A 540635-nucleotide genomic window follows, 5' to 3' on the forward strand; every position below is an offset into this window, starting at 1 on the left:
TTACCTCTTTTGTGTTAATCATCAATTTTCATCATTCATTACTTGCCAACAACCACAGAGAATACAGAAAAACTGTGATTCTTGTTCCTCAACATTGAGCCAATCCAAACCCAAGCTAACCAACCGTTTTGGCTTGTCTATTTGAACATCAAATGTGTACTACTTGATCATTAGTTTGTTGCAAAGCAAAGTCAAAAAAAAGTCTATGATTATCATCATTTTCATCCACAATCATCATCATCTTCATCATCAACATTTAGTAAGACATAAGTCTTACTGCCAAAAAGTGAAAGCTTAAACCAAAAAGTACATTAACCTTTATTCAAGACTTTAAGCTTGCAAAGTTTAATTGAGATTAATTTCTTACTTCAATCAGTTAATTTATTACTGGGAGTTAATGTAATCAAAAAAGCAATGACAATTATGTAAACAGTTGAACAAAAGGTAAATGTTTAATTCCTCAATGGAAATGACTTCAACTACAATTTACAAATGCAAGTTTACTTTACAAAATGTTACAAAAATTGGGTTAAAATTGAAATCTTTATTCAGCCAGAATTGCCATTTAATTTTGATGAAACAAATTTACAATGAAAAGATCATTTGAATGCCAAAAAATGTACATTTTAAAGTGCTTTTCCTCTCTAATTTGTATTGATAATCTCGTTGATTCAGTCCAATTAACGATCCATAAAAAAAGGTGAAAATGATTTCTTTGCTTTACTTGTTGTTGTTTATTTGCCCATTTAATTCAAGTTAATCAGAGTAAGATGATGTTGATGATAGAGAGGATAAAGACGATTCTGTGGATTATGAGTAAACAGTTTCACATGACAAGAGTTTCCTAAGAAATCGTAATCAACCGGTAACTTAGCTGTTAGACAAAACAAGATGATGAAAATGTATACCAACGAAATATAATTTTAGCATTCTGCCGAGATGAAGATGTGAAGAGATGAAAAGAAAGATGAAAGAAAAGTTGAAAGACAAATCTTGCATTGAGTCAGTGTAAAAGCAGTTGGCTGAGCATGAATTCAAGCAACTAAAGTCTAATGTACATTCAATGCTTAAACTTCATCTCTCATCATATTCCTCATCATAATCAACTGTAAAGCTGAACAGTTAATAGTAAACTTTTCTCGAAACTAAATCAATCTTTATTACTTTAGTTAAATAATCTTTCAACAAACAATCAAAGTTTTCCGTTCAATTTTCATTCTGCATTCTGTGCTTTCCTGGTCCAAGTTTAACTGAAAGTTTAACGCAATTTGTGGACTCTCTTGCTGACATTCACTTTCAACTTTTGTTAATTGTTTACTTTTGCAAGTACCAAAGGTACTTATAATCAGTCAAACTGGTTACTAAAATCAAACTGGCCATGTCGGCTGATAGTCGACGTAGCTCTTCCTCATCAACCTCAGCCTCTCAACCTTCAACTCCAAGTACAGGTCCATCCACTCCAACTGGTAAATCGCCGCCATCCTTTGAAGGTTCTTCCTTTAGTCGCTACAATAGTTCAACTAAACGTAAATTGAATCCGGTTCGTCGATGTCAGTCAATGAAAAATCCAAATGCAGGTAACATCAATGGAACCTCCAGTATAACCAGTTTAACCAACGGTATCAGTCCATGTAATAGTAACAACAGTTCTTTCAGTTCAATCGGTTCAACTCCAAGTTTCCGTTCCAGGCGTGTCTCATCAACTCCGTCTTCCCTTGAAAATGGACGTAACCACACGGAAACTGACTTTGTTAAATACTATCAATACAAGATCAATCGACCTGATACAAGTTTACCTTTCACTATTATGATCTCAAATGATTCCCAAGAAACAAAAACCCAATTCAATTCAAATGGCAATAAACACTCAACCAATGCCAAAACCAATGACACAAACGATGTCAACAATAGTACCAACAATGAACGTAAGTTTTACCTTCTAATGCACTTTAAACTCAAATCAACTGTTAAACAGAAAAGGTTAAATCATTTGTTTTTCGTGAAAACATTTTGTTTCATTTGCTCCAAATCCTTTTGTTGAATCAAAAGGGCTCATTGTTGATGTTACAATTGTCTGCTAATTGTGAGTTAATGATGTTTGACTAATTGGTGAGGTAAATTGCATCGTAAAGTGATTCATTCAGTTGGAAAAGTTTAACACTTAAATGTACTAAGAATAGTTACGGGAAAAGAGAAAGGATTTTTTCTTGGTTGTGCTGGTAATGATCAAGATGGGTAACATGATTATGTCATGATCATGATGATATTATTTACTGTTTAACTGTTACTCAACAGCATTATTCAAACCCTTTACCAATCCTCTTGTCAAACCTAGTGTCATGCGTTTCATCTAGACTATTGGCTCAGGAAGTTGTCAATCCTTTTCTTGCCTTCTTGAAATCATATCAAATTTTACTAACATTTACATGACGAATTGTCAACTTGACAAAACAAAGGACAAGTTTTCAATCATTTTACAACCCTTCAGATTTACAAATTGAATCCAATGAAAATGTCGAACTCATATTCAGTCAAAATTTTATTTTCCTTCCTCATTTTATTTTCTATTCACATTAAATTCAATTCATCAATTTTCTGAGTACAGGTGAACCAGTCTGAGCAGACAAAATGCTATAAGCTATTAGTTGGTAATCCAATTTTGAGCTTCGATCAAAAACTTGTCACTCATTGACATCAATGAGCCATAAGCATACTCAAGTCAACCTGCAAGGTCTCACTGGCTAGGTTACGCTTCACCCCTGATTAGGCCTTAAACGTTGAGACAAAATCATTAACTTCATTACACTTAAACAGTATAAATCGACGATTGAATTGTTTTTCATGAGAGTTTCTTGAATGTTTCAATCTTACCTTTTGCTGGCATTTTTTAACAATTTTTGTCTTCATTCGATTGATTCTATTGTTCAAAGAGAAACCAAAAAGTTTCGATTGTTTTCTAATGCAAACACGAACGTAATTCATTTTGCAAAAGATACTTTAATTGTAATTGATTGCTGGAGAAACCAATAACCGAGAAAATTTATTGCCAATTTAGGTCTATTTAGACAATATTTATGTGCACGTGAAAATGGATTATTGTTTTCATGCTTGAAGTGCATTGTATGTCTTACAAGACAAGAAATGACCTGTTACAAAAGTATTAACAGTCACATTGCGATTGAAACGTTTCAGGATGTGACGACAATGTAATAACATTTACATTGGAACATAAATAAATTACATTTTTATGCTTCAACGTAACTTTTTGCCTGAAAAGGCAATGAATGAAATCTATCAGCATTTCTTTCCATTCAATCAGATACTTTTAATCATTCAATCTGGCATTGTTTTGAATCTCTGTTCAGCATTGTACACAAGTTGTTTTCACGATTCAACTTGTTTCGCCTGTTGTTGTTCAATGTTTACAAATGATTAAACAGTGAAAATGGTTGAGGAAAAGAGAAAAAATTAATCTATTTTTAGGGAGTAAAATCGATTCCTTTTTTCTGTTATTTCATGGATTGATGTGTATAAATAGATTGGGAATTGAGGATTCAAAGTCAACCTTGAGAAGAAACTTAAATCGCAATAAAAATAATCATATAACAATCGCTATTATTATTCAGCTAAATAAGTGGAAGCAAGTTTTAAGCTGAAAATAATACATTTTAATGGTAGAAACGATAAACAAGCTAAAAATACATTGTACAATACAAATAGTGCATTGATTTGAATAAAATGATCAATGTTTACTTTCAACTTTGCTTAATGGTCTAAACAATTAGTTTTCAATCAATAAACTGACATGAAAATGTTTCAATAAAGCTCAAAATACAAAGTACAAAAGAGCCATTTAATGGTCAATCAATAGTAAACAGCTAATAAGGATCGGACAATTATATCAAACACGCAATTACCATCAATAATATTAAGTAGTCACATAAGTCTTTGGCCTTTCATGTCAACTAATCGTTGAAATTTCGCTTTAACAGCAATTTAATGTTAAATCAATTCGATATTTTCATCTTTTCTTGTAAACAAGCTTTCCGTTTCTTAATTTTACTCATTTCAGACAAAACCTACTGCAAAGAATCTTCTAATTGTTGAAACATAAAGCTTCTTTCACCTCCAAAAACGATCTTTTACTTTCATTTTGAGAAACATGCATTTGCTGAAGCTCATTTTGAACTAATATTAAACCATTTTGAGGAATAGAAATCAGCAGTTTTATGGACAATTAATGAGGAAGGTAGTCAATGTAATCAATCATTTTTATGCCTGGTTTAAAGCTCAATCCGAAGAGCTCACTTAATACTGCAAACATTTTAATAACATTTGAATATTAAAAAGTAAAATTTAATTGAAATTTGCAAAAAGGTACAGATTGAAGGTAATGTTTTCTTCGATTAAAGCTCTGGTAAAATGAAATTATAATCTATTCTTAACCTTATTCTGTGTTCGATTGTCGGTAAAGCCTCATAATCTTATGGATTTACCAATATTTAATGTCTGAACAGACTGAAAGCTTTCGTTAAATCCATCAAATGGGAAATGGTGAAGACTAAAGTTGATTTGATTTCTGCTAAAAGTGCACATAATTTTGTATAACAATCGAAATTAATTTGTTTTTTCTTTTGCTCTAATGGCTCAAACAGATAGTAAATGTCGAGTTTTGGTTCTTGGTTCAACCAGTTGTGGAAAAACAAGTTTAATACGCTCATTTGAGGATTACATTGAACAAACAGACGATTCAATTGACCGTGATTATGCTTACTACCGAACCAAATATCAAGATGAAAACCGATCAAACAATCCAACAAAACGATCAAATGAAATTAAGCCCGCTCTTTATTTACATTTCATCGAAGCAAACTCATTGCACTCTTGTTATCCTCAGTCACCGTTAAACTTTTATCAACCCGATGCTTACATAGTCGTCTATGGAGTAAACTCTAGGTAAGTCTAACATTAACAAGACAATCATCGAAAAGTGCAATTCACTTTAAACTAATTTTCTCTCACTTCTTTCAGAGAATCGTTTGAAGGAGCGAAAAAGATCATCGATGAAATTTTCAAATGGGACGACGTTGATACTAAACCAATTATTTTGGTTGCCAATAAAACTGACCTGGTTCGAAGTAGGATCGTATCCAAACAAGGTAATTTAAAAGTGATGAACAAAGCTAATAAACTCTTTTTGATTTATTGACTATCGACTGGAAGAAGTTTAAAAGTTGCTGACTTAACCAGACTAGAATGGAGTAATTTATGATCTTCAGACTGATCAAGATAATTAGATGTTTAATGCAATAACTTTTCAAACTTCAAGATTCACATGATTCTTGGAACGATCAACTGTCAAATTTTCATTTTTGCGAATCTAAGAGATGAATGAAAAAATGCTTTCGCTTTGCGCTTATTTTGCATAATGTTTCTTCCAAATCAACTTGGAATGACAATCGATATGCACTGATAATAATTTCCAGGGTATATTACAGGGTCATTGTAGCTTTCACACACGCTTAAAAGTGAAGACTTGATGAGCTTTCCAGGGCATTGTTCAACTCCCTCTTCATTACTTTGTCAATAGAAGTTTCAGTTCTGTACAGAATCCAGATTGGAAAACATTTTTTTCACTTCTTTCCAAATGTTTACAAAAGTTAATTAGCAAAGTGAGAGCAAAAAAAAGCTTCAGTAACAAGATGAAAGTTGAAATTGTAAACAAAAAAAGACTGAAAATTTCAATCAATCAACCTCAATAACCTAAATTAAAAAGCGCATTTACTGTTCATTGAAAAGGGTCAGTCTTTTCGTTGTTGCCTGTCCATGGTTAATCTAATATCAACCATTAACTTATCATTATCATGTTGACTTACAGAAGGAAGACAACTTGCCATGATGAACAACTGCAAGTACATTGAAACTAGCTGTACAATATCTCACAATGTTGACTTTTTACTGACTGGGATTGGAGCTCAAATAAATTTGAAGATAAACTCTAAAAGATGTAAGTTTGCAAAGCATTTATAATGGAAAATGTTTAACTCTTTTTTTTCGTTTATTTACTCTGATTCAGGTCAACCCAATGGCAGGAAGCCCAACATTATTAAACGTTTTTTGAACAAAGCTGTTCTCAAAAAGTCAAAATCATGCGACAATTTACACGTCCTTTGAACGCCGTTCAACTTGATTAGCGAAGAAAGGAATTGACTTTTGGACAAAATTACAATTGTTTTATTACCATCAATGGTTTACCATTTGATTCCCAGCATTATTGACTATCATATCGTTGTTGTATTATAATATTGAATACTGATGCATAAGCATTTACCTGACAATGAAACTCATTATTTTTAACAAAACCTTTGCCGTTCAACTTTTTATTTCAAATCAAATTCAAATATGAAAAATAATTGCAACAAGAAATGTTTTTACAAAGTCTTTAGTTGAAATTGATTAATGCATAAAATTAAATCACAAAAGTGGAGAAATTTATTTTTCCAATTTCCATTCTCAAGCAAAGAATCTTCAGATTTCAAAGCTCACTGAAAATCCATAGATGGCGCAAGCTAGTCAATACTGAACAAGATTCAGGATTCAGTTGAAAGTCATGAAGAAAATTTAAATTTTATCAAATTTCGATTGAAAAAGTTTATTACAAAATCAGAGTAAACTTTAACAATAATTGGCAATCATTTTGAGTTGAGCAATTGAAGGATTGAATTGGATTAGAAATGAAGTTTACTTGAAATCGAGTCCATTTTTCGATTCTTTGTGAGTTTTCCACGCAAATAAGGTAAGACAGGTTGTAACCAGTGCTTCACTGATGACCGGCAGGTAAGCTTTGATTAAAACATTAGCAACAAGTGACAATAGCGTAAAGCAAAGGGAAACATAAACGAGTTTTAAGTTTTCCCAAAAAACGGCGGTGAAGGTTAAACCTTTAACACTCAACATGGAGATGGACCAAATTAACTGAGAATAACTGATTCCTCGGTTGGGTTGTTCAGGTAAGGTGGTGTTGGGAAGACCAGGAATCAAATCATTGGTATTACCTTGCAATTCGTTTGGCGATAAAACGGTAAAAAGTTCGGCGACAAGATAAATGATGAAAAAGGATAAAATGATGAAGAGGAAATATTTGTAGACTCGATAACTCAAGCTCTTTTCACAGAACTCTTCAGGGGGTTGAACACGAGCTGAAAAGGGGTTAACCTGGAGTTTACTTGCAGTCGACAAGGTGTTCGATTTCATTACAAACTAGAATCGAAATATTGACGAACAAAATAATAATGTTGAAAATGAAAAACGAAACAAATGCTACTGATTGAGCACAACAGATTTGAGTTGGTTGATCAACATTTTTAGTTCACCAAATGTCAAAGGTATTTCCAATTTGACTTGCAAATGAATCAAAGTAAAATATCAATAACAATTGTTAACATTTTTTTTCTCTCCTTCGATTTTCTAATGTTGTTCAACATGGAAAACAAGAGTAATCAGAAAAAAAACTGAAACATGGACATGAAATTGATGTGCATGATGTACATTGAGAGAAACAAAATGGTCGATAGTTTTTTCTGATGGTCAGTGGGAGTGAAAGGAATCCCTGGATGGATTCATACAAAAATGTAAATGAAGGCTATTAGAGAGTCCCAAAAAATATCGACATGAATTGAAATAATGATAGGTAAAGTTTTTTACTTTAACCTTTTGCTCTGTCTGTAGTCACTTTAAACACTTTCAAAGTAAAATCATTGATTTATCATTTCAGTTTGGACAAAATTGAAACTTCTGTTTACAGACTTGCGACCAAGTGAAAAATTTTGATTAATCAATAATTTTCTAGTTCAACTAAATTTCCAGCTGAGTCGTATCATGAATGTGCTGGACGAGCAGTTTCAACAGTCGATAAAATTCACTCCCAGAATTTTCACTCCCAGTACTGCAACTCCCAGCAAAGCCAAACATTTTCTCTGTTAATAACTTTACTCCCAAAAATGGAAATTTTAATGATTCATAAGTTTTCCAAGTCAATTTTGTTAATTGTTTCAGTCTAAATTGATTGACTGGACAGATGGAACAATTAATTTGATTAGATAACTTGAACTTACCATTTGTTTCTGAGATATTTTTTCATTCCTAAGTAATGAAGTGTTGTTGCAAATGTTGCGATTGTTAATTGCTGTTAATCTGATTTTGGCATGGTTAGTCTTACGAACTGTTTGTGCAAATAAAATGTACAATTATTCAAGTGAGAAGTAGTAATGATTGTAATAATTTAGAATCATTAAAAACTCGTTAAATGTTGAATCTAAGAAGAGATGAAAATAAACTCATTAGACTTGTAAATAATAATGTAAATAAAAAGGCATATTTCTGTTGGACTAACAAGTTTTCAGTCTTTAATTCAAGTTAATGCAGTAATCATTTTAAGAAGTATCATGGTAATGATAATGGCTGCATGAGAAGGATGTGAATGAAAAATGTGATGACATTGAAACTCAACATTGTACTCTGAACACGCATTAGTTGCATCAAGTAAAGTGTATCAAGAGTTTAACCTCAAGGAGGAAACTAAGTTGCCCAAGTTAAGCTAAACTCATCAATACAATAAGAGTCAACCCATCAGATGGTTAATAAGGTCAAAGCATATTGATTGTTCATCAGGAAAAACAAATCAACAATCTCAATGTTTATCTACTTATTATATTAAAAACAATTGGCAAAAATAATCAAAGTCAAAAGATATATTTACCTGTCAGTCAAAGTATACTTATTCACATTGTTATATTAATATAATGATAATAGTCGTCATTTACTTGCATATCATTCCCTTCACACCAATGAGTTAGTAAACAGATGATAAACTAATTCAAATTGATTATCTTTATCTTTCACTGTTTACCCTGGTTGATCATTAGGCAACAATGTATAAAATTATCACTTAACCAAGCGACTCTCCAACACCAAACTGACTACTAACGAGGCTTCTTTTCCGTTGCAATACGGATGGAGCAAAAATCCCTTTAAAGTATATTTTTCGCTTCCTTTCGCTAAATATTGTTGAAAGCGCTTCCAAATTTTTTAGTTACCTTGACACATTTAATAACTGAGCAACACTTCAACTCAATTTTATTAATAAGTGGGTGGAATGTTTAGGTAAGTGGAAGCTTATCGATTCCCTAAATTCCTTTACAAGATAACTTTCGATATCAAATGATGTCAAGCCCATCTGTAATAAGTAAAGATATTACGTGCTACATCAATTTGTAAAACACTGTCATATATAGCAAACACAAGCATATGCACCCCTTCATCAAGTTCAGAAGTAGATCGTGATATAATCGTTCGTTATCCTTAATCAGATCAACACCTAAAAGAGTAGGTCAGTAGATGTAACACGATTATCACCAGACGTTTAGTTTTTTGAGGTGAAAAGTCGTTTCACTAAACATGGTTTTGGAATTTTTTTTATAATTGTTTTTGAGCTATCGATGGTTGAAAATTCAAGGCGAAAATAATGAATAAGCCATTGAATTTATAAATCAATTATCTTTAATCGAAAGTGTGCTATCTTGTGTATCTTTATTACTACTCTCATGATGGCCATTTCACTCAGGCTAATTTATAACTATATCTTTGAGTCAAAGAGGTTAACAGAAAAATTGCAAATACAGAAAAAAGAAAATGAACAGAAATGAAAATGGAAAAAATCAGCAATAGATTCTAATGGCGATAATCTGATTATCTGTTGGGAGGAAAGTGATCAATGTTTATCAGAAATAAATATTCATGTTTATCTAGCAAATTTCATTTCTCATGCCTCCCACCCTATCATTGAACTTCCTTTTCATGATCATCATTATCAATCGGATTCAATAAAAATCAACCCCTGTGAATGTATCTTGATAACAGTTCAAGAGTAGAAATGAAATTAGCCAAAGTTGTTTACAAACACACAGTTATATTGAGAATTGTTGACTCAAATTAACCCTCCCAGGCTGTTTACGAATAAATAAAGTTGATCAAATCTAATTGTTAACTTTATCCAATGATTGAACAGTTGACGATTCAGCTTCCCATCATGGTAATATGACACGATAACATGGTAAAGGCGGTTGTTCCTCATCCTACTGGTAATGCTCATCATTATACAAAGATTTCTGTTCAATACAAAAAAAACAATGTATCATCTGGTTAATCAGTCTTTTTGTGTGTCTCTTCATCATCCAAATAATATGAAATAATTAAAAAGAAGAAGAAAAAGAAACAGAAAATACTTTGATTCATTGGGAAAGAGAGTGAAAAGTTTTAATGATGATTAGCCAGAGTTGTGTATCATCACGTTGTAAATGTTCAATCAAGTTCAATCATTACGAATCAGGGTAATGATGACTTTTTCACTTTTATTTTTTGGGTTAAATTTTGAGTGTTTTCATCAATGAAACAAACTCCTGGTTTCACATTCACACTCAAAATTTTGTTCACATTTAAGAGCCAACATTCAAATGGCTCAAGATGATGAAAAAATGATGATGAGAAGAGAAGAGAGAAAAAAAGTTTTCAATTGATTTGTTGAGCTAAAAGTTTTTTGCATCCTTTGTGGATGAAGATGGGATGAGCAGAAGTGCTCCCTTCAAGTCAACTGAGATCTCTCTTGATACTCACACTAAATAGGTTGAACCATTACGGATTAGTTAGGTTTCACCCTCGTAATGTGCTCTGTCTCAATGAAAACTTTGTCTTGTTCACCTTCACCCTCCAAGTCAACCTTCAGCTCTTCAAGAGACTCTTTCCTCGACTGATGTTTACATTGGAAAATGTTGAAGACGTAAGAAACTGTAAAGCCAATGTAAACTCATCACAAATGATATTCATAACATAAAGTGATGTATCCAATAATGGATGTTAATCATCATTCCAACCATCAAACCAAATTACCTCTTTACAATTTAATTTGTTTCCTTTTGGATTGTTTTCAATTAAAAATGTTTAATCAACAACCAACAAATTGTTAATCATTAAGCCAGTCAATGTGCTTTTTTTACCTTCAAATTCAATACTTGAAATGTAAATGTTATTGTTTTGTTAAATGACAAGTTGAACCAAGTTTTGTTACACTTATTACAAGTTTACATTTTGATTACAAATTGATTGTTGTTCATTTTGTTGGTCTAATTTGATTAAAGCAAAAAAAACAATGTTAATCAAATGCATTCCTTGCTACCTTTTACTGTTGTCTCAATCAGTGAAACAAGTTTTAACCAAAGGTGTTGCTGTTATTGGTGCTGGTGGAGGTGACAGAGCAGGTAAGTTTCATTCACTTTCAAAGTCATTCCCATGTAAATCACAGGTTCAATGTTGATTCAAATGATTTCTCAATTCATTAATTGAATCACAGTTTGATTAATGGTTACTTTACATGTCAATTTGCTGGGTGAAAACCAATGTTGACATATAATTAATGGTTCAAATTGATTTGTAATTGGATTTTACTTTATTGATGAAACACGTTACAGATGATATCTTAAGCCTACTCTTCATTCATTTTTAAATATTGAAAATTCATTTTCTTTTTTTCTTTTTTCCAACTGATTTTGGTCTAAAATTTTTCTGTTTCATCGATTAATTGAAAGGCTAAATTAAATTAAAGTTGGGTGAAAAGGAAAGTTGCTTTGCTTAATTAAATTTGTGATAAATTGTTTACTTATTGTTCACTTTGGCATAAATCGAAAGCTAATAAGCTGATAAATAAGTAGCTTTAGTTCAGTTTCAATCTTGATGGATCGTCATTTATCATTGACTTAAGCATTTCAATATGTGAAACTTGAAATCACCATATTAACGAAAAAAGCAAAACATCAATTTTCAGCTTAAATGTTGCATATTTTGACTCATTAAATATTTCATTTCATTAGGCTTAGGTTCGCTCAAGTATTAGATTTTATATTCAGTTCTTGAAATTTTGATAAAAGCTTCGAATCAAAATCCTAAATTTTCAGAAAGTTTGTTCGGTTGGAATTCAAGTTTCAGCTTCGACATATTAAACATGAAAATTCGAAAAATTCCTCTTCGCTCAAAACTCTTTTTTCTGATGTTTTTTCAAGTCGATAGAATCAACAGATTCAGTTCCTAATTTTCAGCAAGTTCGTCCGATTAGAATCGAAATTTCAGATCGAATCCGAAATCCGGAAATTCTCTTCGCTTGAAACTCTTTTTTCTTGATGCTTTTTTCAAGTTGATTTCAAAAGATTACTTTAGTTTTGAAAAAATGACGATTTTATCGAAACTCGAAGTTTCTTTTTTCGAAAATTTTCATGGAAATTTCAATATTCGTTATTTTATCTCCAGTCAAAACTCTTTTTCTTTGAAGTCGATAGCAACTAAACGATTATTTAGTGTTGAAAGCCTATCAGATCTGAATGAGTTGAGATTATTCAGAGATAAGGGAATAGGAAGTAACACTTTTTGTTCATTTCTGTGTACGTTTCATGTAACTTATCTTGTTCATTAAATCTTATTCTGAGAAAAAAAATCTTTTTTCTTTTCTATCTTTTCCCCCTATTATCATGATTATGATAATGGTGATCATCATGGAAAACAACATTCCCATCAACAATATCATTATCAAAGTTTGCATTGAATGTGGCGGAAATTATACGGAAGAAGAGATGAGACTTGCCTTGGTGATTGTTGGAATGATACTTTCCCTGTTTCTTCTCATCTTAGCCTGTCAATGTTATTCACGAGTCATGTGGGAGTGCACAGATGATGGTGATATTACCGGTAATTATAAAGAAATGCCAGCTCCACCATATTCAAAGAAGCGCACTTTTGTTACATGAAAATGGTCAACCACTTAGTTGGTGGTTAAAGTGAAAGATAGTGTTAAGCACTTCAACACAAGACAAGGTTTAATTGTCCAAAATAGAGTTAAATTTTTACTGTTAAAAACAAGACTCGATTAAAGCTAGAGCCAAGGCTTACAGTCAACTTGACTGGGTTCACTAGATGGACATGAACCAGTGCAACCAGATGGACGAGTTTTAAAAATTTTTTGTATTTCACATCAACTTCATCTTGTTCATTGTAAGGATAACATCAACTCCATGTTGAACAACAAAGCTGAATCTAATTAGGCGAGCAAAATGTCAAATGTAAGTGTAACTCTATCATCATCATAACATCATCATCATTATATCATTGTTAAAATTATTGTCATCGGGTGTAGACTTCATTTTTTTGTAAAAAAAATACAACCTTGTGTATAAAAGTTGAAAATATTATGCTATTATAAAAATATATGATAACAACTTATTTACAGGGATCAAATTGTACCATCAATTTACCAAAATACAATTGTAAATGGTCATTAAAAATATTAATATTTCCTATTCAATTGTTAATTTTCCTTTTATGCTCTTTTATTTTAATAACAACCATTGAAACTTGAAAATCATTAACTAAACCTCAAATGGAAAGCTTTTTCAATAGTTATTATTAATAGTTTGGCAAAATTCACTTTCCATTTATTACCAGGGCTTTTCATTTTCTATGCTGTTTGCATACTTTTTATCTATGAAGATAAACCGAAGAAAAGTCCATTGATTTTCAATGGGAAAAATTATCAACAAAATGGGTTAAAAAATGGTTGCATACTTTTTATCGGCGAAAATTAAGGTTGATAAAATTGAAAAGAGAAAGACAAAAGAAAGACAAAAAGATTATGCATCGGCATAAAATCTATGCTTTTGATTAAAAATATGACTGCATAGAAAATGAAAAGCCCTGTTTATTACATCAATTTTAACCTTTCGCATTTTTGGCACTTTATTGGTTTACTTTTTCGAGTCAAGAGGCTTAAATTTACCTGATTTGTGGTTGAGGTTAGCAATTAGAGTTGATCTTTGTTTGCTTTAAAAGGTTGTCATCTTTATGGATAAAGCGAGTTTACTTTGCGATATTAATGTTGATATATCTTTGGTTGGTATTGGGTTTTTGAATCGCTATATTTGTGATTGATAACTACAATCATTGATTTTGATTGGATTCAAATCTGGTTCATTTTACATTGTCATTTGAGGAACAAATTTTGGGCTTGATTTTGACAAATTTTTAAGTGAAAAAAAGATGGGAAAAAGGTTTTCTAGAAAATTTCATCTGAATAGACAGTTTACCAGTTTAAACTCAATCAAGATAATTTAATTTTAAATGACTGACTGTCAAACTTGATAAAACAATGGGCTATTGTTGTTGGTATTGAAATGACAAAAAACAATTGTCCATCCATTTAATAATAAAATTATTTTCTAATAAATGGTGATTGAAATGGTGTTTTAATATTCATTGGAATCCCAATTGTTTTATTGTATTCCAGGTTATCCTAGTTGATACAACAGTCAATAGGTTGTCATCGCTGTTTGACCAAAGTTATCATAAAATAACAGCTTGACCAGTATTGGAAAGATCAAATATAAATCCCTGAAAATACATTTAACCAAACCATTGGGTAAAGCAAAATGATCTCCATCTAAATATCATTAATGTGTACAGTAGACTCAATTAAAATCCTAATTGACTTTTGTTCAGGTGAAAAGAGCAATTTTGAAATATTAAGCGATGAACATATTAGAGTAATTAAAGATGTGATTTTTAGTTGAGTTTGCCATTTGATTAGTCAAGATAAATACCTTCCAACCATCTAAAAATGTATTCTTGCTCGGAGCTTGAGTTTTAATTTAATTGAATAGCTAAGCAGCTATTGTATGAATTTTCCAATTTTGAGTTGAATGTTGGTGGGATTGAAATTGTTGCTGTAAAAAATGAAACACAATACTCGACATGATAATTTAATAATGTTCATGTAGTCTTTGTTAGCGGATTTTCTCTCCTCATTTTTGCTTTACTTTACTCCATTCATCAGGATCTTTATCAACACGATTCTTTGAATTAGCTGTTTGCTGTGTGACTGAGTTTAGGTTCCAACAAGTTTCTCTTTTGATTCCAATTTTTTTCCTAAACGATAAAAAGAGAGAAAAAAATGCGTGAATGAATTGAAATTTGTATTATTTACATTTCATTTTTCCCAATCAACAAACATTGATATTCAAATAAAAGGGGAAAAATGTTACAACATGCAACTGTACTTACAGAGTAAGAGTTTACACTATCATTACCACTATCATCTTGACAATCCTTAATTCATGAGGAATCAGGATAAATGTTGAATAAATAATGTTCAAATTGTTGGAGTAAAATTATACTCCCATTTGCTCGTAACAATTTTTTCCAATAAAAATTGAATTTCTCTCCTGTTCCATCGCCACCATTATCATCATCTTGTTACCGACACATGTTTACCTGTTGATTGGGATAATTTAATTTTGAACTTCATGTACGATATGAGTTACCTGGGCATGATGATTCTTTTAAATTAAATTGCAACCATTTGAAAAGTAGTAAAAAAGACCTGCAAATAGTAGTACATTATTAATACAACAGTAAAGTAGAGGGAAAAAATGTTGAAATCACTTTTTATTTGTTCACTTGTTTGTTTTAATAAAAGTTCATACTTGATAAATCAATAACTTGAAAGTGTTTCAAGTAACAAGATCCAATGATAAGAAAAAAAAATAAAAACAAGTGGAAAAACTGAAAAAATTGATTCAAGATGATAATGGAGTAAATTCTGGTTCAATTATCTTTCATGATGAAAGAGGTAAAATTTAAGTTGAATAAAGATCACTTTTAACACAATATTTGTTGACTAATAACAATATTGAATAAATAAATAAATAGAATGAGCAAACAAACTCCTTCTCCTAATAAGAAACGAACAAGTATATACATACGAATGAACAAATGTAAAAGGTAAGCACAAATTTCATACCATTCAGCACACAATTGGGTTTCCTGTTTGTCCAAGGCTCTATATCTTCTCAGATGACAGCAATCATTATTTAACACATCATGATATCAACCTGTATTTAGAAATTCCATTGTATTCACTATATTTCCGCATTAATCCATTTTTCCTCTTTTGTTTTACTTGGACCAGACAAATTTATGGCATTCATGTACAAGAAAGTTTGGTGGATAAACCATGGTAAGGCATTTCTAATAATTATGCTTGTCTTTTCACTTGTAGATCCCAGCAATTGTCTTAAATTGGCTTCTGCAAAGAAAAAGCATAAAACTATTAGTTCATCTACCAGCTCAAATAGAGTGGATAATTATCAGAATTAAATCACAATCGGTAAAACTGTACTTACCATTTTTCTCAATTGATCACAACTGAAACACACCAACATTTAAGGTACCAATTTTCGTATCAAGATGACCACTTAACAAATGACATGGATTAACGATTAAAGTCAAATTACTGATCACAAAAGTAGCGGTTAACAGCAACTCTAAGGTTAAACAAGTCTAAAGGTTATATGAAAATCAATCAGTAAATTACAATAACCAAAGACATGATTAACAAACCAAAAGGCAAACGATTCAAACAATACAATGTGATTACGTTGTCAAGGATAAGGGCGGGAGACAAAAGTAAACCGTTAAATCTTAAGGCGCGAGATTTAATTGATCACAATAAATTATCAATTAACCCTTTAATGTTGAAATTGATTACCAATATACAATAATCAAACTAACCATGGAATATGGAAAAGCTCAAAGCTCATGGGCTCATCAAAATAGACACAATAAAACACTTTAATCCAATCAATAATTGGAAAAAAGAACAAGTTGAAGAGTAAAAAATATTTACTTTTCATAACATAACCATTGTATTGAATATGTTTGCATGATTAAACAGTATACATGAACATATTAAACACCGTAAAGGTGTTGAACATATTAATCTGATTGTAAGATTATATTTGAATGGGAAATATAAAAAAAAGAAGAAGAGGAAAAATGAACAAATAGAAAGTAAATCGGATAACAATCAAGATATATCTTTTGTTATTTGCTTAACTCTTTACTACTCATCATTCATAGTCTTTTTATTTAATCTATTTTTCACCATCTTCTTCCTCCTCTCATCATTACAATCTTCATTCATGTCAAATGTTTATTGATCTCAGTTTTATTGTTCAATCTCTAACCAAGTAATTACTCAGTAATGATGATCCTCTTTAGCTATTCAATGAATCCAATGAAACTACAAAACACACACACACAAGGAACAAAACAAAAAGTAAAAACATTAAGCTATTATACAGCAAAGCAAAAAAAGCAATCAGTAATTTTGATACAAGTAATAATCAACTGAAATCAAGAGTACAAGAATGGAGCAAAAGATGCGTTTAATGAATCAAAACACAATCAAACAGAATCAAATTTATCAATTTAGAGTGAAAAAAAGTAGAAACCAAAAAACGAAAGATTTGTGAGTCAAGAAAAGATGAAAACAATGAAAATTATATGCATTTGCTCTTGAATGTTTCAATTGGATTGAGTTGAGGTTAAGTGGGGAATGATGATGAAAATTATGATGAAGATGAAGATGAAAAAAGAAGGGAAAAAAATGTAAAATGTGAAAGAAAAGCTGTAAAGATGAGAATTTCATTGTTTCATGAAAAATGTTTCCGTTGGTCGTCATCATTTTGTCATCTTTATCTTCATCTTTTTTTCTTCTCATCTTCTTACAATTGTAACCAATTTACCGTGAACAGATGAGCTTGAAGATGAATGTTAAAGACGAGGATAAAGATGAGGGAAGATGAAGAGGAAACAGTAAAAGGATGAACATGTAAAATCGTCAAATGAAAATGTTGAACATTTCCTTGCATTAGATTTACTCGAAAGACGTTGGTAACGCCATAAACTAAACTACCAAAGGTTAGTGGAAATGAAAAGATGATGAAGAAGAAGAAGAAGAAGAGGAAAATGAGAAAAGATGAAAAGATGATGATGATGATGTTAAAGAGTTGTCTTTGGACTTTTCTGTATTCTTTCGACTACTTTGTTGTTAAAAGTTGCTCCAAATGATTTCACTTAATACTCTTCTTCATGAAGCTTTGTTTGCTTTTTGTGAGAAATTTTGCCTTCTATCATCGCCATCATTCTCATATCATATTTTATCGTCAGTTATCCTTAACAGATCAAGATCATGGCTATAGCTTATCAACAATCTTGATCTTGTTTACAGTTTATTAGCGACAATCAGTAAACTCTTAATGATGGTTAAGAAGAAGAAGAAGAAAAAAACTGAGGAACAATAAAAGTAAAGTTAACCCTGTAAATCGGTTCATTGATTCATTTCTTGTTTCTCATCTTTACTAACCTCAATATTACGCATCTTTTTGTCCTGTCAGCTTCATCATTTATTGTTATCATCACTGTTCATCAAATGAAATCCCTTTCCATCTTTCAATGGATTGGAAGGGAAAGAACCCAGAAAAAGATTCAAAATCATTACAATCATTAATACACCTTGGGTCATCATTAGATCAACTAATGAAACTGAAAGTTCCGTTTAGCTTTATCCCATCAACTTGACCTTAAGTCCCTCAACTCCCAGTGACATTCCCAATAACATTTCAATAAATTCTGGTTTTGTCTCTTTTAACATTCTTATTGCCAATTCTGGTTTTGATTAACATTTGAAGAAAGAAGAAGAAGAAGAAAACGAAATTAAATTGTTTCTTCCAACAATTTAACTTCTCGATCAGGTTCAAGCTTTTGATTGTTCATTTTAATGTAAAATTTTCAATCATTTTGTACCTTTTAGTCTATCTTTATTTCAATTGAATGAAACTCTTTTTTCCTTCGGTAACATTTTTTCACCATTCATTCAATATTTTATTGTTACCCTCAATTTTGGCTTTTGTTTCCTTATTGTCTGACTTTTGATCAGACAAAATGATTTCAGGGAAAAGCCATGAATGATGAAAGAAAAAAATTACCTTTGATTGTGCAGTCAATTCAAGGGTTTGCTTGATTAAGGTTAACCCCATCATTATCTGTGTTCATCTGTTCACATTTTCAAACCATCAAGTGACACACCAAACTGAATGGATTCAAGGAGTAAAGATGTATTTCATCTGACAGTTTATCATTTTTGATTAAACGCTTTCAATTGAAAGTTGATTCAAATATAATTCTCAGCCTTTTGTGTCTATCAATATGATGAGTAAATTAATTTCAAGTCATGTTTGTCAATGTAAACCAAAGACAATTCAGTTTAACATTTTAACCATTTCACCAAATATTGATTTCTTAACTTGATCATCAATCTTTTGTTATTTACGGAAACTGATTCAACATATAATAGCCCATAATGAAATCCAATGTTTAACCAAATAATGATGATTGTAGGTGATACCGCTACCGAAATACTGAGGCTCAACGATTTTATGTCATTGTCAAAATTAAGAAAAGTGCTGATGAATCGAAAGAAGTGTTTGAGTCATTGATTTGTAGTACCAATATTTACACACGCATAAGTTTCTAACTCTTACGGTCTTAGAATGCGATCGGTTCAACTGCAAATTGAACTTTATCTGTTTTGCAGAAACACAAAATGTTATTTATCATAATAAGACCATTTTCTGGTTGTTCATCAAAAGTTACATAAAAATGAGTTTCATGAAAAAATCAGCTTCCATAGTTGAACAAAAGGCGATCGAAGTTTCAAATTTGACCTCGATTTTTACAAAAACTGTTCATCGGATGAAGTATCAAATAGTAAGTTGAATGATTACAAAACACAAATCTTATTTAATGAATGAGCAATTTCATTCGGTATTCAGTCAGATCCTTTTATATCCCATAATGAAATCTAAAGTTTGGTGAAAGAATGATGACTTTAGTTGGAACCATTATCGAAATATCGAGGCTCAAAGTTTTAAGGCCAATGGCCAAAATCAAGAGAATTATTGAAGAATTGAAAAAAGTATTTAATCTATGATATGGAGCAACAATTTTTATTGACAAATAATAAGTTTCAGCTCGCTAGCATTAGGAATCACAACAAGCGATCGGTTTAATTAAAAATCGCACTAAACTGTTTTACGGAAAAAGAAAAGTTTTATATCTCAAAATAAGTTCGTTTTCTAGTAGATCATCAAAAGTTACTGCAGTAAAATGAGTTTCGTGAAAAAATCTGCTTTCATAGCTGAAGAAAAGGCGATCGAAGTTTCGACTTTGACCTCGATTTTCTCAAAAACTATACATCAGATGAAATGTTTAATAGCACCATTGGACTTAGTTTTAATGTCCCTACAAAGTCCACTTAGTTTCAACTCTTGATCAAAATGTGCGAGCCTGTACCAGCACTCTTTGCATTTCAGTTTTAAGTTTAACCAGAAAATTGGTTTATTTACCAAGATGTGCATTTAGATGAGTTTTGTTGGTTAAATATGTTGTTGCTCGCTCATTTAAAGCCCAAAAATCATGTCCCAAGTACACTAATGGAAAGTTTTTAGATTTCATTGACATATTGAGTAGAAAAGGATTGAATTGGTGAATGGTTGATGATTGTAAACACTACCGTTCTCGAAATATCGAGGTTCAAAGTTTTTAGGTAAAAGGCCAAAATCATGAGATCTGTTCTCAAACTGTTACAACTAATCAATCCATAATGTGAGTCAACAATTTTTATGCACGAATAATAAGTTGCAGCTCATTATTTTTTATGGTCACAGACAGTGATCGGTTTAGCTGAAAATCGAACTGATCTGTTTCACAGGAAAATAAAAGTGCTATTATTCAAAATAAGTGCATTTACTCGTTAGCCATCAAAATTTTAATCAGAAAAAGTAATTTTTATGTAAAAATCTGGCCACACAACTGCACAAAAGGCGATCGAAGTTTCAACTTTGACCTCGATTTTCTTGAAAACTGTCTATCAGATGAAATATATAATAGTACCTATGGACTCAGTTTTCATTTCCCTACAAACGCACCAAGTTTCAACTCTTTACGCAAATGTTAGAGCCTTTGGCATTACTCTTTGCATTTGACTTGAACGTTTAACCAGAAAATTGCTTTATTTACTAAACTATGAGTTAAGATGAGTTTGTTTTGTTTAATAATCTGTTTCTCATGCATTTAAAACCCAAGAATCATGACCCAAAGACGTTTATGGAAAGTTATTGAGCTAAATTGAGTTATTAATTAGTAGAGAATCAAATTGGTGAAAGAATTATGCAGTATGGTGTTACCATACTCGAAATATTGAAGCTAAAAGTTTTTAGGTAAATGGCCAAAATCAAGAGAACTGTTCATAAACTGAAAAAATTTCTTATTTCAAGATGTGTACCAACAATTTTTATGTGCAAATAATAAGTTTCAGCATGCCAGCTCTTACGGTCAAAGAAAGCGATCGGTTTAACTAAAAATCGAACGAATCTGTTTTATAGAAAAAGAAAAGTTCTGTTTCTTGAAATAAGTACATTTTATGATTGAACATCATACCTTAAAACAGTGGAATGAAATCTCATAAAAAAATTTGCTTCCGTAATCGTACAAAAAGAGATCAACTTTGAACTCGGTTTTCTCGAAAACTATTGATCAGAGCAACTTTTGAATCGCACAAATGGACGCGATTTTTATGTCCCTACAAACCAAAAGAGTCTAAATTTGAAAGCAAATAATTTTTACCCGTTTCTGCCCATTTGTGTCTTTCTAGTTCAATTTAACATTTAACCATTTCACGAAATGTCTTAACTTGATCATCAATCTTTTGTGATTTACGGAAGCTTGAGATTTACTTTTTAATTTGAAAATTGAACAAGAAATTAACTTTGCTAATTAATTAACCATTTGAGGCAGGAAGAAATGAGGATGAAAAAATGATTAAAAAACATGAAAATTGTTGAGAAAAGTTGATTCAATTTTTTATCCTTTTGTTAAAAATGAAAACCAAAGAAACGACTTTTTTCTCAATTTTATTTCCTTTCCTTTAAACAAACATCAGCCATTGAGGTTAAATTCAGTGTGAAACTCAACTCCTCTCACTGGATTCATGGGAATATATTCATGTAAATTCAATTTCTGTGTGGGATGAATTTAGCTCTCAACTATCGTTGTATTTATCAAGTATTCATTAACAATTTCCGAGGCAAAAACCTATTCAACTTCCCATTATTAGGTTTTTTCATTCAAATTGTAAACCGATATGGATGACCAACATATTGGATCTTTGGACACAATTGAACAGAAGAAATGAAACTCTTGGAAATTGTTTTTACTCAATTTGCATAAAAATATTTTGCTTTTATAAAAGCAGTTCAAGTTAACCACAGGGAGTGACAATTTTACCACTTTTGATGGACACTGAAACGCTTTTTGTGGCAGCAAAGTTTAATAAATGCGTCAGTTTGCTCTTGTTTTGAACAAATCATTTGTATGCATGAAAAAAGTGTCAAAATTTTGCTCTTCTCATTGTTTTTTTTAATAAAAATGCATTTCACAGAATATCTTTAAATGAATGTTTTAACATACAGATCATTGTTACCTGTGTTATTGAGAGGGAAAACTGCGTTTTTTTTTTGCTTCTCTTGCTTTTCTATTCTATATTTTAGTTCAATTTATTCAACCTTATATTGAGAAGATGTTCAAGAATGGATAAAATTGACCAAATTGATCAGTAAAGTGTGAACATTATTATATGAAATAACCATCAATTTTATGCTTCTCTGATTACTTGACAAGTTACTTTACATTTTTACAGATAAAAATCTGATTCTACTTCATGGGAAAGTTAATTGAACAGTTTTGTTGCTCGAGAAATGTAGTGAAAAAGATTGACCATAAAAGGTGAATATTTTCACCGACAACAAAAGTGTAAAACAAATGAAATTGCTTCAATATGAAATTATCAGTTTCAGCAAATTTTTCTTGGATGTTAGCATTCAGATATTCATTCATCTATTTTGTGCAATTTTAGTATTCCAAGTTTCTGAATGATTTAATGGAAGTTTACCTTCAAGGCAAAAATAGCTAAAAATTGACTGGAATTATTTTGCAGTAAAATAAATTTTTTTGCTCAGTCCTGGTCATAATAGTTCAAATTAGCATTGAATTTGATGAAATTTCAATAACTCATCTGCAGTAAAGTGGTAGAAAGTGCAAACAAAGTTTTCTTTATGGCTTCGGTCATTTATTCCATTTTGTCTTTTGCGATTGAAATGTATTAAAGTCGACTAATCACTAGTTCTTTCACCAAATGTACACACGAAGATATTGAAATCAAATTTGGGGTTTTCCAACAGCAGCAACTATTCATGATTTATGACCGTATACAGGCATAAAACGGCTTGTATAATAATATTGATATCTCACTAATACCGATTGACTATCAATACAAAAACCAGAATATTGACTCTTGGAGGAAAATGAAAATTGTGCTCAAATTGGTAGTTCGTTGTCACCTTCTTCCTCCATGTACCCTGAAACTGACCCAAGTTAGCCTCCTACTTACTCTTAGTCAGTCTTTTCTTTCGGGTGTTGAACCTGTACATGATGGAAGGGCTAGCTAAAGATTGGCAGAGTTTGATGCATCTGGATAACCCAGTTTATTTGCAAGAGACACTAGTTCTATGCTTAAAATGATCAACCAATATCAGGACGAGCGGCAGTGCAAGATACCACTGGTTATTGTATCAATGTATGTGTTGTTACGGCCATTTCATATATTAATAACATTTATATGTTAATCTAAATAGTAATATTTAGATTGAACTTCATCGTTTCGTGTATGACCAAATATAATATAATTTAGTTACTCGTTTTTTGCTCGGGAAAATTAGTATAATGTAAGTAAACATGAGTGTTGGTGAAGTACAAATAAGTAGTTACAAATGAGTTATTAACGTGTTTATTGTTGAAAACTGACAAACTATCATAAGGGATTTTATCACTTTACAAATGAGCTCAACTTTGTTACATTTTGTACTTCAAATGTGTCAACCTTAATGACCTGTCAATAACCCTATCCATCAAAATATTCAATTATTAGTCAATTCCAAAGCATTTATCTTTTCATTCATCAAAGTATTGCTCTTAACCATCCCATCAAATCAAGCCTTAAACAACTTAATATTTAAAAATTGAAAAGGATTTAAAAACAAGATTCATTTTATCGTTCAAATTGCAATTCTTAACAATCTAATCCAATGCTCAATCAATGTTTAGGAATTCAAAAAGTGTCAATTCTGCTCAATTTGTCCTTAGCGGCACAAGTTGATGCTTTTTAAGCTATCAAAATGTTATAAGGATTGCAAATGCTGAGAGGCTAAAAGTGATTGTTTGGATTATTTAACGTGAATCCAAGTCGAAACTGGATTGATGTCGACTTGGATTGATTCATTGATGCATATCCAAAAAGTGTGATAATTGTTTGTGTAATCATTTTTATCCATTACAACAAAAGACTCAGCAAGAACCTTTTTTTGTCTCTTCCATTTCATCCAAAAATCAGTAACCATTTTTATTGCTTTCTCATCAATTTATCGTTAACCAAAATGTTGAAAGAAAATGAAAGTGAAAAAAAGTTTGAGCGAACAAAAAAATTGAAAAGAATCGAGAAGAAAAAAGTTTGCAAAAAAAGTAACATTGAACACATAAGTTGTGTTATTATGTCAATTTGAACGTTGAAAAATGAAGGGACGAAACAGCAAAAAATTGTAATCGATTGACTTTTCCCTTCAATTCATGATATGTTTACCGCAACAACAAAAAGCAAAACAACATTGACAGGTTGAAATTGAAATGATGATTGAAGGGTTCAAGATCACTTAAGGTCAACCAAATCATTTCCAGTTGCACTCGACTTCGTAAGAAAAAAGAACAAGAATTTGCATCGAAAATTTTGTTCCAATTTTCGTTTCTCGTTTCAATCTAAAGTCTAACCTTTTCTTTCTACTTTCTTATGTTTCCACTTGTGAATCAGATAAATCAATGAGAACTTCACAAATCACTGAAACCTTTTCTTTTCGCGAATCCATTTTGTCCAATATTCGTGCGCTCTTAAACCCTACATCTTTTCATTTGCTTTTTTTTCCTCGTCTTAATTCAACATAATCAGCTTAACAAGACACTCTATTTAATGGTATGCAGTCTTACCTTGCGATCACAGCTTTTGCAGGTTCCATCAAATTGTTTCTCAATTTGTGCTACTTTTTACTTCATCCTCCTCCTTAATTGCAATCAAACTAAATGCCTGCAAGAAAAAGATGAGTATGAATTTGTTTCACCATTATTTGTACTCAACTCCCAGTTCATTCCCAGGAAGAACAAGAATCGACAAAAGAAAAGTCCAAACCCTAAACTCCCAGTTAAGTATGTATTATCAAAATAGCAATATTGAACAAGATAAAAGTACCATTATGAGGAAACATTGCATTAATGGAACAAGAAACAATTTTTAATTTTCTTTCAACCCAAAAAGGAATCAATTAAAATTTCCATTTTTAGCAATAAAATCTTTCAACTTTCAACTTTATTTTTCAAGAAGTTTGTCAATGTAAATGCTTTCCTCAAATCCAACAATATCAACACATTAACACTAAATAGAGCAAGATAACTGGGAAGGAAGCAAAGAATGGGCCAAAAAGATGATCAACTTTTATCCTTTTATCATGAAAATTGAGGCAAAAAAAGATATTCCCTTCAAAGGCAATGATAAAAATGATCAACAAAAGATGAATCAGTTAGCATTCTTTGTCGGAATTAGATGCTTCTTCCAGGTATCAACACATGGTTATCTGATTAATTCAAAATTGCACAATTTCCTTTCATTAACCTTATCATTCAAAGTAATCTGTTCAACATTGGAAGAACCCATTTTCACCAGAATTTCCCTTTAATCATTTTCATGAGAAACTTTAGTCTATTTTGATAGTTACATTCAATGCTCATCATGTTTACTGGGAGTCTAAATTTAAAGTTAACTTTTGATGGAAAAAATTTTGATAACTTTTCTTCTTCTTCTTCTTCTTTTAATAAGTTTCTTCTAATAACATGTTGTTTAACTTGTTAGCAACCATTTGATTGGTTCTTTTATTCCCAATCATTATCTGACTGTTCAACCTTTCAAAGTAGAGCCAAGTTTTTTCACTTTTACCATGAATATCATGTGTTTACCTTGAGCGAAAAGCAAAACAAAGGGTAAATATTATTTCCAGGTAAAAAGCTTGTAATAAGTTATCTGGAAGGAAGAAACAAGAAGATTTTCGGTTTTCTCTTCTTTGTCATCTTTTCTTTTGTTTGTTTCTGATTAACTTTGAAAGGTAACTTCAGTAAGCAATTCTCTTTCATTAGACACACACTTTGGTGAAAATTTAATGAAAAATTGTTCTCATGAGGAATCATCATGAACAAAATATTTCAATTTTTCTCCCTTTTCTAAGTACAAACAATTAATATTCGCAACTCAACTTAATTTCACCTCTAACCAGCCATCTTTGGTTACTTTTCATCTTTTCTTGGTTAACTTTCATTCTTGAACTTTTCCATGCAAAGAACATCAAGAAATGCCTCAGAAAATTTCGAATTGAATTTTCTTTATTAAAGATATAAATCTGTTTAATTATCATTCTAATCCTAAAACTCTGAATGTCTAAGCAGATTGATGAAGATAAATAATATAATTTATTTTGTCCCATTAAATTGCCTATTCAATGGACGAGTTAAAATATTTTAATTCGGATATTTTCGAGTTCCATTTTCAGAGTTTAAACAAATTGTCTTTTCGATGAAAGATTTTCATATTACAAATATTAGGTCAAGATGTAAAGCTTTACTCGATGGTTTGAATCTTGAGTTTTCAGTCAAAGCGTAGGTGCAACCTCAGTGCTTCTCAATCACTCCTGACAATTTGTTTGTGTTCACCTCATTTGAGAATCCATTGCTTCTCCAGCATTTACAATACAAAGCCAAGAATTTGCTATCAATACGATTCCATCAATTGATATTGGAGGAGAAATGATAAAATGAATCAGACAAGAGACGGAATAATGAGAAAAATAATAATCTGACATTTTTTTCACCTCATTCTTTTCCATTCAATCTTTCCACTTCCAACATTATCATGTTCATTCTATAAGTTTACTCACCTTTATTGGAATCAGTTCTGTAACAAAAAGGTTAAAAAGAGGAAAAAAAAGATTGAAAATTACTTCTAACTATAACAATCTTGGGAATGACAACTTTACCTTTCAGTCAATATAATAAATTGATAATAAAAGATAAAGAAAAGTTTCCATTTGAAATAGAAGAAGAAGAAATACATTTTCTCATCAAATTCAGTGCTAAGTAGAAGGAAAAAAATATCCAGCAAATTAAATAATAAAATGAACGTTAATGATGAATGTGCTTAAGGGAAGTGAGACTGGGAGTGAAAATTATCAGTTTAATGTTGAGCTTGCTTTACAAGGTATAATTCAATATATAAATGTTTCATGAATGTGATAAATGAAAAGTGGATACAAAATGTATTTCACAATAATAATGTTAATTATTTAATCTTGTTTGAACCATGAAAGATGAAGGCTTCAAGTGTTCAACATTCAACTCTGTTTGTCCTTTTTTAGTCCAAATACTCAGACTAATGTCATTGAGCTTCAGTGGAGTGTAAACATGAAAAAAAGGTTAACAAGAGATATTGATCTTTACCTTGTCCAGAATAACCAATATCGTTATTACCAAACAACCTGTTAGAACTGTTGTTGTCAATTTTACAGATTTATGGTCAAGCGTAATTGAAGTGAAACCAAGCAAAGGTACTTTACAGATTGTCAATTATCTTGATCCAAGGCAATTCGAGTAACATTTTAAATTGAAACATTTGGAGTTGGATCATTGGAATTGGATGGAAATTTTAATCTTAATTATGTTTCAATTGAACACGTTCATTGAATTAGATTTTCATTTGTTTCTGTTTTCTTTTGATTTCTTGAATTTTTCCTGCTTCAGTTGGTTCATTGTTTAACTTTGTTATTGCAAGTGAATATCAAGAATATTATTTTTGTGAATTTCGTCAGGAAACAGGTGAAACAATTGAATATGAAGACAAAGGTTGACAAAGAAATGATTTTATTCTCGTTTGTTTATTTTGAAATAAGTAAACGTTGGTTGAATTGAAAATGAAATCAAGATGAAAATGATGATGATTAAGATGACAGGAATGAATAATTTGATTTTCACTTGTTTATCAAACTCAATTTTTGTTCGGTGACTTTCCAAGTATTCAGCTTTTATTGGGCTCATTTCCGTTTCAGATGAATCATGTTTAATAATTTTCATATTTCAATGAAATGTTTCATTCATGATGACAGTTTTATCACACACTTAATAGGCTTGGTGAAGAAAATTGTAATCAAATCTGAAAACTTGCATTTTAAGGTTCAAAATTGTATTTACATTTTTGTTTTACTTTTTGTAAAACCAAATTAATGCAAAAGTATATTATTGATATTAACATTTGACTGTCGTTTATTCAGTTGATTGACAATTAAGTCGAGTGACTTGAAACATTATTTAGTGACGAAGTGGACTGATGATACTTTGTACTGATTGCAAGAAAGTGTTGGAACTGTTTCTCATCATCATTACTTTCAACATTTCATTACTTTTGCCAAGAGTTTCCAACTGTTAATGATAATCATAGTAATGAGTATTTTCAAGGAAATGATGTTAAACCATTGTATCTGCGTATTCATGTGTTTATTTTAATTTGTTAATTTCCAGCCTTTTGTTGTGTTCGCTGATTCTCATCAGTTCACAGATATTGAAATCAAGTGTTCAGAATCAAGTTGAGCCAATCTTTCATCAAATGTTTCAACCTCAAGTGCTGTATTATAAAAGCTTAAACATAACTTTCTTAACTTCATTCAGTCCCAGCAAGAGTAAACAAATAGTTAAAACTTGATAAATATATGAAAAAGGTTAATGAAAAGTTGAGCATTTTATTGAACAGAAATTATTTTCTCAGTAAATAAAGACTTTGAAGGACTACTCATGGAGTGAGGGGTGCTTTTCGATAACGCCAAAGTAAATATAAGCGTGAATTCCAAACATTATCATCAATGAGTTATTCTTTCACAATATTTCAATCTGAGTTCCATGTTCAATACTCTAGTACAATAAGATAGTATTTCGCTTGAAAGGTTGGAGGCTTCAAGTTTGGGCAAGTTTGTCTCAATGACTTTTCTTAAAATTTCCTTATTCGATGCATTGTATATTTACATTGACATTATGCCCATTGAAAGGAATACACAGATTTCGAAGTAGAAAGTACAATTGCGTTCTCAACTTTCTATGGTAAACAACTATTCTCATCATATCACAATTGTACACTTTTCATTCAACTCTAACCACTTACCTATTAAGATGGTTCAAGTTCAAAATAGCTAATCGATACCAAGAATATGTAAAACTGTTTAAAAATATCGTCAAATTATCGTGAAATGTTTACGGTTTTGAAAGGCTGTCAGTATAATATAATCTTCAATAATGAATTCATCGAAATTGTATTTCCATGAAAAATACTCGCCCGACAAGAACCTGAATGCATGAATTTTATGATCTCATAAGCTTTGAAATCAAAATTTTTGTACAAAGTCAAACAACAAATTGAAATCTCCTATTAGCTAAGCGACTCCAAGTACTCGCAATAGCTTACTTCTGGACGATACTTTCATTTAAATGGAGACCAAGTGATTTCAATAAATTAAATACAATTGGATTGAATAGAGATTAGTTTTGTTCGGCTTTTCATTCAAACATATTCACACATTCCTACTGTGCTTTTACAGATCATCATAAATACCAATTGTAGTCGAACCAAAGTTGCTCTAGTTATCAATGAATTTGCGTTCAATTCATTGACTTTGTCATTCATTAATTCTGCTCAAGAAGTTTCAATCAAGGTCGAGGAAGATACCTCCTATGTGAAATGGTGTCGTAACGATGCTCCTCAATTAGATGCAGCAACTACTTGTTTGATATTTCAGCAAACCGAGATAGATCATTATAATGGTGACCATAAAGAGGGTATGCCTGGTGCTGGTCACTCAATCGGAGCCATCATGTCGGATGACGAAGTGGTCGAAGAAGATAAATTTACTGCTGTTGCAGATCCTGTTCATGAGATGCCGAAAGACCCTGCTACCAATCATTGGAGTAGTCCTAATGCTCGCTCATTTGATCCTAAGCCATATTCAATAATTTTTCAAAATATTAATATTGATTATTACTGTGATGATAATATAGATGATCCTTCTGGTGCTGAAAATTTTCTTGCGCCCGTAATTCGTATTCACGGTGTCACCATGGAAGGTCATTCCGTAATGGCCCATATTCATGATTTCTATCCATATTTTTACATAATGGCTCCACCAGATTCAAAGAAGAGCAACTACCGAACTTTCAGAAAAAAATGAAAGCCTAAGCCTCAGCTGATGCCAGAAATGAGCTGATAAATGAACCTGCCCTTCAAATTGAGCTGGTTCAAATGGCAAATATTTATGGTTTTAATAACAACGAAAAAGTGCCTTTCATCAAAATAACAGTAGCTCTTCCTACATTGGTCAGTATTAAATGTGCCAGCAGAAAAGGTACATCCTCTGAGCCCGAAAAAGATCCAGTTATTCAAATAGCTAATATGGTTATTCGGCAAGGAGAAAAAGGCTAATAATATACAAAATTTCGATCTTTACTATTTAATCAATAGAGTAGTGGCTTTAAAAGTTGAAAGATTTCCTTTTCTTGGTCGCCATAGAACTGACATTTCAAGAGTAAAGAAAAAATTTTACAATCAAAGCAGCTTGGTAAAAGAGAGTTCATAGATATCAACATGGAAGGTAGAGTCCAATTTGATTTATTTCTGGTTCTCTTAAGAGAATATAAACTTTGATCTTATACGTTGATTGCTGTTTCATATCGTTTCATATCATCAGCACAAAACAACGATAAAAAAAATGTTCAGTTAATAATGCAATGGCGATAGTGCAATAGTGATAAGCAATGGCTAATAAACAATTGATAACGCAATGGCGATAGTGCAATATTTATAAATTATAATTATCTGAATAATAAATTAATAAATGCTTAATATAAAATTCTAATAATCACCTTTTTCGAGTAAACTGTCGACATGAATCCCCAACAAAAACATTAAAACCGTCAACAAGTCAAAGAAAAAGGCTGAGAAAGCAGAATAGTTAAAAAAATCTGGCGAAACTGATCTGCGATGGAAAAAATTGAAATTGAGAGATGCGGTTAGAAAAGAGCGAAGAGCAGTTAAAATGTTCAGCAAAGCCCTTTCCGCACACAAAAAGAAGGGAGAGACCTTCAAATCTGACCCACGTGCTTAAAATGTCCTCTATCGATTAACAAGGTCAAATCTCTGACGTCAAACAGGCAAATTTACATAGGCTGTCTGTCACCCTCCTTTAAAATCATCGCAAATACTTGAAAAGAGCGTCAACATTTACATGAATTTTCTATAAAAATTTTGCCCGACTTAACACAATTTGTTGATCTTTACAAATTAAAGCTTCATCTCTCAATCAGTGCTACATGATACTGAATAGCTTTACATTGAATGCATATTTATCAATGGACAATTCATCATTATTTTTTCTTATATAATACCATCAATCGATCATCAACCATCTTTCAATATATGCATACACACATACATTTGAAGAAAAAGCAAAAAGGGAAAAAAATATTGAACCAGAAATTGAATCGAAGATACAATTGAACATTTTTTTCACTCTTCATCTTCCAACTATTCCATCATCATCATCTTTCCTCTGTTATCATGATAGCTTTGAATAACTAGTGTGTGAATGTAATCTTATCCCATTCTTCTTCTTCTTCCACTTTCCTTCATTTCTATTAACTTTACATTTTTTAACCCAAAACCAAGTCTGAACAAGACAAAACGAATGCCAAAATGAAAATCACAGTGAAAAGTGTTACATGATACTTTTTTCTGACTGCTCATGAAAGTTAGTCAAGGTAAACTTGCAGTGACAACAATTTCTTGTTTTTGTCTTGAATACCTTTGATAATCTTGAACCTGTGAAAGGTGAAATGCGATGAGAAAACAAGTTTAAAATTTTCTCTCACAATAAATTCCAACAATAAAGGAAAAGGTGACAAAAATAAGAAGATGAAAGAAGAAGGAAAAATGTTGAAAGATTGATTGACAATGAGTTCTGACAGGGAAATTGTATCTCATCTTTCCAACACTTTCATCTTCATCACTTTATATTTTTCGCCTTCAAATGTTTTAACATCAATCAACAGCGTGTCAACAATTTACCGAAAATTGAATGGAAAGTTGTAACAAGAAGTGAAAAAAAACAAAAAATAGAAACAAAAATTTTCCAATGTTATCATGGAAGATGGAAAGGAGTAGAAAATTTTCTCACCATGTCATCCATTTCTCATCATTTTTCGCCTTCATCGACCTCATCATCAACAGCAACACCTTTGATCATCATGATTATGCATTTATGAACAATGAAATTTATTGAATTGCATAAAATGTGTTAATATTGAGCGAAGGGAAGAAAAATGAAAAAAAACAATTTTGCCTTGTAAATGCTTTACTTGGATCAGTTTATATCAACTGTCTGTTTCAACATTATTCAATCCATCTGACTTTTATTCATATTATTCACACAATTTTTATCCATTAAAATATTTGCTCAATGAGGTTGAATTTTTCATGAAAGGTAAAGCCTTTTGATTCCTAAGTTTCACTTGCAGCTTTTGTAGACTTGAAAGACGTCTGTTGGATACGACTTTCAATGGACTCTTCAACCATTTTAATGGTCATTTTGAATCATTTATTGGACCTTAATTAGCTTGGGTCATTAATATTGATCTATGGATGGTGAAAGTGGTTTGATTAGCATTAAAATATGAAATATGTTTCTCCTTTTAAGCTGAGTTGTAAGCTGAGTTGGATTTGGTGAAAAAGATGCTTTAATGGTTAAAATGTTTCTAATTGGATAACAGTAATTGATTTGAATCTGTCCGGTCAAATTGACTGTAATTAGCTAAATTGCTGTTTTGTGTTTACAGATTTAACCTAATTAAAGGCTATTCAGATTGTGATTCTTGCAATGAAACATTAAACCACAAAATTAAGATTAACTGGTTAACATTGCTAATCAAGCTGGTAAATAATGAAGGCTTGTGTTTAACCTTTAAAAGTACCTTTGGATGGCTTTGAAATTGGGTTAATTGATGCTTCAAATATGATAATTTAAGATGGATTGAGCTTTTAAGTGTTGATTAAAATTGCAAATTATCAACGCTAATTAAACATACTTTAATGTTGGAATTGAGAAAATTTCCAATTCTTTAAATCTTGCAATGTTTTTGTTTCTCTGTCAATTCAAATCAATTTTTCAATTTTTGACATTTTCCTTCATGACTCTAATTTCAACTGACAATACAATTTAATTTCCAGTCACGTTAAGAGTTAAATCAAATATAAATTGTATGATTTATCTGTATAGTAATATGAATTGTCAATGTTTTTTTGTTGAATGGATTGAGACTGTTATAAAAGATTATAAAATGTTCAACTTGAAATTTGATGCACTGAAAAGTATTATAATAGGTGAGGCCTGGAGGGTTAAAATTACGGATTTATCTGATGAATTGAGCATTTTGTACTTTGTTATTGTAAAACTTACTGTTAATGTATTTCCGTTTAATCTTAAATGATGAACAGTTTTTCTCCTCAAAATCAAGTGATCAATACTTGAATCGGATGTGCATTAAACCTGTAAATTTCCGATCTCCATCCTTTAACTGTTTATCCTTTGATTTTACTTGAAAAGCTAAACTTGCTATTAATACAATGTATTGATTGTTTACTTTTTTCCCCTTCATTTTATTCATTTCAGCTGAATATTGATAATGTTTAAGCTTATTATTTTTTCTGTCAACAATTTGTTAAACAAATTGAATAACCCGCTAGTTTTAGGCAAGATTAATGAGTCAAATTTTCCCTCACTTTTTTTGCAATCCCATGTGATCTTTGTAACATGTTTATAACTACATCTTTTGTTCATTAATTGACTTGTTTCTATTAATTGTTAAACTTGGATTATTTAATTTAAATTAATATTCTTCATCATCATTTGTTTACCTTGTTTCAGTTAATTGTGATAAATTAAGTTCAAATTGTCTAATGGCTCGACAAGGTTCAAGTATCAGCATTAATAATGTTACTCAAGTGATTTTTATGGACGTTTACTTGGAAAGGAAAGAAAACTCTTGGATCGTTAAAACAGATTAAAATGGGTGGTCAAAACAAAATCGTAAATGATCGTACACAAGCTGAGATATTGGGAAAAAATCGTCTCTTGGTCTAATTTTGCGGATTCATATTGTCAATATTGGAGATGACAAAAAGACGATTAAAGGACTGCATGAAAAGGAAAAGAGGAAAATGATGGAATGAAATGAAACTGATCCATTGAATACGATTTAATGGTAAACGTTTAGTTTTATCGAACATATTCTTGGATAGAAATGGAAAAATGATTTTCTCTGCAAATGGCTTATATTTCTCTTATTTATGTATAATATCATCGCCAGAGTATATTTATTTCATTTACCTCCCTCTATTTACTTACCTTGTGGGACTCGTTTTTTTAAAGGTGAGTACAATAGTAATTTAAGAATGATCATATAACGAGAAATGTATTTACCCAAATCTACCCATGATTTTAAAAGATTTATATAAACTGATTCCCCTGGAGAGAGTGTGGAAAATATATTAAAAATATTTTGAAAGTGAAAAATCAAGAAGTATTAAGCATTGTAATGTGTGGTTGTGTATATATTATTTTTATGGAAGAAATATTATCTGTCACAGAATTCACAGTAATTTATTTTTTTCTTTTTTTCTTCCTACAGCTTATTTACATTCAGTAACAAAACAAAATTTGTTGTAACTGATAGTGAAAAATGCAGTAACGGACAAGAAAGAAAAGTTTTGATTGTTTGATCGCAAAAGAACTGCAAAAAGGTAATATCATCAACTGAGCTCTATCTTCAATGTAATCATCATCTAAAATGCAATTTTCACAGGCCTGGAACTTTTTTGCTTCTCATTTTTCTGGATCTAAAATTTTTTGACTATGCTATTGAGGTGACACCAAGTAAACCCTGGGATATGGTATACAACAGTTCATTATTGGCAATATGAGGCAAAAGATGAAGCTATCAGAGTAAAGTGTGAAAAAAACTCTTCCATTTTGGCTTTCTTATTTTCACCATCTGAGAAGTGACCTTGGATCGATTCCAGGATAAAACTAAATTAGAGCAAAGCATCTTGAAACACAAAACATGATGGAAACAGTGATCAAAGAAGCATAAAAAAGAGGACAATTTTCATTCCAGTGTGTGTATCCATTATTACCAATGGCTTGAGTCCAGAGAAATGTATTTTTTTCACTTCTTCTTTCATTTGATAAACGTTCATTTGTTTTGACAAAATGGTTTAAAAATAATTGTCCCAAGAAAGTCAAAGAGCAAAAAAGTCCCAAAGAAACTCAAAATGGACACAAAATTTAATGGAAAAGCTTAAGAGGCAAAAAATGTCCTAGGACAATGTAATTGAATCGACAGGAAGAATGAAGGAAACAAAATGATAAAAAACGTTTTTTTTTTGTTTTTCATTGCATTGTTCACCCACAAAAAGATCTGTTTTTTTTTCTTCTTGAACGCCTGAATGATGATGGGAAGATGAACCGAAAGATGATAGTTATGGTAACGGTGGATAATACAGGATAGAAGTCGATTATTGGCTCAAATAAAACAAAATCAAGACAAGCAATAAACTTTTATCCTATAGAAAATCTATTGCTTAAAATTGCCAAAAACGAACTTGTTCATTGGAGTCGAAGTCAAATTCATCCTAAAAATGTTAAATTCCTCACATGAATAGGTAAATATACAAAGTGAAGTTTCGCCTTATTGTTTTCAAAAATAGACCGTAATTAATAGATGAAACCATTATAGTTGCCATTAATTATTAATCCTTACATTTTCATCGACAACTTAACCATTTAATTCTTCTATTGATGTTTCATTGAAAGTAGTGCTCATAGATCGATACAGATAAAATGATCGTTATGTCTGAGATCTGAATTTTAGTCTTATTTCAGATTTCGTTGAATTGATATTCTGGATTAAAGTGAATTGTTATGTTAGCTTGGTGAAGTTTGAAAAGCTATCATCGATTTTTAGTTATTATTAGTTAATAGCTAAAAGTGTATTGACTTTTGCTTAATTAACTTAATTTTGAAGATTTTAAGTTGAATTTCATTGATCATTTCTATCAATTTTGATCGTCTTTTGTCAAAAACTATTAACCAAATGAACCAAAACTAGCATCTTTTCAAATAAGCCGCGTAATTTTCATACATTATCTCTATTCCAGAGTCCTCTATTGGTTAGACGAGTAATAAAAGTCAAAAAAATAAAAAAAAATGTAATTTGTCTCAATTTTTGTTTCGTTTAACATTTGTTTTCACCAGTTTAGTGTGACAATTTGCAATAAACTGGTTATAAATAATTAGCTCATGGACTCCAGACACAAAATTCGGAAACATGTGAATGATCTAAATGATCCGGTGTACAACACTCCCAATCCAGGTTGCTCACCACCAGTAACTCGTTCAGCCAAATTATCATCTTCATCATCATCATCTCCAGTGCCAGTAACTGGTACAGCAATATCATCAACCACTATTAAACATGTTAGCATCTACACAGAGAAAAAGAAAAAGGTTCGAAGAAGCTTAACCAGAAGTTTAACTAGAAGTCCGACACCTATAAAGTATGACTATGATATCTACAAGAAAAGAAGTCCTACTTTCGGAAGACGATGTCCAGTTCTTAATCGCCGTCCTAGAGGATCAAAGAGTGATATAGACAATCGATCTAAGTCAACAAATCGTCAAGAACAAGTCACTACAAGCCAAACAAGTTCTACGGGTAATAGCAATAGGAACGGCAAACCAAGAAAGGTAAACTTTGATAATGAAACCATGAAGCCTGTATCATCACGAATCTCAAGTGGAAGCTCGAAAGGTCGCTCAATAGTCTGGGATAATCCATCTTACTTTCAACATGATGATCGAGAATCTCAGCTTGATGGGAAAAAAGTATCAAGAAAAAGAAAGCCTCGCCAATCCCCTTTTAGATGGCAACATGACCTATTTGAGGATGATGGATCTCCTTTGGAAAAGGCTGAACTGATGAATCAAAGGAAAGAAGCAAAGCTTAGTGTTTCAGATGATTAACTTAGAAAATACTATTTAGGAGTTAATTTAATGAAGCCATAGTGTTGTGAATAAAATTTATCAAGTGCAAAAAGCAAATTTAAATTATAGTTAAATTTTTATTCCTTCATCAATTCACATCTACATCTGATGCTGGACATTTTTCACATCTATGACTTACAAAAATAATTTATATGTTAAATACTGTTCCAACTTGTTTATGCCAATATTAATCGAGGAATCGATATATTAACGAGGAGTATAATCGTTGAACTTATACTGGCTGTTATAATGTACTGATCAATCAAGTCCTCCTTAAATTACAAATAATTTTTAAGTGAATGGTGCAAACCCAATTCAGAAATTATTTTGCATATTTGTTTCCCATTTTACTTTCCATCGTCTTCATCGTCATCATCATCATCATCATGTTAACTTAGAAATTAAAACTCGCTAAGCAATGTAGATTCCAATTACATTCACATCGCTTTTCTAATATCGCATCATTTTCCTACTTATTGCTAGTATGTTTACAATTAAAGTTTAATATCTGCTCCAAAAAATATGATCTTATATTGATGCAAACATAATTTATTCCCACAATTCTTTCAGTCTCTTGATATATTTTGACTTTTTTTGTGTTTCAAAACAGAAATTTAGGTGCCTGTGACTAATGTTCATGAGCCATATTTTATTTAATTTAAATAATTATCAATTGTTTAGGGAATAGCCTGTTTTATTAAAATTTCAAAATCTTAATTATATTATTCAAAGTGTGCGCTAAGCTAGTTAAACTTTCGGGTAAAAAATTTACTATTCATACTAATTGAAAAATTTTGAAATGATTTATGAAATTGAAACGCACAATTGATATGTAATTTGTTTCTTATTATAAAATTATATTACTTAAGTATCAATGAATACTTTACAATCAAGAAAATAGTACATGAGGCTAAAGATTTTAGGATAACTGGATTATGGGTTACATATCATTTTATTGCATTGTATTATTAATACTTTAATTTCAAATTTCCCACCTTTTTACAATAACGAGTTTATGTAACCTAAGAGACAAATTTATAAAATGCAAAAGGTGGGAATTTATTGCTTTCTGTTCTTCATTTATTTGACTGATTTACTGTGACAATTGGAAGTTTAACTGATTATCCAAGGACTCCATGGACGTCAGGGACAAAATTCGCAAGTCATTGAACGACGCAAATGAGCCTGTGTATCGTACTCCTAATCCAGGTTTTTCACCATCGCTACCTTGTACAACTCAATTGTCAACATCTTCCGTGACATCGCCATCTCCATCATCAGTGCCACCAATTCCAAGTTTCAATCCAGAATTATTTAAAGACATTAGTGGAGATTACTTGAAAAGTATTCTTGCTTCTGCCAATTCAACCCCTCAAATAATCTCTAGTCATTCTTCGGGTATATCGTCACCCTCATCAAACGATGTACCCTATCTGACTCGTCAACTTGCTGAATTATTCCAACGAGAAGAAGATATTTATCGCCGTAGAAAAGATTTAGAAACACAACTGGCTGAACTTCGAGCACAAGAAAACGATTTATTCAATCAGCGTTCTTTTTTGGTTAAACGTCTTGAATGGGTCGTTAAATCTAAACCAACCTCTCCACCTGCAAATACATCGCCAGTCTCTCTTTCCCCATCTTCTAGGTTATCAACCACAATAATTGAAAGTGTCGAGTCTGAACCGAGCGCTTATCGCCCACCAGCAATAACTGAATCAAATACTCATTTGACCAAGAAAAGGCCTGGACCAGCATCTAAGACATGTCCACCTAACCCACCAATTTCCTCGCCGATCACTTCATCAACACCACTCTCACAAACAAAAACTAACTTATTTAAAAAACCAAGGATAGATAATGATTCTAATAAAAAACCAGTTACAAGTGGAGTTAAACAATCAAGACCACAGCCAATGAGAGCTAGAAAACGCACAGCGCCAGTAGAAGAACCGTCTGCATCTAAAGAGCAAAGATCCGGAGCCCAGCTTAAAGCATCTCAACCAACTCAGCAACCTCAGCCGTATGCAAATCAGTCCATCCCAACAAAATCAGCTCAAGAAAAACAAAAATCCTCCACTTTATCGAGTAAATCTGATCAACAAAAGTCAAATTCACCAAAAGATATTCCCAAAGCAAACACGCCAAGTGAACCTATTGTTAAAATCAAGAAAGAACCTACATCAAAGAAAAGTGAACCTAATAAGGTTGCTAAAGATGATCATAATGAAAATCAATCAGATTCAACAACAGGAGAGTCTAATGACGATGCTTGCTCAGATAGCGATATCTTTGTTGCTTTAGGCAGAATAAAAACTGAGTCAAGTAGCGTCAACGTTGCAAGTGTAAAAATAGAGAAGGTGAACATTAAGACGGAACCGAAAGATAAATGATAATTTGTTTTATTTCATGATTATCGAATTTTCAAGCGAATTGCAAAAGTCCGCATTACATTTCTCTTTAATATGAGACTAAATTTAAAATGTATTTATACTGCAAAACTATTAGTTATTGACAATACTCGTCCTCACGCCGAGTCTAATATACTTTCAATCAATTAAACTTGGTTATGAAAGACTTCGTAGCCATCAATAATGCTGAAAATAATGCTGATTTTACTTTTAGTCTAGAATAAGTTAGTTTATTTCCAGTTTCTCAGCTAATAAGTTTCATTGTCAATCATAAGTTCAGTTGCAATAAATTACATATTCATAGTAAAGATATCTCATTCCATTTAAAAAGCAGGACAATTTTCATCCAACACTATATTTGAACTACTTATAATTTTTGCATCAATAACCTCTTCAAGTAATCTAAATTTTGCTCAAAAAGCTGTTTTTAGTTGCTTGTCAAACATTGAGCTGTGATCCTATTCATGACAAGTTTCTGTTATTAAATTGAATGATTGAAGTGCTACATGGTACAATAATTGTACAGATCATTGTGTAAAAAGTCAAATCTTGTATTCTGTATTCTTTAATCGCATTCTGTATTTACATTAGCTACAACCGTTAAAAATATTAACCGCTATCAGTTTGCTTTATAAATGATCCAGTATCAATAATAAATTTCGATAGTGGCTTCTCATTCCAAAATCAGTAGTTAAACCAGATTGAATCGTTATCAAATGGAACAATAAATTGATGCTTGAATCTAAAAGTACTATTCAACCACAGAAGACGAAGAAAATGAACTGTGGTGAAGATCAGCAGATGATGAAATTTTGGCTCTAATTGGTTCATTCACAATTCATCCCGGAACATTAATACAAGGTTTAAATTTTAAATGAAAATATCAAATCAAATATATTAACTATTAACTATTCAGTCAATCCACATTTATATGGTTCGAATTTTAATACAAAGCCAATATAAAATGAATCACTTCTAAAATCAAGCAATAAAAGGTTTATCAAAGTTGGTTATTCAATTTTGCTCTTTATTCATGGATAGCGTGCCTAGAAATTATGACTAATTCTTAAATTATCAAATTGTCGAAGATTTCATCTCTTTCCGTTTTATGAAACCTCATTTTAGAGCTATTTAACTATTTTATTCAAGAGCTTTGACAAGCGATTTTCAAGTCTTCATTAGTTATAGTTAAATGTAGCTCATATCGCACAGGTCTTGAATTTTATAACTAATTATTATATTAAAATTCTCAATACCCAGCTCAGACATATTCTGATGAGGAATAAACCTAATGGATCAAACCTTTTTCCCAATAGATTTTTCATCCGAAAGGCTAAGTATTGATGAAAAGACAATTTAATGTAAAATCAAAACACGAATGGATTCTCGATGTGAATTAACTACAATTACTTCCAGCAAAGATTCATGATGATCAATGGGTTAGATTTCAATTCAAGGTCTCTGTCAAATACAAGGCTAGATTACGCAAATCGTAAGAAAGGCGTTTATAAAGTAATTTAAAATAATCAAGCAGTTTAAGCAGAAAAGTTATTTTATTGAAGGTTAGATTGAAACACTGTTGAGTGGCATCAGTAAATTAGACTCTGTTACCAGGTTTATCTAATTCACATCATAAGATACAATCTTCTTCAATAATATAAAATGAAGATGGAGATGATGATTGAAATTGTGATAATTGAAAGTTTAGAAGAAAAGAAATTAAAGAAAATTATTAGTTGAAAGATACAATTAATTTGTTAGTAATCAGAATATTTGTTTCTGTTGAATTTTTCCATTTTTGTTTGTTTTACCATAGTTCACCATCTTTTTCTTTACTAGGCACTTCAATAACTCTAGGTTTGTCAATTATTCGAGCAGTTCTATTTCCTTTCTCTACAATGCCAATAATCCAAGCTGAATATCCTTCTTGTTTTTCAATATCTTTACAAAAAGCAGCCGCTTGTTCTCGTGGTAAACAAATTAACAACCCACCAGAGGTTTCAGGAGAGTATCCTTGTAATAATTGGAACATACTGCTACAAGCTCTACCAACTGCAGCCATTTTAGCAATGATTGGTAGATTGTGAATAACAAAGGAAACTTCATTTTTTTGATTTTTTGCTAAATTTTGAGCATGACCAAGAATGCCGAATCCTGTTACATCGGTAGCACCATGAGCATTATATTTATGCATAAGACGTGCACCTAAAAACATAAAAATTATAAATTAACAACATGAGGTATAATGAAATATAATCATCATCAATACTTACCAACTCTATTCAATCTACTCATGCTGTCCATTGCTCGAAGATATGCTTTTCTTACGTCTTCGTCCGAAACAACGAGCTTAATTCTATCCCATCGTTCAGGATAAGATTCCAACCATTGATATGAATGAACAGCAGCTTGTGTCCCTAATGGCTTAGTTAACACAAGGACATCGCCAGCAACGGCACTGTCGGGACTGTATTGCATAAAATTAGCTAACTTCAAACAAAACTGAAAATGTGATCTTATAACTTACATTATTAGCTCATTTGGTTTGCAAACAGTTGAAGCAACTCCACCAACAGTTACCCAAGGATTTTGAACTGTTTGACCTCCAGTCACTCGAGTATCAGCCTCATATGCACAATCCTAAGCACAAAAACAATATCAATACGTCTGATAAATGAGGACAAAAAGTTTCATAAATATGATCAATAAATACCCTAAATCCTTTAATCATAATAGGAATAACCGTATCTCGTTCCTTTTCGCTCATTTTAGTACTTATTCCTAAAATCATGAGCATATTGTCACATTCGTAGATACCTTCAGCGTACAAATCACTGAGGACGTTGGCACAAGCAATTTTGCCCATTACATAAGGATCATCTATCAGTGGATAGAAGAAATCAACTGTTTGAACCATCAGAAGACTTCCATGTCTGATTGGTGTTACACTACTGTCCATACCAATACCTGAAGTTCAAGAAATAGTGAATATTGGACGAAAAGATTAAAACAAACACAATGAGATACATGTTATTAGCCATGCTTTCAATATGCATGACAATAGACATAAAATTGTTAAAAGTTCATTATCAATGAGTTATCCTCATTCTTTTCTTACCAATTTTTGGAAGTTTTGTTTGTTTTAGAGTAGAAGTGGGTGATAAAGAAGAAGATGAAGATGAAGTATGATGAGTTGAATTGTCATTGAGTCCCTCAAGAAGTTTATCCAGAGTTTCCTGAGGAACCTTGCAACCTCAGCCTCTCAATTCGGCAAATTTGGTCAACCGGAATGAAGGATCTAAACCATATTCTTCCGGGTCAAAAGGTTTATGAACAGCATCAAGAGAAGGTCCAGAGACTTCTAGTTCAACGGCTTGCAAGGCCAAATCAAGAGTGTTATTATCCATTGTAAAACCAACTTGCAGTAGTTTCAGTAATTATGGCGTTAAAATTACACAAAAGCAGATTACAATACTGAGAGTTAATAAAGTAAACTTCACAATGGTAAATTAAGAAGCAAGGATGGTGTTTAAATACGATTTCCAACACGAGCTCTTTCATGTCTTTGAGGGAAAAGCAGTTCCCCTCGATGCGTATTAAACTAAAAGGCTAAAAATGATTACATAAAGATTAATCTTGCACACATCTTTCTCTGCTTTAAGAAGCAATACTTTAAAAATAAATTGCTCTGAGGCGACTTGTTTTTGAAACTTAGTATTAAGACAGCGAATAAGGACACATGCTAATACTTAAAATCGTTTTAGTATAAAACAAGCTCGCAATTTTATGGGAATCCCCAAGACTAGTGCATCAACAACTTTAATTGGTACTATTGCTGTCTACAATCTTGTTGTTTGATTTCATGTTGCAGATTAAGAAAAATCATAGATGCTAGACGATTACAGCATACTAATCCGTCTACCTTTTTTATTGTTAGGTGCTCAACTGCTTGCATCAAAGTTGCATGATCAATTTTAAAAAGTTGAATTGTTGAAGCAAAGTTTCAGTGGCATTCAATTTTTAATAATAGATATGATATCTAACATTTGGAAAGAATTACATTGTAATGAAAGTAAATAAAGGAAGGCGATTGGAAAATATATATTTATTGAAGTTTAGATTGAAACACTGTTGAGTGGCATCAGTAAATTAGACTCTGTTACCAGGTTTATCTAATTCACATCATAAGATACAATCTTCTTCAATAATATAAAATGAAGATGGAGATGATGATTGAAATTGTGATAATTGAAAGTTACGAAAAAAAGGAATTGAAAAAAGTATATAAGTTGAAAGATACAATCAATCAGTTAGTAATTAGAATATTTGTTTCTTTTTTGTTGAATCAAACAGTTGAATTTTTTAAATTTTTGTTTGTTTTACCATAGTTCACCATCCTTTTCTTTACTAGGCACTTCAATAACTCTAGGTTTGTCAATTATTCGAGCAGTTCTATTTCCTTTCTCTACAATGCCAATAATCCATGCTGAATATCCTTCTTGCTTTTCAATATCTTTACAAAAAGCAGCCGCTTGTTCTCGTGGTAAACAAATTAACAACCCACCAGAGGTTTCAGGAGAGTATCCTTGTAATAATTGAAACATACTGCTACAAGCTCTACCAACTGCAGCCATTTTAGCAATGATGGGTAGATTGTGAATAACAAAGGAAACTTCATTTTTTTGATTTTTTGCTAAATTTTGAGCATGACCAAGAATGCCGAATCCTGTTACATCGGTAGCGCCATGAGCATTATATTTATGCATAAGACGTGCACCTAAAAACATAAAAATTATAAATTAACAACATGAGGTATAATGAAATATAATCATCATCAATACTTACCAACTCTATTCAATCTACTCATGCTGTCCATTGCTCGAAGATATGCTTTTCTTACGTCTTCGTCCGAGACAACAAGTTTAATTCTGTTCCATCGTTCAGGATATTCTAGCCATTGATATGAATGAACAGCAACTTGAGTTCCTAAAGGTTTAGTTAACACGAGGACATCTCCCACAATGGCACTGTCAGGACTGAATACAAAAAACGATTAAGTATTGAACGTAAAAATTGATTGGCTTAACATCTCACATAAGATATTCATTTGGTTGACAAACACTCGAGGCAACACCACCAATGGTCAACCAAGGATTTTGTACAGTTTGTCCACCCGTTACACTTGTGCCAGCTTCATATGCACAATCCTAAAAGAGTAATGTAGCAAAATTAAAAATAATGTTTTGATGAACAGTTCAAAAAGCAAAATCATCTATTTACCCTAAAACCCTTGATCATAATAGGAACAACTGTATCCCGTTCTTTTTCGCTCATTTTCTGACTTACAGCCAAGATCATTAGCATGTTATCACATTCAGTAACACCCATAGCATATAAGTCACTGAGAACGTTTGCACAGGCAATTTTTCCCATCACATAAGGATCATCAACCAGAGGGTAAAAAAAATCAACTGTTTGAACTAACAAAAGACTTCCATGTCTGATTGGTGTTATACTGCTATCCATACCAATACCTAAAGTTAAAGAAAAGTTAGATTTGGAAATTTCATAAAAGATTGGCAGATTAAATGTCATGAACAGAAAAGTTTCAAAGCGGCAATGTAAGTATTTTCAATAAACAGTTATGTTAAAATCGCTTTCCAATGTCTTTTTTACCTATCTTTGGCAATCCCATATGTTGGTGCATAAAATATGATGGAGATGAAGGCGATGAAGTTGCAGATGAAGATGAAGTTTGATGAGTATGATTTTCGTCCAGTCCCTCAAGAAGCCGAGCCAAGGTTTCCTGAGGAACTTTACACCCTCATCCTCTCAATTCGGCAAATTTAGTAAGCCGAAATGATGGATCTAAATTATGTTCCTCAGGATCAAAAGGCTTATGAATGGCAATATGAGGGGACCCAGAGACTTCTAACTCTACAGCCTGCAAGGCAGCACTGTGAGCACCATGATCCATTGTGCAACTGAAGTAGATAAACTAAATGAACAAATTGAAACAATTGATCAACTTGATGCAACACAAAGCATTTATTAACCACAAGATGTACTTTAGAGTTGGACGATAACAATAAAAATATCGATAGTTATCGATAAATTAGATAAAACAATATATCGATAACTCAAAAAAGTTAAAAGAAATAATATGCCCTTAACATTGCCATCTGTTGATAGAATTCTAATTTAACACTAAACACATTTTTTAAATAATTAATATGATAGCTAATGCAATAATGTACATTAATAATTAGTATATTAGCTCGATGATGAAGGTGGCTGGTGTCGGAATAATTAAGACATTAAGAGACAACAAATTACTATTGCAAAAATGTGATAAAATTAGGTATAATTCGGTTTTCGAGTCATAAGCTCCACTTCTTCCTACCATGAGAAACAATTAAGACTTCTGATCAGGAAAACTAACTAACTATACATTACATGTAATATTTCAGAGTATATTAATGTATAATATTGAAGATAAAACTTACCCCGACAATCATCGACTTTATTTCTTTCATAGTTCACATCTTCATTGTCAATTTTAGTTTTTACTTTTGAATTTTTGAAACTCTTCTTCCATTAAAAGCCAATCATGGATCCATTCCAATTTGAGCAATTTAGACGGCATTTAGTATGAGGTGTTACCATAGGTAATTTAGAGGCAGCATCGGGACCCTTGCCTTTCCTTCGTTCACGGCTTCTGGCTGGGTAGGTAAAGGTCGGTTTCGCTGTTTTAAGTCTTATTCACATCTTTACCTTCTCCTGAATCCCCTCCTTGACCAGATACAGCACCTCGATTGTTCAAGAGAGATTTAAATTTTGCTTCTGATGATCTTGTAACACTATTATCCTGAAGTAATATATATATGTTTTACCTCACACGATCGGACGATTTTTCAACCAAAACCTTTCCAAGAAAGCCAGTTACTCCGGTCACAAAGACTGATTTGTTTCGATAAAATGAAGTGATGTTAAGATGAAACTAATAGTCACAAATGAAGTAAAAGAAATACATTAATGGTGAGAAACACAGGAGACTCAGAAGTGATGAGATTTGAGCACTCTATTTTTAACTAAAATACCTGTAAGATTCAATGCGACTGTATTAATGTATGTATAATGCCTTTCTTTTTTCTTCAGGTATATCATCAGCGAAGGATGATTACTTTGCTTATTGATCTACCTGTTTACAAAATAAGGTTAACACATAAAAAATTTAAGGTGAAAACGAGAATAATTCAATTTATAAACAATGTTCTTCACTTTTCGGCTTCTCTCTGTGCCCGGAGCAGCTTCAAAATGGTAAACGGTGAAATTGATCCTTGTTCCCTAAGGGCTCGTTTACAATCAAGTTTAGCACTTGATAGTTTCCGGCGTCCAAAGTAAGGTATACCAAGTTCTTCGAGGTCGGCGTCGTTAAAATTTAAGAAAGTATTAAAATCGATATCAGCACGTTGAAAATAATCAATATACTTTGCAAGGCCCAAACGGGTTAAGACCTCCGCTAAATCGAGACTATTACTCGCTGGACTACCGTAGCCTGAGCTTATACTGCCCGATTTACTTCGTGAGGAGGAGGAGATGGGATCAAATAGGTTTCTTGTTATGTCCCATTCTTGAAATTTTGAATTCTTCCATCAACCCATAGCTGAATCAACCGATCACCCATCGACCATCAATCGCACATCAGCCTATCACCCCATCAGTCTTCCATCGATCAGTACTTAATTATTAATTGATCCATAATTGTAATACTTAATTCAAATCTTCTTCTTATATTCACAATTTTCCGTTGAGATAATAATTATTATACTTAGCTTAACGACTTTCACATTCTTTGCTTATCTTTGCTATGGACACAACATTTCTACTACTGTTAGAACTGTTACTGAATAGTGAAGAACTGGAGGCCATTGAAGAACCAAGAGAGAGGCTTCCAGTGCAAGTTGAAAAGTCAAAACTTTGTTGTTTACGTAAAGTTTTTAATCCGTTTGAAGTTGGGTATTTCGTCGATTCCCAGAATGACGATTGAATAGACATATCATTGGTTAAAGAGCTATTAGTGAGAAGACTGTTGTTCGGATTGTTATAATAAACTCTTCGACTGGTGTCAATTTTTCTGTTGCACGGCAACTATCAAGTCGACTTTTAAGGAGCTCGTGAGGCATTGATTTAGAAAAACCAAATCCTGCCCAAGATGGGGTCAGAGTTCGAGGTTCACTTGCTTTTGGTTTGGCTTCACGAACTGCTTTAGCAGCTAAATATTTAATCCAATTTTCTAGGCTCTGGCCATGGAAAAGCTGTTGATTTATCAGAGACGGAAAAGTTACCAAAAATGGCAGAAAGACTCCTGTTAGGTGGAGGGGAAAGATCAAGGGGTGATGGAGCTGAAGTTTCACTTCCACTATTAGGTGAATTTATACTGGAAATCGTAAGACAAGATTGGTTCATGGTAGGTGTTGTTGAGGTGGACATCAAGTTATGAACGGATTGTATACAGCCATTTCCATTTCTATTATCCGAACTATTTTTCAACATATCAATGTTAAAAGATGGAGTATTTGGTTGAGCAGAGATTTGCTGTTGCTGTTGTTGATTGGCTGCTGCTGCAGCAGCAAAATTGGTCAATTGAGTAGCTAGCATGGCTTGAAAAAATCCATTAGGTCCTAACTGTGAAGGAACATTAGTTGAAGCGCCAGTAGCAGCAGCGCCAGCGGCAAAACTTGGAATATTGTCAACACTTGAGTAATCATTAGATGGCCAGTTAAGAAGCCCGTTAACTTGTCCACCAAGTCCACCGTTATTAGGTAACAACCAGAGGGATTAAGAGCCGATCTAAATCCACCCTTCATTGTCATCACACTTGTTGGATTAAGGGTGCAATGAGGTAAAAATGAAGAAAAAAGTTTGGCCATCATCATAATGGTATGTTTATCACAACAATTATTAGGAACTTCACTCTCATCTAATTCCAATATTTGCCTTCTAACTTCAAAAAGCATACGTGAATCACGTTCTGCTCCCCGAACAGTCATGCATCTACCAGAATTTTGTTTAGGTTTCTGGTTAATTAGTATGGTAACTTCGTGATCCTTCATCAATTGGGTTATCAAAGCTGTATCCGTCTGTGGGCCTTCTTTCAAGTCAAAAATAAGAACTAGTGGAAGATAGCCCAAAAGTTCTTGTCATGCAAGGACAACAGATTCAAATCAGGGTCCTTTAATCATAAGAGTTGATTTTCTAACTGTTAAGGAACCATGAAGAGTTGTCATCGTTGTATTTTCAACAGCTACTGGATCAGGGAAATTAATAACAACACCCGTAGATTGCATGATAGACCGAATGTTGACATTCCCACGACCCCAACAAAAGAGTGATGTTGAGAAGCGATGTCAATCACCAAGGTGAAAAGTATTGTAGGAGAGTTGTTGGTCATAGGATGGCCACAAAGATATTCAATCAAAACCGCAATACCTTGTTTCATGGCTAACCATTAAGCACGGATACCTCGAACTGAAATGGATGCATAACTGGCACAAGAAGAACCAAAATTTCCAAAAACATTGCTTTTTCCAATGATTCGAATGTTGATAGAGATACCGTAAGTTTGTTGAATTGTTTGAATGGCTGGTGAAGTGTGGTCAAACATTTCCATTTTATTGTAACCAGCGATGGAAGCTCAAAATGTACGCTCAGCGGTAAGAGTTCCCGGATTCGACATCTAGCTTGCTCTGCACCCAGTGCAGTACCAGCAATGCTAACCTAATTACTTTTGTCAATGGTGTTGGTCCAATTAGAGTCAGGAAAATGAATATGGCAACCAGTTTCATTCATTACTTTTTGAATGGATCGACCACCTTTACCAATAATGTGAGAGTGATCGGTATAAGCAACATCCATTTTAAGGGTAACACAATTTTTGCGACTATCCAAGTGATCAAGAATTTTATCCTTGGCAGACAATATCTTCTTGTGAACCAGTAATATGGATTTGTGGATCCTTCTTACATGTAGATTTAGTTCCTGGCTTCAATTTCATTGGCCATGTGATAATGGTATTTGTTTCAGCCATGATTTCATTGAAGAACTCTTCTGCAGTTCCAAGTTCTTTGTTTTCGCCTGTAAAGCAAAAAAATACATAAAATAAAGGATTATTAAAATTAAATAAAAACAAGAACATGATTGTATTTACGAAAAATACAATAAATATAACTTAACTGTAAAAATGATAGCACAAAGAAACATTGAGGAAAATGATGATTCTGGTTTAAAGGGATCAACAGTAGACCAAATATTACCTAAGCGTTCATGGACCATAGTAAATGATTGTGGACACAGGACCATATTTAACACAAATCACATAATCAAAATAAAAACAAATATAAAATGCAAAATGCACATGTGGTTAGCAAGCAGCCAACAATTAAAAAATAAGACGAATAAAGAAGGGGTTAGAAAGTCAAGTCGGAAAAGGCTCAATGGATTTGTAATTTCATTTTTTATTTGTGAAATTTTGAAACAGAAACATGTACATTTTATTGCGAAACCAGAGCATTTTTTAGATGCATAAAATAAAATAAATTCAAATCTCCATAGAAAAGCATACAAATTTTTTTAGAAAAAATGCGATAAAATGCCGAAATCGAAAAGGTGGAAGCTAATTCTGTTAAATCGCTTTTCAACATGGCCTAATGTACCGATATCTACCGTCGAAATCCAGATATCGAATTAACAATTCTTGGGGTTCCCTTGTTAGTAGGAGCACTTTCAAATGTACACTTGAAAAACTGAAGGGAAGATGAATTGTCCAATTTTCACTAAACATGCAATGTGAAACCTTTAAGGGGATTAAAACAGTAATGTTGTTTTTCAATCACTATTGTCGTTTGTTATTGAATAATAATTAAACTGAATTAATTAGCAGTTTATTGCTGTTCCACTATTATTTGAAACCAACAGATTTAGCATTGAAAATTAAAAGATACTTCATGTTAAATAGAATAGAATAAACTCGAGCTGAAGATCAAAGCAAGTTAAGTAAACCAGCGTAAACTTGGTGAAACTATCAAAAGGCTGACACAAAGGTTAACATTTTCTCATCAGTGATAATCTTTTCAAAGTGTTATACATTTTACTTTCGCCTGGTGTTTAATGATCCAAAATCTTACCGTTTATAATCTGTTCAAACTTTTTCTTATCTACAGGGTCCGCCACAATACATGTCAGCCTGTATTTTTTGAATAACTTTTTTATTTTTTCGTCAATCAAGCTCATTCTCACAGAAAATAATCTTGAATAAAGGGGAAACAAAGATATGGACCGGTCAAATTTTTCGGGTATCGCAGGTCAAAATGGCGCCTGCGCAAAATGAAGGTACAATTTTCGGGCGTCGTACGGGTTTTTGTTCTATCTTTTTCGACTGTACAGATATTTTTAAGTTTTTTGCACTGTTTTACAAACTTTGTTAGTCACTTGCCAATGTTCTGAAATAATTTTGTCATTGCGTTCTGATAAAAGCAATTTATAGCCGATTGAATAGGACACTTCATCATGCACGAATTCGAGCAAATTGAAAAATAAAGCATTGATGTGATGGAGCAGTATTATTCTGCTACTCAATCGGTGCCAGGGGCAAGAAAAGCCCTATGGAGTTATTCTGGACTGAAAAATGTGCATAGTATCTCAGAAATCCGTCTATGAAAGCCTCATTGAATAACATTGGGTCTGAAAATGACTTTTTTTTGCGCAGGCGCCATTTTGACCTGCGATACCCGAAAAATTTGACCGGTCCATATCTTTGTTTCCCCTTTATTCAAGATTATTTTCTGTGAGAATGAGCTTGATTGACGAAAAAATAAAAAAGTTATTCAAAAAATACAGGCTGACATGTTTTGTGGCGGACCCTGTACTTTAACTCGTTCTTCAAATGAACCAACGCTTGATTCAGATTTAACGTTACTAACTTCATTGATGGTGTTACTATTTGAATCAATTGATGCTGAATCCATGGAAAATTTTTTAAGGTGAGTCAACACAGACAAGACACGTTTAAGATTCTTTATTTGCTCCACGACAAGCTTACGGAAACCAATGTATCGGGTTTGGCAAGTGCTGATGGAATTGTGTTGAGAACTGATTTGAGAGTCGGTTGTGTTTTAAAAAACTAAAAATTTCTTTTAATTGACTTTGCTTCCTTAATGGGTCCCAATTAGTTCTCAATTTGTATGAAGATGATCAAAAATAAAGGGATAAACGGAGATTCTTTGGTCATCAATGGTGGTGATTTAAAGATGGTGTGACAAGCAGTTACAAATAGCAAAAAAAACAATACAATCCAAAGGAAAATGAAAAAAAACAACAAAAAGATGGTTTAAAGTAGGAAGAAATGGACCAAACAACAATCAAAGATAAATATTTAAGGTGTAAATTGAGGAGAAAGGGTAAGAATCCTTTTAGTTTGGCCACAATCTTTACGCAAAAATTTCATGTTTTGACTTTATATATTGTGTAGATTAGTATATTAGCTCGATGATGAAGGTTGGCTGGTGTCAGGGATAATTAAGAAAATAAGAGACAAGAATTACTATTGCACAAATGTGATAAAATTAGGTATAATAATAATTTTAAAGTCATAAGCCCCACTTCTTCCTACCATGAGAAACAATTAAGACTTCTGATCAGAAAAACTAACTAACTATGCATTACATGTAATATTTCAAAGTAAATTAATGTATAATATTAATGTATTATATATAATATTTTATTCGATCATTCAAAAAAAGTAACCGTGTTGTTTCGAGAAAAATTACAAGTTTTGTATCCAGAGTTGAAATAGATGGTGAAGACTTGTTGCTGGAAAAAGCTAAAGATTTTGTGGCTCAAGTAAACGCTTTCACCGCACAAAATTGTATTCCAGATAACTGCATAATAAATACTGATCAGACCAAAATAGAGTATGAAGTTACCCCTGGAAGAACTTTATCACATCGGAGGAAAAGTTGACCGTTGCCCGAGTTCAGATTGTAACCTCAACTACTACTAATATACAGCTCAGCTCTGTTTAAATAAATCTGGAAAATTGAGTAAAAAAATTATATTATTTATGTCTGCAGGAAAAGGATGGTGAATTTGTCCGATAGTTGCTGAAACTGTGCGAGAAGCAATGACAGGATACCCGTCAGTAATTGTTGACTGTTCAAGCAGTGGAAAACTGACGAGATCTAACCTGGAAAATTTTGCTCAAAATGTTCTTGCAGTTGAACTAGGTGATCGAAACCTTTTGATTCAAGACTCATTTTCTGGCCAGAAAGATACAAGTATTTTTACCAGCGTTTGCCCAAATAGCACCTTGGATATCAAGTACATACCACCGAAAACAACAAAATATATTCAAGCGTTGGATGTTTATTTCTTTCGGCAGTATAAGATTCTAATTCGCCGAATTACTGATTATGTAGAACAATAGCTAATGATCCAGAAACAAAATTGAGAGACAGAAATGTAATTATTCAAATAAAGGCTCGAGTCCATAACCAGCTTTCAGCACAAATATATCAGCCAATGTTAAAATATGCGTGGCAGAAATCAGGCTATTCAATAGAACCACCAGTCAAAAAGTTTTCCAATGTTCTTGAAGTAAACTTCAGCCATGAAAATGGACCTGAAGTTGAAAATTTTTCAGAAATTACGTTTATTGTGTGTTCTTACTGTAATCAATCACTCTGTTTCGATCATTTCTTTGTAAACTCAATCCATTACCATTGATCACTTAAAACTTAAAATTCGAATAAAAATTGGCGCAAAAATTTGCAAGTTCTAATACTTCACCAGACATGTTTTTTCCCTCATTTCTATCGATTTATCATAAAAAATTCCGATCGTACCACTTAGGCACCTTCCCTTGTTAGTGATCTTTCATTATAAAAAAAATTTTGAACCCGATAATCTTTTCGAGTATCTGCAATTTCGGTTCGAAGTCAAGACAACAGAGATTTTTTAGCACAAAATTTTAGAACCACCGATTTTTAAGACAGTCAGTTTGGACATCGTCATGAAATTTTCAATATAAAATGTTGATTTGATAAAAAATAGTTTCCAAAAAAATATTAAAAAAAATAATCGAGACTATTTGAGACTAAGTTATTTGAGTTATATTTTAACATTGTTTTCTATGGAAGAACATTTTGCGATCACCAAGTTACTCGAACAAAATGGGCTAAACACATCAAATTAGTGGTCGAGATAGCTTTTAGTGCAAATAATAAATCTTACAATCTTATAAATCTTGTTAGAAGTTTGAATGAATTAGATAATTTTTAGATAGCTTTGCTTGCGTCTATTGAAATGCAATTCAATTCAATTCAATTTTCATTGGTAAAAAATAGCCAGAATGGGTTAATTCAGGTTGAAATGAATGTGTGATTTTCAGTGAGCGAAAGAGATTCTAGCTCGCCCGAAATTCTATGAATGATTATTTACATTAAAAACTATCTTGACCGTAAATTTGATGGGTTAAGGTCATTTCGTGCTGGTTCCATTACGATCGAAAATCGTTTTCCCATAGAGAACAATGTTAAAAGAAAAGTTCAATAACATCGGTACTAATTATTAATTATCAATAATTTTCAGCAAGCATTTTGTTTATCAAATCGCTATTTTATATTGAAAATTTCTTGGCGAAATTCAAATTTATTGTCCTGAAAAATCAGTGGTTCTAAACTTTCGAGCTAAAAAATCTCTGTTGTCTTGACTTCGACCCGAAATTGCAGATACTCGAAAAGATTATCAGGTTCAAGATTTTTTTATAATTAAAGATCACTAAGATCTGTAAACTCAAAAAACAGCCAATTTTACTCAATAGTTTGGCACCTACATCGAAAAGTATACCGGTTCTAAACTTTTGAGCTACAGTGTATATCAGTTACTTGACCTTTTCCGATCAAATTCTGGTGCAAGATTCCACATTACGTTCATTCCTGGTACACTTGTTACAAGTATTGCCATTCAAAGGCGTTAAGGTTTCAGTGCCCTTGGAATCATGGTTGACATTCAACAATCAACAACCCCTTTTTTCAAAAATCCAGACCATGGTGAATGTTTAAAATACTGTTTACTTGCAAAATTAGCTTGTTTAATTGTTCAGGTAAGTGTTTTTTTGTCGATTCTTACTGTAAATAATGTTTTTTGTTGTCATTTTCATTTATCTACAGGTTGCTTCCATCAATATTTTGCCTATTCATAACGCTGATGCTTTTGTGCCGCAAAATTTTTTGCAAAATCAAACGACAATCAATGCTATCGTAAACGCAACGCTGGTGGGTTTTGGCAGGTGGGATTCGCTGCATTTCTTCCACATCGCAAAGAGGGGGTACTCTCACGAATCGCAAATCGCGTTTTTCCCTCTTTATCCAGCAGTGGTTCGTGCTCTTAAATATGCTCTATTCCCCTGGGCAGAATCTTCACATGATGGTTTGTTCATTATAGCTGGAGTATTTGCAAACCTGGTCCTATTCTCAGCATCATCAATATTACTTTATGAATTAACTCACATTATGTTCTGCATAAAGGGATGATGCTGGAAGCAGAACCATCTGAAGATTTAACAACCGCTCAAATTCAACTTCAAGTACATCTTGTCAAAAAAATTGCTGCTAAGGACTTGGATGACTCTGAAGCCAGTGCTGATCAAACTCAACAAAGAAAAGCATTAGTTTCGATCGGGTTTCTTCTATCAAAACCGATTTCCAAACGTACTGAGCCTACTCCTAGCTGTTCAAGTAAATCATTTGTAGTCCCACATGACAAAGAAAATCTTTTGAACCCTTCAAAATGGACTGGTATCAAATTAAAGTCGAAACCTACAGTTGTGCCTCAATGTGAATTTGTCATCTATGAGGAAGAAGATGAAAATTCTGAGGTACCAGCAGATACTAATGTAGCAGCAGATGTGTTAAAAATGCGAAAAAAACAAGTCGATGCTCCATCTCTGCTTACCCTTGAAAGCTTGGAGCCAAATCAAAAGTTTTATTGTGACTTAAATTCAATCTAAATTGGTGCGTCCGAATATTCATTCGAGGAAATCAGATATCATAAGTGGCTGAACAACATCAAAGGAATAGAAAAGGTTTAAGAAAATACTTGAAATCTGATCAGAATCAACATATTCAATGGCATAACGAGATTTGAAGTTTTCACGCAACGTTGATTGTTTATCCAGCTAATTAGTAAAGAATTAAATGTTACTTAATAAAATCGCTTCCTGGTAAGAGTAGAATGGTTGAAACTGACCAGTATTTACTGCTTCTCATCATTATGCTCATTATAATGAACATTATCATAATGAACACTAACCTGGACTTTATTGTTACACTAAGTTGAACATTCAAAACACAAATGTATTTATTTATTAACTTTTCTTAATTTTTGCTATGAATTGAATGTATATTTCAAACATATCAATTTGTTAATCACAGCATTTGAACCACAAATAACAATTTCAATTATCACTAACAATTTGAGGATTACTCGATTCCGCTTTTTTCACAAATACTTCAACTTTTTATTTCAGCGTCAATTATCAATCTTACCTTTCTGATTGACTGAATTGAAGACTTATTGCTAATTGGAATCGAGAGGAAGAAGTGAAATACATCAACATCTTTAAACAAATAGCTTCATCTCTAATTATCTGAACAAATTGAAATTCAAACATAAAGAGCCGTTTAAATGCTAATCTTCTTGAAAATTAATTGTTAATTTCATTCATTTTACCTCACAAATGGTTTCGCATAATTTATGTACATTTAAGACCTATCAAGCTGTATATTGTTATTAAAAAATTGAATGTAACATTATTGCAAGATTAAAGTCTTAATGATTAGCATCTGAATTGATTAACAAGAAACAGAAACGCTCTTAACTCGATTGTCCAACATTAATCACAAAGTTGTTTTACTGATGTTACTTTTTGATTCAGTCTTTGGGTTAATTCGGTTGGCTATTGAGCTGAACAGATAATCATCCGGAAGAATGGATTGATTAAGGCTAGCTGTTTGATTGTTTTGTCTGTTGTCAACCCAAGTTAACATGATAAACGTGATTGAAAAATTGGTGTTTATAATTGATTGAGATAAATCTTGGTTGAACTGGATGTTGCCATGAATACTGAGTTGAGGAAAAAATACACACAAATTGTTTAGCAGGTCAATAAGGAGAGCTTTTGAATGTTGATTGTAACAATGTTGATAATGAGATTTGAGTAGCTTCTGTCAATGATGAGTCCAATAAATTATCAACTACTATTTAACTCATTCTCATTCAATCAACAATCATTATCTCAACCATTAGTTGCTATTATTGTCATTATGAATTTCTTATTGGCTTCTGAATTTTACTTTTCCATTCAAAATGCCATTATACACATTTTAATACTGTTTTATATTTCTGTTGACTTTATTTCAATGCTGACTACTAGTGTACTCCGATTCAACAAATAAAAATTAGGAAAATATGTGATCATAATAAAAATTGATTTAATGTTTTTGTTTTCAACTTATTACATAAAAAATTAAATACGCACTAATTTTCAGTTGAATTGTAAACACTCAGGTTTATTTTTTAAAGCTCATCAGACGGACTATTCATCATTATCCTCATCATCACTTTCGACAACCTTCGCAGCTCGTTTTCGTTCACTAGATGATTTTTTCTTATCCAGGTCACTATCATCGTCACTATCTGTATAGATGTTATAACCAGCACCTCCTTTCTTTTAACGTTTTTGAATTGCTGATAAAGATACACCATCATTATTATCATCATCATCATCATCGTATGCATCAGGCTCTAAATAAGATGCTGTTGGACCACGGAAAGGAGCCTTTTCCCGCACTCTTCTCATTTTGTTTTCTCGTCTAATAGATGCCTTTAACTTGTCTTCTTCCTTCTTGATCATTTCTGACCTGTGGGCTTCAGGATCTTTACCAAAGTTAGGTAAAACACGAATCTTTTGAGTTTTATGACTTGTTTCGGTCAATGAAAGGGTCATCTTTCGATCTGTAAAACTATCAGTTGAATGAGGTCGGAAAGTAAGTTTTGTTTTGAAAACGGCTTGCCCTTGTAGACTAGTCCCTCGACGAATGAAAAGATGATTATTATCAACAGCCATTAAGCTTTGTTTATGAATATCAAAAATTTCAGATCCAAGGTGTAGAGACATGCTACCATCTGACCATTTAACTATTCTGGCATTACTTTTTTTAGAGACACTCCATTCTCATCAACTACGGTTTTCCATCTTATTGTTGATTCAACTTTCAATTTTAATCGATATCTTCCTTCTTCATCGAGAATTTCGTCTTCATCAATTTCATCTTCATACCAAGATGGATCATATGGATGAGTATCGACACCTAAAAAATTGGGTAATTTAAAAAAATGAATATCATTTCCGAGTTCAGTTGGAATCTTTGGAATTTCTACTTCAATACGTGTGATGGGTATCTCTTCTGGCGGCTCTTCTTCCCTTTCGTCTCCACCAGTAGCTTCTCTGCCTTCATCTTCATCATCTGCATCATCAAGATTAAGATCTGCAAGCACATCATCTGCATAAACTGCGTGAGTGACTTCCCTGTCGTCGTCAGAGTCACTTTCGTCATCTTTTTCGGCAGCTTTCTCTTCTTCCATCTCTTCATCTTTTTCTTCTTTGTCATCATCCTCATCCAGATCAGCCATGACTTCATCAGCTTCTTTTTCCTCATCGGCTTCTCTTTACTCATCTGAATCACTTTCTCCTTCTACTTCAACTTTTGATTCTTCCATTTCTTCGTCATAATCGCTATCTTCCTTGTCTTCATCAATTTCTTCACGATTCTCCTCTGTCATTCGAATTGGCCAATTCTGTTTCACTTTAACTAAAAGATCTTGAAGAATCATTTGATTGACTTTCAGAATCGAGATCATCTTCATCCCTTTTGCTTGGAGCCATGATAATCACAGAATTATAAGAAAAACTTGAGAAATAATTTTGAAAACAGTAACATATGATTCAACGGTGGTTAAAAGATACCTTAGGGATCAGAATCTTTAAAGGATGCATTTGGATTAGTTTTCTTACAAGGGAAGTAACCTCGTTGGTACGGGCAGATCAAAATGAAAGTGGGTTTAATGGAAAGCCCGTACCAGAAAACCCCTAAAAACATTAATCTCCCATGGAGGAAATTGATCTGAAAAAAGTTACAGGGCCGTAAATTCGAAAAAATAGCAAAAAACCACATAAATGTTTGTATTGAAGCTTCATTTTAAAGAAAGTTTTTTTTCATATTTGAATTTTATTCAGAAATTTTTATCGAGTGTTTTCGTGGTTTTTTGCGATTTTTTCGAAACAAAAAAGTTTAGAAATAAACTGATTTCAGATTTGCATCCCCCATGATCAATTACACCTAAATAGTTTATTTTGATAAAAATATCCATCTCTACTTCGATTTTATTAATCATTTTGACCTCCGTGATTAAAAAATTTGAGACCCTGTAACTTTTTTCAGATCGATTTCCTCCATGGGAGATTAATGTTTTTAGAGGTTTTCTGGTACGGGCTTTCCATTAAACCCACTTTCATTTTGATCTGCCCGTACCAACGAGGTTACTTCCCTTGTTAGTTCATTATGATTAACGTCCAGTTTCCTTTCTATTACACTCCAAAACACCGATAGAGTCAAAGCCTGGCTCCGGTGGTCCCCTTTCACCTCTCCATATTGTTACCCTCACAATAACTAACTATTATTGTATCGTTAACATTGTAATAGATTTAACATTATACTTTGGTTGATAAGCTTTTAGTCAACCCACATTGTCGATCTATCCCATATTTAAATAAAAGGCTTCAGCTTTAACTCTCGTTCCTCGACAGTTCTTTCAATTGGAAACATCAAACTCATAACGATAATCCGCACATTCAACAAGCAATTCTTCTTCTGGATTGAGAAATATTACATTTTCCTTATCTGGCTTTGATTTCTTTTTTTCCTTATATCGTCTTTTAGGGTAAAGTACATATTGTAGTGTATTGTAAAGTAGTGTATTGTAAGGTGGGAAATTGGTGAGGATAAAATGGTGAGATAGTGACATTACTGTCAGACTTATGACGTTGGTAAAAGTGAGAAATCAAAGCCCTGAGATGAAACAGAGAATTAAATTAAATAGAAAGAGAACTTTTAACTTTTGAACTTCACATTATTTTAATTCTTCAATATTCGAAACACAATACAAAGTTTTATTAACCAAAATTTAAAGTTACTTAGTAGAGACGAGCCGAGACCTCCATTGGGTCAGGACTGACTTCTCTTTTTCTCTTTTCTCTTTTTATACCGTTGCCTAGGTCTGACCTACGTAGACCTGGCTTACGTGACCTCTTAGTTTCTTCTTATTTCTTCTCACATAAATTTAACTTCAATGCATAACGATTTGACAGATTTTATTATTTACTTCTTTAACTTTTTAGTATTTCTTGATCCTAAGATCAGTTACCAGGCCTAGTCATACCGTCAGTTTCTTAGAATCATTAAATAAAAAAGGATTTTAGATTTACACTGGAAATCGGTACTTTCAAATAATCCTCGAAATTCCAGATCCTTACATCCTCTCCAACTTGTTAAAGCCGAAGCCTCTTTCGGCTGAATTATTTTCTTTATCCATTCATGTTCATTTCTATAGCTTCTTTGTGTGAAATTTAGTTTCTTCGTTTACTTCGTAGATTCATCAGTTTTCAATTTGATTCTTCTCGTTTTTTTGACATTATTCTTTACTATTTTGCTTAGGCACAACTGGCCTGACAATTACTTTATTCGCTTATTTACTTATTTCAGATTCAATTCATATGCTTATTTGCGTACTTTCACTTGCTCTTTTTCACAGTTCACTAGTGAAATTTAGATTTTTAAATCCTGTTTGTTATTGAGTACAATGTGATTAAATAGACCTTATGCAATCTACAAGATTTCAGGCATGATTACAATACGATTTTTTTGTTTTTTTGCATTTTTGAGGTTAAATATAGAGTATAAAAGATTTCATATGGTGTTCTAAGATTTAATTAGTTAATTACTCATTTCAATTTAACTTAACTCAATTTATACTGTCAGACCAATACAAATCTTAAATTAATTAAATTAAAATTCATTCCTTTTGCGCATGTTCAGTTCACTCTTGTCAGTCCTGCGAAAAGCGAGGCCTGAGCTCATCGCTTTACATTTTTTTGAGGACAATAATAATTTTTATACATTATTTGTTCGCAATTAACTTGATTATTATCAAACGGTTGATTAGTATTATCAAGGTTAGGAAAATCTAACGGTACAATTCCTTCATTATTATCATAATAAACATGGTTAACATAATTGAATTCAGATTTATTAATCATGAATCTTTCAGACTTAACCATTTCCTTTTTGCTGGCTTGGTCATTAATGGTCATGTTATTCCAGTCCAGTTGGATCCTATCAATGTAGTTTATATCCTCTGGTAAACATTGTGCTTGATAATTGGAAACCTGGTCTGACGGGAGTTGGTGCTTAGGGTGAGATTGGATGGGTTGTGGGTTGAACGAAGTATGGTTTGGTTGGGTACTGGAAGATTGATTTAATTCAGGGTTGATTCTTGAATTAGGATGAGTTCTTGGGTAAACTTGGTTTAATCTGTTTGGAGTTTTGTTGTCAGACCTAGGGTAAATCTGATTGAGACAGTTGTCAGACCTATGAGAAGGCTGAATAGTATAGTTGTCAGACCTATGAAAAGTTTGATTGTGGTAGTTGTCAGACCTATGATAAGGTGGACCGTAAGTATTATCAGACCTATGGTACCTTTGACCATAAGTATTGTCAGACCTATGATAGGATTGACCATTATAATTCGGCTGAGGGTAATTTCGCGGTGGATTATAATTTTGTCGATTTGGTTGATTCATTCGTTCATCATATTGCTTTTTACGGCAATTAATCTGGACATGTCCAGTTTTATTACAATAATAACAGACGGGGCGGTTATCAAGTGTTCTAGTGTTTTGTAACATTGCGGTCTGATAAACTCGAGGTTCACGATATCTAGTTCTATTCCTATGTCCATCTTATAATTCGTTTACCATTTCTTTTAATTTCGAAAGTTCATCGTCACTAGAACTAAAGTGATTCCCTTTTTCTAAATTTTTGGCAGTTTTCCGAAATTCGGCAACAGTTGTAGGTTTAGCAGCATAGAGAGCTGATTTCAAACTTGGTTTTACTCCTCTAAAAAGATACCGAATAATTTCGGATTCTTCCATATTGGCATTCAGTCTCAAACAGAGATCTTTTACATCGATAATAAATTTTGTAACTGCCTCACTATTTTTCTGTTTTCGATCATTTAATTGTTCAATGATAAAATCTTCATATTTTGATGGTAAAAAGGTATCTTTTAGCTGTTCTACAAAATCAGGCCAGATTATTTTATTTCCTTGAACTGTTCAACCTCTTGCTTGTACCAAGCTTTGGCTGAATCCTCTAAATAATTAACTACTCGTTTAACTTTTTCTTCCCCAGTCCATTCATAAGAACTTGAAAATGTATTAAAATCATCAAGAAATTTGATAACCTGGGCTGAAATTTGTCCATTAAAAGGAGTTAATTTCGGAGGTCTGAGAACTGGAAAAGCAGATCTCATGGCTTTCAATTCCTAGGGAGTCAAAACACAAAGTCTTTCAAGGGGACTTTCGGAAATTTGATCAGGAATATCGGATGAAGTTGCCGAATCTGGCGTTTACTTATGCTAAGCAATTACAATTAATCAAAGGATAAAATTAAATGAAACATGCGTGGAAGGGTCAAAAAGAGGTTGTCAGACCTAGCTTACCTTTTTGGTTAGCAAAATTTTACAATTGAAATGATTGTTATAATGATGAGTGATGATAATGATTGTTGATGAATATAATATTGTCCAAAAGTAATTGTCAAAATTTACTGGTTAATACAGATGAGAAAAAGGTGATGATCAAGAGTTGGTAAAAATGATGTGTAATAAGTTGAGTAATATGATGATTGGAGGTGGAATCAGATTAAAATGGTTGCAAAGAATTGGTTGAGCATCAATTATATAGATGTGATGATAAATAAAAAGAATACATAATTGTTCCTGTTGGTCGATGATAGTTTTAGTTCAAAATGATGGATTAGTCCGAAATAGGAAAATTAGCTGATAAACGACACAAATGGATCAAAGTCAAAGCTTGAAATCAAAAGAGTTCACTGCGTTCAGAAAAGCACAGATTGGTTCCAAATAGGCACGAGTTCTGATGAGTTGAGGCCTTAAAGACCTCTCGGTGGAACCTCCATAATTGTAAGGTGGGAAATTGGTGAGGATAGGAAAGAGAAAAGGGAAAACATATTGACTTTACTGTCAGACCCATGACAGTAATAAAGGGCAAAATAGGAATTTCACTTTTTATTCAATTAACTCCATTCTTTTTCTTATAGTTGATTCACTTCAGTTTTCTTACAAAAAAATACTATTTTAGAAATGATGAGTCCAAAATTATACTAAGTTGCGACTGACTTCTTTTCTCTCTTCTTTTCTTTTTATATCTCTCTGACTTGACCTCTTTTTGGCCTGACCTGGTCTACGTGACCTTTTATTTCACCATTTTCTTCTCACGTGAATTGTATTTTGTTTTTGCACTGGTCTGACATTTACGACCTTCTTTCTTATTTTTACCCAATTTGCATTTTGTTGTATTCCAAGTAAACTTTCAATCCCGATTTCTGGGAAACATTTTATGATCAAGGTTTAGTTTAATATTCAAATTTTGAAATATTGATTCTTGGAAACTATAAAAATCTCAATTCTTACAGTATTTTACAGATCAACATGTAGTATTCAAAGTAAACTTTACTGGCTTAAAAATTTGTTCAAATGAAGGAACAGATTGCCAACCCAAATTAACGCATCTTTCGTTGATAATCTATAAGCTTTCTTTGCATCTCCTTTGATTATTTTTTCAATTGCGGACTTTTCTCTCCAGTCAAATATTTGGTGAAATATTCCATAAGTTGGCCTTACCATTCGGCATTTGCATGATTTCCGTCGGAGAGGTTAATAAAGTTAATTAAACCGAGAACATCATCTTCATCAGAATCTTCCTCATCACTACCATCACCTTCCTCTTGATTGATCTGTCTAATTATGGCTCCGATCTCTTTCTGATTTAACAAACTTATGCAAATTGATGTCCTTAAGAAACAATTGTGTCAACATTCTTTTGATACCATTTAGATTTTGTTCCAAAATAGGACAAGCTTCAAAATCGACATAAATTTCCTAAAAGACAAATCGATAAATGAAAACACATTAGATTCAGTGAAGAAAGTATCACACATAATAACGAACTTTCTTTTTTATCCTCAATTTCCTCCTCTCAAATGATTGAATCTTCTTCGCTGTCACTAGTCGAGCCAGTAGTCACAAGTATTTTCTGGTTCTAAATCATGTTTTCTTTTGTCTGGTTTTGATTTAGAATGACTAAAAGTCATATCATGTCGTATATGGTGCTGTATGTTAATAAATGTGGCATGCCTAGAAGTCATATCATGCCGTATATAACGCCGCTTTGTTTGAATGCAGATTATACGTTTTTGCCAAGCTCTGCTCAGAAAACTGCACAATATGCCATTACATATGCCGTTTGCATGAAAGAGTTTTTTTGCTATACTTTACGTTCCAATTCAATTTTTCTCATGTCAATGCATGTTCCGGAATATTCTGAATCTGCATAGTGCTGCAGACTATCAAATGTTGTTTTTTCATGATATTAGTATTTCAAATTATTATTATGTCATTATTACACCGTCAATGGGTAATTTAGACAATGGAAACAGTAGAAATTGTTTATTTAACTTAAAAAAATATAAAAATATAAAATTCACTGACACAATAATGGAAGAGTTGTTTTGAGCATCTATCTCGATTAACAAACTTTTAAAATCATGTTCTTTAGATTCGTAGTTGACTGACATTTCAGTCAACTTCACGTTTTTATTTAAAACCAACCTTGCAAAAATTGTTGTGTGGTCAGAGCCATGGTGGTGAAGTTGTTCTCCTATATGTAGGAGGATGTTGTTGGTATAAAGATGTAATAATACCTGCGTTGTCCTGAAGGCGCAGTATATGCGTGATTTATTTGGACATGTTTAAATTGATAGTAACCCCTTAAATTAATAAGCTTGCGATCATCTTGAGATTCATCTCGTTCCAATTCAGAATTGAAATCGCTCACCATAACTATTCCAGCACATGGTTCATGGTGTCGACTGTCAGGATCTAGATCACCAGTTAACATGCGTTCAATCACACAATGCAGGTAAGTCCAAAAGTTAGTTTTTTGCTTTTTTCAGGAAGCCTATGGACATTGATGAATCCAACGTTTATTTGATGGCTGATGGCTTGAATTTGGTAAGAAAGTCCTGTATCGAAATTATATTTTTGCCCTTCCACTTTTTTAAATACAATAATGGACCGGCCACTTGCATATCTTGCTAGCTGGACACTCCTCAAGACTCTTTCTTGAAAGTAAGTCGCTGGCAAGCTTAAAACACTACTTGGCGCTTCTTGACAACACATCACAATTGCATTATTATCTTTACAATGCTTACATCGCTGGCAGCACTAATCTCACCAGAATATTCGGTTATTGCCTTTTGGGTGATAATAGTGCATCCGAGAGTTCACTAGCTACTTCTTCAGATTCTGAGAAACGAGCTTTTTGAATTTGAGGGTGGTAGGGTTTTAGTCTCGAGACGTGGACTAAACTCATCCGATCTGTTTCTCATCTTTTAATATCTTGTAGTTGTTTAGACCAATGCGATTGATAACTGAATTAAGACCCAAAAAAGCATGCAATAGTTTCTCTGACCTTCCTTTCTCTGCTTTCCATGCATACAATAACATGTCTCTGTGAATTGGACTTGATAATTGATTGTAAATGAAAGCATGCATGCACATTATAAAAACTCGAGCATTCAAGCTTCCAATAGCTTGATCTTCTGCAGCTGCTCTAACAGCATCTTGAAATCTTCAAAAAAACAATTTATATTGCCTGAAAAGTAAACATCTAATGGTTGACAATATTTGTTCGCTTTCGGTGGAATTGTTTCGATTCTAAGGTAGTTACGCTTCTCTACTTTCTTTTGAAAGATGCTAAAATCTTTCTGAGCTGACCAAGAATCTTGAATAAGCAGCGTTCTGTTTTGAACATAAGGATTTACGCATTCTGCAATCCAATATTCGTGTGTATTTTTTGTCATTTTTCCACTAGAAGTGCATGTAACCACAATATTTGCAGGTTTACTACTGGCAACTTTTGATTGAACTTGAGGACCGAATCTACCATTTGGCTCCTGAAAGCAGATGAAAAGTTTTGGTGCTAGTTTACCTAAATTTGCTATAAGTACTTGTATTGTATACGAGTGTGATAAGGAGTTGATATTTTGGACAATCGCCAATGTATCTTTTTCACCCTTATCACTCAATGTCCTAGCAGAAAGCAACTCTAGATTAAACCTGATTGATCTGTGTTCCAAACATTGTCATCATTACAAGCACTTCTTGCAGAATTAATTTTTGCAAGGAAATTGTTAGCAGATTGGCGAATTTCTTCTTCTTTTCTGGCAGTTTTTTTTGTTACAAATTTTGTGATTTTTCTTGAAGTGATTCGATATTCATCCTTAAAAGATTTCATAAACTTTGAGCTAGCTGTAAAATCATATGTGAATCCCAAAGTTCTTGCAGATTCTATCGCCCAAGTTTTCAATTGATCAATATCACCGTCTGCATTACCATATAAATAGTAATCTTTATGGAGTTCAAGTGAACCTTGAAATTTACTTTGAATAAGATATCAAAGAAGAGCGGAGAATTTTTTGTCTTCTTCAGTTACATCTGACGACGTAAACTTATGCTGGTCGCAAAAAATTTGTAGAAATTTAACAACATTAGCAGGATTAATCATTTCTGAAAGTCAAGGTTATAAATGGAATTAGAATCTCAATGTGACAATGAAAAAAACAAATTTACTTACCGATTTTAGATGAAGAGGGGCAAAAGATGAATAAAAGATGATTTGCTGGATGATTGAAAAGATGGTCGAAGGAAGAATTCAAAAACAACACAAAACTAACACAAGATTAACACGAGATCAAAATAAGATCAAATTATGATGAGAATAAGATGAATAAAGATAAATAAAGATGAATAAAAGATGAATTACTAATACAATTAATGAAAATTTGAAACAGATATGATGAAATGAAAATAAAACTAATTGAAATGAAAAAGAAGATGAAAAAACACAGTTCAATGTTGAAACTCATATAACTTATATTGGCAGTTACTTTGCCCAAACCAGTTTCAAGAGAAAACAAACTTTGAACTTAACAAAGGCCTTTGTTACCTTCGGACAAAGGCGTTTGTTACCTATTCCAAAAACAAAAAGCTAAGAAATGCATTTCACTTCTTTCTTTTTTCCATTAAATGCTCAAAAATTCATCAAAAATATGAAAAAGTAAAAAATGACCTTAAATGACCTTTAAATAACCTTAAAATTAATTTAAATAACTTTGAAAAAGTTTCAAAAATGCTACTAGTGAGATTCAAACCCAAAACACCTTATCTCCAAGCTAACCCTTTCACCACTGCGCCACCGCAGCTCACAATTTTTAATCAATTTTCATTTTAATTGAATCAAAAATTGCAAAATTTTAAACCCAAATATCTTAGGAACCCCGCAACTCGCAGACGAAAGCCATTAACCTGTTTATCCCACCCTTAGCCATATCGAATGAGCTATCAAACATCAAAAACCAGGAGTGCTACTTGGGTAACTTCCCTTGTAAGTCTAAATTTTCCAGCGCTTCGTGGCGCTTCATGCTTAAAAGGTTTCCAACAAATCTGCATATTAAGACGCATCATCATATCCTAGTGTAGCTGTTTCTAAGAAAATTTCGGTCGGCATGCGAGGTTCTCGCCTATAAAATAGAAGAAACGGAAAAAACTTCGTCGATGACTTGACTGAAGTAATGTAAGCAAAACAAACAGATTGGAGACAGAAATCCCAATCATAGTTTTTGGTATTTACGTACATCGAAATCATGGTTCCAATGTTCCATGTTTATTTCGAAACTAATCTTTTTCTTTTATTTTCAGGAAAACAAGTCGAAGAATTTACAAATTTGGCACAAGGTAAGTTTTGACTGTTCCTCCATATTTCACTAATATTCATACTTTTTTCATTTGGAGCAACCGGACATAAATTCATTCATTACCAGACATTCATTATTTGGCAACCAAGAAAAATAAGTTTGTTCTGTTTTTTTATGTCTTTTAACTTCAGCTTTATTACTCCTTCTTTAATACCTTTACTTTCACTTTACCTGTACACCTGTACCTTTTACCTTTAGTTTTTCCAACCCTTTTCTAACGCCTTTCTCCTACTTTCAACTGTATACCTTTACTGTGTATATCTTTACCTATTTACACCTGCACCTGGCTACCTTTACCTGTGTATACCTATGTACACCTTTACCTTTCTTCCTCTAACTGTATATACCTTTACTGTATATACCTTTACTTTTGATACCTTTACCTTTCCTTCCTTTACTTTTACGTGCACTTTATCTTTATCTTTCTTTGTTTACCTATATGTCCTCGCGCATGCCCCAACCTATATTTTAACACCGCCTTTTTACCTATACTATTGCCCCTCCCTCTACCTTTTTCCCTTTCTTTTATTTTTCTTTTATATTTCTTTTACCTTTTCTTTTTTCTTTCTTTTTACCTTTCTTTTTGTCTTTTAGTCACTATAATTTCTCATATACAAGTAACTGTTGCTGTTAATGTTGTACTGAACATGGACAGGTACATGTATATGTACATTAAACTATGCTTCTAAATGGGCGTTTACCTGTATACCAAACTGTACCTGTATTTTTAACTGTACGTTTACGTGTATATTAAACTCTACGCGTACTTTTAAATGACTCTGTACCTGTATCTGTTACTGTACATGTACCTGTACTTTTGCATTTAGCATTTGCATTTCTAGAACAATTAGACATATTGATATACAAAAAATTAATAAGCAAAAATTTAAAGTAAATTCAAAGACCTTATGTATATTTGCAAATGGAAACAAATGCCCCGAGTTCGATAACTTACTAATTGGTTGATCAACTGTAGATTCAAAATACATAAAATGAAAAATCCCCTTAAAAGTAATTCGGAATTCCTTAGACCAATACAAGATTTCATTTATTTCATTCATTCATTTATTAATTTGTTTTTGTTTTTCTACTCTTTGTTCTTGCAGGAAAATGGTCGCTACACGCAGATGCAACAATTTCCGACTTAAATTTGTCAAACGTGCACCATTGAGAAATAAGATCTTTAATCTCTATTGGGTGCTGCGTGTAACAAGATTGTCTTTGGTGCTACACTTGACTCGATGGTGCGTACACTAGACGCTTCTTTGATGTCGCCGATTTTACAAACTAAGGGCCAATCGAAACGGGACTATATCAAGAATATTTTGGAGGAGTTAGGAAAAAATGAATTTTATTCGGATAACTCTGAACAGTTGACAAACAATCTATTAGATATGTGGATAATGATGAAATCTAATGAGTAATAATTATTGCTTCATGTTCTTTTATACTTTTTCATGTCATAATTTCAAAATGACTTATGTACACGGTGATTGGGTTTATCTTTTTAATTATTGAATATTTTTGCCTCATAATCATGTGTTAAGTTGTCTCTAACCGTCGGACATTTTAATTACAGGTTAATTGATAAATTTGGAGAAAAGGAACTCTTCTAGATATGCAAAAGTTGCTTCTGGTCGCCCAACAGAGGTTTTTACACCTGAAAACATCGAAAGAGTGCGTAAATATTTTGTACAGAACCCGAGAACATCAATACGACATGGTGCCAACATCTTAGGTTTCTCTTATGGCTCTCTACAAAAAATACTCCGTAAGGCAATCAAACTCCAATCCCAAAAGGTTACTGGAGTCCAGCGTTTGTCGGATTATTCGAAAGAACAGCGGTTAAAATTTACAGCGTCCCTTCTTGGAGTTCAAACTGGATGAACATTTCCTGTCCAACAGACTGTTTTCAGTGACGAGGCTCACTTCTGGCTTGATGAATACGTCAACCGTCAAAACTACAGGATTTTGGGATATGAAAATCCAAATTATTTGGTTGATGTGAGTCTGGATCCGCAGAAAGTTACTTGTTGGGCTGCACTCTCCGTCTTTCGTAGTAAATACTGAGCAAAGAATTAGAACTGTTGTGGATTATTTCTTGGCGCGAGACAAGTTTATCTCATGACTAAACCAACACATTTTTCTGTATTTGTATCTTCTTTTAATGTTATCTCCACTAACTTTTTATTTAAATATCTTAATTAAAAGTTTTTTTAATAATTTGCAAAAGTTGCCATTATACTCATCGCTTGCACACATCCTCAAATCATTTTCTTTTTCATTTTATTAATGTATCTCTTTTCTTTCTTTTTCAGATGTCAAAGTATAACATGAAGAAAAGGATGATGAAAACCAATCAGAAAAAAGGAAAGCGGAGCCGAATCCCTCTGGTGGAAACTCGAAACCCTTTCGTTTTTAAATTAAAAACGAAAATGCTGCTGGAATTATGGATTAGAAGTCTAAACTGGGGTGACTTTCAACAGCCGCAAATCGAGGTTAACATGGAAGAACTGGAGGCATGGTGCAACGAAAAGAAACCCGAGGCTATAAAATTTGAGGATGCCAGTTTGAAAAATGGACCTGTGTAATAAACCTATACAGTCGATAGAGGGAGATTGATGGGATGATGTTTTTCATAAATGGGATGAAACGGAAATCGATGAGATTGCAGATATTATTTCTAACGTTTTGTAATTTTATTCTGCGATTTATTCATTTATTTCCACTAATTTCAAATCTTATTTTAATAAATTTTGTTTATTATATTTTCATTTTGTTTCTGTCCACATCTAAAAAAGGTAAGTAAGAACCAGTAGTGCAACCTTGCAAGAAAGAGATGCAAAAATAACCACATTTTATCGATAAGTTTCATTGAAAAACATCTACATTATAGATATAATCATAACGTTTACAGTTTCTTTCCAAATAGGTTTGCAGGCATCATCAGAAACAAAACCAACAATAATTTTCCGTGGTAACTGTCCATTGTATACATTGTCAATGCTACTTGCAGCGAAGTCTTTTGGTAGATGAAATGATTTGATTTCATTGCTTTGAAATAATACTTTGCCGGACTCATTTCCATTGTGGCGTGATTGCCATTTGCACTGGAGCATACAATTTAACTCTTCTTATGTAAAGAGAAAGCTGCGTAAACTCTACACTCAGCGGATTTACTTCTGTTTCGCTGTTCAACTCAAAAGTCTGCGGTGCACATTTGAATCGCAATGAAATGGGCACATCATCAATCAAAAATTTTTCTTGCTGAAACATTGGAGCGTGATTAGGTATTATAATGTCAAACTCTTTTTTATCTTTGATTCTATCAGATCTTGCTGATTCTGTATCATTTAGCATTTGACAATCATCAAGGGGTGATTTATACTTGCAAAATATGTCATTAATGTATGACTGATAAACGATTTCCAGGTGTGACGTTTACACTCCCAAAATAAACATCAAGTTGCTCGAATATTGAGTCAGCAAAATTGTTTTTGGGTGTAACACTTTTTCCTGTGGGTACGTCAATCTTCATTTTTGCATAAAGATACGATGCAGAGAGGTCAGTATAGTGTTCAGAAGCTAGCACTATGAATTCAAATACATTAGCTTTCGCAATCGATCCTACCGGTCTGTATTCTGTGTAATAGATACTTTCAATATCAGTCTGTGTTGGGGGAAATTGAAATAAATCAAGCTCATCAATAGTAGCTGGAGACGAAGATGCATGTATAAAATCCATTATTTGAAAATATCTCGTTGTTTTCTTATTACTCTCCTCTTTTTGATTCCTTTTTTTGCTCACTCTTTTCAGAGTGTGCTTCTTCACTTTACGTAAAGATTTTTGAGGTTTAGACTTTTGTCTCCTTTTATATAATCTTTTTCGTCCACTTCCTTCCTGTGCCACAACCTTCTCCTTAATTTTAGCTAGTCCTTTATTTGCGTAATCTTTAACACTATCTTTAAAAGCTTGTTGAATTTGTTGGTCGTGTACTACACTCTTACCGATACTGACTCCTTTATTCAAAGCTTCTTTGCCCAAATACCTTGTAACAGGCACAGCTAAGCGAGAGAAGAAGCTACCGAAGCCATACCCTTTTTGATACCTTGGACCTCTGACTATTCTGATGTCTCCGAATCCAGAACCGACTTGATGCGCAAAATAGTCATTTAAATCACTATCTTTAGGCCAGTAAGAATTTCTCTGAATCATTTTATTCATTTCACCATTTAAATACATTGTTTTCTTTATATTAATTCTTTTTACGAAAATCTAAGCTTACAAAAACTCTTCTAATGTTTGCAAATTTGATCTGCTCTCCAGTTTCATCCAAGCAAAAATCGCAATATTTTCAATATGGTTTTTCTGCACTGGATAATATATTCGATGCTCAAATGTACAATAACCGATCTCTTGATAAATACCAGTCGTCAGTGGTACTGCTCTCAGTACAAGCGCTTTAGTTCCTCCAACCGCATGATCTCGTATGATATCAATATATACGTACATCAGATTGACAGAAAATTGGGGAGCAACTACAGTAGATGCAATTTCTTTGTATTTCTCAGTTTTTTCCATTTGCAGCATTGAAAGCGCTTATTTCCTCAATAAGTATGTTTTTGTAATAATGCCTCAAATTCTTAATTCCAGAAGCATTTGTCAGCGTGCCTATTCCTTCTAAATCAATTTCATAATCTTTTTTGTATTTTGCTCTTATCTCATCAACAGGGCCATTTAAACAAACATTAAGCGGGGTAGCTTTATCTACTTTTGTAGTGTTAGACCAGGATAGAAGATTGTTTTCCCATTTTCGCAAACAAATTTAGGATAGGAATTTGAAACAAGTGTGACGAAAGTTACTCACACAATAAAGTTAATGCACAAAGGTTTACTGTCTAAGATGACTTTAATTAATTCAATAAGAGGATTCATACATTCTAGGGCTAGGGATTTTGTGGTAGCGTAACTGATTTGATTCTGTACTGAGTCGGAACTTGTTCTCTGAACATTAATGGGTTCTTTTATATCAATGATCATGGGAGCAGTGCACGAGATAACTTCATATTAGGGTTTTGGGAATGATTAAATAAAGTTCATATTTGGGTAATCAATACCGAAAGGAAGCATTCCTTATTTAGGTGAATCAGCCATGAGAAAGGAAGTTTTTCTCATTACATCACCCCTCGCTAATTATAAAATTGGTCTCCAATTTGGCGAGCATATTCCTATGGACAAGGTGCAGGAATCAATAATACGGACCAATCCACCAAAGAGAGGGAGAATAGCGGAGAAGGAGTCTCGACTTATAACACTGGGAACACATCGGTGAAAAATTTGCGAATGAATCACTAAGTGGCAACAAGAACTCTGGATAACTAGGCAAGACGATCGTTCGCCAATATCGGAGCGTTAGTAACAAATTCAATTCAAAGGGATCGACACTTCATTTTGCCTCTCTTCATTCACAGTTTATAATTCGATGTCAATCCTTCTTACTTGTTAGCTTAATTTTAAATTTGTTTGCTTCTCTTTCATTTCCCTTTTGCTCAATATAAATTCTGGACAATTAATCAACGAGTATGATTGTTCTCTCACTCTCTTTTGTATTGATTGTGAACATCTAAAAAATCTAATTACTTATTAACCGTGTTCAGGTGTTATTCGATTTACGTCTTTAATATATCAACTTAAATAAAATGATTGACCCACAATTGATACACAGGCTTGATTATAATACAAGTTATTGAGAAAATGATCTCAGATTCAAGTTATCAGCCTCTATTCCTCATCCCTGAAGAGACCTTACATGCTCATCCAGTCCCTGAAGCGCCATAGCTCATTCAAAGCTGTGTAGAGTGCGAAGAGTGTGAAGTTTTTATAGCTTAATTTTGGAGCCATACAGTAGCCGTCAAAAAACTGAAAGTCTTACGTTCAAATTGAGATTTCGATCAGACGATGAATGGGAACCGAAATTTTTTTTTGCATTTTACAGACCAGACCATAGGGAATCAATAGACATATTAATCAAGATGCACAATTTTTATAATTGGCAATTTATTCAATTTAAATTTCAATCATCATTTTTGAGAAAATTACATAGAAATATCATTAGATTTTATTACTTTCCTCATAAATTCAATGCCAAACAGAATTAATCCGTGTTTTGGCGCTGATGGAGTTTATAAAAAATATTGATTATAATGAATTATTGTTCAGTAAACATCATAAAACTGATTGATTGAGTTTCAAATTATTCGATTAATCGCTGACTGAGTTACGATCAATTGATTGACTGTCAGTTTTTTTTGAACTCTACTGTATTATGCTAGCTATATTATTCAATCTAGATTAGAGTTATCAAATTACATCAAGGCCTTCAAATGAACTCTGAAGGCCAAATGTCAAAATCCCAAAAAATGACCTTTGATGCTCATGATTTAAATTTCAACTCTTCGAAATGCTCTTGTTCATGCTTCAAATATCAAGTTGCTAAGCGTATTTGTTAATGAGATATCAAAGTTGCAGAAAATTGCATTTGCACGAAATTTTGATTTTTTCGTGATTTGGGCCCAATTTCGATTAATATTAGTGTTGTAATGGCGAATATTTTGAGAGATATCAATATAGATCAAAAAATGGCAAACGACCTTTAAATGACCTCTAAAGGTCATAGATCAAAATCCCGAAAAATGACCTCCGATGGCCGCAATGGTCCAATCAATTCATCTTCACAAGTTTTTAACATTCCATACAAAATTTGAAGATATTCGGACAAGTCATTGAGGCGCTAGCCGTGACGAAAGAAATCAAAAAGTGGTTTTTCAAAATGGCTAAGCTGAGTTAAAATCTTCACTTCGTTTCACTACGCTCCGATAACTAGATAATAACATTGGTCTCATTAACTAAAGAAAATAAATTTAAACATAGCGCCTCCAAACAAATGCTTTTGTTTTTATACAGTCCCCGGTTTTCAACCATGTGGTAAAGTAAACTCAAATAATACAACAACATCAACAGCTTTTATACCTTTATTTACACATATTTTGTTTTGGTTTATTATTTTATCGTATTCTGCACCGATGGTGTCACCAGGCAATTCATTTATTATTCTTGTTCTTATTTGTTCCGTTTCTCCCTCTGGTAAGACTTATTTGCAATGATTTTTATATTCTTTACGCTCTCGGTATGCCCACCGCTCTTTCTTAAGGCTCCTCTACGCCATTTTTTTTTTTGGTAGCGCCATCTCTACTCGGCGGCGAAAACTACTAAGTTTTTTGCACAATCTTCAAAGCTTAGCTGTTTTGATTGAAATCGTAAGGGATTCAACTAATTACAACGTGCTATTCTCTTTTTTTCAGTAAACGCACAAACTCCGATCTCTGGGGTTTTGCCGGCAGAGCTTGTTGATGATGACGCTGTCATTTCCGAGTACTCGTTGTCCTCAACTACTGGAGGCGTTCCTACGCCTAGCGATGGGTTTAGGACGCCCTAGTAGTAGATTTCAGAATTCAAACTGCAGCTGACAGTGAAAACAATGATGCAAATCGTGGTGGAGGCGACGGCACGAGTGTAGATGGTGATGCTGGTGGTAATGCCGGTGGAAATGATGGTGGTAATGCCCGTGTGAATGGTGGAGGTACCGATGGTGGTAACGCTGGTGGTAGTTGTGGAGGTAATGCTGGAGATAACGATGGTGGTAATTGTGGAGGTAGCGGGTTGATGAAAACCAGTCAATCGGCAATTCTTACTACAAAAAGACGAAGAAAATAACGCCGAACAAAGAAAAGGACCCAACAACAGCCACCAGAACCAACCGTAAATGTGCCCATTAAACAAACGGTCCGCGTCGAAGCATCTATGGTTTATTTCCCGGTTTCGACTCCTCTATGCGCTCGTACGCCAACTGGTATACTTAAGGGTGGAGAATGGGAACGTTCACTGATCCTAGAAGACCGATTTGTTGATCCGGTGGACTTGGACTCGATGAAAGAAGTCAGTATTGAAAAACTTACGGAATGGGCCGGGAAGGATGCTAGTGACGAGAAAGGTGATAGGAAATTGTTAGTCAATCTTGAAAAGGCCTCGAAAGCTTATGCACGCGACAATTGTTATTTGTGGCAATGTGCATATTGTCGTAATACTTATACTGACGTAAAGAGACTTTATGAGCATGTGGTCGGAAGGAAGCGATCTTCACGAGATCGATATACATACTGCAGTTATGAAGTACGGTGTGAAAAGGACGGAGTGGAGAAGGACAAGATTGGAAAAACCCAGCGACCGAAGAAATTCCCTTGGGGAAGTATAACTTGTGAAGACACAAGTGAATATAAGCCCGTTGTAGATGAGGTTACTGGTAATGTCTCTACGACATTCGATGTCCCAGATTCATTTCAACTGATTTGGGATAAATGGATAAATGAGCGGCCAAAGGAATCTTCCGGTACACCGGTTTAAGTTTGTGCTCCAACTGCTTAACTTTCATATTAAAGGAATGAACTCAAATTTTTCAATATATTTCTGATCATATGACAGAATCGCGACACTAAGCGACAATAGGTAGGGATTAGATTAGTATACCATCTTATAGAGGACATGTCAATCTATAACCTGTTAGTGCAAGAAAGTGCTAACTTAAGTGGGGGGAGCGTAGACATTTATTTTCATTCTCAATTCATTTATTCTGTTTCCCTTTTTTTTTGTTTTTAGTAAGGTATTATGGAATGATGAGTGGTTATTAGTAGTGATTAGGGATATGACGCAAAAAAGGGAATCATGTATGTTTAGGTTATATCATTAATGATTTCCGATTTCCGATAGATGTTTTTCTCTGTATTTTTCCAAAATGATTTATTCATGTGGAGAAGTTTTTTGCGGCTATCAATCATTCACTAATCACAGTTGTTTCTTTTAACTTTAGGTTTCTGCAATTTTCAACTTTATCACCTTTTTCATCGTAACTCTTTCTTGATCATTGCAAAAAATGGATTCACTATTTGGTAAGTTTTATTTCTCGAAAAATGTTAACGGTATTAATGAGATTTTCTGAATTCCTATTTTCTTCTCTTCTTTTTTTTCTTTTTAGATTTGGCTGTCCGGTCGCTATTATCTGCTCTTGACTGGTTGACTGTTTGGGATGGAAAGTTTTCCCTGGGGATGTTTTTAAAATATTGGAAATTGCTTTCTGGCACTCAGCTCCCTGGAGAGGATAGGGGTTATCAGGAGATAGTAACGCAGCCTTATCGAGTACGAGGAATAATTATCTACGACCAATTTGTCATTCGGATAACTGATTGGGAGTTACCGCTGGGTAAACCTATCTCATTGAGATTTCTTCGCAGTATTGAAGGGCTTAAGCAAAATTCTTAATCCATCTTCTCACCTAAGTTAACCGTTTATTCTGTCTTCTTTTATTTTAGCTTTTTTTTCTTGCATTGAATTTTCCTTAATTATTTTTTAAGTTTTCATGTAATCATGAATTTTGTTTCTCTATTTTAACCAACTTACTAATCATAGTGTATCCTTATTGCTTATCACTTATGATGATCATTATTAATTATTAATCCCTTTTACATCCAATCTATTTACTTGATTTTTCATATAATAAACGGTTTTATTTTATTCATTTTCTTATTGATTTATTTTTTTTTGTTTTAAATTAACATGATATCGTTAGTTTGGTGTAAGCGGTTTGTTCACTAAGGTTGTTAGTCGATAAAAAGATAGTAAGATTTGCAAAGTAACTCAGTAGGTGAAGGTTATAGTTGAAGATGTTGGAGGGGTGTTAGTTTCTAAGGATTGATTATTCATGCTATCTGTAGGATTTAATTTAGTAAGGGGAGTGTTTCTTTTTGGTCTTGCCTCTCTTGTTTTCTCTTTCCTTGTTTGTGAATGAGCGATTCGTTTGAACAAACTTTAGCCAATCCCAATTGTGCAGAAAAGGAAGCATATTAATAGGGGAATGCTTATGAATGGACTTAGGGTGGTAAGGGAAATCCAAGCTTTCTCGATTTCAGACTTTTCAAGCAAGTCCAACATTTCTGAATGGCTTTGTCCCGCCGTTAGGAAATGGTTAATGATGTCCAGATCTGTGTTTTGAAGGCTGTATTGGTATTTTTGGTGGATATTAAAATACTCATGGATCTCACCATCAATCTCTAGTGGGACTATGGTGGAAAAAGGGATACCCAATTGGGGCATGGAAATATTTCGGTGCCAATTTTAATCTTATGTTCATAAAAATACATATCATCATCATCAACGATGATCAAAACGACGTCTCCTTTTATTACTTACTCAGAGAGTGATTTTTATATGAAACATTACATTTTAATGGACTCACCCTCAATCATCAGTCTCACCTACAGTTAAGAAGATGGAAGATGAATTTGGTGAAATGATGATAACAATTATTGAGACAAAATCTATGAATATTAAACAAAATAATGATGACTAAATTCAGTGATTCTTCGACCCACTTGTTCCAATTTTCTTTAAGTTCTAAATCCAAAGAGTTAAAGCAAGTTTCGACCACTGCTATGTCCTTAGTCGATAGGATGTGATTAGCAATTATGATTATGTGTCCCATGTAGGCCGGTTTAACAGGTGATTGGTTTTCTTTGAAGTGTGTGTGTAAGTATCGAGTATTTTTTGGATTAAGTTGTATTCAACCAGTAGTTGGTGAACTAGAGATGTGACATTTTCGATTTCTTTTGCAGGATTAGTTTCTCCGTCTTGACCATTCCTTTCTCTTCTATTTCGGTGGGACTTGTTACAGGTGAGGTAGACTTTGGATTGTCTAGAATGCAATTAATACTTTGCTCAACTTGAGTGTGTAGAAAATTGTTGTATGGATAAGCGAAGAAAAGATCCATCAAAACAGGCAATGTTTTTAGAGTAGTTAATTTGCGGTTACTTGTCGGATTATTGCTACTTAATAAAGCTCGGATGAGATGAACCATCTCAACTCTGGTGGCGCCGAACGGTTTCTCAATTAAACAAATTGTAGTTCGGACTGGGCTCTTTTCTGGCGGGTTGGTGATCAGGGAATGAAAATCTTCGAGGCGAGGCACGATTGCAGCATGAACCTGACGGACACTTTTCGTTAATCGTTCAATATCGGTGTCATCAAATCTGGTAACGCTGTTTCGTTGACAGAAAACATGGGATATGAAACTATTTTTTCCATTGTGCCAATATCACCGATTTCAATTTTACTTTCTGCGCCAGTTTCTTCATCAACAGGAGGTTGTTTTGGCGGCAGATTGGCACGATAGCGGCGATATTCCAGAAGAGCTTGGATAACTTGAATACCATTAACCAGGCATGACTCAGTTCTCGTTTCAAACATATTGGTTAACAAGTTGGTTATTGTGTCAGTCGATTCTATATCATCCAATAGAGGGTTTGGTCAAGCATTTTCTTGATTGCAAGTTTGATGCTCTCGACTGAATCGAATTACTAGTATATCGCAAAGTAGCTGGGCTGCATTCGATTGAGCAGCTGGATCAACATCTGCCTTAAACAGCGCTATCAGTTTTTCCACCAAACTTTGTTTGTAATAGAACTGTATTATTAAAATCAATATTGAAATCAAGGTGTGAGATTTAAGATGCGAAATCTGCGGGAAAATAAACTTACATTAAGGTAAGCTGATGATATTTCGGGTGAATCAGAGCATGAAATAGATTTAAAGAGAAGATCCATAACTGCTGAAGTGCCAACGTGGGCAACTAAAGATGAAACAAAATCACCTCACCTCGAGTGAATGTCATCAGAAACTTTAGACACATTTTGCGGTAAACTAAATATCACTTTGCAAATAAGACTAGCCAAAAGTGGGTTCAACGGTTCTGCAGATTGGAGCTTTTCATACAAATTTGACACTAAATCAAGATGATTAGCAAATGTTTCACAAATTTGACTTTTTTCGGAGGATAACACCTCATAGGCCATGTTAGCATATTTACATCTATTTCTTTCATCAGCATCATCAAGTGGATCAGAACTAACCAGTGTGACCAGTTTCATTAAAATATCGGGTTGACAGAGACTGAAAGAATAAACGAGAATAATTATTAGATAACAGAGAAAAGAGAAAAATGTGAACATTAATGAGCTTGTGCATGATATTTACATTTTATATGTTTCCTGTTGAATGGAATTTTATAGCCATAATTATAATCATCATTTAAATCAGATTCTAAACCTTTTTCGATTAAATTATCAACTAATTTTGAAAGAAATTCATGTTAAATCAAGCAAAATTTACAATTACATCCAACACTCATTTCTCATGTTGAGCGAGTTATCATTTACGCAAACCTGCCGAGTGTAGATCAATTTATTTACATTATCGATTAAAATCGTTATCAAATTGAAATTATGATTATAATTCATTTGATTTTGAGATGCAAACTAATTGAATAACATAAATAATGAAATACGATAATGAAAAACAAACAGCACAATTTTATTAATTTATGTCTAGCAATCGTTCAACATATACAATCATTCCACTTGGGCTGAACCAGTTTTCTAGATAGGAGACAATGGTTTCCAATAAGCAAGAAATGTTACTTTTAACACCTCTGTGCTAATAGGACCAACTCCAAATAGCAAGCAATGGTTTCTAAAAAGGAGAAAATGCTTTCTAAATAGAAGCAAATGTTAGTCTTTTTTGAGTCTTTTCAGTGAAAATGAATCGTAAAGTTAATTAGGCGATCAAAAAATTAATTACTGAATTTTATTTTGAGGATATTAGATGCACGAAAATCGCCGAAATTTATAGTTTGAATATTAATAAAGTTCTTGGTATCTTGATAAGATTCAAAAAACGGTGAAATTATTGAAAATTAGCGAAAAACATTTGTAAGAATAGTAAGAATGAAAAGTCAATTCATTTTCAAACATTAATATACACAAATTTGAATGGTAACAATTTAAATTTTGTATCATCTCTAGTCTTACAAATTGTCAAAGAAATGAAAGTTACTGAATGTTTACCATTTGTCTCAAGTGTTATTATTAATACATTTATCAAAACATAACTTGCTGATCATTATTATTTTTATTAACTTTTACTGTTTAAACAGCAAACTATATACTGATAGATGATAAACTGGTGAATAGATGGAAGCAATAAAGAAGATGAAAAGATGATAATGAGAGGAAAAGCTGAATTTATTCACAATTTGCTCAGAATTTGCAAAAATGTAGCAATAAAATGTTGAATTATAAGAGAAGGGATTGGAAAGCCTAAGGTTGTTTAGGAGAAACAGAAATTTATATTCCCTGAATAACAAAGACAACTGAATGTTAGATATACATTTTGATATGAATATCTCAATTCAAGTTTACTTTAAAAATGTATCAAATGACGAACTGGGAATTTGTTTTTATCCCTTTTCAGTTTCACTTGAAAACGAGAGACAAGCAGTTTGCGTTGAGGCTGGTATGATTCCTTGACGTCGTAATGCATCCATAGTAATCCATAAAGATTTTATGGACGCTATTTTGGAAGTACAGGCTAAAAAGAAGACAAACCTTAACTATTATGCCTAATTATTATATATATTCAATTAGCAAGTCATTGTAAATGATTTAGAATGGTTTCATTAAAACTCCTTGTTTATAATGATTGTCTAGTATTTTCATTGTCACCTGAACCTTTTTTATGCTATTTTGTTTTCAGGAGATTATATAAAATTAGTAACAAATTTGGAAAATAAAAAAATGAAATCAAATCAAATTATAAACCAAAACAGATGAAATTTAATTTTGTTTTGATTACAATTCAACAGGTAGATATATAATAATAAGAATAAGTATATATGTGCATAAAAATTTATGTTCGGAACGTATAATCATAAATCTGTGTGAATGATCAAATATGATGTCTCTTCCAATTGACAGCAATAATTCAATTAGAGTCTGGGTCGTGAAGGTTAATAAAAAAACAAGCTAGCGTTTTGAAATAAATGCACTGTCGGGAAATTCGGTAATTATCCAAAAAAGGTCAGAAAATATAGATAGATAGCTTTTTAGTATCTACCGAGAAAATTGTTAATGGAAGAATATTAGAATTTTTGTGGATATTAAAAATTGAAACGGGAATGATTGAACATAAACTCATGAAGCTTCAGCGCCATTATTCTTCAGGATTTTCAATTTTGATTCCATCGGGAAATGAAGTATAGAGTTCCCTATTCTTTTGTCAAAGCTCGGCAAGTTTTTCGTGACTCAATGAAATCAAACCCATGTTGATTAGAAGTTCACAAACGGCTGTAATCAAAGAGTAAAGAGTAACTTCTTTACTCTTTGGCTGTAATAGAGAAGAGAAACAATTTAATTTTAAAGTTATGATGAATGTTGTTTAAATCAAACTTACTTGGGCGTGATAATCGATAATGAAGCTTTGTCAAATCAAAAACGCATTGTTTCTTGATTTCGCACTTCAAGCAATTCTTTTTACTCAATCTTGTGGTATATTTATACCCTTTCTTGGCAGTTCGTGGGCTATCTGATTTAGCAAACCAATAACTGTGGACTGTGTCTTAAAGAATTTTTCCAATGTTGACCATCAATTTTGAAGTAAGGAAAACAAGCCCTGTGGAGAAAAATTAATCAGAATTTTTAAACTGAAAAATGGTGAAACACAAATAAACGCTTACATTAAAAATCTATAAACTTCAGAGACTTCTTGTTGACGAGTAGGAACACTACAGATAGCTAAGGCACATAGCATGTTATGTGAAAAAGGTGGTTTCAGGTATCCATTGTGGGTCGAAGAATATAAAGCATGAATATCAATGATACAATCCTCAATTATTTGCTTTTTGCCACTTTTGTCTGGTTTCTGGAAGTATTTCAAATGTTTCTTGCAACAAGAGCCTTCCTGACTACAGTAGTTGAGGATTGAGAGGCAGGTGAGTTTTGAGATTAATTAAATCCACCGATTGAACCATGGGATGATCCATAGGAACTAGAAAACGCTAATGGCCGAGAAAAATTATCAAAACTTTGATTCTTTGAGTTGTCCAATGATTTTAATTGAAAAATATTATCTTGAGATCTTTGAGAATTTTGATTTTGAGATCATTGAGAGAGCGAAAAAACTCAGAACGCCTAAAATAACCATCTTTTAGGAGCTGATTCAAACAAGTAATCAGAAGTCCATGCGGAAATATTTTCTTTAGCATTCTCACTGGTATCATCACCTTCGTCTTCAACAGAAAAGGTGTTAGATTAACATAATTGAATTCTTAAAGAGGGGTCTATTTCCTGGAAAAAAGGGAAATTCATCAGGCTGACCAATTAATCAACTCGAACAAGATCGATTGGTGTGTATATTATAAAGGTCAATAATATATTACTTATTCCCTTATTCATTTCAAAATAACAGTAATTTTAAAGTTGAATGAAATATTTTATTTGCACACCGTGGCTTGTTAGGCAGCTTTTAAGGCGCCACCGATAAAATAAAATTATTTTATTAAAATAAATGAAATAAAAAAGTCAAGAATGGTTGCCATTGCCATCTAGTGTTCATATAAGCATTTAATCGTAACCGCCAATAATTATTTCCATCTGATATTTAAACATGTGAATATTATTTCAAAAAACTGGAATAATTCCAATTGACTCCGATTACTCAAATGAAAAAGAATTTTCAAGCTTAGATTCATAATGAATGATCTCTGAAAATGACATGTTGATTGAAAAATAGTAATTGTTCCTTGAAATTACAACCGACATAAATGATATGAATTTTTTAATGAAATCTTTTTAATCACTCATCAAAAATTAATTTAACTCCAAATTTTATCATGAAAATCAATCGTTACATGTACAAAAGGTTTGGAATAACAATATAATATTTGATCAAAGAAACATGAGACATATTATGTCAAAGTAAACAAAATTTTAGTGAATAATGATTCTAGTTTTCTGAGTCTGGCTCAGGATCTCAGGATTTCAAAACTGCAAATTTTTTAAGAATATTAAGTCAAGGTGAGCTTTTAGAAGTCAATCTAACATGAATTATCAGATAAAATAGTTTCTGAATATTCTATAAGTTAAGACACAATCGTTACACCTGAAAAAAGAAAATTAATGTAGCTTACATCCGATTCCAGTGGAATTCATTGAACAGAATTTTTTACAAAATTTATGTAGATTCTGTCATGAGATCAGATGGAGAAAATTGAAAAAAGAATACAAAAATTTAGAGTTCCTCAAATTCTTAAATATTTCAGTTTGAAACAAGTCAAGTTTTGTAATAAAACTCTATTCTAAACTTGGCCGCTTTGTACATATTGCGGAGGATATTATCACAGGTTTTGTTAGTAATCATTTTTTTTATATAAGGATAAATGAACTTGATCATCAGCCTTCTCGCTTTTTTGGGAAGTCCTCTTTGACAAAGGCTATATACCATGTAAATCGAGCAACGAGCGATAACTGTTGGATCTCCGGATAAACACGCCAGTCCAATTTGCTTCAATGAAGTTTCTCCGGCTTTAATAGCCTATAAACGTCAAACAATCAAAGTGAAAAAATAAATTAAGTTGTTGAAATTTGGTGAGTTGAAGCGAACATAATTTGATTTCATAATTGTCAGTAATCTCAGAATTAAAGGCCAGTCCAATTTGCGAAGACGTTACTTACAAAATTTTTATAATTTTCCCCAAGAGATGAATACGCTCCACCAAGAGTAGATAGTATAGATAGAGTTTCTTCAATCTTTAATTTGATGGAAACCAAGGCTAGAATCAAATAATTCCTGTAAGAAATGGATAGAATGATGTAAATAATGTCAGATAAATAATAGGAATAACAACTGATACTAACCCATGCCAGTCAATTGGAGCATAATCACAATCATTGACTCTGAATTTAACGATTAGGTCTAAATCAGTTCCATTACGGATCAGCGTAATAATCCTTTTACGATAAGTCTTTGGTATCAATTCCTTTTTGACAAGTGATCTGGTAAAATTTTTACTCCTTCGGACTTCATTGAAGACATACATCAACTGATAGAGTGTAAGGTTGTAATTTTGAAGACACCAATGGTCAATATGGAATTGGCAGCTTTCTTCAAGTCCATTAGATATAGTCGAGCTTTTAGTAAATGCCAGAGATGAAAATGAAGATAGTTTCGAAACTAACTCTGATGATTTAATTGACAAGTCTGAAGAGCATTCGGTCAATGATTGTTTGGTTGATGAAAATGACAAGGGTAATTGCGAAGTTGACGGTAACCAGCCTGGTTTGGTAAAACTAAACTTTTTGTCCCTTTCATTGCTTGAATACAAAGGGAACGCGTAAATAGCTTTTTCTGTGTGATATACATAACCAGTCAGCGTAATCATCGATTAATTAACAAAGAAACACAAAATCAAAATCAGATGGTGTCAACAAAAACAAAATATTCACTTGAATTCAGTACTTTTACTGTAACGCAGGGCAACTATAAACTATCCGCTAGATGTCACCAGTAATCTAGAAGACAGCATATTTCAGAAACTATTTCCTATTTCCGTCTAAACTCTGAGCGTTTTTACAATTTATCTTAATGGTAAGTATTTTTAATTTTTAATTGTTATTTAAGTTTTATTTAATAGTGATTATGATTAGTTTACTTTAAACTATTAACATCTATTGTGTTACTTGTTATTTAATTTGAATCACTAATCAGTCTCTGTTATTCGCTGTAATTTTGTGGTTGCTGAGCTGACCGGTTTTTCAACGTGTTATTTTCATCAACATCTTTGGTCAATTAATTTATTTATTTATTGATTTTCTTTTTTTCAGATGGATAAAACTAAGAGTAAACTTCCCAAGCAGGCCGCTTCTCCTGCTGCCAAGAAAGAGAAAAAGTCTAAGGCCGGTAAAAAAGAAAAGAAAGTTGTTCCCAAAAAAGTTGTTAAGCTTTTGACCCACAGATCAACTCGACCATTATGGGCTAAAATTAAGCGTGCGGCTAAAAAGAAGGGTGTTGCTCCTGATACCTTAGTCAAGCAAAAGCCCAAGTTTGTGGTAAAACCAATCGGAGGAGAAAAGAATGGTGGCAAACGTTTGGTTAGGGTGAAAAAAGAGCAAAGGTTCTATCCAACTGAGGTCAAGCCTAGGAAACGTAGAACAGGCAAAGTCTGCTTTTCTATGCACAAGAAGAACTTCAAAAAAGGTAATTTTTCAATTTCTAGTCTGCATCACTATCTTACGCATTACGTTATATTTATTCACATTTTGTTTATATCTTCAGGTATTTCACCAGGACGTGTAGTTATCCTCTTAGCTGGTCGTCATAAGGGTAAAAGAGCAGTTGTTTTGAAAACTTTACCTAGTGGTATGCTCATGATCACTGGACCCCATAAAATCAACGGATGTCCTCTTAGACGAATGCATCAAATGTACACTATTGTGACTAGCGTAAAACTGGACGTTTCTGGAGTAAAAGTTCCAGAGCATATTAATGATAAATACTTCAAGAGTCGTAAGTTTGCTCGTCTAAAGGCTAAATCAAAGAAAGGAGCAGGTAACATCTTTGAAACAAAGTCTGCAGATTACAAGCCTAACCTTCAACATCGTAAAGATCAAGTTGAAGTAGACAAGCAAATAATTGACGTTATTCGAAAACATCCCGATAAGAAGCTCATGTTCGGTTACCTTGGTTCTTATTTCTGTCTTCGTAATAATATGTATCCTCATAAAATGAAGTTTTGATGGTTGACTAAATTTTTGGAAATAAATTAACTCCAATGAAAAAGCTTACCTTTGTATTGGTCATTAATTTTCCAACTGCATTAAATTATCTAATTAAAACCAGTCGCTGTTGAAGCCAAAAGATCAACTGTCTCAGGTGTTTTATCACTGAACAATTTATATCTATTTAAAAAAATTTCAGAACTTCCTGTGATTTCGTGCATCCAGATTTGTATGTTTCACTTTGTAATTAAGCTTTTGGAGTTACTTAGCTGATAGTTTGATTATATTCTGAATACAATTATTTATAAATGCAATTGGGAGGATATACAATAATTTGTTAGCTCTTCTGACAGTCAATTTAATTTTGTTAATTGAATTAAGCATTTTTCGTTCAATGAATAGCTCTTGCTGTAGAAATAAGTTATCTCAAAGGAGTAACACTATCTGCTGCTTTACTGTACTGTTTATGTGTCTTAATTTCCAGTAACTTTACCCTACTAACATTATTTACAGCATTTTAATTTTGCGATATTGAAATATTATTTCTTTAGATAAATTGCCAATGGATTACATAATGAGATCGGATATTTAATAATTTTGGAACTTTTAATTCAAAGTAATAACTGAATACAAGTTATTTGTAATGAGAATCAAAGAGAAGACGAAAGAATAAGTGACAAAATTTGCATTGAAAGGGTCACTTTTTGCTCTATTGGTTAAAATTTGATGGTTTTCATACTATTTTTCGAAAAATTCATACTTATAATAGCTTTGAATTGTGGTAAGATGATAGTTCATCGATTCATGAGACTCGGTGTTTGGAGGCGCGTTGATGATTGCTACACATTCTTGCTCAGTATAACATTGACCATCCAACGCTTCAAAATAACCTTCTTTACAAAAACATCGGGCAACACATTCTCGGGTACAAAATTCAGGATTTGGCAGGTAACAAGTGGGTGGACAGGCGGTTCCACATTCATTGAACTCTTGCCTTTCACTCGAACATTGCTCCAATTTACTCTCTGAATGAAAAAACAAGAAAATTAAGTCTAAAAACGGGAAAATATTCAACAGAACAAATAAACCAAATAACAATTCTACTTTACCTGACCATCTTTTATGTCCATTCACTTGTGAACATTTTAACACCAGAATGAGAATTAAAAAAGGCAAAAACAGTTTCACGATCATTTTGATTTCTTGATTGATCAATTTTTTGCTCTGAATGACTTATATTTTGTTATTTAACATATTGATTTTATTTATTTCGCTTTGAATAAATGCAGAGTTGAAAATGTAAACTAATTAACTAGAAAAGCTATCAAATTATATCCCATTTGGTATCAACGAAGTTTTCAAAGACGAAAAATTCAATATGGAAATCAAGATTAACTTTTTTCTTTCTTCAAACGTTTCTTCTTATTCTTCTTTCTTCTTTCTTATTCTGATAAATTCAAGTGAGGCATTATTTATAGGGTGAATTAATTGTATTACAGGTTTCACAGCCAGATATTACATTATTTTAGAAATGTTTTACAAAATGAAAATAAAGGGAAAGTAACATGTAAAGAAATTAATATGATATGAAAAGGTCGCTTCGATTTAACAAACAACAGAGGAGAAAAAAGGATGAGTAAGTTTGTAATTATATAATTAAATTTAACGGAACCAGCTTTGGGATATTTAAAGATCGGAGTTTGTGGTTGTTTTTTCGTTATGAGTTACGCAGTAAGAGAGATCTTCAATCACAAATAAATTATTGGGAATGGGTCCATATAACAGAGCATCATCCATACATGGTAATCAATAGCTCTATATGTGGTGAATTTTTTGGTTGATGTAATCTCTGAACTGGTTGAAGTGTTTTGCGAATGAGATTCAATTCTAAGGTAATTAATTACAACCACCCATACAATCGATGTGTAGTTTACGGAACCAAATTCACGATCGGAGAAAGTGAACGAATAAATGGCTTTTAATATTTTTTGGTTAGTTTTATTTGATTCAAAATTATCAAACAACTGGCTTTTCATTAGTGTAAAGATAGCGAGATGAATGATTGCCATTATTATTATCTGAGAGAAGACCTGATGCAGCCGTTGGACGACTTTTACTTCCTGAGCTTCCATTAGAGTAATTGTTGCCTTTTAAATTAAGTCCTCCAGTGAGTCCAGAATCTAATTTTATTGAATTCATCTTGTTGTCGTTTCCATAACTTTGAGATCCAAATGGTTCCTCCAAAAGTTCAGTTTCCCAGTCTTCACCGTCTTCAGATGGATCAAAGTTATAAACTGGCATTAAGTGGTGTCTTAATTTATCTAACCTGTTCTTTCGAACTAAAATGACTATTAAGAATATTATTGCCGCACATACGATGATAGAAAACAAGCCAATAAAGATCACTGATAAACCACTGGTGGAGCTTTCGAGATCAGGTTGCTCCATAGCTAAGCTAGAGGTTAAGTTTGCGTAATTAGTAAGATTTTTCCCAGCTTGAATTGAGGGAACAGTTGTGACCAATGGACTGTTATCAGCTTTCGGAGCAAGCTGAGTCGTAAAATTAGCCAAGGTTTTGTTGACAACACGGTTAACCACTGAAGGGAGAGTAGTATTAAGCCTATCAGACAATGGGGTCAAATTAAGTGGCTCTGTGACAGAAATATTTGCTGAATGAGAGGCCAGAGAAGTATTGATAGCTTGAGAGGTCGGTAAAACAGTAGAATTCAACATTAGGTGATAGTTTGAATTATTCTTCACCAATAAGCTTGATGTAACATTACTCAAGTTAACTGAAGAATTGACTGGGTTGTTAACAATTGAACTATTACCAGAATGTATCGTACTCCAGTTACCATTTGTAGTATCATTCATAGACAAACTCCCTCCTGATGGAGAGATTAATGAAGAAATTGATGAATTAATGGTGAATGGATTAGATAAAGTGACAATTGTAAAACATGGGATGTATATGAGAAACAATAAAATATGTAACACAACCCAAACCAAAATTTGTCAGGCTTCAGCAGAAATTTAGTTTAAACACCAATCTGGTTTGTTTCGAGATGATTTTAAATACTGCAATACTGTAATAAATAAATAGTCACAAGAAAATAGAAAAAACAATTCAATCGTAATTAAAATGAATAAAAAACAAAACAACTTGCACTATAAAAAAATACTGACAAAACAACAACAAATTTAGCACAATTAATAACTTTTATACACTAAAGATGGAGCTTTGACAAAAAAATCATCTAACAAGTAAGTTTGACTCTGTAAAGTAAATTTAATGGCCCTTTGTTATTGTCAATATTTTTCCCTCTTACATTAATGATTTGATTAATTTTGTTAAATAATGTCAAGAATAGGTGATCCAGTGATTTAAACAGGTATGTGTTAATTGAGTAAGAGTTTGTGGACAAAAATTTTTACAAGTGAAAGTGCTTTCTAGATTAGAAGTGAACTTTTGATGGATTATTGAATTGACCTAACTGGTCCTCGCTGAATTCATTAAACATAGCCAAACCTTACACTAATTTTACAGTTTTGTGAAAATTAATTTTGAACAGAATTCATTCTGCTCGTGAAATTGATTTTTGTTGCCCTACCCACTGGTTTTCACAATTGTCATTCTCACATGTCAGTGTTCTTATAAAGTGTGCATTGTGTGTTCATTTGTTTTTTACTGCATGTGTGTATTCTTGTGTATTTTGTTTCATAATTTTTCAATAATCATCTCCAAAGATTTTTCTATAATTTCATACTTTTCTTCTCGTTTTCTTACAGACATATGGAAGATAAACAAGTGAGCCAGCTGTTTGTGTTGCCGGTAAAAACTAACCATTATATCACTTAATTTGGTTAGAATGTTTAAAGCTATTATCAAGTCAAAAAATTTAATTCCGTCAAGTTCTCAGCATCAAGTCAAGTCAAAAATTTTACCTCCCATATCATTAAATTCAAAAGTTTCATCTCTTAATTTTTCATTTTCTAGTCTTCATTTTATCATGAATCTATTAGCTTTCAAATACTTATTAACTTTGTGTAAGTAAATTTTTGCATAAATTTTGTCTTTTACTTAATTACTCATAAATTTTGTTTTTCTTCAATTGCAGACTTCTTTCTCAATGCCTTCATCAATTTTTGTTCTGGTCGCCGAAGAAACATTAAAAAAGACGAGGGCGCAGATGTTATGATCAGTTGTAACGTCGATATAAGTCAAGAGGATGATATTGATTTATCTGTAGTTTGGAAAAAAGACGATGTGACTCTCAAGCTTCACGATAATCCTCATTATTACTACCATTCCAACAACGCTAGCTTAGTAATAAAACAAATCACAGTCAATGACATTGGCTCCTATCAGTGTTTTGCGGATACTGATTCTGGACCAATAGGTGAACCAACTCATTTGCAAGTCAAAGAAAAACTCAAGTTCGTTGATCCTCAAATTGATAAGAAACTCGAGTTAAGTTCGGTCTCGAAACTTTCTTGTAAAACAAGAGGACATTTGACACCAACAGTATATTGGGAAAAAAATGGTTTGAAGCGACTTCCTGACCATATTACACAAAAGAATGGAACCTTAATATTCAATGGTGTTCTTTCGACAGATGCAGGAAAATACACATGTTTTGCCAGTGATTCAGTCACCTCTATCCAAACAACTGTTAATGTTGAAGTTGGTCGAGCTCCCAAATTCACTCATACACCACCAAAGCAATTAGAAGTAACCTCTGGATCAACGGTTCTACTTGAATGTAGAGCCGAGGGTGATCCATTGCCTATCATTCACTGGGACAAAAATAAAATGCGAGATTTCACCGATGACCGGGTTAAAACATTTCCTAATGGTTCATTGGTAATTTTTGATGCTACACCCATTGATCAAGCCAGATATGGTTGCATTGCAGGCAACTTGAAAGGTTTCGAACGAGCTGAGGTTGATCTTGTTGTCAAAATATCAGAGCTTTCTGAACATGAATCGGAAGCAAGAATGACTAAAACCATGATGATCACTGTCGGTGGAGTTACACTTTATATGGTTTTAGTTATAGTTTTGGTAATTTGGTACCGTGTTAGAAATGAAAGGAGAAAAGCTGCAGCTTTAATTTATAGTCAAAATGGAAGCAAACCAGACATTTCGGGGCTAGAAATGAAAGAAAGGTCGATTAAACTCAAAGCTGATCCTGATACTCAAAGCACGGAAGATGTTAGAGAAAGCTTGAAGAACAGCATAGAATAAACAAATAATTCCCATTCTTTCGAGTCATTGACAAATTCATCAACAATAATTCTGTTAAAATTGCCAAATATAGAAAGCTTTTACTCACGTTAGATCGTTTCATTTGGAGAGTTGCTGCTTCGACCTGATGATACTTCAGAATCTGGAGTCTCATTGCTAATAATCCAACTGCCGTGATCTTATTCAATTTTTATACCTCTTCCTTGGTGCTAACTGCTTAACAAAACTGTTTAAATTAACTTTCTAAACGATGAAAACCAAAGGCCATGCGATATCGGTGAACGATTAGTTTAATTAGTTAACAATGATCAACTTAAATACAGTTTATTATTCAAGACACGCCATCTTACAGACTTTTCGATTTATTTTATTTAGATATCCTGTAAATTCCATCTACCAATTTTCACAAGCTCAATTTTCAAATTGTAATTTTTGATGAACAATTTTTTTAATCAAACTGTATATTAATTTCCACCTTTTTCTAATCAAATTCTGACCATCGAATAATCAATATTCAAAGCAAAACAATAAATTGTTATAACTAAATATGATTTTTATTCACAAGCAAACTTACAATTGTTAGTTGAATAATAATAATCTTTCATCATCAAGGGAAATAAGTTTTAATTCAAAACGAACGATATCAGACAATTGATAAACAATGCTTGAAAACTAAAACTTGAGTTAATTACCATGTTAGGAATCTATTCAATTCAATTTTCGTATATAGAAAATATTTTTGATTAAATTCAAGCAATACACTTTATTGAATATTTTATGAATCACTTAAGATTATTTCAATCATTTTCAATTTTTATTTATAATTCAAAATCTTTGAGTAAATCAAGTATTTTAGGTGTAAAATAAGTAATAATAATTTCAGCTCCAGCTCGTTTGAAGCTTATCAAAATTTCCCACAAGGCACGATTCAAATCAAAACAACCAGAGATTCCTGCTTGATAAAGCATCGAATATTCCCCGGAAACATGATAAACTGCTCTTGGTATATCTGGAAATCTATTCTTTGCTTCTGAGATAATATCCAAATATGGTAATCCTGGTTTAACCATAATTATATCCGCACCTTCCGCAATATCTCTAGCAATGGCTCTCATAGCTAAACCGGATGATCCTGGAGTTAATTGATATGATTTACGATCGCCATGCTTTGGTGCACTACCAGCGGCATCTCGAAATGGTCCATAAAAATTGGAAGCAAATTTAGCTGAATAAGACATGATACTGACATCATTGAACGACGATTTATTAAGTTCAGAACGGATCACAGCTACTCGTCCATCATTCATGTCACTTGGAGCAACCATATGACAACCCGATTTAGCATAAGCTACAGAAAGGTTAGCCAATGCAGTCAAAGTAGCATCATTATCTTTTTCTCCATCACTGTCATTGGCTACATAACAGTGTCCATCACTACTGAAACCACAAAGACAAACATCTACAATTACATAAAGATTAGGAAATTGTTTCCTAATCAATGGTATCAAACGAAGCACAGGATTAAAAGCAGGATCGGTTGAATCATTTATTGATTTGCTTGATACAACTGGAAACAATAAAATTGAACGAAGTCCTTTATCATTGACCAATCCTGAAAGATATTCAATCGCTCGATTAACACCATATCTGTAAACCTCAGGCATAGAAGAAATCTCTTGAATTTCGTCGTCATTATTAATGATGAACAGGGGAAGAACAAAATTAGATGGAGTAAAACTGGCTGATCCTTGACACATCCATTGTCGAATAATAGGTTTTACCAAAGAAGTTCTCAAGTTGATAGAGTCCATGTCAATGTTTAAAATTGGTGTTACGATTAAGTATAAATAATTAAATATAAAACATGTAAGAATTAGCTTAAAAAATATAACACAAAGTCGGTAAAAAGTTGCTGGAAGACAAAAAGTTATCACTTATCGCTGATCCTTGATCACTGTAATTGCAGATAAACCTTAAAACATGTTATAAAAAAGTAGTAAACCAGTTATTACTATTTGAACAATAATATCAATTTACCCATCCTTTCCTCGTAATCATAAATACTCATTCCAATTCATCCTTGATCATCAATTGTAAATTATTATTGCCACCTTTGCTTACCTTTCCCAACCTAGAGCCATCTAATGACCCAACATCAAAACAAATAAAACGATCGCAATTTTGATTCTCTTAACTTGGCACAACCGATCAGTCAGTTTATCAATAAACCTGAGAATCAATAATTTAATTAATTATGTCAAAATGAACTTAAATCTAAGTTGAACCTTTTAAATCAACATTAAAATCTTTCAATATTCAACTTTTAAATTCCTTTGTTGTATTCAATATTCTCATTGTAGTCATTAATATCGCCATCTAATTTTTCATCACCTTCAACAACCAGTTAAAGGTATAAGTAACTTTGAAGATGAATTATGCTAATTGCTGTATCAGTTAAATATGGTAATTGTTGTTATTTCAGGTTAACCCCCATGACTCTTGGATTGAGAATGACAATCATAACAGCTAATTTTTAACTCGTTCATTTGGCCCACCCAAACAATCATCCAACCAATCAAACAAGCTTTTCTAAAACTGGCCTGTCATGAACCGTTCTATTTAACATCAAATTTCTCGCTTTTTTCATATTGTTGTAACTGGTTTAATATTAAGAGTGATAATATGTGAATGTCCTAATATGTATGCCAATCATTTGCTTTTTTCTCAAGCAAAGTGATAATGATGAATGTTCCTGATCGATAAGACGTAAATATTTTTGGACTTTCAATTGGTTTACGAGAAAATGTCTAGAGAGATTTTTATCGTTGTTTATTAATTCGTAACAATCAAGAAAATTTGAGTTTCTCTCTTCAATTCATTCATTGTATCTCAATGTATTTTCAATGATTCAATCTTATCAGAGTCATCTGGTGACAAAACTTTACAGGTAAGCTGTAGCTGTTTTGGGAAAAATTGATTGAAGGTTTGTGATCTTTAATTTATTTTCTTTCTCTTCCTTTCTTTCTATCCTTATATTTATCTTCCACTCTATGTCTGTCTTTCTCCTTCTCCCTTCCTCCCTTCCTTTCTCTCTTCTTTCGATTTAACAGTGTTTCTCTACTATCATCTGCATCTTCATCCTCATCTTTATTATCATCACCTTTTTTTACCATTGCAATTTTCATAGTGTAATCAACATAGCCAATATTTATCAACAGTGGATACTTCAATTTCAGCCTTTCATCTGCACTATTGTCAACGAGTTATTATTATTTGAGTTTATCGGTTCTCGTAGAGGAATAAAATGCCAAGAAAGTTACTGTGTTTTTAAAAATGCCTTGGTGAATAAGAAAAAACCTTAAGAAAGGATTCACAACCAAATTACCATGAGTGAGTTGGAAAAGTTGACTGCTGAGAGGGATGCTCTCAAACTGGAGATTGAAAGACTACAAGAGGAGCTTACCCTTTCAGCTAAGGAGAAACATCAATCTGCTGAGTTGGGCCTGCATTTATTAGATGAAAAAGATAAACTACAAGTGAGATACGACGAACTCGAATCTTTGCATGAAGCAACTCGGACTGAATTAGAAGCGCTTAGGAATGCCTTTGCTTCGTTTCAAACAAGTCAAAAGGTATCTGCGGATCGAGGAATTGAACAAGAGGAAAGTTTACTCCAGGAGTCAGCTTCTAAAGAGGCCAAGTTTGCATCAGCTTTACAAGAACTTGAAAGAGAATTGAAATTGGTTCGCTCTGAGTTAGCCCGAGTAGAAGCTGAAAAAGAAAGATTACTTTCTGAGCACAACGATTTGTCTAAACAGTTGGAAATCTCTGAATGGGAAAGGAAAAATATGCGTCTGGAGATTAAAGAACTGAAAACGAGAGAATCAAGACTGTCAAGTGACATGAATGAATTAGAAGATGAAAATATTAGTTTACAAAAGACTGTCTCAAATCTTAAATCAAATCAAATCGACTACGAAACGGCGAAACACGAGGTTCGACGGTTACAAGAAGAAATCGAACTAAGACGTCTTCAAGTGGAAGAATTCGAGACTTTGAAAAATATTGCTGAGAAACAGATGAAAGAAGCTTTGGAAGCTCTTGAATCTGAGAGGGAACAAAAATACGAATTAAAAAAGAAATTAGATGAAAGATTAACTAGTGATCCTATGTTGAACATGACCAATTTTGGATTAAGATTCCCAGGATTGGCTGTATTTGAAAGTCAGGTATCAGCTGATGCATCTGTTGGTGAAGTTCTCGATGATGAAGGATCATCACCATTGCTACATCAATTGGAATCTGATATGTTAAATGCCCGGAACGCCTGTGAAGGATCCGAACCTGATTCATATGGACATGATGGATCAACATCACAACCTTCATCTCTTTTTGGTGAAGTCCATTTAACTGAGATTAAAAAACTTGAGAAAGGTCTTGAGTTGGCTGAAAATGAAAAAAATCAACTTGCTCTGAAGCTTAGTGAGACCCATAATTTATTGGAGCAAACTAAAACTGAATTATTAGCCCAACAATCAAGATTATCCAAGTTAACTAATCATATCAGCAATATAATCAATAGTGAAGGCAATAATGAAATGATTGAAGCATTTGAAAATGAATTCCCTGAATATAAACAATTTATTGGTCAGCTGTGTGAAAAAATAAGCAAGTCAAAAGAAAGTCCTGAAGGAGAAGACGAACTCAACGAAATTAAAAGACAATTGAAGGAATGTGAACTTCTACGTGATAGCCTTTCTACTGATCTTGATCTGTTGAATAATTTTGCCGAGGAAACCTCTTCTGGCTCAGCTGCAACAGTTGAAGATCTTAACCGAATATCTGAAAAATTGGCTACTTTATATTACCACATTTGTTCAGTAAACGGTGAAGAACCATCCCGCATAATTTTAGATCACGCTAATAAATCAGAAGCTCCATTGAGTCTTCGAACTGAAGGTCTTAAGGATATTCTGAATGATGAACGTAGCCGAAAACTATTAAGCAATTGGAAATCAGGAATTCTAGCTTCAACTGAGTGTCGTAAAACTATGGAGACCATTGACGACCAAATGAGACACTTAAATAATGCCGTTGAATTAATAATAGATATGAAAACTCCAGCTCGCACCAAGATTGCCAATGAAGCTAATGCATTACCCGCTTCTCAACAACATTCCTTGATAACAAATTCTTCTGGAATTGCTTCATCACCTTCACCTTATCCTGGTGGTGACGCTCAAGAAGAACTGGTCAAATTGAAAGCTCTCTTAGCCACCAAAAGGGAACAAATAGCTACCCTTCGAACCGTTTTAAAAGCCAATAAGCAAACTGCCGAGGTTGCCTTAGCGAACCTCAAATCTAAATATGAGACTGAAAAGGCGGTTGTTACGAAAACAATGACGAAATTAAGAAAGGAATTGAAAGCGTTGAAAGAAGATGCTGCTACCTTCGCTTCTCTTCGGTCAATGTTCTCAGCCCGGTGTGAAGAGTATGTTGCTCAAATTGATGAACTTCAACGACAGTTAAAATCATCGGAAGATGAAAAGAAAACTTTGAATTCTCTCCTTCGAATGGCAATAGGACAAAAGTTAACTTTAACTCAAAAGCTAGAAGAAATAGAAATGGACAGAGAACGTAACTGCCTTTCATCACCTTCAAACAGTGGAGGTAAAAATAATAATATTAAGGATAGTCTATACAAATCTAACATTTCTCGAGGTCCTAATCGAACAAGAGCTTTATTTGCAAGGACCTCAGGCCCACGACCGCCTTCATCGCCCAGTAATCATGCATCCAACAATAGACCGCTAAGCGGGCGAGGAGACTGAACACCGCAATTTTTGTTCCCGAAAAATTAAACTTGTATAAATAAGGAAGAAAAATCAATTCCTTCAAGAGAGCATCAATCACCAGTTGCATGGAATCAATCAACCAGATAAAAGGAAAAAGTTAAAATCATTTCGTACCAGATGCACGATACTCAAAAACAGTTAACAAGGGAAGATAATGACTAAGATTGGGCTTATTAACATGATATCATCTTTATCAACACCATCAACTGCAAATCAAAGCACTTTTTATGATCATCTCTAACTACGATGACGCGTTGAAACAATAGGACTAATTTTATCAAATATAACTTATGGATGTGAAGGGAGAAGGATGTGTTTGGATGAAAAAATTTACTTCATGGTTCAGTCTTACTTTTCCATTCTAATTTTTCCCAAAATTATCATTATTATTGAACTACTTGAGTTGTCATCTTTTCATGTTCATACTTGTATCATCACTCTCTTTTGTCAAATCCATGTCGAACAGATTATTATTAGATTAACTCTATCATCTTCTTATATATTAATACTGTTTTGGTATTTTTCTGTCAAAATTTCTCCGCACTCAAACGGTCTATAAATTTCCTGTTGATCTGTCCAACTGAAAGATTATGGCCTTTTGTCGCCGGAAAAATATACAAATTTTTAGAACCCAACCCTGAAACTCAGGAAAAGCAGATAAAAAAGAGACTAAAATAGACAGTAAAAAAGAAGGAAAAATATAAAAGAAAGGGAAAATGACACTTAACATTTTTGTACATTTGAATACGCAATATGTAGATATATGAAGTCAAAACATCAAATTTTTGCGTAAAAATTGTGGATAAACTAAAAGGATTTCACGGAAACTTTTACGCAACCTGAAAGCCATGGTTGAACTACATGTATATGTCAGAAAAACTGTCAAAGCTTGATCAGAATTCAGCTTACTAAGCAAGGAATTTGCATAAAAACTTTGAATTTTGAGTTGCGAATTTGGACTTTGTAGGTTTGTGGGGGCATAAAAACTGAGTCCATTAAAACGTGATATTCTAGTAATAAGTTAATACTACACTTGACTATTTTAATTTAAGCCTACCTTGTTTGGACATTTATTAAGCTAATGTTTTTTTATCAAATAAAAATCCACTTAATCTATTAAATTTCAATCTATTTTCATTGTGCTTTTCTAGCCACTAGATTTATTAATTGCAAGAGCTTGGAATTTTTCCATCCATTAATAAATTGTGAATCGGAAACTTAAGCTTTACAATTAATCCAGAAGATGGAGTGTATGATTAAGAGTCAGCTGTTGATTTAGTGTCAACAGTAAATGTTATGATATTTTAAGAGTCCTGTTAAATTTACTAAATATTGCAATTTATTTAATTATACACTATTGTGACTATTGTCTAAACTTCATTCCTTCTAGCCTTCAAATTTTTAACAATTTGTGATGATAGAATCAACTGAAGATAATCCGACCCAGCCGATCTCTAATGAAACCGGTGATGTTAGTCAAACAACCCTTCAATCAATAAATCTTAATAATAACGAAGAAAGAGCAGATGGTGAACATGATAATGTCGATGACACTGGAAATGAAGAGAAACCGGATGACAAGATTGGTGCCTTAGATGACAAATGTGCAGAGAGTTCGAATAATCTCGTAATCGATAAAAATACTGTTTATGATAGTGATGCAATGGAAGCCCATCTAGGCAAAGATGGCACGATAGGAGATGAAGCTGAGGTGACGCATATTGATGAAGCATTAATCAACTCTTGCCATGAGGATAAAAAACAGTTGGACAGTGTTGAAGAAACGTTAAAAGATGATGTTACTATTGACAAGTCAACTTATGAAAAAATGCTTGCGGACCAGAAAAGATTGCAAGATGAACTCAAACGTCTGAAAGAGCATTTAATTATGGTCGAAGATGATTATACTTCTGAAATATTGGAACTAGAAACTCGAGAAGCTAATGTGAAAAACGAATTGAATCAAGCTCTGGAATCAATATCGCAGTTGAAAGCTTCTCAAACTGGTTTTTCACATGATCCAAATTTTTCTGAACAGTTGGAAAAATTGAAAGAGGAAAGAGATCGAGCTTTAGACGATGTATCCAAACTGGATGATAAAGTGCATAGTTTAACAGCTTCTGTGACCAATCTGCAGTTGGTTATTGAACAGATTCAAAAAGAAAACGAGAAGAAAATTAAATCTTTAGCGAAGCAACATGAAGCTGCTATAGAATCAGAGCGTGCAATACAAAACGAGCTACGACAAGAAATTGAAATTTATGAAAAAAGGATAATTGAAGCTTCTCAAGCTCTTCAAGCTGCAACTAGATTGACCGAAAACATCGACAATAAGGAGAAGATTATACAAAATTTGAAACAAGAGCTCAGTGATAAAGATCATCACATATCTAAACTGGAGATGGATATAGCCAATTTGAAAACTAGTTTTGAAGGAAAGGTTGACAAGCAAGTTATAAAAAATCTGATACTTGGATATTTCGGTACACCAAATGATAAAAAGCATGAAGTTGAACGTTTACTAGCTCGTGTATTAGATTTCAACGAGGAAGAAATGTCTCGTGCTGGCTTATCTTTTGGTCGTCAACCAAATAAATTTACTGTTGGTCCAATAAATCCAGCAAACTCTTCAGATAAAGTGAAATCAACTGCGACCGGATCGGTATTGTTAGCTCCTTCACAAAAACTACCTGTTAGCAACTCTGCAATAGCCTCTCCAGGATCGTCTGGACTTCATCAATCTTCGTCCCAGGAAACCAATCCTGATTCATTATCAAAGATGTTTGTTGAATTTTTGGAAGCTGAGTCTCGACCGAAAGGAGGTGTAGCAAATTCATCAGTCTCGCCTCTTACCCGTGAACTTGCTCGAGATTTCACCAAAGTTGCTCTTAACTCTAGCACTAAAAACAATCTTTTAGAGTCTACACTAAATGTGAAAAACAAAATGAGTCCTATTGCAATAACATCATCATCCTCATCATCCTCATCAACCACTACCGCTACAAACACATCATCTTTACCTTTTTCATCAAAGTCATCATTTTCGTCACTTGTAACAACTCGTGGCCTTCAGCAAACTCCTAATGGTATTTTATCAACGAATAGTAAATTATTGAATCCAATTCTTGCTCCTGCTTCTTCTTTTGCGTCTAACAAGCTTGGTAACAATTTTTCTGGTTCTTCTCATAGTCCTATTCGGCCAATCACAATAAATTCAACTAACTTATTAGATCATGATCAATCAACTAATACAGACTTTTCAACATCAACATCTTCTTCCTCTTCTTCAATATTAAAATCAATACCAAGCCTTAACACTCTCATAAAACCAACTAATTTTGAGTCCAATCAAATCGTGTCTCTATCATCGCCATCTTCATCAACTTTGGATTGAGACAAAATTGCTTTTATACCGATTTCAATCAATCAAAACCCAGTAATGTGTATCACTGACGTTATTTGATAGCATGATAAAAATATGTGTTAACACTTTATCAAGATGCAGCTTTCATTTTTCGCAAGATACAAGATGTAAATCGCGAGGAAATTCATTAATCAATTTTTATTCAAGTTTGGACTCTTGAAGGTTCTTGTTATTATTATTATCTTTGCTATTATTACTACCATTATCAGTAACAAGGCTTTACGGTGTAGGTTATGATTTGTATCAAGTCAATACCGTCCAGAGAAAGAGATAAAAACAAGAATAATCATTGATAATTTAAGAAAAACCTGAACTGTTTCCATTTTTTTAAAAAATTAATCACTCTATTATTTTGCAATTGATGCGACTTGTGCAAAAACCAAATTTTTGGGTCCTTTAATAATCTTCATGTTTTACCAATAAGATTGAAAGATTACATTAAAAGTAACCAAACAAAGATACAAGAATGGTGAAAAAAGGAAATGATGAAAATGACAGCTGGAAATGACAGAATAGCGTTATCTAAATTTAAGAATTCTCAAGATTTTTTTTTACAGAAAACAGTTTCCGATACGTATATGAAAATCAAGCTTCTAGTCAATCGATCTTGCCCAAAGCTTTGAGTCTTTCAAGAAGAGGTGGGTGAGAGAGATTGGTAGCTGAGTATAACCAATCGTATACTGGGAATTCAAGATTATCATTTCCCAGTTTAATAAGTGCACTTCTAAGATCTGAAGCACGGTTCATTTTCTTGGCAAAGTTATCGGCTCCGAATTCGTGATGTCGTGTAAGACAGGTCATTAAGAATCCAACAATCTAAAATAATAAATCATTAGAAAAGGGTATTAAATCTAAGTTTTCAAAATTTGTTAACAGTTAGATAACTCACCTCATTGTAAGGTGCAAAAATATATTGAGTAATGACTAAAAGACCGATTAGAATTGGTTGATCATTGAAGCCAAAGGCTTGATAGATTACTGGATCTTTGTAAAGGAATCCGAAAATCATGAAGGTGAAAAGCATTTGAACTTCAGCAATGATTAAGTTAATGACTACGTGGTTAAGTTTCCAATGTCCAAGCTCATGTCCAAGAACAGCGAGAATCTCATCATCATTACATCCTTTCTTTTTCTTCTCTTTAGTATCCTTATCGGTTTCTTCGGTAAGAGCTTCATTTTCAGCAGCAGTTACATCACTAGTCTCACCAGCAATAACAGCCGCATCTTGCTGATTTGATTTCTCACCATCAGAGGCATTATCTTTATCCAACGATGATTCATCTCCTGAATCACTCATTTTAGGCGGATTTTCCATCAGCGTATCAAAAAGAACAATTCTTTTGTTTTTATAAAATCCGTATAAGTAGGCATTGCTGTGTGAAGAACGTTTAGATCCTTCAACAATATAAACTTGCGTTAAAGGAAATTTAAGTCCCTGTGCCATGGTAGTAATTTTTTCTCGGAGGGAACCTTCCGGCAACGGTACGTATTTGTCAAATAGTGGAGCAATGAAATCAGGATAGATGGTCATCATTAGGAAAACAATAAGAGAACAGAAGCCCCACAGGTAGAGGAAGAAATAGTCATCACCTTTCTGGATAATCCATATAATAGCAGGTAAAATGATACAAGTAATAGCTTGAGAGACGAAAAACTTTTTGACTTGATCTTTGGCAAAGAATGATCGGGTTTGACGATTGAAACCATGTTTTTCCTGGATAACGAAATTCGAATAGTAACTCCATGGAAGGTCAATAACTTTTGAGATTAAGGCGCCAACATTGACAAAAACTAATGTACGAGTGATCTCGTAAGATTTGTCAAGCCCAAACGGCTCCATAAGAGTAGCAGAAACGTCCCACAAGAGTGGCATGAGATCACACAATAGAATGACCTGAGTGAAATAGGAAATAATTTGTCATGATGATTAGATAAAGAGGAGATACAAAGATCATGTTTTAACATTATAGCAATAGATAATAACATTATAACAGATTAACAATTTATGATGAATTTCAAAGTAACAGATAAAGAATAGAATAAAATTCAAAGGAAATGGGCTGAATCATAAAGATCAAATCTTTCAAAATATTTTGAAAAAGAATAAAATTAAACGATGATTTGATTAATCAATCACCAAGTCTTGAATTTCTTTAATCTTTAAATCGCCAATGAATAAAGAATTGGTGATCAATTCTTTCATTTGCTGAATTTCATGCAGCAAAAACGAGTCAGCTTACCGATGAAAATGTTTGACTCCAAGCGTGATAAAATAATGTAAATTTAGTTCTGTCAATACTGTAAGCTCTAGCATTGAGAAATGTTTCACGGTCCATAATTCCCGAAAGCTCCACAGGTAATTTGGTTGTATTTAAAACGATGCGAAACTTAAAAGAAAGCATAAAGAGATTAGCTTATTTTTGATGCTTTATTGAATAAAGATGACCGTTAGAAATGCAAAACACGAAGAGGACTTACCTGACGCCATCCGATGTAAGTATCCCAGATGAAAACTATCCATGAGAAAATAAAAATAGCCCAAAACAGTGTTGGGGGATTCCAGTAATTGTCACGAAAATTTGTGAAAGTCTCCTTTCCAATGTCAAACATTTTGAACTAGTTTATATTGTAAGTGGTATTTTTAAGTAAATTAAGACAATGGTGAAAATGAAAATGGGAAAATCAAATTGAAATCCTTACATATTAATTACACACAAATGATGATAGACAAATGGAAAACCAAACCCAATGTGTACCGGTGGGATTTAGATACAGTTAAGTCTTGATCACGATATCTATCAGATAAAGTATCTGTTAAAAAAACAACTGATTTTGGTTTTTTAAATGTGACATTATTTTATTTAGGCCTATCTCTTAATTGAAATCTACGCTTTTGGCTTCATTGCTTTAATTTATCGTTTTCGCAAAGTAATCCTCAGTACCTGAAGGTAAGTTTGTCATGAATCCGTTCGTTTCATAAGATTTCTAAATTGCATCTTTTATTTCTTTATTTTTGTTCATGTTTGTTTTCTATAACTCTTTAGCTCAATAGCTTCGACTAACTCGGAATGGCTTTGTCAAAGGGTACCTCTCATTATAATAGACAAGTTTGGGAAGATTCTTCTTTTCCTATTCTCTGTGAAACTTGCTATGGAGATAACCCTTATTTAAGAATGATGAAGGACCAGTTTGGGTCCGAATGTAAAATTTGTAATCGTCCATTTACTACATTCAGGTGGTGTCCTGGTGCTAAAATGCGATACAAAAAGACTGAGGTCTGTCAGACCTGTGCTAGAGCAAAAAATGTCTGCCAAACATGTTTGCTAGATTTGAATTTTGGTTTACCTGTTCAAGTGAGAGATAATGTTTTGAACATTGCTCAAGAAATTCCACAGAATGAGGTAAACAGGGAGTATTTCAATCAAAATTTGGATAAAGCTGTTAAAGAATCAGGTAATTATTTTGTCATTTTAATTTATTCAATCACCTGTTTGATATATTTATTTGTGAATTTGTTTCTCTTTATATAGACCCTAGTGAGCCATGGGGCCCTCATAAAGCTCAACCACCCAGTGATGTTTTGGCAAAACTTGCTCGTAACTCTCCGTATTACAAAAGGAATCGACCACATATCTGCTCGTTCTGGGTCAAAGGAGAATGTAAAAGAGGTGCTGAATGTCCATATAGACACGAGAAACCTTCCGATCCTGAAGATCCTTTGTCAGATCAAAACATCAAAGATCGTTATTATGGTAAAAATGATCCAGTTGCCGAAAAACTTTTGAAAAGAGTTTCTGAGATGCCCAAACCTCACCCTCCTGAAGACAAATCTATTACAACAGTTTACATTGGCAATGTTGGCGAAATCATAAACGAGAAAAATTTACGAGATCACTTTTATCAATTCGGCGAGATACGTAATGTTTCTATTGTGAGAAAACAAAACTGTGCATTTGTTACTTATGTTACTAGGGAAGCAACTGAACAGGCTATCGAAAAATCTTTTGGGAAATTAATTATCAATGGACAAAAGCTTGTGATTCGATGGGGCAAGGCCCAGGCAAAGAGAGGGACCGTTGGTGATGGTGAATCGGAAAAATCAAAAGTAAAACTGGCTCCTGTTCCGGGCTTACCTGTTGGTTCCCCTGATTATGCTCTCTCTGCTCCATCTACTTCAACAGCTATACCTCAATTACCTGGTCCTATGATTCATTATCCATCTCAGGATCCAGATCAAATGGGCTCTCATGCATTGAAATAGCTTAATGATCTAGCTAACTTGTAAATGTATTCAATTAATAGCAATGAAAAACTCATCTTTCATCCTAATTCGATTCAATTTCTTACCTGTATTTTTGGCATCATGAAATTTATTGTTTCATCAATCAACGTTGCCTATTATATCGCATAACCTAATGTGTAAATAAAAAGTTACATTATCATGTTCTCATGAGCTCCCCTAGTCATGGAACTTGTATGATGTTATACAACTACTGTATATAACTTGAAAAATTCACTTCCATGAGCAACGAAATTGTTCAAATTATTTGTAGAATCTGATTCACTTTAAATTTACACATTTTCAATATTTTTGTGATTACTCGATCTCGCAGAGTAATTGATAATTTTTCTTTTGCTTTTCTCTTTCTTATCAAGCTCTATTCTTTTAAATTTTTCAAAACAAACGAAAAATCAAGATGAGAATGTGAGAAAGATAAAAGAAAAAAAATATTCATTCTGAGAGATGAACTCCAAAAGTATCGAAAATGTGTGAACTTTCAGTAGTTCAATTTATCTGTCGTACATGTGCACACGCTGTTACACCAGATCAACTTTTACAAGCATTCAAACAGGGCAATCTTTAAATTGCAATTTTGATTCTAAATGATATGAAAAACTCATTCTATTTGTTTAAATTGTATCCTTTTGAGCCGAGATATCTTCTGAGTAAGGCGTCAAGTTTTTTCATTGTAAAGAAATGGGAATCTTGTTGAAGTAATGGAAGAAAACCAAGAAAACAATCTCACGAAATTGTTGAATAATAAGCTGTTTAACACTGATAATAAACAGAAAACCGGATTCTGGTTAGAAAAAAATCAAAATTCATTTTTTTCCAAACTCTTCAACAATCATATCATTATTCTCATTCTCATCATTACATACATTACATCCAGGCTGAATAATTTGAACAACAATCATCTTTATAACTTGTCCAGCAAGACATCACCATCATAACCATCTTCAATCAGTTGAAAGTAAAAAACTTGCCCTCGGCGGTCATTCTTTGATGGTGAAAGTAGCTTCAATAATTAAGGATGCTAATGACCATAGATTTTGTTTATTTTTCTTTTATAATTTTGAAATATTGATATCACCTTAGGAATGTTTCAATTATGCTGAACCAAGTTTAACTAAGCGCCATAAATTGATATTTATTTCAATAGATTTGCTTTACAAAAGGTAAGTTTATATTTGTTTATTCATTTCTATTCTCCTCCTCCTTGTCTCTCTCTCTCCTTCAAAATGTGTTCAACGCTTCATGTTTAAAATGCTAATAATGAAATAATATTGATCCTTGTTTCTTCTTCAGATTTTTATCCATTTTAGAGGAAATTAAATGTTTTTAACAATTATTTCTTTAAATAATTAACTTTAAGTTTCCTGTATTTAGTGTCTCTGAAAGTTATACCAGTGATCCTACATGAAACCTTTGGAGTCATCTTTCTGTTTGCATCGGTTTTCATCCAATGGTGAAAGTTTTGGCTCAATTTTTTGTTTTCTCTTAAAGGTATGTAGAAGTCCAAGTTTTTCCCAAGACTTTTCTCTATCAGTTTATAAGATCAATATCAACATTTTTAAACCCTTTTCTTGTCATTAATGTACGTTTAAATTTCACACTATCAGATAGTCTAGTTATGAACAGAAATCTTGAAAATAAGCTACTGAAGTTGACCAAACTTCACTTTCTTTAGTAAACATAAGATGTATCTTATGCTAGTCCTGCCAGTTACTCAGGTGGATGTAGCCGTAATAAAACACGCTTTTCATTTGTTTCTATACAATAATTGGATAGCTTTTGAATAATTGAATAAATTTGCCATTAAGATTTAATTTGCATTTCCATATCAAGTTTGAGAATAATTTTGTATCTATTTGATCTCCAAAAATCTTTTTATTTTAATCGTGCAAGTAGTTTTATAAGTCTTGTTGTGTCTGTTTTCAAGTCGTTGAATGACCCAACATTGATTTTTTCTTGATTAGTATACCTTTTTGATTTGTATTATTTTTCACTTGAAATATCAACCACTTAAGCTAAAGATTTGACAATAATTAAATTGAACTAAATAAAGGTTGACATATTTTCTTTTCAACTGTCTTTAGTGAATATCCTCATCGTTAAATGAATAGCTTTATGCTTATCAACTTGAGCAATATGATCTTATATTTTTACTATTGTGCTCTTTTTTTGACATTTCCAGTTTTTGCCAGATTTGTGATTAAATCGGACAATGTTTTGGTTGTCATGTTGAAAATAATTAAAGAAATTTGACCACATGCTGCTGACTTCAAAGTAATTCACATATCATCTAATAATAGTTTTGCTTGACAAAAGAATGCCCAAAGAATGGAAAACTATGTGCCATTAGGATTTATTCAAATTAATTCACTCTCATCCAAATCTAATTATTTGGCACCATGCAAAAGCTTCAGTTATTTATTGTGTTCGTAATCTGTAGTATGGTTATGGTCATTCTACAAAATGGTCTCAATCAAACCTGGAACTGGTCCAAACTCAGCAATCTTGTTTTAATACCCAAAAATTTCAATGGTAATGTTTATATTAACTTAAATGCTCTACATTGTATTTAAAATGATAACTAATATAATCTTTTATTTTTCAGATGTTACAGCAGAAAATGATCTTTTAAGGATAAAAAATCTTCTCGCTAATCGTACAAGTAGTTATAAAATTTATCTGAACACTGAGAATTACGATGTTCTAAGGAGCCTTGAGAAGCAAGTATCGCACAAGAAACGTAAACGTCTGAAGCAACCTCATTCATCTCATGTACAATCTTTTCATAAATTATCATCTATTGAAATGATCTTAAAAATGATGTCAAGTCGTGATCGACGTAATTCTTCCCGTTGGCTGAGTAAACTTGGAAAGCGAGCCTTTCTTCACTCGTTTGACCCATTAAAAAGCTTCTCTGTTATCAATGGAACCAAAACACCAATTCGTTATATACTTTTAGTGTCACATTTTCGAGCTGGTTCGTCATTTGTAGGTGATTTGTTGCAACAAAATTGGAAAACATTTTACTCCTTTGAACCTCTCCATTTGTTTCAAATTAATTATAAAGTTGATCCTGATCAAGATGAAGAAGCTCTCTCATTATTACAAAACATTTATTCATGTTCATTTGCTTCGGAACCTGGTTATGTTGAATGGATTCGCAAACGTGAGAACAAGTTTCTTCTCACATGGAATCGTTTCCTTTGGAGTTTATGTAATATCTATCGTTCTTGGTGTTATGATCCTAATTTTATCCATCAACTTTGCTTACGGACTAAATATCGCGTCATTAAAGTGACTCGGTTAAGCCTTAAGTCAGCAGCAAAACTGTTGAATCAACTACCTAAGTCAATTGATTTGAAACTGTTATATCTTGTTCGAGATCCTAGAGCCATTTACAATTCTCGAAGTAAACTTGAATGGTGCACCAAAACACCTTGCGGTGATTACAATCTGATGTGTGATGATTTTGAATCTGATCTTGCTGTATATAAACAATTAGTTGATACTTATGGTGATAAAATAATTTCGTTAAGACATGAGGATCTTTCACTGAATCCATATGAAAAAGGAGCGACTCTCTTCAAGTCCCTTGGATTACCATTTACATCTGGTGTTCGTCGTTTCCTCAGAATCAACACTGAAGCTGAACTGCCTTCCAATATAACTATTGATCCATACTCAATTCGTCGGAGCTCCAAAAAAGTTATAACCAAATGGACTAAAGAGTTGAATGCAAGTCAAATTATTGCAATACAAAATCGATGTCCAAATGTTTTCGATCAATTAGGCTACAAGCCAATTGATTTATCTTATTTAAATGTTTCATCAATCAACTTTGAAGATATTTTAGAAGAAAAGTTGACTCTTCCTAACTCTTTATGACAATTACTGAATAAATCTCTGATGGTTGTTCATCATCATGTTAAAATGCAGTATTAATACAAGTGTATAAGTGTATGATAAGTGTATGTTTACTTTTACAATAATTTTCATTTTATTGTACTCAACAAAAAGTGTAGTCATTCATTCACTGGCTTACTTTGTTGTCCACCAAATTACAAACAAGATTCATTAGATTATACTAGGATAATTAACTGGATCGGATGTTGCCAAACAATCTGACGCGATCTGACAATGATAATAGAAATGATCTGTATTTTCAGCTCTTTATTTGGTTTCCCGTGAAGTCACGCTCTAGTGTACATCAGCGCATAATGATGGCAGCAAGGAAAACTTAAATTCATCATTAAACTAAAAGGCTAATTCAGATGTACATTTCAAAATTATCCTTGCTTTTCGATTAACAATACTATTAGTTCAGGTGTCATTGTAAGAGATTTCACAAAAAAAGTCGTATCAATATGAAATATTTAACAATCAAAGTCCACTCACTTACCACCTAACAACCTACATGTAATAACAAATTTCCTAGTCTTTGAGTAACGGTAAGGAACTAACCACACCAATTAACGCATGCAAGATAATAGTAAATTTATTATCCACTCAACAATTTCATATATTTAATCACTTTCGAGTATTGTGTGTTTGAATCAATCTATTAAATTTAAAATTTCCCCATGTGAAGATGAATATAATATTATAATTAGCAAAACATAGAAGCTAAAAAATTCATTTATGAATGTTTTTTTATTTAAACAGTTGATGCTAGCGAAATTTCGTAATTTTGGTAATCAAAGTTTGTTTTTCCAGGTTATGACCAATCAACTTTGTTATATGGTCAAGCTGAATAATACACAAAATTAACCTAATTGTCTCTCATTCAGCTGTAATCATCATCATTTCACATCATCAGTGTCACTTAATTTATAATAATAGCGGTCAATGTAATGTTGTTCAAATTTTCGTTTTTGAACAAGCAATGAAGATGAACGAAAAGATTTCATTTATAAACACCAAAGTCCTTCATGAGATTCAAGTGAGATTCAAATTTCCATGAATAAAAATTCGTTGAATAGTTCAAATTCTAATTTAATCATTTGTTGACTGTGGAGCAAAAGGGAAACTTGATCATGTTTAACTTATAAGTTGAACAAGTTTTCAAAAAGTTGTCAACCTTTGCTTTGGAACTCAATTTTCTCAGTCTTTTCACGTAGCTTCACCGATACCAATCATGTTTGCCTCATGCTTTGGACGGAGCATTTTAACGTCACTTTGATTTACTTTGATTATGGGCTCAACTGAATGGGATGATAATCGTGATGATGGACAGAATAAGAAAAGTCTTTCGACGTCGACTTTATCTCCACCAATGGAACCAATCTTTGATTCAAGTCCATGTTATTTGAAGCTATGCGAAGTGGAAATGGATTTAGTGAAAGTGTTCGCTGTCATCAGTTCGACACTCAGTGTCATTGTTGCCTTCGTCGACAATTGAATCGCAATCTATCATCTGTACATGGATAATCTGTATCAATCCATTTCAACTTACATCAATCGTTTACCCAAGTCTAGCGATAAATTGTGCAAAGTGTTGAACTGTGATGATTATCAGGTTAAAGTAATCCGCTCATTGGCTGGTCCTAATGGTGAATGTCATCCTCATGGGAATGGTGATAGTGAATGTTGTGTTAAAACCGAATCGTAGAAATGTCCAAAATCGATCAACATCAACCTCAAAATTTAATGGTTTAAACAATGGATCACGTAGTTTAACCAACAACACCAATCATTATCATTATAATCCATTTGACTTGGAGTCAAACTTTATCAACCTTTTCAATCTTTGAACGAGTCAAATATGAAATTGAATTAATCGAGATTAATAACAGGCAAACAGCCAATCCAAAAGATTCGTCACCAATATCATCTCATCCGCCTTCACTCTCAAGACTATCACCCTCAGTGAATCGACAGTCACCACCTTCAGAGTCATTTTACGATTCACTTGAAACCAACTTGGACTGTAGTTTACATCATTGTCAGAGTGACTTAATTCCACTGGTCCGATCGGTTCCAACTCATGTTGTCCATTGCAAGCCAGTCAATGGATACTTCAACACTAATCGCTGTCGATGCTGCATTGATTCATCTTTGACTGGACTCGATTTGAGAAATATTTTGAGATTTGTTAACCTTTAACCTTGAATCTTTTATTTAGCTTTGCATCAATATTGAAACTCAACTTCACCCTTCTAATGGTTTACCAATTAAAGTGATGGAAACATGGAGAGTAAAGATTAATGTTTCAGACTCAAAGTATGATGAGTCAATTTAGATGAGTCACAGTTGCTTCGATTCAGGTTACATGTACCACAGTAATAAGAGTAGAGTACAATAGTATTTGTACTTAAATTTGTATTTAAAAATATGGATGTATTGTGGAACCTCCTTTTTCAATAAACAGTTTTCGATATTATTTAGAATGATAAATCGCTGATCCTTGTTTTGATTATGAAAATTGTCAGCTGATATTTCAAAAGATGTCAAAAGCACTTACAAATCAAAAGACTTTAACCAAAGAAAAGGATCATCATGAATGATTACGACGATAAAATTAAAGACTTCTGGTCTAATGGTTATACTGTGTTTCCTGATTTTCTGTCCTCGTGTGATGTTGACAATATTTTAAAGGAAACTAAACAAATTGTTGATACTTTCAATCTCAATGAACACCGGACTGTTTTCAAAACTGGAAAAGGACAACAAGGTGATGACTACTTCCTTAATTCAGCTGATAAAATATCGTTCTTTTTTGAGGAGAAAGCTTTCGATTCGGATGGGAACCTTGCAGTCCCTCGCAGCCAGTGTTTAAACAAAATAGGCCATGCCCTACATGAATTGAATCCTGTTTTCAAAGCAATTACATTTGATGGTCGAGTTCAGAGCATTCTAAAGAGCTTAGGATGCGTTGAGCCTCATGTTATTCAGAGTATGGTTATTTTTAAAAATCCTCATATTGGTGGTGAAGTTTCAGCTCACAGAGATGCGGAGTTCCTATTCACTGAGCCAACCATTAAGCTTACAGGTTTCTGGTTTGCTCTTGAGGATGTTACTCTTGAAAATGGATGTCTTTGGTTCATTCCAGGTTCACACAACGAGTCTGTAACTCGACGGTTTGTTAGGAACTCAGGTGATTCTGGACCGAGGGTATCATTCAATGCTCCTGAGGATAAATATGATGATTCAAAGTTCATTCCAGTTACAGTTGCAAAAGGATCGCTAGTACTCATTCATGGTTTAGTTGTTCATAAAAGTAAACCTAATATGTCACAATTACCCAGACCTGTTTACACATTTCATGCTGTCGATTTTCATGAAACAAAATGGTCACCAGATAATTGGCTTCAACCTACAGAAAAACTTCCATTCAGTCGAGTCTATTGATGTGTTAAAGATAAATTATATTCTTGTATTCATTTTTCATTCAAAATCCTTCCAAATCAAGATCGTTGATTCAATAGACTCACTTCAGTTAAACCTATGGACTTAATAGTATGAAGTGACTTGTCCTGGGCAGATTCAAATTTTACAGAAACATTAAGCTTGAATTAATTTCCGAATTAGCGTAAATATAAATTTAGCTGATAATTAAACTATCTATCATTGGTGATTGATATTTAAATGTTTCTTTTGTAATATCGATTTTCGTCAATAAATTTAATCTCAGATCTAAAATAAATTGCCGTATAAATATTGCCAAACAAATTCGCCACTGGCTTCAGTCTTTTGACACTTGTTCATCAAATATTCAAATTAAGTTAAATTATGTTTCCGTATCTTAAGTTTACGAGAAGACTTTAAAATTTGTGCTATTTGATGTTTTTATGCACAAACTGAAGAGATTGAAAGAAACACATGAATAATTGATCAATTAAAAAACATTGATTGGAAAATTTTACTTTGCAATTTTTTTCCCGAGAAACTTCAAAATTAATTTTCATGAATTTTCGCATTTATGTTATTAAATTGAGAATAGATCAGTTTCGTACATAATTTGATCTTCTATTTTCTCTATTATTACGTTCTTGTCTTTGGCCATACTCCTGGTAGTTGCGATTTTGGTTTTCTTGTCTATTTTGATAGCCCATACGCTGTTGTTGACCGCCAAAAGCTCCTGCTTGTTTGAAGTCCCAGAGACGTTCATTTTGATCAACTAGATTAGTTACCTTATCAGCAAGTTGTAAGGCTAATCCTTGGATTCGAGATGGCTCAGTACGATGCATAATCAATGTTTGAGTTGGTTCATCAAGAGAAGCCTGGAATGATTATAATTAAGAAATAGAAGTTAGAAATGTGTTAAATTTGCATAAATAAGGTTAAATTGAGCCATTAATAACATTCAACTTACCATCAATTCTTCATTAATAATCATCTTAGAGATAATACTATGTACGATATTGTTTTCTAAGTCGAACATTTCACTGAGAGTTGCCAAAGAAATCACATCATAAACATGGCTGTAAGTGAAAAGATAGGCTCGAAGGGATTCTTCACGAATTTTTTGGACCAACATCTCTCTAACTTTGTTAGCTTGATAGAATAAGTTCCAAACTTTAGTGTTCATTTTATCGTTGATGATGAAATCACGACAGGCTTTCCAATTACCGACTCTCATGGCCTTTGAAGCAGCGACAACATGTTCTCTCATTGATTCGGGTAAACCAACTAAAGGTTGCTCCTCATTTTTTCTTAGCTGGTTATAGAAGGACCGAGAGATTACCTTTTTACGTACACTAAACTCATTCGCAGCTACATCGGGTATTTCCAATAGCATAGCTGAAACCAAATAAACACATTCAATCAGTTCTAAATTAATGTGCTTATGGAATGGCAACAATCGTCTTTTTTCCATCTTTTCTTGTTCTGGAGTTCGTTCCTGTGGTTTTGGTAATAAACCTGATGTGCAAAGATAAAAGAGCGAATAAGATTATTACAAATAAATTTTTCATATAAATTAGATTAACGGTTCAAAGAGAAAAAAATGAAGTCATACCTTGAGCTAATAATTCTTTGGCTCGTCCGAAAAATTGAATATCCAATAAATCTTGATGAGCATCTCTTATGTTACCATGTCTAAAAGCACAGAGTCCTAATTGAACCAGAGCACGATTATAAATTATCTGTAATGGGATATCAGCCTTGTGAATATTATGTTGAAGTTGAGACATAAGCATAAGATCTCTAGCTTCAAACCAATTGTCATGAAGCGCATGATGATAAATGTGGCACAAAATAGCCTGAGTTCGCAACCGATCGGTCGCATCTTTAGCGTAAATATATTTGCAGAGACGGTCAATAACTTCCAGGCTAGTTTCGCCAATTTGAGGTTCTTCCGGTTTCTCTTCAACAGCGCCTTCTTTTTTTTCTTCATCTTGGGGTTCTGTTTGAACGCCATCACCATTAACAAGACTATTTGCCCTGGCTTTAGCTTGTTGTTCTCGTTTTTTGAAAACAAGTGGATCAAATTTAAAGTAAAGATGATCGATTCTCAAAATGTAAGCCCGACATAACTCAGAAGATGTACCTTTTTGATTAGCTTCAAGATACGTCTGTAGTCTTTCAATTATGGTGCAGATATTTTTTTCATCCTTCAATCTTTCGATGTAATCAGGTGAATGAGGATCAACAGCTTGGAGTAGTTTAGTGAATTCTTCATCCATCTTTTCTACAAGAGTGAGCGCACACCCGTGAACTCGGAATGAAGGAGCAGTAAAACTTTCAGCTTCTTCAGCGATATTTTCGCTTACAACAATATCTGGATTTTCTAACAATATGTCGAACAAAAGGTTGGCAAATTTGAGACATTTTTGCCAGTTTTCAGGTTTCATGCAGGGTGAAACATTGGGATTGTATTCAAAAAGGGCAGCGATGATACCGAGAGTGACCTTTGTTTCTATTGCAGGTCCTAATTTGTGAGCACCACAAATATCCAATAATTCAACCAGCATTTCGATTTGGTCGCTACGATGGATTCTTTTTTTACCTCTCATAGCGAGAATTTCGAGCAACTTTTTAATAACTGATTGATGATTGATTTCTTCATCTTTGCTGAACATCTTGGGCTTCTCACCGGGAATTCCTCCACGTTGGACCTCTTTCCATCTACCTTCTTCTTGTTCATCTTCCTCTTCATGAATCCGTTGTTTACGATGTTCACCTGAAATTGAAAAATAGGAAATCAGTTGAAATTAATCGTAATAAATTAGCAGTGAAAGTGTAAAATATAAGATGTAAAACAAAATTAATACCTTCTTTGGGCTTTCTCCTTCGCTTGGTAGTTTCTTTAGTTTTGTCAGTATCTCTCTCAAAAACATTTTTAGCCCTATTTCCACCGTATTTTTCATCATCACTTGTTAATGAACTTTCGTCGGATGAGCCTTGCCAATAAGAATCGTCACTTTCATCATCATCCTCCACATCTTTATCAATTTTGGGCTCTTCTTTGAAATCTTCTTTGACTTCCTTTTCTGGCTTCTTCATGAAATCCATGGGTCCATCATCATCTGAATCACTTTCATCAGATTCTTCATCTTCTGATTCTTCTTCCTTTTCATCATCTTCAACTGGATTTTCTTTGTATTTATTCATTTCTGTTTCGTAATCTTTACTGTACTTTCTCAACTTTTGTCTAAGAGTAGCAAGAGATTTAGAATTTTGTTTGGACATATTTTTACGTCCCTCTCTATCTTCCCACGTTTCGTGTACGAATGTTTCTAATTCAACTAGACATCTCAAGTAAAAAGTTGGAATCTTATTATTTTCTTCCCTCTCGATGACCAGTTTAGCTTTTTGAAAGGCACGGGTTAGGTTTTCAAAACCGCTAAGCATCTTGGAAATATCTTTGATCTTTTTGTGATTACGAATTTGCCTGATGATGGTGTGAAGCTCTTCGTACCGTTTTTCTTTGGCAGTACGAACGACTCGCTTTGCTTCTTCTTCTTCATCGCTAACAGGGAAAGCTCTATACAGATTGAGAACAAAAGAAAGTGATAAGTAAAATCAGGATTGAGAAGAGTGGGGTTGGGGAAAAATTGTTTGGAGGCAAATTAACAGGATACATTCGAATCAAGTGAACCAATTCTAGGTAACATATCAATATGCAGTCTGAGAAATGTTTAAATTTTAAAAAGGATATTGAGAAAGATAAATATCAAAGAATTTAAGATACTCACGAGGTAACAGCCGGATGAGGCCGGGTTGGCAAAATATCTGATTCAGCTTCTGAAGATTCAGATTCTGAATCGGAAACTCCCTTGAAGAAACGTCCACTCATATTGTAATTAGAACTACAATTAACGTAATAACAATATCAAATAAAACAGACAATTAAATTAATAAATTAAATTTTATTAATATGGCTTGACAAACAAGACAAGCAGCATTAAAAAATCTTCACTCGCGTGTACAGGGGACCGTATACTAATAACAGATTTATTGCCAGATTTGAAAATGCATCAAAGATTGAAAAACACATTTACTGATCTGTATTCAAACTGTGTTAAATTGGTAGTAAAGTCAATAATTGTAATCACAATTTCTCATTTCTCGAATTAATTTATGGAAAATCAATCAAATCAAGATTAAACTTTAGTCTGATTTTCAAGATTTAAAGAAATAGCCACACTTTAAGAAATCTAATTCAAATCGATTTGTAGCAATTATTGACATAAAATTTTTAAAAAATTTCTCAAACACGAAACAATAATTTTATAAAGGTTATTACATTACAAATCACGTAGATACTACTTTGATATATGCTTTTCAGAGTTTATAAAAAGATTGAGAACATTTGTGACAAAACATTTTCACGACTTGGTCATAATATAATAACCTAGTCCAAGTGATTGTTTTTGCCATCAACTCAAAATAGTTCAACATATCAACCGATAATTATTTCAATCCAATGATGCTAAAATCATCAACATTCTTTTACCGTTTATCACATAGCGATAAACCTTTTTGTCATTGGTGAATAATAAAGAGTTGGTGAAAATCTCGGCAGTCAACTTTAATGCCTTGTTTCAATCTTTCGTAAGTCGGTGGCAAAGTTTTGGAAAGTTCTCAGAACAAGATTCTTATTGCTAACTAAAATCAGCAGGTTTCAATCATTTTAATTGTTCTTGCTCACAGGTAAAAAGTTTGTACCATTTGTATCAACCAAATTAAATTTCCCCAAAGAAGGGGAAATACATCAACAATCAGAAATAAAGACTAGTTTTTCGAGAACGAAACCAAAATGTTTTTAGAAGTGACTCAATGTAAGTATTAGTTAGGCTTAAATTGGTGAGGGACTTGATCGAGCCACAGTTGGATTTTTGATAAGTGAAATAAATCAAGATTAAATTAAAATAAATGCAAAATCAATCTTCAAATTTTAATAAATTAAGGATTTAAACAAACGATAACATGATGCGAAATATCTGATACATTTATCGGACATAGGATTAGATGCTGATGAATTATGGACTGATGGACTGAAACAAATAATCTTGAAATAAGTGAACTGAATCAAATGTATAATCAGACAACAAAATGTAAGACAAAACAAGGAGATAAAGGAGAATGATGATAAGGAGAAAAATCCATGTCTTCTTCTGTTGATTGGCCAACGTGTTGATTCTTTCTGTTAACCGGCTGATTTGTTGGTCATGTTCATCGATGTTGCTCCTTGGTGAATCACCATTGATAATTGTTCCCCCATTGTGCATCAATTTACGTCTTATTATCGTGTTATTATTACCATAATCATTATCCACGTTTTTGGTTTCATCATGACAATGATCAGCTTCCAAAAGAGGTAACAATTTGTGTGAATAAATTTCATCTTTGTGCTGGACCCAAAGGGCATAAAAATCTTCAACTGTTAACCATGTTGTCTCTATTGGTAAACCGAGTATTAAAAATTTATCTTTCTTTTTTGCAGATCCTGAGTCTTGGTTAAATTTAATTGTTGCAGTTATTGTTCTCTTTGGTAATATGATTCCCAGACTTGGGCTGACAGTGTATTTTGATGGATTTGTTGACTGAATTTTAAAGGCAACAGGAGATTGCAGTGGATTAGACATCACTAAAGTGGCTTCATAAGCTCGATCACAGTAATCATATCTAAACACTAAACTTTTTGATGGGTTGACTATAATACATTTGATTGGTGAATTTATTGCTCCAGATTCCTTTATATTTTCATCTTTAATATCATTATCCTCTTCCAATGAGTCCCAAAAGTCTGAACTTGGATTAATATAGTCGCTTGTTTCCAAAGCTTTTGAAGCTTCTTCCAATGCATCAGCAAATTCTGGTAAAATCCTATCAATGTCTTCTTTAGAGTAACCGAATTCAGTAACTACCTCAGAAACTGGTCGACATCCAGGAGGAATGGCTCTATAATTACGTTTACAGGTTCCACCGAGATAGTCAGGCACCGAGGCTTTGTCAATGAAATTGAAAATTTCCTCACCATTGGCAAATTTGATCAAACCAAACCAAGAAGCAGGTAGGAAGGAAAGAGCGGCTCGTCTGAAAGCATTCAATGCCCAAGGAACATTGACAACCAAAATATACTTAACACCAACTGGGAAATAATTTGATCCAGAATTGATGAGGAATTTTAGATAATCCCAGTCTAAATTACGATAACCAGCTCCAGTCACATCAAAAATTACACCAATGCCATTTCCTCCGGTCATGATATCCGCTTTATTTAGAACGTGAATCAAAAATTTCCTTGAATGATCATCCAACTCAGGAATCTTGCGATGCATCTTGACCCTTAAGTAAACAGTGAGGAAACCATTTCGATCACATTCGTAGATGAACAAAGCACCAATCTTGTAAAACTCTATCGGAAAATGGTAATCACGAAATTCTCTGATCTTAATTTCTTTCCTCCATTTCATGGTCTCAACTATCATACGAAGAGACTCCGTTTCATTACGATTGCGAGCCAAAAAGAACCGTTTCACATACCAATCATCTGTTTCCAGCTTTTGGTAATCTTCTTCATAATAAAGATCTATGGTAGAGACAAAAACAAAACAATAAAGGTAAGTTTCACTTTAAATTAAACATCTTTACATTTGACAATATTGAAATCTATCAATAAATTGAAGAAGGTCATATAAACAGATCAGATTGAATTTATCACTTTTTTCCTCTTTTTAGGTTAAATTGACTGACTTATTATCTGAAACAATTATGGTTCAACTTACCAGGATTGGTCATGTATTCCTGCCTAAAGGCCTCTCGTAGACGTCTAACATTTTGTGCGCTTCGATCTGTCCGACTCATTGTTTAACAGTATTGTTTACTAGCTAAACAATTTAGTTGAACACATATTTAAAATAATTAAAAAATGGCCATACTGGTGTTAGATGACGGGAAAGGAAATAAAATCACAAAAAGAAATATTCGTTTAAATGAGTGTGAAGGAAATTTTGGCGAAACAAGGAAGACAAAAGAAAACAACGTCAAAAATGATTTTCAGTTGCTAGTGTTTACTAACTGCTGCTGGTTTCTACTTTTTGATTTAATTTCATGTTGTTGATAGGTTACCTGGAATAACCGGTTCTAATAGTAAGGCAAGTTCATCATTCACCATGTTGATCATCAGTTGGCCCATTTGTCGCTCTCTTTCCCCCTCCTCCTCCTCCTCTCCTCTTCATCTGTCTCATTCCAATCCATTATTTTCTCTTCTTTCTTAATCTTTCTTTTAATTACCCTCTATCTTTTCATTCTGTTTGACTCACTCTGAATCGTATTCTTTCTCTTTTGAATCATCAAAATTTTAGCATCACACATGATTAAACAATTCGGCAAAAATGAACTGACAAGTCTGGACGGTGAGACTTTTACAGAAAAATATATTTTGGCGAAAAATCTTTTTTGGTACTTTTAAATACTATAAATCACGATATATCATCGCGAGGAAATGAAAAACTTTGACCATAGATACATTTATCTGATATGTTTTAATTAAAGTCCTGAGTTAACGGAAAGTATTATCTTTAAGGTTAGGAGTTGCATAGGTACTTGGATATCCAAAAGTGAACTTGAAATTGCCTTGAAATTTGATTTCGCTTATCAGGAATTGTGTCTATTGCGCTAAATTTATTTTCGCGATTCAATTAAAGCGTATTCGTTAACAATTGTGAGATCAATCTATTTATCGCTGTGTTACTTTAGAAGATCCTTGTCTTACTTTATCCATGGATGATTCATCTCCTGAATCACTCATTTCATGCGGATTTTCAATCAGTGTATCAAAAAGATTAATTCTTTTGTTTTTATGCAAAACCGAATAAGTAAGCATTCCTGATCGAAGAACGTTTAGATCCTTCAATAAAATAAACTTGTGTTGGAGGAAATTTAAGTCCCCGTGCCATGACAGTAATTTTTACTCTGGGCAACTGTCCAATTTGCGTTCTGGACTTGATCTAATGAAAAGTATTCGGACAAAATTTTTGAAATTACATCTAATTGTATCTAAAAATGGAACATTAAGTGTTTAATAAAGATTGAAAAGTCTATTCATCGATAAAGTAATCAATTTCTTTAAGAAAATTCAATTTATGCTCATTCCCACTATTACCCGGTACTTAGGGACCATTTATTGTAGATTGTGCATGTTCAGCTAAACATGGCAATTAATTGTTACATTGGTTTATGATAGAGCTCAAATGCAAATTAATAATGACCTAAATTATTGACCTCTTATAAATAAATTTGCTAAAGAATCAATGAACAATTTTAAAACAATCGTTGATTGTTGAAAAGTCCCTAGCAACCAAACTAACCAAACTGGAAGCTGACGCAACTTTCAAGCCACATCTGTGTGAGTAGCATGAGAGATGTTCTCAAGCTGATGGTTTGTTTTCCGTTTAAAAACCTTAATTTCAAGTGATTTGACTTTGAATTTTTTAAATTAATTATCGTGTACCTAGTCTACATTCATCTATATTCTCTGAGTTTAATTTTAAATGAAGTGATTGTGTTATCTTTTTGCAATCAGAATCATCTGGTTTATTCCTTGCCATCTAGATACCGTCAACACTTTCTGGTGGTGCAAAATGTCAAAAACTGAAGACATTATTAATCTTAATTTTCCTTTGATTGACGAAGATGTCTCTAGCTATATATTCAATGTCCTGAAAGAGGGCAAAAATGAGTTTCATGATCGAGAAGATATATTCGAATGCCTTGGAGAGGTTTTCATGGATGTTACAAATGGTGTCAAGAAGGAGGATGAGATTAAAGATATCTGCGACCAATTGCTCCAATCTTTGCACATGTATGTTATCTATTCATTCTGAATAATTATTGTGAATTAACAGTGTTTTAAACTTATTCTACAGAGGAGAAGAAAAGTCTAAAAAGACATCAAATGGTACTGGCCCTGATGGTCACCGTGCTCTTCCCAAATCAATCCTTTTAGGTAATATTTTAACCTTTTAATCTTAGTGGAAGCCTCGTTTAACTGATAAGCTACTAAATTTATATTTCTATTTTCAGGTGAAATGCTTTCCAATATGACTGGTAATCTTGAGGAGTATAAAAGCATTTGGTGTCCTCAAAGAGAGTTACCTTCTCAAGTTGATCAGAAAAAATTGGAAAAGGCTGAGGCTAAAATAAAGACTAAGCAGGAAAGAAGAGATGCTGCAGAAGGAACTACTACTATTGGAATAGTAGTTCCTGGACTTCAAACTAATAAAGAAGCATCTGCTAATCAAATGATAAATAGGAGAGATGTCAAAATTGATGAAACTGGTCGGTGTAAGGATATCAGAATCGAAAATTTTGATATTTCTTTCGGTAATAAACTACTTCTGTCTGGAGCTGATTTGATTCTTAGTTATGGACGACGATATGGCTTAGTTGGTCGCAATGGTATCGGTAAATCTACATTGCTTAAAATGATTTCAAATGGTTCCTTAATTATTCCAAAACACATAAGTGTCTTACATGTTGAACAAGAAGTTGTTGGAAATGAAACTTCGGCTCTTGACGCTGTTTTAGAATGTGATTTAGCTCGTGCTTCATTATTAGCTGAAGAAAAACGTTTGCTTGCCATTAAAGATGGCAGTGAGGATGTCAATGCTAAATTGGAAAAAGTTTATGCTGATTTGAATGCTACTGAAGCTGATAAAGCACCAGCTAGAGCGGCTTCCATTTTAGCCGGTCTTGGTTTTACTGAAACCATGCAACGAAAAGCCACAAAAGAATTTTCTGGTGGATGGAGAATGAGGATTGCTTTAGCTCGAGCTTTGTTCAGTAAACCTGATCTATTACTTCTTGACGAACCTACTAACATGTTAGACATGAAAGCCATTATATGGTTAGAAAATTATTTGATAAAAAGCTGGACATCAACACTCTTGGTTGTCTCTCACGATCGTCAATTCCTTAACAGTGTTCCAACCAACGTATTATATTTTCATAATCAAAGAATTGACCCATACGCCGGTAATTACGATAATTTTGTTAAAGTAAAACGTGAAAAGATGAAAAACCAAGAAAGAGAATACGAATCTCAGATGGATTTCCGTAAACATACTCAAGAATTTATTGACAAGTTCAGATACAATGCTAAAAGAGCAAGTTTAGTTCAAAGTAAAATCAAGATGTTAGAAAAATTACCCATTCTTAAACCTGTTGAAAAGGAAGAGAAAGTCGTCCTCAAATTTCCAGAATGCGAACCTCTTTCCGGAGCACCAATCCTTCAATTGGATGAAGTCAGTTTTGGATGGGGTGATGGTGAAGATGTTCTTCATAAAATTTCACTCAATGCTAATCTTCAATCTCGTATCTGTATTGTGGGTGACAATGGCTCTGGTAAAACAACTCTGCTTAAACTATTGATTGGCGATATTTCTCCAAGATCAGGAGAACGTAAAGCGCACAGAAATCTGAAAATTGGTAAGCTTTATCATTTTGATTTTTCAATAGAATGGTAGTTTCCCTAGTGTTAACATCATCACGATTATCAATCTAGATTAATGGATATCCAATCTTAAACTTAAATTGATAAAAACAAAATTATTTATTATCATTAATCAATTCTGTAAAATCTTTTCTTAGGTTATTTCAGTCAACATCATATTGACCAATTAACCATGGGACAATGTTCAATTGAATTTTTGGCTTCCAAATTTCCTGGAAAACCTATTGAACAATATCGCAGTTATTTGGGTAAATTTGGAGTCTCTGGTGATCTTGGACTACAACCCATTGAAAGTTTATCGGGAGGACAAAAATCCCGCGTTGCTTTCGCTGTTATGGCTTTAGCTAATCCTCAGCTTATAATTCTTGACGAACCGACCAATCATTTGGATGTGGAAACAGTTGAAGCTCTTGGAGATGCAATTAACAAATACAACGGAGGAGTTATGTTAGTTTCACACGACGAAACTCTTATACAAATGGTTTGCAAAGAGTTATGGCTTGTCAAAAATAAGAAAGTTCTCTCACTCGAAGGTGGATTCGAAGAGTATCGACTTTTAATTGAAAAAGAATTAGAGGATGTTAAATAATCATGCATGGAAAAATTATGTTTATATTGATTTATTTATTATCACACGATCCTATTGATAAATTAAACATTTTATCCTGATCCAATATATTTTGTGTCATCAATAATGAATTTCAACTATAGCAAAGATAAAAATTGCTTTTTTGCTTTCATCTACTCCAGTAGTTCATCAATTTAAAAGGCATGTTGGTTTAATTTTATTGTATTAATTAATTTAGCTAAACCAATGAGCAAAAAAAACAGCAACTACAAATGTTAGATACATTTCACTGAATTACCAGTTAGCTCAGCTATATTTATACTTTTTGTGCTTCGAAATAGTATAAATCATATTCTATTGCAATCAAAACTGACAATTGTGAGATTGTAATTGTCGCCAACATTACCTGAAGGGTTAATTTATATCAAATTTCTTTTATTTATTAATTTAGTAATCATTGTTCTGTGCGACTTAATCAATACAATTTATAATAGTTTACATTATATTCAATGACAATTAACTGCGGTAGAAATATTTTAGTCTGTAAGAGACTGTTAGCTTTATTAGCAAAATCACAAAGAGGACTTACACTGCGTTTCTTGGGATTAAGGATACCAGTGAATTAGCTAGAATCAATTGATTTAATCCAATTTAAATAATTCTTTCCACTAATTGACGATCCAAAACAAATGTTGAGCCTGTTTTGGATTTAGTTATTGACGATTCGGCCTCCGATGTAGTTAACCAGAGGAAAACAACCCATGAGAAAATAAAAATAGCCACAAAAAGTTTTGGGGATTCTAATAATTGTCACGAAAATTGAGAGTTTCCCTTCCAATGTCAAACATTTTGAATGAATTTATATATTGTAAGTGGTATTTTTAAGTAAATTAAGATAATGAAAATGAAAATGGGAAAATCAAATGTAATTAAATTGAAATCTTTACTTATTAATTGAACACAAATGATGAAAACAAATGCACAGACAAACTCAATGTGTACCGGTGGGATTTAGATACAGCTTTCTTGTTCTGGAGTTCGTTCTCGTGGTTTTGGCAATGAATCTGATGTGGAAATAAGAACGAAGCGAATAAGATTTGAAGAAATATCCACACTTTAAAAAATCAAATGAAAATCAATTTGTGCCAATCATTTAAATAAAATTTATATAAATTTTCTCAAATACAAAAAAATAATTTTACTAGTATAAAGATTATTGCATTTTAGTTTATAAAATTGGAAACATTTGAAACACAAAAAACATGTAAAACAAAAACATTTTCACGACTTGGTTACAATATTTAGTCAAAGTGATTGTTATTATTAACTCAAAACAGTTCAAAATATTAACCGATAATAATTACTTCAATCCATTGATGCTAAACCAACAATCTTTCTCTATTTATCGATTGCTCGCAATTATTTAGGTAACAATTATATGGCGATAAATCCCTGTGTCATTGGTGAACAATAAAGAGTTGGTGAAAATCTCGCCAATCAACTTTAATACCTTTTTTCAATCTATCGTAATATGGTGGCAAAGTTGTTGAAAGTTCTCAGAACAAGATTCTTATTTCTAGCTAAAATCAGCAGGTGTCAATCATTTTAATTGTTCTTGCTCACAGGTAAAAATGAAGATTGTTCCATGTCGACTTTTTCACCAACTCTTGTACCACTTGTATTGACCAAATTAAATTTCCCTAAAGAAGGGGAAATTCATCAACAATCAGAAATAACGACTAGTTTTTCGAGAATGAAACCAAAGTTTCAATCGTTTCATTTCTTTTCTTTAAGATTGCTTATAGATCTTAAGTAGTGTAGCTTTGAGTTTGCATTATAAAAATGAAACTTGTTGAACATTTGGGTGAAAAATTTTCGATTTCTTTAGATGGAAAAGTCGTCATGTTGATAGGTGATAGTTGAATGATTGATTGTTTTCATTGAATTGTCCAGACAAGAACTGCCTCCTGGAACTGACGGCTTGTGAATTTGAGATCAAGATTGGGTATGAAAGGTTTAAAACCAGCAGATGATTTGGTTCCAAACAAATCAATAACATTGCGATTAAGAAGACGTAAACATTGATGGGTAAAGCGATCAAGAAACCGCATATAACTTGGTCTCATATAAGTTGGACAAATGACAGCTACATAGAAGAGTTGAGAGCAGGCTATGGCATAAGTTAAACAAATTATGGTTTCCGAGTATTTCACTTTACCAGCTCGAACGCCTTCCCAGAAAAGTGTCTCTACCATTTTCCAGAACATATATTGAGCAATTGTTTTACTTGGATATAAGGCCATTGATGATCCAGCAGCGAGACCAGCAACGATTCCGTGCCAATTTTTAGGTGAATTGTCATATCTACGAAGAAGGCAACTAAACACTTTAAAAGTGGATGCAAATAGACCCAAAAACATGCCAAATTTTATGTTACTCCGGGAGCTTAGTCCTTTGGTCAAGGCAGATAATGAAGTAATATTAGAGGGTGACCGAAGAATGATTGGAATAATGGAAATACCAGTCCAGCTGATGATAAATCTTTGTAGGAAGGTTGTTGTAGCATAGGTTAGACATGAAGAAGAGTGTGGACATGTTTGATGATGATCGTAAATGAATGATAAACTGTTGACACTTTTCACAAACAGTGATCTTAAATAATTAGATTTAAGTGGATGAGATGTTGTCAACGGTTTTGCAAGCTTAATTTCAGCTTTATCAACAGCCATTTCAAGCTTTTTGCGCGTTAATTCACCTTTTCCAATAATTAGTTTGAGTATACTTGAGATCATGTCGTTTCCAATACCATTTTTTTTAATAAAGTACACTAAAACACCAGTGGTCAAAGCAAAAAGCACCACTTCACCATTTTTAACAGGTTTGATGAGACCATTAGCAACAGCAATTTGAAACAATGTTTCTGCAGCTATATTGGCCACATAGAAAGCTAATGGTCCACGGCGAGAAGGTTTTTCTAGGTGAATTGCCATGTAACTACCAATGATGGAGGGAAGGTGTCCAATCAAGGAAAGGTAAAGTTTACCAACTGATCTAAAGGAGAAACAAAATAAAACAAGAACCGCAAATGCATTGAATCCAAGAAAAGTTGATGAACGTAGAATAGATTTCACTGTCTCTCTAAATGATTTATAATCAAAGCGTCGAGCCATCATTTGACCAAACAAATAAACACCGGTGTACATCTTGAGTCCCTCGTAAAACACAGAGCCACCAATGTCCAAAGCAGCTTGAGAGCAAAATGGAGTCCATGTATGTCCAACCTCGTAACAGTTGAAAGGTAATGAAATATCGGGAAAAGGGATTAATTTACTGAATATGGAAGGCATTTTGATATTATAAACAGATTATTAATAGTTGATAGTGAAACAGGAAAACTTGCAACCGAGTCAAAAACCACCAAGTTATTGAACAGATGAGCAACAAGTAAAGGATTGTTACCAGACTTGGTGATTGGTTACCAGAAAACGTAGTGGCGAGAAGAACTGAAACAATACAAAATATAGGAAATACTGAATACTGGAAATTACTGTCTATTAAAGAAGACCAGAAATTAAAATTGAACCTTCAAATTCATTTGGAAAAATGACTTAAATTAAAATTAAAGACAAAGGAAAGGAAAGGACAAGGGAAATGGACAAAAAATGGTTAACAGAAAGCACAGTTAAAATTGTTTTGATGGGAAAGCAAGAAACAGCATCTTGCTATTAAAGCAAATACTTAAATAATCATCTATTCCATCACAACATTATTTAATTCATCAACAAATAATCAGCATCAATAAGACAAACCAAGTTGGAACCCGTTAAACAAGAGTGGACAGACCTTTTTTATGCGGAGTAGGACGTTAACTCCTTAACCTAAATTTAATCTCTTAAAATAGTTTTTTGATTCTTTCTTTTTTCTTCTTCTTGCTCTCTTCTTTTTGTTTGATTTTTCATCATTAACCATAAAGTTGGAGAGCAAATAAAAGTAAATTTCAGGTAAAGGTAAAGTATGAAATTTGACTTTTATTTGTTCAATTTGTTCCTAATCTAATAATTTTGACAGCAAAGACGGAGTTGTTCATTTTTTTCACCAACTATCCAATTATTCTTAATTTCTTTCATCTTAAAGAAACACTGTTCGCGATTTGTAGATCATTCCAATAAAAATCATTTTAATGGAAGCCAATTTTTTCAAGACTTTACCATTTGTAGCTGCAGCAAGAAACAGATCAAGTACTGATTCAATACCGCTTCATATTCAACAGTTGTAATTGTGGTTAAAGAACATCAAACTTTCATAATGAATTAGAAGTCCATCGCTTTAAAAACTTGTTAGAGGAGAAACTTAAATTTTGCTGATTGTTTCAGTTGCCCTTGATTAAAATGTTACAATTATAAAATTTGAGCTTTCCTTATTTGTATGACGCTCGAAGAGATGGAGACACTTTGGTTCTGCTCTTGATATCGAGTATTTCCCGTAATGGTATCGGTATCTAAATCCTAAAAGGTGAAAGAAAGTAAGGATTGAGTAATTTCTGTCGTAAATTTGAACATTAATTCACTCAAATTATTGTTTGAATCAATCATGTATTTTTTCAATTAATTGCCTGATAACAGTCTATTTGTCGATCGTAAACTTAGTCATCTTTTGATTTGTTATCATCTGGATTGGCCTTTCGTAGGCCGTAGTAAAAACAGTCAATATGTCTATGGAGCAAACTGCATGTGAAGGTAAGTTTTTATAATACCTTACTCAAAGAAAATTATTTGATTCTAAACGCTAATCTTTACAATTGTGCTTTTTTGTAGATTTAAAAGCATTTGAACGTCGATTACAAGAGATGATGAACTGCATGAAGCTACAAACTAAACGTTACAGATTAGTATTGGCTGTTATAACAGCTTTTACAGCTTTTGGAGCTTTCCAATGGTTAACCGATCCACTTACATCTAGAATTTCATTGTTTCAGTCATTGTTTAACCATCCATTTTTCACAATTAATGCTTTTATTTTAATACTTTTATTTGCTCTAACTGGAATTCATAAAAGAGTTATTGCACCTCAAGTGTAAGTATGGAATATATAAATTCCAAAATGTTATTTCTTCTGCATTGTGATTGACTCACTTATTAAGCACTACTTGAGACATTTATTTATTTGTCTAATTGTGAATCTTTTTCTTTAATAGGATCATGTCAAGGGTGCGTCAAGTATTGTCTGATTTTAATATGACCTGTGATGATAATGGTCGACTTATTTTGAAACCAAGACCCAAGCCCAGATGAAATCTAAGGAACATAGTTCTTTTAGCTATGAAAAATCAATTGAAAAATAAAAGGCAAAACTAAGTGGAAATGGATACCGAACTCTCAATCAAAATCATCATAATCAACGTTTCGCTTCAATTATCGTCCAATGTCCTCATGATCTGCTTTGATATTGATCGCGACGATCAACTGCATAAGTCATCCTTTGGCGAAGAGAGTCTCAAGTTACGATTTAATTTACATGTTTATTCATTTTTTTCTGGTGCATCTCTTTTTATTTATTCATAAACTCGTGAGCTTATCAGTTCAGAATTTTGTTGAAAGTGAAGAAAAAAGTAACTAACACTTTTGTTCTCATTTAAACGAAATTATGCCGGTAAGACTATGTTTGAATTAGTGAAAGCATAATCACAGTAATTTGATCAACAATACGAACAATTTGAAACGTCTTTCACTAATTTAGTCACAAAAGTAGTCAAAAATTTGGCTTGTTGATCAACAAAAATCCAAAACATTATTTAAAACATGAAATCTCTCATGACTCCATCAGGATTAGCTCAAAAGAATCATCAATATGCATGGATAAACAGGACAAAAGGATAAATCTTTGTTATACAACTTGTACAACTTTAAAATTATCGATTAACTTGAACAAAAAACAAGAGAATCTTGAAGAAATCAAATTCCTAAAATTAAATAAACAATTATTAAAAACTACTCAAAAACTAACCATTCAAGTTGCATCGATAATTCTGTTTCAAAGAAACCTTGGATTGTCTTTACGAATTTTCCATCATTCAATCAATCGAGCATTTGATAATTTATAAAAATTGAACATATTGTTGAACAATAGATTGCCCTGATCAGTGATATTACGCCTTATCTTATCCATGAAACACTTTTTTAAACCAGATTTTGTAGAATCCATTGTTGAGCTCATTTCCAAATTGTCTATACATTTACCATTTTGGCTTTAACTATCAAAGATGAAAAATAACAATCAAAGTTAAATATTATTATGAGAACATTGACTGTACACGAAAAAGGCGAAGACTCAACTGGCCTTTAAAATTATTGTTTCTAATTAATCTTCTAATGAATTGCTGAAATATTTTCTGGATCAATCCTTTTGATCAATGTATTATTTATCTGCCACCTACAACAAAATTAAATCTGGCAACAATGGATTGATGATCAAATCAATTTTTGATTGTTTCGATGTTTTGTTGGTTTATTATTTGCCTCTTTTACTTAGACGAAGAATGGCGTAAATTTTGCTGAATTAAATGATGAAATTCGTTGTTGGATTTTGGCCACCAACGATCAACTCATCGTTAACTTATAACGAGAAACTTGGATTATGGCGGATGAATCTCCGAGCAAATCATCAACAACTGACAACAATTGTAGTGAAATAGCCTGTAACAATACAAATATTGATTGTTTCACTGAAGATCCATGTTACATTTGCCTTTCAAATTTAATTTCACCCTGTTTTGCCGATGGCTGTCTTCACGTTTTTTGCACTCAATGTTTACTTGAATGGTCCAAACAATCTAATCGATGTCCAGCATGTCGTACTATTTTCAACAATTTAATTTGTAATGTAATTGCTGACCATTTATATGACGAGATTCCAGTTGTTGGGCCGAGCTGGACAAGTCTTTTGAATGTTGCCAATTATTGGGATTCAATGATTGAATCAATGGTTACCAATATACAAAATGTTTTAAATTTAACTTCTCCTCGTGGAATCATCTCAAATTATTTAGATGTCCCCCGACCAAATCACTTATTAAATGGTACAGTAACATCGCACCCTCTATTAGCGATATCAAATGAAGACGCTAATATAATTCAATCAGAACCATTTTCAAATCTATCTGATGGATGGACTTTGGTTCGTAATCGTCGCAACCGTCGATACCGGTCCCAATCAACCATCAGTTCAATAACAACCCTAGATGAAAGTATTCAGGATAATTCAACCGACTTGAACTCCAACAATCAGGAATCCGAATCATGTGATTGACTTGAAAAATTTAACTCAATAAAAATAATTTAATTTAACTAAAAGTCATGTTTTTCTTGCTATTGTAACTTTTCTTAAAAACGAAAAATCAGAAAGAATATAAATAATCTGATTTTTCATCGCTTTATGTTTCTCTTGACCTCTTTGAAAGTTACTTGAAGTCAATTGAGATTGTATTCAAATTTAAGGTTTTAATTCATGAATTTATGACTGGGTATTCAATGAAAATTGTCTTTAAATCTCAATGAATAACTTTTATTGATTTACGTCAAGTTTTGATCTGTACACACAATCCTGCCACTTTCGTGAAGGACAAAATTGCTGATATAGTATTATATATTTTTGCACTTATATTGTACAATTTGATATAATTTCATAATTTATGCAATAATGCATTGGTTGTACAATTTAGCATAAGTTAGAATAAATGTCTTTCTTTTGAGGATACTCGATTAATTTAGATTCAGGGAAATGAAGAACGGACGATATTCCATGAGCCTTGGCACATACTTTTTGATAGTTGTTTTAAGTCAATAGAAAGCTTGTTCGTCAATGTTCACCATTGAAAGAAAATAGTAAATTTTGCAGAGAAATTAAATTCAGCATTCAAATATCAAAAAGAAAAGCTCAAAAATATAACAGCAAATTAAATTAATTTGTTCAACTAATCTACAAAACAATCTCGATTAATACTTTAAATAGCTGAAAAACTGGACAAAACATTGAATTCAAAGGGCAATCAACTTCTTTTGAATCCGATGAACTGAGGAAGTAACATTTTCATTCGGATACCGGGCAAGTGAAGTAAGTTTTTCTTTCAGAATCTCGATTGATTGGACACCAAATATTCCTGTATATAGAGTTTCTGGAGATGCAACCTTGTTAATTGTTGGCAAATTTTGATGTCTAATGTTTCGCCTGAAAACAGCTTCCACTAGATTGCAAATAAAGGAACACAAGCGAATCAAAATTTCTTCGTCAGTCGTTGGCTCCAATAAGCTATGAAAATTGCCTGGACATTTAGAGGCTAATATGTAGACAATAGAGTTTTGATTACAAGATAGATTTACCAAAATTTTGAGAGCTTGTAATTGAACACGAGAACAGCCCTTTTCAACCAGGGCAATTAGTTCATTCAAATGGTCGAGAAAGTCGGTGTGATTTGATTCCTTATGAGCTAGATTAGCGAGGGCAAGAAGAGACCAAGTCAATTGTAAATGAGATGAAGTCTTCAATTTCTTCATCAAAGGAATTATAAAAGGTTTCATCAGTTCTTGCGCTCGTTCTCCAGTTGCCAAATTACCAATTGCTTGAGTTGCTGCAGCAACCACCGATGGATCAGAGTTAGTGTTGAGTAAATGCAAAAGCATGACTAAACAGCCGGAATCACAAATTATGTTGATATTTGGTGTGAATACAGCACAATCTGCTATTACAGAAAGTGTTTTTACCAATAATTCATCGTCATCGCACATCAACAGCATTCCAAGAACACTTGCTTCTTGTTGAGACAAATTAGGATTCTTTTGTCCGAATAAAGTATCCAATATTTTCTTGTAATTGGCCATCTCTGTTTCATTTGGAGGTATAATAGTTGGAATAGAGTTACCATCCACCACTGATCCATTTGGAAGATAATTTACATCTTTAGATAAGTTGTCAACTGACTGACTGAGATTATTTTGATTTGCCAAACGAGTAGGGCTTCGCGTTCTCGGGGAATGTCTTGGTGTATTATGAGAGCTTAAACTTGAAACATTGGCTGTTATTGAAGGAACTCTTCCTTGTCTAAGAACTACACCTGAAGCTGCTGCTTTTAAATTAAGCTCTTTGATTCTGTCTTGAATTGTTTTAGCCCATGGTCCCCACATTTCCGGCGATAATTTGCACCATCTTCTGTCTTCTTTAACTGGTACAGTAACTTCTGTTTGTACACTCTGACTGGCTTTGCGATTGTTTTTATCAGTGCTTGATGTTTTTTTGTGATTTGAAAATACATTTCGTAAAACAGACAGACTGAAGTAGGCAAATCCAGCGAATAATGCTGAACACACTACTACTTTTTTTGCATTATCATGTAGATCCATTTTTGATCTTTTGTAATTGCATTAACTAGGATAAGGTAAAAGTTGGACCATCAGAATATCTTCGACATTGGATAACCATTTGAGTTTAATTGAACAGTATACAGTTGCTCAAGACAGTGGTTCAAGATAACCAGTAAATGATCAGATATGATATTGAAGCTTGGAAGCCAAGAAATGTCAGTAAATCGAAGAAGATGAGATCAAATAATCAGCAAATACACTGTATCTTTGTTTTGGTATTTTCTGGAATTGATAATGGCTTGATGAATAGGAAGTTCACAGGTCTTTGGCATATGTTTCAGCAAATAAATATCAGAATGTCACCAATTAGATAATTACAAGGTTAGATGAAAGAATGGTCCTCGGATTGAAGCACATTTAAGCTCTTTGCTCGTCTTGTTTTTATCCACTTTTTGAATTCAAAGTAAACAACATTGTAGCATTAAGGTCTATGATATAGATAAGTTGTTATAGTGACCACTGGCAATAAAAGATGTTAATACAAAATTATAATAAGGATGATGAATAAAATTATAGATTTGTACTTAATAAGATGTATTTATAATACAATTAAACGAGGAAGATAAGTTTACCTTCAGTAAAACAGACTTCAAATAATCTCGCAATATCAAAGCAATGTCTCTCATCTGGTGGAGGATTTCAACACCGCATAAGCAGAATAGCAAAAACATTTATAATCGACCTTGCTTATTTTTCTTATTCAATCATTTTTCAAGCTTGGCCGATGACAATAATTACAAGGAAAAATCATAAAATCATTATTGTAAGCAATAATTAATACTGTTAATGTAATATTTTGCCAATTGAAAACTGTTAAGTTTTGATTCTCGAGAAAAATCATAACAAGAAATGCTCTGATTTGCATTTCCATGTTATTTCCGAGGTAAATATACCATTTTTATCAAGCGTAATACGAGTAGCGAGACTTTGTCAACACTCAAATTAAAGCTAATTTCTAAACATAGCATTTCTTATAAATAGACCGGATGACACTCAAAATAATATGAATAAATCAAAATTCATCAACTATAGAAGAATTTTAATGAATTTATTAGTTTTTTTCATCAAATTTTATGAGCAAAAGATAATCAAGATTCAGACTTGGACTTCCAGTATCACGAATAAGGTGATAAAAATTAGTAGTGATCTTTAACTACAACCAGGAGGCCATGACAATTGTCGTCCACCGATAACATGAATGTGAAGATGGTAAACAGATTGGCAACCCTAATAGAAAAAAGAGAGACAAAAACGTTAATACAATTTGCTGCATCATTAATACATCAATAGAATTTAATTAATCAATTACTTACTTGAGGTCCATCATTGATGACAATTCGGAAACCTTTATCCAACCCCTCTTGTTTGGCGACTTTCCTAGCAACTAACATCAAGTGCCCAAGCAGCTAGAAAATAAACAAAAAATGTCAGTCGATTGAACAGTAATGTGCAATAATTTGCTTATCTAATTAATTCAATCATCAGACTTACCTGTTCATCATCATCTTCTGCTTTGGACAATTGAATGATTCTCTTTCTTGGAATAACCAGGAAATGCTTGGGACCACATGGATTTATATCATTGAAAGCAACACACTGAGTTGGCAAAAAACAGAGAGAAAACAGATGACTTATTTCTTTTTCAATTCTTAAAATCAGACATTTTAATTAAATCTTACCTGGTCATCCTCGTAAATGAAATTAGTTGGAATCTCCTTTCTCAAAATTTTGCCAAAAATGGTGTCCTCATCGTTAGGTGAGGCTTCTTGAGCCTTTTTAACTTCATCACCCATGTTTCTCCTATGAAAGCTAAACGTTGAATGCAACTGTTTAAAGACTGGTTGTTGTTGCTTGAAAGAAGGGTTTGAATATGTTGTCAACAGCTGAGAATGAACATTAAACAATCTATTTAATTCTCTATTTTACCTTAATGTAAGTTTGTAAATAAATAAAGGTTAACTTAATGTTATTAAAAGATATATTGTAAAAAATATAACTCACCTTAGGCGTGTTAAATTGACCAATACAAGCACGACAGTAAACTCTATAATGCCTTTGAAACAAACTGTCGGTTAAGGTAACCAATTTTTTCATTATTTTTAAACAAACCTAATCACAATGTTATAAAAACCCAAATTTTAATAAATCAGTTAATTCTATTTTCTCGATTTCTCTATTTGCTTGCAAAGTTTAAAGAGCATAAAACGACACCGATTTAGCTGTGATGAAATGAAAGTAATGACAGAGATTACATAGACACGATAACGAAAAAAATTGCCACCAAAAGCTTTTACCAAATGACTTTAAAAATTGAATTTTTTGGTTGAATACCATTAATTTAATCCGTGAAGTAGGTCCTGATTTTCAAGTCCCATCACGTAATAATATAAAATAACATGGCAAAATATACAATGAAATAGTAGATTCAATTTGTATACATTCCCTAAATTGTTGAAAATGGTAGATATTGTTCATTCATGGTACTTAATCGAATAAACCAAAACCTAAGTCTTCGTCTTCTGGTATAACCTCAGGCCTCAATTCCTCCTTTTTAATTAACGGTAATAAGAAGATTGGGTCCATTACTTTAGGTAATTCGTTGAATGGTTTCAGAAAACAATGCACCATGAAGCTGTAGCCATGGCAGCTCTGACAAAGTTTATTTGACAATTGTGGCCAATCAACTTTGATGTCGAGTTCGTGTTGCTTAGTGTAATAAAATGATATTGAACGATTATGTAGCTTACAATATTCATTTACATAGTCAGCAGATATTTCAGTAACACCAGGAGACACTCGTAAATCAATCAGAACCACTTTCGGTAATAATTCCAGCATTTCTGGTATATTTTCATCTTCAATATCAGTGTCGTGCAAATGTCTTATAGCCAGATGCTTTAAGTTAGGACATTTTCGTAAAATCTTTTTCAATGTTGGCCAATTAACTGTGTCAGAGGAAAACATCTGTGAAAGAAAGACAAATCTAATCGTGAATACTCAAATTTTACACACACATTAATACGTTATTATTAAAAACACAAAGATTATCCGTCATCAGTTTTGAGATAGTTGAAATTATACTTTTAGAGCAAATAATTACATTTTCAATGACCAAATCCTCTAAGTGATAATTTCCAACTTGTGTATCAACGAAAAATTCATCCGTGTCGATACAATGGTAAGCGCTTTTCAGATAGGGACATCGATCCATCAAACTCAACCCCCTGTACGGTTCATAACCATCAGCTCTTGTACATATTTCAAGTATTTCAAGCCTTTCGAGTTTAGGTCCATCATAACGCTCACTTGACGAACCTAAAGAAATCAATGGATTAATTACCTTTTAAAAAGGAAACTATTGATTGAATAACTTACCAGAGCTATTTGCTAGATGTAATCGTTCTAATCGTGGAAGACATTTTACATATTTTTTAAAATTGTCTAATGCCATATCCGAAATGTAAAGTTGTTTGATCTTTCTGCCATATTCAGTCAAAAAGTCAGGATTTACATTATAGGTCACTGCTGCAACTATTTCCCAGTCATCGAGAGCATATATGCGCTTCAAGTGTTTTGGTTCTTTAATTTCCCCTAAATTAAATCTCTTTTCGGGCACTGTATCTGGAAATATTAATGAATGCCATCTTCGATCAACTGTAAGGTAAGAAATATAAAAGCACAATTAGCACATTCACCAGTTTACACAGGGTTCAACAAACTTACCTAGTGAGCAGATAATCAAAGTTTGTTTATCATTGATTTCACGAAATATCCTGAGTAAACAGGAATCATTTAAAATTTCAATAGACATTATCGATGTCTATTTTTAAATAACAATTATAATAAATTTCACTAACAAAATGTGTTAAAATTTAAATAAAACTTGTGATATTCCACCGTGTTTACTATGTGTTTGATTGTTAACTTGTGATTAAATTTGCGAGGGAGTGATACACTTTAACCAGCTGAGCTGGGGAGTGAGTCGATAACAGGATGGCTGGTAATTTTAATATCAATCATAATATTTTAACAATGATATTTCTATTGTACTTTTTATTAGTTGAATTAGTGGACAAACAAATTGACCAGCACTCTCTCCAGAATTAGCTTTAATATCTTTCTTTCATGATGTCTTGTGATCCTCTTGATTGGATACCGATTTACAAGTCTCGTTAGTTACGCCTTGTATGTATAACTAGACCGTTGCCACAAAAAGTGATTACCAAAATTTCCCTTTCTTTTGAAAGCGTTTTTCTTTGAATAAAACACTGAAACATAAACTGGATCATAAAATTATGATCAATGTGAGAATTGTGATTTCCTCCTATCTAATTTTACATAATAATCTAATATTTAACAGGAGATGTATCAAGTTAATGATAAAGCCATCGTTTTTCTAGTATGACTAATGGCATCTTCAAAAAAACGACACTTTGAGCTTCTATGCTTTTCATTGAATTGCTGTTTTTTGCTCCACAGTTTAACAGGAATGCCATTTCATTTCAGAACAATTTAAAGAAACAACTGATCAAGTTTATAATCTTAAAAAGACATAATTAAATTTTAAAGTTTAGATATACAGACTTTTTTTCCGACAAACTTGTCTGTTACATGAACCATTAAATTATTTTTTCCCATTGTCGCTTGAACTGGTATCAAATATTAAATTAACAGAGAAAATAGTGAAAATGACAATTATCTTGACTTGGTTTTATTATCGATAAGGTTGATGTAGAGATGATTCCAAGTTGCGAAAATTGCGGTAGAAAATTTGATTTCTATGTTTGAGTGATAAATATCAACAACAGGCTTGGAATCATTTACAACTTGTAGGCAAGAAAAAAAAGGACAACGTGACGAATCCATTTTGATAGGCACTTTTGGGGCAAAAAGATTCAAAATTGTAAAGATCAAAAACATCAACAGCGAGGTAAATATAATTTCATGATTGAGGTTAGTTACTTTGGTAAATGTTGCTAATGGATATTGGAAAGTATTGTAAAGTACACTTGTAAAGTTGATCAAATAGGGTGGGTAATACGAATGAATACATGATTGGAATATAATTTTTTTCCCCAATTTTCGCTAAAGCAAATCGCTTTTTGAGTTAAACAATTCCAATTCCTTGGAATGAAAGTGGATATAGAATGACAAATTACTGTGCTATCCTCTTTCAATATTCATAATCACAATATGAAAAAGGGTGGGAGGAGGCTTGAAACATCAGACGGTTGATTTTGATCAACTTAACAAAATGTCTGAATCACTTTCAATGGTAAGAAAACAAAAGGAGTGTCAGCACTTGTTAAAGGTATTGTAATTGAGAACGTTGATTAGTAAAACTTGATATAAATATATGCATAACACGTTAACCAGGGAAAGTAAATTCATGGATTTGATGGAGAAAATCCACCAGCTTGGAATCTCATATCATCTCGATTAGCTTTCTGACCAATGAGTAAGGCACCGTAAACAACAGCAGTTCCTAGAGCACAGAAGAACCCAAAGAAAAAGAATGGTCCAGAGTAACAGCCGAAAATACAAGGTATAATTGCTAGACCGGCATAAGTAACACACTTGATCCATAAAGGTTTGTCATCAAAAAAGATTCCAATAGGCTGAGCAAACCTGATGAATGTAACAAAACTTGGAGCCTCGATGGCAAGAACGATGAAAGCTCCAATAATCAATGTAATACCAGCGGGAACACATGAAACGAATGAAAAAATACTGAGACAAGTGATAATACCAAAGATAATTTGAAGTAACGACAGGCCGGTAACAATTTGACTTTTCCATGAGTAGATCCACCAATCAGCAGGTCTTTGAGTTTCGTCTATAGAGTTCATGATGAATGGATAATGACTTGATATAAAGTTGATAAAGGCAAAGACTAGTCAAATTGAAATTGAATTGAGCTAGTTGGCAGTTTTAGAAACCTGAAAGACCAATTGATTGATTAGATGAGTTCAGAATTAAGACCAGATGTTTTGGAAAAATCTAGACAGCAAGGAAATGAGCAAGATTTACTACACAGTTCAAAACAGCCTTGTAAGATGAAAATTTAAAAAAACAATAAACAGTAAATTGTAAATTAAAACAACGATGATATATTTAATTGAAAAAAATGGACCACAAAATGAAAGACAATTAAATCGAACAGTAAAAATTTAAATTGTATAACTTAAACAAACTTTGTTAAATTTAAAAAAAAACATTGGCAACAAACCAATCACGTCAGGATTCAAGTAACAGTTGAATGATACATTTGCACATGACTCATAATAGAAGCGCTATTTTCATATTTCTTTAAATATATTTATATTTAATATTAAATAATAATTTCAGCTAAAAATGGATAACCAAATAGCCGCAATCAGTTAATTATTCAAAATAAATATCCAAAGTTAACATAACCTCCACCATATAACCAATATAGTCCTTATAGCATCCAACATTAGCAACATGATTGCAATTTTTCTGGTTGTCAAAAAAACGATTTACTCTGTGATTATCAAGAACCATGAAAATTTATAACATTGGATGATTTAAATTGTTATGGTCGATAAAATGGTGATTTTTTGTTTGCTTTATTGCCTTAAAATAAACATAAACATAAACATAACCAGAAAACCAGGAAAAAAAACCAACTCAGAAATAGTTGAGTTTGCCAATGAAACCTGTTCATTACCTTTAATTGACTGTTGAACCAAATTGATCAAATTGAATTAAGGTTCCTTCACTGTTAGCCAAATCAAGACAAAAGATTAACCTTTAAATGAGGCAAATCAATACTCGGAAGAAGCAACCAACAATCAAATTTGACTGTTACAATTGAAGCAATGAATCAAACAACATATGGTCCAAATCATCTCAACTTACTGGTCACATTGAAAATTTTGTTGACATCATCATACGAATGATTGACCGATCTATTTGTTGATTATCCTCTTTCAGCTGATTCATCAAATGATCATATTTAATGGTTAAAAGTGTGAAAGTTAATAGTAATCGTTAAATTGGTTGGGAAGGAAAGACAAAAGGAGAAGGCAAAAAATGGCAGAAACAATGAAAATGAAATTGTGAGTTTCACTTGAAGCTAAATTGTCAATTTGTTTGTCATTCAATGAATGGCAAAATTTGATTTGTTCACGGATCAAGTTATTAATTAAATGGTTAAAAAGGGTTCAAAAAAGGCTGAAAAATCAACAGTAAAGGATTCAAAGGTAAGAGTAAAAAGTGTGAAGAAGAAACAAAAAAGATGAAAAAAAAAAATAAATCACTTGGTAACCTAAACCTGAACAGTTTACAGATGAGAAAATGATTGTTGACTTTACAGCATTTCAAGATTTCATAATCTGAATTGATATCATGGTCTAGTTGATGACAATCAAGTGAATCAAAAGGCTTTCAAAGATTGAATCAAATCAACAAACAAATCATCGCACAAAACATTAAACAATGAAAGCGAACCCAAAAAAAAAACTGGTTAAGATGAAAAGTGAAACAAATTGTTGATCATAATGGTGATTGTTGAATTAAAATTGACCTTAAACAACCTTAATTTTACTTTATTTTTCAATCAACTGTACATTTAATGATAAATTGTTCATCAGGAAAATCATCAAATCTGTTGGGTTTGCTTAAGAGTCTCAAGTTAACCCAATCTAGGCTAAATCCATTTTCTTGCTGGACAATCTACTAATGGTACAATATTTAAAGCACGCAACAGTAATGATCAAGTAAATAGAGTTTAACTTAATTTAGTTTCTTTCCACCATAAATCATGTAATCATTTAATTTGCCTTTGATTCACGAGAATCGCAAATTTTCATTGTATTGTAATATTTGCGTGACAATTTTCATATCATTCTGACTTTATTATATTTTCCCAATCAAATTTTCATTGTTGCCATTAAATCATTTACTGTAACTTGACCTTAACCTTGTCCAACCTTTACAATCAATGTTACTTTGATAATCATGTTATAACTTGGAAACCATAAGAGACCCGAAAACTGGTAATTTAACCAACATTTTGTATTACTTTCAATCTTTCTGTTGTTGGTATTTTGTAATTTGATTGATTGGTCTTGTATTTGCATTCAGATTATTGTGATTAATATTGAGTTAATTACAATGGTTCATGATGAAATACAAGATTAAATATCACATTATTAATTGAGTAAAATTTTCAGTTTAATCTTTTTTTTCCTCTTCTGTTTAATGAGCACTAAGCTTGTAAATTATATTTGATTGATCATAATTATCATTTGGATCAGTTAATAAATTTAATTTTCCGTTCTTGCTGGTGATTTAATTTGTTGGGAGAAAAATTAATTAGCTTTGATTGAATAAGATTGATTAATTGTGGCTAGTTGTGTGGACTCAGATTGGGTTTTTAGGTGTAAGTTGATTTTTCATTGTTGCCATCAATCAAGGTAAAATGATGCTAAGTTGTTGATTTGGTGGCTCTATTTCAATGTTTCATTGTATTGCAATTGGTCAAAAATTTTCTCCGATTGATTAGTTAACTAGAACTTGATTAATTTAGTTGCAAGTGTTAGGTTGAGACGCAAATGTCAGGTTATTGGCAAAGTGTCAATAATAAAGTGTCAGTAGGAAAAAGCAAGACAAATTTCCCTCCAAAATGGTGGTCATATTGATTGGTTGCCAATCATCTGTTGAGTTTTCGTACACCAAGGAAACAAGGAAATGGATTAAATGTTGTTTTTCATTGTTAATTTCAATCAGTGATACAATCAGTTGAAAAAAGATATTAAAGGATTGGAAATGAAACACTGGAAGATAATTCAAGAGTAAGTGAGCAAATTGGAGAAAGAAAGAGAGAGAGAAAGCGAGGGAGATTCTTCATTCGTTTGTTGTTATTGCTGTTGCTGTTGCTGTTATCAACGTTTTTCTCATTTTGTTCAACATCACCACCAACAACACCATTTTGTTTATTGTGATTATCATGTTACCCTAATTACTACTAACTAACACCAGCTACAATTGCCTTCTTTTGATGTGTCTCAACCTTTATTATCAGCGCAATAGTGAATTACATTCTCATCTTCTATAAAATATATATCTTTCTATCCTTTCAACATTAAATTGTTTATTGACACTTATCTCTCAGAATAACTAATGCTTTAACCAAACCACTCAATCCATTCTTGTTATGTATTGGTGGTGAACTCCACCTCAATCGACCAATGTGTTAGACTTGTGTGTGTAGTCTATAACAACAATCAAGGTTATATCATCAGCCATGTATTAACATCATCACTCTAAAAAAGCAACTTACATCCCCCCTGTCTATCTATCTTCCTCTGTTTTGCTGCTAGCCTATGGAATAATAAGATATCTTCAATGGTCGAACAGGCTTTCTATCGCATTTCCGTCGTCAACATTTGAATTGCGAACCAGTTCCATTCACAATTCAATGCTACTTTACCCATGTTAAGAGACATCTAACGACCAAACAATACTATTGAAATATCTCTTATTCATTACCTATCTTTTGGGTTCTATCTTCTCTTTTCTCTCTCTTTCTCACTTGAAACATTTTTTCCTTGGTGTGTTGGTTTAGTGTGAAATCATAAAATTGTTACTATTCATTTGATTCACTTGGGTTATCTTTTTTCTTTTTTCACAATTTGATCATTTATTTTTTTTTCTCAAATCCATTTAAACTTTCTTTTCAACTTATACTGTTGATACTTTGATAGTTTAATGATAAAAACCTTAAAATTAACCCAATTGTTTTTGCTCGATCCTGCTATTAACATTATTATCAACAACATCTACCAAAATCTTCATTAACTGCTGCAACCGATAAACATTTAACCTGATTTTCTTCAATATTTCTTTACTAACCAGTTGAATCATCAATCGCGATATCATCTTACAATATATTTTCACGAATCATCTTTGTGTTGAAGTTGCTGCTCTTTATATTTTTTGGATACAATTAGTCATAAATAACGTACATGTGCCATCAAAAAATTTTTCTTCGCAATAACAAAGTGATACAATTAACAATCGTCCATCTTACTTGGTACCTAAACTGAATCAGATAAAATTGATATCTACTATCATCTTTATTTTTGTGTTACCTTTAAACTTACCTTCAGGATTCTGCCAGAAAACAATGAAAACGATTTGAATATTATCAACAAATATTTGATTTACGGCACTCTTGTGATGTGAAAAGAGCTGTTTCGTTCATCGTTTTGCAAAATTTGCTTTACTTCTTCATCTGCTCAAGGTTCCTTTCAACTTTAACTTTCAATCCTTAAATTTGTCTCGTTTACTTTGACAAATTATCATCATGGCCTCGTCAAATGATGGTTTCAAAGAAACCCAAAATGCCAAAGATTTTCAAGAATGGATTGAAATAAATAAGTCACGTAATGCTCATGAGACATTACTCGATCAATTATCAACTTCATCACTTTCCTCGTCATCATCTCATGAATTAATAAATCAATGCGGCAAAGGACTCAACGATGTTGGTATAAAGGGGAAAAAGGTGCGATTCAAGAAGAAATTACGTCGAGCCAAGGACCACAACTTAAATTACAGAAATGGTTATTACCGAGATGATAGAAGAGTAAACCGACCTAATCAACTTTGCCATTTAATTAAAATATTTTCAGCGTTTGGAGGCTTCGTAACTCTTGTTGCATTGATATTTGTTGTTATTAGCATGCAAACTCGTCTAGAACTCCTTCAAATTCAATTAAGATCATTTAATGACCATTATCATGGGATGGCAACAACGCTGTCAGCATTAAAAAAGAAAACTCAAGAACATGATAGTCTGATCATTACATTATCAACCAATTTAAGTGCCTGTCATAATATGAGTAAACCAGTTAATTCCGAGACAAACGATAGTAATCAATCTGTATCAACTACAGCTACAGTCTTATCAAGTAAACCAAATATTTCTTGGATAACCAATCGAGTTAATAATATATCGTTTCAACTCAATGCCTTGAGTTCCAATATTAGTCACTTGGAAGAAAAAATGAACTCCTTATCACAAACAGAGGACGGACTGTTGAGGAGTTTTTCCACTATTAATAATAATATGACCGAACATTCATCTAAATTGGAACATCTAATGGCGCTGGTTGGCCATTTATTTGGAGTCATTCAAAACACAAATTCAACGTCAACCAATGGCAACCTTTAGCGATGAAAAATGTACCATTTTGTACAAAGACTTATTTAATAGACTGCCCAATCAATCACTGTGAATTCATTCAAGGCACCTAATTCACTAACTTATAACGTTTTCTTGGAACATCTTGAAACAAAGAGAGGCCTATCAATGCACACACAATCAACCCTTTCATCAATAATTTTGCAACCCTGAATCAATATTGCAGACTTTTCAGCCATAGCCAGTCATTCGCCATTTTACGAACCATGTTCATTAAATGCAATCCTCATTTGGCATAAATAAAACAACATGATGTTTATCTTGGATCTTAATGGTGAAACTTGAAGTCTCATGGAGAAAAACGTTTTTAATGAAAGTTGGGCATCAAAAATTTATCAAATCTGTGAATAATATTTCCTCGGGTTATAACTTATTCATTGATCTCGTGAATTAATAAATTCATCCAAGCTTTTCCATAAAAGTCAACATGTTGAATCATGTTTTATTTTCCTCTAATGATAAAGGGTGTTGTGTGTTATTCCTGCCAATTATCTTATACAAATGGAGATCAACAACTGATAAAGATGGAAATGTATCATGAAATCTTAACTTCAACCATGTGTTGGACATTATAATCTTTATCAAATTATTGTTTAATCTCCATTCGGATAAGATAATCAGGAATAACACGCAAAACCCTTTAATGTCTAAAAAAGATTATATATTAAATTGATACTAATGAGAACCTCTACTAAGATTTGATGAACCCTTAATGGAAGGCCATTTAATGTACTTTATGAATATCATTTTACTCGAGTTAAAATCTTAATAAATTTTGTTAAAATTGCTTGAAATTCAATTGATTAAATCAATATCCCAATAATATTTTGCACGAGATCTAAAATAAGGTTGAATAACTAAAAATTTTGAGATCGATCGTTTTACTGATTACTTACTGATTGTTAGTAGCCAGAAACCAGAATATCGGTTTATAGTCAGAGTTGAATTAACCAATTGATCGCCATTAAAAATTCTGATTTCACTTTCACCTTTAGTATTCATATCTGCATTTTATTTGAATTTACGACTAATAATGTAACTCGTGAAATACATGTAGGATTCATTGAAATAATGTTAATCCTTTTGTTTCCATCTTTATCATTGTTCTAAATAATTAACCTTTGTCTATTGATTTTTAACAATAACTTTCCAAATAATTATTAATTGTTCATTCAATTCTCGAGCTACTATTGTTTTCATAATTGTCTCCTTTTTTGATGCTAAAAAAGAGATAATTGAATTGATTATAAAAGTATATTATTGTGGAGACTTTGCTCGTCATAGATGATTATTGAAATTTATTTTACCCATTACAACAATGGAATCATCACTAGGAAGGTCTTTGAGCTTACTGAATTAAAAATAACATGTCATTTTGTAACCAGTTTAGTTCTTGAATAGAATCCAATTTTGTTCACTTTTCGATGACAATTACAGTCCTCTCTATTCAAATTGTTTTCAAGGCAACATTTGACTAAAAGTAAATTTTAAATCATCTATTACACGCATAAACCTCTGTTGATGAAATTTATATAATTTTGTAAACATTCAACTTGAAAGATCTACTTCTAGTAGTAATGTTCAAAGTATATCGAAGACCCTAAATCAATAAAAAATATATTATGATTTGTATTAGTAGTTTAATGGTTGATTAGACAGGGCAGAAGGATTTGTAAATTAACAATCCATGCATTGATATGAATAATGAGCAAGGTAATGTTCAATTGTTTATTGTAATGTATTTTCCAATTTCTGATAATTGAATGGCTGCTTTAGACACTGAATAACTGGATTAATATTTCGCTCCTGCCTTTTATGGTTTCCGTTTAAAAATGTAAATTACTTTGAATCCCTATTTAACGCAGAATGAGTATGGTGCTTGATTGTGAGAAAATATGAAATAATCTGAGTAAAAATGAAAAATTGGAATAAAAGTTCGGATCAGATTTCGTGAAGATGTGAGATACAATGTATCAAGTTCGTGTTTATTCAATTCGCCTCTAAACAGATATTGAAAGAGTTGCTCTAACAGTGATAAAGTGGTGAATATTTCATCAACTCACAAGTCACTCATTGTTAGTTTCCCTACGAATCCGATGAATATTTCCTTTTCCTACTTTTATGCTTATGTGAGCTTGAGCTATGGTGTGATTTTGAGCTGTGGTGGGACTTTAGGAGAAAGGTTGGGTAATAGGAAGACAGAACCAACTTTAAACCAAAACTCAGTTTTCAAATGAAAAAGGCAACACAAATCACATGGTCATCATATGTTTCAACAGCTGTGACTGAGTATTAACTACTCTGTATTTTGATTTTTAACTTTACAATCAAAGATTACCTGTGATATTCCATATCTTTGTTCGAAAGTTAAGGTGTCTGTGACCATAAGGTAATTATTGCGGCTTTCATACCTTTATTTTGATCCATTTTCTTGGTTGATATTTCATATACCACCTGAATTGATACTCCCCCATCTCACGATAATACTAAAGGATGTAACGCTTAAAACTGCACAGATGAAGGAGGTAACAAGAAAGCTTATTTTTTCCTTAATTACAAAATTTTACGATATTGATTAAGATGATAATGAAGCAACAAAGACAATGAAACCAAGATCAAATCTGTTGCTTCATAATCATTTGATTTCTTTTCATTTCACATCTAGGAGGATCTGGAATCTATCCGCTATACAGTAAAATTGTATTCAATTGTTCTTGTTTACAGTTAGTTGAGAGACTTTAAACATCACCTACTCGCTAGTTTTCTGAATCTCTTTATCAAATTTAGTGGGCAATCTTAACCTATGTAAGTATCTATTTTACATGCATTGAATTTATGACATGACATAACCTATTTTAAAGCTGATTTTATTGTATTTCTTCAGACAACCAATATGAATCCTGATCAACTAAGAGAATGTGAAAAAATTGCCATTGAATTGGCTAAAAGGGCTGGACTCATGATGATGGAAACAAGTGGACGAAATACTAATATTGAAACCAAGCTATCACCTGTTGATTTGGTTACTGAAACAGATAAAGCCGTGGAAAAGCTAGTTTTTGACGAGCTGAAGAAAAGATTTCCGGATCACAGATTTATTGGAGAAGAATCTTTTACAGGTAAAGTCAACTTGACTGACTGTCCAACATGGATTATTGATCCTATTGATGGAACCATGAATTTTGTTCATACCTTTCCGTTTTGCTGCATCAGCATTGGATTGACTGTTGGCAAAGAGGTCATTTTTGGCTTGATTTATTCACCTTTCTTGAACAAATTATATACTGCTAAAAAAGGTCAAGGTGCTTATTGTAATGGTGAGCCTATCATTGTAAGACCTTGTGATTCCTTCAAATCAGCCTTACTAATCAATGAACTAGGAAGCAATCGAACCGATGAGCATCAGAAAATTTATTTTGGAAATTTAGCCGCTATTGGATGGCAATGTCAGGGAGTACGATCGTTAGGATCAGCTGCTCTTAATGCATGCATGCTGGCTAATGGTTATGTTGATGCTTATTTTGAGTATGGTCTACACTGTTGGGATTTAGCGGCTGGCTCGATTATCATCCAGGAAGCTGGTGGAACTGTTCTTGATCCAGAAGGTGGACCTTTCAATTTAATGTCCAGGCGCATATTGGCTGCTTCTAACGAAAAGGTCGCTCGAGAAATTCAGGGCTTATCGTTGGCCATAGCTCTTACGAATATGATTAATCATTCACTTATTGTTAGTTTGATATCCAAGCTTTATCAAACTCATTCCAATGCGAAAAAAATATGGTATTAATCAGATAAAATTGCACATTGAAAATAAATGCAATTGAATTTATTTCGAACTGTATCAAACAAACCTTAATACATTGATTAATGGCTCATCTAATCATTTCCCTCAATATATCGATATGTTCTTTATGTCATACAATTTGCATTTACTCTTTTTATTCGATAAGCTTAGTTGATACTTGCTAAGAATGTGTTCACTTACTGTATATTCTTACTCTCTTCTTTTCTTTAAAGACCAAACCTTAATTAATTTATAGGCAAACACAAATTGAGCCAAATGAACTTGTAAAGCAACCAGGAGGAATCCGTACCAAATTACTGCCAGAGGATACTTATTCCAAACATGAGTAACTTTTGTAACATCTCGTGTTTCAAAGTAGACCAAAAAGTCGGATAAATAAACTATCATGGCGTAGAAAACGGGAAAAATTGCTGTTAAATTGATGATAAATAGATAAAATTTCATTGATGTTGGATTGTTTTTCTTCATTGCTTTACTAGCTATGTAATTAAAAAACACTGATAATGTCCAAATCCATTCCCATATCATTGGTTTGGGTATGTAAAGTTGTTGTAATTCGAGAATGAAAACATCAAAACGGTCTAAAATATCATCTGTTAATTTAGCCACCATCAAACCAAAAAGTAAATAATGCATGGTTATTGACCATTTCAACCTAGATTTATTAATGACACTGGACAGAAATGAATAAAAGAATGTAGATTAGATAATTAGACTACAATAATGGTAAGTGATACCACTGCATCGAGAAGTTATGAGATATAAACTCGAGGGCGAACCCGAGTGTTTTATCTCATAGCTTCGAGATATTGTGGTTTAACCGATTTAAACCAATATGTAATCTTAGCTCAGCACTTTTTTTAATTTTTAAGACATAACTTTGTCTTGATTTTCCATTGCTTTCAATGGGTTTTCCTTTTTTCATTTTAGTTTTCTTATTTTAATTTTGACTTTTTCTATCAGTTCTTATCACTCTCTTCATCACTGTCTTTTGAGCAAACTGTGCATATTTGGCTAACAGTGTTAGTTAACTATTAAGTTAACCAATTTCAAATAGCACCAGTTTACACAATTTAACCATTTGATTAATACTGGTTAACTTCAACATATTGGTTTAAACGTTATTAAAAATAAATCATCTGTTTTGAAAATGTGGAGCTTACCTTTGTGAATAGTGAAGGGCAATAGTTTGTCGGTGAAGATGATCACTTCCATCTGTTCCTTGTACCATAGGGCCTTTAGAAGCCATTTTTAAATTACACTATACTAATTAATAAATTAACTTAAAAAGATATAAATCCAAAGATTCAAAATTAAAATAACAATTGAAGGTTGATAACAATCAACTGGAATAAGGCAAAACCAGATTTTCTATAGTGGCAGTGATGGTAGAAACTGCTGGCTGGCTGGTGATGAGGCAAACACATTACACAGCAATCCACTTTCACCACTCTCTTTCTATACACATACAGAATCTTCATTAACTGCTGCAACCGTTTAACCATAACCGATAACATTTAACCTGATTTTCTTCAGCATTTCTTTACTAACCAGTTAAATTATCAATCGCGATATCATCTTACAATAAATTTCCAGGAATCATCTTTGTGATGAAGTTGCTGCTCTTTTTATATTTTTTGGATACAATTAGTCATACTAAAAATAAATAATGTACATGTGCCATCAAAAAAAAAATTTTCACAATAACAAAGTGATAAAATAAACAATCGTCCATCTTTCTTGGTACCTAAACTGAATCGGATAAGATTGGTACCTAATGGGTGTTGTTCGAAGTATATCGAAGATTTTAAATCAATAAAAGATATATTATGTGCAACTATGATTTGTATTAGTAGTTTAATGGTTGATTAGACAGGTCAGAAAGATTCATAATTTACAATCCATGCATTGATATGAAAGATGAGCAAGGTAATGTTCAATTGTTTATTGTAATGTATTTTCCAATTTCTGATAATTGAATGCCTGCTTTAGACATTGGTATAACTGGATTAATGTTTCGATCCTGCCTTTTATGGTTTCTGTTGAAAAATGTAAATTATTTTGAATCCTGCGTTAAATACGCAGAATGAGTATGATGTTTGATTGTGAGAAAATATAAATTAATCCGACAATTGTGAGTAAAAATCAAAAATTGGAATAAAAGTTCGGATCAGATTTCCTGAAGATGTGATATACAATGTATCAACAATTTCATGTTTATTCAATTCGCCTCCAAACGATATTGAAAGATTTGCTGTAGCATTGATAAAATGGTGAATATTTCATCAATTCACAAGTCATTCATTGTTAGTTTCCCTACGAATCCGATGAATATTTTCTTTTCCTACTTTTATGCTTATGTGAGCTTGAGCTATGGTGTGATCTTGAACTTCGGTGGGACTTTGAATGAGATCTTGATCTTTTCCGTTTATGCTTCTTGCTTTTATGTGAGCCTTTATGAGAGCTTTTACTTCTACTTCTTTCTCGAGATTTGCTTTTCTTTCGTTTCTTTGATCTAGATCTTTTGTGACTTTCCTCAGCATCAGAATCGGGTTTATGATGGGACTCGGGACTAGAAGAAAATAAGCAAATAATTAGCATGATTAAAATTAAAATTTAAGAACCTATAGATACCGAGGTATAACTTCAACAGGTTGGGATTTTTTCTGGTCCAATGAAAGACCTGCCGAGAAAGTTGATGATCCCATTGGAGGTAAATCCTCCATGTCAGAATCTGAACTTGTACTGCTAACATCAATATCGTAATTCTGGCTTTGTTTACTAATTATTTCAAAGTCATTCCTACATTGGTACGTGAAATGGCCAAAGAGACCACATTTTTTACAGCCTGGTCTACCAGAATCGGTTTTCTTTGCAATCGCATCTAGACAACAAAAAATAAATATCAAGTTAGAAAAGATGTAAGAAAGGTTCAATCTTTAAGAAAGAATACAGATTATTAAAAATAAGACATCAATAAACATAGAACAATAAAACCAAAGAATAAATGTTTGAAAAGTTCTCAATTTATAAGAAAGGCATTGAATAGAGTTAATAGAAAAGATCAAAATCTAGATTGACTAGTTACATGTTACTGGAATAATGTATTAGTTGAAAGTGTGGATAAGACCTAAATGCATAAAATTTATGAAATAATTACTCACCTTTAACAAGATTATCCATTCTGGTAATAGGAAGACAGAACCAACTTTAAACCGAAACTCAGTTTTGAATGCAAAAGTCAACACGAATCATATGGTCAACATATGTTTTCTAGTTATTCAGCGTTCAAGTCTTTGTTTTTTTTTCTGTTACAGTCAGTAAATTATTGTCTTCTCATTAGAAAATCTTCCTTGGAATTTTATTTTATACTTTTTATCAAACTGTTGACTACTTAAAGGTTAGTGTTTAAATAATTATTATCTTCAAATTTAAGAGTTGATAATCTTAAAAGAAACTAGCTCTTTCCATTTGTGTTGCCATTCTTCATTTTGTCAACAGCTGTGACTGAGTATTAACTACTCAGTATTTTGATTTGTAACTTTACAATCAAAGATTACCTGTGATATTCCATATCTTTGTTCGAAAGGTAAGGTGTCTGTGACCATAAGGTAATTATCACGATTTTCATACCTTTATTTTAATCCATTTTCTTGGTTGCTATTTCAGGTACCACCTGAATTGATATTCCCCCATCTAACAATCATTGTATAACATTATTCTACACTCTTCATGCTTAGGTTAACAGATGACAATATATTGGAACTTTTAACTATGGATAATGATATATTAGATATAGATAGCAAACTTAATGGTCGAACAAATTTTGGACCCAATTTTAAAATGATTCCAATCAATGATCAGATAAAAGAGTTACAGACAGTAATACGCGATCGTAACACTGCTAGAAGTGATTTTGTTTTCAATGCTGACCGGTTGATTAGATTAGTTGTTGAAGAAGGTCTCAATAGTTTACCTTATGGTGAAATGGACATAGTCACACCAACTGGCGAAACTTACAATGGGCTTAAATTTCTCAAAGGCAACTGTGGTGTAAGCATTGTCAGAAGTGGTGAAGCAATGGAACAAGGATTACGAGATTGCTGTCGATCTATAAGAATTGGTAAAATACTCATTCAAAGCGATGAAGACACACATGAGGCCAGGGTTCTTTACGCCAAATTTCCGGAAGATATTGCTATGCGTAAAGTCCTTCTCATGTATCCAATCATGAGCACCGGAAATACTGTGATAAAAGCTGTTAATGTTTTGAAAGAACATAATGTCAAAGAGTCAAATATTATTTTGTTAAATCTTTTCTGTACACCATCAGGTATGTAAGAATATTATCCCGAGCTATTCTCTTTAATCTTCAATTTTGACCAAAATCATCTTTTTTTAATCGCCAGCGGTTTCTGTTGTCACCAAAGCTTTTCCATCAATGACAGTTCATACCACGGAAGTCCATCCAGTCGCTCCAAACCATTTTGGACAGAAATACTTCGGGACGGATTGAAACAAGAAATTTACTAGACATCAAAAGGACTTTTGGCACATCTACAACGAACTGAATAAATCAAATTCATAGAAATGAATCAATTAAGAAACCAAGCCAAGGCTAATTATACAAGATCGAAAATTCAGTTTCTTAAGTAATTTTTAATTGTTATGAAACTATTGTTTTTTGTAAAATCTCAAGACAGTTTATCAATCAGTAAAAACCATTGAAAATATAAAATTCTGAATCAAGAACTTTAGATTTTAAAACTGGCATGAAAGATTACTCTAGGATTATCCATAAATACATTTATAATGTAAACAGTAAAAGAGTAGGTCCATCAAGTTGATGCAAATCTTTTCACTGTCCCCATAGTAATCAAGTAACAAGAACCATCTCTGTAAATAAAAACAGAAATAGTTTAGCTTGTATCAAAAAATGAAAAGAAAGATAAATTTTGTACATGAGGAAGTCGTAAAATCAAGAAAAGGAACAAAGTACAAGTTATTTCAATGATTAATAGCAATAGACGAAATTGATAATCATCGGCATCTTTTGCAGAGAATGTATCGATAAAATTTCCCATCGTATCGGTTTGATAACATATTCTAACACTAATCACAAAGTCTAGGTTATGACAGTTTTTGAGATTGATCGAACAAAAACTTACCTCGTTAATTAGTCCTGTAAAGTAAGATGAAATATATTTAATCGTAGGGATTAAAAAAACTAGTTTCACTTGCACCATCTTGGTGACAAGACGGAAGATTTATCATATTTGTTTTAATGGATATGATAAAATGGTTGGTACAGGACCTGAGAGCTATTTATCATATTCTAATTTTATTTGGAAACTAATTAGCAATCACAGAGCAATCAAAATGGCTAAACATAAATTACATGGCATTTATTGTATTAGTAAACACATGTAAGGTAGATCACATGATTGAATAAACCGCTTTAAGTCTCTGGCTTTTGCTCAAACTTTTTGCACTGTAATCAGATTCTTTAGTATCTGATCTCGCATTAGATATTTTGATATGGGTGTACTAAATTAGGTAAAGCCCTTTTCGGATTCTTGTATACTCTTAGTAATTATCTTTTATTAGATGTCTTGTTACATCTTTCAACTGGCAAAATTAAAACGCCATTTATCAGGTGAAAAAATCTCTCCTTTAGTGTAAACATGAGTGCCAATAATATATGTAATCGTTGTGAAAAGCGTGTCTATCCTATTGAAGAACTAAAATGTTTGGACAAAGTGTGGCACAAAACTTGCTTCAAGTGTCAAGGATGTGGAATGACTCTTAACCTTAAAACCTACAAGGGTTACAACAAATTGCCCTATTGTAATGCCCATGTACCACAAGTTAAGTATACCGCAGTTGCTGATACACCTGAAGCTCGACGCCTTGCTGAAAATACTAGAATCCAAAGTAACATTAAATATCATCAAGATTTTGAGAAACTCAAAGGAAAAGTCACTCAAGTTGCCGATGATCCAGAAACTCTGAGAATTTTAAACTCATCAAAAATGATTAGCAATGCTGCTTATCATGGTGAATTTGAGAAAAAGAAACAAATGGAAGAGAAACGAAGTCTTTTACCTGATGCCACTGGAGTTTCTCTTGTCACAATTAATCAAGGTAAGTTCAATTTAAACTTATCGTTTCCATAAATATTTGGATAGCATCAAAATTTCTAGATTCTACTTTTTTATTTCCAGTTTGAAGTATTGTGTTTCAAAGTTGTCATCTACGATTATGAATCAATCTAATTACAAGTTTTCTTTCATGTGATCTAATTTATAATCCATCTATTTTGATCAGTTGAATTACCAATGGTAGAGTGCACCTTTCAATTATGTACAGTCACCATCCACATAATATGCTTACTTTTTTAATGTCCCCTTATAAGGCGGAGTTTAATAATTTAATTTCATTTCAATTTAATATCCACGAACTATTGAAAGTTCAATCTTTGAAAATTTCAGTTAATAAACTTAATCACTTCTTATTCTCTCTTGTTTTTCAGTTAACGATACTGGTGCTCACAAGGTAGGCTCAATTGCGGAATACGATCCAATGAATGACAGATTTGGATCGATTGCTTCTGGATATCGACGAGAAAATCAAACAACTTTATACTATAGTAAGTTTTACCCGAAACTACCGTACGTATTTATTCATGTGTCTAATTTTTGAATACATAGGTTCAAAACGATTAAAATGTTGTATTTCAAATGATAAATGTTATTCACTTTCATTTTTTTCTGTTTTAGACTCTTCCGAATCTTCCTCTATCTCCTTCTTAATGAACTGAATATGGACAAAACAGTATTATGGCGAAGCAGAAAAATTTCTGTAGTTCATCTTTCAACTTATTAGGCCAATACTGCTTCGTCATCAGTTTATATATTATTATTTATTATATATCATTATTTATTAATATCTATTGTTTCCGATTCTCTTCACCTTAGATCAACCTCTTTCAACGCCAAATGTGATGGGGCAGCAAGCTATTAATAATGTTGGCTATCGGTTACCAAGTAGCAAATCATTTCGAGCAATGTATGACTATACTGCTCAAGATAACGATGAAGTTAGCTTCCGTGAAGGTGATCTTATTATTAACTGTCAATCAATTGATCAAGGTTGGATGACAGGGACCGTTCAAAGAACTGGTATGTCTGGTATGTTACCGGCAAACTACGTTGAACCGTATAGCGCAAACATGTGAAATACTCATCGACTGCAAATTGGTTAATACAAAATTTAAAAATCATTTTTTCTCTGACTTTCTACAATATTCTTATTTGAGCATAGATCAGTATTTTTAACTCACGTTGTCAATTAATTTAAAAACTTTGATATTCTTGGAGAAAATTTGTAATTTACCTTCTTGTGAAAATAACCCAAGAATGGTAGAAAGAATATTATGAGAAATTAGGTTGATTAACTTATAATTTCCTCTGATACTAACCTGTTTCAAGTTGAAGGTTTGACAATAAAAACAGACAACTTTAATTTTTTATACAAATTAACAACGATCACAGAAAAATTTAGTCAGCAAAAAAATGATCGACTTCACGTTGTTTAGAACATAAAAGTGCATATAACAAAGATGGGTTGATATAAGGCAAACTGTGATTTCCCGTTTCGACTACACAACCATCCCGAAGGACGTAAATTGAATCTACATCAACAGCAGTTGGGAGCCAATGAATTATACAGATTAATGTTCAACCATGGGCAGCTTTTGATGAAGCCTTAACAATTTTCTGTGTAACGAACAAAATTATTAAGATAATCATCACTTTTAAGGTTATAATAAAATGTAATTTTCATACAATTTTCGCCTTTTACAAGTTTCTTTAGTAAACTCTAGCGATTTAATTATGATATGAATTGTTCAGCTCTTAAAAACTTTAGATTTATTTATGCCTCTATTTTTTCAGCGTTAATTGTCTAAAATATGGTGATTGACTGATTAATAAAGAAATCTTAACATGGAAATGCTCATCAAAATTAACGTGTCAAGTGGGTTATCAAATTTTAATACATTACTGTTATGTAATAAATGTACTCACAGCCTTTATAAAGTCCAAGTCCAATGCTTTTGCACCAACAATATCATCAGATTGGTTTGATATTGTTATATTGTATTTTATTGCATAATATATAATGTTTAAGTATTTCAAGTTAATTGATATCATATGAAATACACTTATAACTCAGTACAACTGTTCTTCTAACCTGAATCATCTTTTCTCGGTAAACATTTTCACCTTAAAATAACCTTAAATCTTCACCTTGAACCATTCTGATAGATAATCATTGTGCTAACATTTCGATATTTCAACAAATCCATGCTATATTTTGTTTTATTTCATTGAATATTGTAAAGTCAATAAAAGCTCTTCAACTCACATTTTTTGGCATTATTTCACCAAAAAACAATTTACCTTTAACTTCCCTTTTAGTTCCATGTACACTTTTAATACAGATAAATTATTGCGATCTGTCAATTTAAAGAAGGATTATGGTTTCATAACTTTGATCTTAGTAAACTTTCAAATCTTTTCAAATAATCTTGATAAATTTCCGTCATTATAGATGATTCACATTGAAACTTAATAAACCAGTAAATTTAATTATTAAAAATAAACCGATATTTCCCATAAATCAGAAATTATGTCACAAATTACGTCAAAAACAGGGAATAGATGACATTAAGCAAAGTAAAATATTTAAAATAATTTTTCAAATTTCTTGTAACCTTACCAATATTTAGTGGCTATATTAAGCTAATAGGTTGTTACTTAAATAGGTTGATACTAATAATATAAAAAGACACAATTGTCAAAAAATGAACAAATACTGCCAGAAAAATGGGCAAAAACGGGTAAAATTCAATTTCCTTTTAGATTTAGACTCTTTTAGTTTGTAGTGACATTTAAAATGAGTTAATTGTGTGATTTGAAAATTTCTCTGATCGATATTTCTCAAGAAAATCGAGTTCAAAATTGCAATTTCGATCGCTTTTTGTGCAACTATGCGACCATATTTTTTCGTGAAACTCATTTTACTGATGTAACTTTTAATGAGAAACCAGAAAATTTATTTATTTTAAGAAACAGAACTTTACTTTTTCTGTAAATCATATAAGTTCGATTTCCAGTTAAACCGATCGCTGTCTGTGATTGTAAAAGTTAGCAATCTGAAACTTATTACCAGTCCATGAAAATTGCTGTTACACATAATCGATTGAATACTTTTGTCAATTCATCGATATTTCGCTTGATTTTGCCCATTAGTTTTAAAACTTTGACCCTAAATATATCGAGAATGGCATAACTCACAATCACCATTATTTGATCAAATGTTAACTTTTATTATGAGCTTTAATATGTTATGACTGAATATCATATAAAATCCAAGCTAATTCACTGAATGATGAATATCATTCTAGTTATGAAATGCATTTGTTTGAGTACCGATTTAATTTTATAAATGAAGAATCAAACTGACAACATAAGTAATACAATGCTATAACTTTTTCCGTAGGGTCCGTAGATAACTCAATATCTCAATGTATTATAGCCCATGATCAAATCTAATGATTAGAGAAAGAATGGTGATTTTAGATGTAACCATTCTCGAAATATTTAGGGTCAAAGTTTTTAGGATAACGGCCAAAATCAAGCGAACTACCGATGAATTGCAAAAAGCGTTCGATCAATGATGTGCATTAACAATTTTTATGGATTGATACTAAGTTGCAGCTTATTAACTCTTACGGCCACAGACAGCAGTCGGTTTAACTAAAAATCGAACTGATCTGATTTACGCAAAAATAAAAGTCTTTTCTCTCAAAATAACTCCATTGTTGGGTTTTACATCAAAAGGACCATTAGTAAAATAAGTTACACGAAAAAATCTGCTTCCATAATTGCAGAAAAAGCATTGGAAGTTTAAACTTTGAACGCGATTTTCTCGTAAACTAGTAAACTAGAAATCTTTAACTTTGACGAATGGACTCAGTTTAGATGTCCCTAAAGGGTGTCAACAAAGTAGAGTCCCATTTTTTAAAGAGCTTAATTAGATTCTAGGATTGAAATTTAAGAGGTTTTTTGCACTAATCTGTTGCGCTAGATTCTGAGCTTTAGTTTGATATAAATTTTTCCCATTTTTGACCTGAAACATGGCTGAAAAACGTAAAAAAAAACTAACTTTTCTACTCTCGTGTTTGCCAGTTTTATGAAAAAGTGAGAAAAATCGCTCAACAACCGCCGCTCATTTTGTATCAGAGGGAATTTCTAGACGATCGATTAACCGAACAATTGAGAAATTCTGGGCTATCTGTAAATCTGAATACACCAAACGTTCATCGACACCGAAAAGACAATGTGATTTTACCAAAATTTGGAAAAATATATCAATTAATGTTGCGAAAAATCAGGCAAAAATCTAATGTTGAACCTCAAGCAAAAGTTACGTAAGGTCTCTCGTGATGGTCCAATTTCTGTTTTGAAATAAAAATCTTAATATTCAATAAATAAGCTATGAATATAAAAAAATTGGTCATGATATCTTTTCTTGTAATCAAGTTATGAACAATTTAAATTTGGGACTCTACTTTCTTGACACCCTTTATAAACTAACAGACTTTGAATTTGAAAGAAATCAATTTTTACCGCTTTAAGCCCATTTTTATTGGATTATTTGTTGATTTTGTGTCAATTTGTGCAGAAATGTATCAATTGTGACAATCTCTGCTTTTTAGTAACCATTAATAGACTGAAACCTTAATATTTGTTCAGCATTTTGAATAAAATCTTTTTCGTTTTGATCCAAATTTTATTCATTCACCTTTTATACTCATCAGATTTGTTGTGATGTAAATAACGGGCTATCACAGTGATCTTGTTCAATAAATAATACTAAAAAGACACAACAAACACATTTCTGCACAAATTGACACAAAATGACAAAATAATGCAATAAAAATGGGCTTAAAGCGGTGAAAATTGATTTCTTTCAAATTCAAAGTCTGTTAGTTTATAGGGACATCTAAACTGAGTCCATTCGTCAAAGTTAAAGATTTCTAGTTTACTAGTTTACGAGAAAATCGCGTTCAAAGTTTGAACTTCGATCGATTTTTCTGCAATTATGGAAGCAGATTTTTTCATGAAACACAGTTTACTAATGTAACTTTGGATGATTAACCCAAAAAAGAAGTTATTACGAGGAAAAAACTTTTACTTTTTCTGTAAATCATATAAGTTCGATTTTCATTTAAACTTCAGTTTGTCTCGAAGCGTGTCAGTTAGAGTACGGAAAATTATTATTTCTCTTTAAAAATTAATGGCGACTATCATGGATCAAATACTTTTTTCAATTTACTGACAGTTCTCTTGCATTTGACCATTGTTTAGAAAACTTTCAGCCTCAATATTTCGAGAATCATAGACCCTAAAACTTGCATTCTTTGATCAAATGTTAGATTCTATTATGGGTTATAATATATTATGACAAAATAACGAATAAAATCTGAGCTTATTGATTTATAATGAATATCCTTTTACCAAATGAGATTTTAATTTGAGAAATCATTCGCCTTTATAATGCAAGCTCAAATCTGGCAACACAAACAAATACAATGCTATAACTTTTATTGCAGAATCATGAATGATTCAATATTTCAATATATCATAGCACATGATAAAAGTTAACATTTGATCAAATAATGGTGATTGTGAGTTAGGCCATTCCCGATATATTTAGAGTCAAAGTTTTTAGGCTAATGGCCATTAACTAGAGAACTGTCGATAAACTGAAAAAACCATTCAATTCATGCTGTGTTCCAACATTTTTTGTGCACAAATAACAAGTTTCAGCTCGCTTACTCCTAAGGCCACAGAATACAATCGGTTTAACTGAAAATCGGACTTGATCTGTTTTTCGAAAAAAGAAAATGTTATTTCTTAAAATAAGACGATTTTCTCGTTGCCCATCAAAAGTCACATCATTAAAATGAGTTTCATAAAAAAATCTGCTTTAATAGCTCAATAAAAGGTTATCGAAGTCTCAACTTTGACCTCGATTTTTACAAAAACTGTCCATCGGATAAATTATTTAATAGTATCAATGGACTTAGTGTTCAAGATCCTACAAATCCGCCAAGCCTCAGCTTTTTGCTTAAATGTTCGAGTCTTTAGCAGTCCTTTTTGCATTACATTTGCAAGTGTAACCAGAAAATTGCTTTATTTACCAAGAAATGGGTTTGAATGAGTTTGTTTTGTTGTTTAAGCTGTTTACAAGTCATTTACAGCGTAAAAATTATGAACCAAACGCGCTTATAGAAATTTATCGAGCTGAATTGAATTATTGATTAGTAAAGGATTGGATTGGTGAAAAAATGATGATTGTAGGTGTTACCATACTCGGAATATCGAGGTTCAAAGTTTTTGGGTTAATATCCAAAATCAAGAGAACTGTTGTTAAATTGTTAAAAGTTTTCAATCCATGATTTGTACCAACAATTGTTATATACTAAAGATAAGTTTCAGTTCGCTAACTGCTACAATAACAGAAATCGATCGGTTTAACTATAAATCGAACTAATCTGTTTCACAGAAAAAGAAAGTTTCTATTTCTCAAAATATGTACATTTTCTGGTTGATCATCAAAAGGACCATTCACGAAATGAGTTTCATGAAAAAATCTGCTTTTGTAATTGCACAAAAAGCGATCGAAGTTTAAACTTTGAACGCGGTTTTCTCGTAAACTAGCGACTGGAGAAATCTTTAACTTGGACAAATGGACTCAGTTTAGTTGTCCCTACAAACTGAGAGTCAAAATAGGAAATAAATACCCGTATTTGCCCATTTGCGTCAATTTGTGCATAAATGTTACAATTGTGTTTATTGTGTCTTTTAACTCTTCCAATGTATTGTATAGCTCTCAATGATTATGAACTGCAACTATTATGAAGTTAACTAAACTGATTTATCTGAAGCTAATTAACACTTAGCTCCAACTTTGTTAGCTCAAGTTAGCTCAACCCCTAACATGATTAAACAACACTGAATAGAAAGCTTTCATGACTGTGATCGAATCAATCAATCGAGTCAGAGACCGATCGCTCAGTTTAGAGGCAAGTTAATACAATTTGAATTTTGAAACGAATTGAAAATTAAACCTAAATGAATAATGACACCAATCTTATTACCTTCCAATAGGAAGACTCGACTAGCTTTTGTAAAACTTAAGGATTAAGTAAATGGTTCAGGCGATGGACCAGTTAGGCGAACAGAATAAATTGGATTGAAAATAAAAATATTGTTGCGTTTATTGAATAATTCAAAGCATATTCCAACATGAACAAATTTATTGAATAATGGATACAATTAGTTGATAGCTTTTTTGATTCGCTTTCTGTTAGCTTATACGAGTTAAACCTTTGACTGGCCACAGTGAGTGTACACAAAACCTACTTTTCCCACCCGATAGTATTTCTTGCACATTTCTAGGAGATGAACACAGATGAATGCTAAAAAGCTGAACCCAGTTCCAGTGATGAAGATCAATAAAGGAATAGTAAAATAGCCCATTGATATCGGCACAACATGAACTTTAGCTTCAAGATCTTTCATGGCCATACAAGATGGTGAAGGAACGACAGGAACTTGCAGTTTGATGAATAAATCTTCTAAAAGTTTACTTGAAATGAGACCAAACTCGGAAGCTGAATACAATCCATTGACAATAATTTCATTACGACCTTCCAAATTCAATTTATTGATTAAAAATCCATATTTTACTTGAATAATGGGATTTTCAGAAACACGCAAGAACGCGTTCTTTTTGTAATAACTCCTTTGGTGGCATACAAATCCTTTCATTGTTTGACAAACTCTTTGGGTTGAAAGATATACGTATCCGTAATCAAAATATTCACCGAGTTCGATTAATGAGACATCCTTGAGGACTTTCTTTGTTGCTGCCTTCCACAATTTTCGAGCCAATTTATCTTCTGATTTTCGCCAACTCATCGAACATGGATTAACATCGGATGAAAATAGAGGTAAGTTGTGCCTAATGACATCAGCAAACGAATCCAGGTGTACATATTCAGAGCGTTGGACTAATCCGGTTCTCAGTGAGGCGGACATTATTTTACTGACTAAAAGTTGACCGGCAAGGAAAACCAGAAAGAAACCTTTTCTTTGAATTGAACTGCTCACGATGAAATTTTGACCCAAAAGGTAACCAAATTGAGGCCAAAAAGTGTCAATATAAAGGTAATTTTCTTGCAATTTCAAAACGATTCCATTTAACGCAAAAATAAAAAAGGATAAAAGCATCAAATAAAACCAGAATGATGTTTGAAAAGTGTAAATAAAGTCGAAGAAGCCTGGCTTTAGGAAATTAACTTGAACATTTTGCTTATTCGCTAGAAAGCAGGGTTCTTCCTTCATGAGCGACACCAAAGATAAATTCATGCCAATGTTTTCCATTTCATCCAATGTAACATATCTACCAATAGCAAAATCAACTTCACCTTTTTGTAAGTTTGCCAGCCATCCATTGCAAACACCATTAACGTCACAATAGATTTTTTCTGAGCCTGGAACACTAACAAATGTTACATTCCATTTATCCAAAATGAAATAAAACAGTTGCTGGAAATAACGGGCTAAAATACCACCAGCTGAACCATCTTCCTTCAGATAGTACCATGGCGGATAATCAACTAATCCCAATCGCAAGTTATCCATTTTATTGCCAACCTAAACGTTTACCAGAAGTAACAAATTTTTATCAATCCACATTAAAAGACTTGAAAACTCAAATGCTTTAGAGTTTAATAGTGAAAGTTTTCGCGAAATTTAGTCTATCCAAAGAGATAATTATAATAATTTATCAATTTAATTGGTTTAAATGATTTTGTTTCATCATTAGACATCATTTGAAGTCCAACATGCAAACTATCTCATCACTGATATGAATTTGAAATTTAGACACAAGATGACATGATATTTGATAAAAATAAGAAATAATGAAGACATCTTCAACTCTATTCCTGTCATGTATCTTGCAAAATATCATAATTGTTTTTAACTTTACTTAAAACTCTTTTTGCAATAAGAATATTGGATTCGGATTCAGACTACATGGTATTTTCAGATTAGCATCGACCCGCATGTGAATGAAATATTAATAACATAAGCAATTAATGTTGCTTAACCTATTATGTTTTCATTATGATAACAAGAGTCGATCATGTTTCGATCATGCTGATTTTCCTTATGAGGATACAATCGATCCACATTTGAAATACTCAAATTCTTGATGAAAAACAGTGTCTACTAACAAGACACAATTAATGCAATTGTAACATTTATCCACAAATCGACACGAATGGGCAAAGCGTCAAATTTCTTCCAAATTTAGACTTCGTCGGTTTGTAAGGACATATAAGCTGACAATTGTGAGTCCATTTGTGCGATGTGAAAATTTCCCTGATGAAAAGTTTTCGAGAAAACTGAGGTCAAAGCTGCAACTTGGATTCACTTTTTGTTCAATTATGGAAGCAAATTTTTTCATGAAACTCATTTTACTGATGTAACTTTTGTTGTTCAACCAGAAAATGTGCTTATTTTTAGAAAAACTAATTTTCTTCTTTTGTAAATCAGATAAGTTCAATCTTCAGTTATATCAACTGTTTTCTATGACCGTAAGAGTTAATGAGAAGAAACTTATAAGATATTAGATTTTATTGTGTGCTATGTAATATCATAATACATATGTATTTAATTATTCATGTTCTAACAAATTCACCGAGTTCAATAGGAAATCTCCAATAAGGATCCAAATGAAAACCCAAAGTGACAGTCATATTATGATTATATAATGATGTATATAGTATTCAGTCTTTATATTTTTGTATTTTGGGTTGATGCAAAACTTTCATCTTAATAATACCAGGAATTTATCGATGAATTAGACTCATCGAAATTTAGTGCGAACAGCAAAAGTGTAGATCAGGCAGCTCGTCGTCGCAGATCTTCTCGGATGATCATCAGCATCTTTCTATTGATCTCAGGCCAAGAGATACTCTTTCCCCAACAAACCCCCCCTAAATATGAATCTTCGTGCACCATAGGACGGTTGCCAGTGAGTAATAGTTCGTATGCAAGATCCTTGTTTTGATTGAACTTCAACCAATTAGCCTTGAAAGCGACATCGACTTTACATCGGTCCCATTCATTTACGTGCTTTTCGTAGTCTTCATCTGGTACCCAACCATCCGTTACAGGTTGATCAGAACGCCTCACTTTATCGGCCAATTCAGGTGCGCACATCATCCTGGCTCTCTCACTTTGATAATAGTGTTGAGCAGAGTTGTAGGTAAGTACACGATGCTTATTACCCTCCATTACAATCGTTGTTATTTGGTTTGGAGAACGGCATCCATAGGCAAAAGGACCTCTATTCGCTTGGACTGATGGAGCATTAGTATTGATGTCCAACTCGCCATACAAGTGATTCAACAAATCTTCAGTGAAAAAAAGCGATGAAATATCAAGACCGGCCATTCTCAATGAAACTGTTATATAAATATCAAGTTGCTTTTTAAGAGTTTATTATTCAGTCAAGTTCACAATGCAGAAAGGGTTCACAAATTAATAAGATTACAAAAATATTTGATTGTTGTCAAGAGTCCAACAATCAAAATGAGAATGATCTTTAGGTCTCTCGTGATCTATTTTTATAGCAGCTCCATAAGGGATTTCCTGACTCCTTCACAGTATTTAACCAACTATAACAACTGGTTAACAGTAGTTAAGAAATGATGGGAGGTTTCAATAGTTAATTGTCTTAAAGGACAACTCTTTAACGTCTAGTCAAGTTAAAGAAACCAGTTTTTCCCAAGCTGTTCAACTTATTGTTTCAGATTTCTTATTCAACAACCATTAAGTACAGTAACTCGAATTTAATTTCTCTCATTTTCATAGTCTATTTACGGCCATAACTAGTTAGTAGTGGTTAAAAAAATAGGGACGTTTTATTAATAGAATGGTTATGACAGTGTTGAGTGACGCACTGACAGGTTACCTTTAGTGGCTACTATTATAATATTAATATTATAATAAGTATAATAGTTAGCGCTGGTTAAGAATTGAAAGGAGTTTTCATGATTTAAGGGATGATCATGATGCTCCACTTAAGAAACCCTTACTTTCTGGTAAACCTGTACAAAAGACATGTAAAGAATTCAACTTTACTTGGTGAGAGTTCTGAGCTCTGGTAAAATCGATAAGGGTGGGGATTAATTTAGAAAAGGATTCACAAAGATGTTATATTTTTTGGGTGTGTTACACCTGGTCCGTGAAAATAAAAGAGTGTATGATCCTGTCAAGTTCACAATACAGGAAATAAGATTCAATAGCTGTACAAAAAAAACGATCCAAGTTTCAACTTTCTCGATTTTCTCGAAAACTATCGATCTTTAAATCGCACAAATATACTCAGTTTTTATGTCCCTACAAATCAACAGAGTCTAAATCTGAAAGAAATTAATTCTGGCCCGTTTTTATCCATTTGTGTTAGGTGCATAAATGTTGCATAAGTGTTTATTGTGTTTTGTTAATTAAAACCTGAAAAAAAATGTCAGAACAAGAAAATCAGAAAATAAAATTTTTGGCTTCTGTTGCATTGATAAAATTTCGGAATGAAAAAAGCCTTTCTTAAGAACGCATATATCTTTTGTTTTAGCTTAGAGTTGATGACTGTTGGTTATAAAAGCCTGAAAATTTAGTCGATTAGTGAAATTAAAATATTCATCTGATCGGTAGTCTTTGATAGAATCGAGTTCAAGTTAAGACTGTGGTCATTTTTAGCAAATTTGCGTTTCCATACTTCATCTCATACCAATCTCTTCAACCTTTACTTCAGAGACAAATTTTAAATATACTAATAATCACACAATAAACCATCAACCTGAATAAGAGTTTTTACTCCAAACTGAATAGTTTAAAGTATGGACTCTGCTTTTTTTCGCCTTGCCTCTATATACACAAATTTCTCAGTAACCTGAATTTCGAGAAAATGCTGCCTATTTTTCGTGGATGTAGTTTGATCATGACTTTCATGCTGAGTCCAAATTTTCTTTAGAATCCGCTCAGTCTGGTCACAATTTTAGCGCAAAAATTTTATGTATGGATGAATGGATGTACAATGTATAAGTTCAAAGATTGTTGTTGTTTTTATCGCATCCTGAGCTAAAAACTCGTTGATTCTGAATCAATCAAGGCAAATTTTAAGTGTTAGGTCCAAACTGTTAATTCATTAGATTTAGGTTCGTTTAATCCTCACACAAAAATAGCAAATCAAATCAATATCTTGCTGATCAACTCTTTCAAATTTATTATATTTCTGCTTTTATTGCTTTCACGATAATAAATTTAATTTATATTGGTTTGGAATGGCTTTAACAATTTGGATTAACTTATTGAAATTAAAAAGGTTACTTTTAGTTAGTGATTCTTATAGAGATGTAAAATAACAATTAATAATAATATATTTCTCTATTTAATCTTTTGTTTATGATTAATTAAATGTTAGATATTGTTTCAACGTCATATTTTTGCATAGAGAGTTTTCCTTGACAATAGATTATAATCAGAATATTCACGAGATAACAAGACAATTAACGGTATAGAAACAATAGAGTAATAGATTGAGAGAATTTGATTCATTAACAAGACACAATAATTGATGATTGGCAAAATATAAAATCTATCAAGGGCTAAATAGTTACTAAGGATTGACCAAATTAATTGACCAGGGAATATTGAGGACAAGCTTGATCCCATTCACAAGGGTTGACTCCATTGACTAATTTAGCTGATCGGTGACAGTAGAAACATGTTTCAAATGAAGTCTTTTTTTCACACAAATCAAGGCCAGCTTCTTTCCAGACTTTCAATAAATTAAAGACAAATTCTTCCATCATGGGCCGAGAATGGAATGGTGTTGGAGCAATTCGAAGTCTTTCAGTTCCTTTGGCCACGGTTGGATAATTGATTGATTGAACATAATGTCCATAACGAGTCATCAATTCATCACAAATCCAACTACAAACAACTGGATCTCCAACAGGAATGGGAATAATGTGACTTTTACTAGGCATTTGTGGTATCTGAGCTCTGTCCAACAAGTTTTTCATGTAAGATACATTTTCACGATGAAGCCGACGTAAATACCGACCTTCTTCACCACGAAGAATCTGTCAAAAAAAAAGAAGAAGAATTAGTATTAATATATTTTCAAAAAACAGCTTATGATCAGTTATTGATAGTGACTGGTTTTAATTTTGTCAGCTTCAAGGTAATCACCAATATTAAACTTATTTATATTTTTATAACCTATTTAATGATTTTGAAATTTCCCCAAATAACATTGAGTTGACCAATAAAACAAACTCACCCGCACAGAGGTTAATGCAGCTTTCAGGTTGATCGGAGGAAGTGAAGTAGTGAAGATAAATCCAGCGGCATAACTTCTCACCATGTCAATCAATTCATTTGAACCGACAATATAACCACCAATGTTGCCGAAGGCTTTACCTGAAATACAAGCAAAAAGAAGAGAAGAAAAAACAGAAATGTCAAATAATTATCGATACAATCCTTATAAAGAGAAAGAGTTTGGAGAAACGAATTAGTCTGAACTTTTCTGACACCCAAAACTGATTAATTATGCAACTTTAATTAGGTTTGGATGAAAAAAGTTCAATCCAGACCAAAAAAGTTTGTCTCATTAATCAATAAAATAAAACAGAATGAAATTAAATAAAATTGAGAGATTGATTTGACCCAAATGAGCTTTTCTGTCTGCTTAATGATAACAGTATGATAGCGTATGAAAGCTGTTTAATGATAGCTCAAGTTTGTTCACTTTCATGTACTTTCGTGAACTTTCCTTGTTTTTTTTCTCGATCAACTTTCATAAATTGATTAATTATATAACAAATTTCATCTGTCAACGTTTCCAATCGTTATTTTTGTATTCCTTGCAGCAAAAAAGCGAATTTGTTAAATTATGAAATAAGAGTCTCGATTAGAAAAATAAAAATGAATACAGAAAACTAAACCAGGCTGAAGTAGGATCAACAATCAACTGATTGGAGGACAATTGTACCGTTTATTTACTTACCAAGGGTACCTGATATAATATCAATTTTATCTAAAACTCCATCTCTTTCAGCAACACCAGCTCCTTGATCACCATATAATCCAACTGCATGTACTTCGTCAACAAAGGTAATCGCTCCATACTTGTGAGCAATGTCACACATATCGCCAACAGGGCTAATATCACCTGAAAGGAAATAAAATTATTGTAAATAATGTTGATATATAATTAATAATGATGATAATTACCAGACATTGAGTGAACCGTTTCAAAAGCAACTATTTTGGGTAAATTTTTGTCGACTGATTTGAGAAGACTTTCCAAATGGTCAATATCATTAGATCGAAAAACGTATTTAGTAGCTCCGCTATTCCGTATTCCTTGAATCATAGATGCATGGTTACCAGCGTCAGAAAATATTTGACAATCTAAGAAAATAAAGAATATGAATTAATGTTTATGAACAAATGATATCAGGTAGCCTGCGGTAGCTATGCAGTAGTTGATTCGTAAAGATAACGATAGTTTTTTCTGCTCTTTGATCATTCATCTTTATCTCTGATTGGTTTGATATTTCTCGGTTTACATTGGTGGTACTCGGTGATACTTTTCAATTCAACTACCGCATGATCTCGTTAATAACATGCAATAACAAACTAACTTGGTAAAGACTTTCCAAGAGTGAAAAGGGTAGAGTCATTGGCAACAAAACATGATGTAAACAATAAACCCGCTTCCTTTTGGTGTAAAGAAGCCATTTCTTTCTCCAACTCCTCATGTAAAGGTGTATTTCCAGAAATATTGCGCGTTCCTCCAGATCCTGATCCATATTTTTCAACAGCTTCTCTATTTAAATTCAATCACAACAAGCAAAAAAATAGTAAATCAGATTCACAAAAAAAGATAACGATCTTGATCGTATACTATTGGGAAGAATGCTTACACTACAGCTTGGCGAACTTGTGGATGACTTGTCATTCCGAGATAATCATTACTGCACCAAACAGTAATTGGTTTATTATTTGCGGATAATTCTTGAGCAAAAGGGGGTTTGTCGGCAAACCGAGCAACTTTTTTAAAAACACGATATGAGTGATCTTTTTTCTTCATCAATATCTTGTCCTGGAAAAACTTATGATAGTGAAACAGGTTATCTGTGATAGGGAAATTGAAATGCATTGAGAGTAAGTAAATTGTAATGTTAGCATGGTAAGAGGAAGAAATAAGGTAAAATTAAGAAATTGATAGATTAAGTTAATAAACGAACAATAGTTGATGATAGACGTTCAATGATGAAATAATTTCTGTTGAGGAAATTAAAAAACAGCAAACCCTTGTTTACATTATTACCATCATTTTTTTCCAATGGGTGAATTATATCCTGAGTGACCACAGGGTTAGCAAGCTTAACCATAGGATTGACTGTTTTCAAAAAAGGACATGTTGATGGATCACCTTCAGCCAGTCTTTTAGCATGTTTAATTCCTTCATTATCTGTAATGGTTATATGTAGGATTGAATGAAAATATAGGATATTAACGAAGGTTTTACAGCATAATATAAGTAAACGTTTATTTACCTTTTTTTGGGCCAGAGATTCCTTCATTGTTTGTTGAATAATATCTTGATACTTTGGACATAATTGGGCACAGAGGAGCATAGTTTTTCATCAATAATGATGAGTAGGAAGAAAGAAAAGAGGAAGATAATTGATTCAGAAAAGGACATTTCATGGTTTTCATGATCACAACAAATCTCCAGTTATTAAAGAGATTGAAGAAAAAATTATAGCTGATTTGAAAAATTCAGTTGAATGTGAATAACTGGGTAATTCAACTTTAGTCGAGAGCCAACAACGTAACACTGAGTTAGGATGTTTGTAAATAGGTGAGCTTTTCACCATTGCATATCCAAGTGAGCTGAAGTGAGTTGAAGTGGTTGAAGGAGAAAGATAGGATGAAGTGGTAAAGGCTGAAGAACAGAATTGCAATTTTGAAACGCAATTGTAAACGCATTTGAAATAAATTTGAAAAGTATTGTGTTTAAAAGAATTTATTGGGTACTGATAATAAAGAAATTAATGTTGGTATACATTGAAATATAATACAGATTCATCATCTGATAGGTTTTTGATAGCATAGCCGGTTAGCTCAGGGATAGTGACTGATTCAAATTCGTTCAAGACCATGTAGGGCTCATCAGCAATTCTAAAGGCTACCGATCCTTTCAGTAATGTATATATAGTTTTATAATTAGCTGTTTTCTGGTTTGGTTTTTCACAAACACCTTTCATTCTGAAAAAACCACTAGCGAGTCCATTAGTTTTGTCTCGGAAAAGTGACGCAAGTTCGATGCAATCACTGCCTTTACTTTTCTTCCATTGAAGATTTTCAAATGATTTTAACAAATCTGCATTTTTAATTCGAGTTGAAACACTTTTACCAATAAAAGATTCGGATAATTTACCGCGTTTTTCCTTTTTGGTCACCTGCCTCTCTTTTTTACCTTTCGTGAGTTTTCTTTCCTTTATATCAGGAGTCGTCGTGTGAGTTACTCCTGAAACTTCAAAACATCCATTTTCCAGAGGTTTATAAATAGGATGCTGTCCTCTCCATCGTGCAATTCTTACACCTTTCAAAAATCGTTTGGGTCGCTCATCACCACGAGGTAGTGGTTGAGGTGAGGGTGTTGGTGGTGGTGGTGATTGAGAGGGTGTTGGCGGTGGTGGTGATGGTGATTGAGAGGGTCTTGGTGGTGGTGGTGATGGTGATTGAGAGGGTCTTGGTGGTGGTGGTGGTGATTGAGAGGGTCTTGGTGGTGGTGGTGGTGATGTTGGCAACCTCTCTATAATTGTTTTCAAAATCACTGGTGAATGAACGGGTGGAGAAAAATTCGGCATGTCACGTCCAATTTCTGGGTCCTCCATGGAAGAAAAAATGCCCGAAGGCTCTCCAGCGTCTGACATGGTGATGTCTGGTATTTTTGGCAGCATGGCTAAGTGTCGGGCCCCAAGGCATTTCTGCATAACTGATTGCCAGTCACTTTCATCTTCATCATCATTAAAATTGATGAAAGTTGATTGAAAACTATACTTATTTAAAAACATTTTAAAAAAAAACAATGAAAAATGAAACACTTTGATGCTGCAAATTCAAATTCAAAGTAAACGACTTTTCAAAATAACATCTGATTCCCTCCATCACAAGGTCTGCCATCTGCAGGTGGTTTTTTGAAAGAGTGTTGTTTGCGCGGGGTCTTTCGGATTCAACAATTAAAGTATGGTCATTAACTCCTAATAAGCTGAAAACTATGAAATCAGCTCAAGAGCTGGAACTTATCGATAGGGAAGCTGATGATGTTTTAATTCGCATGATGAACGAAAAATCTGCAACTGATCTCAAAGTTCTACATGGTCATAGTGGTCCTGTATACTCTTTATCTTTTAGTCCAGATAGAAATCTTTTATTATCTTGTTCAGAAGATTCAACAAGTAAGTCTTTCTAATGTTATTGATTGGTATTTCTATTATTAACTTGACTTCGTTTTCTAATTTCAGTCAGACTATGGAGCCTTCAGACCTGGACCAATATATGTTGTTATACCATAGGATTGACTGTTTTCAAAAAAGGACATTTTGATGGATCACCTTCAGCCAGTCTTTTAGCATGTTTAATTCCTTCATTATCTGTAATGGTTATATGTAGGGTTGAATGGAAAATTAGTTACAGTTTAAGATGAGAGTTGATAACTAGGTTTTTACTAGGATATATACGAAGGTTTTATAGCATATTGTAATAAACGTTTATTTACCTTTTTTTGGGTCAGGGATTCCTTTATTGTTTGTTGAATAATATCTCGATACTTTGGACATAATCGAGCACAGAGGAGCATAGTTTTTCATCAATAATGATGAGTAGGAAGAAAGAAAAGAGGAAGATAATTGATTCAGAAAAGGACATTTCATGGTTTTCATGATCACAACAAATCTCCAGTTATTAGATTAAAACAAAAATTATAGCTGATTTGAAATATTCAAGTTGAATGTGAATAACTGGGTAATTCAACTTTAGTCAAGAAATTAATGTTGGTATACATTGAAATATAATACAGATTCATCATCTGATAGGTTTTTGATAGCATAGCCGGTTAGCTCAGGGATAGTGACTGATTCAAATTCGTTTAAGACCATGTAGGGCTCATCAGCAATTTTAAAGGCTACCGATCCTTTCAGTAATGTATATATAGTTTTATAATTAGCTGTTTTCTGTGATGGTTTTTCACAAACACCATTCATTCTGAAAAAACCACTAGCGAGTCCATTAGTTTTGTCTCGGAAAAGTGACGCAAGTTCGATTGAATCACTGCCTTTACTTTTCTTCCATTGAAGATTTTCAAATGATTTGATCAGATCTGCATTTTTAGATCGAGTTGAAACACTTTTACCCACAAAAGATTCGGATAAGTTACAGCGGTTTTCCTTTGTGGCTACCTTCTTCTCTTTTTTAACTCTTGTGAGTTTTCTTTTCTTTACATCAGGAGTCTTCGCATGAGTTAGTCCTAAAACTTCAAAACAACCATTTTCCAGAGGTTTATAAATAGGATGCTGTCCTCTCCATCTTTCAACTCTTTTACCTTTCAAAAATCGTTTGGGTCGCACACCAGCATTAGATTTTGTAGAGAGATTTCGTCGAGGTGATGGCTCAGGCGAAGCTTGTGGTGAAGGTTGAGGCGAAGCTCGTGGTGATGGTTGAGGCGAGGCTCGTGGTGAGGGTTGAATCGAGTCTCTAAGTGACTTTCGAGACGAAAGTCGTGGTGATGGTTGAGGCGAGGCTGTGAATGAGGGTTGAATCGAGTCTCTAAGTGACTTTCGTCTCGAAAGTCGTGGTGATGTTTGAGGCGAGGCTGTGAATGAGGGTTGAATCGAGTCTCTAAGTGACTTTCGAGACGAAAGTTTTGGTGATGTTTGAGGCGAGGCTGTGAATGAGGGTTGAATCGAGTCTCTAAGTGACTTTCGAGACGAAAGTTTTGGTGTTGGTTGAGGCGAAGCTGTGAATGAGGGTTGAATCGAGTCTCTAAGTGACTTTCGAGACGAAAGTCGTGGTGATGGTTGAGGCGAGGCTGTGAATGAGGGTTGAATCGAGTCTCTAAGTGACTTTCGAGACGAAAGTCTTGGTGATGGTTGAGGTGAAACTTGTGGTGAACCCGTTGATGATTTCTGGGGTGAGCTCTCTGTGGAAGCTGGGGATGGCGAAGGGAAAGGTGATGGGTAGGGTGAAGGAAAGGGAGAAGAAACTGGAGAATTAGGTACCCTTTCGATTATTGTTTTTGGTAAAATTGGCGAGTTGGCGGGGTGACAAATGCTTCCCATATCACGTCCAATTTCTGGGTCCTCCATGGAAGAAAAAATGCCAGAAGGCTCTCCAGCGTCTGACATGGTGATGTCGGGAATTTGAGGCAACATAGCCAAGTGTCGGGCGCCAAGGCATTTCGCCATAACTGATTGCCAGTCACTTTCATCTTCCTCATCATTAAAATTAATCACAGTTGATTGGAAACTATACTTTTTCATAAACATTTTGACAATGAACACAATGTATAGCAAAACTTCTCAAGAACTCTTTACAACTGCAAATTCAAATTCAAAGTAAACGTTTTTTTTCAAAATAACGACAATTTCGCTCCATTTCGGTCTGCCATCTGGAGGTAGTTTTTAGAAAAAGTGTTTGTTTTGTTTGTCAGCTTTGTTTTTTTCTGAAGCTTCTTAAAGGCGATTAAGGGTTCGAATTGAATTAAATTTTATCATTGTGTGTTTTAAATCAGTGAAACTGCCAACTACAATGGCTGATTATGAAAAATCGGACAACAAATTTATCTCATTCTCATCCAACAATTTGACATCCTACAAAAGTGAACATGAGCCTAGAGTATATGAAGAGGGCTATATGAATCTTTATAAATTCATCGATTCTTCATTGGATGCTTATAAATATGAACTGTATACATTAAATTATCCTGTTTTTGTTCATATGTACTTAGAACTTGTTTATAACAATCATGAAGATGCTGCCAAGAAATTTATGGAAAAGTTTGGTCCTCATCAAGAAGATTTCTACCAAGAGGATATAAAAAAGCTTGCCATCATTACAAAACCAAGTCAAATGAAAGAAAGTGAAATTATTGATAATTTCAATAATGGACAGTCAAGATTTACCATAAGATTGTCAAAAGATACTTTCTATTACCTCAAACGTTACCTTCAAGATTCTAGCAAATCTACGTCAATTATCCAGAATGTAATCCAGGAACATTTATCTCTCGATTTCTACGAAGGTTTAACTCGGAATAAGCAACAAGTCGAAGCATCGCTTGGAGGAATGATGGGTGAAGCTCCGAGAGATGCTAACAAAGTGAAGGTATATGTAGGTTTATTAAAAGAACCTGATATAAATTTATCGATATTGGATGATGATGGTGATGATGCTACTGTTGATCCTTCTGGAGAAGGAGGAGAAAAGCCCAAGAAAAAAAAATCAAAGAGAGATACATTACTTTCTAAAAGAGCAAGGAATGATCCAAATGCTCCACCAATCACAAGAATTCCTCTACCTGAACTACGAGATGCTGAAAAAATGGATAAAATTCATAGAATGAGAGAAGCTTCAAAGAGATTGAAATTGAGCAGTGAAACCCTTCCATCTATTTGTTTTTACACTTTACTCAATGCAAATGTAAATAATAACATTGCTGTGCTATGCATTGAGATCTCAGAAGACTCTGCTCTTCTTAGCGCGGGTCTTTCGGATTCAACAATTAAAGTATGGTCATTAACTCCTAATAAGCTGAAAACTATGAAATCAGCTCAAGAGCTCGAACTTATCGATAGGGAAGCTGATGATGTTTTAGTTCGCATGATGAACGAAAAATCTGCAACTGATCTCAAAGTTCTACATGGTCATAGTGGTCCTGTATACTCTTTATCTTTTAGTCCAGATAGAAATCTTTTATTATCTTGTTCAGAAGATTCAACAAGTAAGTCTTTCTAATGTTATTGATTGGTATTTCTATTATTAACTTGACTTCGTTTTCTAATTTCAGTCAGACTATGGAGCCTTCAGACCTGGACCAATATATGTTGTTATAAAGGACATTGCTTTCCAGTCTGGGATGTTGTTTTCAGTCCTCATGGGTACTATTTCGCTACTTGTGGCCACGATCGCACAGCTCGTCTTTGGGCTACAGACTCTCATCAGCCACTAAGGTTTTTTGTTGGTCATTTTTCCGATGTTGATGTAAGATTTAAATTAGTTACTATTGCTAAAGGGTTGTTGATAATTGGGGTTTCAATTTTCAATCAGCAATTAGACTCAGAAATGTTTTATCATGTTTTATCAAAATCTTTCAAAATTTCAGGATATACAGAGACCTGCCAGAAAATTAAATTAAGTTAATTAATAGCTAAAAAAATAGAAATGAAATTTGGTGAAATCAAAACAAAATTTGGTAAGAGTAAGGTTTTACGGACTAAGGCGGAACTCAAAAATCACACACTTTCGCCAACCAATGGTAAAATTAATAATGAATAGACGAACAGGTGATTATTGTGAACTTCATTTGAGCTTAATTGTTTTTTAGCTGAAATCAATGATTAATCAGAATTTTCTCTTCTCCTCTTTCAATATTCATGGTTTGCGACAATATTAGTAATTAATAATTTGTACAATTATCATTATAAACCTTACTCTTACCCAAAAGTTTATCCTACTTCAATAGGGACCATTTAAAATTCAGTCTAAATTACTGGCAGGTCTCTGTACTATGCAAATACTCTAGATTATTAATAAGTGATCAAATAATTGCATGGGTCCTTTTCCTGAAAGCAGGCGAAGTTTCAATATTTAACCAGCCACCAAAGTTTATACATTATGAATATTTGACCCAAATTCTTTTAAAAATTGATATTTCCGCATGGTATGAACCTTATTTGTATTCTTGTTTGTAAACAGACAAGAATTTCAGCCCCGAAAATCTCATATAAAATTTTCGGCTTTGAAGAGTAAATGAATTTTTTTCCATCCATGTTAAATTTACATAGAGCTGGCAAGCTCTTTTAAAAAGGTACTGATTGAATTGTAATTAAGTAATTGAATTATTATAATCATTATTTGATTGTCATGAATTATGTATCAAAATGAAGCCCTACTTATCAACAACCCTTTATTAGGTTTGATATGATCAAACTAATATTATCTGGCTGCTTTGGTTTAATCCTTAACTTGTTTTTTTTATTTCATTCATAGTGCATTCAATTCCACCCCAATTCGAATTACGTTGCCTCAGGATCAACAGATAGGACTATCAGAGTATGGGATGTTTTGACTGGTCAATGTGTTCGCTATTTTACTGGCCATAAAGCTAAAATCTATACATTGTTATTTACAACCTGTGGTCGGTATTTAATTTCAGCCGGTGAAGATAAAAAGATTCTTGTGTGGGATCTGTCTCATGGCTATCTGATTGCCTGTCTGAGTGGGCATACCGAGACGATTTACACACTTGCAATCAGTCGTGATGGTGTTATGCTAGCTTCGGGTGGAGCCGATGATTGCATCATGCTTTGGGATTTAGCTAAGCTCCTTGATGAAGCTGATTCAGAAGATATGAATATGTCTCAAACTCCAACTGTCAGGTAAGCTATTGTTTTCAACATCATCTAACCCTTGTAAATAAACAAAATAATCATAAATATTTTTATCACTCTATTCACAGAACCAACACGGACAAAATTCTGTTGAAAACATTCAAGACCAAAGCCACTAATGTCATCAGCATTCATTTTACCAGAAGGAATTTGGCACTAGCTGCTGGAGTTTTACATTAGGCATTTTCTTTACCAAAACTTTAGCTTAAAATATCAAATTTCCATCTTCATCCACTTTTCCCGCTAAAATCTAATCTTATTAGATTTTGTTATTTCTGCCATCATATCCATAAGTTCATGAAAAACGCAATTCCTTTTAAAAATGTGCAAAATTCTCGTGGCATTGATAAATTTTCTTATATTTAAATATACAAAAAGATTTACTTGATACTATTTTGTACTAATTAAATGTAAAAATTCAAAAACTTATAAAAATTCATTGCAAATAATTCATCGACAATATTGATAAACATATTTAATCGGCTTGAATAGGGTTTATATTATGAAGACTTAGACTTTAAGGGTGATGTGACCATGGGAAGTGATTTAAACTCCTCAAAATAATATATCATTATTAATGTGATTCATTTAATTATTGTAAATAATACTTTCACCACAAAATGCAAAACCGATTTTCATATTTAAAGAAAAAATTAAGATAATTAATAAAATTGTGTTTCCCTAAAAGTTTAGCTTATCATAATTTTTAAATCCATCGAGAAAGCAAGTTACAATATGTAAACAAACTTAAAATGGACTTTACTTAAAAGATTGACAAAAATTTTTCTAAACAAACTGCAAAAAAAGTTCCAGTCTGAATATTTTAAGCGAAATATAATTTGATAATTTTTGTAGATCTTAATGACTCTCTCATTGTAAATACAGTTAATTATATCCGGTCATCAATGTGAGATACGAAATTTGTTCATAAACAAATCTAAATTCATTAATTTCACTCAATAAAGTACAATTTATTTTTAAGGTAAGGCGAGAAGGAAAAAAAAGTTGAACTTGTCATTTTCATCTTATTTTAACCTTTTAATGGTTGAGAAGTTTATGCTTACCTGATTCACGGTCCATGGTCATCATTCTCTTTCATTCCGTGACCAGGTTAACCATGTTTAACATCTTGAAATTCCCTTTAATAGTAAAGTTAAGGTAAATGTTATTCAAAAAAATCAAGACCATTTTCTTTCTTTTCTGCAGCAAAAAAAAGGAACAATGTAAAGCTAAAATAGATTTAAGTCAATCGTTTCTTACTAGGATCACTCCTTAATCACAATAATGATGATGATAATAATGATGATCATCATCATGAAATGTATAGAATGAGTCTTAAAAAGTAAAGTTTGACCCATCAATAAACTGAGAATTAATTGTTGACTTGGTTCCATGATTTTTGCTTCTCATTACCATTATACTTTTATACTGAGATCATATCAACGACGACGACCTTTTTCTTTCACCTTTACAATATAATAGTTATCATCTTCAGGACTAACCTTCTATTATCCTGTGTTCGGTAGCATTTTTATCATTATTCGGGTCTTCTTTTAATTTTGTCATCAAAATAGAAAATTATGAGAAAAGAGAAAGAAGGAGAAAGAGAGAAAAAAGAGAATAAGAAATAAGAAAGATCGAGATATAGAGAGACAGACGGGATAGAGTGTAGCATAAGATAAAGGATGTAAAGCCTGTTTGTCGGTTGAACAAATATGTGTAATCAATTGTACTCATTTTAAGTAATACAATCGAGTTTTACAAATTGTATTATTAATTGTTGAAGATGAGATTGAGTCAACACATAAACTCTAATTTAATTGGAAAAGTAATATTTTCAAGTTTATCAAATTATTCCCCTTAATTTGCTTTATAACATGTGTTTATTTCTTGGACAACATTTCTACCGTTACTGCGATATCCCTTTGATGGTCACCATATAATCTCAGTTTACCAAATTTATTAACTGTTACAAGTGTTATGTTTTTATACAATCAAAAGTGTTCATATTTTGGTGTAAATTTCCCTGGTTATTGATCAGTGCGGTCCATTTATTTGTGGGAATATGATTTATTTTTGATTCAACTGCCATATCAAGTACAACTGCAAAATTATTTTGTTTTATAGTCTATCAATATTGACTTTGTTTAAACTAGTGGATACGCTGTTCGTTCAAATTGTAATCATCATGGATTATGTGCTTCTCCAATTGGGTAACCCTGGTCGCTACCAGCTTTTCATTGGTTTTTTACTTTGTTGCCTTCAAATTCCAATCTCATTTTCTGGTCATCTTTGGTCATTTTATATGGATGATGTTCCTCACCGATGTTTTATACCTTCTTGGCAGCGTAATGGCTCTAATGAGGCTGAATGGATTCCTCGAGTGACAAATGATAAAACAGGGACAACTGAATTTGCTTCATGTGAAATGTACATTGATCCTTTTGCTCATTGGAAGGGAACCACGAAATGCTCTTCAGGATGGGAATATCGTCCATACGAGGGTCAACACAATCCAATAGTTGAATGGAATTTAGTTTGTGATCGATCGTATTTCGTTACTTTACTTTTCTATGTTTCATTAATTTCATCAATCGTGGGTGGATTGATGATTGGTATAATTGCTGATCGATTTGAGCGTAAATCAGCTCTTCTACTGGCTTTATACTTATTCGTTGCCATTGCCTTTTCAATGCATTTTGTTCAAGATATAATTTCATTTGGAGTCGCGTTTTGTTTACAAAATTTTTTCCTAACGGTAAGAAGCAATCAAAATGAAATGCCATTATGTTAGCTTGTTTTATAAGTTGATTAAACTAAATATTTCTTTCTTAATCAGGGTATTCAAATCGCATCTTATGTTCTTCTCATGGAAATCATGCCTTCTCCGTATCAATTTCAAGCCTCTGTATATTATGCTGCCTTTGCTATTGTTTCATCAATGGTTGTTCCTCTAATTATGTGGCTAATTTCATCATGGAGATACATTCAATTAGCAATTTCTGCTCCTGGAGTCGTTTTCTTTGCCCATCTATGGTATGATTTTACAAACCTTTTCAATACTGTTGTAACAAAAGTAAAAATTAGAATCAATCTTTTTAAGCTCATCCTCACATTAATTTTTAATAAATTTTCTTGCTTTTGTCCATCAGGATTCTTCCTCGATCTCCTCTATGGTTAATATCGGAGGGAAAAATGGTCGAAACAGAAAACTTAATGGAAAATTTGGGCAAACAGAATGGTAAATCGATGCCACCCAGCTTCAGATTACATTTGCAAAATTTTCTCAACTTGATTAAAAGTTGTGATGGCCTGAGTCGTAAAAGACACAACATTTGGTCTCAATTTTCATCGCCTTCACTCCGTTGGTACCTTTTATGTCATTTTTACTTCTTTTTTGTCACTTACCTATCAATTAACGTCACCGATTCCCAAGTATTACGTCTTCACCAAACTAAACATACCGATTACTTTTACCGTGGCCTTATGGATTTAGGCGCTGTCACATTAATCTATCATGTATCTATGAGGTTAGTAACGCTAGATTTTCCACTAAATTGATCATAATTACTTTTAATTCGCCAATTTTGCTTAATCAAATACAGATTTGGGCCACGATCAATTCAATCTTTGCTGTTTATTTTAAGTGGACTTCTTATGATGATCGCGATTTCGCTTGAAGAGTTTTTTCCAGTTAATCCCAATCGAGATGGTAATAGCCATGACTTATGATTCTTTCTCATTTCATTTACCAATTTCACAAAGATTTAAATAATTAATCATTTTATCTTCTCTTTATATCAACAGGCTATGAATATCAATTGCTATTGATCCCATCAACACTTGTTTCAGGAGCTCGTACTTTACTCATGACTTTACCCATCTTCATTTGGTATCATACAATTAAAACATTACCAACTGGAATTAGGTAAAAGACAAATTTTTGAATCATTTTCAAACAACCATCAAAACAAAGCTGAATTGGAATGATTGAAAGTGAACAAAGTGCAAAATAAAAAATGTTTGCAAATATAATCAACATCTATTTTAACAAATAATTAGGGTCAATTGTCTAATTAATATATGTTGATTGTACTTTTTGTATTAACCAACAAGACTTTTTACCAAGTTTGAGTTAGAAACAATCAAAATTCAATGAACCTTATCTTTAGATCAGATTTTACTTTCATTTCAACTTTAATTAAAGTTTGAGGTGAATGCTTGTTTAAAAGTTGAACATTCATTTAAAATTAATAATACAACAAAATCAGTTTGAATTGAAATCACACTTGCTTTAGAATAGCCATTTTCAAAGTTAAATTCAATCCAATCATTGAATCAGCTAAAGCACTAATTCAGTTTCCAATCTTTTAATTGATTTTCTCATATTAACTATGAATTTTATTTCTTTATTTTTGCCACCAAACACTCTTAATTGGAAATATTTCACTCGATCAATCCTTACATTATATCAATAAAGAGCGATTGGTTTTGCTTGCTGTTTCGGCTGGGGAATCGTTGGCCAAATGTCAGCTCCTAATTTGCTTGTACTTGTAAGTTGTAATGATAATGAAAATTAGAACTGCAATAATTGATTCAAATTTTTACATACTCAGGCCAACCTCATCGCTCCTTTCATCCCTATCGGACTATGTGGATCGCTATCTATGATTGCTGGAGGATTATCACTTCTGTTTCCAGATTTTTGGCGTAAACCTTTACCAAATACATTATCAGATGTTGAAAATCGTAGTTCACCCCAAACAACAATCAGTCGATCCTCGATAAGTGGCTTTAGACAGATAAAGAGTATCAATTCAAATTATATGAAGAATTCGTGTGACATTGGTATTTGTGGACCGATAGATCCTAAAACTGAAGCCAAGTTGATTATGCAGCAGAATTTAAACCAGGAAAATCAATTGCAGCAACACCAATTTCCACCACCAGATTGTTATTATGAAGATGAACTTGGACTTCCTATCGAGAATCAATTAACTTGTGATAATTACAATTTAAACATGAGACCATCAAATGTAATCAATAGTCAACTAATTAATCCAGATAGTGAAAGAATGAATCCAAGAAGTTCAATGGTGATTAGTGAGGCTCAAAGCTCCCAAATAACCGAGATTGATGATATGTTTGTAGATAATGGTAATTGGCACTTATTTTCACCCTCGTATAACCACCAAAATCAACAGCCAATTAATATTATAAATCATTATCCTGTACAACAACAGAGTCAACAACAACATCAACAGCAACAATTATCATCTAATCACTTACTTCACAACAGAAATACCATTGAAACAAATAGATCATTCCGAGATCTTCAAATTTTCCCCAATAGTGGAACGCTTAATTGTAACAATGTTATTGGATCAGCCATCGATGACGATGAGACTTCAGCCGTAGTTATTATTGAGAATAGTGTTTCCAAAGTTTCAGAAACGAAGCTTTAAATTGTAATTCACTTTCAACTGAATCTATCTCTTTAAATCTTTAACTACAACATCGAGGAGTAAATTTTAATCAACCAATCTGTGATAATTTTAAATACAATAGCTGAATGACTATTTGCCTTCAGTTTTATGTTTTCTTGTTAAGATTTTTTCCAATTTTGATCGTTTCGATTGTTTCAATAAATAAATGATATGCTTTAGTATTGTTAATAATCAGATGAATGCTAATTCAATGAATTATAATATAAAGTTTGACTTAATAAAGTTAAAGAGTATTTTTTGGTATTTATTAATAAATATGATAAATATTGGTTTAACCATACAAATGGACAAAAACGGGTGAATTTTTGAATTTAGACTCTGTTAGTTTGTGGGACAAATGAGTGAGTCCATCACTTAGTCCATTCGTGCAAGTTTAAGATTTCTCTGATAGATAGTTTTCGAGAAAATCGAGTTCAAAATTTAAACTTCGATCGCTTTTTCTGCAATTATGGAAGCAGATTTTTTCGTGAAATCTATTTTAATAATGTAACATTTGATGAAGAACCCAAAAATGGAATTATTTTGAGAGAAAAAACTTTGCTTTTTCTGTAAATCAGATCAGTTCGATTCTCAGTTAAATCGACTGTTTTCTGTGACCGTAAGAGTTACTTAGCTGAAACTTACTACCAATGTATAGAAATCCATGGAACACATCATGAATTCAATAGTTTTTTCAGTTTATCGACAGTTCTCTAGTTTTTGGCCATCAACCTAAAAACTTTGACCCTAAATATATCGAGACTGACATCACATACAATTATCATTCTTTGATCAAATGTTAAATTTTATCATGTGCTATGATAAATTGAAATATTAAATTATTCATGGTACTAGAATAAAAAGTTATGGTATCGTATTACTTTATATTGATAGATTTTAAACTTGCTTTATAAAACTAAATGGCTACACAAATCTTATGTGACAGAATAATATTTATTATTAAATGAATTAGCTCAAGTTTTATTCGGCATTCAGAAGTAGATTGTTATTGTCCATAGTAAAATCTAATATTTGATGAAAGAATAATGGAGGTGAGTGATTCCATTCTCAAAATATTTAGGGTCAAAGTTTTTAGACAAATGGCCAAAACCAAGCGAATTACCGATGAAATGAAAAAATTAGTTGATCAAGGATGTTAAGTAACAATATTTGTGGACTGATAGTAAGTTTCAGCTAAGTAACTCTTACGGCCACAGACAGCAATTGGTTTAACTAAAAATCGAACTGATCTGATTTACGCAAAAATAAGTTTTTTCTCTCAAAATAATTCCATTTCTGGGCTTATCATCGAAGGTTACAATAGCCAAATGAGTTGCACGAAAAAATCTGCTTCCATAATTGCAGAAAAAGCGATCGAAGTTTAAACTTTGAACGCGATTTCCTCGTAAACTATCTATCAGAGAAATACTTAAACTTGCACAAATGGACTCAGTTTAGATGTCCCTATAAACTGACAGAAGTTTAAATCTGAAAGAAATCAATTTTCACCGCTTTAAGCTCATTTTTCTAGCACTAGTTGTTCATTTTGTGTCAGTTTGTGCAGAAATGTGACAATTGTGGCAATCTTTGCTTTTTAGTAACCATTAATAGACTGAAACCTTAATATTTGTTCAGCAGTTTAAATAAAATCTTTTTCGTTTTGATCCAAATTTTATTCATTCGTCTTTTATGCTCATCAGATTGGTTGTGATGAAAATAACAGTCGATCACAGTGATCTTGTTCAATAAATAATACTAAAATGACACAACAAACACAATTGTCACATTTCTGCACAAATTGACACAAAATGAACAACTAATGCTAGAAAAATGGGCTTAAAGCGGTGAAAATTTATTTCTTTTAGATTTAAACTCTGTTAGTTTATAGGGACATCTAAACTGAGTCCATTTGTCGAAGTTAAAGACTTCTCCAGTCGATAGTTTACGAGAAAATCGGCTTCGAAGTTTAAACTTCGATCGCTTTTTCTGCAATTATGGCAGCAGATTTTTTCATGAAATTCAGTTTACTAATGTAACTTTTGATGATTAACCAGAAAAGGCACTAATTTTTGAGAAAAACTAAATTCGTTTTTCTGTAAATCAGATCAGTTCGATTTTCAGTTGAACCGTGCGCTTTCTGTGGCCATAAAAGTTAGAGAGCTGAAACTTACTACCAGTCCATTAAAATTGCTGGAGTATATTATAAACGCGATAGTTTTTGCAGTTTATCGACAGTTCTCTAGTTATTGGCCATTAGCCTAAAAACTTTGACTCTATATATATCGAGAATGGCCTAACTCACAATCACCATTATTTGATCAAATGTTAACTTTTATCATGTGCTATGAGATATTGAAATATTGAATCATTCATGATTCTGCAATAAAAAATATAGCATTGTATTTGTTTGTGTTGCCAGTTTTGAGCTTGCATTATAAAGCTAAATGGTTTCTCAAACAAAAATCTAATGTGATAGAATGATATTCATTATAAATCAATCAGTTCAGAATTACTACGTTATTTTGTAATGATATTTAATAACCCATAATAGAGTCTAATATTTGATCAAAGAATGCAAGTTTTAGGGGCTACGATTCTCGAAATATTGAGGCTCGAAGTTTTCAAACCAATGGCCAGATGCAAGGGAACTGTCAGCAAATTGAAAAAGTTAATTGATCAATGATGTTTACCATTGCTTTTTATACACAAATTATAATTTTCAGTACTCTAACTCACACGGACCGAGACTAACTGAAGTTTAATTCAAAATCAAACTTATCGCTTTTAAGCAAAAATTAAAGTTTTTTCTGTCAAAATAATTCCATTTCTGGGCTTTTCATCAAAGGTTACATTAGCCAAATGAGTTTCATGAAAATATCTGCTTCCATAATTGCAGAAAAAGCGATCCAAGTTTAAACTTTGAACACGATTTTCTCGTAAACTAGCGACTGGAGAAATCTTTAACTTCAACAAATGGACTCAGTTTAGATTCCCCTACAAACTGAAAGAGTTTAAATCTGAAAGAAACCAATTTCTACCGCTTTAAGCCCATTTTTCTAGCATTAGTTGTTCATTTTGTGTCAATTTGTGCAGAAATGTGTTTGTTGTGTCTTTTTATTATTATTTATTGAACAAGATCACTGTGATCGACCGTTATTTACATCACAACAAATCTGATGAGTATAAAAGGCCAATGAATAAAATTTTGGACCAAAAAAGAAAAAGATTTGATTAAAACATTGAGATTTCAGTACATTTATGGTTACTAAAAAGAAAAGATTAACACAATTCTCTCATTTCTGCCAAAACTGACACAAAATAAACAAATAATGCAAGAAAAATGGGCTTTAAGCGGTTAAAATCGGATTCTTTCAGATTTAAACTTCTGTCAGTTTGTAGGGACAACTAAACTGAGTCCATTTGTCCAAGTTAAAGATTTCTCTAGTCCCTAGTTCACGAGAAAATCGCGTTCAAAGTTTAAACTTCGATCGCTTTTTCTGCAATTATGGAAGCAGATTTTTTCATGAAACTCATTTGGCTAATGTAACCTTTGATGAAAAGCCCAGAAATGGAATTATTTTGACAGAAAAAACTTTAATTTTTGCGTAAAAGCGATCAGTTTGATTTTGAATTAAACTTCAGTTAGTCTCGGTCCGTGTTAGTCAAAGGGCTGAAAATTATTATTTGTGTATAAAAATTAATGGCAAATATCATTGATTAATTAATTTTTTCAATTTACTGGCAGGTCTCTTGCATCTGACCAATGGTTTGAAAACTTCGAGCCTCAATATTTCGATAGTGTTAGCACCTACAAGCATCATTGTTTGATCAAATATTAGATTATATTATGGGCTATTATAAGTTATGCAAAAATACCGAATTATGGCTGAACTGATTGATTTATAATGAATATCATTCTATCACATTAGATTTTTGTTTGAGAAACCATTTAGCTTTATAATGCAAGCTCAAAACTGGCAACACAAACAAATACAATGCTATATTTTTTATTGCAGAATCATGAATGATTCAATATTTCAATATCTCATAGCACATGATAAAAGTTAACATTTGATCAAATAATGGTGATTGTGAGTTAGGCCATTCTCGATATATTTAGAGTCAAAGTTTTTAGGCTAATGGCCATTAACTAGAGAACTGTCCATAAACTGAAAAAACCATTCAATTCATGCTGTGTTTCAACAATTTTTGTGCACAAATAACAAGTTTCAGCTCGCTTAATCATAAGGCCACAGAATACAATCGGTTTAACTGAAAATCGGACTTGATCTGTTTTACGAAAAAAGAAAATGTTATTTCTCAAAATAAGACCATTTTCTGGTTGCTCATCAAAAGTCACATCATTAAAATGAGTTTGTATAAAAAATCTGCTTTAATAGCAGAACAGAAGGCTATCGAAGTCTCAACTTTGACCTCAATTTTTATAAAAACTGTCCATCAGATAAAGTATTTAATAGTACCAATGGACTTAGTTTTTATGTCCCTGAAAATCCACCAAGTCTCAGCTTTTTGCTTAAATGTTCGAGTCTTTAGCAGTACTTTTTTCATTACATTTGCAAGTGTAACCAGAAAATTGGTTTATTTACCAAGAAATGGGTTTTAATGAGTTTGTTTTGTTGTTTAAGCTGTTTACAAGTCATTTACAGCGCAAAAATTATGACCCAAACGCGCTTATTGAAATTTATCGAGCTGAATTCGATTATTAATTAGTAAAGGATTGGATTGGTGAAAAAATGATGACTGTAGATGTTACCATACTCGGAATATCGAGGTTCAAAGTTTTTGGGTTAATGTTAAAAATCAAGAGAACTGTTGTTAAATTGTTAAAACTTTTCAATGCATGATGTTTACTATCAATTTTTATACACAAAATATAAGTTTCAATTCGCTAACTGTTACAGTAACAGAAATCGATCGGTTTAACTATAAATCGAACTAATCTGTTTCACAGAAAAAGAAAGTTTCTATTTCTCAAAATATGTACATTTTCTGGTTGATCATCAAAATTCAAATTAGTAAAATAAGTTTGATGAATAAATCTGCTTCCTTTATTGTACAAAAAGCGATCGAAGTTTCAACTTTCGATTCGATTTCCACGAAAACTGTGAATCCGAGTAACTTTTAAATCGCACAAATGGATTCAGTTTTCATGTCCCTACAAACCAACAGAATCTAAATTTGTGAGAAGTTTATTTTTACCCGTTTCGGCCTTGTGTCTCAATTTGTGTATAATTGTGATAATTGTGTTATTTGTGTCTTTTTAGTAACAACCTTAGATCTTTTATCAAGCCTGGAAGTATCGAGTATTGACCATCATTGGAACTGATCAAAATTTAATTAAGATTCAATCAATTTTGAACCAGAAAATATGGAAAGACTATTTGGTTTCTGTGAAAATTAATCTAATAATTTGACAAATAGCCAACTCTCCCAAACTTGCATCTCTACAGTTCTCATTGTCAAAGAAAGCTGAATCATTTCGATAATTTCCCCCTGAAAATCACTTCTATTACGATTAATCTCTCTGGAATTTCGTTCAAATTTGGATTCAAGTTCAATCAATCTAACACAGTCATCAAAATCAATAAAAATTGAACCATTTTCTAGAGAATCTCGGATTGAGAAAGTCATTAATTCTTTTGTTCATTGATGATTTTTCATCTAATTGAGTATAAGGATTTTAAATGTTTCCCCTCATAGTTTATCTGATAGAACTGAATAGACCTTCGCTTAAAGAATTGTAAAATTACTTTCAATTGTGACGTCAATTCAAGTCAAAAATAGTTTATTTATAAATAATAACTTATGTAATTAAGGTGGGTTGGTTGCATTGTATAAATCAAAATACATACAAAATTGAATCATTTTCAAGACAGAACAAAAGAGCTGATAAAAAAATCAACAAAATGGAAATGTTTCAGCAGTTTTGATGAATTGAATTCCGCGACCGGGCCTTTCTTTGCTATAATAACCCATAATGGATGATGACTTTGGACTAGTATCAATCACTTTACAGGGATTATGGGTTTCCCAAATGTTAAACTGTTTACATTGTACAGTATTGAAATTACACTCAACAATGGAGGCAATGAAAAATTGTCGAGCAGCTACGTGATCACATAGGAAGTTGGTTGCTTTGGTACACCAAGGTTGCTTATAACCGCCATTTGGATAGAAGTCGACATGACCCATTGGTTCGGGAATACCAAAACGACCGGCTCTAAGGCTACTGATGGGTGAATTTTCATCAAATCCAGAAGAGTGAATTACGTCAATGAAATCAGCATCGTTTTCATTCAATGTTGTTTCAGTGTCTGTATCACCCAAATGGTCACCTGGATCAAGACCTAGCAAAAAGGACAATAGAAATAAAATTAGCATTGAAATAATGGCTGAAATGGCCCAAAATCAAACAATCTTGAAACACTTGACTAAACTGTTTCAATTTTGATGATCGCTTTAATCCCTCAAAATCTTTGCTTTAATATCTACTTCGTAATTTTAATTTTGGTTTTGTTTGGGTAAAATAAAAGTCTGTCATTTGGGTTAAGGTAATATTGTAGGTAACTTACCAGTGACTCGTCCAATTTTGTTACCAAACAGTTTGTTACCCCAGGAACAAGCGAAATGAGAAACCTTGGCTCCTAATGAATAACCAATTAGGTGAATGTTTTTAGGGTTAATTGACCGATGGATACGAAGTTTTTCAATGAGCAACGCAACCTGACGTCCAACCAGTTCGGTGTTAGCAATGGCTCTAAGGAAATTACCGATTCTCACAGCTACCCGGTAATCAACTATGATCACTGAATCAACATCAGTGAAGCGCAAAAGACGCTGCATCATTTCAATGTAATCGCTTTCACTTCCACTCTCAGTGTAACCATGAATTATAAAGGCAAGTTTACTTGAGGTTGGAACGGATGAAAGGGTTTCCTCATCTTCATAGCTCAATTGAATTGGATTTTCTTCCGGTGATTTGTAAAGAAGAAATTTGGTTCTCAAGAAAGATGGCAATTCGGGAAGGAAACAGGTTCGTTTGGATGCTGATTCACCTGTATTGAAACATCCCAGATTCTTGTAACAAATTTCACCTCGATAAAAGCATCCATTGGCAGAAATCTTTTCAACGGCAGACATCATTGAGGCTACAAATGGGTCAAGAGCTGAAAGAAGAAAAGGTGAAGATGAAGTAGAGTTTGATGGTGAAGATGGTTGAGATGATTTAGATGATGATCCAAGGGTTAAAGCCGAGGTTAAACCAATGCGACTCAGATTTGGATGATTGGCTACCGAGCTAACTGAGCGACTAATTGTATCAATCCCTGAATTAAGAAGAGCACTAAAACCAGACAAAATTGATCCAATGCTTGTTTCCATCGAAATATTCCAATTTTTTGTTCTCAATTTAATATTTGTGGCTGTTTAATGAAACAAGGAGAAACAATTAGTAACTATTAAAATATTGCTATAAAATCAAAGCTATCAACATCAAGTATATTTAAAGAAACACAAAAATACAAGTCTTATCAAGGAATGCGTAATTTTGCCGAAACAATATCTTCATTATTAATTAATAAATTATTATGTTTACTATTGAAAGTTTCGGTTGCAATTGTTGATACAAAAACAAGGTAATTGATGCTAAAATGGTTAACCTTCATGTGAGGCTAGTGGAACTATTGCTACTTTTAGTTGACAGAAGTAATGATTGAAATGTTATTAAGAGGCTACTTGATTAGGTAACGCATAACATCGCCAAAAAACGGGTTTACAATCATTAGTTTCTGGCAAGATTCCCAATGAGCAAATGGTAAATAATTAAAATCCTGGATCATGATGATAATTATGATTATGATGATGACCTGTTTACAAAGCAGTGTACATTATACAGGACGATCCAACAACTTTAACATTTGTCGACACGGATAACTCATCAAGTGTGTAAGTTACGAAACACTGAGAAAAGACCAGCTCTTGAGAAGATTCAAAGCCTATTCCAGACATTTCATGAAAATCCATCTGATTTAGTTTCCATTGCATCCTATTAAATTAATAATAACCATCAATCAGCTCAAATATTAAACCTTTTCAAGTTTCAATATTTTTCAGCATAAAATGACTTAAACAGCTTTTTGTAAACAAATTTTTGTAAACAACTTTGAACACCGGCAAAACCCACATTTTCAATTGGTTAAAGCCCTTCGGAACTGATGACAGGAAGAAGAGCAATAGGAAGAGACTAAAAATACATGATAAAGTTGTCTCTAAAAGGCTATCAGCCATTCAATTGTTCAGTTGAAAGTTTGTTGTTAATAATTTTTGCTATTAACATTGTTGAAATGGTAAACATTGCTTGTATTGAAAAGTATACAATGAAAGCAACAAGACTGGACGTAAACAGATACATTATCAAGAGATCATCTTGTTTATTCTGATGCAATTTACGGCAAATGTTTCTATTTCAAATATATCTTCAACAAATCAAAATAAACAACAAATTTTGATTTCCTTGTTACCTTTTACACTGGACATGGGAAAGATTAAGGAGAAGACAATTTGACTTTGTTTTCACCTTATTTAACATTATTTTGGATTCACTCATGTCTATGAGGAAACCTCTGACAATTACTTTACAATCAACTGTCAAAGAGTTTTACTAATCAACTCTTTACTGACTACTAATGTAGCTTTTTGAAATACGATCAAATTTAATGACTAAATGACTTACCTGTGCATGGTTTAAACAGAATCACTAAGGTAAATAAAAGACTTGCTGATGCAACCAGAGTTAAACTTCTAGATGGAATCATTTTGATTTGTTGCTCAGTTGATAGACTTTGGTTTCCAAGCACTAATGTTTTGATGAGATTGGGCGAATCGGTCGAGACTGAATTTCAATGAATTACGGTGAAATTTTTGCAAAATAATGGGGTGAAAACTCAACGCCAGATGAAAAGAGATGCTGGTAAAAGGTGGGTAACCATTTTAAGAGTGATGTTGTTACTGTTTGTCTGTCCAAGAAAAAAAATCTTGATCAAGTTAAACAACAAACATTAACTGTATCATTGCCATCAAAACAAGATGTTGATGTTAAAGTGGTTGGACAACTTTTTCTTTCCAAATTTTTGCCCATCTAATAGTCATCCTCTCTGCCTTTTACATCAGCCTGATCATCACTGTTAACATTTCCTATTCCGCTTATGAGAGCCATTCAATGAACTGCTTGGTGACTTTTCCCTTCCCACTTTGTTTTCTTGTATTGACCCTTGAAAAGGCATATAATCATTAAGTCAATTCACATTGAAAAAGAGCTCAAAATTACTAAAGTTAATAGTCTGTCAAAATGGGAAAATTCAATAGTTCATGGATTGAATATCATTTAATCATTCATTCTGAGTAATACATCAAGTCTGAGTGGAAATGCTTTATTAAAAACCATCTCTCATTATATTAATGGTTAAAAAATGATCTATTTATTAATAAATCACAAAAGTCTTGAAAATTTTAATGTTTAACTGCAAATGGTTTTTGTTGACAATCCATCTTTATATTCAACTCGACAAAAGACTAAACATGTGATTCAAATTTTTCCATTTTCATTGATTATCTACTGAAATCAAGTGCCAGCGAAGATTGTGTTGATTTACGCTCGAATTGATTTCAAAAATAAATTATCAGTGGATAAACGAGTTTCCATCTTTAAATTTTTTCAATTTGACAGTCAATAATTTTGTGGGCTTTTCCACTGCGCCTTGATAGTGATGAGACAAAAAGTACAATCGTCTACAAATCTGTGAAAATACAAGTTATATGGATTTTTCATCTGTCATTCAATAAGTTGTACAATGCAACAATATTAATCTATCTTTAGTAACGAAAAGGCATAATTAATCGACATATGGCGAGTTATAACACTGAAAATACACTGTATACAAATATGCTTTTATTTGTTCTTCAGATTCAGCCCATTCTGGGCTGTTTTATCAGGTCAAATTTACATTTTATTTAAATTTTTGTATATTTAAATAGCTTTAAAAGATATATATATATACAACTTCATTGATTGTATTTGGATTATTGAATTCGCCATCCGTGCACATGATTAGCCTTAAACCAGAAATATTTCAAGCCGTCGATGAAGATTTTTAGGCTTTTAAGGAAGACGAAATAAATTCATAGTTTTTCATTTTACAATATACAGTCAACTATCATACAGTTGGCAAGATTTCTCTATCCATCAGGTGGCTTGATTTTCTTTTTTCATCTGGGCCGATGGTCAAATATATGCTTTTATTTACTTTGAAGACAAATTTGCTGTTTCCTGATTAAATTATAAGTCGATATTGATTAGTTTTGCCAATCATATTACATAAGCCGTATAATTTGTAAAATGCGCCAGAGATGCTTTCATTTTAACGAATCTGCACAATAGATTCACTCACAGTCCTTTATTTTTTTGTTAACATCAGTTATGAACAGCTGAATAATGGTTAGTATTGGGAACAGATGATGCGAAAAGCGTTGAAAGTCCAGGTTTAAATTTCAGGTTCACTGCTAGTATGTCCATCAGTACTATCTGTGGTTCCATAAGTTGGTTCTCTACAATGAACTATCTGTTTCTGTCTGGAATACTCGGGATCCCATGTTTGAAGCCTAGCTGAAGCAAACAGTACAAAAGCCAATCCACCCAGAGCATATATACCCGCCGTCAAATAGAACACTTTGGACCAGTTTTTCAACGTTTCATCTTCCCCGACAAACTCTTTCACAGCACTTTGGATCAAAACACCAGGCATATTGCTGAAGCAATTTGTGATTCCCATAAGAGTTCCAGCAAAAGTTGGTGCCATTTCAACATGAACAATCGACGATCCTGCAAGAGTAGCTGCTCCTAATGAAATAGCCACAATGAACAGGACAACTACTTTAACACGATCGGTGCCCAGTGAAGGAATAATAATGAAACAAATAGCTGGACCAAAAGCACCTAAATTAAAAGGGAAAAAACAAAAGTTGAATATAATAACAGTCAAATTTCAATAGATGCTTAGCAACTCTTTTAAATAATCGATAAAATGTTTCCAAAAATATATCAGTGTATCAAAATCCTTTGAATTAGGGTAGATAACAAACTGATAACTTTTTCAAACGACAACTAACCAATTGCGGTGAAAAATTTGCGCAAACAGGTGATGCTAAATCTACCAGATCTACGTATTCTGTCACAGATAACGCCAAATAACATGGAACAAATAGCCGCAGATAAATGTGGCAAACTGGAAAGTAAACCATTCTGTAAATATAAAAAAGGATTGTATCAGCAACGTATATCTATCAATATTTGATGAAAGCTTGAACATAGCACGAAACAATAAGTCGTTTCGATCTGCTCTAAAATTACCGATTCAATCTTCATGTTTAAGATTTCAGCCAAATAGGTTGGTTCCTGAGTAGCAACCACGTAAAGTCCCCATGTGTAGGAAAATTGACTGACAATAGCCGCAAATAATGGTAATGAAGTCAATAAATCCTCGATTGGAAGCGAAGGCGCCTGAATTGGAAAGAGAAAAAAAACGATTAGTATTTACAGAATAATTAAATAATTTCAGAAAATAGAAAACAAAATATTATAATCATTACAATCGACTGAAGATAAAAATATTCCTATGGGAAGTAAACATTGAAAATAAACGATAATGAAACAAGATGTTATCAAATCTAATGATCAAACGAGCGAAGTCTGTTATTATTTATGAATCGCTATCATGGTTAGATTATTCGTAGCATGAAAAACATTTGTATAATAACAAAGAAAGAAGATGAAATTTCTATTAATCACTCATTGGTAAAGATATTTACACAATGGTAATATAATGAGAATAATGAAAATTATTAATTTCCTGAGAACTAATTCATAGCTTGGTTATTGTGAGACTACATAGAGACATCAACCGTGATTAAGATTAACAATTAGAGGAAATGTTGAGGATGTTTACATTTCCTGATTTCATCTAAATTGGGAAAAAAGTCATTCAATTACAATGACAATTGAATTAATGATAACATGAAATTATCCTTTCACAACACAACAAATTTAAGTTGATTATCAATGAGAAAGAGTATTCATTTTCAGATCAATTATCAGATTCTCATAAAGAAATCATTGATCTTTATTGATCAATATTTCTTTATGTTTAAAGTGCAATACACCAAAAGGCATCTCAAGAGCTGAAACAAAAAATATTTTATATTAAAACATATGGTTGATCTTTATTACATTTTTTAGTCCTTAATCAACGGAAAATATTGAATTGTACTGTTACACTACAACAATAAACCAGTTCTTTAGCAGGTAAAATACATTCACTTCCTGATATTTGTTCACAAATCAAGAAATCATTATTTAAACTTGAATTTCCCATGTCAATGGTTGCAACAAATGATACATTTAATGATCTTGAAATATTCAAGGGTAATGTAGTAGCAAAATTAAAATTTTAAATAATTAAGAGAAGTGAAAATCATCAAACTAGAAGCTGTTATCTGTAAGTTAATTCATAACAAATGAAACACAATTTATCCTGAATTTAAGCTGTTAATCTAGTGATAATTCAATAGACACCCATGAATTGTGACATTAATATGATTAAAACAGGGTAAACCTAATTGATTAGCTTTTCTTGTTTGAAGAGTATCAATGAATAATGATAATTATTGGACTGTTATATAGATTGTAAAATTGATTGGGATAAAAAATTAAACAACCAATTTCAATGAACAGTTAAGAGTGTAAAATGTGTTGATTTGAGATGGATAATTGACTGGATTTAGAGCCAATTACAGTTATATATACATGTAATGGTGACAATTGAACGGTTGGTTTGTTCAGATAATGTGAAACTCATGAACAGTGAAAAGTAGATAACCAAGAAAATGTTTAAAAAGACTGACAACTTCAAGTGTTTGTCCAGTTTACCATGAATCACCTTTTTCAACATTGTTCACTTTCTCAGGTAACTACTAATGGAAATCAACTATCGATTATCATTTTGATGGCTTTGATTAAACTTGAATTTTTTAGCTTGAGATATCCATTTGATTCAGCTTTTCGGATTTATGAAGGTTAGTTTGAACTGTCAGTTGAATCAAAGTAAACAATAGAGGTATTTGTGAAGAATCAGCTGAATGATTGAAGTAATTCAATAGATTATCTTATTAGTTCAGATTGTTTAATGATGATGCATTCAACTCTGGCTAAATATTTCAATTCTACTTCAGCTTTTCAAAAATCATCAGCTAACGAGATAACAAAAGAGGAACAAAAAGATGTAACTTTCTTCAGAATTAGATTTTACCAGGCAAACAATTAAATGGGTCAGGTAACTGAGCTAAGTAGACAGCTTAGCCTTCGAGCGGACCATTTTTTGTGTGCTTTCACTTTTCTGGCAATAATTGTTGATGTTTTGTGAATTTAAACAAAAAAAGATTAAGAGTTTGCACATATAGAACAATAAAATTACTGTTAATAATAGCAAATAGAAAAGGGTTGACGTAAATGATCAAAAATCTGGATTTAAAATGGGATGAGAAGTACGAAAATGAGAAAATTTAAAAATATAATGGATAAATGAAATCAGTTATTTGTAAAAAGTCTTTCAATTGCACTTTTTTTCAATCACTCAATCATTTACTGAATATTTTAAATTGATAAATATTTACCTTTGAATCTTTAGTTTTAGCTCGTCCCAAATTAATTAAGGCAACTTCTCGTTCATTGATCCAAGGATGATCTTCAGGAGATTCATAGACTAGAGTTAACCATAAAATATACCAAATAACCCCTGAAGCCCCAAGGATATAATAAATGGCTGGCCAACCACCCAGAAAATCAGTTCCTGAAAGATAGCCAGCTAATGTACCAGAAAATACTATTCCAATAGGTCCACCAGAGTAGATAAATGAGCCAACAATGGATCGCTCTTTGATAGGAGCCCAACGAGCATACATTGAATGCATTGCTGGAAAGGTAACACCGAGACAAAGTCCTTGGAAAAGACGAACAATGAATGCTGCCGTAACTGACCATCGAGCAGCAAAAGGAAAAGCAAATGACAACATTGAAGCAGTAAAAACACCGGTTCCAAAAATATGTTTAGATCCAAAAATTTCTGCGATTCTACCTGCAGGTAACTGAGATGCTGTGTATCCGTAAAAGAAGGCTTGAAGTACTGTATTACGTGTGTCATGAGACCAATTGAGCTTATTACTGTTTGTATCATTTGAACTGGACATCAGGGTTGTTGTAAGGCCACTGGAAGAGGTGTTATTTGTGTCTGGATCAGACATGGCAACAATAGTTACACTAAGAATGTTTTTGATCCCATGGTTGAGTATAAAACCATAAAAGGAAATGGCAACAAACACGAAACGCCATTTTATTCTCGAGTTCGATCTGTTAGCCATATTATGGAAACAATTGGGTTAATTTTATAATCTAAAATTATATTTGTCCAAAAATAGGTATGTTGAGAGACTAGATTGTAAAATTAGACAGCATAAATCTAGCGGATAGATCAGAGTGTAAAATGAAACCAATTTTACATTTGGCGATGAAATAAGTCAACTGAATTCCAATTGTTATTTACTTTAAACACAAGTCCACGGTTGAATCAAAACAGGTGAATGTGGAATGGGAAAAACTTGATCAAGAAATAAATTTGGCAATCAAATAACGGAGACAGTAGTGTAATGGAGAGTACATTCAACAACCAAAACAAAGGCAACTTTCGGCTATGTGTCTGGAATATAGTGGCTTCAATTTTGGTTCCTTGTAGGCATAGATGATACAGATGTAAAAATAAAATCGTAATTCAATAACAGTGTAGTTTCCTGACAGGAGGGTACTTTGTGATGATGATGTTGAAATTCACTCCTTCAATAAAATTGTAATAGATGAAAATGATAAATAAAAATTACAAGTAAACCAATGGATGAAATAAGTGAGTTATAAGGTTTATATGCGATGTGAGTGAGTTGTGGTATTTTTCACAATCTTTGTCTCTCTCTCTTTTTCATTGTCAAATGTTTTAACGTTTTACCAATATGTTGATTGACTTAAATCGCACAGTAGTAGATGAAATACATCTAATGGGCAAATACATTTAAATTAAATCGATATCGAGTCTTTATGACAACACAACGTGACACATATGACAAGACAATTAAAAGTTGGTAACCTGAAAAGGTAATCAAACCATAAGAAGAGAGAATCAAGTTGACGATTTGATGATATTGGTGGTGATAATGTTGATGTAATATAATGATGAATTCAGTGAGTAAAGGGACAAAATAGACAAGAAAAGAAATAAACTAAAAATTATAAGACATTAAGAAAGGGTATAGATAAAGTCCCATCAAGCTTGAGAACAAAAGGAAAACATGAAGAAAGTCTGCTGTGAGTCAAACATATGAAATCTGAAGCTATTCAACATGATCGTGAATCAGTTGCTGAGAAAACAAGTTAACAATCTCAAGCAATTCAAGGAAAATCACTTTTCTTACTCTTACTACAGACTAACTTCAATGAGGTTCAAGAGCAGCATTATTGAAGGTAACAACAAGCAAACAGATTTTAGAGGGAGGTTATAAAGGAATATAGAAACACCCACAAAATTTGAGGGGTTGAATTTTAATTTAACTTTCGCCTTTCAGTGAACCTTGACAAACTGTGATTCAATTTTTTTTACATTTCAATACAATGAAACATGAAGATTTCACCAAAAACTCGTTATTTAAATCATTTGTGAATGATTTTCTCAATGTTTTTATATTATTATACGTTTACTCTTTAGGTTATCTGATCGAAAATTGGTTGATACAGGAGTTAATAAAGATCTATGGATTGAGAGGAGTACTTTTCCATTAAAGTATACACAGCCACGAAGATTGAATTCCAAACATTGGTTTTTGATTGTTTTTAGTTTGTCTTCAGTTTGCTAACCGAAAGTTCTTGAGAGAACTAATTGTTCATAAAACATAATAAATTTTATTCGAATGACCTGACCTGTGGTACTTCCCTTGTACGTAAAAATCATAAAGCATCACAAATTATAAGGCAGTTTATTACCAAAAAATAATATCATTTAATCAATTGTATTTTATAATTAGATGTTTTGTTATGATCCAATGGCTTGTACCAGATTAAAAATTTATATTGTGTAACTATTTTCATAGATATTTATCGATTTAGAATTGGAAAAAAGGACTTTTTATGGACTTGAAGAGACTTTAGTATAAAAAATATTGATAACCATTAGCTACACTTGATAACAGAAATAAAGACAATGAATAGATTCACCGAAGACCCAATTGATTCTGGTTAGCTGAATAAATTTCAATCAGAAAAATATTAATACCATACAACTACAGCAATCATAACTATTTGCAGAATATTACAAGATCAACTGGATCAGGAATAGTCCATATTGTCGACTATGCTATGATGAACTCAGATCAATCAAAATAGGACAGTTTTCCAGTTTAGCATTACTCAATGATTTGTTGGATGATAACTTAGTATGATCATGTATTACCCGCCAGAGTTGATAAAGTACAGTCTCTCAATGGATTTTCGCTTGCTTGTATGCATATTAAGCCTTTCGAGCCTTCCACTCTACTGTTCAAATTTGTTTTAGCATCGAGATAAGTTGTGGTACCCAAATAATTACATGGTGAATAACGAAAGCCACAACCAGGAAATAAGCTGGCTGTGTAAATAACCAGACAGTAAAAATGTGAACAGCTAGGAGTACCAAGACAACCGGGTTGCTCGATATACGAATAAGGCAAATTGACTAAATACTTTGTGTTACCAGTTGCATTGAAGGAACCAAAACGAAGAGTTAAGGCCTGTAACTCTGTTATTAAGGGAATCTCAAAATTGAAAGTACATTGAACCATATCAACAGCTTTAGCCAGACCAGGTTTTAACTGTTTATCGACAAAGTTACTTGAGAAGTAAAATGGTGGTCCTGATGGATCTAAACCTGTAAAGAAGTTAAAAATTTGTATTAATGAAAAGACTCAAGCAAATAATTCAAACAATTCTAGGGAAATGATTACTATTCAGCTTATTATGCTTATAATTATTTACCAACTAAATGACCCAGTGTAATTTCATATCTTTCTTTAAGCCAAGTGGATATAAAATATAACATGTTACCACCAGCTGAAAAGCCAACGACTCTAATACCATCTGGATCAATACAAGGAGAATCTTTATCAATGACTAGTTTTTTAGCAATTAGATTAGCGGTTACACGACCCACAACTTGTACATCAGCATGCATGACAAAAAAATTTGCCGCAGGAATAGGAAAACCAAAGGCAACCACTGGATCAGCTGGATATCTCCAATCAACAAGAATTACATGGTCAAAAGTTTTAAGCAACACTACGGCGGGAAGAAGGTAAAGTTGATCAGTAGATTGTGATAGATAACCATGGATTACAAAGGCAACCTTTTCTCCACATTTAATACGCGATAAGTCCTGGGTTAACCGAGTTGGAGATGATCGAGAGAGAAGATAAAATTGGATTCCCATATTGTCCGGAGGCTCTGGACACACCGAGTAAAAGGGTAAACTGAAATAACGTGATAAATCCCATGGAGGGAAACATCCTATATCTGCTTCAGGGTAACACACTTCTTCTAAACACGGAATAAACACTCTTGGATTAAACACCTGGTCAAGTGTCAAGGGCTGATTGAAGACAGGCCTAACCAGAGTCAATATGATACCAATGAGAGTTACGAGTTTACTTTTTGTCAAATATTGACCCGCGAGAAACAAAAATGACAATTGACTAGACATGTTAGTGATTTGAAGCAACTCAGTTGATTGATCATAATTTCCAATGAATTTTTCTTCAAGCCAAGATTATCGAAATCAGCACAAGTAATTCAAGTTATGCATTAATAATTATTACCATTACTCAGTCAAATGACCCTTATTGAATATATTAATATTTAAATCAGACTATGATTGTATAAACTCGAAACCTGGGTAATTTGACTTATTTAGATAACGGATAGCAAAGATTTTAGTGTAAGATTATTATAATTAGAGCTTATTACTGTTCCAATTAGTTACATTTGTATGAACTTTTATTGAGGATGAACTGGAAAGATCATCAGAAATTCATCTAAATGTTATCATTTGCCTTTATCTACTAAATATTAAAATAATACCAAAATATTTCACCGATTGAAGAGTCCTGCTTAATCATGTTTATTTTGATCTTACATGTGTATTTATGTCTTTCATGTCATTACTATCGTTTTGATAGTGAAAAAAGGATGCTAAAGTCCAATGTAAATGCAGTGGAATTTTTTCGCATCAGGAAATGAGAGCTAAAATAATAATATATCTCAATTGAAGCAAATTAGACTATTCAATAAGTTTAATCTTAAGTAATACAAAAATAAAAGCTAATCATCGATTTGTATCAGCCTGATTGACTTGAATAGTTTGTATAGTCAAGTATTAATGATCTACTGGTACTATTGGGTATCTTATCAACGTCACAAACAAATTAATTATTAAGCATCATTTTTAGCAGGCTCAGTATATTTAATTAGACATGATTAAATTTGAATTACGATACCTTAAATTAAGCACTACACCGGAAAGGTTAATGCTTTATTAGCATACAAAAATTTGGTAAGGTTGTACTAGAGGCTGTCAGCTCGATATTCAACGTATTTATTATTTTTGTACTTTTGATGAAAATTTATAAAATACTTTTAATTACTGCAATTTATAATTTTCATTGTACCGTAAATAAATTAAAAATTATATAATTTTGGTAAATTTTACATCTGAATGCAAACCGTAATTTAAAGATGGGCCCTCAAACTGGTAGATTCTGTTTGATTTTTATAAACCCGCGTTTTGTTTGTTCTTAACTTATATAGTATACTTTTACTTGAAATAATCATGGTTCAATGTGTAAACGATAAAGACACTGAAGAGTCCAAAAATATGTCAGATGAAGACAGTGACGAAGATGATGCTGATTATCAGGATGAAGGGATGGACGACAATGAAACTGATGGCAGTGAGGACAGTGATGTTAGTGATGGTGATGACGATGATTCAAGTAGCGACGATGATGAAGACGATGTCTCTGATGAAAAAAAGTTGGAGGAAGCTAAGGCAATCCAAGATCACCTTCTTGACAACCCATTCGATTATGATCAACATCTAAAGCTCATTGAAATTGCTGGAGAGATCGGTGACTTACACATGATTAATAAAGCTCGAGAAAACATGTCGTCTATATTTCCATTAACACCTACTCTTTGGCTTGATTGGATTTCGACAGAAAAAAAGCTGGCAACAGATGAGGAAGATTATCAGCGCATTATTGAGCTTTTTGAACGAGCCTTAAAAGATTATGTTTCTGTCAAATTATGGCTGGAGTATATCTATTTTGTTGTAATGATTCCCGGTGAAACGAGCCATGTTTTTTCAGTTCGCAAAATCTGCGAAAGAGCTATAAATTCAGTTGGACTGCATGTAACCGAAGGGTCATCCGTGTGGATTGCTTACAGAACCTTTGAGTCTGGAATAATCGAACTAATCGATCAAAAAGAATTGGTTAATCAATATAAAAAGATTTTTGACCTGTACAAAAGACAATTAGCCATCCCGTTGATAGGTATGGAGGAGACCAAACAAGAGTTTCACGTTTGGTACGAAAAAGCAAAGACTCAATGCCCAGGCTTGGATGTTGATCCAGAATCCATCAACTATGGTTACGAACAAGCTTCGTTATTGTTGAAAAAACTTGATGAATTTGAGCAAGAAATAATTGCATCAGAACCACCGCATTATGAAGCTTATTTAAAATACATCGAGTATGAAGAAGCGAATGGATCTCCACCACGTGTACAATGTATCTATGAGCGAGCTTTGATCGAAAATTGCTTACAACCAAAGTTATGGATTGATTATGCTCAATATTTGGATAAAAAAGTTCAGGATTTAGATTTGATAAAACCAATTTACGAAAGAGCTGTGCGTAACTGTCCTTGGACTGTAAATATTTGGATAAACTATCTTCGTTCTTTGGAAAGAAACAAAGCTGACCACGAAACAATTAAAAGTGTATTTGAAAAATCCTTAGAAACAACTTTTCAAAGTAGTAGTGACTATCTTGACTTGTGGTTAACGTATCTTGATTATCTGAGGAGACGGACTGATTGGAATGACAAAAATCAAATAGAACAGTTGAGAAAGAACTTTGCTGCCGCAGTTGAAAGTCTCGCCAAAATTGGTGGTGATGATTCCTGTTCTATCCCTCTCTACATGGCAAAGATTGAAGCCAAGTATATTAAAAACATGGGAGAAGCGAGAAGGATTTGGAATGAACTTTTTCAATCAAGAAAAGATCTCACTGCAATCGATTCAACATGGATCGAATATGCCAATTTTGAAAAGCTTTATGGAGATGATGCTCATTTCAAAAAAGCTCTCATTAGAGGACTTAACTCTAATGTGAATTACCCAGAAACTCTCGGGGCTCTTCTGATAAAGCATATTCGGGAAGAGAGCGTGTCAATTGCTGAGTTTGATGAAATTATGGAACAATATGAAAAGGCTATGACCAAAGTAACAAAGAAGCGAGAGGAATTAACCAAAAAGATGGAAGAAGAAAAATCAGCAAAGGCAAAACTAAAGACCGGTAAATTTGATAAAAGCAAAGGATCAGCTTCACAAAATGTGATTGAGGGTGAATTCAAAATTCCTGAACCACCTGGTAAATCAAGTAATGAAGAATATAAAAACAAATTTAAAAAGTCGGCTAATGCAGTCAAAGATGAAAAAGTATTGGCTGAAATGCAGCGACAAGCGAGTTATAAAGAGAAAGGAGATGACGAACGAAAATTGAACACTATTGTTGTCAAGAATTTAGCTTATTCAGTTTATGAAGATAAGCTTAGAGAAAATTTTTCCAAATTTGGTGAAATAGTTGACATTCGATTGGTCCGTAATTACAAAGGGCAATCTGCTGGTTATGGTTTTATTGAATTTGCACAAATCAAATCAGTTAAAGAAGCTTTAAAACATGATCGTCTTAAAATTGATGGCCGAGAATGCTACATCGATGAAATGGGTAAAAAGTATAATTTCAAATTTAGCTTATCAAGAGAAAACAATAAATTGTTCGTCAGCAATTTAGACAAGCGTGTTACAAATGAACAACTCACTAGCATATTTGAGAAATATGGTAACCTTAAGGACGTTCGAATTGCAACCCTTCGTAATGGTAAATCAAAGGGTTATGCTTACATTGAGTACAAGAGTGAAGTAGAAGCCAATGATGCTCTTAAAGCAAATGGAATGTTGGTTCTCGATAAGACAATCAAAGTTCAAATTAGTGATCCATCAGCCAAGAAGTCAGATTCATTTCTTGGCTCTGGATTGATGCAACATTCAGCATCAAATATCTCAGCCAAGCGACGAATCAATGTTCCGCTGATTCCCCTTTCTGTCCGAAAAAAGCTCAAGGTAGAAGAATCTGACTCATCTGCGACTGCATCGACATCCACTTCTTCATCACTGTCTCAAAGTAACAGTAATGCCCAAAAGGACACAATGGATACTTCATTGCCCTCCACTTCAAAAGTTTAAACTGTAAATTTTTCTTGTTCCTCATTATTTCTTTTTAAAGAAACAATTATGAAAACTTAAAAATAAGTCTATACTAATAATTTATAAATTATTAAAATTATATTTTATTTCTATTTGTATCTGTGTTGAACGATTTCTCTCAGATCTTTTCAGATATTTCCTTAGACAAACCTAGAACTATAATCGCGAATTGACAACTGCGACCAATTTTAACGACAAAAGGCTTGAGGAATCATAGATTTTGAACAAAAAATTAAACATTTCATGATAAAGCAACTTTAGAATTGAAATCTGTGCCACAGATTCTGTTGCTATGAGAAGATAAAACTATAGCCACCAGATGCCAGTTTGCGCATTCAGTTTGTTTTCGTTTTCAATGTTATTGAATCAATAAATTTCTTTGCTTAACAAATTGTAATCATGTCTCAACCATCGGTCAGAATTTTAAAATCTTTCAATAAATTCTCCGTCATTAAACGAGGCTTTCACAGATCATTACCCCTTTTTGAACAACCAAATATCCGATGGATTGCTGGCTCTAATAAAGCGCCTAGCTATAGAAAGTTTGATATGACCAAGAAGGAAGAAGGTAAGATGCAAATTTCAATGTTTTTATTCAGGCTGATTCTAATTTCTTTTTCTTTTCTTTTCCATCATTTTATCAATTTTTATTCAAAACATATCTCAGAGCTGGAACCTGAATATATTAAAAATGATACCTATAGATACAGACTTCTCTTGGCTGTGCTTTTCTTCTTCATGGCTAAATCATACTGGAGGTTTTCTGATTTCAAATTTATCAGAACTGAGGTGGAATTGACTGAATTCCTTCAAGCAGAACAAGCTCGTTTGAATCAACATTGAGTAAATATCTTTAGTCGTTTCATTGCAAAAGGACAAATAAAAGGATGTTTATAAAATCTATTTGCTCTTCAATGTTAAAAAATAGGATTAATCCACTTTAAATTGAATGTACAAAAACGTTAAATTACTATCAAATAAATGAATTTTAGCTGCTATGAATTTCTGTGAACATATTATCACTATTAAATCATTAAAGAGTTTGAAAAAATTGGGAAAAATTAATCTTGAGTTATCCTGATATTCACAAGAGTGAAATGCGTTCCAAATAACAACCAGCAGAATATTTGTATTGTCTCGAGGAACCATAGGTAAAAAAATTAGTACGAGTTGTGAATTTGATCTTTTTACAAGACAATTTGTCTTACAATTTGTTAAACATTATGACTTTCAGAATGAAAGTCGATTGAAAAGCCGATTGAATTGATTGTTACCGCACGCGCTAGAGGGCGACTTATTAGATTTATGCAACATTCAAAATTTCATTTCTTATTCAACAATTTGTATGTTTTTATTTATAACTTGTATTTTTGTTTATTCACAATTCTTAATTAAGATTTTTTCAGGTGAGTTCTATATCTGTTGATTGTTACTTCAAATATTGATAAAATAAATGATATTAATTGAAAACTCATTCCTTCTAGATTATCGCTAGCAAAATGGCTCATTCAAAATCAGCTGACTTTGGTCGATGGGAACAGCACACTAAAGGTATTGGATCGAAATTATTAATGAAAATGGGCTACAAACTTGGTGATGGATTGGGTAAACACGGCCAAGGTATAAAGACGCCTATTATTCCTGGACAAAAATCAAAACTTTCAACTCCAATCGTTGAACCAGAGGTTGAGAAGAAAGATGATAGCCTTAAACGGTCTTTACACGCAAAAAAGAAAAAAATCCATTCCCTCAAGTTAAGAGAGCAGCGATTGATGGATAGAATTAAAAGCAAAAAAGAGTCTGGAGAATTGCTCAAAAAAAATCTTGCTCGAGTTTTAAACATCTATCATAATGCTAGTGTATGTGTAAAATCCTGGAAGCCATTGGAAAATCCTGATGCACCATTCGGATCCTTCAAGGAATATCGTACAGTTCTTTTGTCACTCGATGTAAAATATTATGACATTCTTATGTGGGATATATGGCTTCCTATCGTAGAAAGTGCAATTTCTGATTTACCATCAATAAGAACGTTTGATCCTGTTATAAATTTATTAGAAACTTGGAAGGCATTATTACAGGATTGGCTGCTAGAATATATTCTTAACCAATTGGTTGGCACCCGGTTAAAAGATGAAATAATTCGATGGGATCCACTAAATGATCCTGTTCCAATTCATTTTTGGATACATCCTTGGCTTCCATTGATGGCTGATAAGTTAGAACCTATTTTTGCTCCATTAAGACAAAAGTTGGCAGCTGCACTAGTACAATGGCACCCTAAAGATCGCTCAGCTAAAATGATTTTGAAACCTTGGAAGTATGTGTTTCTGGAGGATATTTGGTCAACATTCTTGCTTAACAATATTGTACCAAAATTAGAAGTTATTTTACAAAGCTTGGTGATTAATCCGCATCAGCAAATTTTAGACCTTTGGAACTGGTTCATTGACTGGGAAGATATGTTACCGATTGAAATAACTGTAGACCTTTTAGTTCGAATTTTTTTCCCCAAATGGTTACATATTTTATATGAATGGTTAAGATGCTCACCTAACTACGATGAAGTTTCTCGTTGGTATCTAGGATGGAAAACGATGTTCTCGGATAACCTTCGAAACCAAATAGCTATTCAAAAAGCATTCAAAAAAGCTCTAGAAATGATGAACCATGCAGTTACAGACCCTGGTGGAATACTGACCTATCAACATAATCTCGACTTTGATCAACCAAATGCAACAAATGTGCCAACTCCAGTCCAAACACTGGAATACAAATTATATTTAACATTCGAAGAACTAATAGATTTAAAAGCAACAGAGCTAGCTGTTCCATTTACTCAATTCCCAAACAGTTCTTATGATAACAAGTCTGTCTATAAATTTGGAAAATTTTCGATTTATTTCGAAAATGATGTGATATATTGCAAGAATAATGATTCTTGGAATCCCATTTCATTGGAAGATTTATGTAATCGTGTAATTAATTGTATATAAAGATAAATTACTCATCTCATTGCAATGAAACACTTCAAACACTTTTGTTAACCCTAAGTCTTGATAAGATTTGTTTCACAGATATGAACAATCAATTGATAGTTATGAATTTTTTCGTGGAAAAGATTTACCGATACCAGCTAACTGTGTTTTACTATATAACCTCCAATCTAACTATTACTAATAGACTTTCTCTCCAATTCAACAATAATTGGAGTAAAAGACAATAGCTTTTCATTCTTCGATATGGCATGTAAATTGTGCTCAGTTGATAGTGTGCACAAAATATTCGTATAAATATAAAAATATTGATTAGCTTTCAATTTTGAGTCATGATTAACCTATGGATAGTGAAATTCATCTGCCTAATTTGCTCAATAACTGTGTCTCAGACAGATTTAGTCGAAGGTTACCGGAAACAGTCAACAGTATTTTTGGGAGGAACCATCATTTGCTCTCCTAACAACATGATGTACATGTAAATGTTTTCCTAAAGCTAACCTTTTTTATGATTTGTTGTTCCCTCTCGTCAAAACATCTTCAAGTTTATGTCATCAATATTTCATTATTATTTCCCTTATTATTTTCATCATCAGCACAAGTATCAACATCAACAAAAACATCAATAAGATCATCAACATCATCATCATCATGGCAATAGTAAAAGCGACAGTAATAATGAGATGATATAAACAATCTTCTATATTTTCTATTTCTTCATTATTTTTTTTTCTTTGACCATTTAGTCATGTTTTAATTAACAATTCAAAAGCTTGTTTTTATTTTCTCTTGATTTTGTGATACCCCGGGTTAAACCGGTCCATAGTTTCTACTAAAACTTAAAGGGTGTGTTTTCTGGTATCCATCTACAATCATTCCCTAAAATTTACGAATTCTTAATATTTTGGTTACATTGTTAGTGTGTATCATCTCTGCTGTCTATAATTATCAAAAGCTTTACAACCACTGTTGATGTAAAGGCTATTTGTTTGCTGTTTTGATTATCTTCTCCAGTATAATATTAATACAACTTCTACTTGAATCAACCTTACTCACATGACCTCTGTTTAGCTGTTCATATAATCTTAATAGATCAAGCTTCAGCCTATCTAGAAATCTTGGAAGACCGAATATGACGGAAGATCAAGTATCGTTAAGCGAGGATGAAGGCCTGAATCCAAATGAGAATGTGACTTACCAAGGAACGCTGAACAAGTGGACTAACTATATTCATGGATGGCAAGAGCGATTTATTGTACTCAAAGATGGAACCTTGACTTATTTTAAATCTGAAAATGAAACCAATTTTGGTTTCAGAGGAGCTATGTGTGTTAATAAATGCAATGTTAAGGTAAACAACTGAAAATTTAACTTTTATTATTATCACCATCGTGCTATAGTGTTATTCATTGCTAATATTATTCTTTATATTTTTCTTGGCAGCTACACGAATTTGACGAATGTCGATTTGACGTTAGCCTTGGTGACAATGTTTGGTATTTAAGAGCTGATACAGCTGATGAAAGGAATAGATGGGTGGAAGCAATAGAAGCTCAAAAGGTTTGTTCATTAGGCGCTCTATTCCATTTCACTAATATGAATTCAGTTTATTTCCAATAATTGAACTAATCTTTATCATCTTGATTTTTTCGTTCCATTACTGGCTGCTCATATATAATTAGCAAACCGATTCTGCTTATGGAAGTGACAACAGTCTACGACGCCATGGATCAGCTCTTTCTCTTGGCTCGATAAGTGTCACATCATTCAAACGAGGAAAGTGTTTGAAAGAAAAAATGAGTGAATTGGAGACTTTCCGAGATATACTCACTCGTCAGGTACATCATAACTTTCGTGATCATCAATAATAATCCATATTTCCTATCCTTTTCGAAAACAATTTTACTTCAGTCAAACCAAATGAATGAATATTATTGTATCTTCTGCAAAATAATCACCATAATCCCTCCTTTTCCACCAAAAACAACTGAAAGCTAATTGTTTGTTTTATTTCATTTATCATGTTTACATATTTCAAATCCTCATTCTTTATGCAGGTTGATCTTTTACAAGGTTATTTTGATGCCTGTGCTAACAACCCTACATCCATTATTGATTCAAATGGTACGTTATTTAATTTTTAATTGGTCTATCTCCTTTAAAATTGTTTAACTATAAATTCTATGTTTATTTCGATGTTTGACATGAAAGATATTACTGATTTCTAATAATAATTTGATAATCAGAAACTGTAATCTCTTCACTTTGAAGTTGTTTCTAATACAGTGGATATACTTGCTAGTAACTAATATTTCCGTTAATCTTTGAAATCTTCTTAATGATAAATATTGGTTGTGAAACATATTTCCCCTTTATATATTTAATGAGTTGTTTATTTGACGATTTCATTGAAAACAGTGCAATACACAATTCCTATGTTTGATGTTACATGATTTTTGTTTTATTACACTTAAACCTTTGAAATGTTCAGTTGTTGTAAAACTCAAAGTGACAAAAAATATATAGATTTGTTAAAAAATTGTTTCACATTAAGCTGCTTCCAAAAAAATAGACGTTAGTACTAAATATAATTAAGTGATTTAAGTTCATTTGATTGTGTTACAATCAACTTGTCTTACAATTTTTAAACTTCACATTTGATTTCTCTTTCAGATGCTGCTAAAGATGCCAATTCTCCTAAAACGAATGAAGCCTTGGAACCATTAAATTCAAACAAAACTGGAAACACCGAAAATGGTATTTTCACAAAAAAATTATAAATCTCAAATTCTGTCAAACTTTATTAATTGTTTTTCATTTCTAGATGGTGAAAAAAATGCAAACCAAGAAGTAGTACAGATGTCTTTGGACTTCAAGGGTGAAACCTTCACAACTTTATCTCTTACAATTAAAGCAACCACAACAGGAATCTTGGCAACTTTATCACATTGTATGGATTTGATGCAACAAAGAGAAGAGAATTGGAAGAAAAAATGGGAAACAGAAGTTGAAAAAAGGAAAAGGCTTGAAGAAATCGTTAAAAGTTTACAAGAAACGTCCAGTGAAGCTCAAAAGATGATGATCTTGAATGATCCTGATTATGAAGAAGGCCCACATTCCAAAATAAAGGAAGAGGAATTTTTCGACGCTGTTGATGCCATGTTAGATCGTAAAGATCAACAAGAGGAAGAGAAGAGACAGTTAAAATTGAGAGTAAAAGAAATTGGTGAACCATCATCATCTTTACCAGAGGTCTGTGATCATCCTTTATGGTTTGAAATTGACAAAACAACATTAGAACAACTGAAACAAGCGCGATTAGAGGTGGGCGAAGGTGATGGAGAATCTGGTAGCTGGGAGCTTTTTGCCGCAGAAGGTGACATGAGACTTTATAAGAGAGATCTGGTCGTTGACGGACTTGTTTGTGATCCATTAAAAGCTGTACATACTGTTCGTGGTATTACCGGTCATGAAGTATGTTACCACTTTTTCAGTCCTGACGTTCGATGGGACTGGGAAAATACTCTAGAATCAATGAAGGTTGTCGAAGAAATTAATCCAAACACTTTAGTATTTCATCAAATTCACAAACGTGTTTGGCCTGCAGCTCAAAGAGATGCAGTGTTTTGGTCACACATTCGTAAACTTAATCCAAGTCAACTTTCACCTTCACCAGCATCAACATTATCATCATCTTCATCTACATCATCAACCTTTACATTACCCTCACCTTCATCAAGTGAGAAAAGAGATCCTGATGACATTTGGATTGTATGCAATAATTCAACAGATCGAAGTGACATTCCTGTAAGTTCTCTATTTATTTTATTTTATCAGTTTCAGCTAATCTTATTTATTTATCTTGACTCAACAGCTCGGTAGATGTGTCAGAATGAAAATGACAGTGAGCTTAACATGTGAAACTTTCATTGAAACACCCAAAGAAGGCCAGCAAATTAATAGAGATAATTTAGTCTGTAAAATAATTTATTGTTCGACGAGTAAGTATATTTTATTTCTTTCTATTTCTGAAATTAATTTTATCCAATCATATTAAATTTTATTTTGCTTTATTCTAATTAGTTAACCCCGGAGGATGGGCTCCAGCATCAGTTTTACGAGCTCTTTATAAACGTGAATATCCAAAATTTTTGAAAAATTTCACTCAATACGTGATTGATGCCCGTAAAGAAAAGCCAATAATGTTTTAAAATTTAATTTATTAATGAAAAATGTTGGTTTAAAAAAAGATATCTTTAATATTGCTATTAATCAAACCATTCGATAATTTGTAAATATCTAAAAAAAATCTTATGCCAGCTTGAATTTTGTTTAAAATAACCTCATTCTCTCTAAAATTTTAAATCTATTTCTGTCAAATTGTAGCTATAATAGTTCTTGACATTACTTGAGGAAAGTTTATCTTCAAACCAAGTTTATTATTTTATTCATTGTTCAATCAATTGGCCCGAGAAATAATTAAAATGGATATTATTTCGTTATTTGGGCTAACTGGTTCTTTTGCAAAGCACTGTATGATAAATGTATTTGAAATGCATATACATAAATGAGAAATATGAAACGTCCACAAATCTAAAAGAAAAGTTAATTTATTTCAACAATATGCACAAATTGATGGATAAATGTTGGCATCTCGTTGTTTGAGGTATTAAATGACGATAATGAAATTTAAAACAAGCTTACATTGATATCTATTGATCTTTAAACTAAATTTCAGTAAAATGAATTTATCAATTGTTAAAATTGCCTATGATCTTTTTCAATTTAATAAAATATTCAAATTTTAAGTTAATCAAATCGGTCGCGAAAATTTATAACCAACACTAACCTATGGATATGCATTAATGCCTTTGGTATCCAATTTATTATTAATAATATTGAACCAAAATCTGAATAAAATTTGCCAAAGGCTCTTAATAAAGCGCTATTGTTCATTTAGAACATCTTTTATTATGTGATATTTTTCATTAACATTGCTTAACTTTTCTCCAGATTGTACAATGAATTCTCGGCAGCATTTCAATTAAAACATGGACTCTGAATGGCAAGGTTTAAAGGCTCTTTTAACCTGAATTAAAAGAGGCTGACAGAAGAAGAAGAAAAAGAAAAGATGAGGAAGAAAATGAAGTAAGAAAGGTACAAGAAGTTTATTGAGCAGCAGCTTCCTCAGGGTAAGGTCCTGCTAAGATATTCTTGACGAACGCTGAACAAAAAGAAAACAAAATCAAATTAAAAAAAGGTAAGAATCTAATTGAATCAAGTTAACTAATGGATCAACAAATCTTACTTTCATATTTCATATAACCATCTTCATCAGTAGTACCACCACAAGCCTTGATGATCTCTTCAACTTCAGCGTTTTCCAACTTTTCACCTGTAAGAGTTTGGGTGAAAATTAGATTGCTTCGGATGCTAATAATAATGAAACTTACCAAGAGATAAGAGAGTGTGGGCCATTTCAGCTTCCATCATGGTTCCATTTTCATTTTTATCGTAAACCTTAAGACCCTCTACCAAATCCTCATAGGCACCAACATCTTTGTTTTTCTTCAACTCACTGTAAATTGGTAGGAACTCTTCAAGAGTCAATAATTTTTCACCCTTCTTCTTGGTTCCTCCGGCCTTCTCGATGGCAGCGTTGGTGGGTCGAAGATCTAAAGATCTAATAAGATCACCTAATCTTACAGCATCTACTTTGTTGATTCCTTCAAAATCGTAGATACCGAAATGTAATTTTGCTTCTGTAAAATTGAAAATTAAAAGCAAGAAAAAAAAAACAATTAGTGAAGGCTTTTTGTCTTATTTTGTATTCAAGTGTAAGTGTTTGCTTTGATCACCTAATAAGGTTCATTGAGAAAGTAAAATTTAGCAGCTAAGCCAAAAAAAATGGTGTAACTGTTGGCAAGTTGCCATAATAGCATTAAAAAAGGACTCCTTTCAGCTGCCAAGAGCTAAATATTTGGGTAAATTTTTCAGCTTCCAATGCTTATTTTCATTGCAATTTCAACTCGTCTCAATGATTTTGCATTGTTAATCCTATCAATATAAATTTTACAACTCATTTGCGAACTAAATTTAACATTTCAACAACAATTGGTTTAGCTTATATCACTTTAAAGTGGTTAAAACAAAGTACTTTAATTTGTTGTTGAAAGCTGTTGCTTGTAAGAAAGTTATGCTAAGCAAAATAACTACATTGATCAGAATCTTTTCACTACTAAAATTGTAATCCTTATGTTAATTCATGTTATTTGACTCACTATTTGAGTATCTGAAATAGTTAATTGAATATCAAAACTTACTTTCAACTTCTGCGGGCTTAAGGTCGGCCTAAACCGTTGGATTCCGATGAAACCAAGAGTAATCATTTTGGTAAAAGGGACAATCGAAGAGAGAAAGAGAAAAAAGGAAACAGAATCACAATTAAAATGGGTTTATAAATCCAAATTGTTAAACTATCCAGTTATCTAGTTAAACTCACCATTGTAATTGTTGTAGGTTAACAAACAAAAGTAAAAACAACAGAAACTAAGAAGGTAAAGATTTAGATGGAAGACCTGGACTGGGCGAAAAAAGATGTTCAACTGAAACTTTTGATTGTTGAAAGTGGTGCAAAAATGTCGTCGAAAGGCGATGCAAAAAAGTCAGAAGGAAAGAGCACAGTGAATGTTAACGAATGGTGGGGATGATGCGCGGTGCGATTTGGATTGTAACTAGAAATGTTGAGCAAAGGACGTAAAAATAGTTTTCAATTACAAACTAGGATGGAAGTAGGTTGATGATGAAGCCACAATTAGGCGAGGTTAAAAATACAAGCTTAATAACGATGAGGATGGAGATGGAGATGATCAAGAAGGAAGTTTGGATGGAAAGCAAAAGACACTTTAAAAGATGATAGGAATAAATCCAGCCTTTGGTGAGATGGAAGAAACATTTCAATGCTATTTCTGGTTATGATTAAAGGGAAACACTCAAATCTTTTCTAGGTTGCAGGATAGATTAAATTTTTCTAATTCTTCACCATGTTCTGTGTTTATTGTTGCCTGTTATCATCATTTGCTGATCATGGTTGATCTGAAATTTATTAACCAATTAGAGAAGTTTGGTTTCAATGGTGATTTAACAGGATTTCATTATTCCGAGTCAATCAGTACAATCTGTATCCTGGACTTAATGGTTTCTTTAGATTTGTAAAAATATTTCATTCTGTACAGTTTGGATTAATACGTGTTGGGATTCAGCCAGATGATTTTGGTCTCATTTCAATCATCAATTGTTCAGACAAAAATCAGTCTGGCTATGCATTTAGTAATCTTACATTTAATAAAAGACTAATCAAACATTTAATTTTTTTCTCTGGATTTATTCAAAGGGTCAATACAATTATAACAATTTGCATGAGATTTTGAGTCAAAGAGTTTTTTTTGCAAAATAGACAATATACATGTAATATGTAATTTATCAATCTTTGTATATAATACATTAAAGCTTATCAGGGAAGCAGAGATCTGAGAAAATTTAATACAGTAACAAATCTATAAATGGTTTATAAATAATCAAATTTTCCAAAATTTTCTTTGGTTATTAAGTGAATTGCATATTATTTAAACGCATTGTTGATTCAATTTTGAGCAATTATGAAATGTGTGGGACGACGGTTGAACAGTTTTGGCAAAATTTTAGGATCAATATATTGAGGTCCTTTGAATAAATACGTTGGGTCCTTTATAAGTTAACACAGGAGTTTTATTGTTGATGAGCTTCAGCCTTCTGCGCTTTCAATAAACGAAACGTATTCTCGTAAGCTAATAATGTTATTGAAGTTTGGGGCACGACTCTTAGCAGGCTCGGTGTCAAACCTTTGTAAAATCCTCTGGCTCCTTCACTCCTGGTAAAAGAAAATAAATGTTTACTATAATTTTGAAGACATTGGACGGATTATAAAGAATTTTTATGGAAATACTGACCTCCAAGTTTTGACTATCACATCACGGACTCCTGTAAATACAGAATGTTGATCTTGGAGTCGAGCTCTCACTACTTGATATGGGAACGTTAGCGAAGCAGCAACAAATTTACTCAATGCTGCACACATGACATATTCATGATTATCCAGTTTAGTTTCGAATGGAACATTGCGTCGTTCAATGATATTTTTCTTGAGCTCTTCATAAGCCATGAATTGCAAAGAACCATGTGTAACACCAAATAAACCAGGGACTACTCCTTTGTACATTCCTTTGATTCCTTCATATTTAATAATTTTATAGAATGCATCGCGTGTACCAGAATAAACTTTATGGCTAGGTAACGAATTTAATAATTGACTTTGACTACTATATTGAAGACATAATCGTGTTTTAACAACCCATAAAGGATTTGTTAAAATTACAGTAAGAACACCAGCTTCACCGGCTGCCATCAAATGCAACCAAGGCGTTAATTCTTTTCTTTCCATCATCAAGTAGTCTTTAATACAATTGTAGCTGGACAAGAAAAATATTTTTTAATAAGGGCAGAAAAGATAGATTATGAGTACTAAACTTACAAAAGGAAATAAAGTCCCCAAGATACACCAGCACCCATAAGATTTGGAACAGTTCCTCTGTAAAAACCATTGATACCTTCCTGTTTGAAAATTGTTTTGATTCCTTCACGGAGGTTTTGATAATGTGGCCTGAAAGATACACGTCCATCATTGACTTTTAAGAAAATAGGAATTCAACAATGAGTTCATCAGGTGATTTTTTGAAACAAAAGTTTCAGTAAATAAAAGCAAAACATACCAGCAAATCTTATTTTAAGAAGATCCAAAGGATGAAGGATTAGGGTTGCTAAAACACCACCGGTAACACCGGCAATAAGTGATTCGAATTTGAGATTACCAACAACAGCTAAAACTTTGGAGCTGTATTTATTCACTGTGACAGCATGTGTCTGATGATTAGAAATTGGATCTGATGTTAATGTTGACGATGTTGATGATGAATGCGAAGGCGAAGGCGAAGGCGAAGAACTAGATGTCGATGCCGATAAATCAGTCGTCAAGAAATTTGCTGGTGTAGTTAAGTTGATACAAAGAGCTTCGGCTTTTAAAATACATAATTGTCTCCAAAATTCACCGGGATTCATCATTAGCCGGTTGATTCTAATAGTTTCATAAAAACAATGTTTTTAAAACATGTTTTTGTAAAAGTCATTAAGTTATAGAAAGTTTGCAAGGTTACTATAGAAACTGAACACCCGGTGGATTTTAAACATCAACCTGAATCATAATGTGAACTAAGGAAGCTAAAAAAGATAATTTAAACCAAAGTCTTCTTGAAGAAAAATCATCATTAAGTTTACAGCGCGCACTTTAAGCGTTTTTTAAATAGGATTGAGGTCGAAGCACAAGTTTGGCCTAATAATAATGAATAATTCTCAATAATCAAATCGACACTAAATTTGATAAAGCAAACCTAATAATTACTTAAATATTAAAGTTTGAATTTCGTCTCATTTTTTATTTATCACCTCTTAGAACATGTTTTTAATGATGCTTAGTAAATATTATTTACTGGTTAATTTAAGATTTGAAAATTCATTTTTGATGAAAAACAATGAAAATCACTATTAAGAAAAAAGTTGGACAGTTTTGAGAGCATCTTCCTCATAGATTTCAAATTTAGCGACGGTCCCATCATTAAAACGGTAAGATAGTCCACCATCAATGACAACACAGGCATCAAACATTCGGGATCTAATTTCAATCTTAGAGGCGAATCCTCGAGTATACTCATCATTGGAACCAGTTACGATAGGATCTCGGACGGTGTAAGCCATAGTAGGTTTGGAAGCATCAAAAATCAAGGAATCGTTGAAGCGTTTTGTAACCGATTTGACAGTTTCTTCATCTGAAGAAATATTCTGTCCAGTTTCTTCATGAATTATTTGGAACAACTGTTTAACATTCTGTACAGTTAATCGGTTAATGTTGAAAGACCAAGAAGTGGAACCTGTTCCGGTGCAAATCGTAACTCCTGAGCTTTTAAATTTATATCTAGGTGTACCATCAACAGAAAATTCATAATATGAGACTCTTGAAGAGCAGCTTTCTCCTACAAAACATTCATTAAGAGCTCGAACAGGCAATTGTATGATCTTATTCCCTTGATTTTTTGAACATTTAGAAACATTTTCAGATTGAGATGCGAATGATGTGTGTGGTGGGGAACATGGTGAAACTCTTCCTGGTGAATGATCACACATCATTTTTTCATCAGCCTCGAGATAACGATATTCTGGATACATTAATTGTTGATTATGTAATTCTATTGGATCATCTTCTGCATTAACACCTTCTAGAGCTACACGAATCCTTTGACGATAAAACCATTTGAATTTGTTGGAATAAAGTTTGTCCAACATTAAATCCAAATCATTTGAATACTGTACAGGTAAACAAAGATGACCAACTGAACGAGATGGATCACTATTAATACCAATTATAGGTTTATCAGGACTATTGATGTGGCTCGCTGCCATGAGAAAAGTGCCATCTCCGCCTGAAGTAAATATTACATCAGCCCAATCAACATTCGCTTTATTATAATCAAGTCTATTCACCATTCTCACTTCTAAACCTCTTTTCTCAAGGGCCAATTTTAGTTTGTCACGAGAATTGCAATGGATTTGATGATGATGAAGTAAATTTCTATAATCAGATCCCCGACGCTGAAGCTATAAAAAGTAAATAAAAAAATAAGACCAGATTTGTTATTATTGATGAGTTATCTAATAAGATTTGAAATCCACAAACCTTATCAATCAATTGCTCTTCGGTTAAATTAGGATTAGTTCTCTTCTCAAATTCATATCTTGAGAATTTGGTCAGTATTAATGCTTTTTTAGAATGGAATGTATCACCCTTCACAGGCTGGTCTTCAATTAAATCACTACTAGAAGATGACATCTTGTAATTGCACTTGACTATATTTTTAGCAGTAGGAAAAAAATCACAGGTTGGCTTAAGATAGTTTGCAGATAACACAAGTTTCCATGGACGACATAGAGAAAATATATAATTCATCCTTTTCTGCAGGGAAAGAAAGGATAATTTAATTTAAATGATACAAAAGGTGCGAGACAAATGGAAACAGAAACCTCAATGACACAAAGATAAATCAAGAGAACGAAATCAAAAGCACTGCATTGAAAAAAGTTGATCTCAATGGTCGAATCAAACTTAACTTACCACAAAAACATAGCATAGTGAAAGCTATTTCAAAGCTTGAATACTTGATTATCTTTTGCTTTCCATTATCGAAGATAATCTAAGACAGATCAAATTATCAGAGTAGATTTCATAAAACAAAACAACATGAGTAACAAATCAAGCAATTAAGACCCAAATACAACAGAGAGTACAGAAAACAGTTAAGATTTGTGGTAAAAATAAACGATAATAAACTCACTTCTCTACTTCAGCTGTTTATTTGTTAAAGCTTACAAGAAAAGCAATGAAATTTCAAATTTGAACCCCTTCTGCAAAAGCTCAATTAGAATACATCCCCTAAAATTTGATTGGTTTAAGTTGAGTTGAGTAAAGACTTGACGTGTTCTTGAAATTTTTTGGTTATTTAATTTGTTGTAATTGACTGATCGAATTGTTATACAACTAATTAATTATGGATAAAATATTAGATAGCCTTGGTCTGAGCGACATCAGACGTATGACAGCTCGCCAGGTAAGTACAATGTTATACTCATATTTTTCTGTTTTGTTTATAAAACTAGTCTTTGTGGTCTTACCAGGTTGATCCCAAATATTAATTTTAAAATAACGTATGTTTTGATTTTGCAGTTACAAGTACTAATTATTGTTTTCTTTATTGCTTTTCTTCATTCATCAATATATGACACTCTTTGCACCATTTTCGCCAGCTTTATTACCAATTTCTTAACTTTGGAATGATCGTTTCTTCCGCCCTGATGATCTGGAAAGGTTTAATGGTTTTGACGGGAAGTGAAAGTCCGATTGTAGTTGTACTTAGTGGAAGTATGGAGCCTGCATTTCACAGAGGCGATCTACTTTTTTTAACCAATTACCGAGAGGATCCAATAAAAGTTGGTGACATTGTGGTTTTCCGTGTGGAGGGCAGGGAAATCCCAATTGTCCATAGAGTTTTAAAATTACATGAGAAAGAAGATGGATCAGTTAAAATACTGACCAAAGGTGATAATAATTCCATAGATGATCGAGGACTCTACGCTCCAGGCCAACTTTGGCTGCAAAAGAAAGATATAGTCGGCCGGGCGAGAGGGTTTGTTCCATATGTGGGTATAGTGACTATTCTAATGAATGATTATCCTAAATTTAAATACCTTGTCTTAGGTTGTTTGGGTGTATTTGTGCTTGTTCACAGGGATTAAGCTATTCTTTTTTTATGTCCACATTTGCAAACACCCAAACCAGTGAAATCATATTTAAAATCATCAAATAAAATCCAATGAATTTTTTTAATTAAATTTATTCTATTGAATCTATTAACAATTTCACCTCTCATTATATTCGTGGCTATTTTCACCTGGTTGATGACAATCCAACATGGTAGACTGATTAGTTTTGTTGCAACATTTCATCCTCAAATGTATGAATGGTTTTCAAAAAAATTGGTCTATTATTTTATATGAAAGAATGGTTCAAATGTTTCTTTTTACGAACACTTGTGTCTTACGTGTTTGGGATCTATTATTTTGTGAAGGAGTTACGTTGTCATAATTTCCTGTGTTTAGGTCGCCATGATCGAGTTAAATTTAAAAAAGAACTATCAGTCGATTCCGGAACATGTGTGTTTTCATCATCATTAAATTAACCTTTTTCATCAATTCCACCACTTATCAACTTCATTCCATGAAATGTTTGCTCAAGAAAATGGTTTTGGACAAGAAGATCTATATCGAATTTTAAAAGCGCTCTCTGTGACCAAACCTGATATTGGCTATTGTCACCATTAGCATTTTATTTTTTGATGATTGCATCTCAAATTTTCTTGATGTTATTCAATTTCTAGAAAAGTAAACCCATTTGGGTAATTTGTATATTACGTTAATAAAGTTAATGAATAAACAATAATTTCCAATTCTTTGCGTTTTCGCAAGTTCTTGAAGGTAATTAGAAGGTGATTGGAAAATTTAATTCTGCAGATGTGGATCAACATATAAAGGTTTTGGCTCTTAAAATATTCCAAGCAAATATTTGACTGAACAGTTTGACACATCTAACTATTTTCCCATTGAACCAGTGATTAAACATGGATTTAAGGGAAAAGGATCTTCAAAAAGATCACAAAAAACAAACAAGTCAAGTTTGAGATGTAGAAAGGGAAAGAACGATCAATCCAAGAATGAAGTAAATCAAATCTAGCAAAAGGACAATTTATTTTGATCATAAATACAAATAATAACGGGTTCTACACTAATCCACCATGCTTTTAGTTTACTTATTTTCGGTACATTAATTTCAAGTGACAAAACATCATCGGAATTTTGTAGTACTGAGCTACTTTTTAAACCCGATTGAACTCACATTTGTCATATTGAATAATTGTAATTTCAATAAATGTGATATATAATACTTTGCTATAAAATTTAATTCGAAAGTCCAAGATAATCTTTTATTATATGACTGCCTCCATGTTGCTCCAAATATCGGATGAAAGATGAATTATCCAATGGTATGTCTTCAAATTTTTCATAGACTGACCCATTGATCGGATACTCTTTGATAATCAAGCTAATTTTTTGCCAAGTCAAGCTTCTAATTTTCCTCCAGAAGGCTTCACAGTTATCTTCAAAGCCTTCAACGCAAATGAAACCTGAAAACGAGGTAATAAATCATCATTAATTATGTCAGCAAGAGTAATGGTTGAGTCATTCAAATCAAGATAATCGATATGAAAACCAAAGTGATGGGCAATTTGGAATACAATAATGAAGTTAAGTTGTTCAGCAAAGGAAATGGATTAAAACAACTTTAAACTGTCTATTAAATGATGAAAAACTCAACATATCCATTTACAATTTTTGCATGTAACCATTGATGAACACTGATTGATTAGACGGATAATTTGATAAACTATTCTTGTTATTTGAATTTTGACTAAACACATTTTGGCACATCAATTTGAGTGAAACTAATTTAGGCCCATTGTTTGCTTACTATTATTGGAAATAAACGGTTTTGCTTAGCTGCAAACATTACAATGATTTGGGTTATTTTGAGCAAAGAGCTTTGAGCAAAAACCTTTTGCGCTAAGACATTTAAGAGCAAAACTGATTAGAGCAAACACAATTTTAAACTCAGGTTTGGTTTTTGCGATAATCGAGATCAAAGTTGAAACTTTCACCGGCTTTTGTTCAATTATGGAAGCAGATTTTTCATCAAACGCAATTAATTGATGTAGATTTCGATGAAAAATCAGAAAACGTACAGCCGATCACTTCGATTTTCAGTTAGATCGAATGCTTTCTGTGGCCATAAAAGTTAGAGCTTAAACTTATCATTCGTCGATAAAAATTGTTGGTACACACCAATGTTTTAACACCTTTTTCAGTTTATCGACAGTTCTTTTGATTTTGACCATTCATTAGATGTTATTATCGATTATAAAATTAATAAGATATATTTTTTGTAGGATCTTGAATGATCTAAAAATCTAAGAATGATCTCTGAAAATTATCAACAATTTTTGAGCAAAATGCGCTCAAATCTTCTTAGCGCAAACGGATTTTGCTCAAATCTTTTTGCTCAATTTGACCAACACCATTACAATGAATGAATAAAGTAACAAAAATTTTAGATTAGTGTAATAATATAATTGAGTATAACATTGATTGGAACGCAAGCTCATAATTAAACCTTAAAAGGAACAATAATAAGCATAAAATGGTTAATTTGATTCTAGGAAATGGACAAAAATAAACCCAATAGTCAATACAGCGATAGAAAAGCAACACAAAGCAGTTGGAAAACAAAAGAAATGATGGAAACAATAATGTTCCTGATAATAACATCCATTTCAATTCTATGATCGTCATCATCATGAGCCCAGGTGAAGATGAGATGGTTATCAATCAAAGATTGTAGATTACAATTAAATAGAAGAGTAAATATAAAGACTAAACACTTACCTGGTTTACCAGGGCGAACAAAGCCAGTCAAACGCCCATAACTTGCTTCATCGTTGATTATTTTACGCTTTATTTTACTGTAAATATGATGACTGTAAATCCAAAGGCGACAATCTGTTCAATGAAAGAAAATGATAATGATTATAAATTGATTAACAAATAATTATCAAATCTCTTTGAAACATTGACGCATTGAGAAAGCTCATTGTAACAGTGAAAAGCGCACAAAATATGAACATCTGAAACAGACAACAGGTTAAAGTTGAAAAAAAAATGTTTTTTAACTGACAATATGTTTGATTGATAGATCACCACAAGGTTAATATCCTCTTTAAGCGTTAATTCAACTCATCAAGAGGTAAATTGAACAATTAAATTACAATGATTTACATTAACTGCACAAGGTTTGTTAACCACAAAAGATACGATTTCCCATTTTTACCAGTTAGCTGGAAGTTTTATTTTGATCTCTCAAGCAAGCCTAGTAAAAGTGGGTGTACAGAATAACAGAGGGCGCTCATAACAGATCCATTGGTTTGCTGAAATTTATTTTAAGAAATATTTTGTTTTTTCAATTATGAGAATCTATCTCTTCTGATCTACGATTTGAAAGAGGATAAGATTGCTTTGATTCAGTTTTAATGCATGATCAATACGGATTGTCTGAATCTTTAGGAAAAGAATAACAATTTGATAAACAACTCAAGGTCATCAATGAACGACGGGAACAAACTGGAATCCAGAGGAGTGTCAACAGTAAGGTTTGATCACCAAGTGCCACTCAATTAACTAACACCAAGGTAAGTTTCCAAAATAATCATTATGAAACAGTAAACAAGTGAAACAGGCAACAACAAAAAAACAACGGATGATTGGAACAAAACATTAACATTAAAAACGTATTATTAATTGAGAGAAGGTTATTTCAATACGGAACAATTTAGACTCATAAAGTTAACAAGTGAACAAAGTGGAAAACTAAATAATTGTGTTACCAATCAAAGTGAACTTGCATCGCCATATTTATCATCATCATCTTTTTTATTCCCACCACTTTTCTCCGGTTTTCTCCTTTACCATATTTTTACTCGTACAGATTTGCCTCAACATAACAGTTCATTAGTTTTGTGCTCACAGTTTTTTCTTCTTCTTTTTATTTTCTTCTTGATTATGCTTTTATCAAATATATATAATTAATTCATTTTATCGCCTCTATCACTATCAACAACAATATCTTGAATCAGTCAGATGAAAACCATCGGCCTACAACTAAATAACTTCAACATCTTCAAGGTTCAACTCTAACTGCCACTTTCTTCTGTTCGTTATTTTTTCATAGCCTTTACTTGTTTTTCTTGATGAAAGTTGATCTATTGGACAATTTTGCTTATTAATATTTATCTGTTTTGTTTAATTTCAGCAAAAATAGTTTTCAACGTGATCAAATTAAGTTTGATTTCTGTTACTAAATCAACCAGTGTTTAACCAGGATCACGTGCTAATTATTTACAATCAAGGATAACTTGGATAAAGAAACCTGTTGAGTTTACATTTTGTGTTGTTTTCTAGTCTTCTTCCATTATTATCATGATTTCAACTCACAGATGTTGTTTATTTATGAATAATATCTATATGTTACCAGCAAATCCATGGTAATAAAAATACTTTACATCAGACGATAATTAACTCAAAATTTCTACATTGGTGACAACTATACGTCAAAATGGAATCATATCAGATCAGAAATGTATGAAAAGTATTTATTTTTTTTTTAGTTCTCTTTTTGCTTTACATTTTAACCCTTTTGTGTTTGCTTGTCAATTTAATAAATTGGCTCCTTTAGTCTATCCCATTACATTGTACAAGCTAACTCGTGATCAAACCCTTGATCACTTAGCATTCAACTATGATATCAGCCTTTAACAGATTTCAAAGATAACGCCTTTCAGCTTTTTGTTTTCTTCAAAGGATTCATTTCAAAGGAAAACAAACCTCCATAAGTAATCCAATAACCTTTTCATCATTAGTGAAAACATTATTAGAACCTTGTGATTCAAATTGATCTTTATCATATTAGTGGGTCCCATATCTTTGATTTTCAATTAAAGCTATTCAAAATTGTTTGGGTTTCATCATACTTTCGTCTTTTTTTTATTTCTATTTTAATCTAAAAGATACTTTTATTGTTAGCTTATCATTTTAGTAGGTCTTTTGTCATTAATTCAGTCAATTGAATTGTTGATTTAGCTAATTTTGCTGTCCATTGTGAATCTCATCTGACTATTTCAATTTACATGCTTAAATTTTTTGCTATTATTTCACCTTTTCATGGAGCAAACTGTCTATTTTTTCGACTCCTACCAACCATTATCATCTTTTTAAAGCAGGTAGTGAACCAGAAGAACTACTTTTTAACCTCAATTAGAATTGGTTCGGAGTAAGAAAGCCAGAAAGAAATATTTGGTCTCAATTTTCTCTTTCGGTAGACTTTCAACTTGTGTCTAAAATGAACATTACTTGCTACTTTTTAGTTAACATTAATAACAGTAATAGGTAAACGATAACAGTAACATATAACATTGTGATGGTGATAGATAGACAGTAAAAACAACTGTACACGTCCTCACTCACAATTAGAAGCAACTGAGTGGTTTTAGTTATGCCTTGACACGCTTGTATGTTGACTTGCTTGCTAACTTACATTACTAACTTACAGTAGAAGTGAGAAAGAAAGATAGAAAGAGAGTGGGGAGAAGGAAAAAAAGAAATGAGAAAATAGAAAATGAGAGAAAACGTCAGTTTGTAAGAGTATTATAGTGAAACATTCTTGATATTGTTGATTCGATGGACAGTGTGCCTTGTAACACAGGAAACAAAGTGACTTTTAGCCAAGTTGACGCAAGGAAAATAATAGCTACCTGATTGAGTGTTCCCATCTTGTTGCGAGGTTGATGGTTGCTGTTTAAACAATTTTTCATCTTGTTTGGTTCCGTTATCGGTTATTGGATTGTATCTTTGTGAACAATATTTTGCACCATCTTCATTTGATATATCCTTGGTTTCATCATCACTATCATCTGTATCATCAACATTATTTCTATCATCTGTTTTCTCTTTTTCTCCTTCTTCTTCTCTTTCATCTTCACCAGTCACTTTCTCTATTTCATCTTCTTTCTCTCCTTTTGAATAAGCTGTGAACCATTCTTGAACCCAAAGTATTATTCCAAGCACATCAATAAATTCGCTAGTGGAAATGTGCGCTGACAGTTGACGATTAATCTTGGATTCAGCTTTTTTAACACAATTAGCTTGTAAGTGTTGGTGTTTCTGTTGTTTTTGCTGTTTCTGTTGAGCCTTGTGTTGCTTTGAATGTGACACTACCTGTTGATTATAAGGATCTTTCGTCTCATTAATTTCATAGATTCTTACCAAACAAGTGATCTTTCCATCAAGTGGATAATCTCTATCCAATGAGAAGTGAATTTCATAAGTGGTTGTTGCATCTTTGTTACGAAAGTAAAAAGTGGATGGATGTGTATGAATCAGAGCCGCAGTGTTTTCATCAATAACATCCTGCTCAATGCAGCATTTCAGGTCTTCGTCTTCAATTATTATTTGATCTGGATACATACTCAGAGCAAATTTAATCTCATTCAATTGTTCATTAATTTGTAAACAGTGACACATGGTGAAAAAGAAGGAAAAAAATAAGATTTGAAAATGTTAGGGTAATGTTAAGGAAAACAAGAGAGGGATAGAAAAGGCTTTTTTTCTCATCTATTTGATTCAGCTGTGTTGTAGTTTTCATTTGGATTGATCACTTGTCTCATCTTTCATCCTTAAACTTGTACTAACCAATTTCAAATACGTTTTTACTTTAAGTGCCACGCCTTGGCTTTTTTGCCTACCTTGATCCTTGAAGAAATACAGTTAAATGACAATATTAACAGTTAAATAGAAGCAGCAGCAATAGCAACTACTACTTGAGCAACTTTAATTTTCATGCAATTGGTATGATTGTGGCTGTGTTTTGAAATACAAAGACTAGAGATACACCAACTCACACCTGAAAGTACATATAACCTTTGAAATAGATTTGGAACCCTAATTCAATTCCCTAATCAGCTTTCATTTTCTTTGTTTTTTTTGTGTGTTGATTAGCTGATTCAATGATCACACACTCAATTTATTGAATTCCATCCAATTGTTTGCTGTTCTAGTTGAATGATGGGATAAAATAATTTCAACTTCCGCGTGGTGGTTTCACATGGTTAATCTAATTAATTTTTCTTCTTTTTCTTTCAAAACTTGTTTTTTCACACTTGCAGGATAGAGCCATGACACAAAGATCAAGCAGAGGTAATATTGGACCTTGGAGGGCTGTCGCCGCTGAAGCTGCAGCTACCGCGGCTGCTTCTGGTCGTACTTCAAGTAAATCAATTGGAATAGCAAATGGTGGCAATACTCTTGATAGTAATTATTCTGATGAATCTCGGTTATCCGGTAAAAACAATTCCACCTTGTCATCAAAAATTGCAATTAAATCTATACCATCATCAACTTCACCTCAATCAGCCGCTGTAATTAGCACAATCTCAAATCAAAAGCGTTCAATAACAAACTTATCATCATCCTCAATGTACCACCATCATCATGATCATCATTATTCATACAATAACACAGGGTATTCAACAAATGGTAGCATATCAAAGTCATCCATGACCGCAGCAGCAGCCGCTGCATTGGAAAAATCAACAGGAACTAATAATGGTGCCGTGGATACTTCGGATGAAGAAGATGATGACTACAGTTCACCAGTTAGGCGGACATCTAATTACAAGAACAATCTTATCAGTGCAAGCAATGGAAGCAAGAGTAAAGTAAATGATGAAGGTCCATCATCGTCATCCATATCAGCTACAAAATTGGACCGATTTGGATTTTATATCAATGATCCTCAATCCAAAGGTTTATCGGATGATATGAATAATTTATCTTTAATAGAAATCACTCGTAAACGTGAATCAAAGTGGCTTCATATGTTTTCACATTGGGATGAATATATTCACAAAAAGTGGAAAAAATTACGCACTCGTTGTCGAAAAGGAATCCCAGATTCAGTTAGAGGTAAAGCATGGTTTTATCTGTGTGCTGGACATAAACAGAAACAAAGAAATCCAGAATTGTTTGCCAAATTGGATGGACAACCGGGTGATGAGAAGATTAATGATGAGATTCGTAAAGATTTAAATCGTCAATTTCCATCTCATGAAATGTTTGCTCAAGAAAATGGTTCTGGACAAGAAGATCTATATCGAATTTTAAAAGCCTTCTCTGTGATCAAACCTGATATCGGCTATTGCCAGGGTCAAGCACCATTAGCTTCTGTTCTTCTTATGCAAATGCCAGCAGAAGATGCCTTTTGGTGTTTATTACAAATCTGTGATCATTATGTTCCTGGTTATTTTTCACCTGGGTTAGAAGCAATCCAACTACATGGTCAAATGTTGTCTAGTTTTGTTAAAAAATTTCATCCTCAAATTTATAAATTGTTCAAGAAACAATCAATTGATCCAGTACTTTATATGACGGAATGGTTCATGTGTTTCTTTTCACGAACACTTTCTTGGCCTTGTGTTTTACGTGTTTGGGACATGTTCTTTTGTGAAGGAATTGTGGTTATTTTCAAAGTAGCCCTTATCCTAATTTCCAGTGTTTTAGGTCGCCATGAAGATCGAGTTAAATGTGTATCAGCATATGAAACGTTGTTTGCCCTCAAAAACATTCCAAGCAAATATTTGACGGAAGAATTCCTCATTGAACGGGTTATTAACATGGATTTAAGTGAAAAGGATCTTCAGAAAGAGCATAAAGAACAAAGTTTGAAGCGTAAAAAAGAAAAGGAAAGATCAACACAACAGCGAAGTAAATCAAATCTAACAAAAGGACCATCAGTTAGTTCGGGAACAAGTATTTTGTCACCATCATCAGCAAATAAAGGTTCAATTAGTAGAAAATCTCGTTCAAAGAGTGATTTTGATTCACGCTGATGATTCCATTATATTCCACACAACCTGAGGACCAATTAAAGCCTTATTGTTCTTAATTTAACCTTAATTTTCGTTTATTTTATCAAAAATATCTGAATGTTATTCAATCTCTTGAAAAGTATACGTATATTTGATAAGAAAATTGGTATAAAAGCTATTCTTCCAATTGTTTACCAAGGAATCAATCGTTTCTTTATACAATCGTGAATGTTTTTTTTTGTTATAAATCACTTTCTAAATCAAATCTTTAATGATACTCTCATTTACAGAACGTTAATGGATCAAACAATAAGTTTTTCAATTCTGTTGCTTTTTCTCAAAGCAAAGAATTAGAAGATAATTTTTCATTAAATATTCTTACATAGTCTCAATTGATTATTATAACTAATTTATCAATAAACAAAATTCAAAGTTAATGGATTACATCAGCTTTAAGGTTGAATTGAATATGAAGATGGAACTCTCTCAGGTACAAAGAGTATAACTCTTTGCTTAGGACGCTTCTTTTGGTTAATGTAAACAACATTATATACATTATTATTGTATACATACTCTTTTTATTTTGGCATTTTCTTGTTGATTTTTTACTTTTTCAATAATTTTTAAGGTAGGATTGAAGGTGTAGATTAAGAAGAGGAAATGTAACCAACAAAAGAAATATATAGATTTCTGTAGAACATGAGAAGGAAAAAAAATTGCTTCATAAATCACAACTAATCTCTTTTTGATTTGTTTTTCCTGTCCGAATTTGAATTGCATCTGATGTCGTTTACTTTGTCCTCTTCATGACGAATTACCTCTCCTTAGTCCTTTTCCTCTTATTTCCTTCGTATATTGAACTGTCATGTACTTTTAACCGTGAATCCAACATTGATAATATATTTTATTCTGTTTCAAATGTTATGTAGTTTAGTAAAGTTTTAAAGCGTTAACATGGTCCATCATAAACTACAATTGTAACTCTTTAAATTGAGGATCTGATGGACTGAAATAAGCGTTAACTTGTTCCTCTGTGACATCTTCAAGCCTATCTGGTTTCCATTTGGGGTTCTTATCTTTATCAATCAGAGCTGTAATTAAAAAAAATAGGATAAAAAAGAGAGTTAGTTTAAATGTTAGCCAGTCAAATAGGTTATTCATGGAATGATTAAATATGGAAAATATGCAAGAATATTTTTTTGGTATTTGATATTCAATAAACTGAAATCTGAAAATTTGTATAATTTCTGGCAAACATCCAGTCAACGTTAACTAGGTAATGATAAATAACATTGAAAATGTTTGAATGAAACGTTGCTTCTATTTGTTGCTCGTTTCATATGACTTTAGCAATCTTTTACTTGATGAGAGTGGTTGTTGAGATTTATGCAAGGCCAACATAACATAACATCATGTGTATAACACAGGGGAAACTAAATTAATGTCAAATGAAGAAGTTGTTAGAATCCCCTTAATAACTTAAAATACCTGAAAAGATAATTATTTGACTAACAATTATTAAATTTAATCAGGTTAATGAAGGATAAAGTCCAGACTAACTACGATTTTTTAGACGAGTGTATTTTATAAGTTACCCTACACTTGTAATTATTTGACCGATAAGGAAACTGATGAAGAAACTGATATTATCATTTTTATGCTCAAGTCAATTATCAATTCTCGTTAGTTAACTAACTCGATTAACTAAATGAACGTGATTCACGAAAATATAAATAAAAACTCATAGCTCATAACTAACCAGCTCTGACTCCTTCGAAAAAGTCCGGTATGTGCATCATTTGATGTGCGATACGATACTCCATTTTAAGACAGTCAGGAAGGGACATCATTGAGCCTTGCTGTAGCGCTTTAAAGGTGACTTTCAGACTTGTTGGTGAGGCAGATTTCAATATTTCAAGTTGCTGTTTACTCCAATCGGAAGAATCTTTCGACAAATTTTCCATGATTTGCTCAACAGATTCAGCGGCTCCAAAAGCTGAATTGATTCTTCCTATGTACTGTTTAAGAGAGAACTCTTTTTTATAATCAGCTTCCCATTGCTCCTGATACCTTGTCAGTAGAGAGTCAATTCCTTTTAAATCTGTTTGAATGAAAAAAGAGAAATGAGTTATGACAAAGTTGAGTATTTCTTTGCTTTAGTAAATTTTTTGTAAATAGTCAACAATAGATACCTGGATCTTTCATCCTGAGCAAATCACTTTCCAATTCTTCTAATCGATCAGAACATACAAAATGAGTGGCAATCCCTGCTTTAAAAAGGTCTCTACCGTGCAAACGCCCGCCTGTTAGTGCGAGGAAAAGACCAAGTTTACCAGGCAAACGAGGCAAGAAATGAGATCCACCAACATCAGGGAAAAAACCAATTGCTGTTTCAGGCATAGCAAAAACTGCTTTTTCAGTGGCAACTCGATAAGCTCCGTGTACAGATAAACCAACACCGCCACCCATCACAATTCCATTCAATAGTGCCACATAAGGAATAGCCATGGAACCTATTTGATTATTTAGGCGGTATTCTTCCCGGAAAAATTCTAATCCAAGTGGTGATCCATGACCAGCTTGAGCAATCTCTGTTAATATAGAAACAAAATATCATGATTTTAACAAAGATTAACTAAACGAAAAGGAAATGTCAAAGTAATTTACAAAATCGATCATGACTCAATTGCATCAGAAAATAACATTCGAAATTTTGGAGCTATACAGCAAAAAGAAATATAATAAAGAACTATAAAATAATTTGAAGATTAACTTATCAATATTCGATCTGCTGTTGATTATGCTACGGTTATACACGAATGGGATTAACTGAGTGGGGACAGTGTTATCATTAATGATAAGAGTAGAAATCTTGACTATTATGAGTATAAGTTACGTTAATATCATAAAAAAGAGTGAAAAAAAGGAAGAGAGGTAAGATTAAAATGATCACAGAAACAATATAAGCTACAGACTTTTCTCGAGAGCAATGAGCGGAAGATTTGACGCATAATGCCCTCATGTGATATCGATCGATTCGTAGACTAAATGTATCTTCAAAGAAGTATTCAAAGTTATATGAATGAGTGTCACCTTTAATATCACCACCAGCACAGAAAGCTTTTTCTCCAGTTCCCTTGATTATGACCATCTTCATTGAATTGTCCATTTCCCATTTTCTTAATTGCGGATATATTTTACGAACCATTGAGATATTTAGAGCATTCAATTTTTTAGGTCTATTCAAAATAATGATTCCCTTGTTTCCTTCACGATTAAGGATAACTTCGTCATCACTTGATGAGGCAGCAGAGGAGCTAGACGACATCCTTCGTCCTGATAATTGGTAAATGAGGTTCACAGAGTCATGCCGTCCAGTAAATAACAGCCTTTAAATAATAGAAGAGGAGAACAAGTAAATATAATTAATAAATGGCAAATATGAAAAGAGATATTGGAGAATTAGAATTCCAAATAGGTAAAGAGATTGAAATGTGCTTTTCATACAATACATTGATATTTAATGTATCAATTTTACACAGATAAAAGAGCAGATTGTCTTAATACATCATTCATTTTCAAACTGTATGCAAACCTTTGCAATGGAAAGATAGAAATAGCAAAGACACACTATTCAAAGGCAATTGAAATCAAATAAACATCATAATTCAGTGGCACTAGAAAACTCAACACAGGTAAAATGATGAGAACACAAAATCAACATGAATCAGTGAGCATTGAGGAAATCATGAATGATTTAATGAATAGCTGACGGCAATAAAAAACAATACAAGTCAACCAAAAACAGGAACAAAAATATTAAGGAAAAATATAAGAGATGTTGAAAAAATAACTTAACAGGACACCTTCAAACAATATTAACTGGTATAACCAGAAAACGAGATTATGGTGATCCTAGACCTTAATGCAGCGGCAAGAACATTATTAATTTACCTTTTCATACAAATGTTGGACATTGTTGAAATAACAATAAGTCGTTAATGGTGGAATAATAATAAAAACAATAAAAACAATAAGAATTAATCACAGAATACAGAACTTACAACTGTTAAATAAAAACCGAGCAAACAGACCCACAGAAAGATAGTTTATAAACAAGCTCTAGGTTCAACCAATGATGAGTCTTTACGCTCAGTCGTTCTTCTCCCTAACAACATCTTTCTCTCTCTTACTCTTCTTTCCCCTCTTTCCCTCTCTTGCAGATAAATCATTTTTGAATTTTCTGAGCCACTATTGAATACCAATCTTTTATTTAATTTCAACTTGAACATTTGTTTGAGAAAAATGGCCGTTTGACTGGACATCTTCTGATAATCTTATGCTACTTATCAAATGGTATAATCAGCAGTTTTAAGTCTTCTAATTCAGGGCTTATTTTTCTTATAAACTCTCTGTTGATTGTTTTTAATTAACCATTTTAATTTACTGAAAATGGTTTAAAATATTTCAATTTTCGGCACAATTATCGTAGTTAGTGTTGTATTTATTTTGTATTAGCATTCCCACTCACCACACTTTGACGTTTTTACAAACCATTAACAACAATAAATTGATAGTCATCATTACATTTTTCTATTTACTAACAGTGTACTAGCTTACAGTAATTTGATTAATCAAAATGAACCTTAATCACATTAATCCATTACATATATTTGATCGTTTCTTGCTATCTTTATTCAATGTCAATGAGACTCTTTCTGATTTTGGCTATTGAAAAAAACACGAATTGCGTCTAGGCAATTTACTGATCAGATGGTTATTTTTTCAATTTTCATTTAATTATTTTCAACGTTTAACATTGGTTTGGATAACAGATCTGCAGGGATTAACAAAGAAAGTGACAGTTTGCAGCGGATTGACACTAATTGATTTTAAATTAGCTTCTCTGTTGGAGTTAACATTGTTAATCTTGCTTTTATCTCATAATACTGATTTGAAATGGTAAATAAAAAAACACGCAACATAGATAAAAATTTATAAATCGAAGTCCAGAATATTGTTTTCTTCATCAATGGTACTTAATACACTTGAATTATCAGTTTTGGTTACAGCCTTTTTAATCTCGGCAACTTTCTTTGGAGGTTCGGGGGCTTCCTTCTGAGCTTCCTTTGGAGCTTCGGTATCCATCTGCTGAGATATTTGTTCGGTATTAACAGGTGAAATTGGTTCAGGGCTCTTGGCTTCAACTTCATTTCTTTCAACTTCAACTGCAGTTGGTTCATACAAAAGAGAATTTAAAATATCCTGAGTTATAGTGGGCAATTCTTGTGTCATTTCATAATCTTTACTACCATTTGTGACTTCTTGCGTCAGCTCAAGATCTTTACAACCATTAGTGACTTCTGGTTGTTTATTTTCAACGTGTTCTTCCTCGGTTAGGAAGGTAGCTTCCTCAGGAAGCAGGTCAGATATGTCCATAGGCACCGAGTCTTCATTTTGACTTAAACCGTTCTTGACTCCATTTTGCGTATCTACTGGTTGAGGTTCACATTTTTCAGGAACCGTTTCTATTATTGTTTTAGGTTCGGCTGATGTAATTGTTGAATCACCATTTTGAATTGCTTTGGGTTCTGGCTCTTTATCAACCACAACAGGTCTTGGTTCACAGATAGACTCAGGCTGCTTGAAAACATTAGTTTCATACCACTTTAAAACATCTTCTGGTACTTTATTGTCAACGATAATTACAGGATGTTTGGAAAATAAGCTGCTAAATTTATAATACATTTTTTCATTCACAAGTTCTAAAAGCTCTTTACTATTGACGGCGATAGTGTCTTTAACATTGTTATAAATGAATGCGGGCGGAGGTTTATCCATGATGAGAAGAGATACTTAAATTTGGAAACAAATAGAACAAAAAAGGCCAAATTATGAATGATTCAAAAGATCAATAAAATCCATTACAAATTGTAAATTCAAAATTGATGCCTAAAATGTAACCAATAACAACAGCTTTTATCTTTCTCTGGTCGAATAAGAAGCGCGATATTTAAATCAGTCATATTTACAACATAAATTAAATATCAATGTAAGCAATCACAAAGTTCAATCAATTAATCAGATAATTAGATGCAAAATTGAAGATAAAGCTTTATACACTTAAGCTAGAAATGGCATGTTTCTAGATAAACCTTTTATAAATTACGAGTCAGCGTTACGTTTTAGATAGTCTGCTTGAATTTGAATTAACTGGACTCAATTTGAATTATAAGTCATTAACAGGTTTTATTGTGACTAATATAATGAAAGAATCAGAGTTTCGCTAGAAGATTAATAGCAATTGATTGATCTTGCGTTAAATCTAGCATGGATTTGGAGCAGGAAATTGCTTTTTTCTGGATTAATGATCTGAGTCTTATTAAAAAGTAAATTGAATAAAAATTAAATCAGCTGGTTTAATTTAAATAAAATGTTTTAGGATAATCTAGAAAGAGTTTGTAATATATTTTTACACACATTTGATTGACATTGTGAAGGAAAATGTTTGTAAAGTCCAAGTGTGGACTAATTGTGCTTTAAGAGCTAATTTTCCCGTTTATTTGTATCATAAACAAAGATGATTGTTAATTTAGATTTTGTGTGTTTCATCTGATTCACTGTACGTTAATCTTGATCATTTTATGGCAAAGAGGATTCAGATTAAGACCCGAGTTCCTCCATTTCTCTGCAAAAAAGGTAACGAAAATGAAACCGGATAATTGAAAGGTTTTACCTGGTGAGACAATGAGTGACAAATAATTCTCTGACGGTGTTTTGATGGATTGATATCTATCGAGATTATTTAGTTTATCTAAAGTACTTTGCATGTAATTTCATTAACAAAAAAGGTGAGCTTGCTTCTGAATCAAACCTAATTTAAATCTAAGCTAAGCTATGCTTTTTTAGTTAATTACCATTTAGCTTTTTGGTAAAACCAATTATTGCGTTTTTTTATCTTTAAAACTAAACATTTATACCAGAAACAAAACAAGTTTGATTTGGTATTAGCTTTGATAAGTGACAGGTCAATAATATTGAGTTGAAGTTGATTGAAATTGTAAACAATGAATTGATCTCCAAATCTGGCGTGTTTAACTAAACCTTGATGCGAAAACTTGTTATTCAATTTTTAAATGGTCAAAAATCAAGATTCCAATTTATATCAGTTACATCTGGTCGATAAATTGCGATAATCTTGCTGATGCTATCAGCCGATGACACCAAAATGAACAGCTGGTAATTATCATGGAAAGGGTTTATGAAAAACCAATTAGAGCCTAAATTTTCACTTGATAATTATACTCAGAGACAATGAGATGGTCATAAAAATGGATAAACATGAGGTCAACATGTTCAAAATATGGTTAAACCCTAAGGAAAAGCTCTAACACCACAAATTGCTGCACAAATAGGTATAGTGTCCGTTCACCAAACTAATTCTTGAGCAAACAAAACAAGAACATGTTTTACAGCTCTAAACAAAAATAATCTTTCAGCTTTGCTTCGAGATTATCAATTAGTTGTTTCAAATCTAAGCTTTGAATGAACATATTTTGATCTATTTTTTATCAAAATTCATATGGTTTGAATATGCCATGATTAGATCATGAACGCATTAAATCAATCGAATATAAAGTATAAAGAGGGCAGAAGCAGGCCATTCTAATCATTTTTAGTTTTGGTCATTCACCAAAAATATGCTCGACTTAATGATCACATTTAAAACTGATAGTTATATCAATAACGCTATTCCATTAACTGAATACTTAGACCTTTGTACTGATATAATGGGCTTTGATTAACCCAAAAATTAAACTTAACTTTAACATTGACACTGACTAGAAATTAAAAGAAAGTTAAAAGCTGTAAAACATTTTCAAGCTTTTGTTTACTCAAAGAATTAGTTTGGTGAACGGACAGGGAACCGCACAAATAATATGCCAAAAATGGGTCCATGTGGTGTACATGTGTGTAATGCATATTTGTATGGCTTTTACCAAAAAAAGGTCAGTAAATTTTTGACCAAAAAGAGAGAGAAGGAGAAAGAGCTGAAGATTGAGATTGAGAGTAAGAGAGAATCACAAACATTATCAATCAGGAGAATGAGAAAGATTAACCAGATTAAGATAGTTAAGAGGAGTTTTCATATTAAAAACAGGTCAAATAACATTAACACAGCAATAAAAAAATCATTTTATTTCATCCAAGGTGTCAAGGATCATGTCTTACACATGCCCATCACAGGTGACCCCTGTGACCCTCTTACCTACATAACTTGTAGGAGGAGGCCTGAGTACAAGACCCAGATCGGGTGATATAAATAAGGATAAGTATTTTTTTTTCGGTTTACAAAAATTTCGTTCGTTAGTTTGTTAGGGTGATTACATGGGTTTCTTATCGTATTATTTTCTGTTATACTGGTTGTGTTACATAGTTTTATTGTTTCAGGGTATTTATCAGTAAGTTGAATTTGCTATTTTAAAGTTTCAGGAATGGTTTAGTATATGAGAATCGGATGTTTTTTTGACTGATGTATTTTTTAGGAAAGGGTGAAGTTAGGTAATATTTTTTAGAGCTTTTTGTTGTTGATTTTCTTTTACTTTCTGCCAGTCAGTCTTGTTGAAGGATCTGTGTTTGGTTTCTTTAATCTTTAGTATTTCCAGTAAACCATGCAAGGCTTTTATCCTGACTTTGTTTTCCTCATGGTTGTTATCAAAGGTCCAACCTTTACTTAGATTCTTTCTAATTTCCAGTGTTGATTCACATTCATTAAGGTAGTGTTTGAGAAGATTTTGCTTCTTTTTAAAGGTTGCCAGATACCGCGCACTAACAAGAATGTCTTCAATTAGTGACCATAGAAGTCGTACACCACAACCACCAATTCTACCAAAGTCGTGAATTGCAGCATTAGGTTTAAAAAAGAGTTTGAAGTTACCATCTTCACTTTCATAGATATCCTCTATGAATTTGTCAAGGGCTATCTCCATGTTTCTTTCAAACATGTTAAGGGTAACTAGTTTATTTTTTAGATGAGTTATCTTTTCATTTGCTGTTGGTCTCAGGAGATTGTCCCATTTGTCAGCATCCATCCATATGAACTTCTTCTCGTTTTGATTCAGAAGAGAGGCTACATATAATGCAGTGGCCGACTTGGCGTGTTGAGTAAGAAATTTGGGGATGATGTAAGTAGTTTGTTCTTTGGCTGTTAGTTTAACCATAATATATATAGCTAAAAAGTGGTCGGCATTGCCTTTTCCTGGTTCGATGATTTGGAAGTGTTTGGTACCCTGATGAGTAATGACTTGTAGTTGTTGGCCTTTCAAGCGATAGCCTGTTTGAGGGAATTTTTCCAGTGGCTTTTGGACTTTCTTGGCGTAAAAGTTATACATGTTTGGTGAGCGTGTAAAGAGGGGAAGAGGTTGAAACATTTGAAGAATCGGCCAGTCTGATAGTTTAAAAGCCGTTCGTAGGATGCTTTTTACTGTTGTAGTTACCCAAATTTTCAGAGGATTGATGAGGTTAAGAGTGATTATAGCTGTCCAGTGAGATAGGTTCTTGGTTTTGACGAGATTATCTCTGAGAAAGATGTTAATGCGGAACATTATTTTAAATAGTAGGTCCTTATAGTTGGGGTTGGCATGAAGGGTTAGAGGTGAGAGAGAGCACAATAAGGAAGAGGTAAATGAGTTGGTTATGAGTCTGATGAGAGCATCATTGAGTCTCTGTATAACCATCGCATTTCTTGATATCATTGCACCTCTTTCTGATATGATTTTGTCGATGTTTTCTACAGATGGAGCGAGGTCAAAATACATGCCCGCTATCTTAATCGAATGTTGTTGTCTCGAATAAATTGTTGTCTTTGATCTGTTCACACTTAAGTTTGCTTTGGCCAGTTCTTCAGCTACTGTTGCAAGAGTTGTTTGTGTCTTATTTTTCTGAGATATGATGAAAATGTCATCAGCATACGCAAGTATATGGATGTTTTTCATTTTAAGAAATCTTATTACTCTGTTCAGTGCGCATATAAACAGTAAGGGGCCAACTCTAGATCCTTGTGGAACACCAAAAGGGTCAAAAGCATATCGAAAGTTTTTCTCAATTCGGGTTCGAAGCCATCTACCCTGTACAAATTGTTTGATGAGACAAATGTCAGATGTAGGCATAGCAGTGGCCAGTTCATCCAAGGCGTAGTTAATTTTGACAACATCAAAAGCTTTCTCAATGTCAGCGCAAATGAGGTCTTTCGATGGATGCCACATTTCACTTAATGTCACATGAAGATCTGCTGCAGACAGGCCATTTTGGTATGCGAATTGTGTTCTATTGATGATAATTTTAGGTAGAACTGCTTGAATTCTTGTGGAGATGATCTTATCATATAGACGAAGGAGGAAGTTTGCTATCTTGATCGTTCTGAACTTCCCATTTGGTTTCGGGATCAGATGCGCTCCAAAAATCTTAATGGATTGCGGAATGTAGCCAAGTCTCATTGTTTGTTGAAATAGGTCTAGTAGTGTCTCCTTGTTGGTTTCCCAAAAAATGTTCCATGTCCTTAGGTTGAAATCATCTGCGTACCCAGAATTTTTCCTAAAATTGTAAGCTCTCAACATGTTAACTTCTTCCTCAGTAACATGATTTTTCTCACATCCAGAGATGGGAGAAAAATAAGGTCTGTTGTTGATGAAGCCTTTAAGGTTTTCTGTTCTGTCTGTGCTGGTAGATACATAGGCCGATAGTGTATCAATAGGTTTAATAAACTTATTTATTATCGGCCATATCTTTTTGGGTTCTTTCATATTTTTCAATACGAAATTAATCGACTTTTCTCTGACTTTTCTTCTCTCTATTTTTTCCTCTTCTTTAATTTCTCTAATCATTTCATTTATGTCTTTATCAAATTTCTTTTTATTATCTCTCTTCATCATCTTTATCCTCTTTCGTAATTTGACTATCTTCCAGTTATTCTTCCTTATTCTAACTAAATGAGTATTTGCTAAATGTTCAGTCATTATACGCTGGAAGGTTTTATCAATTTCATAAAAGCTAGACATGTCGATCTTGCAGTTTATCTTAGATGTTTTCAGGGTTTTGCTAATTGTCTGGTGAAACTTGTTTCTTATTCTATCTTCAAAGATATTGGAGAGACGGGTCTCAACATTGATCATTTTGTGGTCTACAATAATTTCCGACATGTCAAAGGAATCTACCCTAGCGTTTCCAAAAGCTAAATCGATCCAGGATCTGAATTTAGCTTTTTCATAGGTGAAGTTGTTACTGTTAGGAGAGGGGTTATACAGTTGGAGAGCGTTACGTTGTAGGAAGTCAACTAGTTTGCAAGAAGATTTACTTATCTTTTCTTTCGTAGACCATTTTGGATGTTCCATATTTAGATCACCAATACAGATGAAAGGTAGATGCTTGACAGTTTCAATTGTCACCAGAAGAGTATCCAGAAGTTCTTGAATGTTCTTTGGATTTATGTAGACACTAATCACAATTAGAGCATTTCGCCCTTTACCGACCAAAGCTACAATCAAATTGGGATGAAGTTTATTGTAGGCAAAAATAGTCAGATTGTTGGAGACAATGATCGCTGTTTGATCGTTAACAATAATGTTGGGAGAGGAGACATATTGTAGCAATTTGAACCTGTTCGCTTCTTGTAGTGAACACACATTATTTTTTGATGATAATGTCTTTTTTATTAAGTTTTCTGTGATGTATTTGTTTTTTGCGGTGTTGAGATGGAAGATCTTGATTTTTTCTGAACTAGATTCCCGGGAACGATGGAGGGAGGACAAGCCATTTTGAGGTGTAGATAATTTTTGAGCATTGATCTCTGACATATTCGATCAATTTAGGGCACTGATGAGAACCTGTAGTATGAGTTACAATAAGAGGATAGCACGATGCACACTTGTGAATACGTAGTTCTGGAGGTGTTTGACAGGCGTTTCTATCATGAGGGGATGAACAATCTTTGCACTTAGTAGCACTCGTACACGAGTTGTAAAAGTGTCCAAAAGTGAAACAATTCTCACATATGATCGCTCGAATGTGATCATAAGCTTTAACAGACGAATTAATGAAGTTTACCCAACCGTCAACATCCAGCAATTTTTCTCTGTTTTCAGTGCTGAGTTGAATGATGAACGTTGTTCTTTCTTGTTGATGACTTATGGTGTTTAATACTTGAGTGTCGTTGTCGTCAATCCACCGGTTTTGATGTTTGAACAGATTTGTGAGCAAGGACTTGGATTGAATAGATGTAACACTTGGAATTGTGACCTCGATTTTAGGAAGTTGAGGACTAAAAATCCTGTACGACCAGTTACCAAAGTGGGCGTTGAGTACCGTTGAAAATCTATGTATATCACTTTCTAAATTTACATAAATGTAGATTTTAAATGATGTTCGGGTTATTTTCTTCACACTTTTAACTGGATTACGAATTCTTCGTAAAAGTAGTCTCAGTTGTTCTCGATGTTCGTGACTTGGAACCAACAGACCTTGATTATTTCTTGGTTGCACTCTTATAATAAAGTTGGGACTGGTACCAGCAATAGACATCCAACCTAAGCGTGTTGCTTGAAGTTCTCTTAGTGTTTGAGTTGGAACGTTATGTTGAAAGCGGGACGATAACATAATAGTTGAGTCAGACGAGGTTGAAGATGGTTAACTTGTTGTTGTTTAGGATGAAATTAATCAACTTGGAACAGTGAGTGTAGCAGTTTTTGTAATTGTCTATTTCATCAAGACGTTACAAGTTATAAAACTTGGTCAGTGTAGTTCTCACTAGGAAATGAAATGTTAAGCTGAGGACCATAGTGAAACCATGTATTCATTCGGTTAAGTGTAAGATCATAAAACCATAAAACAAGATAAGTAACAGAAAAGATTCAGTTACAGTACTAGTAAGTGTTGTTTGACCAGATTTAGTCAGAGGCAGACTGAAGACACCAGAGAGGATGAAGTATGAAATCTGAGGAAGCTGTGTAAGAATTTTTCTCAGTTAAGAGTGTTAGTTTGTTTGTTTATCTATTTCTTGTGGTAATCGGAGACAGTTTTTCTTTTCAGTTTGTTGTTCGATTTTTATTTCTAATTAGTTAGTTTATTTCAATTACTATGTTAGTGTTAAAAAGTTTCTTGTTGAAGGGAAATGTTAGTGTTATGTTTATTGGATGGTAATTGTATTTAATTGAATTTCTGAGTAAAATGTAATATTAGAAAGATTCAATTAGCAGTAGTTTGTTGTTTATCAGTTCATGATGAACTGGTAATTAAAGTTTGTTTTCTCGAGTTCATGTTTTAGCTTAACCCGATAGATTGGACAGTTTTTATCCCATACATTCGAGCCCCATTGCATGCAATTCGAGCATCTTTGCTTGTCGGGATTTTTCATTGCTTCGCATTTACCACTATGAGAGATTCCGCAGTAACCACAACGTGAGACCAGTTTGCATGAAGTAGCTGAGTGTCCATAATTACAGCAATTGCGACAGAATTTAATCTCAAAAAAATCAGTAGCACGAACAAGATTTCCTCCAGTATTAACAAGACCATACCTCTTACCAATCTTGTCTCTGATGTTTGGTGTAACTGATATTATCAGGTCCACCACATTACCAGACTTTTGTTGAAAGGCATAGAGAATATTTACTTTATTCTCGGGATCTTGCCATTTATTTCGTGAAATGAGTCTTTTTATCCACTCCTTAACCTGATCATTATTGTCAGTTTTCAATCTAATACCATTCAATCTTATAATAGGGTTTCTAAGTGGAGGAATTTCTAGGGACCAATTTTCTAATCTGCTCTGAAGAAATTTGAACACTCTCGCACGACTGGAGATAGAGTCACATTTAATTTTTATACAATTAAAGCCGCACTCTATTTCTATGATTCCTCCAACATCATCTTCTGTCTTATCTAATATATTCTCCACATATTCTTTCATCTGTGTTGGAATCGACTTCGTTTTAGTCTTTTCAAACACAGATGTCTTCAGAACCATGAGAGGCCATATTTCTATGTCCTCTACACTATACCAGCTCTTAGGAATTTTCAGTTGGGAAAAGTTCTGGCAAATGTTTTTTCTCTGTTCATTATTGGAGCAGTTCGTGGGATTAAAGGCTGTTTCATTCGAAATTTCTGGAGACTCTTCTTGTAAGGAAACTTCCAACATGTGAAGAAAGTTTGAACATAGCGCAATGTCCTCTGCAGACGTACTGTCCAACCATGTTTCGGTTTTAAGCATACGAGTTAGAATTTGAATAAAAGGGTAATTTCTTATACGTGTAATCACTATTGACCTATTACTGTCAGTGATTTCACCAGTTTTCCTTACGAAACTTAGGATAGCAAGAAATTTCTTGTCATCTGGTTCATCTAGATTATTCTGAGAGAGAGTTTTTATTAGTAGTGTGTTTAATGATTCTCAATCATCTTCAGAAAAATTGTTGACTACATAATTTAGCTTGTGAGACTAGCTTTTTTTTTTCATTATTATATACATCTTGTATTTAAATATTTGGGTTAATGAGCAAGAAAATTTTTCTAGATAAGGTTTTTTCTTAGATCGGTTTTTTCTTAGATTAGTTTTTTCTTAGATCAGTTTTTTTCTTAGAGTTTGTTTTCTTAGATCAATTTTTCTTAGATGTTTTTGCTTAGATGTTCAGACTTACAAGAATTGAGAGAATGTTGGTGGAATTCATGTTAGCATAAAGCCAGTCCAGCAGACGTATGATGTCGAGATAGATAGGAATCCAGGAGCAGGCAAAAGACAGTGTAGCGTGATAGCAGACCAGTTCACGGGTGTTTACACCAAGTTGAAAAAGGATCAAGATCCGGAGACTTTAGTTATGTGTTGTACACGTCGGTAGAAACAGTAAATCAAAAAACTTGACACGAATAATCAAAACAACTCGAAAAAAACACAATCAAATTTAGAAAAATTGAAGAGCCAAACGTAAAGCGACCAGCCTGGATCAGTCAAGAAAGTCAAGTATTTCAAAGATAGATGGCAGTTTATGAAATAACCATCCATTGAAAGAGGATTTTTTTTAGGGAGTTAACTGTAGCCGTGAGTTGAAGTTTTGGTAATAATTATGAGTTTTTACACTTTTAATTCTGTTTAGAACCTTTTTTTCTGTAAATCTTTCCTTTGATTTACCTTGATTACTTTTGTTTATGTGAATATAGTGACAATAATAAAGCTCCAGCAAAGTGGATTAACCTTTATTGACCATCATTCTGTTGATTGGATGTAATATGTTAAAAGATGGACAACAATATTCAAGGTAATAGTCTAAAACATTGTACTCTGTTATTATTTTTTGTTGACTTTATTTTAATCAATGTTTTTTATTTTCTTCTGTTTAATTTAGTTCTCAGTTTCACCCTTTTCCCATTGCTTCTTATTATTGAAATTACCTAAATGCGTTTTTTCAACAATGACTATTGTTGCATAACATTGTGCTACTGTGTAAAGCTCTTTGAGCTTTCATTCTTGTTGCTTTCATTAAACCTCATATGATCTCTATTTAGTTTCATCTCTCATCTCTTGAGGCCTTCCGTTTGACTCATTTTTTAATTCAATCATCAATTGAGCAATTTAAAGTTCCTAGATGCATTCATTCAGATTCAGCTTAATCAATTTATTCTGGAATTTAAATTAATCTGTCAAAATTAATTTCTCTGCTCTTTTTAGACATTTGTCGGGTTTGTCGATCAGAAGGGTCTACAGACAAGCCTCTGTACCATCCGTGTAGATGTACTGGAAGTGTAAAATATATTCATAAAGACTGGTAAGTGCATTCCAAATAAATTGCTCACAATTATTTGCTTGAAATCTGGTTCGAAAAATTTTGCGATAAAAATTTTACACATAGATAATTCCAATCATAACATCGATCCATTTATTGATGTTAATGTAAATAAAAATGTCATGAATTATGACATCATGAATTTCATGAAAGTAGATTTAGAATTTCCTTTTATGCTGATGTTTACAAAATATACTGATCCCTTTGCTCTGGGCGTTTTCGATGAAATAAATTTACGAAATTTTTTTCACAATTTCGCTCAGCAGGTTATTCATTTTAAAACACTCACCTGTTTTGTTTTCTTCCGATTTCTTGCAGCTTAGTACAATGGTTGAAGTACAGCGAAAAGGAGTATTGTGAGTTATGCAACTACAGGTTCTCATTCACAACAAGTAAGTATTTCAGAAAGGCCTCTCTTCCCTCATATCTTTCTCATTATTCCATTTCCGCAAATTCATCTTCCATCAATTCAGTCAACATTGTCAAATCTAATCAAACATTGTTTCTTTAAGGTCGTAGTTCACGGATCATCTCATCTTATAAAGTTTTTGAAACTGACTGTCCCATTGGAACAATTAAAAGGAAACCAAGTTTACCATTAACCTCAACCACACGAAATTTGGCCAAACAATCAGATAACGCAGTGCTAGATATTGAATCATCATCATCTGGAGATGACGAGAAAACATTTAAAAATGGAATATTTCGTCTGAGAAGATCAGCAACAGCTGAAAGGCTAGATAATAGTTTTACTTATGAAGGTACGTAACCTTGGTTTGACCAATCTATAATTTAATCCACCCTTTATTATTGATTGATTCAACCACTATTTTAACCCTCAATTTCATTCATTCTTGCTATTCATTTCGATGGTATGTAGATCACCCACTTTATTTATTAGCATAAACATTTGGATGTACAGTTTAATGTCAAGTTCAGGATAGCCTTGTTAATGAGAGGAAATATATGAATACTTCCGAGTTTGATGTCATGAAAATTTACTCAGAAATTGATGGGTTGCCAACTTCGCACAGGATTTACGCCTAAGATTCCATAATAGAGTGAGAAAAGAATAAGAGATGTAAAAAAAAGATGAGACTGAGAAAGTTAATCAGATTGTCTTGCGATTACATCTTCTGTATCATCTTCTCACCCTTGACTTTGGTGTTGTTTCTCTTTCTTTCCTTCTCCTTCTTCCATGTTTATGCTCTCTTTCCTGTTAATTGCTAGAGAAGCAAAGAAATTTGATTTTATCTTTTTTCTTTTTAGTTGTTACTTAATAGGCACTCAACAGGGAGTAAACAATTCAGAGAACAATCAACTTTGATAATGTTTAAACAATTAAGAATGGCTGACCATTTTTATTTAAACCACTGTTTACTTCATTTTTCACATTATAATCATTATTTTCTCTTCTTTTCTTGACCAGGTAAATCGATAGGAAGATTTGAACCACCCATGACCAATCAAACACCTCAAGACTCATCTGAAGATGCTGATTGTGAAGAGGAAGAAGATGATTACGGTGACGATGATCTAGATGATTTTCCATTGCCACCACCACCAGAGACATTAACATCAAGTTTAAGCTGTTTAAGTCTTGACTCACTTCCGCCTCCACCGTCGGAATTTTTAGATAACTCTGATGACTTCAAAATAACAGACAAAACTGAATCTACTCAAAGTCTTAGAAGAATTTCAAATGCTAAACCAATTTCGCCGGTTGTGCCTCCAAATCTCGACTACTTAAACGATAATTTATTTGAATACTTGACTCGGAATAATGGTAATAAAAGAAACAGCTGCACCAGTACAAGCACTAGTACTGACAGTACTACTAGTAGTAACATCAATAGCAACTCTAGCCGAGTTTCAACCAGCAACTCAAATCATTATCAAACGACGCTTAAACGTGATTCCATGAATCGTATCACAGGTTCTACACTACCATCGTCAATGCATAACCAAAGTCCATCACCAGTCTCTATCACTACGATAGCACAACAACGCTTACAATCACAACATTCTTACTCTGACCAATTATACCCTGAATCACCCAAACCAAATGACTCCAAAAATGAAGCAAATAAGGAACCAATTTATCAACAAATTCCTGCTCATTTCGTATCTAATCAAATTTCATCTTCAACAAATGTAACTTGTCGACAACCAAATTCACAGCATTATCAATATCCTCAAATGCAACAACATCAACAATTACTAGGTCATTCAAATGCAAATATTTGTCAACCATCAAACCATGCTGAATCTATAGATGGGCCAATCTATCAAGAAGTGCCAAAAACCGTGGCTCAAAATGTTAATTATGGAAATAATAGCAATAATAATAACAATAACAGAGAGTCACTTTCTCAACGATCATCTAATGGATTGAATTTATCTTTTAATAACAATTCATCTCCAGTCATAATCTCAACCAATACGATGAGCCCCGGATCACGGCCATCCTCAATTGTTTCTACTCCTACTAACAATTGTAAAACATCGACATTCAACAAAGTCGAAATAGCTGCCAGTTTCAATTATCCCCCTCCAATGTCCCAAAGAAACCCTATGAAAGGTCCTTTACCACCTCCACCAGAGATATTTCTTAGAGATATCCATCGAGTTATGGATAAAAAATGGAAAGTAGCTCAACAGTTGTCAGTTGACACAAATCAGACTATCGACCAATTAATCTTTGGGTTTCGTGGTTCACATGATTATTATTATTATTATGATTATCCACAGAATCAACAACCCTCAGAAGCATCAATCCCACCTTATCCATCTCAAACGATCAACAATCATTATGAAGTACCTCCAAATATGTCACATTATAATCACAATTATAATCAAAATTATCAATCCAATCCTTACCAGCAAAATGTTTCTCCATGTCAACGAATAGACGAACTATCTGAATGTAATAATGCAATCCATTCATCACCCAACTCTTCTGCATCATCTTCCTCATCCGGAACTTCAAACAGTTCAATGATGTCCAGTCCATATTATAATGAAATTCAGGAACGAGATATTCCAGTTCTACCTCCTCCGCCTATACTGAGATGCACCAATTCATCTTTGTTTGATAAAACATCGATTAGGGGTAAAAGTGCCCCTCCACCTCCGCCCAGGCGTAGTGATAAAACTCGTCTCTCTGGTCGTAATCAATTGAGAAACTAGATCGTCAATCATTTAAAAATCTGTTGAACTTTCTCATGTTAAAATGTTTTCCTCTCAACCTTCATCCAAATTCTCACCCATTCGTCCCACTTTTTTGCCTTGTCACCTAATATTTTCCTGCCCTAACACCTAAATACCTCTGACAAAAATCACTCCAATTATCCTATTGTCCTTTCGTCTCTTACAACCCAGACAATCTTAAAAGTATTGATGAGTTTAACTTGCAAAAAAATGAAAACCAAGTCAAAGCATAAAACGAAAATTATTAGATAATTTAGTGATTTGATACCAAAAAAAATCAAGACATAATGAGAAAGCTTTGTTACTTAATTCGATAATGTTTAAAGAAACGTTTCAAACTCTTAATCCAATCAATATAGAATCTCTTTATTATAGAGTCAACGTTCATATTTGAATCATTTTTTACATATTTCCATTTTTCCTAATCTTGTCTTGAATTGTTCATTTTGATCACTTCAGTCATTGAACCAGGCAATTTTATTGAAACAAAAATGATGCTTACATCCATTTTACATTTTATTTACATTTCTCTAACCTCCGGTTCAACTTTTGTACATTTCTCATCTTCTCTAGCTGTAATTGAACGTCAATTGAATTCAAAATTTAAATGCAATAATAAAGGATTCCAAAATCTTGACTAAAACCTTTTGCTAATCAGTTCTTACCTAAATTTTTGAGTTTGATTTCAATTGAATTTCAATGTATCATCAAATAAATGATTTTACCAATAAATCATTCTTTTTCAATTTGATTTTGATAATTTTGCTTTTCAATTAGCTTAATATCAGCTCATCAATTGACAATAGATGTCAAGAAGCTAAAAAACAGACCAATTTATGTATAATTCAAGCAATTTGAATTGTTAGGAAATGATTGAAACGAAAACAAAACCAGAATTTGGATTATGAAATAAACTCAACGATTGTTTTCAGCCATTGACTTAATTTTATCACGATTAAACAGTTAAATGGTTCAGTTTGAATTGAATGTAAATTAGCAATTAAAGATCGACTTAATTTATTGTTGTACATTACTTTCATAAACAACTCAACAGTAATTTAAATGCTACTCATTCTTGACTATTAAATTAGATCAACACGATATTTTGTATTAAATAACTAACATGAATCCAAGTAGTTGATGAATAAATAATACACATTTAATCTATTCTAATTAAAAATTTACATTTAATTTCATGATAACCATATAATAAACTGTATTAAATGCTATTATAGCTGTCTTTACAGATACAAAGCGTAATAAAATGAATATCTTCAAGTTGATATAAATGAGTTTTTCGTTGGCCTTTAAAATGTAAATATTGTTTTATCGATCAATCTGTAAAAGCTAATAAAGTACAATCGATTAAGGCAAAAAATCTGTTGAATATTCATAATTAACTTGAATTACGATATTTTAAAGCTAGTTATTACAATAGCATTGCTTTTAAGCCTTGCTAATCAAAGCTATTTCAGATTTGAATAGCAAAGTGTACAAATGATTATAAAATTTGATTATCCAACTCATTATGACAATTAATATCCTAATTTGAATGAATTAGGATCTCGAGACTTGATCTCGACCAAACTAGAGTCTAGACATTAAATAAATACAAAGAGTTGGACTAAAAAAGTTGTAAAGCAATCATAAAAATGTATATTAAACGATGAAAAAAGGTAGTAATGATAATAGCAATTATAATAATGATAATAATAGTATGTGATATTATATGATAATTTAGCTAATTATCACTCTTATAGCTACAGAAAAATGTTTTGTTTTATAGTAAAAAAAGGCAAGTTCAGTTTTGCAGGGGCCAAAAATGAAACAAGGGTAGACGATTGATTGTACATTGAATTATGAAAAAAAACAATCAATTGACTGAACATGTTTCATTTTTGTTTACATCTTTGTTGAGATGATTGTCATAATATAATATAAATCGTTTCATTTGTTGTTTCATCAATAGTTTGTCCTTTTACAAGCAAAGGTTACAAAGAATACAAATAAATATAAAATATTATTTATAAAACTGTCGATGAAGATGCGCAAAAAATTGGTAAATACTGATAATATTTGGAGAATATATTAAAAGTATTTGATCAGGAAACATTAATTAAATCCATAATTTATCCATTATTTGCAATTGTGTCCTTTAATTTGTGAGCCTTCAATAATAAACTCGTCTAAGTCTTGGGTTAAGTTGGAAGCCGTTTTTGGTGGTCAACTTGGAAGTTGTGATTGTCCAACATCAATTACAATTTTACTTTCTATTCATTGGCAACTGTGTGAGTTTTTTTGTTTTAACCAATTAAAAGTTAAATTATCCATTAAATTAAAAACTTGAACCAAGCAAGTGAAACAAACAGTTTAAATTGCATCCAAATTCATTTAATCATTCAGACACGACTAAACTTGAGTCCAGCTAAAGATGGAAACGATGATAAAGAGGAAAAAAACGAGAGAAAGAAAAGCGCAATTAGATAATTAATAAAAATAAGTTGAACAATTTATTAAATGTTATATTTTTATCTATACAAACCTTCATCATTGGAATAACAATTGTGGCAGTGAAGTTTATGATTACGAACGCGAACATCAGTTCCACATGTACCATTACCTGGACAGAAGTAAAAATAAAGCAATAATTAACAGTTAGTCTAATTAATGGTATGAAAATGATATTTAATTTACTCTAATTGTAATTTAAACAATCAAATTAAAGGAAGAAAAAGTTGAACATTAAACTTGACCAAGTTTTAAAGGAAACAAGGATAAAGAAGAGTTGATGAAGTTGGCAATTCAGTTGAGACTTGTTTAAATATTGAATTTTTCACAGAAACATTTCAATGTTCTAGATAAATCAGAATCATAGGATTGAGACGGCAATAAGGATACTTTAAGATGACCTAAAAAATGGTGAAACTCATCATGATAGGACAATAGGATTTAACTGTAAACCGAGATGACATGATGAGCATATAATGAAAGTTAATCAAATAAAAAATTTAATGGTAGGTTTCAATATATTTAAAGAACCATGATTGATATCAATTTTGAACAATTTTCAAAAATGAGATAATCCAATACTACCTTTGACCTGGATTTAAGGTAAAGATGAATATCTATTCAAGTGTTTTTCTTGTATCATTGTCTTGTTTGATAGAGATCATTTGTTGGTTCAACTCATCATGAATTTTCATTCATTATTATTGGTAAAAAAAATAACAATAATTGTGAGTTGCTACTGAAGATTCAGTGATGTAATTTTGATGTAATCAAACCATCAAAATGATAGTATAACATAATAATAAAAGAGTATTAGGTAAAGAAAAAAAAAAGTTTTTATAATAGATCACATTAAATATAATTATAGACAGTAAATAGCCAATCCTTTAGCAGTAAATTGTTTGAGAAGCTTTTCTTTCTTCCAAAATTTCGTTCTTTACTATTTTTTCAAGATGAAAATGAAAGATGTAAATAAAAGATCTGATCACTGCAATCATCACAATAAGATTACAATCCAAGCATTTTGACTAGAGTTGTAAAATCAATAAGAAGCAAACGAAAGTTTCAATTTAAATTGAAAAAAAGAGTTGATTAATAAAGATGGATATTGAATTTATCGTCAATTCAGCAATTGATATTTACCGTATGTAAATTTAAATTGAATTAAATTAAATTGTTTCAAGATGTTTTGTGATTATTGAACGTATGGAAACGTGAAAATATAAAATTGAAATATTAATTTCTCATTGATATTTCATTGATATTTCATTGATATTTTATCAGACAAATGTTTGAAATTTGATTATTGTCGGGTGAATTTGAAATCAAGATCAGTTTCTCGTGTAGCAAAGGTGTCAATTGTTCAGTGTCATTGTAAGAAAAAGATTTTTTGGTGAAAATTTAACCAAGTACAATTTATTCATCTTGAATTTACGATTGAATAAATCAATTGAGATCTCAATATTGTGTACTTCAAAAATAGTGAAATTCAAGTTTTCAGTGAGCATTAAAACTAATGTAAATCGTATTGGATACATTGACAGAATTGGAACAGATATAATCAGTCAAGAGTAAAATTCCAAATGAGTAAATCATGAAAAAGAAAATATTCTGAGCAAAAAAAAAAGATTCTCGTTCAGACGATCCAGAATGATAATGATTCTTGAAATGAGTAAGTAAGTAAGCAATCGTCAAAAAAACGAGACAATGAGTTTTATGCATTTATGCAAAGTAGTCATCAAAAAAAGGGAATGAATGAATTGAGAAGCAAAAAAATCGTTAGCTTAGGCATTGAGTAAGAAAAGGATGAAATCATAACCAAGTAAAGCTTTTAATGAGTTTCAAAGGGCCTCAGTAGTTACTGGTTTACAACTGACCTTCACTGACAGAACCAGGTCAACAAATTTAGCAAAAAAGCGTCCGATTTTTTTTCAATTTTTAATGATCGTTGCTTTGTGTTTTCCTTTTGATATTGACTGATGGAGTAAAACAAAAAGCAAAGGATAAAGGACGCTTTATTTGTCTGAAAATTTGATTCAGCTGGTCGTTGGTCAATCGAGAAGATGAAAAGTACGTGAATTAGCACGTTTCAATAACTGAAGGATCATGTTTGACTTGGAGTTAATTAAAAAAAGCATTTAAATTGGCGTGAGAAACAAATTTTGATATTTTAATGGTGAGAAAAATGGTGATTCCAGAGAGATAGTTAATGATGAGGTTGATGATGATAATCCTGATGTGAAAAATAGTGAAAATGAAAAGAGGAGAAAAAGGAACAAATTGAATTTAATTTCAAATTCAACCTTGATCCAGATACCAACGATTAGTAAATTATCAACAATCAACGACAAAGCAACATTAAAAGGTAACATTCAAGTTGATTTTGTGCTCACTTTATCAACAAGAAATTAATTCAACCACTAAACTTGATTCATCAACCCTATTATTACCATTAGCATTGCCATTATTGCCATTTATTATCAAACCCTTAATAAAATATTACCTTTCATGTAGTGTTAATCATCTTTTAATGTGTATATTGCTTCCGGTAACCCTGAAATTTGTCAATTTCATTTTTGAATAAATGAATAAACTGAATCATTTACGACTGTTTGCAAGTTTAACAATGAGCACTGGCCATTATCAGCTCATTGATAACATTGAAATGATCAGATAATTTGGTTAAAAATGAGATTCAATCTCTCATGGTAGCGACCCTTTTCATAACTGTGCTCAAGATATTCATCATTAATCGCCAATAATACAAATGTAAATGAGTTTACTATTACTGTGAATGGTTGAAGGTTATAATTATGTTTGAATTGTAAAAAAAGATTGATAAAAAGATGTTCATTGACGCAAAGGATGTAAGGTTGGTTAAAGAGTTGGTGAAAGTGAATTATTAGCCATTGAAAACTAAATTTAACCATAGAATGATATTTTTTAAGATAACCATTTTTCATGAACTTCATCTTGAAGGACTAATGAGAAAAAGAGAATTGAGTTTGAAATAAAAGAAAACAGTAAAAGTTCATTAGCAGACGAGCAACTTATCCTGGCATTTTTATCTTCTTTCATGATAATCTTTATTTCACGCTCTCTTCCTTCTTTATCCATCTCTGGGTTTCAGCTTATTTTGGCAACTAATAAGTTTAGATTGAAAGTTGAAAGGAAAAGTAAAGATTCAGGATAAATTTTGTGTTAACTGCATTTTTCAAAAGTTTAGGTGAACCATCACAATCAGCGTCACAATCAACAATGAGAGCAGTAAAGTTAAATCATTTCTAGGCTGACCGTGAAAAGCTTGACAAGCAAAAAAAACTGAAACCATCAAATAGCAGTTGGTGAATTTTGCTTTGTTTTTTTTGTTCATCTTTCGTTCCTCTTCCTGCAATTTGTCTAGAATTGCCTTTCTCATCATGATCATGCTTTAGGATACAATCAACTTGCATAAGCTTTTTTCAGCCTATTTTTTTGCTCAACAACAAACAGTTCAATATGGAGAAGCCAAAAAATTGCCAACAATAAAATTCTGTAAAAGACTGAAAAGAAATGCTAAAAACGTTAGAGTATTTTTGCATATCTTTTCCAAATATCAAGCTAACAATCTTTTCCTGGCAAGGTTAATAGCAATCAAATGCATTAATTATTTTCAATGTATGAGTGACTTTAAGACAAAAATAAAACCAATTAAACAATGTGCAGTTCAATGACAATTCAAATGAATTTGAAGAAAAGGATAATACAAAAATATTTGATTATCTAGTTACAATGTCAGCTATTATGAACCTCAAAGTATGATGAACAGCACTGATACATATTTAATATTTTTTCAAGTTTAATTGTAATCATGGCGCATTTATAAGCAATTTGCACCAACAAAATAATCAATCTCAAGATGGAAAAAGTTTCGAGTGAATTGAAAAAGTGAATAATGTTTGCTGCAGTTGATGTTATTATTGAACTTATTTTGGTAAACCAGAAATTACTGAAATCACTATTGTTGATGTCTCATCATGAGGATAATCTGTTATTTCAGTAATTTCAAGTATTTTCAATGAAGTCAGGTCAAAATTGGAAAATTGAACAGAAAAGATGATTAAATTAAGATGATTTAAGAAAGAAAAATAGAAGCGAAAAAATGGCGAGAAAAATGTTGCAAGCTTTTGCTATTGAATTCGGGTGATGGTCAAGGTTTGTTGATATTGAGGCCTTTCAGACCAATAACTTATAACGGTATTGACATACAGTGAATATATGATGTTTTATTGAGCATAAAGGGTAAGCAAAGAGAGCAACAAAAACAATAAAATAAACTTTAGCTACTGAACCTTGAATCGCCCTTTACACCAATTTTTCACCAAGCTGTGTAAATCAGTTGATAAATGTTGAAAGATTCAACAATGAGCTGAAAAAAAGTAGTGAAATATTGAATAAACCTACAAGTCTTAAAACAATGTCAGAAAGTTATTTAAATTGGACAAATTTTAAAATGATAACTTGCATAAACTAGTTGAGAGTTGGTAGAAATGAAAAAGATTGATGATCAAAGATGTAACTTGAATTCAACTCTAACCTGTCAGATGAACAAGTTTTACCATGGGAAGCCAATTTCAAGGTTATCTTCGCTTACTTCAGATTTCATGATTGATGATGGCAATAATAATGATAAAAGTTTAATAATCATAATCCAGGTTTTGATTATTTTCTTGAAACTACTGTGATGCTACCGTTTGCCATATTTTTGAGGTACCTAAAGAAGCTTCCGCTTTTTTATACAACAACTCATCCATCGGATATCAATAATCAAAGTAATAGTAAAAGAAACATCACAAACAATAAGATCAGAAAAAAGAGGAAACTTTCATGATGAGATAAAGGTGGGAGCAAAAAGGTAAAGATTAAAGGTAAAATAATGATTGCAATTGACTGGAAACTGGAAATAAATATCTCCAAAAATTTGAGAAGGCCTTTAGTAGGTTAAGATGGATCAGAGTACGATATGATTTTAAATTGATAATGTTTGCTTGAAAGAGTAGATGATGAATTAAACCGGCTTCAAAGCAGAGAAGAGAGAAGAAAAAAATGAATTAAAATGATGAGAAAATAGTTTCTCGTTTTCATCATCTTCATTCAATTTGATTCAACTACTCTTGGCCTTTTCTTGAAAATAATTTACTTTCAACATTAAATTTTACCGGTCACTCTTTAATTGGGTCACTTGGATGTAACTGCCAGGTATAATGAGATGTGCCTCAGGTAGCAAATCAGAGGTTCAATTGCTGTCTAATTACAGTTTAATGATATTGTCAGAGTTTAACCATTGAAAGTTAAACCATCAATTGAACATGTAAATCAAGTATTACATGAAAACAAAAGGCAAGGGCAAGTGTAAGGATCAACTGAATCGGTTGTTAGCATGAAATTATCTTGGCAATTTCAGTGATGGTAATCATGAGTTGATAAAGTTGCTTGAGGAGGTCATCAGGTAGCCTCAACAAAAGATGAAAAAAAAGGGTTAAGAGATTTCCCTTTTTTTGGTAAACTTTTTTTGTTCTTCACCTGATGAAGAGGATAAATAACCCATATGATAGTGGAATGAATCTGATGAATTATCGTTCCACAAATCTGAACTGAATTCCACCCAATGCTTCTAATTATGATGTCTTTCTCTCATTTTTAACCTTATCTTACATTTCAACAGGTAACTTGGTCAGTGAAAAGAAGGAAAACTTGACCATCCTTATTAATCAAGGAAAGTAACACCAACGTTATCAAAACAACTGCTAAATATAACTGTTTTAAACTGCATAATTCAACATTATTATCAGTGTAATCATCATTTTCATCCTCATCTTAATCATTGTCATAATTAACTAAAATCATTGTGCAGCAAGAATAGGTCGACACGTTAAGGATAACAGGATGAAACTGTCAAATTAAACCTTTTTTATTCTGAATCATTGTTATTGTTGACCAATAATGAGTTGTTGTTGAGATAAACTTGTGTCAAATGTTTCAAATTTAGATAAATAAACGTTTAAAAATGTTAACCCATCAAGGATAGGTAAAGATAATAACAAATGAATGAATGATGAGTTAAACATTTAAATATATCAACACAATTAACAATCAAAATTAACATTTTGTTGGCTTTCAAGTAAATTGTTGAGCAAGAAAAAAAATATTATCAACAGATTTACAGGTAAACAAAAAGGAAAGCAATGAGTAAAGCAGATTTTTACTCCTTTCATCTCAATTTGATTTAAAAGACAATTCACTCGGCCATTCAACTCGTACATTTTTCAAACAAATTGTTTCATCTAATTTTTCCACTCATTCAATCACGATGTTTGACTGCTGTTTAATTGTGTTTAAATTGTCAGATGGCATAGGTAAGGAAAAGAGAGAGAGAGAGAGAAAAGGTAGGAAGTAATAACCATTGAAATAGTCAATAAACACCCTTAACTATGAACATTTTTGTGCCTCTTCATCATCAACTCTAGCATTTATCAGCATTTCTATTATTCTCCATGAAAATCAAGTTCCAATAGAAGAAAGGTAAAGAAACGGAAAACTCATGTACATACCTAATTGAATGTGACACACTGAACAGCGGAAACAATTTATGTGGTAATAAAGGGCTAATGTTTCAATAACCATTGCAGCACATCCACGACCTTGTATAAGAATAAGGAAAAGGTGAGAAAAAAATGAAGAGACAGATTCATCAGTAAACCGTTTAGTCTTTTTTTTGCTGTTCAGTTGAAATGAAAGGAAAATTTCAACTCACCTAACTCATCGCCGCAGTTTGAACACTTTTTTTTACCACTAACTGAAAGCATTTGCTTTTGTTGTTGCTGTTGTTGATGTAATTGTTGAGATTGCAAGGGCTGAGCCAATTGTAAAGGTCCATGTGATGGTGATTGTTGTTGACTCTGTTGGGTTGGTTGAGGTTGGGGTTGTCCTTGTTGAACCGTTTGAATAGGTGTTTGAGTCACTTGAAGTCCGTTACTTTTCTTCAACATTGAATCAGCTGCTAATTAATTTCCACATTTTGGTTTCCAATTAGGAGTTGAATATAATTGGGAAGAAGAAATAAAATTATTAGTTTTACTAAGTTGAGATACATCAACCTTTCAATTATCATAAATAATGAACAACTTCTTTCTTTTTCTGCATCTAATCAATCAAAGTTGGAATTTTCACAAAGTTCATCTTAATGATTGTGTTTGAAAATATTTTTACATGATAATTGGTAGCTGGATAAAGGTCATAATTATTGTGACTTCTGTTTATCATTAAACGAGCTACATTGAGTTTACCTGAAAATTTAATTCAATAACTAAACTGACTAATTGTTTACTGAATTCATTGAATATTTCAATTGATTGATGAAAAGTACAAACATGGAAACAGATTTTTTTATTTCCATGTTGATTGCCACTAACAATAAATTCATTGATCAATTTGGTCTCATGTGAATTGAAATTACATTGAATGTGAGCTTCGTGTTGCTCATTGATTCTGAATGCACAATTAGCAGAGATAAACATTTTCACATCATAAACTGATGGAAGAAAAAGTTTCATTAAAAATTATTCCTTTTTGGTATCAATTAACCTTGACACACCTTACTTGAGATGAAAAAAGATGAGACGATTGTAGTGAAAGACATTGAAGATGAACATCTTGAAATGAATGACCAGAAAATAAGAGTTTATCAGTGAAAAGAAACTACGAACCTGGATGATTTGGAATTCTATTCAACCCTGAGGCATTTGAACCTCGAAAAGGACTGTTTTCATAAACATGATTCTCATAAGTGTTACCAGCATTTGGATTAACTTGACTTGGCTGAGGAAACTTGTTAATTGCTGTTGAACGAGCCATCAATGCAGGCCCCTGTTGCTGAGTATAATGTAATCTTCGAAGTTCAGCTTCTTGAATCACCCAGTGATTGATATTATAAGGTGAACATTGTTGAGCTTGAGGTTGCAATTGATTGGTAAGTTGACAACTCATATTAGGTGTTGATTGACTTTTACCCATATGATGAGCTGCACTATAATTGCTGTACAATTGTTGTTGGTCACTTTGTTGTTGAAGATTTGCTTGCTTCTGAGATTGTTGAGGAAGTCCAGAGTGTACTGAGTGGCTCATGGGCTGCATTGGAGGATTAATAGATGCTTGGTATTGATGTTGATGGTATCGAAGTAAACTTTGATTAACTGCCCTTTGCTGGTGAATTGGAAGGTAAGTTGGCGATGTTGTTAATTCACTCGGTTGTTGCTGTTGACCAGACAAGTTGCTTATCTAAAGAAAGAAAGAAAAAAAAGCGGATGAGAAAAATTTGAATCTTAAGAGGATCATTAAAAAAAGTCAGACCAATCAATTTAATTTGGTACATCAGATTTAAACGCATTTCTCCGCTCAATCAACAAGATTGTAACAAAGATTCAACTGTCAATGCCAATCAATAATAAAATCATTCAAACCACCTACTTTTACTTCTTAAATAATCTCAATTTTTTCTCGTCATTTACCATCAAATAACGGAATCATCTTGAAAAATGAAATATAAAGTTTCCAGTTGAACTGAAAACCCGTTGGTTTACATATAAAAGAAAGCAAATCAAATAAATAAATTAATTACTTCAACGGCTATTAATAAATTTGCTATAGCTATCAAAATCATAAATCCACCTACAGTAACTTCGGTCCTTTGATTTAAAAATGTAAAAAAATTGTGACCTAAAATATGAATTATCAATAAATAGCAATTGAAATTGTGCTTTTTTCATAAAAATTGTTTTCAATAAACTATTTGAATATAAATTTGATGCTGAGCAGTTGAATCAATTGTACAGAGTTTGGTTGAAAATTTGTTGAACAATTGCTTTGAAGGAAACGTTTAAATTGAGCATCTTTTTAATAACTTGCGTGCTTTTGATACTAATTGGAAATTATTTCTAATTAATAGCTGCAAGTTAATGAATAGATATTTACCTGAGCTCCATTGAGATTAGATTGAGATTTACTGGCATGTTGCATGTAAGATGCTGTTGATTCATTCAAATAGCTATTCTGCTTTTGAAGCATCATTTGTTTTTTAATTAGGTCAATTTGTTCTTGATTGGAATAGTAATTATCTTCTGTCGTGTTGACATTATTACCGTTGTTTAAATTACTATTATTACCATTACTATTGATGATATTGTTATTAATGGTAAAATTATTATTATTGTTCATGTTGGAGTTGTTGTTTGCAACTGGATTATGGGTATTATTAACATTTCCGTTGTTGTTGGCTAACATTTGTTGATTATCACCAATAATTTCATTCATTAAGTAATATTGTTGCTGATCATATCCTCTTCCAGGACCGTTTAGATTTGGCACTGAATGTCGATTCATTTTAACCTGATCATAGGCATACTGTGACCGTTGTTGTTGAAGTAGATGAGGATGGGAAAGGTGAGATGAACTGTGATAGTGTTGATTCATTGAGGTTGCCGGTAAACCAGGTGGACCAGAGTTGTTATAATGTACCGAGGTTGAAGTAATGGTTTCATGACCATTTCCACCAAATTCAGCTGGAATCACATTTCCTCTGTTCATTCGTTCAGAAATTTTTTCCACTTCCTTGTCACAGACAAAATTTGATGTTTCCCAAGTGCTACTAGACTCACGAGTCTCCTCACTACTGGTCCTACTATGGTAATGGTGTTGTTGATGAGGGTGAACAAGACTATTATTGCTATTATTAACTTGAGGATTGCAGACTTTGGACATTTGGTTTAGTGGTAAATGAGAAGGTGAATTCTGGTTCCATGATTTATCTCTGAAATGGAAAAATAAAAAATTAGTTAATGATGAAATGAAATGCCGATAAACAATATAAAGAGTAACACAATTGAATCAATGAAACAGCTGACAAGGATAAACAACTTTTGCTGCTATTGAATACATCTATTCATTTGATGATATCCAAGTATTGTGATAGTAATTGAAATGTATGATGGAGCAAAGGAAGGATAGATTGAAAAGTTAATGGCTTTTATTTATATACAATAAAGTGTTAGTTAATCAACAGTTAACCAGTTGATGATTTGGGAAACAATTTGAATTTTCATGACAAAACAATAAGTGTAAATGAATCTGAAACAGTTTCAGGGAAAATGGTTAACCAGTTGGGAAAGAAAAATAGTTAATTAGAGAACAAGGTTGAAAGTTTTTCATCATTTTACTTTTACAACTCAATTTAAAAGATGAAGATGATAAGAATGATAATGATGACTAGACACACAAGATGACAATGAGAGTGACAAAATGAGAGTTTTCAGGTGGTTTCTATTTTCCCAAATTTCATTTTCTTAGACACGGAAGTCAATTTTTCACCAAGACAGAGCGTTTATTTCAATGGTGATTGGGGTTAAATTGTGAACATAATTTGTCAAGTTAAACAATTTATCAAAATTACCAAAATTTACATTAAAAACGTTATTTTTTCCTTTACTTAATAGACATCTGATGTCATCTGATGTTTTAAACAATCCTGAGAAACATTGAATGAAGGTTAGATTAAACTGTGGATTGTATCAAGATTTAATTAAATCGCTACTTGAGACTTGATTGTTGACTGGGAATTAAAATTAAATTGAATAATTGAGAAGTAATGAAAGTAAGATGAAAATTCTGTGAGAAGTTAAAGATCGTGGAACATCCAACCTTAAATTTGAATGTTATTCTGACAGTGTTTTTGGTGGGTGATTTAGATTAAAAGACATTCTCATCCTTAACCAGGTATTTAGGTTGAAATGCAAGTAAATCACGATGATCAAATTGAAAGATGAGCTTATAAAGCGAGAGAAAGGTCGTGGTTAACATGATTTCAACTTCGTGATGATTACCCGTGTAACTCAAATAAACACCAATTGATGGCGATGATGATGATAATGATGGAAAACAATGTTTTGATTTAATTTTCTCATCTCATTCAATTAATGGCAACAAGTTAATTTAAAGTAGACAGACTTGGAAAAGGTAAATGTATCATTGACAAGCAACATGTGACACCGAATAATTCAGTTCAAGATAATTGAAAGTTGTCTAAATTACAATTGGATAATAATACATTTTAACTCAAGAGCCATTGTTTTAGATGATAAAAATGACAACTTGAAATAGGAATCTCAATTAATCTGAGAATGAAACATATCTGGTTAACCATCATCTCCAGTTGTGGGATTTAACCCACAAACACACCTAGTTAATTGAGAAACTTGATTGTGATTCAAGGTAAGAGGGCTAAGGTTGAGAAAGTTTGGTTAAAGAGAAAATTTAAAATGACAAAAATGACAAAATTAAAGACAAATTGTTCAAGTGAAAATCAAGAATAAGGAAGAATTTGAAATCTTTAAAAGTCATCGACATTTGCATTCCTATTGAACAAAATGCTCATAATGTTTTCAAGATAATTTGGTTGCATTTTAACGGGAAAAAACAATGACAGGTCATTTAGAGTCAACCTTTTGTCTGTCAACATGAAACGGTCAATTGCCTTAAAAATAAAGCAACCAAATTGTTTGTTCATCTTTTGTGTTGTTTTGAATTAATTTTACCATTTTTACTGGTTAAACTTGAGTCTTGGAAGGAATTTCAAGACTGAGAAGACGAAGAATAGGAAGTAAATGATTACATTAACTATGCACAATGAATTTAGAACAATATTGTAATACAGAATTTGAAACAATAAACTGTATTCTTGATTAACCATCACCATAAAAATGTTCAAATGTTGAATGCGAAAAAGCCAAAGAAGGAAATTCAGTGTAACAAAGTAAACTCATTTTGACCATTTTTTACTAATGTTAAGATAAGTTAAACCACTACGTTTAGGGTAACCAGTATTTAATCAAATGGTTATATTGTATAATCTGACGCTATTTTGAAATTGGTTAACTTGATGGTTAACTAACACTGTTAACTAAATATGCACAGTTTGGTCTAAGACAGAGATAAAGAGAGTGATTAGACCTGATAAAAAAAGTCAAAATGAAAAATGAAAATGATAAGAAACCTAAAATGAAAATAGGAAAACCCATTGAAAGCAATGGAAAATCAAGACAAAAATGTGTCTTGAAAATTAAAAAAAAGTGTTGAGATTAGATTACATAGTGGTTTAAATCAGTTAAACCACAATATCTCGAAGCTATGAGATAAAACACTCGGGCTTCGCCCTCGTAGTTTATATCTCATAACTTCTCGATGCAGTGGTTTAACTATCACTTAATCAATCAAATAAAGATATTCAAGTTGACTGTTGCATAGAAAAGGTAAAATTAATGAATAAAACAATTGCCTTGAGCAAAATTGACTTTCCGGTTTACATTAGCATCATTTTGAAATCACGATAGGGTATGAAAAAGGCACACATTTGTATTGTGAAAGTGTTTCAGTGTTTGTTTTAATCATTTACCTAGTAAACTTGATTTGTTTTTCAACAGTAGAGAAGTAGATAAATGATTAATGAACAACTTTCACATTGTTTTTTGTTCAGAGTTTAAGAGCTTCTCATTTCTCGCAGATTTACTCGATACAATGAATTATCATAAATTATGTAAGATGAGCTTTCAAACATTAAACAATACAAAGATTTTTTGGACAAGGTTCAAGTGGAGGAGTGAGGGATGGACCCATGAAAAAAAGATATGATAACCACATCAGGTAAAAAGTGTCAGCACAAATTAGAGATTAAGTAAAATGTGAATAGCTAAAGGCAATTTTCACGAGAAATGATGAAAAAGGTTGAAAATTGGGCGATTATTAGCATTGATTACATTTTGAAGAATGTTTTTCTTAACTCACTTCCAAGTAAAAGGTTAACAGAGGAAAAAGTAAAAGTCTAAGGAAGAAATAATTTTAGCTCTTAACTATGGAAGGGAAAAAATCGTGTTTCAAGCTTGTTTCAGGGATACCCACAGAGATGATAGGGAAAGGAGGAGGAGGAGGGAGAGAGGGAAGATATGTAAAAAGAGGAAACTGGAGAGGGGAGTAAATAGATACACCTTATAAGGTTTTGCTTGTAAGATGAAAAAATGTTGTTTTAAAAGGAAATCAAGTAACTTCTCTCCGAGTTTCTCCTTTCAATTGCTTAGCAATACTTTTTGCTGATTCGGTTGATGGTTAATCACACAAATTCATATAAAAATATATGTATATTTATTATGAATAGTGAGTTGTAAGGGTGGAGGGATTAATGAGAGTCACAACCAGGAAAACCTTATACAACATAAGGTAAAGGTACATCAATAATCCGGTCATTGGTCGACCATAGAGATGGAAGAGAGGGAAAGATGTGGATATGAGTAAAGCGATGGTAAATTACAATTTTCAAGCGTTCAATGAGCTACTTTGTTCCATGTCATTGATTCTTTGTTGAGCATTTGTCTCTTATTTAGTTGACATGGTAACTAAAGGTGATATCATTTGTGTTTGATCCCTAGATGATGATGATGATGACGATAAGGATGAAAAAAAGGAAAGAAATGGTTTGGCAAAATTGTCAAAATAAACAATTGTGTCTATAAGATGAAAGATAAATTAAGGAATAGTGTAATAGAGCGGAAACTGCATTTTATAACAGTGAATTTAATGGTTCTAACTTTCAAAACATTAAATGTCTGCTACCATGATCATCATGACGATGGATGGAGCGAAATGAATAACATTTAAGGTTATTTTCTTTTATCGTTTCTATTTTTTTTCTTCCTTTCTTTCAATGAATAGAAGTGAAAGTATTCATTTTCACCATTTTGCGGTAATGAAATCAGTTGACAGGGAGAAAATGATAAAAGCTAAATATTGTAATGGTACTTGCTAATAATTTGTAAATTTGCTTTTTTTATCAACAAGTCAACATGAACTTTGTTTATTGATTCTTATGAACTCTTGGTACTAATGATGTTTTACTTACAGATTGGCTTGTTGTTGGATAGGATGAAGCTTTTGATGTGAATTTTGGTTAATTGAGTTTACTGGTAAAGTTGGTTGTTGGGTTGAATGAAAATGCTTTTGCTGTTCGCCAATATTTTGATTTTGTAATCTTTGTTGTAACACTTTCATTTCCTCTTTATGAGCGAGATCTTCAACGGTAGGAGGTCTATTTTTAATTACAGAATTGTTTTCCAAGTCTTTCAAATTTTGAATTGAAACTGTTGGTGTAGCAGCAGCGGAAAGTGTGGTACATGAAGAGGTTTGTGAGGATGATGGTGAACAACTATTGGCTGATGTTGTTGTTGGAAATAATCGAGATGTAATCTGATCAGCAGTTCTCTTTACTTTCTCAGATTTTTTAACTTGTTTGGAGGGTTGCTGTTGAGCTGATGCGTCACTTTTAGATAAACTTTCAAAGGTGGATAATTTGGCTCGGAAAGAAAGCATTTGTTCCTTTTCAGCAGCTTCATCGGCATCCATACTATCATTGAGATGATCGTCATCACTCTCTGAATCAGCATTGATATATTGACTATTTGGTCTGAGATTAGGTTGGTTCATGTCTGAGTTGGGATCAATATGAGAATGGTGGACAACTCTTGGGTCATCTTGTTGCTGTAAAAGATAATTCCAAACACTTTTTTGACGATTTTCATGAGCTGAACTAACTGGCTCACAGTTATATTCCTCTCGTTTTGTTAATTCAGATGATGAGTTAAAGTTGAACACTTTTTTATCACTATAACCGTCATTTTGTTTTTGCTTTATTTCACAGTTTTTAGCCACATTAGCTGTCGAAAGATTACTTTGCCTTTCTTTATTTTCAATTGACACAATCACGGTAGGAGAGTCATTACGTGCTGTTTCCGAAGTGTTGCTTGAAAGTTGAGGTGATGGTGATGATATTTCAGATGATGGAGAGTTTATTCTCTCTTGTCTTTCTAGTTCATTTTGTTTCTTCTCCAATTGTTCCAATTCTTGAAGTTTATTATTCAACTCTTGTCTTTTTTTCTGCAATTCAGCTTGTTGTTGTTCATAGTTTTTAAACTGATTAGAGTCATCATCTTCTAGGTAATCACCTGAACCATTCTTACCATTGGAAAATCTCGAAGACCCTAAAGTAAATAAGAAAAAAAAACAAGTTTAGTAAGCTGACAATGCGTATTCAAATAATGCAAATGGTTGTCACAATGCACTTCTATTGTCACACCTGTACCTCGTTTATCGTTGTTATTGTTGTTATTGTTGGTTATAACTAGATTCTCTTCTTCTTCTTCATCCTGCATTCCGATATATTTATGCAAATTGTAACCTATCCGCTGACCAGATTTAGCTTTCTCATTGAGTATTTCGGAAAATGTTTTGATTTTTCGCTGTTGATTATCACCAGAATCCGATTCTTCCCCTCCAGTCAACCGAGATTGTCTTCTCTTGGATTTCCAGTTGAGAAGATTATTTTGCCATTCTTCTTCAACCTCTTTAATCTTTTCCTTAGTAATCTTAACAGCTTCAGCTAAGCGAATCTGTTCAACAGCCTGTAGGGGAAACAAAATAAAATTATTTTTAACAACTGTCAACACCAAAGAAGAAATAAAAATAAACTAAAAATGCAAATCAATGAGCAAACAAGAAAAAAAAGAAACTCATGGCGAACTCATAGTTGAACAACTTACTTTTTGGCTTAATTCAGTCGATTGGATTTTAACGAACTGAAGAGGGTCATGGTTCTGTTTGCTTCCAGGGCGAACAACCGTTGAAACACAGTGAGTTGTAATAACACCACCAGGTAAATCAGACATTAATTAGTAACAAAAAGATATCCAAATTGAACAACAATATATGAAAATGAATATGAGAAAAAAGAGTTTAAATGCAGAAGCCAAGTTTTACAACCAACCTGATCTAAAGAAACTCACTCAATAAAATTTCAGTTTGTTTCTCTTTGTTCCAGCCTCCCTCTCAAAGCTGGTCTCAAATCATTCATTTACCTGAAGGGACCATCATAACATTACCAACTGCATTCCTTTACTCTTTCTGTCAAAACAACTTTCCTCAGTCTCCATCTATGATTTTTTTAACCAATCAAATATACATTAAATAATATTTAATAACAATTTTTGTTACACAACCAATTAATTTTAATTTAAATTATTCGTTTTTTTAAACTTTAAGTAATTAGTAAACTGTTTTCTAGAAAAAGTTAAATCAATCAGTTGTGCCAGTAATCTCTTAAATTAATCCTTTCCTGGAAGCAAATGTAAATCCAACGAATCCACCGGCTAATGATAATATGAATATAGCTGCGCCCGTTCCAATGGCTAAATTGAAATGATTTGATTTCATTGTGGATGGTGATGATTCTTTAGATTTATCTTTAGCTATTATTTTCATATGATTAATGAAAATTGAGCAAATTTTTTTAGGATCTTTTGACTGTTCAAAAAATTGAGTTTGATTAACGACGCTGGTTGACTTTAAATTTGTTAATCTACAAGAGGATGATGAAAAGGATGAATCAAAGGTTGAATCATATCCAATTGTTTCACAGAATTCAAGAGTAAAACAATCGGGATTCGAATTGCATTTGGAAGCACAATGGTCCAATGAAAGATGACTAAATGTTCCAACAACTGATTCCTTCACATCGTCTTTCAATGAATATCCAACTTTGTGTTCATAATCACGATCAGACTTTTCTGTATGGAAGAAAAAGTAAAGAAAAATATGCAAAATCAATATTTGGTAAAATATCAACTCAAATAAAAGTATTTGGCTTATCGAAGATTCTTACTGGAAAAATGTGTACATCCATCTTCAGCAAACTTCCAATTGGTTCTGTTGATTTCATGAGCTGTGTCTGTCTCAATGTGATTAACATGTAAATAACAAATGGACCCATTTCTAGATGAAATTGAAAATAAATAGAGAAAGAAAATATTTAATCTAAAAATATTGTTTGCGAGTTTTGACTAACCTGTTATTGTTGTCTGAACAATAATCAAATGATTCACAGTTGAAGTCTTTAGCCTGAGCACATGCTTTGGCACAATCGGTAATAATGACATTAGATACGGTGGATACAGCATCCAGAACAAGATTCTTTCCAGGAAATTCACTAAACAGGTTGATAAAAGACTCTATTGGAAGAGAAATGAAAGACAAAAATGGATTAAAAGAGTTACATAGAAAGACAAGTGTTATTTACTTTCATAGATGTTGCATCCATCTGCGTGACTTGTTTTATCCTCTAGTTTATTATCCAATGTTGTTGAAGTTTCACCGCTCAAAATACATTCCTTGTTTTTGTTAATGCAATAAGAAAGTGTATTACAGTCCTCATCGTTTAAACAGGCCATGAAACATTCGGTAAGTGAACCTTTTTCAATTTTAAATTGTGCCTCATTGAAATGACGACCAGTTTTAATCAAAGGAAAATCTTCTCCTTTAACAGGCCTAAAGGTTCCTTGTTTATATTCTTGGGAAATGTCACCAATCTCATCAGGACCACTTACAATGAACAAATCTTCAGCTGTCAGAGCAGCCGAGTGTAAAACGAATTGACCCTCGGACACTTTATTCCGTATCTGCTGTAAAACGTGTAACATTGACGATAAATGGTTTCCCTTAACGTATTCTGAAAGCTTATGTCCAAACCAGACGCGACGGTAAAGATTACAATCTTCATTATATTGTGTATCGATAATGCTCGAAGATGGAAATGCCAGAATAAAACAATCAAAATTGGAGCAATAACTAAAATCATAGCAGGCTGTTGTTGAACTGCAAAGCTGCTCACAATCTTCAGGTGTCAACTTTTGCACTATATCTGTTGGACTGCTGATTGTATAACCACGTTTAACCTGATAAGTGTCAATTAAATGTATACGATCGTGAAGCTTGACAGTAACATAAACATTGGTGTCGATGTTGACCGCATGAATTTGGCCGATTCGAGTTATTGGGATAAATTTGAGCAACGATTCTTGTACCTCTTGTCTTACCAATTCCAAAGTGACATCATTCATCCAAGGATTTGAAAAAACCAATTGAAACCAATTAAAGGCTCCAGGTTTCTCGTAACACCCAGAAACATCGAATCGATCTTCAAAATCAAAGTAATCGTCACGATAATCAATTATGGTTACTTCAATCTTATCTGGAGATGTCAAAGAGAACTGGCTCCTATCTTTGGTAAATACAACTTTATAAGGCACTTTTACTTTATCAGACGAATAATAATAATCAATAATGGCATCTATGCTGTTTGGCAAAAAATTGGTCGCTCTGTATTCTTCAACCCGAAAAGGTCCTAAAGGTATATCGCCAATAAAAGTTGTTGGATGATCACGAGAAGGTTTCATTACCAGATAATACAATAAATTGAAACTAGGTTTTAAAGGCCATTTCGTAATTAATGTAACATCCTTATTATAAACTGATGTACGATAGCGACATTGACCACTGTGTTCATCAACTTCAAATAGTCCTAAAGGAGGTGGTAACTCAATGGAACGAACGAATTCGGTTCCTTCTGTGATTTCGTATGAAATGACATCGCCTTGTTTCATTACTCGAGCAGTTGATTTCACCATGCTCCCATCGGGATAAGTAATGATGGCTTCCATGTCCATTGTAAATGCTTTAATTTGACTAAAATCTGGTAACGGATGGGTGGGTGAAGTATTTTTACGAGCACATCCATAACCCAATGGATAAGGAATTGGATCAGCTGGTGATATGACCAACGGTTTGAAAGTGAAAAAGTTGTAAACATATTTTGACTCGGAATCAACTTGCTTTTTGACAGCTGTAGATTTATTTCCTACTTGGAGGAACTCTTCAGCATCAATCCATTCAGGATAATACAACGAGAACCGATAAGGCAATGAGGTCTTAACATCAAAGTAAAAGTCAATGTAAGGTCCATTAGGATTGGTACAATAAAACCAATGATTAACACTACGGCCATCAATCAGTTCGGATCCTATGAAGGAAGCTTTATCACTTATACTATGGGCATAGACCATCAATCCTGTTGGTCCAAAATGAATGAAATCTTTAAACATCTCTGAATCAGCGACGATACCAGCTGGTTCAAACCAATCTTTAATCGATTCGATCTTCTCATTTTGGGTTAAATCCAACCTTGTACATGTATTTTCTCGGACAGCAATCTTTTCCTCTGTTGAATGATAATAATAACGTCGATTCATTTTGTCCTGAATGATTGCCTCCAAGTCAATAAATCCAATTTTATTTTCAATATCATAAAAGTCATGGACTAAATTGTTTCTGGTTGGGTTAATAACTTCAACAGTAGCATGGTAACCAGTTTGCTTATCAATCAATTCAAGAACATTTGGAACCTTTAATTCGCCCACTTTACCCCTTTCAGGACACTTGAATTCCTCACAAAAAACTGAGTTGATTATAAAAACAAAACAAAGAAGCAGAGAGAAGTCCATATTCACTTTTTGTACAAGTTTAAGGTTGAAAAATTGGTCGATTTTAGCAAATGAATATTTCAACACTTTATAACTGTATATTGAACATTGTATTAGTTTGTTGGACAATTAAAGGCGTGTTTACCTTAATGAAGGTTTTAATGCAAGTCTTGATGGTTATGGAATTAAGTCTAATTGTTAACGTTATCATTCTAATTCATTTAGATTGGGTGTCAAAATCAATAAGAGTATTAATCTCATTCTAATCATAGTGACAATGTGTGAAAAATCAGATTATTGAATAATCAAATGTTAACTTTCCTTCCAAGAAATTTAACATTGGATTCAATCGATTAAATTGAGTTGATATCTACCAATTAACATGAAAAATATAGTTACATAGATCAATGGTCAGGTTAATAGGATAAAGCTCATGCAAAATTATTTGGAATTAAATATCAACAAATTTCAAACGCATTGTAATAATGAAATAATGAAATGAAAAGATACCTCGATGATCGTGTTTGATAACTGGTTTCCATTTTTAATCATTCATTATCCAGTTCGTAAAAACTTAAACATTTTTCAATGTTAATTGTCTAAAATGAAATGATTAACTGATCAACAAATAAATCTCAATTTAGAAATTTCTGTCCAAATGAAGGCAACCAAGCTCAGTTATGCTCATAGTCATAGGCACGAATTGTGACTCCAAATTATAATGACATTTTACTGCTTATTTCGTACCGAGCTTTAGCAATAAACAACAACTCTAACTCCTTCAATTGACAGTCTAACCTGTGATAACGTGTTATATTGTTATCATAATTTGCTCAAAAAGCCTCCCACCTTAAACAATTAAATCATTGACAAGCTTAAATAAGGGTTTAGCCAAAGATACTATCTTTAGGTATCTTACAAGTATTTTGTTAGAGCGATTTAATGTGACTAAATAAGGCGGTGCTACTACAAATGGGTATCTGCCACCAAAAATCGACCAGCTCAGATTTTTGTCAGCTGTTAACTTTTTCAAAAGTTGCTTAGGGTGACGCGTTCGTCCACAATCGCGCTTCAAAGTTAAAACAATTTTGGGCGATTTACCTCTGATTATACGTCTTTCCTTTAATAGATTAAACTCGAGGAATGGAACTCACTCTCCATTTATACAAAGTAAAAGCTCTTCTGAAGAAACGGGTTTAATATCTTTACCAACTATCAAGCTATCACGATGTTGATCAATTTTTCGTCAGAAATAAGTAAACCTTTTTTAATGCCTTTTCACGGTAATTGAATGAATTCATAGAAAATAGATTGACTTTGTTTTAGGAAACTTCACGCACTCATTTTCACTGATGTTTTCCACCCAAAACTCTGTTTTGATTCTCTGTCAAGTTCTAGGTAAGTCCAGAACTTAGATCAGCATTTCTTTTGGCTCAATTTTTCAATAATTCATTTGTTCTGTATTAAACTATTAGAAAATTTATTTGTTTTACGAAATACTGAAGAAAAATCATTGCTATTGATTCTAATCGAAAAATACTGATTAATATTTGATATAAAGTCTGATAAAAGGCATTTAAATGTACAGTAGACTACCTAAAATTGTCCCTTGATTAGAGTCAAATCTTTGAAAGATTAATAAAATTTTCATCACCATTGAAAATCGCACTCATTTTTTTCGTCGCACAAAAAGGGACAATTTCAGTTAGTCGACTGTATATTAATAGAAACTAACCAATTCTTGTCCAGTCAAAGTCTGGCCAGATTTACATCTAAAAAATAGCGTGTCGGTTAGTTTCATCATCGCTCATAACGTTTTATTTATTACCAATCAGACTCGTTAATTGGTATTTTTTAGACCAACGCACAGTAGAATAACAAAATTATGTAGAATTGTGATTAAATTGTAAATAAAAAAATTACGTTATCTTAGAACTGATTGATTTCATCCAAATAACTATTGTTGTCGTTGTATTATAAATTTTTATTAGGAAGGAAAATATTTTGGCAAAATTAAGTTTAATTACAAGCCAAATGCAATTAATGAGAAGCATTAACAATTGTTGTTATTGATTTAGGACTGAATGTAAGCGTGAATGGTTTGACATTCATACCTTCAACCGTTAATTTGATTGGAGCACTTTTCTTGTTCAGAACGGTTAAAACAGTATCATTTGTTGGAGTCTGGAAAACTGTTAACTTGACTTCATTTTTTGCATTATTCTTAATAATAGAATGGCCCAAACGTGTTGAACCAGGCCTCAGGAATCTGCTAAAATGTCCAAAAACATAATACATCGGTTGTTTGTAGTATTCAGGTGAAGTATTGTTGACAATAACCATTGAATCGATGAAATTATTAACCCAATTTGGTCCACCACTTTCATCTAGAGCGAGATTCCAATCAACCCAACCAGTTGACCAATGGTTAAGACCTTCAATTATATCTGTGGCATATCTTTCAGCTCGAGTCCAATTTCCCAATGATACTAAAAATATATTTGAAAACAATAAATTAATTCAATTCAGAGATTCAATTGTTTGGATAACAAGACTTACCTCGTTCAGCTGCATAAACTCCTTCGCTACCTTCTGTTGAAAGTAGAAAGACTTGTGGATAAGTCATCTTGATTTCATCCAATAATTCATAGAAACGCCGAGAATACCAATGATAGGCTACACCTGAAACATACTCAGCAGCTTCTTTATCTTCGAGGATTACACGTATGAACGGCATAATGTCTAATAATTGGTCATCCCAAATCATTAATTTCACTTTATCTTTACCAAAACCTGCTTTCTTCAAAGCTGGACCCAAATCTTTTTTAATGTAATCTCTCATCATGTGACCAGAAAATCCACATGTATTCAAGGGCCAGTTCGGCATTAATCCTGTTGAAGGCTCATTCTGAGGACTTACTCCCCAAAAATGGATCCCATGTTGTACGTAAGTCTCCAAGAATCTACCATGAAAAGATAAAAGTGGATTAAGAAGCTAACTTATACCTAGGTAAGCTAAATCATTACTTACTTTACGATATAGTTAGCATATGTTTTCCAGTATTTACTTCCAGGATCATCTTGTAAAATGCCAAGTCCTTTTGGTCTGTGACTTGTTTTCAGCCATGATGGTGGTGCCCATGGTGCAGAGATAAGTCTAAGATCTTTGGATACACTGAGCGCCTTTTTAATCAATGGGATCTGCAATTTTGAGTTCATAGATTTACTGTTAGATTTGTATTAACTCACTATTTCCATAAAACTTACCTTGTAAAGTGTATCTTCATGAGCTAATTTGAAATGTTTCAACTCGAAATCGTCTGCAACTTCAGCATAGGTGTAGCATCTTTGGGAAAAATCAGATGCAGCAATGGGTACTCGTCCATAAGTGTAACCAAGTCCTTTTGTTTCACTAAAATAATTTTCAATCAACTGGTCAACCAATTTGGCTGGAAGCTTTTTTATATTAATACCAGCTGAGTCAGTGAAAGATCCACCAAAGCCAAAGATTTGCTGTTTACGATCAGTCCCGTTGACTTTAATGTGCACATCGACGAGCGCATCTGAGTCTAAAAGTAACTCATTGAAACTTATTATGCTCTTTGAGAAACGATGTGAAGCAGCGTCACTTTGAAAGATAGTTAAATGATCGGGTAAAGAATTGGGTTCAGTTTCAATTGAATCACAATACGCTTCATTGCAAACACAAACAAATGAATCCTTGCCAGCAAACTGCTTCACTTGACAACAATGCGATAGGTCTCGAGTCGATATAATGTATACAACAAGTAAAGAAACCAAACGTATGAACATTTTGGTTATTTAAATGAATGTGATCCATTCCAATGGATTTTTCCGCAACTTATATACGAACAAAATATTTTCAACAATGAAGTAAATAGTTAACACTGATTAAAAGATAAATAGGCAATGAAATCATATTTAATTAAAATAAATTGTTACACATTATTACATCACGATAGAGGTTGAGGTAGCTTTTGAATAACAACAAAAACCATTGTATCTACTGGATCTGGGAAAGTACCAATTCCAATGGATCAACAGATAGTATTCAAATAAACGCGCATTAAACAAACAAAAATAGATGCATTTTGAAAATACAATAGTTTTTGACTCTGTAACCATTAATAATAAACTCCAATTGTTTGTAGATAGAATTTGATTGACATCTATCATTAAGAATTCGTTAAGAATTGGATCATGACTAAATTAAAATCAACATTAATTGTCATATAAGAAGGCTTTATTTGTAACCGGCAACCAAATCAAATTTATTATTTTATTACTGAGTTTTCGGATAATAAAGTGATTTAATTTGAGATTAACCTTAGTTTTCAATGTCAAATTAGTGATAATTTCATTTATCGAGTTGGGATAACCTGAACAAGAGGAGTGATTAACCTGCTAATTGGTTTGATACCCAAGTTTGGTTTCCAATTTTGATAACATTTGCCAATATGAATTCAAGGGAAACAGATTACTGAATAAGGGTCGATGGTTTCTCGTCAAAACCAGCGACAACCCAATCGACTAGGGGTTCCTACTTAGCAAACAAAAGAAAATATCATTAGATGGACTCGAGGATGTTGGCATTTTAATATTTTCTTCGATAATATTCTTGCCGATCAGTAGCAGTTGATCAAGATTGCATAGAAACATTAACTCTCATAAGCTTGAACCATCCCCAAAAATAGTACAAGAATAATAATGCTGCAAAAACACTGACGAGGACAAAATGTTTCGACTCAAAATAATTTGATCTATTGATGATTGTATGTCAGATTATGTATCAGGCTCTTTGCCAGACGATGAGATACAGTCTGAAATAATGACAAGGTGCGGAATCAGAGTAAATTGAGTTTTATTGATTCAGCTTACAAACAAAAGATTCACATTGAATTAATAGATACGGTAGTTGATAAAGCTGCATGGGTAGATCAAAATTGTTTTTGTTGAGCAAATTCAAGTAATAAAGTTTTGAATTGATTTTATCTATGAAATTCCGTGAAACATGATAATATCGAGCTTTAAAATCATAGAAAGTGTTACAACGACCAGATGAAAAGTTTGATTGTTTATTTCATTTTGAATAACTAAAGCTTCGTACTGATCAACAGAAGCTAACTAACTAGTTAGAAAGACTTTTTGTCCAGCCAATGATTCAAGCAACTTTGGCATCGAAACGAACCATGGTTTAATTAATAGTCTATTGAAAAAGGAATTGAGATTTAAATACTAAAAACAAAATTTTAATCAATAATTCGCTTGTCATCAACAGATGAATCAATTTTAACACAACTGGCTAATAAGGCATCAAAATGATCAAAATAAACCTCGATGACCATCCGTAATGAATAAAAAATATCGTTGTAATGTTGAGTTGGGATGGTATTCGACAAATGTTTAACCACCAAAACCATCAGCATGTCGATATACTTGTCTCATAGGGTTCTTGCATTTCTCTCAGAATGAGATGATTTATTAATCAATTATTAGCATGATATCAATAAGATCTCGCAACGAATAAGCTTTCAATTGAAACTTACTTGTCTCGAGCATAACCGATGTCAATAACGTATATTTCCTGGATAGAGACGGATATGATCTCAAGAGTATTCCAGACTTAATTTGCAACGTTTCTCGACTTGGACCTAAAACATTCCAATTTTATATGATCTAATGGAATCATATTATCAATTATATAATAAAAATGATTAGAAACTTGCAATTGAAAATTATCAATAACAAATATTAATAAGTTAAGCAACTTTGGTTGTTCTGGTTTTGGATACGAATCTATGATTTTAATTAATCTGATGGTATTGTTAGAATGATTGCAATTGAAAAACGAATAAACTCGGCTGATCTCATTTACTGTTAAATAAAATGTTTTTTTTCACTGTAAACAACAATCCAAATAAATCATATGCATGTATAATATAATCATGAAATAATTGAAATTCAATTCCTCAGAATGAGAAATAATGCAAAATGATTTAATATCTTATTCAAGTAGTTTTACAATGAATATGTGAAGAGTTTAATTGCTGAATTTCATTCTGTATTCTGTACGATTGAATTAACAGAAGTTTCCCCAACAGAAGGTGCGGTACTCTTGTCCAGTCAACGATTTAATAAGACTTTTAACTTCATCTGATGCTGAAGTTGCTGTAGCCATTGAAACGAACCATGCTTTGACTAATGAACCAATGAAAAGAATGAAACAAACAATGAAAATGATTGAATTATTAGACTATTAAAAATAAATAAAATCGAAAACGATAATTTTCCTTACCGTCAACAGTTGATTCATCAATTTTAACACAACTTGCTAAGACGGCTTCAGCATACTTGGGACGACCATAATAAGGCATCCAAATTGTCCTGGATGACCATCTGAAATGGATGTAAAATATGTTGATTAATTGCTTCAAAGATGGAAATTAATATTCATAGTTTACCCGAGGTTGTGAAGTTGAATGAATAAGAATCGTATTTATTTTCATGTCGATCATAAAATGATTTACCCATGTCCCATTGTGATCTTACATCTCTTTCAGAATGAGATGAAATTAGTTCTCGTGATAAACTTGACTTTATTGTAACTTACCTGTCTCAATTAGTACCCTTCTCGACAAAGGCAACTTTTCCAGGATAAAGGTGGAAAATTTCAATGGTATTGTAAACAGTTTTTGGAATAGTTTCTTCGCTTCGACCTAAAACCTTCCAATCGCCTAAGAACTAAGTGAATAAAATAATATTAATGATAATGAAGATTAAAATGAAGCCTAATATTAAAACAAACTTACATTTTGAAAGGTCCAATATTCAACTTTGGGTCGTTCTGGCTCTGGACACGAAGTCGCAAGTGTTCTCATTCTGTATCAGTAATCCCTTGCTCCTAATCATCAAATCATCACCAAAAAGTTGTTTAACTAATAGATTGTCCAAGCTACTTGTTTTTGAGTTTAGAGCTGAAAATCATCTTTTCGTTTCATGTAACATCGCACAAAAACAATGAAGACAGATGCAAATGAAATGTTATTAGTGTTCAGTATTTGCACATTGAAGTGTCAAATCATGCGACAAAACAATAATAATGTAAACGACACCAGGTTTCATTGATTGATATTGTACAAAGATGTGTATAAAGATTTGAATCAATTTGCATAGTTAAATACATTTAATAAAAGTCTTAGATAGTAACCTAATTAAATTGAACAAATGAATTGAATGATTGAAACTGTAAAATGTTCAGTGGATGAACAATACATTCAATGCCAATCCAAAGCAGTGCAAACTTATTTGTTACATAAACCGAGGAAAACAAATATTACAATAAGTACATTCATCAAAATATTATAAAGAAATTTGGAACGAAATTGAAGGCTAATTACATCGACTATTGTTATTCACTTTATCAGCAATTTTCAATAATTCCCCCAATTTTGATTCCAATTGATTTGGACTAATTTATTAGAAGATTTTAGCTGAAAATGAATTAATATAGTTGCTTATGCAATTCAAGACACTGATAGAAGAAGCGTAAACTAAGTTGAATGATCGGACAAAGGATTCACATTAAGTTTCAATTTAATCACAACAAGTTTCATTTGACAATATTGACCAGGCAAGATTGTTCGTCATCATCATCATTTAGAAACTCAAATTAATGAACTTAAAGTTTTTCGATATAATCTTGATTGATACAAAACTTTATTTTCAACTGTTTCCCTTTGATTCCGTAAACAATAACCAGATCAAACCTTTGAAAAAAGTAATTAAGAGAATAAAATAATTGAAATTCAATACAAAGAAATAAGGAATCATAAGAAATAATTTATTAATAATAATATTCTTATTCAATTAGTTTTACGATGGGTATATAAAGAGTTAATTGCTGAATATCATTCGGTCTTCTGTACGATTGAATTAACAGAAGCTTCCTTGGCAGACTTCAAGGTATTTTTGTCCAGTCAATGATTTCATGATATTTTTAACTTCATCTGATGGTGTAGCTCCTGTGCTCATTGAAACGAACCATGCTTTGACTAATTAACCCATGAAAAGAATGAAACAAACAATGAAAATGATTGAATTCTTGGACTAAACAAAATTAAAGTAATGATTAAACTTACCATCAACAGTTGATTCATCAATTTTAACACAACTTGCTAAGACGGCTTCAGCATACTTGGGACGACCATAATAAGGCATCCAAATTTGTCCTGGATGACCATCTGAAATGAATGTAAAATAATATTGTAACTGGTTGTTTCAAAGATACAAATCAATATTAATTTTTTACCTGAAGTGGTGTAGTTGAATGAGTATGGATCAAATTCATAGTCATGAACATCATAATATGATTCTCCACCAAAATCGCCAATAATCATGTCCATGTATTTGTCCCATTGTGATCTAACATGACTGTTAAAATGGATGATTAGCAATTGAAAAGAAGCTTTTGATTAAAACTTACGTGTCTCGAGCATCACCCCATTCAATCATGACAACTTTTCCAGGATAAAGATGGCGAATTTCAAGATTATTCCAGACGGAATTGGGTTCAGTTTCTTCAGTTCGACCTAAAACCTTCCAATCGTTTATGAACTGATTGGATAAAATAAGATTAATAATAATGACGATTACAATCAAAAATAGCTTACATTTGAAAAGTACCAATAGTCAACTTTGGGTTGTTCTGGTTTAGGACATGAACCCTTGATTTTAACAGCGAATGAGCTTGAGATTGCAAGAGCAATCAAAGCAACACATAAAATCGACTTCATTTTTAACTTGAATGTTAACTTTTAATGTTGATTTGCAATTCAATGATCGATTGAAATGAAAACTGTAATGACTTGTTGTCGACTTGTGAATCGCTTTTATACACAAGTAATAAAACTCATGTGAATCGCTCATGTAAAATCACTGACAGTTTAAATAACAATAGAAGATTAAAATGTATTTTTTGTATCATTTGTTTTATTTGTTATTCTTGATTTAATCTTCGAGTACATGGACGAAAATGGAATGTAGGGAAATCACACCTGTTGTCTCTTTAATCAATAATTGACCAGACCTCCAATTCACTAATGGTGAACATACTGAGCTTTTATCGAAATATATTTTTCGCCTTTTATCTTAGAACAGTCTTGATGAGTGTGCATCGATTGCATTAAGATTTATTTACCTAAAAAAATCGCCAATGATACTTGTGCACAATTTAGGAACCACATTTTGGATAACATAACGAAATTCGGTTTGTTTTGTTGCTACATTGAAACTTGAGGCCGTTTTAAAAGTGAAAAATGATTTAACTCACATGGTTCCTATTGAGCTTTTTATTATGCGTCAATGGTTACTACTAAATAGTTGATTACAACCTTAGATATAATGAAATTGGACAGAATTGTTTTCCAGTACAACAGTTAAATCGATCAACAGAAGCTTCCTTGACAGACAGATTTTAATTCTTGTCCAGTCAATGATTTAACAATGTCCTTAATTTCTTGGGTAACTGTCGTTGCTCCATTCTTTGCGACGAACCAAACTTTGACTGTTGAATAGTTAAAAAGAGAATATTATTGTACGAATTATCGTGCTAAACAAAAGTTTTCCTCACTCAAGTTCCTTACCATCAACAGTTGAAGCATCAATTTTAACACAACTTGCTAAGACGGCTGTATTACTTGTTTTTTTATCGAGATAAGGCATCCAGAATTGACCTCGATGACCATCTGTAATGAATATAAAATATCATAATAACTCTTTGCACCAACGGAAAGGTTAAAATTAAAAAGTTACCTGATGTAGTGATGTTGAATGAATAAGGATCGTATGTAGCGTTATAAACCTTATAATATGATTTACCATCGAAATCTCCAATGTTAATGTCCATGTATTTGTCCCATTGTGATCTTATATTGCTTTTAGAAAGAATCGAGTAGGTCGCATTTATAACTGAAACATCATAATGAAAAAGAGTAACTTTATTGGAACTTACCTGTCTCGAGTATCAGCCTTTTCGATAATGGCAACTTTTCCAGGATAAAGGTTGAAAATATCAATCGTATTATGAACTGTTTTTGGAATAGTTTCATCGCTGCGACCGTAAACATTCCATGTACGTACGAACTGAGTAAGAGAATAATATTTGTCATAATCAAATAAAAAAGAATGAAAAATAGCTTACATTTGAAAAGTACCAATAATCAACTTTGGGTTTTTCTGGTTTTGGACACGAACCCTTGATTTTAACGGCAAATGAGCTTGAAATTGCAAGAGCAATCAAAGCAACAAATAAAATTGACTTCATTTTTAACTTTAATGTTTATTCTAAATGCTTGTTCAATCCAATTGAAACTGTAATGACTTGGTGTCGACTAGTGAATCGCTTTTTATACACAAGAAGTGCGTCGAATGCTTACCGCACACAGGAAATTGCTGTCAAAGCGAATAACAACAACAGTCGATATAAAAATGTATTTTCTGTATCATTAGTAATGTGTTTGTATTTCATTTCTCCGTACATGAGTCCACTGATCACAAAAAACACAAAATGTACAAACGATACATATATTATGAAGTCTAGTGCGGAGTCAAAGGCTAATTACATTGAAAATTGTTATGCTCATCGACAGTAACTCAAACTCTTTAGAACGCTTTAGAACTCGGTTTACGGTTTTATCTTTCTACTTAAAAGAGTTTCTAGTTTAAAGTTTGCAAAGTTTTAATTCGGATGAACCTTTACACTGGATTTTACAATGGAAAAGGAAACAATTGCTAGTTTGAGCCCTTAAATGGTGATGAGAATGAACATCTTGCCTGATCAATAAAATAAAACTTATTGTGATTGAATTGAGAATGATACAAATATTGTATAATTGTTTGTTTACTGCATTTTTAGCTAAAGTTTTCTAGTTAAACAAGTCCATTTGAAATGGAATCAAAATTTAGTAGCTTGTTGAAAAGTTTCTTTTCATTAACCAGAATCGTAATATTGTTAAACTTGTCAAATCACCGTTGAGTTGAATAACAATAGTGGATGTAATTAGCCTTCAATTTCGCTCCAAATTACTTTATAATATTATGGTAAATGTATTTTTTGTAATGTTTGTATTATTTGTTCTCATCGGTCTATGTGTCAAAGTGAATTTTCAATTTGTTATTGCACTCAAAGCCATTGTAAGTCATTGAAATCGTTTTGAATCAAATTTAAAATGAATTTTCCCAAAGCTTTCGCACTAAACTTTATCATGATACAATGAAAGCGTAAATTAAATCGATACTTAGTCTTAAAAAGATAATCAAGATCACAATCAACCATTAATTAGTCTTGATTGGTGTTAATTATATTGTGATTTTATCGGAAACTATTGATCATACATACGTCATTTAAAATCACGAATGGACTCAGTTTTAAGGCCCCTACAAGCTCACGAAGTCGCAACTGTTCTCATTATGTTCCAGTACTTCTTTCCTCCTGATCATCAAATCGCATTAAAAGTTATTTAACTAAAGATCGTCCAAGCTACTTGTTTTCGAGTTTAGAGCTGAAAATCATCTGCTGGATTCATGTAAAATCACATAAAAACAATGAAGACAGATGCAAATGAAATGTTATTAGTGTTCAGTGTTTGCACAATGACGTGTCAAATCATGCGACAAAACAATAATAATGTAAACGGTTTCAGGTTTCATTGATTCTAAGCTCAAAATTTTGTATCGATTTGCATTGCTAAATACATTTAATAAAAGTCTCTGTTGGTAACATTATTTAAAACGAACGAACGAACGAAAGATTGAAAATGAAGCGACTTGTAAAAATGCAAAATGGATTGACAATGCATCTGATACAAATCAAAACCTGTGCGTAACTTATTTGTTCAAAACCTTCAAAACATAAACCGTGGAAAACAAATAATACATTGTACATTTATCATAATATTGTAAAGTAATTTGGAACGAAATTTAAGGCTAATTACATCGAGAATTGTTATTCACTGAAACAGTGAAACAAGTGCAACAGTATTGCGATTCTGTTTAATGGAAAGAGACTTCAACAACTCATCCAATTTTGATTCCAATTGATTTGGACTAACTTGTTAGAAGATTTTAGCTAAAAATGAGTTAATATCGTTGTTTATAGCAATTCTAGACACTTATCGAAGAAGCGTCACCTAGTTGAATGATCGGACAAGGGATTTACATTCAGTTTCAATTCAATCACAATAAGTTGCCCGGACGGAAAGGTGAAAGTGAAAGAACTGCTGAGAAAGTGAAGTTGAATGAATAAGAAATTTATATCCATCATAACATAAAATGGTTTATGAGTTGTATTGGCAACAGTAATAGTTAGAAAACGCAATAAGCAAATCTCAATAAAAGTTGCATCTTTATAGCAAAAAGTTCATTATTTCGGGTTGTCTTGAGGTCAGAGCCTTGAAAGGATAGTTAAGTGAGTTCATGTCGATTGAAACGTGATTTTTACGAAATTTCAGACAGGTTGAAGCAAACCTCTGAAGATATAACGATTTGAATTTTACATTTAATGTTGAACAAAGTTATATTTGATTTTTGCTCAAAATGAATTGTGGTAACAGAACCAATAGATCAGATTTTTATTCAACATAAAAAGTCATTGTATTTATTCGATACAGTAAGATGGATTTCACGAATTGCAAATACAATAGTCAGTTTAGTTTCACAATTGCATTCCAATTAGCTGCCAACAAATTAATCTGATGGAATTGTGATTTGAATGATTAAGAATTGAATAATGAATAAACTGATCTCATCGATTATTAGATAAAATATTTTCGAATCGTAAATAAAAATCAAACCAAATCTCTATCGAAAGGCTATTTAGAGAATAAAATAATAATCAGAACGAGAAATAATGCAAAATTATTTAATACTCTTATTCGAAAACATGGATTTGACACAAATTTGAACATTAGTTTAAAATGTGTACATAAAGAGTTTAATTGCTGAATTTCATTCTGTATTCTGTGCGAATGAGTTAACAGAAGCTTCCTTGGCAGACGGTACGATATTCTTGTCCAGTCAATGATTGCATGATATTTTTAACTTCATCTGATGGTGAAGCTCCTGTGCTCATTGAAACGAACCATGCTTTGACTGTTAAATAAATGAAAAGAATGAAATAAACATGAAAATCATCGAATTCTTGGACTAAACAAAATTAAAGTAATGATTAAACTTACCATCAACAGTTGATTCATCAATTTTAACACAACTTGCTAAGACGGCTTCAGCATACTTGGGACGACCATAATAAGGCATCCAAATTTGTCCTGGATGACCATCTGAAATGAATGTAAAATAATATTGTAACTGGTTGTTTCAAAGATACAAATCAATATTAATTTTTTACCTGAAGTGGTGTAGTTGAATGAGTATGGATCAAATTCATAGTCATGAACATCATAATATGATTCTCCACCAAAATCGCCAATAATCATGTCCATGTATTTGTCCCATTGTGATCTAACATGACTGTTAAAATGGATGATTAGCAATTGAAAAGAAGCTTTTGATTGAAACTTACGTGTCTCGAGCATCACCCCATTCAATCATGACAACTTTTCCAGGATAATGATGACGAATTTGAAGATTATTCCAGACTGAATTTGGTTTGGTTTCTTCAGTTCGACCCAAAACCTTCCAATCGCCTAGATACTAAGGGAATTACATACTATTAATGATACATGTAATAACGATTAAAAGTACTGTAACTTACGTGCTGAAAGGTCCAATCATCAAGGTTGGCTGGCTCTGGTTTAGGACATGAACCTTTGATTTTAACAGCAATTGAGCTTGAGGTTGCAAGAGCAATCAAAGCAACACATAAAATCGACTTCATTTTAACTCGAAATATTTATTTTAATTGGGTTAAAGGATCAATTGAAATGAAAACTGTAATGACTTGTTGTGGACTGGTGAACCGCTTTTTATACACAAGAAATGAATCTAATGTTTAGCGATCATGGGAAATCGCTGTCAGTGCAAATAATAGCTCATATCAATTGTCGATGTAACATTGGACATTGCTCTGGAATTCGCTATGATATTAGAATAAACCAATTTTCGTATCTTTCGTTTTCTTTGATTTATTTTAATGATGCAAAAACAATGGTCTCGACTTCGTAATACGATTGATTGTGATCTTGATTATCTTCTTATGATTGAATATGCAATTTACGTGCGGCTATCTACCGTTTTATTGTATCATGATAAAGTTTAGTGCGAAAGCTTTGGGAAAATTCATTTTAAATTTGATTCAAAACGATTTCAATGACTTACAATGGCTTTGAGTGCAATAACAAATTGAAAATTCACTTTGACACATAGACCGATGAGAACAAATAATACAAACATTACAAAAAATACATTTACCATAATATTATAAAGTAATTTGGAGCGAAATTGAAGGCTAATTACATCCACTATTGTTATTCAACTCAACGGTGATTTGACAAGTTTAACAATATTACGATTCTGGTTAATGAAAAGAAACTTTTCAACAAGCTACTAAATTTTGATTCCATTTCAAATGGACTTGTTTAACTAGAAAACTTTAGCTAAAAATGCAGTAAACAAACAATTATACAATATTTGTATCATTCTCAATTCAATCACAATAAGTTTTATTTTATTGATCAGGCAAGATGTTCATTCTCATCACCATTTAAGGGCTCAAACTAGCAATTGTTTCCTTTTCCATTGTAAAATCCAGTGTAAAGGTTCATCCGAATTAAAACTTTGCAAACTTTAAACTAGAAACTCTTTTAAGTAGAAAGATAAAACCGTAAACCGAGTTCTAAAGCGTTCTAAAGAGTTTGAGTTACTGTCGATGAGCATAACAATTTTCAATGTAATTAGCCTTTGACTCCGCACTAGACTTCATAATATATGTATCGTTTGTACATTTTGTGTTTTTTGTGATCAGTGGACTCATGTACGGAGAAATGAAATACAAACACATTACTAATGATACAGAAAATACATTTTTATATCGACTGTTGTTGTTATTCGCTTTGACAGCAATTTCCTGTGTGCGGTAAGCATTCGACGCACTTCTTGTGTATAAAAAGCGATTCACTAGTCGACACCAAGTCATTACAGTTTCAATTGGATTGAACAAGCATTTAGAATAAACATTAAAGTTAAAAATGAAGTCAATTTTATTTGTTGCTTTGATTGCTCTTGCAATTTCAAGCTCATTTGCCGTTAAAATCAAGGGTTCGTGTCCAAAACCAGAAAAACCCAAAGTTGATTATTGGTACTTTTCAAATGTAAGCTATTTTTCATTCTTTTTTATTTGATTATGACAAATATTATTCTCTTACTCAGTTCGTACGTACATGGAATGTTTACGGTCGCAGCGATGAAACTATTCCAAAAACAGTTCATAATACGATTGATATTTTCAACCTTTATCCTGGAAAAGTTGCCATTATCGAAAAGGCTGATACTCGAGACAGGTAAGTTCCAATAAAGTTACTCTTTTTCATTATGATGTTTCAGTTATAAATGCGACCTACTCGATTCTTTCTAAAAGCAATATAAGATCACAATGGGACAAATACATGGACATTAACATTGGAGATTTCGATGGTAAATCATATTATAAGGTTTATAACGCTACATACGATCCTTATTCATTCAACATCACTACATCAGGTAACTTTTTAATTTTAACCTTTCCGTTGGTGCAAAGAGTTATTATGATATTTTATATTCATTACAGATGGTCATCGAGGTCAATTCTGGATGCCTTATCTCGATAAAAAAACAAGTAATACAGCCGTCTTAGCAAGTTGTGTTAAAATTGATGCTTCAACTGTTGATGGTAAGGAACTTGAGTGAGGAAAACTTTTGTTTAGCACGATAATTCGTACAATAATATTCTCTTTTTAACTATTCAACAGTCAAAGTTTGGTTCGTCGCAAAGAATGGAGCAACGACAGTTACCCAAGAAATTAAGGACATTGTTAAATCATTGACTGGACAAGAATTAAAATCTGTCTGTCAAGGAAGCTTCTGTTGATCGATTTAACTGTTGTACTGGAAAACAATTCTGTCCAATTTCATTATATCTAAGGTTGTAATCAACTATTTAGTAGTAACCATTGACGCATAATAAAAAGCTCAATAAGAATGAAAATAGGCTTTTGTTGAGTAAAATTTAATTTTATTTCAATTCATTTACAATACATTGATGGCTCAATTTCAATCATCAACTCTTTCATTGTCGTTTTTTAGATTAGATTATTAATAAAAAGGTTATTTGCACCAATCAACGGACGGAAAAACTGCTGGGCCAAATTAATTATCATATTTGGTTTGTCTTATAATACAATAAATGAAGGGTTTGATCCTATTTATATTCAATCAATCCCAATAAACCTTTCAAAGGTTCAAGTAAATCATTAAGTTATTAAGTAGTTTTGGTGCTTTCAATATTTGCCATTTGTGTGCTTTATCCTACAAGCAATTGTCTTAAATATTTAATTTCATTTTTTTTGGTGTGCAATATAATTCCAATAATGATTGTTGAAAAATAATTGTATTTTTGTATCAATAATTTAAATAAGCAAACATAATTGTCTTTGCTTTTTCGTTGATATATTAGCGAGCATGTAAAATCAAGAGCTTGGGATCAGCGTTTATTTCAACAATCCTTATAATCGTAATTGTCGATGATTGTTTAAGTGAGGAAGTTAGGAAGTCGGAAATATCGATCAATGTAAGAAGATAAAATTAGTTGTTCATCTAAAGAAGCTTCTGTTTAGCACATTCTGGGCACAAAATTGAAGGGCCATCAGTAATGAATCCTTTTCCTACAAGCGAGATTTTACATTCGGCACAATTGAAACAATCGTTGTGCCAATTGCGGTCTTCAAAGCATATGAATCGAGTTCCTCCAATTCCTGGTGTAAATGAAAATAAGAATAAAATTAAAATTAAAATTAAAATTCATCAGTAGCTTGGATAGGCGTTCAATTTCAGCTCATCTCGTTTTGCTTACCAGTAATTGGTCTTTCACATGAAGTACAACGTTTAGCGAAAAGTTCACCGAAACATTCAGCACAATAAGGTTTGTCATCGCGTGAAGTGAATCGTTGACCAGCCAAACAGTTGTTACATTCAGTACAAGTGAAACATTCCCGATGCCAAGGAGCATTACGATAAGTTACTCCACCAGAAGTGATAATCTAAGTTGTATAATGAAATGAAAATGTTAGACAATCAAATATAACTGATAAATTATTGATGTAATATTAGGAACAATTGCTAACCTGACTACATTTGATGCAACGAGTAGCATATTTATCTTCATAGCAACCAGTACAGTAAATTTCATTGTCTTTCGGGATAAATGATCTTGTACCGATTGGGTTGGCACAGACTACGCAGACGAAACAGTTTTCATGCCATTGATGTCCTTTGTATTCCATCTTTTTCATACCTAAAGGGTTCAAAAGTTAAAAATCATTATCACGCGGAAATACAATCAAATTCGTATAAATAACCTGCAGATGAGAATTTCAGAACGAGATATTCTTTTGGATTAATGATTAAAATTTGATTCTCAAAATATAAAAGCTGGAAAAATATTCTAATGGTTGTTGAAAAGATTGATTGTGCTAAAAATTTTAAAGTTTACGTAACAATATCTTAATATCAATGCTCTTACAATCGGACTTAAAACTAATTGTTTCTTTGATAAAATCAGTCTCATAATCCAGTCGATCATAGTCTAAAGTATGCTATTAAACTAGACCAGTCAACTGTCTGACTGACCAAAATTCAAGATCAAAATTGACTTGTTTAGGATCTTCCTGTCTGGGTCTAGAGTTGAGGTTATCAATAAAGCAAGTTAACTGTAACCAAATTAGATGGTAATTACCTGCTTTGAATGGTTGATTACATCCATCACATCGACTGGCAAAGGCTTCATCGTAACAATCGCCACAGTAGACTCTTTCAGCTTTAGAGCCAAAAGGTTTGTCAACCAAAGAGACTCGACATTTATTACAAAGGAAACAAGCTTCATGCCAATGTTTATCCTTGTAAGATAAATCCTAATCAATTAAAGAGAAAAAAAACAATTAGACCAACAATTAAAACAAATGTATCAAAACAATCAATTCAAAATAAAAACCAACTCAATACTGAATACATAAGTTTACAACATAACACAAAAACAAACCCAGTAACCCTTTCATGTACAGTTGATTAATTTTCCTGCCAAACCCAACAACAGTCCAATCAATAAGGTTTCATTTTTACAATTAAATAACCTTGACTGTTCATAATTAATTACCAATGTAAAGATGCTTTTTAAATTGTGTAATTGCCATTTATTAACATTAGTTAACATTGACAATCTGTAAACTAATGAATACAATTTACGACCAAGAAAACAAACAACATTTGAATATCATAACTTAAATAAAATATTTGCAATTCCTCGGTAATATAATTGATTACAATAAAACTAAAATTGCAATTAGTTGTAACCAATTTGTTCATCTTCAATGTTAAACTTGATTAATGATTTTCATCGTCACTTGAATTTTTCAAATGTACAAAGCCGTGTCCATAGACATTTTAATCTACATTTGAATGGATGAATGGAAGAGGAAAAGTGAAAGTAATAGAAAATTTTGGGTTAAATATTGTGATGATTAATTGTTATGAATATCTAAACGATTCAAGTGCCCAATCAAGTAACGAGTGACAAACCTGGCTTCAAACCAAAACAAGACCGGGAAGCATAACTTTTGCAACTTAATCAACATAACAAGTTAACATGATATTTATTGGATAAAAAACAAAGTCTTGTCAAGCTAATCTAATATGATTTCAATTGAACCGAGTGCAGCGATTTAACCACCAAGAGTGATTAAAGAAAGACAAAAATATAAACTTTTCCCATTATCATTCAATTGCCTGAACAAATTCATGGAAACAAAACTATCAAAAGTTAATCACAATTGTTTTTACTTTAAAATTGTCTAAAGATGGAAGCTTATTCTTGATTTTAAATCTCGACTAACCTGGAAAGTTTCATTTGCAATTAAGATTGACTTGAATCGATGGTTTTTCTGGTAAACATTTTTGTTCAATACTTGAACTTCCTTTGCATGTTAACTGTAACATATTTGTGAATCAATGAAATTTTATATTATAATGATAAATATAACAAAGGCAATGCAATAGGAAATAGGAAATGCATTAAAAATATTCCTTCTCAGGCTAACAATCAACCCAATTGTCAAAGGTATCATTACAATTAGAAAGTGCATTTAAAATGTAAATGCATATTAAATTGACATTCAATTGTTGAGTAAAACTAAAAATCATTGCCAACCAAATGTTAACTTAATTGTAATATAAATGCAAACCAAATTCAATGTCAAGTTTACAACAAAAAAACAAAATCATTTCAATACGTAAAATGATATTCAAAATGAAACTACTGCAGACTCAAAAAATGGCAATTTATGATATTATTTTGCAATAAAGCAATTTTTTGAACAAAAATTTTTCATATCAAATGTTCAGAAGAAACATGATAAAGAAATGAACTTGAAATTCCTCGTGTAATTTCCTACAAAAGATTGAATCAATTTTTCAATTTATCTCAATCATCCAACACTGAGTAAAGATTTGAAATTGGTAAAAATAAGTAAAAATTATCAACTTATAGTCAAGTTTAGGTAGCAATAATGAAGCGTTTCATGATAAACATTGTATAACAATTTCATCTAAATTACGTCAACTTGATAAATCAACAGTATTTGGCCTTCGATTATCAGTAACATTCTCATGATAATCATCATGAACATCATCCTCCTCTTGATCATGTTTAGCCACTTTAAAAATTTCAAGGTTAGACTGAAACAATCAACAAATCAAGTTGAACACAAAAAACAACAAAACAAACCCTTTTTGCATTACACTTTTTTTGGTTCAAGGCTGTCTCTATGCTAGTCAATTTGTTAACATCACATAACCCTTTATGTTGAATTTAAATTCATGTAAACATCATGGTGTGAATTGGTGATGAAGATTGGAATAGGAAGGAAAATGTGATTATCAGTAATTATGTCATAATGATTCAGTAGTGATGAGCTTTTAAAGGCAACAGAAGCTAATCAAGTGTTCATTTGGTTTCTAGTTTTACTTACCTTTGAATCAATTCCAATAATCTTGTTGCACTCCTCACAGGTGTTGGCGAAAACAGATTCATAACATTTGACACAATATGGATGGTCATCACGGAGTACATAACGTTGTCCAGTTAAAGATTCATCACATTGCCAGCAACAAAAGTGACTTGAATGCCAATCTTTATTCATTGCTTTGGTATATTCACCAGAAAAGATGAGCTAAAGTTTGGGTTGTGTCGAGTCCAGAAATGGTGATCAATGGAAGTCAAAGAAATGAAATGATTGATATTAATAAGTGAACTTTTCAGGGAACAGAAATACTCTTTTCTCTCATTCAAAGGTAATTGTTGAACAAGTCAATTTTATGTTGATAACTGAATAACAAATAAAAAAGTGAGTTCAACTGTGATGGAAAAAAAAACTTCAATCTCACTCAGAATCTTCTCTCTCTCTCTCATTTCAATCTCTCTGTTACTTTTCTTCATTCCTTTTCATCTTTCTTTCTTCTCTTTCTTATTTAGTTAATTACGCTTGGAATTTGGTTCTGGTTAAGTGAACAACAAGATGATGATGAAGACGAAGACATGAAATTCATGGTATTTTTTTTCATTGCGTCAACATTTTTCTTCATCTTCTTTTTCCTTCAATACTTTCCCAATTGAAAGACATTCAACTTTCAAGATTATCAGATTGTCATCAACACAACTGTCAGACTCACTCCCAGGTCGAGTTCAACTGGGAGTTTTCATTATCAGAAATCATTACAACTAGTTGACCGGCAAGAAGTTGATTAAAGCTTTACATAATTGCAACTAAAATGTTGAAATCAAGTTTTTCCAAAAATCCAACCAATTTGATTCCAACAATCTTTTCAATTGTCATTGACAAGTTTATCAATTCATTTTGAAACATTTTCTCAGTTGAAATTCTCTAAACAAGTTCAAGATGATCAACTATTGAAATTGTTCATTATGAATAAACAATGTTTTCAAGTTGAAATGGTCAAGAATATTGAAATCAAAGTTTAAAGGGAAAAGTAATGAACATCAAAATGGGTGACAGCAATGACTTATCATGAGAATGGTGATGAACATACCTCATTGTCTGGCTTCGAATTTGAATTAATTGTGTTTGTAATTTCGATTGAACCTGATCTTTCTTCTCGAACATCGCCTTCAATGGTAACCTTCTTCTTCTTTTTGGTTGTTTTCACAATTTTCCTCACTTCAACATTAGACACTTCGTCAGACATTTTTTTACTTTTCCGTTGATTACAATGAAACAATTAAATCTTAATGATGATTTCACAACACTTACAATTAACTTTTAAATTAATAAAAAGAGTTATCAAAAGTAAGTTAATGAATAAACAAGATTCACAGAGGAAACAAAATGTATTGTACAAAAAAAAGTAGTTAACCCAGCAAAAAGGCAAGCATGAATAGATAACTATGAATAAATGAACAATTTCAACGAAGTTATTGGGCTATAATAATCAAGTTTAAAAGTAACTCGAGTTGTTTACAGCTCCCGATGATCATGATGATGAGGGATGAGGGATGGAAAGGTGATGAGGAAAAGAAAGTGGAAAAAAGAGAGAAAAAGAAAGTGCCTTTTTTTGAAGGCAAGAAGGGACCTTATAAGTAGGTGGAGAGAGACTGAAGATGATGAACAAACTTGTGTATGTGATGAGAGGAAGAGCCGGTGCTTGTTGATAAAATATAGTTATCGATGTGGTTTATTGTGCCATTTTGTGTGCCAACAGTTAACTGTGCTTCAGGGCCGTGAGGAAAAGGCATTTTTTAGTATCATCATCATCATGATCATCATCCTGTGAATTTGCTAAACATCTTCAGCATCTTCATCTCCTTCGCTTTTTCACTCTTTCCTCTGTCATGACTTCAACTGTTCATGTCATCATTTGGATTATTTTGATAATATACTTGAGCTTGTTTATCATTTAAAAACCAAATGCTATTAGATACAAAATACAGACTCTTTTCAGTAACTTGTTATTGACAGATCTTCACTTTAATCTGCTGTTAATTTTAATTAATAATAATCAAGTTGACTGTTGAGCAGTTAATTAATTTACTGAAGATGTTGATCAAGATACAATTGATTCATTTTTTTCCTTCATTAGAAAGTTGTTTGAAATTTTCTCCTCTTCAGATTGAATCATTTTATGAATTATTTATGTAATGGGCAGTTTATATTAAATTCAATATGTTGCCATTAACTTGAGTCAGTTGCTCGGGTTATTGATTTAAATCTAGTCTTTCAATTGCGCTGGTTAACTAATTATCATTTTAAAAATAGAGTCATAAAGTCGTAATTGTTGATGTTGTTGTCTTCAATCAATAGTAAACAATTAAGTTTCGTGTGCAATCAATTTTAACAAACCTTATAAAAAGCTGTAGTTAGGTTGGCAAGACAACATTTTCAACTATTACAATCAACTGTACCATTTATCCCTGTTAAACTGCCAACCAATTTATACGATAACAGTTAAATGTTCATTGAATCATCTCGCTCCCACTGAATCAAGATAATTCATGAATCAAACAACAACAACAAGAAATAAGTTGCAAGAAAAAGATCAAAGAAACTCAACTATTAATAAAAGTCTAAAATAGCAATGTTGAGCCAATAAATCAAAGCAACTCTAACCAATTGAACATTAGGCATTAATTGGGTAAAAATCAACAGTTGAGAGCAAAATTGATCAATTTATCAACATTGAATCATCATTAAATAAGCATTAAATATTCAACAATCAATGTTGAATTGTAACAATCAAAAGTGTGCGATTGGAAAGCGACTTTTCATGGATTGAAAGTCGCTAATGATTTCAAAGATAAAGGGATGAGAATCAGGAAAAAGATGGTAAAGATGAACATGATAATGGTGAGGATGATGAACATGGTGAGACGAAGGATGATGGAAACAAACAGGGAAATGAGATCAAAAATAACCAGTGGAGAGTCGTGTGCATAAGAAATACTTTGAGTGTCTGTTAGGTGCAGGGCAACAAAGTACAGTTGTGTGATGTTTTCAGACGCAAGATGAGGATGATGATGATGGTGAAATGAAAAAAAAAGATCAAGATTGTTAAGGGAATCCATGAGATAGATTATTAAGAGTCACCTAAAAAGGAAACATTTATCCTCATCTTTATCTTCAGCTTATTGCTATGAAATGTGAAACGTTAAAAAAAGTCAAATGAGCACAATTTTGCAAAATATTTCACTTTTCTCAAAGTTAATGGAAAAAATATTTCTAATTTTTCACATTTTGACAAAAAATTTGATTACAATTTTCAGCTTTACTTCAAAATTTTCATTTACAGTTGTTATTCAACTATTATCAATGATTTCAATCATTTATATTTTTCAACTCCCAGCTGAAGCAATTTCATGCAATAACTTGACTTTTTTCAAGATTATTCCAGTTGTTGTTGACTAATGTTGAGACTTACTGAATCAAGTGTTTTCATCAAGTTTATCAAACTACTTATCTGATTATGCTTTCATTAATTGAGTGTGAAAGCTTCACATGTTTGGTTAACCATTTAACAGGTTAACCCAAAGTTTAATCTCATTCCTTTCATCATTTTAGTTCAACTTTGATTAACCTTAAATTGAGTTGAAATGAGCCAATTAACATGTGATTAACTATTGTGTCTTCAATGATTTCATTCGTAATAGCATTAGAAGCTCAATTTAGTTCATTTAAATACTGTACTTTGTAAGTTGAAGAGTTTCAAGATTGGCCAAGTTTAACCCTTTGAATCAAGATTAATATTGTATTGAACTGAAGCGACTTTTATAATGAAAAGATGAAATTTAAAACAATTTGTTTCGTCTCAAGTGACAAAGGTATAAAATAACATTATCAAACTGAAATGGGTAAGAAAAGAAGGAATTAACGAATTCAATTTGATGGAAACAATTGATTTCAAGATTGAGCTTGATTTTCATTTTCTTTATATTGAAGTGCAATTTGATTACAAAAGGTAAAAGGTTTGTTAAAATGGTTAATAATTGTTTATCATTCAGTATTTATAAAGGCTTCAGTGTTTGAATTAAGACTGTATCAATTGATTATTCAATATCGATTTGGCAGCTCTAATGGTGAAATTCAATTTTCATGGAAAGATGCTCATTTAGTGGTAGCTGAATTGGTGTGAAATTATTGACTCTGTTGAACATAAATCAAAAATTTGTTTTATAAGCAATAATTTTACCATTTCTATTGCTTTTATAGCAACAGTTGTCAACAACAGTTATTAATGGTTAACGGAATGTTAAAAAACATGTTAATTGAAATACAATCGCATTGTTAACATCATTTTAATCACTCCAATTGATGTACATTTAAATGAACATTTAAAGTATATTTTGTTGAACGCAAAATCAAAATGAGTTACATTTCAACATGAGAATTGAAATCGTATCGATTATTTTGACTGATTTTTGGCTTCCAATAGTTATTTATATCATTTCAAGCAGAGCAATGAACAATCTTGATTAAATATACACTCAAATGGTACATATAATCATGGTTAACATCTTGTTTTGACTGCAAAACAAAGAAGGTATTTTGAGCAAATTTTGAGTCTAATGCAGTTTTAAGGAGGAGCAACCAGGGTTGAATCATCATCATCATCATCATCATCCTGATCATCTTGACATATTGATGAAAGTGAGATTGTAAACAAAGAACAGGAAGAAATAAAAGTAAACCAAAAGCTTTATCATTCCCTGAGTGATAGGAATAATATAGCAATAATCGAGTCAGGTAAAGGCTATTACTCAATAACATGTTATTACTACTAAAATCAGTTTAATAAACATTTATTAAAAGCCATTGGGTTGAGACAAATGAGTCAAACAAAACCAGAAAATAACCAAAATGTGGGTTTCCTACCAATAAAGATGACTCATAATTGGCGTAAAAAATCTTTGAAAACTCAACTGAAACCCATCGTAATTACCCTGTTGTAAGCGTTGTTTCATAAAATACAATTTGATTCTAGAGAAGATGAAAATTTTAGATAATTAAAGGTTCATTTAAACTTGTCTCAATTACGAAAAAATTGAGTTCAGATTACAAAAATCATTCAATTTGCTCATTTGATCAGCTAATAGCTTGCATGGTGAAAAATTGACACTTTAAATGTCGGAGTTCAATCTAATTTTATAAGTTAATTTTGTGTAATTATTTTTAATATTTGGGTGAAAAGTAAATGACCAAAACAATTATGGTAAACCCAATGAGTCATTTCTGGTTTCTGGTTCATTTTGTTTTAGAGGAGGTGGCGCCGTCTATGGATGATTTTTACAAATGCTAAACTTGTTGAGTTTGCAAGGCAATTCTCGAAGAGCAATATAAGAGTTCTCTTTGAATTATAATCTTTGACAATTCTGCTAATGAAATCAACATTTTTGCAACAAAGCATATTATTCATATTAAATTTGAGTTTCTTCAAATATCGGGCCTTCAGTTTTTTAAATTGTGATTTGATTAAGAAAGTATTCTCAAAACTAAATGGTAAAGTGAAAGGTTTGTAATAAGGTTAAGATGAGTTAAGATGTTTAGACTTGCTAATTCATGACTTGTAACAACTTTACCGGTTATGCCTTGGTTAGATACTATTATATAATGATGGTTTAGTTACCTCATCACAGCCTGAACATCTTGGTCTAACTGTGTCAGCAAAATGTCGTTCACAGTAAAGGCAGCCATTTTTAACACAGTAAGCCAAATCGACTAGAAGCTCTTTGCAAACGGTGCAAACAAAACATGGTGGATGCCAGCAATTATCCTCTCCTAATTTAGGGGCAATCACTATAATTTCACGGCTTCGAATGTCTTTACCACAATTTTTGCAGACCTATTAAATAAAGATAAAAAATAATCAGTCAAATTGCTTCGATTTACCAAATTAAAAGACAAAAATGAGGTTAATTGACAACACTACCTTGTTATTTTCATTGGCTGGTCTAACATAACCAATGTCTAGATTAAAAATATTACGCTTCTCTACAAACTCATGGAATTTCGGTCGATTTTCAGTTTCAACAAATTTACTATAAGCTAAAGCTAAATCATAAGCTGGAAGCTGTTTAATCAATTGATGATCGCGATATTTTTCACCAGGAGCACCAAGTCTTGGAATTTTTTCAATAGGAATTGTTGAAAAGTATTCTTCAATCTAGAACGAAAAGAGAAAAGGAAAATATTAGAAATTAAAATTCATGATTAGAAAAATGACAAAGGTGAAGTCGGATATTCAAAAGCTTTTCAAATCAGCATCAGATTAACATTACATTTTACATTTAAATTGTATTCTTTATCATTGGCAATGGTACGAATGATAAATTAATATTTGTGCGAGTAAATTATTACATCAGACCAGTTTAATTTAGTTAATTGAATTAAAGTAGTACTAAACAAGTAACAACTCTAAATATTTGTTCAGACTCTTTTATTATTATCATATAATACAGTTAACTTTATCATTGCCAGTGTTATTAAAGTCTGCCTGGTTTAATGGACACAAATGACTATAAAAAGCTATCCAAATAATTTAATCAACATTAGAGGCAATAATTTACCGCTTTAATGGGATCAAATTCATCTCATTTATTAATAACACTTGGTTGGTTAAATTATAAAATATCCTGTAACCTATCATAAATGTAATCATCTAAAAAATGGTCAACACAAAAGATGGGTAAATGTGAGAAACAGCCACAAAAACGGACAGTCAAATGGTTAAACATTATACACCAGTGATGACCAAAAGTGGTGTCTCAATTAAATTCATTGTAGGTCAAAATTGGAGACATTAATAATCCTAATTTGGTGCATGTTGAAGGTTTTGGGGGGAAAAGGCTGGCGAAAAGACGTTCTCGTGTTTTTTATTGATGCTTTCTTTGTCCAATCGATTATAATCAACGTTAATTTCCTGAATTGAAACATTATTTCCTATCAATAAGGATAATATCCTGTCGATGTATATCAGATAAATTAGGTAAAGCCTTAAAGACTGTGTGCTTTTAACTTGAAATGGAGAGAAAGAGAAACGCCAAAATGATGAATCAAATTGCAATGTTGTATTGCATTAGGATAATACTTTTAGCATCTCATTTATCATCCTTCCTCATCCTATCATCCTGATCCACCTTATCATGATTAAACAAAAAGTTACAACATTCTGTGCAAATATAATGACTGAACACGCAAACCAATTATGCCAATACCTGTAAAGTAAAATAAAAAGCAAGAAAAAAAATGATATTAGTAAAATAGCTTTTTGTATAATTTGTGCTTTATTGTATCATTACATCAATCCCTTCAATTGACACGCTAATTAATTTTGATCACAACTAATAGAATCAGCAACAGTTACGTCAATGATACCTTCCGTTACTTAAACAATATAATTTATAAGTTATAACTAGTGATAACTTTATCACTTTAATATTAAACTTGATGTCATTTGTTGCTATTTTAGGAACCAAGCAAAATATATTCATTTTCTGGTTATCCAAAAATATGAAGAATCAACAGTTCGTTTAAAGGACAAAACCTCAACAATGGGTCTGAATTTACACAGATTTAAGCGAATCAGATTGTCCATCATTGTAAGTTGAAACGAAACGCTTAGTTTGAAAAATAAGCGTTTCATATGCACTAACCTAGTGTGTACTTTACAGTTGGATATAGATTATTGAATATCAAAGTTCACTGTGATTGTAATAACTGACAGTTGGTTATCAGCTAAATTGGTTTATTAGCATTTTTGTTGGGGCAAAAAGGCCTCTTTGTTGTGAGTTGATTGCTTGAAAAATTCATCGATTGAAGGTAATTGCCAAATGAATGACAATTTTCTGTTTAAAGGTTAAATTGTTGTAAGTTGATTGAAATTGAAATTTTGTCACACGATTGATACTGTTGCATGTTAGCAAATGTTTCACACTCATTCAAGATCTTAGTTTGATGGTAAAAATTGAATGTAATTGAATAATTGAAGGCAAATTTATTGCTAATCAACATTATGCAATTGCATTTGTTTTTAATGTAAATATTAATGGTAACCAAATGTTATTGGTTTATTTTGAGATACATTTTCACTACTTTTCCTATGGTTATGTTATTAGATATTGCTAGAGTCAAACTGTATAATACCAGCTATTTTCATCTTTTTCATGCCCAAGAATTACCAGAATTAAGCTTACACTTCAACTTGTTGAGTATTTTTTTCACCAAACTTGAGTAACTTCATAACTGAATGACAGATTGAGTCTTATTTTGTACTAATTTACTTTGTATTTTAAGATGGTTTATATTGTAAGCACATTGAGATCATGTGATTAAAAAGAGCAACTGAAAACCATGTGCAATTAACACATAATTTAATTGAAAAAAATGAGGAAGGTTAGCAGGTAATTTATTTTAAATGCAATTGTGACATTATGATGGTTGAGGGTAGCAAAGAAAACGAGATAATTTGAAGTTCAAGATTGAAAATCTAATAGATTAACGAAGTTATTTCATTTAAGCAACTTCAATGACAAAAACCATCTGTTGATTCTTCATCCAGTAGGCAATGTAAGTCAATTGAGAAGGGAATTGAAATTAATTACAGTTAACTAACCTGATCAGAAGTTAAACCAGGGGGAACCCAAGAGTAACCAGATCTGAGTGTAATCTCTTTGGTATCAAAAAGGGTTCCTTTTTTAAGTCCAATCCTATTGCGTACATCAACATAGTCTTGGTGGCTCAGGTTATGAGCTTCTCGAGGACATTTACAGGTTCGACAGATTTTCCTGTTAGTGGCACAAAAAGAAAGATAATTAGCATATTCAATTAACCAATATATCAACAATAATAATTGAAGGGTAATCACAAATTTTAAAAAAATAGGAGCAAAAAAGAGCTGACAAAATAACAGTGACACAAATCACGGGATTAGAGTTGACTTAACATTGACTTGGTTAATTGGTTGGAAATGTTCAGTTTGAATGGATTCCAAAAAAACATATGAGGTTAACTGGTTAAGGATAAACATGCTGATTAGGAAGGTAAGGTAAAATGACAATGGTAAATTAAATATTGTAAAAAAAGTATCCAGATAGATCAAGAAATAAAGTCAGGTGTTGAAACACGACATGACCTGAACACATAATGAGACGGTAAAAATATAAGATGTATATTTACATTAGTTGTAATATAATTTACTTTGGTTAATCATTTGTCAAGTGAGCCCAACAAGTTCACTTGATACAGAAGATACACTTTGATATTTACTGTTGGGTTTTAAGCTTAATTTTGCAAACGACAATCACAATAAAAAAAGATGGACAGAAAAATTAGAAACAAAAAAAAATCTTACAACGTTGGTTGGATAAAATGGAACAGTTTAGGTGATATTTAGATGTTTTTTATATTATATATTGAATGATGTTCAGATGATGTTGAAGTAATTTTTAGATAATTGCAAGGTACAATGGCACTAAAAAGGTCTTCCAATGGCTAGTTAGAGTTGATAACAAAAGAAGCACCTGAAAAGTTTCAAGATCAATTGGTTGAAATTAATTTAGAGCTGCAAGAATACGATGATAATGATGATAATGGTAATTCATGATCTAGTTCCAATAGAGGGAGCTGATATAAGACAGAAAGACTGAGAAAGAGATTAAAATAGAAAGAGATGATCTAAGAGAGTGAAAATAAAACCGGGAGAAAGTGAAAAGAGGGAAAAGATAACCCAAAACAACCAAGAACAATGATAAGAGATAAACACTTTTTTCGGCGCTTAAACCATTTAAAAGGGTAGTTTGGTTATCAGGGAAAGTAATGACAAAAAGGTTAAGATAATGTCTGGTTTCAACAAAATGTCTTAAAACACATCAGAAACCGAGACTGAGAAAAGGTTGAGAACCCAAAAGGTCATCATTTTACTGTTAAATTAAAGGCTTATCAACTTGAAATGCTGGTCTGTTTTTTATCTCAACTATGAGATAATCAATGGAGCAAGTCGAAATCGCCCTTGACTAGAATCAATTATCGATACAAAAGTAGAAAGTAGAAAGAGTTCAATAAATACTGAAACTGAGATCCATTTTATTGTATCACTCATTTTTAAAATTAAATCGCCATTTGAAGGCGAAATTTCTTTATCTTGTTTTAATGCTTTCCACTCCTATTGATCATCGGAAACAAATCGCAATTCCAGAAAGGCTTGGCAGGGCAACAAGTTACATGAGTTAGTGGAGCACTATTTCAGTGATCAATGATTTGTCACAAGGTTAGTGCGCTTTCACTAAACGCCTAAAATTAAGTGAAAATTGAATTTAACAGGACAATAAAAGGATTTAAATTTCAGTAATTATTTTGAATTATCTTTCTATTGAACACATCCATAATTGATTCTGGTCAGGAAATTTTCTATTAAAGTCCGACTTTCTCCTTTCCAGGCCTAATCTTGTTGGTTTAACCAACATTTTCATAATGATTTAGATTGTTATAACCAGAAAACTGGTTCAATGATCCTTTTCTGTAACACATAAAAGGCTAACCATTGTTTACCTTTCCAGGTTAAGCCAAAGACAAAAAGACTTATCCAGTTGTTATACATCATGACTCACAATATGAACCTTTATTAGCAACTGATATTGTTTGGTCATGATGATGCATTAATTGAGTTTAATTGTTGATATGTATGGTTAAGCTTGAAAAATGATATTCTTTCTGATCCTAGCAACTTTGAAAGCTAACCTTACAGAGGTCTCGCATTGAAATTGTTAAGCCTTTTACCCTCAGCTTTGAAATCATTTTAAACCTTGAATCTTCATTAACATCACCATGAGTCTTGACTTCAATATCATCATTATCATTTTAATCTCATATCTTCATTAACATCTCACAAGTTTAGGTTAACCTCAAAATATACTGCGAAATGTGATGCTTGGGTTAAATTTTCATTTCCTTATCATTATTCATATTATGATACACTATTTTAAAAATTATGTTGAAATTGAAAGAAATATTTCGTCTCATGATATTTTAATACTTACAATTATAATTACGTTTAGTTTTTGGAAACTTAATTAATCCAAGTTGTAATGATGATATGCCAAGTTTTGTACAGATAAACTTAAAAATAGTTGATTTATGAAATAAATAAACACACGGAAATGTATACTATTTTACAAATATTAATTTACCATCAGGTTTAATAAGGTATCGATTAAACCGAGTTTCCAGTAAAAGTAACAGTCGATATTAAACGTTACTTACCTCCAAGAGTGTGGTTGATAACCTGGACATGCATTGAAACATCGGAGACATGGTTGGTCCAATTCAACTTCTTGAATTAAAACTCCCTTCAATAATAAATTCAATTGTAAGAAATTAGTAAATCGAGTAAATGAAGCGTCATCTATTGGAAGCAAATTCAACTGAAGTCTAGTGTTTATCAAATGTTGTTTATAAATCGTTTCAGAGTCGACTTGATTGGTGTTTATCGTGAAACAATGAACTCTAGTTATAAATTTGTGATTAATTAGGATTATTTTACATCTACTTTTCATCAAACACTGATCCAGTTATTCGTATGCGATGAATGGTAACAAATTAAAGTTGGATTCTTACCGTTCGATTGAAAATCTCAATGCAGGTTGAGTTAACTTGATCGGCAAGGTTGGCTGTCATTGAATTGTTTACCCAAGGCATGTAAATTGTAATCGGCGAGATTTCCAATTTATAAGAATCCTGTTTCTGGTTAAACAAAAATGGTTTCCTGGTGTTGCAGTGGTTCCAATTTAAAAATGAGTAAATGACAATAAAGTCAACAAATCAACTCTTGAACACAAGATTCACGGTAAAAGCTGAATCCAGTTGTTTGCTTCAATCCTATTTTGGGGTAAACTTAATGTCAAGTAAAGGTAAAACTGCAAAAGGCCCAAAAAATTGACAAACAATGAAAATAAGTTTACAATTGAAAGGGACGAGTTATCACAATTGTAGGTAGATAATCACAAATGACAACTATTGGAAATGTATTAAGTGTATGATTTGAGTGTCTATCAATCACTAGTTCTTACCTCACTCATCATCTTACTTTTCATCCATCATCTTCACCTTTTTCATCTTCTTCAGTCTAATGGTGATTTCTGACTTGAGTCTCGATGTTTACCCAATTCAGTACACATTGAATACTCTTGGAAAGGTAAAGTAAAAAAAGAAGGCAAAATTATCCAAATACAAGTTGATTGTTGTTGATGAACAAAAGTAGACTAATCAGTTAATGGTTGACATGATGTTGATGGATAAAGCTTTACCAGGTACTGAGTCAAGAAATTAAAGGTAAATACTTATATTTATTTTTGTTTCCCTTGATCAGGCGACTGTGAAAAGTAGAGTTTAATTGTTACAATCAATAGCTACTTTAACATTAACCTTGATATTGAAATTGTAAATGATAACTTCTGGGTTGAACAGAAACAAAAACATCAATGATAACTGTGCTAATTGATAGATTGCAATAAACATTCAATCAAGATTGAATTTAAAACTAATAGCAATTTAGTGCATCTTTCAATCTATACTTTAGTAGCTTGGACAACTTTATTCTGGTTGCAATTAATTTCTGTCATTTGTGGTTCCTTTTTGGTCACCAATTATGGTTGTGGGTTGTTATATTGTTGGTTTTAATTTTGGTTAAAAAGTATCAAATTGCAATAAAATGTCCTGATGACAATTAATGGCTTTATTCAATTTGAAGACAAAATTGTGAATAAAAAAAGGACAAACAAAAAAGAGTGATGAGAAGCAAGCTAAGCAACTCACACCCAAGTCTAATTCATGATAATCATCCTGAGCTCAGTATCAGCATCAACATCAAAATCAGCAACATCATCATCATCTTAATCATTTGGCTTCTTTTCCAGCCAATAACACTATCTCGGGTAACATAAACATTAAATTTCACTTTACAGCAATACAAGTGAAAATCGGTTTCATTTATGGCTAATATCGGCTCAATTGGGTGACTTGACTGGATGGTTAACCGACCAATACAATTTTCCCATGTGAAAAATTGATTGGGCTCAATATTAATTTCGAGAGATGAACGATTAATCAAATAAAAGGCATAATTTGAATAGTTTGGCTTTGTTCTTTTATCAATAGATTCCATTAGTTTATAAGGTCTCCTGCAGTGAGAGGCCACTTCTCATTTTACCCTCTTCTTGTTGTCTTAAGCCACCATCATTTTACTCTCTTTCTATCTCCCTTTCTCTCTCTCCTCCTGTCTACCTGTTTTCAAATCTTCAATTCTTAAATCACATTTCATCTTCAGGTTATCCACATTTAACCTGCATCCAACCCACAATCCCAAAGTTTAGCTTTAACCTGAAAGCTTTTCTGGTTAAACAAATTTATTTTTCCCTCTCTAACTCCCTTGTAATTTGTATGTTTACTTTTTTAATTGCAAACCATTGATTGTTGATTTGTTTACCTTTCAAGATGATTCTCCGAGTTACCATGATTTAAATTGTTCACTTGGATCCATTTTACATTAAGTTTTTAACCCGAAAAATTTCACTTTTCCGCTTACATCTCGAAAAGGATTACCATTTTGATACCGGGATAGTTACACATCTGTTTTTATTTTGGCTTTTATCGAGCAATCAACTTGATCATGGTCAATTTCCGAGGTGTACATTCTTTTCTCCTGTTAATAAATTCATAGTTAATGTTATGTTAAACATTTTAAACATCAACAGTGAACTAGATTTTCGACTGGAAAAAACAATCGCTTAATCTCAACAACGGTTTTCGTCTGTTTATACAATCATGTGTTTGAGTCTCCATTTCACCACTAACCGGGTTAATGCGTTAGCAAGCTTACTGTTGCTGTTTACGCTTGTTTCCTCGGAGTCAACTTTCGTGTGCCCACCTTCATTATTAACTGCTAATTGTACCTGTGAAACAACAAGTTATATCGTTAATTGTTCCAGTGAAGTTAATCACCGTAATAAGCTCAATTGGCTACATGATATCCCAATTGAAACAAAGACTTTAATCATCAATGGACACAATCTTGCAACTTTGACAAAAGATACTTTTGGTGCAGCTAAAGATGAACCCAAACTCGTGGAATATATTGATTTGTCCAATAACAATATACAATTTATTGATGGTCAAACATTTTCTGGTTTTACCAATGTAAAAAAGTTGATTCTCAGTCATAACAAAATCCGTATTACAGGTAAGTTATATTTGGTCCAATGGTCAAACACTTTTTCCTTTCCTGACAACCTCTAATTGAATGAAGCAGCAAAATAACCAAGAGCTGCACCTTTTTTCATTAGATACAAATCATATTCAGTCAACAATAAACAATTTTATTCCTTATATGCAATAACCTGGTCACTATAGCAGTGCACTAACCAAAATGCGTAGGTAGACCTTATAATCTATTATTTAGGGTGAAGTTTTTCACTTCCAACTGCAATTTAAGATATACAGTTACTTAGATCCTTTTTGTTCAATCCTTATTCAAGTTATTAATAATATTTTATTCTAACAACCTGTTGTTTCTTCTCCTTCTATCAACAGGTGACAATTACCGAGGATTATTCAAGCCCTTTGTCAATCTGGTTGAGTTACATTTGGTTTCAGCATTTAGCGACACTTCCAATCCATCATTTGTACCCAATCTATTAACACTATTGAGAGAAGCCAATTTGACAGAGTTAAGTCTCCTCTCCCTCGAACTGAATGGAATCCATGGATTTCCTGATTCTACGTCTTTCTGTTTCCTTCCATCCTTACAAAAGCTGTTTCTTCCTGGGAATTCATTAAACCAAATTCGTCTCAATTTCACTTGTACACCTAAATTGCGGACACTCGATTTATCTCACAACAGGATTAAACATTTGGACAATGAGTCGACAGCTCTATTGGCTGATCTTCCCAGATCTTTTCACATTAATTTGACTGGAAATCCGTTTTCATGTGACTGCCGAAGCGAACATTTTCTTCGCTGGCTCAAACGAACCCCTCTGTTTATTATGGGAAAAGACAATTACATTTGCTTATCTGGTTATCCATCTTCAAATGCATACCGGCGGCTAATTCAGTTACCAATTACAGATATTGATTGCGATCCCATGGAAAATGAATATGCTTCATCATCTTTATTAACCTTTTATCCTCATATCATTCTGGCCATATTGACTGTAACCGTGATACTTTTATTGGCTCTTGTCTTTTATCAAGTTCGTTCTCACATAATGACCTTTTGCTTGGCTCATGTGTTCAACAAAACCAATGCCAATTACTGTGCACTTCGACGCGATGAAAAAAATGATACACTGCCTAGGAAACGAATTATCGAGATCTCTGTATAATTTAAAGCAATCAAATTACAAAGAAAGAAAGAAAACGAAATTTTCTAATTTCTTTTATAAATCTCTATTTATTATATTTTGTATTGGAAAATTTAGTAAAATAAATATTAATTTCTCACTCGAAATGGAAATATTTTGTTTCTCAATAGCATACGCTTGAAAAATTGAAATCATTTACAATTTCAACTAAAGAAATGGCCTAACAGCTTGTCAATTCATTGAATTCATTTATTCATCAAGCTAAGACGTAGGAGTAAATACTCAAGTCTATGAATGACTGTCCAAAGGTGTTGTCTTTATAAAAACTGGATATAAAAAGGTAACCAACAATGAATCAGCCCTTTTCCAGCTATTAAAAATGCAGAATAACAAATCAACCAACCGCAATTATAAATTGAAATACATTAATTGTGAGACTTCAAAATTGAGAGCTTGTTCAAAATTGTCTGGAATAGCTAAAGCTGACATTAAAATGTACTGTTTAAGATATTTGTTGAGGCAAATTTTCACTTTTATGTTCAATAAATGCTGATTTAAGCGGTAAATCAAATTAAAGCCCATTAATTAGATAGCAGACAATGTAGGTTTAACACATAATATTGGCTTTTAATATATTGAAAGGTAGAAGTAAATATAAAATCAATTACTCGATTGAATAGGACGGACTATTGAACTTTGATTGATATTTTACTTTGGACTGATTTTGTTTATTATAATCATTAAATCATTGAATGTAGTGAAGCTAGTTACATAGGATTTTCAAGACTCAAACTCTCTGATATAGACTCATTGATAGTAAGGCCTACCACGATGAAAATCAGGTTTGATCGTGGGCTTCATGAGTTATTATCGCTATTATTTTTTAATATAGGTATTAATATGATGGTATTTCAAGACTTGATTTCCTATCCACCGAACCAGAAACTAATTGACTTCTCATTTGACTAAATCTCGTCCATCTTATCAAGCCATATAATTAACAAACGATTGTCATGTAAGATAAATCCTTCAACGGGAACCTGGAAACTTGTTCAGCTTTTATTAACATAGAAAGATGTGAGATTTTAAAACTCGCATTTAGGATAAGATATTTATTGTTGGAATTAAAATTTTATCCAATATTTCTCGACTTTTTAATTACAATATAAATAAACCATATTTTTGTTACCGGTTTCATCTAATGAAAGATGAAAGTGAAATTTTGGCAACATTTTGGTTTGAATTTGGTGCGTTCTTCCACTTTTTATATTTACTCAACTATCGCACATTCGAAGAGCTATTTAAGGCGTTTTATTTAAATTAATTAGTTGATTCAATTGATTTAATGTCCAGTTTGAAGCAAGAACAGATTCTTTATTAATGGCATTCGGCTGATTTTACATAGCCATTGAATTGGCTGTAATGCATATATAATTTGCAAAGATGAATATAAGCGCACAAAAGAATTATTTTGATTTTTTTAAATTGCCTATTATATTTGTACAATTTATCTTTAATTTTTGATGGTTAAATTAATTAAATTAATTTATATTTGAATAAAAATAATTAATTTTTCCCTTTGATGCAAACATAAATTTATTTTGTTTGTAATATATAGATCGTCCCCAAACGGTTCAAGATGGCGAGCAAACAAGCTTTGTGAAATAATTTTCGGAAAATTGCTCCTTGTTTCATGTATAAATATTGTGATGATTAATCTAGTTAACGAAGTATCCTTACTTAGATGGTGATTATTAGGAAAACCGTTTCGTGAGGTAAAGATAATTAGATCAACTATGGCATCTGAAGATATTATCTTTCAAAATGTTGGAAGTGAAGTTAGCATTGATTGTTGTAGTGAAGAATTGGTTGCCCCGCTTGAAGGAGTTTCTCTTCCCGCCACAAGTACCAAAGGCGTACGTCGTGCAAAGGTAAATGAATCGAGTAAACAGTCTATGTTAACGGATGGATCTTCAAGTCCTTTATTGGTTTCAGCCGGTGATAACCAAGCATCAAATTTGGCTCAATTTATAACATCGATACGACCACCGCCTCTTGTTGGCACCTCTGGACCTATGACTATTGAACCTATCGCAAGTGCGACTTCATTAATCGGAGGTGTTAAAAATGTTAATATTAACAGCAATAGCAACATTATAAACAGCAATTCTACCACCGCTGTCAGTGTTTCCATAAATAATAGTAGTACAACCAGTAATAATGTTATCAATTGTAGCAGTGGAACCCTGATCAATGCCAGTCCTGTTGTTAAAAAGATTCAAACAACTAATCGTAATTTGATTAAAAGACAACCTCAAGCTATAGCACCAGCCCCGCCGACTCCAACTCAGAATACCCTTCCAGCTTCTAGTATTATAACTAAGGTGATAATGACACCAACTGGACAGCAACTTTTGATAACAAGTCCAGTGAAACAGGGGAGCGACATTGTTAATATTAAGACTGTTCCAATCTCAATTCAACCTGCATCCAGCTCAAATACCGTCAACAAACCTATTAAAACGCCAACAACGCCAACTTTTCTAACCACAGGAACTGGCGGGCTCATTATGGTTCCAGCACAATTTGTTCAACAACAATCTGCCTCTGCTGACCCATCTCCAGGATCTGTTTTAACTCCTATCTCCACCAAAAGTAATCAAATAAAAGGACCTACCTCAACCAATACGAAACCAGTGACTTTGGCTACAAGTAAACCAGTAACATCTACTCCTACCAGAACCAATTTTGTACCCATAGCTCCAAGTCCAATATCAAATCAACAAGCAAGTGCCCTTTCGGCAAGTCAAATTTTGGCAGGTCTTAGTGGTTCGAAATCTGCTCAGAATGGGTTAGTATTATGTCATGAGAATGACCACTTAAACACATATTTTAACCGATTGACTAATATTTTTTTTCATTCTTTTTTTGTGATTTCACCAGTCCCAAGCTAGATAATGACCCCAATAGGCCTCGTAAACCCTGTAATTGTACAAAATCTCAGTGTTTGAAGCTCTACTGTGACTGCTTTGCCAATGGAGAGTTTTGTAATAATTGTAATTGCATTAACTGTGCTAATAACTTGAAACATGAAGAGGAACGACAAAAAGCAATCAAACAGTGTCTTGAAAGAAATCCAAATGCTTTCCACCCTAAAATTGGTAAAGGTCGTGGTGACATAGCAGAACGAAGGCACACCAAAGGATGTAATTGCCGTCGTAGTGGTTGTCTTAAAAATTATTGTGAATGCTACGAAGCTAAAATATTGTGCTCTGAACTTTGCAAATGTATTAGCTGTAAAAACTATGAAGACTCTTATGAAAGAAAAACTTTAATGCACCTGGCTGATGCTGCTGAAGTCAGGGCAGCACAACAATCTGTGGCCAGCAAATCTCATCTATGTGGAAGTGATTTCCGTACCAAGTTGCCTGTTTTCATGGCAGATAGAGCTGAAAGGTAATGAAAGCTATACATAGGTCTTAATTATTTCAAAGCACATCATTTTCGAGCCTTTCTTCTTCAGCTGTTCGGTTTGAATAATCTGTGCAATCTAGTTTGTTTTGGCAGCTTATTTTGATATTTCTGTTGAGTTATCTTGTCTAGCATTGGCATCAATTTTAATTAGTTGTTAGATGCCAAAGATCAAATGCTCAATATTTCGAGCTATTTTGTTTATCAGTCTTAGTCGCACTACTCTTGACAATTCCTCAGTTTTTCATTTTTATAGATTTACAACTATCATTATTAAATAAGGTAGCTGTATATCAGAATGGTAACAAATTTTACAGATTTTCAATCTCACCGATGGTTCATGCTCTCATTTCATTTTCCTTTTCTTTTCTACTTCTCTTATATCTAATCGAAAATGATTGCTGCAATCTGAATGAAATTCAATTCGACTTCAAAATAATTGTTCTGATTACTGATCATGCTTTTTTTATTTTACAGGCTGCACTGTGCTTTCATCACTAATGAAGTTATTGAAGCAACATGTGAATGTTTAATGGCTCAAGCTGATGCCGCTGAAAAACAAGGTTTAAGTCAAGTTGAAGTAGAAAAATTGATTCTAGATGAATTTGGAAGGTGTCTGAGACAAATCATAGAAAGTGCTAATAACTCTAAATCGTAAGTATCGAGAAAAGTCATCAAAATTGTATTCTAGACCCAACATATGTTTTTTTATCCCTTTCTCGTCCTTCGAGAATATTTATTCATGTAAACATGACCTGCGGTTTTACCCATTAAAATAATTATTTGTGATGGCAATTTTTTCTCACTTTTAATTTTCTTTCTTTCTCAGAGCCAAAGCCAATCAATAAATTTTACCCAACCAAAACCCATTGGTGTGAATTTTAACATGATGAAGTTAAATTAAACATGGTGAATTTCTATAAATTGACTATTGAAATATCTGAATTCAAACAAAGAAAAACTTGAATAAGTCTAAGGCTTAAATTATTATTCATGTGATACCAGCCTGTTTTAATTTGAGCAAAAGGATTAATGGAAGTGGTCAGGCTGGAAGTGCTGAACCCTTTGAAAAATTTTGAGGGAAAATTTACCATGCCAAGCTGGTCGCTAGATTGAAACAAACAGTCAAACAAATGTTTTTTTATGTAATCAACATCGATCAACCCTTACGTTGATCAATGTGTACACCTTACTTCTTACATCATCATTTCTTTCTTCCCTTTATTTCTCTTTTTTCCATCACCTCTTTTTCCTTCTAACAAACTCATCAAAAAATATCACAGGTATGAGATTAGTTTATATCAATTGAAATAGCTAATGAAACTGTTAAAAAAGCCGACTATTATAATACGAAAAATTTGACCTTAATAATACTAATTATGAAACAATTATAAATGATTTCACTGATTTCTACAATGATCAGATAAATAGCAACTAATTTTTTTCTGGGGAGTCACTTGATAAACGTATTCCATAGTAAACAAAACACATGTAAATGCTTGTGATCTTTTTTCCCTCTTTATCTCCTTTCCTTTTCCTTCTCTTCTCTCCTACCATTGTTAGCAAATTTACAGGCAAAACCCATCTTATATTCAATTATCATCAAATATTGTCACCATTAAACAAAACAATCTATTGTAATTACAAATTCAAAAGGAAACAAAAATGTAAAATTCTTATTTAAAGAACAAAAACTAAGACAAAAAGCTTGAATATATTCGTATTTAAGTGAATCCAAATCGACTGTTTCATCTCCATTTTCAAAATATTTCCATCTACTTTTGATAAAAGTGCCCTAAAGCATTTCATCCTATCAGCGCTTAACCTACTAATATTGCCTTAAGGACAATCTCGATTAGGTTCAAGTGACCAAAAAGCGTCAAAATTGGTTACTTTAACCTTTTTTTTGACTCCTCTCAATTTTGGCTTAAGCGATTTGCTATGAATAAAGTTGACTTATGTTAAGAAATAAACCAACAAAATTAATCTAGGATCAGTTCACTTGAAAATCTGTTCATCGGTTCTCATTAAATCGTAATTATTGTTAAAGTAAATGTATTAATAATCAAGCAATTATTATTGGTTAACTATGATTATTTGTTTCAAAATACTTAATGGTTTGCTTTTCGAATGTAATAAAATGAAATCAATTGTATTTTCAATTTATTTATTTGAATTGTCTTGTTTTTTGTCGGTTTAGTTACAATAGAAAAGATTAAGATATTATGAAGATTAATTATCTTTTATCGAACAATTTGATTGCAAACGTTTATCAAATATTGGAACGCTTTGTATTGATGATCGATTTTGGACCCTCACTTATTCGTACTCGTATTTTTGTTGTTTTTTGTTTTGAACTTGTATGAAAAATTGTCTTAGCTTAAACACTGAAGAACGCAGCAAAATATTGATTGATTTGTTTCAGTTGGTTGAGGATTTTGTTTTAAAATCAAAGCTCATAATCACGTAAAAATAGGTTTATATCAGGAGGCTAAAATGAAGTCTTGTGTCTCAATGTTTGAACAGGTTGAAATGGCTCGCCATGATCCTTTGAATTCAATGGACAAGGTAAAAATATAAGTCATATGTACACAAATTAAGTTTGATTAGATTTGTTTTTTAACGGTAGATACAGCTAAATGTCGATTTGCTTGGTCTCCGCTGTCTTTTTCGCTCTTCTGAAAATAATCTTTAGTGTTCTGTTGAAGTTGGAAATGTTTGCTAAACATTTTAAGCTTTGCTGTTTATCCATCAAAGGTAATAAATTTCCCATCCATAAAAAACTCTGAACCGCGTGCTTTGTAAAATAACGTTTCGGTTTCATTTGATTAATGGGAGATGATGCATCAGACTTATCGACATTGATTAGTGTAGCTTGCAATTTTTTTGTTTGATTGTAAAGTGGCTCAGTTGAAAAAGTTAATCCAACTGATACTTCGATGTTAACAATAAAGATGTTTCAATGGCTTTGAAGATGACGATGATTTGTTAAGAAGTAGAAAAGTATGAGCTGCTGAGATTGATTTAGTAAGTTGTCAAATATATATATTTATATATTAAAGAATAGTTATAACAATGACTTTTGGAATTGTTATTCCTTCTCGTATCCAACTTTTTGTCTTTTGAATTTTTGATGCATGATACCAAGTTTAGAAGAATATTTGCTTTGCGTTCTGAGGATTCTGTTCAACTGGACAATATGGACATTTAACTTTTGTGCTTCCATTGGACATTTTGGTAAGAGCATCTCTAGAAATAACATGACCACAATCTAATCTCATTGGTGGATTAGCATCTGAACTTTGTTGTCGGAGTATTGGGCAGGCAAAAATGGAATGGAATTGAAATTTTCTATCCAACTCAATGACTATGGGCAGTTCGTCTTTAGCGGTCCATACATTGGCCACACGACGTGAATTCATCATTTGTCTGATGTTGAGCAAGGCCGGAAAAGCGATTGTACCAGCTTCAAAGGCAATGTTGAGTGGACTATCTACACTCATTCCCATAAGGCAGCAAGAGTCGCGAATGAAGACATCACATATCTCACTCCAATTGAGAATGTCCAATAGATAGGCATAAGGTGAATTTTCTAAACCCGTTTTAAGGTATAATAGGCTTCCCATGAGAGTTTGTATTTCTTTTTCATGGCTACTAACAAGAGGTTGTAATTTATTACGAGCAAAGGCAATTAACTCGGACTGTTTTCCAACTCCTTGCGAAAGGTACTCAATGAACTGTAAACGATGCAACTTAAATTCAAGGTTTGAATTTTGTTCCGCCAATCTAGCTCGGTTGGCCTCAACCCAATCAAGAGCTGGTTTTAAGTCACGCTTACGTAAAGAAATCAAGATTTTGTTCAACTCGGTGAATGGTTTTTTAACCTCTTCTGATATCTCTATGCCAGTGTCGGCTGCTATGGCATCTACAATATCCAGCATTCCTTTACGCATAAAATGCTCAATCACAACACGATTAAGACTGGTTTTGGATTCTTCATCACTCCAAAGAGATCTGTTCTCCATACATCCATATTCACCAGAAAAATTTTTATCGATTGCTTTACCCACTCGTGATACGGCACCATGAAAATCACGATGCTCCTTTGCCAATTGTACTGTAACATCTTGAATCTTTTTGATTGCATGGTTTATAAGGTTAACCCTGATAGAGCTTGGTAAAATATCCTCTGGATCTAAAGTCAAGATAATAGAGCAAAAAAATGCGTTAATGTTGAATTACTGAATTAAAATAGCTAGAGCATTATGGAAAACAAAAGAAGCGAAACGAGTCATCCATTAAGAAGAATCTGTCAAAATGAAGGTCAATCAACTTGGAAGACAATTTTAAAATGCAAAATAGAGAGAGAGGAAAAAAATAACATAGATTACAAAGATAAAAGAAACAAAAGATTTAGGTTGAGTGAGGAAAAAAAATACATTAATGTTCATTATAAACAATACTCACCATTTGATTCTAGTAAATCTCTTCTCATGTTTTCAATTTCAGAGATGAGATCAGATAAACAGGTATCACAGTGATCCAAGATGCTCGTAAATTTATTAATAACCTTGTCCACATCTTTTTCAACATTTAAAATAGAATTCATGGCAACCCAAATGGGTTCACTGTTTTCAATATTGGTACTAATGATGTAAACAAGTGTGAAAGGCTTAACACAAAATGAAAAATATAGTAATTAATGGTGTAAATGTAATTAGTATAACAATAAGAAAATTTTAACCACAAAAAAATAGCAAAATGGATGGACAAAAAGGATTAAATAAATTATTTCTTCTTCTTCTTTCCTTTCTTCAACTTGTCTCTCTCCTTCCCTACCAAAACAATAAAAACAAAGATCTTTGACTCTTTATATTCTTGTTTGATTGGTAAAGGCCAACAACAGATGAGAGGAGCGTAGTTTAAACATCGTAAACTTGTTTTCATGGATGCGCAATAAACTTGACTCGGTTCAACTTAATTATACAAATTTTCAATTCTATGTCCAATCAGAATGGTCCATAATTGTCACTTCCAGTGTAATTGTCCGTCTTCCGTGTCCGTTTATCTTAGCTCTATCATCTTACATCTAATTAACCTTTTAAATCTCTAATGAAAATTTTAATTTTTCATTTCTCATAAAATAAGTGAAGGCTCTTGTTAATAATTGTGACTTTAAATACCTTACAATTATACCGTTAACATCGTAAATCTCGTTCTGACAATTCGAAGTCTCTTTACATAGACTATGTACAGAGTTATTAAAGCTATAACAACCAATACTGATTGATTGATGATTTTGAGGTTAAGTATTCTTTTGTCTAAAAATAGGTGAAGGAATAAACAAAAAAGAACATTGAATAATGACTTTCTGAATCAGAATGGATTATCTATTGTAAACATTTGATTTGTTGTATTGTTTATAAATTGGAGGGTCAGGTAATTAACTAATTTACCGACTTTAGAGTATAATTTGATTTCTCAAAAACAGATGAAGGATATAAAGCTATTGAAATAATTTTATAGTTGATAAAAAATTCGTGGTAGGAAAATAAAAGCACAATTTTAATAAATTTTCACCACAACATAAGAATTGATATTTTGAATAAAAAGTGTTGGTGAATGAAAAAAAGCAACCTTGAGAGTGAAAAATTTTCCAATCTTCAATTATTACGCTTCCAATATCGTTGAAAAAGTTGGAGCTACAATTAAAGTTGGGAAATATTTTACCCAAAAAATGACTTTTTCAATACCTATCCCAATGAATCAGATTGAGTAATCCAAACAATAAACAATTGAACTTATATATATCACAAATAATTTAAGAGAAACAAATTATCCTGGATTTGTAACTGTTGATGATCATGATTTATCTGCCATTTTTCAAATGGTCGCACATTGAGTATCCAAAGTAAATATTGGCCCGAGTTGGAAATTTCATCACAAATATATTTCGGTCAAAATCTCAGATCTCGATTAAGGGCATTAGAATACTTGATTGCAACAGGAATTAGTATTTCTTTGATTTTCCAGGCTTTCCAGATCCTGTGTCCTTCTTGTTGATCTTAATATACTCAGGCATATCAGGAGATGGAATAGCTGTAGTTGTAGTTTCTGTGTCATTTGGTGGGTTGATACGTAACTAGAATGAGAAGAAAAAAGAAATCAGCGAAAATGTTTGAATAGTTCATTAATGCCCGTCATCAGCCTACGCTAATCTCTAGACAGAAAAGAAAGTAACCACTAATGTTCATGATCCAATTTTAACATGCTACCTTGAAATAATTATCATTTTACACCCGAAATAGTGAAATCGATTAGTTAAATTTGGACGGTATGCAAGAAAACTCACCAATATTCTTTGTTTTTCGGCACAGGCATATTCGGTTTCGTCAATGTCATTATAACAATCGGATCTTGAATTTTTTGGTACACCTTTACCTCCATATTCACATAATTTATCCAATGAACGAGATTTAACAATCATTTTGTTAACATCTGTTGGCTTCTCTTGTGGACAATAGAAAACCTTGGGTGTTTTGATATCAAAAACGATGCTTTTTCTCATCATGTCTCCATGAACCAAGCCAATGGTCAAAATTAAGACCACTAATTTGAAATCTAAGGAAAAGAAAGGAAAGAAATTAAACATATTAGATATGTGACGACAGTTTAGGAAGGGTTAGGTCACTACCGATGATTATGTGAAAGCATAAAATATTGAGTCAAGTCAAAACTTTTTTCAATCATACGAGAGACAGAGGATGTAATATTAATTTGTATAATATCTATAATCTTCATTAACTAATCTGACTGACTGAAAGTAAACCCGTCATGCAAAATATTCGGACAACGAAATAAAAATAAATAAAACAAGATGGAGAAAGAGAAACAATAGAAAGGATAATAAGACTAACTATAGTGGAGTAATTGCTTTTTTGTGAATATACTGGCTAGTACAGTTGTTGAATTGACTAAAGAAATATAGGAATTTTAAGCGTTAACTTACCCATAATGGCCATTGTAGATATCTGGTAAATAACTAGTTGATGAATCTATTGGAATTTAACTGAAATTTTGTGGATCAGGAGAGAGAAATGATGATGGTGGTAATGGCGAATGATGTTATTCATATGCCAAGTATGGCAAAAGTCATTGAGAAAAAGAAACGGATGATGGTTAACTCAGCTTCTTTAGCGTTGATAAAACCGGTTTTACCTAAGAAACTTCCTCCATTATTCTTCAGTAATCTTTTTTATAATAACTTTTCTCTCTACCTTTCTCATCACCATTCTTCCTTCTTCTCCTTCATCATTTCATACTATTTTCTCAGGATTATCTTTAACTGTTCACCAGATTTTTGAAATGAAATGAAAAAGATGATGAAAAAAGAAGCGTCATTTCATGAGGCCTTGGATTTATAACCTTTGATCAATAAAACCTAATCTATCGCTTCAGTATATATCAGAGCGATAGTCCAATCGTTCCTATTTCATGGCCTTTCCAGTCAATTCGTAATGACCTTAACCACCGAGTTATTCACAGGTTGTCCTTCACAATGTTGCAAGAATACAAGAATTCATTGTACATTCAAGAATTGTAATCTTGACCCATCTTCTTTCTAACTGGACAGATTGTAGTCCATTATAAACACAAACTCTTAATGGTCCATAGCACCTGGGAAGAGCAAGAGTAATACACGTTTTCCAATCAAAATATCAAAGTCCATTAGGTAGACGTTCAGCAGATAATCAAACAACACTTTAAAAAGGAGTCCAATTGATAGAAAGAACTAATGAGGAGTAAAAACTTCGATTATAAGATTATTCAATGGGATAATTTTTAATAAGCTGGTTTAATAAAGGTAACAAATGTTTAGTTTTATATACAACCGCAGGAAGAGAGAAACAATGAAAATGAAAAATGTGCAAATCATTCTCCATTGCTAACCGAAAGACGAAACCATTTCAATGGGCGCCTTTGGTAGATAAGGATTTTAATTACTGGCTTACCATAATTATCCATTAAATACTCGATTCATTACTTGTGTAAAATTTTATTAGCAGTTCTGGTCGCAATAATCAGTCATTAGGTTATCAAACTCTGGAGAAGTCTAAAAGTTATACAATGGAACAATCTAATATATTCAGTGATAGGTTGTTTACTATGATTGAAAACTCTTCCAATCATTACTCATAAGCAGTGATTCATCAGAAAATCTACTCTTGAATTTAAATGCAACATCAAGAATGCAATGACCAATGAATGAAATTAAAATTTGGTTAAATTGATTGAATGAACGAAGAATTTGAAATTGAATTGCCCGCGTTGTTTTAAAAGCTATTACAGTCCCCGAGAGGGAACGTGTTGTATAAAGTACAATAATCCGAGTCAAAATATAATAAACAAGACTTAAACATACGTAAACTCAAAACTGAGTCCTAATTTTAGGGCCGTTTTTAGGAAATTCATCTTGTTTTTTATGTTTGTCCGTGTTTTTTGTCCTCCCAAAATATATTTGTTTCTTTCTATCTCTCTCTGTTTCTCTCTAATCTCACCTCATCATCGTCTTCCATTTTTTCATATTGCTTTGCTCTCTTGAGTTTTTTTTGTCTTTTTTATTTCTGCTTTTTCTACACTCTCCATCAACATCATCATCATCAAACTCAACATCACACCACAATCATTTTTTCTTTTTTTACCAGCTTACAGCAATGTTGACCCAGTTGTCTCAAAAACATGAAATTCCTATGTCACCCAATAGACGGTTTTGGAATGAAGAAACCAACAGCGATTCTTTGTACCATATTTATTTAAAGAAAATTACATACTCGTCCAACAATGAATTAAATGATAGTGATATCAGTGATCCCAGTGGATACCGACGATCTGATCGGAAGCTTAAAAAAGATGAAAATCTCAATGGTAAACGAATAACTCGGGTTGATCAATCGGAAGATCGGCGGAGACGCTCAAAATCAGTTGATAAAAATGAAATTCAGGTAAGAAATTATGTCAACTCGAAAGCTTTCTTTTTCTATCTTGTTTACTTTCTTTCTGTTGCTAGTTTCTTGATTAAAGTTAGTCAGAAAACTCGTTATGGCTTGATTTGCCTACTTCAATTAATCTAAATTGTAAATAGATTGCTTCCTTTGTAAATTCAAGTCAACAGTATTTTCTGTCAGTGACTATTACTCTACTTTTCCAAGTCTACATCAATTTCCCCAAGAGGATGTAATCAAACTGCTGTTTTTCAAGGTTTGCTTGCGTAAAGAATAATTATTTCTCATCCAGTCGCAACAGAATTTTTTCTGCTGTTATAAATCATAAACATTATTCAACTATTGACTAAACTAATTATTTTTTTTTGTTTTTCATTTGTTGAATTTTTGTAGAGCCTTCAATGGGAGACACGTCGTGTTCGTATTTTAAAAGCTGCCACCATGGACCACATAATTGAATTCATTTTACTGTTAACTCCTCATCAACGAGACACAGAATTAACATCACGAAATCATCATTGTACGTCACAAATGGAAGAGGAACGTAATGATGTTACTCATATTATGCATGTTTTATTTTGCACTTTCCGGATCTACTGTTCACCCCAAGAGCTTTTCACCATTTTTATCAAGCATTCAAAGAAAGCATCTCCACAGCAATTGCGATTTGTAATCCATTACTGGTTAAGATACTATCCAGAAGATTTTTTAGCTCCTATGGATAATAACTCAAAAATAGACTCTGGTTCAGATTCTAGCGCAAGCTGTAACGTAAACTCAACTCATTCACTTAAAAAAGAAACATCAGTTAGCGATGCTTACACCAACACTTCGTCACCTTCCTCTTCAATATCTTCATCTTCATCTACTTCCTCATCAACAAGCAATTACACTAGCTCTATCAATGACAGACGAAGCGATAAAAAAGAGAGTGAATTATCAGAATCAGTTACGAGCAGTAAATCTAGAAGTAAATCATCATCTACATCATCAGTTTCATCTTCTGTTTCATTAACTTCTCAGTCATCAAACCAAAGAATATTATTAGATCTATTACTAGAATTGCCTTGTATCGATGATACACTCTTTCGAAAAGCTCATACATTTGTTGAACAGCACAAAGCTCAACTATCTGATAATTCAAACCAAAATTCTAATAAACACAATAGTAATGGAAGTAATGTAAGATATCTTTTTGAATGATTTAACTTTTAATAACAGATTTGAATTTTCAAGAAAATCTAACTATTTTCATATCTTTTTTACAGCCTATCAACAAATCACCATCATATTGCATAATTGATTTAGATACAAAATTTGTAGCGCAACAATTGACTGCTATTGATTTGGTATGTGTTTATTGATTAATTATTGTCACATCTAAAATTCTAATATCTTTATTGTAAATCTAATGTTATTATTATTTACTTATTTTTATTTTGTTTTTGTTTAATAGGAAAATTTTTTATCACTCAAACCATATACTTTATTGAATGGCCATCGACACAATCCAAGAGTTCAAAATATGATACGAAATTTTAATCTTTTATCTAAACACGTTGTTGTTACCATATTAAAAGCTCATTCGTAAGTTTTATTATTTGATTATACGTAATAGAATATGTTATATTAATGATAATTTTTTGTTTTAATTTTTAGTCCTGATCTAGTCACTACTCATTGGATTAATATCGCCCAACAATTACGAAAAATGAAAAACTTTAACTCACTTAAGGCTGTTATTGCAGGATTAAGTAATGAATCTGTATTTCGTTTGAAACAAACAGTTTGGTCTAAAATAAGTAAAACGACTGAAGCAACATTTAAACATCTTTCTACAATTGTTGATGATGTTGATAATCAAACATTGCTTAGACAAACTCAACTTGAAATTGAAGGAACTGCTAAAGTCTGGTAATATTTGCAACTCCACTAATATGCTATAACATTGATAATGTAATTATTAAGGCAGAGAATAATTGTTTTCAATTTTATTTTCAGCATCGAAGAAGAATCGTTTGGTACAATACCTTACCTTGGTACTTTTTTAACTGATCTAACTTTCATTGATTCTAAATCTAGTAACTATCTTGAAGTAAGTTTTAAATTTATTTTTGCACTCAATTCAAAAGTAATGTTTTATATTAAATTCAATCTTTTCATTTCAGAATCCTAAACCGGGTGGAAAAAGACTTATTAATTTAGAAAAATGTTGCAAACAATTTGAAATCATTACTCAAATTCATTTACTTCAACAAAATATTAAAGCATCATTAAATGCATTTCAGCAATCTCAACAATTAAGCGGACTTTCTCAACTCCCATCATACAATAGTACTCCAAACGTACCAAGAATCGTTGTTGCTCGTTTATTCAGAGCCTGGTTTCAAGATTCAGTAATAGCTGAAATGACAGATAATGATTGGTAAGCTGATTTTTTCATTTCAACCTTGTCAAACCCATCCATTAAAAACGGATGATGTTCATGTATTGTTCCATTCCTGTTTTTTATTATTTGATTAAGACGATAAATCATTATTTTTGATTTATCTATTATCAAGAAACTGAAAATTTCAATCTCACACTAATGTTCTCAATATTTTTTCTCTCTTTTATCCGTTCTTAATCCAGTTACAAGTTATCACTCGCCTTGGAAACATCACAAACTCAAAAGAAATAAAGATTCATTAGTACTGCATTAATGCCTTTTTTATATAAATTTATAAAGATATTTTTCTACATAATTATAACAAGCGACATTTTTTGCATTTGCATTTTAAACTGCAATCAATGACCAAAAGAATCTCTGTTCATCTCTTGTTTTAAAATCTATTGCATTTTATCCCAAAAATTTAACTATCCAGTTAAATACCGTATCTCAATCAAACCCAAAAATATTCTCACAATCTATACATTTTTTAAAAAGTCCCACTTTTTGTTAAAACCAAACCAAACCCAAACCAAAAAAACAACTGTTTTTATGTTCTTTTTTTTTGTTTTTTTTATACAAAACCTAAGATACTAAATATTTATCCGAAAAATTTCAAGTTTCACCATCATTGTTTTTACTCACAACAGGACAAACGGTTCAATTTCAAATGGTTCAGAACAAAGGAAAAATGGAGATTATTTTGCTAGCCTTCATCCTTTCTCTTGCGTTGGTTAACTTAGCGTCAGAATAATTGAGATCCATTTCAAGGCCTTATCGTGATTCCCTTTCGTTGATCAATTGACTTAAACTCAAGTTGATAAATTATTGTTAATCTTTCAGATTCGCCCATTTCTCTATTTCATCTTTTTAAATTCATTTCAAAGCTTCTCACTGATAGCAACTGTCACGCTAATTTGAACTACCTCACCCTGAGAAGAGGAAAAAAAAGAGTTAAATTTTATCAGCTGAAAATTGTAAGTTAAATTAAATCACATGCCTGATCATTGTTTCACCATATAAACGCCTATTGAAATTATCACTCAATTGCAATCACAGTCATACATTATCCTGGTTAACAATAATCATTTCGAATCGATATTGATTTCAATCTTTGATAATTTTTGGCTTTTCTGGGAATATTGGTTGACTTCGGAGTGATTAACATTAATAGTGAACATTATTGGGTGCTTTGGCATTTACAATAATTACCCACGTAAATTGTAATGACGGTTAACAGGTAGACAAACCATTAATAAAAGAGGATTCAGGATGAAACACGTGAACCTTTTTTTTCTGTTATTTGCAAGGTAACCATTCCAAGATTAAGGTGATTGCTTGGTGACTGTCTCTCAGATTACCTTGAATAACCACCATGATTAATAAACATGCAAATTGAAATTAGATTGAGCAAAATTAAGAAGCATATGGAAAGACCATTTTAACCGTCAACTTGAAAAACCAAAGCAATGCCTGATGTTATCTATTAGATGAAACATGCGATCAAATGAACAAATGTCATTATATAACAATTTGAATGTTAATTATACATTTAAATGGTTGCATTGTTTAGAGCATAAATTTAGTTGGTATCAAAGTTAATTATCAACACGAATAAGATTCTGGCAAAGCAATCCAACTTACCTTTAAGAGGCTTGTTGTTGAGTTTCATTTAATCTCGCTTGTCTCTCATAATCATGATGGTTCCTATTGCTGATTTATCTTGATGATTATTTCCGAGGTTGCCCTAGAAATGTATGATGAAAACTAAATCTACATTAAAATGTGCTTTTTGTTTTCAACTTTTCCCAGATTTACCTTGATAATTTGCCAACATTGAATTTAAATATGTTGACAGATGTTGCCATTGAGCCTTTTCTGGTAAACAAGTGAATTGGGATTAACTTTACCTTTAAACTGGCTGTTAATCATCTTTTATTGGCTGTAAAAATTAAAAATTAACAATCATCTACCCATAACCCTGTTTTGAAAGCAAAAGGATAGCTTTCATTTGAACATCAATTGGATACCTTTTATACCTTTCTCGTCAGATTTTCAATAATGTAACGTTTCACTTAATCAAGCTGTACCATTAACAGTTAATTACAAAAATCAAGGGATAGGTGAGATGGAAAGGAATGTACAAATTGAAATTGATTTACCTTAACTGTTAAAGGTTTACTCCATCATTTTATCATTTATCAAGCTTACAAAGCTTACAGCTAATAACCTTTATAACAACTGAGCTTTATTGATTACTGTTAGTGTATTTGTGAATGTGTGTAAATGTATATTAAGATGTAATCAATAGATTTATGTACTCAATGATTAAACTGCATTAGAATCAAACAAACCAATTTGTAGATTTGTTTTTCACTCAAAAATACTTAATAACATACAAGTGTTACCGGAAAACATGAAAAGACAAGCAATCGATTAGTTATCGAGTAAAACATTGATTGACATATATTTGGTTAAAATCTATCGAATCACAATTAATAGGTGATTTACTTGAAATCCCATGAAATGGTAAAGAAAAAAAATAACAATAAAATATCTGGAAAAGGTCAGCTATCATAGAATCGCAAGGAATGTTGTTGTCTAATCCATTGAATGTTAACGCATTAAGATTTTAGTATCGTTTGCAGTTGACTCCACAATCCAATTGAACACTTGCCAAATGCTCAAATTTGTTGAGGTTAGTTTTTGTTGGCTCTGAATTACCCAATTAACCAGATGACTATCAAACTGTATGATGAAAATGACACATTATTGAACTTGAAATTCATAAGCACAAGGTTAAAAACATTTATAACACACACAAAAAATAAGCACATAAAAGATACATAATGAGCGATCCTTTTTGTTGAGTAAAAAATCTTGACAACACAAGGAATGATCAATCAATTTTTTACTCAATATGGACTGTGATGAAAGTTGATCAGTTTTTTTTATATTTGTCAATTGACAGTTTATTTTAACCTGCCAATCATCATTAATTCAATACAATACTGTAATCTGCTTTTTTCCCGCGTCAGAATTATATAAAACTAACAAAACAACAAACCAAGAAAAGGCAAACCAAAAAATCGGGTTAACTTTAATACTAGATTTATAACTCTGGTTGAACCTAAAAAAAGGTTACTATCGAAACTGAAAGTATGATGTTAAATAGGACAACCAATATCAGGCAAGATATCAAATGATCATCAACAGTAGCAATTACAATTAGTTGTTTGCCAAGTCTTAAGTTTCAATTAGTCAATAAATGATTTTAAGCAACTTGAAAATGACAAAGAGGTTCATTTTGTTGACTAGACACAAAAAGATTCTCATTTTGAAAGGTTGCCTTAGTTTTTGCTGGCTAATAATAACATCGAGGTGAGATTTTTTATTGAAAATCAATGGAGATCATGGTGAACATCATTGAGTAATTTGAAATCACGCAATCAATTTGTTACCGAATGTAATACATTTACTTTTATTTAATAACAAATGATGGAAACGATAGATAAATCACGATCATAATCATCATCATCATAATAACATTTTATTCTCTGTTTTAATATCATTGTTATTACACTCTTTTCGTTATCCCAATAATCTTACCTGATTCTGGTGATTAGGTTATCAGCCTGGTTTCATTTATTCCTGATGATTATTGTTACAATTGAATGATTTATTAAATCACATCGTTTTTCCCTCTCTTTCCTAGTGTTAACCACTGCCACCACCACCACCAGTGATACTCCTGCCAATAACATTTAATCACACATTTTTGTCTCGAGCTATCACCACCATTTTTGTTTCTTGCACCAACACAGAGTCATTTCAGTTTGTTTGTTTGTTTTTCATGAGAAACCAGACATTTTTTTGCCTTCTATTTTACATAAAAGTGAATAGAAATATTGAGTAATTTCATTTTTCAGGTTTATTGTTGATTTTGTGCTTCCTCAACTATACAAATTTGCAATTTGCTAATCTCTTTAAAACCTTGTTAACTTGGTTTGCAAGTAAAAGAAACCCTGTGACTGTTTTTTGGTAACAAACTCTGAGTAAGTTTCTTTTTTTTTCTCTTCTTTTTCTCTTCTCTTTCTCTTCTTCAATTTTCTATTATGTGCGTGAAAAAGACTTGCTTATTATTTATACAACATGATGTTGATGGTTACCATTAACTCTCACTTTAATCACTCAACTCAATTTATCTCCAGTCTTGTTCAGTCTCACTCTATCTTTCCCTGTGTATGTTTCTTGTTTCCCTCTTTCCCTCTTTTGTTTCCACATTAAACATACAACTTCAATGTAATCGTCATCAGTAACATCACACATTGACGTTCTGTTGCAAGTAGGCGACATCCCAACTCATTTCATTTCCATCATCATAACACCATCAACATCAACATTCACAACATTCAACATTATTCCATCAGTGAACAAAATAACAATTTCATCCTTGGCATAATCTCAATCAGCATTTGTTTTTGTCTGTAGTGCAAATCTTGGTGCATATCATCTGCCTTCTGCTAAAATTTTTCGACCATCAATTACACCTTTTTTTGTTAACTTTCAATTAATTTGTGAAAATCAACTTTGGTTCATAAATTTGTTTCGTCTCTTTGTCTCACCTAAACCAAACTTTCACCCAATTTCAATTGAAATTTACCCGAAAAATTCCATCTTTTGTTTTGTATCCTTGATACCAATTGCAATTTGAAATCTTCGTTTTGTCAACCCTTTTTGTGCTCAACTTTGCATGAAACCAGCTACAATTAATTTTGTTTTCTGTTAATTATCCCAATTGTTCAGCTGATTATTTATTGTCAGTTTATTCTCTCTTTTGAAAAGGTAAATGTTGCAAACATGATATAATGTGTTTATTGGCTTACTCTCACTATTTTGCAGCGATCTGATTACCTATTTTTACTAACTGTGTCTCATCTTTCTTTATTATTTGCCACCCGAACATTATCAGTTCAACACATTTGTGCTGCTGTTGCTACTATTGATATACCTACAACAATAAAGTCTCATCGAATTACTCTGGCATATTATTGTGTTATTATACGTGAAACTAAATTATGGTTAACTTAACCTCGTGTTGTTCCAGTTAACCCGATCGTTTATTTATTCATTGACATTATTATTATTATCCATTGTTGAGGAACCAAGTTTTGATTAATATTCAACTCAACCAATCAAATGAGATACATTGGAATAAAATTCTGGTTCGTTGATTTTGTAATTCATATTCCCTCTATTAGCATCATCATCGTCATCTACTCCGTCATCGACATCATTATCATTTATTACCATCAATATCATTTTTCCATATAAATGATTTTACAATGATTAGGAATTCATGTATTTTCCATCTTGGTAAAAGCCTTTTCTACCATTGTGACTCAATGAATAGCAATAAGTCCATTCTAATTTCCCTCATAAACTATTTTAATTAATTTAACATGCTAATGGTGATGATGACAACGGTAATAATGATGTTAATAATGATGGAGTTAAGAGAAAGGGCAAAAAACATTGTTCCAGATGATGTTAATAATTATTGTACAATAGTGACATTGACAATGATTCTTGTGATAACTGTTAATTATGACATTCTAACTCTTAATTATTTCCTTTATTTGTAATAGGCGATCCGATCGCAAATTGAAAAAGGATGAAAACCTGAATGTTAAACGGATGGCTCGAATTGATCAACCCGAGGAAAGACGACGTCAGTGTCGATCCAAGTCAGTGGATAAAGATGATATCAAGGTAAAGAGTTGATTTCAATTGGCATCTAAAAGTGTCGAAATGAGTAAAAGCTCTTCAGATGAACAATTGAACACTATGTAAACAAATATGTGTTCAAAATGAATCAATTTCATCAAGATAACACTCTAATGGGAACTTAATCATTTAACCTTCTCAAAGCATGTACATAGTGATATGTTAACAGTAAATGAGATTAATACTGATTTCTGATTAACTCTTTTTATTTTATTTTCCAGAATCATTCACGAGAAAAACGCCGAGTGCGTATTTTGAAAGCAGCAACCATGGATCATATAATTGAATATATCCTTCTACTAACTCCACATCAGCGTGAATTAAATCTATCGGCAACTATTCACCACTGCAGCTCGTTAATGGAGGAAGGTCGAAACGATGTAACCCATATTATGCATGTTATATTTTGTACCTACCGTAAATACTGTTCACCTCAAGATTTGTTTGCAATTCTGGTTAAACATTCAAAGAAAGCATCGCCACAACAATTGCGATTTGTACTCCATTATTGGTTAAGATATTATCCGGAAGATTTTTTAGTTCCTTTGGAAAATGAAATTGTCGACTCAACAAATGATAGCAACGACCCTCCTTCAACTACTACCTTATCAAACATTACTTCCTCGTTAAAAAGTAATTGTCTTTTAATTACAAACAACATGAAAAATAACAATGAAAATTGTATTAAGAATGATGAAACATCAAAACTTGATTCTCAACCTGTTATTCAAAGTAAATCTCTCCGCAGTTCATCAATCTCACCATCGCCCACTAAAATTGTATCATCATCCACTATGCCCTCAAACCAAAGAATATTATTAGATTTATTGTTGGAATTGCCCTGTGTCGATGATACTCTTTATCGAAAAGCTTACTTGTTTATTGAACAAAGTAAATTTGATCAACCCGAGCAAACTCCGCGTAGTCGCCATAACGTGAGTATCATTCAATTGTAAAAAGCAAACAAGTCGAATCGTTTTCTAACTTAAATTTTCTATTTCTCTGCAGTCCATCAACAAATCACCATCATATTGCATAATTGATTTAGATACAAAATTTGTAGCGCAACAATTGACTGCTATTGATTTGGTATGTGTTTATTGATTAATTATTGTCACATCTAAAATTCTAATATCTTTATTGTAAATCTAATGTTATTATTATTTACTTATTTTTATTTTGTTTTTGTTTAATAGGAAAATTTTTTATCACTCAAACCATATACTTTATTGAATGGCCATCGACACAATCCAAGAGTTCAAAATATGATACGAAATTTTAATCTTTTATCTAAACACGTTGTTGTTACCATATTAAAAGCTCATTCGTAAGTTTTATTATTTGATTATATGTAATAGAATATGTTATGTATATGTATATTAATGATATCTTTTTTTGTTTTAATGTTTAGTCCTGATCTAGTCACTACTCATTGGATTAATATCGCCCAACAATTACGAAAAATGAAAAACTTTAACTCACTTAAGGCTGTTATTGCAGGATTAAGTAATGAATCTGTATTTCGTTTGAAACAAACAGTTTGGTCTAAAATAAGTAAAACGACTGAAGCAACATTTAAACATCTTTCTACAATTGTTGATGATGTTGATAATCAAACATTGCTTAGACAAACTCAACTTGAAATTGAAGGAACTGCTAAAGTCTGGTAAGTTTAACTTAATGCAATGAAAAACTGTGCCATTTCCTAATCAAATTTTCTTTATTTTCCCTCTAGTTTCGAGGAAGAATCATTTGGTTCTATTCCTTACCTAGGAACATTTCTAACTGACTTAACTTTCATTGATACCAAGTTGACCAATTATATTGAGGTAATTTTCAAATCAGTCATTCAATTCAATTAGCACAGTTTAATGAAAGTAAATCTTATAACGTCTTTTCTCTTCTGTATTTCAGAATCCCAAAGAAGGTGGTAAAAGGCTCATAAATCTGGAAAAGTGTTGCAAACAATTTGAAATAATTACTCAGATTAGATTGCTTCAACAAAATATCAAAGCATCTCTTTTTGCCCTTTACCAATCACACCAATTAAATGGATTCACCAAATTACCGCCTTTCTACAGTAACTCAAATGTCCCCAGAATAGTTGTTGCCAGATTATTCAGAACATGGTTCAACGACTTGATAATCTCAAATATGACTGATAACGATTGGTGAGTGCAAATAATTGAGATTATCTCGAAAAATCAATCTTCAAATTTTTAAAGGTTGATTTATTGAAATTTTTCCAAAAATGAAATGTATTCTAATTTTCCATTGCTTATCATTGCAGCTACAAATTGTCTCTCGCCTTGGAAGCTCCTTCAAATGGTAGAAAATAATTGACTGTGTTACCAACTTCAACTAACCTTTTCATCACTTGTTGATTTGAAATTGGAACTCTTCGCATAATTGACTCAACATCAAGTAACCAATCATCTACTGTATAGTTGTAAGACAATCTCATTCCATCCTTGGAAAGACCTATTTTGTATTTATGATAAAGTCTTTAAAAAAACTCGTCTTCCAAAAGTCTATTTATTTATTTAGCATATTTAAAAATGCCTTTTTTGTGTAAAATAACATAAATGATAATTTTCATTAGATTATGGTAAATAAATTTTCATTTAGATTATATTTTAATGATAAATCCAAGCTACAATGTTTCAATTATTTTACCAATTCTCATGGTTCAACTCATGGCTGTAAATCATTTAGAAAAAGATGAATAAATTGCAATCTTAACCAATTCAATGAATAAATGTTGTGTTAAAGTAATCATTTCATTGACTTTACGATCCATTTTGACGTTGATCGCAATGGGCCGCACTTTCTCATTACCAATGTAAATCAAGGAAATCATAAGGAGACATTGATTGCTAGGAAAATTTCATTTCATTAGCTAATCAAACATGCCCATGAGGGATGGAAACACTGCTTTAATCATAAATTAACTGTGATTTACTTTAATGGTGCATAGTAATTCAATTTATTCACAATGATTTAACCAAACTACATTTATTATTCATCCAGACTACAATCAATTGGTTTCATTAACCATATACTGTCTGATTGTACACAAGCAAACAATCAGCCAACGTAATTATGTTAACAACCAGGAATAATTAATATGACAAATATTCACAATTTGGTAATAAACTTCAAATGCTGCTTCAATTTTATCTCAACAGTTTTAAAAAAAGCTGCAATTACTTCCGTAATGATTGTTGGTTATTGATCAAATAAACACAGTGTTCAAGGTTTAATCAGCTGTAAACACAATAAGTTTGTTTATTAACTAGAGTCCAATGCTCTTGGATTTCAACTCAACAGAAACCATTAAAGTAAGTATTGGTTTTTAATAGCCACAATTGCAAAGACTAATCAATATCTTCAATTTTTGTCACAGGAATTCAATGGTTATAGACTGAATTGGCCAGTTTGCATCGATGGTATTGTTTTGACTTTTGCTTTTAGTGCTTTGAATATGCTACTCTGAACAATTTCACCTTGCTTCTCAGCTTTTTCCTCCCTTGTAGATACGCTATAAGTTATCCAAGCTCCAATGAAACCGGCAAGCATCAATATCAATCCAATTGAAGATATAAGGATAGCCTCTTGGGTTGTTATACCCAATATAGAATCGTAATGCATGGAATCAATGGTAACTGTTCCAATTGGAAATACATGTTTATCAAATGATAATGAACAGTTGATGGTCTTTTTCACTAGTCCATAATCATTGAGTATAAAAAAGATGGTTTTGGAATCGATAAAGTCGGTTGGAGCGGAAAAATTTTTGTCTCTTTGACCAATTTTGTGACACACTGCAGTTGTATTTGGGAAAATATACCCAGTTTTGCCGATAATCACCTTATTTTCATTAGAATCCCATCTAATAGAATTCATTTTTGGCTTGTTATTGACACTGAATCGCTTATTAAACACACTTTCCGGTTGTCTCACATTATGAGAGTAAAAATAGGCATCGGCTTTCCAATCACCCATTTCCTGTGAACTTTTAGGAGTACAGCTCAAATTGAAAGCTGGCTTGTAACAAGTTAACGAAGTTTCACTTGAAATTTCACAGTTGATGATAAGCTGGCATGATTGTTTCAATGCTACACTGAGCAGCTTGGATTTATCAAAACGTATTAAAAAGTAGGGCTGGTAAAATGAATCAAAATTTTCACCTTCAATCAAAATGTTGTGATCGATTTCATCATAAATGGAAAATCTCGACGTTGAAACGTGAAAGGTTGGCTTATTGCGCCAAACAGGGAACAGTGTAGCAAAAGCATCGTTGGAACAGCCTCCGTGGCAATAATGAAATTTGATTTTTAACCTATTCAGGCCATCAGCTCCTTCTTTGGTGTATTCCTGTTCGTAATTTTTATTTGGACACACAAAGGTATCGGTAAAGTTGCTGGGACAGGTGAAATTGAGTCGACCTGTAGTGCCACATAAAATTGAGCAAATTTCGTGTTCGGTTTGTGTTACTTCAAATGAACAAATTCCTCCATTGAAACAGTGGCTAGGAATCATATCGAGTTGCTCCATTATATTTACAAACCAGATAATGGTAAATAGTTGGTACAAAAGATGCGAAGCCATGATTTACTAATCAAGAAAATTGAAAGCGACATTTATCTTTCTTCTTTTTAAATTCTGAGTCACTGAGGAAAATGCCATTAGTTGGTAAACTCTTAAAAAATGTAAAGTAAAATGAATTTAACCATCGAATCCTGTAAAATTTGAAACGAGAAGAAAATTAAATATCTTGATGTGTGGATACATTTTTTGTTAGCAGTTAGAGTATCTTTATTTTAAATGTAAATTGATATCAATATGATAAAGATCGGATTCCAAATGTTTAATCAAAAATCTTGGTCATTTCTGGATCCACTCCGAGTGTAATGATTCCTTGCATATTTGGTCCAATATCTGCCATCGAAATTGTGGTTCTGTCACCTTCAAAATGTTTATAAATACCATCATCTCGACTGGCCAATTTATTTTTCGATTCGTATTCTTTCCTTTCTGTCAAGTGGTAAAGTTTGTTGAAAAAAAGTTGACCAATATACATTGGCTTGGAAGTTGATTTGTCAGGATAAACCTCAATGTGAATGTGCTGAGCCCGACCTTTATACCAGCCTGGAATGATTGTTGCAAACGATACTTCTCCAGCATAATTAGAGATTTGGTAACCTCGAAGAAAATTTTGGCTTTTCATTGAGGCTGGTGCTGCGCTCCTCTTGATAAGATTCAATTTGGAATTGGAATTGAGATTTTCTGGATTTGAAGCATAATTGGGTGGATTGTTGAGTTCTGGTGTTAGTTTTGTTCTTGTGTCACGAGTTTTTTGATACACTCTCGACTCATCGAACGAATCATCGGTTTCCTTTTCACCAACAATGTTAAGACTTCTTGACTTGCGTCCGTTATTGAACAGAATACCAGATTTTTGATGAGATGAGTCTATACCTGAATATTCACCTTTAGCGTTTGCATGCCAAATATGTACATAAACGCCTTTCAATGGTTCACAGGTACGGGCATTTATTAGCCTAATGATTAAATGTAATTTTATTCCTGGCTCTCCATCGGTAATGTTGGATCGCTCCGGGTCATTGGGTAGGAAATAATGTCCTTCATCACTAAATGGGGATAATTCACAGATGTATGAAGATTTATTTTCATCTAAAAATTGACTTTTTGCTTCGTCTAGCTTATTATCATCAATAGGCCTGGGTTCAACAAGATGGCAAATTAAAACAATAATCACTTGGACTAACATTTTTCACTTGGCATAATTTATTATTTTATTTTGAACTTGTTGAGATGAATAATAAAGACTGAACTAGCATCGTATTAAACGCAATGATATCAAAACAGTTATCAATTTCCATAATTTTTTGCTGTCAATCATTCATTTCATCATTGAAATTATCAATTATTTTGATTCATGATTGCAATGATAATATGAAATACAACATAAACTAAAAGATATTTTAGAGAGGTTTCCTGATCAAAAACAATTTTATCCAAGCAACCAGTACGTTTCAAACATGATAAAGCGGTAAGAGTAAGGTTTTACGGACTAAGGAGGGGCAATATGGGACATTTAAATTAAGATCCAATCAGGTTAATGTTAGACTAATGTTAATGCTAATGTTAGACGAATGTAAGAAAGCTAATGTTAGACGAAAAATCATTAAGATCGAGATCAGTGAAACAAAATCTTGAAAAGTGAATGAAAAAAGGAAACGCCACACATTTAGGAAATTATTTTCGACTTTCTATGATATTTACAAAGGTGCTGAACAATGTTTATTGAGCCTGATGGGGCCACCAGATAGGGTAAAAAAGAAATGCTTGAACGTTTATTTCCATAGAGTGAAAGCGCAATACATGTATCTCTTAAAGCCAGAAGGTTTTTAAAAAATCGCACAGCATCATTGGGGTTAGAATGAAAAGTTATATCTGAAAAATTAGGTCGAGGTGGTCATCGAGGGTTCCAACGGATTTGTAAGTAACTTCCCGGTGGAGTACGAATTTCGTTTAGCAAGACATCCTCTACACACCATTCAGCTTTCGATTCGATTGATATATGGTTCATTATTCTGAACTTTAGGCCGAAAATCCAACATTTTTGGCCAACCTCCTCTGCTCAACCCTTTCAAACTCCTAATAGTCTTCATAATGTGATTATATCATTCAATTTTCAATGTAAAAAGGCAATAAAGTCCAGGTTGACCATAGCCACTTTGGTCGACTAGCAAGCAAAACAATTTTAGTGGCAAGTTTGAGCGGTTAAGCGCATCTAATTTCGACGCAAAAATTCGCATTTATGGGAGTTGGCGGGGGAAAATTTTTGATCAGATTTACTATTACGGCTTGATCTTATGTTTCCCTATTTTGTGCATTTTTACAACCTAAATATTTGATTTGAATTATCATTGAACTGATTTTATTATTTATTTTTATTTTTTTACCTTTTATGCATTTGTTTTGTTTACTTGGCAACAGATTTAAAAATGGTGCAATTTAAAATGCTTCAGTCGGTTAAGCTTTTTAACCAACTGATGGCTTTTAGACATTTCAGCTGCTCACTCTACGGCTAGACTCGCTAAAATGGTTTATTGGCAGCTAGTCAGCTGATGCTTATTAGCTTGTCGCTAAGGTATCCAAAGTTTATAATTTATTTTAAAGTGCATCGGATGTGTGCTACAGCAGTGTTTCCTTAGTGGATTGTGATTTTGCTCTGCTTTATAATTTTGCTCGTGATAGTAATTGATTTATTTGTATTGAAACGACTACTATTGGACTGGCCATCACGGAATTGTGAAAGGACTGGAAAAAAGAAAAAGGGTTAGTACAACGTGGAACTGTATAGAAATGCAGTATACCGAAGGCACTACAAATTACGGCACAATATTACATGGCACTATACTTTAAGGCATATATATACTGATTAATTACATACCAAATATGAGGAAAACGCGACAGCGTTAAAAACGAATAAAGTTTAAATAAAATAATGAAACCAAACCTAGCTTGTCAAGCTAACATGACACCAGGGGGCAGACGAAGGAGCTGCTCAGTCATACCGGCTGTGTGAACAGGAATTCCTGATACAGGCTGTATGGCTCAAGTTGGACAAGCCGTTCAACATAGCATCATCAATCTTGTATTATTTTTGTTTTGTGTTTAAGTCAAAATGACTAGTTTGGACTCTTTAGAAGCTCAATTAGAGTTGTTTATTGAAAATTTAAGACAATTGGGAATCATTGTTACTGACTTTCAACCACAAGGACAAACTGTTTTAAATAGCAAAATTAATCAGATCATCACTTCGCTACAAGAGATTGACAAGAATAAGGATAAAATACCTGATATTCAAATACCATTGGAAGTATTTGATTACATAGACCAAGGAAGGAATCCACAATTGTTTACTAAAGACTGTATGGAAAAAGCTTTGGCCAATAACGAGCTATTAAGGGGTAAAATAGATGCAACGAGGAGATTCAAAACCATGCTTCTTATTGAACTAAGTAAGGTTTTTCCTAATGATATGGCTCGTTATAGAGCTATTAGAGGTGATGAAAGAGCCAGCTGAAAAGGAAAAGATCTGTTTAAAGATTTTCCGTATTTATGAAAAAAAAGAAACATTTTCTAATATCGAGATATACCATTGCTTACCTTTGACCAACCAATTGTACAACTAAATAAATGGTATAAAAATACATACCGCTTTTGTTCGCTCACATAAATGAGATGTTCGTGAATCATTTTTTCTTGTGTGTTTCATCTTCATATCGGCAAACAAATTGTAAGTCAACAAAGATCAAGACTTTCAGTTTGGAAATGCAAAAAGCATATAGTTCATTTGTTTACTTTTCACAAAATAAAATTACAATGCAATGTTTGGTCTTATTACAAGACTGTTATCAATAAAAAATCAAGTCCAGCCTAGACCGTCTGCTTCACTTTCATCAATATCATTTTCAGACTCTTGTGGTTCATCTTCCATCTCGGGTTCGTCTTCAATTTCGATGGATGCTTCAGCTGCACCAGATCGACACGATGGATGCTCTAATCTTTGAGAGGCTATACAATTAGCTCCATAATTAACCTCCAATCTAGCAAGAAAATGCGAAAAAATTAGGATATTTTCAAATTTTCGTTTTGCAAGCAACTCACTTTGAAGCAATATTATGATGATGGAGAGCTTTATCTTGCTCATTTTTTTCCTTATAGCAGTCTCCCAGCAAACGGTGGAGTTTCTCGTTGCTTTCTTTTTCAATGGCATTTAAAAGGCTGGATATTACGGATTAAAAAGAAAAATTTCAATTGAATTCATTGAATCAAGCAAATATCAGTATCATGGATAGATTCCTTACGTTTCGATGGCTTTGTCAACCTTTTTGTCCTCTGTATAAATTGTTACTAGTAAATAAACAGCAGGAAGATAACCTGGATCTATTTTAATTGCTTTTTCCAGAGATGTCCGTGCATTTTTTTTATTCGAGCCTTTATCGGGATCCGAGAGGAGCACTTCGGCATAAAGCTGTTGAGAAATATATAAAAAATATTTTATAATTGTCAATGAGAGTCAAAAACTGTCTTGAAATTGTAGATTACTTACAGTTAATGTTCTAGGATTTTGTCCTAAAAGTTTAAACGCAGTAGCAATGATTGATGAAGCTTGAGATCGTTTATTTTCAGCCAAGTAGACGTCAGTTAAACCCTTTAAAGCTTCAAATCGGTATGGTGAGACATCTAAGGCTTCTTTGAAGTATTTCCGTGCTTCTTTAAAAGGGTCTTCCTTCATCAAATCTTTACGAATGTTTGCCCTTTCATTGAGCCGTTTACTTATTTCGTCGTCTAATCTATACGTATGGACCTGAAGTTCCACGAGTCCGCCCAATATTAATGCTTCAATTGAGTTAAAACTGAGTTCACATGCTTTTTCGACAAAATGTTGAGCTTTGGTTGTCCTTCCATCAATCATTCGAATTTCTTTATGATCTCTCTTATTATTTCTGTCATTTCTTTCAACCCCTAAACAATAGTAACCTAAAACAATCCACGGTTCTGCTGATTCCACGTTTCCACAATTTGAATCACATTTGGGCAGCATTTCGTTTGCAAGTTTCTCTAATTCTTTCATTTGAAAATCCCTAAATAAACAGGCAGCATAAAAATCAAGTCCTTTAATAGATAACGGGTCACTGATATGGGCCTTTTTGAATGCTGAAATAGCTTTTTTGTAGTTTCCACTGTAGTAGAGAGCTTCCCCCAGGGATCGAAGAATGTCAGGATTATTTCGAAAATGATTTAACGAGAGGAGTTGCTGGAAAAGTGCACTAGCTTGACTAACATCAGGAGAATGAAGGGAACATTGAGCTTTAATCCATATAGATAACCATTCTAAATTCGGAGAACCAGCAATATTGACCATATTTAAAAGTTCGTTAGGTTTCAGGCCTAGCTTGATTAAGTTAACAATGATTTGCAGAGCTAATGGGCATTCTTTAAGAGCCTCTTTGTAACAGGCGATTGCTAAAAGTTCCTTCTTTTCTTTAAGATAAATATCCCCAAGAATATTATGAATCTTGGCAGTTCTTTGTTTCTGGGGTATACTTTCTAGGATCCAAGTGGCATTTGAAATTTGATTCATTTTTAAATAACATTGGCTTAATTTGCACTTAATATCGACTTCCGAGGCAACATCAATTAACCAGCTATTTTGACTTTTCTTCTTGTTTTTTGCAAAAGTTTTTCTTAAATCTAAAGCAAATTGATAGCTTTTCTGTAAAAAAAGAAAAATGTAATGGATTAAATATAGATAGAAATAAATGATTGTAAGGAATGAGATGGGAGTAAAATTTACCTCTGCCTTGCAATAGTCACCCTCATGGAAATAGGCATCTCCTAAATAAATGTAAATTTGGTATTCCTTCTGAGGAAGCAAATTATCCAAATAGCAACTGAATTGTGGCAATGTTAAATTTAACTGTAAAAGAAAAAAATGAGAAAAAAATTAGTAAAAATGGACAAATGCAGCTCGAATGGAAAAATAAACAAACTAAAAAAAAATCAAAACAAAACCTAAAGACATATAGAATAGACTTACCAGTTGGACGATGTTTGAATAAAGACCTTCTTGGTGAAGATGCTTAACTGTTTGAAAAATATTCATAATTATTTTAGTCAAATATTAATTAACCTAAATACTAATAAAAAGATAAGTCAACAAACAAAATGTGTTGTTTCTCACATTTAAACTTGAGATGTCAGTTTACTCGTTTTCTGATTGGCTTAAAAAAGTGAAACAAAAGTGAATGTTGAAAAGCGGGTAACACAAATTTGACATTATATCTTTTTTTGTTTATTTTTATTATTCTGCTTATTAATCGAAATTTTATCGCTAATTTTATAATTAAAGAGTAACATGATGATCTAATTAATTTTTCAAGATCTGGATTTGTAAAATGACCAATCAATCAGTAGCGAACCCAATTCCTTGCCTGATTATTCAACCATATTTCAAACTGATAAATCCTCTCATCGTCTAGCAAAGAGTCTAATCCATGTAAATGGTTTAGTAAATGATTCTGGTGAAATTGTTGATCTTCATGTACTACAGCAGACTGTAAACAGCAAAATTATCGGTTTTAGAGGCACTTTTACCGATGCAACTGAAATCAACGGCAACAAATTGCCAGATAGTTATGCTGATTAATTGGTTGAAGACTATTTTATCCAAATGGCTAGACTAGTTAAAATAGGTTTAACTTTTTCTCAACATTATTAGCCTTTATTTTACTTTTATTCATCTGATAATCATCATTTATTTTTGAGTTAGATTTTTTAAAGCATAACCAAAACAAAGCTAAGTTACGAAGCCCTCGGTATTCATTTTTGAGGATTTACTCCTGAAAATAAGTTCATGCTGGCCTTATCTCTAGGTAGAAGTAGGATGCTTTGGGCCCAAGTCCAAGTTGGTCTTCATTTTAATCGATACAAATCGTATATTGTTACATATATTATATAACGCTTCTATCGTCGTTCTTTTCTAATAAAAAGAGTAGAACCAATGGTCCTTAAGTCCTCAAGTGTTACCCAATGTATTAATATTACCTTCCAGATAAGATTCCTCTAGATATGTTACTTACAGAACTTACGAAAATCGTCAGACAAGGAACCTTTAGGCCTGTTAAAGGAGAAGATTTTCCTTTGATTAAAACTGGTCGTCATTTCAATGAAACACAATTTAAAATTGAAAAAGGTTCACTTACCGAATGTTTCATGGCCTGTTTAAACGATGAGGACTGTAATACACTTTCTTATTGCATTAACAAAAACAAGGAATGTATTTTGATTTTGATTTTATGTTATCAATTTATCTTACAAGGGAAGTGACCTTGCTTGCACGAACATTTTCGAGTTTATATTGTAGAGGACGAAAAATAATTAAACACGTATTCTTGCTTTTTTTTCTTGCCTCATCAAAAAAAGAAAAAACAATCAGAAATAGTTCCCTTGTTAGGGAACCTGTGATCTTTCTCATGTAAGTGCGGACAGGTGCTTGGCGACTTATAGCTAAGGTTTCGACTCTAGGTCAAAGAATATAGTTTTGCATTTAGGTACACATGTTGACTGGAGGACGAGATTTCTGCGCCTGAATTGGAGGACTTTGTAGAGGCAAAGACTTCTCATCTATGAAAATACAGTCATGTACCTAAAATCTTCAGTCTAATGTTGATGGTTCAGAATTTGAAAAACCGATTTCCAATAAAATTTTAAAAATAAAGAATGAACGCTAAAGTTTGTCACCAATTAAATTTCGCTTTGTATTTCCAACAATCGGTTTCGGCAATAAAAAGGATGAAGACCAAAAGAATAGGGAAAACTGCCTAGCATGAAATATTTTTCTTATGAACATATATGATGGCAAATTTCGAGAATTAATTTCTTCAATCCATTTTTCAAAATAATTTATCGTTTACGAGATATCATGAAATAACGTAAGAAATGCATGGGAACGAATAGCAAAATAATCAAAAGTGAAACCACCTTCTGAATGATTTTTTCAGATGTATTAATAGAAGTCAATTCTGATTTCAATGGAGTAATTTATTTACATCTAAAATGCCGCAAAACTGACCTTTTTTTCGATAAATGTAATAATTTACCGCCATTGAAGATATGAACATTGAAGGTGGTTCCACCTTTGATTATTTTGCTATTCGTTTCCATGCATTTCTTACGTTATTTCATATCTCGAAAACGAATCTTTATTTTGAAAATGGGATTGAAGAAATGAATTCAGCATAAAGTTTTACATCATATATGTTCACCACAAGAAAATTTCTTTCTAGGTAATTTTGGCCTTCCTCCTTTATTTTTAATAATTTTTTCGGGGATCATAAAAGCAAAGTGTAGCCTAGATGAATGTCTAGCAAAAAAATCTAGTAAAACAATTTTACAAATATGTCGAGCCATTATCTGATAGTGTCTGAAAAGCAGATTGGTGACAAACTTTATCGGTCATACCTTAACTCTAGCTTCTCTCTAACTCTAACTTCTTGATTAACGCTACTTTTTCATTAGTTTCTTACCCAGAGCGTCGTTTTTGGTCGCATTCAATCAATTTTATGCATTATTAAGGGATATGAATAAATCTCCGCCATCAGTACTTCAGGTTCGTAGAGATGTAGACCTGATAAGGTCAACTCACCTTAAAACTCACTATTGAAAGTGATGCTGTAAATTTTTTAAAAAATGTAATTTAATAATTCCGTAATCAAATCTTGCTTTGCTAACTTTAAGTCTTTATCTCACAGCATTTATCCGATTCTAAATAAATATTAAATATTTTAATTATTCAATAATATCAGAATTTTATTAAGTAGCATACGAAATATATCATTGGTTACACAGGAGATGGTTTGCAGATTGAATACAAATTTTGTGTAGGCTGAAAATTTAGAAAACAAAATAGTAGTTTAGAAAGAAAAAGAGTATAAAAAAGACTAAAAATGAGTTTTTCGAACTGTAGCGAAAAAAGAAAGAAAAACGAAACACTATTACTTACCGAACTCACCTTTTATTATATTGGTAAATGTTCAAGTAGATAGAGAGCAGAGAAGAAATAATAACTGAAAAAAATATGTTGAATTAAAGGTAGCTAGATAAACAAAAGAAAACATACAATTAGCTTCTTTTATATTGAAGAACTCAGGTGTGAGCAGGAAAAGTTAATGCATTATGCAGATACATTAAACTCACTTACGGAAGTCATAAAACATAACTAATAGCACTAATCATTATTCCTAGTATTACTAATCCTAACAACAAAAATTTTTTTGCCATATCGAATTCGGATCCTTGTAGATCACCCCAACATCTAGTGGCAGGCCGGGGCAGTGCCCACAGATAGAACGAAACCTCCTCTATGCGATGAGACCCTTTTCCGGCCTTGACCTTGTGCGGCTTTCTGCAACTGGCGCGTTTTACAAATGTCAAATTTAACTACACTTACTCAAAAAAGGCAAAAAGGAAAAACTTTTGTTTTTTTATCTTGATTTTTTAACTGGAGGGTGTGGATCTTCCAAGGATCATAGCCGCATACGCTTTTTCCTTGTCACTTCTCTCATCTACCATCCACTCGTCCTACTGCGTTTGTATTACCGCGGGTACATCAAAATGTTCCGTTTCAATTCCAGTTGCTTCATCAGTTGTAGAAGTAACTTTGTCAGGTACCATGCATTTTACTATACCACAGGGAAACCTCGTCGGACGCTGCTTCGCACCAATCCTTTTTGCGTTCAAACCATCCTCAGTTATTCGAGCTTCGCACGAGATGAATAAATATCTATCCCCAGCACTCCTTTTGTATCCGACAACATGTTTATGGAGCGACTTTGTATCCGTAACTCTTTTTACCAATCTTTGTAGGCACATTCGAAGACGCAATAGTTGTCTTCTTTGTATTTCTTAGCTGCCTTTTCCTGGTTCACCAGCATCCTTCTGTCTCCTTCTTCATCACTGCTATCCCTGCCAGCCCAGTCATATAATTCCGCTTCACTGACTTGCTGCATAGTGCTTAATTCAACGGGATCGATGAGTCTGTCTTCGGGAGTTATGGTTCGCTCCCATTTACCTCCCCGCAAAATTCCATTCGCTGTTTTAGCGTAAATTGGCGTACTGATTGGGTGAAAGTCCATGTTAGCATGGGTCGCGACAAACTGTTGTACTGGTATTGGTTGTACAACTGCTGCTTAGCTCTTACTTCTGGGAGACTTTCGCTTTGACTTCTTTGACCTTCTGGGTCTTTTTGCACCCGGTGTGATTGATCTATCGAGGGGGCAACGGTCCCTATTCCGCCACTGTTATTATTGTTATTCTCGTCATTATTGCCATTATCACTATTGACAGCACTACTACCATCATTTCCATTGCCATTATTTTCATCACCATTATTACCTTCATTGTTGGTATCGTGGTTGGGTCATAAACATTGTTATTATTGTTTTCATTGTTTCCATCATCATCAAAGTCACATTCTTCGTGGCCAACATCTCCCAGCTCACCATCGCCCACTACGCCAAAATCAATTTCCAGGCGGTCGCTCCCGGCGAAGGAACGCCATCAGGCGTATATAGATAAATTGCGTAATCTTTACTGTCAGAAGAGTCATCGTTGACGACGATCTAACGACGATCTAACGACGACGTTGAAAATAAATCGTCTGAAGGATCAGGAGCAGGTTTCTGCGAAGCTGTAATAAAAAAACGAAGAAAAACATGAAATACGCCGAGCATACATGGAGCCATAGATAAAAAAATTCGGCGTGAGGTAGCCTTAGAACGAGCCAAAAAACAAGAAAAAGGGAGTATAAAAGGAAAAGACATTGACAAAAAAAAACTGGTTCTACTTGACTGTGAATTGGAGCAGAGGATGAAACAAATGTAGAGGAGGACTGTTGGGGACATCTTTAGGCACAATTTGAAAGTAACTATTGTACAGATTGTAAAAAGAGTTAAAACTTCACATCATCCTCCCCTTGAGAGAGTCCAGTCCTTTGGACTAACAAAGAAAAGATCATTTGTGTTTCAGGTTACAGTGACCATTGTTTGTTTCTTCATCTTTCTCAGCATCTGTCATCAGTTTCTTTGTTTTTTCCTGTTGAAATGGATCCCGTAGAGTCAGTTTTTCCTCCGCTCCCTCCTCTAGTTCCTTTGTCTTCTTTTTCACGTGTGACCTCTGAATTATGTTCACCAAACCGTGTAATGACAACAGTGGAACCATTTCTACGATTTCTACTGGCCAACATCCAACAGCGGCGAAAGTAGTGTTCATGTTCCCGAGGCTCAGATGTGTCCAGTGAGGGTTCATCCTCCTCAGTAGAGAGTTTGGAAGCTCCAGTGCAACTGCGATCCTTGTAGACTATGAAATCACTGATGTGGTGTGTGAGGGATTGGTAACGTTGGAAGATGGGACCAAGACAGTTTATGCTCATGTGAAGTGGAGCGACAGTTTGGTTCCAAGAAAAGATGTTGTTTGGACCAAAGAGGTTCCGTGGGGGCTACCGGAAGAGTCCCTGGCTTTGGCACGAGCTGACGATCCCGTTGCGACTGCAGTGGCCGAGCGGAAATTCAATTGCTCTTTTTTTCCTTCTCGTTTCACGGTCAATTATTCCAGACGGGCTCACGAGAATAGGTGTTCGGGTCCAGGCGGACCAAAACATGTATGTCGAGTCGGTTCAGATGGGTGCAAACCGAATCGTCCGGGTCCTGTCCCTTATGTTCCTACTGAGGATTTGAGGAAATATAATGGCCGTAAGGCCAAATCAATAGCTTAATTTGCTTTCCCTTAAATGTTTAGTTTCCTTCAATTCTCTCGGTGTACTTGGTTTATTTTACTTGGTTTGATTAAAAAAAATATTTCTACTGATTATTTCACTTGTGTTTGCTTGTTAGGTTGATCTTGAGTTGAATCAATTGATTCCAATTGATTCCAATTTATTCCAATTTATTCAAAGTAGGGCAAATCGAGGTTCAAAGGTTGGTGCCGAACTTGTTTGGATGATTTCGCTTTAGGTTTCAAGTAAGCTTTAAGACTCGAAATCCAATTTACAGGAAGAAAATATTCTTTAATTTCTTCTTTGAATTTTGTCCAGCCAATTTTAGATTCACTAATGAGATTCTTGGCTCGTTGATGATACCATGTTTTAGCATCATCTTTAAGATAATGGAACATTTGAGCTATCAGTTTCATCCCAACGATATGCATAAGCATAATCTTCATATTCATTCAGAAATAACAATAAATTCGAGTGTGGCTTACCATTATATGGTTCGATTTTTGGAGGTCTTGGGTGAGAGACGTTGATTGAGTTCACTGCGGTGACTTTTTATGCGGTGACTTAGAACTTTTTATTGATCCAGGATCGGATACTTAGTTTAGTAAGGAAGAGTAGGAAGAGGAGTTTAGTAGTAAGAAAATAGAAGCAATAAAGTTTTGGTTTTTGAGGCTAAAGCAATAAAACAATAAAACTTTGAGGGAAAGTAACATTTAAGTGTGAAGAGCAATAAACGGCCTGAGCGTAAGAGATTGAGGATAAAGCCATAAACTAGCAGGTTAAAAGAAGAAGGTATGGAAGAAGAAGGAAAGAGAAGGTGGATTGGTTAGATCTTCACACTATCATAAAAAATAAACTAAATAACAAAAGAAAGTAGATACTCCGGGAGGCCTTGTATTTCGTGCAAAGATGGCTGTGAATATGATAACCTGTGGATCCTTTTAATCTTAAAACAATACGTTGGCGCCATATTCAAATCCTGTTTTTGTTGAAATCGTGTTTTTATGCAGGTTAACCATTTATTAAGTTAATTTAAACTATCTATAATTGATTGTATTTATCTTCCCCAATGTGCTTTAATTTTGTTTAACATAGAAAATGGTTGTTTCCCTATTGAACCCGTACTTTTTGTGAAACAGAGACGTGTTTCAATTTGGTGCGGAGCAATTGTAACGTAAATACATGCCTAATATATTTATGATGTATTTCACACTATAAAGTTATGATAATTGTATTTTCCCACCATTAGGTGATGATAATTGTATATTAATTGGTAACCTTTTATTGGATTGAGTACATATATAGTAACATTCACTGATGACACCTCTTATCCGTAGTATATTAACACACAAAAATGATGGAAAAAGTCAGTTCTGTTAAGATAAGCCTTTAATTAACTTGACATCCAAACAACGATATTGTAACTCTCATCTGTTTGTATCTTGCCTACTATAATCCATTAAACTAGTTCAAAAATTGTGTTTATTCACATTTTCATTACTGTGACCCTCTTTTTCGTTACAGTATCAAACCGAGAAAACTAGCGAATAAAACAAACGTTGTCGTTATGATCATTAGAAATAGCTGAAACTACGTTTCTCACAGTTTTGCAAAAACATTCTAGTCGACTTTAAATGTTTAAATATCCCAAATATCTTATCAACAATGAACAGTGGTTCTTTGTAATATTTGAATGTGATAAAATTTTTATTTAACTTTTATTCTTTAAGTTGATCAGAATAAGACCAATGATTTTGGATTTTCAGAATTACAAAAAATGGACTTTTCTTATGATAATGAATATTAGGTAGATCATCATGACAATATTTTATGATTTGTCAACGTATCATTACAACAAAAAGAGCATTTTTCCAAACAAACCATTAAAGATTGTAAAAGACCACTTCATTCAATATGATCATTAGAGACTACGATCATTAAAGGATTGCGATTTCGACTTGAATTCATCAGGATATACATCTAGATATGATGTTTAAATTATAAAAACCTTAAAAATGTCTCACTTGCACGCAATGACTGGCAATTCCTTAAACTGTATGAAAATAAAATTTATTTCTTTGAAATTTACTTTTTATTGCGCATTATCAATGAATTTTAAATCAACTAAAAAACAATGCTAAATATGCTTTCAGCTTATTGAATTATTAAGTAACTAAATAGATTTTAGACAAAAGTTGAATGCATACCAAAAACGATGAAAGTTTATTGACAGTTGTGTCTCCAAATCGAGGAAAATTGCAAATGAATTATTAGCAGCTGAAAAATGATTATACGTAACAATCAATGGCAAATCATTGATTATTTTAATGGAAAAATGCTTGAATTTTCTTTGAGATAGACGATCAAGTTCACTGAAAATCGTGTGAAAATATTAATAGAGTCGATTTACTGCACAAATATTCAGACTGCTTTTCTCACATGAATATACACAACTTTTCCATCTCTCAAAGAAAAGGGTTAAACTGTTTGAATGACAAAATTGAGAATGGTCGACTTTGGTAAAGCTATTAGAAATTTTTTATTCAGAACTATCGGTTTACCTGATGAATCAGACATGACCACACGTAAAGCTTTAATTCAATTCGACAAAGCAACAAAGTTTTTCCTAACAAGCCTACGAAATGGATACGAACAAAACGATGGCAAGCTGGTACTTAAAATTCGCCTGCGGAACATATTTCTTCGAAGTGCAATCATTTTCACAATTATTCGAACAACTGTCTTTCTCTTTGTGGACAATTATTATTTCGACTTATTTCTAGCCAATCCTTTTAGCCGTAATAAAAGCACCAAAAGCTTTTTATTTCTGATCTTGATGGATCTAATATGTATTTGGTTGTTTACACTTCGTGAATATTGTTTACATGTCGAAGAAACAGGACGTTTCAAAGTTTTCAGAGTATTTTATCAGATTGCAAAAAATGGACTTGATCCAGTTAAGCTTGGATTAAGCCATCGCCAGTGCAAAAAATTTCACAGAAAAATGCATTTTCTTATGATTCATGGCTATCGAATGATTTTGATTACATCAGTTCTGATATTCGTAGCATCTACAGCTTTGAAAGTGCTAAACTTTTCCAGTTATTTAACAGCCGTGCATTTGATTTTCCTTGTCGCTCACATACCGATTGAATGTTTTAGCATTCTTACAGTGAGTGCCAGTGGAATATCCTTTTTTATTAATTTTGGAAGTTATTTAGCATTAAACTTGAGTCGCTTCAATACGCTGACGGAAATTATCAAGAAAAATTCTGTAGTAATAAGTTCTAACTCTACAGCTTTTCGTAACATGAACAATAGAGTTGTCTATTTTTTGAACCACTTTGACAAGATTGACACGCACTGGAAATATTTGTTGCAATACTACTTCTTCATGATATCACTTACTGCTGATTTTGGCTTCTTTGTCGCGGTCATACTGGATTTTGGTTCTGATATCGTAACAAAAATTTTGGCCTTCTATTCAATAGTTGGGCACTTTTCAGGTATGATGGGTTATTATTTGTTTGCAAACTTTTATCATGAGGTAAGTTCAGATTAATCGCCTATTATAAAGTTACAAACATTTAGTTGTTCATTTCAAGACTATCGATTTACACAAGCGTTATGTGAGTATTATATTGAATGCTGATTCAGCTAGTCGAGTTGACAAATTAAAAGTAAGTTCATCAATAATATACGTGTGATTCTTGAACATGGTTTTATATCGTTTTCAGGCTTTAGGGATCTTGGAAAGAACTGGTGGTCCACATAAAGGTGTAAGTATTGGAGATTTTTGCAGATTGAAACGGTCAACTTGCATTCGCGTAAGTATTCAAACTAAATTCAGTAAAATATTTAAATAAATTGTCTCTAATTTCGTCCATTAATTTTCAGTATCTATTGGAAAATGCAAGTTTTCTCTTGCTCTTGAGATGCAATATTCGATCATAATTTTGATGCTCTACCTCGAAGTAAATACTACACAAGCTTTTTCTTATGATTACCGATTTCTTACGAATAAAGTGCATTGTTCTCATCACCCAGCAATGCATTGTATGTCTTGGGCAATGGTTTTATTTGCAACATCACTTTTCCTTCGGCAAAGTTGGAATTGTTTGATTAAAAGTCGAAGAAACTAACAATGATTTTATGTAATTTTTGAAATAATACAGTCTGTATTTAATTTTTCGTTACCTATTTTCGTATACACTTTGATAACCGCTGATGCTAGAAAACTGCTAAACACAAACATGAGAAAGTTTGCCGAGTAACATTCATCGCAGTTAAGCCATTTGCCACTTTGCGATTGAATCAATCTACAGCCGCTTTATAAAGCATTACAACTAGATAATGCTCCTCGCAAGATAGCCTAAGCATCTGTCTCTCATGCCACAAAGTTCTCATTTGATTGCGTTTATTTCTTTTCTTCTACAGCGTAGCTTATGTAAACATGACTTAACTTGTTCAAATCGATGCCTGTCGATGCGAGTGTTACAATCTAGCTTCCGATAGTTTATCTGTTAGATTAGACTTGGCTCTAGAATCTTCATATATTTTAATGACTAGATAACAGATACTAACTCAGTAAAACCAAAAAAGTCACTTTTGGCCTTTTCCTCCCAAATTATCGCTCAGAATACTATGTCCTTTACCTTGTTAAAAAGTGGAAGAAAAATCGTACTAATTGGCTGCATATCAAGTGAGATTAGATCAGCAATTTTTGAGGGATAACCAATCAAAAAGGGCTCATTTTCACCCGAACAGCCTAATATTGAAAGCACTCAGACAGCTTTTTACTACAATATCATTAACAGGAAAAGATCTAATATTGTTCAAAGACCTCATGTTCTTCGAAAGAAAGTCAAGGGAAAACTGAAGATCAGACGAATGAAGATCAAAACGCACCGAGTTTCCTTGAAAGGAATTTCTTTAAGCTCTTTGTTGTGAAAAAGTACGGAGTGTGTTCGCATATTTCACCCCAACGAGATTCCAACAATGGTCAAGCTCGTAGAGGCCAAGACTGAAAGAAATTAAGACTGAACGCATATCCAGTCTTGCACATTGTTCACAGTATTATGCTTGACTCCATCTCACAAAATCAAGAGATAAACTAATAGAAGGGACAGAAAAAATGATGATGAAGATGATGAAGATGAAACTTGCAAAGATTTTATCATCTTTTGATAAATTAATCACTAGCTCAGTGGTTATAGAGTTGGTCAAGTTGACAAAAGTGTTTGATGGACCGAGTCTCGGTTGTGAGTATCTTTTCGGGAAAGACAGATGTCAAAAGTTGCTTATTTGCCGATCACTTTTATAATAATTTTTTCTTTTGCATTTTTTCATGCTGATTCCAATAATATAAATCATTTCTCGGTCAGAGTTACCGTTCGTGAGATATTTAGGCATTTGTTTTAGTCATGTTAGTAGTTATAAAGATACACAAGATACCTCACTCTCCAACTCAGATTGATCTTCAATCGATGTCCGATCCAAGAGTTGATAGTCTTTAACTTTTCTAGTCATGTGATAAACGTTCTTCTGGACTGACCATATAATAATCCATATGCTCCATCATCCATATCAGCTTCTTGGAATAAGGACCGCGTCTTCTAAGAAGCTGTTTGGGCCTTCGTATTCTCAGATTATATTTGCTCATTTTGTCCTATTAAAAGATATTAAAAGAAAAAAAACATTAAAGCTTGATTAAATTAAAAAGATTTAAGCTTTAGTAACTGATTAAAAAGAAAATGAATAAATGGTAAGTAATTTAAGAGATGACTTAGAGATACCAGGTTGCCCAAAAGTGACACCCTAACTTGTTTTGCTTATAACTTGAGTAGTTTTTCACGGAGAGAGTAACTTTATATATTAAAATAAACACAAAAAGAGGAGAATTTTTCCGAGAGATTTTTTTTTTATTTTTTTTAGATTTTCGAAATGACGGCCCTCATTTTGTGAAGCTCTTAGATTGCTTGACACTGCTTCATCAACTGCATTGATATTCTCAGATGGCCTAGCTGTTCTTGGGCGTCTAGTTCTTTCTTCATTGTCGTCCAACAAGGAATAAGTTCTTTCAACTTCTAAATGAGGCTAAAAAGAAAAAAATCATGAAAAACTGAAAAATTGACCAAAAAACCAACTTACTTTGTTACAGTTTTCCGATCTGGTTTTTTCTTGTTTCCAAAAGCTGTTCCAAACTTGCGAAGTGTTTCTTCGACAGAATCATTACAGCAATAGAGATGTTTATGAATAAGTGATTGATTTGAACTAGCCGTCAAAAGACAATGCACAGAAAGCACATTGAACAATGTAGCCAAATCCACAGTAAAAGAATCCGGATTCTACAAACGTATTCGCTTCCGAAATTGTGTATTTTGAATGCTGGAAAGAGAAAGTTCTATTTTCTCTCATTTGAAATAGTTGGTAAACTTTATTCGGATTAATCATCTGTTTAGATGTTACGCTTTTAACAATTGTATGGTTTTTTGCTTTTCCAATCGAAATATTTTAATCAAAGTTTGCTGGTAGTTGCACTCTATCCTTCTTGGTACACAATAATAGGCGAATCGAGAAGTGATATCATACCAAACTTTGAGTCCTAATTCTTCTTGTTTCAAATAAGTACAGTTTAAACTGAAAGTGAAATGGAAGTCAACAATATTCAAATCTGCTAAGCTTTTGGTATGTGTTAACCGCAGCAGAAGCAAACGAAAAAAGCTTTATCATCCGATAGATAAAAGCCATCGTATACCGCTGTATAAACTTTACTTCGCTTTAAATCAAAACTGAAGATAGATTGTCCAAAAACTTCATTCTCATGAATTTTTTAAGAGTTTGAATGACTTCAGGGCATGACCAGTTCTCAATGCTTGGAGTCAATATATCCAATCAGTGATTTGTTTCACTAGTGGACATTTGTTTTCATTGTTAAAGATACGTAAATTTGTTTTATTGAAGTTATGATTTTTAACAGTATTCATTATTTTTTTCCTATCTAATTCTTTAATTTTCCTGATTTTGATAAAAGATTTACAATGAATGGTTTTAATTTCAAGTTTGGATGTAATTTTTTAAGCATTTCACATATTTTGAAGCCATACAAGTGTTATTTGTGCTTTCAGTAGCACAAGATTCATTGGACGGTATTTTTTTATAAAGTCAAGCTAGTTTTTGGTTTTTGTTTCCAAAAAAGAGTCATCTTTCGAAGGAATTCTTTGAGCTTTCCAACCGAATGTGTTACGAAAGAAACTTTCTCAGCAATTATTTTCATTACATTTTTCATTTTCAATAGTGAAGTTGAAAAGAATCAAAATAATGAAAATGAAATTTAATTAGTCAGAAAGATAAGTCAAAATCGGTTCAACAAAAAAGTTTGAAATTTCAGATAAAATTTTGAAGAACATCCTGCTTGATACAAATATATTTTTTTCATTATCAAGCAATTTTATGCAAGTAAGTACATTATGCCCTTGGCATGCAGGCATCATCGATGGAATGCTAAAAAAATCAAAAATTGAAAATTTCCCATCTGCAAAGTTTATCCGTTCCTCATAATCAACATGACATTCATCGTTTATTTACCCTGTTTCCTCAGCCTGAACCTCAACATCGGATAATCGAATAAATTTAAGGGAAGTTGGAGTAGAACCAGCTGTAACACGATACATTTCTAAATAGAAACAAAAAACAAAATGAATAAAATCAGCAAAAATTTGCAATTTTACAAAGAAAATGTTAATATAAAACTCAATTTCAATCTCAAAGTCAAACTTAACATTTATGTTAATGCAAAACTTGCTTTTCATACTTCCTATAGTCAAACTAAAGTAAATCTCAATATTTAAAACTAAATAATATCCTTTAAGTCACTATACACAGACTTAGAACACTTTAATACCCTCAAGTCCATGAAAAGCTATGTAAAGCAATGGGGGCGAAAAATAACCATGGAGGAGACCTTCGTGACCTTGAAAAATAACAAGAGAATTTGAGGTTAATAATTGTATACCAAAGAAGTTAACCTTTACCTGTTATTGTTTTCAAGTTGAAAGCATACAAAAATCAAGTTTAACATTGTAGAATTTGTCGCAAAAGCATGAGTGATAAAGCATAAGTGATTTGTAAAGTGATAAGTGAAGCATGCATGTTAATCAATATAAAAGTTACGTAATTTAACAAGATGCATCTAATACACTTTGCAAAATAAAAAAATTACAGTCAATTGACAAATCAAGTTAATCAAAGTAAATTTTGTCGCAAAAGGAAAACTTTGCAATGTTGAAAGCTAGGGGAATTCAATGAATATAAAAGTTATGTGTTTTGATAAGACAAATGCAACGCACTTTAGTGCAACAAGATCAAGCAAGAAATAAAAAAGTTATGTTCAATTAAAAAAATCCAGGTTCAAAACAATGCTGAAAATAAGAGAGTTGGAAAAATTAGCTTGCCAACTCTCAAAACAAGATTAAAAGTTTATTTTTGACATATTCTAAGATGTAGCCTTATTAGACTATGTAAAACAATAAATCTTACCATTGACGCAAATCAAATTATGCAACGATAGTAATTTGCGTCAATAAGACGCTGTTAGACTTTCTTTAATGTCAATTGATAAGTTAAACATATATAAATCGAGATTTATTCTGTAAAATAAGTCAGTCTCTTCTTAGACCTGTTCAAGTAAAAGCTAAACTCATTGTCTGAGTTTAGCCCCATCATCGTTGTATTAAACCAGTTGCAAGTTAATTAAAGTCTATTGTAGACTAATATATCAACCCAACGTTCTCCGTTATTTTCAACATAACTTTTCATTTTGGTGGCCATTATGAGGGGTATGTGAAGTTGTCCTCATTGTCTGAGCTCAACAATTGGTGTACCCGTCCAGTTATCCAAGTGACCTGATCAGTCCAGTCCTTCGACCGCTGACTACCTTGACCGCTGACCACTTTCCAGTCCATTGACCGCTGACCACTGTCCAGTCCAGTCCAGTCCATTGCAATAACCGCTGACCACTGTCCATTCTAGCCATTGCTGACCACTTATTCTGTTGACCGCTGATTGATTTAGCATCTCTCCAACATCATGGTAGGGTTGTTTTTCAATTAAACACTCTTTCTCCATTCCTATTTCATATCCTGCAATTCTATTTTTCACAGCACCGTTTGATCATTGTCTGATCTTCGGTTTTATTGTCAGGGAACTAGTAAAAATATTTTATTAATTATTGATTGTTGTCTGTTGGAGTCAACAGACCAATAATCGATTTGTAGTCATTCACCATTATTACAAATCCTATTTTAGGCACTCAAAGCCCCATTTTTGTGAATTCAGTTTCAGGAAGCCAAAACATCAACATCACCATTCAACCGTTCAGTGGGGATGGAGATGAGGATATTTTGGATTGGTTTGCTGATTTTGAATATTCAGCTAAAATATTAGGATGGTCAGATGAGGCTATGGTAAAAGCCTTGCCTGCCTATCTGACAAGAACAGCCAGAAGTTGGTACCTTCACAATTATGTCCATAAAAATTTAGTTCCAACAACTTTCGATGTACTCAAAAAGGAAATGGTCTCAGGACTATGTTCATCAGATTTCAGGGGAGTATTAGAAGCTAGATTGTTGAGAAAGAAACAAGAACAGGGTCAATCAACTCTCAGTTTTATATATGAGGTTAGGTTAGGTCCACCCAGACACGTCTCCACTGTGACTAGAAATGATAGTAATCTTAGTTACCAAAAAGATCAGAGTAAATAAGGTAAAAACTGAGTCCATGATTGACACTGGTTCATCAATTAGCTTAATTACGCAAGATTTCGCTCACTTATTGAAGGTACCAATCAAGGCCTACAAGGGTCCGATAGCATTAACTGTTGATAAGAAACCGTTAAAGGTACTTGGTGAGGTGGAAGTTGATCTTATCATCAGAGATGAGAAAACAGCTATCCTTGTAAAAGCTAGTCTACAAGTTGTCGAGCATTTGCCAATGAAAAAAAAAGTTTTGGCTGGACGAGATATCCTTGTCGATGCTGAGATTGTAGTTGATTGTGCAAAAAAGGTAATATCAATTCAGAGGGAAATGGATCAACAAAATGGTTGGACAAAGGTAACTGAACCCGTTAATTCAAATGAAGCCTCAGAGACAGAATCAAGCTTAGATTACAGCTCAGAATTAACCTCCAGTTATGGATCGAGTTGCTCTGATATTGAATCAGATGTAAGTGGATCAGATGATTATGGAACTGACACTAGTAGCCTTGACGATAATTTGATATCTTCAAGTATCAACTCATTGGACCTAGTTATTGAAGAAGGCACACCTGATAACGTCTGTAAAAATTTTAATTCACTCGTTTCCAGTTATCGTGATGTGTTCGCCCTCACCCCACAAGAAATTGGTCGCACAAGTCTTTACGTCCACAAAATTCAAACTGGTGACCATCCTCCGATTGCACAAGCTCCTTATCGTCAAAGTATCCAAAAGAGAGAAATAACACGCACCCAGGTCGAAGAATTGCTAAGAGATGGAATAATCATCGAGTCACAGTCTCCTTGGAGTGCGTCTGTCGTTTTGGTCAGTAAGAAAACTGGTGATTGGCGACTTTGCGTTGATTATCGTAAATTGAATGCAATCACTGTCAAAGATTCTTATCCCCTTCCTGACATCAATACTTCACTAGATTGTCTCCAGGGAGCGAATTATTTTAGCCTGTTAGATCAAGAAGTGGTTATCACCAGGTAGAGTTAAACCCTGGTGACCGTCAAAAAACCGCTTTTGTAACTAATACTTTTATATATACTGTTTCAATACCAACATTACAATATTTTTTTATCACTAAACCTTGCCCAATTTATCCATTCAGCATAATAAGGATACTTTTTTCACAATTGGAAAAACACTTTACAATGTTACTCACTTAAAAATGACCATTAACGCAACTGAAACTTTGAAGATTAATCTCTTGCTAAGTCCGACCATGTCAAGCTTCGAATTAAAACCAATTGTGATTGAGAGATTTGATGCTGTAAATTTTGTCAGACGACACAGCTCTAATCCATTAGTTCAACTAATTGGAGTCACAGGACTGATGTCTTTTTTTAGTCTACTTTGTTTGCTTATTGGATGCAAAATTAGAAATCGTAGAACAACTTATGTTCAACCTAATAGGAAAACGCAAAACTTTGTTGGCCTAGTGACGAGAGGAACCATTATTAAGGCCAAAAATCCGAAGCGCTACAATGTAGATCACCTTTTTTAATCCAAAATCTTTGTTCTTTTTTAAATATTTACAGAATGGACGATCAAAATAGATCCAGTCTGGCTGATTGGAGGCATGTTAAAGGGTATGCCGAGGAAAAAATTTTATAACGATCAGATATTACACGATGAGTTCCCACTTCCAAGGCGTGTACGATATCGTTACATGCTGTATCTCGCCGTCTTGGAACTAATGTTAGAAGCTGCCATCACCTATAGAAAATTATATTTCAATAAACTACATGGACACGGTAGAACCAGGAGATTTCAGGCCCTGGTTGGAGATATGTTTGTCGCACTAGAACAAATAGAGCGATATATAGAATGAACAACTTAACTTTCTTCTATGCCATTATACGTAAAGAATATATAGAAGAGTTTAAAAACTTTGTTCGATTTTAATTAATTAAACCTTTAGAGTTACTAATTGTAAATGTTGTGAAAAAATTCAAAAACTCTGTTTAATTCATATAATTCTATTTTGTTTCCTAGTAGAATGGAGGTTCAGCGTACAAAATGGATGGTCATGCGGAAAATTGCCATAAACCACATTAGAAGCATTAATTTTCTATTAGAAACCAGCGATTTTTATCTGTCCGAACCATTCTTCCATAGATACCTGATGGGTCGGCGTATTTGTAGAAAAATGATATCAATAGTGAAAATATATTGTCGCTATTACCGAGCTAAGGCCAGAAATTTCACCAGGGAAACTCAAAATTTGAAAGTCGATCTATGTATACAAATAGAAGAGTTTCATCTATTCCTTATTATACATTACAGAAATGGAGAACCAATTGTACAACTGGAAATTCATGCAAACCAACGCACGGCATAAAATTAGAAATATTGGTTTCATTCTGGAAACGGGCAACTTCATTCCCACAAGGAGAGTAGTCCGCAGGCACCTAATAGAAAGACGACTTTGCGAAAAAATGTTATACATGGTAGCTATCTATTACTGGTATCATCAAGCCAGAGTCTTGAACTACAGCAGAAGAACTCAGAAACTAAGAATCAGACTATGTCTGTTAATAGATGAGTTTGAATCCCTCATAGGAAAATATCATTTAAATTACTATTACCTAAGTTTTCGCAGATTACATGAAAATTTCGATGAATTTCGTGACTGCGAAAATAACATTAACTTAGCCAATTAATCTTTAAGACCTTAATTGTAAATGATCACTATATATGTTGTAAATGGTGGCCATGTAGTTTAAAACCTTTAATCATAATTGTAACTCCATCATCATCTTTTGAATCATCATCTAGTCAACCAAAAGAGGGTCCTTTTGGAGATGAAAAGGGGGAAATGCTAAAAATAAGAGAGTTGGAAAAATTAGCTTGCCAACTCTCAAAACAAGGTTAAAAGTTTATTTTAGACTTATTCTAAGATGTAGCCTTATTAGGCTACAAAACAGGATGTTGGTGACGATGATGACGATGAAGATGAAGACAAAGAGGATAGAGAATATAAAAAGATGTAAAAAACCATGCACCATTAGCTAACTTTTTGTGATTTCAACTAGTTGTCTTTGTTAATAATCTAAATAATAAAAAGTGAAGTGTTTTTGTAAATGTTATAGCAATTTATTACAACTCATCAATAATTTTCGGCAACAAATTCTTCAGACCGAAGGTCTGAGAAAGTTGGTCTACCCATAATAGGTCTAAAATAGTCAAGTATACTTTTTACAAAAGCCATTTATCTTAAAGCATTGATTTTTCATGAGTTTTCATTTTAATTACTAGAATCTATTTAATCTAAAAGCATATCTTAATGTGAAAGTTAAACCCATCTTTGAGGTTGTCATCAAAGTTAATAAGTATGTTAAAAGTAAAAGCTCAAAGTCATTCAAACAGTAATTCTTAATGGTGATTTCAATCTTATGCCTAAAAGCATTTTATTTCGATTTCAATCTCAATAATGAAGGTTAAAGCACAAGTTAATCAAAGAATAAATCTCAATAGTAAGTCAATAATTAACCCAATCTTATGTCTTAAGTTAATCTGGAAGGTTATCTCAATGTTTGAGTCAATCACAACCCTTAAGTCAGTCTAAAACTAATTTCGATTTTCAGCCATTGATGATGAAAATAACTAGTAATCTTTATTATACAATTTGCACAATCAAATGATTGGAAAACAATTGACAATAAACTAAGATGCGGAAAGGGAAGCAATGAAAAATAACTTTGGAAAAGTTAAACGCACTTGAACAGAGCAAAAACAGTTATGAGCAGGGATACATCCGGGTTTTCTTCTTTTTCTTTTATACTTTATTCACAAGAGAAATTTCCATAAAGGATCTTAATTTAGTCTTACAATATTCAGGTCATCGTGTCATAATTAAGTTTGAAATTAAAATAGATGCTCCAATAATATCATTCGATAAATTGATAGATGGGAATCATGATCATCCTAAGGTTAAATGTGATAATAATAGAAGATGCAATTAGAAATGAAAAAACAAAGAAGAAGAAGGGTTAGAATAATTAGAAGAATTGGAAGGGTTAGGTTGGGAGCGGAATGATTGATTGGAAACGCGCTTCAGTTTGATTACTTTGTTTTAATACATAAATGAGTTATGCTTAAATTATGCTTTATGAATCTAAAACTTTTTCTGCATAAGGCAAATGAATATTCAATACAATTATGTAGTTACCTTGGGTCATTAAACTCACGCTTTAGTTCTATTGATAATGTGGGACAAATCGATTGAAGATCAATCTGCGTTGGAAAGTGGGGTATCTTGTGTATCTTTATTACTATGTTCCTGATAAGGACACAGAATGATATTTATTCATTAGACATAAAAATCTATGCCGATTCTATATTTGAAATAAAAAAGCGAAAAAAATGTTGCGAAATAAGGCAAATATCGACAAAAAAGCCGAAATAGATTAACACTTTTTCGATCGATTTTGCACCATTTTTTTGTCGTTTTGATTTGAAATATGAAATTGGGCTAGCTTTTTATATCTACTGTGTAAATATCTTTGTGCGTCCGTATCTGGAACATAGTTAAAACAAGTGCCGAAATGCGATTCATCTAACTTACAAACAATTTGGGTACTTCGCATCATTTTTACTCGTTTTTCATTACAAATATGTGATCAAGAATACTGAATTACACGAAAAACAAATCTGGATCACATAATTCTAACTCTTAACCATGAGTCTTTACGTTCATATACCCTCAAATTCATTTGTTTTTTTTCGTGAATATAACACGAACGATACCTCTGATCAAAAATAGTTAATAATTTTGGAATCAGCATAAATACTAAGAAAATTTTTTTTGGAAAAGTTATTCGAGGTTAGGCAATTCTCCCTATTCTATTAATATTTGACATCCTCCTTTAAATTTAAATTTGACAAAAGATACATTAAACATAAATCATTGTCTAACAAGGGAAGTGACCTTGCTTGCACGATCATTTTCGATTTTTTTCGACTTTATATTGAAAGGACAAAACAATATTTTAAACGTACTTTTCTTTTTACGCCTTTTTTATTGATATTTTGGCCCTTTTAAGTGAGGATATTGATATTCACAATTTTTATTAAGATTTTTTCATTTTTCTGCTTTTCATTGTTGCACTGGCTTTTCGGTGACGGCAATGCATTGCTATTTTTAATTAAAAGTGCCTAAATATCAATAACCACGCACCGGCGTAAAAAAGCAAAATACCTGTCTAATTATTTTTCGGCCTCTACAATATGAAGTCGAAAAAATCGAAAATGATCGTACAAGCAAGGTCACTTCCCTTGAAAGAAAGTAAACAGATGAATCTTTAATCATAAAATTCAAATATAAAAACAAATGAAGCAAGGTAGTGAGTAATATAATAGATGAAAATTTAATTCTAGTTTCAGGTTGACGAATCAATGAATTTTTTCACATGAATTAATCAACAGCTTAAAAGACTATCTATCCACAATCAATGGAAAATATAGATTATTGAAATGAACGATCTCATAACTTGAATTCAATCAATTTAACTGTACCTATCCATTTAACATTCAAATCAAGTCAAGTGTTCAATCAAGTCGAATGGCTCAGAAAAAAATCATTGAAAATGCATAAATTCAATAATAAGCTCAGAAAATATGCTTTCAAAGTGATTGGTTTACCTATTGGTTCATCAGATTACCCCACACGTAAAGTATTACTTCATTTCAACAAAATCTGCAATTTTTTTCTGACAAGTCTAAGGAATGGACATGAACAGGATGAAAACCACCAGCAGAGACTCAGAGTTCGCATGCAAAATATATTTCTTCGCAGTACAATAATTTTCACAATTGTTCGAATAACTCTTGGTATGTCGGTCGAAAACTATTATTTCGACTTATTCCTAGCTAATCCTTTTAGTGGAAATAAAAGCATGAAAGTATTTTTGTTCCTGTTCTTGATGGATTTAGCATTTATTTGCTTGTTTTTACTTCGTGAATATTGTTTACATTTGGAAGGCATTGGAAGGTTTCAAATATTCAAAGTATTTCACCGCATTCAACGGCAAGGATTCAACCATACTCAACTTGGATTGAGTTATAAGCAATGTAAACTGTTTCATAAAATATTGCATTTCATGATGGTGAACAGTATTCGAATAATTTCGAATACAATTATTCTCTTACTCTTGTCAACAATCGGCCTGAAAGTGCTCAACTTTGCTAGTTTTTCGACTGCTGCTCACTTTGTATTTCTATTGGTCCATTTACCTATTGAATGTGTCAGCATTTTTACAGTGAGTGTCAACTTCACGAGTCTCGTAACGAACTTCGGAAGTTATGTAGCACTGGAATCACGCCGATTCAATACTTTGATTGAGCTTATTGATGAAAATATTGTAACGATAAGCTCTGATTCTGCAGCTTTTCGTAAAATGAATCGAAGAGTTGTCTATGTTTTCAACCATTTTGATAGGCTTGACTCTGATTTTAAATATTTGCTACAATATTTTTTCATCATGGTATCAGTTGCAGCTGATTTCAGCTTTTTCGTCGCGATTATTCTCGATTTCGATTCTGACATAGTGACACAAACTGTGGCTTTCAATTCAATCATTATTCAAATTACAAACATAATTGCCTATTATTTGTTTGCCCACTTTTATCAAAAGGTAAATTAGAGTGTATCACACATTTAATAATTTAAATTAACACATTCTTTCATTTCAAGACTATCGATATGCACAAGCGTTATGTGAGTATGTTACTGAATGCTGGTTCAGCAAGTCTGGTTGACAAATTAAAAGTAAGTTCATAGCTTTACTTCGTTTAAGTATTGAACATTGTTCCCACGTTATTTTCAGGCTTTGGAAATCTTGGACAGAACTGGCAGCCCATATGTGGGCTTAAGTATTGGCGATTTTTGTAGATTGAAACGTTCAACTTGCATTTTTGTAAGTATCTATGAAAATTCGTTAAGTACAGTAACAAATTTGAATAAAGTTTTAACTTTGATCACTAATTTTCAGTATATATTGGAGAACGCAAGTTTTCTCATGCTTTTGACATGCAATATTCGCGCATGATATTATTCTGATTCTTCGCCTCAATGGTAAACTTCACAAGTGATATCCAATGCATCCCAATAGGAGAGTGGCTTATTCTTTCCCCCAAACAAGGATTAAATGACTGAATTTCATTTTCATTTACTTCGATTAGGGTAAACAATTCAATGTAAAGAAAACGTTTCTTTCGTTACTATTTTAACGATGAAAAATAGGTTACTTTGGTTTTAACTAATAAACAATTACGAAAGTTCGATTTAATGATTTCCGTAGCCAACATCGAAAGAAGAAGTGAAAAACAACATACAGAAAATCTAAAATAGAACCCTTTGAACGAGAGAAAACGAGGAAAAATAAGGGGAATAGAAGGAACAAGAATTTGAAGTTAGTGCAGTCTGAACTTGTAACTTGTAAGTATAATTTAATTATTACATGAAACTGTTCAAACTGATCAACATTGAAAGAAAAACTGGTTCAACCAGGTTTTGATCTGAACCAACTTTTCGCTACCTACTTAAGGTAGGGAAAGGCCATCATTGGTGCAAATTTTGGAGGTCGGCCATTTTATACGAGAGAAGATTTTCTCCCTCTTCATGTATAAAATGGCCGTTTTTCTTCTGCGTTGGTGCCAATATCCCCTGTTCGGGCAATATCCCCTGTTTAACCAGTGCCTAGTTTAAAATTGTGTATCTTAACCCAGTTTAAAGTAAAATTGCCTAGTAGTGCTGCAGATTAACTCTTTGACTAGTGATGTATGCTGTGACTGCTGCTTCTTTGGAATGGGATGATGAAGCAGAATTAAAAGCTCTCTCAGCTTATTTAACTGAAACTGCACCAAAATGGTATCGATGCTGGACTAAAACTGTCAAGTTTGAGGAAAAACCTAAAACTTTCCCTGAATTACAAAAATGGTTAACGGGTTATCTCCTCCAAATTATAGAAATAGTTTAATGAGAGAATTGAACGAGAAAAGGCAACAGTCAGGTCAGTCAGCTTTTGCTTACGCTTACGACATCAGAGATTTATGTCGTAAAATCAATCCAGAAATAAATGAAGATTTAGTGCACAGTTTCATCCATAGAGGATTAAACCCAGCAGTCAAGACTCGAATGGATTTATTATCAACTAATGACTTCGATACCAGATTATCCCATGCCGAAAGATCGGTGGAAAAAAATCAAATTTTTAGAGGACAGAGGTGAAGATCATCCTCTACATAAACAAATTAGTTCTTTAATAGAACAATTTCTAATCCAACTGAGCAATTTGAATGTATTCAAATGAACTTACAATCTAGAAGAAGAGAAAGAGACTACAGTCGAAACGAAATCGATTTAGACAAACTAACTATCAATATCAGGCTGCTCTGCCTTAATCAAATTATCAAACGCAATCTTCTCGAAAATAATCATACAAAACCAATCGTATCCAAATCAGCAATATCAAACCAGAATAGAAGCGAAATAGATGAGAAAATGAAGAAAACGAAGAAAAAAATAAACTTACATTCATTTGGGGAGTCTCATCAAAGAAATTTTCATTTGATGATATGTCGTCCATTTCAACATCCCTGTTAGCGGGCATTACAATATCATTGGTAGACATTTCAACATCATTGTTGGCTGACATTGCACCATCATTGTTGCTGTCCATCATCACAATATCCGGATTAATGACAACTTTGGGATGATCCCATAGATCGTTGAAATCCCAATCTGCTGAATCGTTGTTATAATTCATTTTGATGAAGATTCACAATTTGGTAAATAAAGACAATTTTATAGAAACACAATTTAAAGTTGTTTTGTTGGAGGTCGGAGTGAAAGTGATCTCAGTTTGATGATGACGTTTTGAAAAAAACCGATAACATCTGCAGAACGGGATGAAAAGGCATTTCATACGTGAATTAACGCTAATTAAATTAACGGATTAGCTGATTATGAGCGTGACTACATGACTCTTAATGAATTGCTTTATTCGCACTCGAAATCAAGGAGAAATTGAAGATGTATTCAATTTCAAGAAACTTTGTTTTTCTCAATGTATTCTCATCAAAAATGCACTAAAAGGCTCAAGTTCATATAGTTTCTTATCGATGACATATATTTTGAATTAAATAGTACCTAATCATAAACTAGATACAAATCTATCTCACGACTTTGCAAAATTTCATCTTTGACCTTGTTTCACTAGCGTACTTTGACAAAGAAAGAATTTGACCATAAGAGATGGATTCAAAAATGAATTTACTTCAGAAAAACTTTTATTCAAATGCGAGTTAAATCAATTACATTTATGATTGTATATTAGTCCGGGAACGGTAATCAATATGATTGGTGTCAAATTAACGTTGCATAGTCTCTGAAACATTAAATATCTCTCTTCCTTCGTCATATGACGGGTCCACGCATTTAAATGCGGCCCAGGGATATTTTCGTGGAAGATAAGTTCCCTCATCAACGAATCCCTCGTTTGGGATTTCTTCTGCGTCTCTGCGAGCTGGACACTGTATGTGCCATTTTTTGTAATTTGGGTGGTTTTTACCAACCCCGTGCTCCCACAGATTCACCATCCTCTTGATTTGCCTTCACAATAAAGGCACATAAAACTTACTGGGTACTCCACGATAGCTTTTCTTGCTCCTGCTTCCAGAGAATCGAGAGATGGCGTATCCTTTAGTTCCAACCAAGAGACTTTGTTTTTATCAGTAAGATCCTCTTGATCTTCAAGGTTTTCATGGAAGGTGCGAGCGCGTTCAAATTTTATTTCGCATTGCCTTTTACCATCAGGATCAAAGGCCCATTTAGTTGTTATGCATCGCCACTCTGAACATTGATCACGAACGCGAATTCTTTGTCCTGTTTGCTCAGTTGATAGGCCAGGAACCCTAGTTTGCTGAGGAAAATGAAATTGCTCCGTTGCTGAGCCAGCAACCAAAAGAGCGTTCCTCTGAGTTGATATGATGATCATCTGGTTATTTTCTGTCAGGAATAGAAAAAAATTCAAACAAATTAGTATCGCAAAAGTATTACCTTAGAAAAGCACATTTACCATTTTTCATGGTTAAAGATAAGAATAATTATAGTTAATGTAGCAGTTAAAGTGAACTGGTGGAATGATGGAAATTTATTGATACTTTTCTTAAGAAAATTTCAGCTTAAATACAAGACTCCCAAACAACAGCTTGTATAAGAACACTTCTTTCAATATGATCGTTAGAGATTATGATCATTAAAGAGTTGCAATTCCTACCAGAATCCATCAGGACATACACCTGTATGTGGTGTTTATGAAACCCCTAAAATTTCTCATTTGCATGCAATGACTAGCAATTTCTTTTGTTGTATGAAAAACTAAAACTTTATATGATGAAAGCCTTTGCAAATTGCTATTTATTTCACATTAAGAATGAATTTTAAATCAACTAAAAAACAATGCATTGCTAAATATGCTTTCAGCTTATTGAATTATTGAATTATCGAATCATTGAATGGTAAAACTGAAATGAATATCAAAATGGATGGAAAAGTTTATGCACCTGAGAGTTGTCGAATCGATGAAAATCGCGAATGAATTATTGGTAGCTTGAAATGATTATACAAACCCAATCATTGATTATTTTAATGGAAAAATGCTTAAAATTTCTTTGAGGTTAAAATCACTTAGACTGAAAACCGTGTGAACTAAACTAAACTAAACTAAAAATGTGTGAATTTACTGTAAAAATATACAGAATGTTGGACTTTGGTAAAGCTGTTAAAAATTTTTTATTCAGAACTATTGGTTTACCTGATGAATCAGATATCATCACGTGTAAAGCGTTGATTCAATTCAACAGACTCAGCAAAATTTTTATACCCAGCGCACGGATTGAACATGAAGGAAACAAAGATGAGCTGAGACGCAAAATCCGCTTGGAGAATTTATTTCTTCGAACTTGCATCATCTTCACAATTTTTCGAATAAATGTCTCTCTCTTTGTAGACAACTATTATATCGACTTATTTCTAGCTAATCCTTTTAGCGGGAATAAAAGCACCAAAGGATTTTTCTTCCTGATTCAGGTGGATCTAGTATTTATTTGCTTGTTTGTACTCCGTGAGTATTGCTTGCATTTGGAGGAAACTGGAAGATTCAAAGTTTTCAGAGTATTTCATCACATTTCGAAAAATGGACTTAGTCGAGTTTCCCTTGGACTTAGCTATCGTCAATGTAAAAAATTTCATAAAACCATGCATAATATGATGTTCCACAGTATTCGAATAATTTTGATCACAACAATTCTAATGACCATATCAGTTATGGCTTTAAAAGTGCATAACTTTAGCTCAACCTTTATTCACTTGATATTCATTCTTGTTTATACGCCGATTGAATGTGTTAGCGCAATACCAATGTTTGTCAATGTGATGTGCTACACCATGTATTGCGGGAGTTATTTAGCATTAAACTTGAGCCGATTCAATACTTTGCAGGAAATTATTAAGAAAAATTCCTTGACGATAAGCTATAATTGTACAGCTTTGCGTCTTATGAATAATAGAGTTGTCTATTTCTTGAACCACTTCGATAGAATCGACTCTTATTGGAAATATTTGTTTCAATGTTACTTCATCGTGGTATTGCCTGCTGATTTCGGCTTGTTTTTCGCAATTATTCTCGATTTCGATTCGGACATATTAAGCCTAATTACAGCTTTGAATTCAATCATTGTTCACATTGCAGTCATTGCGAGTTATTATTGGTTTTCACACTTTTATCATGAGGTGAGTTGAGATTAATCGCATATTATAAAGTAACAAACATTTAATTGTTTCTTTCAAGACTATCGATATGCACAAGCGTTATGTGAGTATAATATTGCATTCTGGTTCAGCAAGTCTGGTTGACAAATTGAAAGTAAGTTCATCACTTGAATACAACTTAAGTCCAGTCCTATGCACACCGTATGTTGGTATTTGTAGCGTACTGGAACGGTTTACTAACTACTGACTTCAGTCTTGAATATTGTTTTTTCTTATTATTTTTAGGCTCTAGAGATCTTGGACAGAACTGGTAGTCCACACATAGGTGTAAGTATTGGTGATTTTTGCAGATTGAAACGTTCAACTTGCATTTTTGTAAGTATTCACGCTAAGTTCAGTAAAATTTTTTAATAACTTGTCTCTATTGTTGTTAATATGTTGTCCCTTAATTTTCAGTATCTATTGGAAAATGCAAGTTTTCTCATGCTCTTAACATGCAATATTCGAGTATAGTTTTGATTATTCACCTCACTCTACAAACTTTTATAATTATTGTTCCAAATGTAAAGTGCATTTTTCATGAACAGTCAATGAGCCATCGTGCGTGCAAATGTACACGTCAAATCGCCCAATTTGAGGAAAATTGGTGGCTTTTCATTTTTTTATTCAATATTTTTCTGTATTTTCAGTGCTGGTTCAGTGTTTTCATACAATGACTTATTAACTCAGCTAGTTGAAAGTTTTTAAAAAATCATCTGAATTTTGAATCCTCAGAGTCTTTATGAACGAAGCAACAAAATCTGGTAAACCTTAAACAATAGCTTTTTATCAATATTGATTATTCCTTGTATTCTGTATTCTTTATCACTTTCCTCTTCTTTTCCTTCTTAACCATCCTCTTCACCAAACATACAATATCAAAGATGAAACTTTTCCTTTCTTCTTTTCTTCCTTCCTTTCCACCTCTTCACCAAAAATGCTATCATTAAATCAAATGTGTCACTTACTCGTTTCACTTTTTTACTCTTACTCTTGCCTTTTTCACACTTGGATACAAACATTTTTATAAGTGACACAAAACCAAGCAAATTGCTGTATGTCTACTCATCGAATAGTCCAATGACATTGATGGCAAATTGAAAGTCGACCATTTTATCATCTCATTTTTCTTCATGCTGTTCCAAGAAAATTTTGCTCTCTCTCACATCTCAACATCTTAATCGTTCATTCATTTTCTTCAAATAACACTTTTATTCAGCAAATTTGTTCTCACTTTTCGAGCATCACTTACCAACAGTCATACAATAAAATGTAATAAAATGAGCATTAAGTTAATGCTATTAGATGAAAGATATACACTAACAAGGGAAGTAACCTCGTTGGTACGGACAGATCAAAATGAAAGTGGGTTTGATGGAAAGCCCGTGTCAGAAAACCCTTAAAAACACTAATCTCCCGTGGAGGAAATCGATCTATAAAAAGTTACAGGGTCGCAAACACGAAAAAATAGCAAAAAACCACATAAATGTTTGTATTGAAGCTTCATTTTAAAGAAAGTTTTTTTTCATATTTGAATTTATCCAGAAATTTTTATCGACTGTTTTCGTGGTTTTTTGCGATTTTTTCGGAAACAAAAAACTTTAGGAATAAACTGATTTCAGATTTGCATCCCCCATGATCAATTATAAGTAAATTGTTTAGTTTGATAAAAATATCTTTCTCTACTTCGATTTTATTAGTCATTTTGACCTCCGTGATTAAAACATTCGCGACCTTGTAACTTTTTATAGATCGATTTCCTCCACGGGAGATTAGTGTTTTTAAGGGTTTTCTGACACGGGCTTTCCATTAAACGCACTTTCATTTTGATCTGCTCGTACCAACGAGGTTACTTCCCTTGTAAGATGAACAATAAAAATTAAGAAAAGACACCTTCCAACATGAGGAATAAGTGGCAAAATATTTTCACGCAATGACGAGTCAATAGTCGGTTCCCAGTATTTTTCAAGAAAAACGTTGATTTGACTAAATGCTGACTATAAGCTCTTCTATTTTTAACTCGACAAACGTATGACAATTTTTTCGTTGCATCTGAATTATTGTCATTCTCATGCTCGTTCCTTCGACTTATGATCATTTCTGTATTAGGGTTTGATTGTGTACTTTCTCTGGGCTAATGATGACTTATGTGTCAATTCAACCAAACAGTCAAGCTTAGTAGATTTCAAGGTAACAGTCTAGTTACACGGACACAAGGAGGAGCTTTTAATTAACACACTTTGTCGACCAATCACAGAAAAGACAATCATATGTTTACTTAAATTTTATTTTTAAAAATAATGTTTTTGTTGGTATTTTTATTGTTGTTTTGTTCAACATTTAATTAATTTACTTGCTGTTCAAGTGGACTAGGAAAGTGACTAGCAATCAGCTCCAGGATTAATTTAAATCTTTTACCATAATTAAGATTATCAAAATACTTATACTTAAAACAATGTTCATCAAAATATTCTTGTTTTGATTGTCTATTGGCCTCTTTCGGTATGTTACCTTTAACACTTTTCCAAAATCTTTCTATTTTTTGAGTATTTATTTCTTCGTTAATTGGGTCAACGAAATTGATTGAATGGTTGATAGTCTCATGTTGATATCCGAGTGAGTTAAGATCTACATAGCCTCTCCAACAATCTGTAATTATTTTGGTTCCTTCTTTGACCCAATGTTGAATTAATTGATTCAATGTCTCTTTGTTTCTTCTTTCAACTAGTTGAAAAAAACAATTTTTAGAACCTCTTTCCACTCCACCAACAATCCAAATCGATTCACTTTCATTAGCCAATAGTCTGCCAACATTTGCTTTTCGTTTAAAAATTTGAGATTCGTCAATTTCGACGACTTTACCAATACCACCCATTTCAAAGTTGTTGCTTCTCCAATGTAAACCAGAAATTTTTCTTAATTGTTTAAAAATTTCGCTGGTTGTTTGTTTGGTACTACCGGTTAAACCAATTACTTTTTTATTCCTAATCTCTGTACACCATAAGAAGACCAGATAAAGATTGTCAATCACAGACAGTCTAGATTTTTCAAACCATGTTCCTTTAGTTGGTGAAATTTTTTTTTTACACTTCGAGCATCGATAAATATAATTTAATTTTGAGGTGGAACAAGTTATTTTGTGAAGTAATCCAGTGCAACCAGGAGAGAGATTACAATTATATTCATCTTTAGATGCTACTAAGTTGATATCTTGTATAAATTTCAGTCCTTTGATATTTCCATCACTTGGATCACTCAACTTCACTTGCAAAGTAAGTAAATTTATCATTGCTTAAATCCATTACATTAAATAAAATTAAATTAACACTTTTTTAATTTGCTCTAATTTTCAGGTTACCTGACAAGATAACCCATTGCTTCTGTGTCATCTTATGACAATCAAACGATAACTCAACACATGTTTCTTCTTTTTGTGAAAATTGTTTTTCTATTTTTTTCTTGATTATTTTAATCATTTAGTGTTAAAATATATTCAGTTTTTCTTATTATTGTGATTGTAGCTGTGATCTGGATTTAAAAAGCTCACCGTGATTGGATAATGATTTAAAAGTCTTGTTGGTTACGCCTTGTGTCCGTGTAACTAGACTGTTACCGATTTCAAACTCAACCTTTAAGAATTGATAATATGAAATGTAAAAATTATTAGGCCGTGAACATTCAAGCTTCGTGTTAGAGAAGGAAAGAAAGTTTTTTCCTCGTTTCCGTTTCTGTTCTTTGGAGTTACCGGGTATGTTGCCATACTAACGATTGATAAATCATTATCCAACAATTCTGTCAGATTATTGGTATTGCTTCACTTGTTAATATAAATTCAATTTATTAACATTCAACCACGAGATTGAATTGAGCAAATTTACAATATGGTCAAATTAAGCGTTCATTAAGTTGTGGATCCAGACAGGATGAAGAGTGTTTACCAGGGAAAACAATTGAACGTAAAGTTGCTCTGCGAACAGGACGACGTTTCTTTTCTCTTATTTTGTGTGAAATTTTTCGAATTTGATTTGTGTTTGAAACGAAGTTTGAAAAAACGAGTGATATGAATATAATTATGTAAAATATCATGGTTGCCTGTAAACAGAAGAAAAAGATAAACATTAGACAGAATCACAATTAGTTAAACAAAGTCGACAAAAAAGTTGAAACTTGTTCAATGATACTAAACAACCAACTCTTGATCAATATAAACTCTCCTCATAACCATTTAAATCATCAATATAAAACATTCCATGAACAGTGAACCTTTATTTGCCTTCTAATCAAACATGTACATCAACGTATGTCAGGTAAAGAGTCTAGAATGTTATTTGCTGAAAGGGAATCCAGATAAAAGTAAACAGCTGTAAATGGATGAAAACAGTTAACTGTAAACTGTTCAGTCCAATAACAATGTTAGAGACAATAATAGATATAATCAACAATTGGATGAGAAAAACGTCGAGATAATCATAATCATCATCATGATCATTCCCATGGATGAAATGGAAAAGGACAGAGCATAAGATTGCCTTTTTTTTGGATGGAAATAACTTTTATAATCAATGTGTACTCAGTTGGTACGAGGTGAAGCTGGAAATGGTGAAAAGTTTTGGATAATCAGTGAAAGGCTGAATCAACCAAGCAATCAGGTGGAATGATAAGGATGCAGCATGGAAACTGAAACTGTAAGGAATATCAGAATGAAGAAGAAGAAGAAAAGGAAGAAAAAGAAAAGGTAAAGTGAAAAAGAGAATATTGGAAAGAAAAGAAAGAGAAGAAAAATAATAGCAACAGTAATAACAATAATAATGGAAATAAAAATAACGACAATAATATCAATAAAAATAATGATAAAAAATTCGATTATTCAGTTAATAACATTGAAAGCACCTTTTCTTTCATTGCTCGAGTTTTGATCATTTTTTGTGTTCACTTGAAAAATTTGCTCATCAACATTTATTAATTTTCACAAGATTCAGCATCAAATTTTTCTCGTTGATGAAACGAACAATTTTGTCTGAATTTTTCTTCTTCTTCTTCTTCTTTTTCTTGCCTTATGCTGTTCACCGTAAATTGATGGTCCATTGACACATCAATAATATTTTCATCCATTTCTAATCGGAACAACAAATTTCACTGTAATCGAAGCACAAAAAGAAAGAAAATATTAGTAAAAAAAAAGTTTTTCCTCAACATTGTGAATCAATGAAAGGAAACAGAAGGTGAAAAAAATGATTTCAAGACTTTTGGTGAAAGTTTGGGAATAAGAAATTTGATGAAAAAAAAGAAGCATGAGACTGAGGATGAAAAGGGAGAAAAGGATAAGCTGATATTTCTTTCACTCCAATGTTAATATATTGGCTGTCAAAACATGAACCTAACCTTTCCTGTTGTCGAAGGTAAAGGGAATCAGAGAAATTTTGAAATCTTTAATATTGACCCACAAGTGATAACTTTTTTTGCCTTTTCTGTTTTGCAATATCGTTTGAGATGAAAAATGTTTTTATTATTTAACCTTAAATTTTTGGATAAACTTTTTTTCGTTGCTTTGCTCAGATTTCAAGTCATTTATCGAAATGAGAAATTGAAAGGAAATTCATCTTGATAAAGTGGTCAACTTGTGAAAGTTTAATGTGAATATTCACTTGGAAACAACAATTTTTATCCTTTCTCTCTTTTCACTGGGAGTGAATTTACAGGGAATGCTTTTGTTGTTCATTATAAGTTTATTTGAATAAAATTTTCTATTTATTTTCAGTTTTACATTTTATTGTTTTCTGTTTATCTTTCAAATGGAATGAATCTTTTGTCTTTTTTTGTGAACAAAACTGTTGATATAACAACCTTGCCTGTCCATTTAGTATCAATATTTTGGTCTGGTTAATCCTCAGCTTTCATGCTCACCCAGTTCTTGCAAAGCTGATTATTAAAATATACTTGTTGGAATTGAAAAAAGCAAAATCTTTTCTTTTCTTCCAAATAATCAATAGTCAGGCTCAATAGAGAGATTTACAGGGAAAAAGGTAAGATTGAAGAGAAAATATGAAATGTTGAAATTTTGGAAGTTTTTTGGTTCACTTTTCATTCTTCATGATTGATAAAGAGATGGAAGGAAAAGATCAAGAAGATGAAGAGAAAAATGATTGTGACAAATGGCAAGGTGGACAAAGTAGCTGTCGAGTGACAGAGAAAAAGTTCATTACGAAATCAAATAAGAATGAACAATCGTCTTTTGTCTTTCATTATCAACATTCTCATTTTATTTCGTCTCTTCACTCCATTATCTTTGACCTTATCTTTTAACAACATTTATCATCCTTTGATGGTAACTTGATTCAAGCTAAACAAAAGTAGCGCAAAGACATTTAAACAATGAAATTGTTTTCATTAGCAAAATTTGATCTATAAAAGCATTCAGTAAATGGACAAACGTTTCAACCGATTCGGTCCAAACAAGCAATTTCAAACCATTTAGCCAATAAAGTTTCAACAAGTAACACAACTAATGAACCATTTTGAAATGTTTCTTTGAGAAAACAGAAAAAAAATGTTTTTCGTTGCAACGAATCAACACATGAATATCATGCAAAGAATTGCCTTTGTTGAGTAAATGTTGATTTCTGTACAAAAATACTCCGAATGATGTGAACAGATTTTTTTCGAGAAAAAAAACAAACAAAACTTTCTTTTTCAACTGACATTAAACATTTTTCATTTTCTTGTTTTCCATTATAAAGATGAGTTTCAAAAATCAGATGCTTAAGTAGAGTAAACAAGTTCTGAAAGAAAACTCGAAACCCTGAGGCTTTCACCGAGATACAAAGAGCTACACATGAGATCATTAATATTTCTTCTCTGAACTCTTTTCACTAATAAAGCAATAGTTTCACCTTTTCACCACAAACTTTTTCCAGAATCTCTGTTTTCCCTGAACCTTTTGTCAGCAACAGTGAAAATGTCACTAAACTTGCGTCTCTATTATTCACAGTTCATTCATAAAGCCATTTGAAAACAGCATTTCTGCAGTTACCTTTTGTCCTGCCATTAATCACTTGGAACCATGAATATTATTACAAGCCATTATCATTGTACTTATTGAATGGGATTGCATGAAGAGTAATAAAGCGTTGGTGCAACTCTGAATCAATGGAAATGCTTCATGAGAGAGAGAGGTAAAAGTGTTCATTTAATAGCTTCAATTTCGTTTTCTTAACCATTAAAAGTGAAAATCGATTTTCAGTTTCGATAAGTAATTGCATTTTTTCTACTTTCTACAAGTTAGTATTTTCCATCTTGTTTTTTTCTCTCTCTCTCTTCATTTCAATACTTTTTCTTCATGCAATTGCACCAAATGATAATAAAATGAATAAATTGAGACCATTAATATTTGTGTATTACAAGAATATTGAGAAGAGAAGCAAAAAAATTACAAGAAAATGCGTTTTTGCCATTTTTTTCTTTTCGTTACACAAACTTTCTTTTCATCATCAAAATTCATTTTTCCCTGCAATTATTGATACTCTTCAGTGTTTTTCCATTTTTTCTTGGCAAAATTAAAGTTTACTTTTTTCTTGCTTCTCATTTACATGTTATTAGATTATTTCGTGTTTCATGATGAAAAATGCTTGTTGTTACTGTTGCATCTAATGAGAACGACAGAGACTAGATATTGAATGTTAAATATTGACTTTTCAATTTATCTTTTCCAAGCCTCTCGACATGATCAAATAAACGTTGATTAGTTGCTGGGAAAAAGTTCTGTAAATCAGTTGAATTATTTCTCATAATTGATAGCAAATTAATGAGAGAGTAAATTTAGAGTTGCTTTCATTAATCAACTGAAGCCAATGGAAAAAAAGTTGAGACAAACATGAGTTGACTTGCAACAGAAATGTTAACCTTTTGGATAATACTTTTTTTATATTGACTTAGATTCAATTGGATTGAATAGAGATTCAACTTGGAATTGAATCTCGCAGGAATTATCTGTTTGATTTACTGGAAAAAAACTAATTTCATCATCAATTAGCGAATAAAAGTAAAAGTAAAAAATAGAGGAAAAACTTTAACAAGTGTTTATCGATGGATAAGTAAATTGTCTGTCTACCATTTTTTCATCAGAATTGTTGGAAGAAAAAAAAAAGTTTTTCCAGTGATTTTGTTCTTGAAACAGATTCTTTCGTTTGTGCTAAAATGACAAATGAAAAGCTTAAATACTGAACTAAATTTAATTTTCATCAATAAAGTCGAACTCTGGCGAAAAGTTCAAACAGAAAAAGTAAAATTTCGATTGATATTTTCTGTGCTTTTCTGTTGATTTTGCAACGTTTTGCCTTTTCGTTGGTTAGTCAACATTCGTTTGTTTTATCGTCACTAATCAATGTCAGTTATAAGTAAATAAATTTTCATTTGTGAGTTTCTTGAGACTGATGAAGGATTGTCAATGGAATGATTAGCTTGGTGAACAGATGAAGGTGAAAGATAGCAGTGAACCAGATTGTTGATGAGTCCATGTAACGGAAATTACATTCAGACAAGATTATACTCTTTACTGCCTCAAGGGTCTAATCGATTAAACTGTTCACTGTTTGTTTCTCATCATGTCATGTCAATAAGTCAACTTGACCGAGAGTTGATGACTTGGATGACGAGGAAACAAGGAAAAAAGTAAAACATTGTAGGCTCTTTAGAGTTACAAAATTTACTGCCAGTGAAAAGTAAAGAAAAGCATTTCTTTTAATGGATAAACAGAGTTAAAATTTAAATGAGATTCCCTGTTTAAAGCAGAATGGATTCAATGTTGAAACAAGAATTATATGAAAAACATTGATATTGACAGTGGACAATGCTCTTCAAGTGAGAAAACAAACTTGAAACTGAATAAACACGAAAACTAGTAGACTTGGAATGTTCAAGAGAAGAAAATCTCTTGATATTTCCCTCTGAATGGTGTAACAAGACAGCGAAACAATTCAATATTCTTGCAAGATTTACCAACAAACTTGTTAGATGAACAAACATTGAGCCAATCATGTTCAACACAAATACAAAAGTTATTCAAAAGTAACGCTACATCTAACGATAACTTAGCTTACATTTGAAGCCATGTAACAAAACATGAAAAATGAAGTTAATCAATGGACATTGTTTGTCGGAATAACTTTTTGAAAGAAACTATCAACTTAACCTTTAACATATCGAACCCTCGAAATGCGGATAGTTGGAAGCGATATCAGGTTGAACTCTAATCATGAGATTTTCAGCAGTTTCGCATTTTCTTGAGGAAATGGCTTGAAAGAAAGTCTTTAAACGATTAAAAATGATTTTTTCTTTCGTAAGCTTCGTCTTTCGAAGTCTTAATGTGAAGATATTTAGTCTTACCTTGCCTTCTCATCTGAACTTTGTGCTTGCTATTCAAGTAATGCTTCAGTTGCACCTAATTCGATTGAAAATCAGAGTGAATTGAGTTCCAACACTTGTAACCATTTCAATGAAAAGAAGGTTAATTGTAAATGCAATGTTTAATTTAAATGAAAAGCAATTTGACTGTTTAATTGAACCTGCTTTTGAATAGTAAATTGATTCACGTCAGAAAGTTTGTCAATTATAAATCGACAAATCAATCATGAAACAATTTGAAAGACATCAAGAGTGAAAATACCTTTTTCCTTTGCATTTCAAGACAAAAACAAATGTCAATTTACATGCTTTGTCAAGAATAATGTAACCAGATTCAAAGTTAACCAGGAAAAGATGAAAGGAAATGTATTTTTGTTTTGAAAACGGAAAATTTATTGATAACTTGAATCAATATCATTGTTTATTCTGGCTTTTAAATCCAAGCATCGAATCGAATAGCAAAAGTTGAAAATAAATGATGAAAAATAAATTGTTTCAATAAACAGTAAAATGGTAATCCAAAGGAATGCAAAAACAATGGATGAAATTTGAGAAAAGGCGAAAAGAAAATAAACTCGAACAAGAAATGAGATTTCATTTCCTTCCTTGAAACTGATAACAGATGATATTGTCACGTTATTTTGCCTCCTCAAAGTTTTTCCCATGTAACCCCCTTCAATGGAGATAATGATGATAATCTTTATTCCATTGCTGGAATCGAGTCTTGCCTCTGTTATTCAATCAACAAGCTTGAAACAATTTACTTTGTTTTACTTCATCTTCGACTTTCGACTCTTTATCTTGTTATTATTATAAAAACCACTCCCAGTTGAAGAAGAGAAGAAAAAACAGAGAATCTCAATTTTCTTTCATTCAATTCGTTTCATCTCTTACGACTTTTTCATTTTCAATTTTTCATCTCATCATGTGTCCAATAATCGAGTAAACACCCTTTTCGTGATGATATTTGGATGAAAAATTTGAGCCAATTTTCAATGGCCCATCAAGCCAATTGATTTTATCGAGCTCTTCATTTCTCAAGACAACAAACTCGGTCATCATTCATAACTTGTCTACCTAAAGATAAACCTTTTCTCGATCCTTCTCTTTACCCTATCACGCCAAGCAATTATAATTCATCCATTAAACACGCACAATTTCATCTCACCATGTGATTGGAAAATAATGAAAAATGAAAATTCTGCTTAAAATCCGTTTCTCTTGTTTTCCAATGAAAATTATCCTTTTTTCTGCCATTATTTATTCATCTTTCAATTGAATCAACTTAATATGTATTTTCCTGTTTAAGCCGGAAAGAAAGGGAAAGCAAACAAAAAATATGTATTACATTAACATTTTCAGTTTTCAAGAAGCAACAAAGATAATTTATTCCATGAAAGATTCAAAGAGGAAGCAGAGAAAACCTTGAACTGGAATGAAAAATAAGAAGATGAAAGTTATTTTTGAAAAAAAGAGGATCAAAAATTTAATCATCAATGAGGAAAAAATTGTTTAAACATTCGTTGCATCATTCATGATTGTTGAGCCCGCGTGATAAAATGTTTCTGTTATTCAAGAATAGACGCTTATCGAATGGACAATCGAACTTTGCCTTTCAAATTTCTGTAGAGCTCAGCCTGGTTCTGCTAATTGTCTAGTTTTGTGGTGAAAAATTTACTCCAAAAAAAGATTTTATTCATTAGCAAATAGATTTACCGACAATTGAAATAATTATAAGTAGCTGTTTCCACGTCAAATCAATCAATCTTGTATGACAGTCTTACTTATTATGTTCAACCGTCAACAGGGAGTCCTTTTGGTTTCCCTTGTTACCCTTGCCATTGTTCAAAAAAAGAAGTTACTTCGAGTTTTTTCTCGACCCATTTGTCACTCAACTCTTCACTGAATCAATCAATGTCTTTTTAGCGTCAAATTTTTGAATAAGGATTAACAAGGAGAAACATGGAAAACATTTAGTCTCTTTTGCACCTCCCTTGGCACCATGATATTTCATCTTTTCATCGTCAACTTGAATAATGATGCAACTGATGAGCTTCAAACTGTAGTTGCAAGGAAAAGGATAAAAAAGTCTCTTAATTTTATAAGTTGGAGAAGATGAAGAGAATGAGAAAAGTCAAGTTATATCATCAACTCCCAATACCTAGACTATTCAATTGAAGACAAATTTTCTTCTTTTTGATATTATTTCTTTAAACCATTTAATGAGCTTTTCATTGAACATTTTAGTGAACATTTTCATCTGATTTACTCGTTTAACTTCTTTGTAGCTTGTTTTTTTCCCTGAAAAAGAAACATTTTTCACTTTTTCTTTACTCCATTGTAGAGCAAAAAAGAGTCAAAAACTGAAGGTAAAAGTAGCAAGAAAAACATTTAAAATAGTTTCAGTTGAAATTATTTTTCAGCAACTTTAATAATCTCTTTGCCTTTTCTTCAATTGTTTTTGTTCATTTAATTTGGTAGAGAGAAACAAAAAAGTCTCTGTGAAAAAGAATGAAATTCTTTCCGTTTCTTGTGCCCTTTTTTGCTCCTCAACAAGCATCACATTAAATCAGAACTTAATTGAACTTTTGTCTTGACTTTTATTCCAGTCTTTTTTGTGTGTGTCAAAATGATGAGCAAAAAAGGAGAGGAAAAGAGCTGCCAATTGACAAGATACCTTGTCATTGGCAACATACTTTGTGACATTCAACTTTTCACAGCATTCTAAGTCCTTTTATCTCTGAGTCTTATAACCCTCTTGCCCTTAACTTCGAAAAGATGCCTTTACTTGATCATGTTTTCGTCTCATTTAGTCTAGTCTGCAAGAATAGCATCAACAGTCTATCGAACGAAAATAAATGATTGACATTGATGAAAAGATAATTAGTAGAATAGAGATTTCGAGTGATTTTGCTCACATTTAGTCAATGAACAAGTTTATCATGTCATACATCAAATTAGTTGTGAAAAGAGTAAAACTTGACAGAGAATTGAGTTTGGCATTTAACGATTCATTTTCAATTGCAAATAACAATTAAAGTAAAACATTGCATTTTCAAAGTGAAAATTTACGCTCAATTTGAACTTCTAATGTTTCATGCAACAATTTGAATCAAACTCGAGAGCAAATAACATCATATTTCGTCTATTTATGTGTTAACAAGTCAATCTGTCAATTCGAACTACAAAAACAAAACGAAATTCCAAGTAAATAAAATGAACTAAACACATTAAAGGATTGTAAAACAAAGAATTGTCAAGAATATAAAATTTTAAAGTTACTTTGATATAAGTTATTGCAATGTAAACCATTTCATTTGAATCGATGCAATTCCGAAAACAAATTTGCTTCATTTATCCTTACTTGATTTTTAATTCGTAATAAGAGTTTATTGAGAAGAGCTTTTTTCAGATCGAATTTCTGACAGAAGTTAGCTTTTAATTTTGACTTTTCTCTTCGACTTTAATTGCTCATTTTGCATTTAATTGCTTAGTTTTTTGTTTCATCGCAATTCTGTTCAGATTGCCTTTTAATGCTTCCACTAAATGCTCATTTGCTTTCTTATTAATTCATTTTGCCAATTCATTAATATCCAAATGAGAATCAAAAGATGAAAGAAACTGTGAAACTAAGAAATGCATGGTAAAGGAAAAGTTCACTTGAATGAATACTCTGTGTAATTACCTTTATTAATATGCTATTCACGATGAATGTTAAATTAGCCTCAAGACAATTCATTGATCGCAATAACATGCACCAGTCTTCAAATTGAAACATGAAGAGTAGGAATAAGAAAGTCAAAAATTGTTCTTAATGCTCTTTTGCATTGAATGCAATTTGTCTTGAAAAGCAAAGGTACAAAGGTATTCAAATGGCAAAAAGTTTGAACAATTTTCGTGTGAAAACTTGTCCAACTCAAGAAGTTGTTATGGGAGTAAAAAAGGATTATCAAAATGTCTTTCCTTTCAAAGTTTAATAATTATATTCATTGTTATTTCGCTATTATAATTGGACAATTTTCATGCATAAACTATGTCATGTTCAAGTTGTTGGCTTAATGAAAATATTTCACCAAAAATTCATTTCTAACTCAATTATAACAATGTTTTTTTTCTCAATTTTTCACTTTTCTCTCAACTTTTCTATGCTCTTGACTCGTTGAAATTTGATATTCATGATAGCATTGAAGTGTCATTGAACAGTTTGACGTTTCATCTTTTGATGGTCCAAAGTTGAATAGCTATTGAAAGTAATGAAAGCAATTTTGTCACAAGCGCATTTCATCAAATGCAAAACAGAAACTTATCAAATTGGAATGATCAAACGATTCTGTTATTGGACTCGATCATAATGGTAACGCAAAGAAATTCAAAGAATAAAGTTTCGTCTCGAGATTATTTTAAGGTCCATAAGTTTCGAATAGATTCAGGTTGCATTAAAATGGAAACTTTTATGTACTTTTACTATTTACGGACGATCATTACTTTAGCATTACCTAATTAAGGTGCTTAATGTGAAATGCAAGTCAATCGAATGGAAAAAAGCTGTAAACTGGAAACATTAATGCAAGAAAAATAGAGTTCTTTAGGTGAGATTCAGCTTTAGTTGCTGTTGAATTTAATAAGTAAAAGTTCAATGGATTGAGGCAAATATGAAAAGAAATTTTCATCAATAAAATTTCCTTTTCTCGATATTTTAATAAAGTGAATGAACACGAGTCCATTCATGGTTGATTCCTTTTCATAACGATTGCAACTTTGAGTAAAAGAGAGTAAAGTTTCTCACTTTTAACATCATTTTAATGGTTGTAAATGAAGCAACGAAAAGGATTCAGCTTGTGATCAATTTTGATTAATGACAGAAACTAAATGAAATATGGATTCATCCATAACAGAATTCATTTTTCACCCAATATTTTAATGTTCAACTTGTCCTGGTTAATGTAAAAGTAAAGAAAAAGGATTGAAAAGTTGACCAAAAGTTTGAAAGCTTAAAACACTGTAAATCATTTCTGGCTAATGATTTACTCACGCATAGATGTTGGAAGATGTTTTGGTTAACAGTGATAATATTTTTCATTTGATGGGCTGTGAGGGAAGGAAGAAAGCATCATCATTGCGATGAGGATAACGATTAGAAAGAGGAATAATGTTGACACAGAAAATGATTTTTCTTCATTTATTCAAGCTGAGTTGCTGCTGTGTTGTCACCAATGAATAACCCTTTAATAATGTGAAAGATAATAGTCTGTAAATGTGGTTACCTCCTTGGAGTCAACGGGAAAATGCATAAACTTTTCTATCCAGTATAATCATTCTTTTACCTTAAGGTGATGATATTAATAATTTAATATTTTTTACTCCCAGTTTTTCCCTTAGCTTTTCGACTCTGCACTTTCTTCATTTCAATCTCAGAGGTAGCCTTGATTATTTTTAGGTTAACTTTTTTTTGTGTTCGCTGTTGTGAACTTGTAATAAGTGTCAAGGGATTGCAATTGTTCACAGTTGAGTTTAGTTCGTTGCTTGGCTAAATGACTCGACGAAACTTGGAATGCTGATTGTTTGATGATAATAAAATGGGATAAATGAGCATGATAGGAGACAAATGGTGTCACAAGAAAAAGAAACAAATGAACTGAATTACAACTAAACAAATATGACCCTGGTTTTGGTGCAACTTATCTATTCTGTGCTTAATTTTGGGAAAATCACTCCCAGTTGGATACTGGGATTGATAAATTGTTAGAGCTTGAATGAAGATCAAGGTTTGAGAAACGAAACAAGAATCGTCGATAAATCAAGTGGAAAGAAGCAAAGTGAGAAATGAACTAATAAAACACAATATGTTATGATGAATAAGGAACAAAAAATAAGAGGAAAAAAAGGTTTCAATGATGAATGCAAAGGTTGGCCAAGGGTAGAGTAAATTTGATGCAGAGACAGGCTTCACTAGAGGCACAAGTTCAATGTCCAGACTTGCTAACCAAATTGTCTGCATTTCTGATTGGATTAGTTTGCAATAAGAAAATGCTAATCATTTTCTCACCGAGCAAATGAGAAAATTTAATTTTCTCAACTTGTCTGCTCTATTGAGCTGCTGCTTTTCTAGTTTACATTTTCAGAATTGAAATTGATCGTCATTTATTCACCCACTTGAATCATTAACATTATCAACTAACATATTGAAAGTTGCCTTTTGCTTGTTCTCTTGATCGTTAATGATGAAACAAGCTTTCAAACTTTTAAGTTACAAATGTAACAATGAGAGGAAAACGTTTAGGAAGCAGAAAAAAAGTTGAACCCATTAAAGTATTTTTTTTGTCAACAGCAAAAAAGAGTTGGAATTAATTTGGATAAGAAGAAAGTTGGAAAAAATTTACATCTCAAGTCTTGCCTTGGAGTAACACACAGAAAATTAATAACAATTGAAGTGATTTAAGTCTATTAAACGACATGAAATTGAAGGTGCACAACGAAACTAATCAACAATTGAAGCAAATGAAATGCGATACAAAACATTTCAAACATAAAGACACCACAAAGTAACTGTTTAATTTGCAAATAATTAAAGTTACACAAGTCAATCAAGTCCTTTGAATCTATCGATTTTTGCATTTCATTGAGGATGAAAGTGGGAAAGTTTTGAAGATTTTCACCAAGATTAGTGCTTAAATTGAATTAAAAAGCAACTTCAACTCGATTAAACTGAGATAAAAAAAACTCTTCGCCTAACAAGATGCACTTGAACTGAAAATGCAAAATTAATATTCACTGAGAGCATGAAAGGTGGTGCATAAAAATGCTTGGAAAATATGAACTTGTTGTTTATTCATTAGATTAAAAGAATCTTAATCGATTCAGTTTGATCTCAAAAGTTTTTTCAACTTTCATTAACTAAACAATGCAAAGCAGTTGTGTCAAGTTTGCTCTTTGTTTTCGTTTCACTTTTTTCCAACGAAATTTTCTTCACCTTTTTGACAAACAATTAGCAGATTCAAGCGATTTAGGAATCTAAATCTATTAATAGACTTTAATCCATCTGATTATTTCTTGATTCCTTTTTGACCATCAACTCAACAGACTGGAAACATTGTTTCTGTCTCTTCACTCCAAGATGATTGATTAAGTTGGGAATAATGTTTTTAAATTTCTTTATCTTTTTATTCTCATGATATCATTACTGACTTGAACTTGAGAAACTTGAGATTTAATTGAATTTCACACTTTTCTCTGCTTCTTACCTCTGTAACTTTGCTATTATTTGTGGAGTTTGTTTGGAGCCTCAAAGATTATGATAATGCTCATGGAGGCAACAAGCGATTAAAGTAGAACGAAATTTTGATTAAATCTTTTTATAATTTACTTTTATTGTTTCACATTAAAATGAGCAAAATGGTAAAATGTTTGCTGATGAAAATTTAGATTCAAATGAATGCCGAAAAAATAATTATCAGTGAAATTGCTTTGCTTGTTAATATTAATTTGCACGAAAACAAAGGCTTATTACAGAAAATTTTAATGTTTTTTCATTTCTCTTGTGATTCAGCTTATTAAAGTCATTATTAACATTGTCATTGTGTCGAGCTTTTTGCTTCAAAAAGTTGGTTGATCAGTTGAACAAATTGTTTCACTTGAACAATGAATTTATCATTGTTCCTAAATGGCAAAAATAAACGTTTCACTTACTATGATATAGATAAGTCCAGGATATGATTTAGTCAGATAGCCAAATATGATTGTTGGATTGGTGGAAGCATCGGCTAATGATGAATTTGTGATAATTTCATTGGCTGACCAATGTTGGTCACTAAGTCATCAGTATTCCAAGTTGAAACCATAACCATTGGAAGCAGAAAATGGGAAAAGGCAAAAAAAAGTTCAAATGAAAAAATTGATCAACGATTTTCTGTTTTGGAGATTGGATGAATTTTGCAAAACTCTCTCGCAACGAAAAAATGAATCGTTGTTTTGGGATGAAAAATTTCGCTGAATGAAACTTCTTCAACATTTGCTTGTATAAGTTTACTTTTTCAGTTTGATCTTGTCAGTTTAATAGTTTTGATTGAGTTTTGAAAAGCAAAATTTTGATTCAAATGGATGAGAGATGAGAAAAGTGAAGAGAGTAAAAATTTAAATTTAAATCATTGTTCAATCATGCATTGAGGTTTATAAAGGTGAATAGTTTACCTTGAATTGGATCGCATGTTAGCCTTTTTTTTATCGTTTTATCTGTGAAACATTCAAATCCCTTGATAACTTGATTAGTCTTGTAAAGCTGTTTGCGATGAACAGATTGAATGTTCAATTGGTTTGTTACAATTTAGCATCACTGGAAAAATGAGAAACTCTGTTTACGCTCAACTTTTCATTGAAATTTGTCACATTATTTCAAGTTTATATTTTATTCCAATATGGAAAACGAATCATCAACAAATTATTGAACAATTTTTCAGACCAGAATCAACACTTTTTTCATTCTCGCAATTCTTAAACTCTAATTTACTTGTTACTTTGTAAACCTCGCAAAGGATAAATTGAGTCAATGGTTCGACTAGTGAAGAGCTGCAATGGAAATAAATTGGCCAAACAAGTTTTTACAAGAAGACAACAATGAAGAGAATGTTAAAGAGAGAAACTGAACAACATTAATCGCATGTTCAATATTTTCTGGATTGAACTTTTTCTCATGATCAACACTTCCATCTATCTGATGATTTTGCAACTACCAAGCAGAACCAGAACAAGAAGAAAGAATCGAGAAAATTTCTCATTCGATAATGAACAAAGCAAGAATCTTGATAAACTAAAGTTGGAATCAAAAAGAGACTCAAATAAGAATCCAATGTACCTTGCGATTTTTATCTATTTTTACACCTGTTTACAATCGTAAATGACCAATTGTTAGTAGCAAACAGGTAAAGGTAGAAAGAGAAAGTGGAAGTAGTGAGAAAGATAAAGAGAGAGAAAAAAAGAGAGAAAAGAAGAAGGAGAAGAAGGAGGGAAAAGTGAAACAAGTATAATCTTTTTTTGCTCGCATTTGATTCTTATTAACAGTATTTTTGTGGTTTGGTCAACATTATTGTTGCCTTAATATTCATTCACAGCCGACAACATGCATTGGATTATACTGTTAACCAGTTTACCCTTTATTTTGGTAAATGTCAATTATTTTCTTGTTTCTTCCATTGTCATTCGTGTCTTTATGTTTAACATTTTGTTGATTGTGTTTTACCATCTTCTTTCCCTTAATTCCATTTCTCAGGTCAACTCACAATCAGCTTCCAACGAACAAAGTTCATTGGAAATTTTGTGTCAACCAATTTGTCTCAATTCAATGAATTCCAGGTCGTCACCAGGTTTACCCATTTCATCGCATCAAGATCCAACCAGTGTAAAAAACAATGACAAGCAAGAGTCAACAATCAAGGATAAACCATTGGTAAGTTCATTTTATTTTCACTTGAAACAATCGTAACCAATGGACAAAAATGACGAAAATTTCGGATCAAACCCTTTTCATTTGTTGCATCAATTTTGCAAGTAATCAAGAGTTGGATTCAGTTAACTGGGAAACGCTTTCATTTCCTAGATTAAGCCGTCTGCTTTCAATTGCCAAGTGGATTAAACAAAAGTGAATGACCAATCATTGTTGGTTAAAATAAATACTTTTCATTGAGTTTACTTTAATGAACAGTGAAAACCTTAACTCGTCTCAATTGGTGTTAATGTTGATAAGCAAATAAACTTATTTTTAATTTTTGCATCAATAACAGCCGATAAAAGGTAAACTCTTGTTCAACTTTCAACACTTAACACTCGGTACAACGGGATAAACCTGATATCAACTTGAGTTACATTGAAATAGATTCTCAATATTCAGTAAAAATGCAAACGCCTTCACAAATGATAAGCTTTATTAATTAAAACAAATTAACAAGTTTAACTCTTTTATAATACTAAAGATTTTAGAAAAAAATTGCCTTTTCATTCAAATTAACCAAACATCCAATACTTAAACCTGTAAACTGGATGTAAATCATCAATAACTCACATAATTAAACATCTTTCAACTTATTGACTTTAAACATTTTAGCTTGAAGGTAACAATCAAAGTTGATCAAAGTCAATAAACATAGTTGGTGTTTAAGTGTATTTATAAACATGATAACAGTTTAACCATTTAACCAGCTTCAAGTGACTTTTAATAGGGAAAAGTTTAATTCAACTTTTCCATTTCAGTTTTTGGTTCGATACTGATGATGACCAAAAAGGATAATTAACAATTAAAAATGTAAAGGGATTGAAGCAAAGTAAAGAGGAAAAAGGAATTATCCGGAAGGCAGATTGCCAGGTTAATCGGTGTCAATTAAAGTGCTAAAAAATACAATCGACTCTTAGCCTTAGGTTTGATTCAGGCTCAACAAGTTTCTCCACTAATCTTGTGATTTATCCAGTGTTGGACTCTCATTACTCTTAGCACAAATCATATGTGTGTTGACCTGCAAGATGAACGTTTTTTTTCATCGAAAAAAAGTTCTTTTAATCAAACAGAAAATTTTATTCGTGATTGTTTCAGATGATTCAATGTTATTTCTCAACTTTGCATCATTACCTTTTCCTCTATTTGATTGAATTTAATCATCGATTGTTGATAATTGTGCGCTTTATCAATGTTTTAGCAAGTAAATGAGAGATGATGTTGAGTCACAAAAAGGCAACAACAAACTCGATCAAGGTTAGCAAATTTGGTTAATCTAATTGTATAATCTTTTGAGTATAACCATTAAGGCTCATCAATAGGTCGTCAAGTGAGCCTTATTAATGATCAACATGATTGTAATCAAGTTAATCAGCGTTTTCCTTTCCTCAAGGGTCATCATCATCATCATTTTTCTTCACCACTGTTTAACATATCCTGTAATGTAAAATATGAAAAAAACTAACGATTGGTATTTATCAAAAGTCTATCAAAGAGCGAGAAAAAAAAGTTGATCAGAATGATTTATCTCTAAATGACATTAAATTGATCTTTAAAGGCCATTAATTGTAGCAGATTGATGCGCGTTTATCAGCCGTTTAACTTTGACACCAATCATCATCAGTTAATTGTGATTATCATTTGCAACTGTTTAGTCAATGTTGCTATTGCAAATGTTATGATAAGGTTCAATCAAAGATAAACTATTCTTTACCAAATGAGAAGACTTTTTGTCTTTTTCAGCATTTCATTGTAGCCAAACCTCAAGATAATGCGATTTGAAATCAACAGGTTTAATTATTTCAATCATCAACTCATCAATCATTAGTTAGGTTTGCTTGTTAACCGATAATCACAATAAAGCACAATATCAAACTTGTAAAAGTTTTCAAATTGTTGCTCATTTGCGTTTCTGCAACTTCATGTTAAAGCAATAAAACAAATTGCAAATTCATTGACAGTCAATTATAGCCATTGAATGGCCAAGTAAAAAATAACATTGAAACGACATTCAGAATGAAAAATAACTCAAAAATTGATTAGCATCAAATTATCACCTTTGTCCACTCAATCAATTCATTTTTTGTCACTTCAACTCACTCTTAATCAGTTGTGAATTGTAAATGAAAATGTTGTGAAACAAGAGTTGAATTGACTCAAAATTGAGTTGCAATTGAATAATGATTTGAGACAATTTGCAATATTTTTTATGCAAAACGATTGTTGATTTGTGGAAATGAAAAGAGATAAAAGCGATTAAACATTTTAAGGTTAATGTTGATCTTGATTGCTCTTTATCATGATTTTGTAGTTGAATGAAAAAAGCAAAGTTGAAAATCCAATGTTGATATGATGAGACTATTGCGAGAGTAAATTGTTTCCAGGTTAACAAAGACAAATGACATTAAACGCTTGGTTAATCACTTTTGTAACTTGACATTACCGACCATCGGAATCACTTCAATCTTAGATTGGAAACAATGCCTTTACTCAGATAAGTTAATGATGTTATTGATCTGATAATTATAAATGGAACCTTTAAAAGCGACTTTCACTGTTTCCAGGAAATCAAGGTTTTTCTTCTCTAAATGTTTTTCTCTTTGATTGACCATTTCCGAGTTGATTGACAGTAAATATGTAAACATTTTAATCGACTGTAAATCAAGTTCATTAAACAATGAAACAAGAATGGTTTACTGGTCAATCATAATGAATACTTGAACAACATTGTTCAACATTTATTTTTCATTGTAACTTGATAGTTACCTTTAAGCTCTTCCACTTGTTTTAATAATAACTCACTGTTTAAAGTAATAATTGAATTGATATCAACATTCACTTATCAATGTCAACCAAATCATGGTCTGGTAAGCTTTTTGTTTCAATACAATGTTAACCTTTCAATGGCTTTACTTGCCATTCATTGTTCACGAGTAAAGTTTTCACCGTTTTTACAATTAAAATGGTAAATTGATTGTTGATCAATTAGCTATTTAATTTGTTTGAATATTTTCAATGGTCAATGTTTACCTTTGAAGAGAAACTTTTTTTGCAAAGTTTTTCTTTGTTTTTTTTTCTTCTTCATTGTAATGGTTAGAGATGAAGGTATTAAAGCTTTAAAAGTTCATTAGTTAATGGCCAGGTAATGATTAGCACCAGTATAACCTCGATTACGTTAATATAATCAGAGTTTTAATCAAGATCAGTTAAGGAAAGCTTCAAGTCAGGTTTAAAATATTAAGATAATAGTAAACCTTGATTAAATTGATACTCAAATGTGGTATGAAACACCTTTTTATTGATAACAAAATGAGCCTTTTAATTTGCAGATAATTGTTTCATTGGATTTGTTTGTTTTCAACTGCCATCATTTTCAATGAATACAACCATAGATTATTGATGTTCAGTTTAAGTATAAAGGCAAGGTAAAACTCACTGGGAACCGATAAAAGTGAAACATGGTTAAATTGATTTTAAATGAAGGTTACAGTAATTGTTTCCAAAAAGACCCTCATCCAAACAAGATTGGTTGAGTGTCGAGAGAAAAGTTTTTAAAACAAATGCAGGATCCATTCAACTCTACCTCAACGGGTTGCACCGTCCTGTTGGATCTCAACACTGACCATTGACTTTTCCTTCTTTTCCTTCACTCTGTTTCTCTTAGCCTAGTCAATGAAACTCTTGAATCGTTTGCTCTTCTTTTCCTTTCTCATAACATGCTAATGATAATCAGATAATTTTTCAATTTTTTTTGAGAAAAGATTTTCCAATGAGTTTTGATAGTTTGAAAAGTTTCTTCAAATAGTTTGGTTCAGACAATATTATCGCTTTTATCGAATCGACTGATTTCTCGTCGTGTTGTTGCGTGGTCGCTCGTAATGAACACAAAGAGCGATGAATAATGATAACGAATTTGCAAATGTGGAAAAGCGGAAATGAAATTGACCAGTTGGTGAGGAAATGACCAAAAGTATCAGATTGATAGAGTTATTATTAAAAGTTTTTGTTTCCATTAAAACAATTACATTTGTTGTTGGTTTTCTAGGTGCAGTAACAGTCGAGTGGGATGAGGATGAGAGAGATGAAAATTAGGTTGAAGTGTTGGCTAAATGGAAAAGGATAAACTTGTCTTTCAAGTAAAACTGCATCCATTAATTAATCATTATCATTTTACGAAAAAACCAAAATTGAAAAGCAAAATGAATAAATATTTTTGTAAAGACAACAGCAAACTCACTAGAAACGGTCAATTATTCATTCAATGGAATCACTTGCCTCTTCTCAATTAACATCATTTTTATGGTCAATCACAATTTACAAAAAGAGTAAATGAATAATGAATACTCAATGATAATTGTTGCAATAGTTTCTAATGTTTCTAAATATTTAATTAACTCGAGCATGATTAATGTTTGCTCATGTTTAAATGACAATCATTAATACAGTTTCCATCTCAAGCCTAACCTATTAAGGTCAGTTTAATTATATCTCCAGCAATGAGATGATACTTGATGCTTTTTGGTCAACAGTAAAAAAAGTAAAAGTGATTATCAAGTTTGTTTAATCATTACCATTGTAATCAAATTGATTGTTAAACTTGACTTGGTGATTAAATTGTTGCCTCATTGTGATTGTTTGCTTTTTGATAAGTGAAGAAGAAAGAGAGAAAAGTTGAAATCTTTTCACGACTTCAATTGTATTTAATGTTAATTGTTGTACCTTTTTTAACTGTTCAACTACTCGTAACTGACCAACTCACTTGCCTTTTGGTAATGAAAAGTTTCTCACTTTTGGCTACCAAAATGTTCAACTATTAATTAATAAATGCAGTAGTTAGAGGTCAACTCATTATCATTGTTATCATTGTTTCTTATTTTACCAGTTTACCCATTTATCAACCCAAATTTGACCTCCCTAGACAAACACAAGTTTTTACCTGAAAAAAAGTAAAAGTGTGTTTATTGTTCAAGCCAATTGTGCAATTAAGGTTTCAATTTTTGCACTCAATTTAACATGCGATCATCCTTTGATCATGTTTGCAACTTTAATTGAAACCATTTGTGACTACCTTTTGGATCCTTTAGTTTGAAGGTTGACCAATTAACCAATACAATAAGCTAATATCAATGATTGGGAAAACTTACCTTTTCTTGTTTGTTGCGAGTTTTGAACAAGATTGGAAAATTGAATTCACTGAAAGACCGAAAATGGGCACGAAATTTTTTTTCGTTTTTTCTCATTTCGATAATCACTTTGCTGAAATGTACGAATGGCTTTATTCAGGCTTGGTTTTATTTCAGATTAAAGGAAAAATGATTTATCGATTTTAGCATAAACTGTTAATAAGGAACAAATTGATGGTTTGCTAATTAAATTAAATCTTTTTTTCGTGTTCGACAATCGAATCAATTTGTCCATATTTGAACAATTTCTTGAGCATGAAGTTCCATAAATCATTTTTTATCTGAAGAAAAGTTTTATAGTCAATGATGAAATTGAATTGATTGGAAATTTTGGTGAAAACGAAAATGAAAATCAATTGGATTTAAATCTACTGGGCTTGATATTATTGTCTACTAATTGATTTTGAACAGTCGAAGTGCATTGATATTTTCATTGAATAATTTTACATGATTAGTCAACGATAATTATAATTGAAATGTTTACTCTCGGGCTATTTTCAGATAAAAGAATTAATTAAATTTTGTTTCCATTACATTTTAAAATGATTACTGAAACGACTTGCTCATGAAACCATTCATCATCTTTGTAGTGGTTTCAGGTAAATGACAAGTTTATTGTTAATCAATTGTTGAAAGAAAACTTTACAAGTTTGGAAAATTTGAAATCGAACCATTTTGTCGATTAATTTTCATGTAAAACTTGATTCAATTATTGATTGAAATTGATGAACCAAACCATTCTAAACCATTAGTTGTAAAATTAGTTTCGAGCAAATTGAGTTTCCTTAAAACCTAGAGACTTTGCATAAATATTTACTTTTGAATCATTTAAGTTGGCATTTCATTGAAGTTTCCTCAAAATAATGAAAACGTCTTGTAATGATAGCATCTTGTAACATGATGTTTTCGCTGAATTCACTTGATGCTTCACCCTTCAACTGGAGCTATTGAAAATAGAATGCCATGTAAAATCTGTCAATCCATGGAGTCCAACCTTTACTCAGATGAAACTCTGGTCATCAATTGTATGCGTCACTTGAAGAAATTGTTTGATTGGCTTTTGATTCTTAAAAAGGGTTACCATCAAGATGCGCCAACAGTACCCAAGAAGACCATCTATCGACTAGCCGCTGCTCGCTCGTTGACCTATTTGGTTACATTTCGAATGATCTTTTGCCTTTCCATTGATGATGTTCACTTGAAGTATCTACTCGGGTATCCTTACAAGGAAAATGCTGAAGGAGTTCTTCTTTCTATTCTCATGTCTTTAACTTACATTTTATTTTCATTGCTTCGTGAGTTGGTCTATTACTTTGAGTCGAACGGTAAAATGGCCGTCACAGTTGAATTGAATTACTTGTTGGCACTAACACCGGGACAACTCCATTCACTCTCTAGATTAAAAGTATTTATCCGTTACATGAAGTACTTCCTGCCCAATTGGATTGCTTTATTTTACTTTTTCCTTTGCATGACACCGATATTCTCAATTCAAATTCGACTGATTAACCCTGACATTTGGACAAACCATGTCTACATTATTTCGAGTATCATATGGATGATACCTGAAGCGTTGACCATAGTTTACGTTGTCGGTGGTTTGATTATATTTTTTGGGCACGCATTGATGTTTTTAATGATCTATTACAGTAGACTTTGTTACCTGTTGCACCAGTTTGGTCGACTTGTTGAAATGGAATGTTCAACAACTCAGGCCAATGAACTTTTAATCAAATTGAATTATTCGTTTATCAAGTTTCTCAACGATATAACAAAACAGGCCTACGATGTGAGATATGTCTGGTTGTACATGTTGCTACTCGCATGTGGACTCAACAATACCTGCCTCTATTGCGGGACCATTAAACAGATCAAGCCAATTATACTGGCCTTTTCATTGACAATTTATGGCGTTTGTGAGTTTGTTATTTCAGCCATTGCTATTCACAAGGCTGGTGAAATCATTGAAAAGGTAATGCACAGCAATAATGGTAGAGTAACCAAAATAAAAAGCTGAAACTAATCAAATCTTGAAATTTTGAAACACTTTATCAATATTATTATCATGTTTATGCTCAATTCAAGTTTGAATCGTTGATCTTAATGTCATTGAATTTAAATCAATTTTTAATATTTATTGCAGATTTATGCAATCCATAATCACTATATAAAATTATCGTTAAAATTGAAAACTCGCCTGGATACAAGGTTAAAGGTAACAAAACTGCTGAAGATTCACATTTGTAATGTTTCTAAGTTTGTTTGTTTCTTGGCCAGGTTCTTGAGATATTACAGCGGATAATGAGTCCGAGAGCTTGTCCAACTATCGGAGACTTTTTCGAGATCAAGAAAAGTGTTGTCATGACTGTAAGCCATGGGATTGGTTGCTTGAATATTAACAAATTGAATAATTGAATAATTTTCTTTTGCAGTTTATAATGGAAAATATTTGTCTAATATTGCTGATAACTGTTAATGCAAATCGGTAGCAACACTTGTTACTCTCAAAAACGATCCAGTTTCAGCAGAATGATTCGCAATACCAAGCGGCTCTTCAATAAACTACAATTTTCATTCAGTTTCATTGCTTAATTAACCAATAAGGTTAATAATAATCTTCAAGTTAAAAATTTACTTTTTTCTTGCTTATTCCGATTTTTGAACAAATTGGAAAATTAAACTCACTTGAAAAGACCAAAAATGGTCACAAAATTTTTTCGTTTTTTCTCATTTCAATAATCACTCACTAATCATTTTATCCAATATTCAATCAAATCGTTTTCAATTCAGGATTGGTTTCCTTTACTTTAGTTGAATCAAATCGCTTGACTAAAGGAAAAATCTTTTGATTCTTGCATGAACAGTGAATAAGGAACATATTGATGGTTTGCTTATTAAAAATCATCCAATAATCATTCACTAAATGTCCGTATTTTGACGAACTCTTGGTACCAAAGTTCCATAAATTAATCTTTGATTTGCTTTTGTGATCCAAACTGTAGTTGTATAGAGAAAGTCTTCAATTCCACTAATTATAAGAACTGAACTCAAGTGTCAACTCAAAAGTCAAGTTGTTTCACATCTCATTGTCCATTATGGACTTTGTGCTCAATCAAACAGGCAAGAAACAAAGCTAATTAATATATTCATTTAATAATCATGATTATTATTAGTCAACTGCAATTATAACTTTAATAATTGTAAAAATAATGTTTCCTCTGAGGCTATTTACAATAAAAATTGGTATAATTGCATTTCTCTTCATTACAGTTAAGCCACAAAAATGATTTACTCAAAGCAACCATTTATCATCTTGGGTTTCACTGAAATGACAAGTTTATTGTTAATTCATTGCTGAGTAAACTTTACAAACTTTAAAAAAACTTGAATGAAAATTGAAAACTGAATCCAACTTGTTCCATGATTATCAAAGTTTCTTGATTCAATCTTTAACTTGTTGAAAGTGAATAAAATTTTCTGATTGATTCCAACTGAATGTTTATACAGAAAACCTTTGGTTAAGCACAAAGTTAGCAAAAAAGTTTAAACTGATTGAATAATTAGCAGTTAGTCGAAAGCAATAAATTAATGATTGACGGAAGAAAATGAATTTTCTGATATTAATAAGCTTTTGGTGAATGTCGATGATTATCGAAGGAAATGCAATCCATTGCATAAACAAAAGGCGCTCCTTTAAAACAATTATTAGCAACCAAATCTGATTGAACAATCAATAAACAGTAAAGTTTTCTTTTTGTTTCACCGATAAATTGCTTGTTTTATCAACAGCAATTAATTAACTATCATGCCAGGTTAAAAGGTTGAAAATTAATGTTCAATTTTGGGTTAAACTCTTAAACTCGACTCTTGTTGATATTGAATGCGATTGTTAAAAGTTGAATAAGTTTTCACCAAAAGTTAATCTTGCAATTGAAAGTTGAATTGGTCAACAATTTTTTACATGAACCTGTTGATTGATTACTTTACAGTTGTAAATCAAAGCTGGACAAAAGTTTTTGTACGCTTTTCACAATTAATTGATAAACAAATTTTTTCCATTTATTCTCATCCATTTGTACTTGTCATTGTTATTATAAGCTCAGGTGTCCAATAAATAGGTAAATAGCCAAATGTCAACAAGATTGTTGATTGACCTTAAAGCTGTGCTTATATTTAACATTTGTTTATCCATATTGACATCAATTGTCTTTGAGTCATTAAATTGAGTTTTGTCAAAGTTGATGAATCGATTTCAATTTTAAGAAGAGTGTTGAAAGCATGAAACACTTTAACAACAAATGATAATCAGTGTCCATGGTTTGATTGATTCATTGGTTTGATCCGAAAAATTTCATTTTACTAACTTCATTGCTCCAATTTCAATTGATTAAATTTTCTGTATTTTTTTTCTTCATTTCAATCAAACATGGAAACAGGAAAAGCTAATTGTTGTGACTGACAATGGGAAAGATGGAAAGTCAGGTGAGGCTATTGAACGGAAAGAGAATGGATTAAATGGTGAAGAGAAAATGTTGATTCGCAAATCGAGTGAATCTGCATCTCGAGATAATCAGTGGAATTCAAGTCGTTGGGCAAAGTTACCAATTCGTCCACCTAAGCTTCGATTTGGATCTAAACCAGTTGCCACCAAGACTAGGCGCATTGCTTATGGTTCAATGGTTAAAACTCGAAGTTTGTCCAAAGAAGATTCCAATCTGATTCCAATTGCTTATACAAACTCATCTCAGGTAAGATGTTGTTGCAATAAGAATTGAAATTCATTATCTTTCAGTCTTTCCTGTTTAGAGTATCTGGTAAAAGAATCAAAATTTTCTGTTTTCAGGTTTAAATTTACTTTTGGATCAACATTAGATTGGCCTTTAACATAGTTCATTTTGAATTGCATTGAGTCTCACTGGCTGTGTAACCCTTAGTTAATGATCTAACCTTGCATTTGGACACTTTTCATTGGTCAAAACTAGTCAAACTGAATGTCAAGCTAACCATTTTTGTTTCATTTTTTGTCGGTTGACCAAACTTTTTACAACTTATTTTATCTCCTTGACCTGCTCCTGAGTCATTAATTGAAACTAGTCGGTAAAGTAGATCAAATTGAATGACAAAATGTGTGTAAACAGAGAGCACAAGATGCAAAAGGAAAGTTGAGTTGAAAAAAAGACGAAGTTAATGATTTTGTTTAGTCTATTTAAGGCTTATCAATTGTTGGATCAACTTCAGTTAATTTATTTATACATTCAAAGTAGTCTAGCAACTGGGTATTTGTTTATGTTGATGAATTTCAAAATGTAATATCATCAGGTTAAACATGAACTCATGTCGACTAATCCAATGGAATAGGTGAAAATGAATTGAATGCTAATTATCACATCAAAATGACAGCCTATTCCAGGTGAAAAGTTTTGCTAACAAAATTGAATCAATAAAAGTACTAATCTGTTCATTAATAAGCGGATTAACTTTGTGGATGCCAATCATCATTACACTTATATTCACTTTATGCAAATATTACATCAAATGCCTGAAGTATTATCGGAAAAATTGAATTGTATGAGTAAAAGAAAAAAAAGGTTACACTTTTACAAATGATATCGAGCCAGTGACATACTTGATGTGAATTAAATCCAATTTTCCCAGCCAATAAGTTGATCTCAGAGAAAATGTTGATAATCAATAATTAGTTAATGAAATCGACAAATCATTTTACCATGAAATCAAATCAACTATGATTAGGTTTTACCGTGAAAAAGTAAGCTTTGTGAGAGAAAAAAATATCTCAACATTGGACCGCTTAGACTAATGGTGATAAATTGAAATTTAATTTATCGAAAAATGTAAAGTTTACAATTTAGTCTCATAAAGCTTGGTTAATGATGTTTGGAAAGTTGTAGTTGTAATTGATTTGTTATGTCACAAAATTAGTCCAAGAATATTAAAGCAAAATATTTCTGCAAAAGTCAAGTTAACTTGAAAACAAAGCAGAAGCTTAGACACGGAGTCAACCCAGGACCAAGCACTGTCTAGGTTGAGCATAAACAGTCTTGAGGCATTTGAATCCCAAAACTAGTCCAAGAATATTAAAAGTAAATTGTTTCTGCAAAAGTCAAGTTGACTTGAGAATATAGCAGAAGCTCGACTTGGTGCCAACCCAGGACCAAGCACTGTTTAGGTTGAGTATAAGCAGTCTTGAGCCATTTGCTCGACTTAACTTGACTTTTGCAGAAAAATTTTACTTTTAATATTCTTGGACTAGTTTTGTGACTCAAATGGCTTAAGACTGTTTATGCGTAACCTAGACAGTGCTTTGTCCTGGGTTGACTCCAAGTCGAGCTTCTGCTTAGTTTTCGCGTTGCTTTTTGTTGCAACAAAATGTGAATAGATTGACTGTTGGACTAATTAATAGTCGAGTTATCGTCTGATCTGAATTGCTTTAACCATTTGCATTTACTTTGAAACGGTAGTTCCGATAATCGCACTATTAATCTTTTGTTGCCTTTGATATTTGATCAATAAAGATCAGTAAATCAGGAAATGGCTTTTGAAAATTTTCATATCAACCATGATAATGGTAATAATGAGAGTGATGATCTTGATTATCTCAATTGCTTTAGAAAACAATAATAACGGTTAAACAAGATTTTACGATATTTCATGGTAAACAATGGATAATAATAATTCACGAAAAAGTTTAACTTTTATCAGCTCTTGGATTAATCTTGGTACAAAATCTAATCCAACAATTCATTCATCTTCATCATGTTTCATTGTCATGCTTTTCAATACTACGTTTCTCTTCCGTTTCTTTTACCGCTTTCTCCTGACCTTCATCATGATTCCATTATTTGCCGCCTTTATTTTCACTTTTACACTTTAAATTATTCCAACAGCTTCAATTGTTAACAGTTGATTGCCACTCTTTTTTCACACTAAATCTCAATTGATCACTCAACAATTTTATTAACTCGACCAATAAACTTGTTTCAATCAACTTTTCAATCATCACTCAATAAGTGATTAAAAGTGTGACAAAACAAGACTGTTAACCACTTTCGATGTAATTACATTTTTATCAGTAAATTGTTATTCCACTATTACAAGGGTTAATCCAATTCAATCCTTGGTAATTTCATGTTGAATAAAACTTTTCATATCCGTGTTTACCTGGTCAGTTTACCATCAAACTGTAAGGCCCAATCAAGGTGAGAATAATTAGTTTGGTATCAATTTCAATCAAAGCAAAAAAACGTAATTTTAATCAAATGAAGAAGCTTACCTTTTAAGAATTGATTTTTAATTAGCACTTTAATCTGCTCAGAAGGCCGTCCAAGCTCAATACTTATGTCAGACTTGCCATATTGATTGAAATTGTTCAATAAAACTCGAAAATTATTGATCGAGAATTTTCCTAATTTTCACTTTTTCAATAAAAAAGAAATTAAAACGAAATTAAAATCAAAATCAGTAAAAATGGTTCAATTGGCTATCAATAGTTCAGGCCTTATGCTTGATTCGACAAAGAAAATTAATTGATTTTCAAGTTTAGTTGAATCAACTTTTATCGATCCTTAACATTTGAACCAATTTGGAATCATTGAAAATGATTAAAATTCTGATTAATTTGACTTGAAAATGAAAAGCGAAATGTTGATTAATTAATTGTTTGAATATTCAAAGTTTCGTATCAAATATTCAAACCTTGACTTGGACAAAATGCCATTAAAGTTGCCCAAAATTGAATTAATCAAATAATAGCAATTTCAATCGCAACCATGAAAAAAGTCAACAATAGCAAGAAGATTGTAAAGGTTGAATGGAAAGTGAGAGAAATGAGCAAAAAATGATTAAAAATAAGCTCAACAATAAGTTCATGATAGTGTTCAACAAAAGGCTAATTGTCTGAGCTTTTCATTTCACTTTTCATTGCTTCAATTGGCAATAGCCAATGTTATGAATCATTTAAAAGCTCAACCAAATTTAAATAAAAGTTTACAAAAGTATCAATATCAAAATTCATTTCATTGCAATTCATTATCATTATTATTAACTATTGACCTTGTTTTCGTGTTTCCTTTTTTTCGCTATTTGATAACTCTTTTCATATCATTTCAATTAGTTTAATTCAAAGTTTAATTAAAGTTTTAAAATGAAATCAAATTTTCTTCTTGTGTATAAATTCACTTAATTGTTTAGCCTTTATGGATTAACCATTTATGATATTTAAATTGGTCACTTTTGCCTTTTTTTGTAGTTGACTTTGTATTTAACTTTCTTCTTCTTGGTTGAAGCTCAATCCTTTTTTCATTTTGCTTTTATTGTTCTTGGCTTAAGGTCAGTTTGGGGTGGATTTAGATTAAGAGTTAACCAATTAAATGGACAAATGTAACCATTGGTGGCATTGAGTTGACTTTCAAGGTTAATCACAATTCATTTGCTCTACTATTAATGGTGTCTTCAGTTTAGCGTACAATTGAATCATCAAATGAGTCTGAAACTGTCAATTATAAACAGTTGAAAGTATTCATTTCTTGCTATTGAGTATTTAATTGTAGAGTATAAATGTTTATTCAATAGTTGAATCTAATTTTCTCTTTCAATTGATCAGAAACATTGGCTTTTACTTAAAATTTGAGTTTATTGTATCAATAGCAATGAGATCAATAACTTCGGTATTGGTACAATGAAGGTGTTTTCCCATTCAACATTCAACTGATATTTGTGATAAAGAGTTTGTGATTAACTTGAGAAGTTTTGATTTCAAAGTTTTCTAGTTTTTAATGGTCAGATGAATATTTGTGGATAGTGTTTGGGTAAAAATAATGAAAACTTTAAATGGTAATGAGATTTCGAGATTTTTCTTCTTTTCTGTTGTTTTTGTCATTTCAAGTTATTGTTAGTAAAATTTTCACCGATTTACAAGAAGTTGTTGAAAGCGGTTAAATGAGGATTAATGATTGTGACCACTTTAATGGAAGTGCAAGCAGTTTAAGCTTGATCGTGAAAATTGGACTTTTAAATGCAGTTAATAAATCAAGTCGTGCTTGACATAGATTGGTCGGAGTATGAAAGAGATAGAGAAAGGAAGAAAGAAAGAAACAAGTAAAGACAGCAAAAAGTCAAGAAAAGGAAAGTATTAAAGAGACTGGAAAGGTAAAAATTGACTCTCTTATGAACAAAATCTTGGTGTTGAAACAGAAATTTACCTTTTTTCCTTAAATGATACTTTGCAGTATTTGTCACAAAAACTAAAGCAAGCTGAACACGACAAGGATGTGTTGAAAAGTCACATCAAAATTGCAAGTTGAATCAACTTTTCGTTGCATTAAAAGATTTCTAATGCACATAAATTGAATCTACTTAAACAACTAAGGTTTATTAAAGTCATTTTCAAGTTTAGTTTTTTTGACATTTTGACTGTGAGTAAGTTAAATTTTAGGCAAAAAATATTGGTCATGATTTTGGGGAATAAAGTTAGAGTGGACATTTGATGGTGACGCTATTTTTGCTAGGAAATACATTGCAAGATAATTTTATCCAAAATTCTGTTCCTGATTGATAGTGACTTGCTGATTCTTTTTGTTGACCCTTCAACTTTGCTCTTGACCTATGGAATAATTTTAACTTTATCTTAACTTTTCAGACTACAAGCCATGATATTTTGGAACTTTCATCTTCAGAGAAGCGCACTTCTCGAATGAGAATTGGACGTCGACATAATCCTCAGGCAAATGATCATTTTGAAAGTGAACCAGATGAACTTGCAAAATCTTCGTCTATTGTAAGGATTAGAAATGACCTGATACCATCATCTTCACCTTCATTATTCAGATTCTCGACAAGTGGTGACACTCGAAGCAGTTCTTATCGAAACATACCCAAGCTATTGTTGCCCAAATTTTCTCGACCTGCAATGTACAGTCTCAACGGTTTCATACCCAAGCCCAACATACAACGTTTAACCACTTCAACCAGTACAACTGTGAAACCTTCCTTAATTAACCGGTTAAACCGTAAAGACTTTGCACGAAGTAACAATTTGGACAAAAACAATCAAAAAAAGGTAAGCTGGTAGGAGTAAAGGTTTAAAGCTTCATTTCACTTTCAACGAGTGAGCAAAGATCAAGCAAAGTTTTCTTGTTAAACAGTTAACTTGTAAACGGTCAAAAGATTGATTCAAAACAAGACATGAAAAAGAAGAGGTGAAAGTAAATGTTTTTTAAATAATTTTAGTTGCAGCAAAAGTAGAGCTATTGGTTAAGGGCGAGGCTGGTCAAGTTTTTTCATTTTGTGCTTAACCATTTCTTGACCATTAGATGATGGCTAATAGTGGCAGTTAAGTTTTTTGCGTCATTGTTACAGTTATTAGCTGTTTATTAATCATTACTCACAATTGTAAACTTGAACTTGCACTTAAATGATAATCTAATTTTTAACCAAATCTTATTAAGTATAATGTCAATTGTTGAAGTTAATCACTGCTTAGGTCACACATCTACAAGGAGAAACAATTAAAGTGAAAATGAACATTTGCGAACTAACAATTGGTTAATTAAGCAATCCCTTTGCTCTTGATATGTTAATAAATCAAATCTTTTTTTGTTCAGTCCATGACTCTGGATTTAAACCTTGGCCTCATCTTTGAAGATCGACTAATTAATGTCTTTTTATCATCATTTTAGCATGAAACAAAGCATCGTCAAAGTTTGGAAGATTCAGATAATTTGAAGACCAGCGGAAGTGTCAATCGGTTGTCTAAGCGGAGAGGTTATTTGTCGACATCCAAACAACGATCCACTCTTCCCAATGCAGATTCGAAGTACAAACTGGCTAATCGTAGAGGACAACCGGGTAAAGATTATCCCATGATCAACAGTATACCTAAAACATCATTTGACTGCAAGGATCACATTGGTGGAAGTGGATTCTATGCTGATCCAGAGACTGGTTGTCAAGTTTGGCACATGTGTCAAGGTCATCGAAAACATTCTTTCCTTTGTCCAAATGGAACAATTTTTAACCAGAAATCTGGTGTATGTGACTGGTGGTATAATGTTGACTGTGTTGAGTCACCCTTGACGCTCTTGGGGACAAGTGAGACAACTTTTCGTACAAGCAGATCAAATTCAATGAGCTTGTTTGACACTCTACTTATGGAAAGAAGACTGGCCTACCAGTGAAGAACCTAAGCGACAAAATTCCAATCGATTTGGCTTGGTCAATATTTCCTTGCAGTGCAATCACCAAAATGCTTTTATCAATTATTATGCAAATTGTCGACTTTCGACAAATTTCAGAGTTTTTGTAATCCATCACAAGATGTTAAACTTTTCAATCCAACTCAAAGTTTTTTTTTATCAAAATTTATTGGAATCCAGAACACTTTACAATTTAGATTATCAGAGTGTTTCATTTTATTTAGATTTTGTTGATTCTAAAGTCATTTCAAGAATTTTGTCCAGTTGGTTACCTTTTTTCATCAATATTTTTTATAAATCTTATTCATCTATTTTCTTTACCAAAAAATACACTGTTCATCCACCACAATCATCCCATCAGCTCATCATTCATACTTCAAAATTTCATCACTTACTTTATACAGTCAACAGCGGATGCCTTGGCTCATAGGAGATTCAACACTTTGCTGTGCAACTGGCTAAAATCACCATAACCATCATAACTTGCACTCTATTATCAAATGTTTAAGATTGTATATTTTTTCCATTTGGGTTTCAAAATGTAATTTATTTGTTTGTTTTTTAAAGTAAAAATATTTTACCAAATAATATCTCATGAACAATTTCCTCATCTTATTCAATCATGTATCATGAATTTCACTTTTATGCCCCATAAGCCTACTAGCATTTGAACTCTTGGGGCTTTTCAAGATACTGGATACACAAAAAGCAATAACCAAATTAAATTTTTTCATTAACATCAATTAAAAATATATTTTTTCCCCTTTGTCAAGTTGAACGATTTTACAGGCGAAACATTTACACGTTAAAGTTTGCGTGGCGTCCTCTAGAATTTGAATAATCAACTACCTCAAATAAAAAGTACATTTTTCACTGAATTCAAAGTATCATTGATGACTCATTTTTGAGCTTTTTTGCTTACTAATAAATGCTTTTTAGGAAACATTCATTTATCATTCCAATGCAAAAATTGTGATCGAATGATCGAATGACGAGCGAAAGATCAGAGTAGTCCGAAAATTGAAGTTATTGATGCTACAACAGACAGACCAATTTTTGAACCAATAGACGTAAAAACTCATACACCATTGAGTCGAAACATTGCTTTCATAGTAGTAGTAAAAGTACACAATCTAAATCCTCTACACAATCTAACCCTAGTACATAATCTAGATTCGAGATTAATACAGAAGTGAATACAACAAATGAAATTCTGATCATTGATCGCATGATCAAGTTCACTTTAATTTAATGTTCTGGTCCTGACATCTGTTTGTTTGTATAGTAACTTGTAGAATCATGCTGATTTTCCATAAAGTATGACATTCATTGTCAATACTCTGAAACAATTTTAGTTTGCAGCTTTTTCGATAACCAATGAAAACCTAAAAATCTAACCCTAGTACACAATCTAACCCTAGCACATAATCTAACCCCTACTAGACATTATTATTGACAATATGAACAACATTAAAAACTAGAAAATGAAGGTCATTGCGAGCAAAACAAACTTTTAAATTTAAACTCGGAAAAACCCGAAACGTTATACAAACAGCTATGTTCAACCTTGATACAGTATGATGCGGAAGAGTTATCTAGCTTTCAAACTGCTTTTTTAATATGCAATTTATGCATCAAAATGTAAACAATTTAATTGATTTTGACGTATAACGAGAAGTGAAATTGAAACAACGTTGCAAACACATGCGATTAATACAGATATGCATACAATTTGACCATGGGATTTAGTATAAATGCCGATGAAGTTTTGATCAATTTCATATTCAATTTTTACATCCAATCAAGTTGATTTTATTAGTTTCGTGGTTCTCAAATCTCCAATACTTGTAAATTTGTATCAAGTTAAGATTCACTCTTTGTGATACTTTTCAGTCATTGATTATATACAACAAAAATTTTATAAAAAATCACGTATTGGTTTAACCTACTTATTGTTTGATTTGAATCGATTGGAACCTATTTTATTTTATTGATAGATGCCATTGCCAAGTGTTGACAATTCCGTTCGATTACACTATCATAAACTTATTTTCAAATGTCATCCGATGCGAAATAAGATTCGTTTTCTCTTTTGGTTTTTGGTAAGTTGTAATGGTTTTCTTTGCAACAATGAAATTAAACAGATAGATGATATCGTTAGAAAGCTTATTGGCAATAGGAGAGTGCATACAAGGAACATATGAGATTTATGTAAACTGGCAAAAGCAAGGAACAGTCTGCTGAAGCGCCCAATAACAGAAGAAGTCATCGAAGAATTGCTTTATCGTCTCCACATTTTTCATCACGAAATAGCTGACAAACTAAATTATTACATTTATTTTCTCTCATAATTTCTTAATCTTTGTTTTCATTTTGAAAAAGTTTATTTGCGTTTACCCTCGAAGATGTTGATGGTGATGCATTTAGATGCTAATTCTATGAAATATGTCAAATTGACCTTTGAAATTGAAACATTGTTTGTAAAGCTGATTCGAATTTATGTTCAAAACAAATCGGGCTTCAACGCGGAAGTATATAAACTGAATGATTTTGAATCAATTTTGCATTCCAATTCAGTTCTCAATTCATACCTTTCATGTGTTAATTTCATCTTACATACTAGTATTACCTTAAAGTAACTTTGCTCAACTTACAATCCTTTTACTTTGCCTCCGTGGTGAGATTTCTCATAGTCTCCAGTTCATCATTTTTGTGTCTTTTCAGGGTTTCGTTGGGAATTTGGATCACCAGATTTGCCTCGCGCTGCCTTTGTCTGTATTTCTAAGCTTTTCTATTTGCTCTACTTAGCCCGAACTAAAACTCAAACTTAAAGTAAACTTGCAATTTGTTATTCTTGCTTTTGTTCTTTTGTATTGATGCATTTGAAACTTTTTGTATTGGTTTTCGTGCAAATTTTTTTCATTTATCTTAACCTTGTTTTGAATTAGTTTTGAATTTTACTTTTGCTTGATTTGCATTCAAGTTTTGAATTGATTCAAAATGAAACTTTGATTTTGATTGTGTCTTTCGGATGAATTTTGAATTGAAAGTTTTGCAGAGATTTTGTATCAATTTCAATTTCAATTGCAATTTTTGATTGTTCTTAGTTAGCTTTTGTGTTGCTTTACACTATTGTAACAATAAAAGGAGACTGTATTAACCAAGAACGAACCGTAATGATTACCACTTTATGGAGAAAGCAAAACAACTTCTAATAACGTATAAGTTTAATGTGAGGATTAAGATAAGGTTACAAATAAAGTTAAAGTTACAATCAAGGGAACATGGGGTTTAGTTGGTAGCGTAATCTAGATATTCTAGTTCATAATGAGGATCTCTCTTGATTCAGCTTACATATATGTACTAAGTAATAATAAGGGTAACATTCTGGCATCAATCCTTTTAAGGTTGACACCATGCAAGGTTAGACATAATTATGAATGACAGGATGCTTCAAATATGGAGTAGAGAATGATGAGAACGGAAGATCTGAGGGATTGAGTAACTGAGAAGGATATAATTTTCGTCACATCACCCCACTTCTAAACCAAGAATCGGTCCTCCGATTAGGAATAAGGTCAACGGAATGAAATTGAAGTTTTTCCATAGGAACGTATTTGATTTACGCGCTGTGTGTAGTTTCAGAAACAGAGGGTGTTGATGGAAAAACAGCTGGTTGGTCAGTTAAGTAAAAGTTCCTCTTTTAAGTCTCGTGAAATTTGCAGCTTTTTTAGTCTTTCAATTACATTGTGCCTTATTTACGAGTTCAAAACACTCAAAAGGTAAGAAAATAAAGGGAAAGAAGAGGAGATTCCGGTGTGGTCTTTAGGTAAGTTGACACTACTTCTACTATGCTCTAATTTATTGTTTCTCTTTGTCAAACAGGTTTTTAGTTTCCTTCATAGCTCCCTTAAAAGCTCCCTCGGCAAGTTTTTTTCGTTCAGAAGCGGTGCTATCTGTTGGCTATCAAATTCACTATTTTTCTTTGGCGTCAAATTTGAATTTAAAAAAATCATGTTTGGTTTATTTTTATCTTTTCTGGCCTTCCTTTGTCTTGCTCTTATTCCTCAAGGTAAAACTAACTAGAATCCTTGATGATTTGATTGTCTTAGTTGGGCGAAAATCATTCTTTCTTTTTCAGTTCATGCAATTCCTGTTGTCCCCTCCTCTGGCACTAACCAAGATGGCCAACAAAATCCCTCGACTGAAAATTCAGAGCAGGTAGACAGTCAACAGCAGCAAGGTCAGAATGATGGAGAACAACAAGAAATTGGACATGGTTCGAATGTAATTGCTGGAGAGGTAGAAGAAGAGCCCGGTCCATCCGTTCAAACTACTCTGATGCCTGATAACTGTGTGTCACCTTGGCCTTGCAAAACTAAGTACTGGTGTATGGAAAATGATGGAAAAGGTCTGGAAATTTTGATGGAGTGGGAGAAGACGATTGTAACACCTGGGCGTGTGCAAAATTTGAAACAGTTTAAACCAGGACAGCGAGTTAGTAGAAAAAAATTACATGATGCTGCCAAAACGCTTGAAAAACAGCTTGCGAAAATTGCAGAAGATAAGGAAAAGAATAGGTGCATGTTTGAATGTGTTTACTCTGGTGGTGAATATGGTAGCCTCGTTGAGCTGAAAGAACATGTCGTCGGTGTGAAGCATAAGAGCCGTATTTGGCGAGTCCAGTGTGTTGAAAGATTAGACTTAGATGAAATAGAGGATAAGTTGGAAATAGGGCTCAGCATCTATCCAAGAATTTTCCCTTGGGCCAAAATTACATATGATGGTATCGAAACATTGCGTTTCACCGATGAAAGAGTCCCACATGAAAGGAGAACATAATGGATCAAACATATGGTTGACTATCTCATTCCTACTTGTCGCCCTTTTCCTGGTCTTGCAATTGATTTTAGTTGACTTTCGAATTCATTTTTGCAAATGATTTTTTGTACTTAATTTGAAATTGATTTTGAATTTTCAATCGATCAAGGTTAGCTTTTGTATTGATTCTAGCTATTGATCTTTGAATTTATTTTAGAAACTTACATATTAATTTTGTCTTTAGATTTCCAATTGGTTCTAACTTTGAATTTTTTAATTTCTCTTAGTTAGAATTGATTATAGTTTGAATTTTCCCTTTGAATTTTCGAACTGATTCTAGTTAGTTTGACTTCTCAGCATTGATTTTTTCTTTTAGATTGATCTTTACCTTGACTTTTCTGTATTTATTTTAACTTTGAATGTCATCAGTATTCGATTTTGGTTACAAGTACTAAAGTCAGAAACTTGGTTTTAATTTCTACTTTCGGTTTAATTTCGACTGCAAGTTTGGTTTTTCGAACTGATTTTAGTTAGAACTATCTTCAATTGATTTTAAGTTTGGTTTTTTACATTGATTTTAGTTTCGACTTTTTCATATTGATTTTTAGTTTGGTTTTGCGAACTGATTTTATTTTTGATTTTTTTCAATTGATTTTTAAGGTGATTTCGAGTTTGCATTTTTCAGTAGCATGTTTTTAAAGGGTTTTAATACTGTTGGAGGCTTATAATGAAAATAAATAATAAACTTGTTCATTCTGAGTCTTTCTTTCTGACTAAAATCTATCCCAAACAAACACTGTTGGTATACGCAAAAAATGGAGAAAAAGGATTAGAGAAAAAAAAATTAATGAAAATAAACGCAAAATTGAAAAAATGAATTAATATGATGATTAAATTACATATTAATGTGAAAAAATAAATAAAAAAAACAATAATAAAAACAATAATAACAAAAAAACATGAAAACAAAGATTAAGAAATTATGAGAGAAAATAAATGTAATAATTTAGTTTGTCAGCTATTTCGTGATGAAAAATGTGGAGACGATAAAGCAATTCTTCGATGACTTCTTCTGTTATTGGGCGCTTCAGCAGACTGTTCCTTGCTTTTGCCAGTTTACATAAATCTCATATGTTCCTTGTATGCACTCTCCTATTGCCAATAAGCTTTCTAACGATATCATCTATCTGTTTAATTTCATTGTTGCAAAGAAAACCATTACAACTTACCAAAAACCAAAAGAGAAAACGAATCTTATTTCGCATCGGATGACATTTGAAAATAAGTTTATGATAGTGTAATCGAACGGAATTGTCAACACTTGGCAATGGCATCTATCAATAAAATAAAATAGGTTCCAATCGATTCAAATCAAACAATAAGTAGGTTAAACCAATACGTGATTTTTTATAAAATTTTTGTTGTATATAATCAATGACTGAAAAGTATCACAAAGAGTGAATCTTAACTTGATACAAATTTACAAGTATTGGAGATTTGAGAACCACGAAACTAATAAAATCAACTTGATTGGATGTAAAAATTGAATATGAAATTGATCAAAACTTCATCGGCATTTATACTAAATCCCATGGTCAAATTGTATGCATATCTGTATTAATCGCATGTGTTTGCAACGTTGTTTCAATTTCACTTCTCGTTATACGTCAAAATCAATTAAATTGTTTACATTTTGATGCATAAATTGCATATTAAAAAAGCAGTTTGAAAGCTAGATAACTCTTCCGCATCATACTGTATCAAGGTTGAACATAGCTGTTTGTATAACGTTTCGGGTTTTTCCGAGTTTAAATTTAAAAGTTTGTTTTGCTCGCAATGACCTTCATTTTCTAGTTTTTAATGTTGTTCATATTGTCAATAATAATGTCTAGTAGGGGTTAGATTATGTGCTAGGGTTAGATTGTGTACTAGGGTTAGATTTTTAGGTTTTCATTGGTTATCGAAAAAGCTGCAAACTAAAATTGTTTCAGAGTATTGACAATGAATGTCATACTTTATGGAAAATCAGCATGATTCTACAAGTTACTATACAAACAAACAGATGTCAGGACCAGAACATTAAATTAAAGTGAACTTGATCATGCGATCAATGATCAGAATTTCATTTGTTGTATTCACTTCTGTATTAATCTCGAATAAACTTGTGCAAACCTTTTTCATCAAAACAATTTCAACAAACGATAAAAAAATACCACATGTTGAACGGAAAGTTTAATTATTTACAAAGAAGAGTTTTCGACACTTAGAACTTCCGAATTTTGCTAAATGCCAATAATACAATTGGTCAATTTTGAAGAAAATCTAGTAATAAACACAACTTTTTCATCTAAAAACTTACTTTAAATCGTCTAAAATTTTGAACAAAAATAATCATGTGAAACTTTCATTGCGAGAGGAATTTCAAAGTGACATTTTTATGCCCAAAAATGGATTGTTACCTTTGTCTTGTTCATCTATTTATTTCCATTAAGGATTAAGCAACATTTTACTTCCAAACACAGGTAAATATAATTTCAAACTCTATCGACAAGCATTTCATTTGGTTCACTCGACTGGTTACAGATTGTTTCTCAAGTTGTTACACAAGTCACATGAAGCAATTGGTTAAATTGAATGCTGAATTCAGGTTAAGCTAAGCCAAATAAAGTTGTATTCAATAAAGAATAGTGGAGAATAAAACAAAATAGAAATCATTGTCAGTCATAAAAGTGTTTATAACTGTCTTTTATACTCTTATTTCATCTCATTCCATGAGAGTTCTGTTCATCATGATGACTTGGCATTTCCATCTGTAACCTTAAATACTCTCCTTTTCCCATAAGTTTACTGCTATTCAAACTCCAAGCACAAGACCAATATGCTTTGTTATCCCATGAGAACAATTACATTGTCTCTAATTGATATTCCATGGACATAATATTGGATGATAATAAAAAATCTTAGAAAAGAAGTAAAACGGTAAACATGACATTCATCATGATCAAGTGGAGATGAATCAATTTAGTAATTTGCTTTGCTCAAAACTCAGTTAAAAGAAATCTTTATTCTCGAAAAATTGTTGAAAATGCATTTGAAACTTGAACTGGAAACAATTTGACTTTCAACAGTTTCTTTCTCCTTTTAATCTCGCATTGATATTTAATGATTTCACCAGAAAAATCAATCTCAACATTCAATGAAACTTGTAATTGGTAGACAATAATGTAATCCCATCATTCCTTGCTTCTGTGGTTACTGTGAATATTAAGTTATCATTATTACCAAAATAGATTCATTCGCATAACTGTTCAACTCCCAGTGAACACAGAATGCTTGGAGGTGGAATGAAGAGGATAAAACAAATTTGCAGAAGAAAAGCAGAGTTGGAAGAAAAAGTAATGATGATTTAGTTAAACTCGAGTCAATTTTTAATGCAAAACTCATTTAAAATTTACTCGACTTGAAATTATTGTCATTAAATATTAGATTTGTTTCTCCTGGTTCATCATGATACTTTCAATGTCAACCTTTTCCCCCACTCAGAGTTCTTGCAATATCCAAATGCTTACATTGCGCTACAAGCAACAATAATGGGCATTAATGGTGACGCTCAAATGGATGAATATTGTACAGTAAAAAAAATGAAAAAGTTGATCATTCTTGCTCTTTTAGCTGTTCATCCTTTTTGACTAAACCTTAAATTCAATTACTCGCAACTCAACCAAAAGAAATGTTTATCATAATTTCTTGTCTTATTTTGTTTTCAACTTTTCTTGGCTCTGCATGAGAAGCAAAGAAAAATAGGAAAATGTTGTTAAATGTGTTTTCCTTTAGCTTTTGTTTTGTCTTTTGTCGCAACGAAAAAATTATCAGATTAAAAGTGTGAATGAAAATCGAGCATTAAATAAGGTTAAATGAAGAGCTTAAAATGTATGTAAACAAATATTAATGATGCTAATTGAGTTTTCTGTTTTTCACTTTTTCAAGATTCTTTCATGATAATCAAGTATCATCTTGAGAGCTACTTTGCATGCAAAGAGTGAAAAGGTGAACAAGGTTTAATCGAAAATGTATTTCTTCTTTGCATTTGCAAACATTCGTTGAACCAAATTCGTTGACTGTTTGATGGATAATTGGACAAGCAAATAGTTTCATTGTTTATCTCTTTAGCTTTCTCTCTGTTGATTCATCTTGAAATTGTACAATTCTCATCTTCAATTGTCTCTTCGTAAAGATGATGATGAGTCAAGTAGAGTTCATTAAGTGATTCAACATGAAACAAGATTTTTGATTTTTCTTGCTTTATCTTTTCTCCAAGCTCAAGCAGCAAGTATAAGTATTTTTTCTCACTCGTCCTTGTATTACCATTTCTACTCTTGAATATGTTAATCTGAATGACTGATGAACTGCTAAAAAGGAAAAGTAAAAAGGTGAAAAAAGGGTAAAAGAAGATTCATCAAGATTCATTCAAGAATGATGAATATAAATGGTTGAGAAAATTAAGTTTCAGGCTATTTTCATATCACCATGAATGGTTTTCATCATCTTTCCTTTATCTGTTTAACAATACAAGTTAAATGACTACAGTAAACATTTCCTCCTCTTCCATGAAAATGAAACTATTACAGATAAATTACATGTATTTAGAGTTGGACAATTTGTTAACTTTGCCTGATTAATACAAATAATGAAATGAAAGGAGAAAAAGTTTTCAATCTATTTTTAAACTCAATTGCCGCTTCTTTCAACATTCACTCATTTGTCTTTTGCAGTCCAAATGAAATTGTATCCAAACAAGATTGCATGAGGTTGCAATTTAGTTTCAATTTATTTATAAAAGAAAAAAAACTCAAATTTTGTTGACAATTTGTTCAAAAGGTTCAACATTCAAAACTAACCTGTGGCTCTTGCAAAACTCGTTTTAAACTATTTTCCAGAAACTCGACTAAAACTTTTCATTCATTTAAATGTTGCCAGTTCATCTTACAGTTATTGACGTTCAATAGTCTATTAGACGATGCTGAAACATAATCATGTTTAAACTGAAACATGAGCTTTGTTGTAGCAAGAAGAATGTTGAAACCATTGGGAGTTTGAAGGCTATAAAAATATTAATAACGATGTTATTCATAATGGTTACTGTCAAGAGGAAAGGCAAAGTTGACGTTCTGATAATGTATTGGCATTGTGATTAAACAATTTCTGGTAATAATTGACGAACAAGTAAAAGGTAAAAAAAATGTTGACAATTACTACATGATATAAATTACATTACACTATTTGGTGTGGATGAATAAAACATGCTCAGGGTTGAAGCTTTGAAAGGCTTAGGATGGAAGCAAGAAGAGTAAAACATCGATTATCATGGAAAAGAAAATATTGTCATTAGCATGAGATTCAGTAAGAAAATGAAAGTCGACTTGTTAATCAAAAGTCTAAATCCAATTTAACTTTACGTTCAGCTGAACAAACGTAAATTCGAGTTTCATTTATCAAAATGATCATTTCAAAAGTATCATGAAAAAAACATCCAAAATCAAATAATGAATTTAATCTCTCAAAAGTTCTGTTGCAATTATTTGAATAATTAAAAAATTGAACTTTTTTCTTTTTCTCTTTTGTTTCGTTTATCATTTACATGTTTATCCGATTCATGCCTTTGTTTGCCAAAGTTGATTGAACCACATCACTTGTCAAGTTCAATTGTTCATTTCCGATAACTTTATTCATTGGAATTGTATTGCATGCTATTTTGGTTGCCATCATTCACATCATCTTTCAAAATGTGAAATACTTTTTAGAAAACAAAATTTTTCCTTTTTTCGCTTTTTCTCTCTTTTTCATTTTCTTTCATTTTCAATGGCAAACCAACAAATTCAATTAACATTCAATAAACTTTTGCCTGTCGTAATGTATTGACAATCATCATTATCAACAACAATCTTTCAATGATGAGCGCATCTTCTTACCCTGTTCAGAGTATTTCTGGTCATTACTTTTCTTCTTCTCATTCACATTAAATGAACATTTTCTTTTACTTTTTTACTCTTCTTCTTGCCTTTCTTACCAATCGGTTTTCCTCTTTTCCATTCTTGCTCATTTGAGCTTCTCTCTCCATTAGTTAAATTACGCTTCTTCATCTGGATTATCTGTTATTACATTATTACCTCTACTTTTTGGCTCCATGATTAAATGGAGGTTACTTTATTTGCACTGCATATTGTTGCAACTTGTAGATTTAACCATCTTGTTCAGGGTGATAACATTTGAAACTCTACCAAAGCTGAAATTATTTTTCGATTTTTATTTGTTTTCACTTGTTGTTGTTTTCCTTTCAATCTTTTTTTAATACAGTCCCAGTATCAATTACACAACAAAAATAATGTTTCACTTTGTGAGGAAAAGAAGGAAGATAAATTGTCTATTATCATTGCTACAGATTAGAAAACTGTTTTTCTTCTCTTTTCATGTTCAGTTCAGCTCAATACAACTAGATACTAAACAATTGATAACTCATCCAATTTGTGTTCAATTAATGAACTAGATTACATTTCAAACCTTGAACTTGTTTAGTTGTGCATTGGTAACAAGCGAGCACTAAATTGCACCATTTGTTGGTAAACTTGAAGTTTTTTGCTCGAGAAACTTGTTGGTTATTTTTTGGTAAATTTATTGATTCTAAACTGTTTCGAGAATATAAACGAAAATTTAGCAAAAAAAGGTTTTTTTCGCTCAAAAACGATCTTTTTGCTCTATTTTTCATGATGGAAAATTCAACAAGAAAAAATGCAAGCTTATAAGCTAAGTATAAAAGCATTGTGAAAACATTTCCAATGAATATAATTCATTTGCTTTGTTCGATTTTTTCTCGTTTTCTTTTTATGCCTTGAACAATGCATTTGTGGAATGAAAGTGGCAAAAAAAGTTGATAATCTTTTGGCAAAATATTCAATAATTCAAGTACAACTGTGCTGGAAAAGGTGAAAGTACATCAGTGACAGAACATGCTAAATGAATTAAATCTGTGAGTAATTCAAGTAGTTTCAAGTAGACTCCAATCAACTTCCATTATTTACATTTTTCGAGCAAAATGTGATGAGTATCATATTGCTGATTTCATTTCGTTGATGAAACTAAATAACCTTGAAATATTACAGTTTTAATATCAGTTTTAGCCCTGGTGCCATGCTTGCAACATCCAACAAGTCACAATAGAATACAATTCAACAAAATTGTTTTTGAAATTTAAGATGGCAAGTTGTTGTGAAACTTCAGGTCTGACACAATTCCAATTTTGCAGAAACAAATTTAGCAGACCGGATCCATATTGAATCAAGCAATTGAATAAAAGCTTGGAATTTCATTATATGGAACAAAAAACACTGTTTTAGCAATTTTTTCAATTTTTCACGGAATCTATTTGGAGTAAATTACAAATGATTTTATCAAATCAAAAAGTTTCAGAGTTTCAATTTGTAGACTTGTAGACAAAAACTAGATACAAAAAAGTCATTCGTAGATCAGTCTTTTGATATAATTCTCAATAAAAACTCGATTTACTCCATATAAAAAATAATATAATAATATAATATATAAATGATGATAATTATTCATATAATCAATGCTTAAGATTTCACTTTTCAAAATTTCAATATGCTTGCTGCCACCCTTCGTCAATAGAAAAATAGTGAATGCCACACACTTTGAAATCATCGAAAAAAGTAAATTCATTCGACAACTTGAAGTTGATTCATTTCTCTTACAGCTGATCAAGCATCTTAACTCTTTCTCCTCTATGATGTTACATATAAGGTTACCACTAACATTAATTAACCTAGCATGTCAAAGAGAATAAAAGAAATTCATTCTGTTCTTTACGCTCACCTTTTCTCCATGAAAACCACCCACAAAATGACTTGTAATAAATTACATTAAGGTTCATGAGAGTAAAAAATGATAAACACTGAGAATGGGAAAAATAAAATTAATGAACAAAAAATAGCAAATATGAATCTGTATTTGCTTAGCAAGTAAATATTAGGCACAAATAATATTAATAGATAATTCATCCTTTTGATTCTCATTTCTTTCGTCCATTTACGTTTAAACAACATATATTTAGACTTGGAAAGTTTATCATCATTAAATTCATCGGCATGATTTTCCACAGAATTGGCAGTACTTTGCATCAATCCATTCAAACAATAGATTGACTTTTACACTGCTCACTAGAATCTGATTTGCAAAAGTTTGCTCACTTTAATTTCTCTCATTTGTAGATCAACTTTCATTTGGAAAGCCTTTGAATAAATAAATTGAATGCAAAAGATTCGAAAATGTTGAATATTAATTAAAATGAACTTTGAAGCAAAATTTTCAAGAATCACCGATTCAATAAGAAATATTTCCTTCTCCTTTTTTCAAATTGATAAGATAATGGGAATTGAAGAGGAAAATAAAATTTCTTGAGATTTCATGCCAATAATAATGCTCAAGGTTGACTGATTTACATTTAATCAAATCCAATTTTCGACTCTACAACTGATGTTGAAGGATTTTAGCATAAGGATAAACTTTTTTTTTTCTCTGTGCATTTTAAGACTTTTTTCAATTCCATCCAAGTTGACTTCTGAATTCATCTGTAAAATATTGTTGCAACAAATTTTATTCATTTTGAAAGCTGATAAATTTCAATATCAAGAAGTAAAAGACGAAAAATTACATTGTATTCAAACATTTTTTTTGCTCCATTCTTTTGATTCACTTTGTTTCTCTTTGTTCTTTCCATTCATCAGATAATCTTTGAAATAAAGACGAGTAGCGGAGATAAAGTTTAAATTGAATTGAATGCAACTAAAAATGATTGAGTAAAATAATGCAAAAGTTATTAATATTTTATCTTCCTCTTGTAAGAATGAAAAGAGCGTCTCATTTTTCATTGCATTTTCACCTTCACATATTATCATGTTGTTAGTTTTGCTACTGTTGATGATGGAAATGATGATAACAGTGAATCTCAGAATCATAATCACATAAAAACAGGAGATTGTAATAGGAAGCAAGATTATTGACTGTTTTTGATCACGAAATAATCTGGAAAATTGTTATTTTCCTCTCATTTTTTTCCTACTCTCACTTTATTCATTCAAGTTGAGTAAAGAGTAAAGATGCAATGTTGATGATGATGATGATGAATTCAGATCCCTTTTGAACCTTTAATATTGTCAAACTCAGATTATCATTGAAATGAGACGCTTAATTTTTTCTATTCCTACTCGACTATTGATTCTTTATACCCTCAACAAAACATGCCAGTGCATTAGAATCAACAGCATGATCATTGTTATCCTTATCCTTAGCCTTTCTACTTCTTCTCGTCATTATTATCATCATCATTATCATTGTTATCCTTTGCTTTTCGCTGTCTTCCCAACATAAATACCAGTCAAGGTTGGACAGGATTGTTTTTCAAAGTAAAAAAAAGACGAGTAAAGAGCAATTCTGAATGATCAGATAAAAGAGTAAAAAGTACAAAGTGGAAGTGAAAAGCAAAGTAAATATCGAGACAGCGAGCATATGGAAGGGATAAAGGTGGAAAAATTGGATGAGGATGAGGATGATGAGGATTGTTAAGTAGACATGAAGCTAACAAGAAATAAAAGCAAAGATGAAAGATAGCATGAGTTGGAATGTTAGCTTGAGCTGTAAAAAAACAACTGCATGTAATCCAAGTTGGAAGTTGTGAGACGAAATTGAAGAGCAACAGAAAATGAGTGAGAGAGAAATGAAAAAGTGTCCAAAACTGTGAACCAAAGTTGACTGTTGAGGTGATTTCATGAGGATTCATGGTAATTGTTTCTCTTCAAAAAGAGATTCTTGAGTAAACTTTACCAACTCTAGTTTTTTACTCTTCAATTCATTTACTTTTTCCCATCTCACTGTTGTACACCAACATTATTGTCATCATTCTTATCTTTGCTCATCACAGAAAATAGAAAATAATTTTTCACTGAAATTCTTAATGATGCTTTCTGGCTAGACATTATCTCCAAACCGTGCTTCTTCTGATAAGTTCATAATGGTCAGTTTGCTATCAACTTCATATCGACTTCAATGGTTTTCAATTTAATGTTCGTTTATAATTGAAGGAGAATAGCAGTTCAATTTAATTTTCATTTGCTGCACAAAAAACCAACTCTGACTAAATGAAACAATTTATCAAATTGCAAGATTCCAATACTCGACACATGTTTGAACAGATGGCAATAGATCGATTATCATGAATAGTAATGCAACATTCTATTGATCATTAACTTGCTGATACAATGTATTAATCCAATGAGTGGCTCGAAACGCAAAGTGAAAATTTTTCGAAAGCACTTTAGACAGTTAAGAGAACCTGAGCAATTACATTAGAAAACTCAATAAGGACAAAAATTCAGTTGAATAATTGAAGTAAAGTATGAAAAGTTTATGAAGAAGCAATTTCTTTCACTTATAAGATTTATTGACCGAATTTGCAAAATTTTTCAAAGGTTAACCTTTACAGTTGAATTTAAAATTTGAAAATAGTTGCAAGAAAAGAATGAAAATAATTTATTTACAAAACTTTTCACTCCCAGTCATTTTTACATGTTTACATTATCTAATGACCGTTACGTTGGTCAGTAATTATAAGTCAAAGAAAAGAAAAAGAAATTCGTAACAATTGTTACTTTGTTAATTGATACATTCTTTGATTTAGTTTGCCTTCTCAAACTGCTAATGGAAACATTCAAGTGATTAATGCACCAAATGTCTGGTATAAGTTACAAAAGATCACTAATTACATGATCAGTAACAATTAATGGACAAACAAAACTCAATTTATGATTTAAGGTTGGAAAGGAAAGAAACTCGGACACCATGTCAACAAGCAAAACCAATAATTCATCAAGATTCACAAATCTCATGAGATGAGATGTTTGACTTTAAATAAGTGCAAGATTACAAATCAGTGGTGAGAAGAGCGAAACAAAACTGGGCTAAATTGCCATTCCTGGAAAATGATTAAAGAGAGAATCGTAAAAACAAAATTGAATATTCTCATGAGATAAAAGAAAGAAGAGAGACAGAAAACTTCATTTAATCTGAATAAATCGTTTTTCCGTTCTTCCCTTTCACCATCAACAACATTTCAACTAATAATAACAATAATACTGAATAGATTAGGCAAACATGCTGAGCCTTTGGAGACTTGAAAATAAATTGTAAATAATTATCTCGCTCTTCACTTAATAATTACATTTTCTTTCGGGAATATTTCCAGCGAAATCAGGGAATGAAAAATTTGATTCAAATGCATAATTGAACTTGACAAGAATACTTGTTGAGTTTATCCAGGTTAAGGCAACACATTGCCTTTCCAATGATCAATTGAATCAGTTGCAATTCAATCACTTCATCATCAATGGAATGAAAAAATTTTCAATTTTTCATGAAAAGATTGTTTCAACATTGAAATGATAATAACTGGCAATGACTTGAGAAATGATGAAAACTGAATGTTTGCGTTACCTGGAACAATCCAAGCATATTGATTGATTCTTTTCTCTATTCTCTTGCAGTTTCACCAATGAAATGGAAACGAATTCAGTTTATTACATTTTCCATGGAAATTCACATTACCTGGATCATCGTCTATTGAAATAAAACTTTTGAATATTTCAATGTTTAACCATTAATGTGAAATATTTTGACACAAAAAGACAAACTAAACGATAAAAATGTCCAGTAAAGAGATTGAATCTGTCCAACCAACTCCACAAACTGAGATGGATGCTTTACTTCTTGGTCGTACAAAGGTAAAGACTAAAGTTTCATTTTTTTCCCTTTTCTTTACCTTCATGGTTCACCATTTCGAGGCTTTAAAAATTTCTGTAAAAAAGCATTCGATCGCACTGCAATTGTATTGAATCAACACCATGAATTTTCAATCTGGGCATTCGTTTAGTCTTCAACTGTTGACAATTGTTTGGTAACAATGAGCAACTCTAAATTGCACAGAAAAACATTTTAATTAGCAAATCGAGTTAATTTGGTTGATAAACTTTGATACGCTTCTCTATTCATCATTCCCATTCATCCTTTTTTTCACGTCTTTATCCGACTCTTTAAATCTTTAAAGCAAGCCAATTTCAAGCTCGAAATATTTTTAATTAAATTTTAATTCTTTACTCAACCCAATTAGCAAGTCAATTTAAATTGTCAAGACAACAGAGTAGAGCCAAGATTCATCCAATTAACTAATCAAGTATTTAGTTATTCCAAAGGTGAAATGATCAATGGTAAAGATTAATCTTATACAAAAATGTTGTTCAAGTTTGGCTGAAAACAGAAAAGGGAAATTTTCATTTTCCAATGAAAATCTTTTTGCGCTTCAATGTTTTCCAAATTTTGTTTACTCATGCTTGTTCAGTTGCATCATGCAAACACTGACTACAACCATGAGCGCTCTCTGTTGAGATTTCATGAATAGAGTCTGAAGTTTATATCAGTAGTTTCAAGAGTAAATACAAGATGTCACTAGATTTGCTGAGCAAACCACCAATTGTCTCAATGAAAAGTTCATCTCAGCTCATGCGAATTCGTCAGATGAAAGTCTCATTTTTTCGTAGACTATCTTATTCAAGATCACACTGTCGAAATATTTGATTGAAAAAAACATTGAAACGTTTTCTCCAAATGCCAACCAACTTTGCATTCATTTTTGGACGAACCAACATTTCGATTGATTGGTAAAGAGCGCAAAAGTATTGATTAATGAAGTGCTAATCATGATTTTTGGATTATCAATTATTCCAAGTTTATTTTGAAACAAGTTGCAACTTTCAGTGTTTACCTCTTCTGTTGAACAAATGGATTTCACGAAAAGTTGTCTATCTCATCGTTCAATATTGGAATTTATTCAATTCAATTTTTCTTCCTAACTTTTGAAATCGTTGCAAATTGACTTATAAACTTTTGTTTAATGAAACAAATTTACCCTTAAACTTCAGCGAACTGGATACTTTTGGGTCAACTCCGTCTCTCAAATCATACTATGCAATCACCGATGAGGTATGAAAAGAATTCATTTCAACGAAGAAATAATTTTCCTTTTGCAAAGTTTTTGAAAATTTTCTCTCAAAAACACAATTCTCATTGATCTTTGCATCAAAATTGAACGTTTTACAAACCTTTTCATCTTTGCTCATGATCACGTTTGACTAGAAGAAAAAGATCAAATTGAAACTTTTCATTTCAATATTGTTGAAATATCATTAAAAAGTGTAAATTTGCTTTTCCTTCATTTTTACCCACAAAAAACTCATCAATTTAAATTGAACCGATTTTACTTATATTAATATTGCAATGACAATGTGACACAATGGTAGGCAACATTTATCACAATTTGTGTAATGCAAATAACGCTAAATGATATTGTTGATCAACTATAATGGAAAAGAAGAAGAAGAAACTTTTCTTATTACTTTTTTAGATTCTTTCATCTTCTTTATCACATTCTTCATCTAGTTAATATCATCACTTTCCATCTCGATTCTTTACTCTAACAATGGCGAAAAAGTACAAAAATTATTAAAAGACTAGACAAAATTCGAAACAATATTGGCACATTTCATGTATTCATCTGATGTCTATCATTAGCAACAGTAATATTTGATGAAAGTTTTGTTGCCTTTTCATTTTGATGAAATCTTTGTCTATCAAATCTCATTAGAATACATTTTTTGACCAATTTACTTTTTTATTAATGAAATGAATCCAGAACAAGAAAAGTTAATCTTTCTCATGTTTCCCAATGAACAAACCTTGCGTGCCATTTGTTCATTAAATTTAATTATTACAAGAGAATCAGATTTACTAAATTAACGACCGATTCAACAAACTATCTAACAGTTCTAAAAATGAAACAGAGTTGCCAAGGATTTCATATTTGATGAGTATCATGCAATGGTGAAAGAAAAAGAATAATGAAATTCTAGACTTTTCAGGTAAATGTTTCCAATATTGCGTATTACCAAGATGATAGCAAGTCGATTAAACTTATAAACCATTGTAAATGCAAATTATAAATAGAAATTTGAATTTTCTATTTATCAAAATTTAATAAGCTTCTGAATCAATTTGAACAAACTTTCTGTAAATTATTCAATTCAAATTGTCTTCTTTCCGTTCATTTACATTGATTAAATGTACAGACTTTTCATCAATTTCATTTCATCATTTGAGTTGTGAGATGTTTAGTTGTAAAGATGATTCTAAGAACTAATATGATAAAGTCTGTTTGAAGAGAATTTTGGCGATTTTCGAACTTTGGAAATTGAATGTTGGTTTGAATTTCGAATGAAAGTTGCATGAGTTTTGCTAAAGCACATGTGTATCAAGCTGATTGATTTTCAGGGAAACATTTGGTGTCTTATTTTAGCGTTCTAAAAATAAATCATTGTTCTATTTGAAAGAATTTTATTTCCCATTTTCTGTGAATACTTTTTAATTTCTTTTGATTCTTTTGTATCAAGACTTGGCTTTCATTATTTCATGTTTTGTATTTTCTGATACATTATTTTACTTTATTTCCTCATTAAAATCCATCTCATTTCATGAAAAGATTGAGTAAATAATTTTCTTTACTGCTTATGTTTCTCATTTCTAAAGGGTAAAAGTAAATTTTATTTTCAAGATGAAACTGAATAATGTGAAAGTGAACAAAAACAGAATAGACTCAACTCGACAAATGAAATCAACTGGAAGAAAACATTTCCACAGACAATTGCAGTTCTTTTTCAAGTAAACGTTTTTCAACTTGCAATGTCTGAATAATGAACTTCGATTAAACTTTCATCAAAAGAAAACACCTCATAATCTGGAGAAATTCAACTTTTCAAATTCACAATTTAATCAACGTTCCAATGAACTATTTTTACACGAAATTTCAATCGTTGCTTTTCAATGAATAGGATGATACTTTTCAACTTTCTTTACTCTTTTGTTGCCTTCCATCATCTAAATTAAATTTAAAATTTAATCAGCTTTTGATTTCATCGAAATTGGTACAAAAAACTAGGAAAAAGAAGAATCTCTGTTGTCTGTGCTTGAAGATGTTAATTTTGTATGACACAATTGCAATTCATTTGTTTCTGCATCGATAACCTCGAGCTAAACAAAAAAGTGCAAAATAAACAGAACCAGTTCTAATCAATTAGTTCGTATGTTCGTAGCATTCATGGATAACATAGATTTGTGATCAGAACTTTTAATACAATTATCACTTAATTAACTTTTCTTTCAACGTTATCCTTAGCAAGCTCTTGAGTAAATCGTTTATTTCAATACAAAATATTCAGTTGGAACTAGGTTGAGAATGATCCAACCTGTATCACAGATTAAGTGAGATGTAAAGAGAGCTTCCACAGGGAAAAAAAAACTGGTATATATACACTTTCGCGATTTTCATTTAAACCATAATTAAATACAGTTAAAGTTAATTATGGCCGATCATGGTTTTAACATTGCTGCTCTTAGAGAGCCCCATCTTGCAGTTTTCAACCATTATGATAAACTTGTTGCTTGGGGTTCTAATGCTTCGACTGTATCAAATCCTGGTACGGAAAGCTCTAATTCTGTTCCAACTTTAGTTTCAATTGAAACCAATGGTTCTAAAGAGAATATTGCTTGTGATTCTGTTTCAATGGTGCCAAATCCTGGTATGGAAAGTCCTAGTTCTGTTTCAACTTCACTTGTAATTCAAACCAATGATATTTTGGATAATCAGATTTCAACTATTCCAAATGTTGGTTCGGAAAACCATGGATCTTTTTCAAAGAATGACACCAACATAACAAAACAAGACATCGACCAACTTTTTGACAACTATGGTGGAGATGAGTATTTTGATGACGACCTTACCAGCCCTAGCCCGGCAATTGAAACATTTTTTGAAATTATAGCCGACTCGAGTCCTGCGATACAACTTTATCATGCGCTTGCGGAATTGGTTTATGCATTGGTGACTGGCAAGTATCCATTAATTAAAAATAAGATTTCATTTGATACTTTAGAGCTACTAAAAATTGATAGAACAATAGCTTCGTTAACGTTTGGAGTTGACGAAGGCTCCGTGTAAGTCGGTGTTCAACAACAGAGGAGGTGGTGATAATGATGATCCAACGGAGAAGGTAAAAAAAGAGCGTGTCCCACTCACGGGATGGTTTGAACACGAAAAGGTAACGGGTAAGGGATATCTTGGCGCAAAGATCGACGCTAATCGCCGGAGTAGAGTCAGGTGGCGAGAATGTTTCGTCCACACTGACAACATAACGGATGACACAGAGCCGTGTGAAGAGGGATTGGGTGGTGATTGGGAGCAGCTCGTGGACGCCGAGGATCCAGAACAGCTACGCCCACAGTTTGACGACAGTTATCGATGTAGATGGTGTCCTGGCCGATACACTTCGAAACGGAATCAATACAGACATAAAAAAAGTTGTCGGGAGCCTGGAGCTCCTGGTCATATTTGCAAAGTCGGTTCTTGTGAACCTGCTTGTGCTGGGACAGTTGTCTTCATTACTGACGTTGACCGTCGAATTGGTAATCCATCTGGACGGATAGCCGCGAAACGTGAGAGTAAAAACAAGAAATAAATGTACTTTAACATTTTGAAATTAAATTTTAAAACTGCAATTTTTTATTACTTCTTTTTTCGAATAATACACGATTTTTATTAAATCAAAATTTCCACCTGTTTTTGTAAGGTAGTCCAGGTTAAACAGTTGTCCTTGGGTGTACCATCAGACTTGAAGAATGTCCAGCTTTCATTTGATAGGAATAAGAAATATAACCATACGGAAAATGATAAACATTGTAGAGGTTGGGCCGGTCTATGATATTTTGTAGGCTGGTCTAACAACTGTCTAGAGGATGGAAGCTAAAAAAGAAAATATAAGTAAAGAGAAATATGAATTAATATAAAGAACTAAGGGGAATTTCTTTTAATGGTTGTCGCCGTGTTTTGATCTTCTTTGTTCTGATCTTCAGTTTTTCCTTTATTTGATTCTTTCGATAAAGTTGTGGTTTCTGATCAATAACTGAGACAATAACAGGTATTTTCCTGGTCAGGACAACTGTGATAACTTGTTGAATTATAAAGATGATGATTAGAAAGACCAAAAATCCGAAAGTTAGTGGAATTGCATATTCCTTAAGAATTTCAAGCTAACTTTGTGATTGAACTGGAAGATTTTGTTGTTGTTTAATTAGACTTTCTAGATATTTCACGTTAATTGGTGTCAAATCTAGTTGATAAGGTTCGTAGGGCATAATTTGCAGGTTTATCAAATAGTACAAGGTGATATTGGTTCAGTATGGTAGGTAGAAACAGAAGATACCGCATAAGGTTGATTTGCTAAGGTAAAATTGATGGATCTAGAAATTTTCAGAATTTGATCTGGACATGTGTTATTGATTTTAAATAGAGTGATATTATTACCTCTGCAATAGATGTAAAAGTTTTCATTAACTATTTCGACTTGTGCTTGATTTACAACTGCATTATTGACTTGGACACAACTATGAACTTCCCAAAGATGAATTTTAGGTGTTGTACATAATCCAGGCATAATGAAGTGAAATTTTGAATTTTCCATTTCACTTTCTAATAATTCACAGGTGGCAAAATCTGTTTGTTAACCTGTGGTATGGTAAGAAGAATGATATTTAGTAACGGAGAACGTTGAGTTGGTTATGTCGAATGCACTTTAACTATTATTTAAACTGTTTTAATACAATTATGATGGGGCTAAACTCAGACAATGAGTTTAACTTTTCTTGAACAAGTCTAAGAAGAGACTGGACTTTCTTTACAGAATAAATCTTGATTTATATATGTTTAACTTATCAATTGACATTAAAGAAAATCTCTTAACTAAAATCTAACAGCGTCTTATTGACGCAAATTACTATCATTACATAATTTGATTTGCGTCAACGGTAAGATTTATTGTTTTACATCTGCCGGCCGCTTTTCGGAACAGTCCCTGTTTTGTTTCCAGCCATTGATATCGTTTGCATCAACCAACCAATTCCTGGCTTCTAATCCTGTAGGAACTTGTCCATACGTTTTTAGTAGGTTATAATAGACCAATAGATCCACTTTGAAAAATTTGAAAATGCAAAGACTTTTTTATAGATTTGAATTTCATCAGCGTTTATTTTTTTAACCGACAGATGATTTGAAACATCAGTTGAATAAACATGATTGACTTTAACTAGGACTTTAACTATTGTCTGATTATTTGCGTTGACGCAAAAACTGGTACCGTGATTCAAAATCAGAATGCCACTCTTAAAGGCACAACTTTCTGAATTTCTATCCTCAATTTTCTGAATGTCCGTATTCAACATTAATTCAAAAACACAAAGATAGACAGATGATCAATTATTCAATTTAAGTCTGTTGAAGAACTTATTTCCATACTATTTTTTTTGTATTGATTATCATCTCAACATTTTTACTCCAAAATATGGGTTTAATCGCATCTTATTGTTTACCACTATGTCATTATGTGTGGTAGCAAAGTTGGGCACAAAAATCAAAAAGTTCTATCAAGAGTTTTCTCAATTTAAAATCGAAGCTTGGAAAATTTTCATCTTTTCGAGAAACAAAGACTTTAGTTGAAGTGATTGGACTGCTGTCTTATTGGTTTTTTAACAAACTTGGATCAATTTAATGCACCATCAGGGGATCTCTCCAATAGAATCATTTTGTTGCAACACTTTTACAGGTGAAAATTGCTCAAAGATCTATCCATCGAATAAGGTTATAAATGTGAAGTAACAGTTTATTCTTACTCATGGCGAAAGTTATCCATGAATTGATTCATTTTGCTGATGCTTGACCAGCTTCTTCTTCATTTCTTCATCTTCACATGCCTTCTTTTTCGTTTACTCTCATTATAAGTATCTTTTGTTAGCCATTGATATTATTAATCTGAGACTATTATGATTAACGTTGTTATTGAAAGTTTATCATGATCATACTTGATTCTACTTTACTGATCAATTCCAACTTACTAAATATCTTTTATCCTTGATTGAAGTTGAACAAAGAGAGGAAATAAAAGCAGAAAACTCAACAAGAATCGTATTTATAACTTGCAATAACTTCCTTTTCATCTTGATTATTTTCCTTCTGATTGTTGATAATTTATTGGATGGGATAAAAAGAGTTACAGAGAAAAAAGGAAAATCTAAAAAGAGGTTTTAATTGTACTTGAACTCGCAGTTACAAAATATGTTCCAAAAAAATCATTCTATCAATGAGTATTTCATTGTTTTTTCAGTGTTAATGTTCTGAAAAGAAATCCTGTGAAAATTCATTTTTCACCATTTTTCATTTTCGAGATAAAATTGATTTGTTCGTGTTTCTACCAGATTTGATGAAAAGTTCAATTGTATCAGCATCTTTTTCATCACATTACACTTGCAAATATTCGCAAGAGAATTGAAATTTCAGTAATGAAAAAGAACTTTTTGATTTAGAAAATGTAAAATGGAAAAAATGACGAATGAAAGATTCGCTCAAAAATAAACGAATATTTGATAAGCTGTTTTGCTAACAAGGGTTGTGCCATGAATCGATTTCAGTTCAGTTTCTGATTTTATGGCGATCTAAACCTTGGATGGAAACTATAAGAAAATTTTCCAACATCATCAATGTCTACATAATCCAAGCATGCAATGAGTCTGCTATATTGAAATAAAAGTCACTTGAAAGCAGCTCAAGCACTTTATAATGATCTTATACTCTTGACCATTCAATTGAATGGTAATCTTGAAAGTTTCTGAATTTTTCATTTAAATTGGCTTAAGAATAAGGTATTATAAAATATTGGATAACAATTTGGACTTTGAAATTTCTTTTCCTTCCAAGTTCAATACATCCAAGTACATTAACTCGTAACATCAATTCGTAACTTGAACTCCAGGGAGTGTAAAGGGAAAACTTATTTCAAGTAAAATCATAAAAGTCTGTTTTTCCTCTTCAGGCTTAGGCATTTCTTTTCAAATCCAAAGTAACTTGAAACATGGTCATTATCTTGAAAATCCAATAAATTAATCCATGTCAGCTTCAGGATTAAACTGATGAAAATTTTCGAGATTTTGACTCCTTTATTGAAGTAAATGAATAAATTTTTTATCAGAAATGAGCGATAATCATGAGAAATTTTCAATGCAGGGAATCGCTATAATTTATACGAATGTATTTTATACTCCTTGTTATATCTGTTTGAATTTGATCAGAAAAGTTTTCCTGATGATAGACATAATCATGTTATCTATTGATTGTAAAGCAAATTTCTGGCTGCTCATATAATCAAGCGTAAATTTAATAACCACAAATTATGATGGAAATGTCAAAAGAGATAACACCATGTGGAATGAGAAGTTTCATTTCATAGGCAATTAGAGAGCAACTTGTCAAAATTTGTGAAATTCTGACAAATATGAAAGAACTAAATGTGGAAATGAGAGAATCGAAAATTGAGCGAAGTCTGAAGACGAGAAGAAAAGATTAACAGAATTGCTGCTAAATGAGTGAAAGGTAGAGCTGTTGGAGGATAAGCATGATGAGTGGAAAAAGAATGAAAAGTTGATGGTAAATTAATATCAACATGGAATGATTTGATGAAATGAGAATGATTCCTTTTTCTACGAATAATTTAGCTGTAATTTTCTATTCAAGCTCAAAGTTGGCTGAATAATGACTGATTAACTTTTCATTGTTGCCATTTGTCAACAAGACCAACAGCAAGAACAAAAACAAATTCTGTTGATGAAGTTACATTTACAGGGTTTGAAATGTTTATCCTCGTCTTACTAATGAAATGTCAATTTTGTTTCCAGTCTGTTCAATTTCAACTATACAATAAACATGTTACAAGATGAAACAACAGGGAGGTGAAAGGAAAAGGCTTTAAGGACATTACAACTATAATGCAAGACAATGCGATTAAAAGACAAACAATGAGGTACAATTGTGAATGTTACAATGTTTTAATGTCATCAAATGAACGTATTAACCTTGACTGACATATATTAAGTTGGATTAGATTAAATAGGAAGAAGCAGAACAAGACTTTTACAACACAATAAATGTCATCTTGAATTTACTCTTCACCAGCATGTTATTGCATTCGTTGGTCCTAGCTTATATCCCAAACTAACTTTTTTATTTCAAAAAATTATCATAGGTTAGATCATAGGTCATCAAATTATAATTTCGGTTGAATTTTAAGTCTCATGTGCCCTGAGTTGCTCATATAATTTTACATTAAATTTGACTAGTTGAAAATATTCGATTTTTGTTAAATTATAATGGGCCTTATGATGACGACTTTGCCAGCCCTGACTCGGATTTTCAAACAATTTTTGACCCAGATGATTCGAGCCCTGTAATACAAGATGATCCTGATGCGCTTCCAGAATTAGTTTATTCGATGGTAACCGGTACATATCCTTTAACTAAAAACAATATTCCAGTCCACAATTTGGAAGTACTACAAAATAATGGAACAACAGCTTTGTTATCGTTTGGATCTAAAAGAAAGGATATTCTGCAAGCAGTTTACAATCGAAATCCTGCCGGAGACGACCAAATAAAAGAAAATTTATTCCGTTTTAGACTGACTCTGGATCAACAATATTTTTCGAATGAAAATGAAAAAATCGAATTCATTTGAAATTTTTGTAAAAAAACAACACCACCGATCAATCAAAATAAAAAGTTAACAACTCTAGTCGAACCGGTTCCAGAATCACCCTTGGTTCAAATGGATTACTGTGATACTGATAAAGGAAACACAATGTCAACCCCAGCTAACAGCGAACCGTCAGAAACTCCAATTCAAACGGATACCACCAGCAACAATTTGCAAAGTAAGCAACCGTCTATTGGTGTTTTAGAAACTATCATTAAATCAGTAGCAATCGAAACCGATAATTTGCAGAATTCATCGGTGTTCGATACACCACCAACAGAATACGACATTTACGATTTTAAATTAGAAGAAAACCAAAAATATACAGGAGAATCCATCAGTAAACTTTCCAAAAAGAGAAAACGAGCTTTTGAAAAATTAAAAAAATTACAAAAGAAAAATAGCAACACTGAAGAAAATAATTCTGATACCGAGTGTAATGACTCGAACGAAGACAATGACGATGAACCTATGAATACGGGTTCTTCTTTCATAGATGCTCTCACAGCTAATTTGGATCAGGTCGATGAAAATAATGACAGCGAAACTGATGAGGATGATAATAATGATGAAGAAAAATTCAATGGGTTAATTGATGATGATGACAATCAACCAATTCGATATTTTCTTGACAAAGGTAAACTTAATAAATCAATTTTTAATAATAACCGAGAACCAGGAACAACTTTGCATCCCTATCAAGCCTGAAAATGTAAAAAAGAGACTCAAAGTTCGTCTTATTAAAAGACCAGCTAACAAATCGAGGGTTAGAAAATTGTCTTTATGCTTCAATCCTAACTTGGATCGATATGAATGGCAAAATACGCCAACTATAAAATATCCATTTAGTGGAGATAAAGACGAAATATTTAAACTTGTTGAGCTTTCAGATGAACCGCATACAGTTTTGTGGAGCAACGACACAACAAAAATGTTCCGAAATTATGTTCACTATGCTGATTTTAAGCATAGCGTTACAAACACAAGCGATGATTTAACAACATTTAGGCTGGCGTTGGGCTATGTTTCTGCAATGCACGAACCATTTTGTCAAGAAATGTGGAAAGCGAAAACCCGAGCCGTGACTAAAGAATTAAATCCAAACGAATACAAGCCTTTGTTTTTCTAAGAGAATTGCAAATTCTCACATATTGTTAATGGGAACTTTACACAAGACGTGTTGAACATGGCGTTGTCTCCAGCAGAAAGCAAAACACTCAAAATATTACTCAACCAGGCTACCCAAGAATTTGCAAAATTACAAATGCCTTCCGAAGAAGAAAAAATCAAATTTGATCGATTTTATGCCAAATTTAAGAATTCTTGTTTATTCAATGATAGAGATTTTACTTTTATCGACATGATAAGTATAAAAGAAATGTTTTCTGGTATCTATTATTTCATCACAAAATCCGAATTAAGTCCGCAAGAAAAATGATCCAAAGTATATGTATGGTATGAAAGATTCCGACAAGCGAATTACCATCATTATTTTGTTCCACACACTGAAGAGAAATGTATCACCATGATGAATCAATTTCTTTCACATTTGGGTGATTTTTCTCAAATACCGTCTAATAAATTTTCTTTGGATGGGCTGAAATCGTTATCAAAAACGTTTATTCAAAGTGTTTATGAAAAAACCATTAAAGATAAATCTATACAAGAGATAATTGGAAGTCGCATTGCATACTTCATTGACAGGTTTGTGTACATATTCATCTTTATCGGTTGGGTTGCAATCCAATAAACTAACCGATACCAATGTAATGAGAATCATGGCAAATCTTTTGCAGCTAAATGAAAAAAATGGTTATCCATCAAATTCCAATTCAACTATAACCATCACACGGCCGATAATTTTGTTGTTTTCAAAATACATTCGTTTTTATTTCTATCATTATATTATGGCCTATTCTGCTAATGGCATGGCATCGTTTAAAGTTCCTAACTATAAGTTGACACATAAAATACTTTTCAATTTTGTTTGAGTGTTACGGTTAATTACAAGAAAACCCATTTTCGTTCATATTCCTGTAATAAATAAATTTGTCACACTTGACGGGTTATTCTGGTGAAATTTTGTGCGATGAAGAGAAAAAAATATGATTACAAGGTGAATACAACACGTTATGATTCTTTACTAAACAGACGCAACAAAAACTTCTTTCTAAATCGTAAGATTCCTCTATCATGAACGGGCAGAATGGTGAAAGGATTTTATGAAAATAGTTTGGCGTAAATGGCATGGGTCCCTCTTCCTAGTCGACAGAAAGCACATTGTATAACTTTCCCGTAGCCAGGTCAGAAAAAGCCACTTTCAACAAGTAAATTTTTACTTTTAAGTGAAATTGGAGCGTCCTTAAAGGAATTGAATCGATTAGTTCGGATTTGATATAATAGATAAATCTTTTCAGGATTTATCCAGCTTTTGTCAGTTAATTACTTCGTAAATGAAGAACCATTCTTAACTATTTTAAAAACTGGAAGAGTGACCGGGGCTGAAAAATCTGTTTGCCTCTTTGTTCTAGGCAGCGCGCAGAAACAAGAAACATTCTTTTCTTTATCCAAATGCAAATTCCAACAAAATTCACGTTCACGTACGAGTCAACACTCAGGACTTAATTTTTTGTGCACATCATGAATGGCTGTATCAAGGCAATTTCTAAGCCACAAGCATAACACCATGTGGTTGATTCATCTTTACAAAAGAATCCACTTGTGATTATTTTATCAACCAATACTTTTGGAAGGTCAGTTAACGAATATGAAGCAGCTCGATTGTGGGCGTGTTTGTTTTAAGATAAAGATTGAGTGAAGAAATCGTTATTTGACAAGTCCAATTTTCAATAATTGGTGAAAGCATTTTCTATATAAAAATAAAAAAATTTATTATCGAAGAACTTCAAACAATACATTTCTTTTCATTTCAATTGCATTTTTCATCTTTCGTAAGATGTTACAGTGGATTTTACATTTGCTTATAAAATGACGTTGATATTTACAGGTAATTAACCAAGTCATAGCTACGTCAACTCTCGGACACATATTAGCGTTTGCAAAAATACAAAGTTTAGAATTAGTGAATTTACTAGAAAAGTTATTAATAATTTTTTTCCTATCAATAGTTCTCATTATTTTTTCACGTGCACAAGATTTGCAATGTAATGTTTTATATTCAATCTTTTGTGCATTTTTTTCAAATATTTTACATATTTTGAGGCTAAACATGCATCAATGGCCTTTGCAGTTGGGCATAATACATCTTTAGGTATAATGAGGTATTGCAAACTTGAAATTATTCCCTCTTTTTTAAATAATCAGGTTACCTTGCAGTCCTGAAACCAGTACTAGTGCTCGGTTTTGATATATTTACTGAAACTATTCTCATTTTAACTAGAAACGAAAAAATATTATTGCAAGTAGTTTCTATTGAGTGCAGCTGAAAATTTCAGAACATGTCTTCTCGTCTGCGCATGACAAAACATCGTAAAATTTTCTTTTTGAAATGTATAAAAGAGATCTATTAGCTACAATATCATCTATTGAGTTCAAAATGGGATGGATCAAATTTGGTGGTGTTTTTATCAATATCATCAGAAATTCATTGATTGTTATTGAAAAATCTGCTAAGTTCAGGATGGTACATTGTGCAGTTGGAGAATTACTTGCTTCAACATTGATTTTTGATGAATCATCTTTAATTTGATGAATTTTAATGTTAATTCATTTTTTCCCTTGATAATTCGATACATGATCAGAATTTTTGAGAAATGATATCATTTGCTGCAATGAAATTGAAATTTCAGTTAAAATCGTAATCAAAGTTAAAAAGAATCGGAATCGAAATCGAATCAAAACCAATCTTATTAAAATCCTTCAAAAACGTCGAAGTTAGATTCATCTGAGAAAATAGGTTCCACTCAATTCAAATCAAACAATCCGTAGGTTGAACCAATACGTGATTTTTTAATAAAATCACGTCTTGGTTAAAATCAATAAGAAAATCAAAGCTAAAATCAGTTAAAATCAAATTTAAATCTAATTTGAGTCAAACCCATACAAAAAATTTTTATTAAAATCAATTCGAACAATTAATCAATAAGGAAAAACAAAACGGAAATCAATTCAAAATCAAAGATAAAACCAATTTAGAAAACTGCAACTTAAAATAAATTCGAGAAAATAAGTAAAACAATGTCAAATTGTAATTGAAATCGAAATCGAAATCGAAATCGAAATCGAAATCTAAATCGAAATTAAAATCGCTTCAAGAAGTCGAAACGAAATCAAATTTGAATTGAATTGTCACTAGATGAAATGGTAGTTGTAATTGAAAATTGAAAATGTAGTTGTTCCAAAAGTTAAATGGCTCTGCAATTAAATAATCAATGATCAAACTTTTGCTTTCGTATTTGCTAAATCAAGGACGAAAATTGAAAATATTTAGTTTTTCCGGGTTCAAATAGTATCAGAACAAGACCTTGATTTTATGCACTGATGTAAATAGATAATAATCAAAGTAAACATCTTTGATATTAATTGAAAATAGAGGGGTTAGATTGTGTAGAGGAGTTAGATTGGGTAGTTTTACTACTACTGAAGCATACTAAATATCAATAAGAATCATTTCCTGGGTTCTAAGGCACATGCTTGTGCTGGTCTTGGATCAGGTTCATAGACTGCACGGACACCAGAAAAAGGGCGTTGATATATTTTGGCATGGTGACTAATGATAATTTAAACTAATACAAATACACAAATGAATATAACTAAGGAGAGAAATTGATTGACTATGATTTTTTTCTTTGCTCAATTTCTTAAATACCAAAGAATTATCGATTAAATTAAAATTATTTTTGTTTTGAAGAGATTCTCAATCACGACGTTTTTGCAAAGGGTTAAGATTGAAAAGGACAATGGCCAAAAACTTCGATTTCACCGTTAAGAGTTGGGACTTAGTGAGTTATTAGGGGCATAAAAACTGAGTCTATTAGTGCTATTGAAATTTTGTTTGAGTCGGCAGTTTTCGATAAAATCGAGGTCAAAGTTGGAACTTCGAGAAACTACAATCGCCTTTTTTTCGATGATGAAACAAGATTTTTTCATAAAACTCATTTTCCTGGTGTAAATTTTGATGTTTAACCAGAAAATGTAATTATTTTCAATGAAAAATTCTCTGTTCAGATCAAAAACAGATCACTTCGCGTTTTAGTTAAATTCGAAAAAATTGGCTGACTCAACATGTTCACCTATGAGTTTTACCGGTAAAAAATGAGTTTCAGATCTTCAACCCAAGCGGTCACAGAGAGCGGTCAATTTAACTGAAAATCGAAGTGATTTGTTTTAATCTGAACATGAGAATTTTTTCATTGCAAATAATTACATTTTCTGATTAATCAGCAAAAGTTACACCAGGAAAATGAGTTTCATGAAAAAATCTTGTTACATTATTGAAAAAAAGGCGATCGAAGTTCCAACTTTGACCTCGATTTTATCGAAAACTGCCGACTCAAACAAAATTTCAATAGCACTAATAGACTCAGTTTTTATACCCCTAATAACTCACTAAGTCCCAACTCTTAACGGTGAAATCGAAGTTTTTGGCCATTGTCCTTTATTTCAAATGTTAAGACAAAATTAAGCAATACAGTATGAAATATGTCAATAAGTTTGCCAAATGTTTCCATGTTTCTCACATTTCAATTGTCAATTTTCATTATCTTTTATACTTTGCAGTTTTGCTTCATTTTTTATTACTCTTTTCGTTGCCATCATTATTTTGCATTTTATTTATTCAACTAGAAATTATTGCTTTCGAGTTTTTTGGCCACATTATATCAAATAAAGTTGCATTAAATTTTCATATTTTTGTATCAATATTGATTTGGTAATATCGTCAGTGAACATTCAATAAAATTAGTACCTCTCAAATTATCTTTCATGACTTTTGATATCATTTTTTATTGGACATTTAATGTTTTCCAATTTTTATCATTAGAAAGATTGTTCCAATTGTTAAACCGAAAAATATCTGTTCTTGTTGACAGTAAACATTGATAAAAATAAAGCGCCACGATTCTCAATTGCAAGATTTTTCTTTTGATTTACTGCTGAACGGTACATAGCACAGACCATATCCATGTGTGTCCCTGACATGCTGATTGAACGTGCCTTTCAGTAAGAAAAATGCCTAGCAACTCAGAACAGAAAAATCTGTAAAATCGAAATACAGTAAGTCGGTCAAAAGAGAATTTTCACAAAAATAAAAATTTTAGTATTTTATTTATTAGGTCAAAAACAATCTCAAACTGGCCCATAAACAATAGTCTATAAGCCACATAGAGGCAGCAAGAATGCTCTCAGGTTCAGTGGACGCATTTTGCAGCACCATTCAATATATTGCATACCCTAACTGCCACAGCTTACTCAGAATACTTTTATTTTTTCTCAACGTCAGGAACTCCAAGGAAATTGTTGAATATGTTCTCAGAGTTTCAAAATTTTATTCTTTCATTTATTACTTTCTAGGAGTTTACATGGAGAATCTATCAGTAATAAATATAATTTTTCATGGACACTGAGTGAAAAGATAACACTTTCCTACTTTAAATCACATGAAATCCTTGAATTTTTGCAACTTTGAAAACTCATGCAAATATCTTTCAGTTCCTGACGTCGAGGAAAATATACATATCGCTTAGCACTATATTGAATGCCAAGTCTCTCTGTAGTGAGTTGTTACACTAAAGTCAAAGCTCAATCCATGGTAATGAGTTTGAAGCATGAAAATTAAATCACAGTAACGTGATGTGAACAGACTTTTTTGACGTTCATAAAATCATACAATCGATTGATAACAATTTGCCAAGTTATTCATCGAATGAAAATGTAGTCGAAAAAATTGCTCTCAACTGTCGATTTCATGTCACCAACAAATTGTTAAATTTTGTAATCATGACTATAAAATGAAGTCAATCAATTTGAAGAAAAAACAATTCGCGACTAAATTAAACTCAATCATTTGTTCAATAAATGGATAGTTACAGCACTCGATTGCAATAAAAAAGATAAGAACACTTGAACACCGAAACGTGCTTGTATGATTGCCCATGAAATTTGGTTAATTCAAGTCTTTCCTTTAGCTGCTCCAGGCATTCCTCTCTATGAAACATTATCCAAACGAGCAAATTGAACAATTCTTTGTTGGTTCATCAAGTTGAACTTGTCTAGAATCAAAGCATTTCAGGGAGAAAATAAATTAACTGATTGTGTTCAAGTTTAGACATTCAAACACTAGAAACTTTAATCATTTACTCTGTCTGAAAAGATTGAATAAAAGTGAATGAGTTGCAATTTGCAATTATTTGCAATGATTAAGACGCCTCTTTCTTTGCCTTTTACCAAAGTTTCAATTTTTCTTCATCTTTTTTCTGTCCCTTTTATTCTGTAACCAGAATCATTTTGTTGACTCAATTTTTTTCTTCATTACTTTGGCACAAAATTATCTTTTCCTTCTCAACATCTTCTGGTCAGTATTCAGTCTGTTCGTTTCCTTGCCTCAACTTGCTTCTTGTTGGACCCAAAATATCATCATTAACTACTAACAGTTATTTTTTGTGTATATAAATAAAGCTAACAATTGTTAGGTTCAACATTTTATTTATGTTTTGTGAACCAGAAAAATGTTCCCATTTTCCGTGAACTCTCAAGAAATTAAGTCCAGAACAACAGAAAAAAGCAGCCAAAGATTACAATGAATTTATGAATCTCTTTGACAGGTCCAAGTAAAACTCATGAGCCATCATTGAACAGGCAATAAGAGTGAGAAAAGAATAGATGATGAAAAAGTAAATTGCAATGATTACCAAGTTGTCTCTTAATCAGCTGAAAATAGAGTCAAAAAGGTGATGACTTAGTTCGCTGTTGTGCTCACCTTGATAAACTTTGCTCAATTAATCGTTAAACCTTGATGGTGCAATTGTCGTCAATCATCAACTCATGGGCAAGTACCATTCTGTGTAAACAACAACAAGAAAAAGCCTTTTTTCACTTTAATCTCTTTTTGATTGAACTAAAATGTTGAACCTTGAGGCAACTTTTCATCATCACCTTTCAACTAACTAGTGCAAAGTAAGCCCTTCAAGACTTGCATAAATGATGCAAATAAAGCGTAATTTGTAGCCAATTTAAAAATAAAAAATTGAAATGAAAAAAAAGAGATTTTATTCCAAAAAGCGGCAATAAAAAGAAAGCTACAAAAAAAGGTTAAACTTTTTTTCACTCTCATTTACGTTCAATGTCACTTGTATAACCAGTTTTGTCCACCCTCACAAGGGTCCATCTAATGCCGTGTCCAAGGGTCACTAGCTTGGATCAAGGCTTGAGGTTAAACTGTTCAGCAAGACCAAGAATAGACTCCCCAATAACCGGCCCAATTGGACAGTTTAACCTCTCACTGAGCTCACCCGTTCCTCGCCTAAGCTACCGTTCAAACTTATTTAAGGTTAATCAAGTAGAAATGATATTCAGCAAATTAATAGTTAATCAGTAAAATGACGAGTCAACCTTTTCCAGCAAAAGTTTAATGGACAAAAAATTGGTTAATTTTAACTCAAAAACGATCTTATTTCAACATTAAACTCACCTTGAAAAAAGTTTAACCTTGATTTTGAATCTCTTTTTGCTCTACAAAAAGTGGACTTGCAAGCTTCTTAACCCGATGTTTCCTGTTGATTCCTGTTGAAGCTTAGCCAATTGTTTTTACTCTTGAAATTAATGATTCAATCCAAAGTAGTTGCACCCAATATTCAAATCGTTACAATTGGATGATCAATAGTATGCCCATTCTTGAGGGCGAAAACATGATAATCCAAAGTTTGGATTCCAAACTATTGATCTTCTTGTTGAACCTTTAGGCGACTTTGATCCGGTAAATATCAGTTGAACCATTGAAATGCTCAAAAATAAGTAAACCCAAAATTTCCATCAAGATCGACTTTTCCAAATGATAAATAGCAACAATTGTTACAAGTTGATTCCATTATTTGCCTTTGAAGAGAGTATGAAATAAAAGTAAACAAAATAATATTAATAATTGGAAAAACTCGATTCTTTTCATTTGTCTATCTCAACCTTGAGGCCATTCACATGATGAAATGAAGGAAAAAATGTTTTAAACTTTAATCAACGAACAATAACATTTTCATTCCATAACTAATAATAACAATGATTGAATAACATCTTTTTTTTGCTCTAAAAATAAGAAAAAATTTGCTTCCTTTTTACCTCATTTTGCGTTAATCGGTTGTAACTCAAAAATTTAATGTTAATCTCTTGAACTTGATCGACAAACTTTTTTTACTTGAAACTTTTGAAAAACTTGAAACGCTTCCAATCAAATGAGCAATTTATTTTAATTGTTGATGCAACCATTGTAATGACCAATTAGCAATGCAGAACCGAGAATTTAGTTTACACCAAATTTAATCAACTTTCAGTTCCTTTTCTTGTTGAGCAACAGTTAGCAATACTGTTCAGTAGCGGTTACATTAATGAACTGCACTCTGCAAGAGGCTGGTTTCAACACGATTCCGATTATTGTTCCAGGCAACATTCATCATGATCTCTGTGTAACGACAGTAAAGTTCAGATTGGTTCTTTGTCATGAAGCAAAATTTATCAAAATTCTTTTGCTTTTCAACGTGAAAATGAGTGAAACAGATTTACTAAATAGATGAGCATTTTGACATGGTTACCTTTAACTGCACTTTTTCACTTGTTCAACCTTATCTGATATCTATTTTCATGATGAGCAAATGCATGGCACAGCATTGTTATCATCATCTCTCATCAGCCCTTATAATTAACTTTACTGATTAATTGGTGATGAGGAGACATGGATTTGATGCGGATTCTCGATGAGATTCAACAAGGGCTTTGATCAACAACACCTTTGATGATTATCTGAATTGGGTCAAAGGAGTTATTTACAAATGCTGAAATTGTTTAGCTTGATAAAAAACAAAAGGTTTCTTTTGAGGTAAGAACTTTTCAGTTCAATAGAGAAGAAGAGAGAAAAAGAAAAGTAAAATTTTTTGTAAATTTTGCCTTCTCTTCTTCATTCCCATGCTAATTTCATGCTAATGTGTAGGTGGATGTGCATTGGGTGTGGAGTTGAACCTCTACTTGCAAGTCAACTACAAACGAGCTTCATGATAATGGGCTCATCTAAATATGCTGTTGAACAATTATGCTGAATTGAATGATTTATCAATTTTAATGTTGGTATAAATAAGGAAAATTGAGGACAAAAAAAGAGACCAAATAAAAATGAAGCTTGCAAGGTAAAAGTCATGAATTGAGAAATTTAATAACAATGAATATTGAAGCAAAAAGAAACAATGAAATGCTAAAAAGGGTTAAAATGAACAACTTTGCCTTTAAAACTATTTTCTGCCAACTTGAATCTTCACCTAATATGAGTGCAACACTGCAAAGGCTCAACTCCAATTTCACCCTTGAAGATTCACTCAAGCCCAGTCGAGTAAATAAAAAGAGTAAATTGTCGTCGAAGTTGAGTAAATCAGTTAAACAAAAATAGCTAACGAACCTAAGGTCAGCTAAACTTTTTTTATTTTTTCCTCTTGAATAATCAGATGAAACAAGCTCAACAAGTCTAAAAGTAAATTCAAGATGTAATCATCTATTGAAGCAAATTGTTTAAAAGGTGTAAACGGACGCAAATTTATGAGTTGACGATGAGGATAGAACCGAATTAAGTGCATTGCTTTTAATGGATTCAGTTGAGGTTTGTGTTATTAAAATGAGAAGGAAACGAATTGACTAACATTAATATCATTAAACATTTGAATAAGAGGCACTTCCAATTTTGTGCTATTAAATGGTAAACTTGCATCTCTAAGTATCGAATCAAAAATTGAAGATGAAAAATGCAGTTAACTTAATGAGACAACATGAAGTTTAAAAACTCAGCGTGATTAAGGCTGTGCAAAAGCCATAGAGAAACTTGTTATTACTGTACAAATTAGGCTATTATGAGCAGACAATTTGAACAAGCATGAGGTTCCAATGGAAGGGAATTTGATTTATTAATACATGATAAACTTGAACCATTGAAACAATGTATTTATCAAGTGATCAAAAATCTAATGGCAATTGATTGACGACAAAAAGTTTACCTAAACTATGCCAAGCCTAAAGTTGCCCCTCATTTGGTTTGGTTGATAATGAACTTGAGAGTAGAGCCATTATTACCTGGTTTGTGGCTTTATTAACCGGTCCTTAAGTACCAATGTAATGCAAAAGCTATTGTCAAGGGAAGCCAAGAGGAAGCAAAACATAACTCATTGAATAACCTGAATATGTTTCCTAATTGCTCTTATTAGGCAAAATGTCTAATTATCTCGTCTACTCTTTGCTCTGCCATTTATTAGGGCAACACTTTGAACCTCTTTAAATGTTTCAATCGTTAGGAAATGTTTACCTGAGAAGGAAGTCCAAAGTTATAGAAAATGGTAAATGATGTTGACAAGGATTTTGGACAAGATTAAGATGTTTGTTGCCGCTGTCGGGCCGCTAATCGCCGCTCACTTTTTCTTTTATCATCATTTCCATCATGCATTTCCAATTAATGTGGTTAATCATTTTCTCGTTTTCCTATCACTTTGCATCTTGCACTATTTTATCATCACCATCAGCCTCATTACGGCATCTTTATTGATTTCTACCCGATCTATTGATCTCCTCGAGCTTCATTTAGATTTATTTTTCTCTCTCAACTTTTTTTCTTTCCTTTGATTGTTTCAGGTTTTTTTGTGTGTTGCAAATGCAAAACCAAACCCAATTCATCCTAATACTTCATCATTCAAATAATTGCCATTTTCATCATTTTTACCCTTCAATTTTCACGTTCCGTTTTCCTATTTTTTGTTCATTACAATCATGAATTGTCTAAATTGGTTGATACAATTTTTTGTAAATTTTTGCTTCTCCAATTGACAAGAATCCGCCTGCTGTTGCAAAAGTGCTTCAGGCTTTTTCATTTTGCTGCGTTTTCAGCTCATTTTGCTGATTCCAAGCTGATTCATGCAAGTTTTCTTAAAAAATCATTTTCCAATCATTCAATTGTCTTAGCGAAAAGGATTCAGATTTCTTTCCATTCTCTATTCTGCAACCTCAAAGGTTAAACATTTAATTTGAAAACAACAGAACAGCAAACTTTGAATCAGATTTGTGTTCATCAGTTTACAACTTTATTGCTTCCAATTATTATTTCAATTTACATTAGATGTTTGATTATCCTTTAGGGATGAATTTATTCATCTTGTGATGTTTCTTGTTCCAAGTTCAAATTCGTTCTCCTTTTATTTTTATCATTTCAAGTTTCTTTTTCTTTCTTCTTAAACTCGTTCTTATTTACTCGACTCAATCAAAACTGATTAACCTTGATTTATGATGGAACAATTTGTTTTGGAATTAATGAATTAAAGAAGCAAATTTTTCAATTTCATGCTCATGTAATTCCATTAGTTTCTCAGTGTCATTAATTAATCTTGTTTTCTTTTTCAATCAGTAATTAATGCAAATAAACTTTAACCCAATTCAAATGATATCTCTAAAGTCTAAACTAATATAAAAATTTATCAAAAGATTAAACATTAGGCGAAAAAGGGTTTATTTGCATGTGGATATTCAGAGTTTTGTGTGCTTTCACTATCAGATAAACATTCTGCTAATATTCATATTCATCAATTTTGCTTTCATTCATTTATTTCAATAATTACTTTTCAAGTTAGTAATATGTTTCACATGGTTAAACAGAGTCTAGTTGTTGAATGCTCAATTTGCTCGATTTCACCATGTGCTATGAAATGATGGGAATCCAAATTTTTCGCAACTCAAAGAGAAAAGAGAAAAGGTGAAAATGATTTAGGCCAAAAACACTGAATAGTTTCATTGAAATAATTTCAACAAACCCTTATCATGGTTGTTGCCAGTCCCGATTCTGTTGCCCTACAAATCTGATTGATTTTCATTAATCAGACAGGGTTTACATGAGAGTGGAGAAAAAAAGAGTTTAATCCTAAATGAAGATTTGCCACTTTTAAATAGATGTAATAAATAATAAACATTAAAACTTGTTAAAAAACTGCAAAAGTGAAGAGAAAAAAAACATAAAATTTTTGGTGAGAAACTAACTAATCAAGTGAAGAAAAAGTTGAATGTTCAATCAAGCGCTACCATCAGATGGACCCATTAATTAATATACATGTAAACTTTAATTAAATAGGGTGCAAATATTCAGTTTATTTGTAGGTTATCATTGAAATTTATAACAGCTATTAATCGAGTCAAACACGTTCATGTTGGCACTCAATGAGAATTTAAAAACAAAAAGTTTTTCCAAAAAAATTCTAGCCCGAACATAAGCTTAACCTTAACCTAAAGAGTGAGCCTTGTTGGCATCAAAATAGTCATCTAGATGGGCTCTTTAACGGGGCCTTGGGTGACTAGAAAGTGAGGCAAGAAAAGTTGATGAAATCGAGTCAAACATGTTCATGTCAATTAATGAGAATTAACAACAAAAAGATTTTTGAAAAAAATTCCCAGCCAAACATGAGTTTAACCTCAACCTAAAGAGCGAGCCTTGTTGGGATCAAAATAGTCATCTAGATGGCCTCTTTAACGGAGTCTTGTGTGACTAGAAAGTGAAGCAAGAAAATTTGATGAAATTTTTTTTCACAAAACTCATGAATATAAATATTTTAAAAGTGGAAATCAAGAGTTCATTAACTGACTGAATAAGTCGATTCAAATTTACACAGGTTCAAGTCTTTTTGTAAAACTCAGTGTGAACGTCAGCTTTGAAAGATGCTTCAATGAACTTGTCAAATGAAAGGTTGTTTTCATTTATAAATGTTTATTTCATTACATCACTATTTTTTTATTCACACTTTTTTACTCTATTGTCTTTTGCATTCCCCTTTGATACTCAACAATGGAAGTTGAAATATCTAATTGTTGAAAACATGTAATCATCTTGTGCAAGTAAACATGAAAATGTTCAATGTGGTAATGATTTATGACTAACCATGTTTGATGTCAAAATAAGAGAAGAAAAAAGCTTTTCCAATTGGTGTTTATGTGTTTATTGATTAATCTATCTGGAAAAAGACAATGAAAACACTAATAATAATTGGAAAGAAACAGAAGGACAGAAAAAGAAGAACAGGAAAACTTGTACATTGATTTTCTCTGCTCATCTTTCTTGGAATGCTTGCACATGCAAAAATGATAATGACTATAATTACTCTTTAATCTACTTCATTAAAAGCAAATCGAATGGTAAACGAAAAAGCAAAATGTTTCTTCCAACGATTCCCAACGATATTGTCACCAACAACTGGTCAACTCTGTTAGCCAACAATAGCAACAATTAATGAATTAAACTCAACTCGGGTCAACATTCAATTAGGATTGCAAGAAACCAAACAATCCCAAGAACAAACTCAACCCGATTGAACCACAAAACAGCTTCAATCCTTTGCACATTAGCTTTTCATTTTCTCTATTTTCTTGTAGTGCTTTTTGTTCTATGAAAAAGATCTCAAGAAAAAATCTTGAAATGATTATCAAGAAATCAGATTAGTGATACAATCAGCGAATTCAGTGAATTCAATTTCGCTATACAACTTGATTAGTTGCTCTGGAAAGAGTAAAATCGCTTCCTTAAAATAAACATTCATCAACAATTTTACACGCTCCTTGTCAATCCATTGTGCTGTTGAACGTTTCAATTGTCTATTAAACTTATTACTCTTTTCATGATCATTTTTCATGATAAACTTTTTCTCCCATCTTTTGTTCATCACATTTTGATTCATCTTTAACCAGCAATTTCACCTTTCATTAGATTTACAGTTTTACCGTTTTGTTCAATTTTGCTCAAATTTTTTTTTGTTTTCAAACTTTTCCCAAACTGAACCATTTCTGCCCTTTTTATGGATTTACATTCTTGTTATAAATGCATCGATTGAACCCGTTCATTTACAAAACTTTTAGAAATTCAAATTCGAATCCGGTGAGTTTTTCATTTTCAAACTTGACATTTTTCTCTTTACTTTTTAATTGATTTCAATCACTAAAACATGATCAATTGTTGATATAAATTGACTCGACTTGATCGTGATTTGACCATGAATCGACTTTGACTTTTTCTTTCAACAAATTTAATCAATTTTTCATTCCTCTTCTTATTACTACAAATATAATTCAATTTTAAAAATTTCAGGTCAAACCATTTTAATATAATTTTCACGTTCCAACATTGCCATCTTTACTCTAATTTTATCCCCTGAATTGAAAGCAAAAGATGATGATGGAAGAGAAAAAAAGTTTCTTTCTTTTTGAGAAAAACTTTCTTTTCTCTTTCATTTCCTTTGCTCTTCCAATGATGGATTCAATTTTTACTTGATAATCATGAAAACCTGGATTCATGGATGATCCATGAATGTCAATAAGTTTTGAAATGATTAGATTTTTTTATGATCAGATTGGGTTGGACAAAAAAAAGTTGAAACATTTTTCATTCTTTGATTCGAAAGTTGAAAAGGAAAGAAAAAGAAACTAATTGAAAAGATTATTGATTGAATTGAATGTTTCAGCTTAAAGATGAAGATGAAGATGATGTTAAAAAGAAAAGCTAAATTTAAATCAAAATGGAAACGATAAACTGGCACGCTTAAGGCAAGGGTCAAGTTGCCTTTTTTTCTCTCCTCATTGATATTGAACTTTTGCTTCTTCTTTTGAACTGATTTCAGGCAGAAATGTGAGAAAGCATTAAGATGGTCATTATTTTGTTTCATCATCATTTACTAATTTGATAAACCTCAGCATGTAATTGAAATTGGAAAAGAAAAGCTCAATTGTTTCAAACATTTTCTCACTCGAAAGCGAACAATCAATTTCCATGAATTGAACAAATGATGATTTTTCCATTTCTAGTTCATGCCAAATTACGGAAATCATTTCATTCATTTTTTTGCCAAAATTTGTTGTCAGATGAAAAAGTGTTGATTTGCCAGGAAAAGAATGATTTTTCACTTTTTTTCTTGTTCGGAAAATTTTCCATTCTTTGAAAGGTGAAATTTTCTTGTTATCTGTTGCTGGTTTGGTCGACAGTACAAGAATCAATTGTCGTATGATGACTTGTTTCATGATCGTTTCATGTTTCTAAGAATAAAGGAAGAATCGAAGAAAAGAGAAAAGCAAAAGCCGGAGAGAGTAACAAGTGGGGAAAGTTGAATGCAGGTAAAAAGATTAATAGTCAGACAGATAAAGGTACAGACGAAAGACAGGTAAGAAAGAGAGAGAGAGAGAGAAGAGGGAGAGAGAAAAGGGTGAAAGAGAGAAAACTTGTTTTTTCATTTTTACGTTGAGTTTGAAAAAAGCCAAGTTAGTCCGTTAGTTTGCTGTTGACTTTTGGCTTTACAACAGTTGTTGTTAAACTTCTCACCAACAACGGTCAGTACCATTAACTCAACACTAAACTTACCCAGTTTAAGTGTCTGTTGTTGTGGTATTTTCAGTAATCCTTTTGGTATGGACACAACTAGTGACTCTTTCATTTCCGTCTTCCGAGTAAACTTTTTCTTTTCTGGTCAACAGTAAAAATTTCATCTTGGAAAATTATTCTTTTCTGGTGCACCATGATTGTTGTCTCAACATGAATTTCCATATGGATTAATTGACGTTTTTCTCACTTTTCTCATTCTTTTTACACGCATCATTTTGGGATTTATTTGACTACATTTGTTTCATCGACCAACTTTTATTGTCGACTGTGAATTTATTCATTGGTTTTTTGGTTCAAATTTGGGTTAAAATTTGATTGCAACTTTTACAATAAAAATTCAACAATGTCCATTAAAACAAACAAGGAATTGGCCAATGTTGTTGAAGGCGATGGTCGTAACTGGAGAGGAATTGGAATCGCTTTTCTGGTTATTCTGGTCATCTGTGGTATCATAGCAATTGCCGTCTTCCTTCTCAGTCCAGAAATAAGTGAGTTTACCAATTAACTTTTGTTTTTTTTGTGCAAACATTTCAATTTCATTTATAAATAAGTGTTGAATGAAAATCAAAGATTTGATGTTTATGCAGTTTCCAGTTTCAAAGTTGAATCCAGCTTTTGCTTTCACTCATTGGAAGCAATAAAAAGTGTTAACCAAAAACAATATTTTCAGCCAATCTTTTCATCATCAACTTTTTCTCATTAAAACAATGCTTAATTATTCAGTCAAAATTCCTAATTGATCGATTCAGCTACAACTCTTACTGTCAACTGTGAAAATCATTACCTGTTTGAGTAATCAACAAGTAGAATGAAAAAATTGACTTTCTATTGATCACAACTTTCCGTTAACCGTTAAATACCTTTCAATTATTGTTACTGTTAATAGATCGATTGTTTCAAAAGCATTTCAAGTTAGCCAATAAATGAATGAAAATTTTGAAATTTGCAATTCCTCTCATTAATATCAATGTAACAAATTCAATAAAACATTGCAACAAAAAGATTAAAAGTGAAAAAACTCGTAAATGAAAGTAAACATTAACTGGAAAAACTGTAAAATTGATTAGAAACTAATGCAAACGAATAGAGTTCATTCAATGTTGAGTTTCGCCAATTGACAGCTTTATGATTCTCACGCTAATAAACATAAATTTCATCATTTACCATGAAATTCTATGAAACTTCCCTGATAAAGTTTCCCGTCGAGTTGAAGCAAAACCAATTCTTGCAACTTTTTCCATTTTGAATCATTTGGAATCGCCCAAGTTTCCCTTTTGATTCAATTAATGAGAAGAAATTTGCAAAAAAAGAAAAGTTTACATCAGTTAATTAAATGGCAAGAAAGGGTTAAATTTCAGGAAACTGTTGATATCATATTGATCATCAATAAACTAATTGAATAAAGTCTTTCAACTTGAATTGAGTAGCAGTTAAAATTAACAATAAGCATCATTATTTAAACGGAAATGTAAGGAATCAATTTACACTCTTCAGGCTATTGAACCTTATTTGATCTTGAATGATATTGAAAAGAAGAACACAAATTTTAAGTTTCAAGTGAACAATCAGTTAATAATTTTATATGCATTATTAGTGCCTTGCTAATGAATGTTTAAAGGTAATTCTATAGGCAACTAATTAACTTAAATTTTCATTAATTGAACATTCCATGAGGTTTCATGCTGATGCTTGATTTGCTGTTGAATTTATCTGATTGAAAATGTAAATTGAATCCAATTTACAATCTTGTTCAATTCAGGTTTGCATTTGTAATGATAAACATTCAAGTTTCATGGTCTTCCTTATTTGCTTTTTTCATCAATTGTTAATCAATCATACCGTTTAAAAGATGATTAGCATTGTTGCTTTTCATGATTATGATTTCATTTGGCGATGAACATTAACCGTTGTGTGCATTGAAACTAGTCATCATTAGCAAGCACCATGGAAAGTGCTGGTAACAGTAAAAGATTTGTTTACAAATGTATTTAATATCATTGGGAGAGAAAGAAATGTTTAAAGGTAGGGAAAGAAATGAAAAGTTCAATCAAAGTTCATTCAAGCAGTTGAAATGTGCTTGTTCAATGGTAATGGTACAAAGGAAAAGAGTAAAGGCTGAAAAGTTCAATATCAAAATCAATATGTTTGATAACACTTAGCTATTTAATGGATTGATTTGGATAAATTGTTCAATGCAAAATTGAACAAACTTGTGTAAATATAGATATTAAATTGGTCAAATTGTAATACATATAAGAGAGAGGAAAATTCGAGGTGAAAAGGTGATTGAGATTCTGTTAGAGTTCCGTAAAAGAAACCACATTCAGCAGATGCTTGATATTTACCGTAGATCAGACTCTTTGAGGATAACCATCAACCTTAATGTCTTAACCTCTTAGCTTTAACCTCAAATCAAGGCAGTTTATTTGAATAAGAAACGCTAGAGCACTTTATGGATTAGTTAGAAGTTGGATCTGAACCAGTGATATCACAGTGAATGTTTGATAATATTGGAATTACTGAGTAGATTTATTAAGCTAAATTCTTTGAAGCGAAACAGTTTTTGTTTTGTCTATAACTTATACCGTTGGAAAGATAAACTAATCTTTCTCAGAAAAAATTGATTAACTAAACTGTACAAAAAAAACTCATATCTTTTGACCAACATGAGTTATCAATATTTAACGCCAACTAATCGAAAAAGGTAGGCACTCTCAGGAAGGGAACATCAAATGTCATTTAGAGGTCAAATAACGGAGTGACCTTGAGAGTTGCAATTTATTGTTTTTCAATCTGTGGAAGCTCATAGTTCAAATCTTGGGTCTGGCTCAACCATTCGTTAGTTATGACTTGAAACATGCGCAAAGGATAAAAACGTCCGTTACATCTGTATTTAAAGGGACAATCTAATAATTTCTGAATTGGTTTGAGGGAAGCAGAAATGGTTATTAGCAGCAGTAGGTGAAGAGTGATGTGTGATCAAATTGTTATATGACCAAGGGTCACTAAACAATTTGTCCCTTTATAACCCTCTTGTAGAGGGAAAGTAAACTTGGAGTCGATTTGAATAAGACTTTTTCATTAGATAGAGCTTGAGTTGACTTGAGAAATACCTTTATGGGTTTCAACAAGTGAAAATTGTCTCATTCAAGTCGGTGTCGTTTCCGCAGTTACTTTCCTTTTTAAAGAAGATCAAGTCCAAGCTCATTTCAAGCACTAATGAACAGGCCAATACAAACTCTCAAAAGACTTCCATTCAATAGGATTCAACCATTAACGAAAAAGTTGCACAAACAGCTGCATTAATGCATCAATTGGCCAGCTTTGAAAATAAATTGAATAACATTTAAAAACACTGATCTTTAACACATTACCTTTTAATAGCACTCACCTTATTCACAATATCATTTGGTTATCTTAATAATCTTGATTTTCTAATTTTTCTTTCGTTGTTTCACTTGTTTTTTTTCATTTCTGTTTGATACAGTTAATCTTAAAAAGAGAACAAAAAAAGATGAAATTGACCTGAATGATTTTATCAACGGGGCCTTTTATCCGCGCCTATTTAACGGTTCTTGGCTCACAAATAACCAGCTAATATTTAAAGATGAAGAGGACAACCTTGTTATCTGGGACATTTATCAAAACACGTCGACACGAAAAATCCTTGTCCCAGCATCGCTTTTTGTAAGTTGCTTCTTCTTCTCATTTCATTTCCTCCAGAAAACACACATTCTTCCCAATCACCATTTTCACCAATCTTGATGACCAATCTTGACCCATCCTAAACCAAAATTGATGCAAAAACATTTTTCAAATGTAAACTCATTCTCAAGCTTGAAAGAGAGAGAGAGAGAGAGAGAGAGAGAGAAAAAATGTTAATCAAGTTGAACCATGTTTATCCATGAGTTGATCCAAGCAAAGTTCAATTCCATTATCATGTGCAGAATCAATTTTTCAACATTTCCACCAAATTTGCATGGAAAAGGTGTGATCTTTCCCTGAATTTTCTCTTTCAATTATGCAAAACTCTGAATCAACTAAATCTCATTAGAAATTAAATGATGAACCGGAAGTAACCACAAATCTTAATCACAATCAATTAACCATCAATACTTAAAAAGTAAAGAATCACAAAAAAAGAAAAGCTTGAAAAATTCATGAAAAAAGAAGCATCGAAATTGAATCAGATTGAATCGAAAATTGAAATTTAATTTTTGCCAGATAAAACAAGTTTGACAAGTTGACAAGATTAGACATGAACTGCAAGGAGTAAATATTGGTGAAAGGCAACGACATGCAAATTGAGTGGAAGGAAAAACGTTGAGTGAAGGAAGAAAAAAAAGTCATTTATTCGCCTTCTCTTCATCATCCAATTGTCTGTTACATTTGATGGGTAAACCTTGAAGGGTCAAGTCTTTTTTTTTGTAAAGTGAAATGTTTACCTTTTATTTGACGGGCAAACAATGGGATAAAAACAAAAGTTTTTATTCACTTCATTCATCATGTTTATCATGGAAGAAAATATTTGTTGAGAGAAACAGCAAAAATAATGATCATCTTCATGTTATTACTTTTCCATTAGTTGGCATGGGATTTGTGTTATTAGTGGAATCACTCGTCGAACAACGTAAATATCAAAGAGAAAAAAAAGAAGAGTAAAGATGAAGATTGTACTCTTTACATACAATTTTGTACCTTTTATCAACAAAAATCATTATTCAGCCAACAATGAAATAATCTATTCTAATATTTATATTGATCATAATCATTGTACATCTACAGTTTATAACCATTATTGACACTTGTTTTTACCTTTTCATCTTTTCTTTCCATGTCTTTATCAATAAATCATGAAATTCATCATTCATCATGCAGCATATTCACAGTATTCAAGATTTTACCATCTCAGCTGATCACAAGTATTTATTAGTTAAACAAGAAATAATGAAGGCAAGTATTTTTAGACTTTCATTGAATTTGCATTTTTATTGAAAAAAAAACTAATTCACTCGACTCTTTCAATTTGCAGAATTTTCGTCACACTTACACAGCAAAGTTTAAATTATACAGAATTAGTGATGAGTAAGTATTCTGAATACATTATTAAAGGTTCAACTGTTTATGTTTCAATTTATCGTCATTAATCTTTCATTGTTGTTTCTCTTAACTTTTTCACGCAAACAGGGAGTTGTTTCCTCTAACACCACTACCTAAGCAACCCGACATTAGGTTGCAATATGCTGCTTGGGGACCAAAAGGCAGTCAACTTGTTTATGTTTACAACAACAATGTGTTTTACCGGGAATCGGTTGATGGTAAGGATGTCCAGTTGTCTGTGGATGGATATGAATCGTTGATTTACAACGGAATACCTGATTGGCTTTACGAGGAGGAAATATTGTCCGATAGTAATGCAATCTACTGGTCACCTGATGGTTCAAGATTGGCTTTTATAAATTTTGATGATCGAAACGTTGATACCATTGAATTGACTTCTTACAATGAATTTTTCCCTAAAATCCAAGGAATACGATATCCAAGGGTAAGTCTAACTGATGATACAACCACAAAACTTTGAGGATCAAATGAAATCTAATGAATATTTTAATACAGCCGCGAAAGAAAAGTTTGACATAGTTACCACCAACTTCACGCATATACAATCGTATCCAAGCAAAATCAGCAAATCAATCTCAAACAATATCATGTATTTCATTTTTTTGTCATTTGAATGATTAATTGAGAGATTCTGGGAAAAATAGTTTTGCAATTTTCTGTGGATTGCGTTTCATTGAAACTTTCACAAATCGTTACTGAAATTCAATTTAAACATTTAAACAATTCAATACTCGAGCTTGAGATTTTCAAATGAACATGTCAAAATGAGACTATTGAGCATCAGATTTACCTTGAGCAAAAAAGTTCAATCAATTATTTGGTTTGTGAAGCTTTAAATATTTACAGAAAAAGTAAATTACCTCTGAATTAAATGATAATGAACACTTATCAGTGAAATGAAAGTAAACTCAACTTTGAAACTCGAAATTTAAATATTTGTTTCAATGTGAAAAAGTGTGCAAACAAATGTGTCTTCTTGCTTGGTACAGAAAGGGTTGAAAAGGTAAAGAAAGTAATTCTTACCAATTAACCATTAAACAGTTTTAATGAGACTATTTCGACTTGCAATTTGATTGAACAATAAAGTTGGGAAAAGTTTTTTTAATGTAAAGAGAAAAGTTGAGAATCTATTAAATATTATTCAGTCAAGTATATTATCAAGTAGAATGAGCTATTTTTTATTCTCTCTTTTCACCAACAATATCCAACAATAACCAACAAAGGAACAAGCCAAGTTTACCTTTCAAGTTGAACTCACACCAACGATAATATTTTAGTCTGTTGATGGTTTCATTTTAACTTTTGCTATTCACAGTCAATCAATCCATTCAATTGTCTATTAAGCTTTATGATTAGTCGAACAGCAAAAAAAGCATAAAACATTATAACATCATTTGGTTTTCACTCGATAATAAATACTCCAAGTGCAAAGTAAGATGAAGGAAGAGGGAAAAAAGGAAAAAGTGATTCAGAAGCTAGAATTATCAGAGAAGAGAAAAGAAGGAAACAAAAACAAACTTTCATTGAGTAGCTCACAATTGAAAGAAAATGTTGAAGAATAAACTTTGTTATGAAAAACTCATTAATCTAACCAAGTTCTGCTGGTTAAGGATAAATTATTGCAAAGATTAACATGATTTACTCAGTGTTTCAATGAAAAGAAAACTCTTTTACTCTATTTTCCAAAAGAATCATGGTTTTTATGGAAAAGGGTTTAACCCATAATTGATAGTAAACCTAGTTTAACAACAATATTTTCCAATGAAATGATGTCGATGAAATTGTTCCAATTCAAGCTTCAAGAATTTTTAGATTAAAAACTCGTCAATAGTAAAGATGAAACTGGAATCTCTGATTTATTGTCTTTGCTAACTTCGAGCACGATTTTGCTCCACTTGAAGTTTAAGTTCTTGTAAAAGACTTCTAACACTGAATTTTCGTTTTTCAAGGTTGCCCGTCCCAACCCAAGGGTTCGTGTTATCGTAGCTGATTTGAAAACTGAAAGGTTTGAAAAGACGGAAATTCTTCCACCGCCAGCACTGAAGGAGTAAGTATTTGAAAGCGTTTCTTTTTTGAAATCGAATCAACTTTTTTCTTCTGTTCTTATTCAATCTCGTTTTAGCAAAGAATATTATGTCAATAGTATAACTTGGATTAATGGCACATTCCTGAGCTGCATCTATTCTAAAAGAGAACAAGATTTATCTTATGTTACCGTTTGTGCTAATCGAAACAAATGGACTTGTGAAACTGTAGGTTTTAGTAAATTTTTGCTCTCGACTTTTTATTCATTTAAAATGATTTGATTTCTACAGGTTTTGACTGTTGATAGCAGAGGCACTGGATGGACCGAGTTGAAGCCTCCAGTGTTTGACGAATCTGGACAAAATTTATTCTTGATAACTCACAGACAACAAGATAGTCCACGACACGTTTATCATCATATAAGTCAATTTTCTTTGCTTAATGTAAGTTAAAGTAAAAATGGAATCCCGTTTTAATATTATCTTCCAAATGTTTTCAAAGTGCAAGTTTGACATGCTAATACTTTGTCACGTTTCAGCACGTCAGCACTTCAAGAGTACAACTTTTCCAATGCTGAGTTTTATCATGTTGAGATGAGTTTAACGGCCAGTTTCAAGCTAGTGAGATGAATTTGAATGCATTTCGAAATGAAAAAGGAAAAAATTGTTGTAAACTTGATGAATGAGGTGATTTTGGAGGTTTTAGGGTTCAACATCAAAGGGAAAGTAATGTGAAACTAGTGTTCACTTTTTGACCCTTTTATCAGTCAACTAGAAATGGAAAAGAGAAATTCAACCTTTTTTTGTGAAACTTCTAAAAGCTCTTCCGGATAACTGTTTTATTGAACTTCAAGTGATCACAGAGTTTTGAGCTGTAAATGATTAACAATTTAACTCAGACAGAATTCTTGATAAAAATAATCATTTATTAATAAAAAGAAGCAAATGAAAAAGTAGTTTAACCTTTCAAGTTTGAGGTTGAATTTTGAGAAATAATGATAAGTGAGAGTGAGGAAGGATAAAGTTTGATAAAAAGAAAAATATTTTTTTCTCCTTTTTCACATTTTTCATTTTCATCCTCAGAATCAAAGAGTATAACAAGAGAGACCACTTAATGTTAACCACTCTTATCAGTAAATTGTTAAAAAAGTCACCACAAGATGGCGCTGAAAGAAGAAATCAATTGTTTTTCAATGTAAAAACAGCGAACGCGAACAGAGCCATGCAGTGGTGATGTGCCTAAATTTTGTCTCTTATCAAATATCTTATTCCTTATTGGTCAATTTTTGTACCAGAGGCATCGTGTGGTGACTTTTTTAACTATTTTGTGATAACTATGCTTCCATAGAAGTGAACACTCTTCTTACTCTTTGCTCAGAATTGCAATAAAAAAAGTTGAGCCTTGATTTTGTTTCTTTTCCTCTTTCTTCTTTCGACAGTCAGAGAGAAAAAAAATTGCAAGTGTTTGGTCATCTTGATTAGTTATCAAAAGGTTGATGAAGAAGAGTTGCTTGAAAGGTAATGAAGGCAAAAGTTCATTTCGAAACAATCCAATCAACGAAATGGGAAAAAGGTTTGAAATTGAGTTTGGAAATGAAGATTGAATAAAGGTTGATGGAAGGCGATGAAAAGGTCAATAAAGAGGAAAAGGTTAATGACAAGTGAAAATAGAGTTTAAAATGCAAAGAAAATTGTCTTTTCTCTCAATCTCATTCCCTTGTTAACTTTCACAACGAGTCTCACTTTTGGCCGAATTGGTTGATAAGAAATTCTTGAATCGATTCTTTTCTCTCAATTGTTGAGATTGTTCAACACTTGGTAAACACTTGGAATCAAATGAGCTTGTAAACTAAAGAAAAGCAAAAGTAATCGATTGAAGCAAAATCTTTTCATTCACTTGAACCAGTTCGAGTAAACATATTTCAAGTTAATTGAATTATCATTATTTTCATTGCAATTTTGTTTCTCACTTAATATTCACAATTGAGTAAATAATGAAAAGTTAATACTTGCATTGGTTTGCAAGTTCATGTGAAAACATTTGGAATCAATTTTCGGAAGAAAAAAATTGTTTCTCAACTTTTCTTTTCTTTTTCTTTATTCTCTTGGTTCAACGTTCAATGGAAATGAATTTTGGCTGACATTGGATAACATGGAAACTTGATGATTGAAAATTCAGTTCCAACAGTCTACTCCTTGGTTAGCTAATGAGACTTTACTAACGAAGGGTTTGTTTGAAGTAACAAATATCGTTAAATATCATGATAAAATTTTGTAAGTAATGAGAAGAAAAAAATTTTCGATCAAAATTTAAAAATCTTTTCCTCTTGCAGATATTATCAAGCAACTTTACCTGGTAAACCCGGTGAAAGTCATTTATTCAAGATGAACATTACTTCACGTGAGGTCAACTGTCTTACCTGTGATGGGCTTCAAGATTGCCTTTACTCGAGAGCCTTTTTTAATGACGATGCATCAGCATTTATTGTTTCTTGCCTTGGACCAGGAATACCTCGAACAGAAATACGGATTAGTGAAACCAATGAATTAGGTAAAGTTTTATTCTCTCTCATTCTCTCTCTCTGCAACTTGCATGATGGAATCCATGAGCCATTCATTTAGGGAAACAAATTCGATAATCATTGTGAAAGGGAATTAAGGGAAAAGCCAAAAGAAAAATAAAAGATGACAATTGTCATCCAATTGCTTTACACCATTATAAATAAGGATAAACTCCCAAAGGTCGTCATTAGAACTTTAATTTCGAGATTTAAGCTGAAAGCATAGACTTTAGTTAATCATGTTGTAAATCTTTTAGTGGTTTGAATAGACTTTATACTTACACTAATGAAAGCTGTCGAACCAAGAAAATGACAATTTTCAGGAAAATTTCTGTTCGCTTTCAATAGACAAAAATTGAAATTTTCATGTTTTTCGATTGAAGCATTTCAATTTTTTGAAAATTTTCATCAGAACTTCAGAATCGAAGTTGGTTTCATTAAAAAATTGTCGCTTCTAAGAAAGGGGAAAACCATAATCCAAATAAAAATTCGTAGGTTCATCTGATTGATAATTTGTTTTCTTGCTAAAAAAGTTCTGTTTTTCGAAAATTGAAAAGTAAAGAATTCGTCTATTCTAAGTTATTTTTCCTTCGAGTCTCTGATTCATTGAATTCTTTGATAATTGTTCTTGTTTTTAATTAGCGAATTAACACATTTTGTTCAAGACAGCAAAAGGTAAAAAAAGCTCAAAACTTCTGGGTAAAAGTGTTGAGCTTTTCCTGCTTAGAATTCATTTGCGAATAATGTTCATTTTCAACATTTCGTAATAATTTTCGTTCCTTTTCAGCCTCGAGTGAATGCAAAAATTTGCTAATTTTCTTGTTCTCTGTTCAGCTTTTATTCCCTTTTCATCATCATCTTGATCATTACCTTGAGATTTTCTTTTCTTACCTTGTTATTATTATTGTACTTATTTTTGCACACAAGTGATCAAGTTGATTGCAATATTGTCTCTCAATGTTCAAAGCCATAATGACATGATTAAGGTTAACATTTTGCTCATCTAAGCAAGCAAAGTAAACATTGCCAGTAAATAACAGACCAACATCTAAACGATGAGGCAAAAAAAACGAAAAGAGATAAAGTTACTTTGATATTGTACTTTTTTTCATATTATTATTATGATTATCTTTGTCAATCTTGAAATGCGCTTTTGAGCACATTTTTATTGCTTTTTTGGTTACATCTATAACTTTATTCCATGTGCTTAGAAACCCATGTCAAGAGGATTATTTATCTTGTTCAGTTTATCATATTTTTGGGCGTTTTCTCACAGTTTATCATTTTACAGTTGAAAAGGGTTGGCAAAACGAGATAAATGAAGCTGAAAAGATCAAGAAAAGGATGATAAAAGTTGTAATATAAAAACAAAAAGATTTAATAGTTTTCGACAAACTCATGAAAATGTTTTTTTCGTAATGAAATTTTTCCACATTTACTCCTTTTCATTCAACATTTAGCAACTTTTATCTACTCAGATTGTCATTACAGTTTGCAGATGAAACAAAAAGAAATTAGTTTTGTTTGAATATCGAATTTTTCCGAAGACTTTTCTCAATTTGATGAGAAAAGTCTAAACAGATAAATGAAGGTTATAATCGAAAATGATTAACTTGAAAACATGTTTTCCATGATCAAAATGATTCTGAGAATTGATAAAAAAAGAAAAGAAAAAAGAAGCTTAAAAGAAACTAATTCATCATCGTAGCTTCAAATTTTGATTGAGTTCGTTGCAACGAAAGAGAACAAGAAATTTGAATATTTTTTTCATTTTTCATCTTTTCCTTGCTGATTAATTTTAACCAATTTGTATTCATTTGACAATGCACACAAGCAATCAATTAATTAAAGTTGACAAAAGACAAATATTCAGTGGCAAAATAAAAAGCTCAAACGAAATGCAAAAAGTTCAATTTGTAAAGTTGTCAGTTGTTCGCATTTCCATTGGGATCACAAATGAACGTCATTTAACCAACTTTATCAACCAAGTTGCTTTAAGGTAAAAAAAAGGTTGGAATAAAAAGGTTTATCCAAAATAATTAGCCAATTATTCATCAGCGATCTTGATCGAGTTGCTATTCCCATGTTTCCATTAAATGCAAGAACAGTTTGTTGATATTGAAAATTGCAATTAATGACATTCTCTATTTACCATATTCATTTTCATCCCTTCATCTCATACAGTGACCACTCTGCAAACCAATGATGCCCTACGAGAAAAGGTTGACGAGCTTTTACTGCCAAAGGTGAAGTCACTTCAAGTTCCTATTGAAGGAGGTTACAGTAAGTAACAATTTTCATTGATAATCGTTCATCTCTTGTTTATCCATTTTGTATCTACCTTCATCTTCATTACTGTTCAATATTTTTTTCATGAGCTCACCGCTTCTCTTCATTTCTATTTTTTTCTTGATTCACTTTCAATTCGGGTTCAATCAATCAATTCAACCTCGGGCCATTTCATCATGACTTTTTTTTGCTCACATCTCCTTTGATCACATTATTCTTACAAATGAAAACTTTTACATTTTCTTCTTTTTTCGTCAATTCCATTTCAGCTTTTTCTTCTTCTTCTTTGTCAGACTCTTTCAATGTCATCATCTTCTTCCTACTTTCATTTTTACTTTAACCTTTATCATTGCTTTTCATCTGAATCTCAGTCCGTATGGCTCCTTCCTGGTTAAGTTTGCCCAGTTTTTTCTTCTTTCTCTTCTTTCTCTTTACTTTACAGATTTCCCTTTCTTATACCTTTTTCATGATAATTAATTTTCAAACCCTTACCTGTCAAATTAGTGCAACAAGAAATGGTAAAACATAAATGATTCAAAGTGAAAACCATCAATTGCCTTGAGCTCTTCCGTTGTGCAAAAAAGGCTCACATAAATGATAACAGTTTTTCATTCAAGTTCATCACTTGCTTTGTCGGAATCAATTTTCAAACCTTTTTTCTTCTTCTCATCATGATGATGACTTGCTTTCACTTTAACTTGAGCAATTTTTCTGTCTTCACTCTGGAAAAGGGAGAAAATCTCTTTTTTTTCAAACTTGCATCAATTGAATTGACACTTTGACAGCATTTCATACAATCATTTTGTAATCGCTATTTTTGTGCCTCATTTCATTTCAATTGTATCAATCACTTAATTGACTGAATTTTTTTTTCTATCTGGTTATCATTGTCATTTCTAATTGATTTTCTTTTTACTTTTCATTCATGCCACCCTCACTTGCACCTTGAATTGATTTTGACTCACCATCATGAATCAGATGCTAGTGTTAAACTGTTGCTTCCTCCTGGATTACGTGAAGATGAAATTACAAAGTATCCCTTGTTGATCAATGTCTATGGAGGTCCAGGGACACAACAGGTTACCAGTAGGTTTGATATTGGCTGGGGTCATTATCTTGCTTCCCGGCGACGAATCATCTATGGAATGATTGATGGCAGAGGAAGTGGAAACAATGGAGTTAACCTTATGTATGAAGTTTACAGGCGTTTGGGTACTGTCGAGATTGATGATCAAATTGCTGTTACAAGGTAGGTTATCGGAAAAGATAATACGCACCAAAAATTGTTCATCGAATGTTCAGTGTCGAAAAATTCATTTTGAAACTAAAAAGACACTTCAGTATAATCGTAGTTAAATCTTGACGCTTCTAAAATGCAATTAGGTCCAATAAACTTTTGGGAATCCTAGAAAATCCAAATTGCAGATCATACATTTCTCGTCAGATCTTACCGCAGACCATAACTGCTCTGGCTGTTAGAACAGATTTTCAAACAAGAACTGCATATTTAAAGCTACTTTGGTTCAAGTTGAGATCAAAGACTGCAAATTATCGAGACTGATTTATATGGGCTTGAAACTTATTTGAATCGTGCTTCAGTCTGGATCTTGATGAAAGTTTGAGATTAGGATTTGCTTAGATTGAACTATTTATGAATAGGCAGCTTTTTATGGCAGCTTTTACTACTGTTGACTTGATGTTTATAAGCTTTAATATAAAAAATTTCGGACATTTAGTTATTGGAGAAAATTCTGAATAAATATGTCTCAACCTTAGTTGTTAAACATTGCATGATGTTTTCATTGAAATTGATTCAATAATTTTAGTCTCTATTTGAATGATTTGACTGCCATCTGGTTGACTTTAGGTAAAATGTTTTCTTCATTTTCCTTGTTTTACACCAGGTAGAGACACTACTGATGTGTTTGTTTTGATGTTGTTTCAACTGTTGCTCAGTTTGAATTGGCTTTGATTAATAAATACATTTTTTGTTTATTAATTTACAGATATTTAGTCAACCAATTTCCGTTTATTGATGCTAAAAAAGTCGGCATATGGGGCTGGTCTTATGGAGGTTATGCAACCACCATGGCATTAGCTTCTGAACCTATTGGTCCTGAGCATCAGGAGCCAGTATTTTCTTGCGGTATTGCCGTTGCTCCTGTCACTAGTTGGTATTATTATGGTAAGTTAATTAGTTAATTTACGTAAATTTATGTAAATAAAGTCAATTCATCAAGCAATCGTAATGTTTGCTTCAACACTTATTCTCTGACGTTGTGTGAGATCTTATGTGATCTTAACTGTAAATTATTCCTTCGTTACAACTTTTAACATGTTTTTTATTTGATTTATTCATTTGTCTAGACTCAACGTACACTGAAAGATACATGGGATTACCAATTGAAAAAGACAATCTTATTGGTTACACAAAATCAGATCTCATATCCAAAATTGATAATTTGAAGGGGAAAAATTATCTTCTAGTCCATGGAACGGCTGATGGTGAGTAATGCAGAATCTAGAAAAGAGCAGCAAACTTTTACTAATTTGTTTCTTCAATTTACTTTTTTTTCTTTCATAGACAATGTTCATCTCCAACAATCAATGCTTCTTATGAGAGCCTTGCAGCGTAATTCAATCATGTTTCACAGTATGATTTATCCTGATCAAAACCATGAGCTTCCACAAGTCCACCGTCATCTTTATCGTACCATTGAATCATTTTTATGTGAATGCTTTGATCTTGGAACAGTTTACGAAGAGGTTGGCCTAAGAAGAAGAAGGATAATTAAGAAAGAGTACTCTTGAAGGAAAAGCCAACAATATTCACCTATCATCGAAATCCGACCAAACCTTGGGTCCATTCTTATGGTTGGTCTGCAAAAGAGTTGCCAATTTCAATTTTGTAGAACATTGAGTTTCTTTTTTCTACTGTATATAACTCTACAAACCCACAAAATACAATTTAAGTTAACTGTTGACGGAAAGATGGGATAAAAGTGTTCAATTCTATTTTTTCCTGAGAAGATATTAATTTATTCTAGATGCTTACAGAGCCAAGAGGATATCAAAGAGTAAAGTGGAAATGAAAACTTGCATCAATTAAATTAATTGATTTTGTTACTGTTATATTGTTATATGTCCCGAAAAAAAATCCAGCTCAATAGCATCTAAAGTCATCAGAATTGATATGCCAAAGAAAATTTTGCTGATTATATTGTCATTTATTTTATGAACAAAATTTACAGAGAAAAACACTAAATTATCCAAGAAAAAAGTAATCTGTTGATCCAATTATGATCGTTGTCAAAGTCAATCCATTTTGAATGAAGTCAAATGTTGTATAAAATATAAAAATATGCCATAATTGAATATACATGAAATCCTGTAACAATATAAAATGTAACCATTTTTGAATTTGATCCAAGTAAATTTTGTCAACTGAACAATTTCCGTCTGAATTGTTTGAATATCTTTTGTCAGTAAAAATGTACTTTGCTAATGAGTGAATAATAATGGTCGAGACTGGACTTGGATTTAGATACAGATGTAGGAGCAAGACTTATTTCTAGACATTTATTGAAAACAAAACTCAAAAGGTTCAAGTATGATCCATGGTCCAACTTACTCAGAGCATAGTTACAAGTTGAATTTAATCAAGAAAATTAAAAGCAAGCATGAGAATCGATTATTTAATTTTTTCATTTGAATTCCAAGGTTATTTCAATCGATATGAGATGGACGGAGCGAAAGGTACTTAACCGTAGTAGCTATTGAATAGATTATGGGAACACAATACTTTCCCTGATTTGAAAAAGGAATAAATCTTAACCTTCCACCTTATCGAACTGCTGTAGTGTAGTGTAAATAAATGAGTTTTTATTCATTGCTTTAGTTTTGTTTTCCTTTTATTCATGAAAATTGTTATCATAAAAAGGAGTCTCATTAACTCATCACATCGCTATATTTGCATAGCTTTGTAAATTAAAAAAGTATTATTATAATATAAATGACACGAAACCATAAACAGAAAAAGGTTCTGATGTGACACGAAGATAGAAAACGAATTTGTTAATGCTGATTCCAACGATTTCGGAAACGGAATCTGAATGGGTTGTTTGTCAAAACGGTACACTTAATTATTCCAGATTGCTATTAAATTTGAGTTATTTAAATTGGCCTTTGCTGGATAAACAAAAGCACTGATATTCCAGCTTAAAACCATATGTTTTTAAGCCCCTGACCTTTTGAATTGGTATACCATTTGATGATTTAAATTAGAATACAAAAACATTGTTGCCAAAGTCTTAAATGTTTGTGTAGCTTGAGTAAATGTCTGCTGAAAAGTGAATAACAAATACTTATTGTGGGTATAAAAGTGGAAGTAAATTGAAGAAAGATATCAATCGATTAATTCGAACAAAACTAACAAAATGAATTCAAAACTTTTGCTTTTGTGCCTAGTTATTACTGCATTTACAGCAGTACAGCAAACCAATGCCAATACTTTATTTAAACTACCAACCATGAAAATTGGCATGGGTGATATGCTGAAAAAAATAGGGAATCCTGGAAGCCCAAGCTCCAAATCTGGATCGCAACCATCATCATCAGCATCAGCTTCCGGATCATCTGAATCAGCATCAGGACAAGGCTCTAGATCGCCAGGTTCATCAGCATCAGCTTCAGATCCATCATCAGGACCAAAAACAACATCAACATCAACCAGTAACTCACCTAACTCAGCATCATCAGCTTCAGGTTCAGGATCATCTGGTTCAGGTTCATCAGGATCAGCAGCTTCAGGATCAGCAGCATCAAGTTCAGCAGCAGCAGCTTCAGACTCATCATCTGCACCTGCACCAGCATCAAATACTGGATCAGGATCATCATCAGCAGCTTCAAGTTCAGCAGCCGCAGCATCAGCAGCATCAGCTTCAGATTCATCATCAGGACCAACAACAACATCAACATCAACCAGTAACTCACCTAACTCAGCATCATCAGGATCAGGTTCAGGATCATCAGCAGCAGCTTCATCAGGAGCAGCTTCAGGTTCAGGATCATCTGGCTCAGGTTCATCAGGACAAGGATCTGGTTCATCAGGTTCAGGATCATCTGGTTCAGGTTCATCAGGATCAGCAGCTTCAGGATCAGCAGCATCAAGTTCAGCAGCAGCAGCTTCAGACTCATCATCTGCACCTGCACCAGCATCAAATACTGGATCAGGATCATCATCAGCAGCTTCAAGTTCAGCAGCCGCAGCATCAGCAGCATCAGCTTCAGATTCATCATCAGGACCAACAACAACATCAACATCAACCAGTAACTCACCTAACTCAGCATCATCAGGATCAGGTTCAGGATCATCAGCAGCAGCTTCATCAGGAGCAGCTTCAGGTTCAGGATCATCTGGCTCAGGTTCATCAGGACAAGGATCTGGTTCATCAGGTTCAGGATCATCTGGTTCAGGTTCATCAGGATCAGCAGCTTCAGGATCAGCAGCATCAAGTTCAGCAGCAGCAGCTTCAGACTCATCATCTGCACCTGCACCAGCATCAAATACTGGATCAGGATCATCATCAGCAGCTTCAAGTTCAGCAGCCGCAGCATCAGCAGCATCAGCTTCAGATTCATCATCAGGACCAACAACAACATCAACATCAACCAGTAACTCACCTAACTCAGCATCATCAGGATCAGGTTCAGGATCATCAGCAGCAGCTTCATCAGGAGCAGCTTCAGGTTCAGGATCATCTGGCTCAGGTTCATCAGGACAAGGATCTGGTTCATCAGGTTCAGGATCATCTGGTTCAGGTTCATCAGGATCAGCAGCTTCAGGATCAGCAGCATCAAGTTCAGCAGCAGCAGCTTCAGACTCATCATCTGCACCTGCACCAGCATCAAATACTGGATCAGGATCATCATCAGCAGCTTCAAGTTCAGCAGCCGCAGCATCAGCAGCATCAGCTTCAGATTCATCATCAGGACCAACAACAACATCAACATCAACCAGTAACTCACCTAACTCAGCATCATCAGGATCAGGTTCAGGATCATCAGCAGCAGCTTCATCAGGAGCAGCTTCAGGTTCAGGATCATCTGGCTCAGGTTCATCAGGACAAGGATCTGGTTCATCAGGTTCAGGATCATCTGGTTCAGGTTCATCAGGATCAGCAGCTTCAGGATCAGCAGCATCAAGTTCAGCAGCAGCAGCTTCAGACTCATCATCTGCACCTGCACCAGCATCAAATACTGGATCAGGATCATCATCAGCAGCTTCAAGTTCAGCAGCCGCAGCATCAGCAGCATCAGCTTCAGATTCATCATCAGGACCAACAACAACATCAACATCAACCAGTAACTCACCTAACTCAGCATCATCAGGATCAGGTTCAGGATCATCAGCAGCAGCTTCATCAGGAGCAGCTTCAGGTTCAGGATCATCTGGCTCAGGTTCATCAGGACAAGGATCTGGTTCATCAGGTTCAGGATCATCTGGTTCAGGTTCATCAGGATCAGCAGCTTCAGGATCAGCAGCATCAAGTTCAGCAGCAGCAGCTTCAGACTCATCATCTGCACCTGCACCAGCATCAAATACTGGATCAGGATCATCATCAGCAGCTTCAAGTTCAGCAGCCGCAGCATCAGCAGCATCAGCTTCAGATTCATCATCAGGACCAACAACAACATCAACATCAACCAGTAACTCACCTAACTCAGCATCATCAGGATCAGGTTCAGGATCATCAGCAGCAGCTTCATCAGGAGCAGCTTCAGGTTCAGGATCATCTGGCTCAGGTTCATCAGGACAAGGATCTGGTTCATCAGGTTCAGGATCATCTGGTTCAGGTTCATCAGGATCAGCAGCTTCAGGATCAGCAGCATCAAGTTCAGCAGCAGCAGCTTCAGACTCATCATCTGCACCTGCACCAGCATCAAATACTGGATCAGGATCATCATCAGCAGCTTCAAGTTCAGCAGCCGCAGCATCAGCAGCATCAGCTTCAGATTCATCATCAGGACCAACAACAACATCAACATCAACCAGTAACTCACCTAACTCAGCATCATCAGGATCAGGTTCAGGATCATCAGCAGCAGCTTCATCAGGAGCAGCTTCAGGTTCAGGATCATCTGGCTCAGGTTCATCAGGACAAGGATCTGGTTCATCAGGTTCAGGATCATCTGGTTCAGGTTCATCAGGATCAGCAGCTTCAGGATCAGCAGCATCAAGTTCAGCAGCAGCAGCTTCAGACTCATCATCTGCACCTGCACCAGCATCAAATACTGGATCAGGATCATCATCAGCAGCTTCAAGTTCAGCAGCCGCAGCATCAGCAGCATCAGCTTCAGATTCATCATCAGGACCAACAACAACATCAACATCAACCAGTAACTCACCTAACTCAGCATCATCAGGATCAGGTTCAGGATCATCAGCAGCAGCTTCATCAGGAGCAGCTTCAGGTTCAGGATCATCTGGCTCAGGTTCATCAGGACAAGGATCTGGTTCATCAGGTTCAGGATCATCTGGTTCAGGTTCATCAGGATCAGCAGCTTCAGGATCAGCAGCATCAAGTTCAGCAGCAGCAGCTTCAGACTCATCATCTGCACCTGCACCAGCATCAAATACTGGATCAGGATCATCATCAGCAGCTTCAAGTTCAGCAGCCGCAGCATCAGCAGCATCAGCTTCAGATTCATCATCAGGACCAACAACAACATCAACATCAACCAGTAACTCACCTAACTCAGCATCATCAGGATCAGGTTCAGGATCATCAGCAGCAGCTTCATCAGGAGCAGCTTCAGGTTCAGGATCATCTGGCTCAGGTTCATCAGGACAAGGATCTGGTTCATCAGGTTCAGGATCATCTGGTTCAGGTTCATCAGGATCAGCAGCTTCAGGATCAGCAGCATCAAGTTCAGCAGCAGCAGCTTCAGACTCATCATCTGCACCTGCACCAGCATCAAATACTGGATCAGGATCATCATCAGCAGCTTCAAGTTCAGCAGCCGCAGCATCAGCAGCATCAGCTTCAGATTCATCATCAGGACCAACAACAACATCAACATCAACCAGTAACTCACCTAACTCAGCATCATCAGGATCAGGTTCAGGATCAGCAGCAGCAGCTTCATCAGGAGCAGCTTCAGGTTCAGGATCATCTGGCTCAGGTTCATCAGGACAAGGATCTGGTTCATCAGGTTCAGGATCATCTGGTTCAGGTTCATCAGGATCAGCAGCTTCAGGATCAGCAGCATCAAGTTCAGCAGCATCAGCTTCAGATTCATCATCAGGACCAACAACAACATCAACATCAACCAGTAACTCACCTAACTCAGCATCATCAGGATCAGGTTCAGGATCATCAGCAGCAGCTTCATCAGGAGCAGCTTCAGGTTCAGGATCATCTGGCTCAGGTTCATCAGGACAAGGATCTGGTTCATCAGGTTCAGGATCATCTGGTTCAGGTTCATCAGGATCAGCAGCTTCAGGATCAGCAGCATCAAGTTCAGCAGCAGCAGCTTCAGACTCATCATCTGCACCTGCACCAGCATCAAATACTGGATCAGGATCATCATCAGCAGCTTCAAGTTCAGCAGCCGCAGCATCAGCAGCATCAGCTTCAGATTCATCATCAGGACCAACAACAACATCAACATCAACCAGTAACTCACCTAACTCAGCATCATCAGGATCAGGTTCAGGATCATCTGGTTCAGGTTCATCAGGATCAGCAGCTTCAGGATCAGCAGCATCAAGTTCAGCAGCAGCAGCTTCAGACTCATCATCTGCACCTGCACCAGCATCAAATACTGGATCAGGATCATCATCAGCAGCTTCAAGTTCAGCAGCCGCAGCATCAGCAGCATCAGTTTCAGATTCATCATCAGGACCAACAACAACATCAACATCAACCAGTAACTCACCTAACTCAGCATCATCAGGATCAGGTTCAGGATCATCAGCAGCAGCTTCATCAGGAGCAGCTTCAGGTTCAGGATCATCTGGCTCAGGTTCATCAGGACAAGGATCTGGTTCATCAGGTTCAGGATCATCTGGTTCAGGTTCATCAGGATCAGCAGCTTCAGGATCAGCAGCATCAAGTTCAGCAGCAGCAGCTTCAGACTCATCATCTGCACCTGCACCAGCATCAAATACTGGATCAGGATCATCATCAGCAGCTTCAAGTTCAGCAGCCGCAGCATCAGCAGCATCAGCTTCAGATTCATCATCAGGACCAACAACAACATCAACATCAACCAGTAACTCACCTAACTCAGCATCATCAGGATCAGGTTCAGGATCATCAGCAGCAGCTTCATCAGGAGCAGCTTCAGGTTCAGGATCATCTGGCTCAGGTTCATCAGGACAAGGATCTGGTTCATCAGGTTCAGGATCATCTGGTTCAGGTTCATCAGGATCAGCAGCTTCAGGATCAGCAGCATCAAGTTCAGCAGCAGCAGCTTCAGACTCATCATCTGCACCTGCACCAGCATCAAATACTGGATCAGGATCATCATCAGCAGCTTCAAGTTCAGCAGCCGCAGCATCAGCAGCATCAGCTTCAGATTCATCATCAGGACCAACAACAACATCAACATCAACCAGTAACTCACCTAACTCAGCATCATCAGGATCAGGTTCAGGATCATCAGCAGCAGCTTCATCAGGAGCAGCTTCAGGTTCAGGATCATCTGGCTCAGGTTCATCAGGACAAGGATCTGGTTCATCAGGTTCAGGATCATCTGGTTCAGGTTCATCAGGATCAGCAGCTTCAGGATCAGCAGCATCAAGTTCAGCAGCAGCAGCTTCAGACTCATCATCTGCACCTGCACCAGCATCAAATACTGGATCAGGATCATCATCAGCAGCTTCAAGTTCAGCAGCCGCAGCATCAGCAGCATCAGCTTCAGATTCATCATCAGGACCAACAACAACATCAACATCAACCAGTAACTCACCTAACTCAGCATCATCAGGATCAGGTTCAGGATCATCAGCAGCAGCTTCATCAGGAGCAGCTTCAGGTTCAGGATCATCTGGCTCAGGTTCATCAGGACAAGGATCTGGTTCATCAGGTTCAGGATCATCTGGTTCAGGTTCATCAGGATCAGCAGCTTCAGGATCAGCAGCATCAAGTTCAGCAGCAGCAGCTTCAGACTCATCATCTGCACCTGCACCAGCATCAAATACTGGATCAGGATCATCATCAGCAGCTTCAAGTTCAGCAGCCGCAGCATCAGCAGCATCAGCTTCAGATTCATCATCAGGACCAACAACAACATCAACATCAACCAGTAACTCACCTAACTCAGCATCATCAGGATCAGGTTCAGGATCATCAGCAGCAGCTTCATCAGGAGCAGCTTCAGGTTCAGGATCATCTGGCTCAGGTTCATCAGGACAAGGATCTGGTTCATCAGGTTCAGGATCATCTGGTTCAGGTTCATCAGGATCAGCAGCTTCAGGATCAGCAGCATCAAGTTCAGCAGCAGCAGCTTCAGACTCATCATCTGCACCTGCACCAGCATCAAATACTGGATCAGGATCATCATCAGCAGCTTCAAGTTCAGCAGCCGCAGCATCAGCAGCATCAGCTTCAGATTCATCATCAGGACCAACAACAACATCAACATCAACCAGTAACTCACCTAACTCAGCATCATCAGGATCAGGTTCAGGATCATCAGCAGCAGCTTCATCAGGATCAGCAGCTTCAGGATCAGCAGCATCAAGTTCAGCAGCAGCAGCTTCAGACTCATCATCTGCACCTGCACCAGCATCAAATACTGGATCAGGATCATCATCAGCAGCTTCAAGTTCAGCAGCCGCAGCATCAGCAGCATCAGCTTCAGATTCATCATCAGGACCAACAACAACATCAACATCAACCAGTAACTCACCTAACTCAGCATCATCAGGATCAGGTTCAGGATCATCAGCAGCAGCTTCATCAGGAGCAGCTTCAGGTTCAGGATCATCTGGCTCAGGTTCATCAGGACAAGGATCTGGTTCATCAGGTTCAGGATCATCTGGTTCAGGTTCATCAGGATCAGCAGCTTCAGGATCAGCAGCATCAAGTTCAGCAGCAGCAGCTTCAGACTCATCATCTGCACCTGCACCAGCATCAAATACTGGATCAGGATCATCATCAGCAGCTTCAAGTTCAGCAGCCGCAGCATCAGCAGCATCAGCTTCAGATTCATCATCAGGACCAACAACAACATCAACATCAACCAGTAACTCACCTAACTCAGCATCATCAGGATCAGGTTCAGGATCATCAGCAGCAGCTTCATCAGGAGCAGCTTCAGGTTCAGGATCATCTGGCTCAGGTTCATCAGGACAAGGATCTGGTTCATCAGGTTCAGGATCATCTGGTTCAGGTTCATCAGGATCAGCAGCTTCAGGATCAGCAGCATCAAGTTCAGCAGCAGCAGCTTCAGACTCATCATCTGCACCTGCACCAGCATCAAATACTGGATCAGGATCATCATCAGCAGCTTCAAGTTCAGCAGCCGCAGCATCAGCAGCATCAGCTTCAGATTCATCATCAGGACCAACAACAACATCAACATCAACCAGTAACTCACCTAACTCAGCATCATCAGGATCAGGTTCAGGATCATCAGCAGCAGCTTCATCAGGAGCAGCTTCAGGTTCAGGATCATCTGGCTCAGGTTCATCAGGACAAGGATCTGGTTCATCAGGTTCAGGATCATCTGGTTCAGGTTCATCAGGATCAGCAGCTTCAGGATCAGCAGCATCAAGTTCAGCAGCAGCAGCTTCAGACTCATCATCTGCACCTGCACCAGCATCAAATACTGGATCAGGATCATCATCAGCAGCTTCAAGTTCAGCAGCCGCAGCATCAGCAGCATCAGCTTCAGATTCATCATCAGGACCAACAACAACATCAACATCAACCAGTAACTCACCTAACTCAGCATCATCAGGATCAGGTTCAGGATCATCAGCAGCAGCTTCATCAGGAGCAGCTTCAGGTTCAGGATCATCTGGCTCAGGTTCATCAGGACAAGGATCTGGTTCATCAGGTTCAGGATCATCTGGTTCAGGTTCATCAGGATCAGCAGCTTCAGGATCAGCAGCATCAAGTTCAGCAGCAGCAGCTTCAGACTCATCATCTGCACCTGCACCAGCATCAAATACTGGATCAGGATCATCATCAGCAGCTTCAAGTTCAGCAGCCGCAGCATCAGCAGCATCAGCTTCAGATTCATCATCAGGACCAACAACAACATCAACATCAACCAGTAACTCACCTAACTCAGCATCATCAGGATCAGGTTCAGGATCATCAGCAGCAGCTTCATCAGGAGCAGCTTCAGGTTCAGGATCATCTGGCTCAGGTTCATCAGGACAAGGATCTGGTTCATCAGGTTCAGGATCATCTGGTTCAGGTTCATCAGGATCAGCAGCTTCAGGATCAGCAGCATCAAGTTCAGCAGCAGCAGCTTCAGACTCATCATCTGCACCTGCACCAGCATCAAATACTGGATCAGGATCATCATCAGCAGCTTCAAGTTCAGCAGCCGCAGCATCAGCAGCATCAGCTTCAGATTCATCATCAGGACCAACAACAACATCAACATCAACCAGTAACTCACCTAACTCAGCATCATCAGGATCAGGTTCAGGATCATCAGCAGCAGCTTCATCAGGAGCAGCTTCAGGTTCAGGATCATCTGGCTCAGGTTCATCAGGACAAGGATCTGGTTCATCAGGTTCAGGATCATCTGGTTCAGGTTCATCAGGATCAGCAGCTTCAGGATCAGCAGCATCAAGTTCAGCAGCAGCAGCTTCAGACTCATCATCTGCACCTGCACCAGCATCAAATACTGGATCAGGATCATCATCAGCAGCTTCAAGTTCAGCAGCCGCAGCATCAGCAGCATCAGCTTCAGATTCATCATCAGGACCAACAACAACATCAACATCAACCAGTAACTCACCTAACTCAGCATCATCAGGATCAGGTTCAGGATCATCAGCAGCAGCTTCATCAGGAGCAGCTTCAGGTTCAGGATCATCTGGCTCAGGTTCATCAGGACAAGGATCTGGTTCATCAGGTTCAGGATCATCTGGTTCAGGTTCATCAGGATCAGCAGCTTCAGGATCAGCAGCATCAAGTTCAGCAGCATCAGCTTCAGATTCATCATCAGGACCAACAACAACATCAACATCAACCAGTAACTCACCTAACTCAGCATCATCAGGATCAGGTTCAGGATCATCAGCAGCAGCTTCATCAGGAGCAGCTTCAGGTTCAGGATCATCTGGCTCAGGTTCATCAGGACAAGGATCTGGTTCATCAGGTTCAGGATCATCTGGTTCAGGTTCATCAGGATCAGCAGCTTCAGGATCAGCAGCATCAAGTTCAGCAGCAGCAGCTTCAGACTCATCATCTGCACCTGCACCAGCATCAAATACTGGATCAGGATCATCATCAGCAGCTTCAAGTTCAGCAGCCGCAGCATCAGCAGCATCAGCTTCAGATTCATCATCAGGACCAACAACAACATCAACATCAACCAGTAACTCACCTAACTCAGCATCATCAGGATCAGGTTCAGGATCATCAGCAGCAGCTTCATCAGGAGCAGCTTCAGGTTCAGGATCATCTGGCTCAGGTTCATCAGGACAAGGATCTGGTTCATCAGGTTCAGGATCATCTGGTTCAGGTTCATCAGGATCAGCAGCTTCAGGATCAGCAGCTTCAAGTTCAGTAGCCGCAGCATCAGCAGCATCAGCTTCAGATTCATCATCAGGACCAACAACAACATCAACATCAACCAGTAACTCACCTAACTCAGCATCATCAGGATCAGGTTCAGGATCATCAGCAGCAGCTTCATCAGGAGCAGCTTCAGGTTCAGGATCATCTGGCTCAGGTTCATCAGGACAAGGATCTGGTTCATCAGGTTCAGGATCATCTGGTTCAGGTTCATCAGGATCAGCAGCTTCAGGATCAGCAGCATCAAGTTCAGCAGCAGCAGCTTCAGACTCATCATCTGCACCTGCACCAGCATCAAATACTGGATCAGGATCATCATCAGCAGCTTCAAGTTCAGCAGCCGCAGCATCAGCAGCATCAGCTTCAGATTCATCATCAGGACCAACAACAACATCAACATCAACCAGTAACTCACCTAACTCAGCATCATCAGGATCAGGTTCAGGATCATCTGGTTCAGGTTCATCAGGATCAGCAGCTTCAGGATCAGCAGCATCAAGTTCAGCAGCAGCAGCTTCAGACTCATCATCTGCACCTGCACCAGCATCAAATACTGGATCAGGATCATCATCAGCAGCTTCAAGTTCAGCAGCCGCAGCATCAGCAGCATCAGTTTCAGATTCATCATCAGGACCAACAACAACATCAACATCAACCAGTAACTCACCTAACTCAGCATCATCAGGATCAGGTTCAGGATCATCAGCAGCAGCTTCATCAGGAGCAGCTTCAGGTTCAGGATCATCTGGCTCAGGTTCATCAGGACAAGGATCTGGTTCATCAGGTTCAGGATCATCTGGTTCAGGTTCATCAGGATCAGCAGCTTCAGGATCAGCAGCATCAAGTTCAGCAGCAGCAGCTTCAGACTCATCATCTGCACCTGCACCAGCATCAAATACTGGATCAGGATCATCATCAGCAGCTTCAAGTTCAGCAGCCGCAGCATCAGCAGCATCAGCTTCAGATTCATCATCAGGACCAACAACAACATCAACATCAACCAGTAACTCACCTAACTCAGCATCATCAGGATCAGGTTCAGGATCATCATCAGCAGCTTCAAGTTCAGCAGCCGCAGCATCAGCAGCATCAGTTTCAGATTCATCATCAGGACCAACAACAACATCAACATCAACCAGTAACTCACCTAACTCAGCATCATCAGGATCAGGTTCAGGATCATCAGCAGCAGCTTCATCAGGAGCAGCTTCAGGTTCAGGATCATCTGGCTCAGGTTCATCAGGACAAGGATCTGGTTCATCAGGTTCAGGATCATCTGGTTCAGGTTCATCAGGATCAGCAGCTTCAGGATCAGCAGCATCAAGTTCAGCAGCAGCAGCTTCAGACTCATCATCTGCACCTGCACCAGCATCAAATACTGGATCAGGATCATCATCAGCAGCTTCAAGTTCAGCAGCCGCAGCATCAGCAGCATCAGCTTCAGATTCATCATCAGGACCAACAACAACATCAACATCAACCAGTAACTCACCTAACTCAGCATCATCAGGATCAGGTTCAGGATCATCAGCAGCAGCTTCATCAGGAGCAGCTTCAGGTTCAGGATCATCTGGCTCAGGTTCATCAGGACAAGGATCTGGTTCATCAGGTTCAGGATCATCTGGTTCAGGTTCATCAGGATCAGCAGCTTCAGGATCAGCAGCATCAAGTTCAGCAGCAGCAGCTTCAGACTCATCATCTGCACCTGCACCAGCATCAAATACTGGATCAGGATCATCATCAGCAGCTTCAAGTTCAGCAGCCGCAGCATCAGCAGCATCAGCTTCAGATTCATCATCAGGACCAACAACAACATCAACATCAACCAGTAACTCACCTAACTCAGCATCATCAGGATCAGGTTCAGGATCATCAGCAGCAGCTTCATCAGGAGCAGCTTCAGGTTCAGGATCATCTGGCTCAGGTTCATCAGGACAAGGATCTGGTTCATCAGGTTCAGGATCATCTGGTTCAGGTTCATCAGGATCAGCAGCTTCAGGATCAGCAGCATCAAGTTCAGCAGCAGCAGCTTCAGACTCATCATCTGCACCTGCACCAGCATCAAATACTGGATCAGGATCATCATCAGCAGCTTCAAGTTCAGCAGCCGCAGCATCAGCAGCATCAGCTTCAGATTCATCATCAGGACCAACAACAACATCAACATCAACCAGTAACTCACCTAACTCAGCATCATCAGGATCAGGTTCAGGATCATCAGCAGCAGCTTCATCAGGAGCAGCTTCAGGTTCAGGATCATCTGGCTCAGGTTCATCAGGACAAGGATCTGGTTCACGATCAATGTACTCCAAGTTTACAAATGAAGCAGGAAAGACCTGTGTTTGCTATTAATATTCTGTATGGATTTTTAATAATCATGAGAAATAAAGTTTAGTTTTGGCAACTATTCTCATAATGTTTTGTTTCATTTCAATATCAGCATCGATTCATGCATTGATGCAGAAGGAGTGATTACGGAAAAATATTACAAACTCTAGTATCGTTTAGTTAACTGAAGCGTGATCAAAAATGTAAATTCGGAGTAATATTTTTGCGAAGGAGTATGGGTAAAAATTCTGACTTTTGAGTTAAGAGTTGCGACGTTGGATATTTGTAGAGGCTGTAAAACTGAGTCTATTAGTGCTATCAAAAAAGTTCTCCAAGTGACAGTTTTTGATAAAATCGAGGTCAAAGTTGAAACTTCGGATGCATTTTTCTCGACTTTCGGCAATTTTTTTCTTATTAAAATAAAATAACTTAGATAACTTTTCATGCTCTATCTGAAAACGTTATCAGTTTTGTTCAGGCATCGTTAGTTGCTTCAAACCAGATTGCTATTCTAAACGGACAAACCTCCCGCTTTGGGCCCCAGGTGTCGACAGTCATGTGAAACTTCTTTTTTGAATAATTCGCATATTGGCCTACATTAAAGATCGAACGGATTTTAGATTCTATCAACCGTTTCGTTAGATATTTAAAGTCGCAACTCTTAACTCAAAAGTCAGAATTTTTACCCATACTCCTTACAAATAGATAGAATAAAGAAAAAGGAGAATAATTTTGACCATTTCTCTTTCTCAATTTAAACAATTAATGTTTGAATGTTACATCCATTTAAGAAAATATGTCGAATTTAATTACGATGGATTATGTATCAAATTTAAAGGCAAAGTTTCGAGATTAATATGCACTATTATCTGTCTCTCTAGGACATCCTTAACCTGCTGAAATGTCAAAAACTTTATGAGACTTTACCAACAGTTCACCCTTTATGTATAATTTTCCTATCCAAGACATCATGCCTAACTCGCTGAAATTCCGATGATAACTTTACTAAAAGTTCGCCAGTCGGATTAACGGTAAGTTAGAATGACTTTTTCTAGCAATAAAAAATGAAACAACAGTTAAACATTAAATAATATTTTAATTGCGGGAAGAATCCTTTGAGCCCATTAGCAGAAATACAGTAAATTAGTTGTTGACGGTCTCATTTTCATCTCGAATGACTTTAAGCTCTCGGACAATTTGATTGAATTCCCAACTCATAGGCAATATTTCAAAAGGTGCACTAAAGGATAGATATACCAATTTATGAACCACTTAATATAATAATATGAACTCAACTCAAAGAACAAGCATTCGACTGTGAATAAATCAGCAATTTTCGTTTGGATCAACGCAAAATAAAATTCCGAGCTGTATATGAAGCATATTTTTAATAATCATCAAAAACAATTTGCTTTGCCCATTCGAAGTGAGCTATAAAATGATTTTAATTTCAAACCAATAAACTAAATGAAACTCGAGGGCTGTAACGGATAAATCAAAAAGCTTTTCTAATCAAAATATGTGATATATTTAAGCTTAGTGCACCTTCATGAGAATCAACTTGTCCAAATGGCATAAATACCATTTCCCATTGCAATATTCACAAATTTTTCGTTTCCTTTCCTTGTCCATTCATTTTTTACAATAATTTTATTCAAATTTCCACATTTTTTTCAGCTTTCTTCAAACTGTAAAATGATATGCCAACAGTTTACATGAATGTATATGCAAAACTAAACACAGATAACAGTCAGACAACAATGCTGTCATCATCCATAGACTCTAACGAACAATTTGCTCCATCAGACGAGTCCCAAAGAAGAAAGGTATTTTTCTTGAACGGAATCGATAATCGACTTTGACGATTTCCTCCTCGCTCCAAAAATTGGGTTGCCAGTAAAACAATTACAACCAGAACGTAAACAGCAACGACAGCCTGTAAGTAGTCAAAAAGCAGGTTTAAATCAATTAGTTTTTGTTCAAAATAAAAATTGACTCGGAATAATAATATTAATTTCATATAAAAAGCGTCAGGATAATTATCGTTATTGAAACAATAAAATTGGTTACTACAAAGACTTAAGTTATAATCGGGCCTAAAAAAGTTTAACTCGAATTCGTTTTTTTCATTTCTCACAAACATACCTTTCATGTCTCTTGATATTTGAAAAGTTAGTGCGTGAATGATCAAATTACACTCTTCTTCGTCATACAATTTGATTGATGAATATAAATCTAAATATTAATCAAACACTTTCAACTCAGAAAATCAATGTTTACCTCAAAGAGTTGAAATGTTACAAAAAATTGTGCAGTGAATGAGCTAATCTCATGATATAAAAGAAATTGATATTCCAAGAGCAAATATAATGCCTTTTATCAGAATGATGATATTTATCTAGTCAATGATGAGTAAAAGTGACCGATATAATAACTTTTTCGTGGCTTTTTTCTCTATTTTCTTGTATTCCCCTGAATCAAGACTACGCTTTGTTTCATTTCCTTTTCTGTACAATTCAACTCCATCTTTATCGTTCATCTTTCTTGTTTGAATCAAAACATTCTTAACTTTTTCTTTTGCTTACATTCCTTTTCAAATGTTTACTCTAAACTGACTTGAATGTGTTTGCTTAAACTAATCTTATACCTTGCCTTGGAGCTAACATGGATACAAAGCAAGATTGAATTTAGTGTTTACCTTTTTCCAAGAAAATAAAACAATTGACAATTGCAAGAAAAATTTAATGAATGTTCAGATGTTTTCGTCTCTCATTTTTTTCGCACTTATCAAGAAACAAATTGTAGAGTCAAGTAAACCTTGACTTCACCACAATTTGAATATCAATGGCATACAAATGATTTACTCAGATTATTGGACTGTAAATTTATTAAAGGATTAATGGTTACTGATGTGTTTTGAAGGAAAACTTTCTTGAGATTATTCCAGTGGAATAGCATTATTCATTCCCTGTAGCTGTTTATCGAACCACTTGGAGTTGATTTTAGATTCCATGTTTTTCTTTGTTGAATAAACATGAACTTGGTTCGTGAATAGTTTCTCCTTTCTTAGCACTGATTAATAAAGTAATATTTATTGCGATGCAAAATTACATTTGCTTTATCGTTACAGAATGGCTTTTGATTCGAAAGTCATCAATAAATGGTTTGTAAGAAAAAGCAGATAATTAATATAGTGCTTCTTCTGTTTGTCGTAATTTAATTTCTTTACTTAGCTTACAGCTATCTAGAAACAGGGAATAATATTTAGAGCAAGTCAAACAATAATATTAAGCTTGAATGAAAGATGGTTCATCTAACTAAAGAATCTTTATTTCTATTCTTGCTTTCCGATTTTTATTTCTCACTGGGAATTCCTTTTCACACGGATGAAATTGATTAATCTTGGTAACAAGAGTGTAGAGAATTTGATTTCATGATGATTTCAAGGGAATGCAAGTTGATATAAGATATCAATTAAAGAATAGTTAGCTAGAATTGACCGTAAAATGAAATGAAGAGTACATGTATTTTAACGTGTACCAGTTGTTTAAAATTATTAGCCAGTTGAGTTTGTCATAAGAAATAGGGTTTCATAAGTAACAAATGGTTGCATCAATTTTTTAACTTTAGTTTCGAAACGATCGATATTTTTTCAGGAAAACATTTCGAACTTCGAGTACTCTACTAACTACTATATATTACTAACATATATCTAGTGCTTCACAAAAATCTAGGTAAAGGATTATTACTATCACGGGCTTATATTGCGGTATACTTTTTCAAGCATACATCATAACAATTTCTTTCAATTCGCCTTTCAAGCCTAAATAAGACTGATCAGCTTGCATTCATGTTAGACTCCTTGGTCCGTATTATAAGACGGGTCAGATAGAGTAACGATCTACTGACCACTGAATCACTAGCTTGCCACTTTTACCAACAAACCACCAAAGGAATGAGATTTAAAGCAACGAAACTGGTGTGACTCACAAGGGAAGTGCACGACATGGCTAACACGGATTTGAATGAGAGATGTATCATTGGATAGAGCATGTTGAGTTATGATACTTTTTCTGGAAATGCAGTGGTTCCTAAGATATTTGGGTTTGAATTTTGGGCATTTTCCTTAAAATCATTTTTAATAAGTCTAAAATTATCTAATCAGGCGTAGTTGTCAGTATAAATATATCCATTTATTTATTTATATCTTTGAGGAACACAATGCACTTAAAAATTTTAGCACATCTATTAGAGACTCATCAATTTCAATGAACAATTTTTTTGATTGTCAAGACACTACTTTACACATGAAAGTTTATTATTGTTTATGATAAAAAAGGAAAATGAAAAATGAAAAATGAGGGAAAGCTTGAGGGACAAGGCGTAAATTACAAAGTGTAAAATGAATTGAGACAAATATTTAACAATCCCTTATAAAATTACTGGTCATTTTATCAAAGGCTAAAATAAATGTATAAAATCTTGGCCAACTTTCATGAAAGCATCAACTTTTATTTTAAAACCTAACTTTGGCTAGAAACTTTCATTGAAAATTTTTATCAAAGCACGATGAAAAATAATGCGAAACTAAGCCAATAGATGTCTATAGTGAAACTCGTGACTATGAAATCAAGTCATACTATACAAGTCAATGCAATCCATTTACCCTGTGAATCTTTTACTCTTGATAAAACATTCATCTGATCATATTCTGGTCTATTCAAGCCTAAACATTGATCAGAAAGATGATAGATTTAGCATTGGAAAAGAAACAAAAGTGGAACAGAAAAAAAGATGAAGAAAATTGAAACGCACAATTGAGAGTAAATTGATACCGAAAATAATTTAATATGAGAAACAAATTACATGTAATTGTGAATAATGGGTTAACACAAATATAAGCCGTAATACCAAATAATATGATTCTCTCGGTGGAAACGGGAAACGTTCAAGGTAAATGCGTTCAAATCCCAAATGGAATTTTCATTTTCAGAATCAAAGAGGAAAAAAAGTGAGATAATCTATTTAACATTCTAATGTTATAAAAATATAATAAAAAACATTTTCCAAATCATTCCCTTGAGAAGCAACATTATTATTACCATCATTATCATTATCTTTATTAGCATTATTAAAAGGAAATCTGAGATTTCATGATAGCTCAGCTGCATACAAATGTCACTATTTGCTCAAATTAATCTCAAAGTATTACTACAGTTTATTGTGATGTAAACAGCAAAAGGAGAGCAAAGCATTTACTTTATCGAGTTATTCCAATTGTAATACTTTGATGATTCCCAGTCAATAATTTTGGCTAATAAACAATAGTCCGAATCAGTCAACTGTTTACAATGATAATGTACTTGGAGTAAAACTTATTCAAGATAACAGTCTAATAATATCATACTCAACATTGGAGTAACAGTGAAAAAGTTTCTTCTTCTGGGCAAACTGGAGTGAAACTTGCTCATGATTTCACTCTGTAAATTCAATTGGTTCAATTGGTTGTTGTGATGTTTCCTCAAGTTTGCAATTTAATCATGTTGACTGTTAATCATTTTTAAGCATTGAGAGTATCAAGTTCATCTTTCATACAGCATTGAGAGAAATATTGAAACTTTAGTTTACTTACCGAAATGTACAAAACTGTATCTGCCGATTGAGTTTTGATGTGAATCTGATAGAGTTTACCATCCTTTCCACGTTCAGTTATATCAAAAGGAAGTCCCAGAGGCAAGATTTTACAAAAAATTGAATTTCTTTGAGTTTCAAGAGAAAGATTGAATTTTTTGTTCATTCCATGAGTCATTGAGTACAAATGAAATAAACAATGAAAACAGATTTCCAGTGTAACAATGTTTACGTCAACATGGTATTAACAGGATCCAATTTGAATGATAAAAAAGTCGATTGAAGATGAAAGGAAAGGAGAAAAACGAATTTTCAATTAGATCAACTTTTTTACAAGGTGACATGACATGGCTCAATGGCAAAAATTTCATTTAACACACAGTGCTGGCTGCAAAAAGTCTGAAATTTTAATCATTTTAGTGAATTTCAGACTAAAACAATTGATTGATTACAAGGTTTTAATCAATCAAATTGATTGCAAAAAATCCTTGAATTATCCATCGATCAGTCAATGTGTTAAAACTGCAATGAAACTCATCAGTCCCAGTCAATCCCTGTAATGTCAAGTTTGGTCAACTTGATATTTTCCCATAAAAGATGCTTCATGATTGTGTCAATCTTTATCAATAAAGTGTTATCCATTGAATCGATGTTTCATGTTTCATGACTTTAACTAATTGTTGGTCAAGAGTCGACAGTATTGTTAAAACATACGTTCATGATTGACAATTTTTCCAACGTTTCTCAAACTCTTTCATCTAATACAATACACTTTGTCGACTTGAAATTTTATTATCATTTGCATGAGCTGAGAATGCTAATCAGCTCAACATTGATCCATTTCATTCATCATTTTTCCATGAATATTAAATTATATTGAAAGCTCAGACTGACCAAGAATTATGCAAAAAAGTTGATTATTTTAATCTCATGAAGTTTCTGAGTCAATGAATACATTGTCTTGTTTTCCATTGAAAATGAATTCATTTTGTTCATTTATTTCGATTTTTGAGTTTATGAATTTTTAACTAGTTGATTGGAGTTGAATGAAGTTTGATGCTTAACTTTTTTCCATATAAACTTTTTCGAGATTTATTTAGTCTCGATGAAAGTCAACATGAATGGTTAACGAAATTTTCATGTTAATATTTTTTTCTTTGCATTTTGATAGTGTCAAGAAAAGATGTCATTGAATTATTTGAATGTCAATATTAACTCGTCGATAGAGATTTATCAAAAGAAGGGAAAAGTTCAAAGTTTGACCAGACGTAAGATGAAGCAAAAGGTTGCCTTTTTTAGCCTCACGACATTGCAATGAATGTTTCATCAGTCGAGCCTTTTTATGATAATCCATTGAATTATGCAAAAGGCAAGTTATTATGATTAAACATACTGAATGCATCTGTACTGAAATGAATAGATATTGAAACTAAATTTTTGATCATCGAATGCTCTAATCTGATAGAGTTTGAATTTACATTAGGTGCTGCTAAATAAATACTGTAAATCTTTTTATTCAAATATATGTAAGAATAGTTAAAGCCAAGAAAAGGATTGAACAAGAATGAAAATGGTAAACACTTCAAACATCAACTAAAGAGTCATTAGAAGCAATCTTTGAAAACTCAACAATTCTGAATTTGAGGTAGAAGAAATTACAAGTTCGAGAAATAGTTCAAGATTGCATTGTTCTTTTTGAGTAAAAGTGCTCATTGACCTTGTCCATCCATGAAAACTAATTATCTTTTCGAGTAACTCTTGAAAGATTCTTTACATTAATCCCAGGTAAATCTCGAATGATGAGACTTTTCGAAGATGAACACTGAGAAAACATTTGGTTGACAGTATTGAGCATTGAATTGATTGCTAAACAATTGTGAACTCAAAATAATGAACTCTCGGCTAATCAAACCAAGAGTCTCAACCTGTCAAAATGGTCAACGTTTTGATTGAATGCTCGTCAGCCAAGTTGAAGAAAATGTCAAAATCATTGGGAAAACTTTTTAGTAGAAAGAATCGAGACGAAGCCTTTTCAGTGTTGATCAGAAAACAATCAATATAAGTTTTCTTTCGTTTCAAAATGTTTCGAATAATTTTTTAAAGATTTGTGCTGAAAAATGAATTTTATCATCGAAATAGCGCGATAGACTTAGAATGTGATTCTTCATTTTTTCAATTAATTTCAATATCTTAACATGGGTAAGGTTGCTATTGAATTAGAATGGGCAGAGATTTGAAGTAAAATATGATTGATTAAAGAGCATAAACATCAATCTTACTTCGAAGTAAGTTTCGAAGTCGTTTACCATTTACGATTGTATTATTTCTCTGAAAATTCCTCTTTTTTCTCTTTTTGTGTTTCTCATAGGGAATTCAAGGAAAACCTTTCAACAGTAAATATGGAAAGTCTGCACATTCAGTTGCAGAAAGAGTTTTGCACATTCAGAAAAGTGTTTTGATTCTCAAATGAGTTATCTTTCATTGTCGAGTTTCTCAATTCACAAGAGATTTCAATTCATTTTACGATGGAAACAAATTCATGTTTACACTGTTAATCTTTATTAGGTCCAGCATTTTCGAGAAAATGCCAGATTTGAAGTTTTCTCTGCTCATACTCTTCTTTAAAATCTTAGCGGCGATTGTACTTCGAATCAACTCAAGTCTTGATCCGTTCAAGTTGAGTTTACCAATCAATGTAAGGTCACTCAATAAGTAATCCAACTAAGTAGGAAGGAATTATTTAACAATTTTAGCAACATAATATCTTGAAAGAGCATCTTTCATCATCTGCGGAAGGGGTTTTGTTGGAAAATTATTAGAATCAATTTCAATTTCCGATTAACAACAACAGGCAACAAAAATAATATTATTTGATAACTTCTACAGAATAACCTCTGTGAACATCGAAACAAAGAAGAAATTCATCAAAGTTGTTCCAACAGATGTCCAGGTTCTTCGTCTACTGGTGTGTCCAAGATCAAGATATCTGTAACCAATCATGTCAAATCACATTGAAGTTCTCTATCAGAAGCTTTTCAAAGAAAACTTGCAGAATGGTTTCAAGAGAGATTATTGTGACTTCTATCTGGAGTGGGTACATAAACTCCTTTGCCCGTGCATGGATTTCCTCTTTTTATTGCCATTGCAATCGTCAACTTTTCAATTGTGCGCTGGGCATCCAGGAAATCTGCAGTAAAACTGTTAATGCTGAGTTCCAAATAGGTGATCCTAGAGACCTTGTCCGCAATATTGGCATCGATATATAAGGTAGGCTTCTTCGGCCATCAAAGACCTGAATAGCTTACTATCACGTTGTTGCTCCCACGGCACGTCCACGTTTGTGATTGCATCCTTTGCCAGAGTTAAGGAATTTGGCCATCTAGTCGCATAACGTGGAATTGTTTTCCTCCATTTCTTAAAAACTCATCCCAATTACAATCTTTTACATTGAAATGTTGGAATTTTTTAGAATAAAAAGAGAAGAGAACTGAAATATCAACCAGTTTCAACACTTTTATTGTGGAGATCACAATGAATGAAATTTGTTCATTGAAAATTTGATTGAGCAAAAGAACTAATTTGACATGAAAAGTGAGCAAATAAAGTTTACGCTTGAAAGGTTTTCAAAAGTAGATGCAAGTTTAATTGTATTATAAATCGGTTGAAACTTATCCAAATCTAAACTCATAATGAACCTCTGGCAAGGACAAAAGTGTGCTGATGAATTTGCTTCAAAAGTACAATTTCATCTTTTGTTTCAGCCATTTTTTCACACCTCGTTGAGTGCATACATATTTATCATCATTACTATTAACATTTTTATTATTTCACCCATTCTTATTAATATTATAATTTTCATTTTCTTTTCTCTCAAAAGAATTGATGAAAAGCTAAAATGACAAAATTCCAAGTTGATTTCACCATAATTTGCAAATGGAAAATGAAAGTAAGAATAAAGTCTAAAAGACTGAGCCTTTAGCATAATCCAAAAGTAACATTGTGATAAAATGTGATACAAAAATACAATAAAACAGGCAACAAAAGAGAGAAAAGTGAATGAAAGAAAACATCTGAAAAGAACAATTTCCATGAAGTCAGTCCAACGAAAAGAAGAATAAAAAGCAAACGAAAAAATGACGCAAAAAGCATAACCATAATTTCATTTTCTCCCTCCCTGTCCATCCATTTCGCTTGTTTGCTCATCTTTTATACTCTGTTGCTTCGATAGTCAACATCTTTTTTTTTCATACCTTGACTTTTACTCCCAGTGTGTTCATTCACTGTAATATTGTTGCCCACTCCAAACAAAAAGCTCATGTATTAATAGAGACTCGAGGGATCCCAGGGAATGAAGAGTAAAAGCAATTTACTTGGTGTTACATTTTATTGATAAAAGCTGTACGAGTAACTAATCGTTGTATACGAAGTGACCTGCCATTTAATGGCAACACAAGTAGCAATGAAAACCCCTTTTTTACTCAACTGAATAATTGACCTTTTCTTTCAGATGAAATTAGATAATCGACTGATGATGAAGGAAAAGAAAAGCGAATTGGCAAAACAAAAGACTTTATCGTTTTGTAAATAGAGAAGAGACTCTTCATTTGATCACCATTAATCGAATGTCAACATTATCGAATCAGTCACAAGATATTTACTATTATCATTTATAATGTTAGCATTATCATGATTATTCACATCCATTAATCTTTCCCGGTAAAAAGAAAAGAAATAAGTTGCAACAAAAATGACAGAATTTTTTCTTTACTTTTTTTTGCATTCTCAATTCTCACAACACTACGTTTTGTTTGCTGTCAAAAGGCAACTTGATAACTTGACTAACATTAACTTTAACCTTTGACATCTTGTTCTGCTTATTACATCAACGGTAAATAGCGTTAAGCTGGGAGGGAAAAATATTCAAAGGAAAAAGTTGTAAGCTTAGTGATTGCTACTTTTGGTTAGACAAGGATACGAGTTTCAAACTCCGAGATCTTTCACCATAATTTAATGTTTCCATTTTTTAACACTTTTAGCTTTTCTTTCCTTTTTCGTTGGAAAATCGTTACACCAGTTTAAATAGGCTTTACAACCTTTTTATTTGTTCACAGGCTTGCAGGTTTCATGACTATTGGAAATTGCATTTGTAAAGTAAATTTTTTTTCTGTTGCTGTTTGGTACATCATGATTGAACCTAATAAGGAAACCTTTTGGTGAAGTTTGGAAACCACTTTTCCCTGGATGGGTTTCAAAGTTGAAACATTTCTCAATAAAATATTAAAAAATTTACCTTTAAAGATATTTATTTTGACTCGACTGTTGGAATAATTTTTGAAATGCATCATGACACCGAGAATGACTTAACGAAGAGTTTCGAACTTTTATTTAATAGAAAAATTAAGGTTATAATTATCTCGTAATTTGTTTCCATGAGTTGTAAATTTCGTAATCGTTTGTGATCCAATTTGCTATTAAAAAGAGTTGAATCTTTCCTGAGGAAGACAGATAACAACTTTTGATATCATTTTCGTAGCTTCATCTCCTAAGAACAAGATCAAAACAAATCTTTTTTTACATTGCAATCAAATAATCAATGAATTTAAATGAAATTAATGAAACGAGCAAAAAATTCTCTTAATGATTCTATCATATCCTTGACTGAGATCTATTATTAGCAACAGAAAACAATAATATCATTTATTTGACTGTACAAAACAATTATCGAAAGATTGAAATCTTTGTTATTATAATATTAAAATTTGCCCATTTTATACATTGTATAAACTATGTTAATTGTCAACAGATATCAGTTGAAATTATACAATATTTCATTGATTTGAAAAATTGAATTTCTTTTCAACTTTTATTTCAAAGCAAATAGTCTCAAATATTTTAGTTTTCTTGCAATCAAATGTGAAAATTCAATAATTAACTTGCGGACCAAACTCTTGGAGTGCAGTAGTTGATAAGAATTCCCAGTTTGAAATGAATTTTCATGTTTACAGGCTATATGATTTACAGTAGTCTTTGTAGTCTTTTACGTAGGCATTTAGTCTTCATATTAAGTCTTTGGTTTTATTTTTGTCCAAAAGAGTTGAAATATTGCATTCGTAACTTAAATTTTTGTGTTTCTCTACTCTTAATTTTAGACGATTGTTAATTCCGAATTAATTTTAATCAGTTTCAATCGAAAATGAATTTTTGAAAGATGAAAATCTTTATCGACTCAACAATAGTCGGGATTAATCATATGCTTCATGGTATTGAGGAGGTAATCATGAGGCATACAAAGTATCAAGCATTGATTTATTTTGTATCAAATGTCGGTGCTCGTGAACAATAATGATAACGCACCTGTGACTATTCCAATAGCCAATATAATGAAAGGAACAAGTAGATAGTTCAATGATATTGGTGCATTCATTGCATTTAAGTTTAGAAAATTGGTTTCCATACAGGCTAGGGATGGACTTGGGCCAAGGTGAATACCAGACTCAAGCTTGGAATAGGTTTGACTGAGATAAATTCCATTTTCAAGAGCGGCTAAAACTCCATTGGAGATGAGCTTGTTGGCAACTTTCGCACTGTTTTTGTTTATTAAAATACCATTAGAAAAGGTGAAAACAGGGGCTTCCGATTTTCCAAATGGTTCAGCAACTTCTTCTTCTTCAAATGCAATGCATCCATAACTTTTGATTATGTGATAAGCCTTTTCCCGATCAATAGTTACATGACTATTGTTTCTCATAAAATGATACATTTCGTCGGGACTTTTGTCTCTTTTTGGATAAAAGTTTGTTCTCATTTTGATTTTCTGTGCAACAAGATCGACAGATTTTTGCAGCTCATAAGCACAAGGAGTGTGATCGGGTGACATTGGAGTGAAATTGAATTTAATTATATCATCAAATGTTTCCAACTTGAGATATTCAGAATATTGAGTTAAACCAGTCCGAAGTGATGCTGATATCAGTTTGCTAACAATGAGCAGAGCTAGAATGTTAATCAGGAAAAAACATTTGCGCTTTATTTGCTGATTTAAAGCGAAATTTTGACTTATAATGTAGCCAAATTGAGACCATAAAATGTTAATAAGCGTTTGACTTTTAGAGGTTATTTTGTCGTGAATACAGAAAAGACCAAAACACAAGATGAATAGTGCGATTAAAATGTACCAAAATAGTGGTTCAAAAGAAAAAATAAAGTCGAAGAAGGTCGAACCTTTTGAATAAATATACACTTTTCTTTTGTACAATAGATTACAATATCCTTCCCAAACTATTGGAATTAAAGTCAAATTAGTTCCAACATGATTTAGATCATTCAACAGTGTTGTCCAAACAAAGTCAACGTGGCCCTGTTGAAGGGTATAAGATGGACCCTGACAGTGTCCATCATCTGTACAAGTGTCAGTCAATTTTGCAAGCTGAGTAACTGGTATAATAGTAACATTTGCTTTGTTGAAAATAAAATACAAGGATTCTCTTAAGAAAGGTGCAAGGATTCCTCCAAAAGAATGTGAATCGATTGGGAAAAGAAACGGAGGAATATCCATTATCCCCTGTCGGATCGGCTCCATTTCGGGGCAGATTTCGTGTTTACAGTAAAATACTAGGCCACTGAACACTAAAAATGAAATCACTAACTGTTCATGGTCTCAAAGTATGAATAACACAACTCAACTATCGAACTCAGAGAAGAAGAGAGAGAAGAGACAATCACGGATTTCAATATTTTTAATTGATTCCATGACACTATTCATTTCCTGGTAAAATGTCGAGTTCAATAAAATTTTCATCAAAAAATCATTATCTATCAATCTTTATCGAACAAGGCTTTTTGATACATTATTATAAGATTTTTACAAATAATATACAAATTGTCTCAGAATGGATTGAATTGTTGTCGAACATAGTTGTTGAATGATGTTAAATGAGCTTTAAATTGATCAATCAATACTGGGCGTTATCCTGCACGCTTGTTGGCAGTCATAAACCATTCATGGTTTATGATCTCAGACGGAAACTCCTGTAGATTGAAGAACCATAAGAACCATAACGATGAAGGTCATTCAAGATAACTTTGTTATGCTGAGTGATCAGAAATAAACGCCGTACTTTTTTTGGATTTTCAGCCAAAGTGTTGGAGTTGCGAACTCTAGATTTTTTTGTGAGACCATAGGGGCCAAAGGAAATTGAGAAGAAAAAAATTGTACACAAATTTTCATGTAAAAGCATGGGAAATCACTGTATTTTTATGATTTTAATTCAAAAACATGACCTGTCATTAAAACCTTTTGATTATTACAAACTCAAATAATGACATTGCAACATAAAAACAGATTTGCTAGACGATGGGATTTAATTTTATTGACTGGAAAATTGTCAGTGATTAATCATAGCGCAAAAGCATTGAGAAAATAAACTTGAAACAGTCTACTAAACATGGCCCATACACAGTAACAAGTATCGATTCATTTTGTATTAAATTTTGAAGCTCGTGAACAATAATGATAACGCACTTGCAACTATCCCGATAGCCAATATAATAAAAGGAACGCGTAGATAGTTTAATGATATTGGTGCATTCATTGCGTTCAAGTCCATATTTGATTCCATGCAGGAAGGGGATGCACTTGAACCTAGGTAAACGACACTTTGCAGCATAGTATAGGTTCGACTTTGATAAATCCCATTTTCAGTTGCTGCTAAAGCTCCATTGAAGATAAGCTCATTGGCAGCTTTCACACTGTTTTTGTTGATCAAAAGACCATTAGAAAAGGTCCAAACAGGGGCTTCCGATTTTCCGAATGGCTCAGCTACTTCTTTTTCTTCATATGCAATGCATCCATATTTTTTGATAACATGATAAATTTTATCCGACTCAATAAGTACATGCTTGTCGTTTCTCAAAAAAAGATACAACTCGTCGGGCATTTGGTCTTTTTGCGGATAGACGTTTGTTCTCATTTTGATTTTCTGAGCAACTGTGTCGACAGATTTTTGCAGCTCATAATCACAATGAGAGTTTTCAAGGGAAATTGGAGTGAAATTGAATTTAATTACATCATGAAAAGTTTCCAACTTGAGATATTCAGAATATTGAGTTAAACCAGTCCGAAGTGATGCTGATATCAGTTTACTAACAATGAGCAGAGCTAAAATGTTTGCCAGAAAAAAACATTTGTGCTTTATTCGCTGATTTAAAGCGAAATTTTGACTCATAATGTAGCCAAATGGAGACCATAAAATGTTAATAAGTGTTTGACTTTTAGAGGTTATTTTGTCGTAAATACAGAAAAGACCAAAACTCATGATGAACAGTGCGCTTAGAATATACCAAAATAGTGGTTCAAAAGAAAAAATAAAGTCGAAGAAGGTCGAACCTTTTGAATAAATGTTTACTTTTCTTTTGTACAATAGCTTGCAATATGCTTCCCAAACTGTTGGTACCAAAGTCAAATTGGTTCCAACATGATTCAGATAATTCAACTGTGTTGGCCTGGCCGTAAAGTCAACGTGTCCCTGTTGAAGGGCATAAGTTGGACCCTTACAGCTACCATCATCCGTACAAGTATCGCTCAATTCCGCAAGTAGAGCGACTGGTACAATAGTAACGTTTGCTTTGTTGAAAATGAAATACAAAGATTCTCTCACGAAAGGTGCAAGGATTCCCCCAAAAGAAATTGAATCAATCGGAAAAATAAACGGAGGCATATCCAACATTCCAAGTCGGATCGGTTGCATTTTGGGACAGAATTCGTGATTACAGTAAAATATTAGGCCACTGAACACTGAAAATGCAAGTTTTCAAAGTATGAATAACACAACTTCACTATCAAACTAAGAGAAGTAAAGAGAGAAAAGACAATCAAGAATTTCAATCTTTGCTAATTGATTTTATGACCCTATTCATTTCCTGGTAAAATGTCGAGTTCAATAAAATTTTCATCAAAAATTCATTATCTTTCAATCTTTTATCGAACCAAACTTTTTGATACATTATTGTTAGTTTTTCACAAATAATATATAAATTGTCTCACAATGTATTGAATTATTGTCGAACTCATAGTTGTTAAATGCGATTTAAAATTTAATTTTCGATAAAATTTTCATCAAAAATTCAATATTTATCAATTTTTTATCGGACCAGAGTTTCGAATACATTATTTTTTTATAAGTAGACGGAGAAAATGATATTTAAATTGTTTGTGTCTACTTGAACTGAAATGTTTTCGAATTCATAGCTGGAAAATGGTGTTAAATGAACTTTACTAGGAATCAAGGAATCGATACAAAACCCAATTTCAAAAAAAATCTGAAAATTTGAACGAAGAACATCAATGAAGCTAACAATTAATTGTAACCTGTGAACGGATAAGTCGATTGTTAACAAACTAACACAAATCGTTATGTGTACAAGTGATCAAGATTATTCAATAAGTTTTTGCTAAGTTTTGGCATAATTTAGCAACTTTGTCATGTAATAACATTTACACAATTCTATTGAAAAACAGATTTCGGCGAGAAAATTGCTCAAGATTTAATCGATTTGAATTGAAATTCAATTTTCGTGTAAAACGGTTGACTGAGTTTCTGGCCAATCAAAGTCTTCCTTGAACTCGGAAGAGTATTATTCACATTCACCATTTCAAGAAGATTGAGCAAATCATTGAATCGATAATCAAGCCAAACTTTTTCTCCCAGATTTTCACACTCATTTCAGATTACAAGTTTTCTTGGCTTACAGATTCAACTCTCAAGCTTGCAGTTAGAGTTTTCAGCAATTATTTATTGGACAAACGACAATATTTTAATTTCCTGTAATATTAATATCGGCATTAATAGTAGCAATGATAATGTTAATTTACCGATGCAAGTACAAGATTCGAGTTTCTCCATTTTTTCTCTTTTCTATTTGGAAAGAAATTCGAGCAAGAAAAGTATTTCGTATGTTAATAAATGCATTTGAATTTACTGCAGCTGCTTGGATTGTACTCTCAAGTGATTAAACAATCATTATGAAACAACATTATCATGTTGGCTTACATGTAAGATATCATCTGAAAATGTTTTCATATTCATCATTGTGCCTCTTATAACATGAGCCATTTTCTTGAAGAAACAAACCTTTTCTCCTGAGATTCAATCCAGATGAATAATCTTGGCTCACCAAATCCCTGTAATATTTTATTGCTTTATTATTAATAATAATTAGCATAAAATAAAGTCAATAAAGGTTTTACAGTTGCAACTTTGGCCCATCATTTTTTCAACATTTTTATTCTCAAATTTTCTACAATCGCTTCGAACTACATCTTTAATAAAGATTAATTGTTGCGAATCTGTCTGCTTGGAAAAAAGAGGATTATCTTTCATGGTTTTGGTTTGGGTAAACTTTCAAATCTTTTGGGTAATCTTGATAAATTTCCGTCACCAAAGATAATTTTTATTGAAATCTCATGAATTGGTAATTTTAAAGGTTATTAACGAATCAATATTTGCTATGAAAGAGAAATGAGGTCAAAAAATGAAGTGAAAACGTTCAAAAGAAAATCAATGTTTCAGATTTTCAATCATCTTTCATTGAGATACGAATGTGTTATGCATTGATAACTGATTAATAAATAAAAGGTTGTATTGAGCATTTAGTTTTGTGTCAACAATCATTATTAACAATTAACTACTTTTTCGATATTCAAGTTGATCTAAAAAAAGATTGAAAGGTGCATATTTATTAGGGACCTTTATGTGAGCTAAAAGACTTTCGCTAATTTTGACAGTTACAATAATGTGTGATGAAGGGAATGTAGAGATGATTCATAGTGAATAGAGCATTCGTAACTTGTTGATCCATATTATTTGGGTTTAACATGAAAATGGTCTTTCAGAACCAGTTAGGCATTCAATCTCAATATCGCATAGCTTGTAGTTATGGGATAACTGGGATGTTATATGAACCTGTAGTTGATATAACATCCAGTTCGCCTCCAGCTCATTTCTGTATATTTTGTTATTTTTGATCACATCTTCAAACGATTCCGTAAGATAATCAGATTTCTGTACTAATCCGGTTCTTAATGAAGCTGACAGCAATTTACTTACAATTAAGGAAATGATGAAAATGAGAAAGAAACCTTTTCTTTGTATTGACCTGCTTGTAATGAAGTTTTGACTCAACAAGTAATCAAACAGAGACCAGTTGATTAGAGTGAAAATACCAAATAAAGAAAAGTAAAATATCCAAAAAGCATTAACGGATTGAAATGAGAAAATAAAGTCGAAAAGGATGAACACATTGTATCAATCTCGAGCTTTCGCGAATATCAAAGATGACAATTCTTTTCCCATGTAATTAGAAATAACGCCAATCTTGTTCTATCCATTTAAAATAGCTGTTGCAAGAAAATCAACTCAACCCTGTTGCAGATCAAACATGGAACTTCGCATACTTCACCATCTGAACAAAATTCGTTCGGTTGTTATCGTTCCATCATTTGGACTCCAATTTCAATGATATCAATTACCTTGAAATGCGCCTATTGATTTCACTTTGAAGTAATCCTCATTGAATACTATTCGTCAAATGAGACTGTTAAATCAAAATTAAAAAATTCATATCACAGAAGAATTGAAACTGAAAGAAAATACTTTTTAGAATCTCATGAAATATTCATTTCTCTGTGTTTGGAAATTGCAACATTCAAAATATTACATGATGTCTATTGTCAAGCAAATTGAGATTTGGTGCAATATCAATTTAGAAAATGGATCGATCAAATGGATAATAATAATTACAATTTAATTCTCTATTCTATATTTCTTTTCATATTTTAAAAGCATAATTTTCAAAGCTAACCAAATTCATCAAAAACTTTCATTGAATCAAAAATTGTACAATTTTGAGTACTTTAATAAACATGAAAACTGTGCTAAATGATTCTTAATAATTCATGTCTAAAATCAATTCCATCCAATGTATTCAATCCTAATGGATAATGTTACAATAATGAACAAAATAATTGAAACAATAAAGTAAAAAGTTTAAAACAATTCTTCGATATAAACAATTTCAGTCTTAATTAAAATTTAAAGTCGAGTTGAACAGTATAATTTAATCAGGAAAACGAAGCATTTTGTCCGTCAATTTTTCTCCAAATTGCTTCAATTTTAAACTATTGCAATTAGATTGACAGTCAATTGTTAACGAAGAACATAATTGAGAATGCAAAAACAATGAATCTTGACATTTGTGCTTCATTATAAGTCAAACGTGCTTCCAGCACAGTCTTGATTAATGCCAAAATTGCGAGCAACTAATTGTGATGATGTTTGAGTAACCAAAAAAAAACGATCATCTAACCTTTACCAAATGATAGTCATTATTTACTTTGTCAAGTTGGTTTTCAATTTGGGCTCATAATTAACATTTGATAACCTGGCAGGAGTTGCATTTTTTTCTGGTTCATCGTTTTTACCTAAACCAAGTTTAGTAGGCAAATGATCAACTAATCAAACTATCTTGAAATCAAGTTATTAATAACCAAATTTGACGTCTTGTCTAGTTAATGAAGTTAAGATGTCATTATTAACGTTTCTTATAATGTCAACCAATCCATGTTTAACCAGTCTAAGCACCTCGAGTGTTGACTGGAAATCAGTTTAGATGATAATCATGGAAACAATTTTCTTGCTATTAATGAACGAGTTAATATCTTAATTCATCATTGGATGCATTTATCATGCAATAATTTTGTCTAATTTTGGGTTAAAAGAGTTTCATCGATCAAAGTCGAGTATTCAGTTTCCTTCTACTTGAACCTTTATGTGAATTCATGTACATTGTGTGTAGCATTGTGATTGTTTAACATTTACAAAAGGTAAAAGTCAAGATGGAAAAAAATGTCGAATAAAAGATGCAATTTGAATAATTCAATGGTTAAATTAGACTCTTTGGTGTAAAAAAAGAAATGGTAAATTAGATATTCTCTGGAAAAATTTCATTATTCATTAATTAATTAATATTGAATAAATAGTAATTAGTGAGATTGTGATGCACAACTTGGAGCAACAGTCAAGCACTTGCAGCTATTAAGTTTACTTGAAGGTAAAAAGACTTATAATGACTGACTTTAATATGAGTTGGGAAATGATGTGAAGAAACTTTCAAACTAATTAATGACAATTTATTTTCAATGCAAATTATCAGGCATTTTGGACACTGAACGAATGCCCCCCAAAATGCTCTTCGCTTTCGTTGAATGACTCGCTTTAATTGAAATAAAATAAAGACATTAAACAGCGAAGCCGAACTTGTGAAAACAGCAAAAGGATTAAAATAATGAATGGATAAGCCAAAGCGATCTAACCGTTTATAACTTTTCACTTGCTACACGCAAATGTGAATATCGCAAACCTTTGCTTCAATTCATCTCAAGATTGGCGCATTTGTTATTGCTTTACACCACGAAACGAAAGCTTTCATTGCTATTCGAATATGTTTTGAATATTCTTAACTTCACAGTCTTCTGTAAATATCTGCAAGGTAAACAGAAAGAGGATCGTATTCGTTGTGAGCCATTGTTATGATTCGTCAAATTCATCTGTACTTTGTAAGTACTGCTTTGTAGAAATGCTTGGTTCGAAAGCTTTGTTCCAATAAAGCAATTATCTGAAGTAAAGCCATGATTGCAAGAAAATTTGAGTATAATTATGTTTGATCGTATTAATGCATCTTCGAATTACCTTTAGATAATCAAATTGCAATTACGTTTTATTTCAACTCGAAATAGTTTATTCGGAAGAAAGTAAACGATAATAAAGATGATCTAGATAATGTACAGTATACAGCAAATTCACTGAATATTTGTTGAAACAGAATCAAAAGGTTTTAAAAGTAATTTTACACCAAAATGAACAGCATGCTAGAGCATGAAGTCTGGAAAAACGAAGAATCGTATTTGAAAGTATTGAGGGAAACCTTTGGTGCAAAATCTGATATAATAATATTGGCAGGTTTGGTTTCAATCAGAATACTTATTACCAGAAGACATTATGCTCTCATTATTACTGGATATCAACAGAATAGATCAAATTGTAATCGATTTTGTTACAATCCAATAACAGTATGAGAGCTTAACTATGACAAATATCGTTATTTTGATGTGCAATTTCAATCAGAACTTGAATAGAATCATCAAAATAACCATTAATGATGTTTAATCAATTTGTTTAAATTTTCCCTCTTTTAATGCGATCAATAAGACAATAAACTGTTTAAGTGAAAGCTGTTTTCAAACCTAAATCGGTTAGCCTATTCTGGAGGAGAATAAGGCCATCGATTATTTGGTTTCATCCAATTAACTATTCAAAAAAGCTGATAAATGTTAGCCGACAGCAATCATAAGATCCAAAACTTGTACCTGGACCTTAATACATTAATAACTTAAGTAAAGATATCAAAGTTTGAACGGCTTCTCTTCGATTGTTTTCCTCAGTACAATCCACAAGTTGGTTACAGATATTAATTTTTCCATTGCCGTTATTCAAGCAATATGTTTGATGGTCAAATACATAGTTAATACATTAAAAAGCAATTCTTGGAGTCCTAATCGACTTGATAAAACACATCAAAAAGCTAATTGTTACTTTGGAAGGAAAAGAAATAGAAAACAGTTTTCCCTTCGTTGCATGCCTCATGATAACAGAACAATTGAGCAAATTTTCCAACAGATGGCTTATTGATTCGTCTTTCATGAGTTTCAAGATTTATTAACAATTATAAATGAGAAAATTGTGTTCGCTTCGATAAACGATCACAGAAAATATCATTTATACATAAATAACAATAAGTTGTTTAAAGTAATAAATAATTCATAGAAGATACTTATGAATGCACAAAATTAATTTTCAAACTTTTTTATTCAACATTTAATATTGAATGGAAACTATTGAATTACCATGCAAAACGAAAAAGAATAATTGAAACTATTTAAATAAAGATGAAATACAAAAAGAAAAGAATTGAAAGGAATTAAATTCAATTTAACTAATCACTGAATAAGTTCAATTTACTCAGAAGATTGACTGAATTCTGAACATCAGCTTCACCAATGCGTTGGTAAAACAAATATTTTCGTCAAGCATCACTTGACTAAATCAGCTTTAACCAGGTCCAGCTTGTACCCTCATCAAAAACCGAAACTAAACCATCGTCAGTCAATATTATTGAGATCGAGAACATAACCATCTTTTTCGTTTCAACGAAAATGAACAAACTCGAATTCAGACAGAAAAATATTGATAGAATCGATCAGGGTGAAAAGCTGATTGAAAGTTTTATTCTCATCATATTCAGCTGATAGCTATACCTAATTATTTCAACTCCAAGAGGAAAACTCTTTACCAAACACTTTATCATGAAAATGAAATTGATCGGAAATTGTTCTCTTCCTTTTCAGTTTACGCAAAGAGGGAAAAAAGTTGAATATATCACGGATAAAGTGACTGAACCAATCAATTTCAATAATTGATGGTTAAACAGTTTTCCAACCTTTACTTTTTGCAAGGTTAAACGACATTTGGCAAATGCTTATAACCATCAATGAACAGTTAATAAGGAAAAGGGCGCAAAAAGGCAAATCCTTTTTTCATATTCAATTTTTTGTCGAGTCAACATTTCATTTGTAATTCAAGTTTAACCAAATTATAAAACAAATTGAGTGTAAATTAAATCAAGTGACAAGAGCTGCCTGTCATCAGGTTTACTCATGAATAATTGAATTTACTGGAATAATCAAATTTGTCGGAAACAGAGAAGCACAATCATTTTCAAAGTTGAGAAAAAAGTTCAACCTTCCAAGTGTAACATTTGTTATTAGACGGGTAAAAAGTTGGTTAAATCGAGCAACAGAATCAAACAATTCATCACCAAGAATTCTGTGGAAATGTGCAAATGTTAAATAATGATGAATTTGATGGTATTTCGATTGTTTTCCACTTTTATCTATTCTATTCATTTCTTTCTTTTTCACCCAAAATTCTAGTCACGTAAAGTGTACCTGAATAGGTTACGTTGAAAGGACAATGAATAAAGTTGCAGATGAAAGGGTAAAATGAATTGTAAGCAATGGCAATTTTGAAATGGTAAACAATTGGAATGAAAGAAAAGATGAAATTGAATTGTTGCTATGAAAATGAAAATTTACTGAGCGGTCAATGGGATTGAATGAAAAGATTGAATCGTTTGTAAACCATTGGATGGACAAGGAAAAAGAAGGGAAAAAAGCTTTCAAATTGTTCTTTGATTTTTGGTAAAATCTTTTGTTTCCATTATGCTTTCAATCTTTCAACAGAACAACAAAAGACAATTGCATTTGCATGGAAAATTTTATTCTTTATTCACTTTTTCATTCCCTGATAGTAATCTAGTTCATCATTGTTCTTTTGCATGAGTTTCATCATTAAAACATTCAAATTGATTTCATTGACTTTCTTGGTTCACTTTTCTTTTACATTAATAGTGCCAATCCATTGAAATGGATAAATCTTTAAATCAATTTTTTGCTCTTCAGACTGAAACCTTTTATCTGATTTTCAGTCAAGTTGTGCAGTTGAAGGATATCGATTGGTGAATTTGCGAAATTCAATGTTGATTCTTCAATATTGACAGACTTTTATTGATTTGGTCATTTCAACGAATCAACAGTTTCGCTCAAGTTTGATTCATCAGCTTCACCTTTTTTTTCAATGTTACTCTGTCATTCCAGGGCTCAACTGTGTGCATGGATCGAGACTATCATTTTCAAGTTGATACTGAAAGGTTTGACTGTTGACTCTTCAACTCTTTACATTAGGTTTCACACTTGAATATTAGGCAAGTGACGAGTCATCAGTTGAAACCCAATCACATCCACAAAGGTAATGATGTAAAAAGTAAAAGTAAATAGTACAATGTATAATAATAGAAGCAATTTTAATAATAAATGTCTCTTTATATACCAATCAAAATGCAGTTAATAGCTTCAGTTGAAAGCCAACAATTTGTCAAACTAAATAAAAGTTATTCCCACTTTTAATCTATCCTTCAACATCTTCCACTATTTGTTCAGTTTAATGGCCTTTACTGGCTCCATTATGGTCATCTCATCGTAAACAAAGCCAATAGTTAGTTTAACATTTCATTAGAGCCGATAAAATGTGATACAAATAGTAACACTAAGCAAGTTTTGCACAATTTAATAACATTTCATTTTTTGGATTTGCACTTTTCTTTCAATTAAGTTTACTCAAATTGAGTTTTGTGTTTGAATGGAATAATTTGTGACTTGAATATTTCTGTCTCTCTTTCAAATCGTCAATCCCAGAAATCGCCACTAACGAAAGGCTCCTCGAGCTTGTAGTAAAGAAAGATTTCGAAGTTATCCGAATCACTATAATTGCTATCGAACCTTTAAATTCTTTGCTAAATACTTAAGAAAGGTGGATAAAAGTTTGCTGTAATTACGCTGTAAAAGCTCAATTTAATAGCTTCTCGAACTAAGAATTTACTTTTTTCTCAAGTAAAGCTTGACGAAATTTTGTATCCAGAAATATCTGTCAGATCTTGTAAGGTTAATCACTTGAAAAGTGTCAATTTTAGGTTGACTTTTATAATTTCATTTCTTCCGTTTCATGAATTTTGAATTGCTTCTTCAACCTCATTAATATAAATGAATAAACCATTTCATTTCATTCCATTCTCAAAGTTTCTTTTCGTTTCCAATGAAACTTTGATTCAAATCTTTAAACCTTCTAAACTCATTTCATTCCCAACAAACAAAAACTTGACCCCAAATTTTAAAGTTAAATACATTGATGGACAGCATTGTTAGTCAACATTGGAAATCTTGATCAACTTTGCTCAAAAATTCCAAAGTAAAATGAAAACTTTGTAACAAAATAAACAATCGAGTTGGACGTTCAACTCAATACTTTTGTTTACCTGAAACAGTAAAAGTTAATATTGTTATAAAATAAGTTTTGACACTTCTTACAGTTGAAAGCAACAGGAAACGAAATGAAGTAAAACTTGAAAATTATATTTACCTATTTTTGGATTTAATCTAAACTTTATTTACGCAAATTGGTAAAGTTGCAGTTGAACTATTTGAACACTTTTTACACACATTTACATTCATCTGGCATTTTTGTTTTCCTGTTTATTCATGTGAACACACAAATGTCATCATTATTGTTGAGCAAAAAGTTATTGTATTAATGAACGTTGAACAGAAGGAAAAAAGAAGAGGAAAAAACAGAGACTTGTTCAGACGAGCAAAACGAAAGTTTAAAAATGCTCTATTTTTGAGCAAAATTTTTGAAAAGAGCAAAAAAAGTGAATAATGGTTTACAGACTTGATTCCTGGTGAACCTTTTTTCCTCTCGAATCCGCTTCAACGTAATCTCTTTTCAAGATTTACCTCGCAATTTTACTCTCCAATCTTGACATGTTCATCATGCATTGAATCAAGAGTACAATCTCGCTCGAAACATTCAACTTTTGATATTTTTCAAGGGAAACTCGTCTAAAGCCTTTTCGTCGCTCAAGATTGCCGGATAAACAAAGCATCCCTTTAATGATAATAACCTGAGTCAACAAAAGTTTCATTATTTACAAATTATGTTGCCAAGTTTGTTTTTTAACCTTTTTTAATCTTTTATACTTTCCCATGTAAACCTGAGCAAACATGGTCACGAATTTAATCAATATCAAGAGTATATCACCATGTACATGGAGCAACATCATCAATTAATTATCGTGAAGAAGAGCAAGAAAAAAAGTTTGAACATGAAAAGATGTTCAATTTTTATTTTCTCTTGTTCTTTTAAACAACGTAAAATGATGAAATGAAGCAACATTGAATTTCGTTGAGAACTGGCGTGATTCACTTGTTTCCTGTAAAAGTTTCAACTCCAATTATTTTGATGCACTTCAATTCAACTCAACTTATGGATTGAGGAAAAAAGAGATTTACAACAAAATAGTTATTAAAAGTTGATAAAATTTCTATTTTTATTCCATTAGAATTTCATTTTCCACTAAAATTAGATTAAAGCTACTCAAATGCTCATCCAGCTCATGATGATGAATCAATCTGCAAATTGCAGGTTATCAAAACTCTTTCATAATTTTTCTTCATTTTGGAACAAATTGCAAAACGAAAATGTTCAGCCTCCTGTCATTTCAGGCTTTTATTCAGACCGATTCACTTTTAATTTGATTAATGGATAAACAAAGTAAGCATTTGTTCCAAGTGATTCAATCAAAGTCAATCTTCTTACAGGACAATCAATTGTTCCACTGAAAAATGCCAACATTTGTTGCTTTCAAGAAAACATTTAGAAATGAAAAAAACTGGATTCGAACACATGCTTTCGAAACCCACACAGAGTCACAAACCTACGCTTTTTTCATTCAATTATCATTATTACCTTTGGACACTTTTCATCTTCGTTCTTGAAATTAAATTGTTCATGAGATAAAAATTGAAATTTCAATGTTGATTCAAAAAATGGCAAAAGGCTTGAATCGATTAACATAATGAAAAGAAACCAACAATTGACTCGACACTTAAAATGAAACCAACTATGAATGATGAATTCATTATAATCCAAAACCATATTCATCATATTCAACTCATGATATTCACTTTTTCCATTTCCATATCAAATGAATTTCTAAATGATTCACTTGTAATTGAACGAAGAAAAAAAGTTCCTTCAAAAGGTGCAAAGAAAAATAAACCCTGAAAATTGAGAGTTGAATATGAGCAACTGTCTGAACTTTGTCTGAAAATACATCAATATCTTGGTGTTATTTTGGTAGAGCAAAAAAAAACTTTCCCCTTCAATTACAGAGATATCGTCACTTTTGAATTGAAATATTCACCTTTATCAAGTGAAATTGAATTTACACACGAAATTCAATCTAATCAATGTTTATCTAACATTTTTTTTCCTTCGATCCTCTTTTTTCCCTCATTCCCTTCGTCACCAACAATTCGTTATCTTCTTATTTCATCATTAAATTGTACATTATCATCCAATACTTGCAACCAAAGTTTCATTTGATCATCATTTGAACCTTTTTTTTGCTCGAGAAAAAAAAGAATTCGAAACCTTTTACATTCCATGGGTTGAAATAAATTGAATAGTTTTTTCTTCTTCACTCCCTGCAAACCTTCCCAGTCTAACCGTTTTCCATCATGAGTTTAAAAAGCTGTTTACTTGAATGGTGAATGAAGAAAAGTTTGAAAAATAGTTTACTCAATCAGTTCCATTTTTTTCTCATCGAATTTCATTCGGCAAATCAATTGAATTTACTGTTAACGCAATCGTAATGAGAATGATAACTATAATCATAACAATGAGCAATAATGGTTAACAGAATGTTGACTCTTTTTTCTTGTCAGTATAATAACGGTGTAATTTGCCATTAGGTAAAAGCTAAAAGTTGAAAGCATGAAAGTGGTTCAAGAGAATGGAAAAAATTGAAGGAAGAAGAGAAAAAAAATTGTCATTACAATTGATCTGATGATTGAAATTCATTGGATTCAAGGGAAGAAGCAAAAAGAGTATGAAAACAATGAAATGACCAACTGAATAAAAGATTGGAATAAAGTCGAGGGGAAAACATGAGAAAAATAAAAGCTTGGTTTACTTTGCTCAAGGGAAATGAGTTTCTCTTCCAGCTTCACTTGGATCACAGGATTGGACTTTTCGGCTTGAAAACGATGCAAACCATTGATTATCGATCAAGCAAGACTTGCAGCTCAAGGGTTTCAATGATAAAGACAGCATGATTTAAGATGATAAATTTACTGGCATTATCTGTTCACCTTTATTTTTCCTCCCAGAATATCATGAGGAGAAAAATTGCCTCTTTTAATCATTCTTTTCAAGTTTCTTGTTTCATCAAATGTTTTCATCATTTCAACAAATGAAAGAACTCGAACTTAAATTGTTTCAACTTGTTCAAGTTCGAGTTTCAATTGACCCTGTCATAACTCATTATATCACAAACGAGGGAACAAGTTTTTCTGTAAATCCCAAGCTTCTGATATTGAGTCGTTGGGATAAAATGAATAGCTTGGATTGACGAGCTTCAACTTTGGATCAACTCTTGTTTCACTTCAGGAATGTCCATATTTGCTATTTAGATAATTGTTCAAAGACTTTTTCCTTTCATGGGAAAATGATAAACCTTACTATTCAATTCTCTTCTATTCCTGAGACATTTTTTTCTCTTCCCTGTTCACCTTGTTTTTGTTTTCTTTCTTTCTTCTTCTACTGAATATAATGCCTTTTTTCATACTTCATTTATCAAGACAGTTTTACTCTGGTTTCAAGATGAATTTTGTCATTATTGGCTGACGATGGAATTGATGAAGACATGGAAACGATTGGTAAAGGGAAGGAGAAAAAAGTATAAACAAAATGGAGATAAACAGGGTAAATGAGAGAATGACTGACATTGGAATGGTTGCGATGATAATCCAATGAATTGACATTATTCTTTTCATGTTCACTGGGAGTGAAAGTTATCATAATCAACAATCCATCAACTTGCATTTGTTTCTCTTTTTTTTACGTTTCACCCTTCATCGTCTTTACTTGTCATTCCCTTGGCAGATTCATTATTATACAAAAATCCATTCTTTTCCTTGTCATTATTATGACGAGATATTTAGAGTTTACCTTTTTTCAGAAACACACTCACCTGAAGATTAATCATTTTGTCCCGGTTCATAATGGAGTTTCAATCTGAGTTTTGATTTATTGTACAATTTGAATGTGAAAACAATCTCGAGTAAAGAGTTGAACCTGGAGTGACTGGGAGTTAATTTAAATGTTGATCAAAGTAAATTTCATGGAAAATATTTTTAATTATAAACAGTTGATGAGTGAACAAGTTTTGTGTTCACTTATTAAGTATTTTAATAAAGATGTAATTAAAATTTGAGTTGATGAGCTGATAATTACAATTTTCACTTTTGATATTCATCTTTCGTCACTTTATCGATTCGCTTTTTTGTAAAATTTTGAAATTGTTTTTCATTCAAGTAATTGAATCTTCAAATTAGTTTTTGATTTATTTTTTTCGTTTCGAATTCTTTTCTCTTTTCATTGAGTTTTCCAACTTTGACTGAACAGTTGAGAAATGAAATTTTTGCATGAAGTATGTAAATAAAGATTAAAGGGAAAACTCACCGATTCTCAACCAGACTACAGTCAACTTCCCTTTGACTCATCGGCATGGCTAATGGTGTAATCCTTGCGTTTAGTTTTTGATCGAAATTTAAGAAACTTTTCTTTTCTTGTAACGTTTATTACTCCGAGTGGCACAGAATTTGCTTCACTTTAATTTCTTGAAATTTATTGATTGATTGAGTTCTATTCTAAATCACTTGTTCAATCACAAGTTTTTGGATATGCAAGGAATGATATGATTTTGAAAACGAATTGAAAGTTAAGTTTATTGCGAATTTGGTTTACAGAAAAATTATGGAATTTATTTTATTCCAACAAAAATTGAATGAAAATTGAAAGGTATATTTGAGATGAACTTTTCGTCTTTTTTTGTGATTTTTCAATTGTTAGGTTGACATGATGATGATTGAATAAGAGCGCACAATGAATGAATGGAAATTGAAAATCGCGAAAATGTGAGCCAAAGATTTGATCGAGAATGCGTACTTTTGTTCAGTTTAAGAGCTTCCTTGTTATCATCTGTTTTCACTTTCTTTTCATATTCTTTTGCATTTCAAGATTTTCATGAGCAAATGAGTGCTCTGGTAAACCAACAGAATTCAACTGCAACTCAACCTCAATCATGTTACTGGAAATACAAACAGTGGCTCCAGCTTTTGACTGCATTTATCGATCAAAGTGATTCAACTTCAAACTACCATCTAATGAATCGCTAAGCAACAGATGAACAGAATTGAAATACATCTTGGGAGTAAAGCTCTTTATCAATATATCTATAATTAATGACAAAAATAATGATATATTTGATTATATACAAAGAAGACATTGATAGCTTGGATATTTTTCAAATAATATCGATAATATTTCAATCAAATGGTCAGTTAGTAACGAGTTGATCATTTTAAATTTGCATCGAAAGATACTTGAAAGTGCAGCAGCAGAAAATTTTACCAGACTCAGGAAAAATTCAATAAAAAAGATTTCGACCAAACGCGCGAGTTTTTGTGACAAAATTAAAAAAATAATAAAATTGTTTTAATTTGATAAAAAGTAAACGATTGATACATAAATCAATGGTAATAAAGTCATTAGCATTCAACTTTTCCAGTTTTTCGGTTAAAAGTGAAACAATCTCTATATTTAAGCATATATTTTACTATTAATAATTAAATTCTAATATATACTCAATATTGGAATTCATCAATATGCATTAAAACTTTTTTGTATTCAATCTTAGCATGAGACAGTCTGATATTAACACGTCTGTGATTGAAATGTATTAATAAAAGTTACTTTTCATTTGTCTATCGAAATACTCTAATCAAGTCATTTTTATCTCGGCTCAAGTTATATGAAAATGGTTCAGCTACGATTTGGCATTGCTGCAAACATCCCTGCAAATATTGCTAATAAAAAGTGTTTATCCCAAGACTTTTATTACATTTACGATAAAGCAAATGTTACACTGAAAATTTTACCAGAAAAGTCCAAGTTTTATTGCGGAGACAATGGTATTTGTACAAGTCCTTTAAGTGTGCTGCAAAAAGCAGAGATTGACTTTAATTACTGGTTCCCACTGAATGGATTGAATACGATTGGTGAGAATCTAACTTCTGGTCCCGGTGCAATGGAAGATAATTGTTATTCAACATATTCTAAGCGAAAACTGCAAAGTTCAATTTACAATTTAACATTCTCCGATTTTATATTCACATTTGATCCAACCTTTTGGTTTGCCTTGCTGGGATTGTCTATTTCATTTCTGTTTCTTTTGACCTTACTTATTGCCAAATCATTCAACAAAACTTTGCTTTCTGTCTTTTGGTTGCAGATTGATTACCTTTTAGGTCAGAACTTTTCTCATATTTTATCGGATAAAAGAAAATAGCTATTTCTGCTATTTGCCACGGCCTTTCTAATGGTTAGTAAAATATTGTCCAATTCACTTAAAACTGGTCTCATTCAAAATATGGACTATTTGAATCTTGAGATTTTTCAAGATGTTATCGATAATAATTTTACAACGACAACAATTGATTTCGCCATGTGTTCTTACGAATTTCTGAATTCAAAAGATGCACTAGTTGGTCGAGCAAGAGAGAAATCTACAATCTGTAGTTTCCGTGATAAATCAGTGGATGATATATATGCTTACAAAACCAGAGAGATGGTTGCAACAGTTGAAAATGAGCAAAGCTTTGAAATCACTAAATCGTATGGTTGTCTCTACGATCAAGAAATGGCTTTGAACGAACCTTATAGTAAATCTGAGAGTCCAGTTCTCCACATTGTCTATGGATTTCTGATAAATAAATTCAATTCAGTCTCTGTAAACCGAATAATTGTGAATGGATTGTATTCGGCATCAGAGTTCGGTATCACCATCAGTAAAAAATTGCTTCAAATAGAAACTAAATGTTACCTCGGAGCAACGGCATCACCTTCATGCATAGATGACGGTTTTGATCAACAAGAAATGCTACCTTCTCCCATATCTTTGAATTATCTGTTCGTTCCATTCATCCAATTGGGTATTGGATTGCTCCTGGCTTGTATGTTCTTCGTATTTTCTTTATTTGGTGTATTAGATATAGATTAACTTGAATGGAATGCAATACAGTTTATAACAAAATGTATAAATGTTTAATCGAAATAAAAAATTCAATGAAAAATAGAAAAATCATTATTCAATTTTATTCTTAATGTGTTTTATTAAATTGATTCATCCATAATATAGCCAAAAGATTGGTCGAGATATTGAGGTTCAAAGTTTTAAGGTTATCGGCTAAAGTCAAAAGAATTGAATCGATAAATGAAAAAAAAATATTCGACCCCTGGTGTGTAATAACAGTCAGTTTCAGCTAACTAACTCTTACGTTCTCAGAAAGGAAAGATTAAACTGAAAATCGAACTGATCTATTGTACAGAAACAGAAAATTTTATTTCTCAAAATGAATGCGTTTTCTGATTGATCAACAAAATTTTCATCACAAAAATATGTTTTGTGAAAAATCTGCTTTCATAAGCGAACATAGGGCGATAGAAGTTTCAACTTTGCCCTCAATTTTTTCGAAAACTGTCTGTAGAGAAATGTTTTGATATCACTAATAAGCTCAGTTTGCATGGCGCTATAAACCCACAAAGTTTCAACTCGAAAGTCAAAATTTTGCCGCTATTCCTTAAAATCAGAAATTTGAGTGCAGTCGATGTAGCGAATCACCAAAGTCTTCCTACTGTAGGGAAAAATCTAGGAGTTTCCATTAACTGATTGTAAACTTGAAAAAAGTTGTTCGATTTTCAAAAGTCATCTGGAAATATAAGTAGTGAAACTTTAAATGATTTTTAAGAATTTATTATGTTTTGTTCATTCATTCATGTATTTCAAATAAGTATCATGACATTTGATGAGACTTTGCTTGACAAAATTTCTCTTTGATTTTCTATTCAATTTCTTGATTAAAAGGTTTCCGTTCTACCATCTTCATCATCTGTACTCTTTTCTCGATGAAAGGTTGACAATTGTTCTGATAAGCAATATTTACGAAAGCTGAATCCATTTTTAAAAGAGTCTTTCGAGGGTGATCTGAGATCCTCCTTGGTTGATCCATTGCTGTGTCTAGTCTCATGGATTCCTAATAGATAATAGAAATATTACAAGAAAATTAGTAAATACTTTCATTTCCAAAATTTAAAAGCGCAAATCGGGCAAAAAGAATGAAGTCATTTTCAGAAGCCAAGCGATGAATTTGATTGCTAAAAAATTATCACTTTTTTCATTTCATTTCACAACGATGTCAGAACGATATCAAGTCTATGTGTCTACCAATCTAACCAATTTGAATGATTGATGTGCAGAAACTCATCTCAAGCTTGTTACTTGTAACCAGCCGGAAGAAGTAGAATGACAATTCGACAGATTATCACCTAAATGACTCTCTGATAACAGAAACTGAGCTCAAGAACCAATTAAAACTTTTCTAACACTTACATCAGACAAATTTGTACCCCTCAAGCGTTTACAAGAACCTCTAATAGGCATAATTATGGAAGAAAATGAGGTACCAGAATTATTGTCTCCTCCAGGTGAATTGCTTCGTTGAAGTCCGTACGCAATTATTCGAGCAAAATGTTGCTTGAAAAGTTTCGTTGTAAGAGTATACAAAACAGGATTGAGAGCCGAGTTAACAGGAAGCAAAAAAACGGCAACCCAAGCGTACAGATCATCATTGATTGGAACACCTAAAATAACGAAAGAAAAGACAAAAAATATTCAAATGAGTAAATCGAAACATTTCATCGATTACGAAAAGTAAATTAAATAACTTTATTTCAAGTTTCATGGCAATACAAATAGAAAATGATTTTTGATGGAAGCAAAATTATCTCAAAACTTTGGACAAATTCAGCTGAAAGTCTTTAAAAATCGATGCTGAACAAAATCTGAAGTTGATGACGAAGAAGAAAATTCAGTGAAAATGAAATATTTTCCTGAAATTAAAATACTTGGAAATGGATAATTGAACTAAACATTAGCTTCTGCCTACAACATAAAACACTTGTTCGAGCAACAGTTTAATAATCAAATAATAAATGAATAACTGAATTGCTCAGAATAATGTTTATCAATTGTATTCTGTTCAAGTTTATATTCATTGAGTTTCTCATACTTAGCAACAAATGGATTTCCCACAGAACTTGAAATGTTCCTTTGAATCCATTCTAATCTCAACACATTTATCGTCATCAGCGACTCTGTTTTTTTCCTCTTCTATTGAACCTTTTCTGGAGCAACATTTTTACCATCCTATTCATCATTCCTGTGAGCATCAATTATTGTTAACTTTTTTGTTTCTCCAAGAATAAATTCTCAATCCTTCTTCTTCACTCCCTGACCACATGAGATATTTTCAGAGTCACCATTGTTTCCATTCATTCTATTGTTAACAGTTTATCTTTTTTTTCTTGTTCGCCTTCTTCTTCCTTCCTCGACGTTTGATCAACCGTTTTCTCATTATCATTATTCAATCTTTCAAGTTAATTTAATCAGAAAAATTTGTTTCATTAGAAGATGATAATGTTGAACAAAATTCCCAAAGAATTTTAAGAAACTTGTTTGTGTTCGTTAAGCCTTGACATTTTTTCAGTCTTTTTTTTCATTCAATTCTTTTCCTCACTAATTGTCTGACAATTTATCTGTTATCCTTTCCTTTCAAGTCTTCATTAAACTGATGATGATAAATTTTAGTTGCCAGCAAACATCATTAATGAAGATTGTTATTCTTGTTTCTCTTTTCATCACAACCATTTATTGATATCAGGAAAAGTTCATTATTACTATTCAATTGAGCAAAGTAAAAAGTAAATCATGAATATAATGAAGAGAAAAAGAGTTTGAAAGTAGAACCAAAATGACCAGGAATAAAGGTAAATGATAAAAGATCATTTGGTTATTGAGAACAACAATAAACTGAGAATTCTGTTGGAATGATTCTTTTAAGGTTTGATTGTCTATTTAAATGGACAAGAAATGGAAGCCAAGAACTGTGACAAGCTGACCAAGAAAATCGCTGCACTCAATGTAATGATGAATGGATAAAGTTGAGTTGGAACTTTTCTTTTCGTTGGATTTATTTTTGAGGATAAATCAAGATTGAAGATTGAACAAATGTTATGTCTGGCTTACCTGCAAGAGCGAGTATTTTAATGATGACAATTGGCATCCAGCAAAGACAGTCTGTGGCCACAATGAAGCCGAATCGTTTGGTTATGCATCGATCTTGTTGCTGTTGCGTTGTTCGCAGGCCAAGGCGAGAACTGGCAATGGTTAGTGACATGTTGATGTAAGCATAGGTAATGTAGATAAAGGCTCCTGAATTGAGGCCACAAAAGAGAAACGTTGAATATTCCCAGGCTTTGCTGAAAGGATCGTGAATCTGAAGAGCCAGGCAAACACCGTTGTTGCCATAAAACTCGTCACCGAAAAGGTCATCAGTCAAGAGTGGAAGTAAGGCAAGGACAACAGCTCCAGTCCAGATGGCAACCATACAGCTAATGGCAAACCCTTTGGTTCGCCTTTTCTGGCTCAATGGATAGATGACAGAAGCATAACGATCAACCGTAATAACGGTTAAAATAAAGACTGAAGATTCAGAGGAAAGGGTGGAAAGGAAACCTGAAAGGTTGCACTGCCATGAGTGCCTCCAAGCATCCTCGTGTTTAATATACTGTCCACGGAATGAAGCATCATAATAAGCAATGATGAACAAATAAATGCCCATCAAAAGATCAGCAAAGGCCAAGTTTTTGATAAAAAAAGAGTGAACCTGAAACAGACGAGTCAATGAAATGATTCAACTTCAAAACTTGCCAACTAACCTGATTGGGTTCATGCATCAACATCCTTCCAATGAGTACAAAAACATTGCCAACACAGGCGATAAAAGCGACAACCCAGACGCTAAAGCGTAAAACTATATTATCCAAAAGATGCTGAAAACTGCTTATCCCATCACCTCGTGGTTCACAGACTCTTACATGAAGAGCATATGAACACAATCGAAATTCATCAAAATATCTGTCGAGTGAGCAAAAAAACCCAAAAAAAAGGAAGTTTCAATTAACCAAATTGTTCCAAAGAAAAGGGAAAAATGTCAAACTCACATGTGTGTCAGTGACTGAAGATTGTCAAATATATTTAATGGCAATTTTTTAATCATGTTTTTACGAACATCTCTGCAAAAGAAAAGGAAAAAAGTTCCAAATAATGAGCAAATGTTTCAAATTGTTGTCAAAACAATTATCATTTCGTGTCAACTAAAAGTTTCAATAACTTTTCGATCGATAATGTTGATCATCATAATCATCATCATAACCATCAGTATCATGAGCATCATGATAAAGTCTTTCTCTTTTCGTCATCATTCACTTGTTGTTGAACAGTCAATGAAATCCGGTTACTTTGATGATTTATATGTTTCAATTGGAAGAGATAAAAGTTGATAATAAATTGGCTTGTTCACTTTAAGACAAAATGTTATTCACTTTCAGTTATCATTAATGTTGAAACGATATTTTTATACTCTTTTCCTTTATCCTCCCAGTGATACTTACAATGATTCTAGGTCACTTAAGTTGGAAAAGACATTAGATTCCAATAATTTTAGCTTATTTTTCCGAAGATCTCTGCAAGCGAAAAAAGACAAATCATTAAAAGACTTCAATATGAAGTTATCAAAATGGTCAACAGAAAATGTTTGATTTGACCAAACTCGAGCTTCGAATGCAAAGTCTCGAGTTGTTCATCAAAGAGATTCCAAAACAAATCCAACTTCTTTTCAAATTTGACAAATTTTTACTCTTTTCTCGGTCTTGTTCAACTTGTTTTGTTTGATTGACTTGAACAAGCAAAGACTTTGAGATGAATTGAGAGAAAATGAAATTTCAAGTTTACATTGAAAAGAGGAAAAACTAATTTGTATGATTTGTATGTTTATCCTGACAATATATTTTTACATCAAAGTGTTTACCATGAAAATTCATTGACAAGTAAAATAACTCGATAACGAAAATGTTAACTTTTCAAGAAATTGGACTTTTTCATCTTTTTATTGAAAAATAATTTTTCCATTCAATCTTGTCCATAACCTTATCTCAATAATAAATTGAACATCACTTGAATACATTTTGTCTTTATTCACTTTTCACTTTCTCGGCATTCTTTTTCTTTTCCATGAAGGTGTCAACATGGGAAACCATCAGAAACAGAAACCTTGAAATGATCCAATCATGATCGATAGACACTGATTCTTGTGGCCCATTTTCAGTCTATCTTGTTACTTTCAACTCTTTTATCAGCTGACAGAAGCAAGTTTGGTGAAAGCAAAATCCATCAACCCAACCCAAATTTGCAAAACAATGTCATTAATCAGAAATTCATTTCCACCAAGTTCAACAATTCAGCTCAAAGTTTGTTGGAAAATGCGTCGTTTTTGCATTTTTAATTTTCTTCACTTTTTTTATGTTTACTTACAATTTTAATAAAGTTGTCAGATTACCAAAAGCATTATCTTTGAGCTCTTCTATGTTATTGATAGAAAGTGACCTTTTTTAGAGAAAAATAAAGCTTGAATCAACACATTAATCAGCAATTAATGAGATAATTGTACTTACAATGATCTTAATGATATTAAACCAATAAAATTAACATCTTGAATTATATTGATTCGATTTTTTGTGAGTGATCTGCAAAAAGATTTAAATTTAATGAGAAACTCTATTTTTTAGGTTAATGCTAAAAATAAGAAAGATTTATTAAACTAAGGTTGAGGGAAAAGTTTTAAGTGATTTCTCGTGCATTTCAAATGCTCGTGGTATTCAATTCAAAAGTATTCATGAGATTTATGTTCATGGATTTATGCATCAACTGGAATCAATAAAGTTTCAGGAAAACCCTGGATTCGAAAAATTAACTTTTCTGTCGATGAAACTGGTTCTCTGGTTATTTTGTATGAATATCATTTGAAGCATCAGTCTTTCACCTTTTCCGTGCTTGCTGTCTGGAAAAGTTGACTAACTGTTGAACTAGAAATTGTGGTTAAGGAACAATTTACTTGCAGTTTAATTTTCGATGAAGTAACTCAAAGTGCTTTTAATGAAAATCATCTTTGAATTTTGTAGGTAACTTGAATACTGAAGAGATTTTTGGGTTTTCTTTGTGCCTTCAAGAGTTACTCTTGAGCTAACAGTTAGCATGAAAAAACCAGAGACTTGGTTATTCAATGCAAGTTTACTTACAAGACTTGGAGATTGTTGAGAGATCGAAATATTTTCGCTGGTAAACTGGTTATTAAATTACCATCGAGCAAAAGAGTTTGCAATTTAACCAACGGTTCAAAAACTCGTTTTGGGAATTTGGACAAACGACAGTTTCGTAAATCACTAATTTGAAAAGAAAGGGCAATGCAAATGCATAAAGAAAACGATTAACCAAATTGAACATTGCAAAGGATTAAAGTTACTTACAGTTCTTCAAGTGAAGATAAACCAGTAAAAGACTGATTTTTCAAAATTTGAATTGGATTGTGAGACAGAAAACTGGTCCATCAACGAGGTAAATCATGAGTAAATGAGTAAAAAGAATGTCAATCAATTGTCATTGAACCGATTTGCTTGGTAAATCGAAAATAATATCGACGAACAAAAGTGGACACAAAATTTTGCAAAATCTGAATACTCACAGTAAGACAAGGTTTGAGTTGTTTGAAAAAATTTTATTATTTATAGTGTATAATTGATTTCCAGACATAAAAAGTGACGATAAGTTTGGCAAATTGGCAAAGGCATCTTTTTCAATGGTTTGAATCTCTGTTGAGGTTAAAATGCTGAAACGCAAGATTGAATTGTCATGAATATCCAATTGAAAAAGGTTGACCCAAAGCAACTTACAGTGTTTTCAATCGAGGTAAATAGGAAAAACTGGTTCGACGAAGTTTCTCAACTCGATTACCAGATAAATCTCTAATTGGAAAAATATTGACTTTAATATTGAATCAATGAAATTGAGGAAGAAAAACAAAATTGTTGAGAAAAGAAAAATGAAATTTGTCATTTTCACCTTTCTTTTCATGAGCAAAGAAAAAAATAGAAAATAGAAAATGAAAAATGAAAATTGATCCATTTTTTGCTGGAAAAATGATAATCTTCTTAACGATTGTTCCAATCGTTGTCAGTTATCATCTGTTATTGAATTGAAAAGAGTGCTTTTTATAGTCACTTTTTACTCACAATATTCTTGCTTCCATCGGAATCTTTGGAATTCTGTCAAGATTTTGTTGTTCACAGAAAACATTGTACATGGAACATGAACATTCTCCTGGAATATTTTTCATTGCACATTTGGTTGAATTTTTCTTTTCCCTGTCTTCGTCTGGACGCTTTCGAAACAACTTGTCCCAATATTCGCGTTTATGATTGTCCTCTGATCAGCATTTCATGGAAGAAGAAAAAAGTTGAAAAAATGAAATTCATTAAATTAGCTCTGAGTGCTTTCAATTGAAGTCTTCAGTTAACAAATGTTATTCATTCCAAGCAATTGAATCCATTTGAATGTAAAGATTGATTTTGAATTTTGCCAAATAACTTTGTAAAGCAACTTCAATCAATTTTTATGGAACAATAAAAATTAATGTTTTTACGAATGAAAAATATCGTCAAATGAACAAATCTCAATCCTTGCTCGATAAACTCATCCATTTCAAGTGCAATCCCAGCAAAAATTGACTCTTTAATAACAGATCAACTCTTGAAGTAAATTTCATTTTCAAGAGAAGCACATGCATATTTCATGAAAAACTTGAGATAACATGAAAAAAAGAAAAGAAAACATTGAAATGCATTATTTTGTCATTTTTGGTCCTTTTTTTTCTTCCAAAAACAAAAGTCTCTGGAATTTAATTTGCAACTCTTTGCACTGATTTTTCACCAAATCTGTTGTTCCAAGAAAATGATTCCAATTGCTAAATAGCTGAAGATTAACATTGCTAAATGCAATTGAAGGTTAAATTGGCAGAATTTCTTTCGAATGCAATTTTTCTCATCTCAGGTTAAGTAATTTTTTCCTTCCATTGAATCATTTGCAACTTGATTCCTACCTTTTGTAACAGACTTTTTGGGATTCAATTGAAATCCTTGACTCAATTTAAACTTGATAGATTCAAAGTTAATCTGGTTTTATTGTTGAAACATGAAAAGAACAAAAATTGCAAAAAGAAGCTCAAAATTTTCAAGATTAACTCGCCATTAGTTAACAGCATTTAATTAACTTCATTCTCGACCATTTTGCATGTCAAAAGATTCAACTTGGAATGAAACATTTTTACGACTTTCCCTTGCTATGTAAATAACCATTTGTTTGGTTCTGGTTTCAACCAAAAGAAATGTTGACGGAAATTAAATACGATCAAAGTTAATCAATAAAACTAAAACTGATCATCAAATGGCGATAAACTTGATTCTGATTGAAATTCCGAGTTGGAAATAACAGTTCTCTTGGAGACAATTGGAATAAAAGTTTGTAATGAACTTGATCTATTCTGATCAACTAGGTAAATAACCATTTGATGGTAAATCAAATGCAAACTGACCTTTCGATTTACACAGGAAAAGCTAAATGCTTTGCTGTTTACATGATTGATGAAGGAAAAAAGTAAATCGTCTTAATTGCTTGATATTTCACTTTACTTCAACATTCAGCTCATGTTGCAATTATGTAATGATAATCGGTAAATGAGCTTTTTTTTGCATTCAATTTTGGTTGCCTGTTTTTGCCTCTTCAAGAAATGAGATAAGAAACGATTGAACGGAAACATCATGAAATGTTGATCACGAATCTGGGATATTAGCCTGTTCCATGTAATTGTCATTTTGTGTGATCAACATTTTCTCATCCAAGTTAATTCGAAACATGATTATTGCGAAAAATGAGCCAATAGTTCAATTTGATTCCTATCTTAATGTTCATTTCATTTTCCATGTAAAAATACATTTTCTTTTCTCTTTTTTTCCTTATTGATGCTCATCTTGAATCTCGATTATTGTTGTTTACAGAAAATGACAATCTGATTTTATTTTTATGAACAATTTCATCGGTTGCAAGTTTGGAAGAAAACTTGGAAAGGAAAAGTTTTTTCGAACAATTTTCAGCTTCTCTACTTACCACAATGCTCTTCGTCTGATCCATCTGGACAATCGGGTTCGTTGTTGCAGTTGAGACGCTGTTCAATACAAATGTCTGAATCATTGCAGGGAAAGAATCCTGGATCACAACAATTAACAACTGAAATGGGAATTAGAAAAGTCATGAGTAGAAGTTGAAATTTCAACTGTTGTCTGCTTTTACCATTTACAAGTGAAATGAAAAGATTGAACAGTAAAACTGGTGAAACATTAAGCTGGCAATTCATTGATGGGCGCAACAATTTTCAATCGCATTTATCATAATTTCAAGATTAACTTAATCGAGTGAAAGGTGCAAGTTAATTTAACAAACTTGAATTTAAATTGTTCAACATTGGCTGGCAATAAAACTTTGTAAAGGCAACTCTCTTTTCACTGTTTTGGGTTGTAATTGACAAGTTGAACAGCAACTAAGCTTAATCCAATTGGTTTTATGGGTGAAACAAGCACTGTTATAGTCACAGAATTGTACAGAATAGGAAACTCAGCATGAGAATGGAAATGACAAAGAATCTGATGATGATGGGTTGAATGAGAGCATGGAGTGAACTAGAGAGACAGGAGATGCGGAGTAGGATGCTGAGTTGTAACCATGGTTAGAGTTTGAAAGAACGTCATTTAGGTTAACATAAGTTTGATCTTTTCTTCTTCTTCTTCTTCTTCTTCATCTTCTCTTATCTTCATTTCATTTTGATTTTTCTCTTTTCAACATTACTAATCAATTGTATTGGGAGGGTTTGATATCTTGTGTGAAATGGTGTAACCATACTAGTTTAACATCCCAGTTGTGTTATTATTTTTACACCAGTTTCATTTGGATTTTCATGTTCCCTTGTTTTCCAGCTCTACGGTTAAGTAAAGTTAATCCAATGGTTTGATTAAATTTTCATTTCATTTCATTTGAGGATGAAATTTATTCGAATCAATGTTAATTAAATGAAATTCAACTTTAAAGGTATTTAACTTATCGAGTTAACAAAATCTCATTTAATTGTTTCAAGTAACAAGATTCACTTTTTTTCAGCTTGGCTTTCAATTTAAACTTTTCCCTCGAGTTTTTTGCTTCTTGTTATGCTGCCATCTAGGGTAACTAGAGGGGAATTCATTAAAGTCGTTAAATTGTTTTAATTGTAAATTTGTGGTTTCCCCCTCTAGTTACTCTAGATGGCAGCATAACGAAAAGGCAAAAACTGCTTTTATTTTCAAATCAAAAATTTTTATTTATCTTTTTCAATTGTAACAAGTAAAAATTATAATTTTGAATCATGTTTAATTTTTGTCTAGAAAATTCGGTGGTGCTCAGCATTGAATCCACTTTTATGAAGTAATTTGAAAAACATTAATGATAGAAATATTGATAGAAAGTAGAGTTTGCATGAAATTTCGAGGCGTTATTTTGTCATTGGCAATAATTTTTGATTTTTTTTTTAGATTTTCAAATGTGATTGGTTACTATTTGGGATATTATACAATAAAGGGAAATCTGTAATTAATTTAAGTTCATAACTTGTGTTTCATTCATCAGTAAAGATTTAATGAAAAATAATACAAAAAAGAGTCAAATTAAACAATTAAACCAGATACATAAGTATTAAATTTTTGGTAGCTAAATAAAAGAATTCATTTTCCTGAAGAATCTTCAACAGAGTTTATAAGGTTATTCAAAGTGTTGGCGCCAAATGTTTCCTCCAATGTGTGTAAGATACTATTAATAGCTACATCATTCATCTCAAGCTGTTCGTTGTTAATGGTTACATTGGATAAAGCGGTAGGGCAGTTGTTTGAATTACTTAGAATTGGAGTTCCAATGAGATATTGAATTTTATCAAAATGCTCTTTAAGCAGTTTATCAAGAGATTCAATTCCACGAGTTTTGACAAAATATTTGGAAACTTCAGATGGAGTCACTACTAATGAATGGACAGCATTAAGGTGCAGAGCAGCTTGATAGTCCAAATCCCCAACAAAAGTAGATTGAGCTTGATCTTGACATTTTAAACATTCAAACGGATGATACTTTAAATGTGAATATACATGAGACTTAACCAGGGTAACATTGATAGATGGTATATCAACAGGTTTGGAGAATATTTTTTCACAAACGGGACAAAATGAAGCAAATTCGGGTTTTGCTTCAGAATCATTGGCAATGCCCTCTAAAAAGTCATGACCCCACGTTTCTATAGCTTCATCACAGTTGCGGGTAAAGGGTAAATCGGAGTATTCGACGTGCTCAATTCCATGGTATCGAAAAGTTGTATCACTAGTGAATCTTTTGTTGCAAATTTGACAAACGATTGGCGTGTATTTCAAATGGTTGCCATAATGTCCCCAAGCAGTGTAAATATCGGAGAGGTTTTTTTCCGAACAAAAAATGCAAAAAAAGTTGTGACTCTGTTGATGAAAAAGAACACGAGTTGAGATTAGATTAAGAGTGGGACAAAAGAAAATTAAAAGAAAATCAGAAAAAAATCTTACATCTTTACTTAAAGTTTCCATATCATCCAAATTCGCATCTTCGGCATCTTCAACAAGATTCCTAGAATTAGCTTTTTTACCATTTCTCACGGATTCTCGAGACTCTTTCATTTTTTTATATGATGCTGAGGCTTGTTTGTATAATTGTCCTGTTTGTTTCCCCCTGTTAGAGTTTTGTCGATTAGATTTACCAGATAAGGGTTTCCTTTTCATAGTAGGCTTGTTGACTGTATGACGCTCACTATCTTTGATTATGTTAATATAATCACGCAAAAAGTTTTCTAATTCGGGTATTGTTGCAGAAGGTTGGAAATGAATTTTAACATGAGACTCCGTTGGATTTACAATATTGTGACGATGAGAAAGATGATCTTGAGCTTTTTTATTAACAGATGAAATTGCGTATCGTTTTCCTCGCTTTTTACACAGCGCACATTCATATGGATTGTACCTTAAATGTTTATTTATATGGTTCAGATCCAATATAGAGGAAACCTTGAGCCGAGCCTTTGGTTGAACTGATTTAAGGATGTAATCATACTGGTTACATACAGGACAATATTTGTTGACTATATTATTCGGAAGCATTTCATCATCGTCGTTCATACAATCCATTTGGTAGTCGATAAATTTTTGGACCCATCTTTCTTTGGCCGGTATCTCTTCAATTTTGTATTTCACCAATTTCTCACCCGGATGATGAGCGACGTAATGGTCCACTAAATCTTTCAATTCAACGGTGGCTTCATCACACTCCACACATCGGAATGGCGCATACCTCAACTCTCGATAAAACGCTTGCACTGCTTCATAGCGGTCATCGAATTCTTCCAAATTAAATAAACAGAATAACTTCTGGTCAAGCTTTAGCGAAGATTGTTTAGCCGCAGTAGTTTTGTAGTCGTCTGGAGAGCATTGTGTTAAGTCAATTGTAAATTCAGGCTCGATTTTGGCTTCCTCTTCACCTCCATTAAGGCAAGATTCAATGAAATCTGGTTGAAGTCGTTCCAGGATGACCACACAATCTTTAATCTCACTGAGCAAACCACGTTGAATACCTTCAGGTGTAACCATGATGAAAGTAGGTTCCTTGTTTACTGACATTTTGATTGTGATCCAATTAAACAATTAAAACAGTGAACAAAAAATAGGAATACATTTATAAGTGTTGTTGTGTTTATATATAGGTCTACAGATGTAAGCTTGTAAGCCAAAATATATTTTAAACCAAAGAAAATCTTTGTTAGTTAGCTTTACAAGTTATAGATGTCACTACTTGACCAACTTTATCTGATGCAATCAAACGGCTAAACAACTGAAAAAATAAAATCCACTCAATGTTTCAACAATCCTAATTACAACGAAGAGTTAAATCTAATTTGAATTTCATTTCTTTAATATCTCAAGACTTGAATCGATTTCTTTTCGTTAAAATTTCTAACAAAAAACTCAAGAAATCAGCTAAGAATGTCAAGTGACAAAATGCCCGGTGACAAAAGCTTCTTCCAGTCTGTTGCCTTATCTCAATTGTTACTGTAATTGCATAGACTCTTAAAGTGTTAAAACTAAGTTATACGTGTATTAAGGATAATTAAAGGATTACAGGCACTTGAAAATGAGATTATCAAAGAAAAGGTATGAATCAAGTGCAAGCAATCGATGTCTTGACTGGAAAAAAATTGACAATTGGTTTGACTTTAAAGTAAGGAAAGGAGAGGACAGGATAGAGGTTTAGTGGACAATTAAAAGTAATGATAATGATGATGAACAAAGGATAAAAATAACGGTTTGTAACAAGAGGAAAGAGGAGAGGAAGAGTAAAAAAGATGAAAGGATGACCAAGAGACCAACACTGGAGGCAAGAAAAGACAGAGATTTATGGCCTAATCTCATTAGTCCAATCAACCCATTAAATGTAAACCATCTAACAGTTACTTACAGTTAACTTGACCATTGAAAATTTTTTAGTTTTTTTGAAGCTCTTTTCCAATTATCTCTGCCTTTTTTTCCTCTCATCTCATCATCGTCTTAATCTTCTTTTTCTTCTTGGGAGTTATGCTTGTTGACAATTCTTTGAAAGTCAAAAAAATTAGCAAAACTCTTGATAAAATAACGTTTTCGCGATTAAATTTCATTCTAACATTAAGATTTTAAATAACGATAGAGCCACTATTCAGAGAATGCAAGTTATTCCGAGATAATCGGTGAGATTGAATCGATTTTGTTGAATTAAAGGCTTAAAGCTGTGAATATTGAAACACTGATACAGACAGAAATGATAAAAATCCAAGTAAACAAGTTGCTCATTGTTTGCCCATCGTTTATTCATTGTGACTACGAGGAAAAACAAAATCCGTTGATTGTGTTAATATGCCATCTAACAACAGTTCAAGGCAAGACCAATTGACCTTGGATCTATCTGGAAAGACTGGCCAATAGAGAAAGGAAAATGAGAAAAAAATGAAATTTTTTAAGTACTTTATAAAGATAAAACTGAAAGAGAAAACATTGGATAAAATTGATGGATAAGACAAACAGAAAATATTGATAGCGTTAATGATGATCAAGATGATGGTTATACGGATGTTTGAACCAAAGAGACGATGAAAGGTTAGGCAGGTAAAAATTGAAAAAATGTGAAGTAAAAGTGGCAAAAATGAATTAACCTGATAAATGGTTTGTATCTGAGTGACCTTCTCGGGTCATTCAAGGTATTGCCAAAAATGTAAAGGTGAAGCTGATATTGGATAAAGATGATAATGATCGCCAACGTCTCATCGTCTTACTGGTACCAAGATGAGAGAGAGAGAGCAAGATGAGGCTAAAAGAAAAAGAAAGAAAAAATTTAGTTAATTAAGTAAAAAGAAAGAGAAAGATGAGAGAGATGAAGATGAGAAGAGTGAAAAGAAAGGGAACCTGTTAAAGGTGAAAGAGAAGAGAAGAGAGTAAGTATGTTGTGTACCAGGTACGGATGATGATGACGATGATGGCCCGTTAGGATGGATGATGAAGGTTATTCTGAGATTTGCTTGACTTGGTACCATTCACTGCCTCTACTAACCTTACCTTGAAAACTTTCTTTCCTTTCTTTTCCTCCTCTTCTTATCCATCATCATCTTCATCATCGTCAACATCATAAAGATGAACTTGCTTCCGCGTTTGTTGCTTCACCTGTAACATTCACATATACATAATAAACATTATTATCTAACACACTTGTTTTGGCGTCAGGCAAGAAAAAAAAACATAAAAGATGAGACAATGGAAACTAGTTCAGCAGAATTTTCATAATTATCATCACTGTCATCGCTTTTCATTGAATTTCTTCTCCTCTAAATGATATTCCTTTCTTCTTTACCAGGTTTATCCCATCCTGTACAATTAATCATTGCTATACTGACCTTAACCTTTGCTTTCTGTTGATGATTACCTTTTTTTCCAGGCCTATTATTGTTGCAGAAATTACTTTGACTTTTCATTCACTTTTTAAATTCCATTTTTTCATCATATCCATCAATGGTTGCATCAATTGGTTCCCTTTAAAGTCACAATTGGATTGATTAAGATGATCTTGAGTTTTTTTTATCTGGTTTAACTTGTCTTTTGGTCTCAATTTGTTGTAACCTTTGGTGTGAAGTTTCCTCTTCTTTTAGGGTTCATCTTAATTTTGCTTTCTTTTGCCTCTTTTTTACCTATTTTCTTCTTGGACCATATTTTGCTTTCTTAACATTTCCACTTTTAATGATGCTCCACACTTTCCACGAATTGTGATCCTCTTCCTTATACCTGGTTACCTTCCCACTTTTTTTTGTTGTGAAAACGACCATGTTCAGCCTTTCTTATTGAAGGAACCTCTTCCAAAGTCTGAAGAGGCCAATCTATGGAGAAAATGTAATTTCCAAGAATATCTTGTTAGTACTTTTTCAACCCAAAAAAAACACAAACATCTCATTTTTTCCCTATTCAAGGAATAATCTAAGGTTCAATAAGTCTAAATGTAAACTACAATTGACCTTAGCTACTCATTTTTTAACAGTTTGGCTTGGCTATCCAACTATGGACAACAAAAAAAGCTCAAGTATTATTGTCACCATTATTGTTGTTGATAATTTGAATTTCACATGAGTGAAAATAAACTCCCAGGGATAACTTGTTGTTGATTTGATTTACGTAAATCTACAAAAGCATTAATTCACAATGCATGAATTTGGGTTGATAAAATTTAAATAGCGATCCTGTTTACCATCACATAATCAATTGAAATGGCAATTGAGATGCAAGTCCATTAAGTCCATAAAATAACAGTTTTACTGGCAGAAGGACCGTTAAGTAATGATGAACTAACAATCTGATTCCATGAAGAAATAATAGTCAACCAATTTCTGATAAATTTTAAGCTTCTCTACCAAAAAATCCGATCAGACGGTAAAGTACAATTCATACGACCAAATTTTCAACAGCACCAATTGATATCAAATTAATGGCATAATCGAGTCAACAGACAACCACCAAGAGTCTGAGCATGAATAAATCGTTCACATTTTATCAAAAAACAAATAAATCTCAAGATGAATAAAAAAATGGAAATTGATTCAAAAAATTCCAACAATTTCAAACTCATTTGTCACTTAACAAATTGATCAGAAAGGGTTGCCCTCTCTTGACTCGATGGTTAATCTATTAAAAGCCCGGCCAAATCAATTGAAGAAACAAAAAAAGGATTTCTTATCAAAATTAAAATCTAATATCAAAATATATCATCACTACTAATATAACAATCAAAGCAATAAAATTATAATACAAACGGATTACAGAAAGCAAATAATGGAAACAAACAAGCTTCGCAGCCATTTATTTTCAAATTGAATAGATTGTCCACCTTAATCGTCTTAATCCAACCAAAGGTCTAATTATAACAATATTTAATAAAATAAAAATGATATATTATAACAAATAAATCAGAGTGACATTAATGTTTGAATAGTGAAAAGATATTAAAATGTTATCCTAAAGAAAAGCAAAAGCAAAGGCCAACAACAACAAATGAACAATTGGTTGAATCGTTTAAATTACATGTAAACATGTCATAAGTGTAACAATATAAATTGTATTAAAAACAATCAACTGAATCTAAAGGTTTCAAATAAATCAATGATTATTAATAAAAGGCAAAGATAAAAAGGAACCCAAACAGGCAGCAAAAATATACACACTGAATACCCAAAACAGGCAGACTTTGAAAATAGTAAAGACTTGAAACATGAACAATAATATCAATAATAATATCGATATTGTTTCGAATTGATAAACTGTTTTTACCTGTTATCACTTTTGTTTGTCAATGTCATCCTGTCAGTCAATGTTGAACCAGGTTAAGAAAGTGCAACTCTTTGGGTTTTAATAGATATTTTTTTTTCTTCAACTTCAATTTGTGATATTAGAGTTGACAAAAAGCTCAAATTGATACAATTTTTATGATTTGTGTGTTTCATGTGACAAGATTTGTTTCAGTCTTTGACCATTCAATTCAACAAAATATTTATTGAAACCTTTGGCTTTTGTTGTTGGGTGAGAGGGTCAATTGGAAAATGAAATTCGAGTCATTGGACAGGACAACAAACATTGACTAGGAATTGAGCTTCCAATTTTACTTGCTATTTAAGTTACAAATATGGCAAAAGTAAAGGTGTTTTACCGGTCAATGAAATCCATTTTTTCTCCTTCTCCTTTTTTTGCTCAAGGATTTACATTTTCTTGTCCACCTTAGGAAGGTCATTGTTTAACAATCTTTATGTAAAATGAAGGAAAAGGGTTACAAGGTTGAAAGAAAGAGCAGCTTCGTTGGGTCAACTGGGGTCAGTTTCAGTTATTTACATGAGAGTTTAAGTTACAAATATGAAAAGGAGCAAAAGGGTTGAAAAGTAGGTTGAAGGTGAACACTTTTTACCTCTTTCAATGTGGAAAGCTTGTATTTTGGCTGAAACAAGATGATAATGATAAGTAAATATGTTCATTGTAACTGGAAAGAAGCTATTATTATACATTTTTACTGTAATAATTTAAGCCAGCAAATGTATTTGGTATGAAGGAGAGACACAAAATATGAAAATATGGATTGAGAAAAGGATTCAATGAAAAATATGAAAAACTGCTTTTTACTTTTTCTTTTTTTTCTGTCTTCCTCTCTGAGATTCTTTGCTTTTCTGTTATTATATTACAAAGCTAATCTTGTAACTTTTGCAAATCTTACGGATTACTAGATGAAAGTTAAGTGTTGAGAGGTTAAATGGTGAAATGTTTGTTTCCGAGATTTTGGGCTGTGATTAAAGATGTTTCAATGTTGCTGGCCTTCAGTGAACAATTGGTTGAAAATATGAAAATCAATTACTTGAATCGTTGGATTTACAGTCCATTTTAACTTGCACTTCTCCATTGAAAGTTAATCAATTTAAGTCTAGTTGAGTTGAAATGGTTTGCCTTTTCAACTCGATTAACTCAAATTAATCCAAGAAGCAGGTGAAATGGGTTTCAAGGTGGGCAAACCAGGGTGACCATTGGTATTGTCAAGATAGAAAGATAAAGAAAATTGAAGAAACTGGAAAATGTTCAAAGTAAAAGATGAGAAATAAATTCAGTAAAATAGGGTAGTGAAGCTAAAAATTTAGTCTTAAATCAAATTAAGGCAAACTGTAGGTAAATTAATTCATTTAAATTCAAGTCAAAACAGTCAAATCATTATGAATAACATCCGAGTTAATAGTTACTTTAGGTTTTGAAGATCCAATCAAGAAAAAGCGCGTCGTTTGAAGTGAATCCATTTTAAATTGAAGCTGAAACTCAAAAGTCATATTTCAGGATTACTCGAGATTAGAAGCATTTCTTGTGGCTTAGTAATTGATTTTTAATGGTAAAATTAAAGTCGATTTAAAATGTAAAAATCAAAACACTTCTTTGATTGACTCGATCAAGGCACGAACGTGGATTATTTGATAAATTTTTGGGTTGCCTTGGTAGTCAAACGTTTGGGTTGACAATGGTGCATCAAGTCTTTCGTCTCGGATTTGATTTCACTTTTTGTTCAAATTTTCAGCCGCACTGCCTTGCAATATGCGAGTTGATATATTTTTATGTCCAAAAAGGTTTGGTTAAAGGTTAAACAAGTGAAAGGTTTCACATGCAAGGTCAAGGTAGACCGAGAGAGTGAACAAGTAAAAGGATGAAAAATTGTTGTAAACCTTTCATTCCCATTGGTAAAAAAGCTGCAAAAAATGATTAAATTTACTCTTTTTTTTTACATCGGTCTTATTTTTGCGGTGAAATGCCGTCATTTTGTCATCTCCTGTGTGAAAAACTCACTCTTACTCTTCTCATCCTTTTCATATGCCTTTGGTAACACAAAAGTCTACCTGTTACCTTGATTTTGTTTTTTCCTTTCTCCCTCCATAAAAACCTTTTCAACTGTACTTTTTATCCACCTTGACATTGATCATCACTTTTCACCCTTAACCCAAGAGGGTTTAGAAAGATATTGTATTGTTGATTACTCTTATTTTTTATCCTTCAATCCAAGTCACTCATGATGATCGAAGTGGTGACCCTGAAATTGGGAGGGTTGAAAGGGAATAAGGAAAAGTGTGAAACCAGGAAGGAAGTACAATTTTCAATGTGAACAGCAAATTTCCTCTTTTCGGGTGCATTTCTCTTCTTCCTCATTTTATTCACTCATCCTTGGGATATTTTTTTGCTCGACATCTTAAATTATCATCATCTTTCCCTTCTAAAGATAGATTTTTCTCTCTGGCCAATTCGTCTATTGTGGTTATTATGGACTTTCTTAGGTTGGCTTTTTTGTGTGTGTTTGCGTTCAATATTTTTGTCCAAACCCGGAAGACGGAACAAGGAAGTTTCTCTATGAGATTTTGGTCCTAAGTTTAGTCCAAATTTTGATCAACTCTATCATCATTTAATCACGTAAATTGCGGATGTTGAACCAGTTTCCTGTTAACCTTTTTTTAACATTCATCTTTCTCCTTTGTTGTTGACCAAAGATTCCCTTTTTTACTGTAAATTTCATAGTTTTTTTGTTTCTTTTATTTCAGCTCCTTCTTTAAGTCCAAAAATAGTTGACCCAACACTGGGCAACAGTCAACTTGAAATTATTCATTGGCTTCATTGATGTTGTTGAAGGTGCAAGCGTTGAAGGTAAAAAAAGAGGAAGAGTTGAACAAGTAAAAGGAATCTTGTTTGTTTAAACAACAAAAGGATGGACAATGGATGCAGATGAAAAGATGAGTTTCCAGGCAAGTTTAATGAGCAAGGGATGAAGAAACACAAAAAGATATCAACAAGTAGGAAGAGAAATTAAGGATGATTATGGTGATGAAGTGAAGGGAGGGAGGGCAAAAAAAGAGAAGGAAACTGATAACCCAGTAAACCCAGAAGAAGAAGAAAAAAGAAGAAAAGAAGAAAAAAGATTGTTAAAGGTAGATTTTTTTTCTTCTTCTTTGCTTTCTTATAGCGGGTTAAACGCAGTGGTCTGGCCTGATACAGCTTGTTACCCAGTCTGTATAATGATCATCATGTCTGTTGGACTTGAATTGATATTCAAAAGGAGGAGGTGGATGATGATGATAATGATGAGAGTAATGTTGATGATGATGAGTTTGCTTGAATTACTTGTTTCACCACTTTTAACTATAACAGGGTAAACAGGTAGAAAGAGAGAGGAGAAAAAGGCAAATGTTTCCAATTTCATCGATTGCGGAAGTTGATGAAACCTGAAATTGAATTGAAACAACAGAAAATAAAATGATAATAGAAATAGAAAATTTCAATCTTTCTCTTTCTTTAACCTCTTACGTTAATCTTGATGAGCTGTTTAGCAAACGCGCTATTTTCAAAAGCAACAAAAAAATTAGCTTTACTCTTATTTTAAAACATTAAACTGGACACTTTCATCATTAATTGAGATGCTTTTTGTGATAATAAAAAGTCAAAATGATTTTAATGATTTCATGGAATTGGAAAAAAATGAATTTTCAGCTTTTATCATTGATGGCCTGAAATTAGTCAAAATGTATTATGTTAACATTTGATGAACTTTACTTTATCTTCCTGAACTTGAGATCGCTTTTTGTTTCTTTTTTTCTCCTTCTTGACATATTCAAAGGTAAAGAGATGATATTATGACATGATAATGCTCAGAATGATAATGAACAGTGATAACTGAATGATTTTTTCTCTTCTTGTGTAACTAAAATTGAAGTTAAACTCATCGACTTGAAACCAATTTTAAAAGTTAATTTTTCCTTTTCTTTTCTTTTTTCTTCTTCTTCTTCAAGTTAGTTGATATTATTTACTCCTTTCACGCACCTAAATTACTCACTCTCAGTCTTTTCATTTCAAGTTCACATCATCATGATTCTCACTCTTTGTCTTCCTTTATTTTTATTTGTCTGTGAAATCAGATCATTTTAACTGTGAATAAACATTTATCTTCCGGAAGATTCAGATTCAAAGGTAACAAAGTATTTAAAGAAAAGAAACACTTTGATTCTAATCACGTTTCAACTTGTTATAATTATTATTATTTTATCATGCAAAAAAAACTAACGTTGTTGCTACACTTTTATCCTGATCATCGTTTTTATCATAATCACAGTTTAATAACTTTCAAATGAAAATGTTAAATCCATCAATTAACTTCCTAATTCATTAATTGATTGAACTGTCAAACATTACAGCAAATGTAAGATTAGAGCCAGTCTCGGTGAATAAATGTTGCAGGATGAAAGGAGTTGAGCTGCTTTTGAGGATCAATTTCAATGGTCAAGAGTTGCTAAGGAAATGACCAAAGATGAAGCAACAGGAAGAGAGACACAGATTGATGGTAATTATGATACATCATTACCGAATGACCATGTTTCCAGCAAGATGACATTGTGACCTTTTTTTGTGCAAGATAAAGCTAAAAAATCTCTATTCTCATCTCTTTTTTTGCTTCATTTTCTCCTTTCTTTCCCTTTTCTCATCACATATTGTAATTTTTCTTCAATGGCTTGAGCTTGTCCTGTTGTCCATTGAAAGGTCATTTTTTGTTTTTCCTTTTTTTATTGAACCTCGGAATCTTAATGGTTTTTAAGATGTTTTTACTTTTGTTCCTGTCCACAGATCAAATTTGAGATGAAAGGACGAAGCTTCTGCTGTTTGCTGTTGGTAATGATGGCGAAGACTTGCATTAGACTGGAAGAAACACATGCAACTGAAAGGATGAGAATCAAGTGTACGATCATTGGTGGGAAGAAAATTGGTGATGAAAGAGAATTTTCAGTTGATGAGTAAGATTGAAGAAAACCCGTTCAGTAAAAGGTCAATTCGGCTGGCCGTGCTGCTGGGCGATATCTCCAAATTATCTTACTTTCCTTTCTTTTTTCTCTTCTTTTCTTTACTCTTTCGCACTTCCCCGTTAACTTTCTTTCCTTTTTTTCTGCATTGCGTTTCAGTTTTGGCCTTTTATGTTGACTTTTTGAGCTTCATTATTAGCTTTCTGTCTTATAATGATTATATCAGTTTAAAACTGATTAATTGACTAAACTTGATTCAGTAAACTTGGCGGCAAGGTTTGGCTTTACCAAGATGAAGATTCATCGGATCATCAAGTGGATGGACATATTTTGCATCAAACATTAATCATTAGCGTAAATCAATTGCGCCTTTCATGTGATTTTTCCTTCAAGAAGGGGTTCGCTTTGTTTCCTTTGCAACTTGACGGAATGAGCCAAATGTATTTTTGAATGTGTTTATCAGCTCAAAAGCGTCAAAAATAGTGAGATTTACCAAGTTGACAATAAGATTTTAAGATGAGAAGCTTCCATTGATTATAAATAATGTTGTTAAACCAGTGATAAAATGAAGATCAAAAGGCCAAATAAAAGAAATTCATAATCTGACAAGATCCATTTGATTAGCATCTACAGCAACATCTCTTTGTATCTTAACCATCAAAAGAAAAAGGAAGAAAAACAGAAGATAATTAACTTTGGAAAGGTGAAACAAGAGGTAAAAGAGTATTTGGTTCCAATGTTATACCCTTTTTTTAAGCTGATGTTGATGTTGACCTTGCCAGACAAGACATGATGAGGGTTATCGTGACAATGAAATTTAATTCCAACAAAAGACTAGCCAAAGGTCAGTTTTGTCAAGATATTGTAAGTTTTAAAAAAACAACAGCAACAGCAATAAATGGTAAAAGTTATTGAGATAAACAAGGGGCAAACAAATACAAGAAAAGGTTTTATTGTTTTCCAATTGACAGGAGCACGAAGATACTCAAGATTCATCAATAAGCATTGCCTATGGTCAGACCGTTTGGTCAACGCTGGTATAAAGTTGATTAAGAGAAAAAAAAGAGCCAGGGTAACTTGAGACTCGAGGTAAAAAACACCAAAAATAACATCAATAATAGCAAAGGAAGAAAAGTTGAGACGCAGCAAAAAAAAGAGTTTCGCCTTTTTTCATTTTCGGAACTCAGCAAAAGTGTAACATTTTTTTTAAGCAAACCAAGTTGATATCATCAATGAAGCTTTCATTCTCTTTGGTAATATTATCGTTTTTGACCTTTACGCTTTTTCCAGAGTTGACTTTAGCTTTTGTTTCATCCTTTGACTTTATTTTTCGCGTTGCTGCTGCTGCTGCTGTTCCTCACGAATAACCCTAAGGTGTACAAGCCAACAAGGACCCAAGGTTTCCCTTTAAATGTAAATAATAATCATCATCAGCAATTACTATTAGTTCAGTTGTTCCACATTTAACATTATTATTATCATTTTCCAGTCACCTTTATTTTTAACTTGAACCCATCATTATCGAAAGTTGATTAGTTTGTTTTCTTTCAATTCCGAGCAGCTAATCATCATTGGCCATTTAACACGCGATTCTGATGCGTTTTCCCTTTAAAATTGAACAATGTTCATGCCATAGAGATAGCTTCACCAAAAGTCCACATGAATAAAGATAAAACCAAAAGATGTGTAAGTTAGAGCTGTGTCGAATCAACTGATGAAGAAAAAGTAATCATAAATAATAGTCTAAAAATTTACAGAAAATAAAATATTAAAATGACTTACTTGTTTGAAGGCGATTCAAGTTGGAAGTCGGTTTGTCACTGGCCACTGGTTGTTTTTGATTGTCCTGTTGAGGGAAAAATATGAAAAGCATTGAGAGTTAAATTGATACTGATTGATATTGTAGTTGTTTCTTTTTTCTTATTATAACATTGTCAATAAGTTTTCTCGACCATTTGTATTGTAAATCGATTAAAGTTTAATAAGAAAAATAAAAAAAAAGTACAAAAGAGAAAGTTTTGCCTTTACTAATCATATTATAATAATGAAGAAGAAAACCTCAAAAATCGAAGTCTCACTCCTTTCACTATTATCATTGTTGTTGAAAGAATTAAACTGATTCTTTATTATTATGATAGTTCTTTCAATCTCTATTTAACCTTTTAACCCTGAGGACAGTTTTATTGATTCATTGAGAATAGTTTGAATAAAGAAGTAGAAGAAGAAATAATTTGAATGTAAAAAGTAAAATAAAAAGCTCATTGATTCTGTACAAATAGGACAACGTTTAATTTACTCATAGATACACCTTTTATATTTCTTCATCTGCTTTGTACTATTTTGTTCAAAGTTTTGTTGAAAAGAAGACGAAGATAGATTATTCTGAATTCACTATTGGAGGTCTTCGTAGGTTGACTTAAAGTGTACAAAACAAAGCGAAATACAAATGCGAACTAAACAGCAATACAATAACGATAACAATAAGAAAATATGTACGAAAATGCCCTAAAACTGGTTAAATTTCAATGGTAAACTTGCCTTAAAAATTGAATTGTCTTTTAATATCAAGTCAATTTTAGATACTGATTTTCACCAAGTAATTAAAGCAAACGGAATTTCGGAATACTTTAATAACTTAATTGAAATTGATTACTATTCATTTCCCATTGAAATTAACAGTTTGTTCATTTGAAAATCATGCAATTGATGTTTAGTGAAATGTCTTTTTGATTGTCTTTCTAGCTCCTTTTTACCTCCAATTAAGAAATCTATTAACAGTTTAACCCTGCGGGATCAAACGATTTAACTTTTAATGTTCACAAGAAGGTAAAACTTCAACTAGCATAAATCATTATCATATTAAATGGCTAAATCGTCATGATGGTGATAATGAAAAGGGAAGTATAAATATTTACAGGAAAGAAAAGAAAAAAAGACAAAACCGCAATCACCTGCAAGGTGTAAGTTGGATAAAAGAAGCAAAAGAAAAAGATTAAAATTACAATCAAGATCAATCAAGATGAAAATATGTTGAAGTGAAAATAAAGAGTTGAAGATGAATTGAACTTGTTTTTTACCTTCATCAACCATGAAAAACAGAGAGATATTAAAGGTTGACTTTCTGAACACACCCCTAGGTTCTTAGAATCGGAATGAGAATCAAATTAAGTACATAATAAGTTGCTTGTCCACTTTAAATCACTTTAAATACCTGGATAAAATAGTCAAATTACTAAATGTAGCAAGTCCAAGATGCAAGGGAAAAACTGGAGTTGGAGAAACATTAGATACACAAATAAAGTGGTTGCACTTTCGGATTTGATCCATAATCAACTTGACACTTTACAATAGACAAGACAATCGAACAAAATAATAATGAAAATTAAATCAAAATCAGAAAATAAAATTAAAAAAAGCGGTTAAATTAATAAATAAGGTTACCAAAGATATGAATATCGTTTGGTAATGCAAAAGATTACATAAAATGGAGGGAAAAGGAAAGGAAGGTTTGACGTCAAGTTCAAGGGCGCTATTTATGAATTGAAAAAAATGCGCTAATAATTCATTTCTACCAAAATATATTTCTAACTCTTCCTTTTAAGGTAATATTTTGTCGCTTTTTTCACCTTTAATCGTAAATTATTTTCTAAATTTTGTGAAATTAGATTCAGTGTCAAGGATGGTACAAATTGTGACTTGAAATGTGTTCAATATGAATGGATTTATTGAAGGTGTTGATTTGTTTTTACTTTTGCTGGTCTCTTGCTGTTGATGTGTTTTTAACACCAGTTTCGCCTTGTTAAGTTCATCATTATTATTGTGATTATTATTGGTCATGGTGGTGCTAAAAATAGTCATTTATGTGTTCAATGACATTTGTTGAAAGGGTCAAGATGAAGAAAGAAGGAAGAAGAAGAAGACTCAAAAATGGGTGAAAAAGAGTAAGAAAAGAAGCTGAACAAAGACTTCTCATTATGAGTATGATTATGATGAGAAAGGGTCAAACGCTATTCTTTTGCTTACCTTTTTTTCCCTATTCTACTGGTTTCTACCTATGGTCATCTCATTATCACTGGTTGACCCAGTGACTGGTTAACAGTATTTAACCGGACAGAAGGACAGTAAAGGGTCCAAAAGGAGTATTAACAAAAATCGGTTCATGATGCAAATCAATGAATAATCAGCCTTTTATAGTAGGTAAAAGTGTAATGTATTATTGACTTTTAAAGGATTTTGTTTTCAGTTTCTTTCACCTCAATACTGGACACACAATTAACGAGAAATTTATAGTCAAGGAAAAAACACATTTTACCCTTTTCCACTCTCTGGGCCAATAAAATGTGTGTCTGTAAAAATGTAAATAACAAAGGCCCAAAATGGAAGCAAAAAATGTGTCCAAGAAAAAAGGTAAGAAATTTGAATTTTACAGAATTGATTGAATAAATTGTAACAAATCTAATCCAATGTTTCGTTATTTTCAGGCAAATCTTTAAACACTTTTGGACAATTTGGACCGTTTTCAAAGCAAATTGAGTGTAATTTTACTTTCAACATTTACATATAAATCAAAGATCTGATTATCATGATAATGGTCTGTAATTACAACCAGTTAATATTATAATTTCGAGTTTCCAGTTGATCACAAGTATTTAAACAAGTTAACCTTTAACTCTGACCTTGGACTTGAAGATGCATCGATAATGAAGAGTGACATTGTGTAAGTGAAGATGAGGAAGAAGACGAGGAAGATGGAAAAAAGAAGGAGAAGAAGATAGAAAGAGAAATCGTCCTTGACCGTAACCATGATCAGTCCCTAGAGGCCATTTAAGGTCAATGTCCGACTTTCCCTTGTTTTTACCCTAAGACCTACATGATTCTTGTAGTCAGAGTCAAATGAAACTTGAATGATACAGAAAGAGAAAAGAAGAAATTTCAATCCAATATCTTTGCATCTTTTCCCTCATCTTCATCATTCTTCTCATATTGTAAATCTTCTTCTCTCTCTCTTCCCAACACATTCCAGTTTGAACACATTCTGACCACTTCTGTTGGCCAAGTATTTAAAAAGTCAACCAACTTTGACATAAAAACAAAGTTTAGTGGCAATAATTTTGTTTCACTTGAAATTATTTCTTCTTCTGTCCAAGGTTTGACCTTTTCCCTTGACGGAAACTCAACTAATAACGTTCAAATAAATTAAACAGTAAACCTTTTTATGGGAAAAGGCCAATAGAAACAAAATGTTGATTCAACTTTTTTGCTTCTAGTTTCTGTACAATAACATTAACCAGTATAAAGGGTGAAATGGCTTTCATCAAACATTTTTATTCACCTTTTAACGCTTCCGTTATCGTTTATGAATAATAATGATTGACTTTGAAAAAAAAGACTTTACCTTTTTAAAGTTTACTTCCTATTTTTACTCGTTTTTTGTTGTTGATGCTCTGTTTAAGTGGGCTTCTTGTGCTGATGGTGAAGAGACGTTTGGCACGAGGCGATTTACAGTTGGCCTGTTGTTGCATTTGTATTCAGCTTAAGAGAGTTTCTTTCTCTCTCTCTCTACATTTTTCTAAGACAAAATGACTTGCCAATGCAAATATCAGTTGGACAAACGGGAAGTAAAGGGTCAATCCTCATTGACCAGATTATTTGCTTATGTGTCAGGCAGACTTTTTGGTCTCTTGACCGAAAGACCGAAATAATTTTTACCATTGATTGACAAGGAAGAAAGAAATAAATGATTATAATAGAACATTTTGTTTCTAAGATTTCCTTCTCCGATAAAGTGGCCAGCTTGTTAACCTTTCCTAGTGTTGATCAATTCAAGACAAATCGACCATTTCGCCCAACTGCAGAGACAATTTAACTTCACCTTAAAACCGAAAAAAATCAAACAAAAAATTCTTGCAAATTTTCAAATCTTTCAATCCAATCTCAGCATCAACTTCATTTCAATAAAACTTCAACAGTTTCCCAATAACTAAAGGACAGAATCTCAAAAATTCAGTTTAATCTCTAATCAACTCATCAAATTAGCATCTAAATTGAGGTTCACTAAAATCATGAAAGAAGGTGAAAGGAAGGAAAACTGAATTTTCATTGAAAAACAAAACTAAAGCGATTTTCATTATTGAAACAAAAGTTTTTACGTTTTCAGTCAATTTTAATTTTTAAGTTTTCTCAATTTGTTTCATCTTTTAGACTCGTTCTTGAAATGAATCTTATTTCCCTCCAATCAATCCAATGAAACATTTCCTCAACTTTCATGTCAATATTAGTCTTAAGCTAATGCTATCATTACAGGTTGAACGTTTCTCCCTTCATCACATGTTGATGTTTGATTTTTGATGAAATACTGAAACTTTGAAAATCCATAGTTTAACAATCTTTTCAATTGTTGAAGTAACCTTTTAATGATAATCATTTATCAGTTATCATTGTTCATCCCACCAAAGCTCAGTCCATTATCTAAAGTAATGAACCATAAGTATCGATGTAATTGAAATGAATGCATAAAAAAAGAAGCTCACGAAAAGTTTATTTAAAAACGTTTCTCAGGTGCATTTAACATGAAAAGAAGCGGCAAAAGAAGTAAAGAAACTGGAAAAAAAGAGTAAAGTTACTAAAAGCGTCTTCCTCATCATCCTTTTCCCCCCTGTCTTCCTGTTTTAACCTTCACTGAATCACAATTTCATTTATCATCTTCATCATTCACAAGATAAATTGAGCCATTTTCCCCTTTTCAAGTTAATCTTACAGCTTTTACAGCAAACATTTCAGATTTAAAACACTTCTAATTGAAAGCGATTAATAATTATTAAAAATTATGAAACAATATTTAATCGGATTCAACATTAAAGTGACAAAAATTAGCATAAAATGAACATAATTCAATGAAAAGCCTTTGACTAAACACCAATATCAACCTTAATTGGTTTACCTTTTGTCATTAAAACATTTCAAAGCTAACTCGATAATTCAATCTGAATAATCAAAATTTTCACCCAAAGTATTTTTCCAAATATTGTTCAGATTCAATGACAAGTTGAACAACCTTTAAATGAAAACCTTTACCTTTTCTGCTCTTCTTGTCTTCCTTAATCAATCAAATTAATGTTCACCTTTTTTTTGGGTGAAAATGCGTTTGTTTCAAGTTTCATATTCAAAGGTTAACAAATGATAATTGATTAATTGTTTGACAAAAATGTGGTTACTTTGAGTTGAGGTTAAACTGATTTAGAAAAGTTTAACAAAACTTGAATCGATTGTGATTCTTATGGTTATTCAAGTCGATAAAAAACACGTACAAATGTTGTTGATCTTTGGTACGTGTTGACTCGTTTATTTCATTCATTTGCCTGGTTCAATGAATTTTATGTTACAGGTTAAACCGTTTAACGTGTTCAAGAGACAACAAAAAAGTTGCATTCACTTTCACCTTTTGATAAATCACCAAATTCATTTGATGAGAGCAAATGATAATTGGTTATTGAGCAAAAGGATGAAAATGACGGTAAAACTGGATGCTTCAGGAGTGTCAGCTTCACAAGACAAAACAGGTTAAAAACGTAACGACTGTACAAGATTAAATGGATGAGGAAGCAAAGCTGTTTCTCTCATAGTACATTCACCTTTTCCTGTTGACATTCACCTTGACTTTTACCTTGAATTGTAAGCTTTTGTAGGAAACTTCATTTTTTCAACTTCTTTTTTTTTTGTTTCAACAATTTTACACTAAAAATTGATTCAAAAATTAGTCAAAATTTCAAAACAAAAGGAGGCAAAAATTTTGACAAATTCAATCGAAAATGGAAATTGAGAAAAATTTGATTTTTACCTTTTAATTATCACCAGTTAATTAATGGTTAATCTTAATGGCCAAGTTGAATGTATCAATAAATTTGAATTTTTTCATGAGAAGTTGATTTTTTCAAGAATCGCTGTTCCTTGTTCAACCTCGACGCTTATTAACCTTTAACCCTTTTCTTTAGTTGAATCAAGCCAAAGGCAAAACTTGAAAATTGCAATTAAAAGGGTTGAGACTAGAATTTTTTTTTTCTTTTCTTCTTCGGATAAAATTCCTTCGTTTCTTCACCAAAAATGTTGAGGAAACATTTACCTTGCGGATTCATTTTCTTGTTGCATGAGAAGGCAGTTGCAACGAAAAGTAAAACGAGTAAAAATTAAATAATTAATAAGATGATTATAATCATTTTCAGCCTTTTTTTTATTATAAATTCAAGATCGTTCTTGTTGACTCATCTTTACCCTGAAGCTTTGAAACACTTGAACTCCACTTCAACATTTGCAACAGTTAATGAGCAACAATTTGGTGATCAACTTGATTCAAGATTTAACCTGAAATCGATAAAAATGTGCGCTCAGATTATTACGTTTTCCCATCAAATAGTTGATGAAGAAAAAAGAAGGTAAAATTGGTGATAAAAAAGAATTTCCGGAAATTCTTTTACCTGAGCAACGGTAAAAGGAATAAAACATTTCTTTCTTTTTACAAGTTTTTCATGTTCCAATGTTTACCAATGTAAAGTGTCTATTAATAAATTAAATACAATAAAATTGATTATTCCGTTCAGGTAAAGTGAAGTGTCAGCTTTGTCTTAAGGGCTAATAAGGTAAAAGGTAAAGAGAGAGAGAAAAAAGATCTTCCTCTTCCTTGTTTAATCTAACTCACCTCATCATCCTAATTATCATCATTATCATCACTTGTTTCCTTTCTTTCCCTAATCAACCTTGAGATATTGTTTCATCCTTTTCTGCATCCAAACAATCAAATGATGAAGCTTATTAAGATGTAATCACAGGTAAGGAAGAAGTGCAAGTTGAAAGACAAAAGAAAATGTAAATTGACTTGAAAAAATTGACTTTAAATATTTCCTTTCATTTACCATCAACACGCGTTTTCATCTCAACCTTTATCTGGTCTTCTGAGTTGATTCAGAATTTTTTGAAATTCACTTTTCAATTGTTTCTTCTTTACATTCAATGATTAATTTTGTGTTTAGAAAACGCTTTGTGATGCAAAGAGAATTGAAAATTTTCCGATTCACTGAATCTTGCCTTTGAGTTTCATCTTGTCTCTTTGATTGTTCAATGGAAAAATGAGCAAATTTTTTACCTGAAAACGTGCAAAAAGAAACCAAAAAAAGGAAGATTCTCATTACTTCTTCCTTTTCCTACTTTAATCACAATTGACAGAATTTTTTCTTCTTCTTCTTCTTACCCTTCAACTCTTTTGTCATTTTTCATCTCAATATTTTCCAATTATCATTTTCGCCCTTTTCATTCTCACTTTACATGATAATCTGTTTCCTCTATTCAATTGTTGAAAGGTAAAAACAAGAAACCAGGAAAAAAAGAAACAAAAAAGGAATCAAATGTTGTAGTTGGTTGACAAAAGTGTAAACTTAACGGTCTAACTGTACCTTTGTCCACACTGAATTTAAATTCATTTCCTGAACAAAAAAGTCATGAAAAGAGTTGATCATTTGGTGAACAGATGATGAAGACATTTCCACTGATTAAGCCATATTGTAAGCTGAACCCGCTCAGCAACAATTAAACTTGAATCGATCACCGAAAAGATCATCTTTTGTTTTCCCTTCTAATCACTTTTGTCTTTCACTTTTCACTTCTAATTATTACTTGTAAAGGTTACCTTTTTGATTGATGACAAGACTAATGATAATTGTCAGTTTTCATCGACACCAACAGTTGTTGTCCAGAACCTTTCCCGTTCACATTTCACCCAATACTTCACCTCATAAATTCAAAGGTCCACTCCTTTGAACCATTTTTTTCTCGTTCTCTGGTCAAGGTAGGCAAACGGTTAAACCAACCTTGAAAAGTTTTTCTACTCATCACAACTAGATATTATGGGAATGGTCAGTTGATGTTTAATGGTTTCAAATTGTAAATTAAGTGAATAAAAGTTGACCATTTAAAAGTCAAACTGAAAGATGATTAGGGAGAGAAGCGAGAAACTTTTCATTTCGTTAACTCTGATTATAATACAAATGTAATAATAACAATTCATGGTTCAATAATTGATATCAATGGTTATCATTAACAAGAAAATAATCAAATGTTATATTGACTTTGTAATGGTAAATGTATAAAAAGAAGAATTTTTTTTTCAATGTTACCTTTGCCCTCAAGCCGTGTCCAGTCTAGTGTATAATATTGCAATGAAAAAAGGTTGACCCTTTCAATCGATGTTTACATTTTTTTCTTCTTTTCTTTTTTTCTTTCGCTGAAAAGTTTAAATATTTTTTCTTCAGATTTCTTCTTCTTCTTCTCTTTTGCTTATATTCAATGGTCAACGTTTACCTTTGGTTACCTTTGGTCACTTTCACTGAAAATGCTTTTACTTTTCAAACGAACAACAACGATAAAGGTAAAATAAAGAAACACATAATTTCTAGCTTTTCTTGTTCTCTAAATTTCTTTTTACTTTCACATTCCATAGACTTTTCTTGTTGACCCTCCCCAATCCATCTTTAGTATTTACTCTCCATCATCATCACCGTAATCATCATCATCATCTTATTCTTTACTCACTTTCCTGGATTCTTTTTCCAACTTATATTCTAAATCATAGCTTTGAGCCATTGAGAGAGGCCAATGTTAGATATATTTTGCCTTCTCTCGCTTTCCTAGTAAATAACATCTTAGACTTGTATCGGTCATCGACCGAATAAAAAAAAACTTTCCTATTTCCCGAAAAGGTCAGGTCAGGCTATAGTTTTACTCTTGTTTCTTCGTGTTTCCCATGTAAAAAAAATTATGATCCTCATAATCATCATCATCTTTATCCATAAATGTTTGCCTTTCTGCATCATCATTAGAAATTCACTTTTTTTCTCGTTCTTCCCAAACTACCTTTACTTTCACTTCTGGAAAAAACTGATCAACAAAAATAGAAGCGATTCCAGGAATCGTTGCAATAAGGTTTGCTAACAATTTGCATCATCATCAACATTTGGAAATAATTGAGTCTAAAAAATAGAAAAATATTTATTTAATTTTTAGCTTCCATTTGCAGAGTCTGATGGTTAGTAGTTTTGATGGGACAAGATGTGAGGATCAAGACAGAGTGAACATAAACAATGAGGGTCACAACTGTCACTCTCTTAACCAAGTTGAACCATGAAAATATTAGCATTGAAAGACTAACATTTATCGTGAAGTGCAACTCAATGATTTGCGATTTATGATTTACTCTGAAAGAAGATCCAGTCTTTTTGTGATTTTTTTTCATTTCATGGATCACACACTGAAGCTGGTCTTTAGGTTATGGTCTGTTCGTATGGGTGTGCTTTTCACCAGACACACTATCTGTGCCTGTTTCAATGGACAAGTGAAGAGTTGGTCAAAGTTTTTTTTTCTTCCTGATACTTACAGTAAACAAACTCTTTTCAAACTCGCCCGTTTCAATGCTTTCAATGCTATCAAAAGGTCATCGATATGGTAAAAAAGGGAAAAGGTCACACGACTTATGCATGATTTATCCTTGACCTTCCTTGAAGTCGCTAAAAAAGATACAAGCCCATGAAGATATAAACTTGACATTGACATTCAATCAAACTGTGTCCACTAGTATCACTGGACAATGGATACTTTTCAAGTCTTGAAAGTGTTTTTTTTCTTTCACTTTTTCGCTAAAAACTAAACATGCCAATGAAAAGTCAAGAGCGAATGAGAAGAGAAAAAAAACAAACTAAAACCACCAAATCTTGTGTTATTTTTATTCATTTAATCAACCATGGGAGTAGTCGTAACAAATGTTTAGTTTAAAATGACCAGAGGAAAGAATCTGAAGAAAATTGTTGTGAAAAGAAAATGTTTTTTATGTAAAATCTGTTCTTGACCATTTGATGATCATGAATTGTTGCACAAAAGATGAAAGTTTATAAATTAATATACTTTACAATTGTTACAATGTTGCAAAGTTAATAACCATAAATCAATAAACAGATGAACAGAGTTAATCAAATTAAGATGTAAACTGATAAGTTAAATTAATGTCATGTTGGATAAAAATGATTTAATCCCATTAGAATCAGGGAAAATCTGCAAAATCACGATAAAGGAATCAAGAAGATGATGAAAATGAATAAATTTGAATCGTTTAAATAAAGATTATTCAATGTGAAAAGTACCCTCAATGTGCCTTGAATTTGATGGCAAAAGAGTGACTTGTTAGGTTGAAGGATTTGTTGGCTTCGGCCAAAGGTTGTGTGAAATGTGACGATGCTCAAGATGATTGTGATGTTATCTTTTCAGGTAAAGATTAAGTAAAAATGAAAATGATGAGGAAGAGTAAAACAAAACAAATTGATGCAATAAATCAAGGTAAAATTGAAAAACTTGATTCTGGTTAACAGAGGTTATAATTAAGTGACTCAATGAGCTTGCAAACCGGAAACAATATAATTCTTGAATTATGAGAATGATGAAGATGATGAAGATGGCAATAAATAATATTCATCTTATCAACCTTTCGTCGTCAATGTTGAACTCTGTTAGTGGCCATTATTTATTGCACCTCATGTTCAGATCAATCCAATTATCTGGTCACACTTATTCTTGATATGTTCAAATGCTTGAAAGTGTATCGCTTGATGTTAATCATTGACATCAACCACGACCAAAAGAAGCGCAAGAAAAGTGAAACAAAAATCACCTTTAAAAGATGGACACGAATCATGATCAATACTGACCAACCAATTTCACCTTATTCTAACCAGCTGGTCAAGGCTAATAAATCTTGCATTTCAACTGTTTTAACCTTTAATATCAAAAGGAATATCTTTTTCTTGTTCTTCTCCACTTTTTTTACAAACTTTTTTTTCGCTTAAAATTTTAACCAACTGAATCCAATTGAACAAGCTTGACCGATTATCATTAGATGTTGCAAAATATTGACCATTTTACATTGTCTAATGTTCACCTTATTGTTGTGGTTGGTTTATTGACCAACAAGAAGAAGAAAAATGTTTCTCAACTAATCATGTCAGTTTGTCATGTAATTTATTTGATCCATTAAAGGTTCAATTGTTGGTCAAAGAGTTAACAGATTTTTTTGAGCGAAAAACTTTGACCATCATTTTGCCCTTGCAACAGCAAATTAGTTGAATAAGATTAATAAATAATAAGAATGAACCTTTAATAAGAGTTTAAAGGGTTGACTCATTGTGACTGGCCATTAGATGAACATTAGGTGATCCAATGGCCAGGTTGGACAGTACTTGAACAACAAAAACAACTAAGGTGTGTTCATTATGGAAAATGAAAAAAGAAGAAGAAAAAGTAAACTTCCGTCAAAGTTAAAAGGATTGAGTTTGATTCCAGTAACCAACACCATTCATTAGAAGCATCTTCCTCCTCTTAACCCACCCACAGCCACCCTCATCTAGGTGCGTCCATTAACTTGTATCAATGTCATGTAAACAACGAAAAGAAGAAACAGAAATCGAAACTCTTTTTTCCCCAAATTGTTTACAATTTTACATTTTCCATTATTCTTTACCTCTTTTCATTTTTTTCTTCATGCAAAGAATCCAATTGAACAACATGTTGATACATCAATCCTTTCAATGATAAACATAAACTTCCGATTGTTTGCATTCATCTTAATATTCATTAGCTAATATAATGCAAAAAAAAACAGAAAGAAAAAGCAAAGTGAATGGACAATGGAAAAGGGTTGGACAAATCCTTTTAAAAGGCCCATTGAGTCACAACAAAACTGGTCAATCAAAATTGCATCCATTTAATATTGATGAGGAAAGAAAAGAAGAAAAAAGGCGAAAAAATATTAATTTGCTTTTTACCCCGTTGATAAGAAGGATGCCAAGATGGACATTGAAAGGTTGATAATGGATTCAAGGGTTAACCTTGAGACGGGTCAAGAGGGTCAATAGAGAGAGAGAGAGAAAAAAAGATTGATTCAAGAAGAGCGAAAGGAAAGAGAGAAAAGTTATAAAAAAAAAGAGATTTCTTATCTTCTTACCTGACACCCAATCACAATGAAGGTTGAATAAAAAATAATGGTAAAGGTAAAGGTCAAGAGAACGTGTTTTTTGTCCATCGTTTTTTAGTCTCTTCTCTCTTCTTCTTCTTCTCTTTAGACAACCCTTTTTTATTGATAATCTTCGTCTTCCTTCTGCTTCACATTTATTGGCATTTCCTTTCAGGGTCACTCTTTTTTATGCACCTTTAATCAAAGACTGACCATTGGTGAGAGAGAATTGCAACTTTCCATCTTCACTACCTTTTGCTGTCCCAATAAAGCCCATAATTTAAAGTTATCAAAGGTATTCTTGGAGTGGTAAAAGGAAAATCTCAAGTTTACTCTTTTCTCTCTTCGAATGTGTGTTTTTTACTTTAGCTTCTGGATAAGGCTTTTGACTGTCCACAGAATGGACAGTAAAAAAAAGAAAGAGAGAGTTCAAATGTTACCCTTTTGCTAAAATCAGAGAGAAAAAGTGAATTCTGTTTTTTAGCAATTTTCCTTTTTCTTTTCTTTTCGTTATTTTTTACCAGTTTTTTACCATTTACAGTGAAAATAAACTAGATGGTAAAAAAAGGGGAAAAGGTCACACGACTTATGCATGACCTTCCCTGAAACTGCTAAAAAAGATACAAACCCATGAAACTTGACATTGACATTCAATCAAACTGTGTCCACTGGACAATGGATACTTTCAAGTCTTGAAAGTGTTTTTTCTTTCACTTTTTCGCTAAAAACTAAACATGCCAATGAAAAGTCAAGAGCGAAAGAAAAGGGAAAAAAACAAACTAAAACCACCAAATTTTGTGTTATTTTTATTCATTTAATCAGCCATGTGAGTTGTTGTAACGAATGTTTGGATTAAAATGACCAGAGAAAATTGGCCCAACCCAAGAATCTGGAGAAAATTGTTATGAAAAGAAAAGGTTTTTATGTAAAATCTGGTCTTGACCATTTGATGATTATGATTTTTGCACAAAAGATGAAAGTTTATAAATTAATATACACTGTACTTTACAATTGTAACAATATTACAAAGTTAATAACCATAAATCAATAAACAGATGAACATGAACATAGTTAATCAAATTGAGATGTAAACTGATAAGTTGAAGAAGAAGAGCAAAATATTTTCTTTCGAGTCAAGAGTAGGGACTTTGAGGGTTTGTAGGGACATAAAAACTGAGCTTATTAGTGCTATTAAATATTTTCGCTGATCGACAGTTTTCGAGAAAATCGAGGTCAAAGCTGAAACTTCGATGGCCTTTTGTACATTTCTTCGGTGCAAATGGTTGATGAAACATTTTTTCAGGATCTTGAATGATTTGATACTTTGATAATTCTTGAAAAAAGAAGCGTCAAAAGAAAGATTATTCAATGTGAAAAGTACCCTCAATGTGCTTTGAATTTGATGGGAGAAGAGCGACTTGTTAGGTTGAAGGATTTGTTGGCTTTGGCCAAAGGTTGTGTGAAATGTGACGATGCTCAATATGATTGTGATATTAACTTTCCAGGTAAAGATTGAGTAAAAATGAAGATGAAAATTTAATATCGATACCATATCATAGCTGATATTGATATTTGCTGATGAAAAAATATCGGTTGATTCGATATATTAGCACATCACTAGGAGAGTGAAAGAAGGGAAAAGTTTATTTTTGTTTGTTTTATTGGTCATTTTTTAAACTAAAAGGTAAAGTTGTAAAACTTTTTATCAAAACTTTACATCCCTAAAACAAAAAGTTTTGACAAAAAGTTTTACAACTTTACCTTTTAGTTTAAAAAACGACCAATAAAACAAACAAAAATAAACTTTTCCCTTCCCCCTAAATCAGACTCTTTCAGCTTATGTATCATACCTGCTACTGAACCTTTAACTTTTGATATCTTTTCGCATTCAATTGAAGCGCTGTTCCATCAACATTGAAACTTTACTAGAAATTTAAATGGAATCCTGTTCAACGATGCAGCTCAAGATGCTGAGTTCAATGTTGATCAGAACGAAGATGTTGGTGATAACCAGAGCTTTTCATTTTCTATGTCACCTTATGTCTATGCATTTATTCATAAAAGATAAACCTAAGAGTCCATTGATTTTCAATGGCAACAATTATCAACAAAATTGGTCAAAAAAGGTGTTTTTTATCAGCACTAAGGTTGATAAAATTGAAAAAAGAACGAGAAAAGAAAGGAAAAGATCGGCATAAAGTTCATGTCTTTTGATTGAAAATATGAGTTGAGTTGATGTAAAATGAAAAGCCCTGGTGAGTCCTGAGAAGCACAAAACAAACTTTCAACTTTGAAAACCTGATTATTAGTTAAGAGGGCGCTTCAAGTTGCCCTGATGTTTCATTTCTCTTTCTCTTCTTTCATTTCATCATTAATTTCATTCTCTTTCTCTTTTCTGTCTTTCTTCTTCTCACCCTGAACCGTGAGCCGGGGCTTGAACAAAAGTTTGGAAGAGCTGTGAAGGTGAGTTTTACTCAGAAGCAAAGTTGA

General features: G+C 32.6%; 81 protein-coding genes, 10 long non-coding RNA genes and 4 pseudogenes across 123 annotated transcripts; 40 read left to right on the forward strand and 55 right to left on the reverse strand.

The window, feature by feature from the left end:
* The first annotated feature begins 1007 nt into the window (after positions 1-1007).
* LOC107369564 (GTP-binding protein REM 1-like) lies at positions 1008-6362 on the forward strand. The gene is made up of 5 exons (XM_015937527.3): positions 1008-1925; positions 4656-4956; positions 5032-5159; positions 5879-6007; positions 6077-6362. Exons 1-5 carry the CDS (start codon positions 1379-1381, stop codon positions 6172-6174), a joined length of 1203 nt encoding a protein of 400 aa, XP_015793013.2. The 5' UTR covers positions 1008-1378; the 3' UTR covers positions 6175-6362.
* Positions 6363-10684: 4322 nt separating this feature from the next.
* On the forward strand, positions 10685-13409 carry LOC107369413 (uncharacterized). Its single transcript, XM_089268671.1, has 2 exons — positions 10685-11312; positions 12637-13409. Exons 1-2 carry the CDS (start codon positions 11204-11206, stop codon positions 12846-12848), a joined length of 321 nt encoding a protein of 106 aa, XP_089124797.1. The 5' UTR covers positions 10685-11203; the 3' UTR covers positions 12849-13409.
* A 582-nt stretch (positions 13410-13991) lies between these two features.
* Positions 13992-16518, reverse strand: LOC107369407 (uncharacterized). Its single transcript, XR_001570307.3, has 5 exons — positions 16275-16518; positions 15893-16177; positions 15414-15472; positions 15154-15363; positions 13992-15018 (listed from the first exon to the last, which is right to left on the reverse strand). It is a non-coding gene; the product is annotated as an uncharacterized LOC107369407 (long non-coding RNA).
* Positions 16519-34011: 17493 nt separating this feature from the next.
* On the forward strand, positions 34012-37846 carry LOC149093352 (uncharacterized). The gene is made up of 3 exons (XM_089268536.1): positions 34012-34652; positions 34912-35023; positions 35086-37846. Exon 3 carries the CDS (start codon positions 36582-36584, stop codon positions 37302-37304), a length of 723 nt encoding a protein of 240 aa, XP_089124662.1. The 5' UTR covers positions 34012-34652; positions 34912-35023; positions 35086-36581; the 3' UTR covers positions 37305-37846.
* Positions 37847-38340: 494 nt separating this feature from the next.
* Positions 38341-40749, forward strand: LOC149093353 (uncharacterized). Its single transcript, XM_089269258.1, has one exon. The coding sequence runs from the start codon at positions 38462-38464 to the stop codon at positions 39716-39718; it is 1257 nt and encodes a 418-aa protein (XP_089125384.1). The 5' UTR covers positions 38341-38461; the 3' UTR covers positions 39719-40749.
* A 521-nt stretch (positions 40750-41270) lies between these two features.
* On the reverse strand, positions 41271-43232 carry LOC107369498 (inactive selenide, water dikinase-like protein). The gene is made up of 5 exons (XM_089269259.1): positions 42855-43232; positions 42450-42703; positions 42264-42376; positions 42010-42203; positions 41271-41941 (listed from the first exon to the last, which is right to left on the reverse strand). Exons 1-5 carry the CDS (start codon positions 43141-43143, stop codon positions 41544-41546), a joined length of 1248 nt encoding a protein of 415 aa, XP_089125385.1. The 5' UTR covers positions 43144-43232; the 3' UTR covers positions 41271-41543.
* Positions 43233-43826: 594 nt separating this feature from the next.
* On the reverse strand, positions 43827-45821 carry LOC107369496 (inactive selenide, water dikinase-like protein). The gene is made up of 5 exons (XM_015937458.3): positions 45413-45821; positions 45017-45270; positions 44831-44943; positions 44582-44772; positions 43827-44513 (listed from the first exon to the last, which is right to left on the reverse strand). Exons 1-5 carry the CDS (start codon positions 45711-45713, stop codon positions 44116-44118), a joined length of 1257 nt encoding a protein of 418 aa, XP_015792944.1. The 5' UTR covers positions 45714-45821; the 3' UTR covers positions 43827-44115.
* A 407-nt stretch (positions 45822-46228) lies between these two features.
* On the reverse strand, positions 46229-51028 carry LOC107369497 (protein bicaudal C homolog 1-B-like; annotated as a pseudogene). Its single transcript, XR_016199901.1, has 3 exons — positions 50923-51028; positions 46837-49873; positions 46229-46736 (listed from the first exon to the last, which is right to left on the reverse strand). The product of XR_016199901.1 is annotated as a protein bicaudal C homolog 1-B-like (transcript).
* A 3760-nt stretch (positions 51029-54788) lies between these two features.
* LOC149093354 (GPI mannosyltransferase 2-like) lies at positions 54789-56287 on the forward strand. Its single transcript, XM_089269810.1, has 2 exons — positions 54789-54896; positions 54964-56287. Exons 1-2 carry the CDS (start codon positions 54792-54794, stop codon positions 55324-55326), a joined length of 468 nt encoding a protein of 155 aa, XP_089125936.1. The 5' UTR covers positions 54789-54791; the 3' UTR covers positions 55327-56287.
* A 920-nt stretch (positions 56288-57207) lies between these two features.
* Positions 57208-59311, reverse strand: LOC149093355 (RNA polymerase-associated protein LEO1 pseudogene; annotated as a pseudogene).
* A 19078-nt stretch (positions 59312-78389) lies between these two features.
* LOC112539601 (serine/threonine-protein phosphatase 6 regulatory subunit 2-like) lies at positions 78390-79738 on the reverse strand (annotated as a pseudogene).
* A 1534-nt stretch (positions 79739-81272) lies between these two features.
* Positions 81273-83492, reverse strand: LOC149093356 (uncharacterized). 2 transcript variants are annotated; one of them, XR_016199890.1, is made up of 3 exons: positions 82705-83492; positions 82422-82640; positions 81273-82315 (listed from the first exon to the last, which is right to left on the reverse strand). It is a non-coding gene; the product is annotated as an uncharacterized LOC149093356 (long non-coding RNA). The 2 variants fall into 2 exon arrangements; XR_016199891.1 differs by having other exon boundaries at positions 81273-82355.
* A 344-nt stretch (positions 83493-83836) lies between these two features.
* On the reverse strand, positions 83837-85460 carry LOC107369441 (uncharacterized). The gene is made up of 3 exons (XM_015937391.3): positions 84884-85460; positions 84701-84815; positions 83837-84560 (listed from the first exon to the last, which is right to left on the reverse strand). Exons 1-3 carry the CDS (start codon positions 85405-85407, stop codon positions 84300-84302), a joined length of 900 nt encoding a protein of 299 aa, XP_015792877.2. The 5' UTR covers positions 85408-85460; the 3' UTR covers positions 83837-84299.
* Positions 85461-85573: 113 nt separating this feature from the next.
* RpL6 (ribosomal protein L6) lies at positions 85574-86882 on the forward strand. Its single transcript, XM_015937392.3, has 3 exons — positions 85574-85613; positions 85850-86222; positions 86301-86882. The coding sequence occupies exons 1-3, from the start codon at positions 85611-85613 to the stop codon at positions 86759-86761; spliced, it is 837 nt and encodes a 278-aa protein (XP_015792878.1). The 5' UTR covers positions 85574-85610; the 3' UTR covers positions 86762-86882.
* A 440-nt stretch (positions 86883-87322) lies between these two features.
* LOC107369440 (venom peptide SjAPI-like) lies at positions 87323-88212 on the reverse strand. Its single transcript, XM_015937389.3, has 2 exons — positions 87853-88212; positions 87323-87768 (listed from the first exon to the last, which is right to left on the reverse strand). The coding sequence occupies exons 1-2, from the start codon at positions 87935-87937 to the stop codon at positions 87482-87484; spliced, it is 372 nt and encodes a 123-aa protein (XP_015792875.2). The 5' UTR covers positions 87938-88212; the 3' UTR covers positions 87323-87481.
* Positions 88212-89966, reverse strand: LOC107369439 (uncharacterized). The gene has a single exon (XM_015937388.3). The coding sequence runs from the start codon at positions 89615-89617 to the stop codon at positions 88760-88762; it is 858 nt and encodes a 285-aa protein (XP_015792874.2). The 5' UTR covers positions 89618-89966; the 3' UTR covers positions 88212-88759.
* Positions 89967-90044: 78 nt separating this feature from the next.
* LOC107369437 (tyrosine-protein kinase-like otk) lies at positions 90045-92537 on the forward strand. 2 transcript variants are annotated; one of them, XM_015937386.3, is made up of 3 exons: positions 90045-90437; positions 90533-90790; positions 90862-92537. In XM_015937386.3, the coding sequence occupies exons 2-3, from the start codon at positions 90613-90615 to the stop codon at positions 91989-91991; spliced, it is 1308 nt and encodes a 435-aa protein (XP_015792872.2). In that variant the 5' UTR covers positions 90045-90437; positions 90533-90612; the 3' UTR covers positions 91992-92537. The 2 variants fall into 2 exon arrangements, with proteins under 2 accessions (XP_015792872.2, XP_015792871.2); XM_015937385.3 differs by having other exon boundaries at positions 90045-90135.
* Positions 92538-92739: 202 nt separating this feature from the next.
* On the reverse strand, positions 92740-94109 carry Pbgs (Porphobilinogen synthase). Its single transcript, XM_015937387.3, has one exon. It carries the CDS (start codon positions 93800-93802, stop codon positions 92810-92812), a length of 993 nt encoding a protein of 330 aa, XP_015792873.2. The 5' UTR covers positions 93803-94109; the 3' UTR covers positions 92740-92809.
* Positions 94110-94940: 831 nt separating this feature from the next.
* BicD (Microtubule-associated protein Bicaudal D) lies at positions 94941-98379 on the forward strand. Its single transcript, XM_015937384.3, has one exon. It carries the CDS (start codon positions 95378-95380, stop codon positions 97820-97822), a length of 2445 nt encoding a protein of 814 aa, XP_015792870.1. The 5' UTR covers positions 94941-95377; the 3' UTR covers positions 97823-98379.
* Positions 98380-98389: 10 nt separating this feature from the next.
* Positions 98390-101340, forward strand: LOC107369483 (uncharacterized). Its single transcript, XM_015937445.3, has one exon. The coding sequence runs from the start codon at positions 99261-99263 to the stop codon at positions 101238-101240; it is 1980 nt and encodes a 659-aa protein (XP_015792931.2). The 5' UTR covers positions 98390-99260; the 3' UTR covers positions 101241-101340.
* Positions 101341-101628: 288 nt separating this feature from the next.
* On the reverse strand, positions 101629-104008 carry LOC107369484 (CAAX prenyl protease 1 homolog). The gene is made up of 4 exons (XM_015937446.3): positions 103749-104008; positions 103511-103657; positions 102160-103164; positions 101629-102086 (listed from the first exon to the last, which is right to left on the reverse strand). Exons 1-4 carry the CDS (start codon positions 103878-103880, stop codon positions 101868-101870), a joined length of 1503 nt encoding a protein of 500 aa, XP_015792932.1. The 5' UTR covers positions 103881-104008; the 3' UTR covers positions 101629-101867.
* A 96-nt stretch (positions 104009-104104) lies between these two features.
* On the forward strand, positions 104105-105768 carry LOC107369485 (pre-mRNA-splicing factor RBM22). Its single transcript, XM_089269261.1, has 3 exons — positions 104105-104218; positions 104315-104723; positions 104801-105768. Exons 2-3 carry the CDS (start codon positions 104339-104341, stop codon positions 105529-105531), a joined length of 1116 nt encoding a protein of 371 aa, XP_089125387.1. The 5' UTR covers positions 104105-104218; positions 104315-104338; the 3' UTR covers positions 105532-105768.
* Positions 105769-106413: 645 nt separating this feature from the next.
* On the forward strand, positions 106414-109514 carry LOC107369571 (carbohydrate sulfotransferase 1-like). Its single transcript, XM_025162319.2, has 4 exons — positions 106414-106730; positions 106861-107058; positions 107750-108099; positions 108173-109514. Exons 3-4 carry the CDS (start codon positions 107967-107969, stop codon positions 109450-109452), a joined length of 1413 nt encoding a protein of 470 aa, XP_025018087.2. The 5' UTR covers positions 106414-106730; positions 106861-107058; positions 107750-107966; the 3' UTR covers positions 109453-109514.
* A 100-nt stretch (positions 109515-109614) lies between these two features.
* LOC107369506 (Phytanoyl-CoA dioxygenase domain containing 1) lies at positions 109615-113209 on the forward strand. Its single transcript, XM_089269262.1, has one exon. The coding sequence runs from the start codon at positions 112063-112065 to the stop codon at positions 112912-112914; it is 852 nt and encodes a 283-aa protein (XP_089125388.1). The 5' UTR covers positions 109615-112062; the 3' UTR covers positions 112915-113209.
* Positions 113210-113393: 184 nt separating this feature from the next.
* Positions 113394-116913, reverse strand: eIF3c (eukaryotic translation initiation factor 3 subunit c). Its single transcript, XM_015937465.3, has 5 exons — positions 116703-116913; positions 115779-116491; positions 114524-115687; positions 113879-114426; positions 113394-113786 (listed from the first exon to the last, which is right to left on the reverse strand). Exons 1-5 carry the CDS (start codon positions 116801-116803, stop codon positions 113508-113510), a joined length of 2805 nt encoding a protein of 934 aa, XP_015792951.1. The 5' UTR covers positions 116804-116913; the 3' UTR covers positions 113394-113507.
* A 960-nt stretch (positions 116914-117873) lies between these two features.
* LOC107369553 (motile sperm domain-containing protein 2) lies at positions 117874-119880 on the reverse strand. Its single transcript, XM_015937515.3, has 2 exons — positions 119739-119880; positions 117874-119542 (listed from the first exon to the last, which is right to left on the reverse strand). Exons 1-2 carry the CDS (start codon positions 119815-119817, stop codon positions 117990-117992), a joined length of 1632 nt encoding a protein of 543 aa, XP_015793001.2. The 5' UTR covers positions 119818-119880; the 3' UTR covers positions 117874-117989.
* LOC149093357 (uncharacterized) lies at positions 118185-120388 on the forward strand. The gene is made up of 4 exons (XR_016199892.1): positions 118185-118327; positions 118454-119573; positions 119692-120107; positions 120318-120388. It is a non-coding gene; the product is annotated as an uncharacterized LOC149093357 (long non-coding RNA).
* Positions 120389-121363: 975 nt separating this feature from the next.
* LOC107369538 (ATP-binding cassette sub-family F member 3) lies at positions 121364-124142 on the forward strand. The gene is made up of 4 exons (XM_015937503.3): positions 121364-121816; positions 121881-121960; positions 122038-123441; positions 123604-124142. The coding sequence occupies exons 1-4, from the start codon at positions 121596-121598 to the stop codon at positions 124053-124055; spliced, it is 2157 nt and encodes a 718-aa protein (XP_015792989.1). The 5' UTR covers positions 121364-121595; the 3' UTR covers positions 124056-124142.
* Positions 124143-124958: 816 nt separating this feature from the next.
* Positions 124959-127844, reverse strand: LOC107369563 (transmembrane protein 135-like). The gene has a single exon (XM_015937526.3). The coding sequence runs from the start codon at positions 127379-127381 to the stop codon at positions 125972-125974; it is 1410 nt and encodes a 469-aa protein (XP_015793012.2). The 5' UTR covers positions 127382-127844; the 3' UTR covers positions 124959-125971.
* Positions 127845-128544: 700 nt separating this feature from the next.
* Cnep1r2 (CTD nuclear envelope phosphatase 1 regulatory subunit 2) lies at positions 128545-130036 on the forward strand. The gene is made up of 3 exons (XM_015937519.3): positions 128545-128770; positions 128849-129107; positions 129229-130036. The coding sequence occupies exons 1-3, from the start codon at positions 128743-128745 to the stop codon at positions 129323-129325; spliced, it is 384 nt and encodes a 127-aa protein (XP_015793005.1). The 5' UTR covers positions 128545-128742; the 3' UTR covers positions 129326-130036.
* A 631-nt stretch (positions 130037-130667) lies between these two features.
* On the forward strand, positions 130668-131377 carry LOC107369555 (uncharacterized). Its single transcript, XM_015937518.3, has one exon. It carries the CDS (start codon positions 130668-130670, stop codon positions 131337-131339), a length of 672 nt encoding a protein of 223 aa, XP_015793004.2. The 3' UTR covers positions 131340-131377.
* A 135-nt stretch (positions 131378-131512) lies between these two features.
* LOC107369545 (armadillo repeat-containing protein 10) lies at positions 131513-134132 on the reverse strand. Its single transcript, XM_015937510.3, has one exon. The coding sequence runs from the start codon at positions 133424-133426 to the stop codon at positions 132068-132070; it is 1359 nt and encodes a 452-aa protein (XP_015792996.2). The 5' UTR covers positions 133427-134132; the 3' UTR covers positions 131513-132067.
* Positions 134133-134469: 337 nt separating this feature from the next.
* On the reverse strand, positions 134470-135260 carry HINT1 (histidine triad nucleotide binding protein 1). The gene is made up of 4 exons (XM_025162312.2): positions 135127-135260; positions 134939-135043; positions 134761-134853; positions 134470-134674 (listed from the first exon to the last, which is right to left on the reverse strand). The coding sequence occupies exons 1-4, from the start codon at positions 135238-135240 to the stop codon at positions 134597-134599; spliced, it is 390 nt and encodes a 129-aa protein (XP_025018080.1). The 5' UTR covers positions 135241-135260; the 3' UTR covers positions 134470-134596.
* Positions 135261-135762: 502 nt separating this feature from the next.
* LOC107369522 (histidine triad nucleotide binding protein 1) lies at positions 135763-137366 on the reverse strand. Its single transcript, XM_015937483.3, has 4 exons — positions 137171-137366; positions 136823-137101; positions 136548-136762; positions 135763-136411 (listed from the first exon to the last, which is right to left on the reverse strand). Exons 1-4 carry the CDS (start codon positions 137256-137258, stop codon positions 135932-135934), a joined length of 1062 nt encoding a protein of 353 aa, XP_015792969.2. The 5' UTR covers positions 137259-137366; the 3' UTR covers positions 135763-135931.
* A 764-nt stretch (positions 137367-138130) lies between these two features.
* On the reverse strand, positions 138131-139865 carry LOC107369523 (calcium channel flower). The gene has a single exon (XM_015937485.3). It carries the CDS (start codon positions 139294-139296, stop codon positions 138835-138837), a length of 462 nt encoding a protein of 153 aa, XP_015792971.1. The 5' UTR covers positions 139297-139865; the 3' UTR covers positions 138131-138834.
* Positions 139866-142108: 2243 nt separating this feature from the next.
* On the forward strand, positions 142109-145474 carry LOC149093359 (uncharacterized). The gene is made up of 2 exons (XM_089269529.1): positions 142109-142266; positions 143330-145474. The coding sequence occupies exon 2, from the start codon at positions 143781-143783 to the stop codon at positions 144648-144650; it is 870 nt and encodes a 289-aa protein (XP_089125655.1). The 5' UTR covers positions 142109-142266; positions 143330-143780; the 3' UTR covers positions 144651-145474.
* A 2099-nt stretch (positions 145475-147573) lies between these two features.
* LOC107369478 (inositol monophosphatase 1 pseudogene) lies at positions 147574-148602 on the forward strand (annotated as a pseudogene). The gene has a single exon (XR_016200076.1). The product of XR_016200076.1 is annotated as an inositol monophosphatase 1 pseudogene (transcript).
* jagn (jagunal) lies at positions 148464-149871 on the reverse strand. The gene is made up of 2 exons (XM_015937443.3): positions 149649-149871; positions 148464-149158 (listed from the first exon to the last, which is right to left on the reverse strand). The coding sequence occupies exons 1-2, from the start codon at positions 149732-149734 to the stop codon at positions 148675-148677; spliced, it is 570 nt and encodes a 189-aa protein (XP_015792929.1). The 5' UTR covers positions 149735-149871; the 3' UTR covers positions 148464-148674.
* A 452-nt stretch (positions 149872-150323) lies between these two features.
* Positions 150324-151719, reverse strand: LOC107369482 (uncharacterized). The gene is made up of 3 exons (XM_015937444.3): positions 151650-151719; positions 151120-151369; positions 150324-151057 (listed from the first exon to the last, which is right to left on the reverse strand). Exons 1-3 carry the CDS (start codon positions 151666-151668, stop codon positions 150802-150804), a joined length of 525 nt encoding a protein of 174 aa, XP_015792930.2. The 5' UTR covers positions 151669-151719; the 3' UTR covers positions 150324-150801.
* Positions 151720-151759: 40 nt separating this feature from the next.
* Positions 151760-153223, forward strand: kri (uracil phosphoribosyltransferase krishah). 7 transcript variants are annotated; one of them, XM_025162344.2, is made up of 4 exons: positions 151760-151885; positions 151987-152096; positions 152226-152818; positions 152895-153223. In XM_025162344.2, exons 3-4 carry the CDS (start codon positions 152260-152262, stop codon positions 152999-153001), a joined length of 666 nt encoding a protein of 221 aa, XP_025018112.1. In that variant the 5' UTR covers positions 151760-151885; positions 151987-152096; positions 152226-152259; the 3' UTR covers positions 153002-153223. The 7 variants fall into 7 exon arrangements, with proteins under 7 accessions (XP_025018112.1, XP_089125657.1, XP_089125659.1 ...); XM_089269531.1 differs by having other exon boundaries at positions 151987-152074; positions 152155-152818; XM_089269533.1 differs by having other exon boundaries at positions 151987-152074.
* Positions 153224-154083: 860 nt separating this feature from the next.
* On the forward strand, positions 154084-156334 carry Lasp (LIM and SH3 domain protein Lasp). 2 transcript variants are annotated; one of them, XM_089269530.1, is made up of 3 exons: positions 154084-154629; positions 155018-155156; positions 155463-156334. In XM_089269530.1, exons 1-3 carry the CDS (start codon positions 154170-154172, stop codon positions 155506-155508), a joined length of 645 nt encoding a protein of 214 aa, XP_089125656.1. In that variant the 5' UTR covers positions 154084-154169; the 3' UTR covers positions 155509-156334. The 2 variants fall into 2 exon arrangements, with proteins under 2 accessions (XP_089125656.1, XP_015793000.1); XM_015937514.3 differs by having other exon boundaries at positions 155018-155134.
* Positions 156335-167059: 10725 nt separating this feature from the next.
* Alas (5-aminolevulinate synthase) lies at positions 167060-170556 on the reverse strand. Its single transcript, XM_015937428.3, has 8 exons — positions 170267-170556; positions 170038-170181; positions 169631-169841; positions 169349-169533; positions 168936-169115; positions 168709-168873; positions 167980-168119; positions 167060-167779 (listed from the first exon to the last, which is right to left on the reverse strand). Exons 1-8 carry the CDS (start codon positions 170427-170429, stop codon positions 167327-167329), a joined length of 1641 nt encoding a protein of 546 aa, XP_015792914.2. The 5' UTR covers positions 170430-170556; the 3' UTR covers positions 167060-167326.
* A 1374-nt stretch (positions 170557-171930) lies between these two features.
* Positions 171931-172504, forward strand: LOC149093360 (transcription initiation factor TFIID subunit 5-like). The gene is made up of 2 exons (XM_089269266.1): positions 171931-172177; positions 172244-172504. Exons 1-2 carry the CDS (start codon positions 171997-171999, stop codon positions 172423-172425), a joined length of 363 nt encoding a protein of 120 aa, XP_089125392.1. The 5' UTR covers positions 171931-171996; the 3' UTR covers positions 172426-172504.
* LOC107369471 (uncharacterized) lies at positions 172499-174396 on the reverse strand. Of its 2 annotated transcripts, XM_089269265.1 has the most exons (2): positions 173512-174350; positions 172499-173439 (listed from the first exon to the last, which is right to left on the reverse strand). In XM_089269265.1, exons 1-2 carry the CDS (start codon positions 174260-174262, stop codon positions 172766-172768), a joined length of 1425 nt encoding a protein of 474 aa, XP_089125391.1. In that variant the 5' UTR covers positions 174263-174350; the 3' UTR covers positions 172499-172765. The 2 variants fall into 2 exon arrangements, with proteins under 2 accessions (XP_089125391.1, XP_089125390.1); XM_089269264.1 differs by having other exon boundaries at positions 172499-174396.
* A 12-nt stretch (positions 174397-174408) lies between these two features.
* Taf5 (TATA-box binding protein associated factor 5) lies at positions 174409-177834 on the forward strand. Its single transcript, XM_015937427.2, has 4 exons — positions 174409-175716; positions 175783-175976; positions 176985-177373; positions 177454-177834. Exons 1-4 carry the CDS (start codon positions 174525-174527, stop codon positions 177563-177565), a joined length of 1887 nt encoding a protein of 628 aa, XP_015792913.2. The 5' UTR covers positions 174409-174524; the 3' UTR covers positions 177566-177834.
* Positions 177835-179273: 1439 nt separating this feature from the next.
* LOC107369398 (organic cation transporter protein-like) lies at positions 179274-183066 on the forward strand. 2 transcript variants are annotated; one of them, XM_089268802.1, is made up of 8 exons: positions 179437-180143; positions 180225-180421; positions 180538-180749; positions 180822-180915; positions 180991-181097; positions 181193-181313; positions 181866-181938; positions 182002-183066. In XM_089268802.1, the coding sequence occupies exons 1-8, from the start codon at positions 179574-179576 to the stop codon at positions 182848-182850; spliced, it is 2223 nt and encodes a 740-aa protein (XP_089124928.1). In that variant the 5' UTR covers positions 179437-179573; the 3' UTR covers positions 182851-183066. The 2 variants fall into 2 exon arrangements, with proteins under 2 accessions (XP_025018114.2, XP_089124928.1); XM_025162346.2 differs by having other exon boundaries at positions 179274-180143; positions 180538-180915.
* Positions 183067-188660: 5594 nt separating this feature from the next.
* On the reverse strand, positions 188661-192080 carry LOC107369504 (pancreatic lipase-related protein 2). The gene is made up of 3 exons (XM_015937464.3): positions 191624-192080; positions 189465-190313; positions 188661-189239 (listed from the first exon to the last, which is right to left on the reverse strand). Exons 1-3 carry the CDS (start codon positions 191703-191705, stop codon positions 188791-188793), a joined length of 1380 nt encoding a protein of 459 aa, XP_015792950.2. The 5' UTR covers positions 191706-192080; the 3' UTR covers positions 188661-188790.
* A 736-nt stretch (positions 192081-192816) lies between these two features.
* On the reverse strand, positions 192817-198521 carry LOC107369502 (sialin). Its single transcript, XM_015937463.3, has 4 exons — positions 196615-198521; positions 194297-194446; positions 194056-194188; positions 192817-193882 (listed from the first exon to the last, which is right to left on the reverse strand). The coding sequence occupies exons 1-4, from the start codon at positions 197356-197358 to the stop codon at positions 193431-193433; spliced, it is 1479 nt and encodes a 492-aa protein (XP_015792949.1). The 5' UTR covers positions 197359-198521; the 3' UTR covers positions 192817-193430.
* A 474-nt stretch (positions 198522-198995) lies between these two features.
* Positions 198996-201150, reverse strand: LOC107369406 (phospholipase A1-like). The gene is made up of 2 exons (XM_015937356.3): positions 200048-201150; positions 198996-199940 (listed from the first exon to the last, which is right to left on the reverse strand). Exons 1-2 carry the CDS (start codon positions 200766-200768, stop codon positions 199477-199479), a joined length of 1185 nt encoding a protein of 394 aa, XP_015792842.2. The 5' UTR covers positions 200769-201150; the 3' UTR covers positions 198996-199476.
* A 726-nt stretch (positions 201151-201876) lies between these two features.
* On the forward strand, positions 201877-204706 carry LOC149093361 (spliceosome associated factor 3, U4/U6 recycling protein-like). Its single transcript, XM_089269267.1, has one exon. It carries the CDS (start codon positions 201894-201896, stop codon positions 204591-204593), a length of 2700 nt encoding a protein of 899 aa, XP_089125393.1. The 5' UTR covers positions 201877-201893; the 3' UTR covers positions 204594-204706.
* Positions 204707-204964: 258 nt separating this feature from the next.
* Positions 204965-205616, forward strand: LOC107369456 (uncharacterized). Its single transcript, XM_015937413.3, has 2 exons — positions 204965-205182; positions 205282-205616. The coding sequence occupies exons 1-2, from the start codon at positions 205014-205016 to the stop codon at positions 205455-205457; spliced, it is 345 nt and encodes a 114-aa protein (XP_015792899.2). The 5' UTR covers positions 204965-205013; the 3' UTR covers positions 205458-205616.
* Positions 205617-205938: 322 nt separating this feature from the next.
* Positions 205939-207629, forward strand: LOC107369458 (tuftelin-interacting protein 11). Its single transcript, XM_015937417.3, has 2 exons — positions 205939-206020; positions 206099-207629. Exon 2 carries the CDS (start codon positions 206114-206116, stop codon positions 207608-207610), a length of 1497 nt encoding a protein of 498 aa, XP_015792903.2. The 5' UTR covers positions 205939-206020; positions 206099-206113; the 3' UTR covers positions 207611-207629.
* A 554-nt stretch (positions 207630-208183) lies between these two features.
* Positions 208184-212418, forward strand: cert (ceramide transfer protein). Of its 2 annotated transcripts, XM_089269269.1 has the most exons (9): positions 208184-208456; positions 208703-208961; positions 209054-209170; positions 209293-209448; positions 209668-209734; positions 210284-210367; positions 210435-211417; positions 211485-211611; positions 211694-212418. In XM_089269269.1, the coding sequence occupies exons 2-9, from the start codon at positions 208743-208745 to the stop codon at positions 211819-211821; spliced, it is 1881 nt and encodes a 626-aa protein (XP_089125395.1). In that variant the 5' UTR covers positions 208184-208456; positions 208703-208742; the 3' UTR covers positions 211822-212418. The 2 variants fall into 2 exon arrangements, with proteins under 2 accessions (XP_089125395.1, XP_089125394.1); XM_089269268.1 differs by having other exon boundaries at positions 208184-208961.
* Positions 212419-212544: 126 nt separating this feature from the next.
* On the reverse strand, positions 212545-214203 carry Mlc1 (Myosin light chain alkali). Its single transcript, XM_015937418.3, has 5 exons — positions 214113-214203; positions 213934-213961; positions 213064-213372; positions 212919-213005; positions 212545-212834 (listed from the first exon to the last, which is right to left on the reverse strand). The coding sequence occupies exons 1-5, from the start codon at positions 214113-214115 to the stop codon at positions 212779-212781; spliced, it is 483 nt and encodes a 160-aa protein (XP_015792904.1). The 5' UTR covers positions 214116-214203; the 3' UTR covers positions 212545-212778.
* A 770-nt stretch (positions 214204-214973) lies between these two features.
* Positions 214974-216792, reverse strand: LOC107369562 (solute carrier family 25 member 32). The gene is made up of 4 exons (XM_015937525.3): positions 216418-216792; positions 216180-216333; positions 215599-216117; positions 214974-215519 (listed from the first exon to the last, which is right to left on the reverse strand). Exons 1-4 carry the CDS (start codon positions 216764-216766, stop codon positions 215378-215380), a joined length of 1164 nt encoding a protein of 387 aa, XP_015793011.2. The 5' UTR covers positions 216767-216792; the 3' UTR covers positions 214974-215377.
* Positions 216793-217110: 318 nt separating this feature from the next.
* On the reverse strand, positions 217111-219090 carry Nadk2 (NAD kinase 2, mitochondrial). The gene is made up of 3 exons (XM_015937495.3): positions 218868-219090; positions 218433-218708; positions 217111-218353 (listed from the first exon to the last, which is right to left on the reverse strand). The coding sequence occupies exons 2-3, from the start codon at positions 218700-218702 to the stop codon at positions 217247-217249; spliced, it is 1377 nt and encodes a 458-aa protein (XP_015792981.2). The 5' UTR covers positions 218703-218708; positions 218868-219090; the 3' UTR covers positions 217111-217246.
* Positions 219091-219210: 120 nt separating this feature from the next.
* Positions 219211-220141, forward strand: twr (signal peptidase complex catalytic subunit SEC11 homolog C twr). The gene is made up of 2 exons (XM_015937494.2): positions 219211-219360; positions 219557-220141. Exons 1-2 carry the CDS (start codon positions 219301-219303, stop codon positions 220043-220045), a joined length of 549 nt encoding a protein of 182 aa, XP_015792980.1. The 5' UTR covers positions 219211-219300; the 3' UTR covers positions 220046-220141.
* An 893-nt stretch (positions 220142-221034) lies between these two features.
* Positions 221035-226492, reverse strand: LOC112539613 (uncharacterized). Its single transcript, XM_089269272.1, has 3 exons — positions 225724-226492; positions 222806-222919; positions 221035-221490 (listed from the first exon to the last, which is right to left on the reverse strand). The coding sequence occupies exons 1-3, from the start codon at positions 226490-226492 to the stop codon at positions 221264-221266; spliced, it is 1110 nt and encodes a 369-aa protein (XP_089125398.1). The 3' UTR covers positions 221035-221263.
* On the forward strand, positions 222841-229226 carry LOC107369431 (TBC1 domain family member whacked). 6 transcript variants are annotated; one of them, XM_025162339.2, is made up of 4 exons: positions 223402-223605; positions 224050-224125; positions 224226-224552; positions 227134-229226. In XM_025162339.2, exons 3-4 carry the CDS (start codon positions 224529-224531, stop codon positions 228853-228855), a joined length of 1746 nt encoding a protein of 581 aa, XP_025018107.2. In that variant the 5' UTR covers positions 223402-223605; positions 224050-224125; positions 224226-224528; the 3' UTR covers positions 228856-229226. The 6 variants fall into 6 exon arrangements, with proteins under 6 accessions (XP_089125397.1, XP_025018108.2, XP_025018107.2 ...); XM_025162340.2 differs by lacking the exon at positions 224050-224125 and having other exon boundaries at positions 223396-223605; XM_089269271.1 differs by lacking the exons at positions 224050-224125; positions 224226-224552 and having other exon boundaries at positions 222841-223605.
* Positions 229083-232937, reverse strand: Hibch (3-hydroxyisobutyryl-CoA hydrolase). Its single transcript, XM_015937381.3, has 5 exons — positions 232789-232937; positions 231928-232223; positions 231027-231425; positions 230594-230935; positions 229083-229925 (listed from the first exon to the last, which is right to left on the reverse strand). Exons 1-5 carry the CDS (start codon positions 232809-232811, stop codon positions 229804-229806), a joined length of 1182 nt encoding a protein of 393 aa, XP_015792867.1. The 5' UTR covers positions 232812-232937; the 3' UTR covers positions 229083-229803.
* Positions 232938-233611: 674 nt separating this feature from the next.
* LOC149093362 (uncharacterized) lies at positions 233612-234791 on the reverse strand. Its single transcript, XM_089269273.1, has 2 exons — positions 234147-234791; positions 233612-234062 (listed from the first exon to the last, which is right to left on the reverse strand). Exons 1-2 carry the CDS (start codon positions 234673-234675, stop codon positions 233830-233832), a joined length of 762 nt encoding a protein of 253 aa, XP_089125399.1. The 5' UTR covers positions 234676-234791; the 3' UTR covers positions 233612-233829.
* Positions 234792-243953: 9162 nt separating this feature from the next.
* On the forward strand, positions 243954-248517 carry LOC107369430 (uncharacterized). Its single transcript, XM_015937373.3, has 5 exons — positions 243954-244139; positions 244550-244646; positions 244983-245056; positions 245177-245425; positions 246094-248517. The coding sequence occupies exons 1-5, from the start codon at positions 244121-244123 to the stop codon at positions 247851-247853; spliced, it is 2199 nt and encodes a 732-aa protein (XP_015792859.2). The 5' UTR covers positions 243954-244120; the 3' UTR covers positions 247854-248517.
* A 990-nt stretch (positions 248518-249507) lies between these two features.
* On the reverse strand, positions 249508-266384 carry LOC107369435 (uncharacterized). 2 transcript variants are annotated; one of them, XM_089269274.1, is made up of 9 exons: positions 266054-266384; positions 265597-265915; positions 264361-265495; positions 259392-260226; positions 258128-258698; positions 257176-257421; positions 256973-257062; positions 250417-250494; positions 249508-250299 (listed from the first exon to the last, which is right to left on the reverse strand). In XM_089269274.1, the coding sequence occupies exons 1-9, from the start codon at positions 266177-266179 to the stop codon at positions 250274-250276; spliced, it is 3426 nt and encodes a 1141-aa protein (XP_089125400.1). In that variant the 5' UTR covers positions 266180-266384; the 3' UTR covers positions 249508-250273. The 2 variants fall into 2 exon arrangements, with proteins under 2 accessions (XP_089125400.1, XP_089125401.1); XM_089269275.1 differs by having other exon boundaries at positions 257176-257418; positions 266054-266377.
* Positions 266385-266466: 82 nt separating this feature from the next.
* Positions 266467-269845, reverse strand: LOC107369568 (uncharacterized). Its single transcript, XM_015937532.3, has 4 exons — positions 267586-269845; positions 267355-267517; positions 267172-267281; positions 266467-267076 (listed from the first exon to the last, which is right to left on the reverse strand). The coding sequence occupies exons 1-4, from the start codon at positions 269843-269845 to the stop codon at positions 266610-266612; spliced, it is 3000 nt and encodes a 999-aa protein (XP_015793018.2). The 3' UTR covers positions 266467-266609.
* Positions 269846-271793: 1948 nt separating this feature from the next.
* LOC107369569 (putative glucosylceramidase 4) lies at positions 271794-273651 on the reverse strand. Its single transcript, XM_015937533.3, has 4 exons — positions 273092-273651; positions 272856-273025; positions 272384-272787; positions 271794-272313 (listed from the first exon to the last, which is right to left on the reverse strand). The coding sequence occupies exons 1-4, from the start codon at positions 273635-273637 to the stop codon at positions 271865-271867; spliced, it is 1569 nt and encodes a 522-aa protein (XP_015793019.2). The 5' UTR covers positions 273638-273651; the 3' UTR covers positions 271794-271864.
* Positions 273652-275824: 2173 nt separating this feature from the next.
* On the reverse strand, positions 275825-276847 carry LOC107369418 (uncharacterized). Of its 3 annotated transcripts, XR_003083503.2 has the most exons (5): positions 276655-276847; positions 276456-276586; positions 276307-276398; positions 276141-276241; positions 275825-276043 (listed from the first exon to the last, which is right to left on the reverse strand). It is a non-coding gene; the product is annotated as an uncharacterized LOC107369418 (long non-coding RNA). The 3 variants fall into 3 exon arrangements; XR_001570312.3 differs by lacking the exon at positions 276307-276398; XR_016199518.1 differs by lacking the exons at positions 275825-276043; positions 276141-276241; positions 276307-276398 and having other exon boundaries at positions 276412-276586.
* An 816-nt stretch (positions 276848-277663) lies between these two features.
* LOC107369415 (uncharacterized) lies at positions 277664-278692 on the reverse strand. Its single transcript, XM_015937360.2, has 5 exons — positions 278515-278692; positions 278328-278458; positions 278154-278275; positions 277984-278085; positions 277664-277896 (listed from the first exon to the last, which is right to left on the reverse strand). Exons 1-5 carry the CDS (start codon positions 278635-278637, stop codon positions 277778-277780), a joined length of 597 nt encoding a protein of 198 aa, XP_015792846.1. The 5' UTR covers positions 278638-278692; the 3' UTR covers positions 277664-277777.
* A 471-nt stretch (positions 278693-279163) lies between these two features.
* On the reverse strand, positions 279164-280262 carry LOC149093363 (uncharacterized). The gene is made up of 5 exons (XM_089268731.1): positions 280044-280262; positions 279855-279985; positions 279656-279777; positions 279487-279588; positions 279164-279407 (listed from the first exon to the last, which is right to left on the reverse strand). Exons 1-5 carry the CDS (start codon positions 280164-280166, stop codon positions 279289-279291), a joined length of 597 nt encoding a protein of 198 aa, XP_089124857.1. The 5' UTR covers positions 280167-280262; the 3' UTR covers positions 279164-279288.
* Positions 280263-282747: 2485 nt separating this feature from the next.
* On the reverse strand, positions 282748-283764 carry LOC107369397 (uncharacterized). Its single transcript, XM_015937348.3, has 5 exons — positions 283614-283764; positions 283422-283552; positions 283248-283369; positions 283078-283179; positions 282748-282991 (listed from the first exon to the last, which is right to left on the reverse strand). Exons 1-5 carry the CDS (start codon positions 283734-283736, stop codon positions 282873-282875), a joined length of 597 nt encoding a protein of 198 aa, XP_015792834.1. The 5' UTR covers positions 283737-283764; the 3' UTR covers positions 282748-282872.
* A 1184-nt stretch (positions 283765-284948) lies between these two features.
* LOC112539608 (uncharacterized) lies at positions 284949-286028 on the forward strand. The gene is made up of 5 exons (XM_025162333.2): positions 284949-285168; positions 285227-285357; positions 285435-285556; positions 285624-285725; positions 285805-286028. The coding sequence occupies exons 1-5, from the start codon at positions 285046-285048 to the stop codon at positions 285921-285923; spliced, it is 597 nt and encodes a 198-aa protein (XP_025018101.1). The 5' UTR covers positions 284949-285045; the 3' UTR covers positions 285924-286028.
* A 17-nt stretch (positions 286029-286045) lies between these two features.
* On the reverse strand, positions 286046-291538 carry LOC107369517 (four and a half LIM domains protein 2). The gene is made up of 6 exons (XM_089269276.1): positions 291152-291538; positions 290074-290274; positions 287787-287961; positions 287176-287345; positions 286905-287091; positions 286046-286806 (listed from the first exon to the last, which is right to left on the reverse strand). Exons 1-6 carry the CDS (start codon positions 291305-291307, stop codon positions 286649-286651), a joined length of 1047 nt encoding a protein of 348 aa, XP_089125402.1. The 5' UTR covers positions 291308-291538; the 3' UTR covers positions 286046-286648.
* Positions 291539-295702: 4164 nt separating this feature from the next.
* On the reverse strand, positions 295703-296887 carry LOC149093364 (prickle planar cell polarity protein 3-like). The gene is made up of 3 exons (XM_089269332.1): positions 296849-296887; positions 296039-296272; positions 295703-295951 (listed from the first exon to the last, which is right to left on the reverse strand). The coding sequence occupies exons 1-3, from the start codon at positions 296885-296887 to the stop codon at positions 295703-295705; spliced, it is 522 nt and encodes a 173-aa protein (XP_089125458.1).
* On the reverse strand, positions 296529-301854 carry LOC107370408 (LIM and cysteine-rich domains protein 1). Its single transcript, XM_089269277.1, has 4 exons — positions 301720-301854; positions 301366-301451; positions 298721-298892; positions 296529-297323 (listed from the first exon to the last, which is right to left on the reverse strand). Exons 1-4 carry the CDS (start codon positions 301798-301800, stop codon positions 297312-297314), a joined length of 351 nt encoding a protein of 116 aa, XP_089125403.1. The 5' UTR covers positions 301801-301854; the 3' UTR covers positions 296529-297311.
* A 235-nt stretch (positions 301855-302089) lies between these two features.
* LOC107369570 (trophoblast glycoprotein) lies at positions 302090-305608 on the forward strand. Its single transcript, XM_015937534.3, has 2 exons — positions 302090-304339; positions 304690-305608. The coding sequence occupies exons 1-2, from the start codon at positions 303925-303927 to the stop codon at positions 305481-305483; spliced, it is 1209 nt and encodes a 402-aa protein (XP_015793020.2). The 5' UTR covers positions 302090-303924; the 3' UTR covers positions 305484-305608.
* Positions 305609-307099: 1491 nt separating this feature from the next.
* LOC107370404 (uncharacterized) lies at positions 307100-310926 on the forward strand. The gene is made up of 4 exons (XM_015938396.3): positions 307100-308313; positions 308406-308918; positions 309411-309587; positions 309763-310926. Exons 1-4 carry the CDS (start codon positions 307259-307261, stop codon positions 309779-309781), a joined length of 1764 nt encoding a protein of 587 aa, XP_015793882.1. The 5' UTR covers positions 307100-307258; the 3' UTR covers positions 309782-310926.
* Positions 310927-311083: 157 nt separating this feature from the next.
* On the reverse strand, positions 311084-313769 carry LOC107370405 (E3 ubiquitin-protein ligase RMND5A). The gene is made up of 2 exons (XM_015938397.3): positions 313401-313769; positions 311084-313128 (listed from the first exon to the last, which is right to left on the reverse strand). Exons 1-2 carry the CDS (start codon positions 313540-313542, stop codon positions 312083-312085), a joined length of 1188 nt encoding a protein of 395 aa, XP_015793883.1. The 5' UTR covers positions 313543-313769; the 3' UTR covers positions 311084-312082.
* A 701-nt stretch (positions 313770-314470) lies between these two features.
* Positions 314471-316077, reverse strand: LOC107370401 (uncharacterized). Its single transcript, XM_015938393.3, has 3 exons — positions 315943-316077; positions 315286-315554; positions 314471-315075 (listed from the first exon to the last, which is right to left on the reverse strand). The coding sequence occupies exons 1-3, from the start codon at positions 315953-315955 to the stop codon at positions 314944-314946; spliced, it is 414 nt and encodes a 137-aa protein (XP_015793879.1). The 5' UTR covers positions 315956-316077; the 3' UTR covers positions 314471-314943.
* A 1258-nt stretch (positions 316078-317335) lies between these two features.
* On the forward strand, positions 317336-320976 carry LOC107370398 (uncharacterized). 2 transcript variants are annotated; one of them, XM_015938387.3, is made up of 8 exons: positions 317336-317935; positions 318329-319117; positions 319204-319284; positions 319392-319522; positions 319595-319849; positions 319937-320030; positions 320104-320360; positions 320567-320976. In XM_015938387.3, exons 1-8 carry the CDS (start codon positions 317648-317650, stop codon positions 320613-320615), a joined length of 1944 nt encoding a protein of 647 aa, XP_015793873.2. In that variant the 5' UTR covers positions 317336-317647; the 3' UTR covers positions 320616-320976. The 2 variants fall into 2 exon arrangements, with proteins under 2 accessions (XP_015793873.2, XP_089125404.1); XM_089269278.1 differs by lacking the exon at positions 317336-317935 and adding an exon at positions 318050-318191.
* Positions 320977-321462: 486 nt separating this feature from the next.
* LOC107370403 (uncharacterized) lies at positions 321463-322791 on the reverse strand. Of its 2 annotated transcripts, none has more exons than XR_001570627.3 (3): positions 322182-322791; positions 322008-322110; positions 321463-321846 (listed from the first exon to the last, which is right to left on the reverse strand). It is a non-coding gene; the product is annotated as an uncharacterized LOC107370403 (long non-coding RNA). The 2 variants fall into 2 exon arrangements; XR_003083755.2 differs by having other exon boundaries at positions 321707-321846; positions 322008-322130; positions 322182-322320.
* A 779-nt stretch (positions 322792-323570) lies between these two features.
* On the forward strand, positions 323571-328797 carry LOC107370400 (uncharacterized). Of its 4 annotated transcripts, XM_015938391.3 has the most exons (12): positions 323571-323744; positions 324079-324418; positions 325170-325208; positions 325336-325588; positions 326012-326135; positions 326372-327085; positions 327159-327239; positions 327347-327477; positions 327562-327816; positions 327886-327979; positions 328065-328321; positions 328441-328797. In XM_015938391.3, the coding sequence occupies exons 4-12, from the start codon at positions 325563-325565 to the stop codon at positions 328487-328489; spliced, it is 1731 nt and encodes a 576-aa protein (XP_015793877.1). In that variant the 5' UTR covers positions 323571-323744; positions 324079-324418; positions 325170-325208; positions 325336-325562; the 3' UTR covers positions 328490-328797. The 4 variants fall into 4 exon arrangements, with proteins under 4 accessions (XP_015793877.1, XP_025018274.1, XP_089125405.1 ...); XM_025162506.2 differs by lacking the exon at positions 325170-325208 and having other exon boundaries at positions 323573-323744; XM_089269279.1 differs by lacking the exons at positions 323571-323744; positions 325170-325208 and having other exon boundaries at positions 324213-324418; positions 325266-325588.
* A 2223-nt stretch (positions 328798-331020) lies between these two features.
* LOC107370395 (uncharacterized) lies at positions 331021-331944 on the reverse strand. The gene has a single exon (XM_015938385.1). It carries the CDS (start codon positions 331942-331944, stop codon positions 331021-331023), a length of 924 nt encoding a protein of 307 aa, XP_015793871.1.
* A 1382-nt stretch (positions 331945-333326) lies between these two features.
* LOC149093365 (uncharacterized) lies at positions 333327-333751 on the reverse strand. Its single transcript, XR_016199893.1, has 2 exons — positions 333634-333751; positions 333327-333500 (listed from the first exon to the last, which is right to left on the reverse strand). It is a non-coding gene; the product is annotated as an uncharacterized LOC149093365 (long non-coding RNA).
* Positions 333752-333823: 72 nt separating this feature from the next.
* On the forward strand, positions 333824-334423 carry MED10 (mediator complex subunit 10). Its single transcript, XM_015938394.3, has one exon. The coding sequence runs from the start codon at positions 333868-333870 to the stop codon at positions 334267-334269; it is 402 nt and encodes a 133-aa protein (XP_015793880.1). The 5' UTR covers positions 333824-333867; the 3' UTR covers positions 334270-334423.
* An 81-nt stretch (positions 334424-334504) lies between these two features.
* On the reverse strand, positions 334505-336933 carry APC7 (anaphase-promoting complex subunit 7). Its single transcript, XM_015938388.3, has 6 exons — positions 336790-336933; positions 336547-336669; positions 335299-336465; positions 335054-335220; positions 334854-334970; positions 334505-334792 (listed from the first exon to the last, which is right to left on the reverse strand). Exons 1-6 carry the CDS (start codon positions 336853-336855, stop codon positions 334612-334614), a joined length of 1821 nt encoding a protein of 606 aa, XP_015793874.1. The 5' UTR covers positions 336856-336933; the 3' UTR covers positions 334505-334611.
* Positions 336934-367911: 30978 nt separating this feature from the next.
* Positions 367912-382112, reverse strand: LOC107370396 (uncharacterized). The gene is made up of 3 exons (XM_015938386.3): positions 381680-382112; positions 381179-381299; positions 367912-368185 (listed from the first exon to the last, which is right to left on the reverse strand). The coding sequence occupies exons 1-3, from the start codon at positions 381694-381696 to the stop codon at positions 367979-367981; spliced, it is 345 nt and encodes a 114-aa protein (XP_015793872.1). The 5' UTR covers positions 381697-382112; the 3' UTR covers positions 367912-367978.
* Positions 382113-382430: 318 nt separating this feature from the next.
* LOC107370410 (uncharacterized) lies at positions 382431-399951 on the forward strand. Its single transcript, XM_015938404.3, has 5 exons — positions 382431-382646; positions 382755-382931; positions 392590-392901; positions 397809-398228; positions 398848-399951. Exons 1-5 carry the CDS (start codon positions 382605-382607, stop codon positions 399343-399345), a joined length of 1449 nt encoding a protein of 482 aa, XP_015793890.2. The 5' UTR covers positions 382431-382604; the 3' UTR covers positions 399346-399951.
* Positions 382940-391417, forward strand: LOC112539753 (uncharacterized). Its single transcript, XM_025162503.2, has 4 exons — positions 382940-390125; positions 390297-390368; positions 390431-390520; positions 390586-391417. Exons 1-4 carry the CDS (start codon positions 389076-389078, stop codon positions 390640-390642), a joined length of 1269 nt encoding a protein of 422 aa, XP_025018271.2. The 5' UTR covers positions 382940-389075; the 3' UTR covers positions 390643-391417.
* A 6384-nt stretch (positions 399952-406335) lies between the features above and the next one.
* On the forward strand, positions 406336-458022 carry LOC107370409 (venom dipeptidyl peptidase 4). Of its 5 annotated transcripts, XM_015938402.3 has the most exons (17): positions 406336-406706; positions 415791-416027; positions 442943-443066; positions 446066-446265; positions 447457-447531; positions 447611-447663; positions 447766-448123; positions 449649-449746; positions 449822-449951; positions 450015-450167; positions 451903-451997; positions 452057-452274; positions 454469-454567; positions 455552-455822; positions 456580-456758; positions 456941-457078; positions 457158-458022. In XM_015938402.3, the coding sequence occupies exons 2-17, from the start codon at positions 415950-415952 to the stop codon at positions 457382-457384; spliced, it is 2496 nt and encodes an 831-aa protein (XP_015793888.2). In that variant the 5' UTR covers positions 406336-406706; positions 415791-415949; the 3' UTR covers positions 457385-458022. The 5 variants fall into 5 exon arrangements, with proteins under 5 accessions (XP_015793888.2, XP_089125760.1, XP_015793889.2 ...); XM_089269634.1 differs by lacking the exons at positions 406336-406706; positions 415791-416027 and adding an exon at positions 416812-417282; XM_015938403.3 differs by lacking the exons at positions 406336-406706; positions 415791-416027 and adding an exon at positions 440762-441084.
* Positions 458023-471746: 13724 nt separating this feature from the next.
* LOC107365706 (uncharacterized) lies at positions 471747-500054 on the reverse strand. Its single transcript, XM_015933261.3, has 3 exons — positions 499551-500054; positions 476303-476429; positions 471747-472606 (listed from the first exon to the last, which is right to left on the reverse strand). Exons 1-3 carry the CDS (start codon positions 499595-499597, stop codon positions 472421-472423), a joined length of 360 nt encoding a protein of 119 aa, XP_015788747.1. The 5' UTR covers positions 499598-500054; the 3' UTR covers positions 471747-472420.
* A 2832-nt stretch (positions 500055-502886) lies between these two features.
* On the reverse strand, positions 502887-511810 carry LOC107365421 (uncharacterized). The gene is made up of 15 exons (XM_015932910.3): positions 511447-511810; positions 511264-511383; positions 509334-509526; positions 508995-509066; positions 508787-508930; positions 508572-508643; positions 508344-508487; positions 507720-507791; positions 507580-507651; positions 506661-506732; positions 506211-506282; positions 505926-506124; positions 505234-505873; positions 503613-503789; positions 502887-503182 (listed from the first exon to the last, which is right to left on the reverse strand). The coding sequence occupies exons 1-15, from the start codon at positions 511508-511510 to the stop codon at positions 503007-503009; spliced, it is 2289 nt and encodes a 762-aa protein (XP_015788396.2). The 5' UTR covers positions 511511-511810; the 3' UTR covers positions 502887-503006.
* A 962-nt stretch (positions 511811-512772) lies between these two features.
* LOC107365587 (uncharacterized) lies at positions 512773-514895 on the reverse strand. The gene is made up of 2 exons (XM_025161503.2): positions 513762-514895; positions 512773-513677 (listed from the first exon to the last, which is right to left on the reverse strand). Exons 1-2 carry the CDS (start codon positions 514863-514865, stop codon positions 512904-512906), a joined length of 1878 nt encoding a protein of 625 aa, XP_025017271.1. The 5' UTR covers positions 514866-514895; the 3' UTR covers positions 512773-512903.
* A 425-nt stretch (positions 514896-515320) lies between these two features.
* LOC149093366 (uncharacterized) lies at positions 515321-518385 on the reverse strand. The gene is made up of 4 exons (XR_016200219.1): positions 518005-518385; positions 517163-517639; positions 516428-516582; positions 515321-516189 (listed from the first exon to the last, which is right to left on the reverse strand). It is a non-coding gene; the product is annotated as an uncharacterized LOC149093366 (long non-coding RNA).
* A 998-nt stretch (positions 518386-519383) lies between these two features.
* Positions 519384-519849, reverse strand: LOC149093367 (uncharacterized). The gene is made up of 2 exons (XR_016200220.1): positions 519709-519849; positions 519384-519548 (listed from the first exon to the last, which is right to left on the reverse strand). It is a non-coding gene; the product is annotated as an uncharacterized LOC149093367 (long non-coding RNA).
* A 3476-nt stretch (positions 519850-523325) lies between these two features.
* LOC107365704 (uncharacterized) lies at positions 523326-527457 on the reverse strand. Of its 2 annotated transcripts, XR_001569477.3 has the most exons (6): positions 527316-527457; positions 527182-527244; positions 525887-525950; positions 525598-525815; positions 524850-525509; positions 523326-524753 (listed from the first exon to the last, which is right to left on the reverse strand). It is a non-coding gene; the product is annotated as an uncharacterized LOC107365704 (long non-coding RNA). The 2 variants fall into 2 exon arrangements; XR_016200218.1 differs by having other exon boundaries at positions 527182-527319.
* A 244-nt stretch (positions 527458-527701) lies between these two features.
* On the forward strand, positions 527702-529345 carry LOC112539207 (uncharacterized). The gene is made up of 2 exons (XR_003082881.2): positions 527702-528511; positions 528586-529345. It is a non-coding gene; the product is annotated as an uncharacterized LOC112539207 (long non-coding RNA).
* Positions 529346-540635: the final 11290 nt, after the last annotated feature.

The sequence above is a fragment of the Tetranychus urticae genome, chromosome 3, assembly GCF_039701765.1.
Source record: "Tetranychus urticae isolate SD_2017Ah chromosome 3, NJAU_TeUrti_SD_1.0, whole genome shotgun sequence".
In the NCBI taxonomy this organism is placed as follows: Eukaryota; Metazoa; Arthropoda; class Arachnida; order Trombidiformes; family Tetranychidae; genus Tetranychus; species Tetranychus urticae.

Bases quoted from the DNA above. Each gene is read 5' to 3' on its own strand.
- LOC107369564 (XM_015937527.3), top strand. From the start codon at position 1,379: ATGTCGGCTGATAGTCGACGTAGCTCTTCCTCATCAACCTCAGCCTCT. The intron at 1,926-4,655 runs GTAAGTTTTACC...TGGCTCAAACAG, and splicing joins CAATAGTACCAACAATGAAC to ATAGTAAATGTCGAGTTTTG. The intron at 5,160-5,878 runs GTAATTTAAAAG...GTTGACTTACAG, and splicing joins TAGGATCGTATCCAAACAAG to AAGGAAGACAACTTGCCATG.
- LOC107369413 (XM_089268671.1), top strand. From the start codon at position 11,204: ATGTTAATCAAATGCATTCCTTGCTACCTTTTACTGTTGTCTCAATCA. The intron at 11,313-12,636 runs GTAAGTTTCATT...TCATTATCAAAG, and splicing joins TGGTGGAGGTGACAGAGCAG to TTTGCATTGAATGTGGCGGA.
- LOC149093352 (XM_089268536.1), top strand. From the start codon at position 36,582: ATGGACTCCAGACACAAAATTCGGAAACATGTGAATGATCTAAATGAT.
- LOC149093353 (XM_089269258.1), top strand. From the start codon at position 38,462: ATGGACGTCAGGGACAAAATTCGCAAGTCATTGAACGACGCAAATGAG.
- LOC149093354 (XM_089269810.1), top strand. From the start codon at position 54,792: ATGGTTGACATTCAACAATCAACAACCCCTTTTTTCAAAAATCCAGAC. The intron at 54,897-54,963 runs GTAAGTGTTTTT...ATTTATCTACAG, and splicing joins TAGCTTGTTTAATTGTTCAG to GTTGCTTCCATCAATATTTT.
- LOC107369441 (XM_015937391.3), bottom strand. From the start codon at position 85,407: ATGATTACGCTGACTGGTTATGTATATCACACAGAAAAAGCTATTTAC. The intron at 84,816-84,883 runs GTTAGTATCAGT...CATTTCTTACAG, and splicing joins GCTCCAATTGACTGGCATGG to GAATTATTTGATTCTAGCCT. The intron at 84,561-84,700 runs GTAAGTAACGTC...TGACGTTTATAG, and splicing joins GGGAAAATTATAAAAATTTT to GCTATTAAAGCCGGAGAAAC.
- RpL6 (XM_015937392.3), top strand. The intron at 86,223-86,300 runs GTAATTTTTCAA...TTATATCTTCAG, and splicing joins CAAGAAGAACTTCAAAAAAG to GTATTTCACCAGGACGTGTA.
- LOC107369440 (XM_015937389.3), bottom strand. From the start codon at position 87,937: ATGATCGTGAAACTGTTTTTGCCTTTTTTAATTCTCATTCTGGTGTTA. The intron at 87,769-87,852 runs GTAAAGTAGAAT...TTTTTCATTCAG, and splicing joins TGGACATAAAAGATGGTCAG to AGAGTAAATTGGAGCAATGT.
- LOC107369439 (XM_015937388.3), bottom strand. From the start codon at position 89,617: ATGAATGATACTACAAATGGTAACTGGAGTACGATACATTCTGGTAAT.
- LOC107369437 (XM_015937386.3), top strand. From the start codon at position 90,613: ATGTTTAAAGCTATTATCAAGTCAAAAAATTTAATTCCGTCAAGTTCT. The intron at 90,791-90,861 runs GTAAGTAAATTT...CTTCAATTGCAG, and splicing joins CAAATACTTATTAACTTTGT to ACTTCTTTCTCAATGCCTTC.
- Pbgs (XM_015937387.3), bottom strand. From the start codon at position 93,802: ATGGACTCTATCAACTTGAGAACTTCTTTGGTAAAACCTATTATTCGA.
- BicD (XM_015937384.3), top strand. From the start codon at position 95,378: ATGAGTGAGTTGGAAAAGTTGACTGCTGAGAGGGATGCTCTCAAACTG.
- LOC107369483 (XM_015937445.3), top strand. From the start codon at position 99,261: ATGATAGAATCAACTGAAGATAATCCGACCCAGCCGATCTCTAATGAA.
- LOC107369484 (XM_015937446.3), bottom strand. From the start codon at position 103,880: ATGTTTGACATTGGAAAGGAGACTTTCACAAATTTTCGTGACAATTAC. The intron at 103,658-103,748 runs GTAAGTCCTCTT...CTTTCTTTTAAG, and splicing joins CTTACATCGGATGGCGTCAG to TTTCGCATCGTTTTAAATAC. The intron at 103,165-103,510 runs GTAAGCTGACTC...TATTTCACTCAG, and splicing joins GGAGTCAAACATTTTCATCG to GTCATTCTATTGTGTGATCT.
- LOC107369485 (XM_089269261.1), top strand. From the start codon at position 104,339: ATGGCTTTGTCAAAGGGTACCTCTCATTATAATAGACAAGTTTGGGAA. The intron at 104,724-104,800 runs GTAATTATTTTG...CTCTTTATATAG, and splicing joins TAAAGCTGTTAAAGAATCAG to ACCCTAGTGAGCCATGGGGC.
- LOC107369571 (XM_025162319.2), top strand. From the start codon at position 107,967: ATGCAAAAGCTTCAGTTATTTATTGTGTTCGTAATCTGTAGTATGGTT. The intron at 108,100-108,172 runs GTAATGTTTATA...TTTATTTTTCAG, and splicing joins AATACCCAAAAATTTCAATG to ATGTTACAGCAGAAAATGAT.
- LOC107369506 (XM_089269262.1), top strand. From the start codon at position 112,063: ATGAATGATTACGACGATAAAATTAAAGACTTCTGGTCTAATGGTTAT.
- eIF3c (XM_015937465.3), bottom strand. From the start codon at position 116,803: ATGAGTGGACGTTTCTTCAAGGGAGTTTCCGATTCAGAATCTGAATCT. The intron at 116,492-116,702 runs GTGAGTATCTTA...CAATCTGTATAG, and splicing joins CCTCATCCGGCTGTTACCTC to AGCTTTCCCTGTTAGCGATG. The intron at 115,688-115,778 runs GTATTAATTTTG...TTTCAATTTCAG, and splicing joins AAGGAGAAAGCCCAAAGAAG to GTGAACATCGTAAACAACGG.
- LOC107369553 (XM_015937515.3), bottom strand. From the start codon at position 119,817: ATGAGTCGGACAGATCGAAGCGCACAAAATGTTAGACGTCTACGAGAG. The intron at 119,543-119,738 runs GTAAGTTGAACC...TCTCTACCATAG, and splicing joins GGAATACATGACCAATCCTG to ATCTTTATTATGAAGAAGAT.
- LOC107369538 (XM_015937503.3), top strand. From the start codon at position 121,596: ATGTCAAAAACTGAAGACATTATTAATCTTAATTTTCCTTTGATTGAC. The intron at 121,817-121,880 runs GTATGTTATCTA...CTTATTCTACAG, and splicing joins TTGCTCCAATCTTTGCACAT to AGGAGAAGAAAAGTCTAAAA. The intron at 123,442-123,603 runs GTAAGCTTTATC...ATCTTTTCTTAG, and splicing joins GCACAGAAATCTGAAAATTG to GTTATTTCAGTCAACATCAT.
- LOC107369563 (XM_015937526.3), bottom strand. From the start codon at position 127,381: ATGCCTTCCATATTCAGTAAATTAATCCCTTTTCCCGATATTTCATTA.
- Cnep1r2 (XM_015937519.3), top strand. From the start codon at position 128,743: ATGTCTATGGAGCAAACTGCATGTGAAG. The intron at 128,771-128,848 runs GTAAGTTTTTAT...GCTTTTTTGTAG, and splicing joins GGAGCAAACTGCATGTGAAG to ATTTAAAAGCATTTGAACGT. The intron at 129,108-129,228 runs GTAAGTATGGAA...TTTCTTTAATAG, and splicing joins AGAGTTATTGCACCTCAAGT to GATCATGTCAAGGGTGCGTC.
- LOC107369555 (XM_015937518.3), top strand. From the start codon at position 130,668: ATGGCGGATGAATCTCCGAGCAAATCATCAACAACTGACAACAATTGT.
- LOC107369545 (XM_015937510.3), bottom strand. From the start codon at position 133,426: ATGGATCTACATGATAATGCAAAAAAAGTAGTAGTGTGTTCAGCATTA.
- HINT1 (XM_025162312.2), bottom strand. From the start codon at position 135,240: ATGGGTGATGAAGTTAAAAAGGCTCAAGAAGCCTCACCTAACGATGAG. The intron at 135,044-135,126 runs GTAAGATTTAAT...TTGCCAACTCAG, and splicing joins TCATTTACGAGGATGACCAG to TGTGTTGCTTTCAATGATAT. The intron at 134,854-134,938 runs GTAAGTCTGATG...TTTATTTTCTAG, and splicing joins CAGAAGATGATGATGAACAG to CTGCTTGGGCACTTGATGTT.
- LOC107369522 (XM_015937483.3), bottom strand. From the start codon at position 137,258: ATGTCTATTGAAATTTTAAATGATTCCTGTTTACTCAGGATATTTCGT. The intron at 136,763-136,822 runs GTAAGTTATTCA...TGATTTCTTTAG, and splicing joins ACATCTAGCAAATAGCTCTG to GTTCGTCAAGTGAGCGTTAT. The intron at 136,412-136,547 runs GTAATTATTTGC...TTTCTTTCACAG, and splicing joins AGGATTTGGTCATTGAAAAT to ATGTTTTCCTCTGACACAGT.
- LOC107369523 (XM_015937485.3), bottom strand. From the start codon at position 139,296: ATGAACTCTATAGACGAAACTCAAAGACCTGCTGATTGGTGGATCTAC.
- LOC149093359 (XM_089269529.1), top strand. From the start codon at position 143,781: ATGGCCTCGTCAAATGATGGTTTCAAAGAAACCCAAAATGCCAAAGAT.
- jagn (XM_015937443.3), bottom strand. From the start codon at position 149,734: ATGGCTTCTAAAGGCCCTATGGTACAAGGAACAGATGGAAGTGATCAT. The intron at 149,159-149,648 runs GTAAGCTCCACA...ATTTCTGTCCAG, and splicing joins GCCCTTCACTATTCACAAAG to TGTCATTAATAAATCTAGGT.
- LOC107369482 (XM_015937444.3), bottom strand. The intron at 151,058-151,119 runs GTATCTATAGGT...ATTTTCTTCTAG, and splicing joins CCTGTTGAAGTTATACCTCG to TCCCGAGTCCCATCATAAAC.
- kri (XM_015937439.3), top strand. From the start codon at position 152,218: ATGCTTAGGTTAACAGATGACAATATATTGGAACTTTTAACTATGGAT. The intron at 152,819-152,894 runs GTATGTAAGAAT...TTTAATCGCCAG, and splicing joins TCTTTTCTGTACACCATCAG to CGGTTTCTGTTGTCACCAAA.
- Lasp (XM_015937514.3), top strand. From the start codon at position 154,170: ATGAGTGCCAATAATATATGTAATCGTTGTGAAAAGCGTGTCTATCCT. The intron at 154,630-155,017 runs GTAAGTTCAATT...CTTGTTTTTCAG, and splicing joins TCTTGTCACAATTAATCAAG to TTAACGATACTGGTGCTCAC. The intron at 155,135-155,462 runs GTAAGTTTTACC...TCTTCACCTTAG, and splicing joins TCAAACAACTTTATACTATA to ATCAACCTCTTTCAACGCCA.
- Alas (XM_015937428.3), bottom strand. From the start codon at position 170,429: ATGAAAACCATGAAATGTCCTTTTCTGAATCAATTATCTTCCTCTTTT. The intron at 170,182-170,266 runs GTAAATAAACGT...TAACCATTACAG, and splicing joins AATCTCTGGCCCAAAAAAAG to ATAATGAAGGAATTAAACAT. The intron at 169,116-169,348 runs GTTAGTTTGTTA...TTATTTTCTTAG, and splicing joins TCTTGGAAAGTCTTTACCAA to ATTGTCAAATATTTTCTGAC.
- LOC149093360 (XM_089269266.1), top strand. From the start codon at position 171,997: ATGAAATCAGCTCAAGAGCTGGAACTTATCGATAGGGAAGCTGATGAT. The intron at 172,178-172,243 runs GTAAGTCTTTCT...TTCTAATTTCAG, and splicing joins TTGTTCAGAAGATTCAACAA to TCAGACTATGGAGCCTTCAG.
- LOC107369471 (XM_089269264.1), bottom strand. From the start codon at position 174,262: ATGTTTATGAAAAAGTATAGTTTCCAATCAACTGTGATTAATTTTAAT.
- Taf5 (XM_015937427.2), top strand. From the start codon at position 174,525: ATGGCTGATTATGAAAAATCGGACAACAAATTTATCTCATTCTCATCC. The intron at 175,977-176,984 runs GTAAGATTTAAA...TTTCATTCATAG, and splicing joins GTCATTTTTCCGATGTTGAT to TGCATTCAATTCCACCCCAA. The intron at 177,374-177,453 runs GTAAGCTATTGT...CTCTATTCACAG, and splicing joins TCTCAAACTCCAACTGTCAG to AACCAACACGGACAAAATTC.
- LOC107369398 (XM_025162346.2), top strand. From the start codon at position 179,574: ATGGATTATGTGCTTCTCCAATTGGGTAACCCTGGTCGCTACCAGCTT. The intron at 181,314-181,865 runs GTAAAAGACAAA...ATATCAATAAAG, and splicing joins ACATTACCAACTGGAATTAG to AGCGATTGGTTTTGCTTGCT. The intron at 181,939-182,001 runs GTAAGTTGTAAT...TTACATACTCAG, and splicing joins CTCCTAATTTGCTTGTACTT to GCCAACCTCATCGCTCCTTT.
- LOC107369504 (XM_015937464.3), bottom strand. From the start codon at position 191,705: ATGATTCCATCTAGAAGTTTAACTCTGGTTGCATCAGCAAGTCTTTTA. The intron at 190,314-191,623 runs GTAAGTCATTTA...TTCATTAAACAG, and splicing joins TCTGTTTAAACCATGCACAG to CCACAAATATTAAATTGAGA. The intron at 189,240-189,464 runs GTAAGTTACCTA...CCTTTTTGCTAG, and splicing joins CAAAATTGGACGAGTCACTG to GTCTTGATCCAGGTGACCAT.
- LOC107369502 (XM_015937463.3), bottom strand. From the start codon at position 197,358: ATGGCTAACAGATCGAACTCGAGAATAAAATGGCGTTTCGTGTTTGTT. The intron at 194,447-196,614 runs GTAAATATTTAT...TTTCCAATTCAG, and splicing joins CTAAAACTAAAGATTCAAAG to GCGCCTTCGCTTCCAATCGA. The intron at 194,189-194,296 runs GTAATTTTAGAG...TTATATTTACAG, and splicing joins TAAACATGAAGATTGAATCG to AATGGTTTACTTTCCAGTTT.
- LOC107369406 (XM_015937356.3), bottom strand. From the start codon at position 200,768: ATGTCTAGTCAATTGTCATTTTTGTTTCTCGCGGGTCAATATTTGACA. The intron at 199,941-200,047 runs GTAAATAATTAT...ACTTCTTTACAG, and splicing joins TACACTGGGTCATTTAGTTG to GTTTAGATCCATCAGGACCA.
- LOC149093361 (XM_089269267.1), top strand. From the start codon at position 201,894: ATGGTTCAATGTGTAAACGATAAAGACACTGAAGAGTCCAAAAATATG.
- LOC107369456 (XM_015937413.3), top strand. From the start codon at position 205,014: ATGTCTCAACCATCGGTCAGAATTTTAAAATCTTTCAATAAATTCTCC. The intron at 205,183-205,281 runs GTAAGATGCAAA...AACATATCTCAG, and splicing joins TATGACCAAGAAGGAAGAAG to AGCTGGAACCTGAATATATT.
- LOC107369458 (XM_015937417.3), top strand. From the start codon at position 206,114: ATGGCTCATTCAAAATCAGCTGACTTTGGTCGATGGGAACAGCACACT.
- cert (XM_089269268.1), top strand. From the start codon at position 208,743: ATGACGGAAGATCAAGTATCGTTAAGCGAGGATGAAGGCCTGAATCCA. The intron at 209,449-209,667 runs GTACATCATAAC...TTCTTTATGCAG, and splicing joins GAGATATACTCACTCGTCAG to GTTGATCTTTTACAAGGTTA. The intron at 211,612-211,693 runs GTAAGTATATTT...TATTCTAATTAG, and splicing joins AATAATTTATTGTTCGACGA to TTAACCCCGGAGGATGGGCT.
- Mlc1 (XM_015937418.3), bottom strand. The intron at 213,373-213,933 runs GTAAGTTTTGAT...TCAATTTTACAG, and splicing joins TAAGCCCGCAGAAGTTGAAA to AAGCAAAATTACATTTCGGT. The intron at 213,006-213,063 runs GTAAGTTTCATT...AAACTCTTACAG, and splicing joins CCACACTCTCTTATCTCTTG to GTGAAAAGTTGGAAAACGCT.
- LOC107369562 (XM_015937525.3), bottom strand. From the start codon at position 216,766: ATGATGAATCCCGGTGAATTTTGGAGACAATTATGTATTTTAAAAGCC. The intron at 216,118-216,179 runs GTAAGTTTAGTA...TTTCTTGTCCAG, and splicing joins TGGGGACTTTATTTCCTTTT to CTACAATTGTATTAAAGACT. The intron at 215,520-215,598 runs GTCAGTATTTCC...TTCTTTTACCAG, and splicing joins GTGATAGTCAAAACTTGGAG to GAGTGAAGGAGCCAGAGGAT.
- Nadk2 (XM_015937495.3), bottom strand. From the start codon at position 218,702: ATGAATTATATATTTTCTCTATGTCGTCCATGGAAACTTGTGTTATCT. The intron at 218,354-218,432 runs GTTTGTGGATTT...TACTTTTTATAG, and splicing joins AAGAGCAATTGATTGATAAG to CTTCAGCGTCGGGGATCTGA.
- twr (XM_015937494.2), top strand. From the start codon at position 219,301: ATGGATAAAATATTAGATAGCCTTGGTCTGAGCGACATCAGACGTATG. The intron at 219,361-219,556 runs GTAAGTACAATG...CATTTTCGCCAG, and splicing joins GACGTATGACAGCTCGCCAG to CTTTATTACCAATTTCTTAA.
- LOC107369431 (XM_025162340.2), top strand. From the start codon at position 224,529: ATGGAATCATATCAGATCAGAAAT. The intron at 224,553-227,133 runs GTATGAAAAGTA...TCACACTTGCAG, and splicing joins AATCATATCAGATCAGAAAT to GATAGAGCCATGACACAAAG.
- LOC112539613 (XM_089269272.1), bottom strand. From the start codon at position 226,492: ATGTGTCACTGTTTACAAATTAATGAACAATTGAATGAGATTAAATTT. The intron at 222,920-225,723 runs GTAGCTATTATT...TTCATTGAACAG, and splicing joins AGATGGGAACACTCAATCAG to ATTGTCGCCTTTGGATTTAC. The intron at 221,491-222,805 runs GTAAGTGTTTAG...CCTCGTTTTCAG, and splicing joins TGTTCGCCCTGGTAAACCAG to GTTTCATTTGCGTTGAAGGC.
- Hibch (XM_015937381.3), bottom strand. From the start codon at position 232,811: ATGTCCAACATTTGTATGAAAAG. The intron at 230,936-231,026 runs GTATCTATTGTT...TCATTCAAACAG, and splicing joins GCTCAGGATGAAAGATCCAG to ATTTAAAAGGAATTGACTCT. The intron at 229,926-230,593 runs GTTAGTTATGAG...TTTTAATTACAG, and splicing joins TTTCGAAGGAGTCAGAGCTG to CTCTGATTGATAAAGATAAG.
- LOC149093362 (XM_089269273.1), bottom strand. From the start codon at position 234,675: ATGGATAAACCTCCGCCCGCATTCATTTATAACAATGTTAAAGACACT. The intron at 234,063-234,146 runs GTAGTAAAGATT...AACCAACTGCAG, and splicing joins GACGCAAGAAGTCACAAATG to TTGAAGTTGAAAGAAATGAA.
- LOC107369430 (XM_015937373.3), top strand. The intron at 244,647-244,982 runs GTAAGTGCATTC...GATTTCTTGCAG, and splicing joins AAATATATTCATAAAGACTG to CTTAGTACAATGGTTGAAGT. The intron at 245,057-245,176 runs GTAAGTATTTCA...TGTTTCTTTAAG, and splicing joins CAGGTTCTCATTCACAACAA to GTCGTAGTTCACGGATCATC.
- LOC107369435 (XM_089269274.1), bottom strand. From the start codon at position 266,179: ATGTCTGATTTACCTGGTGGTGTTATTACAACTCACTGTGTTTCAACG. The intron at 260,227-264,360 runs GTAAGTAAAACA...TTTCCATTTCAG, and splicing joins ATCCAACAACAAGCCAATCT to AGATAAATCATGGAACCAGA. The intron at 258,699-259,391 runs GTAAATATCTAT...TTCTTTCTTTAG, and splicing joins CTAATCTCAATGGAGCTCAG to ATAAGCAACTTGTCTGGTCA.
- LOC107369568 (XM_015937532.3), bottom strand. From the start codon at position 269,845: ATGGACTTCTCTCTGCTTCTTTGTTTTGTTTTTATAATCAACTCAGTT. The intron at 267,282-267,354 runs GTTAGTCAAAAC...AATTTCATCTAG, and splicing joins TGTTCAGACAACAATAACAG to AAATGGGTCCATTTGTTATT. The intron at 267,077-267,171 runs GTAAGAATCTTC...TCTTCCATACAG, and splicing joins TGGATGTACACATTTTTCCA to AAAAGTCTGATCGTGATTAT.
- LOC107369569 (XM_015937533.3), bottom strand. From the start codon at position 273,637: ATGTTCATACGTTTGGTTTCTTTACTTGTTGTATACATTATATCGACT. The intron at 273,026-273,091 runs GTAAGTTTTATG...TCAAAATTGCAG, and splicing joins ATGAAGATACACTTTACAAG to ATCCCATTGATTAAAAAGGC. The intron at 272,788-272,855 runs GTAAGTAATGAT...TTTTCATGGTAG, and splicing joins TATGCTAACTATATCGTAAA to ATTCTTGGAGACTTACGTAC.
- LOC107369415 (XM_015937360.2), bottom strand. From the start codon at position 278,637: ATGAAGTCGATTTTATGTGTTGCTTTGATTGCTCTTGCAATCTCAAGC. The intron at 278,276-278,327 runs GTAAGTTTTAAT...CCATTTTAACAG, and splicing joins TGGGGTGATGCTCGAGACAC to TCATGTTAGATCACAATGGG. The intron at 277,897-277,983 runs GTAAGTTTAATC...TGGGTTAATTAG, and splicing joins TGATGAATCAACTGTTGATG to TCAAAGCATGGTTCGTTTCA.
- LOC149093363 (XM_089268731.1), bottom strand. From the start codon at position 280,166: ATGAAGTCAATTTTATTTGTTGCTTTGATTGCTCTTGCAATTTCAAGC. The intron at 279,986-280,043 runs GTAAGCTATTTT...TCTCTTACTCAG, and splicing joins ATTATTGGTACTTTTCAAAT to TTCGTACGTACATGGAATGT. The intron at 279,589-279,655 runs GTAACTTTTTAA...TATTCATTACAG, and splicing joins ATTCAACATCACTACATCAG to ATGGTCATCGAGGTCAATTC.
- LOC107369397 (XM_015937348.3), bottom strand. From the start codon at position 283,736: ATGAAGTCGATTTTATGTGTTGCTTTGATTGCTCTTGCAACCTCAAGC. The intron at 283,553-283,613 runs GTAAGTTACAGT...TAATTCCCTTAG, and splicing joins ATGATTGGACCTTTCAGCAC to TATCTAGGCGATTGGAAGGT. The intron at 283,180-283,247 runs GTAAAAAATTAA...CATTCATTTCAG, and splicing joins ATTCAACTACACCACTTCAG to ATGGTCATCCAGGACAAATT.
- LOC112539608 (XM_025162333.2), top strand. From the start codon at position 285,046: ATGAAGTCAATTTTATTTGTTGCTTTGATTGCTCTTGCAATTTCAAGC. The intron at 285,169-285,226 runs GTAAGCTATTTT...TCTCTTACTCAG, and splicing joins ATTATTGGTACTTTTCAAAT to TTCGTACGTACATGGAATGT. The intron at 285,726-285,804 runs GTAAGGAACTTG...ACTATTCAACAG, and splicing joins TGATGCTTCAACTGTTGATG to TCAAAGTTTGGTTCGTCGCA.
- LOC107369517 (XM_089269276.1), bottom strand. From the start codon at position 291,307: ATGTCTGACGAAGTGTCTAATGTTGAAGTGAGGAAAATTGTGAAAACA. The intron at 290,275-291,151 runs GTATGTTCATCA...CCCAAACTTTAG, and splicing joins ATTCGAAGCCAGACAATGAG to CTCATCTTTTCTGGTGAATA. The intron at 287,962-290,073 runs GTAAGTAAAACT...TTAATTGATTAG, and splicing joins TTATTGGAATTGATTCAAAG to GATTTATCTTACAAGGATAA.
- LOC149093364 (XM_089269332.1), bottom strand. From the start codon at position 296,887: ATGAATTTAATTGAGACACCACTTTTGGTCATCACTGGT. The intron at 296,273-296,848 runs GTATAATGTTTA...TTTTCGTTCTAG, and splicing joins CACTTTTGGTCATCACTGGT to ATTGAAGAATACTTTTCAAC. The intron at 295,952-296,038 runs GTAGTGTTGTCA...TTTATTTAATAG, and splicing joins CAGCCAATGAAAATAACAAG to GTCTGCAAAAATTGTGGTAA.
- LOC107370408 (XM_089269277.1), bottom strand. From the start codon at position 301,800: ATGCCTTGGGTAAACAATTCAATGACAGCCAACCTTGCCGATCAAGTT. The intron at 301,452-301,719 runs GTAAGAATCCAA...TTATTATTGAAG, and splicing joins TTGAGATTTTCAATCGAACG to GGAGTTTTAATTCAAGAAGT. The intron at 298,893-301,365 runs GTAAGTAACGTT...TGCCACTAACAG, and splicing joins TATCAACCACACTCTTGGAG to GAAAATCTGTCGAACCTGTA.
- LOC107369570 (XM_015937534.3), top strand. From the start codon at position 303,925: ATGTGTTTGAGTCTCCATTTCACCACTAACCGGGTTAATGCGTTAGCA. The intron at 304,340-304,689 runs GTAAGTTATATT...TTCTATCAACAG, and splicing joins TAACAAAATCCGTATTACAG to GTGACAATTACCGAGGATTA.
- LOC107370404 (XM_015938396.3), top strand. From the start codon at position 307,259: ATGGCATCTGAAGATATTATCTTTCAAAATGTTGGAAGTGAAGTTAGC. The intron at 308,314-308,405 runs GTTAGTATTATG...TGATTTCACCAG, and splicing joins TCGAAATCTGCTCAGAATGG to TCCCAAGCTAGATAATGACC. The intron at 308,919-309,410 runs GTAATGAAAGCT...TTTATTTTACAG, and splicing joins ATGGCAGATAGAGCTGAAAG to GCTGCACTGTGCTTTCATCA.
- LOC107370405 (XM_015938397.3), bottom strand. From the start codon at position 313,542: ATGAATTCTATTTTAAATGTTGAAAAAGATGTGGACAAGGTTATTAAT. The intron at 313,129-313,400 runs GTGAGTATTGTT...TCTTGACTTTAG, and splicing joins AGATTTACTAGAATCAAATG to ATCCAGAGGATATTTTACCA.
- LOC107370401 (XM_015938393.3), bottom strand. The intron at 315,076-315,285 runs GTGAGTTTTCTT...TTCTCATTCTAG, and splicing joins CCGAAAAACAAAGAATATTG to TTACGTATCAACCCACCAAA.
- LOC107370398 (XM_015938387.3), top strand. From the start codon at position 317,648: ATGTTGACCCAGTTGTCTCAAAAACATGAAATTCCTATGTCACCCAAT. The intron at 317,936-318,328 runs GTAAGAAATTAT...GAATTTTTGTAG, and splicing joins TTGATAAAAATGAAATTCAG to AGCCTTCAATGGGAGACACG. The intron at 320,031-320,103 runs GTAAGTTTTAAA...TTTTCATTTCAG, and splicing joins AATCTAGTAACTATCTTGAA to AATCCTAAACCGGGTGGAAA.
- LOC107370400 (XM_015938391.3), top strand. From the start codon at position 325,563: ATGAGATACATTGGAATAAAATTCTG. The intron at 325,589-326,011 runs GTTCGTTGATTT...TATTTGTAATAG, and splicing joins TACATTGGAATAAAATTCTG to GCGATCCGATCGCAAATTGA. The intron at 327,086-327,158 runs GTGAGTATCATT...ATTTCTCTGCAG, and splicing joins CTCCGCGTAGTCGCCATAAC to TCCATCAACAAATCACCATC.
- LOC107370395 (XM_015938385.1), bottom strand. From the start codon at position 331,944: ATGTTAGTCCAAGTGATTATTGTTTTAATTTGCCATCTTGTTGAACCC.
- MED10 (XM_015938394.3), top strand. From the start codon at position 333,868: ATGACTAGTTTGGACTCTTTAGAAGCTCAATTAGAGTTGTTTATTGAA.
- APC7 (XM_015938388.3), bottom strand. From the start codon at position 336,855: ATGAATATTTTTCAAACAGTTAAGCATCTTCACCAAGAAGGTCTTTAT. The intron at 336,466-336,546 runs GTAAATTTTACT...CTTTTTTTACAG, and splicing joins GTGACTATTGCAAGGCAGAG to AAAAGCTATCAATTTGCTTT. The intron at 335,221-335,298 runs GTAAGTAATCTA...ATTTCTCAACAG, and splicing joins AAAATCCTAGAACATTAACT to CTTTATGCCGAAGTGCTCCT.
- LOC107370396 (XM_015938386.3), bottom strand. The intron at 368,186-381,178 runs GTAAGTGAAACG...TTCTGTTTACAG, and splicing joins CTGGACTTATCTATATCATA to GCAACCATGATATTTTACAT.
- LOC107370410 (XM_015938404.3), top strand. From the start codon at position 382,605: ATGCATTGGATTATACTGTTAACCAGTTTACCCTTTATTTTG. The intron at 382,932-392,589 runs GTAAGTTCATTT...ACATGGAAACAG, and splicing joins CAATCAAGGATAAACCATTG to GAAAAGCTAATTGTTGTGAC. The intron at 392,902-397,808 runs GTAAGATGTTGT...TTAACTTTTCAG, and splicing joins CTTATACAAACTCATCTCAG to ACTACAAGCCATGATATTTT.
- LOC112539753 (XM_025162503.2), top strand. From the start codon at position 389,076: ATGCTTCACCCTTCAACTGGAGCTATTGAAAATAGAATGCCATGTAAA. The intron at 390,369-390,430 runs GTAACAAAACTG...TTTCTTGGCCAG, and splicing joins GCCTGGATACAAGGTTAAAG to GTTCTTGAGATATTACAGCG. The intron at 390,521-390,585 runs GTAAGCCATGGG...TTTCTTTTGCAG, and splicing joins AGAAAAGTGTTGTCATGACT to TTTATAATGGAAAATATTTG.
- LOC107370409 (XM_015938402.3), top strand. From the start codon at position 415,950: ATGTCCAGTAAAGAGATTGAATCTGTCCAACCAACTCCACAAACTGAG. The intron at 447,664-447,765 runs GTAAGTATTCTG...TCACGCAAACAG, and splicing joins TTATACAGAATTAGTGATGA to GGAGTTGTTTCCTCTAACAC. The intron at 449,952-450,014 runs GTAGGTTTTAGT...TGATTTCTACAG, and splicing joins ACAAATGGACTTGTGAAACT to GTTTTGACTGTTGATAGCAG.
- LOC107365706 (XM_015933261.3), bottom strand. From the start codon at position 499,597: ATGCCGATGAGTCAAAGGGAAGTTGACTGTAGTCTGGTTGAGAATCG. The intron at 476,430-499,550 runs GTGAGTTTTCCC...TGAAACTCAAAG, and splicing joins TGTAGTCTGGTTGAGAATCG to AAATTCAATTTTTTGTAAAA. The intron at 472,607-476,302 runs GTAAGTAAACTA...GACTACTTACAG, and splicing joins ATACAGTTTTGTACATTTCG to GCTGTCGTTGCTGTTTACGT.
- LOC107365421 (XM_015932910.3), bottom strand. From the start codon at position 511,510: ATGAATTGCCAGCTTAATGTTTCACCAGTTTTACTGTTCAATCTTTTC. The intron at 507,792-508,343 runs GTAAGTAAACTT...ATCTTTTTGCAG, and splicing joins CTCAACAATCTCCAAGTCTT to ATCACTCACAAAAAATCGAA. The intron at 506,283-506,660 runs GTAAGTATCACT...TTTCTTTTGCAG, and splicing joins TTAAGTGACCTAGAATCATT to AGATGTTCGTAAAAACATGA.
- LOC107365587 (XM_025161503.2), bottom strand. From the start codon at position 514,865: ATGTCAGTAAACAAGGAACCTACTTTCATCATGGTTACACCTGAAGGT. The intron at 513,678-513,761 runs GTAAGATTTTTT...TTTCATCAACAG, and splicing joins TGGAAACTTTAAGTAAAGAT to AGTCACAACTTTTTTTGCAT.